General features: G+C 38.7%; 21 protein-coding genes and 1 long non-coding RNA gene across 36 annotated transcripts; 9 read left to right on the forward strand and 13 right to left on the reverse strand.

Annotated features, from left to right (window-relative positions):
• Positions 1–1282: 1282 nt before the first annotated feature.
• Positions 1283–2161, reverse strand: LOC139950039 (uncharacterized; the record flags this gene model as incomplete). The annotated part of the gene is made up of 1 exon (XM_071948669.1): positions 1283–2161. A coding segment is annotated over one exon (879 nt), but the record flags the coding sequence as incomplete, so codon positions are not given.
• A 1287-nt stretch (positions 2162–3448) lies between these two features.
• Positions 3449–6962, reverse strand: LOC139950016 (uncharacterized). Its single transcript, XR_011787606.1, has 3 exons — positions 6334–6962; positions 5509–5621; positions 3449–5060 (listed from the first exon to the last, which is right to left on the reverse strand). It is a non-coding gene; the product is annotated as an uncharacterized lncRNA (long non-coding RNA).
• Positions 6963–6968: 6 nt separating this feature from the next.
• On the reverse strand, positions 6969–11331 carry LOC139950040 (uncharacterized). Its single transcript, XM_071948670.1, has 2 exons — positions 11199–11331; positions 6969–7541 (listed from the first exon to the last, which is right to left on the reverse strand). Exons 1-2 carry the CDS (start codon positions 11217–11219, stop codon positions 6969–6971), a joined length of 594 nt encoding a protein of 197 aa, XP_071804771.1. The 5' UTR covers positions 11220–11331.
• Positions 11332–18459: 7128 nt separating this feature from the next.
• On the reverse strand, positions 18460–25744 carry LOC139950041 (uncharacterized). The gene is made up of 5 exons (XM_071948671.1): positions 25494–25744; positions 23590–24969; positions 19734–20978; positions 19232–19316; positions 18460–18698 (listed from the first exon to the last, which is right to left on the reverse strand). Exons 1-5 carry the CDS (start codon positions 25512–25514, stop codon positions 18460–18462), a joined length of 2970 nt encoding a protein of 989 aa, XP_071804772.1. The 5' UTR covers positions 25515–25744.
• A 3692-nt stretch (positions 25745–29436) lies between these two features.
• Positions 29437–36999, reverse strand: LOC139949667 (exostosin-1-like). The gene is made up of 9 exons (XM_071948128.1): positions 36804–36999; positions 34747–36013; positions 34098–34299; positions 33616–33735; positions 32933–33178; positions 32202–32297; positions 31615–31704; positions 30687–30847; positions 29437–30127 (listed from the first exon to the last, which is right to left on the reverse strand). The coding sequence occupies exons 2-9, from the start codon at positions 35655–35657 to the stop codon at positions 29764–29766; spliced, it is 2190 nt and encodes a 729-aa protein (XP_071804229.1). The 5' UTR covers positions 35658–36013; positions 36804–36999; the 3' UTR covers positions 29437–29763.
• A 2731-nt stretch (positions 37000–39730) lies between these two features.
• On the reverse strand, positions 39731–65052 carry LOC139949672 (uncharacterized). The gene is made up of 4 exons (XM_071948141.1): positions 64726–65052; positions 44417–44476; positions 43820–43944; positions 39731–42698 (listed from the first exon to the last, which is right to left on the reverse strand). The coding sequence occupies exons 1-4, from the start codon at positions 64816–64818 to the stop codon at positions 42242–42244; spliced, it is 735 nt and encodes a 244-aa protein (XP_071804242.1). The 5' UTR covers positions 64819–65052; the 3' UTR covers positions 39731–42241.
• Positions 65053–67883: 2831 nt separating this feature from the next.
• Positions 67884–73989, reverse strand: LOC139949675 (uncharacterized). The gene is made up of 5 exons (XM_071948143.1): positions 73811–73989; positions 70818–70880; positions 70025–70158; positions 69455–69522; positions 67884–68382 (listed from the first exon to the last, which is right to left on the reverse strand). The coding sequence occupies exons 1-5, from the start codon at positions 73904–73906 to the stop codon at positions 68183–68185; spliced, it is 561 nt and encodes a 186-aa protein (XP_071804244.1). The 5' UTR covers positions 73907–73989; the 3' UTR covers positions 67884–68182.
• Positions 73990–77371: 3382 nt separating this feature from the next.
• LOC139949665 (diacylglycerol kinase theta-like) lies at positions 77372–176115 on the forward strand. 3 transcript variants are annotated; one of them, XM_071948123.1, is made up of 25 exons: positions 77372–77505; positions 77736–78096; positions 91677–91756; positions 110284–110386; positions 110935–111023; positions 118545–118676; positions 119339–119477; positions 138424–138546; positions 141139–141201; positions 150592–150692; positions 151743–151815; positions 152629–152729; positions 153111–153251; positions 154400–154513; positions 155048–155201; positions 156070–156117; positions 157574–157689; positions 158712–158863; positions 160080–160228; positions 160659–160767; positions 160936–161136; positions 162514–162669; positions 164238–164406; positions 164736–164834; positions 165823–176115. In XM_071948123.1, the coding sequence occupies exons 2-25, from the start codon at positions 77742–77744 to the stop codon at positions 165964–165966; spliced, it is 3111 nt and encodes a 1036-aa protein (XP_071804224.1). In that variant the 5' UTR covers positions 77372–77505; positions 77736–77741; the 3' UTR covers positions 165967–176115. The 3 variants fall into 3 exon arrangements, with proteins under 3 accessions (XP_071804224.1, XP_071804225.1, XP_071804226.1); XM_071948124.1 differs by having other exon boundaries at positions 77372–77496; XM_071948125.1 differs by lacking the exon at positions 138424–138546.
• Positions 176116–177088: 973 nt separating this feature from the next.
• On the forward strand, positions 177089–193977 carry LOC139949670 (MFS-type transporter SLC18B1-like). 3 transcript variants are annotated; one of them, XR_011787562.1, is made up of 15 exons: positions 177089–177206; positions 178186–178327; positions 179133–179228; positions 180102–180175; positions 181079–181295; positions 181786–181873; positions 182372–182508; positions 183530–183631; positions 184510–184619; positions 185818–185913; positions 186786–186860; positions 187371–187514; positions 188834–189549; positions 192050–192251; positions 193027–193977. XR_011787562.1 is itself a non-coding variant. In XM_071948139.1 (13 exons), exons 2-13 carry the CDS (start codon positions 178193–178195, stop codon positions 188934–188936), a joined length of 1377 nt encoding a protein of 458 aa, XP_071804240.1. In that variant the 5' UTR covers positions 177089–177206; positions 178186–178192; the 3' UTR covers positions 188937–190020. The 3 variants fall into 3 exon arrangements, 1 of the variants encoding a protein (XP_071804240.1); XR_011787563.1 differs by having other exon boundaries at positions 180108–180175; XM_071948139.1 differs by lacking the exons at positions 192050–192251; positions 193027–193977 and having other exon boundaries at positions 188834–190020.
• Positions 193978–197229: 3252 nt separating this feature from the next.
• On the forward strand, positions 197230–211676 carry LOC139949666 (uncharacterized). Its single transcript, XM_071948127.1, has 8 exons — positions 197230–197263; positions 200444–200630; positions 202049–202164; positions 202733–202898; positions 203870–204083; positions 204799–206348; positions 208378–208937; positions 210335–211676. Exons 2-8 carry the CDS (start codon positions 200599–200601, stop codon positions 210412–210414), a joined length of 2718 nt encoding a protein of 905 aa, XP_071804228.1. The 5' UTR covers positions 197230–197263; positions 200444–200598; the 3' UTR covers positions 210415–211676.
• Positions 211677–212351: 675 nt separating this feature from the next.
• On the forward strand, positions 212352–242967 carry LOC139949663 (scavenger receptor cysteine-rich domain-containing protein DMBT1-like). Of its 3 annotated transcripts, none has more exons than XM_071948120.1 (18): positions 212352–212502; positions 216497–216525; positions 221204–221533; positions 222403–222726; positions 223955–224296; positions 225745–226071; positions 226775–227110; positions 227591–227953; positions 228869–229207; positions 232271–232624; positions 233015–233131; positions 233843–233955; positions 235990–236123; positions 237154–237259; positions 237550–237712; positions 238467–238533; positions 238823–239093; positions 239723–242967. In XM_071948120.1, the coding sequence occupies exons 3-18, from the start codon at positions 221344–221346 to the stop codon at positions 239882–239884; spliced, it is 3708 nt and encodes a 1235-aa protein (XP_071804221.1). In that variant the 5' UTR covers positions 212352–212502; positions 216497–216525; positions 221204–221343; the 3' UTR covers positions 239885–242967. The 3 variants fall into 3 exon arrangements, with proteins under 3 accessions (XP_071804221.1, XP_071804223.1, XP_071804222.1); XM_071948122.1 differs by having other exon boundaries at positions 228869–228916; XM_071948121.1 differs by lacking the exon at positions 212352–212502 and adding an exon at positions 212798–212867.
• A 1723-nt stretch (positions 242968–244690) lies between these two features.
• On the forward strand, positions 244691–264253 carry LOC139950094 (scavenger receptor cysteine-rich domain-containing protein DMBT1-like). The gene is made up of 15 exons (XM_071948723.1): positions 244691–244808; positions 246698–247015; positions 247395–247718; positions 248081–248422; positions 250840–251172; positions 252295–252633; positions 252885–253244; positions 254552–254881; positions 256063–256416; positions 257749–258108; positions 260042–260158; positions 260848–260954; positions 261727–261860; positions 263359–263427; positions 264097–264253. Exons 1-15 carry the CDS (start codon positions 244700–244702, stop codon positions 264101–264103), a joined length of 3603 nt encoding a protein of 1200 aa, XP_071804824.1. The 5' UTR covers positions 244691–244699; the 3' UTR covers positions 264104–264253.
• A 5552-nt stretch (positions 264254–269805) lies between these two features.
• LOC139949661 (intermembrane lipid transfer protein VPS13B-like) lies at positions 269806–326343 on the forward strand. Of its 2 annotated transcripts, XM_071948118.1 has the most exons (51): positions 269806–269867; positions 270387–270449; positions 272099–273078; positions 273980–274167; positions 274426–274662; positions 275693–275924; positions 276358–276558; positions 277709–277875; positions 278587–278766; positions 279884–280011; positions 280308–280492; positions 281552–281686; positions 282081–282257; positions 283023–283193; positions 284013–284221; positions 284743–284968; positions 285613–285827; positions 286429–286886; positions 287450–288253; positions 289541–289738; positions 291601–291721; positions 292295–293021; positions 293667–293810; positions 294745–294918; positions 295309–295524; positions 296231–296517; positions 296897–297056; positions 297639–297832; positions 298522–298700; positions 299547–299731; positions 300576–300712; positions 301241–301444; positions 302453–302617; positions 303509–303664; positions 304585–304848; positions 305444–305524; positions 306265–306440; positions 307076–307255; positions 308172–308457; positions 308809–308991; positions 309519–309653; positions 310938–311207; positions 311724–311931; positions 312316–312539; positions 313040–314120; positions 314909–315085; positions 320783–320953; positions 322073–322246; positions 322465–322567; positions 322902–323151; positions 323856–326343. In XM_071948118.1, exons 3-51 carry the CDS (start codon positions 272145–272147, stop codon positions 324189–324191), a joined length of 12393 nt encoding a protein of 4130 aa, XP_071804219.1. In that variant the 5' UTR covers positions 269806–269867; positions 270387–270449; positions 272099–272144; the 3' UTR covers positions 324192–326343. The 2 variants fall into 2 exon arrangements, with proteins under 2 accessions (XP_071804219.1, XP_071804218.1); XM_071948117.1 differs by lacking the exons at positions 269806–269867; positions 270387–270449 and adding an exon at positions 270875–270981.
• Positions 317109–317831, reverse strand: LOC139949673 (perlucin-like protein). The gene has a single exon (XM_071948142.1). The coding sequence runs from the start codon at positions 317829–317831 to the stop codon at positions 317109–317111; it is 723 nt and encodes a 240-aa protein (XP_071804243.1).
• An 876-nt stretch (positions 326344–327219) lies between the features above and the next one.
• On the reverse strand, positions 327220–339972 carry LOC139949669 (V-type proton ATPase subunit H-like). Of its 2 annotated transcripts, XM_071948138.1 has the most exons (12): positions 339822–339972; positions 338040–338212; positions 336844–337033; positions 336125–336238; positions 335274–335476; positions 334494–334601; positions 334015–334099; positions 333401–333579; positions 332848–332973; positions 332295–332396; positions 331817–331930; positions 327220–330019 (listed from the first exon to the last, which is right to left on the reverse strand). In XM_071948138.1, the coding sequence occupies exons 1-12, from the start codon at positions 339873–339875 to the stop codon at positions 329983–329985; spliced, it is 1485 nt and encodes a 494-aa protein (XP_071804239.1). In that variant the 5' UTR covers positions 339876–339972; the 3' UTR covers positions 327220–329982. The 2 variants fall into 2 exon arrangements, with proteins under 2 accessions (XP_071804239.1, XP_071804238.1); XM_071948137.1 differs by lacking the exon at positions 327220–330019 and having other exon boundaries at positions 330048–331930.
• On the forward strand, positions 335415–350410 carry LOC139949671 (epidermal retinol dehydrogenase 2-like). Its single transcript, XM_071948140.1, has 6 exons — positions 335415–335536; positions 342176–342353; positions 344149–344293; positions 344839–345080; positions 346309–346425; positions 347524–350410. The coding sequence occupies exons 1-6, from the start codon at positions 335527–335529 to the stop codon at positions 347621–347623; spliced, it is 792 nt and encodes a 263-aa protein (XP_071804241.1). The 5' UTR covers positions 335415–335526; the 3' UTR covers positions 347624–350410.
• A 241-nt stretch (positions 350411–350651) lies between these two features.
• LOC139950095 (nucleoporin NUP42-like) lies at positions 350652–359458 on the reverse strand. Its single transcript, XM_071948724.1, has 6 exons — positions 359377–359458; positions 358279–358675; positions 356889–357060; positions 355737–355823; positions 354962–355047; positions 350652–354841 (listed from the first exon to the last, which is right to left on the reverse strand). The coding sequence occupies exons 1-6, from the start codon at positions 359456–359458 to the stop codon at positions 354181–354183; spliced, it is 1485 nt and encodes a 494-aa protein (XP_071804825.1). The 3' UTR covers positions 350652–354180.
• A 385-nt stretch (positions 359459–359843) lies between these two features.
• LOC139949662 (germinal-center associated nuclear protein-like) lies at positions 359844–454249 on the forward strand. The gene is made up of 30 exons (XM_071948119.1): positions 359844–359976; positions 362832–362934; positions 363209–364414; positions 364725–364924; positions 365719–365839; positions 366956–367123; positions 367565–367663; positions 368612–368754; positions 370233–370283; positions 371673–371884; positions 372653–372859; positions 428637–428750; positions 431543–431708; positions 431944–432093; positions 433157–433420; positions 438850–439091; positions 440062–440247; positions 440623–440826; positions 441468–441656; positions 442165–442483; positions 442909–443091; positions 443579–443809; positions 444564–444725; positions 445924–446050; positions 446803–446904; positions 447282–447369; positions 448495–448661; positions 449935–450064; positions 450949–451152; positions 451783–454249. The coding sequence occupies exons 1-30, from the start codon at positions 359941–359943 to the stop codon at positions 452051–452053; spliced, it is 6045 nt and encodes a 2014-aa protein (XP_071804220.1). The 5' UTR covers positions 359844–359940; the 3' UTR covers positions 452054–454249.
• On the reverse strand, positions 380278–398847 carry LOC139949668 (uncharacterized). 7 transcript variants are annotated; one of them, XM_071948134.1, is made up of 3 exons: positions 398785–398847; positions 388854–388971; positions 380278–388129 (listed from the first exon to the last, which is right to left on the reverse strand). In XM_071948134.1, exon 3 carries the CDS (start codon positions 388108–388110, stop codon positions 386308–386310), a length of 1803 nt encoding a protein of 600 aa, XP_071804235.1. In that variant the 5' UTR covers positions 388111–388129; positions 388854–388971; positions 398785–398847; the 3' UTR covers positions 380278–386307. The 7 variants fall into 7 exon arrangements, with proteins under 7 accessions (XP_071804235.1, XP_071804230.1, XP_071804237.1 ...); XM_071948129.1 differs by having other exon boundaries at positions 380278–388132; XM_071948136.1 differs by lacking the exon at positions 398785–398847 and adding an exon at positions 396484–397549.
• On the reverse strand, positions 405653–426514 carry LOC139950042 (uncharacterized). Its single transcript, XM_071948673.1, has 4 exons — positions 426372–426514; positions 423338–424591; positions 412775–412855; positions 405653–408321 (listed from the first exon to the last, which is right to left on the reverse strand). Exons 1-4 carry the CDS (start codon positions 426399–426401, stop codon positions 406405–406407), a joined length of 3282 nt encoding a protein of 1093 aa, XP_071804774.1. The 5' UTR covers positions 426402–426514; the 3' UTR covers positions 405653–406404.
• A 2375-nt stretch (positions 454250–456624) lies between the features above and the next one.
• LOC139950102 (uncharacterized) lies at positions 456625–464527 on the forward strand. Its single transcript, XM_071948731.1, has 9 exons — positions 456625–456815; positions 457530–457638; positions 457898–458071; positions 459005–459113; positions 459512–459688; positions 460495–460578; positions 461327–461434; positions 462409–462605; positions 463363–464527. The coding sequence occupies exons 2-9, from the start codon at positions 457546–457548 to the stop codon at positions 463516–463518; spliced, it is 1098 nt and encodes a 365-aa protein (XP_071804832.1). The 5' UTR covers positions 456625–456815; positions 457530–457545; the 3' UTR covers positions 463519–464527.
• A 1728-nt stretch (positions 464528–466255) lies between these two features.
• LOC139950096 (microfibril-associated glycoprotein 4-like) lies at positions 466256–467248 on the reverse strand. The gene has a single exon (XM_071948725.1). The coding sequence runs from the start codon at positions 467246–467248 to the stop codon at positions 466256–466258; it is 993 nt and encodes a 330-aa protein (XP_071804826.1).
• Positions 467249–473966: the final 6718 nt, after the last annotated feature.

The following is a 473966-nucleotide window of genomic DNA, read 5'->3' on the forward strand; positions in this document are numbered from 1 at the left end:
TTTACAAAGTTAAGAATAGAAAACTAAAAAACATGGAGAGACAACTGTCTTTGCTACAAACCACTACCAGGTCCAATACCGATGGCATTCATTGATTATGAGTAATGGGGAGAGGTTAATAGTACATGTATAAAACATTGTGAGAAACTGCTCCCTCTGAAGTGACATAGTTTTCGAGAAAGAATTATTTTCCATCAAACTTGATTTTGAGACCTCAGATATAGAATTTGGGGTCTCGAATCAAGCATCTGAAAGCGCACAACTCCGTGTGGCGAGGGTGTTTATTTTTTCTTTCATTATTATCTCCCAACTTTGATGACCGATTGAGCTTAAATTTTCACAGATTTGTTATTTTGTGCATATGTTGACATACACCAAGTGAGAAGACAGGTCTTTGACAATTACCAATATTGTCCAATGTCTTTAACACGGTGAAGCTGTAACCACTTTTCAGAACCAAATACTATAAAGACGTTATTCTAATGGTTGTAACCACAAACCCTTATTAGTAGAAGTAATATACACAACATTACATTTTATTACAGCAAAAAACGCACACCAACTGACTCTTCCACCCTAAAACTTGAATTAAATGGGCTGACCTTCTCAGCCATTACAATTCAAAATGAGTTGTACAGTGTAATCTAAATTATTCTTTGCATCTTGTCAGTCAGTGTGTAAGGAAAGATAAAAGCCTGGTGCTTTTGAGTTTCTCACTTTTGTTGTGTGATACCCACAAACACCAAACTTCAACTTGTTGTCTTAATATTTACACCCTTGAGTGACAAAGTGTTTGCCTTTGATTGAGGTTATGTCCCTGAAATTTGAATTTGAACAGTTAAGATCCTAAGTAGTCTTTGCTGCATCTTGTCAGTGTGTAGGGAATGATGAAAGCTCAGTTTCTCGCTACTAATAATTATGTGAGACTCATACACCAAACTTCAACTTATTTTTTGTCATCATATTTTACAGCTCTTTGTTACAGCAAAAATCTTTGCCTTTGATTGGATTACAAATTTCAGAGATATTGACGTCTCTGAAATTTGAATTAAAAAAGTCCCCATCCCCCTGCCTCCCTCTCTCCCTGCCTCCTTCCCTCCCCAACTTAAAAAAACAACAGCTTATTAAAACCAAAAAAATTCATTAAGTTAAAAATATATAATTTCATTGTAAACTTCATCATTAGAAGTATCATTATCTATTTTGTTTATAATCCAACTAAATAGTGTACTTATAAAATTGTATTTGTAATGTATTGTTGGTGCTGTTGCCCTGCATGGTTTTACTCGATAATTTGATGCATGTTTTCACGTCTATTATCAATACCTGTTTCACTTAACTTTTTCATAGCGACTAACCTTACCATGTTGGTGTTATTTTCAGGTCTGTTTCTGTTACAACAAAATCTCACTCCCAATACCGTGATAACACATACGGCAATTGTGGAGAATGTCAATAATGCAATAGCCAACAGCATTACGATTTTGTCAAAAACATCAACATTCTCGTCCTGCAGATAAGTTGTGGTAAGAGGAAGGGATGTGGTGCTTGTTACTGGGCAAATTTTGGAGGTGTTTTCATTCCACAGAAAGATGGTGGCATTTTTGGAATCATAGCATGTTGCATTAGAACGTTGGTGGTTTCCCAGAGAGCCTTTGTGATCAATAAGCCATTTTTGTAATGGTTTGAGGCGGCAACTGCAAATGAGGGGATTTTTAGCAAGATACACCACCTCTAATAAGTTATGTTTTGAATTGTTTGTTTGTTTGCTCACAAAGTTCAGGTCAGTAATGTGTGTTAGGGCATTATCAAATAAGTCTAAATGGTTGAGGTTGGGAAGTTCAGGAAGAGAGATGGAGATGATACGGTTTGAAAAAAGTTCGAGAATGGAGAGATTTTTCAGGTTTTCAAACATCTTAGAGTTGATATTTGTGAGTCTGTTTTGACCCAAGCTGAGATGTTTCAGTTTTGTTAACCCTTTAAAGGTGTCGTTTAGGATGACAGAAAGTGAGTTGTTTTCTATGGATAGATAGACAAGCTTGGTTAATTTATGGAAAGAATCTGAACAGAGTTTGGAGATGTGATTACTGCTCAAAAAGAGCACTTCGAGATTTGGGTTGCCGTCAAATGCCCCTCTCTCCACCTCAGAGATGTTGTTGTTGTTAAAGGTGGACTATAACAGATTATTGATATAGCCAATATTACTATTTTTGTACAAGAAATGTAAAATAAGGACTGATATTTTAGTAGTATTCAATAAAACCTTTACCTTCATGCAAAAAAAACACGAATTTGCGCGGCGTACTCCGACCCAGAAAACTCAGTTTCGGCAAAAGCCGGTGACCCACGAACCATTCATACACAGTGTGTGACGTCACACCACGTACCGAAGCTCTGTACACAGTGTGTCAGGTCGATCGTGTGCGTGCATTTTACATGTACATTGAATGTGGAATAACATCGGACACTATAGGCTGCATTTTTTTTTGACACAAAAAAACAGTGAAACTGTCCGATGGCAGCGGGTCTCGGGAAAACCACAGTATAGATGAGGAAAAGGCATTTTAGGGAGGCACTTCAGAGGAAAGTGAGGGCTCTAGCGATAAGGGGAGCTCACCGGACGAGAGAGAAGCCGAAGACGTGTTATGAGTACATGTAGTTAACCAGCCCGGGGACGATGATCGTCAGGCCGAAGACGATGAGCCAAACCCTGATGATCGACGGCTAAAGACAGACTGGTAAGGCCACAAAACGTTTCATGAATTATACTGAATGATGCTTCGTTTGATCAGTTTATTTCTGCTCCCAAAAATAGTTGAAGGCTATCCTTGACTAAATTAAAACATGAACGAACATGATGGACAAGGTTTATTGTTTACCTCCATTCACGTTATAATACATGTATGTGAACAACACATGCACTGACTTGGGCAGTATAGAAATGTGAGGGGAGGGGTAATTTTTGTCTTGCGTTTTATACTTTGTTGGCAAAATTCATACATTATCAATTTAAACTGATATTGTAGATAACCTATGTTGTTGTTTTTCTCCACCAAGTAACTGCATGGTGGTTGACACATGTGCATCTACACAAATATCTCATGTACATGTATGTAACTGCTACTTTGGATTATGATTGCCTTCTGGCATGGGTATAGTTTTAAAGCAATTCAGGTACACACATGCAATATTAACACTTCACCATGCAAACCACAAATCTGTTGTTAATAATTTTGTATGAATTCTTTTGTTAATAATTTTGTATGAATTCTTTTGTTTTGTTTTACAGAAAACACTGCAATGATGATTATCAGCAAGTGGTGAGCTTAGGACTATCTTGTCCGTTCAACCGCTGCCACTGACATCATGTTTGATGGCAGCAACACGAAGGACGTTTCCAAACCCTCGTGTACAGTACAGTGGAAGGATTTTCGTATCCACCAACGGATTAGGCAGCTTTGCTTTGGTTTATTTGTCTTCAGTCGTAACAATTTTCCAAGTTATAATGATCCGGAGGGAGTGAGAAATAATTTGATAAGCCATAATAATTTACGTATAAATGTACATGTATATTATTTCATTTTGTTTCTTTCAGATGGGTGGGTGGTTCAAATTGATTAATTTAATTTGAACCACCCACCCCTCTGAAAGACACAAAATGTAAATTACTATGGCTTATAAAATTAGGTGTGTGGTTCAAATTGATTAATTTAGCACTTATGTGCAATAAACTTGTCCCCTGTTGTCAACAATACACTATGATTAACATGGTAACAACATTCAACTTGGTTAGCAGAAATATAAAAACAAAACAAAAAATAGAAGCCATGTACACCTCCATAATAACGACAACACTAAAACTGTATGTATTTGCAAACGACAATAGTTTATTTTTGAGTTTAAAATATCAAAATTGAAAAAAGGTTGCCTAGTGATAGCGAAATCATCTGAACATTCCGTCATCAAAAAAAGTTAACTATACAACCCTGTCAACGCCCCTACCCCCAAAAAAAGAAAACCTAAGCCATGTTATGTACCTAGTTAGCTGTGGTTCTCTTTGTAAATTGTAAATTAAGTTGTACATTAAAAGAATATAATAAAATCATTGTGTACAGACCATGTCATTCTGTTTTTAAACAAAGTTGATTGTACTACCCTGGTTACCCCCCCCCCAAAAAAAAATATATATATAAAAAATAAAATAAAAACCCACATCAATGTGTACAAGCTAGGGCCCAATTTCATGGATCTGCTTACTGTAAACAAAGAATCGACACTTGCGGAAGCAGGAAATTCTGTGCTTACGTCAAGCGTGTTTCACAGGTTACCAGCAAATTTTGGCTTTTGCGGGTCATGGGTGCATACTTGGTTTATACCAAGCATTCTACGCTTACAAAGTATTAAGCGCAGAAATTTAGCCTTTGGACGTAAGCAGAGAACCGTGACCATAGCGCACATTTTGGTGGTGAACAGATCCATGAAATTGGGCATAGGTCATTCTTTCTTTAAACAAAGTTGATTTTACTACCATGGACCCCCCCCCCTACCAAAAAAAAAGCACCAAAAAATCAATGTGTACAGGCTAGCTAGGGCCCAGTTTCATGGATCTGCATACTGTAAACAAAGAATCGGCACTTGCGAAAGCAGGGAATTCTGTACTTACATCAAGCGCGTTTCACAGGTTACCAGCGAATTTTGGCTTTTGCCGGTCATGGGTGCATAGTTGGTTTATACCAGGCATTCTACGCTTACAAAGTAAGCTCAGAAATTTAGCGTTTGGACATAAGCAGAGAACGGTGATCATAAGCGCAGAATTTGGTGATGAACAGATCCATGAAACTGGACACAGGTCATTCTTTCTTCAAACAAAGTTGAACCCACTACCTTTGAACCCCCACCCCCCCCCCCAAAAAAAAAAAAGCTGTTGCATCCTTTTCCGGCTGGTGAAGGTTGATGTCAATGACACGGGGGTTACACATCAGCTGCGGATGGAGTTGTTTTTGTGTCTTGTCACCCTGCTGACAATGAACAAGTGCATTGTGCATGCATTCTATGCGTATCTGTTTAATGAAAAATAAAAAACAAAACCAAATAATCGTTATGTGGGATTTCTTGAAAATTTACAAGGCAGAAATACAATCACAGAAGGTTTGACATAACACCATGTACTGACAATCTCTCTTTGAGTTTGCGTAGTTTTGAAAAGAACCTTACAGGAGTTAACGCAAAACCAGTACAAAAGGAGTCCACATGCAACAAAACCAAGGGGGCAGGTTTTCTTTATGTCTGATAGAAAACATGACCTCCAACCACCCCCCTCCCCCAGATCTACACCTAGTACAAAACTGTTCAGGTACAGATCGGGGTGGGGGGGGGTTTGCGATTCAACACCCCATCCCCTCCCCCCCCCCTCCACCGTGAACAGTTTTCAAAGGGGCAGCTGAAAAACTAAAAATGAAGAAATCATCTGATCCTCTGAAAATTTGCATGCATAGGCCTACTACTTACCTAAAGTGCTATTGAGAATCTTAGGTCTCCATTTCTAGTTCTGGCTAGCATGTCTTCGTACTGCATTGTCTTTGTCCTGCATTCTCATTGTAGTGTAGAGCTGCGAGTTATTTCTGTACAAAAAAATATAAAAACAAAAAATAAATAAACAAAAAAACTAGTGCTGAAAAAGAACTGGCCTTATTTTACAAATGCAAATATAGTAAACACTCCATAATTAACCGTGCCAAGCCAATAAACACAGCTATAGGAAAACTTTAGACTAAACTTCTCTGGAATTGGTAATTCCTGAATTAGGAGAGAAAAATTCTGAATGACCATGGACGGGCAATTATATGGATGGGAGTTTGAACATATTTTTGAGCTGTGCCTTAAAAAAAAAAGCAAACAATTCTTAGGCAGCTTTGGCAAAAACAATGTCCAGCAATCCAGTATAGACCAATATAAATACATGTCAGCGAGGCCAATAAACTGTTAACTGTAACAATCAACTTTTTTAATGGATTAATATAGTGTTCACACATGGTTGAACATGCCAGAAAGTGTAAACCAGGGCATAAACATGCCTAAAGCACTTGGGTGGCTACATGGATTCATCACTCAACAGAGTCAATACACTATGTAGCTATTTTATGGTAGTCGGGTCAGATTCAGAGCATGCACATCGTGTCATTTGACAACAAGATGATTGTTCCTTGCATGAAAAGGGTAGAGATTGTTTACTATTTTTCTGATTACAATTACATGTACATGTATTGGGCCTGAATTAATAATGGAGATAGTTTCTCAGTAGTAGATTTTTAAAAATTATTAACAAGTATTTACCAGGCTTTTCTCTCTCTCTTTTCTGTAATGCCACTTGATTCTTTTGCTGTTCCACGGCCACTTGCGACCAGGGCCACGGCAGAGGGACCCCGCCGACGTCGTAACATGCACAAGCAGCACTGGCTGGGGCCTGGTGGTAGAAGATCCCCCTGAATTCTCTCGATGCTTAGAGGTTTAAATTTCGGAATCGATCCAGGCTTCTTACACAAACTTTGAAACTTCTAGTGCATCCACAAACAACCAAATAGTCGGCAGTATTTATAGCTGATACATTAGAAACAAAAAGCTTCGTAGCACACACGCACGCCTATAGTGTGGATGAAAACGCATACACAACACACGGAGTAACATGGCGTAATCTTTGTTTACTCTCGTTGCTTCATGGGTATGACATCACCATTTTTTGACCGCGTTCATGACGTCCGCTGGTTTACAAATCCGCTTTGATTTCAGTGTTGGTTTAATAGCCGGGAACCAGTCCAGGGCGGGAAATTTCAAAATCGAAGAATCGAGGTCAAATTTTTTCGGTCAAATTGTAGCAAAATTATTTGGAGAAAAACATGACCACAACAATGAATTGATAGCTGAACACAACATAAACAAGTTCTGATAGTGATTTTAATGTAGGAGTACCGTTATAGTCCATCTTTAAGGAAGAGTTGACGGAGGTTTAGGGCGCCGGCGAAATTGTTAGTATGGATGATGGTGAGAAGGTTACTGCTCAAAAAGAGCACTTCGAGATTTGGGTTGCCGTCAAATGCCCCTCTCTCCACCTCAGAGATGTTGTTGTTGTTAAGGAAGAGTTGACGGAGGTTTAGGGCGCCGGCGAAATTGTTAGTATGGATGATGGTGAGAAGGTTGAACTGGGCGTAGAGGGTGTCAAGTCTGGAATTGTCGTTAAAGGCAAACGGACTGATATCGGTCATTGAATTCATCTCGATGACTAGATCAGTAATGTCACTGTATTCAGCAAAGTCTCCATCGTTGAGGACAGTGATCTGGTTGTGGCGTAGGTCTACCGTCTGGCACATACAGCACTCTCTCGGTACGGCGGTCAAGGACAGCCTGCGACAGTCGGCATCGTAAGCCCAGTCGGTGTAATCACACGTTGATCCGCATGTCTTGTTTCCTTCAATAGTACAGCTCCAGCTACTGTTGAAGAGTGCACACAGTAGAAGAATTGAAAACTGATACTTCATGCTTGGTGCCTGCAGTGGATTTAGATCATTCAAAATTCATTTTGACAAAATGAAGTAATCAGTGCTTAGGAGGTGAGATTGTGGCGAATAATTCAATGGAAGCTTGTCAAGGAAAAATCTTATAGCAAGGTCAGCCAGCAAAAAATCTACATGCAGCCAACAGTTTTGTTTGCCCCCCCGAGTACAATTACAGCACAAGCAAAAGGCACAAGTTTTCTCTAGCAGCTCATACACATTCAAATTGAAACCAAAATTATAAGGTGCAGTGATTATGTCAGTCAAGCTTATAGATACATTTATCTTCAAGTACGCGCTAATCCTCCAATCAGATTCGCAGAATGGAGTGATGATAAAAACCTATATTGCACGGCTAATATCACTACCTGTGTCTTGTGTGTTCTATGTCACGCACCAAGTTTGCTTGAAGATAAATATGTTATCACACGTGCGCTCGTGGAAATCTGGAAAATTTAGCGCCTCTGCGTCCCATATCCAAATCGGCCTTCGGGCTCGATGGATATGGGACGCAGAAGCAATTTTTGTTCACGTATTCCACTCGCGCTTGTTTGATAACTTTTTCATTCATTCAAACTGATATTTATTTCCATACTTCATGAAAACAGAGTACAAACAATGTTTTTAAGGAATAACCAATAAACAAAGCTATTTAATGAGGGTGAGAAAAAATAAATACATAGAGTATGGAGGCATCATCTGGAAGCCGAGGCTTATGTAGGGATGCCTGGGGACAGACAAACGGGGACAAGAACGATCGGACTGACAAAACGAACAAAGACAGACATGATGAAGATAACAATGATGAGAACACTAATTGCACAATAATAATAATAATAATAATAATAATAATAATAATAATGATAATGATAATGATAATGATAATGATAATGATAATGATAATGATAATGATAATGATAATGATAATGATAATGATAATGATAATGATAATGATAATGATAATGATAATGATAATGATAATGATAATGATAATGATAATGATAATGATAATGATAATGATAATGATAATGATAATGATAATGATAATGATAATGATAATGATAATGATAATGATAATGATAATGATAATGATAATGATAATGATAATGATAATGATAATGATAATGATAATGATAATGATAATGATAATGATAATGATAATGATAATGATAATGATAATGATAATGATAATGATAATGATAATGATAATGATAATGATAATGATAATGATAATGATAATGATAATGATAATGATAATGATAATGATAATGATAATGATAATGATAATGATAATGATAATGATAATGATAATGATAATGATAATGATAATGATAATGATAATGATAATGATAATGATAATGATAATGATAATGATAATGATAATGATAATGATAATGATAATGATAATGATAATGATAATGATAATGATAATGATAATGATAATGATAATGATAATGATAATGATAATGATAATGATAATGATAATGATAATGATAATGATAATGATAATGATAATGATAATGATAATGATAATGATAATGATAATGATAATGATAATGATAATGATAATGATAATGATAATGATAATGATAATGATAATGATAATGATAATGATAATGATAATGATAATGATAATGATAATGATAATGATAATGATAATGATAATGATAATGATAATGATAATGATAATGATAATGATAATGATAATGATAATGATAATGATAATGATAATGATAATGATAATGATAATGATAATGATAATAATAATAATAATAATAACTAGAAATTGAGAGTTTGTGTACAAACTCAGGGTGTTCGGGTGAATGGTCAAATGAGGTCACGTTGTGTACAACATTTGTAGAACATTACAAGAGGTTTCATGTAGTGAAAGAATCTTGTACGTAGCGTTTGTGGTTCTCAAGATATGAATTTTTCAATTATTTACCGTTTATTTAACGTAATGACGTCATCAATGACGTCATCATTCCAAAAAAGTTGCGGGTTCATCTACTCATGAAGGTTCATGTTTATGATAAGTTTCAAGTTCATAGTAGTTTAACATTTTGTTCAAAATCGCACGAAGAAAGATGAGGCGAATCCCAGCGTAGTGGAATTTGAATTACGCGCGCCTTCAACGGAGTCTGCATGTGTATACACAACCCGTAATGCCCACAGCCACGCAGTGCTGTATTGTCGTAGAGCATGGATACAATGTAGGCCTACATGAACTACACGCACACACACCCACACACCCACAATACAATAGTAGCGTTCACATACATGAATGGCGATACTATCTGGTTTCTACGCGTAATGAATGGAGGTCAACACAAACGCGCGCTTTTACGACCAGAAGGCAAAATTCAACTGGCATTATGTTTGTGCAAAAGTTTGAGCAGGATAACTGATCTTCAAACTGATATTCAAATTTTGCGAATATGATATATAGTTCTTGAGATATGAACTTTTGAAATTTTGTACTTCCGGTTTCAACCGGAAGTAAAAGTCACATGAGGTCACGTTGTGCACGACTTTTGTAGCTAATTACAAGACCTTTTATATGCACCAAATATCTTGTGTGTGGCATTTGTAGTTCTCAAGATATGAACTCTCCAATTTTTAGCGTTTTTTTTAACGTAATGACGTCATCAATGACGTCATCATTCCAAAAATGTTGCTGTTTCGTCTACTCATTAAGATCAATATATATGGTAAGTTTCAGGTTCATACAAGCTTTAGTTTTTGCGAAAATCGCGCGAGAACGTTCGAGGAGAAGAACACGCAGAAAAAAAAAAAAAAAAAACAGAACAATAACAATAGTTGTTCGGCTTGTGGCCGAACACCTAATAAAGCATAAAAAGTAAAGCATTTCATTGAATAATATTTCAAGAGAAGTCTTTCACCACTATCTTCTGTAAAGTTATTTGTAAATCTGTGAACTTTTATTTTATTTTTTCGGTATCGAAAGGGTCCAATGGCTTTAAAGACACTGGACACTATTGGTAATTATCTAAGACCAGTCTTCACTTAGAGTATCTCAACATATGCATAAAATAACAAACCTGTGAAAGTTTGAGCTTAATCGGCCGTCAAATTTGCGAGATAATAATGAAAGAAAAAACACCATTGTCACACGAAGTTGTGTGCTTTCAGGTGCTTGATTTCGAGATCTCAAATTCTAAATCTGAGGTCTCGAAATCAATTTCGTGGAAAATTACTTCTTTCTCGTAAACTACGATACTTGAGAGGGAGCCATTTCTCACAATGTTTTGTACTATAATCTATCAACAGCTCCCCATTACTAATTGTTACCAAGTAAGGTTTTATGCTAATAATTATTCTGTGAAGTTACCAATAGTGTCCACTGCCTTTAAGGGAAGCAATGTGCCTATTTGCCACTACACCGCATGCAATATGTGCCTTATGCAGTCTGCGAATGCCACTACATGGAAATGCCTTTGTCACTTCTAAAAGTCAACAAAAAATGCCGTTGAATGTGAATCTGTTATTGGAAAATAATGGGTGAATAGCTAGAATCATTAACCACATAAATATTGTTAAAATAAATTTTCCTAAATTTATTTTATGATTTTAGTAAATATCAGATCTTGATTCATGTCGCCAATGTTCAAACCATATCACAATTCTTACCATGTTTGCAGTCATGTACATGTAGGTTTTAATTCATGCAGTCCTTCCTTGAATTTTTGTGTGGAGTTTGAACGTACTTGTAGGCCTAAAACTTTGTACCATTCAATTCTGTAGTTCCTTTGCTTGGTTGCACTTCAATTGAGTCAGTAAATGCATCCCCAGCTGATCAGGTATACAAACCTATTGGTTGCGACTTTGTATGTTATGGGCTTTAAGTCGAGCATTCCAGCGTGGTTCGACTGTTACATGCGGGGGCCGGACCATGTTAAAGTTATGCAATGCATGATACAATGCGCAGCCAAACACTAGACTTGAGTCAGTCTGCGTATACTGCTACAGCCACATGCTCTCCTAGCATGATATTGCACAATCAACGGGTCATTTAGGCTCCTCCCCCTGGATACCATGTCTGAGGTTGTTATGCATGCAGTCCTTTTGCTTGAAATGTTGTTTCGAGCTTAAACGTATAACTTGTTCTGTACTTTGTGTGCTTGGTGGCACTTCCTATATAGGCCTCTCTTTTATGCATGGCGTCACCATCGTCTAACCCAAGATGAGGCATCAGCGCACGTCACCCACCACCAGTACTGGTATTCATTAGATCGCACAGACATAAAAATAGGTCTTTGCTGTCCTAGTTGCAGTGGCTGTGTTGACCTTATTTTGGAATATACAATGGTGATGTCATACATCAAGAGAGGCGTATAATGGAAACCGTCACAGGCTCTCCGACATGAATAAACATGATACGCACAATGAGTGGAATAGGCTCCTCCCCTGAAAGGTTGAGATACATCCATCTAGGGTCCCAGATGATTGAGGGAGCTTAGAGCAACAAACCTGTGCAAACATGTTTCTTTTACAATCTGATTTAGTATAATATTTTAAATATTGCAAAATAATGACAATTAATGTGTAATTTATTTAGTTTCTTTATAATGATTTTTAAGGCTATTTCCTGAGTTGTTGGATATTGTTTTTTAGTCTCTTTAAAAATGCATAATTTGCAGTCTGATGATGAACGATGTAGTCCCATTTGGTTGGCGGGGCTGCATACACCACTGGTTGAGATGTTTCAATGAAAAAGGGCAAAGATGCCAAGTCCAGAGGCCAGTACGCGTGAGATTTTTCAAAGCTCGACCCCCCCCCCCCTAAAAATATTTTGGAAGGCCGTTTTTTTAAAACTCGGATAACGGAATCGACTGGGGTAGTATAGGGTTTCTCCGGGTGGAATAGGGGACATGCTGTGTGCTGGTGCCTCCTCAAGTTTCCGGCCTTTATAGAGAGTTCTTTCTCACAGCTAGTAACAGTAGGCCTTAGACCATGCAAGCTTTTCAAGACAGCAAAAGTATTAACTCTGCTGTTGTAAAAGCACCTATAATTTTAAAACCGTTACTCATATTTTAAAAAGGAAAATACCAGTACACGGAAAACTTAATTACGCTGATTTTGACATCTTGTTTGTTACAATCGGTTGAGTATTGTTGTTGTGGTATGTGCTTACATGTGAAAAGTGCCCATTACAATTGTTGCAGTAACTCCTATTGACAAGATTAGCTTTTCAAAATTCCCCATACTAGCCTCACGCTGAATCAGAGGAGAGATCTTTATATCAACCTCTGTCTACTACCCCTACAGGTACCCATTTATACCCTCCCTTTATTGAACAGCAGCAATTGTAGTAAAGTATCTTGCTCAAGGACACAAGCGTCATGACCGGGATTCGAACCCACTCTCTGATGACTTAACCACTAGAACTTGAGATTGATGCTCTCCACCACTTGCCCATGACACCAAGGCATTATAATCTCATACGCTTCATCGAGGTCATACAGAATCAGGACAACAAATTTAAAACTCCAACTCACCGTTTATTTATTTCAGATTTACTTTGCAAAATTTATTAGACTATAGTTAGATGCGTTAATCTGAAGTTAAAAGTACTATATTGTTTTTATAGCCCAGCAAAAGAGCGTGGGACTCTTGCAAGCTAGTGTACGTATTGATGAGTTCTGTGAAGAAAAAAAAACAGGCATTTAACTTGGAAGGGATTCTAACCCACCACCTTTGCCATAGAGCAGATGTCCAACTAGGGGCAATGTGAGTCCTACATTTTAACAGTGGGCGGGTACCGCAACGTTTTATCCGATGTGTGTGTAGAAAGCACTGTACTTTCCCGAGTTCTGTGAAAAAGTCACTGGCATTATTACTAGACTTGTACGATCTACTTCTAGTCCTTTTCTAAATTTAAATAAAAACTAAATCCTTTGACAGGTGGGTGAGCAGTCCGAAACTGCAGGTAATTTTGTGGGAAACTGATACTTCATGCTTGGTGCCTGCAGTGGATTAAGATCATTAAAAATTCATTTTGACAAAATGAAGTAATCAGTGCTTAGGAGGTGAGATTGTGGCGAATAATTCAATGGAAGCTTGTCAAGAAAAATCTTATAGCAAGGCCAGCCAGCAAAAAATCTACATGCAGCCAACAGTTTTGTTTGCCCCCCCGAGTACAATTACAGCACAAGCAAAAGGCACAAGTTTTCTCTAGCAGCTCATACACATTCAAATTGAAACCAAAATTACAAGGTGCAGTGATTATGTCAGTCAAGCTTAAAGATACATTTATGTTCAAGTACGCGCTAATCCTCCAATCAGATTTGCAGAATGGAGTGGTGATAAAAACCTATATTGCACGGCTAATATCACTATACCTGCGTCTTGTGTGTTCTATGTCACGCACCAAGTTTGCTTGAAGATAAATACGTTATCACACGTGCGCTCGTGGAAATCTGGAAAATATAGCGCGTCTGCGTCCCATATCCAAATCGGCCTTCGGGCTCGATGGATATGGGACGCAGAAGCGCTATATTTTTCAGTATTCCACTCGCGCTTGTGTGATAACTTATAATATTATTATCACTCCGGCTCAGAGGTAAAGGCCAAAACCAAATCATTACTTAAAGCAATTGGACCCTTTCGGTAAACAGTATTGTCCAAGGCCCACACTTCGTGTATCACAACTTCTCTATTAAATAAACCTGTGAAAATTTAGGCTCAATCGGTCATCGGAGTCAGGAGAAAATAACGGGAAAACCCACCCTTGTATACGCACGTTTCGCTGTGTACATGACATGTGTTTAAAATAAATCCGTAATTCTCGGTATCGAGAATTGATATTGTTTTACTGTTTTATCAAAAAGTAAAGCATTTCATTGAATAATATTTCAAGAGAAGTCTTTAACCACTACCTTCTGTAAACCCTGTAAGTTATTTGTAAATCTGTGAACTTTTATTTTATTTTTTCTGTAACGAAAGGGTCCAATGGCTTTAAAGACACTGGATACTATTGGTAATTGTCTAAGACCAGTCTTCACTTAGAGTATCTCAACATATGCATAAAACAACAAACCTGTGAAAGTTTGAGCTTAATCAGCCGTCAAAGTTGCGCGATAATAATGAAAAAAAAAAACCATTGTCACAAGAAGTTGTGTGCTTTCAGGTGCTTGATTTCGAGATCTCAAATTCTAAATCTGAGGTCTCGAAATCAATTTCGTGGAAAATTGTTTCTTTCTTGAAAACTATACGTTACTTGAGAGGGAGCCATTTCTCACAATGTTTTGTACTATCGATCAACAGCTCCCCATTACCAAGTAAGGTTTTATGCTAATAGTTATTTTGTGAAGTTACCAATAGTGTCCACTGCCTTTAAGGGAAGCAATGTGCCTTTGCCACTACACCGCATGCAATATGTGCCTTTTTTGTTATATGCTATCTGCGAATGCCGCTGCATGTAAGTATGGGATAGTTTGCACCCATGCCTTTGTCACTTCACAGAATTTCTAAAAATCAACAAAAAATGCTGTTGAATGTGAATTTGTTACTGGAAAATAACAGGTGAATAGCTAGAATCATTAACCACAGAAATATTGTTAAAATAAATTTTGCTAAATTTATTTTATGATTTTAGTAAATATCAGATTTTGATTCATGTCGCCAATGTTCAAACAAGATTTACTAGATGTACTGCGGACTTGTCCAACAATAACATATCATAATTCTTACCATGTTTGCAGTCATGTACATGTAGGTTGTAATTAATGCAGTCCTTCCTTGAAATTTTGTGTGCATGGAGTTTGAACGTACTTGTAGGCCTAAAATTTGTACCATTCAATTCTGTCAGTTAGTTCCTTTTGCTTGGTTGCACTTCAATTGAGTCAATAAATGCATCCCCAGCTGATATTAAATAGGTATACAAACAATCCTATTGGTTGCGACTGTAAGAAGATACAACTTTGTATGTTATGGGCTATATAAGTCGAGTTTCCCAGCGTGGAAGTTAAGATCGACTGTCACGTGCGGGTGACCATGTTATGGTGCATTATGGGAACTAAACACTAGACTTGAGTCAGTCTGCGTATACTGCTACAGCGACATGCTCTCCTAACATGATATGCACAATAAATGGGTCATTTAGGCTCCTCCCCCTGGATACCATGTCTGAGGTTGTTATGCATATGCAGTCCTTTTGCTTGAAATGTTTGTTTCGAGCTTAAACGTAAAACTTGTTTTGTACTTTGTGTGCTTGGTGGCACTTCCTATATAGGCCTCTCTGTTTCATGCATGACGTCACCATCGTCTAACCCAAGATGAGGCATCGGCACACGTCACCCACCACCAGTACTGGTATTCATTCGCATAGACATAAAAATAGGTCTTTGCTGTCCTAGTTGCAGTGGCTGTGTTGACCTTATTTTGGAATATACAATGGTGATGTCATACATCAAGAGAGGCGTATAATGGAAACCGTCACAGGCTCTCCGACATGAATAAACATGATACGCACAATGAGTGGAATAGGCTCCTCCCCTGAAAGGTTGAGATACATCCATCTAGGGTCCCAGATGATTGAGGGAGCTTAGAGCAACAAACCTGTGCAAACATGTTTCTTTTACAATCTGATATAGTATAATATTTTTAATATTTCAAAATAATGGCAATTAATGTGTAATTTACATAGTTTCTTTGTTATGATTTTTAAGGCTATTTCCTGAATAGTTGGATATTGTTTTTTAATCTCTTAAAAAATGCATAATTTGCAGTCTGATGATGAAAGATGTGGTCATCCATTTAGTTGGCGGGGCTGCATACACCAAGGGTTGAGATGTTTCAATGTAAGGGCAAAGATGCCAAGTCCAGAGGCCAGTATGCGTGAGATTTTTCAAAGCCCCCCCCCCCCCTAAAAAATATTTTGGAAGGCCTTTTTTTTAAAACTCGAATAACGGAATCGTCGCCTGAAAAAATTGCAGAAATTTAATTGTGGACAAAAAAGTGTTCAAAAAGTATCAAAAACCTCTTCAGTATACTTCAAACTCACATGAGGTACACATGAGATGTTGCTGGTTAATGTAGAGGTACGATTGTGTCAGATTATTTCCCCCCAAAAAGAAAATTTTGCGGCTAAAAATGATGTCCAAAATCCTCCGCTCATGACTAAGAGTCTACGCTCGTGTAGCGCATTGAATGAATTTACTAAACTAATGCGTGAGACTTGGTAGGTCTGAAAGGGTAGTGTGTGCTGCGCGCATCAATACTTGGCTTTAAATAATATGGCTCTCTTCCATAAAGCTATAACCGAAGAAAGTTTGTCCGAGCAACTCCAAAAGGACTTGACTTATCAACTCCAAACTTGGTTTGTGGAATGGTCTTCCCTCAAAAGCCTATTGTTTTGGGACCCCTCATTTATGTTAAGGTCATTATGGTTAAAATAAAAGAAATGTTGCCTGATCAATTACTCCAAAAGGACTTGGCTATCAACTTCTTGTGAATTGGTCATGAGATCCCCCAGTAAACAAGGAGTCGTGCTGGCGCCCCCTACCGGTCGATCGGCACCACCCCTACATTAGCCCCCTCCTATTCTTGTCCCAGAAGCAGGCAGCCAATGCCAGTGTCGTAGTCCGGTCAATGAAACGCCCCTTTACAACAATGACAATAAGATAACAATGAACAAAATCAGGGGGGGGGGGGGGGTTGGGTTTGGCGCTTTACAGTCGGGCATCTTGGTGCTGGTCTTTTGTTTGATTGGGGGTCCCAGGCTGTCTGAGCTCCCTGCTCCATCTCTGAAGGCTTGGGCTAACCACTGCTTCAAAGGTGGCATCAGGGGCCGGTCCGAGTGGAGGTGTTCGCCCTGCCCCAAGCGATCATCACCCCTCCCTTTATTGAACAGAAGCAATTGTAGTAAAGGATCTTGCTCAAGGACACAGACGTCATGACCGGGATTCGAACCCACTTTCCGATGACATAACCACCAGAACTTGAGATTGATGCTCTCCACCACTTGGGCATGGCACTAAGGCATTAATCTCATACACCTCATCGAGGTCTTACAGAATCAGGACACAAATTAAAAACTCCAGCTCATACGCTATTTATTTCAGATTTACTTTGCAAAATTTATGGACGAGTTACTAGTTAGATGCGTTAATCTGAAGTTTAAAGTACTATTTTGTTTTAATAGCCAAGCAAAAGAGCATGGGACTCTTGCAAGCTAGTGTACGTATTTATGAGTTCTGTGAAGAAAAAAAACCAGGCATTTAACTTGGAAGGGATTCTAACCCACCACCTTCGCCATTCTAGAGCAGATGTCCAACTAGGGGCAATTTGAATCCTACATTTTAACAACGGGCGGGTACCGCAACGTTTTAACCGATGTGTGTGTAGAAAGCACTGTACTTTCCCGAGTTCTGTGAAAAAGTCACTGGCATTATTACAAGACTTGTACGATCTACTTCTAGTCCTTTTCTAAATTTAAATAACAACTAAATCCTCTGACAGGTGGGTGAGCAGTCCCAAACTGCAAATGCTGTTTAACAAAATGAACATATAAAACATTATCAAATATTAACAAAATTGTAAAAAGGATAACAAAAATACACATGATGGAGTACGTGGCTGTAAATGATTTTGTTTTGCAGGTAATTTTGTGGGATGGTTTGATTCACTTAGTAATCTTTCTTGTTAAACGAACCATACAAAATAAATAAATAATAATGGTGATACAGAGGTGTGCATATTTTCAGTTATAAAAGTAAAGGTTTTATTTTTTGGTACAGAAAGAAATGCTGGACATTTTTGCTTTAAAGCAGTGTGTGCATAATATGGGTAAGATGGAAGATATAAATATTTACAGATTTGCACAAAAACATACATGGTACAAAAATTGCCATGGTGGAAAAATCCCCATGAATTCTATGTGCATGAGAGGCTAGTTTTTGTTTGAGAAAAGAACAAAGAAAATGAGTTCGGCTCTCGTGAGTTCGGCTCTCATGAGTTCGGCTCTCATGAGTTCGGCTCTCATGAGTTTGGCTCTCATGAGTTTGGCTCTCATGAGTTTGGCTCTCATGAGTTCGGCTCTCATGAGTTCGGCTCTCATGAGTTTGGCTCTCATGAGTTTGGCTCTCATGAGTTTGGCTCTCATGAGTTCGGCGCTCATGAGTTCAATATCTGATGCTCAATAACAGCAAAAATACAGGCCTCGAAATAACTCGCAGCTCCCACAACAATTGTGTAAAGGTGCTTTCGCTGTGGTGCCCTCGGCAAGGTTCCAATACTTTTACATTTTCCTAATAAAACTGCCCCTTACCACAAGCAGATTTCTGTGCACTTCAATAGGTCAGTAAATTTACCATGCCAATACCTAGCCTACAGGAAAAATATTTCTAAACTTACATTTTCCCAGTGGTAGTGCACCTTGCCAGAGGTAACATGCTGTGCGAATTGCAAGGCCTGAATTGTGTTTTTACAATTTGTTCAGATTGAGTGGATGAGACAATGGGTTCATCCGATAAGCTTCCCTGTGTCGACCCCGTGATGCTCACTCGGGTGAGCTAGCCCCTGACAAGAGCTAATCGAATAATCACTCGCCCTCTCGTGGTGACATTGTTCCCTTCGGGCCGCCCCAAGTGACCCACTCCACAAGCAGGGCACTTGGGGGTGAGCCCTACTAGGAATGACGACACAAAGCTATTTGAACGTACCAGGGGCAGACCGGGGTCGATCCAGGGAAGCTAATGGAACGCACCCTTCCGTTGCATCAATGGTAATAAAATATTTGTCTTGTCCCTGTAGTATTCAGCAAGTACAGAATGATCTTGTACCAAAAAGGAGTCGGAATATTCCCTAAAGCCCTGTTCATACTTCCTGCGGAGATTTGGCGTGAATTTGGCGTCACAAATCTGTTTGCGCTGCGATTCGCAAGAAAGAGCACAACTCAACCCCTGCAAACATTTTTTTTAATTATGTGACGTCAACACTCGTATCGCATTCGCAGGAAGTCAGCAAGTATGAACCGTGCTTTATTAAGAGCTCCCAAGGCACTTTTGCATAGCCTCAACCATCTACTAATCACTATCCTCCTCTTCTATTTCATTTCACTAACCTTGGTCTGTTGTGTTTTTAGACTTTTCTTCTGTTTATACAAAATCGTATTACTCCAAATCCAATGATAAAACAAAAGACAGTGATAATACAACACAATACAATAGCCAATGGCGATAAGTTCTGCAGATTAGTTGGTGGTTTGTCATCATACAGAGTTGTGGTTTGAGTTGGGGGTATGTCATCATACTCAGTATACAGATAAGTTGTGGTAAGAGGGAGAGGTGTGGTGCTTGTTTTGGGGCAAATTTGGTAGGAGTTTTCATGCTGCGACAAGATTAGGGTTTGGTTATTAGTTGAATCATAGCATGTTGCCTCGGCTTGCTGTCCCAGAGAGCCTTTGTGATCGATAAGCCATTGTTGTAACGGTTCAAGGTGGCAGCCGCAGATGAGGGGATTTTTAGCAAGATACACCACCTCTAAATTATGCTTTGAATTGTTTGCTTCTTTGCTCACAAAATACCAATTCAGGTCATTAATGTGGGTTAGGGCATTATTATATAGGTTTAAATGGTTGAGGTTGGGGAGTTCAGGAAGAGAAATGGAGATGATATGGTTTGAAAAAAGTTTGAGAGTGCGGAGATTTTTCAGGTCTTCGAACATCTTAGAGTTGATGTTTGTAAGTTGGTTTTGACCCAAGCTGAGATATGTCAGATTTGTTAGTCCCTTAAAAGTGTCATTTAGGATGGCGGAAAGTGAGTTGTTTTCGATGGATAGATGGACAAGCTCGGTTAATTCTTGGAAAGAATTGGAATGTATTTTGGAGATGCGGTTATTGCTTAAATATAAGCCTTCGAGATTTGAGTTGCCATCAAATGCTCCAATCTCCAACTTGGAGATGTTGTTGTTGTTGTTAAGGAAGAGTTTGCGGAGGTTTGGGGCACCGGCAAATTTGTTTGTATGGATGATGGTGAGAAGGTTGAACTGGGCATACAGGGTGTCAAGTTTGGAATTGTCACTGAAGGCAAATGGACTGATATTAGTCATTGAGTTCAGCTCGATGTCGAGAACAGTAATGTCACTGTATCCAGCAAAGTCTCCATCGTTGAGGACAGTGATCTGGTTGAAGCGTAGGTCCATCGTCTGGCTCATATAGCACTCTCTCGGTACGCCTGTCAAGGACAGTCTGCGACAGTTGGCATCCTTAGCCCAGTCGGTGTAGTCACACTTTGAGCTGCACGTCCTGTTTCCTTCATCATCTATAGTACAGCTCTGGATACTTTTGAAGAGTGCACACAGTAGAAGAATTGAACACTGATACTGAACACTGTGCACAAAGAGCATTAAAGGCTGTATATCTACTTGGCTCAGTGGATATGGCACCATTGGACGGCAGGGTTTACTGCACTCATGCAAGTCATAAAAAAATAGATTTTTCGATCTTACCCCTTTTGTTTTTTGTTTTATACTTGGAATTGGCATATGATGCATCATTCAATGAAATGCTAGGGTGGAGAACTAGGCGTGTACTGTCATGAAAACAAGCAACTGTGGGGGACCTTTACTACACATACATGTAGTAAAATCAACATTGTATGGAATTTGACTGTGTATATATTGCACCCTCTAATTTGTATCACATTGTGTAATGAAGAAAGGGGTCATAATGAACATCTTGTTTGAAATTGTTTGACAAAATCACACCCTGTAGTCTATAATTAGACAGAGGGCAGTCCCTGAAGTGCAACCGCTGTCAAGTTAGAGTTATCACTGGATGACGCTAGCGACTATACAACTTTTCAACTAAGACAACACTTGGCATCGTTTAAAGTGCACTCAGAGTTACTGTTTAACTTTGAAAACATTTTTTAAAAAATGTAGAAATATTGTTGTCTGTCAAAGGGACCGCTTTCATTTGAAAAATAAATATAAGAAAAGGATCTATCAATCAAAGTGACTACTTTTAAGTGAATCACTGACACTAAAAACATCCAAACAGCCAAACAGGAAAAAACCCAAAATGTTTAGTCATGGTATAAAATTTGGTTGTTGTTTGGCAACGTTCAAAGTTTGCTCAGAGTTACTGTTCAACTCTGAAAACATTTCAATAACAATGAGTAGAAAGTTTTCTGTCTGTCAAAGAGACCACTTTCATTTTAATAACAATACGAAAAGGATCAATCAATCTAGGGGACTACTCTCAGTGAGTCACTGAAACTATTAACATCCAAACAGCCAATCAGAATTAGAAAACAACTTGTCATTACACTGTTGAAGTGTTGACTTGAAAATACACCGTTCAATGACCCCCCCCCCCTCAAAAAAAAAATGTGGTTGCATGTTTTTTTCAGGGGAAAGCAAAATAAAATAAACAAAGTGTGGTTGCTGCTTGTTTTATTGCCGATTAAAAAAAAATCTTCACACACAAACACAATGTTTTCATAAAAGAAGCACAAATTTTTAAGTTTTAGTAGCACCCTTTTTTACATGACCCTTGTTTAGCAAGGCTAAGGCTGTGTCCAAAACGGCGACTTCGGCTACAGCTACGACTAGATCACTCCTGTCTGCCTGTTCATCAACACTAGCAGACGTGCTGATCGAGCCAAAGACGCAAATTTGGACATAGTTTTAAGTCCTCAGCTGTATGGTGTGCAGTGTCCCACCTTACATATAAAATGTCAAACTAGTCAAAAAGTTATGTTTACCAAGTTCTAAAAAGATCATATACAAGGTTTGGAAATGAACTTGGAACACCTGGGCTTTGCTTATTTAGTGAACAGTTTAGTATTTGATTAAAGCATTCAATGTACATAAAAACAAACAACAAAAATATGCAAATGTAAATTAATGCGATAGAAAATAATATAATTTAAGCTTTTTGGTTACTGGTATTTAGCACAATAATACAAATTACAGCACAATGATGAATTTTTTTTGGGTTAAATAAAACATAACAAGCAAACTCTTTCAAACAAAAAAATACATCTTTAAATTTATAACATTATACTTTGTTGTAAAGTTGACCAATTGACTCCTGGCACCCCATGAGATAGTATTTAGTATTTGACTACAAATTCAATGTACCAATAAAAACAACAAAACATGCAAATGTAAATTTATATGATAGAAAATAATATAAGCTTTTGGTTACTGGTATTAAGCACAATACATGTAATACAAATTACAGCACAATGATGAACTCATTTGGTTAAATAAAACATAACATGCAAACTCTTTTAGACTAAAAGATACACTTTTAAATTTATAGCATTGCATCCCATGAGAAAGTTTAACTTCTCAACGTAAAAAGCCTCATTTTGTCTATTATACACGCAAGTCAGATGAATGCAAGTCAGGTTAATTTGATGAGACAATGGATGCGTTCGATTAGCTTCCCTTTGGTGACCCTGCGATACTCACTCCGATGAGCCCCTGACAAGAGCTAATCGAACGATCTCTCACCCTCTCATGGTGACGTTGTGCGCCTGGGGCCAGCCCCAAGTGACCCACTCCACAAGCAGGGCACTTGGGGCTGACCTGGGTGAGCCCCTGGAATGACGTCACAAAGCTATTTGAACGTACCAGGGGCAGACCGGGGTCGATCCAGGGAAGCTAATGGAACGCACCCTTCCGTTGCATCAATGGTAATAAAATATTTGTCTTGTTCCCTGTAGTATTCAGCAAGTACAGAATGATCTTGTACTAAAAAGGAGTCAGAATATTCCCTAAAGCTGTTCATACTTCCTGCGGATGCGATGAGGATTTGGCGTGAATTTGGCGTCACAAATCTGTTTGCGCTGCGATTCGCAAGAAAGAGCACAACTCAACCCCTGCAAAAATTTTTTTTTAAATTATGTTGCGTCAACACTTGTATCGCATTCGCAGGAAGTCAGCAAGTATGAACCGTGCTTTATTAAGAGCTCCCAAGGCACTTTTGCATATAGCCTCAACCATCTACTTATCACTATCCTCCTCTTCTATTTCATTTCACTAACCTTGGTCTGTTGTGTTTTTAGACTTTTCTTCTGTTTTTACAAAATCGTTTCACTCCCAATCCAATGATAACATAAAAGACAGTGATAAGGATACAATACAATACAATAGCCAATGGCCAGAAGTTCTGCAGATTAGTTGGTGGTATGTCATCATACAGAGTTGTGGTTTGAGTTGGGGGTATGTCATCATACTTGGTATACAGAGTTGTGGTTTGAGTTGGGGATATGTCATCATACTTGGTATACAGAGTTGTGGTTTGAGTTGGGGATATGTCATCATACTCGGTATACAGAGTTGTGGTTTGAGTTGGGGGTATGTCATCATACTCAGTATACAGATAAGTTGTGGTAAGAGGGAGAGGTGTGGTGCTTGTTTTGTGGCAAATTTGGTAGGGGTTCTCATGCTGCGACAAGATTAGGGTTTGGTTATTAGTTGAATCATAGCATGTTGCCTTGGCTTGCTGTCCCAGAGAGCCTTTGTGATCGATAAGCCATTGTTGTAACGGTTCGAGGTGGCAGCCGCAGATGAGGGGATTTTTAGCGAGATACACCACCTCTAAGTTATGCTTTGAATTGTTTGCTTCTTTGCTCACAAAATACCAATTCAGGTCATTAACGTGGGTTAGGGCATTATTATATAGGTTTAAATGGTTGAGGTTGGGGAGTTCAGGAAGAGAAATGGAGATGATACGGTTTGAAAAAAGTTTGAGAGTGCGGAGATTTTTCAGGTCTTCGAACATCTTAGAGTTGATGTTTGTAAGTTGGTTTTGACCCAAGCTGAGATATGTCAGATTTATTAGCCCCTTAAAAGCGTCATTTAGGATGGCGGAAAGTGAGTTGTTTTCGATGGATAGATAGACAAGCTTGGTACATTCTAGGAAAGAATTGGAATGTATTTTGGAGATGCGGTTGTTGCTTAAATATAGGCCTTCGAGATTTGAGTTGCCATCAAATGCTCCAATCTCCAACTTGGAGATGTTGTTGTTGTTAAGGAAGAGTTGACGGAGGTTTGGGGCGCCGGCGAAATTGTTTGTATGGATGATGTTGAGATGGTTGAACTGGGCGTAGAGGGTGTCAAGTTTGGAATTGTCACTGAAGGCAAATGGACTGATATCAGTCATTGAATTCATCTCGATGACGAGAACAGTAATGTCACTGTATCCAGCGAAGTCTCCATCATTGAGGACAGTGATCTGGTTGTGACGTAGGTCCATCGTCCGGCTCATACAGCACTCTCTCGGGACGACTGTCAAGGACAGTTTGTAACAGTTGGCATCCTTAGCCCAGTCGGTGTAGTCACACTTTGAGCTGCATGTCCTGTTTCCTTCAATAGTACAGCTCCAGCTACTTTTGAAGAGTGCACACAGTAGAAGAATTGAACACTGATACTTTATGATTGGTGCCTGCAGTGGATTAAGATCATTAAAAATTCATTTTGACAAAATGAAGTAATCAGTGCTTTTTAGGAGGTGAGATTGTGGCGAATAATTCAATCGAAGCTTGTCAAGAAAAATCGTATAGCAAGGCCAGCCAGCAAAAAATCTACATGCAGCCAACAGTTTTGTTTGGCCCCCCGAGTTCAGTTACAGCACAAGCAAAAGGCACAAGTTTTCTCTAGCAGCTCATACACATTCAAATTGAAACCAAAATTACAAGGTGCAGTGATTATGTCAGTCAAGCTTATATAGGTACATAAATATGAACAATAATCCGGCTCAGAGGCCAAGGCCAAAACCAAATCATTACTTAAGGGAAGCAATATTGTGCCTTTGTCACTACATGGCGCTACACCTGTGCCTTTGTCACTACACTACAGAATACATGTATATTTCCCAAAATCAACAAAATGTTAAAAAGTGCTATTGAATGTGACTCTGTTATATTAGAAAATAATGGGTGAATAGTCCAACACAATTCATATTCTTACCATGTCTGCAGTAATGTACATGTAGGTTGTAGATCGCAGTCCTTCCTTGAACTGAAATGTTGTTTTGAGTTTGAACGTAACTTGTACTGTACCGTTCAAATCGGTCGGTTAGTTCCTTTTGCTTGGTTCCACTTCAATTGAGTCATAAACGCATCCACAGGGAGATTATATAGGTATACATCCTATTGGTTGCGACTGTAAGAAGATACAATTTCGTATGATATGGGTTATAAGTCGAGCATTCCAGCGTGGAGGTAGATCGACATGCAGGCAGCCATGTTTAAGTGATACAATGCATTATGGGAATTAAACACTACACTTGAGTCAGTCTGCGTATAGGGGTCTACTGCTAGCCACATGCTCTTCTAACAAGATGCACAAATTAGTCATTTTTTAGGCTCCTCCCCTGGAATATTAATTATCATGTCTGCAGTAGGTTGTTACATGCAGTCCTTTTGCTTGAAATGTTGTTGTAAAACTTGTAGGCCTACTGTTCTTTTTGTGCTTGGTTGCACTTCCTATACGCCTCTCTTAGTATAATAAATGACATTCATGGTGTGATCACCATCATCTAACCCAAAATGAGGCATCTGCGCACGTCACGCCACCACCAGTAGTCTATAGATCCTAGTTGCAGTGGCTGTGCCGACCTTGTTTTGGAATACAATGGTCACACACCACAGGCTCTCCAACATGAATAAACATGATACGCACAAATGAGTGGAATAGGCTCCGCCCCTGGAAGGTTGAGATAAATGTACATGTATGTCACATCTAGGCTTCCAGATGATTGAGGGAGATATAGAGCAACAAACCTGTGCAAACATTTACGCTTGTTTTACAATCTGATATATATGTATAGTTAATATAATATTTTTTAAAAAATCTATCTCAAAATAATGACAATCAATGTGTAATTCATTTAGTTTTTTTGTAATGATTTTTGAGGCTATTTCGTGGTAGTTGGATATTGTTTTTTTTAAATCTCTATATAAAGATGCATTACAGTCTGATGATGATAAGATGTGCTCATCCGTTTGGTTGCTGGTGCTTCATACACCAAAGGATTGAGATGTTTCAGTAATCAAGGGTAGTGTGTGGCGCATCTCGATTAAAAAGGTCTTTAAATAATATGGCTCTCTTCCATAAAGGCTAAAAACAGAAGAAATGTTGTCCGAGCAATAACTCCAAAAGGACTTGAAATATATACCCCAAACTTAGTTTGTGGAATGGTACTTGGATCCCCCAATGGCCTATTGTTTTTGGACCCCCTCATTTATGTTAAGGTCATATGGTTAAAACAAAAGAAATCTTGTCTGATCAATAACTCCAAAAAGACTTGGCGTATCAACTTCAAAAACTGTGTTGTGAATTGGTCTAGGGATCCCCCAGAAGTGTATTATTTTTGGACCGCCTCAGTTAAATACTAAGGTCATTATGCCCATTTCCATTGTTGCAGTAACTCCTATTGACAAGAACAGCTTTTCAAAATTCCCCCTATTAGCTTCACGCTGAATCAGAGGATAGATCAATACGAGTTACTGCAACAATGGAACGGGGCACTTTTAACCAGCCTGTAAGCACATACCGCAACAACAATACTCGACCAATTGAAACAAACAAGGTGTCAAAATCACCGTAATTAAATTGTCCGTCTCCTGGTATTTCATTTGTAGAATACGAGTAACAATTTTAACATTATAGGTGCTTTTACAACAGCCGAGTAACTACTTTTTTTGCTCACTTTATATCAACCTGTCTACCCCTGCAGATACCCATGTATACCCTCCCTTTAATGAAGAGAAGCAATTGTAGTAAAGCACATTGCTCAACCACACAAGTGTCATGACCGGGGTTCGAACCCACTCTCTGATGACATAACCACCAGAACTTGAGATTGATGCTCTCCATCACTTGGGCATGGCACTAAGGCATTAATCTCATACACCTCATCGACGTCTTACAGAATCAGGACAGAAATTAAAAACTCCAGCTAATACGCTATTTATTTCAGATTTACTTTGCAAAATTTATTGGACGAGTTACTAGTTAGATGCGTTAAACTGAAGTTAAAAGTACTACTATGTTAATAGCCCAGCAGAAGAGGCGTGGGACTCTTGCAAGCTACTGTACATATTTATGAGTTCTGTGAAAAAAAACCAGGCATTTAACTTGGGAGGGATTCTAACCCACCACCTTCGCCATTCTAGAGCAGATGTCCAACTAGGGGCAATTTGAATCCTACATTTTAATAGCGGGCGGGTACCGCAACGTTTTAACCGATGTGTGTTTAGAAAGCGCTGTACTTTCCCGAGTTCTGTGAAAAAGTCACTGGCATTATACTAGACTTGTACGATCTACTTCTAGTCCTTTTCTAAATTTAAATAACAACTAAATCCTTTGACAGGTGGGTGAGCAGTCCCAAACTGCAAATGCTGTTTAACAAAATGAACATATAAAACATTATCAAATATTAACAAAATTGTAAAAAGGATAACAAAAATACACATGATGGAGTACGTGGCTGTAAATGATTTTGTTTTGCAGGTAATTTTGTGGGATGGTTTGATTCACTTAGTAATCTTTCTGGTTAAACGAACCATACAAAATAAATAAATAATAATGGTGATACAGAGGTGTGCATATTTTCAGTTATAAAAGTAAAGGTTTTATCTTTTGGTACAGAAAGAAATGCTGGACATTCTTGCTTTAAAGCAATGTGTGCATAATATGGGTAAGATGGAAGATATAAATATTTACAGATTTGCACAAAACTTACATGGTACAAAAATTGCCATGGTGGAAAAATCCCCATGAATTCTATGTGCATGAGAGGCTAGTTTTTGTTTGAGAAAAGAACAAAGAAAATGAGTTTGGCTCTCGTGAGTTCTCTCGTGGCCTCTAAATAACTGTGGTGCCCTCGGCAAGGTTCCAATACTTTTACATTTTCCTAATAGAAGTGCCTCTTACCACAAGCAGATTTCTGTGCACTTCAATAGGTCAGTAAATTTACCATGCCAATACCAAGCCTACAGGAAAAATATTTCTAAACTTACATTTTCCCAATGGTAGTGCACCTTGCCAGAGGTAACATGTTGTGCGAATTGCAAGGCCTGAATAGTGTTTTTACAATTTGTTCACAATCTGATGACCGATTGAGCTCAAACTATCACAGGTTACACTACTCGGTATAAAGTAAAATTTCCCTTGTAGAGGTCCCCTTAAAGCCATTATACACTTTCGGTAAACAGTATTGTCAAAGTCCCACACTTCGTGTATCACGACTTATACATAAAGTAACAAACCTGCGAAACGGATAAATAACAAACCTGTGAAAATTTAGGCTCAATCGGTCATCGGAGTAGGGAGAAAATAACGTAACACCCACTCTTGTTTCCGCACGTTTCGCCGTGTCATGACCTGTGTTTACTATAAATCCGTAATTCTCGTTGTTGAGAATTGATAATTGTTTTAACGTTTTCTCAAAAAGTAAAGCATTTCATGGAGTAAGATTTCAAGAGAATTCTTTCACCATTACCTTCTGTAAACCCTGTAAATTATTTGTAAATCTGTGAACTTTTTTGTTTTTGTCAGTACTGAAAGTGTATAATGGCTTTAACAGAGGAAAAAGTACAATGCCATTACATGTTAGTATAAGGCTACCTGGTAAATCTGCTGTTCTCAGAGCTACACAGAAATTAGCAATGGAAAATTGGGCCAAACTAGCTTCATTATTGTACGTTTGTTTAATACACATAAAAAAGCTTTTCACAAAATACAAAATTATGTATACAAAAATGTTATGACTATTAAAAAGAAACACTACATGGGCTTTCTAAATGTGCTAAACAACCTTTTAAAATGTAACAACTGTACAATATTTAGTTTACAATAATACTGCAAGTACTGCACTTAAAATCTAAAGTTATACCAGGTGTTTAAAAAACAGCCGTTGAAAGTCTGTCCACAAACAAAATTATGGATAAACACGTCATCTAACGTCAAGTGATTAACATCATTAGAGTATTATTTTATGGCGCTGCTTAGCACAAAATTATGCGCCTTGTATAATGTACTATCGGGATAGTAGGCATAAGATAAGAATTTGTATTTGCAGTGGCATCAATTTGGGCCCAGTTTGTTTTAGATCCAATAGCTTATGCTGTTCATGCAAACCTCACTTGACCGTACACATAACTCTTTAACCAAAACTTTCAAATCCTACTTAAATAATACAAAAATATATTTTTAAGATGGAAAAACTCTACCATCACCATGTTTTAGATTCAACCGTCTCTATTTGTCGATAACGTTTGCGTAGATTAGACACAGGATCCTTGTAGAGTACGGGATCAAGACGTAACTGCGATCGAATCAAGGGCATATATCCAAACGTCTTCACAAAAACATTCATGCAGTTCTCCTGTTGGGTGAATTGCTGGATCAGATCCTGATTCTTGGCGCCGTTTACCATCACATCCTTGTAGCGTTTCTTCTGGGTGACCTTGATCGGTGGGAGATGAGTCACGTGGGCGACCAGAAAGTTCATGAGCAAGTGTTCACAGTTACTGACCGAGTCCACATGGTCCAGCAAGGATGTGGATATGAAATTGGTGTAAAGGTAGTTGTAGTACCTGTGAAGGATAGGAAAATAGCAAGAAAGTAATACGAGTATTGGTATTTTATTGAAGGTATTGTTCAGGATTGGTAGAGCTGACAGAATAGTCGTAAACTATGTTCATGTTTTGTGTAACTAATTGTATGCATGAAATAGAAAACCTGTGATAGTTTAGGGTAGCTTGCAAACAGAGGCATCAATTCAAAGAGTAATTTATCTTGTCTCATTCTTCTTTGAACTTGTGACAGGTCTCCGTGCAGTTTAGGGTGACCATGTAAATACATTTTTAATTTGAAGGACAGGATAAAATAATTGCACTTGTAATGCACCCAAGGTCATACCAGCACTTGAATAGGCAATCACTGGTTTCAGGTTTCAGGTTTCAGGTTTATTTCCATACCATTAGGCGGTACAATACATAGGAAAACTATATTTAATAATAGTATGCGGAGGTCGCAGACAAGGAGCCTATACAAGGTCTGGCCTCTTCAAAAAGAATACGTGTAAATAAATAGTTACAATCATGAATTGGTGCAAAACTAAGTTGAGCCCGGTTGAAATAAAACAATACATACCTATGGTAGAACGCTGCACCAGTAAGCACTATTGAATACTCATTAACCCATCTGGATGTGTAGCCCCATGCTGATTGAGTCTCATCCCAGTAGTGAGATCTCGCTGGGTAACCCACGATGCGCTCCGGGAACTCACGCCAAACGCAGAAAGCAAAATCAACCTTCATAAGAACGAACAATAACAAGTAGGATTTAAAACTTCAAATAGTACTCCCCCAAAAATTTCAAAGGCGTGGGTTCGAATCCCACCCGAGTAATATGCCTGTGAGATTTTTTCACAAGACTCAGGAAAGTACCGAGTATACAGTGCTAACACACATAGGTGTATGGGTAAAAACCAAAATTAATATTCTTTATCCCCGATGCAAACTTAACATCTATTAAATTAAAAAGGCTTTTGAGAAAGCCTCAGTTGGATCGAAACATCGGGCTACTAACAATTTACTGCTTCTGTTACATCAGCTTTTAACGTGTGTTGTGTTGTCCTGCTCAGGTTGAAGCGTCTGGCCTTAACTGATGTTTTTGCATTTATACCATAGGTAAATAGTTTCTGTATTGAGTTCTGGTGCTTTCGGGAAAGGACTGGTGGTAGTGCATCATAGCCCAGTTCACTAGCTGTCAATATGCTGCCAATCAAACCAGGAACACTTTGGCGAAACCCTTCTCTTTCGGATAAGTTTACTGGGCTCATTACGCGCATTACACAACACATGAGACCATTGTGTTCGTGCTTAAAGGATACAAGACTCAAAGCTGGGAGTTGAACCCACAGAAATATCAGATCATGAGTCCGGTGCACTTCACCTATCGGCCACAACACACAAGGGAAAATGTACACTGCAACAAGAGTCACATTGTAATGTGAGTAACAACAGAATTGACCTAAGCATATGGATATGAAAGAAAGCACATGTCTAGATAAACTTACCTCATCTGTGGAAAGTATAGTGTCACTATCCAGACTAAGAATTGCATCCGTCTCTATGGCAGCAAGAGGAGCGAATCTGCTACTGGTTGTCTGTAATGGGAAAAAAAAAAACCCAGCTCAAGTTAAAATATTAGTTTTGCGATTCACTCAAGCATTCAGGCCTCGGGCTTTTGCTGTGGTGCCCTTTGCAAAGTTCCAATACAAGTTTAGATTTTCCTTAAAGAAGTGCCCCTTACCAGAGGGAATTTGCTGTGCCCCTTCAAGACAACGTTCAAGACCTGAGTGTTTCTATCCGGTTTTCTTGGCATTAACTGGTACCCATTTGTACTCCTGAGTGGAGAGAAGCAATTATAATGTAGTGCCTTGCTCAAGGACACAAGCCTCATGAATGACCATGATAGGATTCAAACCCGTATTCAAAATTACAGGCTTGAGTTTACCGCCCTAGAGCGCTCGGCCATGGCACCCCAAGAAAGCTAAAGAGGTTGGCAATTATTACAAAGGTTGGCACCTGTTACAATTGTTTCACTGAAACATTTATCTTTACTTTGTAAATGTTAAATGTACCACAAAAAAAGAACACATACCTTTGCGTCACCCTCTATAACTGTAAGAGGTATACTGACTGTTGGCCACTTAGATTTAGGTGGTAGAGGGCGGTCGACGTTCCACAATATTATTACCTAAAAAGGAGAAGTCAACACGTGTTTATGAAGTTATTGTAATTACATGTATATGGTCTCAAATTTTAACACCCCCAACCCCACAATAATAATTTTTGGTGAGTTGATTAATTATCGAAACATTTCCATTGTAGGGGCCACGTGTGGTGGGACAAATGTGCACGGAGCTAACTGTACTGTGTAGATGTATTCACCACATGATTATATATTGAAGGCCAGCATAATTTACCTACTATTCACAACAGCGGTTGAATATATTGAATGGTCAAACAGTAGGAGGGTTGACTATGTATGGTGTAGAGGTATTCACAACATGATTTCATATTAAAGGCTGGCATAGTTCAATCATTCCTAACCACAGTGGAAGATATTGAATGGTCACACAGTAGGGGGGTTGACTACTGTGTGGAAGCAATCACCACATGATATCATATTGAAGGTTAGAATAATTCATCTATCAATCAAAACCATAGTGAATGGTATTCAATGGTCAGACAGTGGGAGGGTTAACTGTGTATGTTGTTGAATCATTCGCCATATTTATCAATAAATGAAAAAACCAACAGTGGACAACATTGATTGGTCATACAGTAGGAGGGTTAAGTTACAAGAAAGGTAACGGTGCATAAACAAACCTGTGATGCATACGACGACTTGGCTACATTCTTGATAAGCTTCATGATGGGTGCTGACTGGGATAGAATAGGAGATGACATATGAATGACTGCTGTGAACTGCTGGCAGACCTCCTCTCCGAATGCATTTGTGAAGAACGGAAACGCTGCATGAGACGCTGCGTATTGAGGGAAGATCGTCAGGGCACCAGGAGGATGGTTCCACATCAACTTCGATCGAGGCTTCTGGACTCGATCTTGTATAATCTGTAATAGATGTTAGATTTAATAAATGTTAAATTTGCATTAGGGAGAAGGAATATTAGTTTTGGTTTTACCCTTACACATCTGTTTGTTAGCACCGTTTACTCGGTACTTTCCCGAGTTATGTGAGAAAACCACAGGCATAGACCTACATCTATTACTCGGTTTTAGACAAGAATAGGATTTTACAACTAATTCAGAATCTGAATCTAATTCAGTATAGTAGAAATTATTCACAGGAATGGAATTTCTTTTTTCTCCTTTAAAAAGCAAATTCCAAGGAGCTCTTTTCTGTGACCAGTTTCAGGATAGCTTCCTACTTAACAGACTCTCTAATTATTGTCGAGGTGCAGGGAGATCAAGGAATAACACGAGATTTTTATAGTGACACAGTTGTTCAGTTTCTAGCCAAGCAAAGTTTAAAATCCCACAATATTTACCTGAAGAGTTGTGGTAACAATTTTGTCAACTGATGAGAAATAAGCCTCCCACAGGAACTGCGTCTGCTGACGTAGAAGCAAAATCCGCTCGTCGTTGATGGATCTTAATATGGATGGTATCTGGAAGTAAAAACAAACAGAAAAATTTACTTATCCAGGGTGATACTGTGTAAGGGGTAATCTGAAGTTTTTAATGGACCGATCCGGCCTGTCAATCAAACTCTGCGCGTTCACCCATTTTGACCAATCACAGCAATGATTGTGGTCGGACAAACTCGGTCATGCGTGTGCGTATATTTGGCACGCACGGCAGAATCCTTCAGAATGTCATTGGGAGTGCTTGTACACGTGTCTTGCTCACGTGCGCGGTGGGCGGAGCTTAGTGGAAAGCCGGAACGATCCATTCAAGCTCTAGATAAGAGTAGGACTTTTGTAAATTGGGCTCAGGTTGTGGTTGGTTAGGGATTAGCTCAAAAACTTACCTGCAATAACAGCCTCTCGTCCCCTTCAATTGACGCCTTTTTCCAGTCAATTACTTCAGAGAACGGCAGTTCCCAACCATTACTCAGTATGACAGGAATACAAGCAGCTTGTAACGATTCTAAGAACCGAAAGGATCCTAGACGGCGCCCTCTAGGGACCAGGCAGAACGTAGAGTTGTGCAGCAGGATCTGATAGTCATGTCTGTGGTACAATTACAAATAATACGAAATAAATGAAATTGTAATATTCTACTGGAGCCTTTCAAGGTCACCTAGGCAATGATGAGGGGCATGGAGTCAGTTGTCTCTGTTGCCTCTGTGAAGCATCAGGGCCTAATTTCATGGCTCTGCTTACCGCCAAATTCTGCGATTACGATCACGATTCCCCGCTTACATGCACGCGCCAAATTCATGCGCTAGCCTTGTAAGCCTAGAATGCCTAGTAACGGGGAGAACGCACGCGCTGAAGCCCAAATTCGCCGCTAACCCGTGAAATACGCTTGCCGTAAGCACGGAATTCCCTGCTTCCGTAAGCGCCGATTCTGTGCTTACGGAAAGCAAAGCCATGAAATTGGGCCCAGGTGTGGTACTTGTGTAAAGGAGGGTTGCACAGGTGCAAATAAACAAACTGCGAGACACACAAACTTACTTTTCATATTCAGCATTGTCGTGGTCGCATCTAACATCCTTAAGTTTGTACCAATCTTTGCCGTGTCTGCAGGTAGTCAACAGTATAATATCATAGCCATTGTTAATGTGGTACAGAGCGTTCCTCGTATCGGAACCAATCCCGCTCAAGTACCTCTTCCCTTTGAAGGCTAGGAGGTACTTCCGTATCACTGGGAAGTTGTTGGCTTGAAGGTCACCTCTTGCACCTCCTTTTTGAGGGTGGGACTTCCCAAAGAGCGGAAGAGAAATATCGAAACCTGGACGGAAAAGCTGCTTAGTAAAGCTGGCTTTGGCTAAGATTGCTTGCTCGATGTCAAAGCCGAGTTCTTCAGAATAGTCTGGCCAAGTACCGGAGTATAGATTGAATATGATGTGGTTCCGACCTCCATTCCAGTAGGGTAGCTTCCGGAATTTACTTTGCGCATCAATGACAAATTCATGACTTAGAACATCTCTGTCCAACATGTCGATCGAAGGGACTAACAAACACGCTTCTGCAGCGTTGGGAGTGTAAAACCGCGAGTTTCGGATTGATGATAGGATGCGTGAGTAGCTCTCACTTATTTTCCCATGAATCGGATAAACGTAAACTTTGAAGTCTTTCCTACAATTAGTTTCGTCGAAGCATGTGTCCATGCGACATTTTCTATTCTTGTAGAGGTTTTTCCGCGATTCCCGCCTCTGTTTTGGTGAGGTGTGTAAATCAAACCCGAATTCATCGTTGGACTCACTTCCGGTCCACGTGGCGTAATTACGCAACTGATCGTACTGCGATTTCCGGTTCTCGCTGACGTTTTGACCGGACTGTTTACTGTGAAATAATGCTTTGTATAACAAAAACATCACAATGACACTCAGGAAAGAGAAGGTGTATCTCGTTTTGGCTTGCATGGTGTACTTGTCACTTTCCTGATTCCACTACTGGTTGAATAGCGAGGTACTAGCCAAGATTTTGAACAACACAAAGAGCAGGACACAAGTTGTGAAAATATCCTGTGACTAAGAAATAGCTGACTTAAAACGCTTGCTTTAGTGTCTGTCCTCAAATGGCATTTAAAACAGGGTATCCATATTCACAAGTCAATACTGTATGTTGGTCGAATGCACTCAGAAACCTCTTTTTAACGTAACAGTGAGATGGTTGAAACTTGTTCAATCCTTGAGTTCAGGATTCAGCTTGCGAGTCCCGGAAACTGCAAAGTTTCATTTGTTGACTTCTGTACTGATGAACATGAACTTCCTAAGACCTGCAGTACAAAATAAATAAGAAAACTTGTGAATAAATAATGAAAGGTCAACAGACCACCCTACATACAACCTGTCAAGTGTCAGTGTAAAAATGTTGTACCACACATATGAAAATGCTGTGTGGAAAAACATTGTATCACATCGCATACTTGAGATTTGTGTGTAAAAATCTGGGAAATGTTTTTTAATTAAGGGAGATATAGCATTTTTACAATTTTATTCAATTTACAATACATGTTTGAACTCATTTAAAAAGTTTAACAAGGAACCCGTCAAAGTATTGTTATTGAATTAGTGTTGGGATGAGGTTAATTTAAGAACATCTGAAGCAGGTTGAAAATTAGTTGCATAAATACGCTCTGGCGATCGACCCTCGCCAGCATTACAAATTTTTGTTTACCCTTTCCCTATGTTTTTGTTAAATAGGTAGTTTGTAGGCCCTAGTTGAAAATGAAAGCGACAGCAGGCACAAAGCTAGAAAGTAGAATAGAGGCAAAGACGAAGTTTTTGCAATATTTTGGGGGGCTAAGTATAACCAGTACTTGTCAGTAGTAGACTAGTAGGAGACAGGAGTAGAACTCATATTAAAAGTATTAATAACAAGTCAGTTTGTCCTGAAAAGAAACTAGTACTGTTAGCAAGTTAGCGTTGATGTATCCGGCAGGATGTTTTGATAGTTTTCCAAAGGAGATAGAAATGGTAGAAATAGCTATGCTGTAAAAGTCAGGGCACTCCAAAGTCAGAAAGTCAGAACGAAAAATATTTATTTTTATAATTAATTATATTTACCTGTTTGTGCCAAGATGACGGTATTTTCTTCACAACTCATCGTTGATAAAGGTACTTGATAGACATCAACAATAATTTACCTTTTTAATACAATTACAAGTAAAATTCTGACAGAAACAGATCAAATTGCCCATCAAAACAGACGAATTTTGTATGAAGTAGCACTGCACTCTGCAGTCATTCATTGCTGTGTACGCTTTATACATTACATAGGAAATGTACATGTATGATCTAGGGAACACCTGGTGTTACACTTGAGGTGGTGGGTACCAGTCTGAGCAATGGCTAGGCGCAACATCACCAACAGAGGGCTCACTCTCACTTTGTCGTCTTCGAACTTACTTGTAATTATTATTGTGTGTTTTTTAAATGAACTGTCCAAATCCTAACACAAGAAAGTGAACACTTTACACAGAAAGAATGAATGCGTTGATACATAATGCAGAGGAAAATATGTACAAGCTCGGAAGTGGAGGGGTTCGAGTATGGCCCCAGATGTTGTAGTTTTAAGTAGTGCATATGATTGGTAAATAACAACACAAATTTATGCTGTTTTGCCTCATCACACACATTTATAATTATATGCAAGTGTTATTTATTAGATTCACGTTTTTGCCAAAGAAATTGGAATGACAAAATTAAAAACCGGTAGAGACTACTGAATAGCACCTACTACTACTTAATACGAGCGGACTTGAGGAGAGAAGCGCCATCATTTTCCCTAGGAAACAATTTTTTCAGAAATGAAAAATTGAGTTACTAGTGTAACTTGGAACCTGTATTTTGCGTGTGTAACTGCACCTGTAAATACTTTCAAAAATTACCTTTATAACTCACAAATCGCCAAAACCCGATGAGAAACCATAATAAACCAATCGGGAAAAAAACACACAATGAAACCCATCCTTGCATGGGAAATTATTTATTTCCCATGGGACATTTCTGTTGACTTATGATTACGGGCTTATTTCCCATACGATTACATTGTACACAACCAATGGAGCTCGGTGAACCAAGATTATGGTCATATTCCTGAACCCATTGCTTTTGCGCCCAGCGTGCGTGTGTGGTGGCCCTGTAATGGCAAAATCAACCCATGGGAAATTTCATTTTGACCCAGGAATATGGGCTTATTTCCCATGCGGTTACACTGTCCACAACCAATGTAGCTGGGTGAACCGGGAATATTGTCATATTCCTGAACCCATTGTTGTTGTGCCCAGTGAGTGTGTGGGCCCCGTTTATGGCAAAATCAATGGAAAAAACCAATGGGGAAACCAATATTGGAAACTGCCGTTTGACCCAGGATTATGGGCTTATTTCCCAACTCGGTTACATTCTACACAATCAATGCAGCTGGGTGAACCTAGATTATAGTCATATTCCTGAATCCATTGCTTTTGTGCCCAGCGTGTGTGTGTGGTGGCCCTGTAATGGCAAAATCACCCGATGGGAAATTTCTGTTTGACCCAGGATATGGGCTTATTTCCCATACGGTTACTTGTACACAACCAATGGAGCTGGGTGAACCGGGAATATTGTAATATTCCTGAACCCGTTGCTTTTGTGTACTGTGTGTGTGTGTGTGGCCCTGTAATGGCAAAATCAATGGTAAATCAATGGTAAAGTGCTGTTTGGCCCAGGAATATGGACTTATTTACCATACGGTTACATTGTGCACAACCAATGGAGCTGGATGAACCCGGAATATTGTCATAGTCCTAAGAAACCCCAAAACCAGTGAGGGAAAAAACAATGGGAAATTTCCGTTTGAAACGGGATTATGGGTTTTTTCCCATTCGGTTACATTGTACACAACCAATGGAGCGAACCCGGAATATGGTCATAATATTCCTAAGAAACCCATCGTCAGAAAACCCATGAGAAAAAAAACAATGAGGAAAAAACCAATGGGAACTCACATGGGAAACTTTCCGTTTGGCCCGGGATTATGGTCTTATTTCCTATACGATTTTCATTGTACACATCCAATGGAGCTGAGTGATTCCGGAATATAGTCAAATTCCTGTACCCTACGCTTTAATTGGGGGCGCCCACCGTGAATTACGGACGTTTGGACCCGGAGTATGGCTATATTATTCTGGAACCCATTGCGTTGTGCCCAGTGCGTACGTAGGCCGAACGGTGTCGGTGTAGTTCCGAATTATAGCTATGTTCCCCTGCCGTAGCAGGACTCGTGGGTGTACATGTACAAAATAACTCCAGCCACTCCACTGCAGGAGGAAAGCCTCTTCACCAATTCTCCACTTCACTCTCTCCTGAGCTGTTTGTTGCCAAGCAACGCCTCTTTATGAACTAAAAGTTCATCTCTCCATCTTCAGTTTTGTATCCCTATTTTTCTTGTCCAGTTCTTGGAGTCCAGTTGGTTGTTTTGCGCCACCTGTTGTCGTACCTCATTGATAAGTGATCTATCTGCCCATCTCCACTTCTTCGATTTGATTGTCTTAATATCCTGCTCTCTTGATTTCTTTCTTAGGTCCTCATCGTCACCCTGTCCTTCTTTGTTACTCATATCATTATCCCTTCTATAAGCACTCCCTGTCACCCTTTTTTTCAAAACGGCAACACTCATTGAGGGGGTTGGTGGCCGCTGGCGAGTGGCGGGATTGGAAATTATGATTCAAATGATGTTTTGTAGGGGAATTTTAAAGCTGAATTTTAGGGATTTTTAACGTTCATTGAATTAACTTTGATATTTTTTTCACTACTGTTTTTTCTTTTCTGTTTTTCTTTAACACTATGTAGGCTAGTTGATGTTAAGACTGTGCCGGAATGAACTTATCTTGGCAATGTGGCAGTCAGCAGTGGCAACATTGAGGATTCTGCAATTTACTTAAAGACATGGGACGGCCATCCGGCGTGGCAGATGATTCTGCCCCCCCCCCCCCCCCCCCCCATAATGGCAAACTGTGTACACTCTTCTTCTGATAGCGCCCTCTTGTGAACCCTCCTCCTCCAGCCAATGTTAATTTCCCATAATTATGTGGGAAATAATCACCCGCGGACATCTCTGGGACTGCTGGAGCACTTCAGATGAAAATTTGATTATTAGCCTGAACCATATTATACAGTAACTGTGGCCCTTTTCGAAACCACGGCTTCGGCTCCAGATTCGGCTCAGGAATAGCTTGGCCCTGTGGTTGTTTTGACAATTTTGTGTGTGCTTTGCGTACGTGCCCAGGGCTTCAGACGAGAGGACAGATCCTGAAGGCGAATACAAAGCCGAAGTCGTGGATTCGAAAACGGCCTGTGTAGCATGCTGTAGACTTTTGGCTAGAAATTGCGATTTAGGTGCCAATTTAGATAAGTATGAGATAATTATATAGCAACACAAAGTAACATGGTTTATTTAGGATGTCAGTGAACATACTTTTAAGAATTACTGTCGATACTAGCCGCCCCCCCCCCCCCCCTGTTGGTATTGGAAGTTGGTGGACAAAACGAAGTTTATTATAAACTTTCAATACTTCAGGGAGTTAATTTCGACTGACCACCCGAAATAAACCATATTATTTATATCTTCAGAATACCAAATAATTGAAATTAGTACAAAATATCTGTTTGTGTTTACTGTTTTATTATACATTATGTGGGTAACCTATTGTTTCTTTACCAAGTGCTATAGATCATCATTTAGATCTACACAGAATAATATTATGTACAAAACGTAAATTAATAGTTTTATTGCTGTTATACAAATTCATATGGAAGGCATAGTTTTCCGTCAATTAATGCTAAAACTAAAAAGTAGTTTATTAGGAACTAATCTACGCTGCTTGAAAACCAAATTAATAAGTAACATTTTGCCCTACCTTTTTTAAGAGAAGATTTCAATTTAGCGCGAAATAGGTGCTTAATCTGGCCAATAATTTGTCGAAAATGGCCGGGTAAAGCCTGGGTTTCCGAGCAAAATTACAGAAACCTTTTCATAAACTTTCTTGCATGCAATGACGGGCATCAGGGTCTAGTCTAATTTCATGGCTCTACTTACCGTAAGCAGTGAATTTTTGCTTAGAACTAGCGCAGAACCTCGGCGCTTTCACATTAAGCGGATAAGCGCAGAACTCGGCGGTAAGCAGAGCCTTGAACTTCGGCACAGATTGTTTGAACACATGACTCATATTAATGTACAGGCTACTCAGTTTACGGTAATTAAGCGAAATTTTGTTCTAAAAAACATACTTAGAAAAGTCAAACAATAAAACATGCAAACTGTAAGTTTTTTGTCGTTAACTTATCCTTCTTTCTATTTCTAAACAATCATTTTTACGAATTCAAATATAGCCGAGGTGAGCATTGCCGGGGAAAAAAAATCGGCAATGTAATTGGCATAAAATTATGACGTCACACACTCAGACAGCGTCTCAATGAGGCAAAAGGAGGCAGATGATTGGACAGCTGCCCTCACGGTGCGTATCGTGCACGTGATCTCGGCGTATCAGCAGCGTTGCTCATTATCCAAGGGGGTCTAACAAAAATTGCGGTGACGTCATAAGCCTTAACAGTCGTGTTCCCCACCCCTACCGAGCTCAATGAAAGCAATGGCCGAGAATCAAACGGTATTGCTCGACATCAAAGATGGCTGCAAGGCAAGGGGTTGACGGTGGTCAATGAACCCATTTAGCCCCAGATTCCACAAACATTTAAAAGGGTTTTCTGCGACAAAAAAAAACCTTCAAAACAGAGCTCTACATGGGCCCTACAGGAATAACAGCTCAATATACAGGACTGGTAGAGCTGACAAGTTTTAGTTGTATAAACAGTATTTGTTTTGTGTGCAAAACTGTGTGCTTCGGGAGAAAATAGTGAAAAACCGTGCACATTTTTCAGCATGTAAACACATTATTCTTAATTTTGGTTGTAACAACCGAAACCAGCCGTTTCACTTTTGTGTAGGTCTTTACGTATAAAATAGAATTAATATATACATTTTCTTTTACCCTTACCAATCATGTAGAATACCTTTAAATTATGTTGAAAGAGTGAGTAAACCAACAACGGTGAGTTCCAGGGTCATCTTCACCTGTAAACTAAACCATTTACCCTTTTCGAAATTATGGTTCATTTATTAGCTGAAGCCCGGCGGCATGACTCGTATGTGAACACGTTCTATGCAAAAATTAGCAGGATACCAGCGAACAAGTTTACTTATTCTGGTAAGTAAACATTTTGTGCTTAAAGCAGCTTTATGAGATTGGGCCTAGGTAGCTAGCTGTAGCCGAAGCCTTGGTTTCGAAAACGGCCCATGTACAAAGCAAGGCTTAGCACTAAAAAAAAGTCCGGTTCCAATTGAAGGCTTTAAGTGTAACGATATGGATTCGTTTAAGTTGGTCGCTACTTTACGTTATTAAAAACAAACCAACACCGTACCAAAGTTCATCAGCATAAAAGTCAAGCTAGGGTCGTAGAGCAAAAGCTCATATGACTCGGTTGTCGTGGCCACTTGAGAAATCATGGTCACGTACTCGGTAAAACTTAATCTTCCTGTCTGGATACTCGATCGTGTAAATGCAGTAGGCAACAAGTAGAAACAGGATAACTGCCACTGGAATGGCCAGAAACTGCAGCTTGTACAAAAGGTCAGAGGGGTCATAAGGCGATGGTTTCCCTTCCGGGTCATATTCGTCGTCATCGTACTCGTCATCGTACGCGTCCTCCGCATTTCCAGTTATATTCGCTGTGCCGTTGAGGGCGTCGGTGTCGTTGCCACTGAGGGTTTTTCGTTCGACACCGCCGGGGGCTTGTAGTAGCTCGAACGGGTTGATATTATGGACGTGTATCCTGAAGTACAGATCGGTTTTCGGTGGTATGACGGGCGGGTGACCAGACTCACCGTACCCGAGGGTGTACGGGATCACCAACCGTAACTCGTCACTGCAGTGTAAAATTTGGGAAAGAGGATGAATTAGTTTGAGCAGACCGCCATAATCACTGAAGTTTGAAGGTTTGTGTTTCAGGCATAAGCAAAACCAAAGTTTCTCATTTTCTGAGTGTGGACGGACGTCGCTAAATATATGTATAACCGTGGACATAGTTAGTGTTTTATGGAGGACCTCAGAATAACTTACTAAAACCGGACCCCAACTAAAACTGTGTAAAAGAATTGACAAACAAGCCAGGCTGTCAGGTATATGGAATGCAAGCACGAAGTGAGACAAACGAAGTATCTACATGTATTTGGCGAGTTGGACAATGGAAGTCGCTCACTTTTGTCAGTTTCTTGTTCGCATACAAAAGAACTGGAACGTAAAGAAATGCAGTAAGGAATGCTGGGAGCACGTATACTCTCAAAACGGTGGAGTGGTGCCGAATCGTTCAACTCCATGTGCATGTACGTAAGTGACAATTCTTATATTCTTTTTCCCGTCAACAAATTGACAGTATTTATTCTGCATCTGCTTGTGCTATACTGTACCCATCGTCCTGCTGGACTATCTCGATACACAGTGATGTGCCAAACATTCTAAGTATATTAACTTTGCGATAATGATGTTTCAATGGCAGTTTGTAGTCGTCGTGCACTACATTTTTGTTTGCCATTGCCAATATTTAAATAACAAAATGTATAAACTACCGACATATTTCCCAATTTTCAATAGAGCTGGTATATGCTCAGCCAAAATGAGCAGGATACCAGACAAAAAAATGTACATGTGACATGGTATTTTGGCTGGTCCCCTTGTTCTGGTAAGCGGAATTTTGTTGTGCTAAGCTGCTTCTTGTGCTTAAAACAGCTCTATGACAGAGCCTAGTTTGTATGGCAAACTTTTTGTTAATAATTGTTATTTTATCAATATAAACCACACGGGAAACTGACTGGGCAAATTTTGAAATGATTTTTGGTGTTTAACAAAGAATTGACTAGAGTGGGATTCGAACCAACGACCTCCGGGTTAATCCGGAGGTCGTTGGTTCGAATCCCACTCTAGTCAATTCTTTGTTCAACCCCAAAAATAATTGTTATTTTGTCAGACCTACAGTCAGTTATTACTTACCCTACGCACGCTCCTTGTAGCCCCATATTCCAACCTTTGACGAGGTAAGGATTACCGAGTGTAAAGTTGAGTGTTGCGTTGGTAGGAAAAGTTGAATCAAAAATAGTTCCATTCTTAAATGTGCCCTGTGAACAAAATTGGTCGATTCTTGTAACATTTATTTGTATACACAATGTATACAGGCCGTAGCTTATTTGATTTAGTGTCTGATTTGAAAACTACAAAAATTTTAACAAAAATGTTGCCCAAAAAATAAAAAATTTAAAAAACACACAATCTAACAATGAGCATCCCGCTAGGTGGCAACAGACTTACCAGGTAAATTTCCATTGTTTACGTAGTTCTGAGCATGCGCACGTTACCGAGAACAATGGATTTTATCTGGTAAGTCTGCTGCCACCAAGCGTCCTGCAAGTCTACCATAGGTTGGTCAGCGAAAGTCCAATGTCTGACAATGTCCAGGAAGTAGATATTCGCAAACAAACAAATGAAATAAATAATACAAACTCAAATTAATGAGTTGGGATAAAAAGTCAATAATATTTCATGGGGGAAAAATAAATAAATGATATTTTTGTTTGTAAATATTATTCATACCTCATAATCAACTATCATATTGTCCCCATCCTTGGCCTGTATAGAACAGTTTCCAGTTACCTGAATAAAGAAACAGAGGTTAAATCTCTCAGCATTTAAAACCCAAAATTAAGAAACAAAAAGGATTTCAATTTCTTGAGTAGGCCTTTTACTTCGAATTTTTGGAATTGTTCAAACACACGTAAACATGTCAATAAAACACCATTGTGTTTGAGTAAAGAACAATCCTATAGTTTTCAAAGAGCATTGAAGGCACTGGACACTATTTTTAATTATTTAAAAATAATTATTAGCACAAAACCTTACTTAGTATCGAGTAATGGGGAGAGGTTGATAATTATAAAACATTGTGAGAAACGGCTCCCTCTGAAGTAACGTAGTTTTTGAGACAGAAGGTGTTTCCTCGAATTTGATTTTTTTTTTCTTTAGGGGGGGGGGTGTAATTTGTGTTGTCTTCAAAAACACGAAAACTATAGTTATGAGAATAAAAAAAATCAAGTTGGATATACATTTTCAAACCCAACTTTATCCGGCCATTTTGACATAGTTCTCAAGTTATACATTCTAGATTGAAGATTCTTAATCTTTAGTTAAATAAAATGTCAATTCAGTTTTAACAACTAACTGTATTACGCGGGTTTTTCATTTGAATTTCTAAATAACGTGGTTGATAGGCGTTACACGTACAGTCGCATACCACCGTAATCAGAGTTCAACAGTTTGGGTGTAGTCTTCGTTCGGTTTGGGATTTTTGTTAGAGTGAAGAAGGATCCATAAGTAAATAAGTGTTTATTTATTCCATGACAATTAATTGTTCAACCTTGTTGGGTTTTTTTTTTAGTCAGGAAAGAAATCACTATTACAACTGCTATCCCATTATGTCCTGTGAACAAAAAGTTTTAAAAATAAAATGAAAAAATACAGAGCAAGAAGAACATCGATGATGCGAGTAAAAAAACGATTCAAAATTTTTGCAGTTAGAGAAGAAAAAAGTGATGACTTATATAATGGGAAAACATTCTTAGTGGCTTCTCCCAATTTCTACGCCACACTTCCCCTATTAATTAGTCACGTGTTACGTAACTAACTAATGGGGAAACATTGTGTTTTTGTATCTGTATAACTATAGTCTCTAAAATGTTTACATCATCATATAAAACTGGAACCGACAACATCAATATCTTAAAACCGCCCGTAGAGGCTATGGCGTCTCATCAAAAACTTGATTTACTGCATGCCGAACAACAATGTATTATGAATAGTGCCAATTGCACCTGTGTTGAATTGAACTGTAATAGCACTTGATCATTCCTTGTTTAATCATATCGTACCACTCTGCCATGATGGATGTGTGTGTGTATAGGAAAATGTACTGAATTCTTTAGCCGAGAGGACTGTTACAAATCCAGGAACAGGAAGATCTATTGTACGTGGATATTAAAATTTGGTCTGCAATCCATCAATATCAGCGTGAATTATACATGATGACGGACGTCATTTCATCGGGGTTAGATATGCCCCTGTGTAATTGGAAAGTCTATGGGAATATGTGTTGTTGGGCAAAGACCAGAGGCCAGTGGACACCAAAGTCCGTAGTGTCTTTCCGTGAAGCTTACTAGTAACACCATCAATATGTTAACTTTGCATCGGGAATAAAGAATATTCATTTTAATAGATGTTAAATTTGCATCGGGGATAAAGAATATTAATTTTGGTTTTTACCCATACACCGATGTGTGTTAGCACTGTATACTCAGTACTTTCCCGAGTCCTGTGAAAGGTTTATACACCGATGTGTGTTAACACTGTATATACTCAGTACTTTCACATACATAATTACTCGGGTTGGAATCGAATTCTAGACCAGTGTCATACCATAATATTTGATTAGATTCAAAATAACAATTGCTTGTCGTTTAGAGAGGAAAACGGCGGGAACCAGTCAAAACATTGTGACATTTAGGCTGGTAACCTGCTTTTAACAGAGACTGTTTCTGAACCAACTCTTTTGTAAACGTACTTGGCCTTTTCGAAAACATGTCCTCCCGGTCCAGGCTTTACCTATGAACCAATGAGGTTTCAGCATGGGCTTTGTATGTAAATTAGAACTGCACCCAACCCAGCTTTCGTAAACGCCCTAACAGGTCAATGTACTTTCCAAATTGAAGTTGAAGCCACACAAGGTCGCTTAATGGGATGGAGACGGGCAAGGAGTGTCGGAGAGTATTGCAGTGATTTTGTAAAGTAAATTATTCATGGAATTCACTGAGTGATGTATAGAGAAAATGTGTCAAGTTGTCGAGACCGTTTCATTCTCTGGTGACCTGCGGGTACAGTAATTCATAGGTTTAGAAACTACTTCAGATTTCTGTCCTGCCTTTGTCATGCACGATCTTCTTTCCACTACCTGATTTTCTGTGCCCTTGGACAAATCAGACATTGTGATAAAAATAGCTTGACATTTTCTATTGATGCCTCATGTTTTCTGGCCACATTCGGCGAATTGTGTACGAACTTCTTCTGATAGCGCCCTCTTTTGAATCAATCTCCTTCGGCCCATGCTGAGGCCGTGTCCGAATAAGCGGCTACAGCAACGGCTACGGCTAGAATTCCACGTCATCATGCGTTGAAGTTTAGGACGCCCTTAGCAACACCCTTAGCAACAGCCGTAGCCGTAGCTGTAGCCGGCAATTCGGACACGGCCTAAATTCCGATATAGGTGATGACATCATCTCCAGGGAAAGATTTCAATATTATTATGACCACCGGCAATAGTTTCAAAAAATAAGCGTTAAATACTTCATGTCTGTTGTAAAGCAGGGCAACGCGACTTCTGTGTATAAACAGATGCAAATTGAGTTAACACTCTTTTCAGTCAGCAATTAAATGAGGAAACGTGTGTAGACTACGTGTGTTTTGTAATTACAGCGTTGACACCCTTACGGCTTATTGTCACAAATCCACACATTGCCAATATTATTATATAATGAAAATGAAACCTAATTATTCTGAAAACTATTAGTTGTTAGATTTGACAACAGGGTAGCCTATATCTTAGTTGTGAAACATAAAAAGGACGCAATTTAGTGGGGGAAAACTGCTTCCTTTTAAAACAAACGCAACTGAAATTGCTGTTGACAAGCTTTGTTTGAAGGTAACTAACTTCCGGAAACCTTGCCATTTATCTAGATATTGTATTGATATTGTATTGTGGACAGACCTATATGTTAAGTTTTCTCCATAAAACATGGTTCGGACGTAGGGACAAACACTTTAAGACGTTCTCCTTCAACAAGAAGACGTTTCACCCGAGAGGGTTTTTAGTAGACAACAAGTACTAATGGTAATAGCATGTACACTGAACCCGAGTCCAATCCAAACGCAACCACAAGAACACTATAAATACTCCTACCTCCCCTGACCCGAGATACCGACCATGTGGTGTGAATATTAAACCAAGCTAAAGAAACGATTGCCTATCGATTATACGCGTCTTCATTCCAAAATACATCAGGTGCGAACTGCGCCATGGGTGTTGATTCTATTTGAAGAAGGGGGGGGGGGGGTTATAATAAATATGCTCTTGGTGTTGCTGTGGGTTGGCATTTACATCTTCAAGTTAAACCCACGTCTCTTCTCCAATGCATTCAGTTCGAAATGGCATGGCCCATGGCCCCATCTACTAAACAGTCTTTGTTAAAATGTATAAATGCCCGTATCAAATGTATAAATGCCCGTATCTACTTTCAGAGAGCAGTCTTGAAAGTGCACTCTGACGGGTATAGGGTTGAAGAATTTGTATGAAAATAGAATGACAAGCGGATCAGGACATTTTTTGTAGTTTTAAAGGCACTGGGTACTTCGTTTTCGTCGTCTAAAACATTATCATTTAACAACGTTTTGAAATTAAATGTAAACCAGGGATCGCAAACGTTTATGGCACTTGGCTTGGCTCAGGTGTTTCTCTTCCTTGCATTTAAAGGCACTGGAGACTATTGGTAATTCGTCTAAATAATTGTTGGCATATAAAACTTACTTGGTAACGAGCAATAGAGAGCTGTTGATAGTATAAAACATTGTGAGAAACGACTCTCTCTGAAGTAACGTAGTTTTTGAGAACGAGGTAATTTCTCACTCGAATAATAAAAGGCTTCAGCTGAAGCATTTTACACATCTAAAAGCACCCAAAGTAATGCAACAAGAGTGTTTTCTGTCGATGACCAACTGAGCCCAAATTTTCACAGGTTTACTATTGTATGCATGTTGGGATACACCATTTGAGAATACTGGCCTTTCGCATTTGGAAACATTAAACATGATCATGGTTAAGGGTGATTTCCCTTTAAAAACTCTTGTGGGGAGTGCTACAGTTTGGGGGAAATTTTAGTAAAATGATATCGCAAGGCCAAAACCTGATGGTTGAAAACAGTACAAACACATACCTTTGGGGTTTGCGCTATATTTTTTCTCCTGATCCCGATGACAGATTGAGCTTAAGGGGCACGGTGCATTGCCTTCAGTCTTTCAACATGTTACTGTTTGAAATTACTTCACATCCTTCTTTAATAATAATTCATGTACAAAACACCTAAAGTGTATATTATAGCTATATATGGGGAGTACCCTAGTGATTTAAACAAAACATGAACTTGCCTCTGGAAAAACAGCCAGCTGTAACTTGGCAGTGTAAACAACATGAAATTTGGACTCTGGTAACCCGTGAATATAAACTGGTTTGTAGTAACACCATGTGTATATCTACTTGTCAGGTATTGAGTTGTTCTTTGTGAGAATTGTCTTGCATATTCTACTACCGTGCAGTAGATTTTTCGGATTTTTTTTTCGGGAGACTTCTCAGTTCTGAAAAGAACTGTCTTGCTTAACTATTATCCTGAGCGGAAGGTAGAAAATCGGCTGGGACTACTTTAGCTTATAATGATTGTCATTAACTGCACTACCATGGATTGAGTTCTTAGCCCGTTTATTTTTAGCAATTAGTATGTGCTTAGCAGCTTGATGGAAAAGGGCCTATGTAGAATACAGTGATCAATATGCAATCAAGCTCAAATCGTTTTGCCTGAACCCAGAAAGCGCATTCGGCTATATCACCGATTAGATTTCTTTGCCGTTAAATTAATTTTAGACGAACTGTCGCAATTTGCCGGTTAGCGAGAGAGAAGGAAAGAAGAAAAAAAATGTATCCGTAACCTTGAGTTGGGAAACAATTATCTAGATTTGCCAGAATTTCGTCTGGGTAAAGGTCTGTATCTTGCGCCTTAATTGGATGTGTTTCGATTGGAATCAATGGTGATATACTGTGTGGTTAATTGGCAAGGTGAAGAAAATATACCTTGCGACGTTTAGAGTTTTGAAACACCATGTGGACTTACACATGTCCACATAGTGTTTATGTTTAGTTATCCCGAGCCTTAAATGGATGTGTTTGGATTGGAATCAATGGCGATATACTGTGTGGTTAATTGGAGTGATGAATGACCTACTACACCTTGCGACGTTTAGAGACTTCAAACATCTGTGGACTTACACATGTCCACATAGTGTTTATGTTTAGTTATCTCGAGCCATTGGATGTGTTTGAATAGGTATCAGTGGTGATATATCTGTGGTGGTTAATTGGCATGGTTAAGGATCTATACCTTGCGACGTTTAGAGATTTGAAACACTATGTGGACTTACACATGTCCACATAGTGTTTTTCAAAGTTATTTTGCGCCTCAATTTGATGTGTTTGGATTGGAACCAATGGTGATATACTGTGTGGTTAATTGGCAAGGTGAAGGAAATATACCTTGCGTACATCTAGGGACTTGAAACACTGTATGGACTTCGTCCACATAATGTTTTTTATAGTAATCTCGAGCCTGAAAACAAAATATGATAATGACCAGGGCCCAATTTCATAAAGCTGTTTACTGGCTAGCAAATTGTTGTGCTTACTGTATGAAAATCTGTGTAAGCATAAACGTATTTCACCATTATTTCCCAAGTAAGCAGAACATTTCTAGGCGCGCATGCTCGTTCACCATGAATTCGCTGTGGTGTTACGTCACTCGTGTGCAAAACACAGTGGGTTAGCCAGCATTTACCCTTGCTTACGTTAAACAGCTTTATGAAATAGAAATTCTGCCCTAAAAGATGCTGATCAGTAGAGTGTGGGTTTGAATCCCCAGCCGTGACAATTGTGTCCTTAAGCAAGACACCTAACCATTGCTTCTTCCTTCAGATGGGACGTAAAGCCGTTGGATCCATGTAATGTGTAACGCATGTAAAATAACCCAGTGCGCTTTTCGAAAAGAGAAGGGGTTCGCCCCGGTGTTCCTGGCTGTGGCTGCTGTATGCGCCGTAGCAACTTGTAAACCATTATAAGGTGCTAAATAATTGGGTCTCAAAAATTCATCACTGCAATTCCCTATCTTTCTGAAAGTTTGTATATATACTCAGCGCCTTGAGTACCTTGTTTGGTAGATACGTGCGCTATATAAGACTTCGATATTATTATTATAAGCACCAAACGGCTGTTTACATGTTTTAATGAAATTGGGCCTTGATGTTTCGACCCTGCAGAGTCCTTCTCCGGGGCTAAATTATGATTAGTCAGGAATTGATGAGCCTATAACCAAGGATGGATATACCAATTGCAATAATTACCTATCTACACACGATCATCATGTATTGACTTTCCATACCTTGAGTCTATTTCTCTTCACCAATCAGACGGTGAAATGGTAATTGTACACCAACACATCTGTCAAAATGGTACAAAATATGCACAAAATACCAATTATTGTCCCTATACATTGTGAGTTGCTGAGTTCGCCAGACCGTGAAAAACCGTAGACAATGCAAAAAACGTAAAGGTGCGTAAAAACACCACCAGAAAGTCGTTTGACATGACGTGTCTGAAAGGTACAAAATATTATGCAAAATACTAATTATCCATATTTACTATAGGCCTACATCATAATAATGAGTTATTATAACTCACTCGACTGTTAACTAACCACAGACACTGGAAAAACATACAGGTGCTTAAAAACACCACCAGAATTTTGTTTGACATGTGTTTGTTAAAGGTACAAACTAATGCAAAAAACTAATTATCCATAGAAGCCTACATCATAATAATGAGTTACTGGAACTCAACAGACCGTTAACTAACCATAGACACTGAAAATCATGAAAGGTGCGTAAAAACGTCACTATAAAGTTGTTTGGCATGTGTCTGTGTAAAAGGTACATTGTTGTTACTTTGTCGTTAGGGACACTGCATCGCCGGGGGACACACAGTGGACAAAAGGGCGGGAACCTAGTTGGGGGAAAAGGTGTTCAAATTACTGTTTGATGTAGAGATCTGCGGGTGGGTCATTTCGATTCAGCGGTAAAAGTTCACGGCTGCGTTATTGTATGCAACACGAAATCAATTGAGTGGAATTCGATACAGAAGTGAAACTTGTATTATTTTTCAATCTCCGGTATATAGACACACCTTATACCATACATTCGTCTGGTAGCAAACCATTTAACCTTAGTCAAGGACTACGGGTAAACTCCACAAAGCTTGTAAACCAGAGCAGACGTTTTCTGCTTTACAGACCCCTTGCATTGGCCGCCATTTTGGAGAATTGAAACGAGCACCCGTGTATACACGCCTATCAAAACTATCATTGGCTGAGAGTCGTCTGCAGCGCGTACCGTGTGTACTTCGTTGTTTGTCATCAAAGATGGCGGACAGTGACGTCATGGGAAGACAGTAGCGAGGTCAAGTGCACGGGGCTTACTGAATGATATTTCAACTGAAAACATGGTGGTATATGCACCACTTTTGGTTTTCTTGCCCAATTTGTATAATGAAGCTCTGAAATTGAAATGAAACAGGTTCACATTTTGGGGTGGCAAGATTAATTATATTAAAGGCCCTATCCGGGGTAGCGAATTCTGGCAGAAAACCAAAACCAACATGGCCCCTGCAATTCTAAAAGGTTTTGGAGGATTAGTCGATTGTAGAGTGGAAGTGAATTGCTCTTGAGCGCAGCTGTGCCTATAGCACTCGATATATGCAATTCAAAAGCACTGCCCGGTCACATTGGACATTTTTTTTAGCAACGGTCGAGAAAAAAACATGGATATCATTTTGTTTACCAACGGCTGATTCATTTGGAGTTATTTATGCATATCTGTGTTGTATGCTACTTGACAATTAGCGGCCCCCTCCTTCAATTTGACGTCTACAAACCAAAGATGACAAATACGGAAGCCGGTCGCGGCTGTTGCATGTTTTACTCCTTTCAGACATGCAATATTGTTTTTAAAATTGTACAGTCAACTATTAATGCACTCTGCTTATTTATAGTCGCACTGTTCAAATAGCGATTTATATTACCGCTGTGAACCCTGAAAGATGACGCTCCACTCGAATTTCCGATTTCGAGCAAAAAATAATTTCAAGGCATGAAAATATTTCAAAATCACCTTCTAAAGAGCATGAAAGTGTTCCTGTTTCCGTTAAAAATAATCTCTTGAAATTTCAAATACTATAAAAACGGAAATGGTTAAACATCAGGGTATGATCCATATTTTATGCTATTTTCATAAATAAAGTGTACTCTCCTTAGTGTAATGTCACATTTTTAAAGTTACCTGACTAAATTTGACCGGTAACGGCAGTTTGATCCAATGGACGGAACACTGCCACCTAATCTGGCTCCCTGGCGTTTTAATAAATTGAGTATGACAAACTGTTTCAAACATTACTCTCGTTTTTATCTGATGAATATTAAGGGCATAAGTATAGCTCTGAGAATTTTTATGTTAAAATTCAAAGAAAGCTAATGAACTAGATGCATTACCCCTTGTTATATATGTAGATTCAACTTTGACCTAAATGGATGTCACATGCAGCTCTGTGCAGTGATTCAAGCTCATACGCGTGCGCAAGCTTTGCCAACTCGACCAATAAGAACCCATTGACTCCGCAACCGTTAACCGCATAGTGGTCATTCCGTGATCTGGCTCTCACTTATTGATTTAAAGCCTGTAATTAAAATTGTATGTTGATCAATTTAATTACATGTGATCGATATGCCGTGGCCATGACCTGATCATGGTTGGTTTCTGGTCCTTAAGGTTGGGCTTATCGAAAATATGGTGGGCAGGTATAGTTTTTCTCATGAACTCAATTTTGTGTATCTTGCTAATGAAAGATTTCCTCGTACAGTCGTACTCAACAAAAAATAGTCCGGCATTTTTAAGTTGTCAATTCGAACTCGCAATAAAGTACCATTTCATTGGATATCCATTTCATTGGATAAACGTGTAGTGACGTAAGCGTTACTGACACTAACGCTTCTCAGATTCAAAATGTCGGGCATAACAACTTATAACCTCTATACATTATACATCTCCATACATAACCACATCTGGCTTCAATTTAGCAATGCATGGTGTAATCAAAGTACACATGTATAGAGTACAATTACAAAACTAACTTTAGCTGAAAAACCCACATGCCCCAAAGATTTCCACGCATGAAATGAGCCTAACCAATAGAACTATTATATACAGAGTAACAAACACAATTTATCAAAATAATCTTTACAAATGTCTCCTATATGGAGGTTACAGAACCTCGTTCCCTTTGACTGCATTTTCATAAAAATGCATAATGCGACGGACTGCGCACAATTTGGTTGACACAAACACGCAGGGAGCGAAGAAGAATGGAACAAAATTGGCAAAAAAACGAAGCCCTAACCTCAGGATATCTGTGTTTGTATTGACACTGAATAGATAAAAAGAGCCAATGGAAACCAAGGGAGTATACAGCAGGAACTACGTGCCGTTTTCTAGCTGAAATGCCCACAGGCGGTTTTGACAATCATTTCTATAGGTCACAGCGCTCTATGGTTATTTCTTTATTTTGTAGTTTCTATATTATATTATTGGATTGTTTGCTTCTCCTGGTGTTTTTTGTGGACAGGGAGGAGGGAATTGATGATTGATTATGGCTGCCTTTCCCAACGGTTTTCCGACCTTACTCCCCCAACTCCCTTTTGCATAAATAAATGCATTTTGCTTAAAGGCAGTGTAACACCTTGGGATAAACTCCAGGTTTTTCATGAAGAGCGTTTTAAATAATATAATCGATGATAGGCCTTTATAATCCAAAGAATGTTCTGCACACATGCATTGTCGGTCTAATTTACCGCAGGATAATGTGTCGCATACTGAAATATTTTCAGGGAAGCTTTCTATTATCTTTATCTTCAAACTGTGTAAGTTTAATGTAAATCTGTGGACATTGTGGTTTTTGTTCTACGAAAAGTACATAGACCCTGTAACTGTGAAATTCTCAATCTGGTTTACCACAAACAAAACATTGCTAAGCAGAAACAGTAAATTAATTCACAAATTTGCTCCAGACTCACACAACGGAATAAGCGCAAAATGTTCTCAGGATTGTTATTTCATGGTTGATCACAGAAAACATGAACACTGCCTGCAACTATTTTGTTAGTTCTACCAACCCTGTTTATCACCTTTAAAGGACTATACATTTTATAGTATTTACATATAAAGAGCTTTGTCTTTTTCGTCTCGCATGACTACAGAGCATTTTTTTTATGAGAAATAAATTTAAGCGAAGTGACTCTGAAATTCAGAACAAGAAGTGTTCAGAATCGGTCATAAAAAACACCGGGTGATTCACTGAATGTGGAGTTAGGGTTTGTGCTAATCACCTCGAACAAAACAAAAATTCACCTGGGAACTGATCATTGATAGACCTATATACCAACTCATTTTGTTCAAATATTTCAACTATACATATTGGTCATTATTTAAAAACAAATGGTTTTCATTTTTAAATATGAAAGCCAGCTTTTTATTCAGTGTCACTGTTTTATTTTTGGGGCATGAAGTGGATTGGTCCCTGACTGCGGTCCTTTGGATTCCCCTCCCATTGAGAGTGAACTGTTTTCTAAATAATCTCCTTTTTTGAGTGTAATAGTTTTTACGCCATTTTAATTTTGATTGTAACGTTTTACTCATATGTTTAATTAATTAATTTTAAGTAACTGTTCTCCTCCCTATGACGTGTACAGTACCTCTCCCTCTCAGTTTTTCTGTGTAAGATTTAGGCCATTTTAAATAGTAATGTAATGTTTTACTCCAAATTTTTAACTATGTAACTGTTCATGTAATTCTGCTGCTGGCAGCGAATTGAATAGAATTTTAATAAACCATTGAAAAATAATAATAATTATGAGATTGAAACAAGTATCCACTTCCCGTAAAAGTGTGTTCATCTATAACACTCCAATTAACCGTTGCATTTCATTTCATTTCGAAATAATAGTCTACTGAAAAGAAATTGAGGTGTTAAAATGTACACCATGTTGCCACATTATAGGCACCGAAGAGAGATCCAAATTTAACACCAAGGGTACTAAAATAACACTAATCTCTGCAATATGTGTTATTTTTAAAACCCTAAAATGTTATCCCTAACACCAACGTTTTTGCCGTAAATGTTTTTTATAGAGATAAAGTATATTTCAAAGTTAAACACAAACCGTGAATGACATACTATCAAAGAGAGCAGCTCACACTGCTGATCAACTGTTCTACTCTAATAATCTAAAACAAACAGACAAACAAACACACAGTGTTACAGTCACTCACAACAACACTGTAAAAAACACTGTGTGGACGTGTATCCACAAAGTCCATATTAAAGCCATTGGACCCTTTCGGTAAACACTATTGTTCAAGGCCCACACTTCGTGTATCACAACTTCTATATCAAATAACAAACCTGTGAAAATTTAGGCTCAATCGGTCATCCGAGTCTGGAGAAAATAACGGGAAAACCCACCCGTGTATCCGCGCGTTTCGCTGTGTCATGACATTGTGTTTAAAATAAATCCGTAATTCTCGCTAACGAGAATTGATATTGTTTTACTGTTTTCTCAAAAAGTAAAGCATTTCATGGAATAATACTTCAAGGGAAGTCTTTCACCACTACCTTCTGTAAACCCTGTAAGTTATTTGTAAATCTGTGAACTTTTTTTTTCTGTACCGAAAGGGTCCAATGGCTTTAAAAGACAGTGGACACTATTGGTATTTACTCAAAATAATTATTGGCATAAAACCTTTCTTGATGACGAGTAATGGGGAGAGGTTGACAGTAAACGGCTCCCTCTGAAGTGACAGCTTTCGAGAAAGCAGTAATTTTGACGAATTCGATTTCGAGACCTCAGATTTAGAATTTGAGGTCTTGATATATCAAGCATCTGAAAGCACACAACTTCATGTGACAAGGGTGCCTTTTCTTTCATTTCCTTCGCAACTCCGACGACCAATTGAGCTCAAATTTTCATAGGTTTGTTATTTTATGCATATGTTGAGATACACCAAGTGAGAAGACTGGTCTTTGACAATTACCAATAGTGCCCAGTGTCTTTAACTCCCTACTCTTTTCTTCTCACTTCCATACTTCATGTAACATTCAAACAAAATAAATCTGCAGATTCAATCGTCAGCCATCAAATCTACACAAAAGGTTATAATTTATACCATTATTCTTGACGTACTCGCAACATCCCAGATGGTTCGGTCAATTCAAAAACATATTTTTTTTGCGGACAATAACTGCCGAGGCCTCGATACCGAAATCGTATTTGTGTTTTTTAAACTGAATTATAGATAAGCACAACATATGGAACGGCGAGGTTTTTTTATTTGTATTTCTGCGAGCCAGCGAGACAAAATTCAGTTATGCACTCGCCGTGTATTTCCATGTAATTATTATTTTAAAAACCCACAGCATCTAAAAAAAATTCACTTTATTAAATACATTAATTTTTAATACGTTCAATACAGTGAAGTAATTAAATATCATGTTGTGTATTGGTCTTATCTGCAACCGACATGCTTTTAAGGCGTATAGTACACATGTACAACATCGTGTTTTTCCAATGTGCACAACCACAATCATGGAGTACACTTCTAGTTATCCAAAGACACCACCAAATTAACAATATTATATAAGTAATGAGTAAACTTCGACAGTCCACATAATTGAAATATAGTACACTCAAAGTCAAAATTTAAGTACAATTTCTTCAAGTTAAAGATATTAGGTCTAACATCCCCAGCCGTGACATTTGTGTCCTTAAGCAAGACAGTTAACCATTGCTTCGTCCTTCGGATGGGACGTAAAGCCGTTGGTCCCATGTGTTGTGTAACGCGTGTAAAGGAACCCAGTGCACTTATCGAAAAGAAAAGGGGTCCACCCCGTTGTTCCTGGCTGTGGGTGCTGTATGCGCCGTAGCACCTTGTAAACCTTCATAATGTGCTAAATAGTTGGGTCTCAGAATCCATCACTGCAATAACCTATACTTTCTAAAAAGTTTGTATATACTCAGTGCCTTGAGTACCTCGTTTGGTATATACGCGCGCTATATAAGACTTCGATATTATTAAATGATGAGTAGGGTAGATGGCCTTAGCTTAGACTTCTATATTATTATTATTATTATTATTTATACACGCAGTGAATTCTAAAATACATTATGACTGCGGACTTGCCTGGTCGTCGGGTTTCTGGCCCAACACATGGCCTCGGGGCTGTGGTGTGTTAATCTCGACTCTCTACCCCAGAATATGGTGATTTCCTGACGTTATGGTGCGGGTATGAACTTTACAATCAGAGAGCTCTCGGATTGAAAATATATTTATTTACATTTGTATTTAAATTTCATTTACGATTCCACACCCTGTCTTTTTTAAAACAAAACCAATGTGCAGGTTTTGCATGCTTTGTAGAACATTGTTATATTGTTTCTGTATAAAATGCAGAAACAAACATGCATTCAATTGTTTATAACTCTGTAAGTAAGACTGTATGTTTAATATAATATCCTGAAAATCATGCATTTTCTGTACAGTGAAAACTGTTTGCTTGTAATTGCCGACCATCACGGGCTTAAGTCATTGTAGTACAAGGAGTGCATGGTATCCCCAAAATGTTTGAACCACGCCTGGTTTTAATCTAGAACCGTTTAAAGGATTTGGGTACTTTTTCAAAATGTCCATAGATTTACATTAAACTTACAGGGTTTGAAGATAATGATAATGGAAAGCTTCCCTTCAAATCTTACTTACTGAGGTGCTGTAGTTTTTGAGAAATGAGTAAAACAATGTCATGAAAATACGTTTGTAAATGATTAAAATAATTTTCATGACATTGTTTTACTCATTTCCCAAAAACTACAGCGCCTCAGCACGTAGTATTTTCAGGGAAGCTTTCTACTATCATTATCTTCAAACTGTGTAAGTTTAGTGTAAATCTGTGGACATTGTGTTTTTTGTCCTACATAAGTTACATAGACCCTTTAAGAGGAATAACAATTCATACCTTCAGCTTCCCTGTGTTATTTTCACCTCAAGATATCTTTTTTTTGTAGCCCATACCAAGAATGGCTTCTAGCCTTGTTTGGAGTGAACTTGCATTACAAACATGGGGGGGGGGGGGGTTGCAAGTAAGAGAGTATAGTTACTTGACGAAGAGAATGAACTGATTCAGGTAATTGCATAATGTTAACTTCATATATTTGTATGTATTTGTTATGTACATAAAATTAAATTACCATGATCATGTAAATATGTAAAAGCTACTGGTATATGTCATATCGGAAGTGTGACGTAATCTTCAAAATGGCCTCCTATACCTTTCTTTTATGTGTTTAACATTACAGAATTGGTAAGAAAAAAAAACTCGTTTATTAGATGACAGATTTACATCAAACTTACACGGTCTAATGATAATGATAGTAGAGAACATCCCTTGAAATATATTGTCTGAAATGTCATATTTTTTTGAAGAGAAATAAATAAAAATGATTTCCTGTTGGGAGTTTTTTTTTTTTGCTCAGTGGGCGTTTTATTTAAAAAAAAAATAATAATAATATTTTTTTCGAATCGATATCTAGCAAAATGTGTAATCGGTTTTTCACTATTTTCTCGTGACCCAGATGGCCGTTCGATCTCAAACTTCCACAGGTTTGTCAGTTTATGTATATGGTGGATTATATTAAGTGCCTACACTACCAACAACTGTTTTGTTAGCAAAAACCAATCATGTAATGTTCCTTTAAATAGCTTTTAAGTCTTTCTCCCGCGCTCATGAGAGATTCATTGTTTTATGCAATCGCACGTTCAGGTTGGAATATGATCCCACTATTCACGGACAGTCAATAAGAATCAATGATACCGAAAATGGTAACTTTGCTGTAACTTGACACTTAGTAAAAATGGAGTAAAAAACGTGTGGATCGAGAACTACGGTTACCAAAAAAAATTCTCAGAAAATTAGATCTGCAAACACAGAAAACACATTAAAGGGGCTGTGTCGTCATGATCAAAACAGGTCCCAATTTCACAGAGCTGCTTGCTTAAGCAGAAAATGTTGCTGTAACAATTCCCTACTTAGAAATGAGCAGGATACCAATCAATGGTACATTCTTATTCTGGTGAGCATAATTGTGTTGTGCGTATCACCCTTTTGTCCTTTAAAGGCAGTGGACACTATTGGTAATTACTCAAAATAATTATTTGCATAAAACCTTTCTGGGTGACGAGTAATGGGGAGAGGTTGATGGTATAAAACATTGTGAGAAACAGCTCCCTCTGAAGTGCCATATAGTTTTGGAGAAAGAAACAATTTTTTCACGAATTTGATTTCGAGACCTCAAGTTTAGAACTTGAGGTCTCGAAATCAACCATCTAAACGCACACAACTTCGTGTGACAAGGGTGTTTTCTTCTTTTATTATTATCTCGCAACTTTGATGACCGATTAAGCTCAAATTTTCACAGGTTTGTTATTTTATGCATATGTTGAGATACACCAACTGTGAAAACTAGTCTTTGACAATTACCAACAGTGTCCACTGCTTTTAAGGAGCTCTATGAAATTGGGCCCAGGTCTGTGGCAATAATGTGCCTCCCCCCCCCCCCATCGATACTGCACGCGCCTCGGCCCAATTTCATGGCTCTGCTTACCGCCGAACTCTGTGCTTACGATCACGATTCCCCGCTTACGTGCAAGCGCCGAATTTCTGTGCTAGCCTTGTAAGCGTAGAATGCCTATTAACGTGGAGTACGCACGCGCAGAAGCCAAAATTCGCCGCTAACCCATGAAAAACCGCTTGCCGTAAGCACAGAATTCCCTGCTTCCGTAAGCGCCGATTCTCTGCTTACGGTAAGCAGAGCCATGAAATTGGGCCCTGCTCTCCCTCTTTAGTTTATCTTTAAAAAATATGTGCGTTCGATTAGCTTCCCGGGTCGACCCATGTCTGACCCAAGCGTTCGATGTTTTATAATAACCTTGTGTACATTGAAGCGATTTTGGCGCTTGGGCCGCATGTAGAATTTTGCCTAAAAGTAAATAATAAGCGAGAAATATAGATAGCTTTTTATATAGTAAAGTTATCAATGGATCTTCATGTTAAAGTGTCATGCACTTTACCCGCTATATGTCTGAAGATACCTGTGTGTGGCAGGTGTATAAGACATCTCAGTTTTAAGTGTGTAAGGAAACCCCAACTAGGGAAATCCATCAGGTATGGGGACTGAAAACCCTATCCATCCCATGCTTTAGGGCTATAGGCTCAGTTCTATAGGTGAGATTCGAACCGGGCTTCCACACAAACGTTTAAGGTATGGACATTATTGGTAATTACTCGAAATTTTTGTTAGCATAAAAACTTTCTTGGTAACGAGCAATGGAGAGTTGTTGATAAAACATTGTGAGAAACGGCTCTCTCTGAAGTAACGCTCCATTCAGTTTTAGCTCTTTCATAAACTATTGTCACTTCAATATTAAAACTGCATGGAGGCCTAAGGCCTTTTTACATAATTATTTGAAAGTGCACCACGGAATTGTGCAACAATGGTTCTTCTTTCATTTTTTTTTGCAACTTCGCTGACCAATTGAGTCCAAATTTTCACAGGTCTGGTTGTTTTGTGCTGGACAGCACCGAGTGAGGACAATTACCAAACGTGTCCAATGCCTTTAAACGCAGGGGAGAAACACCTGAGCTAAGCCGAGTGCCATAAACGTAGGAGAACCCTGCTGTCCATTTAATTTAAAAATGTTGTTAATAATGATGATAATGTTTTTTAGACGACGAAAATTAATATGCTTTTCCAAAAACTGAATCGGCACCGTGTATACAAGTTTTGCAACTCAGATTTGTTCACTGAAAACGAGTATGCTAATATACAATCCTCTTCAAAGTATTCATAACTCAACATTCTTTTCACTGACAATGCCCTCCAGAAGTGTTTTAAACAGCGAAAATGAATGCTTTTCCAAAAATAAATTCGGCACCGTGTACAGAAGTTTTGCAACTCAACGAGTGTTTACTGAAAACGAGTATGCTTACAATCCTCTTCAAAGTATTCATAACTCAACATTCTTTTCACTGACAATGCCCTCCAGAAGTGTTTTAAACAACGAAAATGAATGCTTTTCCAAAAATGAATTCGGCACCGTGTACAGAAGTTTTGCAACTCAACGAGTGTTTACTGAAAACAAGTATGCTTACAATCCTCTTCAAAGTATTCATTACTCAACATTCTTTTGACTGATTAAATGCCCTCCTGAATGAAAATGTCCTATCAGATCAAGAGATCACTCAAAATAAATGATTTTTAAAACCTCTCAGCATAACGAGTTGTTCTATACGTTGGTTGACGCACCAACCCCCCCCCCCCCCCACCTCCCTCGCAGCAGACAAAACTAAAAAAGGTAGCCTATTTTAAGAATCACAGCGCTGTATATAGAAACAGACGTTTCTGCCATTATGAATTGACGTCATCATGATGCGTATTTTTGTTGTCAGCGTAGACATCAGACATCCCAAACCTTGCTTTGTGTGATAAATATAAAGCTTTGCGAGCATTCTGCCCTCGTTAATAATTTAGCCTAGATGCGATGACATTTTTTTATATTATTCTGGCTGCCGCATTTTGTGATGATAATTTTGTTTACCTACTGTCGCCATGCTGTCACATTCCCTGTATACATAAATTTTACTGAATACTTATGTTCAAGATAATGATTAGGGCCAGACTACTTGCTTTCCATGCCACAGTTTTGATATATACGCGAAAGAGCAAGCAACATGTTAATAGCTGAACATTTCAAAAGCAGAGTATACCTTCAGTTTTGGGACCGTTTGGTTGTTTTAAAGGCAGTGGACACTTTCGGTAATTGTCAAAGACTAGCCTTCACAGTTGGTATATCTCAACATATGCGTAAAATAACAAACCTGTGAAAAATTGAGCTCAATCGGTCATCAAAGTTGCGAGATAATAATGAAAAATAAACACCCTTGTCACACGAAGTTGTGTGCGTTTAGATGGTCGATTTCGAGACCTCAATTTCTAAATCTAAGGTCTTGAAATAAAATTCGTCGAAAATTACTTACTTCTCGAAAACTATGGCACTTCAGAGGGAGTCGTTTCTCACAATGTTTTATACCATCAACCTCTCCCTGTTACTCGTCACCAAGAACATTTTTATGCTATCAATTATTTTGAGTAATTACCAATAGTGTCCACTGCCTTTAATAGTTGTATTTGTTTTTGAAATATCGCTGAAACTCCGGAGCGTATATTAAATTCACACGGGAAGAATAGTCCCTATAGGAATACACATTCTGAGAAGCGTTACTGCGGTAACGCTTCTTATAATATTCAATTTTGTTTTTGATAAAGAGTGATGTCATTTTCCATAACCGTAGTACTTCCAGGTGAAAAGCTTCTCAAAATGCATTATACTCTCCAAAGCTCCTCTACCAGAATCATTACACAGACCCTTTAAAAACGTTTTTTTTTTTTTATAGTCGACACTCTGTACGAAGGCGCGTAGGTCACGCGTCAGCAATCGACAGTTAACAAGGTCATTGTCAAAATTAACTGTTAATTTTATAGGTCCCATAGATGTACAACATATTATTGCAGGTATGTGAAGGTGATGGGTTAGTGCATTTTATGAAAAAAATTATGGAATTTGGAACAGAGTCAGACTGAAAAAAAATAATGTGGCTATGGGCCATCGCATTTTGAATGAAACATAAAAGAATAACGAGCTATGGCAGCCAATTTTAAACTTTGCCTGTTATTCTACATTTAATGTTTTCAAATTCAAATCTGCGATGGCCCTATAGCCAAACATCTTTTTCATAGAGTGTTTTAACAAAAAGCAAATTGTGTTGACATAATATTAGTGTTGTTTAACATCGTAAGTGTCTGTCATTCAACCAGAAAAAAAAGCCAAACACACCGCCGAATTAAGGCAACTCCTCCCTCCTGAGACCACAACTTCTAGATTGACCAGTAATACTTCCTTAAACCCTGAGATCCATTGTAAATACTACCAGCAAAACAGTGCAATTCCATTTCTTAGGCCTATTAGGAAGTAGGGTGTTTTAAGTTCACAGCAGTTTGCACACACGTTTTCGAAGACGTTTTTTTTCTTCAAATTTTGCACAAAGATCAAGTACATTTGAAGAGATTTTGGTGTGATATTTCACATGTCTCGATAACCTTGTCAGCGAGGAACACCTGACAAAATGGACTACTACATGTACATCAATTGACTATTTGTAAGAGGTTATCACAACCTCAGTTATGGACCAAAGGGCCAAAGGTAAATTTGTATGTCTGTACAAGTTTGCAAACACCTGTTAGTGAATGAAGAAATGTGTAAAAATGTATGTGCTGAAGTTGAAGTTATTGCTGTAACTTCAACTTCTATTTAACACGTACACTTTTTTTATACACACATGTCTCCATTGCAATAACAGGTGTATATCGTCCTTTATGGGATTTGAGGCATTGCATGTTAAGGTAGGAGAAAAGTCTCCCGAATTCCGAAAAGTCCATTCCGCCTTTAGTAGAATATTACAAGCCATTTTGAGGTATGGTGGAAACAACATTACTATGACACTATGGTTCGGGTAAATTTGTTTGTAGACACCCAAACCAAACTGTGCACTCCTGTAACACCATACCTCAAAAAGGAAGTTCTAGAAATAAAATAATCTACACACTACTATAGTAAACCAAATATATATTTCTATGTACATATAAATTGAGGCTAGCAATTATCTCAAACGATCCCCCAACTAATACTATAAAGTCGACCTCCCTGAGCAACCTTGGCCTGCTCGCTTATCAAAATCCCACAACAGTAATCAGGTCATGCTGGTATAGACTCACCTCTCTAGTAACTTCGACCTGCGGAACGGCAGCCAAAACACCACCCACCAACCCAGACAGGCAGAACACTAACATCGCACAACATTTCCCCATGTTTGTTGTAAAAGGTGGATTTGTCTTCAGCAGTCTTTCACACCATACCCTTTTCCCCTCGACCGGCTCCTGTTTTTATCAAACAGACACAATTTCACTCTACAACTGTTCGCTCGCCCACGGGTTTTTGAAAAAGACGGTCCTTTTCACAGCACATAAACTGCCGATGATTGGGCCTATGTACTAGTAGTAACAATTAAGTAGCATGAACTGAGTGCGTTTCGTGAACCGTGGAAAACGTGGGAATGAGAAAAAAAACAAGAGTCAAAACTCAAAATCAAGCGGCCGTGCGAGACGCGCCAAACACTACCGCGTAGTTATGAATATGCAAATGAACCGTTTGGATTGCTCCATTATGTTTAGGGGAGATGTTTAAACTTACTGGATCGTGATTGCGTGAGCGCCCTCTGTTGATAAAATACGGAATATTATTGGTTTGAAGAGTAAAGGCTTATTATTTTTTGCATCCCGCCTATAATTTTCACCCCCAAAAAATATTTTTGTGTATTCAATTTTTAAAAAAAGGAAAAAACAATGTCAGTCTGTTTGTTTTGTTTCTTTGTCTATCTGACTGTTTTTTCACAAGCTTCTGCTTGTCAAAACAGCCCATACTCCATTTATTTCATTCATCCTACCTACTGTTATGTTTATTTGTTTTGATCAGTAGTACATGTAATTGTCAAAATATTTTTCATGGAAGTATGGAAATAAAATGTATATTTGAATTGAATTGGATTTGTTCTCGAAGTCCCACAAAAGAATACACACAAAGAATGTAGTTGGTGAGACCAAGAACTGAAACAACTCCACAATATTTGAAAGGTGATGAATTCACTTTTAATAGATATTTGAACTTATTTCTCATAAAAATCAAGATGAATTGAGTTGAAAGAATATTAGGAAAAATTCAACATAAAACTTTATTTTATTCATTATAAATAACTGAACCGCTAAACTAAAGAAATAACTAAGACCAAAAATATTTCAGTTTTTTTGCTAGTGTAAATTAAAGAAGTGAAAGGAAAAAAAATTGAAAGAAATAAAAGAACTAGTGTAAATGTATGGAAAGTTACTGTTTTTTTTGAAGAGTTCATCCATGTTATTGTTCAGTAAACTTTTATTTTTATTGCCCTTTTTTTCAGAAACAAAAAATGGAATTTCGCATTCATTTGCCCTGAAAGATATCAGCAACCTTCAGTTTGATACACAATTTCAACCGAAATTCAGGCTCCAGTTTTGAAAGATTAAAAGTTAGTTTGAATATGTTTCTTGGAAACCAGAGGGCATGAATGAATTACTCTTCCAAAAATGAAATATTACGTACCATCCTTTTATGACATGTTTCATTACAACTGGAGAATGTACTCTTCCAAAAGCCAATGATGTACCATCTGTTTAAAATAATACGTTCTTTTAAAACTAGAGGATTGTAATGGTGGTCTCCTCCAAAAATTATGTTGTAGGTACAATCCCTTTGCGTTACACGTATGTATCTTGAAAACCAGAGGATGGTAATGAATGTATACTCTTCCAAAAACCAATGATGTACCATCCCTTTATAGTTGAAAACTACTACCCAATAACACAAGACATTGACTTTCAAAAAACACAAACAACATCATCATGATAAGAGAAGGTTTGCGGTAACACCATGTAATGACTATCTCTAATGAGTTGGGGTGGTTCTGAAAAGAATCGTTGGTTTCAACTGGCCGTTTCGATCAGTATGCTCTGATCGTCTTCTGGAGAAAAGTAAAAAAGTTTCAACGTCGAGTTGAAACTAACAGTTCTTTTCAGAACCACCCCAACTCATTAGAGATAGTCATTACATGGTGTTACCGCAAACCTTCCCATACCGTATTTCCACCATGCAAAGTTTCAAATCCTACTTAACATCATCATGGGTAAAATGATGTCAGTTGAACTGCGTCACTACCTTAGGTTATACACATTGTAGTTCTAATCATAACATACTATCAAGTTTGACCAAAATAATTAACCAAAAGAAACAAAATGGATGACTTTTAAAATGAAAGAATCCAATACACCAGATAGCACCCTGAATACTGGAAGAACAAGGACAAATACCCGCATGGCAATGGCGCCCTTGAAAAAAATCAGCGAAAATAGTTATCCCTGACTATTTGTGTAGCATTTTACAGAAAATAATCTATAAGACATCTAATTTTGTAATAGTTTTTAAAATGTTTATTATGAAAAATAATGTGTTTTGCCCATGGTCTGGCTGGCTACCTGGTCCTTCTCTATGAGTATTGCTCAAGTTTGTTTATTGCACTTGTGGGGGCCTCACTGATGTAATATGGGGCCAGTTTTCTACATTTTTAGATGAGATTTAATACACAAATATCACAGATGTTGCGCCAATGCTTCCCAAATCAAAGGCATGACAGGCGCTCCAGAGTAGTGCCGAAACGGAATGAGAATTAGGAGCGACTCTAGGTCGACGCAAATAAATTTTGGTTTCAGACAGGCTCATGACGTTCCAAACGAATGCGACAGTCAATCTTTCGACTAGAGTATCCAGTTGCTCCTAACTGTTTCAGACATCAAACTTTTCATGTAACTAATTCAGAATTTGGTTAAGCAAGACTCTGGAGCGCTCGTCTGAAACGGTTGTAAAAGAAATAATCTGCTAGGATCGAAGCGTCATTTTGTGCATTTTATAGCATAGGTCCTTTTGGTTGGTAAGAAGTTTGCAACAGCTACAAAGTCACCACTAGAGGGCAGTATTGTCCACAGCATGGAAAACAAAAACAACTATCTAGAGTTGGATATACAGTACAATAATTGGCAGCATGATTAAACAAATAGGCTGTTCACTTTTGCGCTTACATTGATAAAAAAGTGTACAAGTTGTTAGGGTTGTGAAGGTTTTTGTTTTAAGATTGTAAGGACATTTCGTCTGAAAGCTCTAAAATAAAGTGAGGTGGCACCTGGAATGTTGCACTTGATAGTTTTACAAATATGTTGTTTCATCACATGTCACTTTGAGTTGACAAAAACCCAAATAGACACAAAATTTACAATGTTTTTTTTTTTTCAGATGATAAAATTTTGATGCCCTATGGCGTCACTGTGAAATCTTGCCAATAATAGTGACGCCAAGGCTCATATCGCACTTGAACTATGTGGCATCTGACGCCACTTCAACAGACGTCAGTAGAAGGCGGCTTGCATTTAAACAAAGGGCGCATGGTCTAAAGCCTTTATGTCTTTATGAAACTGGGCTAGACGTGAGGGGGAGGGTGGTAAAGGAATGTAACTCTCGAAAAAGCGAATAATTTGGTACACTTTTAAAAGAATGAGAGCGTAGTAAATAAACAACCCCTACTAAAACACAGAGTTATTTTTTCCTCTTCTTCTGTAATTTTTTAGATTTGGCCTGCTGACAGGAGTCGGAGTTGGCCTTATTCCAAAGGTACATGCCTAAGATGATTACAATACCAGGTCCAACTAGGAACGGGAGTGACCTTGACATTGAGGAGAATGCAGAGGGCTTCCTAATATCCATCAGTTCCACGTCAAATATTAGAGTTGAGTCGGCTGTAAAGGATGGAAGAAAAATTACAGAGTAAGTTGTTGTTCAAGTGTTCAATTTAGCCAAAGGGTTGTCTGGGTGTCTTTTGGATACCCTTTTTAAAATTTCGTCACCCTGTTCTATCTGGCATTTGCATGGATATTGTAAGTGAAGAATTTGGACACCCAGTTTTTTAATTTCCAGCAAATTTTGCTACCCATTAACAAAATCATGGCTAAAACCTAGTGACTAACCCAATGCACAGTACATAGATGACACAACTGTCTGACCATTAAATAGCAGCCACTGTGGTTTTGAATGATAAGTAAACTATACCAGCCGACAACATGATATCACATTGCGAATGCACTACACCGTACACATTCAACCCTCCTACTGTCTGACCAATCAATGTCTTCCATGGCAGTTTCGAGGGTGCCATAATGCACAACCCCCACTGATGAATGGTCTCAGCAATCAGGGATGAGTTTTTTTACAGTCTTTTATCTGAATTCAGACTTTTTATGTCGCCTAGTGAAGAAAATCAGGCGGTATTTTTTCCACATAATAGAGAAATCCTGATTGCTTGGTCTTCTTCTCTATATAGTGCTGCAGACACTGTTCCCAAAAGCTCCTCTGAATCTATGGGTGCGTTTGTTTTGCTTCCCTGGGTCGATCCCGCAGTGCTCACTCCATGACAAGAGCTAATCGAACGATCACACTCGCCCTCTCGTGGTGACGACATGTACCTCAGGTCACCCCCAAGTGACCCACTCCACAAACAGGGCACTGGGGGCTGACCCGGGTGAGCCCCATCAAAGCTATTCGAGCATACTGGGGCAGAATGGGCCAACCCAGGGAAGCTAAACAACTGGCTCAGTAGCTCCTTTTATTAGTTTACAAAAAGGTGGAAATTCCATCATTTCAAACAGACCTAAGCATTTATATCCCAGTGTCACACTTTTTTGTTAGCAATGACTCTCAACCCTGGTCAAATGGTTGGTCAACTCACTGAAAAATGGCAGGATGATACAACATAAAATAGTTTTTTTTCCCGCCCAGAAGAGGACATTATTTTGGGTTTACTACTGGACTTACGTGGGATGTTTGCATGACCCTCCTTGCCGTATCCAAGATGCGATGGGATGATCAGCTTACGCTGCTCTCTATTGACAAATAAAACACTCAATTATCAATGAGTTGCACTGTAAATGCTCCGAGTGTCTTCAGGATCTAGATATATATTCTCAATGCTCTAATTAGAGCCAAAGAAAGCCCAATCGTCATAGTGCCCTCGATGGGATTCGAACCGAGGTCCCAGAGGTGGAAGGCAAGGCAAGACACCACTACATCAGCCTGTTTGCCAGGGGTAAGTTGGAATGAGGAGGTCGGGTTGGTATATTTCCTTGCCTTTCACATCTTCACCTCTTCAATCCCGCCAGGGGCACTATGTGGATTTGGTTTTCAATCCATACCTGATTGCCAGGGTTTTCCTTTGAATAATTCTTTGGGTTTCTTTACATTATGTGACACTTCCTTCTTTGTCTTTTCTCCATTGGGTTCATGGCTATTATAGTGATTGAGTTTGCTGACTCGAGAGTTTGTAGCTCCTCAACCAGAATCAATATATTAAATGGAATAAAAAGTTGACTGGTTTTATGAACCTACCCTAGACACATTCCTTTAATGCCTTCATCCCATCCTTTGATGACTTTATTTTTTCCGAGCTGGAATCTGAGAGGCTCCTTGGAGTTGTCCGGGAGTCGGGATAGGTCAAAGACCATTCCTGACTCTAACTTGCCCTGCGGAGAGAAGAACGTGGATACGAGTGAACCCACATTAGAGAATGTAAGAGATTTTTATTATCAATGCGCCCATTCTTGCCTTGGTGTCATTAATCTCTCATTACTGGTAGGGATGCACCTAGCATTGCTATCATGGGAAAGTGCCGTAGCGATACCTCTCGTCAATATAACCTCTGATGGGCAAGCGCTGTTTGAAAAGCTGAAACCAAAATGGCTCTTTTGAGAGGCAAGCATCCCTCCCATAATTAGCAATATCATAGTTACTTCTTGGGTGCACATTTGGTGGCATGGTATAATCTAGGGACATGTACAGTCCATGAATGTATTCACCGCATGATATTATATCGCAGGCTGGCATCTCAAAACCCAAATGATTGTTATAATATGGTCAGACAGTAGGAGGGTTGACATTGTACCAGGTATGCAACCACCACATGATATTGTATTGGTTTATAATATTATTACTTGGTTCCTATAAAGCGCTTTATAGCACCCCTAGTGGCACTGGCGTATCAAAGCAAGGTATTTTGAGCTATGATTTGAAGTATGAGACCTATTTCTTTAAAGCACAGTGTAATGGCTAAGGCTGTGGCGCAATATGCAGCCAATCAAGCCAGGAACACCGAGGTAAAATGGGTTTTTGGTTATAAACCTACTATATAATGGACTGCAACTTCATCACCAACTTCAGCTCTTTCTGGGCATGGTTCAGGTATATGCTGTAAAACAAGAGGAGAAAATATCAAGAAAGTGTTGGTACATGTCATTTATGTCCACTTTGCTGCAATAATTTCGATCTGACATCATTCAAAAATTACCTAAAAAAAAAGCTTTAATTACAACTTGTGTCCTCAATAAATTATAAAGTGAATATTAATGTATCCAGATAGTGTGGGATTGATGTAGTGTGCTGGACGTATTTGATAAAAATACGTTAATTTTTTTTACAAAAATATGTAAAATACAGTTAACAGCCGGTATTAAGACCCTAACTGTAACAGGTTCAAATTGTCAGGCCATTAAGTATGTTTTAGTTTATATCATGCCTTTTGGTTGGTTAGCAGTTTGCAATAGTTATCGGTAGTTTTTAACTATTTTCTCAAAAACTATGTTAAAATCACAAAAATTCGAATTGAATAATATTAGTTCGCAAATTAAACAATATGGGCATGTTGGAAGAATACAGTTCTAATGAATAGGTCATTAATAATTCATTTGTATTCAACAATTCTCTATCAGTATTTACTCAGCCTTTCTGTGATAATTAGGCCATGACAAAATAAGGTCTTGTTTACTATATGTAGCATTCTTCTTTTTTATTTTCTGCACATCAGAAGGGAGTTTTTCAATAAGTAGGCACTGTTTCCAACTGAAACTTTCAGATGCGACTTTTATAGTGGGACAATTTTGCCAATATTAAAATCAGCGTTATCTTGACAAAAACAACAAGATGACCCTACCTTTCAAGTTAAAAATAAATATATAAATTTATTCCAAAAGGTTGGTGGGATGCTAAGCAGCTTTTATGCATGTGGCCCAATAGCAGCCACATGCTCAACAACACAATGGGAGCACTCTATTATTGATAAACTAATCTAACACACTATCACAATGGAGTCGTCAATGATACCATTGAGATAATACATTGAGTAGAGAGCAGCTGTATACTTCACACAGTAGACTAAACAATAGACTCACATTATTAAAGGCAGTGGACACTTTTGGTAATTACTCAAAATAATTATTACCATAAAATCTTTCTTTGTGACGAGTGTTTGGGAGAGGTTGATGGTATAAACCCATGTGAGAAACGGCTCCCTCTGAAGTGACATAGTTTTCGAGAAAGAAGTAATTTTCAACGAATTTGATTTTGAGACCTCGCATTTAGAATTTGAGGTCTCGAAATCAACTATCTATTATCTAAGTGCACACAACTTCGTGTGACAAGGGTGTTTTTTTCTTTCATTATTATCTCGCAACTTTTACGACCAATTGAGCTCAAATTTTCACAGGTTTGTTATTTTATGCATAATTATGTTGAGATACACCAAGTGAGAAGACTGGTCTTTGACATTTACCAATAGTGTCCATTGTCTTTAAAGAGTATGTTATTTTCAAAGAGTGCTATGTTTGCAAGTTTCTTACAAAATCCCCACAAAATTATTTCAAACGGCATTCTAATACACTTTTAAATTCTACAGAATATAATAATTTTGTATCACTTTGTGATTTAATGTAGTGACGATCGATGAATGCTCTAACAGTCTAAATTAAATCCCACTTTCTTTCTTATGAACTCTATAACTGAATGGTAATTTAATACACTTTTCTTCATTAAAACCTGCCATTGCACTGCTGTGTGTAAATTGAATAATTCATGTGTCTTTTTTGTCAATCCCGATGTATAGGCCTCCACTGCCATTAGTTGAATAAAATTATTCAGGGCTAGAATTTTACACAGATAATTGTTTTGTTTAAAAGTGCATTAATTGCAAGTCTCTTTCAAAAAAATCACCAAGATATTTAAAAGATTTTGATAAAATGACTCTTAAAAATAACACCAGAGCTCAGTAATGTACTCTCCTGCCGACGGCACCGTCGGCAGGAGGGTTACGTTATCGCATTTAAGTTGAAGCCCGGTTCATACTTCCTGCGAATGCAAATACGATACGGATTGGGACTTTAGATTCACATTGAATAATCCGCATAGTTGAAATTGGCTCCTTTAGAACATTTGCTGCGTTCAGAGGGCTGTGACATCAAAATTCTCATTCTCAAACACCAGTCTCCTGACGATGACTAGAGCAAGCTAGTCAAAACGTTGAGTCCAATTCAGAACTGACTCCGCGGCAGTACAGTTAATTACGATCCTATAAGCTAAAGTAGTAGTCCAGTCTAATTTCTATACCATCTGCCCTGGTAATAGGTAAAAAGCAGCACAGTTCTTTTCAGAACTGAGAAGTCTCCCGAACCTCCGATTATCTACTCCGCAGCAGTAGAATAAAGTAAGACAGTTCCCTAAGAACAACACTACCTGGGAAGTAGATACACACATGGTGTTACCACAAACCAAATATATATCAAAATTCTCATTCGCAGGGCTTAAGTCAGCATGGTAAAGGTAGTGAGGAAACGTTGAATTCACCCTCTGGTTTGCTTTGCCCAGATATTGGGAAACAATTCAATATGGTAGCATCTGATCAAGGGCTAATTACCTAAATGTTCTTCCACACACGTACACACACCCATGCCTCATTACATGTAGTCAGCACTCAGTGATACACTATTTAATTTTGAAATCCAGCCTGCCAACCTGTTCATCTTGCAACCAGATATTTAGAGTTGAACCCGGTTTCCACACCCACCGAGGCTTTCAAATTGTTTTCATCGGAACTTGGACTGCTGCTTAGTTTATTTTCAAAATTTCAGTGAACTTTCTGTAGGATCCGGAAGATTTGATATAACACTAACACCCTCTTTGAGAGTGTTTATCCAACGTCACAATGTAGTTCTTCAATCGTTTTTACCCAAAGTGTAGCCCCACTTGTGCGGCCAAGGCTAGCTGCACACAAGTGGGGCTAATCCAAAGTGTTGATTGAAAGTCCAAACTAAGTTTTATTTTATAATAACAAAAATTAATTGAACTTACTGTGGTTACAATCTCCAGCATTCCTTTCTTCTTTGCGGCGACAATAACTGTCAGAAATACGACTGCAAATGCAATCACCTCCAGTAATCTACCCATTGTTTTAATTTGTTTAGTGTACTTTCTCCAACGAGCAAACCCAGCCGAATGTCCGAGGGGCCCGTTTTTTAATGTTTATGTTATTGCCTTCACTTCCGGTTCGCGGGGATTTAAATAACCTTTGACCGTCCTACATCATTACCATATTGAATTTCGATTCGTCGCAAAATCGAAACTTGAAACATAGAAGTAAACTGTCTGAGGTGCTATGAAATGTTACATTTATCCATGTGAAATAAAAAATAGCAGACCTCGGCTCTTTTCGTTTGCACTGTATTTGCGTTTATGCAATATAATGTATGAATTTCACTCAACATACATGAGCCGAAATAGCTCAGTTGGGAGAGCGTCAGACTGAAGATCTGAAGGTCCCTGGTTCAAAACCCCCGGAGGACTCGCACGAGTTCTGAATTGTCCCGGGTTTCGGCAGATATTTTTTTTCCTCCTCATTCCCAAAGTTTTCCAGACTTCTTACCAACATATTCCGTAAGGTTACTGGAAAATATGGATTTAAGTTTACTTCTTTCCCGGACTTATCAATTTTTGTGAACACATCCAAAATAGCCAGACAATCATTCGTTAATTGACGATGAGGCCTAGCCTGTGACATCACATGTTTACAAAAGAGCCGCAAAGCCTGGACTTTCTGCAGGCACGATTTGTTGACAGGTCAGAGGAAGAAAACGTAAAATCTTATATTTTATGGAGATTGCATTTTATGGAGTCTTATTCTTATAAACTTTTGATATGATGAAAGGGGGCACATCTCAAAACTTGACCAGCTTTAAACAAGGTTCACATGGTCTATAGTTTGTTCTTTAAAACAAGTTTCCCATGGCGATCAAGGGTCGAACTACAGGAAAATGTACAGCGAATACACAATTTAAAAAGAAGAAAAATTACACTACAAAATTCAGACATAATATTTTTTTAATAACATCGATTGAAAAATAATGAATAAACGTTTTATGAGTAACTGAATCTGTGTCAAAATTACCCGAAACTGTGTCAAACTATTGCGTCATCTTGGAATAGATTTGCTGCTGTATGATGGATGGGATGAGACACGATCACCCAAAAAACTGACAACAAGATGAGGAGAGGAAGATGTCATTGACGAAGGATGCATCTAAATTTGACATTGTCGTCCGCGACAGACGTCTGCCAACTACAACTACTACTATTATATGAATGTCACATAATAAACAACGCAACAAAAACACAAATCTTCGAAAATATAACATAGCCGACATGCAGGGGAAAAAGGAAGCATGGTGCTTTTATGCTCTTCCCTACAGTAATACCTACAAATTGACACAACATCAATTGGCTAAAGCCCATAAGACATTATTAGTCAGAATTGAAACTTGTACCAAGTCATAAGTTATACGTCAACTCTTCCAAAATCTCCTTGGCATCTTATATATTTTCAAAGAGTATCTTATCTTCTAAAATGTAGCATAGTTTTATCCCTTCGGTGTATTCCCAAGAGTTGACTCCGTCCCCGCAGTTTCTCACGGTTGATTTAGCCATAACTTATCTCAACATATTTCTTGTCAGATTACTTCTAGAAACTATAAGGCTCCCCTGCTCACAGGGGAGCCTTATAGTTTCTAGAACGATTGTCAGATCATGTTTATCTTTGTCTTGTAATAATCTATATAAAATATTATTGCATTAACTTCTTCTTCCTTTTCCGCTAAAAGTCACTCCCCTTAACAATTAGCATAGGTTTATTATTAGGATCCCGCCTCCAAAATTGTATTCTACATTCTCTACACGTACTGTTCAGGATGGAAACAAATTAATATTATACTATATTGAATTGAATTGAATTGAATTGAATTCCCGATAGCACTTTAACGACTCCGTACTTGGCCTGGTTATGACTGTCGCCATAAAGGATTACACACAATTATCATCTGACATAATATTGACCTTGATTTAACAAAACGAAAAATATTCAGTTTGCATAAGCCCCCAGACACAATACAGAGCATGTAAAAATAATTTACAGTAACATAAATCGTCTGCATGAATTCTGGCCGGTGTCATATGCAATAATTATGTCCGCCATGCAATACTGTCCGCTCCGGTCACTTTTGCATACATGTAATCGTGTCCGGGGCTAATGCAAAAACCGTCCGGCAGACATGTGCGCGCGCGTAAGAGAGCGTGCATGACGGACGTTGATGTAGCATAGACCTTTTCGCAAATACTGGGGCGCGCGCGTAAAGCTTGGAATTAGGTGCATTGTGGTCTAGCTGGTAGCGAAATTTGATTCATATCTATCCCACAATGCACCTCATTCAACCATCTGCGCTTGCGCATTGGTATTTGCGATAAGGTCTATGAATATTTACGCATTTTATGATTGCAGCGAGTACCCAACGGCCGAACATTTCACATGTCATTCACGACATGCACTTAGCTTAAAAAATGGCGAACGTGTTCCGTCGACCAAGGGCGTTTAATTTAATGCAAGAACGATTTTGCACGGGGCGGACGCAACTGCATATGCAAATGTGTCCGGGCGGACACAATTGCATTATGCAGCAGCGCCCGGATGGACATGATTGCATATGCAAAACCGTCCGGCGGACATTATTGCATATGCAATAATGTCTTCCGGATAGTATTGCATAGAGGACATAATTGCATACGACAATAATTAATTATTCATAACTAATTACGAGTTTCTGTTGTCAGATGTTTATGTACGCAATACCTTGGTTCAACGATTATAACTTATTTGAATCTGTACCATGTACTACTAAAAATTTCAGTCAAACTTTTTGGGAAAATTATCTCAAAACTTAACATAAAAAGTGATCTTTGAAGGATTTTGGGATCTTTGTGCGAATAGCGTCAAGAAAGTTTTTCCCCGAGATTTTGTGGTGTTTAATTTTTAAAATAAAAGTAGGCATACTCTGTAATTTGCATTCACTATTGCTGTTTGCCGCATTAAGGTTTAGTTTTTTTTTTATGACGTGTTGAATGAGACAAAGATTTTTAATCCTATTTTGATTATTTCTAATGGTATTTTTACCTACCGCAGTTTTGACATATCGCCCTCTGTGGTCCTTTACATGTTCACCATCGTTGCTGTCATTACGTCTGGTGCCTCATTCATACGGTACATTATTTCGTGGTAATAATGTCATCGATACCAGACTAATAATGATAAGCAGTATCAGGGGTGGAACCTTTCTGTAATTTATAACGGTATAATACAACAATAATTATTTTGTCAAATTAAATTCATTCAAAACTTTAAAGAGTCATAAACCACACTGTTATTTTCAGATAAGTCAAATGAAACAAAAACCTTTTAAAACTTAGATGTATCATTTTACTTTGGAATTATAATGCATGTTATTATTGGAGTGTGACCCCCCTGTCAATTCATTACTATGCGCCCGTGTTGTCTGCTAGCCCAAACTCTAAACGCGTACGATGCGAAAACAAAACTGCTTGCGCCGACGATGCCTTCGACGCTGTGAAGTCCTCAATTTCGGAGAAAAGGGGCTCCCAGCTATGTTCCAGGAACTGTCATTTACTGCGAGGAGTGCATTCTTTCCTCTCTGCTGGTAAATTAGGTAAATATACCTGTTTGGTAACGATTATCTCATCCGAAGTGTCTCTTTTATCCCTCTGAATTTGTAGCAAACAGTGGTTTTTGTCTCCATGAATTTAACGTGGATTGACTGTACGTGGTTTTTACACATGAAGGCGTGACCGCCGCGTTGAACCCGGCCTTGGCATTTTCAATGTTTGTGTCAACAGAAATTACGGGCAGATAATGAAGTATTTTTGGTAATTTATGCAGGTATCCATGAATGAACAGTCGTGTACCGCATTGGCCTCACATTATTGCGAAACTCAGGAGGAAGATACCGAGTTTGGGTGGACCGAAAGTGAGCATCAACTGAGCCAGCCCGCAGCGGGTTCTTCGGTCACCATTGCTGGGAAGCAAAGCCACCGACAGCCGGTAGCGGCTGCCGACATGGCGACCACGGCGGCCGGACTGTTTGGCCACCAGGTAGATCTCAACCCGGGAAAGAATAGCCGAACCAAGGCCAAGCACTGTGGTCACTCGCTGTACAAGAAAAATTTCCACAGACCAACATTTTGCCATCACTGTACGGATATGTTGTGGGGATTGTTTGGTCAAGGTTATATATGCGAAGGTAAGATTTCTTCATTTCATTTTCTTGAATACCGTGGTGAAATATTGTAGTAAACTTGTGTTGTTGTTGCCTACCTTATTAGTTATTTCTCCTTGTACCAGTACAGTCTAGTACCAATGCGCACTGCGATCCGCGAAGCCCTTTGACCTTATCTGCCACACTTTTCACCTGTCAGTTGATTAATAAACACATGAGTAATATAAAACTTTATCTTCCAGTACGCGCTAATCCACCAATCAGATGATCGAACTACTAAGTACTAGGGGGATAAAAAACATATATGCTACGACCTCTGTTTTATATCATACTTCCTCTGTTTTTATTAATATTACACAGTGCGTATTGTGAAAATGTCATTTTGTCACGCTCCGTATACGGACAGTGCAAAAATTACATTCTAAACTTTGTGTGCGTGAAATAATGGTCTGAAGTATTAAATTTTGCACGTTGCAAGTGAGACTGGAAGATAAATTCGTTATCACATGCGCGCTCGTGAAATACAAAAAAATATAGCGCGTCTGCGTCCCATGACGCAGAAGCGCTATATTTTTCCGTATTCCACTCGCGCATGTGTGATAACTTATAGTATCTTTTTAGTTCAGAGAAGTGTCATTTCGGCCTAGTTTTTGGCCACCGAAGTATTCGTGGTATTATTAAGGATTGTGGAAGAACCTGGACAGTCCGGTCGGAGGTGATCTGGGGGAGTAAATCCTTGAAGATACTACATCGGCCTTGTAGATAGGATTGAAAATGCTATAATTTTATCTTAGCAACAAATTTTTAAGTTTGAGTCAAAGATAATTTTTATATTTGAGTCAAATATGAAAATTTGACAAAAAAATATTGTCGTGGGCTTTATTTTCCTTTTAGAAATATTCCTCTTAAGTGTTTACTTAGAAATTGGTAGTTAAATAAATGCTACATATTCAATATTGACATTTGAAAATTAAAATTCTATCAGACATTTTATTGCATGGCCAGAACTCTATTGCATTCGTGTGTGCAGACAACAAAAGTAAAAATGGGGTTTAGCAAGTAGTGTTATTATGACGATCAATTGTGTAGATCCGAAAATAGCTTATTTGTAGTCTAAGTGCATTTTCGCAGTATTATTCTGGTAAACTTTCTTAACACTAACACTAACACTAACAGTCAGGTAATGTCAAAGGATTGTTGGTCTAAAATTAATTAAGGGAGAAAGTGCAAGATAAAGAGCTTAGAAGACGTTTAGTATTTTTTACAATTGTTGAAATGTACACAGACGGTTGTAGACCACATTGTACGTGTAGGTTACACATTTTGTTTTTTTCTTGCATTTGACAAGAAACCTATTTATATAACTTTCTTCCTTTTGCTTAGCATGATGAATTTTGGGGAAATTTTGATTTGAAACCTATAAATTAAACAAAACATGTTTTATTGAGAGGAGAAACACCGCAAAGCTGAATGGACTCAAGTTTTAAATGTCACAACCCTGTGGACTTACAATGTAGGCCATGGTCCAGTGTTTATTTCAAAAATCAGCGCTTACGGAAGCAGGGAATTTTCTGCATACGGCAAGCGTATATTTTACAGGTTAGCGGCGGATTTAGGCTTCTAGGCGTGCGTATTCCATGTTACTCGACTAAGCAATCAATAGTCACGACTACCGTATATGTACAACACTAGTCGCACTAGTCGCCCAGGCTTATTGCTTTGTTAAAAGCAATGTACAGAATTAATCTTAGTTTTAAGCAGGGCCCGGAATTTACTAGTGACTGACCGGTCGTCACTACTGACTGCAGGCCTGAGGCCAGTGGTTTTAGTGTCAGTCCAGTAACCTCATGACCAGACAAATCGGTTGGTCTTGTTTTTTCCCACATAATTTAAATTCCCCATCTGTGCCAAATCTAATTTAAAAAAATATATTTAGTTGTTGACTTTGATTCTGATTAATATTCTATCTCTCGTTTGGTACATTAGTACTAGTGAAAAATGCATGAACAACAATTTTTCGTTCATGGCTGTTTTATCAATTTGATGGATAAACTGGCTGATAAAATTGACGTTGATCAAATGAAATCTATCTTCTCTTTTTGCTTGTTCAAATAAGAGTTGATACATTCAACTGTGTCCTTTCGATTTGTTCTTGTACAAATAAATTCAGTTTCAGTCAATATTTTGAGCTAAAACTAAAGCCGTACAGTACAGTCTTGTGGATTTCTCCCCTAAAATCAAGTTATAGCCCTGTTAAAAATGGTACAACATTTCCTTCATGACTTTTCTATCAATTTGGTGATTCAGGAGCTCTTGAACAATTAAAGATACTTGGCGCTATTGGTAATTGTCAAAGACTAGTCTTCACGGTTGGTGTATACATCTCAATACATGCATTAAATAACAAACCTGTGAAAATTGGAGCTCAATCGGTCGCCGAAGTTGCGAGATATTAATGTAAGAATAAAACACCCTTGTCGCACCATGGTCACACAAAGTTGTGTGCTTTTCAGATGCTTGATTTCGAGACCTCAAATTCTAAATCTGAGGTCTCGAAATCAAATTCGTGGAAAACTACATTTCTCACAATGTTTTATACTATCAACCTCTCCCCATTACTCGTAATCAAGAAAGGTTTTATGATACATGTAATTATTTTGAGTAATTACCAATAGTGTCCACTGCCTTTCATGTTAAAATTTACGTTTTTACTGAAAATACTGTGATAATTTTTGCCGTTTTTCAACATGTAGACACTAACTGTATTCAGTTGAAACTTGCACTGGTAACTTTTATTGTATCATATTCAAAAAAATTGTCTATAAATCAGTATTGTACAAGATACAGCAAATTAAGACACAACATAGGCTCTACATTGTATTTTCAGGTCTAATATTTAACAAAAATTATCCACTTATGTCACAGCAGGACAATATGACATGACATGGCAAACACATTATTGCATAAAAATTGTCAGATTAATCAATTGAAGCATAAAGTAATCGGTTCACTGTAAAAGAATCAATGCTTGCAATGTTTTTAATTTTCGTATAGCACACTTAAATGACACCCAGCCAAGCCAAACTCCACATTAAAATCAATTGTCTGACAGCTGATCCTACAAGTTTTTTTTTTTCTCTCCTAAAATTTCCCGTTTTTTTAAAGGCACTGGACAATATGGACATTACAATTAATTAGTAATTACTCAAAACAGGGGTTGACATCAAACTTACTTGGTAATGAGCAATAGAGAGCTGTATAAAACATTGTGAGAAACGGCTTCCTCTCAAGTAAAGTAGTTTTTGAGAAAGAGGTTATCGGCTTATTCCTCACTCAAATAACAAAAGACCAAGGTATTTTATTATGCATCTGAAAGCACACAAAATCGTAATTCTCTAGCAACTTTGATGATTAATTGAGCCCACGGGCTTGTTATTTTATGCATTTATGTTGGTATCTGTATTATGCTGTCTTTGACAATTACCAAACATGTCCAGTGCCTTTAAAAGCAGTGTACACTATTGGTAATTACTCAAAATAATTACTAGCATAAAACCTTACTTGGTAACGAGTAATGGGAAGAGGCTGGTAGTATAAAACATTGTGAGAAACGGCTCCCTCTGAAGTGGAGTAGTTTTTGAGAAAGAAGTAATTTTCCCCGAAATTGATTTTGAGGCCTCAGATTTAGAATTTGAGGTCTCCAAATCGAGCATCTGAAAGCACACAACTTCCTGTGTCATGAGTGTTTTTTCTTTCATTGTTATCTCGCAACTTCGATTACCGATTGAGCTCAAATTTTCACAGGTTTGTTATTGTATGCATATGTCTTTGACAATTACCAATAGTGTTCAGTGTCTTTAAAGGTATTAAACATTGTTATTATTTTGTGTCATGGCTAATATTGCAATCGAGCTGGGAATTGTGTTCATGGTGTTTGTAGAACATTGCTGTTGAAGTTGCACTATTTTTGAAATCGCCGTTTCCGAGTCTTTTTTCAATTTTTTCATTTTAAAGTTTTTGAAATGGGCTGTGTCATCATGATCCAAGCAGGCCTGTGGCTGTACATTATGAGCTCTCACCAGTTACTGCACATGGTCCCCCCCCCCCTCCCCATATCGTTTCTATGGAGAGGGTGCTTGGCAAGTGCCAGTAAAGTGCTGGGTGAGAGCATAGATATAGTACCTAGATCGGCCGTGCGTACATACGCGCCATAAGCCGTATACAAACATTTCTGGTTCTTCATGGACGCGCTAAAAAGTCACATGCTGGTGGTAATACACAGAAAATTAACACGGGAGATAAACCACTATGGAGGCGCTAAAAGGGAGATAAACCACTGTGGACATGCTAAAAGGGAGATAAACCTGTGTGGACATGCTAAAAGGGAGATAAACCACTATGGACTTGCTATAAAAGTCACGTGCTGGTAGAAGATGAATGTTGGAGATAGGCTAATGGCTGCCCTCCATATCTAAGCGCGGCCGATCTAGGTATTAAATTCTATATCTATGGGTGAGAGTTCATATTGGTTAGAAATAAATAATTTGAATCTGAGAAACAATTTTTGCATTATAATAACTTCTGAGAGACGGTGTCTGTTTGCAAATGCTGTGGTTAGACAATGCGGTTGGTACCCATTGTCACTCGTTATTTGTTACACGTGGATAGATTCTTCGTTCTTGTGACCTGCCTATCTTGAATGTTTTCTGTTATTTACTCAACATATATACACTGACTATTCAGCTGTATATTTCATTGTATACATATGTATTTCTTGATAATTTTGCCACTAAATCAGCAAAACATTGACAACAACCACAGTAGGACCCTACGGTTACTCTCTTATAGTAAAAGAGTGAAAATTTCACTCTCTCGTCCAAGTGGTGGCATTTTCACCCTTTTGAGAGTGAAAGTCAATCTGTATTCACTCTTTCTGAGTGAAATATTGGCAAGAACTTCACTCTAAATCAAGTTGAAAGTACATGTACCTGTGTTTCACTCTCAAAAGAGTTGTCCGCCATACATGGCTCTTTGCAGGGTGGTATGGCAGACAAATAACACTCTTTTACATAAGAGAGTACCTTTAAATTAACATGAAGACCTTTCTTAATTAACAAGATGCCAGTGTCTGTTTCCAATCGGTCAGCAGAATGGCTGTTTTTGTTATTGGAGTATTTACCCCGATGATAGAAATAAGCAAATTCTTCCTGAACGAGGAAGACAAATCCTCCCCCTCAAAAACAACAATTCCTGGAACACGGGTATTTAAGACGAGTTAGCTCGGTTGGATCGTGAAGACTGTGTAATGAGTACAGCTTCTTCTCTTGTTGCTTGGCCCATCGGGGTATTCGGAAATTCAGATGCGCAGATTTTCAATACATTTATTATGTAGGACTTTTCTGGTGTCCCTTAGCAGTGGTAGGCTTGCTGAATGCGAGGTTAAAAAAGGTCGAACCTAAGTCAGTATTCTCAGTCATTCTAAGTAGTCAAATGGAGTGTGTTAAAGGCAGTGGACACTATTGGTAATCACTCAAAATAATTATTAGCACAAAACCTTACTTGGTAATGGGTAATGGGGAGAGGTTGATGGTATAGTAGATGTTAAATGGTTGATGGTGTAAAACATTGTGAGAAACGGCTCCCTCTGAAGTGCCATAGTTTTCGAGAAAGAAGTGACACAAAAATGTAAACGTTTTTACATGCTGAAACTGAGAAAAATTTATTTGTTTGACAGTAATTTTTACTAATTTCTTAAAAACTACAGCTACAGCAAGTTCAATTTTAAGGGAAGCTTTCTACTATCATTGTCCAAACTGTGTAAGTTGTTAATGTAAATCTATGGACATGTGTTTTGTGTTACAAAGGACCCAAACAAACCGAAGCAATACATGTAAGTGATGCTGGAACTCATTTTAAATGTTTTCACTAAATAAGGAAATTGAGTTCAAATGAGATTAAACATAATATTTCAATTGTGTAAAAAACAATTTGTTTGTATCATAGGCCTACCCTGCTTATAGGTGCTTCTCATAATTAGATTGATAAAAAGTCATAGTTTTGATCTTGCTCAAGTTATGTCATGTGGGAGCTCTGTTTTGAACATCGGCTTTGTTGCAGCATGATAAAAAAGCAAATGTTGTCAAAGTATTTTGTTTAGCTCAAGGGGTCGTATGAATTAGGTTGTAGTAAATACTGACAAGTACTAGCAAAAATGTTTTTTAAGCATAATCCTCCAAGTAGAAGCATTTAGTAAAAGGTTTTACTTTGTTTATTCATATGGATGGTAGTAAACACTTGAAATGTTCAAGTAAGAGAAAATACTAGTTTTTATTAAAACGACCCACTTTTTTGAAAAACTATTACTAGTTTATCAAAACCTTGATAATATGAGTTTTTTTTAAATTTCAATTTAATAATAAACAAACACAAACAAGTTTAACCTCACTCCATAATAATGTTTGCGATCAATTAGCTGAGTAATAATATCACCATTGTAGGTGCAGAGCCATTTTCTCATGAAATGCAACATCAATTATCCATGGTTTTTATTTGATTTGATGAAAAGATATTTAAATCATCAATTTGTGGTCAAAGGAAGAAAACGATTTCCAGCTTGATTTGAACATACGCAAACCACCATCTAGTTGGTATGGAATTGGCTCTAGAATTGCAAAGGTTGTGGGTTCGAATCCCGCCTCAGTAATATGACTGTGGTTTTGCTTCACCACAGAACTACGGAAAGTACTGAGTATAAAGTGCTAACACACCACGGTGTATGTGGGTAAAACAAAAATGAATACTTGTTGTCCCGATGCGAATTGAAAAACTATTAAACCACAGTATTAATGTGCACAAAAATTGAATTAAATTTACCCTGTCAGTTTCCCTTGTGGTTTATTACATGACATTCAGATCAATACGTAAGCTGTTATGGCACGTGCACCATTGAGATTACGAGGCAAAATTTAAAAGAAAAATCTCTTGTAAACCAAATTAGTATCTTGCCTGCCAGGAAAGGCCGTGGAATTCTAAAGATCACTGTTTTTGTAAACAAGGTAGGGTAGTCATTAGGTAAAAGTATTAAACTCGATTGCGATTTTTCTACAAAATTTTAACGCACTGGACACCTTTAGTAATCAAAGACTAGTCCCTTGGTCTATCCCAACATACAAAATAACAAACCTGGGAAAATTTTTGCTTGGTTGGTCATCGAATTTGCAAGAGAACAATGAAAGAAATAACACCATTGTTGCATGACTTTGGGTGCTTTCAGATGCATAATGTTTAGTGAATTTTGCACTGTATGCTGTGCAAGTTTATTTAGTGTGGTGCGCCCATCGAGAGAATTGGTGGTGGGGGGGGGGGGAGAGAAGAGTAAGTCTGTGGCTGGGTAACTGGGTATCTGAGTACCCCAAAACAGATGTTCCGTTCCATTCCATTATAGACCTTTATCACTGTGTGTACGTGCGCGCGCTTAGATTACGCGCTGTTACTATAGCTATGAATTGCGTTCCGCGTGATAATCTTGCGCGCCTGACATGCGGAAGCCAGCTTGTTATAAACAGCTCCAGTTGGTCATTATCAAAGGTTAAAACACCCCCACGTGACGCCCTCACCACCAATAGGAGTAGGAAAACTGTCTGGGGTATTTATGAATAGATTTTAATCATTGAATTTCTTCCCTTGAAAAAATACAAATATCCAGGGTCGGCCGTATTTTTAGGGTAGGTCGGGTTAGGCCAACATAACATTTTTTTTAATGCCTTATTTTGCATAAATTTACAATGTACTTCTCTCACATGAAATGACAAACATAAGTAGGTCACTTTAGATAATATTCCTGAATCCTGAATGTTATGATAATATTAAAGGAACACGTTGCCTTGGATCGGTCGCGTTGGTCTTTGAAAAGCGTTTGGAACTGTTTGTTATAAAATGCATATATTGATTAGAAAGATATTTTAAAAGTAGAATATAAGGATTTACACAAACATGGCTCAAAATTGCACGGTTTTTCTTTTACGTCGTCGACTAACATGGTGGGCCATTTATGGGAGTCAAATTTTTGACTCCCACAAATGGCCGATCGTGTTAGTTCGCAAAGTAAAAGGAAAACCACGCAATTTCAATGCAAATTTTTGTGGATCATTGTACTCTACTTTTAAATCATCTTTCTAACCATATATGCATTTTATAACAAACGGTTACAAATGCTTTTCAAAGACCAACTCGACCGATCCAAGGCAACGTGTTCCTTTAATATGTGAGCAGAATGAGCAGAATGGTTCTTCTCCCGATAGAACTTGCTAAAAGAAGGGGAAAATAACAGAAACTACTAACATGGAAAATAACCAAGTAAGTTGAGGGGATAAATATTCCCCTAAGAAAATTGACAGATTATTATTTTATCCGACGAAAGGATGCGCAGACTGCAAGTGTTGACTTCTTGTGTGGCTTAAGTGTGATTTATTTTGGCAGTGCGTGTTTTGATCTCCATTAAGTTGGCTTTTCCCATTGAATTGATCATGGGCACAGAGACCATACAAGAAGGGGAGGTTACTAGCCGGGAATGAACCAACCTGGTCATCTGTTTTTGACGGGAAGCTGTGGCTCAAAGTTAAGAATAAATTACCGTAATTTTAATTTTGGTAAACAAGCTACAAGCTACACCTAAGCCTTTTTCTGCAAGGACTTAGACCTAGCCGCAAAGCAACTAGAGTGAGAGACCTTTTCCCATCATGTTTTTAAGTTTCTCTTTTATGAATTATTCAATAAAGATTCAAACATAATTTATTCATAATTTGTATGTAAACAAGTAAAGTGCTGAATAATAAAGGTAAACCAAAGTTAATGTATTCTAACCCCATCGCTTGTGATTGGTTTGGAATTTCGCTACCCTGGGAGGGTAGCAATAAACAAGAAATACAGACAAATTTTAGAAGTTCCTGACATGTTGGAAAAGGCCCTTGTTGTCTCGCAACAATAGGTAAATGTTCGTGTGGACTTGTTGACAAGTCGTTGAATGTCTGTCGCGGTAATAGCGTTCCGACCCTCCCCGCGGTATTCTCGCGAGACTGCTGGCCCCGTGAGACTACTGCTCTCATGACTACAGACCCATGGGGAGTAGAAGTTGGCAACCAGCAGTTTGCGCGAGACCAGTGATCTTGCGAGAGCACCGCCACAACTCCACTATCTTACTGCGCGACAGACCATTAAACGACTACAAGTCCACAAGTCTAATAGTACGCGCGGTCTCTGGTTTCAGTCGCATCGCTACACAGCTGTCTACGCCCCTAAGGCTTTAACAAAACGCGAGGAACACCATTGAATGAGACATTTGAATACAATAATTTTAGTTCCTTTATTCTCTAGAAAAGTTTGGAGAGTACATTTATTGTAACATTGCAATCATTTACTGTAACATTGCAGTATTCTCATATTACTTAAAGAAACCAGGGGTTGATTTCACAAAGCGTTAGGTTAGGAGTAGTTCTAGGAGAAACTTGAGGCTACATGTAGCCCAAAGTTCTCGGGATAAGACTTAGGTTCACGTTTGGTAATTACTCACAAAAAAATATTATCTTAAAAACTGACTTGGTAACGAGTATTGAAGAGCTGTTGATAGTATAAAAACATTGTGAGAAACTGCTCCCTCTGAAGTAATGTAGTTTTTGAGAAAGAGGTAATGAGAGCTGTTGATAGTATAAAAACATTGTGAGAAACTGCTCCCTCTGAAGTAACATAGTTTTTGAGAAAGAGGTAATTTCTCACTGAAATATTAAAAGACTAGAAGTCTTTTATTCCTATCGGAAAGCACACTATTATGTTGGGATACACCTAGTGAGAACACTGGTCTTTGACAATTACCAAACATGTACATTGTGGTTATACTTCTTGTGAGATTCACCCCAGGGCCCATCATCACAGAGCTGCTCTAGCAGAAAATATTGCTGAACAATTTTATGCTAAGCATAACTTAGTATGATCCATTCACAGATTGTATACGAGATGTGGTATTTTAGTTGGTGACCATATTCTGCTAAGCATTTAATTTTGTTGTGCTGAGCTATGTTTTGCACTTAGAAGCAGCTCCATGAAACGAGCCCTGCAACGAGGGCCCAATTTCATAGAGCTACTGCTTTTCCAAGCAGAAATAGGGCAACAACATTTTGCTTTACCAGAATGAATTTACCAGCCAAACTACCACGTCTCATGAATAATTTGGGACTGGTTACTTATTTCTGCTAAGTAGAAAATTCTTAAGCAATGTTTTCTGATTTAAGCAGCTCCATGAAACTATTTTTGTGTTACTTTTTTCAGTCCCTCACACTGGAAAAACGTGCGTGCATTTTCAACGACCAAGTGTACATTTTAGTTTTTTTAGTTTTTTATTTATTTTAATATAAAGTTTAGTGAAGAACTGATCTTTTTCTGCTATTTGCAGTACTGTCTTTTATTAATTTGAGGTCTTCTCAAATTTTCATTAAATAATTACCAGTTTTGGATCACTCTCCAAAACAATATAAATCCGAACAAATTGTGTGCTAACAGCTCTTTGAAACTGGGCCCAGGTAAAAAATGCATAAACAATCAATAATGGAGGCGTTGCCCAAGCATGGATTGTCAAGGCCGCTGTAAAATGGTTTTGTCACCTGCAACCTGGATCATGGCGTTGTGTGTATGGTAGTAGCATGATGGAAGGAACTGCTGCCTGATGTTTCCTATTGCTCTTCATTATTATCATACCATGATGTATGCAGATTATCGTGCAGAGGAGTATTTTTGTCGTCGTTGTTGTTACTGCGTTGTCGTCATTGTTTTTGCACTAGCCGTGCCTCATTATGTGTGGGCTTTGCACAATTTTGTTTTTAAAAAACCCTTGTTGTAACAGAAAATACTCTGCTGAGTTTATTGTTATTATTGTCATTGTTTAATTAATGTTAAATTTGCATCGGGGATAAAGAATACCATTTTTGGTTTTTACCCATATACCCCCATGTGTGTTAGCACTGTATACTCGGCACTTGCCCGAGCTCTGTGAAAAAATAAATCGCAGGCATATTACTTGGGTGGGATTTGAGCCCACGAGTGTTGCAATTCTAGAGCAGTGTCATCCCAACTAGACCACCGAGATCACCTGGTAGCGAGAGGTAGTTCAAATCCTATGGAAGGGTATAAAATGCAATGGCAATTAACAATGTTTTACCGAAAGGTTAGAGACTTAAATCCCCCCCCCCGACTCACACGAGGACTGTATCTATTCAGTCATGCAGTCATCACTTGGATCAGCTGATTTCCTTTTTTGAATCTCAGTTTTACCATTCAAAATTGAAAAAAAAAACCTATACAAAATCATTGAAACTTTGTAAGTTACTCATTTTTAGTGAAGTTAAAGTTGCATGCCTGATCTATTGGAAAATGAGTACGTCACAAAATTGATTTTGATGTTTTCTTTTCTCTTGAAAATCTCCTCGCTTTATAAAACTTAAATTTGTCAACTACAGGCGTATACATTTTGAATGCAAAAGAATTACTCAACCGAAAGACTTATTTGTTGTCATGAATGTTGTTCACCAAAAGAAAAATGTGTCACCATAATTTGAACTTTTACTACATTGTTATTTAACTGTCTTCTCAAAAACGAATGAAAAAGAACTCCCCACCGAATTGAATTAAAAACCAACAAACAACATTCACTTATCCAGCCCCTTTTAAATGTAATCAAATAATATTAGTGTTGTATAGAAGACGATCTATGCAGCGCAAATGTCATATTTATGCACTGAACGTTTCTGTCGTAGACCACAAAGACCTTGCCCGCTGAATTGCTGTCATTTGAGAATGTCAGTAGGTCATGTGGAGAGAATCATTTTTCCAATGGACCGTGTATCGTCCGACTTGCCGGCGAGGGGAAGTGTTTCTCAGAGAGGCAATTTGGAGACCTGTTTTTACTGGAATTCTTTCTCTTCTTCTTCAATTTATTTTATGGAGAAGATTGTTACGGACAATCAAACTTGTGGAAGGGGATTTATGGGATAAATAAAGCTGGTAAAACAACACATTAATAGATGTACAATGTAGGCTTATGAACACAGTATGAGTGAAGTATTCATGGATTTAAATAAGACAGTGGACACTATTGGTAATTACTGAAAATAATTATTAGCATAAAACCTTACTTGGTAACGAGTAATGGGGAGAGGTTGATAGTATAAAACCTTGTGAGAAACGGCTCCCTCTGAAGTAACGTAGTTTTCGAGAAAGAAGTAATTTTCCACGAATTTGATTTTGAGACCTCAGGTTTAGAATTTGAGGTCTTGAAATCAAGCATCTGAAAGCCCAAAATTTCGGGTGACAAGGGTGTTTTTTCTTTCATTATTATCTTGCAACTTCGACGACCGATTGAGCTCAAATTGTCACAAGTTTGTTGTTTTATGCATATGTTGAGATACACCGAGTGAAAAGAATGGTATTTGACAATTACCAATAGTGTCCAGTGTCTTTAAATAATAATTTTTGGGTCTTTTCAAAGAAAACTCCACAGAACCGCAGGGCTTGTAGCTCAAATCTTTTTCTTTACCACAAAAATGTTTGTTCAAGACCAGAGTCAGCACGTGAATAAAAAACTTAATTTAAAATTTAAATGCACTATAAAAAGAGTAGGCGAAGACTTATCTCTCCTGTCTTTGTTGGTATTAATTAAGTATTCAGACTTTAAGGGACATGTTGCCTTGGATCAGGCGAATTGGTTCTATGAAAAGCGTTTGAAACTGTTTGTTATGAAATGCATTGGTTAGAAAGATTTTTTAAAAGTAGTATAATACAAATATGCCTTGAAATTGCGAACTAACATGGTCGGCCATTTTGTGGAGTTACCATTATGTGTTACCATTCAAGATATACACAGTGCATGTACAAATGTATTGTTATTCAATTGAAAAACACAATACTATCCTTTCTGGTCATAAGTTTAATGACCCGACACTAAAACCCCCATCGGCCTCGGGTCCGTTGTCCAGTGTGAATTTTGAGACCTGCATTTAAGACAAGTGAGATCAATCTTCTCTTCGTGCAAGTTTAAATAAAAACAGTTTATTAGTTTAATGGACCCTTCCCATAAAATATGCTAATCACATTCACGCATGCATACAGACCCTGTTGGTTGGCAAACGCCATAGAGTTGTGCACTAAGCAGACGTGCAATCGCGTCTGCGTCACGCATCCATTAGCCGTGTACAAAACAGCGCGATGTTCCCTCATTTTGCCAACCAAAACGTTAGTGCGCACGCGCTATTTGCAATTTACATATTTCATGAGAAGGGTCTATTGTGTATCTAGTCTTTTCTCAGTTTAACTCTGGTCTTGTAGACATAATTCCGGTCTTTTCAAAACAATTTCGGTTTAGTAAAAATGTTTAGCCTCAAGGATTTGTCATCACAATTCGAACCCTGTCCCCGATTTGAATTTCATGTGCACAATTAAAAACAATCATCGAACATTGAATTCAAAGCTTTTGTTTTGTACTCACAGTTGTGACCCTTGACATTTGGTATGATTTATGTATTTATTCATAAATTTGTGTTCTCCTTTCTGATTGGTTGCAGTGTGTAACTATGTGACCCATGAGCGCTGTCTGGATAACATAATAACACCATGCAGTACAGTGGCAGCTGATCGAGTACAGGTGAGTAAAGTGGCTTGTAATGGCTGGTGGCTGGTACAAGAGTGGCTTGTGGCCAGTGGTCTGTTAGCCTATATCTTACACTAGATGTTTGTACGTTAGTTTTTTACTAGAACAACTTGTGCACAACTGCCTAAACTTTTTTTGGAACCACCAATGCGGCCCACATTGTATGATACACCTCTCTTAATATTCATGCATGACGTCACCATTCTAACCAAAATGAGGCCATCTGCGCAAGTTGCGCCACCACCAGTACCAGCCACTCGATCTTAGTTGCAGTGGCTGCGCCGATGGCCTTGCTAAGTGTTAGAATGGTGGTGCCATGCATAATTAATCAAGTCAGAGAGTGCTGTGTTCAGATTCAAAGCTCGCAACATTCAGATTTTAGAAATCATACTTTTCCGTCAATTTTGTAGTCATTGTGCACAGGGACCTCTTTCCCAATGGTGTACGATTTCACCGCATCATTTTTAATTTCAATTCGAGCCCTGCCTCTCACATTTAACCATGTTCAGTTACCCTGGCCTGGAATTTCATCTTGAAAGGGCACTGCCATTTTCATTTTGCAAAGGGCACTTCCATTAGAAAATCTTAAAGTCAATGGGAAACTTTTGAAGGGGCACCAAGGCCAAAACCAGGGGCAACAGAAGCCATGGCCTTATTGGCCTGCGTGTAATTCCAGGCCTGGTTAACCCACTTGTTGTAAATTACAGTTTGCAACAACCGATGATCCACTGGCTGTTTTCTGTAATGTTTATGCAGGCCTGATGCTTCCTTTTCGAATGGGCAAGTGCACAAAGGCGTTTTCTGCTTGGTAAAGGGCACCTGCAGCCGGTTTCTTGAAAACGCTAGGATTAATCCTATCTCGAGTTAGGACGAGTAACTCGTCCTAACTGAGCTAGGACGAGTAACTCGTCCTAACTTAGGATGGGTTCAATATGTCCTAACGTCTATATGGAACTTACCTCGTCCTAAGTCCTAAGATTATTCCTAAGTTAGGAAGAGTTTGGTGAATTCGACGTCTGACCTCTCTATGAGGAATAATAGTAAAAGTTCTGTGGAAATATTTCAAGAGGCACCAGGGCAACAGCCAGGAGCAACGGATGAATCCGCTGCCTCCATGAAGTATCAGGGCTGCTTAGGCTACATCTTGTTTTGCTTTTCTAGTTCCTCAGATATATACAACTGACATTTGAATAAAAAGCAATCATTCTGATCTTTGATTGAGTGTAAAGCCCTCAATGTCTTAAGGCCCAATGTAATACCTTGCCTTTTAAATTGCATCATAAGAAATGTAAGAATGAGACTTACTTAGCCGACATGGCTGTACGGTATCCAGTAGGCGCTGAAGACACCCATTTAGCATTAAGGTTTAACCCCCTAACCTTTCAAGTAGACCCGTTGCAAGGTGACAGAGTGGGCGTATGTAAATCCACCTTCATCAACGTTAAAGCCCAGTCGCCCAGAGCGTACTTCCTTCCCTCACGAATGTGCTAGCCATGTCACGCAGGACTCTCCGACAACATCAGTCTAAACATTGTCGAATCATTCTCTTCAAATTCTGTCGCCCACTTGAAAGTACACAGGTGGGCTAAAGGATAAGGTGTACACCCAGTAAGCCCATGGCAATTGGGGAACAATCCCTCTGAGCCGCCAATAAATTACATTACATTTCATTTCATTTCAAGACATTTTTTTTCCATTCCAATAAATAATTAAAATAACAATAACAAAGATCTCAAAGGATCTCCAGATCAATGTACCGGTGCTTTACTGTCAACTGAGCTCTCTAGTTGGCCCTGTTGGCATACTTGTTCATGAAATGTCAACATTACTGAATTGGTATTCTTTTTTTATCCTTCTTATTAATTTTATTTTTTAATTCCGTTGATATTTGTGTTGCTGTTTCCTGCTTGCGTAGTGTGTCATGCCTTTGATAAGTTTTTACTATCCAGATGATCAAAAACAAAACGTTCACATTTCTGCACTTGACTTTTTCCCCTGAGTCATCTCCGAGAGGGCATACTTGTACATGTAGGACGATAATCAAAACATGCAAAAGCTATTATAGGTTTTCTAAAATGCCCACCTGCACCCCCCCTGAGAGTAACACTTAAATGGGTATAATCAATCTTACCCACCCGTAAAAATGAGTACACATGAGATGTATGGAATACAAGCCAGAACAAAATCAACCTTGATTTGTCATTCTCTGGAGAAGAGCCTAGTGATGGGGATAGAGTGGGCGTACGATCCATCACATCATTCCCAAATCTTCGTGTAAGAGTGTACTTTTGTCAGGGTTGGGACTGTTGGCGGTTAGGCACTTTTGGGTACATCCATCTCACTGTGGGTGTCAAAGTGGTCTCATCTTTGATTCCCCAGCCTCTCAGGAACCCAGTGACTGAGTAGGCATACTGTATTCACCCACCTGCGCCTTATCTTTATACCCGTTTCCAGGTTGCTTTCTGGAGGCCAGCCCAACGTCGCCCACCTTCCCCCCATTATAGCCCGGTACCTTTTTTCTCTCACGAATGCTCTACCCATTCAGCCTTGCCGTCCATCCATTAATTCATTGCCATTGATTATCCCACGAGTTAATTCTCTTTTCCCTGCCACCATCTCGTTGTGTGCCCTTCTCCCGCTCTACGTCTGTGCAATCTTCCAGCTGTGTCGTGCCACCCACGCAGGATTAGCGTAATTTATAATTGATTTAAGCCCATCTGAAGGCAACATGTTGAGAAGGTTTTTGTTTTGTTTTAGAGGCCTCTCAAGAATTGGGGGTTGAAGACGACATGGAGACATGGTGAAATGAATAAGCCAGACAATATATTGCATGGTTAATATATCAATAGGTACCTCTACATGTACGTGAGGGTTCGTCAATGCCTAAAATTACAGAGGGAAATATTCCAGAGTGAAAAAAGGGTTCCGTGGTTACCTTGAATAAGCGCACGTAGGATTTTATTTGTTTTGTGGGCTTCTAAACAAACAAGATTGAAAAAGCTGGCAAATGTCAGTAAATGAGTTTACTGGTTGAGCTGGAAGTCATCAGTAACTGTTGTATGGAAACGTCATAAACAGTACATGGTTTTGCGATTTTCTTACATGACAAGTCAATGGGACCAGTCATTGCCACAGTCAGCCTGACCATTTTTTTTAGTTGCCTGTGTTTTAAAGGTTTATGTTTGATATTGTCATTTGCAGGACTTATAATTTTTCAGTATGTGAATAGACAGTGGTTTACAATGTGCTTGGCTCGAATTTTACATTGGAGATTGTTTTAAGGTTACCTTTCAGTATTGTCTGTCTTTTAAGTTGTCTGTCTTTTAAGGTTATCTTTCGATGTTGTCATTTGCACTGGACTTATACTTTTCAGTATGTGAATTGAGTCAGTGGTTTACAACGTGCTTGGCTCGAATTTGACACTGAAGACTACATTTTATGTACTTTTGTTAACATCAGAAAATGTCAAGTCGTGACCTTTACTTAGACCTTTTTGGATGCATTGAAGTAGGTCAGATCTTGTAGTTATTTGCGGCCACTATGGACATTTTGGTACAAGCGTTTTTGAGCTGCTATAGTCTCTGATTAGCCTGGGCAACTAGTGCGACTAGTGTCGTAGCCGCGAATACTGATTGCTTAATCGATGTGTGTAAAGCACTGTATACTCACAGGCATATTACTTTGGTGGGATTCGAACCCCATCCCTTGCAGTTTTCGAGCAGTGTCTTACCAACTAGACCACCGAGCGGGTACCGCAACGATATAATAGATGTTAAATTTGCATAGGAAAAAATAAAATATATTAATTTTGGTTTTACCCTTTATACACCGATGTACGTAAAAGCATAGAACAGTCAGCTGAAAACGCTTTATTAATTTTGGTTAATGCCCTTACACTGATGTGTGTATAAGCACTGTTTGCTCAGTACTTTCCTGAGTCCTGAAAAAGCTTTGACAAATATACATTGTACGCAACACCATGGTGTTAGCCGGAGGGGTCTCTGGTTGACACCCTGTTGTGAATTATGATCCCACTTTTTATCTTTCAATTACATCTAAAAGTATTATTGGTGGGCAATTTGAATGTCGCATTTTTCAATCTACCCCAACTTATGCACCCAATTTTTCAATTTGCAGCAAATTTGGACCTCTACAACTCTGTACTTTTTTAGGGTCTGACCTTGTGGTTTAGTTTGCATACTGGCACAGTGTTTGGAAGGTGGAACCTTGGTGTACTGTAATAGGCTATTTTCGGTGCATCCCAGGCTCGATACTTCAAAGAAAATAATTATTAGCATAAAACCTTACTTCGTAACAAGTAATGGGAGAGGTTGATAGTATAAAACATTGTGAGAAACGGCTCCCTCTGAAGTAACGTAGTTTTCGAGAAAGAAGTAATTTTTCAAAAAATTTGATTTTGAGACCTTCAGGTTTAGAATTTGAGGTCTTGAAATCAAGCATCAGAGGCAATGAAGGTGATTGCCTCGATGCCCTCCAGTCATTGCCTTGGTGCCCTTAAAATTAATTCTTTGCTTTTCTACAATGTATGTTTCTGTTATTGCTGAGTCAGTATGAAATAAATGTTTCCTGTAATAGTGAAAATGCTCAAGTAGAAATTTACAATTTCACCGTAGGGTGCCTTTTACCATGTTTACTGAGGAAAAAATGCCTTGGTGCCCTTTCCCTTTCAAAAACGAACCATACCGGCTTCGCATCCTGTGTATAAAATTCATAAACTGTACGAGTAGGAACCTATAGAACACTTTTCTTGGAATTGAGTCAAGGTTTACACATAGGCTTCCATAGCTAATTTGTCAAGTAATTAATTTCCTTGCTAGGCATCTTGTAGTCATTACCAGAAATATTTAATAGTAATGGAAGCATAAGAACAATGCGATGCCCTCAAATTATTTTCTGTACCAGGAAAAAAAAAACGGTAAAGACGTCAACTGTTGAAAATTGATATTTTTTTTTCTTTCTTTTTTTCGCAGAAAATTCTACCGCAATGTAACCTTGTATGTTTGTAGAGTATAACCATACTTCACGTTGCTCATCACAAATAATAGATACACACTTACGGTACACGTTTAATCTATATCCAGATGTGAGAAGTTCCCCGATAATTTGCTTTCCACGAAAAAGGGATTCTACAATGCTTAGCTGATTTACCGAGGCAGGTTTTGATCTTTATAGATTATACTCTAAACAATGCAAGCCCCCCTCTCGATTTCCATCCATCGGGCGTCATTTTATCTTAACAGCACGTCCATGCTGATTCGATTAGTGGTGTGTCAAGTTCTTAAAGGAACATGAGAACTGGTAAGAAAAAAACATTGTCTAAGATCACAGATTTATTTAAAACCTACACGGTCTAATGATGATGAAAGTAGAAAAAACATCCCTTGAAATATTTCTGTCTGAAACGTCATATTTGATGAGAAATGAGCGTTTTATTCTTCTTTTCTTAATCGATGTCATGCAAAATGTGTAATCGGTGTTTCATTATTTTCTTGTGACCCAGATGGCCGGTCGATCTCAAACTTCTACAGGTTTGTCAGTTTATGTAACGGTGGATAAAGTGCTTGTTACACTGCCATCAACTGTTAGCAAAAAACAACAGTAAACTGTTCCTTTAAGGAGTGTGGAGATCAATTTAAAGTCGTCCTAGACATAGCGGGTAATCACAGTAATTGTACGCCAACCCCAAAACAAAAAATTCGGAGAAACCGTAATTAACTCAAATGATTCTGGGACCCGTACAATGGATTTGAAATTTGAATATCAATTATCAGATGTAAATGCATCATTGCTTATATAAATATGTATCTGACAAGTGACAGATGGACAAGGTGCACGTACACCACAGCTGAAGTTTTGTCTACTGTGTAAATGGTGGAGTTCATCGACTTAATTTGACCCAGTCGATGGCATTTCCAGGCATCGTGCTGTGGATTACCATGACCAAGCGGTCTTCTGCATCAGACTCAAGACCTGATGTTTGAACCATTAGAGAGAGGGTTCGATTCCTGGTGATGACACTTGTCTCCATGAGCCAGGCACTTAACTATAACAGGCCTGGGGTGGAGTTCACAAAGAGTTAAGACTAGTCTTATCTCAGGACCAGCCTTAAGTTTTGAACATCTTCTAGGACTAGTCCTAAGTTAGGAGTAGTCATCTTTGTGAAATCCACCCCTGGAATTTCATCTTTGAAAGGGCAAGGCCATTTTCATTTTGCAAAGGGCACTTCCTTTTGAAAATCTTAAAGTCCATGGGGAACTGTCAAAAAGGCACCAATGCCAAGACCAGGGGCAACCTAAATCGGCCCCACGTGCTGAGATTTCGACTCCTCATTAATGAGGAGTCGAAATCGGGGAGCCATCAGTTCGCGCGAGAGCAGTGATCTCGCGAGAGCACTATCTATGCGTGGGGCCGATTTAACGACTTGTCCACAAGTCTAGGGGCAACCGGGAGGTTATAGCGTCCATGACCTGCATGTATAATTCAAGGCCTACCATAATTGCTTCTCTTACCCCAGGTGTATAAATTTGAACCTCAGAGAGCTGAGACAGTATTTTGTTGGATTAATCCCTTAGCGCTATACAGTAGTATAAGCAGCTTGGGGTTTGATGCTGCCCTGGGAATTGAGAAAGTTGGAGGAATGGTCTAAAAGTATGTCAGATTAACAGGCATAATGTTAAAATAAAATAATAATAATAATAATAATAATGTTGTGAAGTGCCTCAATCTAGCTATGTACATGTATATGTGTGCCCTGCATGATCCTCCTATTCAATTGAACAGGGTTGAACAACAGGGTTGAACAACAGGGTTGAACATGCCTCGTGTGAATGCAAGGGACTTTTTATCGAAGTCGTTTTGTCAAGCGAGGGAATTGAGAAAGTTGGAGGAATGGTCTAAAAGTATGGCAGATTAACAGACATAATAATATTGTAAAGTGCCTTAATTATCTATGTACTTTGTACGTGTCCCCTGCATGATCCTCCTATTCAATTGTACAGGCTTGAAGAACAGGGTTGAACATGCGTCGTGTGAATGCAAGGTACTTTTTAGCTAAGTCGTTTTGTCAAGCGAACCCCCGCTGTGAATATTTAGCAGAGAAGTTAGCAGTGAAGTTAGCTACTGTCGTGAACATGCACAAACACACTGTACATTGTAATGTAGTGTAACCTGTTTCTGTGCCCCATTACAATTATACACAGAGTGTGCATTTGGGATTCAGAACTCCCTCTCTGTGGGATATGTATAATACAGTATGAGAAATCACTGATGAATGGGCGGCCGCACAGACCTTATGAAATGTCCAATTTCATATTTTAGGCTTGGCTTCATTTTACGGCTAAATGACCAAGGTCGCATCGGCTGCGACATGTAAATTGTAGCAAGCAAGCCTTGGTACTTAGCATTAATGTAAAGATACTTTGCAAACTGTTTGCTTGTCTGCTATTTATTTGTTTATTTTGAAAATGCCAGTGCAAGATGGCCCTCCATAAAAAGAAGAAAACAATAAAATGTCAAAATTAAATGTGATTACATGTGAGTAAATTGTGGCAAGCACCCCTTGTTATTTTACGTCAGTAAGGCAATATGTTTGTTTGACGGTAGTCCCGACTCGACAAAGCAGACACTAGTCGCACTAGTCGCCCAGGCTTAGAAACAGTTATTTGCCACAAGCGTTGTATTTGACCCAGTCAGATTCAGCCTATTGTTGTCCCGATAAGAAGGCATTGTTGTGTAAAGTTTCATAGTGATATTGTTCCGAAAATCCCTTCAATTGAAGTTTCACAAAATCAGTTCCCCAAGTGTTGGAAATTTGGTCTCCAATTCACTTGCTTAATTTGTAAAATCGCTGTTATTTCTAAAGAACCTTTACTGAGTATCGCACCAACTGCAAAACACCCCTGCTTGACTTTCCCCATTCCCAATCTGCTAAATTGCAATGTTCTTTCATAAAACTCATCTTCAAGAAATTCTCTTTGTTCTATTTTTTCATCCAAATGTTAAAGAAAAAACATCACTGAGTGTACGCTTACACATCTAGCGCAGATATTTAGCACTTGCTCGTAAGCGGAGAATGGTGATCGTAAGCGCAGAATTCGGCGGTAAGCAGAGGCCATGATTACTAAGAGAAACTTTAACATTGTTTTTCAGGAGCAAAATTACTACTATCTTCTAGTTGTTTATCAGCACACCAGGCAAACAATTTCAGTAAAATTTTGCGGCCATTTTTGTAAGTTTTATATTCATTCACATGAAATAAGCCAGAGTAATTTGTGAGTCTTTAAATGCTTTCCCCTAACTATAACACTTTTCAGGTTGATATATTAGGAGGACTAGAAATGATAAAAATTTAGCTTTCAAAATAAATAAAACAAAAGGATGATCTAGCCCATTGTGTTAATTTGTATTGTGGTGTATAATGTTATACAGTTTTAAACAGAGAAGTGAACCATTCATTTTAATATGATGCAAGATGCAAAATCCTCAACAAAAAATTGAGTTTAAAGGGTTCAGAAAAAAACTCTTAAGTTATTGTAGGTCTCCTTCTAGGATCTAGCCTTTAGCACCACCATCCCAAGATCCATCAACAAATCCTCCTTAAATATCCGTTTGGAGACCACCCCACCAACAAGATGCTTTTTCAAGCTGGCCAAATTGCTGCGCGTTCCCCACTTGATGTTGATGTAGAACCTAACCCTCATTGATTTGTGTGTGGGTGGGTGTCTATAGAGCCTGACCACACACTGATATTATACATTACATTATCATTAACGTGCTCAAACGAATAAAGCTGTACAGAAAACCCCGACTGCATTGTACACTGTCTCCTCCGTCAGGGGATGCAATTCTGGGGTAATGTAGCAAAGCATTATGCCGCGCCGTTCAGCCATGAATTTATCAACACATTTTGAATTTGGGTTGATTTGGGGAATTATTGTGAGGACTGTGAAAATGAGGGGTCCTTTGTAATGTAAAGAAATTGTCCAGTTGGCATCAGATACCCTGCTACATGTAGAAATTTGGCCCTAATTTTGTTGATGGCATTTATAGGCAGTGGCACTATTGGTAATTACTCAAAATAATTATTAGCATAAAACCTTACTTGGTAACGAGTAATGGGGAGCTGTTGATAGTATAAAACATTGTGAGAATTGGCTCCCTCTGAAGTATCGTAGTTTTTGAGAAAGAAGTAATTTTCCATGAATTTGATTTCCAGACCACTGATTTGGAAGTCTCGAAATCAAGCATCTGAAAGCACACAACTTCGTGTGATAAAGGTGTTTTTTTTTTCATTATTATCCCGCAACATCGACGGCCAATTAAGTTCAAATTTTCACAGGTTTGATATGTTATGCATGTGTTTAGATACACCAAGTGAGAAGACTGGTCTTTGACAATTACCAATAGTGTCCAGTGTCTATAACACAAAATATGTCTTTTGTCTTTTGTGTTTCATGTTGTTTAATTTTGATTGTGCTATGCTGGGACCCATGGGGACCAGTGACCAGTGGTTGCCACTGAATGAGCCATCCATTAGAGTAACTAACAAACTAAATTAAAAAGTAAATTACAAATATGTCAAAATACGGCTATATCGCATCCTAACTGTCAACAATTGTGATTTGCAGATGTCGGCAAAAATACTGACAAGCTCATATTTCTCCAATCATGCACACTTAATATCGCTGGCTCGCGATGTATGAGGTCCTGATTTGCAGTTTCATATTAGTTTTAATCACTAGGGCTTAAATCTGAGATGGCAAGAATTGAAAAAAAAAAAAATAACACCTTTAGATAAATATTTTCCTGACTCTAATTGAATACGTTTGTTTTTGCCTCTTTGTCGGAGATGAAATCAACAACTCAGTTTTACCAGTTGCTTCAAAATAGGCTTCCCCTTTTTTGAAAATGAAAATGAGAAATAGTTATTAGAAAAGTTTTTGTTGTGACAGCACGATACAAACTGATGCCCACTATGCTTATTTTCATCACACTCCCATTTTTCAATCTTATCAACTTGTTGTCCAAAACATGTTTTATGTACATGGATGGTCATGAAATAAACCTTGTCACAAGAGTTGTCTTTTCTGGCAGCTTGGAACTCAAGCAAATGAATCACATTCAAAAGACACAAGAGAAATTTGTCTAAAGCTGTGTCAGAATGAGCAGCTACGGCTGTGGCTTGATTGTCATGTGAACATGCATTGAAGCATAGGAGACCCATAGCATCACCCTTAGCAACAGCCGTAGCCCTAGCCGCTATTAGATAGACACGTCCTGGTAGCTTGGAAGTTGACCAAATGAACTGCATTCAAAAAACCCAAAAGAGAATTGTTTCTAAAGCTGTGTCAGAATGAGCAGCTGAGCGGCTGTGGCTTGATTGTCATGTGAACGTGCATTGAAGCATAGGAGACCCATAGCATCACTCTTAGCAACAGCCGTATCCCTAGCTGCTATTAGATAGACAAGTCCTGGTAGCTTGGAAGTCAACCAAATGAACTGCATTCAAAAGACACAAAAGATACATTTGTCTAAAGCTGTTTCAGATTGACCAGCTAAGCGGCTGTGGCTTGATTGTCTTGTGAACATACATTAAGCATAGGAGACCCATAACATCACTCTCAGTAACAGCCAGAGCCCTAGCCGCTAAGATGGACATGTCCTGGAACCCGTAAATTGACATGGCCCCTAGGGTAATTCCTCAAGACGAACTGAATTATTACTTTTGACTTGAATGTACCATCTCCAAGGTGATGCGCTAGTTCAGGCACGGTGAACGTGTTCTGAAAATGGTACGAGAGATTCGTTATCATTAGAGGGCTGTGTACGGAGGATGGTCAAACAGTAATATAGGTCACCTTGCCTGAACTGTGCATGGTAGCATCGCCCTGATAATAATAATAATAGCAGTAATTTTTCCTTCTTCATGTTAACGTGTTTGCGTGTGTATAACATGCACTGCATAAGTAACCATATTGCTGTACTTTATGAACTTTTACATTAAAAGACACTAATCAAGCTGCCACTGTCTTGGTCATGTTCCTTGTATTCCAATATTATGCTAATGTTGGTTGTAAAAAAAGGAAACAGACTAGTTCTCCTTCCAGCCTCGATTTGGTTACTCAAGGAAATGCTGCAGGAAAACTAAAAACATTTAATAGATGTTAAATTTGCATCGGGGATAAAGAATAATCATTTTGGTTATACCCGCACCAATGTGTTTTAGCACTGTAGACTCGGTGGTTTATATTATTTGACAAGTAAAACTTAATGATGGAAAAATTGTCCATGGTACTATAAACATCCGAGAGAGACAATTGGTCAGGCGGAGAGGCGCCCGGGTCTGGACATGAAACCTCACCTCAGTGTACCCCCCTCCTGCCAAGTCATGGATCAAGAACTCCATGCGGGACCCATGTCTGCAGAGACAGACTCTTGCACTGGGTTCACCTCCGAGAGGAATTCATCTTCATTAACTGAACGGTAGGAATGCCGACCCCGGCGCGGTTGAATGGCATTTCGTTCAGTCGAATCAAGCTACGAATTAAACAAGAAATTCATGTGGCCTGAATTTACTGAGAGCAGTGGCGGTGTTAGGATGGAATAGTCCCTGGTCAATTGACCTCATCTTTTAAGGTCATGTGTGTCGTTGACCTTGTCTCTGAGGTCATGCTGGTTTTCCTGGGACATCGTTACTAGAAGGAAGATACATGTTTAGGCTAATCCGACAAAACAACAGTGGTAGTGCCCTCTATTGGCAATATTTAACAACTGTGGAGTCTTCGTGCATAACCTAGGCACTGAAGACACCGCAGCAATGACAATGGCTCAACACTTGCGCACCAGGATTGGTGTTTACAGCCATCAAAAGTAAATCTGGTTTGAATTCCTACAGATTGATAGAAATTGTAAACAACTGCTTTGATTTTTTGCAGAAAATACAATACAAATATAATTAATTAATTAAATAATCTCATCACATACATGTACTGTACTTTCAAACCCATCTACAGTTTTTGAAACCTCTTCCGTAATCTTTCTTTTTCCTTCCTTAAACCACTCCCATACATGTACCTCTTCAATACCCATCTGCCGAAGTTCTTGACAAATCTTTCCACATCCACATGGATTCTAAGCATTAGAACCGGTTCCAAAAAAAATGTATCATTAGGAAGAAACTATTAATAAATAGTCAACTTGCGGATACAAACATCTTTTGTGGGAGTGTTGGCTCTGAAAAGAGCCAGTGTGGTCTCGACATTTCGAACAGATACTCTGCTTGCTTCCTATTTATCTAAAAAGGGTATCTTTGAAGTGCAACATCAGCGATCAAAATTAACCATGGCTGACACTATTGGTAGTAACTCAAAATAATTGTTAGCATAAAAACTTACTCGACAACAAGCATTTGAGAGCTGTTGATAGTTGAACACATTGTGAGAAACGGCACCTTCTGAAGTAACATTTATAGTTTTATAAAAAGAGGTAATTTCTAACTCAAATAGTAAAAGACTTTGATCTCGAGACCTCAGATTTAGAATTTGTCTTTTTTTGAGGTCTCGAAATCAAGCATCTGAAAGCGCACAACTTTGTGTGACAACGGTGTTTTTTCTTTCATTATTATTTGCAACTTCGATGACCGATTTAGCTCAAATTTTCACAGGTTTGTTATTTTATGCAGTTGGGATACACCAAGTGAGATTCTTGGTCTTTGACATTTACCCAAGTGTCCAGTGCCTTTGTATTAATTCTGTAAGCAGAATCAGTCCAAGAAAAAAAGGTATCATGGAAGTACAGCATCAACAATCAAAATCAACCGTGGCCGATACGAAAGAGAAAGCTTTTAAGCACAAAATTGTATTGACAGAACGCACAAAAGAGACTAACCCTGTGCTTCTGCGGCATCCCTTCCCCCAGGCATCTGTTGCCATGGTTACAAAGAACCCAGGTAGACGAAAAGTCCTTTTTATCTTCGCTGCAATTAGTTTCCAGATCACAAAAGACTTTGTGTTTTTCATTGCTTGCTATGCTGTTCAAAATAGAGCAGACATAGATGAAAGGAGGTGATTGGGGAGGGGGGGGTTGTGTTTATTTATTTATTTGTTTATTCCCTGACCAACAATAATATGGATATGAATCGGTGAAAATAAAACAATATTTATATGAATATCTGTTGTGTTTTCCAAAGGTAGCATTCATCAATGAATACTGTATGTTTCTTTGAATCGCAAACAAATCATTATTATTATTATTTTTAACTTTTTTTGTTTTACAAAAATGATCAAAAGAAAACCGTCTGTGTGTAGAATGAGTCCAGATTGCACAGTCGGACTTTTAAAACCAAGACAAACAACCAGTAGAAAACCATTCTGAAGACCTTGTTTCAATTCAGTGTTCTTCAGAAATATTGTTTATGTCTGAACATAAAAAATATTGGGATCCAGAATGCCCACAGCTTAAATGAAAATCCTTGGTAGAACCCTGAATGTTGTATCTAGATGCTACAATACATAAAGACTAGATGAACATGCCACAGCCTTAGCCTTAATGGCTTGAAGACATGGTTAAAGACACTGGACACTATTGGTAGTTGTCAAAGACCAGTCCTCTCACTTGGTGTATCTCAACATATGCAGAAAACAACATACCTGTGAAAATTTGAGCTCAGTTGGTCATCGAGGTTGCGAGATAATAATGAGAAAAAACACCCTTTCAGATGCTTGATTTCGAGACCTCAAAATCTAATTCTGAGGTCACAAAATCAAATTCGTTAAAGATTACTTTTTTTCTATGTTATTTCAGAGGGAGCCGTTTGTCACAATGTTTTATACTATCAACCTCTTCCCATTACTCGTTACCAAGTAAGGTTTTATGCTAATAATTATTTTGAGTAATTACCAATAGTGTCCTTCAAGTCTAAGAAATGAGATCCATGAGACGCAAAAAATCTGGTTATGTAATGCACAGTACCCGCTTTTTTATTTCTGTGTGGCCATTATTAATAATATTCTGTAGTGTCTGTATAAATCGTCTTCATGGAATGAGGCCAAGGATGTTTGCAAGGAGACAGTTCAAATTGAAAAGGCCGAGACAGAAATAGCGTTTCTCCCCATCGCCTGAGTGCAAATTTGGCTAATTTGCTAGAAATTTTATGCTTGGAATTTGATGATGCATTGTACATCATGTCCGAAAATGTGTACAACCATGTGTTTGTCTGAGTTGTTTTTTCCCCTTCTCACTTGTTAATGTGTAGAACATGTTTACAGACATGTTAGAGGGTGTATAGTTTGCTTAGTGCAGGAAAATTGTGTTTAGCTTAAAATTGTCAATGTGTAACACATGTTTTTAGGAGGGGGGACATTTTTTTATTGCAGAAAAATTCGTTAGCATAAACGGCATACCGCCTAAATATCCATGTGATGTATACAATGGACCCTTCCCATGAAATATGCTAATTACATTCACGCATGCGTACATACCCTGCTGGTTGGCAAGCGCCATAGAGTTGTGCACTAAGCAGACGCGCAATCGTGTCTGCGTCACGCAGCCATTAGCCAAGTACAAAACAGTGCGATGTTCCCTCATTTTGCCAGCCGAAATGTTAGTACGCACGCACTATGTGCAATTTACATATATTTCATTGTGACTGGTCTTATCATGTGCATAATGGCGTTTGCTTAGCACATTCATTTAAAAGCAAAATTATTGTTTAACAGTGGTGTACAGTCAGTGTAGGATTTGATTCAGGGCAGAGTTTTACATGCAATCTAGGAATTAAATTGTTTGATGCACTGAGTAGTCCATACTTCCTGCAGATGCGTGGATGCAATTCAAATTTTGACGTCATTAATTTACAACAAACAATTTTGAAGAGTTGAGCTGTATTTCTCTGTAGAATTGGCGTCGGTATGATATTTTTATAACCATTGAGGCTAAATAATGGAAGTGGTTTTTTTATGATAACAATAATTAATATAGGTTTTCTCGGTCAATTTCAGCAAACGAGCAGCCAATTTAACCACCAGAAATCGAATGCTACTGAAAAGGGTCATTCGATTTCGCTTTATGATTAGTCAAATGTAATGTCGCGTCATTCGATTTAACAAAATAATCATTCAATTTAAAAATTCATCAAAGCAGCATTCATACTCGCAGATGCTTCTTGAGGCGTGTTGTGTCACGAAAAGAAAAGAATGACCATATGCTAAATTGAACAGAGTGCTAAACAAATTTGACTCAACTGAAAACGAAATTGAATGGCCGAATTCTGAATTTGAAATGCAGTAATAACTAGAGAGGCAACACAGCTTTAATTTGAACGCATGAAAATGAAATTGGCTGCTCGTTTGCCGAATTTAACCTATAATAATACCAGACATTTATGTAGGAGCTTCTTGGCACAAAACATAAAATAAAACAATGAAATAAAATGTATGAAGCACCAACTACAAAAATAAAGGTTCAAATAAGCAGCTCTCTGAAATTGGCCTAGCTGTCATATTCACAGCATATCCAAGAACCATGTTCACCTCCTTAAAGGCATGGACACCTTAGGTAATTGTCACAGACCAGTATTCTCACCTGGTATATCTCAATGTTATATGCATAAAGTAACAAACCTGTGAAAACTTAAACTCAATTGGTCGTCGAAGTTGCAAGAGGATAATGAAAGAAAAAACACCCTTGTCACACGAGGTTGTGTGTTCTCAGATGCCTAATTAAAGGCTTCAGCTGAAGTCTACATTATTATTTGAGTGAGAAATGACTTCTTTCTATGACCTCTTTCTCAAAAACTAGGTTACTTCAGAGGGAGCTGTTTCTCACAATGTTTTATACATCAACAGCTCTCCATTGGTTGTTACCGAGTATGTTTTTATGCTAAACATTATTTTGATTTATTATCAAAAGTGTCCAGTGCCTTTAAGAAGATGACGTGCATCCACGTTCAAGTGCTTCCTCTACCCACTCCTTAGTGTGTCCTTGAGCCTCAACACCCACTAACATTGAAGGATAAAACCTGCATTCTCGAGTGTTGCATCACAACATTAAACCCACTTGGTTCCTGATTCCTTCATGGGTAAATTGTTTCTTGTAGCAGCGCCAAGGCATGCCGGCCCATCTTAAGGAGGATGGCGGAGAGGCACTTGGGCTGTGCAGGGATGCCTTGTTGTTTTTAGAATGAGGAGTTAATAGCTGGGGAGAGTTTGTAGGGTATGATGTGGGATAAGGTTAATGTTTGTAGGGTATGGTGTGGAATAAGGTTAAGGTTTGTAGGGTATGGTGTGGGTTAGGGTTAGGGTTTGTAGGGTATGGTGTGGGTTGGTGTGGGTTAGGGTTAGGGTTTGTAGGGTATGGTGTGGGTTAAGGTTAGGTTTTGTAGGGTATGGTGTGGGTTAGGGTTAGGGTTTGTAGAGTATGGTGTGGGTTGGTGTGGGTTAGGGTTAGGGTTTGTAGAGTATGGTGTGGGTTGGTGTGGGTTAGGGTTAGGGTTTGTAGGGTATGGTGTGGGTTGGTGTGGGTTAGGGTTAGGGTTTGTAGAGTATGGTGTGGGTTGGTGTGGGTTAGGGTTAGGGTTTGTAGGGTATGGTGTGGGTTGGTGTGGGTTAGGGTTAGGGTTTGTAGGGTATGGTGTGGGTTAAGGTTAGGTTTTGTAGGGTATGGTGTGGGTTGGTGTGGGTTAGGGTTAGGGTTTGTAGAGTATGGTGTGGGTTGGTGTGGGTTAGGGTTAGGGTTTGTAGGGTATGGTGTGGGTTAAGGTTAGGTTTTGTAGGGTATGGTGTAAGTTAGGGGTTAGTGTTTGTAGGGTGGGTTAGGATTAGGGTTTGTTGGGTACATATGGTGTGAGTTAAGTTTATGGTTTGTAGGGTATGGTGTGGGTTAAGGTTTGGTTTTGTAGGGTACGGTGTGGGTTAGGGTCTCTAGGGTGGGTTAGGATTAGGGTTTATTGGGTATGGTGTGTGTTAAGGTTAGGTTTTGTAGGGTATGGTGTGGGTTGGGGTTTGTAGGGTATGGTGTAGGTTAGGGTTAGTAGTGTAGTTGGCTTAGGTAGAGTATGGTGTGGGTTGGGGTTAGGGTTGGTAGGGTATGGTGTGGGTTAGGGTTAGGGTTTGTAGAATTTTGGTTAGGGTTAGTAGGGTATGGTGTGGGTATACAGCGGGAGTTACATGGAATACCAAATATTTTTGCATATATTTGTGTGCAGTCCACTATGGAGGATGCAAAAACACAAACTTCCCTGAGTCTATAGGAGACTTTTGAAGGGGCACCAAGGCCAAGACTAGGGCAACGGAAGCCAAGTCCTCTTTATTATCCAAAAGCTGAATTGCCAAGACATTCTCTTTGTAAACATTGTTGTTACAATCTTGTGTCTTAGCATTGTTTTAAATTTTGATTTTGTTATATATAGCCCATGATTGAACCATAAAATAAACTTAACTATCATTCTCAGTGTACAATGTACAGTATGTTGTCACCATGCACTATTATAGCTGTGTGGCATAGAAAAAAATACAGATTATATAGAAAGGAAAAAAAAGGCTGGAAATGGTAGCATTGTGCGTACATCTATATGATGATTAAGTGTCTGCATGTTCGGACATGAATTTGGCTGGCTAGAGTGCACATTTTCCATCCAAACGTCTTCACTGTGAAATCTAGTATAACCCCTTAGCATGCACATCGGAACTGTTCCAAAATGAAATGGGATATCCCAGGCATACTCTTTGTGCAGCGGCAGCCGGCTACTCTGCATCTTTTCAGACGAAACTTAGAAAAAAATAGGACACATTTTCTTTTGAGTGGTTGGTTGAATGTGAGGTTGAACACCTTTAGAGTACTTTCATTTCTGTATTATTAAAAAAAAAAAAACGCCCAGACATTGCTAATTTCGTTCATTTCTTTAATCACGTTTTGTTAGTAAAATTGTCAACAGAAGTAACATGAAAGACAGTGTTTAGAAATTGAGATACTTTAATAATAATACATGTAATGGCTTCTTATATAGAGCGCATATCCGTCACTCAGTAATCTCAAGCGCTTTAACATACAGTATTTTCTGCAAGGTATGTGGGACTACAACATGTATGTTTGAATTATGACATCTACGTGTACGTCTACGTGTTTTCACAAAGTTTACAAGGTGCTATGGCGCAATATGCTGCCAATCCAACCAGGGCGAATCCCTTCTCCTTTCGATAAGTGCACTGGGTCCTTTTACGTGCGTTACACAACACTCGGGACCAACAGCTTTATGTCACATCCGAAGGATGAAGCAATGGTTATGTGTCTATGTTAACATAGTACATTGGACATTTTTTATATGGACATGACCTTTACTTTGACCTCTTTAGGTGAATAGAAGTAGGTCAAACATTGCCAGTGTCTGGATTACTTGGATTAATATCGGATTGCTAATACTTGCAACACTTTATTTATTCAATCTAAAGTGTAATCTTAAAATGGGTAACGAATTTCGTTCTTCTTTCTATTCTTTCCTCTCCCAGAGCCCAGTGGCACATGCATGGTGCGAGCCCGGTCATTATCGCAAGAAATTCTGCAATGTATGTCGCCGAAGGCTGGACGACTCGTTAGCCTTTCGCTGTGAATGTGAGTAACCTTCAGGTTGTTTTACAACTTTTGTTTTTCCGTTGGAAAAATCAGAACTGTTAATAATAAGGCCTGTCAGCCCTTGAACCCCATGAAATTTTCCAATAACCAAGTATTTGTGCAACATGTGTGTTTTATTTATTTTCTTGTAACTGATTTGACGACCAATTGAGCCCAAATATTTTACTGGTTTGTTATTTTATGCATATGTTGGGGTACACCAAGTGAGAAAACTGGTCTTTAACAACAACCTTGAGCGTGTCCAGAGCCTTAAAATGCTTAAATAGCAAACATGCCAAAACAAGGAGTTGAACCCCCTTTTTTTTAAACATTAGAACTGGAGCCATGCTCAACCAGAGGCAAAGGAACATTTAATCTTGATGTCAAATCATAGTTGAAAATAACACTCTCATTTTTCAAGACAAAAGAGCTACAAGCAAGACTTGAACCCACTCACAATCAATATTGAAGTCAAGTGCACTAGATAACTTGGACACGACACTCAACTATAACTTCCATACTGTTCTGTTTCTTGTTTCTCTCCACAGTATGTGAATATTATGCCCATGCAAGCTGCCTAGATTTCGTCGTTAGTAACTGTGTCAAGTGTGCGGATTACGATGCTAACAGAAGTTTAGTAAGTGTACATTTAAAGTGTTTTATTTTGTTGTTTATGCCTCCATGCATTTTCTATTTTCATATTTTGGCTTTGTGCCTCATCTACTGGCTCTTGGTGCCCTCTAACAAATGGCCAGTCCTTGCCCTAAAACAGAATCGTCATTTCAGGCTGGCACTTCAGCTTTTAATTCCAAACAACCTCCAGTAAACATCCAGCAAATATAGAAATAGGATAAAAGGAAGTTTTTGTCCATCTTAAAAAAATGAAAGATTTCTGGTGCAAAGTGAAGTTTTGACCAACACGATATTTGGCTATTCAGTTTTGGTTTTACCCATTTTATCCACATGAAAACTAATTTGTGTTAGCACTGTATACTCAGTACCTTCCCCGAATTCTGTGAAAAAAATCAGAGGCAAAAATTAATATTCTTTATCCCCGATGCAAATTTAACATCTATCAAATCGTTGCATTCCCCATTGCTACAGCATAAAATTCAAACTACCTCTAGCTACAGGGCAATCTCGGTGGTCTAGTTGGTGTGACACTGCTCTAGATTGGCAAAGGTCGTGGGTTCGAATTCCACCCGAGTAATATGCCTGTGATTTTTTTTTTGCAGAACTTGGGAAAGTACGGAGTATACAGTGCTAACACACATCGGTATATATGGGTTAAACCAAAAATTAGTATTCTTTATAGATCTAGCAAATTTGACATCTATTAAAGATATTTAGCCTAGAAACTCCAACCCAGGTGTACTAGGTATACATGTATAGGGCTAACACACATCGGTGTCAAATGGGTAAAACCAAAAATGAATACTCATTATCCCTGATGCAAATTTAACATCTATTAAAGGGAAGGTACACGTTTGGTAATTGTTTCAAAACAAATATTAACTTAAAAACTGACTTTGTGATGAGCATTGGAGAGCTGTTGAAAGTATAAAACATTTTGGGAAACGACTCCCTCTTAAGTAACATAGTTTTTGAGAAAGAGGGAATTCCTCACTAAAATAATAAAAGACTTCCAGCTAGAAGTCTTTTATTCCTAACTGAAAGCACACAAATTCGTCCAACAAGGGTGTTTTTTCTTTCATCATTTTCTTGCAACATCGATGAACAATTGATCCCAAATTTTCACAGGCTTGTTATTTTATGCTTATGATGGGATACACCAAGTGAGACCACTGGTCTTTGACAATTACCAAACGTGTACAGTGCCTTTAAAGATATTTAGCCTAGAAACTCCAACCCAGGTGTATGCATTCATAGAAGCAGCCTTATCTGTGTCAATGTAACTTCCGTTACCTGAAGGGACAAAATTTCTATACAAGTACAACAACATTTTGTCGACAGTCCAAGGAAACAGGAAGTGATACTAAGGTTGAATCAGACGTCAGCAGATACAACCAACAAACTTTGCTTAGCTAATATTCTACGGTAGTATACTTAGCTAAGTGAATTGTTCAATTGATCCAGGGTGTGGCAAAAACTTTTGTTGATGACATTTTACTAGTGTGCACAGCCACAATCGTGGGTACATACTTAATTTTTGTCCCCATTTTAAGAACAACATTTAGAAAACCACTGATGTAGCAGTTATAAGAGAAATTGTTGTGACTTCTAGAAAACTAGTCAAGTGTGATACTTCACGGAGGCAACGAAGGCAGATAGATGCCTCCATGCCTCCTGGTCATTGCCTTGGTGCGCTTAAAATGCTTCTGTAGAAATTTACGAATTCCTCATAAGGTGCCCTTTACCAAGGAGAAAATGCCTTGGGGTCCTTTACCTTTCAAAAACAAAGCCCACAGGCCTGATATGTGCACAACCACAATCAATGACACATAATTATTTTTTGTTTCCATTTAAAGACAGTGGACACTATTGGTAATTGTCAAAGACCAGTCTTCTCACTTGGTGTATCTCAACATATACATATCATAACAAACCTGTGAAAATTTGAGCTCAATTGGTCGTCGAAGTTGCGTGATAATAATGAAAGAAAAAAACACCCTTGTCACACTAAGTTGTGTGCTTTTAGATGGTTGATTTCGAGACCTCAAATTCTAAACTTGAGGTCTCGAAATCAAATGCGTGGAAAAATACTTCCTTCTCGAAAACTATGTCACTTCAGAGGGAGCCGTTTCTCACAATGTTTTGTACCATCAACCTCTCCCCATTACTCATTACCAAGTAAAGTTTTATGCTAATAATTATTTTGAGTAATTACCAATAGTGTCCACTGCCTTTAAGAACAACAGTTTGAAAACCACTGATGTAGCAGTTATGAGATGAATTCTGCAAAAAGAAACTGTTGTAACTTGTAGAAAACTAGTGCTTGGAAAGAAGTCAAAAATACATCCGTTTTACAATGTGCCTCACATCTGTCACTTCTAATGCAAGTGATCATTCCAGTATACGTGCATACTATAAACTCAAGTATCGCCAAGACGCTGTGCCATCAACATTAGTTTGTCTCGGGTTTGCCTCCAAGATGCCCTCAGGGTTACAGGGGGGGGGGGGGGGAGGGATTGCCTTTACAACATGAACTTGAGAGACATAACAGTTCTTCTCGGATGCCTAAGTAGGTTATACGCGTCTCTCCAAAGGGGTAGTGTCCGTAAAAGCGGAATGATGGAGTGAAGGATACACACATGGGAGAGGTCTTGGTGAGGACTGTTCTGAAAATGTCACTTTAGCCGCTGTGGAGTTTTCCAGCGCTGGAAACTCCCCCATCCTTTTTGTCTTCTTTCTTTTGGCTTGTCAGTGTTTTTACGTCCTGTGGAACAAAACAATGCGGAGTTGAAGGAGATGCAAATTAGTCGGTGGTATTTACACGGACATGGAATGCATTTCTTTTGGGACTCACTGGGACTGAGAGGTTTTTTTTTTCGGAACTTCTCTCTGTGTTGATGGAACATTTACAGTACAGTTATCTTACCGAAGGTAAAATTCTTTAAAACTGCAAGCAAACATGTTGCTACTCTTTTCTTTATTGTAAGTTAACAGGGCCTTGTCGCACATGGCAATCTCTCAGAAGACAAAATGTTCAAGTTTACATGTAAACTGAAAAAAAGAAAAAGATTGCTATCCAATGTGTGGACCTCAATTCGAGAACAAAAGATGTCCACACATTGTAGCATTACATTAATTTGTTATACCTTACTCTGAGAACAAAAGTTGCCACATAACATAAAATGCCAACACATTAACATAAGGTGTCCACACATTGTATTTCTACCCAATGTGTGGACCCTTCTCTGAAAACAAAAGATGTCCACACATTGTAGCATGACATTCATTTTTTTTATACCTTACTCTGAGAACAAAAGTTGCCACATAACATAAAATGCCAACACATTAACATAAGGTGTCCACACATTGTATTTCTACCCAATGTGTGGACCCTTCTCTGAAAACAAAAGATGTCCACACATTGTAGCATGACATTCATTTTTTTTATACCTTACTCTGAGAACAAAAGTTGCCACATAACATAAAATGCCAACACATTAACATAAGGTGTCCACACATGTATTTCTACCCAATGTGTGGACCCTTCTCTGAAAACAAAAGATGTCCACACATTGTAGCAATATGTTAATTTTGTATACCTTAAAGCCAGTGGACACTTTCGGTAAACAGTATTGTCCAAGGCCCACACTTCGTGTATCACAACTTCTATATCAAATAACAAACCTGTGAAAATTTATGCTCAATCGGTCATTGGAGTCGGGAGAAAATAACGGGAAAACCCACCCTTGTTTTCCACATGTTTCGCCGTGTCATATGACATATGTTTAAAATAAATCTGTAATTCTCGCTATCGAGAATTGATAATTGTTTTACTGTTTTCTAAAAAAGTAAAGCATTTCATGGAATAATATTTCAAGAGAAGTTTTTCACCATTATCTTCTGTAAACCCTGTAAGTTATTTGTAATTTTGTGAACTTTTTTTTTTTTCTGTTCCAAAAGTGTATAATGGCTTTAATCTGAGAACAAAAGATGTCCACATATTAACATACATGTAAGATGCCAACACATTAACACAAGTTGACCACATATTGTAGTCTTGAAACACACACACACACATTCACAACGATAATTTTACGCAGACAAAAATAGGGGAAACTAATAAGTTATTATAAACTATTTATAGTTTTGAATGGCCTCTTTATGTACATATGCACCTTGTACAGAACCCTTGTGTCTTGTCTAATATTAGCGAACCAACCTTGAGTTGAGAGCTCTGTAAACAAGCTAATTAATGAGCAATGGTTACTACATGTATGTAAGGACCTTAAAACGCTTTTTTGGTTCATAGCGATGGTGACAACACGACAGTACAGAGCCTCTTTTGCATTGAGTGTTGTGGAGAGTGGGGGAGTTATTACTGCACAGTAATGATGACATGCATAATGAGTGTATATATGCTCAGTGAGTTGTGTACCTGGTTTCGTTCTTCTTGTTTATTAGTGACTGGCGGCAGGACCAGTTAGCTTGTCTCATCACTAGTCCACTCGCCTTTTCAGGGTTTCTGAGGATCCTTGTCTTCAATTGAAGTGTTTGGAATTTCAATTGGTATTTTTTTTTTTATACACCAAAATGATTTGGGGTTGAACAAAGACAAGTTTACTATAGAGCGGGATATGAACCAAAGACCTCTGGATTAACGTGCTGGCATTCCATCAACTGAGATCTAGACTTTAAATGATTTGAGTCAAAGGCATTTGGATACTATTGGTAATTACTCAAAATAATTATTAGCATAAAACCTTTCTTGTTACCGAGTAATGTAGAGAGGATTTAGAATTTGAGGTCTTGAAACCAAGCATCTGAAAGCACACAACTTTGTGTGACAAGGGTGTTTTTTCTTTCATTATTATCTCACAACTTCGACGACCTATTGAGCTCAAATTTTTACAGGTTTTTTATTTTATGCTTATGTTGAGATACACCAAGTGAGAGGATTGGTATTTAACAATTACCAATAGTGTCCAGTGTCTTTAAACAAAGAAAACATTAATAGAGTGGGATTTGAACCATCAGCCCCCAAATTAATGTTCTGGTGCACCACAACTGAGCTATATGTATCTAGAAAATAATTTGAGGATGAATAAAGAACAACTTGAAGAAAAAAATAATTTCACATATTTTAACATACACTGTACAGTTGACATTTTTCTTTGATTGAGCACTAACTGACTACGAGAAAATTGTTCCTGTTATTTGTCTGTGAGCACATTTAGTAAGTAGGGAAAACACCTTGATATTCAACAGAATTATAAGAGTTAAAGGCAGTGGACACTATTGGTAGTTACTCAAAATATTCATTAGCATAAAACCTTACTTGGTAACGAGTAATGAAGAGAGGTGGATATAGTGTAAAACATTGTGAGAAACTGCACCCTCTGAAGTAACGTAGTTTTCGAGAAAGAAGTAATTTTCAACGAATTTGATTTCGAGACCTCAGAATTAGATGAGGTCTCAAAATCAACTTGCATCTGAAAGCACACAACTTCATGTGACAAAGTTGTTTTTTCTTTCATTATTATCTCGCAACTTCAACGACCAATTGAGCTCAAATTTTCACAGGTTTTTAATTTTATGCATATGTTGAGATAAACCAAGTGAGGAGACTAGGATTTGACAATTACCAATAGTGTCCAGTGTCTTTAATAGATACTTTTGCAACTGAAAAACACAAGACTTTTTGGGTCATGAGTCGACTGGCCCAATGCGCTAAACACTGGCCTGCCTTCCATTACAAATTTCAAACCAAAACACCAACTTCCACACTAAAAATTACTTACTGCTCCAAAAAAGTAAAAGATGGAGCATGCCACGGGAGGTTTTAACAATCGGCATGATCTACTTCGCAAACTCCTTGGTGTAATGTCCAACAATAATAGTGGCTTCTTGTAAAGAGCACATATCCTTCACTCAGTGACGCTCGGTGTGTAAAGGCAAGAACGTTTGAAATTCACCAACCATTCCAGCCTGGTTCTTTGAGACATTCCCTCTGGGTCACATGACCAACATTAATCACTGTAACCAAATCAGCCTCCATGATGAGAACGCATTACATTAAAGATCTGTTTAAGAATCAGGGACATTATAGCTAAACATCAAATGGCGCACTCTTCGCTAGTCTGTGACTCGTCTCCAGTCACTCACTGGCCGTCGTTGTAAAACTCTCCCGCTGCTAGAAGTTGCCATAAATCTGTTTATTTTCAGAAGCTCTGTTTGTTTATGTCGGACACCCTCAGTGATGTTCGTAATATGTCCGCACTTGAGAGGTTGATGGTGGAAGGGGGGGGGGAGGGAGGAATATTGAGAGTGAGTGACAGTTATTATTGGATCCTGCTTCAGAGATACGTCTAGGCTGCGGGATTTTTGACAGTTGATTGCTTAGTTTTTGAAAGGCGTGTCTTGGGGATTATTGTTTTTTCGTGATATGCGTTTATTTAATGTTAGTCATCTCTGTCTGTACGCAATTTTTAGAGTTGGATACGAATGATGTCTGATGCAATGACTTACTTAATAAAACACAAGATTCTGTTTCTATAATTTGTTTGTTCTTAGTTAGATAAAGGCCTCTGACTTGATCAGGATTTTTCCTGATTTAATCGTTTTTGGTTACACCCCTTTTTAGCCGTCTTATAGACCTTATGCATTGACGTCATCCAGCCGCAATCTTAGAGGTATAATGATGATGAAACAATCAAAACGCACAGATTTGTGCGCGCGGCGCACAAGTTTGGCCAATGAACGGTCGCTTTTTTAACCTCTAGGTGAGGGCGTCCTACTGATATGACATCATGTGCATAAGGTGTTTTGTCTTAAAAGGTTTAAACTTGCAATGAGAGACTTTTGACCACTTGGTGGCAGCAGATTGCTACATGTGCAGTACATGTACATGTCTCATTATTTTTTTTATTTTTTTGGGGGGGGGGGGGGAAGCATTTGGTTAGTTACATGTGCGTATTAGAGATGGCGAAAACCCATGACACAATTCTGAATTAATATGTGTATGCAGAGATGCCAAGCTCAGAGACCATGAGTGAGATTTTTCAGAGCACAGCGGATAGCCAGACACATCCATTCAGAATTTGTGTGTGTTCACCATCTCTTACGTAATACACAATGCTTTCCCGAATCATGTGCCATAGAAAAACTCTGATGCGATGTGGGTATCCGTTTTTTATCGGAGTATAATAATATCCAGATCCAGATCCAGACATAGCAACTGTCTCAATAGTCTGAGGAATTGCGGTACCTTGTGACAAACACTTCTCTGGTCCAGACAATTCGAACACACATGTTGCTTATTGCCCACTATGTCAAAAGCTACGAACCAAAACATGACTGTTGGAAACTACACGACCGTGTGAACCATATGTTTTATTGATAACGCAAACAACTGAAAGTGCCCTGCTTAAAATTTGCCCTAAAAATTTCACTGATCAATTAAGTTTACTGCTCTCCCCACATTTCTTTTCATTGTATTTTGTTCTCTCTTTTTTTCTCCCGTCTGCAGGAAAAAATGAAATTTACCCATCACTGGCGAGAGGGTAACTTACCAAGTAATAGTCGCTGTGCTTTCTGCAAGAAATCCTGTGCAACTTCGGAATGCTTGGCTAGCATGAAGTGCGAGTGGTGCTGGACAACTGTAAGAACTTATAATTTATAAAGATTTGTTTTGTTTAACCTGTTTGTTTACAAAAAACAACCTGTTATGTTTTCCCTGTTTTTAAACAAAAGGGTTTTGGTCTCACTACATCAGAACAAGTTGTTTTACTTATTTCACAAAAAACATAGCATTTCAAGCAAAAACATTTTTGCCTTGACTATCTATACAGCATGTAAGTTGTGTGCGAATTTGTAAACAATTAATTTTTGATCTTAACAATGCTGTGCATGCTCTTTACATTCTTGCAGATACCTTTTTTTTTTTTAATTATAACAATTTCTCCTGAAGACAATCAGAGCATTCTGGTTGAAACGTTGAGTTTTCAACCACTCACAAAAGATTTACACTAATGCTACCGCAAATTTCACCTACAATAGACCCTATGCACAATGAGCAGTGCACATACACGATCGTCTACGGTCCGCCATTTTGGTGTCAAAACAAGCACTTCACGTGTTTAAAAACACTTGTACTATCCTTTTGTGTGCATTTTTGACACATAAAATGATGGACATTAGAGGCGCATACAAGTGCGCCGCGCATTTTGCAATGGGTCTATTATATTTCAAACTAACAAAGTTTTAAATCCTACTTTAATTTGTAAAAAAAATTATATTTATTAATTGTGTGTTTTATCATAGGCTCACACAGGGTGTTATAAAAGTCTGTCGACAGAATGCAATCTGGGACCGATTCGTGACCTGACATTACCCCCATGGGCAATATCCATGCCTGTCTCCAACGCAGAGGTCAAAGGGGACGTCACGGCCAAAGGTCAAGGTAAGTCTGGCCGTCTGATTGGTCGCTTTCAAATCATACTTCACTTTGAGTGGTCAAATTTGAATTTCTTCTTAGATTCATTCCAAAGTCTGCTTGCTGCAGAGGTGAGTTCCAGGAACCTGATTGGAGGATCTCTGATAGCTGATAGCTGATTGGTCCAATCTTAGTCTTTGGTGTTGTGCTATTGGTTCATTTAATTTTGAGCAGATTGTTGTAATTGGTGATTGGATTTGTTTTTAAATTGATATGCAAAACTGTGGTGTGATTGGTGCATATGAACTTGCATGAAATCCCAAATCCAAATCTTTGTGTGAACAAGTTTACAGTTGTGGCAACTTACAGTCAACATGTTGACCTCCAACATTTGAAACCTCATTATGTGAAGACCTTTATTGTGCTCAAGCCATCCATATTTTCATTGAAGCTGCTTTTAAAAGCAGACAATACTACTTAAGAATTTCCTGCTTAGCAGAAATGAGCAGGATACCAGTCAAATATATTACATGTAAATTGGTATTTTAGCTGGTAACCTTTATCCGGAAAGCATAATTGTTCTGTGCTTAGAAACTTTTTATGCTTAAGCAGCTCTATGAAGTTGGGCCCTGGTCATTGTAACAAATAAGGCACCAGACAAAGTTTGATGGTGGCAAAATAAAGGTCAGCATAATATCATCATGCAGTATTTAATTTTTTTTAGGAAATGTTTTTAATAATTTTAGACTTGGATGCTTTTATTTAAATTGAGTCATATTGTACATGTACGCGGTTCCCTCAGTTTTTTTTTAAAACCATGCAAGGCCTACATGTAATTTTATGGAGCAGAATACATGCTTAGCCAATTTCGACACTAAGCAGGGAATCAGCCAAGGGGCACCATATACATTGATACATGTATGTTGGTCGGTCACCTAATTCTGCTAAAGCAATATGTTTCGTTAAAGTTTGGTTATATATATTTGGTTTTTATAGAATTGTCTTGCTATATATTCTTCTACTACCGCAGAGTAGATTTTTCAGATTTTTTTTTTGAAAGACTTCTCAGTTCTGAAAACAACTGTGCTCCTTATGAACTACTACCTGGGCTGAGGGTATAGCAAATCGGCTGGGACAACTACTTTAGCTTAAAGGATCGTTATTAAGTGCACTACCTCGGAGTGAGTTCTTAATGGGAGACTTTTGGGACGCTTGGTGGCAGCAGACTTACCAGGTAAAATCCAATGTTTTCGGTCATGTGCGCACGCTCAGAACTACGTAAACAATAGACCTTTTCGCAAATACTGGGGCGCGCGCGTAAAGCTTGGGTTTAGGTGCATTGTGGTCTAGCTGATTACAAATTTGATTCATATATATCCCACAATGCACCTCATTCAACAGTCTGCGCTTGCGCATTGGTATTTGCGATAAGGTCTATGGAAATTTACCTGGTAAGTCTGCTGCCACCTAGCGTTTCAAAGTCTCCCATTGGTCTCTGTTAGTTGCTGTAGGTTTTCCCATTCCTTTGAATTCTCTGACCATCTCAAACCCTTATCTTAGGTTCTTTATTTCTGAATTCTTTTTGAGGCATGATACATGTTTTTTTGGTTTTACTCATACAGCGATGTGTGTAAAGCACTGTATACCGAGTAAGCCCAGGCATATTACTCGGGTGGGATTTGAACCCACGACCTTTGCCATATATGTATGTCTCACCACTAGACCACGGTAGCAGTTTGAAACCTATATTTAATTAGATGTTAAATGACACTTTCAGCTTCTTAAGTTTCCGAAATATGCAAGTAAATCAAAGTACTGTGACTGATTTTACGGATCTGCTTACCATTTAAGCAAATAATTTGCACTTATGCTGGCAGAGAAATGCACACTTAAATGTAATGTCAGCGTATGTCACAGCATGTATGGATCCATGAATTTTACCCTGGGATTGGAGGGTTAAAAAAAAAAATTAAAAAAATAACACCTGCAGAAGTTAGAGCACAGGCAAAAAATATGCTGACCAGAATATGGACACCTGCCAAAATACAATCCCTTGTGTACCAACTGTAACTGGTATCCTGTCCATTCTTGCTTATAATTAGCAGATTATTGTCAAGCAATATTATCTGTCGGTATGAAATTGGCTTCTTGTCTTTGTATGGATAAAATGTACCTAATAAGGTTTCAACCACAAGTAAAAATAGAATACGAAAAAAAGATTGATGAAAAACGTAGCCACTCGCCATTTTCCTGTGGCGTCCCCCCCCCCCCTAAAAAAAACCCCTGACACTTGGCACAATATTCGTGGATCAAGCCTACGAATCCGTCAATTATCCCTGCTAATATATTCCCTCTGTCAGCTCTGCCCGGTTCTCTGCCCTGCTACAGTATAAATAGCCTGATCCCCACGGGAACCGGTCTCGCTAATAAAATTAAAATACATTACCCCATATTCATGGGCAAGCTTTGAAGGGGGCAGAGTGCAAAGGTGAAATGGGAAGAAGAAGGGACGGGTCCATAAATATGAAACAGGTGGGTCTTTAGGTGTTTTGAATTAAAATATGGCTTCATCGTCTTTTGTTTTTAAGAGCACATTCATTCATTCATCAAAAAATGCCTTCGCTATAATAGTTTTGGAATTTGACGTTAAAGAGGGCAAGGCCATTTACTGTGCTACGGGGCAGGTCCACTGGCAAATCTTGAAGGGGCACCAAGGCCTCTGTGTTCTATATGGTCTCCTTGTAAAACCTAAGTACTTTCTTCAAGGATAGTGTGATCCAGTGTAAAATTCAAGCTCTGATCCAGACATGGTACACTGTTATCTCTGTTTAATAACGACTGTCTAAAAAGCATCACTGGACCATCCTTTTAACACAGTAGACAGAAAGGACAGAAAATTGCTTCTAACGTCAGCGGAGAAATGATGGACTGTACTGGATATAGATGATGGTGTAAGATCAAACTGACAAGAAAGTAGAGTGAGCGACAATGGCTATAATAAAGAAAGACGGAGGACGTTTTAGTCGCGGAGTGATGCGAGAGCATGTATGAACTAGTTACTGGTCGGACAAAGGCTGAGTGATGGAGTAGAATAGATACACATAGAGATAAAGGATAAGACAAGAAAAATCAAGCGTAGTGGATGACAGTAACTGAAGAAGACTAGGATATGCATGGTTTTAGGGACATCACCTAATTGGTCAACAACAAAAAATGTTTAAGATCACAGATTTACATAAAACTTACACCGTCATTGCTTAAGGCGCTGTTACGAGCTGCTGCCTCAGGACAGATATGCTCCCACATTTTCTCCGAATTAGCTTGTTGTATCTTTGATTTTATATCAACGTTTTGTTGCTTCCTCAAGACATTTAATTCTGTGCCCAAGCCATCCTAGTTTGTATGTTTTTATGTTTGTCCTAGTCTCATGTAAAGCGCTCTGTCCTCTGTAGATCGCTATATATAAATACTTTGTGTTATTATTATTCTAAGAAATTTTCTGAGACAGAAATAGTTAAAGGGATGTTTCTACTGTCATCATCTTTAGACCGTGTAATTTTTTTTGAAGTCTGCGATCTTAGGCGATTCTTTTCTCTCACCAATTCTGTAATTACAGCTTACCAACAGCGGCCTAACCATCAATTACAGGAAAGGGAAAAACAACAAAATATTTAAATTTAGAAGAAAAAACCCATTAATTTTCGGAGGTGAAATGACACAGAAAAGATAAACGAATAATCAAGCAAACAAATAAATAAATAAATACATGTGTACATGTATATACAAAATGCATACCAACATAAGTATAAATGAATGCATCTTGAAGATCTATTGATTCCGAAAACCCCTTTACTATGAAATAATTAGATACATGATTTATTCAATTAATCCATATTCATTTATTCTGCTCCCACATTTCAAGTGTCCGGTTTTAAAAAGAAGAAAAAAAAACCTGAGTGTGTTTTCTTCCATCGACACTCAATATTCACAAATGAAATATGAATATATTAAAATCCCAAAACCTGAATGTGTTTCCACCAACAACACTCAATATTCACAAATGAAATATGAATATATTAAAATCAAAACCATCCAATTGTCTCTTCCAAGACACTCAATATTCACAAATGAAATATGAATATATTAAAATCCCAAAACCTGAATGTGTTTCTTCCAACGACACTCAATATTCACAAATGAAATATGAATATATTAAAATCCCAAAACCTGAATGTGTTTCCTCCAACAACACTCAATATTCACAAATGAAATATGAATATATTAAAATCCCAAAACCTGAATGTGTTTCCTCCAACAACACTCAATATTCACAAATGAAATATGAATATATTAAAATCAAAACCATCCAATTGTCTATTCCAAGACACTCAATATTCACAAATGAAATATGAATATATTAAATTCCAATCCATCCAATTGTCTCCTCCATTGCCTCGACCACCTTGCTCCCCCCCCCCTCTCTTCACTCTGACCTTATTGTTCCTCAGTCTCATCATCAGAGATTTGTCTCTCTGTGTCGGCGGCGGGCGGGCGTGTGCAGCCAAAGCGCAGGCGGGGTTCTATTTATAGCCAGCCTTCACAATGGCATATTCCATTTCAGCTAGACCCTAACCTCATCCAAGCCAAGCCATCGACCCGTCCCCACTAGGGTACGGGGAGCGCTATTTATAGCCTCATGTCATCTTCCTCATCATTGCTAGCCCAATCCTGCAGGTTCAGCCAATGTAGACGACGCCGTGTATGCATTTTTTATACTTAGTATCCAGGGCACACTGTCATATAATTTGGCTGTGCTGAGTGATGGACTGATTACGTATATTCGGTCTATGTGTTTTTTTGTACACGGCGTTATCGATATCGCTTATTATTATTTATTGATATTTATATTTATTGATAGTTGGCTTTCTCTCTGTATTTTGTATTCATAGTTCTGGTAATTTTCATTCAATTCCATGAAACATTTTACGCGATTCAAGACAAATTATAGAATTATGTAACTGAATAGTTCTAGTTATTTTCGTGCAATTCCATGAAACATTTACATGTCAGCGTTATATACATTCAAGACAAATTATGGAATAAACTGAGTTTTAAATACAAATGTTCCCATAATGGAGTTTTTTATAAAAACAGTTTTACATGACATTATTGCCAGGGAATTGTTTTCAATGTATATTTTAAAGGAACACGTTGCCTTTAATCGGACGAGTTGGTCTATAAAAAGCGTTTATAACCGTTTTTTGTAGAATGCATATGGTTGGAAAGATGTTTTCAAAGTAGAATACAATGATCCACACTAGTTTGCTTCGAAATTGCGTGGTTTTCCTTTTACTGTGCGAACTAACATGGTCGGTCATTTATGGGAGTTAAAAATTTGACTTCCATAAATGGCCGACCGTGTTAGTCGACGAGGTAAAAGGAAAACTGTGCAATTTCGAGGCATGATTGTGTGGATCATTGTATTCTACTTTTACAACATCTTTCCAACCATATGCATTCTATAAAAAACGGTTATAAACGCTTTTTATAGACCAACTCGTCCGATTAAAGGCAACGTGTTCCTTTAAAATATACATTGAAAAACAATTGAAGAACAACCAAAGGTATTCCCTGCCTAAAAAAATTAAAGCACATCAATATTAATAGATGTTAAGTTTCAGAATATGATTTGTCTTTAAGCCGTGCACCGATTTATGAAAAGGATTTTATACCTGGTACTTTCCCAAGACCTGTAAACAAAAAAAAACACATGCATATTACTCCGGTGGGATTGAAACCCATGACCTTCGCCATTCTAGAGCAGATGTCTCATCACTAGACCACTGAGATTGCCCGGCAGCTAAAAATAGAATGATTTTTCAAACAAATTAGAGTGAGACTTTTAATGTTGAAAAAGTCTATGAACAAAAAGTTTAATTAGATATATAATGACAAAATATATGAATTTTCATTTATGAAATAGAATAAGATATATAATGTTTATGTGAAAACTATACATTATGTCAGTGTACATGTATGCCCTCCAAAAAGAGAATGAAAAATTGTTTTATAAAAAAACAGCGAGATGTTTTTATATAACAATGGGAACAAAAAAAATACTTACATATACTTAAAATAGAATAAACTATTTTTAGAGAGATTATTTATAGCCATACCACCTGTGAACCCAAAACACAATACAATAGACCTACATGTTACAAATTAGGGACAGCATTGTACATTGGAATGTTATTTGTTCCTGTTGGAACACAAATTATGAAAATTAAAAGAACATTCAGGATACTGGCATTATGTATAAAAATAGAGTCGGCTTTCGGCTTTCAACCTTCATTTTTTAATGGGAAATACCCAATTTTTGCATTTTCATTTAAAACGCTTGAAAGGAAATTGCAAATGTGTAAAAAATAAAATTTTGAAAATGCATGACGGTCGGAAACAGGAAATTCTTCCAGTGGTGGTTGGGAAGCCGGGCGGATTTTCCCTGGCACCGACCACTGTGGGCAGAACCCTGACACCTACAAGAAACTGGTGCTGAGCAAATTAGCTGAGAACATACAGTTATATATAAGAACTAGAGGGTGCACTGGTGATTGCTGCTTGCATAAATGCGATGGGACTGCGAGGAGACGCGCGCTATTCTGCACGCGCGTTGAATATGAAGTACTTATTGGAGTTTGTGTTTATTGAATGCTTCGCGATGCTGTTTTGTCAACTTACAAAATGGCCATGCAAACACACGCTGTGCGATGCTGTTTTGTCAACTTAGAAAATGGCAAATGTTATATACATGTAACTCTATGGGTGAGTACCAGTCACAAACTATGCATTGCATGGTATTTTGGCTTGTAACCTAGTTCTACTCGGCAAGATTTCTCTGTGCTAAATATTTTTGTTGTGATTGACAGATTTAGGAAACTGAGTCAAGGTGGTCACATTTACAAATATTAATTGGCAGGTTTTTCCAGGCAACACCATTAATAAAAGCTGATAAAATCATAAATCTTTAGAAATTTGTATTTAAATTAAAATATACTTGGCATCTTTAGAAAGAAACATTTCCATGTTATTCATTCATTGTTTATTCTGAAAAGGTCAACTCTAATTAAAGCAAGAAGCAATTAATTCCATCTAACCATTAACAATTATTTCTGTCCCATCGCCAATCAAGGTAAATTGCCTGTGAATACAAGTTTTCTCACTCCACATGCTTAATTGTTTTAGTAGCTTCGTTAAGATAGTACTTAATGATCGGGGTGTTTGTTCAACAGCCATTAGTTCACTGGGTGGCCCCTTATGAGCCATTTGTCTTAAGTTTGCGCCACCGGACGATTTTTCAATCTGCTAACGATGGGAGTACAGAATGATGTAATTCATAAACGGAATTAAAAATCAAGTCTGAGGTTGGGTTTTTGTTATCATGAAATTTTGTTGGTGAAAAGCTGTTAAGGGAATTTGGTAATACTTTCCTTGGATAAATTGATAAACTAAGAAGAAGCTTAGATTAATTAACTTGAGCTTGTTGATGATGTTATCAGTCATAGCCATTCATTGCCTTGGTGCCCTTTGAAATGTCCCAGTTGAAATTTGAATAGAAAATGATTCTGTGATCCTTGGTGAGGGTAGAACCTATCACTGAAATTCAGGAAAAATTATGAAGTTTGCACACTTTATACTTCACAGAGACAGCGGAGGCAGTTGCCTCTATGCCCCTTGTCATTGCCTGGGTGCTCTTTGAAATGTTCCGATTGAAATTTGAATAGAAAATGATTCTGAGATGATTTGATCTAATTAGTTAACAGGCCTGTATGCTTTGTTTTTGAAAGGGCAGAGGCACCCAGGCGTTTTCTCCTTGGTAAAAGGGCACCTTTTGAGGAATTTGTATATTTCTACAGGGAGCATTTCAAGGGCACCAAGGCAATGACCAAAGGGCATGGTAGCCATTGCCTTCGTTGTGTCCGTGAAGTATCAGGCCCGAGTTAATCCCTGTTTAGTGTGGAACCCCTCTTTGAAAGTAAAGGCAATAATAAGTAAAGGCATATGGGCAACAGAAACAACTGTGTATGGTCATTGTCATCGTCATAGTGCTCACTGAAATAACCCAGTAGAACTTTCCCTGATCGATGTGCCCTTTCTCAAGGAAAAATTTCTTTTCCTTTACAAGAACAGAGTATCAGCGCTGGGTCATTGCCTTGGTGCCCCTTGAAAAGCTCCAGTTGAAATTTTACATTTCGCTAGAGGTGCCTTTTGTTTATAAAAAAAACTACTTCACCTTTACACAGCAGCCAATATAATACTGGCACATCGTTTTCAATTTATAAACTGATTCAAATATTACTGTTGTATAATAAATAAAGTTTCATAACAACATAGCTACATGTACACAGGTTTTTATCAATCAGTATTTTTTAACAATCAAACAATCGCTTTTTATGGCAAAAAAAATGTCCAGGAAAAAAACAAAACCTTTCAACATCTGGCAACTATTGCAACACCTCTGTAACCTCATATTGAAAACTGTCTCCGGAGAATTTTACGCACAAGGTAGTTTACCCCCTTCTTTTCTTGTCCAAAGCGAGCGATATTTTGGTCAAATTTACCCTGGTCTCATTACAGTAATCGAACACCCAATAGGTCTACGATTACAGCCACTTCTTTCATGCTAGCGGTTATTTACACCTTCTTTTGGGACCGCTGTTTTTTTTCTCGTCCATGCTGGTTTTCTTTTTTTTTCGGTTGGGTCTTTCTAACGACTCTGGAGTCCTCTGGAGTCGAGAGTGTCGTATCTGTTTCCATGATATATAATGGCCACTTAGCCCCGGCTGTGTGAAGAACAACAGAAATTCCCCCGTTGGATTTGAGTTGTGGATTTTTGTTGTCTGAATATATCTGATATGTTCAGTCTTTAAATCAGGCATACATATTGGGGTGTAAAATTGAAACATATTTTTCCGAATGACGGGGAAAAAATACTGTTGACCGTGTTTTGTGTCGTCGTTGTGCAGGACTACAACTATAAATCAGACTCACAATGTAAGAATTTTTTTATTTGTTATACCCATTGCTGACTGCTAGAGCTATACTAACCTGTTCACCCTGTGGTATGTAGTCTAGAGTTCTGGACTCTTTGTGAAAGTGTTGTGGCCGAGGGGTTAAGAGCACCGAATTCATACTCTGGTGTTTCTGATCAGCAGAGTGTGGGTTCGAGTCCCAGTCGTGACACTTGTGTCCTTAAGCAAGACACTTAACCATTGCTCCGTCCTTCAGATGGGACGTAAAGCTTTTAGTCGATAGTGTTGTGTAGCGCACATAAAAGAACCCAGTGCAGTTATCGAAAAGAGAAGGGGTTTACCCCAATGTTCCGAAAACCAATGATGTATCATCCCATTATGATTTTCTTGAAAACTAGAGGATTGAAATGAATGTACTCTTCCAATAACCAATGATGTATCATCTCTTTATGGTATGTTTCTTGAAACCAAGAGGATTGGAATGAATGGACTCTTCCGAAAACCAATAAAGTACCATCCCTAAATGATGCGTTTCTTGTAACCAAGAGGACTGAAATTAATTTACCCTTCCAAAAACCAATGAGATGTCATCGTTTTATGATTTTCTTGGAAACTAGAGGATTGGAATGAATTTACTCTTTCAAAAACCAATGATGTGCCATCCCTTTTTTGATATGTTTTTTTTAAAACAAGAGGACTGGACTGAATTTCTCATCCAAAATCCAATGATGTACGTGTACTACCCCCTTAACGACATGTTCATTAAAACCCAGGATTGGAATTAATTTATTAGAACATTTATCTGTATAATTTCCACAGATAGATTGGGAAAAAAATGGAAAAAATAAGAGAATTGGAATTATTTATTAGAACATTTATCTGTAAAATTTCCACAGAAAGATTTAAAAAAAGAAAGACGAAAAGTAGAAGAAATAATAAGCCCCCATTGAGTTATATCAGTGTACACAGAGTTATAGTTAAATTTGAGCAAATTCAAGACGATAAATCGATACATAGCTGACAGCGCTTAACACAGGCAGCGTATCGGGTTACCAGCTTGAGGAGACTACCAACTAGTTGTGTCAATTAGATGCTGTGCGTTTGTGTGTGTGTGTTTGCGCTGTGTATGCTGGGGCCGGCAGGGCCAGCCGGCCAATTTACATCATTTGTATGTAGGGCTGAGCTCAATTTGTATACAGAAATGAGACTGTGGATTCGTCTGCATGTACGTGTGCATAAATTTGCTCGGGTTGCACAGTGCAATATACAGTACACGCACTCGACATGTATTTTTATTTTTTATTTGTACAGTTGCAACAAACATGAACATGTGTTTCTTCATTCTACTTGAAGCCATTGGGCACTTTCTGAACAGAACAAAAATTACAATTTCACAGATTTACAAATCACTTACAGGGTTTACAGAAAGTAATGGTGAAAGACTTCCCTTGAAATATTATTCCATGAAATGCTTTACTTTTTGAGAAAACATTGAAACAATTATCAATTCTCGATATCGAGAATAACAGATTTATATTAAACCCATGTCATGACACAGTGAAACGTGCGGAAACAAAGGTGGGTTTTCCCATAATTTTTCTCCCAACTCCGATGACTGATTGAGCCTAATTAATTTTCACAGGTTTGTTATTTTATATATAAGTTGTGATACACGAAGTGTGGGCCTTTGGACAATACAGTTTACCCATGTGTTGCGATTGCTCTAAGGCAAAACTAAATCTTTGATTTTTTGATCTGATCAATTGTTTTAATCCTGTACATAAACTATAATGTAATGCCACTAATGTCTTCTATTCTTCATGAATACCATTTAAATCTGTTTGTTTTTTAATGAACCTGTATACAGACAGTTGTTTTTCATTCTAATGCTTGGACCAAATTCCTTATAGCAGTTTCACCGGAAATCACTAAAGAAATCCCCATTTTGTATAAAATACACATGTAGGGCAGTGATGCTAAGGAAAGTGTCCAATGGGGAACATTTTCGTGGAAAACGAAGACCGGAAATTCTTAATGGCAGACGATAAGTTTCTGAAAATGAAAAATTGACAAATCAGGATGAATGCTGGTTGACAATTGCCCTGAGGAATGTTAAAAGGGGGGGGGGGGCACTGGAAGAAATACAGAAATTGAGTTTTGGTATTGAAAGAAATCTCAGGACGAGTGAACTCAATTTAGACGTGTCTGGGGAGATGTGACTACATGTAGCTAAGGCAAACAGTCATTTTGCTGGCTGTTAGAAGTGGGATGTGGCTGTTGTGTCGTACACGAAGGTACCGAATTGAGGAATACCCCTCCCCCATTCACACAGCTCTACAACCTTACGAAGACCATGCCGATTACCTCGATCTCAAAGGCTCAATGATATCTTTAGTGAGGTATTACCCACTGCCAACAATAATGATTGTGGTTTTAATTAGTTCCAGTTGATATGATGAAAGTAAACAGTCAAGACCAATTTGTATGTCACTCAAAGGCCCTGCACCTTCATTGCCTGGACGCTTGCAGCACAAAATATTACAGTATTACAGCTGGGTTTAAAAAAAATTATGCCGGAGAATTATCAATTTTACACATTGTCCCTGACAAGACAGCATGGCATAATAATCCAATTGTTTGTGGTATTTATTGAATTGAAAATGTTAGCATCCTTAAACAGCATATCCTTTATCCACCATAAGTATCACTTAATTATAATAAACATCAAATAAATGTAATAGAAGAAATGCTATTCATGAAATGATGGAAATAAAAGAGGGGGGGGGGCTGTCATCGGAGATGCACCAGAAAAAAAGCCTGCAGTTATTTTTGATATGCGGTATCCTATTTTGTGAATAACAAGAAGCAAGATCTTGCTCTGAAGTAATCCTTTAATTCCGCGGGACAGTTATACTCGATACATAAAGGGCTTCCAGTCATAGTGCTTGCCTTTCACATATGTGCAACGGAACATGTCAAATTATGGGCAGTCACAGGTTTAGAATTTTCCCTCTACCGTCTTTTTGATTGTTTTTAGATTTTATTCAGGTTTTGATATGTAGCAATCTGTAAGTGGATTCATGTTTGTGTGAATGCAGTTTGTAAAGATATAGTACATGTATGGGTGTTAGGGTTCGGCCCGATACGCTTCAGGTATGTAGCTTGTGACTTGGTTTTATTTATTTTTTGTCATGGAAGTTATTTCCAATATTCACGTTTTTACAATGAAGTCACCAACCAGTTAAATATTTCAGCAAATTTTGCAAGAATACAAAAAAGGAATTATCTTTATCTCATAGTGTAAATTATAACAGCCCTTACAAATATTCTGCCTTTTGATTGGTTTAGAGCGCGTCACATGATTAGTTTTACAGGACGGCTCCGGGGATCACCTCGGGAGTCGTAGTTTTAACCATAGCACTTGTAGCAGTCAATATTTGTATAGTCATATACGCCCAAAATTATAGTCACAACTATACCCCTTGGTTGGGAAAGTCAATAAGCATAATGCTCTGGTGGGATTCGAGCCAACAACCTTCCTTTGTCATCGTGTAGTGTCATCACTAGATTGACTCATCCAAAACAAAATGATTTACTGCCCTTCATGGTATTTTTCTTGAAGCGAAGATCGGGAGTGAATGTACTCTTCCAAAACGACTGCTGTATCAAAGTCTTACCTTAAATAAGTGCGTTCTCTAAACCACTCCTTGGAATCATCCACCCAAAAAAAACCACAAGACAAAAATAGAAAAAAAAGGAATTGTATTGATCATGTGAAAGTTATAATCCCTAGGGTCCACATGCACAGAGAGTGTGAATAATTGCCCCCAGTGGCTAATCAGACTGCCAATAACTCTTATAGTGTAAACTCTTACACGCCTAAAATAGTCACAACGACGCTACCCCCTTAGCGGCACACAGGAAATCTGCACGTTCACTTATTCAACTAAAAGTCAATTTCAAAAGCAATCTATTGAAGAATTTGCCCGATCCACAGAGTAAATCATCACACGAGTGGGTGTCGATGCAGCACACACCGTCTAACTCTTCGCTCCGGCGTGTCCCCCCCCCCCCCCCCTTCAGACTGCCCGCCCGCCCTTCAGGTCTCGGTAGCTTTTAAATGTCAGAAGATTGGGCAATAACTGTGCTATTTTTACGCTTGGAAATGTTGGAGTTAATTACCTTATGCTTGGGATTAGAGGTTTTTATAGATGGCCATATGGTGAAGAGTGTAATGACTGGACTCTCTGCTCAGGCGATAGCTTCGGGGATGTCTGAGTTTATTTTTGTCTCTCTCTCACTCACCCCCCCCCCCCCCCCAATGTCATTATTACTATTAGTGGAACCAGGTGATCGTCCAATGTGATGAGCACTTCAGTCCCTAGGCTTTCTGAAGAGGGTGTAATTTAAAGAAGACAATATTCAGCGAGGGGAGAATCCCACATGTTAGAAGCCCAACTTTATGTAGCAACACTTTTTGCTTAGCTGTTTTCGGTTGAGCAGATATTAGCAGGAGACCAGTCAAAGATGGTGGATATGACATCATACATGTATTTTGGCTGGTAACCCTATTAATATAGTTTAGCTATACATGTAGCTAAGCTACTTGTTGTTATGCTGAAGCAACTCTGACATGATATTACGGATGGTAACCTTAGTCTGGTACATGTAAGCATAGTTTTGTTGTGCTTAGCTACTCGATGTGCTGAATCGGCTCTATGAGATTGATGAAATTGGGACGAGGTACCAGACTGAAACCCAAGGCTCTATCCAATGCTCTGTCCAAGGTGGGATGTGAACCAGGGTTCACACCACTCTGCATCATTTCGTCAAAGATTTCCCTTGTGTAGCAGAGCAAAATGCTACACAGATGTCTTGATTGCTACTCAAACATCATCATTTGCTACTCAATATTAGCATTAAGTCTGCACAAATAATGTTTAGTATAAATTTTACTAGACATTCCCTGGATCCCCCTTACCTTTTAAAGGCAGTGGACACTATTTGTAATTTTCAAAGAGTAGCCTTCACAGTTGTTGTATCTCAACAGTATGCATAAAATAACAAACCTGTGAAAATTTGAGCTCAATCGGTCATCGAACTTGCGAGATAATAATGAAAGAGAAAAAACACCCTTGTCACGCGAAGTTGTGTGCGTTAAGATGGTTGATTTCGAGACCTCAAGTTCTAAATCTGAGGTCTCGAAATCAAATTCAAGGAAAATTACTTCTTTCTCGAAAACTATGACACTTCAGAGGGAGCTGTTTCTCACAATATTTTATACCATCAACCTCTCCCCATTACTCGTCACCAAGAAAGGTTTTATGCTAATAATTATTTTGAGTAATTACCAATAGTGTCCACTGCCTTTAAACCTTACATATCATAATCCATTTTGGCGTTTTTTTTTTTCTTCTTTTGCATTCGTAGACATTTTGTTCCAGATGTCTGTAAAAATTTATTACACCAACATTTTTGGGGGTGAAAACGACGAAATAGACGAAATCCAACAACCCTTTTAAACATCTGCTAGTATTATTATATGCATTCTTGTTTTTCTGGCGGACGTAAAAATAAATGCAAAAAACTGGGTCAACCCACTCTCCCGCAAATGTTTGCCATCATGATCGGTCTGGTGGGATTAGTACAGGCATAGTTTGGTCCCAGTTTAGAAGCAGGCCTTACATTATAATCAGCGTCACATTTTAAGAATGTCCAAAATGGATGCTAGACTTGTAGTTCTTTCTTGGGAAGATGCTGTCTGGTTTTTTGGGGGTTCATATTAGAAATGTCTTCCTCAGGCCAGGATAGGAATTACGGTATTGCGTGGCGTAATAGTAATACATAATTTTTATCACAGTATCTTTGTCTACAGGCGTGTTCAGGGCACTTCTCACTTGGCGTATCCTTTATGCTTAAAATAACAAATCTGGGAAAATTTGAACTAAATAGGTTGTTGAAGTTGCGAGAGATTAATGGATTAAAAAACGCCCTTGTCGCATGTTGTGAGCTTTCAGATGTTAAATTTGAGACATCAGCTGAGGTCTCCAATTCAATTTTATTTATTTATTCAAATGTTTTAGTGAGAGATTACTTCTTTCTCAAAAACTATGTTACTTCAGACAGACCCGTTTCTCACAATGTTTTATACTATCAACAGCTCTCCATTGCTCGTTACCAAGTAAGTTTTTATGCTTACAATTATTTAGAGTAATTACCAATAGTTTTCAGTACCTTTAAAGTGCTCCAATTATTTGTTCACCAGACTGAGCTTTTGAACGATGTTTGGCAAGAGAGGAATTTTAAAAATGATAATCATAACAATAAGTTCTCAAAAGAACGTAAGTTGGGAATTAAGATAAAACTGTAATTGATTTGTGGAAATTTGCTTTAAAAGCGCACCCTTGCAAACTGTTTAGAACGCTTCACATATTTTGAAGGACTTTAACCTTTTTTTTTTACTGAAAAAATTAAATAAAAAATGAATTATTAATGCAATATGTATTCAAGAGTATCTGATCATTTTGGTCAGTGACTGCCAGAACTAGGCATGTCATTAATACACTGGGCATAATAATCTGATAACCTCGTTTAGCACTCTCTGACAAACAAGGTTTTTATTCCACCGGCCGCTGTTACTATGGTGATGTGATGCATCATAGTTTTGACTTTGTATGGCCATATTCTTATTAATTTTAAAAGGTTCATCTCCTTTTTTATTCGCCTCAAGGAAAATTATTTATCCGTAGGAAGACTAGGTGGATTGCTACAGTGATTTCCTACCCGGGAATTATGCATGTCAGTCCAATATGAATGTGTAGCAAGATTTGGCCTCACTTTTGTCAACGTTGGAAGGGAACGTATTGTCTGAGTCTTGATCAAAATACAAAATATTTTTGTTTCTGTCAAATTGTCAATTTGGAATTTATTTAATAGTTGACCTGTTTTGCTTTCTCTGAACGTGTGGAAAATTTATATGTTTACATGCATAATGAAGTAAGGACAATGCGATTGTGTAACAGACGATTGTGTTTTTTCCATACTCTGATGATGTGAGTGAGGGTCGAATTTGGGGGGGAAAACCCACAAGATTGCAGAACTTGTATTGTAGCTCAGAATCTTTACTGCACCAGGATTTTGTTTACAAGATAAAAATACAAGCTAAGGACAGGTGCACCGAAACGAGCCTCTTTTAGTTGTTGATTGTTTAAATGTAAATTATTCTTTATCCCCGATGCTAATTTAACATCTATCAATTTGTTGCATTACCCGCTGATGAAAGTGAAATATAGGATTTGAACTGCCTCTAGCTACCGGGCAATCTCTGTGGTCTAGTTGGTAAGACACTGCACTAGAATTACAAAGGACGTAGGTTCGAATCCCACCAGAGGAATATTTTTCACAGAACTCGGGAAAGTACATGTAGCGAGTCTACAGTGCCTACACACATCAGTTTATGTATATGGCATGTATTGGTAAAACCAAAATGAATATTCTTCATCCCGATGCAAATTCAGCATAAATCTATCCCATGTATATGTAAATCACTTCAACCTCGTCAAGTCAACCTTGAATTAAATTAGCATTATTGTTATGTTGTTATAGAAAGGTAAATGGGTGTGTAATGATTCCATACATTTCAGTAAAGCTCATTAAAAATTGTTTCATGTTATTGTAGAAAAATCCAAAACACAAAAAAATGTTACCAGCAGTGTTACGTTTGGCAAATAGTATACAGAGTTTCACGCAAAGCCCCCAAGTGTTAGGATTCAGCAAAACAGCACTTTGATGTCACACAAGACAATGGAAATTGCATTGTGACGAATGTCAACAACCTTCACCCAGTCCATGGTGCGAGGTAATGGTTTACGCTGGTTTACTGAGGTTCTCTTACTTCACTGTTGATTTCATGATGTATTTTTGGGAACCATGCTAGGAACCGATTTGTCGGGTTGTCTTTGCTTTATTTATTTGTATAATAGTTTCAAAGCAGGACAGTTCTTTTCAGAACTGAGAAGTCTCCCGAACCCCCGAACATCTACTCCGCGGTAGTAGAATAAAGCAAGACAGTTCTCTAAGAACAAACTGTACCTGGCAAGTAGATACACACATGGTGTTACCACAAACCAAATATACATTTATTTTTATAGTTTTAAGGACTGTTTGGAGATTGTTGGTGTGGGAACCATGTACATGTACCTTTTATTTTGACTGATGACAACCACAACAATTGCATTTAAATGTGTTTGTGTTATTGTTACTCGTATTATATTTCACTTCGTTTTGCCACTCTTTCTGCTGTGTATTCACAAACACTTTTGAATGGTGTGTATTTTTATTTGCATGATGTATGTTAAATCGGTGATAATAATTTGTCTTTTTGGATTGGGCATATTCTCACTCAAAGGATTGTACAATATTTACAAACAGTATGGTGGGCGTATCAGTTGTATACTTGAAAGAAAACAAAAATACTATTTATGGATGACCCTTGCAATTTCTTTAGAGACAAATTTATTTTCTAAAAAAAGAAAGAAACCCTAAATGAGCATGCCAGATCTGGATTTGCTTATTGAGGACATTGCCTTTTCTTGGCCTTGGTGCTCCTTCAAACATTTCCCATTGACATTCCAATTAGCCTTTTTTAAGGCATGGTGGCCGCTATAGGAGTGCACTGTTCGGTAAGGGTGTATACAGACATAATACTCAAATCTGATTGTGTCGTAGCATTGTGTCCGCCATATCTCAAAATGGGCTTATAGAAGTGCCTTCTGCAAATTGGAAAAAATCTTTCGCTCTCAAAGATGATATTCCCAGAATACTGGGTTGATGTGTCTCATAAGCAGGTGGTCACAGTGGTCCAGTGGTTAGACTGCCGGACTTGCAATCACAAGGTTATGGGTTTGAATCGTTCCAAACACTGATTTCACAATTACTAGAATAAATCTAGTTACTGAATCACATCTTTTTATTTGTGCAAATCATAATCATAGACGCTAAACCAATGTTTGTATGAGAGAGATTGGCTGTTGCCAGCTTGGTGTTCATATCCCTTTTTGGGAATTTGCCGAGTTCCCTTGATGGGAAGATCATCTGAACAAACAAGGAAACGTGTGTGAAGCAACAGTTTGTGACAATCACAAACATTTTCTATTGTTGTGGCGGTTTGTTGGCTCGTTCAAAACTCAGCAAAATTCTGCAAGTTCCTCATACACTCTGAGATGAAGTTGGGGGGGGGGGGGAGTGGTTATGGCTTGAGTTGATAGACAACATCTTTTGACAGCCTCTATGAAACTTGGTCATTGAGTGTTCACCCGCAGCACAAAAACTCCATTAGCAGCCGGCCAAAAGAAAAGAGAAAGACAAAAAAGTCAGAAGAAAACAAAATTGTGATTTGTGCAGAAATGAAAGCCGCAGTTGGTTTTTGATTTTCCTTGAAGCACATGTGGAGCAAAAATGTAAAATTATGTGCGAATTGAATTGAGGAAATCCCACATTCTTGTTGGAATTGTCTCGTGGCATATTTCTATAATAAATAATCCAAATTTCAAGTTCAACTGTTACAATGTTTGGTACCATGACTTCTTTGGTCATGAGTGCAGTGTACCTGGTAAAGGTTGACATCCTCTGCAGGCCTGGGCCAAATTTCAAATTTCTTTGCAAATTACTTGGCTAAGCAAGAAATGACCGGGGTATCAGTCGCGGCAGTGGTAACTGATGATGTTTTGGCTGGTAACCTTTTTCGGTAAGCAAAAGTGTTTTTTGACAAGAGGGCAAGACTATTTTCAAATTGCAAAGGTGGTTTCAATAAGTCAATGGGACCAATCCAGTGATATTTTAACGAGCATTCAGCACCATGAGAATATGCCCCCATTCTATCTGCATGCTTTTCCCGTGTGTGTGTTCTTTCTTTATGGTTTTTGCTTCTTTTCCCACAAGCTTAGGTGGCATGCCTGTTAAACTCCCACCCCGGGATAGTCCGGTCTCTCGCAAGCCCCCTGCACAAACCCAAGAAGAACCAACTCCACGAAACACAGCACACATGATGCGGACAAGATTCAGGCGATGTACTTAATCTATTTCCTCATTTTAGTTTTTAGTCTCGGTTTGTCGTCCAGCAGGGATTGACACACCTACTGGCCTACTGGCCAGGGGCCAGTAACTTTAGCTCTTGGCCACTAACCCCAGAGCCAAACAAAACCTGCAGTTACTGTTTTAGTTTTACCCTTACTTACTGAATTGCCTCCGCTCCTCTGGTCACTGCCTTGGTGCCCCTTGGAAAGTTACTTACAGTAGAAATATTAATCTAAGAAACACATCCCTTGCCCTATGTTCACAGATTTACATTAAACTTACACGGTTTGAAGATGATGGATTGGTGGCAGAAAGCTTCCCCTTAAAATTTTACTTGCTGAGGTGCTGTAGTTTTTGAGAAGTGAGTAAAACATTTCAAAAAATAATTTTTGTCTCAAAACATTGAGACAAAAATTGTTTTCGCATGTAAAACTTATTAACCTGTTTTGTATACCAAAACTGGTAAATAAGTTTTACTGAGATGAAAATTATATTTGTGACATTGTTTTACTAACTCCTCAAAAAACAACAGCACCTCAACAAGTAATATTTTATTGGAAGCTTTCTACTATCATTATCTTTAAACCGTGTAAGTTTAATACAAATCTGTGGACATTGTGTTTTGAGTCCTACGAAAAAACTACCCAAACCCTTTAATATTAAGTGGATCTTTGTTGGAACATAAATCCTGTATTAAAATGGAACTGTTCAGTATACACAGTGAGTGCAATGTGTACGCAGCTGTCTCATTTAATATTTTGATATTTGGTGTTGCTACAGTAAGCTAAACTATGCACTTGCATGAAAAAAGGGTACAGTGTTATTTGGATTGTGCATGACATGTGATGTGAACGTGGTCAATATGTAGCACAATATTTTCTTTATGGTTTTGAGGGTAATTTGTCAGAAATTTGCTGTGTGGCGAATTTTCTTGTTATTATCTTCCGCCATTAATATATTTGTTGAATCAGTCAAGAACTGTATTTTTTTAATAGATTCTACTTTGATAATAAATAATAAAAGGACTTCCAATGATATGCAGACAATTGTTTTAAAGATAAGATGCAGCATTTGGTTGTTTGAATATACATTTATTGGCATATTGTAAAAAAAAAAGAAAAAAAAAAAAGAAAGTATGTTGCTCATCCCCACTCCCACCCCCACTATTACTTGATAATAACATGTCCACATAGCATACGGACCCTTTAAAAACCCACAGCTTTGGGCTGCAGTTTGGGCTCTGGCTTGGGCTCTGGCTTGGGCTCAAGCCTAGGTTTCAGCTTGGGCTCTGCATTTGGGCTCCAGCTTGGGCTCCAACTTGGGGTCTGGCTTGGGCTCAAGCGTTGGCTCCAGCTTAGGCTGTGGCTTGGGCTCCAGCTTGGGCTCCAACTTGGGCTCCAACTTGGGCTCCAACTTGGGCTCCAACTTGTTGTCTGGCTTGGGCTCAAGCATTGGCTCCAGACTAGGCTCTGGCTTGGGCTCCAGCTTGGGCTCCAACTTGGGCTCCAGCTTGGGCTCCAACTTGGGCTACAACGTGGGCTCCAGCTTGGGCTCCAACTTGGGCTACAACTTGGGCTCAAGCGTTGGCTCCAGCTTAGGCTCTGGCTTGGGCTCCAGCTTGGTCTCCAACTTGGGCTCCAACTTGGGCTCCAACTTGGGGTCTGGCTTGGGCTCAAGCGTTGGCTCCAGCTTAGGCTCAGGCTTGCGCTCGAGCTTGGGCTCCAACTTGGGCTCCAACTTGGGATCTGGCTTGGGCTCCAACTTGGGATCTGGCTTGGGCTCCAACTTGGGATCTGGCTTGGGCTCCAACTTGGGATCTGGCTTGGGCGAAAGCGTTGGCTCCAGACTAGGCTCTGTCTGCCTGTTTGGCCAAAAGTGCATTTTTTTTAAAATTAATTGACAGAGCTTCAAGCCCTAAGCAATGGTTTAGAAAAGGGTCCATATAGACCATAGATTTACAACCAGGTCCCAATCGCATCAAGCTGCTTGAGCACAGGAAATAGCTAAGCCCAAACAAGAATATGCTTCGGAGAGTTTGCGGTAACACCATGTAATAATCTCTAAATGAGTTGGGGTGGTTCTGAAAAGAACCGTTGGTTTAACTCAACGTTTCGATCAGTATGCTCTGATCGTTATTCTCCAGAAGACGATCAGAGCATACTGATCGAAACGTCGAGTTAAACCAACGGTTCTTTTCAGAACCACCCCAACTCATTTAGAGATTATTACATGGTGTTACCGCAAACTCTTCTATATCTTATCTCCAGCATGCAATGTTTCAAATCCTACTTAACAATACGCTTACCAGAGTAAGGCTACCATCCAAAATACCATAACTTCACATGTACCATCAGTGAATGGTTTCCTGTTATTGTTGCATATTAATGACCTTATGCATAGTCCTGAGCAATCAACTTGGAATACAGCAGAGGATATACCAAAATGATGATTGTCTATAATAATTAGTCTCTCCCATCTCAGCCCTAAAATGTATGAACCCAATTTGCATGTATGCTAATTAAGGAGAGGAAGGTCTGACTATAGCAATAGGAATTAATTACTGTCTGGTTGATTCTTGATTTCAGATCAGAGCATTACATCAATTGACAGCCCCACAGAAAACAAAGGAAAAGAAGATGGATATGAAGGTTTGTACACTACTTATTATTCACAATGATGTTTGCATATTGCATTAATTTGTTTAGGCATAGTCAAGCCACTAAGCTGAAAATGAATATTGTAATGAAAATGTGCTTGTTGTTTTGAAACATTAATACATTGAACAGAATTTTTCTGATGAATATTCAAATTTATATTTCCATTACTTTATAGGCAGTGGACACTATTGGTAATTTCTCAAAATAATTGTTAGCATAAAAACCTACTTGGTAACAACAAGTAATGGAGAGCTGGTGATAGTATAAAACATTGTGAGAAACGGCTCCCTCTGAAGTAACATAGTTTTTGAGAAAGAAGTAATTTTCCACGAACTTGATTTCGAGGCCTCAGATTTAGATTTTGAGGTCTCGATATCAAGCATCTGAAAGCACACAACTTCATGTGACACGGGTGTTTTTTCTTTCATTATTGTATTGCAACTTCGACGACCAATTGAGCTCAAATTTTCACAGGTGTGTTGTTGTGTGCATATGTTGAGATACACCAAGTGAGGAGGCTGGTCTTTGACAATTACCAATAGTGTCCACTGCCTTTAAAGGGAAGGTATCAGTTGGTAATCACTCTTAAAATTAATGGCAGTAAAAACCTTTGGTTAGAAGCCTAGAGCAGCTTTCGATAGTATAAAGCATTTTGAGAAAACATTTCACTAAAAAGTTATGTGGTTTTTTAAAAAGATATCAGTTTTTATGCCCGGGAATTTGAATATGAGAATAGTTACTGCAGTAACACTTCTCAGATTGTGTATTCCTATTAAAGGCAGTGGACACTATCGGTAATTACGCAAAATAATAATTATCATAAAACCTTTCTTGATTACGAGTAATGGAGAGAGGTTGATAGCATTAAACATTGTGAGAAACAGCTCCCTCTGGAGTGACCTAGTTTTCGAGAAAGAAGTAATTTTCCACAAATTTGATTTTTGAGACCTCAGATTTAGAATTTGAGGTCTCAAAATCAAGCATCTGAAAGCACACAACTTCGTGTGACCATGGTGCGACAAGGGTGTTTTTTTTTCTGTCATTAATATCTCGCAACTTAGATGACCGATTGAGCTAAAATGTTCATATTATGTTTGTTATTTTATGCATATGTTGAGATCTGTGAAGACTAGTCTTTGACAATTACCAATAGTGTCCAGTGTCTTTAAGGATTATTCTTCCTGCGTGGACATATTCGCTCTGGACTTGCGGTTCGGCGCTATCTAAAAAACCTGACCACCTTTTGAAATGAAATTCTCAGGTTAGTTTTGTTGTACACATTTACATTTACATAGGGTTAAACCAATCAAACGATTTCAAAAACCGAATGTATACTCTGCATTTAAATGCACTGAACACCTTTGGTAATTGTTTAAGACCAGTATTCACACTTGGTGTATCCCAAAAAATGCATGAAATAGTACATATGTGATTTTTGTTTACTCAATTGGTCATTGAAGGTGCAAAAGAATAAAGAAAGAAAAAAGTATGCGTAATAAACATGATAAAAGGCTTCATGCCTGAAGTTTTTTTTTAAATATTTGAGTGAGATATTACCTATTTCTCAAAAACTGCGTTACTTCAGAGGGAGCCATTTGTCAAAATGTTTTATACTACATGTGTATCAACAGCTCCCCATTGCTTGTTACGAAGTCAGTTTTTATGCTAACACTTACTTTGAGTAATTGCCAATATAGTCCAGTGCCTTTAAACATTTTATGTATATTTGAATACTTTAAAAAGAAAGAAGTGTGCTCCTTTAAAAAGACAGGTGCATACATCTATGTGCAGTTTTTTTAACAATTAGTTACAGCTAACCTTGCAAGTAATAATTGGAAATTGTTTTTTGAGTCTGAACTAATCCATTTGGATTGAAGCCTGGGCACTGTCAAAATTTATGACCGTGTAATTTTTTGGCTAAAAATATGCATGATTTGCGCACACATGTTTAACAGCTGGAACGAGCCAAGTATCTCATTACAATAAAAACTGATGGACGCTCATTTTTGATAATGAGTCAGACCATGTACGTGGTTGGGAGAATTCTGAACATAAATGGTTAACATTTGGAGAAATTACTTGTAATAAACCGATGAAAAAAAATTACTTAAAGATAGCACTGAAAGACGATTTAAAATTAGAAAAAAAACTGCATGAGCTTTCATAGCAACAACTTCTTCAACTCCTGACAGGCAAACATTTTTTGTTTGTTTGTGGGGGGAAACATTATGGATATTCTGGTGTGTGGACGAGGAGGGTGGCAATAATGCGATTCTCCTTTCAGCCACCATGCCTCGCAGTAATGCCTGCAATATGGTGGTCGCGCCGCGCTCGCCCCAGCATAAAAGCACAAACAAGCAATTTCACTGAAGCGGGAGTGACATCTATACAAGGTCACGGGAGCAGGTCGTCCGTAGGGACGCATGTTTTAATAGGATCTCATCATTATTCCTTGCGTTGTCATAAACATGGAGCCTCCAGTTTTGCAGACTGCATACATGTTTTAACAGTCAGAGGTTGTTGTTGTTTTTGTTTGTTTTGACTGTTATATTGATCAGACAATAATGAAGGATCGGGAAGTATGGGGTAGATCTTTCAGAGTGAAACAATTATTTTTTTATACATTTTTTTTTAAATATAAATTAACAAACTGATCGGTGTAATTTTCCCTGTATATTTAGAACTTACATAAATACATTGGCCATTTTTATAGCGCCCCCCACAAAGATTGCACTACATTATTTTTTAAGTAAAAAGCAAAATGATCAAGGAATAAAATTGCAACATGTATTCATTAAATTCTGAAGAACCTGGAACCTGTTTTGACAAGATTTGTCCCCGCTAGATTTTTTTCTAGCGGCAACTTGAAAATTGAAACGAAGCTATCTGTCCTTTGTCAGCCCTTCAATATAACGCTACTTGCCCCAGTTTTTTCTTGCAGAAAAACCAGAAAAGAAACCGGAGTCTAACAGATGTGTAACAAATATTCAAAGATGAAATGTAATTCAATCATGAACGGGGGAAAAAAAGGAAGAGAGTATCTTACTTTTTTCTCCCCTTCTTCTTTTCTTGAGTCTGTATTACTCTTGGTTAGATTTGCCAGTCATTAACGTCATCCAAGCATCAACTGAGAATTAGATACAGTAGGGATCAATTCTTTTGAAAATTTGGTTTTTATTAATACCAAATCAGGGGAATTTCTTTTTTATGTATATTTTTTCTTCTGATTGTTCAATTTTTCCCTTCCTCTGGATGTTCAGAGGAAGCTTTTATTTTTTTTCTGGGTGTATTTTAAGCTCCCTTTTCCAAGTAATACCGAGAATTTACTAACAAATCAGCAAAAACTTGTTTTTAAATATTTTTTTCTCCGGATCGTTTCAATTTTTCCCTTCCTCTGGATGTTCAGAGGAAGCTTTTATTTCATTATATTCTTTTCTTGGTGTATTTTTAACTCCCAATTCCAAGTAATATTTATTAGTGAGAATTTGTCCTCGCTGGTTTTGATGTTTGGGAAATCAACATGTTTTGCGTATGTGCTGTTGACTTGTCAAACATGATAGCCATCTTATTTTGAGATTTCCGATTTTTATTTGGCTCTAGTAGTTGATAAATGTTGATAGTGCAAGGTTTCGAGCTCGCATGCTTACGTACTTTGCGCTCAGAGTTAAGGTTTTTCTCTCAACAGCCTATCACATCCCTGATTCATAGCAGAATTTCTCTCCCCAAAACATTGAATTGTACTTGAATGTAATTAATATTATTGACTCATGAGCCTTACTTTAAAAAAATAATATCCTTTCTTAATCCGGCCGGAAAGTCACCCTCCGAATTTAACTCATGGACACAAGGAAGTCCCATCGAAGAAGGACAAGATATTTATACACACGCTGAAAAGGCCATGTTATTAAAAGTGTCTCGGTACGAGCTTTCATTCAAAATAGAACAACGACGCGTGAGTTGAAAATCAAATCACATGACCTTCTTGATGTGAGCGTATTGCAGGATGGGACTGGAATTGAGCTAGTTACTCTTTGGTGAGTTTCAATGATTTGTGGTTGCCATGGTTACGTCGCCTTTTGATGTAACGTAGCGGCAGGGAGAATGCTGATTAGCCGACTTCCGTCCTTAAAAACATTGCTTACATTAGCACTTATGAAACCTATCGCACCCCCCCCCCCCCCCCCAAGAAAAAAACAACAAGAAGAAAAGAGAAAAGAAAAAAAAACAAGAAGAAAAGAGAAAAAAAAATTAAAAATCTTTTTAATACCATTATTATTAACAAACGCTTCCGGTTCTAAAGACTCAATTTGCGAGGGTTTATAGAAATCCTGTACAGGCTTTCAGCTGAGGCTGGAAATAAATTATATTTGTAATCTTGGAATTAATAATTATTCAATATTTGTTGGATGTACCATCTCTCTATGATATATTTCTTGAATAATAGAGGTTTGGAATGAATGTACTTTTCCAATAACCAATGATGTACCATCCCTTTATGGTATGTTTTTTTAACACTAGAGGATCAGGAATGAATGTACTCTTCTAATAACCAACGATGTACCATCCCTTTATGATATGTTTTTTGAAAAGTAGAGGACTGGAATGAATATACTCTTCCAAAAACCAATGATGTACCATCCCTTAATAATATGTTTCTTGAAAAATAGAAGATTTGAATGAATGTACTCTTCCAAAAACCAATGATGTTTATGGATTGGAATGAATGCATTTATAAATGTATGTTAAATTTGCATCAGGGATAAGAACAATTTTCCCATACACCGAAGTGTGAAAGCACTGCAAACTCAGTACTTTCCTGAGTTCTGAGAAGAAAAAAATCGCAGGCATATTTCTTGGGTGGGATTCAAAACCACACCTTTGCCAACAAAGAGCAGACATCTTACCAACTAGAACACTTAGAGTGTACTCTTCCAAAATCCAATGATGTACCATTCCTTTATGCCACATTTCTTGAAAACTAAAGGATTGGAATGACTGTATTTATCCAAACACCAATCAAGTATCATCCCTTTAAAGGCAGTGGACACTATTGGTAATTACTCAAAATAATTATTAGCTTAAAACCTTACTTGGTAATGAGTAATGGGTAGAGGTTGATAGTATAAAACATTGTGAGATACAGCTCCCTCTGAAGTGATGTAGTTTTCAAGAAAAAAGTGATTTTCCACGAATTTGATTTCGAGACCTCAGATTAAGAACTTGAGGTCTTCAAATCAACCATCTAAACGCACACAACTTCTTGTGACAAGAGTGTTTTTTTCTTTCATTATTATCTCCCAAGTTCGATAACCGATTGAGCTCAAATTTTCACAGGTTTGTTATTTATGCATATGATGAGATACACCAACTGTGAAGGCTAGTCTTTGACAATTACCAATAGTGTCCACTGCCTTTAACTTGAAGCTGCATATGAGCAATGGAGACGGCACAGTTTAGGCGCTTTTCCATGTGATTGATAAGCCATAAGATTACTACAGTGGATTTGTTGACTTTTGTAGACCAAATTAATGCGGTTGGTTTGTGTGTCTGCCCAATGATTATTATATACTTCCACTTATTTTACATGTAATACAAGGTCAAGTGCATTGCATTCTGCTGCCATTGATGTGAACTGTTTGCTGAAAATGAATGAGTGAGACATCAGGGTCAAAGAGCTGCTTAAGGATAAAGACTAGCTTATGAAAATAATAAAAAATGCGTACTGGAAAGTGGTTACCAGCTAAAATACCATATTACATGTAGCATCTGTGACTGGTACCCTGCTTATGGTTGCTTAGCAGAAACTTTTTCAGCGATATTTTCTGCGCAGAGTTTGACCTTAGCGGTCACCTTCTCCCCGAATGCAAACGAAACAGTGGTGGGCAAGAAGAAAACAACCATGCAGAGAATCCCAGTCCCCAAATTGCTAGTTAAAGTCCTAAGCAATCACCTTGCACGCTGTGTCTTTAGGGCCATTTAAAATCCAATCTCAGGAACATCAGAACCGATGCCACTTTTCTCCCATTTATCAAGTCGTTTCATACCTGATTGAGTTGTTGTTTGAAGTTGAAGTGCGCGCAAACCAAAATGCCCTTACATATCAGTAATTTATCGGCAGTTTCCATAGCAACGACACTAAATACTCTTGGATGAATTTCCACCCTCCCAAAATCAGGATGTTGGGTTTTCTTTTGCCATGGTGTCACCAAGATGCCCTTGTGGACAATTGTTTGTCACTCGTTGCCTTAGCAACAGCTGGAAGAATTATGAAGCTTAATAAAACGATGACAGCTTTCAAATTACGAGAAATCTTGTTTTCTAAATCTGCCGCTGGACTTCCTGGTCAAACCAAACAAAACAAACCTGGCTATCTTCTTTCCATCATACACGCAGTTTAAAGGAACATTACAGAATTGGTTTTGTTAACAAAACAGTTGCTGGCAGTCTACATACTTTTATGTAACCCACCATTTTGCATGAAATGACAAACCTGTAGAAGTTTGAGATCCATCAGTCATCTGGGTGATGAGAAAATTCGGACAAACCGATCACATCAATTAAAAAAAATTGAATAAAACGCTCGCTCCAAACGGGAAACAGTCATTGTTCATATAGGAACCAGACTATTTTGTTCTTCCAGCCTCGGTTTTGTAACACTGATATTATTGGGAGAAATTCAAGATGGCTGCACCATGATGAAGGTTTATTATCCAAAAGGAGTATTTAATAAACCTAACACTGAATTAAATGTAATTTAATTTAACTTAATTGAATAGTTCTGATGGATGGTGGTTCCAGGGTTTTAGTAGCTGGTATCCTTGATGGCCCTTTTTTTTATTTTTTTAATGTGAAGATTATTTGACAATTTATATAAAAGAGATCACATTTAAAAACATGAATTGAATGTCGTTGCAACGGTGTTGGGTATGACATCTGCCGAAGAGCACTTTTATACTGAGTGTTCCCCTTTAAAGGTTAGAATGAGAAGTAGATGCAGTGACAACGTTGCGGTAATAACCAGTCCTTCCCTGTGGCTGGCCACTGCATACTCATTGACGTCACAACCTTATGTCTTTTCAATGCCGTTCAGACGAGTAGAATACTAGTACAATTTATGATCGCTTTCCAGATACAGAGACATTTAAAGGTTCTTCTTTCGAGATGAAACATTTATATATCGCCAAATGTGATTGTTAAGTTTTGGTTTGAATTGATTTATACTATAGACATTTGCTTGTCAAATAAAAATTGTCATAAACCACGATTGCTTTCAATTTGGAGGGGGGGGGGGGACAATCAGGAAGACCTCAAACGAGGTATAAATATACCCACATCTAGATAGTTTGGTCCCAAAAAAATTATAAAGATGTCACAACAGCCATACATTTTTTCAGGATAGGCACAGGAGTTTGAGGTTGCTATTGTGACCTGTTTATGGGGTGTCGCCATTTTTATTAAAAAAAGAGAGTAAAAACTAATATGTCCATAAATCAATCTATGAGGTAATTATAAATGGTGCATGAAAAAGTTTAGCTTATTCAATCAAGGTAGTAGAAATACACCCCAAGTTAGATTTGAATAAAATCTGGTACAATGAAGTGCTTGGTCACAAGTTTGACATTTCATTTCCTCAGACTGTACAGACGGTTGCTATGTCAAATGGTTTGGGGCACGCTTTTGTAATAGCAACCTGCAAATGAGCAAACTAAGGTACCATTGTGGGTAAGGTACACATTCATTCAGAATTGTGTATGGGTGCATTCGTTTAGCTTCTCTGGGTCAACCCCGGTGTGTGGCGTGGGTTTTTTTTCCAGGACAAACATGTGCGGATAATTACCCACGTTCATCCTGGAAAAAAAAAAAGCCACACACCTGGTTCGACCCAGAGGGAAGCGAAACAAACGCACCCACTGTCTCTTACCCCGAATCATTGTTTTGTCCGAAGAATTAAAATAAATAAACAAATAAGTGTGACATAGCGACTGTCTCTATAGTCTGAGGAAATCAAATTTAAACTTGTGACCAAGCTTGTCATTGTACCAAATAATACTTAAATCTAACACGCAAATGGCTTTAATAGTGATGTATATTTGGTTGCGGTAACACCATGTGTGTATCTACTTGCCAGGTAGAGTTGTTCTTAGGGAACTGTCTTGCTTTATTCTACTACCGGGGAGTAGATAATCGGAGGTTCGGGAGACTTCTCAGTTCTGAAAACAACTGTCCTGCTTTTTAACTATAACCAGAGCGAATGGTATAGAAATAGACTGGACTAAAGTAGCTTATAGGATCGTAATTAACTGTACTGCTTCAGAATTGGTCTCAATGTTTCGACTAGCTTGCTCTAGTCATCGTCAGGCTTTAATATTGACATGTATATTGTGGTTGAGATGCTGGATGAGCCATACTTTCCCATATTGTACGATTTAAAGTATATCCCGATAGGGGGTATATTTTTATTTTTACATAGCCACATTACTCGAAGTGAAATGTTTCTCAAGCTGTCAAAAAGCTACTGTCGGCCTCTAACCAATAGTTGTTGTTGCCATTAGTTGTTAAAGGAACACGTTGCCTTGGATCGGACGAGTTGGTCTATAAAAAGCATTTGTAACCGTTTTTTAAATAAAATGCATATGGTTGGAAAGATGTTTTCAAAGTAGAATACAATGATCCACACAAGTTTGCCTCGAAATTGCGTGGTTTTCCTTCTACTGTGCGAACTAACACGGTCGGCCATTTATGGGAGTCAAAATTTTGACCCCCATAAATGGCCGACGTGTTAGTCGACGAGGTAAAAAGAAAACCGTACAATTTCGAGGCATGTTTGTGTGGATCATTGTATTCTGCTTTTACAACATCTTTCTAATCATATCCATTTTATAAAAACCGGTTACACACGCTTTTCAAAGACCAACTCGACCGATCCAAGGCAACGTGTTCCTTTAAGTGTGATAACCAACAGTATACATTCCCTTTAATCTCCGGTTGTGTTTTTTATTATTCTGGCTGGAGGTGAATTTGTCTGAAGGTTGTCGTCACCTCTTTAAATAATGAAATATTCCTAATTGTACTGTGAAAGTGCATTTACCTCGGGTTCACCAATTTATAAACGAGGGGTTGATTAATTGCGGTTCGCATTACCTCCCGGCTAGCCACTGTGGTAGAATGTAATGATGAATTTGCTTGTTATATTTGTGAATAGCTTTATTAAAATTTGACCACATTAAAGGTATGATGCAGGAATGTTTTGTTAAATTTTTTTTTAATGCAAGTTCGCTTGACATTTTATTTTGCACAACATTGATTCATGACGATGCATTTTTTTGTTTTTCCCACATTCACTGGACTCAATCCTGTCCTTGCTCTCTCTCTCTATTACAGATGGCCAACTGCTGAGAATCTATGATGGCAAGTCCTCAATGAGACGGAAATCATCACACAGCATTTCAGTTGCAAAGGACGCCACGGCTGCACAAGTTGTGGTAGGTCATCAAGCAGCCTTGCTGTTTTTTTTTGCCAGAAATTGTTCCGCGTAGTCAATTTTTACATGGGATTTGAGGCATTGCACGGTGAGGTATCAATATTTGGTTTGCGGTAACACCATGTGTGTACCTACTTTCCAGGTAGAGTTTGTTCTTTAGAGAAGTGTCTTGCTATATTCTACTACCGGGGAGTAGATTTGAGAGACTTCTCAGTTCTGAAAAGAACTGTCTTGCTTTTTCAGTACTACCTTGGCGGAAGGTAAAAAAATCGGCTGGGACTAAAACTTTGAGCTTATAGGATCGTTATAAACTGCACTACCACAGAGTGAGTTCTTAATTGGTCCAGATTTTAGTGTGTAACTCTTCTTAAATTATAATTACTAGCACTTTGTAGTGCATGTTTTGGTGAGAAGGAATCATGTTACACTAAAGGGAATGGGAATCAAATTGCAGTGAAGAGGTTTCCCTAGTTGTTTTACCACGGTGGGGCCTGGTTGGTAACTATTTCTCGTCAACCTTGGCCCAGGCCTTACCGTGTTTAAACATGTGGGTTTTTTTTATTGCAAGTTGCCAGACACACAAGGCCGGAAGGCAACTTCAAGGTGTGGGCTGCAATTATTTTATTCCAGAGGCTGTTGCCACCTACTCCTAGAGCTGAAACAGGATTACCCCTTTTACAGTCCATACGGATGTAGGCTTGGGTGTCATCAGTTTGAAGCCTGGCTGGTAGAGCAGAAAGCACTACCTCCCCAATTTTATGTAGCAAGTGTCACAACCAGGATTCGAACCTACACACTAATGATCAAACAGCCAGAGCTTGAATCCGGTGCTCTTAACCAAAAACCAATTTGAAACCCATTTAACGCACTTTGATTCCCATAAATGCATTTTCATTAAAGATTTACTGCATCAGGATTTCAAATTGGGAGTCTTTGGTGGCCTCCAGATTAATGTGCCGGTGCTCTACCAACTGATCTATCCAGCCCAAATGCAGTCTCCCTATTTTGGCTATGTTGCTTGACATGTTTTTATCTTGTTTCATCACCCCAGGAAGCTGCAATGAGGGCCCTGCATATTTCAGACAACCCTAACCTATACTACCTGGCTGAAACATCCGAAAATGGTAAGAACTGAAGTGCCCCTCCTCTCGCCTCCCCCCCCCCCTCCTCTGTCCAGGACTTCAAACTTGAGAATTTATTTCATCAAAGCATTTGCCTTTCTCAATATTCAAGCGTGACATCACCATTCCAGACCTGTATGCTTCGTATTTGAAAGGGCAAGGGCACCAAGGCATTTTCTCTTTGGCAAAGGGCACCGTATGTGGAAATTGAAAATTTCTTCTGGAGCATTTCAAGGGCACCAAGGCAATGGCATGGGGCAACGGAGGCAATCGCCTTCATTGCCTCCGTGAAGCACCAGGCCTGCCATTCTAACCCAAAACGAGGCCATGGGCGCAGCCCTGCAACTAGGATTGAGTGGCTGGTACTGGTGGTAGCGTGAGGTGTCCCCGTGGCCTCGTTTTGGGTTAGAATGGTGGGTTAGAATGGTGACGTCATGCATGAACATTAACAGAGGTGTATGGTGATTCCTGTGCGCTGTGTCACAGAGGCAAAACAAATGTATGATAACCAATGAAGCACTGCTACTATCAGTTGGCTGGCTCCAAATCGTTACGTGTATAGAAGGCTTGTGCATCAGACCATACATGTATGTGACTAGACAAGATTCAGGTCAAGTTAGTTCAACAATTGTACTTCTACTCATTTTGGGTTTTACCCATATACATCTAGGTGGTCTAGTTTTTAAGACACTGCTCTATAATTGCATGGGTCGTGGGTTCGAATCCCACCCAAGAAGCCACTGTTATTATTGTTTTTATTGTTGTTATTATTATAATTATTATTATTATTTTTATTATTTTTATTGTTATTTGTAGATTCTGATAATCAGGAGCGAAGGTTGGGTGACACGGAGCAGGCGGGTCAACTCAGCAAGCAACTGGGCATCAAGATCCCCTCCCTCATCCTACGATACCAGGTATGTATATCATGACTCCTCCCACAGTGGGGGACTAAAGCCCATTTCATACTTCCTGCAAATTACAATGTGAAGCAGATTTTGGCGCCACAAATCCGTAAGCTTTTCAGTTCTTGCGAGCCATTCGCTGCAAAAATAGCGCTTTGGCCTCAAAATTTGCTTTGCATTCACATTTGCAGGAAGTTTGAACTAGGCTTTATCTTGAAAAGACCGATCCATTCGACCAAAATTTTACAAACACTAAAAAGGTCTAGTGTTAAAATTGAGCCCTGACAGTGCCTTGATTTAGCACGAGAACCAAAGATAATTACTACTATCGAGTATTAGTACTATCTAGTGTACATATGAAAGCACTATTTCTGAATTTTTGTTTGATTGCAGGACACAAAAGCCAAGAAAGGTCTTATTAAAGTTTACCCAGGGACCATGAAGGTACCAGTGGAGTATGTAACCGTTTCCATCACCAGCTACATCTCCGTCAAGGAAATCATTGAGATGGCACTGCACAAGTTTGGTTTAGTGGTAAGTCATGAAAGACAGTCTATGAGGGAGACGCAATATCCTAGGATATAGTGTCTCTCAGTCAAGGCCTGCCTCTGATGAACAGACTTCTATAGACCCCTTGCATTCGACGTCATACGTACACACACAAAATGTCATCCCTGAGTATTTTGTAACATGGTATTTTGGCTGGTAAAGTTATTCTGGTAAGCATAAATTTGTTGTGCTTAGCTGTTTTTTGTTCTTCTTAGGCACAAAACAAGTCATCCATGAGTTTTGTTTTATTGCTTTATTAAGCAGCTTTAAGAAATTGGGCCCAGGTAAAGATCCATTGAAATCACCCGCCATTCAACGTCTAATTAATTCTCATTTGAATCTCAGAATGGTCGGATACAATCTTGTATTCAAATCAACAAGGTGTACGACAACACCATGTGAGATGTGCAGGATGGTGTAACTGCAAACTGAGATCTAATTAATTGTACGCTTTGTACTCATGGACAACTCCCATGCAGTGACCACCATCTGTACTGACCAACCGACTTGGCGCTCACTCATGCAGAGCCAATATGGCCAGCATGACTCGTTGAGAGTCAGCGGATCGGAACGGGGGGTTCTCAATCGGAAAGGTCACCAAAGTACAAACAATATTTTCTAGACGGGATTAGATTTCCGATTGATAGCGCGAGAAACGTTAAGGGGAGCATACTTCTTTGGAACTTTTTGGGGTGAAAATAATTTGTACAATTTGACAGTCTAATATCTGGTACCCTGTGTACACCCCATTGTCTGCTGGTTTCTCTTATTCATTGTGATAGTGGAATACTATTTGTTAAAAAGGGACCTGACTATTTTATCCTTGCAGCCTCAGTATGAGTACATGCAGTTGATTGGTCCAGCAGGGGATCAGGTTGGCTCAGTGGTTTCTTTCCCTGCCTTTCATCTCTGTGGATTAGGTCTCCAATTCAATAATAGTCCCACATACCTTCAGGAAATACTGTATGTTTCAGCGCCAGGAGTGTCACTGAGTGACAGATATGTGCGCTATATTAGAAGCCCACTATTAAGTCACTCTTATCAGAATCTAAAAAGCTGCCTGTAAATTATTTTCCTGAGACTTTAACCTGCTGACCTATTGACCTTTGTTGACCTTTGTTGACCTATGACAGGATGAAGACCCAGAGGGGTTTGCATTACTTGAGATGATCATAGAGCATGACATCAGGGAGCGTGAGATGGACCAGGATGAGTGTCCATGGCCGCAACTTCTCAAAGCTAGACGGGTAAGTAAAAGACTCCATGGATGAGATTTCTCATTTTTTATTTGGAATTCCATTTTATTGCCCTAAAAAAAATTAAAAATCTGTTTTTTGTTTGCCCCCCCCCCCCAATGTTATATTTTTTTTTAAGATCAAATTAATACAAAAATGAAGATTAAACCATACAATAACGCCCCAGATTGCAGAGTAGGGATTTTAAAACCAAGGATAAGAGTTAATATTGGGCTTCATGCTCCCAAGTTTTTGTGCGACATTGTGGATGCAATTTCATTGTGAGACCACTTTTATCGATACACGTACGCCATATTTTTTTTGCCATAAAGTAGACGTCACGAATATTGACCAATGAAATCCTGAAGAAGTGGTCTACATGTACATGGTCTATGTGCATGTCATGTGATGATCATTTTGCCATACACGCATGTCACGTGGTGCAGTAAGCCCCGTCCACAGGGGACACACGGGGGGGTCAAGCTCAGTGTTCTCCGGCTTCTATTGCTATGACCCTACCTCCTTCTGTTTGAACCTCCTCCCCAGAACTCCTTGCTTCAGATGAGACTGACTAGGTATCATCTAAAGAGACGTGATGAGAGGAAGCCAGTCAACGCTGCTCAGATGTTCGTCGGCAACCTCCCTATCAATCTCTCGGAGCATAAGTACAAATACATCATTAGACATTTCCTAGAAGAAGGTGAGTTGGGAGTTTGGCTTTTTGGTGGCTGAGGGGTCTAGTTCACCGGTCCCAAGGTCTGGTGTTGTAAGCAGCAGAGTGGGGGTTTGAATCCATTTCATGATAGTTGTGCCCTTGATCAAATTGTTTGTAAAAAGTTGGGAAGGTAGTGCATTCTGCATTCTGCACTACCAGCCAGGTTCCTAGTGGATGATACCCATGCCTACATCCTTACTGACTGTGAAGGGGTTAACCCTGTTTCAGCCTTAGGAGTAGGTGGTATTGTGACCCTGGTAGCAGTTGATTTGGGTCGTCGGCCCAAATCAGTTCAGTGTGGCCCTCACCTTAGAATGGCTGTCCGAGGCCTTGTGATGTTAGGCAATATCTCATAGGAAAAAAAAATTACAAAATAAAAATTGCAAAAGTGTTCCAAGTAGAACATTCAGAATGCGAAGCCTGTGCCCAATGTGCATGCCCTCTCTATCAATAATATTATCTTCAAGCAAACTGAAGCATACAACGCTTCCTTTAGCTTTGTTTGATATGGGAGGCAGAAGCGCCGTATTTTCCAGTTATCCGCTCACGCTTTTGTGATAACTAATAATAACAGTAGCAACAATAAAACCGTACTAATGACAGTGAGGTCACTATAGCTGTTTACATGATTTAGAAATCAACAATTATAGCAGTTGATTCTTGGTTTTGAAGTGGGTTTGGGACTACGTTTGTGTTAAAGCCCATTTGACAACATCTGGTAAATTGTTCCGTAACTGTTCCAATTTTCCCTTAGATTGTCCAGTACCGTGTGACCTGCAAAGTTGATTGATTCGACCGATGAGAAAGCTCATTATTAATCAGCATTTTGTATTTATTTATTTTTAATTCACAGCGGGATGTCCTTTGTATACCTCAGTAGGAAAAGTCTATGTACAATACGGTGAGTCTTGTCAATCTTTGTTGAAATGTTGACGATGGTACTATTCAGGATTGGTAGAGCTGACAAAATAGGTGCAAAAGAGTGTTCATGTTTTGATTAACAAGCGTCGTTACTGGGATTAACAAGTGTCGTTACTTTGATTAACAAGTGTCGTGACTGGGATTGAAACCTACACTTTGATGTCTAGTCCATCAAAACTTCAGAACCAAGATACTGTTTTTGAAGCATCAGGATTTGTTGTTTCTCTTTTGAGAAATTAGCATTTCGCCAATAGAGCAGAAAGTGGCCATGATGGGTTAAGAATTAAATCCCACTTCTGACACCATGTAAAGAAGGTATACAACTTCGTTATGCTAGAGGCTAGTCAAGCTTTATTCAAGATGATATGACAATAGAGACTGTAAGACATTAGACTTGAGTTAGTCTGCTAGTGGTACATGTATACTGCTACACCGTGGACAAAAAAGCCTTGAGGAATGGCCATCCATTGGGCCCATGGCAGGAACCATAGCTGGAATCAAGGATGGAATCTTGGTTTGCTCAAACTTGAGGCCAAAATACTACAGTGGAAGCCTCTTGGTGATGCGTGATCCTCTTCTAGCAATACACCCTATTTACAACGCATAGTGCACAAACACGCGCGTCTCCTGTCTGCCATTTTGTGTGTCAAAACGTGCACAAAAGGTAGGTACACATGTTTATGCACCCCCGAACAATGCACGTCTACCATTTCTGACTTTTCGAGGAGCCCATTCTATTTGTGCACGTTTTGGTACCCAAAATGGGGGACAGGAGACGCGCATGTATGTGCGCTGCCCGTTGTCAATAGGGTCTATACAAGCACCAAGGCCTGGAATCCAAGATCACACAACAACCCCAAACAGAAAGAGAGAATTTTACCCTTTTTCCCACTACCAACTGTCATCTTTGTGTGGTCGAAAACGAAGCGTTGCATGGGGAGTGGTGAGTGCTCTGCAATGCTCTGGAAATTCTGGCCGCCCTTTTGTTTCAGTCATCTGAATTGCCAAGTCATAAGTTTACTGGGCTGACACTAAAATCACTGGCATCAGACCTGTGATTCGGTGTAAATGTCGTGCCATGACATGACAGGGAAGCCAAACTCTCACTAGGATATCTTTATCAATTTTCTTCACCCACCCTTCAACCAATAAGGACTGTTACAAATTTTTCTTTTTTCCAAGAACACTCGTTGAATGGAACCGACTCCCAGTATGTATAAGAGAAGCTCCTTCAACAGACTCATTCAAAACTAGGCTACATGTAGAAATAATCCAAATGACCACTGTCATAAGGGGAGCTCACTACTAATTTTTGTCCACTTGCCACACCACACCTGCAACTTATATATCTTATGAGGAGTTTGTTGCAGTACTCGACAGATACAGACAGACATCTGGCGTCAGTTCGTCATAACTTTTTTTTTTTAATGATTCAGGAGCAGCAATAGTAGCATTTGAGGACCATGACGCTGCTGTGCAGGCCTATCACGTAATCAAAGATGCAACTTACGAGGAGAAACCAGTCAACTGTCTGTTCCTCCCAGAAATTCATGTAAGAAATTAATCTACACATACACCTGCCAACTGTTCAGATTTAAAGGCACTGGACACTATTGGTAATTACTCAAAATAATTATTAGCATAAAACCTTACTTGGTAACAAGTAATGAGGAGAGGTTGATAGTATAATACATTGTGAGAAACGGCTCCCGCTGAAGTAACGTAGTTTTGGAGAAAGAAGTAATTTTGCACAAATTTGATTCCGAGACCTCAGAAATAGATTTTGAGGTCCAGAAATCAAGCATCTGAAAGCACACAACTTCCTCTAACAAGGGTGGTTTTTTTTTCATTATTATCTCGTAACTTCAACGACCAATTGAGCTCAAATTTTCACAGGTTTGTTATTTTATGCATATGTTGAGATACACCAAGTGAGAAGACTGGTCTTTGACAATTACCAATAGTGTCCAGTGTCTTTAAATGGATTTGTCAAGATTTTTGATTATTTTTCATAAGGAAGAAGCAATAATTGTTTGTGTCTTGCTTGAGGACACAACTGTCACGAACAGGACTAGAAACACACACTCTGATCAGACACACCAAAGTTCGAGTCCAGTGCTTGGTCACGACAGTGGCTGAAAATGAGCTGTCACCCCAAGTATGCTGAGATTTTGTTTCAATAACTGGATAAGAAGTGATGTTGTGTTGGAGCATAAGTTCAGGGAAGGGGTATTTGTGTCAAACAGGGCCCATGTCATAAACCTGTAACAACTTGCTTTCCACAGAAAAATCTTGCTTAAGAGAAAGGGTAAGAAAATAGAATTAGCTTACTGATTACCAACCAAAGAACCTACGAATGCAAACAGTCGTTTATGGCCTCAAGCTACGTCAACAGATATAGGTCACCAGCCAACAGTTAACATTCCTGTGACTGGTACCCCACCCATCTCTTGCTTAGGAAAGAAGGTTGCTAAGCAGAATGTTCTGCTCATCAACAGCTTGATGAGGTTCAGCCCAGCTTGAAGATGTTAAATTTAAACTTGGTATTTTGTTCGGTGATTTTGTTTTCTCTAGATGGATTGCTTAAGACCAGAGGCCACACCTCTCCTGCTATTCATCAATGTCAAGAGTGGAGGTTGCCAGGGCATAGAGGTCTTTGACATCTTGTCTAAGATGGTCAACCCGTACCAGGTTATGAATCTCTGCCAAGGAGGCCCTCTACCTGGGTAAGTACATCTTCAAGCTGATGCTCATTTTCCACTAAGCACTTAATGGCAAGGCTCCCCACTAAACCTCTGAACTACTTTACAAGTTTACACTTCGTCGAGGAATCTTTTATCAAGTTCCCTGCTTCTCCTCGTTGAACCCAAGTCTAGACACTCCTGGGGCTACTGGTCCTTTTCTTTAGCTATGCCTCGCATCTGGAACTCTCTTCCACTTAATCTTAGATCTTGTCTTTGTACCACAAAATTCAAATCTGTTCTCAATTACAGGTTTTCAGAGGCATAAGTACAAGGTCTCCCAAGCTGTTAAAAAAAACAATTCCGGCACACTATCAATTTGCCGAACGGCAAACCCCTAACATATTTTGGTGGAGTATAATTGTCGACACGGAACCCTGACTAGATGAAGTAAAGACAATAAACATAGTGGTTTTTGGCACTTGGATTTACAGGTTTGTTTTGAGAAATTGCACGGAAGCCATCTTTGTGCACCATGACTTGGTTCCTACGCCATGACTGATAATCAGCCATGGAATTTTACAGATAACTTGGTCATGGTTGCCTGTAGACATCTTTTAATCATGGGGATCACATAATAATCCCTGGTAAAGGGTGATATCAAGCTTTGATTCCAGTGCCTTCTGTCCCTGTCTGTACCATGACGTCCTGTCAATGTTGTAATTTTTGTTGGAACTTACAATAATTTTATTTTCTTGGTGTTCCATGTTTTTATCGTAGGTCTTTTGTGGCCTTTGTGCCATTTTTCGTATAAATATATATATTTTTTTTTACATACTTATTGTAATGTTTTTAATTCGAATACAATTCAGCTTTTTGCTGTGACTTTTGAAATGTTTTTAATAATAAACCACTATAAAACAAAGTTTGACACACTGAGTGCATGCATGGTGCAGTCAACACATCCACAGCTGTTGAACTCATTTTGTACATAACGTTCTGGGTGTGTTTTCACATCAACAATCCTTATGCATGGTCACTATTTATATCTGTCTTCAACAAGTCCTTCATTCTGGTGTCCCTTAAAAATGTGCAAGGGAACACGCTCCCTGACGTTAAGTGGTTTAGCTGAAAAACAAATCGTTTCTGGAAGTATGCTAACAAACGATTTGTCTTGAATAAATTTTCCACTCCATGAAAAAAAAATAATAATTGTCTCCAAATGTCATCACTACTTTTTTCCCTTTTAACGTCCCACCAGGTTGCATGCATTCAGTCAGCTGCCTGAGTATAGGATCTTGATCTGCGGTGGAGATGGCACGGTAGGGTGGGTCCTACAGTGTCTGGATGATGTAGGGCAGGAATCAGTGTGCAGCAACCCCGCCATCGCTATTCTACCCCTGGGAACAGGTTAGTTGCACCCCCCGCAACCACCCACCCCCCAGAAGATGGTCAGAGTCAAATCACCCCCAGAAGATGGTCAGCTAGAGAAAACTGGTCGAAGTAGCCGTTTGCGTGTTATATTTGAATATTGTATTAGAAAATACTGCTCAGCAATTCTTTGTGCTAAGCCAAAAATTAGTGTGGTAACTATTTAATAGGTGTTAAATTTGCATGGGAAAGAATATTCATTTTGGTTTTACCCATGCCTGTTATTTTGTTCACAAAACTTGGGGAAACTGAATTATATACATCACAGTGCTAACACACATCGGTGTATGGGTAAAACCACAATGGTTATTCTTTATCCCCAATGCAAATCTTTAAAACTTCTATTCAATCTGTATGATGTTGTTGTCATTGCTTTATTGATGATCTTTGACCTTTATTTGACCTACAGGTAATGACCTTTCAAGAGTGCTGAAGTGGGGAGGTGGTTACCAGCAGGGTGATGAACTCTACTCTATCTTACAATCCGTTGTGGATTCAGAGGAGGTCAAACTAGACAGGTCAGAGTTCAGGGGTCATATCCTTTATAACTTGTTTTAGTGTTGTGAAATTGTACTTAGTTTAATAAGAATTGATTATTGACTAGCTATTTGCAGCGATAAGCTCGCTGAATATCAGTCGCCCTCTTAAAAACTTAACGTTCAAAATTGTTCTTGTACTGCTCTCAGATGGACGGTGATCTTTGAAACGGACCAATCGAAGCTGATGGAGTGCGACAACAAGTCCAACTCGTCCAATAGCAGCTCTGGAAATGAGGACATGCCGAACATGTTCGTCATGAATAATTACTTCGGTATTGGCATTGATGCAGACCTCTGTCTGGGATTCCATATGGCTAGGGAGGAGAAACCAGAAAAGTTCAACAGTAGGTGAGTGGGAACTGGTTGGATCCGGCGTAAACTGGTTTACTTTCAACTACTCATCAACTGTTTTTAATAGATGAGTGGTACAAAACCGGATGGATCCAGTTGCAGTTAGTTTTGACTGGTCCGCTTTCTTTAATCTACTTTTCAACTGTGATAGATTGAAGTTTGAACTGGATGGGTCTGGAGCAGACTGGTTTACAGAATCAGTTTAAAATAGTCATTGATATTTGTTTTTAAATAGGTGGTAACCGGATTGATCCAGTTAGAGCTAGTTTGATCAAGTTAGAGCTTGCTCTTCAATTGTCATCTCTGATGAGTCAGAGCATGATAGAAGAGTGAATTGATTTAGTTAAGTAGCAGTTGATCTGTAAAACCTTTAAATAGTCATAATTTGAATTTGATTTTTCCCTGTTGATGAGTCTGCGTGGGTCATCGGTCTTTACTGTTCAATTTGGTTGATTCCTTATTACTTTTCCCCCAGTGTTCAATTGTGATGGGCTCTGTGAAAATGAGTCACAAGGGGGAAAATTAACTTATTTGGTTTTATACATGGCTGAAAAGAGCAACACACCAGCTTAATTTTGACATCTAATACACTTGTGTGATGTTTGGTTCCAAACTTATGACCTTTTGAAAAATAGATTATGTCATAATCTGAAAAACCCATACTTGGGGGAAACAGCCCGTTTAATAAAAACATCACCTATTCATGTCTAAGGGATGATCAAAAGGAACATGTCTTATTCACCTTACTCAACCAAAAACAAAGTTTCTATTTAATGTGAAAATGTAGACCCTAAAGAATTCTTAAACCACATATAAAACAAATTACAAAAATATTTTTTGTTCACTCAACAGCCCTGTACGGGAAGTGGGTTGTGCGACAAGCAACTTTTTGTTGAGCCCTTCCCAGTTATCCTTGTGTATTGTGTTTTTTGTTTAGGTATGTTCTTCTGTATACATGTAGGTTAAATACAGCTTTAGAGACAGTCATTACATGGTGTTACCGCAAACTCTTCTATATCTTATTTCCACCATGCAAAGTTTCAAATCCTACTTATTAGAGACAGTCATTACATGGTGTTACCGCAAACTCTTCTGTATCTTATTTCCACCATGCTCATTGAGCCCATGCCTCGTGACGTGTCATTTGCTGTTCTCTTAGGGCTCCTAGTGTTCAATGAGCGAGCCTGTCGGGGCCCATGCTTAAAAGCTCTGCTTCTAAATAGGCTTCTTGCATAATCTTTGTAAATTTAATTTTGAATATCTCTTTCTATTTAAAGATTGTAGTAATATTTGCTAATGTTTACATGTATTATAGACTGATCTTGATACCGTGGACAAATAAATAAACTTGAAACTTGTCTTCTTTCTTGTAAGGTTGCATAATAAAGGAGTTTACTTTCGCCTTGGTATGAGGAAGCTCGGTAGGAGGACATCTTGCAAGGAGTTACAGAAGGAGTTGAGAGTAGAGGTAGATGGCAGACAGATTGAACTCCCAACCATTGAAGGAATACTCATTCTCAATATCTCAAGGTATAAAATAATTTATTAATTTTGTTTATGCAAGTCGAATTCAAGGTTTGGGCTTCATTTAACTACTTTTTCAGGGACCGTTGCCACCTTCTCTTGGATGTAGGCTTAGTTATCATCCATTAGAGCAGAAAGCACTACCTCCCCATCTTAAAATGCAGTGGACACTATTGGTAATTACTCGAAATAATTATAAGCATAAAACCTTACTTGGTAACGAGTAATGGGGAGAGGTTGATAGTATAAAACATTGTGAGAAACGGCTTCCTCTGAAGTAACAAAGTTTTTCGAGAAAGAAGTAATTTTCCATGAATTTGATTTCAAGACCTCAGAATTAGATTTTGAGGTCTCGAAATCAAGCATCTGAAAGCACACAACTTCGTGAGACAAGGGTGTTTTTTTCTTTCATAGTTATCCAACAGTTGAGCTCAAATTTTCACAGTTTTTTTATTTTATGCACATGTTGAGATACATCAAGTGAGGAGACTGGTCTTTGACAATTACCAATAATGTCCAGTGTCTTTAAAAAGCAATCATGGTTAAGTATCTTGCTAAAGGACACAGGGTCAAGATGGGGACTCGAACCCACACTCTGCTGATCAAACATCAGAGCTCGAATCCGGTGCTCTTAACCGCTAGGCCATGACACGCCAATAATGATTATAATATTGTTTCCTGTTCGGAATGATTTAGAACATAGTCATCTGGATGTTGTAGTCCTAGTGCTTTGCACAGGAAGTAATTTACAGGATGTAGCCGGCTTTAGGAAAATGTGATCTTTTTGGTTGAGAATTTAAGTATTATCCATAAAAAAAACTTGATAAATCTTCTCTTGGTACTTGCTGTTCCAACAGCTCATGTGAAACTGTGTGGATAGTATATATGATTTGAGGCATTGCGTGGTGAGGTATCAATATATATTTGGTTTGCGGTAACACCATGTGTGTGTTTCTTGCCAGGTAGATTTTGTTCTTTAGAGAACTGTCTTGCTATAAATTCTACTACCGCGGAGTAGATTTTCGGATTTTGGGAGACTTCATAGTTCTGAAAAGAAATGTCCTGCTTTTTAACTACTACCTAGGCAGAAGGTAGACAATCGGCTGGGACTACTACTTTAGGTTATAATATGTTTTCGTATTCAGAATGATTTAGAGCATAGTCATCTGGATGTTGTAGTCTTAGCGCCACGACACGCGAGGTAATTTACAGGCAACCAGTTCCAGGCAATCTCCAAGAAGAAAAGCTTTTCACATTTGGATGCTCACGTATTTTTCTTGGGGATCATAAGAAAATTTCATGACACTCATGAACTAGCGTGTAATATCGTGTTCAAATGCTGGCTTTATAGGTCCGCTAGAAAACATGGTACCTATCAATTCTACATTTAGTGACAAATGAGATAAATCTTCTCTAACATTCTTAGTACTTGTTTAAAAAAAAACAGTTTTTAGTAACAAGCCCTGTAGTTTTCTGTATTTTTCTCCAAAATTTGAGCCCTGCAGTTACTCACATTACATTTGACCATGAAAACTGCCCCTTGTTGAGTGCTTCTCTCTTCTTGTATCTTGTAGTTGGGGTGGCGGAGCTGACCCCTGGGGTGTGGACAGTCAGGATACAATCTTTAAGAAGTGTCGTCACGATGACGGACTGTTGGAGCTAGTGGGTGTGACTGGCGTGGTGCACCTTGGGCAGATACAGAGCGGGCTACGCACAGGGATTCGACTCGCCCAGGGGGCAAATGTAAGCCGAGATAATTTAGTCAAGTAATTCTTGCACAAACTATTTCCATGCTGGTATCTGCAAATCAGGTGGTCAGGTTGGTGTAGTGGTGTCTTGCCTCGCCTTCCACCTCTAGGACCCTGGTTCGAATTCCACTGGGGGGCACCAGGTGGATGGGTTTTCAGTCCCTACGTGACTGCGTGAGTTTTTCCTTTGAACAATTCTCTGGTGGTTTCCTCCAACATCTAAAACTGAAATTTTAGTTTGGCACTGTTAGGACATTCAATATTTTTAAACTCTTAGTCTTTATTGACTATTAATGGCCTCGTACCTCTTTCCCTGGTTCACAGATCCGTATATGGCTTAACACTGACATGCCTGTGCAGGTGGACGGGGAGCCATGGATGCAGTTAGCAGGTCAGGTGGTTGTGTGTCGATCCGCACTACAGGTAAAGGAAAACAAATATTGCCTTTGGCTAATGATTGTTATAGGAACATTACAGATTTGGTTTTTGCTAACAAACCAGTTGCTTGCAGTGTAAAACACTTTATGTAATCCACCATATACATGCCTGTAAACTGACAAACCTTTGGAAGTTTGAGATCGATCGGACATCTGGGTCACGAGAAAATAGTGAAAAACCGATAACACAATTTGAATGTAATGCTCACTGAGCAATAACGCGAAATTCATTAATTTATTTCTCATCAAATCTGACATTTCAGACAGAAATATTTAAAGGTATATTTTCAACTATCATCATCATTAGACCATGTAAGTTTGATGTAAATCTGTGATCTTCACGATTTTTGTTTCTTACCAATTCTGTAAAGTTCCTTTCAGCACTGTATACTCTGTTCTCTTTTAGTCTTGCAGAGAAAAATCCATGGGCTTCCCAGGCAGGATTTGAACCGACAACCCTATTGTGATTTCTAATACTGCTCTTTAGAAACCCTATTGTGATTTCTAATACTGCTCTTTGGAAAATCTTTTGATAAATTTTGGAAAATCTTTGTTCCTGTTTGAAACTTTTTGATTTACAAATAACCCAATCAAAAGCCCCTTTTCACACTACTCTATTCCCCACAGGCAACCCCTGGGAATAATGGCCAGCACTTTCACACTTGCTTTCACACTGGAATCGCTTTACTCCTGATCTACCCCAGCAAATGGGCATACCCCAGGGAGTAGCCCCCCCCCCCTGCTCTGGAGTAGGGGTAAGCGGTAAAACCCTGGGGTTTTCTTGAAATGTGCAACTGGAACCCCTTAAAATAGGGACTTAGGCGGGAACAGTGTGAATAAGTTGCTGGGTTGACCGAACTCCCGGGGCCTTCCCTTGGCTGTTTTCCACCGGGCTAACAGATACAACTTGAAAAGGGCTAATATCTTGGAGCCAGCTGTTAACTTTGTTTTCAAACTTGTTTTCATTTGACTAGGCGACCATGTTGAAGAAGTCCAAGTCCAAGATCAAGCGTAGGAACACGGAGCCTGCCCTCAACAGCAACGACGGCCAGACGAGCCCACGACGAGAACAAGCCCGACTCGTTGCAATGAAGAGCGACGAAGGGAGCCAGGTTTGAGAATCGTTACCCCAAATAATTACCGACAAAAAAAACCAACAAAAGTTTCTTTTTTTTCTTCTGCCAACTTTACCCCTCATGATGTTTCTCCAGACCGACGATTTTGCTTCATCTTCATTGAATCCCTAACTCATACTTTCCAATTTTAAAACAAACTGTTGAGTGTACCCTACCTCATAGAACTATGTTGTGTCTGTAAACTCAAATGACCGAAACGAAAGCAGACGGAGAAAAGGGAGTGGTACAGCAACCACCATGCTCGTGCAAAAAGATGGACAATTGTTTGTGCGCATTCCGGCGATCCTTCTGAGAGATTTTTAGTCTGCCATAAATAATGTAAGGTCTGCAGTTACATGGTGTTCTGGCATCCCTTCTTGGAGATTTTTGGACTGCTGTGAATATCGTAAGGTCCTCAGGCACGCGGTGTTCGCCCTGGCACTATTACGCCAATGGAACAGTTTTTTCGTGACATCAAATCTATGACGCGTGGAGTGCTGACGCATGGAGTGCTGAATCCTAAAGCCAAGCATGGAATCCTACTTTAGGTGTCGAAAGTCCAGATGGATTTGAAAGAGCACTAAGATTCATCTTAAGATGAGTTGTCTGCATCGTTGTAGTGATGTGTATTGTGACATCACACTTTGCTTAGCAATTAAGATCTATAAACATCTTAAGATCAGTCTTAGCTCATTGTTTCGAGTCGAGCCCCCATTTGTCTCCAATGGTGCTTCAAGCCTTCCTTGTTACACCAGGACCTCTGGGAAGCCAATTTCACTTAGCATACAATCTATGCTAAGCACAAAGACAAAGACAAAGATAAAACAGGTTGCCAACATTGTAGTGTCCATGTCTTGCTCCCTGCAAACATTTGCTTAGCAATTAAATTTGTTAAGTAACATTTTTTGCCTGGCTGCTGAGGTTGTCGTTAATGCTAACACCATTTTGCATTTTTTTTAATCCATTCTAAACTCCAAAGAAATTTGACTCATACAATGTATAAAGGTGGTATTTCTGGCCCCATGCCATGCATGGATGTTTGGCTGGATAGGTTCGGGTCTGGAAGTTAGATGTAACAAAAATTCAAGAGGTATAAGAGGAATTTGGTTCCACTTTGTCCGTTTTAAATTCCTGCATTCTTGAGACCCTATCTGTATTCTTTAGCAGGAAATGATATTTTGTGAGAAATCAGATTTTGTTCTTTTTCAAGAACACTTAGCGACAGTTGCTTAGCAGGTTGCCAAGTCATCTGGGTTGTACCAGATGACCTTTCATATGGAGAAATGGTTACCACGGTAATCCGACTGCTACGAAACAAACAAACAAAAACTGCCATTTTTGTGCAATGTGTAAATTTGGAACGGTTGTGAAGCGTTGCCATTGGAAATAAAGTTATACAATGATATTCATGTGAAAAAATTTACAATAATTCTCTGTAAACAAAATGGATAGTGTTAGTACAGGAGATAAGAGTGATTACTGTTTTATAGAATTTTAAAAGAACGATTCGATCAAGAAGATTGAGGTTTTTTTATTGTTTTTTTTTAATGACTGTATTTTTTGTACTTGGTGTTTTCACACTAGGTTTTCGCTGCCTTTACAGCTTATTGCCACATGCATGGAGAGAACTTTTGTTTTCAAAAAAAAAATCAGTGACAGGTTTAAATTATTCATACTTATTTATAAGTTAATTTACATATTCCTTCTGGGGTAAAAAATGTCTGGGAGAAATATGATTTGGTTTCAATTTTCTAAAGTGCAAAGTTTTGGCTGGATTTGGAGTTGGGTTAAATTTAGCAGCCGTTTGTGGCCGTCTTTGGATTTTGATGACGGCTGTTTGGAGTTGGGTCAAATTTAGTAGCCATTTGTGGCCGTCTGTTTGCATATGCTGTTATTTATTATACCCACTAATAAATGTAGCGGTCGAACGAACCCCTTGTCACCAGGCCAGCTGGCTGTCTAGCAGTTGAGACAATCTGCTCAGGTTCGAATCTCACTTGAGTTCTTGGTGGGGGTTTTTGTCTGCGGGACACAAAAAGCTCTTAAGGTCCAGTGTGTTTCATACATTAGTGGAGAGATGAACTTATTCGATATTTGAATGATTTTGACGTCTTACCGTCAAAAAATTGTTTAGAGGGATTTTTTTATTATTAAACATTTTTTTTTTTTTAATATTGGAAGAATGGTGGTTATCAATGGACTCAAAGAGCTCCATGCTGCACCAGATGTTTTTAAACTAGCTTGGAGACAGCCTTGTTACTTACATGCATGTAGAATTTTCCATGAAAGTACTAATATATAACAGCACCAAATATACTTGATTTAAACGTTTTAAAGTTTATCCATTTGTTGCACCTTATGCAGGCTCTAGACACTGATAGTTACTGACTTTTAATTGACACGTATTTTGTACATTTTGCTTTTTTTTTTGTGGATTGTTTTTAGGGGGACTTCAGGATTAAGAATTTTAAATTTTAACTAACCGACCGTTTAGCATTCTGTGACGATTTTGCCTTTTTTTCTTGTTTTTAAACTATTGACGCTCGGGGTTAGTTATACACGGAACAGAAACGTGGACTATAAAATGGACTTTAAGCATTTTATGCAACAACAAACAAAAACAATGGTGAATGAGACACTGATTATTCAAAACATTTGTTTTATAAGTTACTGTTACATGCACATTTAGTAATTGTACATTTACAAACAACAAAAATTAAATAATGTTATAAATTTGTCAACAAATGTTTACTCAATTTGATTTTATTTTCTTCCCTGTAGATATAAAACAAATCGTAAATTATATGGTTAATACTTTTTAATTACTTTGAGGAGCTGGTCTTACTCAAAAAAAAAGAGAAAAAAAGTAATAATTTTGTTGCTGCATGGTGGTTTATCCTAGTCTTTCCATATTTTAGTCAGTTGTTTCAGAGCAGTGTTGTGACTCACCAGCATTTAACTGAGAGAAACTGACACTAATCACACTATTTTCACAAAACCTTGTGAAAATTACGGAAATGTTTCACACTCTCTTGGTGAAAATTTAGTTTGCAATTTTTGAAGTGTTTCAGAACAGCATTTCGACTTAGCAGCATTAACTGAGAGAAAATAACTGAAATTTATCACACTGTTTTCACAAAATCTTGTGAAAATCATGGAAATGTTTCACACTCTCTTTGTGAAACATTTGTTCAAATGCTTTGAGTTTGTTTCAAAACTAGCATTGAGTCTTAACAGCATTAACTGAGAAAAAATGAACTGAAATTAATGACTGTTTTCACAAAACCTTGTGAAAATTATGGAAATATTTCACACTCTCATTGTGAAAATTTATTTCACACTAGCAGTTGCTTTTAAAACAGAGTTGGGACAGAAAATATTTCTCACTGTCCTGGAAACACTGTGAAGAAATTGAAAAACTGTTTCCTGAAATCTTGTGAAAAATTGGATACATTTCATATGGTTGCCATTGAAATCTAGTTTAGATGGTGGACAGGAATGAATAATTCAAGATAAAGTAACACTGCCCTCTCACAGAAATGTAAACTTTGTCACATGAGAGATTTAAAAACTGAAATTTACTTCTGTCTCAAGTACATCAGAAATCGTATCCGATTTGGAAACAAAAATTATCAACCAGAAAAGCAAGGGAGCTTTGTAGTTCCAAAATAACATGGTGAATAAATTAAAACAAACAAAACTATCTGGTCTGAAACATTTTAGAGATGCATCCATCATAGGTAGGCAATGCTACACTCTTAAGTGCATCATGCAGCGACGCTGTTCTTGGCAGTCAAATATTATTACCCCTTAGTCACTGGACCAATTATTTCATTCCTTAAACCTTCTTGTAGGCCTGATACTTGATAGAGGCAACAGAGGTGATTGTCCATGCCCCTGGTCATTGTCTTGGTGCCCTTGAAATGCTCCAGTAGAAACTCTCAATGTTCTCATAGGTTGCCCTTTATTAACCAAGGAGAAAATGTCTAAGTGCCCTTGCCCTTTCAAAAACGTAGCATTACAGGCCTGATCTCGGCTCCTGAGGAGTATACAGCCTGTGCTGCCAAGTATGTAGCGCACTAAGCTAAATCAATCACAAGAACCATCTCTGCCCTCTAAGGTTCCACTTTACCCCTGCAAGAAGTGAATCAATTATAGTAAAGTGTCTTGACGTGGGACACAAGTGTCATGACCAGGATTCAAACCCACACACCCTGATGACTAAGCCACTAGTCTGGTTCCTTTTTTACATTTGACAATTACAGCTGTTTTTATCATTGTGTACAAAGGGAACGTGAGAAAGATAACCATAATGAGTTGATTGGCAGTGGCATACCTAAAAGATAGGGTTTTTTTTCTTTCCAATTAATTTGAAAATCCTGGAACTCGCGTTCTTTCCTACCTATGATGGATGCACGAAAAGCTAGCTACACCTTAGATATAGAGACTTCACAATTTTGTGTTATTAAACAACTAGTTACCTGTAAAAAGAAATATTGTTTTATGTTTTATCAGCAGCATTAAAAGAAAATTCTCAATAATTCTTAGAAAACTCTTAGAAATAGCTCAGGTTCCCCTTGTTTCTCAGTTCTCTGACTTTCATCAAGGTTACTTAAAGTAATTCAGTTCTCTCTCAGTTATCCTGGTTGTTTACAAACTTGAATGTTTGCAATATTTAAGTTCAAATAAATTTTTGGTTTTGTTCATTTTTTTTTTCTCTTGGGGTTTGGGGTTTAATTGGTTGCAAAGTTTACAACAAATAGCTGAACATGTTTGTATTGTCCACGTCATGTTTTCATGTTCTTTTTAATTTCATTGTCATATTACTTATTTGTTTTACCACTGTTTGTGTCTTTCTCGTGAAAGTGCGTTTTGTTTTTTTATACTCGAAACCTTGTTGTGTGTGTTTTGGTTTTATTACGTTACTTTACGCAAACGCTTGATTTTGTGCAATAAAAATCTTAGCAAGTTTCCAGAATTAGATATGGGCCCTATTTCATATAAAAACATGTAAGCAAAATTTTCCTGGAAGAGAAAATAGTGTTATGTGAGCACAAGAGTATTTCATAAATGCTCAAGGAAATCTGCTTACAAAACCCTACGGGCATAGCGTGCCTTTCGCTTACATTAAGCAGTGATTATGTAATAAGAATTTGGTTAAGCGCTGATCCATAAGCAGAAAATGGTTGCTTACAGGCTTTATGGAATTCTCCCCATTTTGTTTTTTAAAGATTTATATTTTATTAGGAAATAACCAACGAAATACATGTACACTCTAGCTATTGATACTTTATAACTAACTGGTATCCTCCCCTTCCTTATCTTTGTACACTTATCATGGCATCTGAAACCAACCAGATTTACCATATTCTGGAAATCTATTTAAAAAAAAAACACATTTTGTTCCAATCTGTTTTTTTGTATTGTTTTTTTTCTTCTTTTAAACCAAAAACAGAGACAAGTAAATCAAAATTATTTTCTAAATGACCCAAGAAAGTACCATTATTTTTTTTGTGAAACTAAAAAAAACAAAATTGGGTGACATTTCTATTTGAATTTTTTTTTACACATTCTTAAATCTCATAAGAAATAAGTAGGATTTTGCATTTTGTTTTTTCAAATTCAATGAATGTGGAAATTAAATTAGGATATGTCCAAAACATATGATGTTATAAAGCAGCGTCCACAAATGCCTGTTGTTTGGATTCCTGAGACCTGGCAAAAGCAAACATTTTAAGGGACACCAAGGCAATGTTGAGGGGTGAAGTGATTGCTTATGTTGCCTGTCTGAAGTAACAAGCTTGCCTCTGTTTTAGAATATGGTAGGATTACGGTTTGAATCCCCCTGAGGCTCCTGTACTCTGCTCAATAACTTCTATAAAATTATAGACGATGTGACCTCGGACGTCACTCGAAAACCATAACATGATTCGCGCGCATTCCGCCGGGCAAAACCTTTGTGTTTTGGCAGCCAGCTAGAAAGTGTATGCAATCTTACCATGACTACCGTCTTTTTTCCCGGCGAAACATGACGTAAACAGTGTTTTGTCAACAGAGGGCGGCTCGCATGTAAACATAGGTCACATCGTCTATACAATTTATACAAATTCTGCAGTACCCACAACTGGTTGCAGGATTGGACCTGACCAGGGCCTAATTTCATAAAGCTGTTTATCCATAAGCAAATTTTGGTGCTTATAATATAGCAGAAAAATGTGCATATGCGTAAACGTATTTCACCATGATTTCTCAAGTAAGCAGAAAGTATCTAGGCGGTCATGCTGGTTCACCATGGATTTGCATTGTTACGTCATAGAGCTGCTAAGCACAAAAATTTGCTTAGCATGAAGTTTCTTCCTTGATAAAAAAAGGACTATATACCGGCCAAATTTACACGTGAATTTCAGGATAAGCAAACAACAGCTGAATACCAGTAACAAGCAATATGCAACAAATGGAAATGTGGTGATTAATCCTGTTTTTATCAAGGAAGAGATGTTATGATAAGTAAATTTTCATGCTTAGCAGCTCTATGAAATTGGGCCCTGGTGCGTAACACGGGTTAGCGAGCATTTACCCTTGCTTACGGTAAACAGCTTTATGAAATAGAAATTTTGCTAAGGGAGCCGTAAGCACAAAACGGTTGCTTACACATTTTATGAAATTTTGTTGGTTCAAATCCAACCTGAGTTCGAAAGTACTGAGTATATGATGTTTAAAAAAAAAGATATACATCCGTAGAAAACCCCCTAACAAAAATACAATAAACTTTTAAAACAAAGAGAATCTAATGCTTAATCCAGTCTGATTAAAACTAGATCATCAAATCTGAGAAAATATATTATCAACAGAAAATATCTACTGCTATGTTGTATTCTTGATATATTTATGTTATAAGTTGTATCTTTTTTGGCTAAATTATAACTACATCAGGTGGATAATACTATCAGATTTTAGTTGAACTATACTGCAGCTTCTATCACAATGTGTATAATAATCTATACTGAATAATAATAATTGCAATTGTAAATATTATTAGATATTGCAAAGAAAATATTACTATGACTTTATCTTCTATTCTATAAGGCGTTTTTTCTCACAAGGGAAGTCCTATATAGTTAGTGTAATTATATTATAATAACAACAAAAAAAAAAAAAAAAAAAGCGTACTTAGAGAAAAAAAAAATATTCGATACTGATTATTCGATACTAGAATTGTTTCGACTTTGACATTTGTAGAATCGAATTTGAATATTCGATTGCTAGTGCTGTTTTGACTTTACCGTTGACATTTCTGTATTTGTTATAATAACTATAATTGTTAAAGTATTCAATACTGGTAATTGACCTTTACTGGTGACTGACTCTTAAGTGGATTTTAACGGCTTTGTCGGCCACACAATCAAAATGTTGTATAATAATAATGATAATAATTATAACAAAAAAAAAGGTTGTGAATATTATTCCATATATAATTATTTGAAGGTTCTAAAAGGAGCATAGCATTTTAACGAAAAACTGGATTTGTGGTTTTTCAATTTTAAGTCCATTTGATGATCCCTTGTTTGTCTGTTGGTGTACATTGGAAGTCTGTGTCAACTTGTTAAAGGGTTTATGTACCATACTACCTTTTCCTAATATGCCTTGTAAAAATTTTAAATTAAAGGCAGTGGACACTATTGGTAATTACTCAAAATAATTATTAGCATAAAACCTTACTTGGTAACGAGTAATGGGGAGAGGTTGATAGTATAAAACATTGTGAGAAACGGCTCCCTCTGAAGTCGAGTTTTTTTATGAGAAAGAAGTAAATTTCCACAAATTTGATTTTGAGACCTCAGAATTAGATTTTTGAGGGTCTCGAAATCAAACATCTGAAAGCACACAACTTTGTGTGACAAGGGTGTTTTTACTTTCATAGTTAATCTCGCAACGACGACCAATTGAGCTCAAATTTTCACAGGTTTGTTATTTTATGCATATGTTGAGATACACCAAATTAGAAGACTGGTCTTTGACAATTACCAATAGTGTCCAGTGCCTTTAATAAATAACTCAGCAAAGAGAACTAGCTGTTGCAAACTGCTTACCAACCAAAAGGACATTGCACTTGCAAAAAATTATTAATGCTATGACATTTCGAACTAGCAGAGTCTTTCTCAAAGGCTAGACGACCACACATTATTTTTATGGTAAATGTGCCACCAGTGTGTCCGACCTAGTTCCTCCTATCAGTGAAAATGATTTGTGAAATGTTACGAATTGTTTGTGCTACCACAATAATGAAGGCCTCTATGGTAGAAATGAAAATCAAACGTTTTGGTTGTGGTTCGGTTTTTTTCACCAGTGACATAACATCATGAGCAGGTTTTTGTGGGCGTTAGGAGAGCATTATTTGAAATAAATTGTAACAAATATTTAACGGGGAAGGCAACATATATTTTTAGCTGATTTGATATTTAAGAGATGTAAAAGATTGCATGGCATATGCATAAGGTAGTCTGGTACACAAACCTCCTTGTTTGCTTTTTATTTGTCTACTGTTTATAATTACTGGTGTTTTATATAGCGTGCATATCCGTCACTCAGTGACGCTAAAGGCATACAGTATTTCCTGCAAGGTATGTAGGACTACGTTTAAATTATGAGATACTCCTTTTACATAGCACCATGTTATGGTTTCCAAGGTGCCGTGGCGCAATATCCTTTATGATTCCTGTTCTTGTTTTTGACTCCTGTTTTTGTTTTCTGGTCTGTTAGGAATGTTGGTTTTCCATTCTTTAGAAAGAATGCTTGCACCTCAATTCTTAGCGGACATGCCACACGCACAACAAGTGAAAATCTCATCAAATTCTTGAGTCACATCCTAGTGTTTTCGGGGTACTAACCATACCAAGCCATAGCATTCAGAATTGGAATGCCTTGTTCTGTTTGAACGTTCGCAAGTTTACTTGTGGTTTGTTTGTTTGTTCATCTGTTTGTGTGTTATTCAGTCTATCTGTTTGTCTGTCCGTCATTTCCAACTAATTGCGTTGATTTCATGTTTGTATTTCAGAACCCTGTTCCACATGCATCCGCGTTCTTTGTTAAATGCTACGCTCCGACCGTTAGAGTTTCCGATATTTAAACAGTAGATAATCGTTTGTATTGATTATTGATTGGCCAAGAAACGATTTAGTCGTGACGCGCACAAAATTATTGACTTGTGAAAAACTACTTGTACAGTAAAGTATTCTATCTCTATTACAAAACCTGACTGAGGAGAAATGATGTTTAAAGATCTAACGACCACTGCATGATGAGGGCTGTATAACTATTGTTAACTAGTGACAAGTGATTACTAATCTTAACTAGTGATAACTGTAAAGGATAACTAGTTTAACTAGCTGCAACCGGTGTTAACTAGTGGTTACTTGTCTTGAATCAATGATTTACTTAAACTGGTAACTGGTGATGACTAATTGTGGCTGGTAAAAACCTGTGGCAACTAACTAATGAGTGTTAGTTAACCAGTGTTAACTGAGTGACAAGTTATGACTAGTTTTAGCTGGTGGTTACTATAAAGGATAAGTAGTAATAACTAGATACAGCTGGTGAGAACCAGTGATGTTTAGTGATAAGTAACACTAACTAGTGGTTAAGTAGTGATTGCAAGAGATAACTAGCGATTGCTAGGGATAACTAGCAGTTACTACAGACGACTAGTGATAACATGGACTATGGTAAGCCTACTTGTGATAACTAAAAATAACTTGTGGTAACGAACGGGGGTTTAGCTGAAGAAATTTGCGTCTTGTCTTGAAGCGACCTCCTTCTTGATAAAGTGGTTTAGTTCTGATGTAAAGGGTACCTAGTTGTATACTCATTCATTCCTCTTAAACGCAGTGTCTAGAAATTCAAACTGTTTTGACTTGAACGGAGAATAAAAAAATAAAAAGCGATTGGACCAGAAGTTGACAGACACTGTTACGTCAGTAATTGGAGTATGTAGAACCACACAGGTACGTACTGTACAATGTTTGAATGTACCATAGACTATTGTATAATAATAACGGTATGACGTAAAATCTGTTACCTTTGACCTATGACATAATATCAGGGTTGTGGTTCAATTGAATGCACTTTCGAATAAATGAATTCTATGGTTTTAACTTTAAAGCGTGTTGTTAATAGGTGTTTTTTTTTATTAGTTGAAAAGTACGGTAAGCCTCGGAACACTGTGTCACCTAAAAGGCGCACAGTGTGCTGTTTCACCATTTAGCGCTAGAAGACGTGTATATATGCCAATATTGTCTGTGATAGAATTTAGATTTGTGTGCACTCTTGGTTGGAGATTCCAGCATACCATGGCAGATTATTGCCATGGCGTACAGAAAGATTTTTTTGCAATTCAGGGTTAAAGGATCTTATATATTTTTGAAAAGCCAACAGAAATTTTTGAGAACGTTTGTTGTTTTTACTCTGTTCAAATGGGGTTTCATTGTGGCAATGATATTCCAAACAAAAACTGATTCTGCTATTTCAGAAAAAAAAAATGTCTTCCAAGGTTGCGGATAAACTTCTATTACCCCAGCGTTCAGTGGTTAACAAAAGCAGGGACATCTCGAAATAACTGGGCTAAAATTTTGATGATCACTTTTGGTGAATTTGTCAATATATAGGTTTGTACACAGCAGCTTGAACGTGCAAGGTATAATATTAACATACACTGATAGTTTAAAAATACCCTTTTTGAATGATGTTTACCACTTTATTTTTCATTTAAAAATGTTCATACACAATTTATTTCCCTTCATTTTAATTTCGAAATATCGATTGTCCCCCATAGTCCTGTGTTTACATTTCCAGCATTAGACAATATTTAACCAGTACATAATGAAATACTATTCAGTGTAGCTCAGGTGTAGTTATTGACACAAGAAATTGGCATATTTGCATAACAAGTCACATGTTACGCTCAAGGACCAATCACGGCCTTTACTAACAAGACATCATTTGAATATTTTTCGTCGATAAGGTTATGCTGAGTTTCAGATGGAATTATGTTACTCATGGACGTACAAATGAACCTTTATAAATGCACCCTAGTTCCTCATAGTGAATCAGTGTGTGAGGGTTGAACTGCGTATAACAGCTGGTGGTTTTGAACTTGTATAAATGGAGTCCTGATAAGAGATGTTTACATCAATGAAACATCTGGTTCCTGTTTTTGTTTCTCCATCGTCCATCGCTTGCATTTGAAGGTGAGTGAAACACTCCAGATCCATTACAACTTTCATTTCTGAAAGAGATGGTACAATAGGCTGCCGGGCCAGGAGGCAGTTTCCCACACCTTTAAAGGGTTTGGGTACTATTTGTAACACAAAACACAATGTCCACAAATTTACATTATTTACACAGTTTGAAGATAATGATAGTAGAAAGCTAGTTCCTGAAAATATTGCTGTTTTTTGAGTTGCTGTATTTTTCAAGAAATGAGTAAAACAAAGTCACATAAATAATTTTCGTCTCAGTTTCAGCATGTCAAACTTATTTACCAGTTTTGGTATTAAGCTTCCCTTAAAATATTATTTGCTAAGTTGCTGTAGTTTTTGAGAAATGAGTTACACAATGTCACAGAAATAATTTTCGTCTCAATATTAGTACATGTATGTCAAATGCATTTACCAGTTTTGGTATAAAATCCAAAACTGGTTAAAGGAACACATTGCCTTGGATCGGCTGATTGTATCCGCTTGTTATAAAATGCATATGATTGGCAAGATGTTGTAAAAGTAGAATACAATTATTCACACAAATATGCCTCGAAATTGCACGGTTTTCCTTTTACCTCGTTGACTAACACAGTCAGCCATTTATGGCAGTCAAATTTTTGACTTCCATAAATGGCCGACCGTGTTAGTTCGCAAAGTAAAAGGAAAACCACACAATTTCGAGGCAAATTTGTGTGGATCATTGTATTCTACTTTTAAAACATCTTTCCAATCATATGCATTTTATAACAAGCTGTTACAAACGCTTTTTATAGACCAACTCGTCCGATCCAAGGCAACATATTTCTTTAACACGCAAAGCTTATGCCAAAGTGTATCTATTTTTGTTCCTAGGGCTGACACGTAACTCTATTATTGCAAAACCAAACCTGCTGCGCATGTGAAGTGAACAGATACAGTTATCATTTTTGGGATGTAAAACTTTTGATATTTTGATTTCATGGTTTAGAATTAAAATGAAGCCTGTCGGAATGGAGGGCCATCATGGGGTAGTGAGATGGTATAAATGGTTGGAGTTTGTCACTATCAGTGCATTGTATACATCAATCTGGTCATCAGCGTCCATTATTGCTCCCTTCTTTCCACCAGAGGTAAGTTCAAGTCCTACTTGTATTAATAATAATAAAAATATTCGGTTTTATATACCGCTTTATACTCGATGTTTCAAAGCCCTTCCAACATTATTACCCTGATCACTGGGCCATTTCATTCCTTAAACCATCTCAGCTCCCTGGGGAGTATACAGCCTGTGTCACCAAATTTGGCGCACTAAGCTAAACCCACCACAAGAACCATCTCTGCCCTCACAGGTACCCATTTACCCCATGAGTGGAGAGAAGCAATTATAGTAAAGTTTCTTGCTCAGGGACACAAGTGTCACGACCAGGATTCGAACCCACACTCTGCTGAACAGAAACACAAGAGGTTGAGTTTGGTGCTCTTAACCGCTCGGCCACGACACCCCACGATATTCTATTATTATGTGATAATAATAATAATGATAATTATAACTAGTTCTTATATAGCGCATTTCACAATACTGTCTCAATGCGCTTTACTTAGTACCTCTGTTCATTGGGTACAATAACATTCCTTTAATCTTTCTCACCTCCCTGGGGGTATACAGCCCTGAGCTGCTGTGGCGCTTCAGTGGCTTTTTAAAAAACAATATCAACCTCCAACCACGCGGGTACCCATTTATTACTCTGGGTGAAGAGAAGCAATTATAGTAAAGCATCTTTCTTGCTCAAGGACACAAGTGTCATGACTGGGATTCGAACCCGAACTCTGATGTCTTAACTACCAGAACTTGAATATGATGCTTTAACCAACTCAGTTTTGAAGCAAAAACAAATCTTTCACTATCTCCTTTCTGATTGGATATTTTTTTCCCAGGCCATAAGGAAAGGGGCCAATCAGGCTTCAGCTGGGATCGTACTTGGTGCGTTTTCTATCACTTCATTCCTGGTGGCTTCACCGTTTGGAAGTTTGGTAAGTTATATCATGGCAACTTGTTTTCAGTAATTTGTTTTGGTTAAATGGCAATAAATGGTTTAAAATGAAAAGTGTGGATGTTTTTTTTTATAAAGTGTGGCAATTTAAAGATCATCTAATTGATATCACCCACCCACCCCTCCATTTAATCATTAAATGTAGCTCATTATTGTGAATGCTGCATACTATCTCTTTATTGTATGTTTTTTTGAAAACCAGAGGATTGAAGAAAAACAATTATAATTGATTTTTATGGTTTTCGAAAAAACCATTGATTTGCCATCCCTTTGTGATAAATATTATGTGTTTGAAAACTGTAGGGTTTGATAAAATGTAATCTTCCATAAACCATTGATGTATCCCTTTATGATATGTTTTTTGGGGAAACTAGAGAATAGGAATGAATGTACTCTTCCAAAATACAGTGAGCTGCATATTTGTATCAGTTTAAAGGCAGTGGACACTATTGGTAATTACTCAAAATGATTATTAGCATAAAACCTTACTTGGTAAGGAGTAATGGGGAGAGGTTGACAGTATAAAACATTATGAGAAACGGCTCCCTCTGAAGTAAGGTAATTTTCAAATAGAAGTAATTTTGACGAATTTGATTTTGAGACCTCATAATTAGATTTTGAGGTCTCGAAATCAAACATCTGGAAGCACACAACTTCGTGTGACAAGGGTGTTTTTATTTCCTCATTATCTCTCAACTCAAATTTTCACAGGTTTGTTATTTTATGCATGTGTTGAGATACACCAAGTGAGAAGACTGGTCTTTGACAATTACCAATAGTGTCCAGTGTCTTTAAAAATGCATCGGTGAAGTTTAAAGTTGACGTCATACTTATCTTGCCTATTTTTGTAAAGGTTCAGCGAATTGGTGGCAAGAATATGTTTCTTCTTGGAGCAGGATTATGTGGCTGTACCAACATCATGTTTGGGTAAAGGTTTTTACTTTCTTCTTCTTCAAATTATTTCGTTTATGTTTATTCATTAGTATCACAGAACACAACAAAGGGGTGAAGGACAAAGCATATCTTGGCTTAGTGTCTTGCTTTTAAAGGACACAGGTGTCATGACTGGAATTCAAACCCACATTCTGCTGATTAGAAACACCAGAGCCCAATTTCATAAAGCCTTTAAGCACAACAATTTGCTTAGCATGAAATGTCTTCCTTAATAACAATAGGATTACCAATCAAATTTCCAGGTGATTTTCAGGATAAGCAAACAACAGCTGAATACCAGTATCAAGCAATATGCAACAAATTAAAATTTGGTCTGTAATCTTGTTTTTATCTGGGAAGAAATTTCATGCTAAGCAAATTTGTGTGCTTACAGGCTTTATGAAGTTGGGCCCAGAGCTTTAGTCCAGTGCTCTTTAATAACTGCTAGGCCATGACACAACATGTGATAAAGAGCTTTTTTAATTTATTTTTTAGACACATTTATTTCATGTCAACATCAATCAATACAAAGTGTGATATTTGTGTTCAGTTATGTACACATAATAACTTGTACAATTGAAAAATTGATCCAGTTATTTAAATGAAAAATAAATAACAATGTGACATTAACAGACAGGAAAAAGAATTGTGTACTCTCATTAATATAACTTTGATTGTAATTAGAAAATAAAATTAGCTGTTGCAAACAACTTACCAACCAAATGGCCCGATGTTATAAATGAAAAAAATAGTTAATGGCCTGACATTTCGACCCTAGCAGAGTCTTTTTCGAAGGCTAAAAAGGTTAATGGTCTCTCTTCTAGCCTTCGAGAAAGACTCTGCTAGGGTCGAAGCATCAAGCCGTTACCTCTTGATTGTAATTATTCTATTTTCTAGACTACTTGGGCGCATTGATAGCAGTACAGCTTTCATAGCCTCAGCATTGATCCTGCGCATCATAGAGGCAGTAGGCTCCTCAGCAGCATTAGTGGCTGCAATGTCAATCATCGGTGGTCACCACACTCACTACGCACCTCAGATGCTGGGGCTGTTGGATATGTTCTCTGGATTGGCGTTCATGATTGGACCAATGGTTGGAACATTATTGTATCAGGTGAGTAGTGAGGGGACTCAAAGCCAGTCTAGTGAAATTGTGTAAAATGGAAAAAGGACAGGGTATAGTTTCGTAGAGACAAAATGTCATTCTTATATTTGCTAATATTTTGGCTAGTAAACTATTTAAATCGATCATTTACAATGGGTGCGTTCGTTTAGCTTTGCAGTGCTCACTCGGGTGAGCCCCTGAAAAGAGCTAATCGAACGATCACACTCACCCTCTCATGGTGACGGCATGCACCTCAGGTCACCCCAAGTGACCCACTCCACAGTCAGGACACTCGGGGCTGACCAGGGTGAGCCCCGTCAAAGCTATTCGAACGTACCGGGGCAGACTGGGGTCGACCCCGGGAAGCTAAACGAACGCACCCTATATTTCCAATGGAGAGTTTTGTGGTATCGGTCGCTGCCCGTTCTTTTCGCATTACATAGAGTTTTTGACTTCAGCTTTGTTTAGAATACAGTTGTTTTTCTGTTGTTCCCTACAGGCAGGAGGTTTTGAGCTTCCTTTCTTCACTCTTGGTGGACTTTGTATTCTTCTAACTGCCCTGAATGGTGTTGTCTTACAAGGAAAAGGTATTTCTTATTGGCACACAAAGAAAAAAACCTGTAAACCTTCAAAGTACAAAGTTTTTCATATTTCACAGTTATATGTTCTTTAATTATTTCAATGCAACTTTGATGACCAATTGAACTCAAATTGCTACAGATTTGCGATTGTATGTACATTTTATATGTTGGGATAATAATAATGTTAATAATAATAATAATAGTAAACATTTCTATGACGCTCTACAATGAACACAGCGCCTCACAAGAAAAAAAAGAAGAAGAAAAAAGTAGAAAACATTGCAAAAGAAAACTACTAGTTGCTCTCAGTGGGAAACAAAAACGTTTTTAGAGGCTGCTTGAAGACCAAAGTAGACACTGCTTCTCCGACGTCACAGGGCAGTTGGTTCCAATGCTAAGGAGCTGCATTGAAAAATAGATTATCTCCACAATGAGAATACTGCATTTGTCAATTACCAAGCATGTTCAGAGCCTTTAAACTAACAATTTTTATTTTCTGTACAGAAACTAAAATCGTCAAAGATGACTCTCCAACCAGTTTGCTTCGTATACCAGCGATATGGCCAGTGGCTTTTGCTTTGTTTATAAGTACAGCCAGTCTAGCGGTGTTCAACGTGGGTATTGCTTATCACACAGAGAAGGTATGTTATCATTGAAGAAGTGGGGCTGGCTGACTAGAGTCAACTAGACTTAAACATAGCTGTCACTCGAACGCTGCATGGAGCAAGTTCGAGTGTGCACCATGGTTAACTAAAGGTTGACTATTTTGACTCAAACCCAGGCTGGTCGACCATTGGTTGACTACTGTGGGCGACAATTTGGAACCAGCCTCCTGGTTTCTTTCGTGGTCCCAATGGGAGACTTTTTGAAAGCTCTGCCACTCTAGGGCAGCAGACCTACCAGGTAAGGGTGCACAACTCCTATAGCAAACATTGGTAAATGCTAAAAATTCAAAAATACTCAAAAAATATTTAGAAGTCTCTCAGCCTCTTGAAAATTAAATCAGATACATTGTCATACAACTAAACTTCAGATTTCTTTTCAATTTTTGGTAGGTCAGCATTTTGGAATTTTTGCTAATTAGAAGAAATACTCCCAAAAACTCATGCACACCGCATTTTATCCTTGGGGAACTCGTGTCCAGTACGTCCTGTTCCAGAACAGTTTGGTTTATGCTGGCAATGTGTTATGAAAAACAAAAAACAGTTTGGCTAAATCTAAAATACAAAATCACAAACGCAAAACACAAGGTATTTGCTGTCAGGATGACCGTCACTCATGCTTCTCCTATTCCTAAATTGTTGACATTACCTGGTGAAGAGCGCCCTCTCTTGGTGATTGGCAGATAGTCTAAAGTTTCCCATAGCCTGTTCCATGGCTAAGAGGGTAACCAGTGACATTATAGCAAAAAGGCGAGAGGCAATGGATTGTTGAACACCGTAGTACCGATGGTTGATGACTAGACTTGTGCTTCAATGTGCATGTATGCTATATATATATATGCATGTATGCATGTATGCTGCTTTTCAGTAGTCGCCTAATTGTGCGCACTCGAACTTGCACCCGAACCTACACTGTTACAACACCAGAACTTGAGTCCGATGTACTAATGTAGATAACATTGCACTACGGTAATAAACATCAATCAGTATTTGCACCTAGATTGGTCTACTGCCAGCAGGTCATGCTGGTGTGCCATTCTTCATCCAGGGAAGTACATACGCCATCTCCACCGCTGTATTTGGGATGCTTGTTAATAAACTGGTAAGAAAGACAGAGCATGAATAATCTTGGTTTTACCCTTACACCACTAAGTGATATGCACTGGGCTTTCAAAATCCTTTCGAGAAAAGTCCACAGGTTACTCAAGTGGGATTCAAACCCATGACCCCTGCATTCTAGAGCAGATATTTCCTCCCCTCCCACCTCTTTGACCCTGGTTCTTATCTTGCGATTATTTGGAATGGGAAACTTTTGAACGATAGGTGGCAGCAGACTTACCGGGTATATTTCCATTGTTTATGTACTTCTAAACATGCGCATAATTCTGGGATAAATGGATTTACCCGGTGAGTCTGCTGCCACCTATCGTCCCAGAAAGTCTCCTACTATTTGATTTGGGTTTTCAGTCTGGTGAGGTGTTGGTTTTCCAAGGAATAATTATCTACAGCTTTCCTCCTATATCTAAGAACAGAAACTTCCTTCGAATCACACTCAAGTAGTATGCTTATGAATTTTTTTTTCTCCACAGAACTTAGAGCACTGAGTACTGGCATGTATCACACATTGGTGTAAAGGCATTTAGCTAAAAACAATAAAATCCAGGCAAGCTGGATCAATGGTCTAGGGGTCTGACATCTGCTCTAGAAGGCGCTTCAAGGTCATGGGTTCGAATCCCACTCGAGAAGTAGTCTGTGAACTTTTGTTCTCTACATGACTCACAATGCACTGATTATTGATGAATATCACACATTTAATAGTAATAATAATAATAATAATAATGGAAACTTTTATAGCGCCGGTATTTGCCGCAAGAGGCGCTTGGCGCTGCTCTACAAAAAGAACAATTTGTGTTTGTACAAAAAATGTAAGCAGTCAAATTCCTTTTACCTGTTATTTCTAACTTTTACTCCTGCCTCCAGGTGAAGCAGTACAAGTCAACGACACGAGTGATGCTAGTCTTGGGGTATGTGTTGTCTTCTGTTCCGTTCATGATGATCGGTCCATCACCGTGGCTGCCATTTATTCCAAGGTAAGTAATATTATAGTCATTTTGGTTTTACCTACATGCACCGATGTGTGTTAGACCTGTATATTCAGTACTTTCCCGAATTCTGTGAAAAAAATCACCTGCATATTACTCGGTGCTAACACACATCGGTGTATATGGGTCAAACACAAATGAATATTCTTTATCCCGATGCAAATTTCACATCTAGTAAAGTAATCTTGTTTTCATGTCAGTGCAACACTAGACTTTATCATGGAGCATGCTTTCCAGCTATTTTTTACTGCTCTTGTGATATTGCTTGGTATCATTCTGATACTGACTCTAAAACTGATTTTAAACCTGAGCCTGATCCTAATATCTACATTCTCACTGAACCTTGTGCTATTATTAAAACCCTCATCACACCTGGTTCAGGAGTTGTAATTGTTTAACTTGAACCTCCTGTCTATTTTAAAGTCTATGGGAAGATTTGTTAAGGGGCACCAGGCCAAGACTAGGGGCAACAGACGCCATGGCCTGTGCGGCCTTCGTATAATTCCACTGGATTCCAGGCCTGTGTTAGTCTTAGTGCGAGACGTTGTTATTCACTATCACTCGACTATCGCGATCCCCTGCTCCACTTCTCTGCACCAAGCACATTACTATTGAACGATAGCGGGCGCTGTTGAATAACTTCTAGTACACCACCACCACATCACACTCAAAACTTGCGGGAGCGCGGCTTACAGAAACGCCCTCTATTGGTGGAGTAGTCGCAATGTGTGGTAGCGTTGCTTGTATGTGCATTTACATAGGGCCTATGGTTTTACCGCAATAATAATGATAATAATAACAAATCCTTATATAGCGCATTTCACACAAAAAGTATCAATGCACTTTACTTAGTGCCCTTTGGGCCAATAATTCCTTTAATCTTTCTCAGCTCCCTGGGGAGTATACAGCCCAAGCTGTTGTGGCGCTCCAAAGGCTTTTTCTTTCACAATATCAACCTCTACCCTCGCAGGTACCCATTTATATCCCTGCGTGAAGAGAAGCAATTATAGTAAAGTATCTTGCTCAAGGGAACATGTGTCACGACCGGGATTCAAACCCACACTCTGGTGACTTAACCACCAGAACTTGAATGTTATGCTCTTAACCACTCGGCCATGACACTCAACTAGAAAGTCTTGCACCAAGAGTAGGCCTGTGTGATAAAGAGCTTCATATTTTCTTTCAGTAATATCCTGGTGCTGAGTATCTCATGTGTGTTAATCGGACTATCAATGGGTGTAGTCTGCGTGCCGAGCATCACAGATATTGTCATATCAGCAGAGTAAGTGTTATCTTCTGTCTCTTTATCTGTGCCTCGATTGCAGACCTGAAATTTCATCACTGAGGGGGCAAGGCCATTTTTCATTTTGTAAAGGGCGTGCTGAAAGACACTGGACACCTTTGGTAATATCAAATCAAATATATAAGTGGAAAATTACTTCTTTCTCGAGAACTCAGTTAATTCAGAGGGAGCCGTTATTCACAATATGTTATACTATCAACAGCTCCTCATTGCTTGTTACCAAGTAAGTTTTTATGCTAACAATTATTTTGAGTAGTTACCAATAGTGTCCAGTGCCTTTAATGCTTTTATAATGCTTCAGAAAAACAAATTTCAAGCAATAAACCACCAGGGAAACTGACTGGGAAAATTTTAAATGATTTGTGGTTAAACAAAGACACATTTACTGGAGTGGAACTTGAAGCAACAACCTCCCGATCAATTTATTGACGCACTACCATAGGCAGCTGGTCTCCAAATGTGACAGAGAACTGGGGGTGTGTTCTTTGACCTTGTTCATTGACCTTTTAGCAGATGTCGCAACTGCTAAACCACTGAGGCAGGGCCTAATTCCATAATGCTGGTTAAGCATAAAAAGTTGCTAAAAACAACCAAAATATGCTTACCAAATGCCAGAATATGGTTACCAGCTTAAATACCATGTACAAAATAGAACTGATATCCTCCTTAGTTTTGCTAAGCAGAAAATTATTAAACACTTTGGTTTGCTTCAGCAGTGAGCCTTATGACATTTGGCCCTGATTTTTTCGTAGTACTTGTTTTGTATTTTATCTTCCATGTTTCATTGTAAATTTTCGTCTTGATTTCAAATGTTCATTGTAAGTGATTTTTTCTTTTCTTTTTTCCCCTAGGAGAAAAGGCCTGCCTAGTGGATCTGCTGCATATGGCATGGCATCTGGCGTCTTCCTTAGTTGTTTTCATCTTGGGTAAGTGACAACAAGAACATTATCACAGTTGAACCGACGAATTAGAATTAAAATTATTTATTCAGCCAATGTTAACAAGTTAAAAACCAAAACATCGGAAATTGTAGTGCACTTTGAGCTCTCTAAGCCATAATAGCAGCCATATTTCAAATGAACAAGCATGTGTATGGGGTAAAAACAAATAGTATTTGGTATCCCTGATGCAAATTTTCTATCCATTAAATCGTTGCGGTACCCGCTGCTAAAATATAGGCTTCAGACTGCCTCTAGCTACCGGGCAATCTCGATGGTCTAGTAGGTAAGACATCTGCTCTAGAATTGCAAGGGTTGTGGGTTCAAATCCCACCCGAGTAATTTGCCTGTTACTTTTTCACAGAACTCGGGAAAGTACCTAGTATACACAGTTCTTAGACACATCGGTGTAACGGTAACCCTCCAAAAATCACAATACTAATTTTGACTTTGGACACCCTCTTTAATTATAGTAAAATATTCCGTTCAAATCGACAGGTCCTTTGTAGGATCGACCTGTGGTGGCACCCTTATTGATAGATACGATTTTGAATTGACCACAAGTTTATTTGCAATGGGGAATCTGACAGCTGCAGTTGTCATCGCTTCCTTCAGCATTTGGGAGTTTCAGTGTGGAAAAAGGTAAACCAGAATCAGGTTTCAGGTTTCAGGTTTATTTCCATACCAATTAGGTAGTACAATACAGGGTGTCTAAACAAAAACTATACACTTTTGAAACAGCTGCCGAATAAAATAAAATTATGATTCTTGGAGAAAAAGTTTAGGTGTATGGATAGCTTATGGACTCAACTTTCATATGACACCAACAAGTCTGAAAATACTTCATGATTGGGAGTGCTCACTTTTGTAAAGGTTATGAAAATTGGGCTGCGCAGGAATTAGTCTTCCAATTTGTGAGAGGTACGTCCTTTGGAGCTTACAAAATTCACTCCAAGATGTCGGCTACTTATTTTTTAGTGAGCAGTGCTCGCCCAAGCATGAATTATTTTCAGACTTTTTGGTATCTTATGAAAGTTGAATCCATAAGCTATCCATACATATAAACCTTTTCCCCAAGAATCATATACTTTTTATTCTGCAGCCATTGAAAAAGTGTATAGGTTTTTTTAAGACAAAACTCTTTATCTGAACTTAATGATAGTATGGGGAGGTAGCAGACTATAAGAAGCCTAAGCTTGTACAAGGTCTGGCCTCCTCAAAAAGAATACATGTAAATAAATAGTTACAATCACAAGTCTTTGCCAAGGAAAGTTAATCGCTGTTTTTCTTTTTTTGGAAGATCAAGATCTCATTCTCGTTTTCAATAAACAAACCATTCAATTAGGCTTTGAAAACAAGTTCAGCATTTTTCCCTTCTTATTAACAGAGTTGTTTTTTACATTGTAAGGGATTGTGTACATGATCATAGTTTTCTTTTGCATGTAGCACAGTCAAATTGACTGCCAATGGTGATGGGCTGGGGGGGGGCTTTCTTTCTGTCTGTCTGTCTGTCTGTCTGTCTGTCTGTCTGTCTCTCTCTCTCTCTCTTTTCTTTCCACTTGACCTCTTCGGACACCAGTAAACTTGTTTGGGTATGTTTTTTGACATTTCACAATGCCAGGCCTTTGGAGACCACTCTTAAAATGAATGCAAAACTTTTGGTTAGACACCTACAGCAGCTTTCGACAATGTAAGACATTATTTAAGAAACAAATTGTGGTAATGTAAAAATATATATTTTTTGTATACCCCAAAACTGTGTTACTGTTAAGGGATTATTCTATCTGCGTGGAAACACTCAAAATCGGTTCCAAAAACCAAAGGTATACGTTCCCTGAAAATTCAGAATCCTGCGCTCTTTTATAATGAACAAATTATTGTTGGATATACATGACATCTGGCATGAGGTAGTTGAAACTGCACTCTGTACTTTGTAGTGGCAACTCATGGTTTTTTTCCAGGAATGCAGCAGAAAGATCGAGTGACTGGCGTGGGGGAGAATGGACAGAACAACCCATGACACCACTACTGACTGAAGAGGATACTGCGGGAAGTTCATTGTAGCGTGAAGTAATCAGGGATGTGATTTCTCCGTTTTTAACTGAATTTTTTTGTTTATTTTTGTATAACTAAGATCAATTAATTCATAAGAAAATGAATATAAAACCATATGGAACACACAGATTGCAGAGTAGGGCTTTCAAAACCAGCTTTAGACTAGCTAGGGCCAGGAGTATAATGCTAATCATACATGTACATTGTGAACAAGTCAAATCATATTGAAAAGAAAATCTAGACAAACAGAAAATACTGGGTTGACTAGAGAAGTAAAACAGTTTTAACAACTATTTTTCTCTTTTGTCAATAACCAGTTATTCATTGTGAGTAGTATTATTTTTATAACCTTGGGGAAGTCACTTTATACAAAAGAGGGATTATCGAGTCAAGAAAACAAGTTCAGGTTCAGGTGGACTACAGTCATTGGATCGGATATGGGTCAGTGGGCGCGGTGAACACAACGCTACCTTTGGTTTTGTGACAGTGCTTTTGTTGTGTAGGACTCTGTTATTTCTGGAGTTTCTGGTTGGTGAGAGCAGTGTAGGCGTAATGCTCTGTGGATATTAAGGTCTTCGTGTTCTGTTTCATACACACCCAGCACACATATCTCAATACTAGGGTATGTAAAATTTCTTTATATATTTAATTGTATTGTAAAGTTCATTGTTATACATTTGATAGCCATATTTTACCTACTTAATTACTTTTATTTCAAGTTGTTACAATTATTTTTGGATTATATGAAAGTGACCAACAGTGACCACTTTCACAAAATAATAATAAACACATATCATTGTAGACTTGAAAACCCCACCCTCTATATTTGTGTGTAATTTATTGTTTTGAAAAGGTTGTGTCATCTAAAGAAAGTAATTTCAAAGACAGCATATACCAGATTTTTAAAGGGAATGTACACGTTTGGTAATTACTCAAAACAAATATTAACTTAAAAACTGAGTTGGTAACGAGCATTGGAGAGCTGTTGATAGTATACAAAACTTGTGGGAAACGACTCCCTCTGAAGTAACGTAGTTTTTGAAAAAGAGGTAATTTCTCACTAAAATATTAAAAGATTTCTAGCTATAAGAAGTCTTTTATTCCCATCTGAAAGCACACAATTTCTTCCAACAAGAGTGTTTTTTCTTTCATTATTTTCTCGCAACTTCGATGACCGATTGAGCCCAGATTTTCACAGGTTTGTTATTTTATGCTTATGTTGGGATACACCAAGTGAGAAGACTGATCTTTGACAATTACCAAATGTGTACTTTCCCTTTAAATCAAAATTAGTTGATTAGAAAGGTGCTCCAAGCTTTGCGATGTTTTAGAGTCCTTATGAAGTTGGGAAGCAACAGTCTCTAACCTCTATTATTAAAAAAGTGCAAAATTAAACTGTTTTAACAAACTGCAAAATCAAACTGTTTTTAATCCTTTCAGTGTGAATTTTCTCAAAATTCAAAAACGTTCATCGCTGTTTTCTCAGCAAGTAGACACTGTGTTCAGCTGAAACATGTAACTGTTATTGTTGTTTTTTATTATAAGTTTGACCATGAATCAGCATAGCGTTATAGACAAAACCAATCTATGATTCTACCTTTAAAGTTTCACTGGTTTGTTGTTCCCTGTATACGTTGAGTCACAACAAGTTTGAACACTGGTCTTTGACAATATTACCAATACTGGCCACATACTTTAAAGGGTTTGGGTATTATTTATAGGGTCACAAAACGCAATGTCCACATATTTACATTAAACTTGACAGTTTGAAGATAATGGTGGTAGAAAGCTTACCTTAAAATATTACTTGCTGAAGTGCTGTAGTTTTTGAGAAATGAGTAAAACAATGTCACAAAAATAATTTTCTTTAAAGGCACAGGGTCGGATTTTACAAAGAGTTAAGACTAAGTCTTAACTTGACTCATGACGAGTTACTCGTCCTAACTTAGGACTACCCATACGTTTTTACTAACTCCTAGGACTAGTCTTAAGTAAGAACTAGTCCCAATTCTTTGTGAAATCCACCCCTGGACACCTTTGGTAATTGTCAAAGAATAGTCTACTCACTTGGTGCATGGAGGTGTATCTCAACATATGCATAAAATAACAAACCTGTGAAAACTTGAACTCAATTTGTTGTTGAAGTTGCGAGAGAATAATGGAAGAAAAAAAACACCCTTATAGCACAAGTTGAGGTCTCGAATTCAATTCAAATATTTTAGTGAGAAACTTTGTTTCTTCAGAGGAAGATGTTTCTCACAATGTTTTATACTAACAACAGCTCCCCATTACTCGGTACCAAGTAAGTTTTATGCTAACAATTATTTTGAGTAATTACCAATAGCAGAATAGTGTCCACTGCCTTTAACATGTACAAACGTATTTACCATTACTGGTATTAAAGCCAATGTAAACCTGTGGACAATATGTTTTATACATAAATACCCAAACCCTTTAAACTACAAAATGTAAGCTTTGTGTATTCAAGGATATTATTATTAAGAGACATGGAGGCTCCGTTTCGGCAACATTACTCGATTCAATTCAATTATGTTCATGACCATTGTGTATTTTGTAAAGCATTGAATAATGGCTTAAGTACAACACAGCAGCAAACTGAGAATTTCATGCTGTGTAGGTTCCCAACAAGAAAAATAGTGGCGACAATTTATGGGTTAGGGCTGGGCTTTCGGATGTTTAAAATAACATACAGAAGTACAGAACTAGTTCGAGTGACACTGTTTTTCACACATTATAACAGTGTAAGGAGCCAGTCTTCGCTGTGTGGTATTTAAAGCAGGTTAGTGGCTGGCTGCTGTTAATGGCTGTGGCTTTTGAAGCGCCGTAGCACCTTATAAACCCTTGTAAGGTGCTACATAACTGGGTCTCAGAATTCATAACTTCAATAACATACCTCTCTGTAAAAATGGATATAGCCTACTAATTTGCACCTTGAGTACCGTAGCACTAGCAGAAACGTTTTAAGCTGTATTTTCTGCTTTAGAAACTATGAAATTGGGCACATGCATATTTTGAGCATTTTCAAATGCAACCAACTGTTTAGAAAAAACACTTTTGTAAGTTTTTGATAAACCACACTTTTCTTGTCGCTTCTCCCGTAGCAACCATTCTATGTTGTCATAGCAACACATCACGATGCCTGAAGGCCCGGCCTCTAATCATGACCAGGATGATAGGGCCAGAGACAACCGATTCACCAATCACATGCTGTGTGCATCTGTTATTGGATTCGTCATACTGTGCGTCATAGTTGCAGCAGTGCTGGTCTTGGCACTGTCGCCTCCGACACCAGTCTAGTATCAGGTAAAGCAATTATTTTGTAACAAGACCTACCCCTCAGTTTACTCGTTTAGTGCCCACTTTTTGTGCCCGTGTTTTAACCTAAAATGCCCAGGGGTGGATTTCACAAAGGTAGTCCTAACTTGGGACTAGTCCTAGGCAATGCAAAGAGATAGGACCAGTCCTAAGTTAGGATGAGTTACTGGTCCTAACTTAGAACCAGTCCTATCTCTTAGCATTGCCTAGGACTAGTCCTAAGTTAGGACTACCTTTGTGAAATCCACCCCAGGATGGATTTCACAAAGAGTTAAGACTAGTCTTTTCTCGAGTTAGGACGAATTACTTAGGACTAGCCACCTGTTTTGTATATCCCCTAGGACTAGTCCTAAGTTAGGACTAGTCCAAACTCTTTGTGAAATCGACCCACATGTATAACAAATAAACAGATAAGATCAGATAAGACAAGAACTAAGATCCCACTCTGGGGAAATCTTCTAAGTCTTTCTAACCAAACAAAAATGTAAATGGTTTATGTTTCCTTCGTACATCCCAAAGTCAACAGTATTTCTTGAGTGATGTTGCCCATTTGTGATAAGATTATTAACATGTGTATTAGACCCTCCTACTGTGTGACCATTCAATATTAACATCCAATTGACAACCTGACCACCCAAATTTTTAATTGTCTCTTCGGTTGAAACTGCCAACCTGTTTTATTTATAAACTTTAACTGCCATTTATTTTATCAACCAGTCTCATATTTGATTTGTCATTCTTAATTTATTTTGTCTGGTTTTAGAATGCGAAGACGGATTTGAGTGTGATGAAGGTTTGTGTCGGTCACCGTCGTCAAGATGTGATGGTATCAGTCAATTTAGTGACGGATTTGATGAGTTACATTGCAGTTTTTAGTCAACACCTGGAAATAAGAATTGTTAGTGGAGCGTTGTGGCGTGTTGTGGAGTCTCATGGAGTATCGTGGTTTGTCGTGGAGAGTTTGGACTGACTGTAGTGGACTGGACTATAATGGACTGGACTATTGCTCTGAAGTTTTCAGAGTGTTGTTTGGGTACTTTTGTCCTCATGCAAGATGCTAAACCAAAACTACTTTGTCCTTAGAATGTATTGGGACCAGTGCTGAAGGTTTTGGTTGGCAGCATATTGCGCCATAGCACCTTGTAAACCATAATGGTGCTTTAAAGGAATAGGTCTCATACTCCAAACTAGAGCCCAACATACCTTGCAGGAAACAATTCTGAGCGCTTTGATATGCCCCAAGGGATGTGATAAAGCGCTCTACAAGAATCTAGTATAAAGACCCAAGACGGGTTCCTGACTCTATTTTTGTGTGGACTTGGACTTGATCGAACTGTATGGACAACAGAGACTTGACTACAGCACTGATTGAGACTTAGTTCAAATGTTTTGGCCTGGCTGTGAAAGGCATTGCATAAGTTTTGTTTTTTAAATTGTTCAGTAGTTTTATAAATACCATTAGCTTGTGAAAATTGCATTTCAAAAGGTGGTCGCATTTTTGAGATGTCGCCAAAACTCTGGAGTGATATCCATGTAGGAAGAATAATCCTTATAGGAATTATGCTAACCATGATAGCGCTTTTTAACATTTTTGGGTAAAAGTGATATATATTTGTATATAAACTTAGTTAGTACATGTATGTACTTTGTACTTTTTGTGGGACAAAAAAACACAATGTCCACAGATTTACACTAAACTTACACAGTTTGAAGATAATGATGGTAGAAAGCTTTCCAGAAAATGTTACTTACTGAGGTGCTGTAGATTTTGAGAAGCGAGTAAAACATGTCATGAAAATAATTTTCGTCTAACTGATCACGAGACAACAATTATTTTAGCATGTGAAAAACATGTTTTCATGACATTGTTTTACTCATTTCTCAAAAACTACAGCACCTCAGCAACTAATATTTTAAGGTACGCTTTCTACTATCATTGTCTTCAAACGGTGTAAGTTTAAAGTAAATCTGTGGGCAGTGTGTTTTGTGTTAAAAGTACCCAGATTATTATCCTTAAAGTGAAATGTTTCTCAAAAAGCATTACACTGCACTACAGCTGCTGTTTATTTATTATAAAATATTTAAATATGTTTAAAGTCAGAACAAATGTTTACAGACACCTTTTCAATAACCCTGCGCAGTAGTATAGTGGAAGTACGTGATCAAGTGGTTATAAGAGCACTGTATTCAAACTCTGGTGTTCCGTTCAGCAGAGTGTGGGTTCGAATCCCAGCCGTAACACTTGTGTCTAAATCGACACTTCAGATAGGACTTAAGATTTTGGTCCCATGTGTTGTTATCCAACAGAAAAGAACCCAGTGCACTTATCAAAAAAAGAGAAGGGATTCGCCCCGAATTTATTGGCTGTAGGCCTATATTGCGTCACAGCACTGTAAACCATTACTTTGTGCTTTAAAAGAATGGGAATCATACTTCAAATCGTAGCTCCACAAATCTTATTGGAAAAAAATAATACTGTTTGCTTTGAAAGGCCCCTTAGGGATGAGTCATGTGCTATAAAACGAATACTATTTATTATTATTATTCTTAGAAACAGGCTGGGGCTCCACCCAATTTGTTTGAATTTAAAAATGAACAAACTTTGCTTGGTTTAAGGAGTCATGAATATGACACTGTATTGAAAGTTATAAATGTATAGGCCTATATTCTATTATAATTTGTATTATTCCTCACTGTATGTATTTCTATTATTTTTTTAGAGATTTTCAACTGAAAAGCTTCAAAGCCAAACCTCTCAAATAAATATTGCCTTTGAATCAAATGTTGTTAAAAATTGTATCTCCATGTACCATCCCTGTATAGATTGTTTCTTGAAACTAGAAGATTTGAATTAATATATTCTTCCAAACATAGACGACTCGATCCCCACAAAAAGCATGTACCATTCCATTATGTTTCTCTATAAAAGGATTGGAATAAATGTACGCTTTCTGAAAACAAATGTCTCAAAAACTTGAGGATTTGAATGAATTCTCTCTTCCATTGCTTTGTGAACTGTGCCCAGTGTGTTTGTGAGGCCCTGTTAAGGCAAAATCAATGGGAAACCAATGGGAAACCAATGGGAAACTGATGGAAATTTCAGTTTGACCCGTAGTATGGCTTATTTCCCATGCGGTTACATTCTACACAACCAATGCAGCTTGGTGAACCCGGAATATTGTTATATATTTTTTTATTCCTGAATCCATTGCTTTGTGTTGTGGCAAAACCAATGGGAATCAATCAAACCAAGGGTAAATTGTTGTTCGGCCCATGATAATGGGCTTATTTCCCATACGGTTATTGTACACAACCAATTGATCTGGGTAATGTGCTGGCAAAATCAATGGGAAATCAGTGGGAAATTGTTGTTTGGCCCAGGATTATTTTTGGTCAATTTTCGGCAGGTCAGTCATTTGGAATGGTTGCTATTATAGTATTAACCCCCAGTAAAACCGGCCTGAAAAATAATGTGCTTGCCCCAGATGGATGCATGCTCATGAGACATTCGGCCAACTTTAAGGCAAATTGTTTTCAAATACCTCAAAAGTTCAACTCTGGGATGAGTTTAGTTCTGAAAATATTATTTACAAAAAAAAAGAGAGCTTTGGGCATGAATCATGCCTATTGTTGTGCATTCGAGACTAAGACCCTGTTTAAAACCATGACTTCGGCTTTTGTAAATCGGCTCAGGCTAGCCTAGCGGGCTTTTTGCGTCACGCTCAGGGATACAGATGTTGGGCGCGATCGGTCAATCTGCGCGATCAACCGATCGCGCTGCGCTATCGACCGATCGCGCTGCGCTATTGAAATATCTATTGGTCGCGCAGCAATCGGTCGATCGCGCAGCAATCGGTCGATCGCGCAGCAATTGGTCGATCGCGCAACAATCGGTCGATCGCGCAACAATCGGGCGATCGCGCAACGTTCGGCAACGAACATGCGCGCGCGATCGGTCAATCTGCGCGATCAACCGATCGCGCTGCGCTATCGACCGATCGCGCTGCGCTATTGAAATATCTATTGGTCGCGCAGCAATCGGTCGATCGCGCAGCAATCGGTCGATCGCGCAACAATCGGTCGATCGCGCAACAATCGGTCGATCGCGCAACGTTCGGCAACGAACATGCGCGATCAACCGGTCGTGCGGGAATGGCTCGGCGCGATCGGCCGATTGTGCAGGAATGATTTTGCGCGATCGGCCGATAGTGCAGGAATGGTTATGAGCGATCGGCCGATTGTGCAGGAATGGAATTGCGCGATCGGCCGATTGTGCAGGAATTGTTTGGCGCGATCGGCTGATGTTCAGGGGCCGAATACACAAAGATGTAACATTGATTGTAACTGCAAATCAATCGTAGTGTGACGTCACTATATAAATCACTATGGTGATACTGAAAATTTGTCCTGCTATGCATTTTATTGCTTTGAGAAATCGCCCCAAGGAATAGTTTACTTGCACGATCGCGCAAAACTTTTCCTGCACGATCGGTTGATCGCGCAAAACTTTTCCTGCACTATCGGTCGATCGCGCAAATCCATTCCTGCACGATCGGTAGATCGCGCAAAGCCTTTCCTGCGCGATCTGCTGATAACGGGAAAAAATACTCGTAGCGCAATCGGTCAATCGCGCAAAGATGTCATTGCGCGATCGACCGATTGTTGCGCGATCGACCGATTGCTGCGCGACCAATTGATCTTAATTTGATCGTTCAATAGCGCAGCGCGATCGGTTGATCGCGCAGATTGACCGATCACGCCCAACACATGGAGAACGGAGCCTGGAGCTGATTCCAAAGCCGTGGTTTCGAAAAGGGCCATAAAGAACTTTTGCAGCGATTTGATAGTGCGCCCTCTATTGGTTGAATCGTCAGGTATGATCTGGTATCCAGACGCATCATCTAGTTATCGTCGGTGTGTGCGGCGTTAGGTTTGACAGCAACCAGTCTTAAAGTAAAACTTGTCACTTTCATTGTTGTGTACAAACTTTTTAGTTGTAGGCCTCTATGGCGTGTCAAACGTTGCATTATTCGATAATGTACAATATATGTGCGATGTTTCTCATATATATGCGATAATTGTCACATATGTGCGATATTCATTTGATGTATGCAATAAATGTAATATATATGCAATAAATGTAATATATATGCAATAAATATAATATATATGCAATAAATTGTAATATATGTGCGATAAATTGTAATATATGTGCGATAAATTGTAATATATGTGCGATAAATTGTAATATATGTGCGATAAATTGTAATATATGTGCGATAAATTGTAATATATGTGCGATAAATTGTAATATATGTGCGATAAATTGTAATATATGTGCGATAAATTGTAATATATGTGCGATAAATTGTAATATATGTGCGATAAATTGTAATATGTGTGCGATAAATTGTAATATATGTGCGATAAATTGTAATATATGTGCGATAAATTGTAATATATGTGCAATAATTTGCAATATATGTGCGATAATTTGCAATAGATATGTGATATTTTTTAATATCTGTTTGATAATTTTGTAGTATATTATATGCGATCATTTGTATGCGATGTTTTGTGACGGTATACATATGCGATAATTTAATATACATGTGCGATGTTCATTCTTATATATGTGCGAAAACGGAATTGTGGGTTATAGTATGGCTTCCTGTCCACTTGATCCCCGTATCCGTAATGTTTTAGATCGGGCCAGACTATACTCTGGACGGTATAGTATGGTTCCTATGGTTCAATGAGATTGGCGTAGGGTTTATAGTGATGGTCAGGGTACGAGACTCGAGCAGCGTATTTCCGAAACAGCCAGCCAGCCGCGTATTCGGATAATAGAACACATACAGTACAGGGAGGTGACAAAATGTTGCATTTTGCTCAAATCTGAAGGTGAAGATCTGTTTTACTCGAACGAATTCTGCAATATTAGCATAATTTAGAATTTTTAATTGATAATATGTCAATTTCATAGCTTCACATGATTAAAAAATAATTTTTAAAAAGTGAAAAACATTAACAAAACGTCAAAAAATGACCCGCAAACGAAAAGGCAAACATTTTTATTTTGTATTTTTTGCATTTTTTAATATGTCAAAAAAACATCACTGTGAAATACAAAACCATAACTTGAAAAGAATTTATACCCTTCGTTAAAACAAAACATTTAATTTGTAATCCAGAACTTTCAAGACTAATATAGTGGGCGTATCAAATTTTGGAGCTGGGTAAATTTGGTTCACTATCTAGTGGTTAATTAACCACAGTTATTCTGACGCCATTGTCAATGTACATTCCGCCCAATTACATAGACGGTGCACTTAAACACAATTTGAAAAGAATTTGAACCCTTCGTTAAGACAAAAAGTTGCTTTCTTGTTCCAGAACCTTGAAGGAAGATAGACTGGACGTATCAAATTTTGAGCTGGCTAAATTGGTCAACTATTATTGATTCTGCAATAAAAAGAAAATGTTTAAAGAAAATGTTTAAAGAAATTGTTTGTCTTATCGAAGGGTGTCACCACTTTTTGCTCGCGGCTGACATAACTATAAATGTGGTGACTAAGATTCAAAAAATTTGAAAAATGATTTTGCAAACAAGACACAGTTGAATTTTTATAGCACAAGAACTTTTAAATTTTATTGACAACAATTAAAAATAATCAATCATGAGTGTTTCAGATATAGCTCGGTAATTTACTAACTTTAACTGTTCTACGATTTAAAGTCACCTGGAAATAGAAGTGTTTTTCTTTCAAACATAAGAGTATATGCTTACGAACAATAAAACAATTTATTTAGTAATTGATAAGACAAACATTTTCTTTTTATTGCAGAATCAATAATAGTTGACCAATTTAGCCAGCTCAAAATTTGATACGTCCAGTCTATCTTCCTTCAAGATTCTGGAACAAGAAAGCAACTTTTTGTCTTAACGAAGGGTTCAAATTCTTTTCAAATTGTGTTTAAGTGCACCGTCTATGTAATTGGGCGGAATGTACATTGACAATGGCGTCAGAATAACTGTGGTTAATTAACCACTAGATAGTGAACCAAATTTACCCAGCTCCAAAATTTGATACGCCCACTATATTAGTCTTGAAAGTTCTGGATTACAAATTAAATGTTTTGTTTTAACGAAGGGTATAAATTCTTTTCAAGTTATGGTTTTGTATTTCACAGTGATGTTTTTTTGACATATTAAAAAATGCAAAAAATACAAAATAAAAATGTTTGCCTTTTCGTTTGCGGGTCATTTTTTGACGTTTTGTTAATGTTTTTCACTTTTTAAAAATTATTTTTTTAATCATGTGAAGCTATGAAATTGACATATTATCAATTAAAAATTCTAAATTATGCTAATATTGCAGAATTCGTTCGAGTAAAACAGATCTTCACCTTCAGATTTGAGCAAAATGCAACATTTTGTCACCTCCCTGTACTGTATGTGTTCTATTATCCGAATACGCGGCTGGCTGGCTATTTCGGAAATACGCTGCTCGAGTCTCGTACCCTGACCATCACTATAAACCCTACGACAATCTCATTGAACCATAGGAACCATACTATACCGTCCAGAGTATAGTCTGGCCCGATCTAAAACATTACGGATACGGGGATCAAGTGGACAGGAAGCGTACTATATCCCACAATTCCGTTTTCGCACATATAAGAACGAACATCGCACATGTATATTAAATTATCGCATATGTATACCGTCACAAAACATCGCATACAAATGATCGCATATAATATACTACAAAATTATCAAACATATATTAAAACTTATCGCATCTCTATTGCAAATTATCGCACATATATTGCAAATTATTGCACATATATTACAATTTATCGCACATATATTACAATTTATCGCACATATATTACAATTTATCGCACACATATTACAATTTATCGCACATATATTACAATTTATCGCACATATATTACAATTTATCGCACATATATTACAATTTATTGCATATATATTACATTTATTGCATATGTATTACATTTGTTGCATATATATTACATTTATTGCATATATATTACATTTATTGCATACATCAAATGAATATCGCACATATGTGACAATTATCGCATATATATGAGAAACATCGCACATATATTGTACATTATCGAATAATGCAACGTTTGACACGCCATAGGCCTCTACATATGAAGACCTAGTGCAATTGTTTACGTTAATTATTCCCCATCTGTGCGGCAGTATACCAATCAATACTTGTTGGTGCTTTTTTCGTCGGTTCACCTCCACTAACCATTAACCAGTGTTTCAGCAGAGGAGAGTGTACCAGACAAAATGTCTCAGACTCAGAGTCAGAGTCAGACACGGTGAGTACACACACTACACTAACAGTCTACACTTTCTTAAAACAAAAAATCCTCTTAACATCGGTCCTACTACTTGCCGTCAACTCGCCGACTTGCCGTCAACTCGCCGTCAACTCATTTTCGTGCTGTCAACTCATTAAATTTACATGAAAAATCTTTAAAAAGGGCACGGAAGTGTTAAGTCTGGGCTAAACTACATATTTCTCATGGTTTTCGGTAAACATTCATTCACTAAAATAGTTGCGATAACGTAACCCTCCTGCCGACGGCGGAGCCGGAGGGTTACGAGCCGCTTCAATGGATTCAGGGCGAAATGGTCAAACACGTACAATTTCGACAGCTAGTCAGCAGATTTGCTCCATTTTTACCACTTTTGAAAATCATGACACAAATTCTAGAAACACAAACTTGATCCTCAATGTCTAATGAATCCTACAATAGCACACAAAACACCATTGAGGATCTAATTTGAAGAAAAGGCACAAAAACTTACCAGATTTCCGAGCGAAAGACCCAGGTTGAAAATTTGAACCTGAGGGGGGCGGAGCTTCGACCGTGTGTGCACGTCACCGGGGGGGTCAACGACTCAGCGCTGCGTGTGGTGCATTGTGTATCCCGGTAACTGTTTAGCCGTAGTCTTGATCCAAGACCATTGATGTTGCGCGGTCACACACAACCAACGTTCCGTTCTATGCACGGCGAAAACTGTACACGCTTGTTATAATCGGAACGTTAGTGGGCGCTCTGTTTCTCTGATTTCCGCATCTCACCGCGTATACAAGACTAAGGCTGCACATTTGCAGGGATACAGAATGCACCCCACACACGCAGCGAGTCCGTGTCGCGCACAAACAGCCGAAGCTCCGCCCCCCTCAGGTTCGAATTTTCAACCTGGGTCTTTCGCTCAGGAATCTGTTAAGTTTTTGTGACTTTTATTTCCTCAATGGTGTTTTGAGTGATATTGTAGGACTCATTAGACATTGAGGATCAAGTTCGTGTTTCTAGAATTTCTGTCATGATTTTTAAAAGTGGTAAAAATGGAGCGAATCTGCTGACTAGCTGTCGAAATTGTACGTGTTTGACCATTTCGCCCTGAATCGATTGAAGCGAGTCGTAACCCTCCGGCTACGCCGTCGGCAGGAGGGTTACGTTATCGCAACTATCACTAAAACAACTTTGTGTTTTTAAAAAAAGTACCAATCTAGACATCTTGGGCCAAGACTAATCTGATTAGTAATCAATGTGAAAAAGCAAGATGGCGGTTGACGGTTTTGCTGCTTCGAGATAAATAGAGCCGGGGGGTGACTTTGTCAGGGGACACTTGAGCATGGGCTTTTATTGCCATGTACCATTCAATCACCCACTTTTGAATGTGTTGATCATTGAAATAATACTTACTTGTTCATCCTTTTTTGTAGGAGACACATGAGAAAGCGAAAAGCAAGTCCCATTCCAACAGAGAAAGCAGCATCATATAAAAGAGTGAGACAGATTCAACCAAATGGTTTCATAATACAAAATACAATGTCCAGAGGTGAGTTAAAGGTTTATGCAACAGGGCTTGGAAAAAAACCAGGACCACAGGCCCGAGGGGAGTGATTTTAGCCTCCGGCCAGTAAACTCGGGGCTGGACAAGTTCAACAGTGGTCTTGCAAAAATTTCATCTTTGAGAGGGCAAGACCATTTTCATTGTGCAAAGGGCACTTCAATTGGGAGATCTTAAAGTCTATCGACCAAGACCAGAGGCAATACATGGCCCCCATGTAATTTCTGGCCTGGTCTTTTTTTTTCAATCGACTAAAAACACCTCATTAAAAGCACTGGACACTTGGTAATTACTCAAAATAATTAATATTGTACTTTGTAACAAGTAATGGAAAGCTTTTGATAGTATTAAACATTGTGAGAAACTGCTCCCTCCGAAGCGAAGTAGGTTTTGAGAAAGGAGTAATTTCTCACTAAAGAATTAAAAGACTTCGGAGGAAGTTTGTTCAAGATTGATTAATAATTGTTTTGGTCTTTATCTAAAGTGATTATAATCTAACTTATTTCACTTTGAAATACATGTATTTTTGATTTTGTGTGTGATTTTTTTTCTTCAGGTAAGGGCGTATTTGCCAACAAGGATTTTGAGGAAGGGGAATTCTTATTAACTTACCATGGGGAGTTAGTAACGGCAGAGGAAGGTAACAGGAGGGAATGTATAGAAAGAACTGGATATCGCAGATTCTTTCAATGTCACCATTCGGGAAAGACAGTTAGAATGTGGTGAGTATAAACATTTTGTGATTAGAGATTAGAGATAGTTACATGGTGTTACCGCAAACTCTTCTATATCTTATCTCCACCATGCAAAGTTTCAAATCCTACTTGTGTGTTTATTATTTAGTCATACAAAATTACCTTTGAAGAAAATAATCTGTACGCATTGAGGAGAGAGAGCCATCTAGAAAGCCACATGGACTGTATGACCCTACATGCATGTAGGTGCCAATGGGAATTGGTGTGTTTTCATGAAAAACTAGGAATGAACTGATTTTATATCTTTATTTTCGAAACGCTTTTGGAAGGCAAATCAGTTAAAAACAGCACATTGGATAAACATGAACTTTCAATGTGCCAAATAGGATACCAGATAAAAGTTGAACCTGCCCCCCCAGAAGTGAATTTTATACCAGCGTGCACAGCCACAAACATGAGCAAACTTTTTTTTACAAAGACACCAACTGTGATGCTATCAAGCTTTGAATGAGTCAGTTGTCGAACGACTGCAACACTTACCAACTGGACCACCGAGACAGCCCAGTAGCTAGCGGCAGTTGGAATCCTATATCTTAGCAGCGGGTACTGCAACGATTTAAGAGGTGTTAAATTTGCCTGGGTGACAATATTATTTTTGGTTTTACCCTTACACTGATGTGTATTAGCACTAAGTACTCAGTATTATTATCTCTGGTTTTGTGGAAAAAAAATTACAAGCATATTACTCCAGTGGGAGTCGAACCCACGACTTTTGCATTGCTAGAGCAGTGTCTTATACCATTACCAATAAGACCACCGAGATTGCCCGGTAGCTACAGGCATTTTTTCTTTTTCAGAAAAGTTCTATATCCCCGGTGCAAATTTACTATCTTAACATTGAGATACATTGTAGCTACATGTACATCAGTGAACTTTAATTTATTCGTGCTATTCCCACATGTATTCAATTTGAAATTTCTCTTTTGGCTGAAACCCAGTGTTGATGCCTCCCAGGATTGTATAAATGAAGGCCTAACACTTGGCAGACTTGTCAACCATGGAAGTCAAGGAAGGAGAAATGCTGAAATGAACATTGTGGTGATTGATGAGTCCCCAACGGCTTGCCTCTTTGCTTTGACCAAGATTCGCCAAGATGAAGAGATTCTGTATGATTATGGCACTCTTGAGGCAAGCTTGCCATGGAATATACAAGTAAGTCACACTACTGCATTGCCAGGAATATGTGTTAAAACCATAGAGTTATACATGTATATAAGAACCAGAGGGCGCACTGCCCTAGTTATGCTGCCCGATATGCGGCCATTTTGTAAGTTAAAACAAAAATAGCATTATCACACACACAAACGTGTACTTCATATTCAACGTGCAGATAACGTTCATCGTACAAATGGCGCATGTGTCTCCTTGTGGTCCCGTTGCGTTTGTGCTCGCAGCATCACCATTGCGCCCCCTAGTTCTTATATATAACTTGTATGGTTCAAACCTTATTAAATTAGTTGTTGATCAATCAAGGGCTTATCAATCAATCAATCGATCAATCAGGTCTAGGCCATACTGCATCTCCAGCCTGCCTAGTGATCTTGGTCCAGGGCCAAATTTTAGAAACCCTGCTTTTACACAAAAAGATGTTTTGCACAACAAAATTATGCTTATCAGAATAAGATAACCAGCCAAACTACAACGTACTCATAAAGCTGTTGAGTAGAAAATACTGCCTGGCAAGTTTCTTTGCTAAGCAAAAAATTAGTGAGGCAGCAATGGTGACTCTATAGTATTCTGTTTTTGTAAGCTTGTTTTGCCATAAAGTATGCTAACAGGCTTAATGTCACAAGAAATATTTTATGTTTAGGGGGACTACTTGAAAATATTGCTGTTATTTAATACATTCACCATTTTAACATTTCAGAAGAAAATGCCCTTGCGTGGTGCTGGTGATGTGGTCTTGCCTGTTGCTGGTGATGGCGACAAGCCTTATGTTGGTGATGTGGTCTTGCCTAATGATGCTGACTCGTGTGTAAATGAATCTGACGTTGATTCAAATCCGTCTTTCAATATTCCTATCAAAGTTGAGCCAGATGATCATCAAGAGATAGTTTGTGCCACTTCTGAGACTTTAACGCTATCTTCGTCAATTGATACTCATCCTGAGAATGGTGTACCCAGTCCTGATGTTGATGACGGAAATATTTTGGAAGGTTCCAATGGTGATGCTGTCCCAACGGAGGGATTCTCCTCAGACAACTCAGATAGTGAAAATTTGCCTATTTTCTGTCAGCCAGTTATAAAGCTGGGAAACAAAAGAGTTTACAACAAACGCCAAGCATGCCTTTTCTGTGGAGATCTGAAAACTAAAATAAGCAAACATCTGCTTCAGACACACATGGACAAAGATGTTGTAGCCCATATTGCTGCATTGCCAGTCAAATCAAACGAGAGATCTAAAGCGCTGGAACTCGTAAGGAACCGAGGGAATTTTTTTCACAATAGAATGGTCTTGGACACAAATGAGGGAGAGATCATTTTGGTTCGAAGACCATCTCCGGAGGAGTTTGACATTGAAATGTATGGGCCATGCCCGGATTGCTTGGGATTCTACCGACGCAATGACTTATGGAAACATGTCAGATATCAGTGTGTAGCGAGGTCAGATGAGAAGCTGGATGAGCATCATGGAAGGACTGTGAGAAGCCTGAAAATGGAAAGCGATGTCCTCCTTAAGAAATGTGAAGGTGCCACGACGTTTGTAAGATCCGTCTTGGAATCTATGAAAGATGACGACATCACTCATATCTGTAAGAAAGATCCTCTAATCATTGAATTAGGCAACAGTCGCGGTCGCAAGTGTTGCGGAATGGATACGCGGAAAGCAAGGCATTATGTAGCTCAGGAAATGCGACAAGCTGCGCGCCTGCTGCAGAATCTCAGAACTCTTGACTCAAAGGGGAAACATTCCATTGATGAGTTCCTCACACCGGACGAGTTTGACACTGTTATCAGAGGAGTGCAGATGACTGCAGGACAAAGTGAACAGAGCTGCCAGGACCTTTCGGTATGCACTGAACCGATGGATCGTCCATCACTTGCACTGAAAATTGGCCACAGCTTGAGCAAACTAGGAGCAATTAAGCGATACCAGGCGCTGATGCAGCAAAACAAACTCAAAGAGCTGGAGGCTGACAGGTTTTTAACACTCAAAGAGGCGGAGTGGCCAGAGAAAGTGTCTTCGGAAGCCCTCACGACGATGTCACAGCGGAAGATCAACAAAGTTGTGGAGCTTCCTGTAGCAGCAGATATACAGAAGTTCTGGTCCTTTCTGCGGGAGGAAATTATGAGTACAGTCAAGCAGATTAAGGAGAACGGACCATCTGCAAGTCTGTATCGGAGATGTCAGGAGCTGGTTCTCGCTCGTCTCATAACGTTCAATAAACGGCATGCTGGAGAAGTCGAACAGATAAAGTAAGAACTCAAAACAATTGCAGGTGAATTATGAAAAAGTGAAAAAGAAAAGCAAAATTTTCAACAAAATACAGAAAAAGGATTTACCTGAAAGACAATGTTTATTGATTATTTTTTAGACAGGGTAGCCTTTAATATCTGTATTCAAATACACTGTGCTGCTTTGCTGATGATGAAAGGAAATATTCCTCAAAAATTAAATGTTAATTTTTGTATAAATATCTCATCAGGTGAGGTTTGTGGTAGCACCATGTGTTAATCTCTTCTGAGTAATGTTGGCTCTAAAAAGAATCCCTGGTTTTACTCTTTCACTTTCCAAAAGCGCTTTGAGACTTCATTGTAACTTTGCATTATATAAAAACTGTTCCTTATTATTGTTTACTATTATTATTGACAACTGAGCATTTCAATCAGAATGCATTTCAGTAAGCTTTGAATGTTTTCAGTCTTGTGAAGACGATCAGAGCGTACTTATCAAAGCGCTGAGTTGTCAACCACCAGGGCCCAATTTCATAGAGCTGCTAAGCACGAAAATTTGCTTAGCATGAAATTTCTTCCTTGATAACAATAGGATTACCAACCAAATTTCCATGTGATTTTCAGGATTTATAAGCAAACAACAGCTGATTACCAGTAACAAGCAATATGCAACAAATGAAAATTTGGTTGGTAATCCTGTTTTACTGAAGGAAGAAATTTCATGTTAGCAAATTTGTTGTGCTTAGCAGCTCTATGAAATTGGGCCCTGTTCTTTTCAGAACCAACACTACTCCAAAAGAGATTTACACATGGTGCTACCACAAACCTCACTTGGGCTCAAATTCATAAAGCTAACTTAAGCACAAAGTACTGCTTGACAAATTTCTTTGCTAAGCAGAAATTGAGTGGGGCACCAGTATTAATAACAATGTGAATCTGTAATTTTGGCTGGGAACCTTTTTCTGTGCTTTGGAAGTTTTTGTGCTCAATTTCATGGCTCGAGTTTTGTATGCAAAGAATGCATAGAAACATGGAGTGTGCCCGCACACAAGCAGAAAATTCCCTGCTAAAACCTGTAAAATATGCTTGATGTAAACCAAAATTCCCTGCGCCTGTTCTTTGCAGGCGGTAAGCAGAGCCATGAAAATAGGCCCTGATGTTATACTTTCAGGTCTTGAACATCGCTCCTGAAGGGCACAGAAATTTCTTTGCAAAGGGCACCACAGCAAAAGCACAGGGCACCACAGCACTTGATGTGGGTGCCGTGTAGTGCTGGGCGAATAGTGAAATTTGGTATTTGGTTAACCGCTGGCCAACTACCCGAAATTAACTTAATTTATGCTGTTTATGCTGTCTTAATAGAAGTTTCATAAGGATTCAGACAAGACATTCCTATCAGTTGTCGCCCCGACGATCGCCGATAATAGGATTATCCCGTTACTTGGTTGTACAGTAATTACTCGACTATCCGATTTATAAATAGGTATTCGTGCCCCTTGCGGATATCTGGTTAAGAAAAAAAGGCATTCGCGGTTACGATTAGAAAAACCTATTAAAGGCAGTGGACACTTTTGGTAATTGTCAAAGTTTAGCCTTCACGGTTGGTGTATCGCAACATATGCATAAAATAACAAACCTGTGAAAATTTCGGCTCAATCGGTCTTCGAAGTTGCGAGATAATAATGAAAGAAAAAAACACCCTTGTCACACAAAGTTGTGTGCATTTAGATGGTTGATTTCGAGACCTCAAGTTCTAAATCTGAGGTCTCGAAATCAAATTCGTGGTAAATAGCTTCTTTCTTGAAAACTATGGCACTTCAGAGGGAGCCGTTTCTCACAATGTTTTATACCATCAACCTCTCCCCATTACTCAACACCAAGAAAGGTTTTATGCTAATAATTATTTTGAGTAATTACCAATAGTGTCCACTGCCTTTAACCTGATATACGAATTATTCGCCCAGGCCTAGTGCCAGGGGTTAGTTTTAGGCTTGTACTTTCACCATGCAAAGTTTTAAACCCTACTTATAAAACTATCTATTTATTCCAGGGTACAGACATACACGGAGCGTCCAGACTTGGAGGGTTCTAGCATCCAAGAGGTCAAGAAGCACCTGACCCCACTTGAACAGGAACTTCTGATGAAGCTGGATATGATTCACACTAGCGGTCAAAACGGAAACAAAGTACCTATTCTTTTACCAACAGAATGTCGGCCAGCACTTGAATTAATGTTATCACACCGTGAAGCCTTCATCAGCAGCACAAACAAGTACATGTTTGCACGACCAGGTTACGATAGTAACATTAGAGGATGCGATTGTATGAGGGACCTCACTAGCGAAGCAGGTCTGGAGAAGCCGCACCTACTCAGGTCCGCTCAAACGAGAAAGTATACCGCCACGGTCAGCCAGATTCTCAGTTTGAAGGACAATCAGCTGGAGTGGCTAGCTGATCATCTTGGCCACAGTGTCCAGGTGCCAGGGGACTTCTATCACGTGTCAGAACCAAGCCTGGAGCTCACTAAAATAGCAAAGTTGATGCTGGCTGTTGAGAGTGGAAGACAGGGATCGTTTAGCGGGAAGACACTGGATGAAATTAATTTGGAAGGTAATGTAAATGTTATATCAATTTTTTTTTTTTTTTATTTTTTATTTTTTTATGCACCTCGCAAAACACACAAGGCCTGAAGGCGACTTCAAGGTGAAGGCTACAATTATTTTTTGTTTCCAGAGGCCGTTGCCTCCTACTCTTAAGGCTGAAACAGGGTTACCCCCTTTTACATTCCATATGGATGTTGGCTTGGGTATCATCAATCCGAAGTCTGGCCGGTATAGCAGAAAGCACTACTTCCCCAAACAATGCTCATTGTGCTGTGAACATTATTACCCCAGATCACTGGACCATTTATTTCATTCCTTAAACTTTCTCAACTTCCTTGGGAATATACAGGCCCTGCTGCCAAGTACTTGCACTAAACTAAATCAGACATAAGATCCTCTACCCTCACAGGTACCCATTTACCCTAGAGTGAAGAGGAAGCATCTGTAGTTAAGTGGGTTGCTTACAGGCACTGGACACTATTGGTTATTACTCAAAATAATTATTATCAAAAGACCTTTCTTGATAACAAGTACCATGGAGAGGTTGATAGTATAAAACATTGTGAGAAATGGCTCCCTCTGAAGTGATGTAGTTTTCAGGAAAGAAGGAATTTGATTTTGAGACCTCAGATTTGCATATGTTGCTCTATATGTTGAGATACACCAACTGTGAAGATTAGTCTTTGACAATTACTAATAGTGTCCAATGTCTTTAAGGATACAGGTGTCATGACTAGGGTTCAAAACCACATAAGGATGACTAAGCGATTAAAATCGTGCTGGCACTCTGCCAACTGAGCTATACAGCCTTAAAGACACTGGACACTATTGATAATTGCAAAAGACCAGTCTTCGCACTTGCTGTATCTCAACATATACATAAAATAACAAACCTTTGAAAATTTAAGCTCAAATTCAAAATCTGAGGTCTCAAAATCAAATTCGTAGAAATTACTTTTTTCTCAAAAACTACAAAGCTTGAGAGGGAGCCGTTTCTTACAATGTTTTATACTATCAACCTCGTTACCAAGTAAAGTTTTATGCTAATAATAAATTTGAGTAATTACCAATAGTGTCCACTGCCTTTAATGTTGTTATTTTGTCATAATATTTGTCTTCCGGGGTGCCAGTCAGCAATTGGAAATTTGGTTGGTTATCCTGTTTTTAGAAAATTTTTGTGCTAAGCAGCTCTATGAAATTGGGCCCATGACTACTGTCCTGTACAGTATTTCAGTTTCAAATTTGTATAAACCTTTGTTTGACCATCAGTTTACAAAGCATCCAGCTGGCTTGGCTTATTTGTTGTCCTTTATTTAGTTTGATATTGATTTTTTCTTGTAATGGTATGTAAATAACATATTTATTTAGAGTTGCGTTAACTTTAAACTGATCCTTTGTTTTCAGACATACCAATAAGTGTTGAAGAAGATGATGATTATGATGACCTGTCCTGTTCACAACCATCCACATCAAATAGCAAGTAGTCCCAATCACATCCATCCACGCCATCACGACCATCCTCTTCAAGGAGCAAACAGTCCACATCTCGACCATCCTCGTCAAGGAGCAAATATTCCCCATCTCAACCATCCGTTTCAAGCAGCACAACCATCCTCGTCACAAACAAAGCATTCCAGTCAACAACCATCCGTTCTAAGCAGCAAACAGGCCACATCTCGACCATCCTCCTCAAGCAGCAAACAGTCCACATCTCAACAGTCTGTTTCAAGCAGCATTTATACTCATCCTCGTCGCACACAAAGCAATCCAGTCAACAACCATCCACACCAAGCAGCAAGTACTATGTAGTCTAGTTAACAACCATCCCTGTGAAGCAGCAAACAGTCAACATCTCAACCATCTGTTTCAAGCAGCACAACCATCCTTGTCATAAGCAGTTAACAACCATCTGTTCAAAGCAGCAAGCAGTCCAGATCTTAACCATCCATGCTCAATTTTCAAGAAAGAAGTAATTTTCCACGAATTTGATTTCGAGACCTCAGAATTAGTTTCTTAGTTGAGTACCGTTAGTCAACTACTCAATGTCTTTAAAGGCACTGGACACAATTTAGTTTAAATTTAGCTTTACCTAGTAATTTATTTATTTTCTTACTATTAGCTATTACCTTTAAGGGGCTTGGAAACACTCTCCCCCCCCCTCCACCACCACTGGAAGCAAAAGGGCCAATATTAATAGTACACATGTGTGTTATTAATATTGGCCCTTTGGCTACATGTATGTATAGTTCCAATATGTATTCAGAGTTTATTTACTTCCCAGCAGTTCTCTATTTATCCACGAATCCAGTATATTTTTGGGGAAACTCCCCCCCCCCTCTCTTAGATTATAATAATAATAATAATAATTGTGGCTTCTTATAGCGCACATGTCCGTCACTCAGTGACGCTCCTGGCGCTGGAACATACAGTATTTCCTGCAAGATGAGGGACTACGTTTGAATTATGAAACCTTATTCTGATAGCACCATGGAATGCAGAATAGTCCTTTCATGACCCCACTAGGTTAAACCGATACCAAATGGGGAGGCCCAACCCTTCCGTGAAACTTACTTTACATTGCTTTCAACTAAAAACAACTGATTTGGTATAATTATTACTTGAAAGTAAAAGTAAAAGTATCGGCCTTCATGGCCTCGCAGGAAATTGTCTATTTGCATTTTATCCGAGTCTTGAGTCCATTTTGGTTTTTTTAGACCCCTAGTTTGAGCGATATTGGTCATGATTTCTTTAGCAGGTAACACGCATTCAAGGCTGTTATTAAAACTGTTACCTTTGAAACCATATTCATTGAGACTTTCTGGGATTGTTTTCATTTCCCATCAACCTTGCGTACAAACATTGCAAGCAATGAACTACACAAACCTTTGTATTGTAATTTTGTTTTCATGAAAATTCAAGTAGGCCTATTTCCAAAATCAAAAATGCTAAAGATCTGCTGCTCAAATTTTGAAGACTTGTTCCGTTTTGTTTGTCAATTAGGCCTCTAAAAAATGGCCTAAGATTGCACCACACAGCGCATCTAGAATGCACAATTTTCCCTGGCTCTTCCAACTACCATGTACACATGTACAATCAATAAACTACACATGTACAATAAACTACACGTACAATAATGGCACCACAACTACACGTTCAATAATCTTCCCCAACTACTCGTTCAATAATGGCTCCTCAACTACACGTTCAATGATGGCTATCCAACTACACATTCAAAAATGGCAATGGGGATCCTTTACTGAACGTGTAGTTGGGAATTCATTAATGAACGTGTAGTTGGGGTAAGCCATTATTGAACGTTCAAAAATATTGAAGTTGGCTCCCCCAACTACACGTTCAATAATGTAGGGACGGGTCTCTACACACACACACACACACACGTGCGTGATCGTCTCCAAACGACAGCTAACTTGCTGCCACTCTCGCCTCATACATGTCAAACCGACCCGCCGACATCACTGGTGTGGAAGAGTCGCCCTAGGAAGATTGGTCCTCACTTTGGCCACGGTCTAAACACTATTCAGGAAGGAATGGATAGTGTCGTAGAACTTTCTGTGAGTATAATTTTGTATCGATAAATACCCCAGACAGTTTCTCTACTCCTATTGGTGGAGAGTGCGTCACGTGGGTGTGCATAAACCTTTTGTTAACGCGACCTTGCACCTGTTCTTATAAGATAGACAGTTTCTTCATTCCTATTGGTCGAGAGCAACGGCTGAAATAGTCGTGCCACATCACGCGATACGCGCGACGCCCACATCATTCCCTTATAAGGTGTTGTTTACGCGAGGGCAGCGGAGGGCTCTACCATTTCATAGCTGGAGGGGTGTTGTGTTGAAAGAATTATCATTTAACAATTATAATTTTTGCATTTGTTTTACTTTTTGACCAAAAAGTGATGATGGTTTTGACCGAAAAGGTATTTATGAATGGGAAACAAAGTGTGTTGAATTGGTTTTCAACTAGTGGTTTAAACCCGCCGAGGCCTGGTTCTTGATAATTTACCTCGACTTCGTCTCGGTAAGTTATCAAGAACCAGACCTCGTTGGGATTAAACCACTAGTTGAAAACCTCTTCACCACACATTGATTCCCTTATTTAAAATAATGACACTAAAGAAGAGGAGAAGAGTTTTTTTTATTTATTAAGCCTTCTTTTTATGAGAGAAATGTTGTCACTTTTACTAGCTAGGGCTAGGTACATGAGGTAGTTGTTGGACGGAAAACTTTTGTATGGCGGCCTCGTGTTGACCTTTTGCCCTTGAGGAAAACTTTCCGTATCCTGCAAATAGGGATCTCATATTAGATACTATTTTATTTCATAACACTACAGATGAACAAGTGGTGACAGGATACGGAAACTTTTCCGACTGTAAAGATGCCCTTCCTCCTTTTTTTAATAGGGTGCCCACAAGCCTTGGTGCCCCTCCTTCCGTGTTGGATGTCTGACACTTCGCACCTTTGCCACTTCGTACCCAATACAATACAATACAATGACCTTTGTTAGATCCCAAAAAGGGTAATTCAAATGCTCGCATACAGTAAAAACATTATAAAACAGACAATGGCTATATACAATTACAAGAAAAACCACTGAAAAGCGATAAGAAAAATACTGGAAACTGGGCAATAAATTTACAATTATCGTTAGTAAAAATTTAGATAAGAAAAATACTGAAGACTGGGCAATAATTAATAATTATCGTTTAAAATTGAGATTGTGGTGTGCTATTGCACGAGGGATAAAGGAGGATGGGTCAGCGGTCCCAGTGCCGACACCGACGTTAGCACTAAACAAAAAGGCATACTTGGAGTTCGTAGGTTTGAACCCGGAGACTCAAATGGTAAGTGCATTGCCAAGGAAGCTCGACCTAGCGAGCCCTCGGCTTGGCAGGAGATCGAAGCAGAAAGCACACGGCTGCTCAACGCTGAGACCTCCAAGAAACCGCGACCGGGAAGGACGAAAACTAGCAAGCGGAAAGTTGATGTACGAGAAGGAGCAAACACCGGCAAATCTAACCCCAAACGAGCAGGAAAGAAAAGTGAACACAAACGGGTTCAGAGCCTCTACAAGTTCAAAAAAAAGATTCTTGTTGCGGAAACCTTGGATAATAAAGTCCGCGAAAAGTGCAAACTCGACCCGAAGGAAGTCGAAGACTTCTACAGGGAGAAACTGGAGGAAACTCCTGAGATTGCAGGGTGGCGTTAAGATTTCCAAAGGCGTTGAAGAACCATCCGTACAAGTGAAAAAAGTGCAAGTAAAAAACGCCACCCATCTGTCCTAACAAAGGGTCAGTGGACTTGGCCTGCTCCTAAACTGCTCCACGGTTTGGGCAGTCACACAGCTGATGCTGGAAGGTTGTTCCACAGGGTGACCTCTGATTTGTGATGTTGATGGAACTAGGTGTGGTGGACAGGATGGTATTGCCACAAATAAACCATGAGTGATTTGGTAAAGCATGATGACTTCGCTTTTTGCTCGTCACTCGCACAGTGTCTGCCATTGCAGATCTTGTAGCATTGAGGTTACACTGTGAGGTGGATCGTAATATGCTTGACAAAGTGGGCTGCCTGTCTCTGTATCATGTCGATCTTGGAGATAAGGTCTTGAGTGTGTGGATCCCGGACTGTTAATAATACAAAAGAAATATTATTGTCCGGACTTTGCATATATGAATGGTAATTGCCTTAATTAGAGTCTACAGTATAACGAGTCTAATTATAGCATCATTATTTCTGTGGAAATAATGAGGATAAAGGATTAACCTGTTGCACAATGATGACTTTCAAATATTTATCTACTTTTTTATAAGTATGAGCTTTGAGACTAATTAAGTTGAGTAATTAGTGGTAGAAAATGAATTTAGCAAAATAATGATGAAGTGATTAGTGCTATATCGATGGCATTCAAAAAGAAATCGTCACACCCTTGTTTACGCGATGAAGTGAAGACAAAAAATATGTTTAGTGTCCCAATCCCCTTCCTTTTTAAAGGGCCCCCATGGATTTTTTTTGAAGTAATGAGGGAGATGTTGTGAACCATTTATAAATACCTCAGACAGTTTCGCTATTCCTATTGGTGGAGAGCGCGTCATGTGGGTGTGTATAAACCTTTGTTTATGACTAGGAAAAAGTGTTGAAACGTGGGCGTGACATGCAAGCTTGCACCTGTACTTATAAGACGGTTTCTTCATTCCTGTTGGTCGAGAGCAACGGCCGAGACAGTTTGCCACATCACGCGATACGCGCAGCGAGCACAGCATCTCCTTATGAGCGGTTGTTTACCAGTGTGCCTTACTATTTCATAGCTGGGTGTTGTGTTGAAAGAAATCATTGAACAGTTATAGTTTTTGCATTTAATTTACTTTTTTACCAAAAGTGTTGATGTTTTTTGACTGAAAAGGTATTTATAAATGGGAATCAAAGTGTGTTGAATCGGTTTTCGACTAGTGGTTTAAACCCGCCGAGGCCTGGTTCTTGATAATTTACCTCGACTTCGTCTCGGTAAAATTATCAAGTACCATGCCTCGTTGGGATTAAACCACTAGAAGAAAACTTCTGTACCACACATTGATTCCCTTATTTAAAATAATGACACTAAAGAAAAGGAAAAGATTTTTTTAAATATTAAACCATTTTAAACGAATGAACATAATGAACTTCTCTTCAAAAGATGGTACAAGCCCGACACACTTTAAAATGACTGCATTTTAAAACTAAATTCTTTATTTTTCCAGAATATTTTTTTGTCAGATACAATATCTTTCCAAAACCTACCTTCCCCATTTTTCAGAGCATTTTACCAGTAAACAATTAGTAATATTAGATATAAACTTTAAAACTCAACTTGCGGAGTCTTGTGATTGATTGAGCTTAGTAGCGCATATTTGTTGCACTGGGAGCTGAGATGTTTTAAGGAATGAATTAAACGATGGCCCAGTAATGATGTTGGAAGCGCTTTGAGAGTGACGCCCTCCTGTTGTAAAACCTGGTTATTATTATAATCAATATTATTATTATGTGACCTCCTCTCCATCAATCAGAAAGGATTAGCTGTCTTGGGTATTTATGATTGGCAAATATAATTGATTGCTTTCGTGAAAGTCTACAGTGTATTCGTGAGCCGGGCTAACAACCTCATTACTGCTGTGAACGTGACGTACACTGACAACTTTTCCAGTTTTGAACTGTTCTTAAAAACAAAGTCCGACCTTTGAGACTAATTATTTGTGTGATTATTGTTAGAAAAATATATAAACAATAATAATGAAGCGCTTGGGGTAGATCAGCCCTTTATGTTTGATGCTGGCAATTAAATTTATTGAAAAAATAATCCATTAATTGGCCTCAAGAGCATTGCTAAATTGGTATTTGTTCCTCCGAAGAGAACCCATATATGTTGTGTTTTCTTTGGGCTATGCAGGCATCATGAATAAGCCATAAACATGAGAGGTCTCGAGTCTAGAACAATGTGGAAGCTTTACTGCAGGTTGAGTGTACAATTTTCACTGCTTATTCTCTGTTTATTTTTATCTTCAACCTTTCCCAGATTCCTTGTGAGAGCCAGTGATGAAGGAGGTAAGTCTATTTAAAAAAAAAAGAGAATAAAAAGGTAGTGACAAGGCCTTAAACGGCGGTTTTAAACCTTTATCGCACGGCCAGGACCCTGCAAGGTTTTAAACGGCCGTTTAAGAATGAGTAACTACTCTTTTATTCCCATTCATAAATGCCATTTTGGTTAAAAGCCGTAAATAAAAGTAGGAAACTCTGTAAAACTTATCTATTTCCCGACGTCTAGCTCTGTACGTCTGGGAACGAGGTTGTGGGCTAACCTGTGCACAAACCAAAAGGAATAGCGAAACTGTCTGAGGTATTTATGAATGTTCCTTGAATTTAATAAGCAACTTTGATCGACCAAGATTATTCGAAAACAAGTACTGTCACACCATGGGTCGGATTTTCCCAGGGTGGACCTTACAGTGAAGTGTTTTTTGCAGGGGATGAGTTATCACATGGACAGATTTAAGCTTGGGCGATACCACGATATTATCGAATATCGCGATACGAATTTGGAAATGTTCCGATATCGGATCGATTTGGTTTTAATCGAAATAACGATATATCGCGATATCGATTAAGTATCACAATATCGTGATCCTAGCTGAGAAATCTTGCACCCCATAGGTTTGGAGGAAAACCAGAAGAATAGGTCATTAGAACACCTCTTTTATGCTATGACTGTCTCTTCTACAACTTTCACTTGGAGTTTGAAGACTGATGGTGTCAAATTTAATTAATCGCGATTATATCGAATATTGCGATATATTGTCGGCGATATAACGTGAATAAAATAAATCGATATCGCCCAAGCTTAGACAGATTACAACGAAACCCCAAATTGTGCTCTGAACTATAACATAATAATTTAATTTCCAAAATCCAATAAATCATACAACTCTACTAGTTGGTTTGACCTAATAAAGCCCTTAAAGGAACACGTTGCCTTGGATCGGTCGAGTTGGTCTTTGAAAAGCGTCCTGTAACCGTTTGTTATAACATCGATATGGTTAGAAAGATGTTGTTAAAGTATAATACAATGATCTACACAAATATGCCTCGAAATTGCCTGGTTTTCCTTTTACCTCGTCGACAAACACGGTCGGCCATTTATGGGAGTCAAAACAACTTTGACTCCCATAAATGGCCGACTGTGTTAGTTGGCGACGTAAAATGAAAACCGTGCAATTTTGAGTGATACTTGTGTGGATCATTATATTCTACTTATAAAACATCTTTCTAACCATATGCATTTCATAACAAACGGTTTCAAACGCTTTTTATAGACCAACTCGTCCGACCCAAGGTAACCCAATAAATAAACCTAAAACCACACCACAAATGTTCGCAATTCACACTTAGCGAGAAATGTTGGCATGGTTAGTTGTACTCTGCAATTTCATACGATATGTTGTCTCATCAAAAGTCTGGGTGTGACTCCAAGTTCCCACAGAACTAAACTGGTGTTCAGCCAACTTTGATGAGCCATTTGTTGGTATAACCCATATTTTTGTAACCTTTGTATACCCCAACCACAACAAAATCAGGAGACGGAGCATTTTCAATTGCAGGCCCTTGCAGGGTTCAAAATTAACTGTCGCCATATGCGAGTGAAAAAAGGCGGGGGAGTCAAAATCCTTCCTTCATTAGCTCGCCGGCCGAGTCAAATAATTTTCCTTTCTCACTTCATTCTTCCGTTATAAATTACTTTTCTTTTCTATATTTCCTTGTGTTTTCACATAATGTGTAAGTACAAATAGAAAAGAATAAACAAAATCTCCCAAAATAACAACTGCCAAAGAATTTCTTTGTGAACAATTGGATGTCGGAGCCACTTGCCTCGATGATAAAGGCACTGGGCACGTTTGGTAATTGCCAAAGACCAGTCTTCTCACTTGGTGTATATTTACAAAATATTAAACCTGTGAAAATTTGAACTCAATTGGTAACAGAAGTTGTGAGAAAATAATTGAAGAAAAAACACCCTTGCCGCACAAGCTGTGTGCTTTCAGATGCTTGATTTCGAGACCTCAGCTGAAGTCTTGAAATCAATCAAGATATTTTAGTGGGAAATTTACTTCTTTCTCAAAAACTCTGTTACTTCAGAGGGAGCCGTTTCTCACAATGTACTTTCAACAGCTTTCCATTGCTCATTACCAAGTAAGTTTTATGCTAATAATTATTTTGAGTAAATACGAATAGTGTCCAGTGTGAGCTTACAATTAGGCTGGCTTACCGTCACCCACGGACAATCCACTGGTTCAAACAACGCTTTTGGTAGTTGGAAACGGAAATGTTTCCTTTTTAAAATTTAGGCTAAAAATAAGTTTAATGTTTATGTGACCAGGCACTTTAAGGGACTGCCCCCTCTTAAGTTAACTAATGGTTGACTTAGCAGCAGCCCACCTGCTGAGGGTCTTATTTCCCAGGGTATGGTCAGTGTGGTCAGCCCCAGCTCTACCCCAGGTATAGTGTAGCTATTGTGCAACTAAGTCATTCCATTGCAAGTTATCATCGTGTGAACAAGTCATTTTCCAAGAGTCTCAGAGCTATTCCAGTTTTCAGAGTTATTCCCATCCTTGTAAATGTAAGTACCAAATCTTTCTTTGTTTCTTATTACTGCTAAACTACAATCCATATTTGTGTTTATTATTATTGCCATTTCTAAGGAGATTCACTGTATTTTAAGTGAAATGGATAAGTTTCCTTTGTCTATACAATTGTAGTTCTTTGCATTTGTTGTTACTTTTGTTTTAGTTTGGAAGCACTAATTAAGCCAGTGTTTTGCCCAAACTTGTCCTTTTTGGATTGTCTTTATTCTGTTTATATTTGAAACAGTCGAGGATAATGTTTCCTTGGATTAATTAACCTTGCTATATGGAGGAAGGAAAAGAGTTCTTTTACAAGTTTCCTTGAGAAATAGTTTGGTTTATTATAATTTACTTTACATGTCATTGAAGATGGAGTGTATAGTTATTTGTTGTTTTAGACTCTTCCATGTCCATACTTTTAGTGTTCATGTCACAGGGAAGTTTAAATTAGTTGTATGGATTTCATTTCATTATTGGTTTTTCTTGTTAATTGATTTACCTAGTTCATTGCAAAGTTCTTGCTAGGATAACTTTGATTGAGTCACTTTTGATAATTGTTATTATTCCTTATTTTGCTCATTTTGCCATTAAGGTCTTTCAGTTATGATTAAGTTATTGTTTCTTTTGTACATTAGATTTCTGTGTTTCTATTCCATGAAACTTCAGAGATTTACAGTTTCTTGTGTTAGGTTCTAGCATAGACCCCACATGAGATTCTTAGTATTGTATGCTATGGTTTGTTTATTGCAGAGATGTAGAGATTAAGTAATTAAGTACACCAGCTGTGGAATGTCTTAGGAACTTCCAAGGTTCATGGCTGTGTGTTTGGTTTGTTGACATAGGTTTAGCTACATCACATAACTCTGTGTTGATGCAGTTATCAATACTGTGCTGTGTGTGTGATGAGGGCATGGTATAGTTAATTGCTATGTGATCACTGCACAGGTGGCTTACATCCAGAACCACTATCTAGATTGGTTATGTTACAGCCATGTTGCTAGCTCATTAGTATGTATTTGTCTTTTTGGACAGTCCTGTCTATTGTGTATAGCAGTGTTAAAACTTAGTGTTCTTTACTGGACTCTAGAGTTTTCGTGAATATTTAATAAGGTGGACTGAGGAACTATTTTATCTTTGGCTAAAAGGGTATAATAATAAATGTGTTTCTCTATTGTAAAAGTTTATCTTCTTGCGCTGGAGACATTTTCTCTTTGCCATAGAATTTAATGTTTCAGGTTTACTTTGGTTATTTTGATTTAATGTTTGTATTTTCTACATTTCTATTGTATAATCTTATGTTTGCTTATAATCTTTTTCTTTTCTGTTCTTTTATAGACTTACGCATCAACCCTTTTTAAAAATCTTTTGTGCTTGTGAATAAAATACTTGTATAAAGAACCAATCTTGTCGGGTCACATTTATCTGTGGTCTGTTGTGAACATTGTGTTTTGTGAACTACAAAAAGTACCCAAACCCTTTAAAGTCCTTAAACAGGGGTCATTCCCAAGTTACAACAACCTTGGAAGCAGAGCAGAGGGGACCATTCAATTACCCCCTTATTCAATCACCCCCATTACAGACCGTAGGGGGCGCTATACGCAAAACAGGAATTAACCAAAATTAAACAGGGGGTGTTCTTTTATGTACATGGGCAGTGACATTTTTTTTTTTTTTTTTTGCTTCTTCTTTTGTACTATTTAAAACATTGATAGGAAATCCTAGTTTGAGAGGATTAGGGGAACATGCATGAATTTTAAATGCGTGTCAGAAAAATTGTTCTTATTAGCATAGATATCTGATTGGCACTGTCAAAAAACCTTTTGTGTGCAATTAATCAAGTATCATATCTTTTGGCAAATACTTACCGGAATGTCATTCAGAACAAAAATAGCAATTATGATTTGGATTTGATTTGGATTTGATATTGCTAAACTGATGAATTTGAATTCCTCCTTTTGACCGATTTTGTCCCCACAGTGAAGCACCAGGGGGGTCACAGGCTCTTTGGAGTGTGCAGTTTGTTTTGATGCTTAACGGAAACGTTATGCAGCATAAAGAGACTATTCTCATGCCAATTTGTTTTCCCCTTTTTCTTTGCAATCGTACAGTTAAGGTGCGCCTTGTCAATGGTCAGACACCATACGAAGGAAGGTTGGAGGTGAATTATCAGGGTCTTTGGGGGACAGTATGTAGCACTTTGTGGACTATTAAAAATGCCAACGTGGTCTGTCGCCAGCTTGGGTATCCTATGGCTTCCCAGGTCTGGCCGGGCAATCAGTTCGGGAAAGGCACAGGACCTATTCTCATGCATCGTGTCAGCTGTCATGGGGACGAGTCCAGCATTGATCGGTGCAATCACGATGGCTGGTTTGTACATCACTTCTGCACTCATGCTGCTGATGTTGGAGTTTCATGTGATCTCAACACATTGCCAGCAGGTAAGCAAATCTTACTTAGCTTGAGAAGATGATGAATGATAACATTGGTGTCTTATATAGCGCACGTATCTACCAAACAAGGTACTCAAGGCGCGTATATATACACAAACTTCCAAAGATGCAGTGATGAATTCTGAGACTCAATTATGTAGCACCATAAGGGTTTACAAGGTGCTACGGCGCAGATAAATGCACTGGGTTGTTCACACGTTACACTACACATGGGATCAACGGCGTTACGTCCCATCTGAAGGTACGAAGCAATGGTTAAATGTCTTGCTAAAGGACACAAGTGTCACTGCTGAGTATTTGAATGAAGATAATGTTATCATAATAATATGCAGTCTAATATAGCCCATATATCTACCCACAAGGTACTCACAAACAGGCGCTTGAACAAGGAGAGAGATTTTAGTTAGTGAAATTTTTAATTTTGATACTGATTTATGTTCCACCAGAGTAGGCGGGTCTGTGCATGGGGAACAGGTTGGCTAGTGTCTTTCATTGGCTTTCACCTCAGCAAAACCTGGTTTGAATCCCACCTCAGATAAACGCAATCGGAATCCAATGATGTAAAACTAAAGTGCAACAAATAGAAAATGTGTTGAAAAGGCATAAATGCAATGTAAACAAATGTGAGAAGCTAGCACATACATGTATGCGAACACCATAGTTTCAATGTTTGTTTTTCTAGTGTGACTCGTCAATGGGACCACTACCTACAAAGTGAAATAGCTTAATGCATACATATGATTTAAATTGCTTATCTACTATAAACATTCGCACCCGAACTTGGTTTTTGTTACCTGTCAATGAGTTAATGATTGAGCTTTGAAATGGAGCATTGTCAACTACATTTATGTTTCAAGTGCGACTCGTCAATGGGACCACTACCCATGAAGGCAGGGTGGAGGTGTACTTCAAGTGCCAGTGGGGAACCATCTGTGACTACATCTGGGGCCTCAAGGAAGCTGATACTGTCTGCCGACAGCTTGGCTACCCATCTGCTTCCCATGCCTGGTCGGGGGCTCACTTCGGCCAAGGATCCTTGCCAATCATCCTTAATCAAGTTGCCTGCAATGGGAACGAATCCAGTTTAGTTGAGTGTAATCATGATGATTGGTTCAACAATCAATACTGCAACCATGGCCAAGATGCTGGGGTGACTTGCGAAACATCGTTCCTTACAACCGGTAAGTGGAAACAAGTTTTACACAATTTTTGTTTTAAAGAAATTGACTGTGATGGTCACTGAAACAGGTTGAAGGGAGCTTTTAACAGTCTTTTCTCTCCTACCTCACTATCCTTGATGTATTTGGCATCCCTTAAAGCTATGAGAAAAGACGAAGGTCCTTTTGGCGGAGAATGCCACATGGTATTGTGGGTTGCCAGAGGACGCTGTGTGAAAAAAGTCTTAGCATTAATGGAAATATGCAAATGTAGTATTTCACTTTACAGTTAAGTATTAGCGCAGACACCCCTACCACACTGTTATGTTATGTGTCGTTATACCGCCCTCTTGTGTTGGCACAGTTGCCATGCGGGCAGCCATCTTGTATTACTGTGATTCTTGAGAGTTAGGCCGGATCCGAATTGGCGGCTACGGCCATGGCTACGGCCGGATCGCCGCGTCATCATGCATTGAAGTATAGGACACCCTTAGTAACACCCCTGGCAACGGTCGCAGCCGCATCCGTAGCCAAAAATTCGGACACGGCCTTAGAGAACATGACCCGATGATACTACAACAGAGTGTGTTGTAGGACTTGAGTTTAGGACTAGGAATTGAGTTCGACTCAAGCCTGATGGCTCACGGGCTAGGATTGTGGGCGATTGCGGTGTGTGTGTGTGATGGGGCTGCGTGGATGTACATTACAGGCGCTGTGTGGGTGTGCGTGAGAGTACGGTGTGCTATTCCGTTTAGAGTCAGTCGGGTGACTGGGTTGCATTCGGGCGGCTGAGGTGCTCTATGGTTTTAGCTTTATTAGTCTACACAGCCTTGATCAAGGCTACAATTTTGGTGATGTTAACTTGACTTGTACTCGCTTTACCAACGTTGGCTTGGGCTTACATTCTTAGGCACTGGACACAATTGGTAAAATAACCGTTAGCATAAAAACTTACTTGGTAACATGCAATGGAGAGTTGTTGATTGTGAGAAACGGCTCCTTCTGAAGAAACATAGTTTTTGAGAAAGAAGTAGTTTTCCTCTAAAATATTCAAACTTGATTTTGAGACCTCAGAATTAGATATTGAGGTCCCGAAATCAAGCATCTGAAAGCAAAGGTGTCCAGTGTCTTAAAAGTCACATCCAAAAAGACAAAGCAACTATAAGTATCTTGGTTTAAGTATACAAATACAAACACTATAACAATAACACCACTTGATCAAACACTTGAAAGTCTTTTTTGTTTTGATTAGTGTTGGTGAGGCTTGTCAATGGATCAACTCCATATGAAGGGAGAGTTGAGGTGTACCAGGAAGACATATGGGGCACCATCTGTGGGGATAACTGGGACTTGAAGGATGCTCAAGTCATCTGTCGACAGCTAGGCTATCCAACGGCCACTCAGGCTTGGCAGAATTCTCACTTTGGCCAGGGTGAAAGACTGACTCTCTGGAGTAATGTAACGTGTGATGGCAACGAGTCCAGTATAGCAGAATGTGGTTACAGTTCGTGGATGAGCCAAACATGTTCTGACGCAGGAGGTGCTGCTGTGAGGTGTGGTGAAGAACATCTGATAATAGAAGAAACTGAGAAAAGTGAGTTTCAATAAGGGAATAAAAAGGGTAGTGACGATCGTTCTTAAAGGCAGATGGACACCTCACTTTGTAACAAGTAATGGGGACAGGTTGCAAGATGGTATAAAACATTGTGAGAATCGGCTCCCTCAGAACAGGGCTGTGAAATCTCCGCTTTAAAGCAGATTTCCGCTCTTTTTAATTTTCCCACAGTCCGCATTTTTCTTGGGTTCCGCTTTTTTCCTGTTCCTTGTTTTTCTTTCTTTTTTCTTTTTTTTACATCCGAACTAGATCGTCAAGCAGCACGTACCTGGAATCGGGAAGCACTTTGATTGCGATTTGATTTTGACATGTGAGTCGGGGGCTAGACCCGGTAAAATGCTCCATGTTGGGCTTTCATTGGAGCTGTTGTTGTTAATTTTTCGTTTAGCGCGATGTCTATTTTACATGTACTTCAATGTCATTGTTCCATTGCACCAATAGAGGGCGCTTTACTAAAAAGCCAACACCTTGAGACAGAATTAGGCACACATGGTTTTCCCCCACGCGACGTCCGAGCGTTGTGTATAAGGTGTGTATTTTTGGGACAAGAAAAATATATGGCAGTCGACGACGAGGACTCATCGCGCTTGTGGATTTGTTTCTAAAGGAATGGTACAAAAATATATTGAAAGTGAGGATGCACAACACATTGTTACATGTAAGAATTGTGGCCTGCATGTATATGTTTCTGTGAATGTCTTGTTTATTATTACGTTCGTATAGTGCTGGCCCAAAATCCGGAAAACAATTTCCTGCTTTTTTTTTCATGACCCGCTCACAGGCCTGTCGGAAGTGGAGTAGTTTTCGAGAAAGGAGTAATTTTCAATAAACTTGATTTCGAGACCCCAGATTTAGAATTTGAGGTCTCGAAATTGAGCATCTGAAATGCACACAACTTCATGTGACAAGGGTGTATTTTCTTTCATATCTCGCAACTTCGACGACTGCTTAAGCTCAAATTTCACAGGTTTGTTATTTTGTACATACATACATATATGTTGAGATACAGCAAGTGAGAAGACTAATCATTGACAATTACCAATAGTGTCCAATGTCTTTAAACTGCCGTTTAAAACAGGCAGGGTCACGGCCTTGCAATAAAGGCAGCTCAAGAATGAGTCAATACTCTCTTATTTACATTCATAAATATCTTTTTGGTTAAAAGGCGTAATAAAGTAAGAAACTCGTCCTTGAGCTCTGTACGTGTGTTGCATTATTATATGACTGAAACAGTTTTTGGATATGCATTTGTGGGCGTTCCCCCATGTGACGCACTCTCCACCAATAGGAATAGCAAAACTATCTGAGGTATTTATAAACTAATTTTCAATCAACTGTAAAAGATGAACTCTAACAGACCCCTTAATCCAACTTTGTTTTGTCTAACATCTCATTGACCTTATCTCATTGACATTGCACCTTTCCAGTTCGTCTGGTCGATGGAGCAGGCCCTCATGAGGGGCGTGTGGAAATCTTATACAAATGCTTCTGGGGTACATTTTCTGGTAAAGTCTTGAACATTAGAGAAGCCAATGTAATCTGTCGACAGCTCGGCTTTCCCTCGGCTTACAGTACCTTATGGTTTGGTAACTTCGGCCGGGGAACAGGGCCAGTACTTTTGACCCACATGATATGCAATGGAGATGAAACAAGCATTGATCAGTGCGACCGTAAGGAGTGGTTTGAAAACGCACGTGGGATTACTCATTTCTATGATGTGGGAGTGATCTGCAATGTGGAACCTCAACTACCCCGTAAGTAATTGTGGTTGTCAAGTGTTCTAATAAATAGTTAGTGAATTGTTAAATAAAACATGTGACCCGCTCTGATGATGAGGAATATCGAGTAAATTTCATTTTTGCGTTGATCATCTTAATCTAAACAGGCAAATCTTAACATTTTAAATGAAACAAAAATCAAGATCGTATGACCCTCCTGTCTGAAATAATGTGGAATTTTCAACGACCTTGGCGCTTAATTTTAGGACCCGTTTTGGAAAACATAAACGCCAGAAAAATTAAACCAAAAATTACCAAACCTGTCCAGTGCCTTTAAGAAATATTCTTATAATACAAATGTTATCATATTGTATTTTATCTTCCAGTCCACCAATCAGAAGCTCGAACTACTAGGGGGATCATATATGCTACGACCTCTGTTTTATATCCTACTTCCTCTGTTTTTATTTCAAAGTGCATATTGTGAAATGTCATTTTGTCATGCTACGTATACGGACAGTGCAAAAATTACATTCTAATCTTTGTGCGCCTGAAAAAAAACGCTCTGAAATTTCATATTTTGTGCGTTGCAAGTGAGACTGGAAGATAAATTCGCGAAATACTCGCGCTTGTGTGATAACATATAGTGTTGTATGCCATCAATTGTGCATACTTTCATATGAAGCCATTGCTGGTAAATTGACAAATTGACAGTGATTTTAACTTTCCATTTATAAAGCTCCGATCCGACTGGTGAACGGGAACACCCCATATGAAGGAAGAGTAGAGATATACCACAAATGCTACTGGGGTACCATTTGTAGTCGAGGCTGGACATTGCAAGAAGCGGATGTCATCTGTAGGCAGTTGGGCTACCCTTCCGCAACGCATGCTTGGGGGAGGGCTCACTTCGGGAGAGGCACTGGACTTCTTTGGTTGAATGTTGAGGGCTGTAATGGAAGTGAATCAAATATCATACAGTGCAACCACTGGGGATGGTCGAATTACATTAGTACTCATAGCAAAGAGGTTGGAGTGACATGCAGTAGGATTGGACTGAATTCACCCTCACAAGGTGAGTAACATGTTTGATTATTGTCGAAGACCAGTCTCTCACTTGTTGTATCCCATCATGACCATCTAATAACAAGCCTGTGAAAATTTGAGCTCAATTGGTCATCCAAGTTGCGAGGAAATGATGAAAGAAAAAGCAACCTTGTTGGACAAATTTGTGTGCTTTCAGATGGGAATAAAAGACTTCTAGCTAGAAGTCTTTTATTATTTTAGTGAGAAATTACCTCTTTCTCAAAAACTACGTTACTTCATCGGGGGAGTCGTTTCCCACAATGTTTTATACTATCAACAGCTCTCCAATGCTCGTTACCAAGTCAGTTTTTAAATTAATATTTGTTTTGAGTAATTACCAAACGTGTACCTTCCTGAATGAGTCGCATGTCCAAGTCTTTTATCCTGAGTCGCAGTTCTCAGTGTTGAGTTCAATCAATTCCTTAATTGCTGCAATGATGTTCAAAAAATACTTATACACTTTTTGCAGTTCGCCTTGTCAACGGAACCAGCCCTTATGAAGGCAGACTGGAGGTGTATTACAAAGACCAATGGGGTGCAGTTTGCAATAAAGGATGGAGCATGCTTGAGTCCAGTGTCATCTGCCGCCAGCTCCACTACCCTCCTGCAACTCTAGCAAACTGGCAGGGAGCCCACCTCGTACAGGGACAGGGAGGGATACTCCTTAACAACGTGACATGCATTGGAAATGAAACTAGCATTGATCAGTGTTACTACAGTGACTGGTCTAGTGATAATTGCAGTCATAGTGAGGTGGTTGGTGTAACCTGTGGGGAAGGATCCAAGGCTCCAGAACTTCATAACGTCTCAAGTCATGTTAATTCATCACACGGTAAGATTGAAGAATAAATTATTTGAACATAGAAGTATGAAACCGTTTCATCCAATTTACTCTGGTTGTCGGCCCAAGGACTCTTATAAAAGTGCACTTTTAAGTGATTAAAATCACTGTACTAGCCAAGAACCCCATGTAGAGAAGACGAATAAGGAAGTTTCCGTTTTAGATGTGGGAGTTAAACCCTAGAAAGCAAGTCCTGGGAAAAGCCACACTTTCAGGAAGGGACTGAAAACCCAATCCACATAGTGCCCCAAGTGAGATTTGAACTGATGGGGTCCTACAGATGGAAGGCAAGGAAATAAATACCACTACGCCAACATGACCGCTCAACTGTTTAGACGATCTTTGGAATAAGTTTGTCCCTTTTGGAAAAGCTGCCCTCCAGATTTCCGCGAGGAAATAAATACCACTACGCCAACATGACCGCCCAACTGTTTAGGCGATCTTTGGAATAAGTTTGTCCCTTTTGTAAAAGCTGCCCTCCAGATTTCCGCGAGGAAATAAATACCACTACGCCAACATGACAGCCCAACTGTTTAGACGATCTTTGGAATAAGTCTGTCCCTTTTGTAAAAGCTGCCCTCCAGATTTCTGCGAGGAAATAAATACCACTACGCCAACATGACAGCCCAACTGTTAGGCACATAAGGCACTTAAGTGCCCAGTGGTTTCACGCTTGGAATCTTTTGTCTCGTCAGGTTTTATAATTATTTCCTGCAGTTGTCAAAATGTTTAAGGAAAGTATAGCACATTGCTATTTCTGTGCCTTGTTTTTGGCTGTAAAGCAGGATGTACATGTAGCCTTTATACAATTTGCAGCAAAGTATTAGACGAGGGATATACGAAGGGGTAAACTGATAAAATTTAACTTTGAAAAGGAACTTTCTTCGACTTTTGTTCATTCCCCAGCCCCAATAGGTGCAGTACGCCTTGCAGGTGGACAAACACCCAATGAAGGTAGAGTGGAAGTGTTCTATAAATGCAGTTGGGGTACAATCTGCAACATAGGTTGGAGCATTCGAGCAGCAAATGTGGTGTGTAGACAGCTCGGGTACCCTTCTGCCAGCCAGGCCTGGGGCGAGGTCATGTTTGGTAAAAACATTGAATCCATGTTCCTTGAAAATGTTCAATGCAATGGAACCGAGTCTGGTATTGAACAGTGCAACCACAGCCGATGGTTGCAAAACGCAAACCAGTGTTTCACTAGGGACGTTGGGGTGACTTGTGACACCAAAACCCCTCCACCAGGTGAGAATCTTGATAACTTAAACGAAAACTCACTTTAAATAAGGGAATAAATGGTAGCGACGAGTTCTTAAATGGCCGTTTAAACCAGGAAGGGTCGTTGCCGTGTGATAAAGGCCCGAGCCGAAGGAACTAGATTACGCGTGCGCTTAGAAATAGATTATGCGCGCGCTAAGAAACGAAATACGCACTGTAGCTAATACATTGTAGCTATGAATTGCGCGTTCCGCAAGATAATATTGGCGTACAAGCGCGCCCGACACCAAAGCCAGCCAGTTATAAACAGCTCCAGCTGGTCATTAACAATCGTTTAAACATTCCTACATGATGTGCTCTCCACTAAGCTTGGGCGATATCTCGATATAATCGAAAATTGCGATACCATTTCTTAAACGATTACGGTATTGTCTTGATTTTTGATAATCAAATTATCGGCAAATCGTGATTTTGATGAAGTTTGATGATGATGTCGTCCCTAATTATTATTATTATTATTATTATCATTATCATTATCATTATCATTATCATTATCATTATCATTATCATTATCATTATCATTATCATTATCATTATCATTATCATTATCATTATCATTATCATTATCATTATCATTATCATTATCATTATCATTATCATTATCATTATCATTATCATTATCATTATCATTATCATTATCATTATCATTATCATTATCATTATCATTATCATTATCATTATCATTATCATTATCATTATCATTATCATTATCATTATCATTATCATTATCATTATCATTATCATTATCATTATCATTATCATTATCATTATCATTATCATTATCATTATCATTATCATTATCATTATCATTATCATTATCATTATCATTATCATTATCATTATCATTATCATTATCATTATCATTATCATTATCATTATCATTATCATTATCATTATCATTATCATTATCATTATCATTATCATTATCATTATCATTATCATTATCATTATCATTATCATTATCATTATCATTATCATTATCATTATCATTATCATTATCATTATCATTATCATTATCATTATCATTATCATTATCATTATCATTATCATTATCATTATCATTATCATTATCATTATCATTATCATTATCATTATCATTATCATTATCATTATCATTATCATTATCATTATCATTATCATTATCATTATCATTATCATTATCATTATCATTATCATTATCATTATCATTATCATTATCATTATCATTATCATTATCATTATCATTATCATTATCATTATCATTATCATTATCATTATCATTATCATTATCATTATCATTATCATTATCATTATCATTATCATTATCATTATCATTATCATTATCATTATCATTATCATTATCATTATCATTATCATTATCATTATCATTATCATTATCATTATCATTATCATTATCATTATCATTATCATTATCATTATCATTATCATTATCATTATCATTATCATTATCATTATCATTATCATTATCATTATCATTATCATTATCATTATCATTATCATTATCATTATCATTATCATTATCATTATCATTATCATTATCATTATCATTATCATTATCATTATCATTATCATTATCATTATCATTATCATTATCATTATCATTATCATTATCATTATCATTATCATTATCATTATCATTATCATTATCATTATCATTATCATTATCATTATCATTATCATTATCATTATCATTATCATTATCATTATCATTATCATTATCATTATCATTATCATTATCATTATCATTATCATTATCATTATCATTATCATTATCATTATCATTATCATTATCATTATCATTATCATTATCATTATCATTATCATTATCATTATCATTATCATTATCATTATCATTATCATTATCATTATCATTATCATTATCATTATCATTATCATTATCATTATCATTATCATTATCATTATCATTATCATTATCATTATCATTATCATTATCATTATCATTATCATTATCATTATCATTATCATTATCATTATCATTATCATTATCATTATCATTATCATTATCATTATCATTATCATTATCATTATCATTATCATTATCATTATCATTATCATTATCATTATCATTATCATTATCATTATCATTATCATTATCATTATCATTATCATTATCATTATCATTATCATTATCATTATCATTATCATTTATTCGGCCAAGATTTCAACAAACAGTACAAGATACAATATTACCGTACTAAAGAAATATAACAGTATAAGAAACAACAAATGTAAACTTATGACACCTAGAACAATTGTAAACCAATGATTGAATGAGACAGAGCACTGGCAATCAAGAAAGACAATTATAAAAACAGACAGGACAAGCCCATTCTAAGATGGCAAGGATTAATAAAAGTGAGCCTAACCACTGTGACTCGAAAAGCTATCAACTCGAAAGCCTATATTCGGCGTCTGCTTTCACAAAATAGCTGTAAAGAATGCACATAGTCACTGTTCAATCCAACAGGCCAAACCAAAAGAAACCAGTGTAATGTTGTTTTGAAAGTTGCTGGGCCTACCCTCCAATCAAAATGAAAAAGATCTACTTGGATGTTATATAAACAAATAATGAATGTTTTTCATTCGTGCAACAGTGCGAATTCGTTGAAAGATGGAATGTTCCATTCAACTTGGCTCCGCCCCATTGATAATAGAACTCATGAAAATATTTGCACTATATTGCACTTATAAACATTCATTATTTGTATACTATAAAACTCGCTTCAAAATGTATTTCAAATTGTACCTCACTCGGTTATACTGGTTTGCTGACAGATAAATGTTTGTGTATTGACATTTAATCCACATACGTGTTTCTTGAATTCTTGGTAAATGTACTCCAAATAAATGTGGAAATGTCAATCTGCTGACTCTGTAAATTCACAGATCTATAAATTCACTCTGGAGAAAGCTATTATTAAGCTTAACTAGTTTTGTTCATTGCTTTGTATTTGTAAAGCCAGTTTAATGTTTCTTACTTTTTTAGCTAATCCTTTCTTCTATTTACAGTTCCAGTTCGTCTTGCCAATTCTTCCTTCCCTTACGAAGGAAGAGTGGAATTGTTCTACAGTGGCCAGTGGGGTGTGTTGGTTTCCAAGAGCTGGAGCATTGAAATGGCCAACATTGTTTGCCGACAGCTTGGGTACCCCTCAGCTTTAAATGCCTGGCCGGGGGGTCATTTTGGTTCTAGAGTAGAACCAGTTCTCTTGAGGATCCTCTCATGTCAAGGAAACGAAGAAAGTATTGACAAGTGTGACCACCAGGGATGGTTTAATACCTATGGAATATTTCGAGAAGAGTTTAATGAAGCCATTTTTGATCTTGGAGTGACTTGTACCCAACAAAGCGAAGTGGACCCTCAAGGTAAGGTTTTCTTTTGTGTTTTATTTTTTTATTTTGGGTGTGTGCTGGTGTGTTTGTTTAGTTTGCTTTGTTTTTGTTGGGTTGTTTGTTTGGTGGGGATGTTTGGGTGATCGTTTTGTTTCTTTGTTGGAGTAATGTGGTGTTTGTTGGGGTATGTTTGGTTTGTTTTTATTTTGGTTTGGGTTTTTTCTTGGGGGGGGGGGGTTTACCCAGGTTATGAATGCGGACTCATCAGACTAATTTCAAGACTCCTTACTCTTGACTTTGACTTTACCCTAACGATGTGTTACTCGGACTCGACCCAAAAGATTTGGGACTCTGACTCAACACTGAGGACTCAAACTTGAGGAGTGAAGACACATATACAACTTTCACTTTTTTTCTTCAAAGGTAACTGTGGAACAGCTACAAGTAACGACAAAGTTTTGGGAATTCTGACCTGGCCTGTTGCTGCCGCTGGGGAAACTGTCGGCTCAGTTGAGACATGTCCACTCAACTCAATAAAAGGTCAGCTACAGACTTTTGAAGAGTCAGAAAATGGGAGGGTTACAAACCCTCCCATTTTCTGACTCTTCAACATTAGTGGAGCACTTTGTGTGTTAGCGGTATTTTTGTCCATGATTAAAAAACATTTTTCCCCATTATTGCTTTTAAAGGTGTTGTATATGACACAAATGTGTTCATAATTTGTAAAGAAAACATGGGAAGTATGCAGTATATAAACAGACAGTTATATTTTGTTGCTTGCTGTAAACTTGCTTAACGTTGAGTCCAAACACTTATAACAAAGTGTGTCTATACTTTGTCTTGGGCCTGACACTGTAGACCATATTGAATAACCCTTTTTTGCTTTGAAAGTCGCAATCTTGTAGGGCAAACTGTATGCGCGTCTAAAGGCGTACATAAAAGAAGCATGCAGCATTCCCAGTTTTATTTCTATGGCACAAGCACGCACACACACACGCACACGCTCGCAAACGCCATCTTGTAGGGCAGATATTTGAACGGTGATGTCCATATTCAATACGGTCATTAGACTATTATGCAAAACAAAATCTGACATGCATCCAACGTGAATGGATACAGCTATCATAACTGGTTTAAATTTTGACAGTTTGTCCTTGTTCAACCTCAATTTATTATAAAGTTAGCGTCAGTTTCCCTCGTGAGTTATTACTTGATATTCAAAGACTTTATCTGCAATCACTCGATCCACAGCTGGCTTACCAAGAGCTGTTCGTGAATGTTTGGTAGCTGATCCACCTCGCTGGGGAAACTATACAGACGAGAGTTGTGGGGAAGTTATTACCGATGATGTACTAGTAGAAGAAGTGAGTATGTTATCCATGAATTTTTTTAACATACTATAAATGCTTGTAAAGTGTAACAATGTAATGCTTGCAATGTGTAACAATGTTGTATTTGAGATTTAAGACCTAGTTGCATTTGTAATTCTATTGATTAAGTTTGTTGTTGAATGTTTTTAAGAATGTTTACTCCCGTTGTTATGATTCAGTATTTTCTTATGTTTTAGTTTGTCTATTTGTCCATGTTCAGCGCCCTAGAGCATGTTTACACATGATTAGGGCGCTATACAAGTTTGTGTATTATTATTATTATCTAATCAAAATCTAATTTAATAATTTACTGTTTTAAGTGCACTACGTACAATTATCTCAGCAACGAGAAGAGTAAAAAGTAAACAATTACTACCATAATAAGAACAAAACAAATGTGTTTTAACCAATGACTTACAGGCAGTGGACACTATTGGTAATTGTCAAAGACCAGTGTTCTCACTTGGTGTATCTCAACATATGCATGAAATAGCAAACCTGTGAAAATTTGAGCTCAACTGGTCGTCGAAGTTGCGAGATAATAATGAAAGAAAAAAACACCCTTGTTAGACGAAGTTGTGTGCTTCAGATGCTTGATTTTGAGACCTCAAATTATAAATCTGAGGTCTCAAAATCAAAGTTGTGGAAAATTACTTCTTTCTCGAAAACTACGTTACTTCAGAGGGAGCCATTTCTCACAATGTTTTATACTATCAACAGCTCTCCATTACTTGTATAACCATGTAAGTTTTTATGCAAACAATTATTTTGAGTAATTACCATAGTGTCCACTGCCTTTTAAAGCCATTATACACTTTCGGTTCAGAAAGAAAGTAAAATGTTCACAGATTTACAAATAATTTACAGGGTTTACAGAAGGTAATGGTGAAAGACTTCTTTTGAAATATTGTTCCATGAAATGCTTTACTTTTTGAGAAAACATTAAAACAATATTAATTCTCGTTAGCGAGAATTATGGATTTATTCTAAACACATGTCATGACACGGCGAAACGCGCGGAAACAAGAGTGGGTTTTCCCGTTAATTTCTCCCGACTCAGATGACCGATTGAGCCTAAATTTTCACAGGTTTGTTATTTTATATATAAGTTGTGATACACGAAGTGTGGGACTTGGACAATACTGTTTACCGAAAGTGTAATGGCTTTAAGGATTCCCAGCTGTGGGCTTGCATGAATGTTTGATGGAAGATCAAACCACATGGAAGCAACTGAGTATGTCTATAGCCTACCAGATTTATGATATTTCTGAATAAAAAGTGAGTATCAAAGTAAAAGAGTGATTGTTTTAAATTATAAGTTTTAAAATGTACCAGTGAGAAATCACCTTTTTCTCAAACACTACAATACTTGCAATTTTTTCACATGTTTTTATGCTAGCAATTGTTTTGAGTAATTACCAATAGTGTCCAGTACATTTTAAATGACAAGTAGAATGAGTTTAAAATATTAGAGTATCAAAAGAGTCTAAGTTTTGGTGACCACCAAAGTAATTTTTAAAAGTGTGTTGATTAAAATGAGTTTTAAAATAAGTCGGCATTAAAGTGAATGTTTTGGTGTGTATCAAAGTGTATATGCTTACTTCCTTCATAGTCTAAACACTTACATAAACTGCTCAACGGTTAGAAAAAGGCCTTATACAGCCTACTATGTAGTTTTGATATCTTCAAACTGTTGCACACTTTATTTTGGTCCTATAAAGACAAGCACAGTTAGCTGGATCATATCATTTTTATCACTATTTTATTTAGAATAGCCGTCAATTTACTTAAGTATATGCTTTCAAATCATATGTCTTAAACTTGTAACAGTGTAATTTTTTTCAAGTTTTTAATCTCGTTACTTTTCTCTAATTTGACCTCTGGTCGCCATGGTGAATTTGAATGAATGAATGAATGAATGAGTACACTGTGGCCCTGTATTTTTATTTAAATTGATTGGTGCGAGGGCTTTGAAACATTTGGGCATATTTGATGAAGTATCGACCATGTTTTCTTTTTCTTCCGCAGTCGACTCAACTTATCAAGGAAGCAAGCACGATTACCACTCCAGTGAAGAAATCACTTGGTTTCATCACCCAAGTTTCTTGTGTTGTGTCAATTGCAGCATTTACGATCAGATTGGTAGTGAACCTAATTTCAAGGTAAGAAAGAAGTTTCCCTAACCCCCCTAACAGGTCAGCCCTCAACCAAATAAGCTTAGCCGTAAGGTTGCCTGTCTCCCAATTTTGTCAATTTGTTAAATGATGGATTGCACAAAGCGTCATCAATCGCCATTTTTGATGATAAACAATGCAAAAGTGCATACATCTATGTGCTGCGCACAGCTCTAAGCCAATGATAGCCTTGCATGCAAGCACATTTTCATTTAAATATGGCGGATGATGACACGTTGTAAAATCCATCTATAGACCGATACAGTACTCCACCCACGACGATCGTGTGAGCAAGAACACATGGGGCTCTCCAATGCCTTTCTGCACAATTTTGTGCGCGCACCAAGATTCGTGCAGGCATTTCGAACCTTTTTTTTGTACCTCGTTGCGTCGCAATTGGTCAATACGCAATGGGGCAGGGCTTAATGGATTGGTCTGTTCAGGGTGGCAATCGGAAGTTGAACCTTCCTAAAACTAGGAATCGCAGTTCAAATCCTGATGTCATTTTGTGTGTTATCCCCCCAAAAATTAACATAATCACATCGGTGGATAGAGGTACATGTAACATTTTTATATTAAATACATTACGTGGGTCCCAGGTCAAAATTCCAGTTAAACCTAGTTAAACTGGGTTTAACTGGAACTTGTTGAAACCAGTTGATAAACTAGTTAAACACAGTTAAACCAGTTGGTTTAATATGGAAAACGGACCGAAACCAACTTGGTTAAAACTTAAACCTAGTTGAACACAGTTAAACCTAGTCCAAACCAGTTGGTTAATATGGAAAATGGACGAGTTTGTGGTCACTATCCAGTTGAACGACCTGGGGTGCCAGAGCAAAGATATTGACAAAATAGGGAGACCGCCATCAGAGGGCTAGATAGCTCAGTTGGTAGAGCGTCAGCATGTTAATCCGGAGGTTGTTAATTGTTTTAATCCCATTGCAGTCAATTTGTCTTTGTTCAACCCCAAAAGGCAATATCTTATGACTGATAAGTTCTTGATTAATTGTTGCAGGAAACAACGGAGTACAATCGGAAAAGCTCATCACATTTCCATTCAGTTCAGCCTCTCTGTTATTGCCTTGTATGCTATATTCCTTGGAGGTGTTGTCAAGGCAACGGTAAATACAGCCGATTAGACAATTTAGACGATTTGTTTTTTAAAAAAAATTCAAGAAATGCAGTTAACTTATTGGGTATTTTCCTTGGTAATTCACTTTACATTCACTATCAAAATCTTGAAAAAAGTGCAAGGGGTCACAGTGCATGACACTGTTGAGCATTTCTTTGTTATTAATTCTAGAAAGATGTATTCAAAAATTATAATAAATCTACTTCTCATTGTACTTTCATGATTCATTTCTTCAAGTAATTTTAAAATCCTTTCTCTTTTTAACTCTACCCTGTTAAGGAGTTAGAGCCTACCTGTACAATGGTCAGTGCATCGCTTCTTTACTTTACTCTAACGACTATGATCTGGACGACTATTGAAGCAAAGGACATTTACCGCACATTGAAGGTATCATCTGAGTTAACAACCCTAGATATAGTTCTATCCTGTGTCATTGCTTGGGGTAAGTATGTGATAGTTTCATATTTTTTGTTATTCTTCGGTCTTCTTAGAGGCGGATTAACCAGAAAATAAGTCAAATTGCTTGTTATTGAAAACAAAATGAATGAAAAATGAAAAGTTTACTAGAATAGGATCTTAACCTGTTACCTCGAAACAGTTGAAGGTGCTCATGTTCTGTTTGCCAAATGATGGCGGTTTATCTATTTTGTCAAAGGTTTATGTGTGGGGGTGCCAGTCAGATGCCATTGAATCCCTATACATTATCTTCAACCCAGGTGGTAGTTAAAAATCAGGACAGTTCTTTTCAGAACTGAGAAGTCTCCCAGACAATCTAATAAATCTACTCAGCCATATAATATAAAAAGACAGTTCTCTAACAAAAAACTGTACCTGGCAACTCAGGGCTCGATTTAGACAAAGCCCGGCGTGCAAATAGTCAAGAGTGCCAAGTCACAAGGGCTAGTGAAAATTTGTGCGGGCTGAGTGAAAAGAACAGCTGACTAGACCGACGGGCTAGTTAAGGAAAAAAGTTAGTGCAAGGCCTGCAAGTTAGATACACACATGGTGTTACAGCAAACCAAATTTATATTGATACCTCACCATGCAATACATCGAATCATGATAGTTCATGTCAACATTCACCATGGATTTGTATCGCTGATTCTCTTATCTGCTCTGCAGGAAGATAGTGTCTATTATTATAGGATTAACAATTCAAGTACTTTTTCAATACAATTTTACTGCATTATTCAAAGGAGCTCCAGTTGTTGCTGTTCTGATGACACTAATGACACATGAAGACAGCTATCACAATGAAAACTAGTAAGTAGCCTGGTTTTATTAGTTAACCCTCTGTCGCTGGCAATTATTTTGTTTGAATCGTCCTCGTTGGTTGGTTGGTTGGTTGGTTGGTTTAACAGAAAGTATCAGTCCAAACTCTTCTTGAATTGGAATAGATATTTGAATTTATCGGTCTTTGAAACAGATGCAGTGATGAGTCCTGCAGACTTTTGTTTGGTAGTTTTTCATATGCAAGGAAATAGCTGAAGCCACTCTGAGCAAAGGTGTTATGAACTGACCCTGTTGCTGTTGTTGTTTTCTCAAACTGCAGTTGTTTGATCACTTTTGGTCTACCGATGTACCTGGGTCTCTTTACACCCATGGCTGTTCTCTTCATCATCAACATCATCTTGTACCTCCTGACCATACACAGCCTTCTCAAGGTCCAAGAAGTGTCTCGAGTCCGGAAGATTGCCAAGCGCCTCCAGAACACCATTGGCGTCTCCACCCTCATGAGCCTGAGCTGGTGTTTTGGATTTCTGGTTCTTGATACGAGCATGCCCACTTACGAGGTCATCTTCTGTACTATCAGCTCATTGCAGGTGATTATGATATTAGTTCTATTGATATATTGGGTGCGTTCGTTTAGCTTTCCCTGGGGTCGACCAGGGAAAGAAAAAAACCGCCACACACCGGGGTCGACCATGGGAAGCTAAACGAATGCACCCATATTTCTTTGGTAATACATACCACAATACCTGAGAGGTGAACTTCATTACTGTATATGGAAACCCTGAGAACATCTGTAAACAAGGGTGCTTTACTATGACCCAGAAATACCAGTGTTAATTGTTTGTAGTCCTTTAGCAAGCATAATTAATGCTGTAGCATTGAAGCCTGAGGAAAAAAGGGTCAGAGTGCTTGCAATGCTCCAGATATACGAAGATAAAACCTTATCTTCAAGCATACATAAAAAATACTGTAACTTGGAAGCCTCAGAAAACCTGTAAATAAGGATTCTTGTGAAAAGCTAGAAATTCCAGGATGAACCCCAACTCTTTCAGCAAATATAATTTGAAAAATGTAGCTAGCGAAGCCTATGGAATCCTAGGAACAAGCGTGCTTGCCATGAAACACAAACTCTTCCACCAACACTTTTGACAACTCTGTAAAGAAACATGAGAATGACTAATCATGTTATCCTTTGGGTTTTTTATATTTTTTTGTTAAGGTGGTGTTTGTATGCATCATGTGTTGTGTTCAACAAGAAGAGGTTTGCCGCAGTGTTGCATCTAAGTGTAGAGGTTGTGAAAGGAAGCCAAGTTCAGTGAGAGATCAGTCATCGTCCTTACACCGCTCTCCATCGAGTCATGATGTGTTTACAGCTCTTTAAACAGCATTTTGGGTCAAAGAAAGAAAACTTGATTTGTTTTGAATTTGAACCTGCGATATCATGAGTAAAGTGCTGGTGCTCAAACAATGGGAGACTTTAGGGACGCTTGGTTGCAGCAGACTTACCAGGTCAAATTCATTGTGCTCGGTAATGTGCGCATGCTCAGAACTATGTAAACAATGGACATTTACCTGGTAAGTCTGCTGCCACCTAGCGTTCCAAAGTCTCCCATTGAGCTATGTAGCCCTATTGTTGCTGGTCTCCCTAATTTATCAATACATTTGTCACTTGGTCAATAGAAATTTGTGTGTGGTAACAATCTTCACCCTCAATAAAATTAGTTTAATAAACTTATGTTATCATTTAATAAAATTCATGCCAAGTTTGCATTCACACACCAACACAACCTTGCGAATCCTGTTTGTGGGTTTAGTTATTGTTATTTCCTTTTCAAAAAAAAAAAATCCATAGTGGGATCTATGTTGAACAACGAGTTCCCTTGTGGGGTCCAACGTTTCATTGTGATATTTAGCCCTATTTTGCAGTTCTCCTTATTTTATCAATATGGGTGTCCATGGGTGCCAGTCAGAAGTCATGTAGCCAGGGGTCACCCTGCCTCTATTTAACGTGTTTTTGTTCAACCCCATTTTTATCAATTTATTTTCCATTCAAACTTCTCTGGTCAGACAGTTCATTCACATGTGGTTGTTTAAGTTACTTTCATGTGTTATATGACGGGAAAGTGAAATATGTTGATGTCAATATTAATGGCTATTATTTGGTTAGTGTGTATTAAATTGCCCTGTTTGTCATTATGCTCAGTGTTCTATTATTGCACAGTTATTTCATGTGTACTAGCATGACTAATAGGATAAGCCTACGGCTGTCACCCAAAAGAATTTCGTCATTTTACCTTTTAAAGCCATTGGACACTTTCGGTAAATGGTAAAAGGCCCACACTTCGTGTATCACAACTTATACATAAAATAACAAACCTGTGAAAATTTAGGCTCAATCGGTCATCGGAGTCGGGAGAAAATAACAGGAAACCCCACTCTTGTTTTCGCACATTTCGCTGTGTCATGACATGTGTTTACTATAAATCCGTAATTCTCAATGTCGAGAATTGATAATTGTTTCAATGTTTTCTCAAAAAGTAAAGCATTTCATGGAATTATATTTCAAGAGATGTATTTTACCATTACCTTCTGTAAATCCTGTAATTCATTTGTAAATCTGTGATTTTTTTATATATTTTTTTCTGCACCGAAAGTGTCCAATGGCTTTAATCAACTTGTGCACTGTGTACAAAAGGGGACTGAATATTTTTGTCATAAAATGCATCACTTTAAACAAGAAAATTATATTCAAATTGAAATGGGGATGTCTTTTCGACAGTGAGATATGGCTTGAACAGTCTGCCAGTAAATTGCCTAGTGTGGTATGGGCCATACATGTAGGGCTTGATGTAGCAGATTAGTACATGTATTAAATCGATGATTGATGTGGGATTATTAAAGGTATACTTTGCTATACAATATCTCTGATTAAATGTTGCAAATTAATTGTAGTTCACAAGTTTATTATTTTATGTTATCACACGGGGCGGCGCTGGTTGGACCACTGACCAAAGGTCTTCAGCTCCTTGCCTTTTCTTTTTGTGGTGTACTTGTAAAAGCCTCCATTTCATTGGCTAAAGTGATAGCCTCCTCCATTTTAGTGGCTAAAGTGATGACTTTGGTCAGAGTTGTTGCTTTCCTGAAGATGTGGTGCTACTCAAAATACACCCTACCGGCCAGTACATCAAGCATGTATTTTGGCAACCCTTGGGCATGTCACATCCACAACTTGTTTGAGATTTTGTAAGTTTACGTTTGGCTGCAGTGACTCAGTTTTTCCAACTGACTGGTCAAATATGCACTTAAGCATTTATGGGGTAGTATTGGGGTGCACTTGGTGTTTTGGCAACCCCATCCACAACTTGTTTGAGATTTGGTAAGTTTAAGTTTGGCTGCTGTGACTTAGTTTTTCAAACTGTTGAGAAAATTGTTGATGCCAGATGAGAGAGTATGACTTATGTTATTTGTTATTGCTGTGTAATGCAGAGATGTGTTCAATTATGCTTGATATGACACCTGTTTTGCTGTTTGATTAGTCACATGAGTGTAGTTAGGTGTCCAAATGTGATTAGTGGCTATGATTTTCTGAGGAAAAACAAACACAAACACTTTCAGCGATAGATCTTGTTTTTTTTTTTGGTTTTTTTCACAATAAAGTAAGACCTTTGTGGCTAATTAATTTAATTTGAGTTAATAGTGGTAAACAATTAAAGACCTGCTTGAACGAAAATGTAGAGTCGTGAACATTGCTGAATTTCACTTAAAATGGTTTCAATGAATAAGGAAATCGAGTCATATGATTATAAATAGAGTTCAATTGTGTAAAAAAAAACAATCATTTTGAATGCCCTTATCCAGCGCTTTTCTGAGAGATTTGCAAAAAAAGGCTTGCTACATAATCACTCTCAAACGTCATAATTGGGAGCTCTAATTTGTGAAAGTCGCTTTGTTGCAGGGTGGAGGTATAACAAAGCAAACTCCCAGACATGACATCAGCGGCATTGTCCTTTGATGCGCGCCGTCAACGGCAGAAGTGTTTTTAGTTTTTCAAAACCTTAAGGTTGGGGCTTGATTTTTTAATCGAAAATTATGAAAAATTCAGAAGTGTTCACATAGCAAAATTACATTAAAATGTTGAACAAGTGCATTATAAGCAAGTTAAAATACCATTTCCGTTGAAAACATTCCGCCACGGTAGCTGTTTAAATGATAATGATCGATAATGCTGAAAATGCAATTGCAAAGCAAGTTATAATAAAGCAAAGAAATTAACAAATAATTTGTAAATTTAGGTTTTTACCCATGTACATTGATAATGTGTATTAGCATGTTAGATAAAAATTAAAATTAATGTTCTTTATCCCCGATGCAAATTTAAGATTTATTAACAAGTTTGCTCTCGCACAAATATATGCAAACCAGTCACCAGCAATGATTGTGGCATTGCAGCCAGTAACTGTTTTTTTTTTTTTTGGGGGGGGCCTTTACCAAGTTCTGTGTACTCTCTTAATGTAAAAGAGTAATAAAAAGCACTCTTTCAAGAGCCATATGAAGGACAACTCTTTTTCGAGTGGTCTTCCACTCTTTTAGATTGAAGTTTGAGTGATTTTTCACTCTGTCCTGGAGTGAAACCCCTCTAAAAGAGTGAAATAACCACCACTCTTTTTGAAGAGCCACATGAAGGACAGCTCGAAATGTAAAGAGTGGGGTTTTTCACTCTTTTACATTTAGAGAGTAAGGTAACATTATATGAATCCTATGTTGGTTTCATCAGTATCGCTTACCCCGCCATTTTCCAGAGTTTATAGAAATTTTAAGTGGCATCAACAGAGTACTGAATAGATTCGTTCATAAACAAATCAAAATCGAAACCGACTTTTTAAATTGGCCACAAGTGGGATAAAGGGAAGTTATTAGCTGGTTGGTGCAATTAAAATCTTGAATGTCCTTGCTGGGAAACCTGTCCCTGTATAAAATTGGCCCCAAGAGCATTTTAACAATTGTATAAACAAGTGACTTGGGCATTATAATCCAGACTCAATAAATTGTTGTGTACTACTTTAAATGTTTTTCATAGCTATTTTGCTGTTTACTTGCAGACAATATTATTTGCTTTAACCTTCACGAATTATCCTCAATTTACCCAGGTCAAAATTCCAGTTGAACCTAGTTAACTGGGGTCAACTGGTTGAACTGGATAGTGACCAAACTCGTCCATTTTCCATACTAACCAACTGGTTTGGACTAGGTTTAACTGTGTTCAACTAGGTTGAAATTATAAACCAGTTGGTTTCTGTCCATTTTCCATATTAAACCAACTGGTTTTCAATATGTTTAACTAGTTTATCAACTGGTTTTCAACTAGTTCCAGTTAAACCCAGTTTAACTAGGTTCAACTGGAATTTTGACCTGGGTATCCAAGCACATGATCCAAGTGAGTGGCATAGAAATAGTGCTGCAAAGGGGCTTGTTTATTTTGGAAGGATTTGGGTACTTTTTCTAACCCAAAACACAATGTCCACAGATTTACATGAAACTTACACTGTTTGAAGATAATGATAGTAGAAAGCGTACCTTAAAACATTAGTTGCTGAGGTGCTGTAGTTTTTGAGAAATGAGTAAAACAATGTCATAAAAATAGGTTTTTACATGTTAAAATAATTTTTGTCTCATGATCACTGAGACGAAAATTATTTCCAAGACATTGTTTTACTCATTTCTCAAAAACTACAGCACCTCAGCAACTAATATTTTCAGGGAAGCTTTCTACCATCATTATCTTCATCGATCAAACGGTGTAAGTTTAGTGTAAATCTGTAGACATTGTGCTTTTTGTCCTACAAAAAGTACATAGACCCTTTAACTAATCAAATCAAACCCTACTTTTTAAATTGGCAACAAGTGGTAAGAAAGGGTGTTAATGTTCTTGGTAAATGTCCCCAAGGTAAATGTCCCCAAAGGCTTGTGAAATCAATCCCCTTATAATTAATTGGCCCCCTTGTGCATTTTAGCAACTATAAAGACAAGTGACCAAGTGACTTCAGCATTAGTGGTCAACTCTTTGTCGCATTCAAACAGTGCTCAAACTATAACCATATTTGTGTCAGCACTGACCAGGACACAAATTACTGCAATTTGGAATGCTTTATATGTAGTCATTAAGAAACTGTGAAGGATTGGTCTTGAAGCTGGACAAATGTGGAGGTTTCATTGCAAGTCGAAGTTGCAACTTTCTCTTCTGATTTTCTGTTTTATTTTATTTTCAACCTTTTCCAGAATCTTGGTTACAGGCAGCAATGAAGGAGGTAAGTCTTTCACCTTTCCTTGGGATAATAATGCAACTGTGGTTGACCAATAACACTCACTAAAAAGAACTTTAAGACACTGGACACTATTGGTAATTGTCAAAGACCAGTCTTCTCACTTGGGGTATCTCATAGTACATTATGCACAAAATCTCAACATATGCATGAAATATCACAAACCTGTGAACATTTTAATTTAGTTGGTTGTTGAAGTTGCAAGATAATAATGGGGAAAAAAACACCCTTGGAACACAAAGTTTTGTGCTTACTGATGCTTGTTTTTGGGACCTCAAAATCTAATTCTGAGGTCTCGAAATCAAACTATTTTCTTCTTTCTCAAAAACTGCGTTACTCAGAGGGAGTCCGTTTCTCAAAATGTGTTATAAATACTAACAGCAGCTCTCCATTGCTTGTTACCAAGTAAGTTTTTATGCTAACAATTATTTTGAGTAAATACCAATTGTGTCCAGTGCCTTTAAGCTTGAGCTAAAAGGCCATTTATTTATGGTATTATAGGTAAGCCTTAATGTTTAGAATACATTCAATTTCAATCTTCCATGAGTGGTAAAATAAGAGGTTGCTCATACGCAATCTTCTGCAATGGAGTGGGGCGATCCAAAATGGTAATAACCGGTAGTAACTGGATGACCCTTCAAAGATAGTAATTCCTCTGTAACTGTAATTGTCTTCATCTATTGACCCATTTCACCTGACGTCATCGTCAGAAAAATCTTCAAAGACTATTGCCTGCTCTGGTACTATTCCCGCAAAACACGCGCGCGATCACTAACCTATATTAGTTCATCCCACGTGACCGTGTTTCAGCCAGCCAGAATACAGAACAAGCAAGAGGTGTGTTATAATTAATACTAACATCAAGAAATGGCTGGCTATTGACCTGTCTCTTTCAGTGATTTGTCTTTGATTTTTGTAGTATATGAAAGGATATGAAAGATGAAATGATGTCTTCATGTGATGATAGTAAAGTTTGTAAGATTTGCTTCTGAAAGTCAAGTGTGCTTTTTACATGAATTGAGAAAATTACGTTTATTCTTGAATGGTCAGACTGGTCACCAGTGGTTGTTTACTTCATAACGATTTAGTAACAATAAGTTAAATTAGCTTCATTGAGTTATAGGAGATTAAGCTTAGTTCTAGTTTTCAGTGACATGCCCTACAAATAGAGGATCATATTTTAAGTGAAAACACAGATAATGTTAGGGTTGCGGTTTTTGTTCAATGGCCTATTTTGATTGCGGAAATCAAAATAAGGAAAGTAATGAGCACATTATATTAGTCAGTAAACTTTGTGTCAGAAACTTGTATCAGCACCAGATATAATACCATCACAAATTATAGATGTCCTAATTTTCACTCATGGACTAGTGGTCAAAATCAGTTTTAGAGTATTTTGGACAAACAGATTTAAAGATGCTATGTCAGATTTTTGGCCGATTTGACCCCAACATTTTGATGTAAAATTCATAGGTATTTTGATGGGTGTCAAGAAAGTTACAAGCTTTCATTTGAGCCATTGCTCTAAAACGTCCGCCAATTATTAGTAGCACTGAAATAAAGTGCTCAAAATTAGTTTTTGTTGGGATCCCGACAAAATAATCGAGTGACCAATTCTTATGTGTTTTATAAGAAACGTTTTAAATTTTTGTCATGGTTCCTGACCATTAAAAGTAAAAGTTAAACATTTTTTCGTTAGAGCGGCCGATACTCTTTGAAATACCATTCACTCAAAATAAATCTATTTTTTAATGTTTGGGGCCAAAATCTGACATAGCATCTTTAACCATCCCATTATCTTAAAAAGGTTCTGCAGCTCCAAATGACTTCCATCTTGACAACATTATTTCCTCTTTTTCTGTGGAACTGTATAGTTAAGGTGCGCCTTGTCAATGGTCAGACACCATACGAAGGAAGGTTGGAGGTGAACTATCAGGGTCTTTGGGGGACAGTATGTAGCTCTTTGTGGACTATTAAAAATGCCAACGTGGTCTGTCGCCAACTTGGGTATCCTCTGGCTACCCAGTCCTGGAAATTTGGGAAAGGCACAGGGCCCATACTCCTAAGTGGTGTGAGCTGTCATGGGGACGAATTAAGCATTGATCAGTGCGATCACAGTGGCTGGTTTGTTCACACCTGCAACCATCAACTTGATATTGGAGTGTCGTGTGGTCTTACTGTACTGCCAGCAGGTATGTTTAAATCTTTATGAGAATTCTGAAATAGAGAACAATATTGGGATCTGTGATGTAATATATAGATGTTCACACAGAAGCAATTTGGGGGGGGGGGAAGACCCTACCTCGCAAATCCTTTTACATCCTAGCTCTTTGTTTAAAATGAAGGATTTTAAAGGGCTGATGAGGGCCTTATAAGGTCAAACTCTAATCAATGATTTCTTTTCACAGAACTCGGGTAAGTACTGAGTATACAGTGCTAACTAACACACATCGTTGTACATGTATATGGGTAAAAACCAAAATAAATATTGCTTTGTGTTACCTGCCAAAATGAATGTGTTATTGAATGAGCTTTGAAATGGAGCATTGTCAACTACATTTATGTTTCTAGTGCGACTCGTCAATGGAACCACTACCCACGAAGGCAGGGTGGAGGTGTACTTCAAGTGCCAGTGGGGAACCATCTGTGACTCCATCTGGGGCCTCAAGGAAGCTGATACTGTCTGCCGACAGCTTGGCTACCCATCTGCTTCCCATGCCTGGTCGGCTGCTCACTTCGGCCAAGGATCCTTGCCAATCATCCTTAATCAAGTTGCCTGCAATGGGAACGAATCCAGTTTAGTTGAGTGTAATCATGATGGTTGGTTTAACAATCAATACTGCAAACATGACCAAGATGCTGGGGTGACTTGCGAAACATCGTTCCTCTCAAATGGTAAGTGGGAAACAGGCTACTCTACATATCTCATAGAGGGGTCAGTTGTCAGAGTTGTGTAAATTTGTTATATGGAAAAAAACTTGTCATAGTGTACAGAATTTGTATGCATTCGTCAGCACATTGCCCACACAGATCTAACCCTCTAAGTGGATTCATCTGTTAAGGCAGTTTCTTCTATGGGGCTTCACCTTTAACCCCCCCCCCCCCCCCCCCCCCCCCGCCCCAACCAATATGCCAGGAGAAAGTGGCCTTTTGACTCATCCTAGCTCTCACTTCTGTAAGTATCTTTTTATATACAAGACACTATCTCAATACTATTTTGTCACGAACACTTAAAGTATTGTACACTTTTGAAACAGTGTTGGTGAGGCTTGTCAATGGATCAACTCCATACGAAGGGAGAGTTGAGGTGTACCAGGAAGACATATGGGGCACCATCTGTGGGGATAACTGGGACTTGACTGATGCTCAAGTCATCTGTCGACAGCTAGGCTATCCCGCTGCCACTCGGGCTTGGCAGAATTCTCACTTTGGCCAGGGTGAAAGACTGACTCTCTGGAGTAATGTAACGTGTGATGGCAACGAGTCCAGTATAGCAGAATGTGGTTACAGTTCGTGGATGAGCCAAACATTTTCTGACGCAGGAGTTGCTGCTGTGAGGTGTGGCGAAAAACATCTCATGATAGAAGAAACTGAGAAAAGTGAGTTTAAATCAATTTTCAATTAACTGTAAAATATATAACTCTAACTTACGGCTAAATCCAACTTTGTTTTGTCTACATCTTATCTTCAGAGGGAGTCGTTTCTCACAATGTTTCATTAATATTCTTTATCCCCGATGCAAATTTAACATCTATTATTATATCGTTGCGGTACCCGCTGCCAAGACATAGTATTCAAACTGCCTCTAGCTGCCGGGCAACCTCGGTAGTCTAGTTGGTAAGACACTGCTCTAGAATTGCAAGGATCGTGGGTTCGAATCCCACCTGAGTAACATGTCTGTGATATTTTTTCACAGGACTCGGGAAAGTAGTGAGTATACAGTGCTATGGGTAAAAACCAAAATTAATACATCTCATTGACTTGATCTCATTGATATTGCATGGAATTGGGCATCATTATTTATTTGATTTTAATAGAGTGATCTGTAAGAACTTAGAATATCAATGACTTTTTTTTTTACCAATGCATACATTCTATAAACTTGACACCAGGACCGATAGATCCGAGAAATGTTTCCACTTTAAAGGCAGTGGACACTATTGGTAGTTACTCAAAATATTTATTAGCATAAAACCTTACTTGGTAACGAGTAATGGGGAGAGGTTGGTAGTATAAAACATTGTGGGAAACGGCTCCATCTGAAGTGCCATAGTTTCCGAGAAAGAAGTAATTTTCCCTGAATTTGATTTTGAGACCTCAGATTTAGAACTTGAGGTCTCGAAATCAACCATCTAAATGCACACAACAAGCTTCGTCTAACAAGGGTGTTTTTTTCTTTCATTATTATCTCGCAACTCCACTGACCGATTGAGCTCAAATTTTCACAGGTTTGTTATTTTATGCATATGTTGAGATACGCCAACTGTGAAGGCTAGTCTTTGACAATTACCAATAGTGTCCACTGCCTTTAAATGAATCAAGTATTTATTAGCAAAATGCAACAAACACAAAAAAGACATTCACAAAGCCTTCACAGTTTCCCAGAAGAAACTTGTATCAGTAAGAGTAAAATACTTCACAAATTTTATGAAGCGACTTTTAAAGCTGGCTTTTTCTTATTGATACCAATTGTTACTGATAAATATATTATCAGAAAAAAATCAAGTGCCACCATGTACTATATGTTTCTTTAAAAGACACTGGACACTATTGGTAACTGTCAAAGACAAGTCTTCACAGTTAGTGTATCTCAATGCACAAAATAACAAACCTGTGAAAATTTGAACTCAATTGGTCGTCGAAGTTGCGAGATAATAATGGAAGAAAGACCCTTGTCATGAAGTTGTGTGCTTTCAGATGCTTGATTTTGAGACCTCAAAATCTAATTCTGAGATCTCGAAATCAAATTTTTGGAAAATTACTTCTTTCTTGAAAACTACGTTGCTTCAGAGGGAGCCGTTTCTCACAATGTTTTATACTATCAACAGCTCTCCATTGCTTGTTCAAGTAAGTGTTTATGCTAAAAATTATTTTGAGTAATTACCAATAGTGTCTACTGCCTTTAATAGCCAAATCCAAGTCCAATTCAATGTAATTTTACAGTTAGGTTTATGTTTATTGAAGCAGACTGATGTGAATGATTTGACTGCACCACTAACAAGTGGTGATAGATTAGATCAGATCTCACTATGGTGATAGATCAGATCTCACTATGGTGATAGATCAGATCTCACTATGGTGATAGATCAGATCTCACTATGGTGATAGATCAGATCTCACTATGGTGATAGATCAGATCTCACTATGGTGATAGATCAGATCTCACTATGGTGATAGATCAGATCTCACTATGGTGATAGATCAGATCTCACTATGGTGATAGATCAGATCTCACTAAACCTGTTTGGTAATTGTCAAAGACCAGTCTTCTCATTTGGTGTGTCCCAACATCTACATAAAATAACAAACCTGGGAAATTTGGGGCTCAATTGGTCGTTGAAGTTGCACGAGAATGACTAAGGAAAAAACACCCTTGTTGTACAAAATAGTGTGCTTTCAGATAGGAATAAAAGGCTTCTGGCCAGAAGTTTTTTATTATTTCAACAACAAATAATTAACCTCCTTCTCAAAAACTATGTTACTTCAGAGGGAGTCGTTTCTCACAATGTTTCATACTAAAGTTGCAAGAGAATGTCTAAAGAAAAAACATCCTTGTTGTTCAAAATAGTGTGCTTTCAGATAGGAATAAAAGGCTTCTGGTCAGAAGTCTTTTATTATTTCAGTGAAAAATAACCTCTTTCTCAAAAACTATGTTACTTCAGAGGTAGTCGTTTCTTACAATGTTTCATACTATCAGAAGCTCTCTGTTGCTCGTTATACCAAGTAAGGTTTTATGCTAACATATATTGTGAGTAACTACCAAACGTGGACAGTGCCTTTAAATTCTATTTCACAGTTCCAGTTCGTCTGGTCAATGGAGCAGGCCCTCATGAGGGGCGTGTGGAAATCTTTCACAAATGCTTCTGGGGTACATTGTCTAGTAATGGTTTGGAGTTCAAAGAAGCCAATGTAATCTGTCGACAGCTCGGCTTTCCCTCTGCTGACATTGGCTCAAGTTTAGGTAACTTCGGCCGGGGAACAGGGCCAGTACTTTTGACCCACATGATATGCAATGGAGATGAAACGAGCATTGATCAGTGCGACCGTAGGGAGTGGTTTGAAAACGCACGTGGGCTTAAACATGATCGTGATTTAGAAGTTATCTGCAATGTTGAACCTCAACTACCACGTAAGTATTTGACTGAATATTTAGAATTGTTTTTAGAAATGTAAAAACTGCATTGTAAAGTTATTTTGAAAATTTAACTCCTAAAACCTTTCCGTAGCTAGACCATTGCACCACATTGCTGTTGGTCCCATGTACTTCAGCAGAACAGAACCCAAAACATTTCTCCCGAAAGAGTAAGGTTACCCCTGGTGTTTCTGGTCTAAATAGCAAGTACCCATTTTTGCAGTTTTCTTCTGGTTTGCAAGCTACACAGTGATTGAATTCACTTATTATACACATATTGACTGGCAATGAGGTAACTAGTGTACGTCTATTCCCCCGAGGGACTTTGAGTGACCAGAGAAGAGCGACCTATTTCCTGAGGCCAAAGGCCAAGGGAAATAGGCCCCTCTTCTGGTCATTCACAGGCCCGAGGGGAAATAGACGTTCACTAGTTACTGAATTATGCCAGTCAATATGTGTTTTATAACACAGCTCGGTCTTAAATGTGAAATAAGAATAGAAATCTGGAAAAGAAAGGAAGTTTTGTAGTTGCTGTTCGCGATTCAAGTCAAGAGAGGGCGCTGTAACCGGGCACTATTTTCAAAGACTAGTGCCCGCTCGGGAACTAGTTCCCGCAAACACGCGCGCGCGATTACTAGACTATATTAGATCATCCCACATGACAGTGTTTCAGCCAACCAGAGTACAGAATTGATTTTAAGATAAAAGAATACAAAATAGTTGTGGACTCGACCCTGGGACTCAAGTGTTGTCTGGATGGAGAGAGCAACCAGATTTCAAAGTTTAATAATTTAACAATCAAAACAATTGATTCCTACAATCCTGACATCACATCAAAGTTCATGAAAGACAAGTTTTGCGAAAGAAATGACTTCACAAACTGAAAGTTGAAGTAAAAACATTTTCACAGGTAATAATTGTTGCTCTATAGTCATTATACGAAGGAATTTGGACGTGGTTTCATTCTATGAAATGACAATTGATACTTTGCTTCATGAAATAATAACGATGATGACATCATGTGCAATAAACAGCACCCTCGAGCACCATGTGCTACAAAATGCATACTTTCCTTGGAAAGAAAACCTTTTAGTAAATGTAACTTTTCGTTTATTATAGCTTCAGTCCGACTCGTCGGTGGGAACACCCCTGATGAAGGTAGAGTTGAGATATACCACAAATGCTATTGGGGAACCATTTACAGTAATATCTGGACACTGCGAGAAGCGGATGTCATCTGTAGGCAGTTGGGCTACCCTTCTGCAACGCATGCTTGGGGGAGGGCTCACTTCGGGAGAGGCACTGGGCTGCTTTGGTTGAATGTTGAGGGCTGTAATGGAAGTGAATCAAATATCATACAGTGCAACCACCAGGGCTGGCTGAGTGAAACTTTTACGCACAGCGGAGATGTTGGAGTGACATGCAGTAGGAGGATTGGACTAAATTCACCCTCACAAAGTGAGTAAAATTGTTGTATTTCTTTTAATGATTAGCTTTCCGTCTCATAGCAGAGTCCTGTATTCTCGAGTCAAAGTCCTCAGTGTTGAATCTGATCCAGTCCACTTGTCGATTCTCAATTTCAAATGTCGGTCTTCAGTCTAAAATACAAAGGAATGGAAAAACTCGTAATGAAAGAGAGCAAATGTTGGTTCATTTGCGAGAATGTTTGTTGTCTTTACTTGGTTGAGTCATGGTTTCATGTTTTGCAGTTCGCCTTGTCAACGGAACCAGCCCTTATGAAGGCAGACTGGAGGTGTATTACAAAGACCAATGGGGTGCAGTTTGCAATAAAGGATGGAGCATGCTTGAGTCTAGTGTCATCTGCCGCCAGCTTCAGTACCCTCCTGCAACTCTAGCGTGGCAGGGAGCTCACTTCGGACAGGGACAGGGGCGGATACTTCTGGACAACGTGACATGCATTGGAAATGAAACTAGCATTGATCAGTGTTACTACAGTGACTGGTCCAGTGATAACTGCAGTCATGATGAGGTGGTTGGTGTAACCTGTGGGGAAGTATCCCAGGCTCTGGACCTTCAAAACATCTCAAGTCATGTGAATTCATCACAAGGTAAGATTGAAAAAGAACTCATGAATTGAAGATAGAAGTACGGAGACGGTCTATGAAAAACTTTCTTTCTTTTATAAAAGCTGTCTCTAGATGTGTGGTTAATTATAGAGTTCCCTCATAACTTTTTTGCTGTTAAATTTAACAAAAGGATGTTTTGCTGGTAAATCATAGGTTTCATCAACTCCAGTGATCGCATTCTCTGAAATTCTGCCTGATCAGATTTCAATGATGGCATGTAGTTTTGTGTAAATTAGTACAATTTACCTTTTATGAGTCACTATTCAGAAGCCATACATATGTCAAAAATGTTGTTGATTTTGAGGTGTTCAGGCATGGTTCGGAACACCTCTTGTGTTTGACTGAATGGGTCAGACTTTCACACCATTTCAGTTTCTAATTTTGCTAAGTGTTTGCAAACGGTATCAAAGAAAGACGAAATGACCTGATTTGACCTAATTGCTACCTGTCAAGATAGAATAAGGGGAAAAAAGGTTAGCGACGAGTTCTTACAGAGCCGTTTAAAGCCGGCAGGGTCGAATTGCTGTGTGATAAAGGCCCGAGCCGAAGGCGAGGGCCTTAAGCGCACGGCAACGAACCTGCAAGGTTTGAAACGGCCCTGTAAGAACGAGTCACTACTCTTTTATTCCCATTCATAAACGCCATTTTGTTAAAAAATAGGTAACAAAATACAGTTATAGACACTTTGACAGTTGAAAATTCGAGGTTTGAAATATTTTTTCAAAAACTTTGTGAAGAGTCTGTTGCGCGTGGGTTGTGTGTACGCGCGCACGCTTAGAAGTAGATTACGCGCTGTTACTAATAGCTATGAATTGCATTCCGCGTGAAAATCTTGTGCGCCTGACACGCGGAAGCCAGCCGGTTCTAAACACTGGTCATTATCAACCGTTTGAACAGCCCCACATGACACGCTCTCCATAAATAGGCCAATAGGAGTAGAGAAACTGTCTGGGGTATTTATGAATATGTTATTATAAAGCTCTGTGTATATTTGGTACGGTCATTTTGATAAATCTGTTTGTTTGACTAAGATTTGTACCTGCTATTTACACAAACTGAACTTTGTATCTCTACAAACAGTACATTTCTAGTGCAACTTGAGACGGTCTTTTGAAAGCCAAGTACTAATTCTCTGTTCCTTGAAGCCAAACTCTTGTTGAAGCTAAGCTCTGCCAACAGGATATAGCCTACATATCGTTTACAGCAGGAGTTACCAACCAGATAGGATCATGGGTTGACTGCTAAAAGAGCAGCTTTCTTCAATTTTTTCCCCCACAATCTCAAAACAGGTGCCGTACGCCTTGCAGGTGGACAAACACCCAATGAAGGTAGAGTGGAAATCTTCTATAAATGCAGTTGGGGTAAAATCTGCAATTTGGTTTGGAGCATTCGTGCAGCAGATGTTGTATGTAGACAGCTTGGGTACCCTTCTGCCAGCCAGGCCTGGCAGCATCTTGTATTTGGGAGAGCCGCTCTACCTGTTTTCCTTGACAATGTTCAGTGCAACGGGAGTGAGTCCAGTATTGAACAGTGCAACCACAGCGAGTGGTTGAAAAGTGCAGACTTGTGTCAATATCTTGACGCTGGGGTGACTTGTGACATCAAAACCCCTCCACCAGGTGAGAATATTGTCTTGACCAAACTCACAGTAAAACTCACTTTAAATAAGGGAATAAAAGAGTGTTAACAAGGTCTGAACTGGCCGTTTAAAGCAACTCTTACCTTCGCTCTGCAAGGTTTTCAACACCTGTTTAAGACAAGTCTTAAGGGAATAAAGGGGTAGCGACGAGTTCTTCAACGGACGTTTAAAGCCGGCAGGGTCGGTGGCCGTGTGGAGGGACTTTATCGCACCGCAACGACCTTGCAAGGTTTTAAACGGACGTTTAAGAACGAGTCACTACTCTTTTATTCCAATTCATAAATGCCCTTTTGTTAAAAAATGTAAAAAAATACAGTTATAGACACTTTAACGCTTGAAAATTTGAGGTTTGAAAGGTTTTAAACGGACGTTTAAGAACGAGTCACTACTTTTTTATTCCAATTCATAAATGCCCTTTTGTTAAAAAATGTAAAAAAATACAGTTATAGACACTTTAACGCTTGAAAATTTGAGGTTTGAAAGATTTTTTTCCAAAACTTTGTGAAGAATCTGTTTGATGTGCGTGGGTTTTATGTACGCGCGCGCGCTTAGATTATGCGTGCGCGCTTAGATTAGGCACGCGTGCTTAAATTATGCACGCGCACTTAGATTACACGCCGTTACTAAAGCTATGAATTGCGTTCCGCGTGACACGTTCCGCTTGTTATAAACAGCTCCAGCTGGTCGTTATCAAAGATTTAAACACCCCCACGTGACGCGCTCTCCACCAATAGGAGTAGAGAAACTGTCTGGGGTATTTATGAATTTCCATTAATAAATGCCCTTTACAATTCCTCTCGCGTGGCTCGAGCTTTGTTTTGTGAAGGGTCAATTTGAATGCGATTTTAGACAGTAACAGTATGTCAGGCCTGTGAAATTTCCGTTTTAAAACGGATGTCCGCTTTTTTATTGATCAGGTCAATTTTTTATTTCCACTTTTTTTTCCCACTTTTTTTAAAAATGTACAATGAAAAAAGGTGGATTTGACAATCTACTCCAGCGCAGAATTTAAAATTCTCTTTGAAGTAAGTTTTATTAAATGTAATAGTTTGTGTTTTCATTGTGGCTGTTGTCAGGTTACATTTTAAAATAAGCAATCAATCTATAGTATAACCAGTAATTTCATACTTTGTAGCTAATTCTTTCTTCTTCTTGGTACAGTTCCAGTTCGTCTTGCCAATTCTTCCTTCCCTTACGAAGGAAGAGTGGAATTGTTCTATGGTGGCCAGTGGGGTGTGTTGGTTTCCAAGAGCTGGAGCATTGAAATGGCCAACATTGTTTGTCGACAGCTTGGGTACCCCTCAGCTTTAAATGCCTGGCCGGGTGGTCATTTTGGTTCTAGAGTAGAACCAGTTCTCTTGAAGATCCTCTCATGTCAAGGAAACGAAGAAAGTATCGACAAGTGTGACCACCAGGGATGGTTTAATACCCATGGATCAGTTCGAGGAATGTTTAATGGAGCTAGATTTGATCTTGGAGTGACTTGTTCCCAAAAAAGCGAAGTGTACCCTCAAGGTAATTTTCAAAGATTTGTTTGAGGTTTGCTATTGTATTTTTGGTATTAATCAGGGAATATGTGTTGGTGTGTTTGTTTGTCAGTAAGTTTAATTTGCTTGTGTGTTTTGTTGTTGTTGGGTTTTTGGAGTGTTTTTTTTTTAGGTGTTATTGCATTTGATAGTTTGTTCGTTTGATCGATTGTTTATTTGGTCGTTTGTTCACTTGTTCGCTTTTTCATTTGTTTGTTTTTCCTTGTTCGTTTATTGTTTATTCGTTATTGTACATGTGTTTGTTAGTTCGCTTCTTTGCTTGTTTGTTTTTTCACTTGTTTGTTTGTTCGTTTTTTTTTTTTTTGCCTGCTTGCTTGCTTGCTGGCTCGCTGGCTTGCTGTCATTCTGGCCCACTGGGTCCGTGGATCACTTGCTAGCTTCCTTGCTTGCACGCTTCGTCGCTTCCTCGCTTCCTCGTTTCATCCCTTCCTCGCTTCCTTGCTTCCTCGCTTCCTTGCTTGCCCAGGGTTAAATGGGTACCTGTGAGGGCAGAGGTGGTTCTTGTGATTGGTTTAGCCGAGTAGCGCATATTAATGTTGCACAGACTGCATACTCCCCACCAGGGAGTTGAGATGGTCTAGGAGTGGTTTAAGTCCTAGTGACCAGGGGTAATAATGTGAAGCGCTTTGGGACCCCCTCCGGGTGTGAAAAGCGCTATATAACAACGGGTTATTATTATTATTATTATTATTATTGCTTGGTCTCTTGCTCGCTTCCTCGCTTGCTTGGTTGCTTGCTTGCTTCCCCACTTGCTTCATTCGCTTCCATGCTTCTTCGCTTCCTTGCTTCCTTGTGAGTAACATTGTTGTCTTTATTGTAATGAGTAGCATTCAGTCACTTAGCCGAGTCCTCTTGCTTCCTTGCTTGCTCGCTTCCTTGCTTGTTCACTTTCTCCCTTCTTTGCTTGCTTCCTTGCTTGCTCGCTTCCTCGCTTCCTCGCTTCCTTCCTTCCTTGCTTCCTTGCTTGCTTACTTGCTTGCTTGCTTGCTTGTTTGCTTGCTTGGTTGCTTGCTTGCTCGCTTCCTCCCTTCCTTGCTTCCTTGCTTCCTTGTGAGTAACATTGTTGTCTATATTGTAATGAGTAGCATTCAGTCACTTAGCCGAGTCCTATATTCTCGAGTCCAAGTCCTTAGTGTTGAATCTGATCGAGTCCACTTGACGATTCTCAATTTCAAATGTCAGTCTTCAGTCTAAAATACAAAGGATTGGCAAACTCATAATGAAAGAGAACAAATGTTTGTGCATTTATGAGAATGTTTGTTGTCTTTACTTGGTTTAGTCATGGTTTCATGTTTTGCAGTTCGACTTGTCAACGGAACCAGCCCTTATGAAGGTAGACTGGAGGTGTATTACAAAGACCAATGGGGTGCAGTTTGCAATAAAGGATGGAGCATGCTTGAGTCTAGTGTCATCTGCCGCCAGCTTCAGTACCCTCCTGCAACTCTAGCGTGGCAGGGAGCTCACTTCGGACAGGGACAGGGGCGGATTCTCCTGGACAATGTGACTTGCATTGGAAATGAAACTAGCATTGATCAGTGTTACTACAGTGACTGGTCCAGTGATAACTGCAGTCATGGTGAGGTGGTTGGTGTAACCTGTGGGGAAGTATCCCAGGCTCTGGACCTTCAAAACATCTTAAGTCATGTGAATTCATCACAAGGTAAGAGTGAAAAATAATAATAATAATAATAATAATAATAATAATGATGATGATGATGATGATGATGATGATGATGATGATGATGATGGTGATGATGATGATGATGATGATGATGATGATGATGATGAGGATGAGGATGAGGATGAGGATGAGGATGAGGATGAGGGGGAGGGGGAGGGGGAGGGGGAGGGGGAGGAGGAGCAGGAGGAGCAGGAGGAGCAGGAGGAGCAGGAGGAGCAGGAGGAGGAGGAGCAGGAGGAGCAGGAGCAGGAGCAGGAGGAGCAGGAGGAGGATGATATCAAGTTTTTATACAAACTTTCAGAAAGATAGGTTGTTGCAGTGATGAATTCTGAGACCCAATTATTTAGCACCAAGGTTTTACAAGGTGCTACGACGCAAACAGCAGCCACAGCCTGGAACACCCTGGGGCGAACCCCTTCTCTTTTTGATAATAATAATAATAATAATAATAATTTGGGGGGCTAATCGTCCTTACTCGCAGCTAGAGCTGAATTGCGAAGGACGCGGCTACAACGTGTTCGAGAAGCAGGCATGCAAGGGCTTATTCAGCTGCCAGCCACATCAACCCATTATGACCACGGAGCACAGCCAAGATCGAAAGTGTTTGATTTTTTTCCTGAGGGAGCACAGCAGAGAACCAACGCACAACTCAACTCACATAATGGCCCCGACCGGGAATCGAACCGGGGTCACCTTTGTGAGAGGCGAGGGCTTTACGCACGAGCCAACCGTGCCACCCTAAAGTGCACTTAGTTCTTATACATGCGTTATCAACACATCCCATGCCTTGAAGGTAAAAGTAGGGAGTGGTCTATGAAAAGGCTTGTTTCTTTGTAAAAGCTGTCTTTAGATGTGTGGGTTATTTGTTTATTATGTGTTGGTGTGTTTGTTTGTCAGTTAGTTTAATCTGCTTGTCTGTTTTGTTGTTGGGGTATTGGAGTGTTTTTTGTTTGTGTGTTTGGGTGTTTGTGCATTTGTAAGTTTGTTCGTTTGATCGATTGTTCATTTTTGGTCGTTTGTTCAATTTTTCGTTCATTTGTTTGTTTTTCCTTGTTTGTTTGTTCGCTTCGTTTATTTGTTTTTGTACATGTGTTTGTTTGTTCGCTTCTTGCTTGTTCTGTTGTTCCTTTGTTCGTTTGTTCGTTTTGTATTTTTGGTTCCTTGCTTCCGTGCTTGCATGATTGCTTGTTTCCTTGCTTCCTTGCTTTCTCACTTCCTCTCTTCCTTGCCTCCTTGCTTTCTTGTTTCCTTGCTTCCTTGCTTGCTCGCTTCCTCGCATCCTCACTTCCTCGCTTCCTCGTTGCTTGCTTGCTTGCTTCCTCGCTTGCTTGCTTCCTCCCTTGCTTCCTTGCTTGTTTCCTTGCTTGCCTCCTTGCTTTCTTGTTTCCTCGCTTCCTCGCATCCTCACTTCCTCGCTTCCTCATTGCTTGCTTGCTTGCTTGCTTGCTCTCTTGCTTCCTTGCTTGCTTCCTTGCTTGCTTCCTTGCTTCCTTGGTTGCTTCCTTGCTTGCTTCCTTGCTTGCTTCCTTGCTTCCTCGGTTGCTTCCTTGCTTGCTCGCTTCCTCGCATCCTCACTTCCTCGCTTCCTCATTGTTTGCTTGCTTGCTTGCTTGCTCTCTTGCTTCCTTGCTTGCTTCTTCGCTTCCTTGCTTCCATACTGTCTCGCTTCCTTGCTTCCTTGCTTGCTCACTGCCTCGCTTCCTTGCTTGCTCGTTTCCTCGCTTCCTTGCTTCCTTGCTTCCTCGCTTGACTTGTTTTTGTTGTGGTTTTGTTTTGGTTTTGGTTTGGTTTTGCTTTTGTTTCGGGTTTTTGTTTTTTAATTTTTTGGGGTGGGGATGTTATGAAAATTATGAATGTGGTCTCATCAGACTTAAACACAAGATTTCTAACTCTATATTTATTGTTAACAAAGGGGTCTGTGGAGCAGTCACAAGCAATGCTACAGGTTTTGGAATTCTGACATGGCCTACTGCAACAGCTGGGGAAATTGTCAGTTCATTTGAGAGATGTCCAGTCAGCTCACTGAAAGGTCAGCCACAAAGTTTTGTTTGGAAAAACTTCTACCATTATCAGTGAACCCTCTGAAAACTCTTCCTTTTTGGGCGGATTTCCAGAAAAGAACTTGTATTAATTGTCTTTTTTTAATTACAATTTTCTCTACCCTTATTCAGTTACCTTCTATGGAAGTTGCTAAGGTTAAACAGCCAATAAAGGATGATCTCAAATATATAGATATTACAGTTTTCTAATAGCTGGAGTCCATAGGAAACATTAAAAAAATATAACGAGTCTCTTACCTCACGTTAAAACATGGTAAAAATGTTTTTTTTTCCAGAATGCTACAAGCCAAGTTTCTGAAAAACGCAGGGGTCCAACAAACCCGCGCGACAAAGGAATTGTGACGTCAGTGGCGGCTATTTGATGTTCAAGATAGCGCCCTCAGTTTGCAAAGCTGTAGAACTGTGATCAAATTCAATAAGGGGAATATTGCACTGGCGTGTAGGGGTCATTATAATAGATAAGCCGGTTTTTTTTCGAGTTATTTATTACTAAATGCAAATTTTGAGTGTACAATGGTTAATAACCGGTATCTACAATGTTTTTTTGGCCATAAAAAGGTAATAGTTGAAATATTGAGATCATCCTTTATTGGCTCTTAAAAGTGTTGACATTTATTTGGATTAAACAATTAATTACCTTTCAACACTTGATCCACAGCTGGCTCACCAAGAGCTGTTTGTGAATGTTTAGCAACTGATCCACCTCGCTGGGGAAACTGTACGTACAAGAGTTGTGGGGAAGTTATTACCGATGATGAGGAAGAAGTGAGTATCATGTTTAGCCAACCTATAATCGGATGTTTGTGTTCTAGGTAACAGTGACTGTGGCAATTAGTTTAATGATTTCTGAGAGTGAGTTTCAAAGTGAGTGTCAATATGACAATGACAGTTGGCATGAAAGTCAATCAAAAAAGGGTATCAAAAGAATGAGTCATATAAAGTAGTTCCGTGTTTTTTAGGTGAGTTTCAAAGTTAGTATTGAAGGAGTGAGTTGTAAAGTTAGTAAAGGGGAGGTTTAAAATAGGAGTTTTTAACTAATATAATATCAAAAAAGTAATAAGGGAAGTGAGTGAGTTGTAAAATGACTTGAGATTAGTTTAAAAGTAAGAATTAGAGTGTGCATTGAAATAATTTTGTATTTAAAGTGAATATTAAAATGGGAAAAGGTGAGTTTTGAGGTCAGTATAAAAGTCAGTGGTGTATGAAGTGTAGACAAAATTCCATCAGAGACCACACTCGCACCACTTTTCAACGGTTTTTAAAAGGCCATGGTCAATGTAGTGAGCTTGTTTTGCCATTTATTTTTCATGAATCTTTTCATTTAAGACAAGCCCAATTAGCTGGAGCTTGCCTTTCCAATAGCTGTGCTTTGTCTCCGAGTGTTCTTTACAATAGTAGCCATTTTACTGCTGCAGTATCCGCTTTCAAAACTTAACTATTTAAGGCCCTTGGTTTTGAAACTTTTAGTCTAATTTAGCTTAGCACAAGGTTTGTCAAATTTCATGAAGGAATTCCATGGTTATGTTTTCTTCGGCAGTCGACTCTACTGATCAAGGAAGCAGGCACGAGTACCACTCCAGTGAAGAAATCACTTGGTTTCATCACCCAAGTTTCTTGTGTTGTGTCAGTTGCAGCATTTACAATCACATTGGTAGTGAATCTCATTGCATGGTAAGAAACAAGCTCCTCCCTTTTAGGGATGAAAACTTTTGGACTTTTATCTGCAACTTTTTTTCTGTCCATAAAGTAATGTTTGAATCACTGGTGTAGATTCGTGTAGAACAGTAGATGAGGGGAGGATGATTTTTTAAAAACACATCAGGGGTCGATTTCACAAAGAGTTAGGACTAGTCCTAACTTAGGACTAGTCCTAGGGGATATACAAATTGCATGGATAGTCCTAAGTTAGGAAGAGTAACTGGTCCTAACTTGAGGTAAGACTAGTCATAACTCTTTGTGAAATCCACCCCAAGTGATGTATTAAAGGCAGTGGACACTAATGGTAATTGCCCAAAATAATTATTAGCATAAAACCTTACCTGGTAACGAGTAATGGGGAGAGGTTGAAAGTATTAAACATTATGAGGATTGGCTCCCTCTGAAGTAACGTAGTTTTCGAGAAAGAAGTAATTTTCTGCGAACTTGATTTTGATACCTCAGATTTAGAATTTGATGTCTCAAAATCAAGCATCTGAAAGCACACAACTTCATGTGACAAGAAGCATACGTTGAGATACACCAAGTGAGGAGACTGGTCTTTAATAATTACCAATAGTGTCCATGATCTTTAAATACAAAGGAATTTATGTAGGAAAAAACTCTGATTACTTCCTGGTTTAACAGTAAATTGCAAGGGAAGGGAAGGGGCTGTCGTAGAGGCAACCCCCTTTTCCAAAAACTATTGAGGAATAAGTTTCCCACTGCCTCCGCTTATCTTATACAATTAGATACTTTCAATCATCATTATCGACCCATGATTCCAAAATTGTGACTTCCATATGATAAGAAATCACTCAAACAAAATTGTCAAGTAAGAAATCTCCAGAGGGAAAATTTGAGTGGGTTAATTTTGTTTGAATGTTTTGGTTGAACAAAGAAACTTGAAGAGGATTTGAACTCCTAGATTAACGTGTCAACACTCTACAAACTGAGCTATCTAGCCGTAATATTGGCGGCTTCCCTATTTTGTTAGGGTGCCAGTCAGAAGCCATTCACCCTTAAACTAAATATGATTTGAAACTTTGCATGTTCGAAGTATAACTAAGAGAGGTTTGCGATAACATCATGTGAATATTCTCTTCCACCGGTTCTTTTCAGAACCAGCACAACTCAAACAAAACAAGAAGAGATGTTCACATGGTGTTACCAAAGTACTCTCTTAAGCCTGAATTATACTTCCTGCGAATGCGATGGAAATTTGACGTGAGTTTTCGCTGCAATATTCACAAGAGAGTTGAGCAGAACTCAAATGCTGCGAATTATTCGTTGCAAATTTGTGACGTCAACATTCGTATCCCATTCGCATTCAAAGGAAGTATGAACCAGGCTTAAGACACCCTTTAACTAATCTAAGACCTTTTATAAGATCACAGTTCAAATCCAGATGGCCTCTACAACAAAATTCAAACAAATGTCTGTGAATAAAGTTACCATTTTCTTGTTGCTGCAGGATACTATGGAATACAAGCGGAAAAGCTCATCATATTTCTGGTAACCTCAGCCTCTCTGTTATTGCCTGGTATGGTATATTTCTTGGAGGTATTTATAAGGCAAGTTTTTGTTACAAACATGAAAGAAATATTCCAAACATGAAAGAAATACTGTGGAAGTGTCGTGACCGGGCGGTTAATAGCACCGAATTCAAACTCTGGCATATAGCTTGGGTTTTCCTTACTGATGGATTTTGGTCTCCTACATCTAAAACTGACACTGAGGTTTCGTCTTTTCACTGGTATTATCAGCCCTACAGGTCATAGTGCAAGACACCATTGAGCATTCCTTGGTTTCATTTCTAGAAAGATGTAATAACAAAAATTAATAAATCCAGGGCCCAATTTCATAGCGCTGCTTAGTGGCCGATTTTGTGCTTACTGTGCAATTTCTATTTCATAGCGGGAACCGTAAGCACACAAAAAGGCATGCTATATACCTTCCGGTGCTTACCGCACGAAAATAAAAGACGTCACAATGCAAATCCACGGTAAACACGCAGTATGGCCGCCTTATTTTTCTGCTAACCTGTGAAATACGCTATGGCTTAAGCAAATTTTTCTGCTACAGTAAGCACGCAAATTTGCGTACCGTTAAGCAGCGCTATGAAATTGGGCCCTGATCTCATTGTGCTTGCGTGATTCATTTTTTCAAGTAATTTTAAAATGCTTTCTCTTTTTAACTCTACCCTTTTAAGGAGCTAGAGCCTACCTGTACAATGGTCAGTGCATTGCTTCACTACCTTACTCTAACAACTATGATCTGGACAACTATCGAAGCGAGGGACATTTACCGCACATTGAAGGCATCATCTGTGTTAACAAACCTAGATATAATTCTGTCCTGTCTTGTTGCTTGGGGTGAGTGTTTGATAGTTTTATTTGTTTTATTTTTACACACTAGTATTCTCAGACTCGGATCAACTGGAAACTTGAGTCAAATTGCTTGTTACAGCGAAAATAGTTATCACTGTTGACATAAAAGAAATTCTTTTGAACGAAGGAAAATTGACTAGAACAGAATCTGGACCTGTTTTCCCCTGGATAGTTTATAAACAGCTGGCGTTATCTAGAACCCTATAATGAAAGTCCCCTATTTTGTCAAAAAGTTTGGGGTGCCAGTCAGATGGTATTAAATCTCATTTTGTTGTATTTTCTGTTGGCTTCCAACTAAAATTTTGCTTTTGACGGAAAGGGTTATTCTCAATCTGTTTCCTTATATTTGAAAAATGAATGATTCATGCATGATTGGTAATATTGTCAAAGAATTAAGATTACTAGTTTTTAATCATGCTCAGATCTGGAATTAAATGGAGGCACCAGAGGCTATAACCTGTGGCATTGTCCTTGGCCATGGTGCCCCTTTAAAAGAAATCAAAGATTTTCCAATAATAGTACCCTTTAGTAAATAAACACCTTCTCAAAGATGAAACTCCAGGTCTGAAAGCTTACTTTTTTTTTAAGCTTGAAGACAGAGGACTGTTCCTGTTATCGAACATGTGTACAATACCAACAAAAAATGTGTGTCAGTATCCAAGTGCATTGAAGAAAGTTTGATAACCATGGACTTGTATTGCTGCTTCACTTACCAATTTTCTTAAAACAGCAGGATGAAAGTCGTCTTTAAAGAATAACCCAATACTTAAAGGTAATTTTTATTCTTTTCTTCGAAGGATCTCCAGTGGTTTCTGTCTTACTAACCATATTGACATTTGAAGACAGCTATCATAGCGCAAACTAGTAAGTAAACTAGACCTATTGGTCAAGTAAGCAAGGAGGTAGAAACTAAGGAGACCACCACCCGTTAAGCTCATTTGCATTTGGGGGAATACTGTGCAAATCAAACTCTACCATGGACTGATCACTGGTTGAATGTCTGAAAAATTTGAAACTTTGCATGGTGGAAGAATAACTAAGAGAGGTTTGCACTAACACGAACACAATAATAACCAGTTCTTATAAAGCGCATTTCACAATAAACCGTATCAATGCGCTTCTACATTAGTGCCCTTGTCATAAGGCCAATAACATCCCTTTAATCTTTCTCAGCTCCCAATTGGGAGTATACAGCCCCGAGCTGCCGTGGCGCTCCGAAAGCTTTTTCATTCACAATATTAACCTCTACCCTCGCAGGTACCCATTTATACCCTTGGGTGAAGAGACGCAATTATAGTAAAGTATCTTGCTCAAGGACACAAGTGTCACGACCGGGATTCGAACCCACACTCCAGTGACTTAGCACCAGAACTTTAATTTGATGCTCTTAACTCACAAGTGAGCAACACTCTACTCACAAGTGTTGTTGGTTCTGAGAAGAACCAGTGAGTAACGACTTTTAACGTTTCCATCAGGATGCTCTGATCATTTTCAGGAGAATGACTTAACATTTCGACTTAACTCTGATCGTCTTCAGGAGAAACTGATCTATAAACATTGAGTCTTTAACCATCAAATCTTTTCAGATCCAACACTACTCAAAAAGAGATATCAATAGGTTACCGCAAACCTCTCTAAGTGACGTCATTTCCTTTGTGCAGACAGTCAAGATGGCTTTCCACGTTAAAACCATTCATTGCTGGAGTAAAATAGTTCTTCCTGCCACATGTGTAATATTTGGCAGTATCTTGTTTTCCAATGTTTTTGAGATTCCTAAATTCATTGTCTTTGCAAGTGCAAACAATTCAAGATGTTTTTTAACACTTCTCTCTCTTTGAATTGTAGCCTTCACCTTAAATGGTCCTTTGGCCTTTTGGGGTGGTTTGTCAATTAAAAAAATAACTGAAGCTTGTCTGAATAAAGGATTGACTTTGTTTCTGCTGTTGTTGTTTTCTTGAACTGCAGTTGTTTGATCAGTTTTGGTCTACCAATGTACCTGGGTCTCTTTACACCCATGGCTGTTCTCCTCATCATCAACATCATCTTGTACCTCCTGACCATACACAGCCTTCTCAAGACCCAAGAAGTGTCTCGAGTCCGGAAGATTGCCAAACGCCTCCAGAACACAATTGTTGTCTCCACCCTCATGAGCCTGAGCTGGTGTTTTGGATTTCTGGTTCTTGATACAGGCATGCCCACTTACGAGGTCATCTTCTGTGCTGTCAGCTCAGTTCAGGTGATTATGATATTATTGTTATTATTATCAGGTTAAACCCTACTCTTCCAGGAATTGATAATATACACTGTAGATTGGAGGCCTGTCAACACCTTTGAACAATAAGTGTGCTAGCTATGACAAAGAAACACCAGGGTTAACCCCTACTCGACCAGCATCATCGGTATGCGTTTGAGAGAAACATACTAATTACTGATCATTTGTCATCCTTTGATTTATTTTTTGGTGGTTTTGTTTTAAAGGCGATGTTTGTATGCATCATGTGCTGTGTTCAACAAAAAGAGGTTTGCAACAGTGTTATGTGCCGGTCAGAGTGTGCATGCTGTTGAAGGAATCAAAGCCCAGGCAGAGCTCCAGAACAACCATCCATACACTCCATCCAGCCAGGATGTATTTACACCTCTATAAAGGTTTATTTTAAAAAAATGTTTCAGCCTTACACCGTTGATTTTTTAGCACTCGGTGTATACTAAGTACTTAAAAAGTTCAGTGAACAGCAATCAGTGGCATTTTACCCGGATGGGACACAAACCCATGACATTTGAATTCTAGAGCAGGACATGTCTTACCAACTAGACCGCAGAGATTGCCAGGTAGCTAGAGGTAGTTCGAATCCTGTCTTTAAGCAGCAGGTACTGAACGATTTAGTAGATGTTGACTTTATTGAGGTGTTCAAGCACTGTATACCCAGTACTTTCCTGAGTTCTGTGAAAAAAAATCACAGGCATATTACTGTGGTGGGAGTAGTTTAGGAATGAACAAAGAAAAAATTACTTGAAAAGGATTTGAGCCTGCGCCCCCTCTGAATTAATATTCTGGCCCTCTTCCAACTGAGCTATCTAATCTTGGCAGTAGAGTCCTCTTTTGTCAGTATCTTTTTATGGGTGCCAGAAGCAGCAGCAGAGTGATCATCTCAAGGGGATTTCCTTATCATACAAGCATGTATTTAATTTCTAACCTTATAGTAAAAGAACGATTGAAGTTACTAAACTTTCCATAGACAACTTAAGTTGACTACATCCTACCCTCTCTTCTATATCAATGGCGACTTTCATTGATAAAGCTTACATGAAAAATAACCACTCAACTTAAACCTGAGATTAATTTAAAAGCTGTAGCTTTGTCCATAGTGCTGAAATGAAATGAGTTTGCTATTATGTGATCCTCTAAAAACTAAGGAATGGACTTGGAATCACAAGGGGTTAACTATGTCAAAACAATTTAAATTGTCTTTCTGTTGAAACAAGTGATGTAAATGATGGTTTTATTTTGTTAAGTATATTAGAAGTGTGTAATGTTTCACTGTCAGTTCATCATTGGCAATTAATTAGGCCTATTTCAAAACAATTTGGTGACAAGAGTTAAGTTAAATATTTGGGGGGTTTTGAAAAAGAAGTTGTATTTTGTTTAGGATATTAGAAGTATGTCGTAGTTTTCACTGTTTGTAACGAGTTTGATTATCAATTTGATTGAAAAAAAACAAATATTTCTGCGACCTCTAGGTTAAGGTCGTTGTTCTAACCTACTTAGCCTTCTAGCCATAATGTTGGCGGTCTCCCTATTGTATCCATATCTTTGTTCAGGGGTGGCAGTCGAAAACCGTTCAACCATTGACTGCCAGGTAGCCAGGGATCTGACTAGTGCAACTGACTGGGTAAATTTTCATTTAATTGAGACTGAACAAAGTTACTCAAGTTCGACTTGAACCTGCAACCTCCAGATTAATGTGCTGGTAAACATTAGAGCTATATATAAATCAGTCAGTAGAGCGCAAACACAAAAAGCTTGAGGTCGCAGGTTCATATACCGCTGTTGTACATTGTTTGTTCAACCTAAAATTAATTAAAATGTAGGGCCTACCTAGAGCAATCAAACTCTGGGGAAAACGTTGAAGTTGCCTATGGTGATGTTGGTGTACCCCCAACCTAATTATGCACGTAATAACAAATCTGTACAAAATTGGACTCAGTTGCTCATCGAAGTTGCAAAAGGAGAATAATGACAGAAAAAACACCCTTGTTGTTGCACAAATTTGTTTTTTGTTCAGATGCCTCTTTCTAAAAAATATAAATAAACTGCACTACCACAGAGAGTCGTTTTTAAACTATTAACAGCTCGCCATATTGCTCGTAAACCAAGCAAGTTTTGGTACAAACAATTATTTTGAGTAATTACCAATAGTGACCGGTGTCGTTAAAGGATGGACCTAGATTGTAATAGACACATCTCTCGTCTAGAAATTAGACAAAAACAAAATGTTTTATTTCTCATTTTGCAGTGTTTTTTTATATTGTACTCGGATCGTACGCACTTAGTTGTATTGAAATTAAAAAAACTTAATGAATGTAAATATTCCTTACAAATTGAATAAATGGATAAGTGTGTCAATTTGTTTTGTTTTGTTTTGTTTTGTTTTGTGTTAATATAACGTTTTAAATAATGACAAATACATGTAATTAAACAGAAAAATTATTGATCAATATTGCAGACTTAAAAACTGTGTCCAATTTCATAAAACTGCTAAGCATAACAGTCAAAACGGTACATGTGATACTTCCTTGATATTGCCTTTAATATTCTGGTAACCTCAAAAGGTTTTTGCTTATTTAAAAGGTGACAGAGCATTCAAACCATGCGTCTGGCAATTGGCATTAACTTTTAAAATGATTATGCACACAAATGTTTATATTTTTGTGTATGATCTTCGAAAGCAAGTACTATCAGACCTTGCATTTAAAACAAAAATTAATCATTGTTTATAGGTAAAATTGTATGTATTTTTAAAATAAATTTTCAATACACAGACAAGCCATATTATTTTGAGGAAAACAGCAAACTTTAAGGTTTTTGGGTGTTTTTATGTTGTTGGGATTTAGAAGAACAAAATCTGGGAGGGGTGGGGTTGGCAATTTTTACCAATCCGGCATATCGAGTTTTTAGTGATAATCTGGCATGGTCAAGTAACTCTGAATTCTGTGGGACAATTCGTAGCCTACCCCAAAACGGTAAGCTTTTAGAATGTCATATCATGGTCCTTCGCTTCGCTTCGCTTGTACACATTAAAAAACAGTTTGATATTGTAATGGACGACATTAATAAAAGCTGTCATAATCTGTTGTATTCACAAAGCATGGGATGCCAACGCCCAGTTTTGTGACACGAATTTGGTGTATAGGCCTGTTGAGTGTTTTTTCACAGAACAACTCGAATAAATAACTGCTTTCATTTCAACCAAGTTTTGTTAGTTGCGATAACTGTACCCAGTTCACTGCACGAAATCGTCTGTTCACTGGAACCAGTTCAAACCGCCTAGCACCGGTTAGGCCTACTGGGTGTCTAGCACGTGGCTATTCATACGTAAGTCTTGAAAGTTTTTTTCTCAAAGTTTTTCAAGAAAGGACGCAATGAGGCTTGGAAGGAATGTGGTTGTTTTTGTTCTGCGAAACTATCTCTGTGCCCCATTGCGTGGCTGTTCTTTCGTTGTCAATTTCCGGTTATGTGTAGTAAATGTGACCGCGTGAGCAGCGTCAAGTGGACATAAAAAATATGGCAGCCGTCGAAAGTGGTTGCGGTCATTCCGTCCAAAGTAGGCCTAGTGTTGGTGGTGGCAGCACAGGCAGGACTCCTCCGTTTGCAGTGCGACGGACCACTGGCGTCATACCAGGTCTAAATACTCACTTCTTGGTTCAAATGGTTATAACTGTCTGCTTCCGTAAGAACAGGTTAGTCAAATTAATCGATGTGTCTTGAGCCAACTCACCTTGGAAATATTAAAACTGGCGGCATGTATGAAAAAACACGCGGTTGTACTGTTATGCCAATAAATGCCTATCCATACTTTTTTTTCTTTTTTTTCTTCTTTATTTTATTTTATAGAAATTCAGGCATGCAGAAGGGCTGTCCGAGGTTGACAACATTTTCCAGCCAAGCACGTGGTAGGTGGGTTGGGCTAAAATTCCAAAAGTAGGCACGCTTTTATCGTAATTTCGTGACCACTTTTGTTGTCGGCTCTTCAAAGAATTTGTTTTCCCGAATTATGACTGTGTCGCCATGGATGTAGTTTTACAAATGAAGGAATTAAAAACAACGGCCCTCCCCCAGTTTAATTAAAATTTTATTTTGAATTGGATATAAAAGAAACATTGTAGGGCCGACATGTTTTTCTTAATTATTTCGTCATCCTCTGTGCCCTTTTCCGTCATCGCCGAGTATGCCGAAAAATTGCAAAATCTAAGGGGTGGGTCTAGTCTATAGGCTTACTCCTCCAGTGATGAGGCCTACAACGTGCAGGCAGAAGATTTCACCCCGCCCCCGGCCCTACCCCCTAATGTCGCCCTCTCTTGGTGGTCCAAGTACCAGTCTGACTTTCCCCAAGATGGCAGCCTACATACACTACGTGGAAGTTCAATATAAACAACGTTTTTGGTGGAGCAATTCGCCTGTTTGTCACCTCAATATGATTGAGGAGTAGGTGGGTTTTGTTTTATAAACAGAAGTCAATTCTTGAGACAAACTTCAAACACATTTTGTTTGGTAGTAGCACTAGCCTAGCCTTCTAAACTAGCCTGTCCATCCCATGGGTCATTAGTTATAAAAAAAAAACTTATAGTCTAGCCCACCTTGTTGAGCTGTTAATGGCTCCGCTTTTAACATCGGTCTCATCACTGTCACCGCTTTTAACATCGGTCTCATCACTGTCACCATTAATGGTGACAGTGATGAGTGATGAGACCGATGTTAAAAGCGGAGCCATTAACAGCTCAACAAGGTGGGCTAGTTATAGTCGTGCTCACATCACAGTCAGTGATTCAGTGAGGCAGTGTGTATCATGCCTCTGTTGCCGATTGCTCTGCCACCTGACCATCAGTAAGCCTGGTGCCATATTGACGTCTTGGCTAGCTGGGAATTTGTTTTATTATTATTTATTAAAATTAAATGCAAACAAAGTTGTTGAATCAACAAAGTTGTTAAAACAACTTACTTTAACTTACAAGAGACAAGAGTTGTTTTATTAATTTTGGTTGTTACCCGTTTACACCGATGTGTGTTACTGTTTAGCACTGTATTATAGTTTATACTCGGTACTTTCCCGAGTCCCGTGACAAAATATCACATTACTGGCATATTACTCCGGTGAGATTCACATTAGACCCTTGCAATTCTAGAGCAGTGTCTTACAAACTAGACTACCTAGATTGCCAGGTAGCTAGAGGCAGTTTGAATCCTTAGTTTTGTCGGCGTGTTGTCGGCACTCTGGAGGTGTTGTCGTTGTTGTCGGTGGTGTTGTCAGCTTTTAGTAGGACACGTTGGGACTGGTGTTTATAATGATTCACACTCAAAGTAAACAAATTGGTTTTACAAACTGGAAGACCATGTTTGTTTCAAAGTAAAAGTAAAATCACACAATTTTGAGGTACATATTGTGTGGATCATTACATTCTACTTACAAAAATGTCCAACCATATTAATTTTAACTGTTTTTTATAGGCCAAAGCGCTCAATCTGAGACATATCCCTGGAAACTGTTGCTGTCTATAGTATAAGTGAATACAAGTATTTATCAATCAGATTTTGTTTCTCCTTTGCAGAATTTCCATGAATCTAGGAACCTGTAAGGGATAAAGAAACGCCACCATGTTGGAGTCTTATATCTCCCCGTTTCTACTGGGATACGTCAACAAGTACATCAAGAATCTCAAACCAGAGGATCTGCAGCTCTCTCTCTGGGGTGGGGACCTTGTTCTCAACAAACTAGACCTTAGGCTGGACGTCCTAGAACAAGAGCTCAATCTTCCCTTAACGTTTATCAGCGGGCATATCCACGAGTTACGCATTCATGTTCCATGGACGAGACTGGGTTATGAGCCTGTGGTTGTTACGATCAATACGATAGAGTGCGCCCTCAAGCTACGAGACGCTGGCTATGATGAGCACGACAGCGCGTCGTCGAAATCCAGCGTGCAGAGTAAGAGTAAACCAGACTCGACGAGCCAAGCGAAGCTCAAGTATGAGAAGCAAGACCGGGATCTTCCACCGGGATACGTTCAATCCCTGATGAACCGCGTTATCAACAATGTCACGCTGGTCATTAAAAATCTCGTCTTGAAATACGTTGAGGAGGACATCGTCTTGTCCGTTAACGTCAAATCTGCCGAGTCCTTTGCAGTGAATGCCAACTGGTTAGCAGCCTTCACCGAGTTGTCGCTGCCGGAGCTTGTCCTTCGACGTGTGTGCGAGTTCTCTGATCTTACGGTCTGTCTGGACAAGAGAAACGCGAGTGGTAAGATCGAGGTGTACCAGGAGCCCGTAGCCTACCGTTGCGCTGTGACGTTACGCATGCATATGACGTATACCAGCCTCAACGCTAAGAGACCAGCTCTTATCAAGATTAATGTGAATTGTAAAGAGGTAGACATGACGTTGTCGGACACTCAGTTACCAATGTTTATACGATTGCTGCAGCTACTGATGGCGCTGTACTACGGCACATTGGATCAGGGGAATAAAGTAGTGGCGCCGGATGACCAAACAGCAATAGCTGAAACAAGCAAGACTGAACCTAAAACAGGTAAGTCAAGAATAATAATAATAAAACCTTTTGTATATTGCACATATCACCGTGAGGTTCCAAAGCGCTAACGTTGAAATGCCTACCTTGACCGTACTTTACTTTGAAAATGTCTCTTTTTGATCAAATATCCCTCCTACATGTACTGGCCGACCATTCAATATTATCCACATGATTTTGAGTGTTGCTATACCAGCGTGCAATATGATATCATGTGGGCACAAAACACACATTACAAAGTGAACCATCCTACTGCCTAGTGGTTAACGGTATTCACTCATATAACACCATCTGTACAAAACTTTCAACAATCATGTATGCCCACTTGTGCAAGATTTCTTTTTTTTATTGGTGCACATCTTTAAATGAAATATACGTTGCCAAGTTGACTTACACAACTTGTTACAGTTTTGTGAAATTGGTGGCTGGTGCTCTATGGCCTGTATCATGCTGCTGCCATCTTGGTCATGTTCCCGTATCAAATTGCAGTAATGGGTGCTAATATTCAATGTAAAATGTCTCGGTTTGGCTAGATTGCAGCCTCGCTACCATGGGCAGCGCGCTGTATCGATACCTCTCGTCACTGACCCCTGGGAGAGATGTGCTGGGAAACAACGCTGATTGGCTCATGAAATTAGTTATGCATTAGATGTCAAGTGCGTGCGCACGTATTTTTAAGATATTTGCATGTTGATCACGCCTGCGTTTTTTATGACACGAACAAGGCATAATGGGAAAAAATGGCAAGCAAGATCAATCACCCCTGGGAACGAGGTTGGCTACATTGATTTAAATGTGAGAAAATCAAGATGGCCGCTTAGGCCACACCATGATAAAGGTCTATACTGCTCGACTGTGACAATCTATTTGGTTTATCGATGACCATTATTCTACTTTACAGAGACCTCTAGACCAGAAGGCACTGCCATGGACTCAGAAGGGTGGGCCTCGTGGGCTTGGTCTTATGTACCAGACATCTTGTACTACGAAGAGGACGAGGAAGGGGGTACAACGAGAAAAAGAGAGACGAGGCCTGATCCAATATTGTCTGTAGGCCTGTACTGCGACAGAGCACGCATTACATTCAAGGTTTGTAAACATGTTTTTACCCATATACACCGATGTGTGTTAGCACTGTATACTCAGTACTTACCTGAACTTCTTTTAAAATGTATTATGTATTCATAAAACATCTGGGACAGTTTATCCATTCTGATATGGTCGTGAGGAGATCACATGGCCATGATTAAAGATGCGATATTCAACTATTCAACATGGATAGAATGGCAGTTGAATACCTAAGGAATACGGTTGATTGATATTTTGATCCTTTGTTTATGTTTCTAGTTGTCAAAGGAAATCTCCACAGACCACCCTGTCTACTCTACAACATCACCAAAGCTGAAAACCTACCCTCTGCTGAGAATGGAGCTGTCCGGGTCGGCCATTGAAGTTCTGATGCGTGGGGAACTCTTCTTCGTGCATCAGATGGGCTTTAGTCACATCACTGCATCAGTAATGGGAGATTGTGTTTGTGGATTGGCAGAGGATGGGGACGGAGCTAGTTCAAGACTGTTGGATCAGGTAATTTTATGAGTGTCTTCTTCTTCTTCCCTTTTAGTGCAGCCTTTATGATTGCCAGACACACGATGAATCCTTCTCTGTGCTTTAATTGTGTACTAGGGTTCTTTTACGTGCGTTGATAATTTTTTATAACAAATACGTGAGATCTACATCCAAAGGACGAAGCAATGGTTCAGTGTCTTGTTTAGGGACAAATTACAGATTTCTCGTCAGTTGAACGGGATTCAGGCTTTACTGAAACACCTGGAAATTTACATCTCTTAAAATCAATGTGATACCCGCTGCTAAAATATAGGATTCATTCGGCATCTAGCTAACGGGCAAGCTTGGTGGCCAGTGGTAGGGACATGTGCTTGACAAAGGCAAAGGTCATGGGTTTGAATCCCACCCAAGTAATATGCCAGTGGATTTGTTTTCACAGGATTGGGGAAAAAACTGAGTATGCATTGCTTAAGTGCACTGGGGCTGTGGGTGGAAGAAGCAACAGTTCAACAAGGTCAAATGTGTGAGATGCAACTTTCTTGCTCGTAACACAATAACCAATTATGGCGTCATTTATTGTTAATGACCTGTGTGTTTTTAAATAGTCTTCGGACAAAATTGAAACTAGTTACAGTTTGTTCAGACAAAATAAAGCACCTTTTGTATATTCTAACTCAATTTCACCGAAAATGTGACCTACGACCTTGTTGCTCTGACGCGATAAGTTAATAGTCTTATATAAATTGTTTTCTCTGTTATTGTTACAAGTTCTGCTTTGATAAATCTAAGGTCTCTATCACACGAGCCAACTGCAGTGCATGCTACAGGATCGCTTTGTTAGCAAATAAGTAGTTTTTCAAACATTGTCTTTACAATCCCTGTGAATACCCGAATGTGAATGCTTTTTCTACTTTGATTGCCTAGAACTGGTTGTTCATAAAATTCCTTGTGTGACATGGGCCTAAGGGCCATAGAGAAAACAGTCAAATCACCTGCCAATACAATACATGTAAATGAAATATAGGAAATTGTTTCTATATTATTACAGGACACACCATTCTTACAATGTGGCAGCCCAGACTACAACCACAAATACACCAACTATCTCACTAACTCGCTCTTCGATCCAAACTGCCCTGAGAACAAACAACAGAGGGCGTCTTTCATTCTGGACTGGGATCAGCACAAGGACACATACAGCGAGGCATTGGCCACTCAGCGGTTTGGAGCTGTGTGGACGGACTACCTGTTTGTGGCTGAAAGAACTGGCAACAGAAATGGTAGGTATGGGGGTGGATAGTATGTAAAGCACTCGCCTCTCAACACTGTGGCCCCTGGTTTGATTCCTGGCTAAGGCGTGCTGTGGCCGAGCGAATAAGAATACCATACTCAATCTCTGGTATCTCTGATCAGCAGAGATTTGCCTCAAGTCCTGGTCGTGACACTTGTGTCCTTAAGCAAAATTGAAAAGCTATCCCTTTACAGTCCATTAATTTCCGTCTAATCATCGCAATGCGCCCAGACATGGCTACTGTTGTTGATTTTTTACTGTATACTTTTTAGTGAAAAAGTCTTTAAAAAAATAGAAAGTCATACTTTAAGCGGCTTTGATATGTACAAAACTATTAAAGCGCCTTGTAAATGCCTTTGTTTAGTATGTTTTAGTATTGTTATTATTTTAGGTGAATAATATTATAATTTTTTTGTGAACAGCGAGTGACTCCTCAAGCCGGTCATCCCATCACAGTGCCGATGATGCCGATCCAATCTTTGATATGAAAGAAACGTCCAGCAAGCAATTCCTATTCAGCCCAGCCAAGCTTGTCGTCGGCAGTGCCATCATACACCGGCTTCAGAAGTTCCATGAGTGTGCTGTGGATCATGAATATGAACCCTACAGCACACCAAGACCAGGTAAGAAAAATATAAATGTCAAATGTAATAGACCCTTCCCATGAAGTATGTAAATTGCACATAGTGCGTGCGCACTAACGTTTTGGTTGGCAAAATGAGGGAAAATCGCGCTGTTTTGTACACGGCTAATGGGTGCATGACGCAGACGCGATTGCGCGTCTGCTTAGTGCACAACTCTATGGTGATTGCCAACCAATCATGGGAAGGGTCCATTTCAGGACTCAAGAAAGTACTTAGTAAACTCTGCTTAAAGGCACCATACACGTTTGGTAATTACTCAAAGTATATATTAGCATAAAACCTTACTTGGTAACAAGCAAAGGGGAGCTGTTGATAGTATAAAACATTATGAGAAACAATTCCCTCTGAAGTAACATAGTTTTTGAACGCACACTTTCCTATCTGAAAGCACACTATTTTGTACAACAAGGGTGTTTTTCTTTCATCATTTTCTTTCAACTTCAATAACCAATTGAGTCCAAATTTTCACAGGCTTGTTATTTTATGCATACGTTTGGATACACCAAGTGAGAATACTGGTCTTTGACAATTACCAAACGTGTACAGTGCCTTTAATACACATCTGTGTAAGAGTAAAAAACAAATTATATCCTGGAATAGTTATGAGAAGGTGCCTTTTCACCTGGTTTCACTAGCTACCGCTGCATTTAAAGGCACTGGACACTATTGGTAATTACTCAAAATAATTTTAACGAAAAACTTTCTTGGTAATAGGCAATGAAGAGCTGTTGATAGTATAAAACATTGTGAGAAACGGCTCACTCTGAAGCTCAAGGTTTTTTAAGAAAGAGTTAATTTCTCACTCGACTAATAAAAGACTTGAGCTGAGGTTTTCTTTTGTGCATCTGAAAGCACACAAATTTTTGCAACAAGGGTGTTTTTTCTTTCATAATTCTCTTGCAATTTCGTTGACCAATTGAGTCCAAATTTTCACAGGTTTGAGAGTTCGGCTAACATGACAAGGTCATGGACGGCCACTTTAAAGTGAGGGCTACACATTAACTGAGTTTAGCTATCAACCCAAGTTTACTGTCACCAGGGGAACTCGCCACCTACTCCTAGTGCTGAAACTGTAGTTGACCAAACTTTAATACTAGCTTCTGATTTTTGTTATGAATCAATTTCTCAGAGATCGTAGATGATGAACGTCCGTCGGCAACGCCAGACCAGATCAGCACCTTGGAGGAATGGGTTCCATCTCGTTCCTCTCACATCACGCTACTCAATCTGCAGGTACTATTCTCATCAGCCCAGCATCCTTATTACGGCTCGGCAAAACACAGAGAGACAAGACAGGTAAGTTTACTAAAATGGCGTTCAGAACCCTCAAGTCCCATGTAGTTAGTCGTGTTTTGTGGAGTAAAGCCTGGTTCATACTTCCTGCAAATGCGAATGGGATACAAATTTTGACCTCACAAATTCGCAGGGAATAATTTGCAACAGTTGAGCTGTGTTCAACTCCTGCAAAACATTTGCCATGAAAACGGTCATGCAAAGTCAAAATTCACTTCGCATTGGCATTAGCAGGAAGTACAAATCAGGCTTTTAGTCAGGTTTCAGAGAGTAAGTCAGGTTTCGCGGAGTAAGTCGGTTGATGGGTGAGATTTTCGTAGATTGTTTCAATCTAACAAACCTTTTATGCAGAAATACAAAATATTTTTCAGATTTTGCATTCCAATAGGAGACTTTGAAATGTTATGTGGCAGCATACTTGCCAGGTAAATGTCCATTGTTTACGTAGTTCTGAGCATGCGCACATTACCGAAAACAATGGATTTTACCTGGTAAGTCTGCTGCCACCAAGCATCCCGAAAGTCCCCTATTATAGATTATTCCTCCTGCCTATACCTAACTGCTCTATATTTTTGGTTATATCCCTTTAGTGATAAAACGTTTGCAGGTCAGTTTTATTTTTATATAGCTACATTCAAATAGGATTATATCAACAGTTCCAAAAACCAAAAGTATTCTTTGCCTTAAGGTCTATTTTGTGATTATTTTCCTCAGGACTCATCATTCCCTGACGCTAGTCTGGTGCCGACGCTGTGCCTGCAGATCGACCGTATAGACATCCAGAGTACAGAACCCATGTACGCACGGAAGCTCATCAAGCCCATTAGCAAACTCCCTCCTACAGACTGTAGCTCCAAGCTAATGCACCATTGCTACACTCACAAATACTATAAGGTAAATGGTGGTTTGGATGTATAACTGTATTGACCCATTTCACCTGACGTCATCATCAAAAAAATCTTGAATTAATACACGTAAACCTAACTTGCCCACTAACATGGCGAGTGCGGATCAGTCGCCGCGTGTGTCGCACGTGCAAGGGGTCAATAGACCCATTGCATATGACTTCACACTCTCAAAAAGGAGGCAGATCATTTGACAATAGCTGTTCTTTGTGCGTAAAAATGAGCGCGTGACCTCAGCATACATGTGGCGTTTCGCGCTATGCAAGGGGGAGCTATGGATTTCTTACACATAAAACAGAACGCGCCTCCGAACAAATGCGCGTAACTTTCGGTGTTAACTCTCTTTTGTACATGTTTGTAAACGATTTTGACACCCAGGATAGGCACATGTGAGTACGCTGAGCATATCGCAAGGGGTCTATAATGACCGTGGCCCAATTTCTTGGCTCTGCTTAATTCCGTGAGCAAAGAATCGGTGCTTATGAAGCAAGAAATTCCGCCCTTACATCAAGTGCATTTCACAGGTTAGCAGGGAATTTTTGCTTGTGTTCTTGCAAACTCCATTTTACAAGACATTCTTTGCTTACACAGCTACATTGTAGCATAGAAATTCAGCGCTTGCTCAGTAAGCAAAGAATGGTGATCATAAGCGCAGAGTTTGGTGGAAAGTGGAGCCATGAAATTGGTCCCTGGGCCCATTTTGTTTTAAAGCTTGTAAGCATAAAAAATGCTACGCTCAGACAAATCTTGCTGAACAGGAAGTGATTACCAGCCAAAATTATATCAAGTTTATATTGTTGCAGCTGGTGCCCATCTCAATCAAAGAAATTTGCTAAGCAGTATTTTCTTCTTAACAGCTTTATGAGCTGCTTCAGCACAAAAAAAATGCTAAGTATAACAAAAATATGCTTACCAGTATAAGGTTACCTGTCAAAATAACATGTCACTGGTACAATCTGTGACTATGTCACGTGTACTACATGTATCTGTAGCTGGTATCCTGCACATTTTTACTTTATAGCAGAACATTTTGAAGCAACATTTTCTGCTCTAAGCAGCACTATGGAATTGGGCCTCTTCACATGCATTTGTTTTGTTTTTGACAGATATTTGGATGCCAGTTTGGTTTGACCTACGTTGACCCTAGGAGTGACCTTTCACCTCCAGTCCTTCCCATCATGCCGTCTTGGAGTGCAGCCGTGTACCATAAGGTGCTGGTACTCCCTGTCTACTGGTGAGTTTAAAGTCTTGTTAGCCCAGTAATGTAGGCTGAACTGGAACATGTAACCAGTCAAAATGCAATATTTTTAAATATTGGATGCATGTGACAGGTGTCACGACTGGGACTCGAACCCACTTTGAATCCGGTGCTCTTAACTGGTAGGCAATAACATGCGACAAATACATGTACATGGCAAAAAAGGATGACATGTGATTGGCAGGGGACAGGGACGGATCATGTTAATACTGATTGTGACTGGTGCCCTCCGATTTTTGTACTTAAATGTGTTTTATTTTGTTCATTTTTAGGAATGAGTACAATCTGGTTCACTCTGAGGTGATGTTGGAGCTGCCTGGTTTATCCCTCAATGCCACCAAAGCCCAGTGTCTACTCATGATGCATATCTACAACACCTGGTCTAGTAAGCAGCCTCAGATGGTGGTGTCCCGACTGGCCGGAACCAGCCTCATGGATGATGTTTTCAAACCATCAGGTGGGTATCTTATCACATAAGTTATTTTAGATTACAGACGAGTTTGCAGATCCTGTGTCTTTTAAAAAGTTTCAAATCCTACTCATAGGAGATATGTACAAGGCATTACCACAAACCTTTCAAAGTTGCATTTCCGCTTTCAGAAGAACCAATCAGAGCAGTGACTGAAGCCCGATTCATACTTCTTGCGAATGCGAATGCGAAGCAAATCTTGACGTCACAAATTCGCAACGAACAATTCGCAGCAGTTGAACTCTGCTCTACTCCCTCGCGAATAATCACTGCGAAAGGAGGGTGTGACGTCAAATTCGCTTCGCATTCGCAGAAAGTATGAACCGGGCTTGACTCTACACTTAATCCTCTGAAACCCTATAACTAGACCAACATGTCTCACACTTTTCAGTCTCCTGACGATGACTAGAGAAAGCTAGTCGAAACAAAGAGACTAACTTAGAACTCACTCAGCGGCAGTGAAGTTAATAACGAGAAGTCCCCTAAAACCACTAAAGTGAATGACACGATTTTCTACCGTCCGCCCTGGCAGTAGTTAATAAGCAGGACAGTTCTTTTCAGAACTGAGAAGTCCCTCGAAATCCAAAAATTTACTCAGTGGCAGGAGAATAAATAGGTTCTCAAAATGTTGTTTATCTACTCAGCAATAAGATACAGTGTATATACATGTTATTTATACCATGCCACTTTTGCAATTGCCTATGTATCTCCTTCATTCTTATTTAATTTTTATGTTGGTGTAATGTTTTGTATATTTCCCTTTAATGTATGTAATCTTGATGTTTTTTACCTTGTAAGTTCAATTGTAATTAGCCTTTGGCTACAAATATTTGAATAAAATACCTTGAATTGAAATTGAATTGAATTGAAAAGTGTTATGGACAACATTGATACCTCACCATGCAATGTCTAAAAATTCAATTGTATTTCCACGATGCAAAGTGTCAAGTCTTACTTTTTTTCATGGTGTTACCACAAACCTCTCTAGACTGGATTTCCATCATGAAAAGTTCCAACTCTAAATTTTATTTACATTTCATTTTTCAGTGAAGGCATTTCCATCAGGCCAGCCTGTACTGCAGGCCTCCATCCATAGCCTAGAGGTCAGACTGTCCCAAACTAACGCAGTCCAGGCTATCTCAGGCACCCTGAGTCAAGCCCAGCTCATTATGCAGGCATTAGGTAAGCTTTACTTTGCTCAAATATTTTCATTTTGCTTTTCATCTCAGCCACCTCTCCCCCCTTTTATTTACGTAAAACAAAGGGCAACTTCAAGCCTATGACCAGAAACAAGTTTCTCACTGACAAATTTGTGGTAAAAACGTCCTCCCTAGAATGCTGAGGGTTACATGTTTGAATCCAACTCGGGAATACTTGTGATTTTTTTCCTTCTTTCTGGATTTGGAAAGCATACTCTATCCTTAACATTTTTCAGTGTAGAGCAGAAATCTTATTTTGTATCAGCCCGTTTCCTTGGCTTGTGCATGAGGAGAACCTCAATTTATTATCAATTAATTTTTTTATGTTGTTTCTATAGTAGGTTTTGTATTTCTCTTTTTGTGCTTTCATGTTGCAGACCAAGGCAGGGCTAGTGATACATCGCTGTTTCATGGCCCAGTAGAAACGACAAACCTGCACCAGTATAAAAGCTTAATGAAACAGCAGTCGGGTGCTTCTCAAATCGACACAGTTGACTTGTTGACGTTCACGTTGCAGATTCCCAGAATTTCTGATCTTGAAAAAACTGTCGGAGGTATGGATCGCTATTACAGAATAACCAGTGGTGTTTTTAGTTTGTAATACTAATATTAATATTATTATTGATGCAAATTGGCGGCTCTGACTGTTGTTAAGGACATCTCATTTTTTTTTTTTATTTGTATGCAAGTCACCAGACACAAGGCCTGAAGGCCACTTCAAGGTGTGGGCTACAATTGTTTTTTTTCCAGAGGCTGTTGCCACCTACTCCTAGGGCTGAAACAGGGTTACCCCTTTAACAGTCCATATGGATGTAGGCTTGGGGTATCATCAGTCCGAAGCCTGGCCGGTAGAGCAGAAAGAGCAGAAAGCACTACCTCCCTAATTTTACGTAGCAAGTGTCACGACCCGGATTCGAACCCACACTCTTCTGATCAAACACCAGAGCTTGAATCCGGTGCTCTTAACCGCCCGGCCATGACACGCCATACCTCAACGCATGATGACGCTGAAGCTGTAGTTAAAGCCACCAATTCGGGCATGGCCAGTGAATGATTCACCATACAGTGCACCAACTACTTGTGCAAATGACATCATATTTTGGCTGGTAAACCTAATTTTGTTTCTGTTCAGCAAAATTAAGATGGGTAACAGTCAAAAATTGTGCATATGACATCATATTTCGGCTGGTAACTGTCCATAGTAAAAAAAATTGTTTGCACTTGGCACTGTTTTGTGATCAAGCAGTAGTTGAGCCCAGACTTAATAATTTTTTTTCTGATTTATTTATTTATTTGAATTTTGTTTTTGTCATGGGCAGAATCTTGTGGTGTTTTCCTCCTTGACATCCAAGGAACAGCGTTATGTGTTGACCCACTCATTTACACATGGCTCCTGTATCAGCCGAGAGGTCAGGTCAGGTCAAAGGTCATAGAGGAAGCCAGCTCTCGTAGAAGTAAAAGCTCTGTCACTAAGCACAATTCATCACATGGTAAGAATACATAGAAGACGGGTTGATCGTAAGAGCCTTGTCACACGAGGCAACTTTTTCAAGCAACTTGGAAACAACCAAATGCAGTGCATGCTATAGGACCACTTTGGTAGCACAGGTGTGGATTTCACAAAGAAGACTAGTCTTATCTTGAGTTAGGACGAGTTACTCATCCTAACTTAGGACTAGCCATACATTTTTAATATCTCTTAGGACTAGTTCTAAGTAACTCTTTGTGAAATCGACCGCAGGAGTGGTTTCTCAAATGATGGCTTTCGATCCCCAGGAAAAATGTGTGAACATTGAAATGTGAATGTGTTTTTTCTGGAGATTGCCTGGAACTGGTTACCTATAATGCTTCATGTGGCATAGCTGTAAAGTTCCTCCAGTTTTTTTCTCTGCTCGATTGAGTTTGGAAGTCAGTTAGAGTTTATGAAGTGGAAATAATAATAATATCGAAGTCTTATATAGCGCACGTATCTACCAAACAAGGTACTCAAGGCGCTGAGTATACACGTATACAAACTTTCAGAAAGATAGGTTATTGCAGTGATGAATTCTGAGGGTTTACAAGGTGCTACGGCGCATTAAGCAGCCACAGCCAGGAACACCGGGGCGAACCCCTTCTCTTTTCGATAAGTGCACTGGGTTGTTTTACATGCATTACACAACACATGGGACCAATGGCTTTACGTCCCATCCGAAGGACGAAGCAATGGTCAAGTGTCTTGCTTAAGGACACAAGTGTCACGGCTGGGGATATCAAAGAGTTATTGCAAAATTTGTATCTATCCCCCTTTTCTTCTTACCCGATCTTAGGTTCAAGCAGCGCTCGAATGAAAACAAACTTACGGGACAACATGATGAAGGCATCCCAACCCCTTCAACGGCAACCCTCCTCTAACACACAACAAGACAGAGAGCCAGCTGGGTACCAGTCGCATGGCACGGAGGTTGACAAAAGGAAGAATGAGGAGAGAAGTCTAATGGAGAAGTTGTGGTTGGTTTTGAAACAGCTAACTGTCCAGGTGAGTCAAACATTTTCATTCAAAGAGATTTAAAACATGGTTTTGGTTTTAACCAGTTACTGCTGGAGATCTTCTGTTTTATTTCTATCCAGCCTGGTAGGACTATTTAAGTGGAATTGCGGAATCCATTTTTAATTGATAGTATCACTGGCATAGACTTAAAATTTAAGCCTAGATTTTTGTATGAAGCACTGGGATTTGTTGTTTCTCTTTTGAGCAGAAACTATGTTCAAGCACTCTTAAAAGCAAAATATACTTTTGGTTTTTGGAACTGTTCAAGTTTTTTAATCCTATAAAAATGTAGATGTAGGCCTATACAATAAAACTAACATATCTGGTGTTTTGATTAGTCTGCTCCGAATTGAGGTGTTTGTCAGTAACACCATCTGCAGCAATCACGACGTCTTTAATAAAAAATAATAATAACATGTCCACGAACATTGTTCATGCACGCAGCTGCAGCAGAAGATTGAAAAGTTCCTGAACAATTGTTATTCTTTTTGTTGCATTGTTTTCTTAAGGTGGAAATTCAAAGTTGTTTTGTGGCACTCCCGACTGACCATCTGAACTTTGCCCCCGATGTAACGAGTATCCCGCAATGCATCAGGCAGAGCATGCTGGATAGAAGCAATGGGGAGATGGTGGTATTGAGTCTTCCAATGCTCAAAGCGCAGAGTCTGAGCCATCAGAAGATACTAACACTGCAGGAGATACCACTGGAGAGGAAAGATCTACCACCGGACCCTGGTAAGTCGATTAAGTCTGTAAGCACAACAAATTTTTCTAAGCACAGACCAGGGCCCAATTTCATAGAGCTGCTTAAGCAGACAATATTGCTTAACAACTACATGTACCTGCTAAGCGGAAATGATCAGGATACCAGTTACAATTGTACATTTGACATTATAGTTTGGCTAGTAACCTGATTCTGGTAAGCGTTATTTTATTGTGCTCAACTACCTTTTTTGCTTTAAGCAGCTCTATGAAACTGGGCCTATTATTGTTTAACACAAACACGTTGCAAGCCAAAATTACATGACATTTATACTGGTGCTGTGCTCATTGTTTGCTAAGCAAAGACATTTGTTAAGCAGTATTTTCTTCTCAACAGCTTTTATAAATTGGGCCCAGGACCCAGTTTCATAGAGCTGCGTAAGCACAAAAAGTAGCTAAGCACAATAAAAATTTGCTTACCAGAATAAGGTTACCAGGCAAAACACCATGTCACATGTACTTGGTACCCTGCTTACTCCTTATAAGCAGAGAAATGTTAAGCAACATATTTCGCTTAAGCAGCTCCCATAGAGCTGTTAAATACACACAACGTGGCTTAGCACAGAAAATTCATGCTTAGCAAATTTTTAATAATCCACTGGTTTGACCTCTTCAAGGTGAAAAGTTACCATGGAGTGTGAAGGCATCCAACCTCAGCATGTACACGATACACACAGACCAAGGTCCCTACTACCTCCTCAAGCCGCTGGTGTTATCAGCAACAGTTGGGGTGACCTCTAGCTTTGGGCAGGGAGCCTCGCAGTCCCCGACCCTCGGACTGTGTGTCCATGCCGACATGCAAGAAGTCATGATGGCATGCTCAAAACCACAAGTGGGTATTACTTTATGTCTGTTCTCTGTTGACCCATTGCACCAATGTCATTTGCAATGAATCTGTTCGTTTAGATGATCTTCCCATCAAGGGAACTCTGCAAACTCCTACAAGAGGATAAGAACGCCAAGCTGGCAACAGTCAATCTCTCTCATACAAACACTGGTGGTATGGGTTCATAACTACTTAGACTCGAAGGAACAAGTGCCCTCTCTTGCCTTAATGTATTTTTGGGGATTAAGGAGACATACGCCTTTTGGCGATAGTTATTTTTTTTAACTTTTATGCTCTCCTGGGCACCCCACTGTTGTTTTACTTTGTTTTCTTAAATATGTTTAATGTATATACATGTGCTTGTAAATGTGATTGCCCGAATAAATATTATTATTATTATTACTACTTGACTTGTTTAGAGCTCTTTGGGTCATGTTCTGTCCAAGTAATGCTTTTAGTACATGAGTTATTAAATTATATTCAATTTGCGATGTTGTAGCAAAGAAATTTGTCAAGCAGTATTTTCTGCTTTACAGCTTTATGAATTCGGACCCTGAAACATGATATCTGTTTGATTTTCTATATATTTTATGTTTTCCTTCAAAAGGTTGCACTTGCTGTCAAACTTCTGAATCAGGCCCTCAAGAACCAGTCCAAACTGATCGAAGTGTTCAGGCACGAACAGCGCCCCCATACTACCCAAACCACGCACATTCCTGCAAACCAGCAATCCCCATCAAAGATGGCCCCGAAAGTTCTAAGCAGCGTCGCTTCGTCCGGCCAACCTGAACCCCAAGATGTTACAACCTTGTCTGCATCCTCGCCCACAGACGCCACAGGAGTAGCTCCCCCTGATAAAGATGGTGATAAGAATAGTGCATTGAAGCTATCCTTGTGGCTGCAGTGGACACTTCAGAAGTGCTGCGTCAGCCTCTATGGGGGTGCTCCACCTATGAAGATAAGCTGTGAGGTGGAAGATTTAACAACAAGTTTTGACTTGCAGGGTGTCTACTCGAAGGTGACTTGTAAAGTTGGATCCATCAATGTGAATCATTACACCAAGAAGTAAGTTTAACATTTTTTGTTAAAGACCTACTTTTACGAAAATGTCAAGTCGTGAACTTTGCTGAATTTCTTTTCAGATGTTTTCAATGAATAAGGAAATCGAGTCATATGATTATAAATAGATTTTAATTGTGTTAAAAAACAATCATTTTGAATACTCTTATCCAGCGCTTTTCTGAGACATTTGCGAAAAGTTCTGTTACTTAATCACTCTCAAAACGTCATAGTTGGGAGCTCCAATTTGTAAAGTCGCTTTGTTGCAGCGTGGAGGTATAACAAGGCAAACTCCCACAAATGACGTCAAAGCATTGTCCGTTGACGCGCGCCGTCAACGGCAGAAGTGTTTTTAGTTTTTCAAAACCTTGCGGTTGGGGCCTGATTTTTTAATTGATAATTACAAAAAATTCAGAGGTGTACACAATAATCCAACAATAATCCAACAGATTATTATCTGACTTTTTTAGGTAGGCAGAGCTTTTTTGAAATATCAACCCCACTTATTTACATAGCGCCATGTAATGCTTTGAAATGATCAGCTGTGTAAATACTTGTTTGTTTTACAGAGATGAGAGCTGGGGGCGTGGTCCATTTAGGGGTGTGGTCTTCTCCTGTAACGACACCATTACCTACAACACACGCATCCTCGGCCTGCAACCAACCAACCAGTCTGCATCCCGGCCGTTCAACCCGTTTGCCGTCACGCACGCTGCCAAACCGGGAGACTCCAAATCGCATGGATTCCTATCCGCCACCTGGACCAGAGCACAGGGGCAATCTGTAGCTCAGAAGATGTCCAGCAAGCAGGCTGAAGTGGGCAAGAATCTGGAGACGGTGGCCCCGACGCCACGTTTCATTCATGAGATTGTAGTATCAGTTCAACCGTTTGACGTCCTGGTGTGGTGTCCGCTGATCGTCTCGATGCTCGATATCTTCAAAACGGACAGCGTCATCAATGTTGGGGCTCTAGATTCTTCAGGTACTCCAGAGTTTCAAGCCAAACCTCGACTAGCAAGACTCCAATCCCAGCAGACGATGTCGACGGCCAGCGTTCTCTCTCCGTCGGATTCCTACCCGAGGTCCAGCACGGCAAGTCAGAAATCAACGTCTCCTGGTCGCCAGGAATGGCTTTCAAGTCGGAGTCTTCCCTTGGTCTATCTTGACTGCAAGGAGATCAGGGTCTTCGCTCCGACAAAAGAACCTTCAGTCTTAGACGAGGAGGAACTAAGGAGGATCGAGACGGAGGAGGATGAAAGTGATGTTACTATGGTAACGCAGGATACATTCCTCCTTCAGGTCAACTCAGTGAGTCTCGTTCCGCATGCAGACAATCCATTACAGAGACTTGTACTCAAAAAGGAGATATTCAGGTAAATGCCTATTTCAATTGTGGTTTATTATTTGATATTTGATATAAAAAGTCACATCCCCTCAAGGTGATCCCTTGGCAGCTGCTTCCCAGGTTGTATTGTGTAATTTGGGTGTAATCCCTGGGTACACAGAATTAGTGGTCTATCCAACCTTGTTCCTCCTGTCGGGGTGTTTGAGCGTAATACCAGGCTTTCTGCTTGTTCTCATCCTTATACTGTGGCTGTGCCGAGATGTAGAACAAAGAGCTACTCCAGTAGCTTTTTCCCTCGTACTGCATCTCTTTGGAACTCCTTGCCTGGTGCATGTTTCCCTTCATCCTATGATCTGCCATCTTTTAAGAGGTATATCAAATCCTACCTTCAGCTCCACTGAGTTTCTGCATTTCTATGTTCTTGAAGCCCTTTACCTAGAGTGGCTTTTAACCTTGTTTTGGGTGAACTTGCATAACAAAAAAACTATAAAAAAAACTAGTCGGTCTAGAGTGATCATAATGCATTGGTTCGGCAGTCAGCGAGCTCACCAATATAGGCTTCATTTGTGAGTGCCTGGCGGAAAAAATCTGTCGCAAATAGAACTTATAGCAGCCTTCTGCGCTGCAATTGCAGTTGTGGTCTGTTTATATATTTTTCAATTTTTGGTAAGGCGGGAATTATTTTGACAGAACGGCCAATTCATTGGCAGGGCGGTCAACCCACGTGTTGAGAGCACTGCCTGTGTATGAGTCACTCCTGTTGCAGATTGTTTCGACCGGATACATATGTTTTTGACTGCTCATTCCCATTCCTTGGTGTTTGTCCATACCCATAGAAATAGAACCCTGAGAATGCTGAGCTCGGCCATCCTCTGTGTCCTCTGTGGACGCAGCATATTGATACCGCGCAATACATGTACGGATGTATGGCAAAAAGATCATCGCGTGAGACGTGTGTATGGCAAAATGAGCATCGCGTGACACGTGTGTATGGTAAAATGATCATCACGTGACACGTGTGTGGCAAAAAGATCATCGCGTGACAGGTGTGTATGGTAAAATGAGCATCGCGTGTATGGCAAAAAGGCAAGATGTCTGCGCACATGAACCGTTTCTAGTGTGTTCATTGGTCAATGATGGCAAAATATTTTGCCATACACACGTAACAAAAATGGCATATGCGCTTCCATAAAAATGGTCTAACAATAAAACCGCATGCACAATGAGACACTCTGTGTTCTCTGGGTTCTATTTCTTTGTCCATACCACAGAGAGAATGTGTTGTTAAAATTTAATCTTTTTTACTTCCTTTAAGGCGTGCAGTCCAAGCTGGCCAGACCCAGACGCCGGGGTCAGAGGTCGAAGACCGACAGTACCAACTGGATGTCAACAACCTAAGCATGTCTGTTGCATTGTGGGAACAGATCGAAGCAAGCTGTGACCGGGGTAAAGTTGGCGTGAATGGAGTCGGGGTTCAGAACCCTGCGCTGGAGTGGAACACAGAACAGTTAAGGTATGCTGGCTGAGAAACTTGCTTCTCTTAGAGAATCAAAATAAGCCCAATCTTCTCTTACCTCTTTAGTCTCCTGACGATGACTAGAGCAAGCTAGTCGAAACGTTGAGACCAATTTAAGAACTGACTCCGCGGTAGTACAGTTAATCACGATCCTATAAGCTGAAGTAAAAAGCAGGACAGTTCTTTTCAGAAGTGAGAAGTCTCCCGAACCACCGTACATCTACTCCGCGATAGCAGAATAAAGCAAGACAGTTCTCTAAGAACAAACTCTACCTGGCAAGTAGATACACACATGGTGTTACCGCAAACCAAATATACATTGATACCTAACCATGCAATGCCTCAAATCCTATAATAAAATGTTGCTAAAGGTTTTTTTGCTTAGTAAAAGTTGGCAGGGAATTAGTCACAAGCAGTGTACATTACATTGTAATTTGCCTGGTATTTGTTTCTGCTGAGTAAGATTTGTCTGTGGTTAGCAAAATTGTGTGCTTAATACTAACAGCTTTATTAAATAAAAGGCTGTATCAAAATTAAAGGCTTGGGTACTTTTTGTAACACAAAACACAATGTCTACAGATTTAAATTAAACTTACACCGCTTGAAGATAATGATAGCAGAAAGCATACCTTAAAATATGAGTTGCTGAGGTGCTGTAGTTTTTTAGAAATGAGTAAAACAATGTCATGAAAAATCGTTTTTACATGCTAAAATAATTTTCGTCTCATGATCACTGAGACGAAAATTATTTTCATGACATTGTTTTACTCATTTCTCATAGACTACAGTACCTCAGCAAGTAATATTTTCAGGGAAGCTTTCTACCACCATTATGTGTAATTTTTATGTGAATCTGGGGACATTGTGTTTTTTGTCCTACAAAAAGTACCCAGACCCTTTAATCTAAAGTTTCACTACTAATAGATAGATCATTGTACACTAAAGTTACTACAATTTGGAAAGAAAAGTTGTTTTTTATTAAGGGAGCGTCTCAAAAGTCGGAACGGTTGGAACGTTCTTTTTGGATCGCAAGAGTATCCCCGCCGCTTTTGTCCGTTCCACAGGACCGGTCTTTTGGAACGCTCCGCGTATACTTTGTCATGATGTTGCGATCCTGCGGGCATATGCCCGCAGGAACGTTCTTTTGCGCTAGGAACGTGCCCGACTTTTGAGACGCTCCCTAAGCCTCAAGGAGGAACAGAGGCCACGGTTGCCATGGCTTTCGTTGCCCAGGTCTTGGCCGTGGTGCCCCTGCAAAGCTTTCACATAGACTTTAAGATTTTACTATGGAAGTGCCCTATGCAATATGAAAATGGCCTTGCCCTCTCAAAGATGAAATTCCCACCTGGGTGTGTCTTCTATCCACTTCATAGACCTTATATCAAATACTCGGCACATGCGCGTAAGGCGTGGGATGAGGTGCATGCTGGTCTAGCTAGAAATCAAGTTAGACCTGGGGCCAATTTCATAGAGCTGCTTAAGCAAAAATTTGGTTAAGCACGAAAATAGCTTGCTTATTTTACACATGTTACTGGCCAAAATTTCATGCCGTAAACATTGCTTGTGACTGGTATTTAGCTATTGTTTACTTAGCATAGCAAATGACTGGAGTCTTGGCCGGTATTCTGATTTTACTAAGCATGGATTATTTTGCTTAAGCAGAATTTTGTACTTAAGCAGCTCTATGACATTGGGCCCAGGATACACCTCATTCAACAGTTAGTACAGGTATGGGTATTTGTTAAAAGGTCTATAGCCGCTCCCGCTTTTGTTATATTTTACAACCAATGTATAAATAAGTTTTAGCTGAACTCCTCTACTATTTGGAGAGTAAGGAATGTATATACTTATTTCTTTAGCCCTGCCCCAAAGGAGGTGTGTCTACTACCCATTGTTGTAGGTATCGATATGCGCTTCGTGGCTGCCCCAGCTATTGTTATAGACAAATCTTTCGGAGGTTCAGACAAAACGAAAACAACGGTAAGTATACACTTTTCCATCGCATTAAATTGCACCAATACTGTGATACTGCCACAACGTCACATTTGTTTTGGTCATGATGGAAAAATTACCTTTCACCATTTTTATCTGCTTCGTCCGTCACTGAAATTGTGTAAATCGTTGAGCAAGACACCTATTTGCAATAAACGTAAAAAAAACAACGTTTGTCCATGTCTTTTTGTAAAAAATACATCCCAGCAATGGTCATGGGATCCCCTAGAAGCGTATTGTTTTAAATAAGGACTTGTCATACCAACTTCAAACTTGGTTTGGTCTTGGGATCCCCAGAAGTCTGTTATTTTTGGACCACCTAGGTTAAATGTCAAGAACCGGACTAGCTTTTGGAGCATTTGTGTTTACCAAACAGTCCTTGGGTCGATTTCACAAAGAGTTAGGACTAGTCCTAACTTAGGACTGGTCCTAAGAGATATGGAAACGTATGGCTAGTCCTAAGTTAGGACAAGTAACTCGTCCTAACTCGAGATAAGACTAGTCTCAACTCTTTGTGAAAGCCACCCCTTATCATTGGTATTTTCTTTGCTAACTTTTCAGCCTGTAATGGTCTGTGGTCACTCCATTGAAATGGACTTCACCAGTGACATGACATTCTACCTTAGCACTGGACAAGTCTGTCTCCTACAAACTCTAGCTCAAGAGAATTTTCTATCTCTCATGAAACTTGCTCCTCTACACTCTACGAAATCATCCAAGGAAAACATGGAGCATGCGTCATGGAGAACCCCTGCTCCGCAGACAGGAAACCCCATACCCCAGTCACATGACAAACACGCCAGTACCCACCATCAAACAATCACAAGGTCCTCAATGAAGAAACCAACCCAGCTTGAAGATAGTGGATTGGGCAGCGAAGAATCGACCCAACTGGGAGGTGTCAGACTTCAGAAACTTAAGGTTAAAATGCACGAAATGCCAATCCCAAAAGTTGAAGCGTCATCAGTGCAAGGGCAGCAGTCCAAAAAGGTTTCAAAAAGTAGCGGCTTCACGTCAGTTGATGCTCTCATTACAGCTGGTAAAGTGTCCGTGTTCTTATACTCGCGCCAGATTTCCGTTGCCGAAAATATAAGAGCGGAAGAGCAGGGACAGATGTCCAGTCGATTAGAGACAATCAAAGAGCAGAGTGTGGAGTTGCAGCCATTTTTGTTTGTCACCGCCATGCAACCGGCGGCTGTGTTGTCTCTTGGACACCAACAACAGAGGGCGCAAGTTACCATCTATGACTTCACTGTTGACGGGGCTTCATTGAAAGACGTTACACAAGGTAAATGAAAAAAGTCTCGTCTTGACCTTTACCCAAAAGGTTTGGTTTTTCTTTCACTTTGGTCTCTCCTGAATCTATCAGAAATATTCAACGCATCAGTTGCGTCAGTCTTGACTCATACTTGTTTTATGTGACAAACACAATATACTTGATTTGGTATGGTGCCTATTCACCATTGAGGTGAAATGACCAATATGGGATGAGAGAAAGTTCAAATGGTCCTCATTGGGAATTGAACCCAAGACCCCTGACCCTCCCGGCACAGATGCTCTACCAAGTTCTGTGCTTATAATCACCTTTCTCCGCTTACTGTTCAAGCACTGAATAAACAACTCCTTATAAACAACTCCTTATAAGGGAATGTTGTGCGCGTTTCGCGTGATGTGGCACAACTGTTTCAGCTGTTGCTCTCGACGAACAGGAATGAAGAAACTGTCTTATAAGAACAGGTGCAAGGTCACATGTCACGCCCATTAATTAACACTTTTTACTGGTCATAAGCAAAGCTTTATACACACCCACGTGACTCGCTCTCCACCAATAGGAAGAGCGAAACTGTCTGAGGTATTTATGAATATCTTTTAAAAAGCCTCTCAGGAGTAAAACTACAGAGGGCTCACTGTATTGCTATGTTGTCTCTCACAGATATACCAAGCACCCAGCTTCTTCCTAGTCCAGGTGACTACACAGTGTCTTGGTTTGAGACCTGCCCAGGGGAACCTAACCCTAAGACCGGCGTTCGACCTGCATTATTCACGTTCAGCCTCACCGACTGCCTTAGCAATCATGGTAAGGGACTTCTTAAGATATAAATAACAATAATAATAGCTTGCATTTATTTAGCGCTTACATGTAATACAGTAACTTGGGTTACAGTTACAGTGCTTAGGTTTCTAATAAGCGCTGTTACATAATAATACTAATTAATTACAAAATATAATGACACTAACAAAGTAAGTGTACAACAAAATGACATGATGTTTAGTTTGATGATATAGTTTTTTCTGTAAACTTGCTAAGATTGATATAGAAGAGTTTGCGGTAACACCATGTTATGACTATCTCTAAATGAGTTGGGGTGGTTCTGAAAAGAACCGTTAGATTAACCCACAGGGTGGACACATTTGTGTTTGTCAAATTTCTTTTTAGATTTGAAGGTTCACTTACAACTTTGCACATTGAGGAGAAAACTCACAACGAGGAGAAACCAATTGTTTGTGATGTTTGTGGAAAAGTCTTGAAATCTCGAAAGAAATTTGACAAACACAAATGTGTCCACTCTGTGAGAAACCAGTTGTTTGTGATATTTGTGGAAAAACCTTCAAATCTAAAAAGAAATTTGACAAACACAAATGTGTCCACCCTGTGAGTTAATCTAACGGTTCTTTTCAGAACCACCCCAACTCATTTAGAGATAGTCATTACATGGTTTTACCGCAAACTCTTCTATATCTTATTTCCACCATGCAAAGTTTCAAATCCTACTTGCTAAGATTGATCTAAATCAGTGGGTTTTGAGAGCAGTTTTAAAGAGTCTAGTGTAGTGGAGGCACAGATGTGGATGGGAAGGTTGTTCCACAGAATGGGTGTGGCAATTGAGAATGTGCGTTTTCTGTGGCGAGTACCAGTGTTGAATTCTAGATATGGGCATTATGATGTGCCAGACATACAGTTGTAACATTATCCCAACAATTTGTCTACACTCGCATTTTTTCTTCTTCAGCTGACGCAAAACTCAACATTGGCAGGCCGATCAAAGTGAGTTTAAGCTTGAGCAAAGTAGACCGGGTGCTAGACTTCATGAAAGCACTCATCCCACCAAAATCAACTCAGATATCCACGGTGCCAATAGCTCAGAGTGAGGCAGTTGCACCAAAGAGTGTTGTTATTACCCCAGGTATGAAAATTCTTTCATTTGTTAATATCCAGGACCCAATTTTTTGGTTCTGCTTCCCGTAAGCAAGGAATCGGCGCTTACGGAAACAAAGAATGCAAAGTGTATTTCTCAGGTCAGCAAGGATTTTTGCTTTTAGGCATGTGTTCTCCAAGTTACTAGGCATTCTTTGCATACCCAGCTAGGGCAGATGTTTGGCGCTTGCACAGTAAGCAGAGAATGGTGATCGCAAGTGCAGAATGTGGCGCACATGCTAGGGCGACATAATTGGGCAGTAAGCAGAGCCTTGAACTTGAAACCAGAAGCTTGGCGATGACACTCCACAACACTTCTTGTCTAGTAGACATTGCAAACTTTGTTTATTGATGTATTTAATTTGTTCGTCTCTCTCAGTGTTGCCTCGGCAGCCATTGACACGTAAGACCAAACCCTCCTCGAGCCAATCCGGCCACAGAGACGCTCTGGATGTGTTGACCAGAATCAAGAGCGTCTCTGTGCAGATGACAGAATTTGTTGTTGCCATGGCAACAGTCGCAGACACGGACTATCCGCATGTTGTCTGCTCATTCGGTGAATGCCAGGGTGCTCTTGACTTGCAAAACAACGATGGTGAGTTTGAAAGTTTCGGATAAACAAGACTCTTGAATAACCCTCAACCTGCTTGTGTCTTTGTCTATAATGGACCCTTCCATATCCCCCAAAATACTCAACTCTATGATAACTCAACACCAAACAGTTTCACTACTCAAAGAGGTTTACATGGAGCTACATGTGTACTGCAAGCCTTAAATATACTTCCACCATGCAAAGTTTTAAATCCTACGCAACTGTTTGGATTTGTAAAAGATTGTATTGACCCAATTCACCTGACGTCATCCTCACAATAATCTTGGTTTAACATTTTAGGAGTCATTGTCCCTTTGTGTTGGGGGTCTTGTCAAAGTGAATATAGGACAGGTAGTCAAATAACAATTCTCCTATGTTGGTGGTCTACCTATTTTGTCAGCGACTTTGTTCAGGGTACCAGTCAAAATAATATCGAAGTCTTGAATAGCGCACGTATCTACCAAACAAGGGACTCAAGGCGCTGAGTATATACACACTTTCAGAAAGATAGGTAATTGCAATGATGAATTTTGAGACTCAATTATTTAGCACCTTTTAAGGGTTTACAAGGTGCTACGGCGCATACAGCAGCCATGCAACTGTTTACTGGCCTGTAACCTCGGATCACATTGCCTTCCCAGGCTGTATCATAAACTAGCGCTTAATGGATCAAACTAATCCACCATAATTATCCGGATTTTGATTTCAGGGATCATCTCAGAGATCCAGGCCAGTCTAGCCTTTCAGCAACTCCTGGTGAAAACATCCATTGGCCGTAAGACAAGACCTCTGATTGGTCCATTCAAACTCACCCTGACAGGCAACAGCCAATGGACTGCATCCGGTGGTCATCAGACCCTAGATAGGTCATCCATAAAGCGTATGACAGCTGGGGTCAACCTGGGTCATGTGACTGTATTCTTGGGTCAGGAACATGTGAACTGTTTGTCCTTGATGCAGTGTCATGTTGGAGAGTATATGGATAAATACAAACAGGCAAGTTGGATACAATAACAATTACCTGTAAAATGTTACTGTTACTGGAAACTATTTTATGCTTTTTATTCCTCAGCTCCCAAATGTGAAAATTTGCAATGTACACGCCACTGATGCTAAGGGCTTAATACATGTAGCTTTAGAATGTGATATAAATCCCCCGAAAAATCAACACATTTTTACGTACCAAGTCAACAGAGATCAGAAGTCTAGCTTTTTTCAATTGACTCTTTTAATATAGAAAGACCGCTGAGATTTCCCTTTGATAAAACCAACTATTTGCATAATAAAGTTTGGGAAAATTACATGTAGTCAAAAAATGAGATTCCTAACACTGATGTAACGTGATTAACTGCTAAATTTGTCCCTATGATCTCAGACGGAGAGTCAGGGAGAATCCAGTAAACGCAGGTCTGCTTCTCATCAGCAGCCATTGTCTAGTCTCCTAGCTCCTTCAAGTACTGTCATATCACAACAGCCCGATAGACACTATAAAGATGACCTAAGGGCAGGAACATTCCACTATGTCACAGATACCGGTAAGCTACACTTTCAGGCTCTTGATTTCATAAGGCTGTTAACTTTTTCAGTGCCTGCTTTTTTGTTGTCATTTTGAGTTTTTAATACCCCCCCCCCCTGGGGTATGCTCATTTGATGGGTTAGATCATGGTTAAAGCAACCCAAAGGTGAAAGGGTTGGTTGTTATTCCCCAGGGTTCTTAAAAGAGCTTCTGTCTATCCTGCCAAATTCAGTTTTATGGGAGACTTTTTGAGACAGTAGGTAGCATCAGTGCAGCATCAGACTTGAAGTACATCTAGTTTTTGGGAATATGTGCATGTTTAGAACTTCGTAAACAAATGAAATTTACCTGGGCCCAATTTCAAAAGCTGATGAGCAGAAGACTCTGCTGAGTCATTTTCTTTGCTAAGCAAGAAATGAGTGGGGCCCAGTTGCAGCAATGTATACTGTATGGAATTTTGGCTGGTGACCTAATTCTGCTAATCAAGTTTTGTGCTGACGGGATTTATGAAGTTGAGCCACAGGTTGTTCGGTCTAGCTCTATTCTAAGCTCCCACTGCTTTTGGCATTCTTGGTTTTTTTTATTATCTTGTTCTATACAGATGGAATTGGACTCCAACCAAAAGCCAACGAAATTGTATTCTCCTCTCCAACCCTGGAGTATGATGTCAAAGGTCACTGGGGGTCAATGACATGGTCATACCCTGAGCCTAGGATCCTGACTCATGTATCAGTGACTCCTATACCGCTCCAACAGGCTGGTGCCGCTGAGTCCAATGTAACAGCAGAGGTAGAGGTAGGTTTTGTTTTTAAAGATATTCTTCAAAGTAATTTTCTAAATTCAATTAAATTTTTTACATTTATTTTGGTATAATAATACTTTTCTTTTGTTTAACCCAAATCATTTAAAATTTACCAAAATCAATTTACCGTAGTGGTTTATTATTTTATATTGTAAATACAAAAGTGGAATCTCCTTAATGTGATCCCCCTATCATGGAAGAACACGTGTTAACCCCATGTTTCTGGTTCGCATAGCAAGCAGCCTTTTTAGGTTTCCTCAGGATGTGCAAGCTTCAGTGATTAAGTTCACTCATGATGCATCCTTGGTTTCATTACTATGAATATAAAATTTTAAAAAGTGCATTTTTTGTAACAAGAAAGTGCAGCTTGCTATTTTAAAAAAGCATTTTACACTGTTAAGCCCGGTTCATACTTCCTGCAAATGCGAATGCGATACGAATGTTGACGTCACAAATTCGCAATGAATAATTCGCAGCAGTTCAACTCTGCTCAACTCACTTGCGAATATCGCTGGGAAAGGAGGGTTGTGGCATCAAATTCACGCCAAATTCGCTTAGCATTCGCATTCGCAGGAAGTATGAACCGGACTTTATCCTGGTAAGTACCCTGTACCTTTTGGACTGTCACAGGAAAGTGCACCATATTATTTGACAAACCATATTACACTTTCATCCTGGTCAGGTACCCTGTACCCTAGAGTATTGGGACGATCTTCGGCAGGGTTTCTGCATCTACAAGCAGCTGTACGTATCCGAGGTGCATTCCTACCATCTTACATTACCATCGGCAGATGACAAGGCTTGCAGGCAGGCTGTATCATCACTGTGGAGAGTGGTCCTCAATGCTGTAGTGCAGAGCAGGTACATTTTAGGAAGATTTCCAACTTTTGGTTTTACAGTTCCAATTTCTAAATTTAGCACCTGGCACTGTAACAATTTAATAGATATTAAATTTGCATCAAGGACGAAGAATGTTGTTTGGTTATGCCAACACACTCATACCCACCGAACATGTGTTAACCACTGTTTACTCAGTACTTTCCCTTTTTTTTCTGTAAACAAAAACCCTTTGCCTTGATACAGCAAATGTCTTTTTTGAATACACAATCTGAGAAGCATATCTGACCATAACATTTCTTACATGTAGATTCAAATTTTGGGGATATAAATTGATATCTATTTCCATAACCACATTACTTCGGAGTGAATGATTCACAAAATTCTTGATAAAACAATGAAGATAGGGGTAGCACTTAAAGACTAACTAATGACATTAAAAAACTGCAAAAGCTACATGTATATTAAGTACGTGATATATTTACAAGAGAGTAGTGGGTGAATACATGTAGATCTAATAACAATAGCTATTTATTCCTGGGCCAAATTTCATAGAGCTGCTTAAGCACAAAACTTTGCTTAAGCAAAATAATCCATGCTTAGTAAAACCAGATGACCGGCCAAGACTCCACTAGATTGTTATGCTAAGAAAACAACAGCTAAATACCAGTGACTAGCAATGTATATGGCATGACATTTTGGCCAGTAATATGTAAAAAACAAGCAAGCTATTTTCAAGCAGCGCTATGAAATTGGCCCCTGGTAGTGGGACAGAAAACCATGGTCCCTATCAAGTCTTTGATCAGTTATACTTTTGGAGTATTACCTCTGAAGCCTTTCCTCAAAGAATCTAAATATTTATTCTACTAGTAGCGATGACGAGCCGCTTTCTAGAAAGAATCATCCAGGGTTGATTGTGTCTCCCACCGCCCTGGCAGCCTCCATGAGGGTAGACTCCTGCTTCTCAGCTCAACTACTACCAGACCTCTCACTGGGATTCAAGATGGAGTGTTTGGAAGTCAGGCTAGCTCATCACACTGATGCACTAGGCAAAGGTATGTGCTGCTTATAAATGTAGGGTTTGGCGCTTCATGGTAAGAGTGTATGGCAGACAGGCCAGCGTGTCAAATTGGCTCTGAAGAAATATAGGGTTTGGGGCTTCGTTGTGACAGTGTATGGAAGTTTAGGCTAGTGAGTCAATCTGATGCACCAGGCAAAGGTATGGGCTCTCTACATGTACATATGCAGTGTTCGGATGTCATGGTAAGAGTGTATGGAAGACAGGCTAGTGAATCAAACTGATAGACTAGACAAAAGTATGTGCTCTCTATAAATTTAGGGTTTGGGGCCTTGTTTTGAGAGTGTATGGAAGTCAGGCTAGCAAATCACACTGATGCATTGGGCAAAGGTAAAGGCTCACTATACATGTATGGTTTGGACCTTCATGGTAAGAGTGTATGGAAGACAGGCTAGCAAATCAAATTGATCCACTGGTCAGTCCACAGGGCAAATGTGTGTTTATCTCTATCAATGTAGGGTTTGGGTCTTCATTGTGAGAGTGTATGGAAGTTAGGCTAGCAAATCACACTGATGCTCTAGGCAAAGGTATAGGCTCTCTATAAATGTAGGGTTGGGGGCTTTGTTGTGAGAGTGTATGGAAGACAAGCTAGCAAATCACACTGACATAAATGTCATGCCCGGAACTTGAACTCGCCCTTGACTTGGCCATCCTCATCCGTTCATAAGATTGACAGGGCTACATGTAACATACCATTCCACATAAACCATTGTTACTGGTATCGTGTTTCTTTTTGCTTAGCAAGAAATCATTAAGTATAATTTGGTGCCGAAGCAGCTCAATAAAATTGAAGTTACATGATTAATTTGTTTTATTTGCAGGTCGGCCAAAGTGGCTGGAGCCTTTTGTGTTGGATGGACTGTCCCCAGCTGACCAGGAGATGATGGTCCTACGACTGAGGTCATCAGATATGTACATCAATCACTGGAGAGCCACTCAAGCTAACACCAATGTACAGGTCAGTAAGATTGACAATCTGCTTAACCCTTTTAGCCCAAATTGCTAATTTGGTCGACTGTGCTCTAGACCCTGCTTGAGCCCCAACAATGACTTTAGTCGACCAAGATAGCATAAGGATATTTGTTAAAAAGCTTTAGTTTTGTCCATGTTCACCCCAAGCCTACCATCATTAATGATGGTAAAATAAATAGGGATCTTATGCAATCACTTCAAATTTGAATGGAAACATCCAAAATGCCTACAGACCGCCACAAGGTTGTGTACAAAAAAGTAGTGCATTGCCCAACCATTTGAAACCATTCAACTGCACAGGTAATGTATGGTGGAATAACTGCACAGAACTGTTTGTGTACTGTGTAGATGCATTCACCAGATGATATCATAGATGCTGACATTTAGTGCATCAATTTCCATTGGGGGGGGGGGGGCAAGCTAGGGCAGAGACTGTCTGTGCTGGTTCATGGCCGAAAAGAGGGTGATTTGAGAAGATTTTAAAAATAATTCTTATTCTAATCCCATGTTTCAGATGTCCACAACTCTCCAATGTGACCTTATGACCTATCGAAACCTCACCATGTCAACACTATTACATCGTATGGGTGTGACTGCCACTGTGGATTCGACCTGGGGTCAGGGTGTCGAGGGCCATGTTGACCTTGGGTCAGTTAAGGTCATCGTGGGACAGGAAACTGTGCATTCTCTTAACATGGCATTGCAAGCAATAAAACAGGTATGTAGGAATTATTTTAGGGCCAGCCCTATTAACTCTATTACTATCGGTATGCTCTCCTGCCTAACTAGCTCATGCCAAAAAATACCACAGGAGACTGTGGAGACCAAGTCAATATTACACAAGCCACTATCAGTGCACTCTCCTGCCTAATGTACATGGCCATTGCAACAAAGAACCACAGGAGACTGTGGAGACCAAGTCAATATTACACAAGCCACTATCAGTGCACTCTCCTTCCTAACTAGCCATTGCTCCAAAATACCACAGGAGACTGTGGAGACCAAGTCAATATTACACAAGCCACTATTAGTGCACTCTCCTGCCTAATGTACATGGCCATTGCAACAAAGTACCACAGGAGACTGTGGAGACCAAGTCAATATTACACAAGCCACTATCAGTGCGCTCTCCTTCCTAACTAGCCATTGCTCCAAGAGACCAAGTCCATATCACACAAACATTTATGAGTGCACTCTCCTGCCCAAGTGGCCCTTACCACAAAATACCACAGGAGTCTGTTGAGACTACGTCCACAGTACACAAGCCATGGGGTTTCCATGTATGTAATACCAGCTGTACAAACAGAAGAAACCCATGCACCAAATGCTGCCTGGGTTATAACCACTTCACATTGGTATTCTGAAGTATTTTCAGTGCCCATGAGCGGTATTATTTGTCAGAAACATTTCAAGCTTCTTCAGTTATTGTTTTCATTTCTTTTCACTCTGTTACACCAGTATACATGTTGATGTGTGTTGTAGCCCCTTTCTTTGGTTGGTAAGCACTTTGCAACAGCTGTGCACTATGCAACAAGCTATGTAGTTGTGAGTTTATTAGCCCTTTATTAAAATCACTGGTGATTTTCCAGTGATTCTCTCTCTCTCTCTCTCTCTCTCTCTCTAGTCCGACCTCGGTCGACTAGAGAGAAAATCACTGGACTTGGCTTGTAGTCCAGTCCACATGTTTTAACCCTACTTTAACTTTGAACCTATTTCATGACTACAGGCATATGCAGTGGACCAGGAGCGTTTGCTATTCTGTAGTTATGCTATCTGTAATGATACGGATGGAACCCTGAGGTTTGGCCAAGTCCACACGGATGAATCCATGGTGCTAGCCAGTAGGAAGGTTCATGAATACAGCTGGAGGACTCATAAACATCATCGTCAGGTCAGTATATGGAAGATACTTGTCAGCCCTTTTCACACTGTTTCGTTTATCCCCCTGGATACAGCCCTGGGGAGATCCCAGGAAATTTGTTACCAAACAGTTACCCTGGTGCACTTTTACACTGTGTCCCAGTTCCACAGTGTTCCGGTTGCCTGTTTCAAGAATGCCCTGGGTTTTATTCACTTACCCCTACTCCTTAGCAGGGGTGGTTATTCCCTGTGGTACATGTATGCCCAATTTCGGGAAGATCGGGGTAAAGCGATCGTAGTGTGAACAAGTCTGCAGTTATTCCCCGGGGGCAACCCCTGGGAATAGAGTAGTGTGAAAAGGGTTAAAGAGAGTGTAAAAGGAGGGTCATTCTTTGTTATGACCTGGACAAAAGTTGTTTAGTTTTCTTCCAAAAGCTTACTTGAGTATAAAGATGGTAATGGTAGTAAGCATTCTGCAAAAAATATTTCATCTGAAATGCCCTCGTTGATTAGAAAGTCAATAAAAGGATGTTGGTAAATTTGAGTCTCCAAAGATCGCCTTCAGGCAACTTTGGAGACTCAAATATCCGGGTGGTCCCTTTGTGAATACTACTGCCAGAGATGCGGTTGGTACCTGCTGTCACCTCTGAAAACTGGATGGATTCAACAAATTATTGTGAAAGTTTTTTGCTGTTTTCTCAGCAACTAGACACTGTATTCAGCTGATATTTTCACATGTGACTTTAACTGTATCTTTGTTTATGATTTTGCTTATTAACAAGCATCTGTTGACAACAACCAATATATGACCCTACTTTAAAGAAGTCAAACAGAAGGCAAACCATTTTAATTACTGATCAGAAAATGATTGAACTGCTTGTGATTGCTATCCTACTTTTCCCCGTTGTACTGTGTTAAACAGCGCCTGCATGTATGTATTGAGGGATGGAGGAACTGGCGTTGGTCTGAGCCCTTCAGCCTCGACCACGAAGGAACAATTGTGAGAACCTTACAGCACCAGGAGCAAACGGCTACGCTGTTTATCAAAATTAAAAAGATATCGCCGCTGCAAAGACAGGTGAGAGATAGTTAAATAGACACACAGGACAGAAATTCATGGAAATGTTCAAGAAATTGTATAACAAACCCCCAGAAATAATGATAGGCCCTACGTATTGATTAACGATGGGAGATGCAGCTTTGTAAATCAGAATGTGTAATTTTTTCGCCAATGGCCTGAAAAGTCTATTAAAGGCAGTGGACACTATTGGTAATTACTCAAAAAAATTATCAGCATAAAACCTCACTTGCTAAAGAGTAAGGGGGAGAGATTGACAGTATAAAACATTGTGAGGCACGGCTCTCTCTGAAGTAATGTAGTTTTTGAGAAAGAAGTAATTTTCCACGAACTTGATTTCGAGACCTCAAGTTTAGAATTTGAGGTCTCGAAATCAAGCATCTGAAAGCATACATGTACAACTATGTGTGACAGGGGTGTTTTTTTCTTTCATAGTTATTTCGCAACTCCGACGACCAATCAAGCTCAAATTTTCACAGGTTTGCTATTTTATCCATATGTTGAGATACACCAAGTGAGAAGACTGGTCTTTGACAATTACCAATAGTGTCCATTGTCTTTAAAGCATACACTTTGTGCACATATACTTGTAGGTCAGCCCTTATATTCGATAAAATGTTCCTATTTTTTTCATGGACCAATTATCATGCATATGAAACGGGTATTTAAGAAATAGGAAGACTGCCAGCATTAGGGCTCGATATCTCAGTTTGTAGATCACTGGCATATTAATCTTGAGGTTGCAGGTTCAAATCCCGTTCACCATCCTTCCTCTATGGTTCACCCAAAACTTGAATGAAAATTTACTTGATATAATTTGTATATAAATTCCAATATAGAAAAACCAAAATAATCACAAACTGCAGAAATTTTGCTTGAAGAACATTTCAATATTTTGTACTTTGAATTTGTGTTTAAAGGTGATTTTCTGTGGCCAGCACATCTTCACCAACATGTTGAGCCTAGACCTTGAAGTACAGCTGATCCGATTGGCCAGAATCGGCAGTCAGGTGATCGACTCAAAGCATTTCCAGAACCTTTCGGCCAATAGCAGCTTGCCTTCTTTAACCTGTAGCAGTAATGACATCACAGGGGTCAGACTAAGGCTGGATAAAGACGGCTGTGATTGGTCGGAACAGTTTGCGATAAGCGGGGAAATGAGTCGTGAGAAGTCAATTTTGAAGGTAATAATACTTTTCTTCATGAATTTGCAATGTTTTAACTCTCAAAGCCTTTGTATCTGTATGTATAAATGTTAACAATCTGAGTTAATACCTGACATACTCCTGCAAGAAACAGACTCAATTCTTCAGAACGTTAACCAATATGAGTTTATTAATTTTGGTTTTTACCCATACATCGATGTGTGTTAGCATTGTATACTCAGTACTTTCCTGAGTAGGTGAAAAAATATCACAGGCATGTTACTCGGGTGGGATTCAAACCCACGACCCTTGCAATTCTAGAGCAGTGTCTTACCAACTAGACTACCGAGGCTGCCCTGTAGCTAGAGGCAGTTCGAATACTATGTTTTGGCAGCGGGTACCGCAACGATATAATAGATGTTAAATTTGCATCGGGGATAAAGAATATTAATATGAGTTTATTTTATCCCTACTGCATCAATCCTCCAAATGCAACTGATATGAGTTTAATAGATGTTAGTTTTGCATCTGGTACAAAGAATATAATTTGGTTTTACCGTTACACCGATGTTTAATATTATTGATTTGTTGTCGTGGTTGCATTCAAACACTGATTTCGTTCTTTGTGTTGAAGGTGTGCAATCAAGATGGAGTGTTCCATTATATGTGGTGTCGTATCTTTACTGAGGAAATCCAGGGCCATGTACAGCGATTGGTAAGTCACAACCTGAACTAAAATTTATTTAGTCAGTTTCCCTTGTGGTATATAACTTGATATTTTAAATAAAAAGTTGCATCCCGTTAACGTTTTCCCTCTGCTGCCACTTCGCAGGTTGTATCAGAAAAATTTTGTATGATCCCTGGCTATATGGCACCCTGAACAAAAATATTGCCAAATTAGGGAGACTGCCAGTATTTGGGTTGGATAGTTCAGTGGGTAAAGCGCCAGCATGCTAAAGCCATTGGACACTCTCTGTAAACGGTATTGTCCAAAGGCCCATACTTCGTGTATCGCAACTTATATACAAAATAACAAACCTGTGAAAATTTAGGCTCAATCGGTCATCGGAGTAGGGAGAAAATAACGGGAAAAACCACTCTTGTTTTCGCGCGATTCACCGTGTCATAACATGTGTTTAAAATACATGTAAATCCGCAACTCTCGATATCAAGAATTTATAATTGTTCTAATGTTTTCTCAAAAACTAAAGCATTTTATGGAATTATATTTCAAGAGAAGTCTTTCACCATTACCTTCTGTAAACCTTGTAAGTTATTTGTTAATCTGTGAACTTTTTTTTTCTGATCTAAAAGTGTATAATGGCTTTAATGCAAAGGCTGCAAGTTTAGATCCCGTTCTAGATCCTATTTTTTTTAAATTTTTTTTTACCCCAAAATTGAAAGTAATTATTGGTTAAGATTTATTTTTGTTGTTTACATCCCTTCTCCAATCAGGTTCTGTTGAGCCCGTTGTTCATCGTTCGGAGTCACCTTCCTTGGCCCCTAACCATTAATATTGAAACCAGCAAGCAGAATGACCAGAGGGTTATTGAGGTCAGAGGTCAAGCTTCTGACCAATCACTGTACCAGTTTGCACCAGATACGTGGCATAATGTTACTTTCCAACTCGGGTAAATATCAAACAGTTTTCTGCATATCATTACATGTATTTCATTTTATTTTGATCAGTTTGTAGGTCTCTAAGGTCAAACTTAATGTTTGTGGTTCACTCATTTTCCAACAGATATGGTCCTCATAAAAGTAGATTTCCTTTTACAAATCTCTAACCTCACCTCAGAGTCAGCCCCTCTCTAAAGCCCAGTTCATACTTCCTGTGGTTGTGCCTGTAAAGCAACTCCATTTTCACAAAACCGCAAGTTTTTTGTTGTGAATTTGTGGCGTCAAATTCGCATAGCGTTCACACTCGCAGGAAGTATGGTCTTATTTTGATTGTCACACAACAATGTGTGACAATTCAAGAATATATTGCATGCTTGGTTCTTTGGAAAGCCTATTTTAAGTATCAAAGCATTAATTTTTTTCCTGTCTCACTGGTTGGGACCCCCCCCCCTCCCCGAGTAGGGGCGGTAACACCACTGCGCTGGAGGATTAGTACATTGTAGCTGGCTTTCTGATTGGAACTATTTAGTCAGGATCCTGTACTCTGTCTGTAAAAAAAACCTATCGTCCTGTTAAGAAAAAATCCTTTATTTTCCTCTTTTATAAGAAGTGTTTTTAAATTTATGTTCATTTCTTTTTCTTTCAGCCATGATGCAGAAATTTCCAGTCCCTCCATTGCAATCAACACAGACATGATTGAAGAGCTCATTCATGGATCACTGTCAGATGATGATGTATCTCCTGTTTCCATAGAGACTGTTGCTAAGCGCTGTCAACAACTTGATATGACAGTGGCATGGCCATACAACCATCTTGACTATAGCAGGTTGGATATTTATATAATATTGGATGGCTTTGAGGGGGATACAGGAATATATTCCACGTAAAATTTTGACAAAACACTTGCAAGCGTAAGCTTATCTACTCTTTCAAAATTTGTTGGAAGATTTTTTGCATTTTTTGCAGTCGGGTAAGCTCTCAGAACATGTACTGCTTGTTTTGTAGCCTTCAAGGTCTTTGTTCTTCAAAAGTTCTTCAAAATCCTCACCGGAAACCGAAGCAAATCTCGCACTGCTAGTAGAAGCAGCCATTGTTGTTGATTAACCAGCGAAACTTGTTAAAATGCCTGAACTAGTACTGACACAATATTGCTGTCATCCGGGTACTTTTTACGAAAGCATTCAATACGCTGATATATTTTTGCCTCTGGAAGCCTGATATAAATAATGATCATGTTTAACCTTTAACCCAAATAGTTACCATCCTCCAAAATCCTCTTCCGGAAGTTGTCTGACTTTGTATGATAACGTACTAGAGACCCAAATAACAACTGCTTATCATTGGAACAAGCATACCTTTCTTATTGGAGTCTAAATTTTTTGGGTGTTGAGTTACCATAGAGTGGATGTAACTTGATTTGAGACTGTACTTCTGAACCACCCACTCTAAGCATGTGGCTAGGCATGCCAGTCGGAGTCAAAACAAGTGGGTGATAGCTATTGTGGGATTCTTAGGGAGGGTGAGTCTCTCTAGCCAAAGAAACAATTAATTAGTTTGTCTGTGCAACAACTTTTTATCCAGTTGACATGACATAATGAACAAAGGGGCACTGCGCACATCCTTTAATATACTACTAAATGATAATGTAAACTGCATTCAAATAACTTTACCCAGTAGAAATGTCTGGTTTTGCAAGAACAATTTACATTTTATACTCAACTCTTATCCTCTATCCTTCGCAGTGCAAAATCATTCACCGGTAGTTTACGCAACACCGAACTACCCGCAAGTAAACAGTCTACAGAGGCTTCCCCTCAAGAGCCTCCCATCGGAAGTGTCCACCAGCCTAACACAGATCTTCAAGTATCAATCACACAGCCCTGCCGCTTCCTTGACACCATCATGGTGGACGTGTTGCCATGGTGTTTGATCATCAACGAAACGGATTTAGATATTGACATTTTGGAGCATGGGTGTCAGTCGGTGTGTGTGCAGAAACGACAGGTTACTGCCCCGCAGAGATTCAAGGTAAAATATGGACTTGTAATCCTTTCAGGTTGGGGATGGGGTTGGCTTAGTTGGTTCTTTCGCTGCCTATCACCTCTTTGGACCCTTGTCTGAATCCTTATTCAAATCTAATTTGCAAATTACTTATTTGATAGAATTGCTAAAGCAGCTAAGAGTGGTTCACTATTTTTTGCTAATAATTAGCATGATACCGGGCTCGGGTTTAAATGTGGCATCATATTCTGACAAGTAACCATATTCTGGTAAGCAACATTTTGTTTTGCTAAGCTATTGTTTTTGTAAATAAAAATCTTGCCTTTGTTTGTTTATTATTACAACCAGTAATGTTTACTTTTTCATGGAACTCCACAGAAGGCCTTTCATCTTCAACTCAGCAAAGCTAAGTACACAACCAGCACAAAGTCCAATCCCATACACCTCATGGCAGCCTCTGTTCCATCTATAGGTCACAACCCTTCAACTCTGACCCTAATATCAGAGGGGTTCATCCAGGTCTGCTTGTCTGTGCAGCGAATGGGGCTTTCACAGAATCGGGTAGGTGTTTGCTTGTCTCTGGTTTTGTTATTTTGTATTGTGTTTATCATTTGTAGTATTTTTTATTTTAGAGATGCTCCAAGGTAAAATTCAGTTTTGTTATGGACTAATTTTATAGTAGATAGAGTCCTTATAAAAATGGGGAAAAGTTCTACGTCTCCAATCGCACTTTAAAATGGTGTAAAATGTATTTTTATTTTATACTCCGAAGAGAAAACCTGTTTAGATCTAGGCAGCAGCAGACTTTTACCAGATAAATCCATTGTTCTCGGTTACAATGTGCGCATGCTCAGAACTATGTTAATAATGGACATTTACCTGGTAAGTCTGCTGCCACCTAGCGTTCCAAAGTCTCCCATTGAAAAATTTCAAACAGTAAGTCAAGTCACTGGAAAGCTCCACAATACCTTGATTGAAAACACTGAATGTTGAAGCGCCTTGACGTCAATGAGTGACTGATATGATTACTAAATAAAAAGCAGTAATCAATAGAAATTCATATACTGTGTGATGATTTTCTTTTTAAGGTTATCCGTCTGACTGTGCGATCCACTGTCAAACACAACATCAGGGTCATTACACTACTACCTCAGTTTGTGCTGAGGAATAAGTGTAAGAGGTCAGTGAGGATGAGGACACTGGATGTAGCACCATCAAATAAGGTGAGATCAATGGTCACTTCTTTTTTTTTGTAGAGAAGATTCATTTCTGCTTTCAATCCACACTCCTACGAGAAACCTCCGTTCTGCTAACAAAGACACCCTCGTTATCCCTAAAGTTGCCACCAAAGCATATGGTCAACGTAATTATCAGTTTGCTGCACCTCACTTATGGAACAATCTCCCTCTACACATCAAACAAGCCACCACGATCTCAAGTTTCAAGACTCTTCTCAAAACATATCTTTTCAAATCTTCATATACTTAATTATTCTTTTGTTTCCTCTGAGCGCTTAGAGACTTTCTTTTGGAGGTGTTAGGCGCTATAGAAATGCGGTTGTTATTATTATTTATTATTAAAAAATCTATTACTGCATGCTACTGAAAGTGCTGCAAGTTATCTCTTCGGCAGTACTAAAGCAGCATTTGTGTCATGACCATTTGTGTCATGACCCAAGCTCTGGTGTTGTAAGTAGCAGAGTGTGGGTCCGAATCCCAATCATGACGCTTGTGGCCCTGAGCAATGCAAAACCATAACTGCTTCGCAGAAAAGTTGATCTACCAGCCAGGCTCATGTCTACAGCTTTACGGAATGTGAAAGGGGTAACCCTGTTTCAGCCTCTGAAGTAGTTGACAACGTGCCCCCTGGTGACAGTTGATTTGGTTTGACATCCCAAATAAGTTAAGAGTAACATGCATGTGATATTTTTCACATGAATCATTATAATGATTCAGGGCTCGGGAGAGTACTGAGTATACAGTGCTAACACACATCGGTGTATGGGTAAAAACCAAAATTAATATTCTTTATCCCCAATGCAAATTTAACATCTATTATATCATTGCGGTACCCGTTGCCAAAACATAGGATTCGAACTGCCTCTAGCTACCGGGGCAACCTCGGTAGTCTAGTTGGTAAGACACTGCTCTAGATGTGCAAGGGTCGTGGCTTCGAATCCCACCCGAGTAACATGCCTGTGATATTTTTCACATGACTCGGGGAAAGTACTGAGTATACAGTGCTAACGCACATCGTTGTATGGGTAAAAACCAAAATTAATATTAAGTGTAGTCCTAGCATTGAAGCGCCTGTCCGGCCTTGAGATGTCATTCTCCTGAAGACGATCAGAGCATACTGATGGAAACGTCGAGTTGTCTAACCACTGGTTCTTCTCAGAACCACCACTACTTAAGGAGATTTATGCACATAGTGTCACCGTAAACCTCACTTGAGATTTAAACAAAATATCATGATAAAAATTCTTTCCATCCTCTCTTTTATACTAGCTTTCACTACAGGAGTCATCACTGCATGAGGTGATAGTCCCCTCAGCTACAACTCAAGAAACACACATCCCAATTACACAGTGGAACATCCCACCCACTAGTCAGCCAATCCCTGCTGAGCAGGAGAGTGTGAGCCAGTACTTCTCACTGTCTTCAGAACTGACCAATCAGAATGCTGGTATTAGAGAGGCAGCCAATCGGGAACAGACTCACTGGAGCCGATGGGTTCTGGTGGACTTATCGAGGCCCAGACTACCAGTTGCAGTACCGGTGAGTTTCATGGAGCCATACACTGTAGGTCCAGTGTGTTGTGTAAAGCCATAAAAGAGCAGCAGCTCTATGTTGGAGCAGCTGATTTTCTGCTTACTGTGCAATAACACTCTGCAAAAATGCTAAAAATAGTACCCGGATCTCAGACAAATGTACATAATTTCACTAACATACTCGTTTGTACATGTACGTGTCCAGGTTTACTCTATTGCTACCTTATACTTTAGTGCAGTTTGGCGCAAAAATGACGCGATGATCCGCATATTAAGTGATGGAATGTTTTTCTGACAGCCGGGCATTTTGAGCAAAGGTGACATCATAAGTGCGGAGTGCTATTTCCATTTCATAGTGCTGCTAATCATAAGCACTCAAAAAGGCATACTAACCATCCGGTGCTTACTGTACGAAAATGAATGATGTTACAATGCAAATCTATTGCGGCCGTGCAAGCTGGCCATCTAATTTTCTTGCTAACCTGTGAAACACACTTACACTTTAAACTTTCTGATTGACCAGATTCACCAAGTGTACAGCCAGGCCTCACCCAAAGCAACCAGCGCCATGGTAACCATGTCAACACAGCCGCTCGTTGTCATCTTAGCAGAGCAAGAAGGAGTGACATACCTCACCCTGGATGATGACTCAATGACCAGGGTGACCGTCTCTAATGCCTGCCCCTACCCACTTCACTTCGGACAGACCCCGTTTGATGCCACAGAGAAACGTAAGTATACATGTCTTTTTTTTGGTATTTTATTGTATCATTGCTTAGTGTGCTGGTTGACTAGTACAGGGCCTGGAAGCCGTTCGTCAAAAAGTGTTTAACTTCAGGTAGGAGTGGCTGTAAGGCGAAGTCTAAGAAATTTGTATTTGAATTTCCTTTTGGAGTCCTTAAAGGGGGATCATTGATGATTTGTTTTCAATTAACAAGTCAAACCAGGTTCATTTGACATTTGACATGCTCTTTGGCTAGGTCTTGAAAGGGAAATTGGCATTTTTGAGATTTGTCATAAATTTTTGGTGGCGGTTGTTCAAACAGACTGTTTAAAACAGTGCAATGACATCATCGGGTGTTTAAATGTCTATGATTTATAATTGCCATTCACAGTGGAAGTTTTAGAGCAGACCAGCCCTGTGCCGTCCATCCCTCTAGTCCTTCCTCACTGTCTAGTCCACTATGACCTCCAGCGTCCATCCACCAGCTCATCACCGGACTCTGAGCCTCGACCGTTTCTACCAAGCATTCACTTGTGTCTTGGGAGCTTTCTGGGCGTGGCTTTATGTCTTGAAGACTCTAGAGGAGAACAGAAGCTGCCCAAGGAAGAAAGAAGGGTAAGGAATGTTCTGGTGTCTAATCATAAAAGGACATTGAAATGGGATCATAAACAAATGTTATGAAATGCTCATAGTCAGGTAATACATGTAAGTGATAAGCCAAACTGACTTGGAAAAGAAAATTTACTAAAGCAAGATTTTAAAAACGAGACCTCCGGATTAACTTGACAGTGCTCTACCAATGATTAAGCAACACTGGATGCGACACACCGTTATATCACCATGCCCTGTGATGTGATTTGTATCGTACCTTTGAAAGTCAGATAAGTCGTATCTCATACTCGGGGGAAATAACATTAAGTGCTGAATGCATCTGCATAATACACAGTCAACCCTCCCACTGTACAACCATTCAATATGCATAGTTCCATCTGTTACATGTACATAAACCATGTAGATTTTATTGAATGAACAGACAGTAGAAGTGTGATAAAATGTAAAGTTGGTTATCTGGAGTAGCATCTTTTTATACTGTTTGATTGTTTTTTCTTGAACAGGGTAAATATTCATGGAGCGAGGCTATACAGTTGGCCACAGACCACCAGGAAAGATCAGAGATAGTTTCTGTTGCTGGGGTAGGCTATGTCCTGCTATCCAGTCACTGTGTTGGAACCCAGTTACAAGTACGCATTGATCCACTCAGTATGGATGTCTCTAAAACTAGTGGCAGAAGCGGGATACAACCGCCAACGGAGCCTTCTAGGAATGCTGTACCAAACTCGTTATTAGCAGTTGAGATGGGGGATACTGATCAAGAAATATCTGCTTCATCATTGGAGAAAACAACAGCCTCTCTAAACCCGTTGCAATATAGGTTCCGATTATCTGCTGGGAGTGTCGTCGTCATGGTGATGGATGAGGTCACAGATCTCGTTCAGACCTCGGAGATGCTTCGCGTCACCATCGATGACGTACAACTGTTAAGCTTCCCATGTGCCGAGGAAGGCACCAAAGGTCCTGTTCAACAGCAAAAGCTGCAGGTCTCGGCGCAGGGTTGTCAGGTCGACAACCAGTTGTTTAAAGTAGCTGGAAGCCATGACTTTGCTGTCATTCTCTGCAGCCAACCAGACACCTTGAAAAGTGGGGAGGACGAATTACCTCATGAAGCACCAATTGAGAACCGGGCAACGTTTTACAGTAAACACCACGCTTTTGTAGCACTGACTTTGTTGGAGAGCTGTACCACAGGATCTCTCAACCTAGCCTCAGTTGAAGTTGAAGCCAAGCCGCTTGAGTTGTATATCGAAGATATACTCATGTATGATCTCCTCGTCAAATTTCAAACCTTCCTCCCTGCAAAGTCGCGCGACGAGCGCCAACCAGTCACGCGACAGAGCTTCCCCACCAAAGTTCGAGTGGCCAGCAGTGCGCTGAAGGATCCAATCAGCATGCGGCGATTCCTCATCCAGCCAGTCAGATTGCTCGCAAGCATCCACGCATCCTTGAAACTATTCATTGCCGTGGACAGCACACCACTGTCATTCAACCAGTTTGATAGCGGTCCGGTGTTTGCGACAACACGGCAGCTGGTGCAGGCTCTGACTGTACACTATACCTCCGGAGCACTCTTCAAAGCAGGTATGTACATGTTTGTACACTCTGAGTCCAATGTCATAGAGCTGCTCCTTAAGAAAAAAAGGGTAGCTAACCACAAACAGAAAATGTGTTGAGCAATAGAGGTTAGTAATTTGTGCCTGGTATGTATTCTGCTCATTTCTGCTAAGCAGAACATTTTCAAGCAAGATTTTGTTTCTAAGCAGCTCTATGAAGTTGGGCCCTGATTTTCATTTTCATTAAATTTTATTGGTAGAAAATGGTGCTAAGCTATTTCTTTTGCTAGGAAAAACGATAAAGTTGCACCATTCATAACATGCCTTTTAGGCTGGTAACCCGTTTCTGCTTATCAATATTTGTCTTTGCTTTACATTTTTGTTTGTATTGATAAGGCTCGAAAACTCGCCCACTGTCCCAATTTTGTGGTCTGCTTACCCCCCAAAAACTTACGGGAAAAAAAAATTCCAAACATGTGCTTGTGCTCATGTGTATTTCACAGTTGTGTACTTTGTCAATTGACCCCCATTGACAAGGCACAGGCACATACATGTACACGCTGCTCCTGTCTGCCATTTTGTGTGTCAAAATGTGCACAAAAGGAATGGACTCCACCCAAACAGACAGAAATGGTAGGGGCGCAATTTTCTGAGGTGCGTAAACATGTGTACCATCCTTTTGTGCGTGTTTTGACACTCAAAATGTCAGACAGGAGCCGCGTCTGTATGTGCGATGCACATTGTGAATAGGGTCTATTGGATTGGCTAACTTAAACGAAGGTTTTGAATTTTTTTTTTTTTTTTAATCTTTAACAGGCTGGGTCCTTGGCTCCCTTGAGATTCTAGGCAACCCAGCTGGGTTACTACGGAACGTCCGTAGCGGTCTGACAGACTCCTTCATGTTGCCGTATGAGGGACTGACTCGAGGGCCTGCAGCGTTTGTAGCCGGTGTGACCAGTGGAACCTCATCTCTACTCAAACATCTCTCTGCAGGTTGGTTCACAGTTTCAGGTGTTCGGGCACACTTCTTGTTTTTTTGGTTTCTTATCAGGTGTTGGAGTATTAAGCCCGGGACACCTTTTATTTTGTTCGTTTTGTTTTCTTCTTAATATTTCTACCTCTTCGGTCAAAACAGGAATTTAAAACTTGCAATTCTGTGAAGTTGTTTTCAACGTTGTAGGCTGACAAGGGCCTTGTATAAAAATAGGACCGTTGGTATCACCCAATCAAGATTCAAAACAGTTCAAAATTTACTTTAACTAGATGTCTGTGGCAGAGTTTATGATAATTGTTTCACTATTGGTATACATAAGCCCCTTCATGCGAACAAGGTTGTAGGTTGATGACTTCGACATGTGTCACATGGTATTGCCTTAAAGGTACATTTTTTTAAGGTGTGTTTCTGCCGAACCAAAAAATAAAGTTTTGTATTTAAAAAAAATCTAATCTCTGAACCAGGTAAAACTTCAACAATTTATTCAATCACAATTGACACCACTCACAAATACATGTTTTTTGTAGTTGACAAAAACTGAATATCTAGTTTTATTGTATTACTTCTTCTCCCCAACAATGCACTTCCCAAGCTCACATGAACTTAAAACTTCACACATAAGTAGAGATTATACTAGACTTAAGTAAAGACAATTCATAAGCAAGAACTACTGTCCAACGTTAAATTCCAATATCTTAAAGAGTCAATGCTCTATTTCTTTATTTATTCCAATAAAATACCTCTATTTTTTTTTATTACTATACAATAACATGTGGTGAATCCCTTTTATAGAAATTAGGTTCCATTGCCCATGTACAAATTTATGTCAAATGAGTGGTGTTATAATACAGCAACTTCCCATTACGTCAATGCCCGAAATAACCATGACATTACCAATAAATATGCCTGTGATTTTTTCACAGAGCTCGGGAAAGTACTGAGTATGCAGTGGTTAGACACTGCTCTAGAATTGCAAAGGTTGTGGGTTCGAATTCCCATTCGATTCATATACCTGTAATGTTTTCACAGAGCTTTAGAAAAGTACTGAGTATACAGTGCTAACACACATCGGTGTACATGTATATGGGTAAAACCAAATATAATATTCTTTATCCCAGATGCAAACTTTAACCTATTAAAAGGTTCAAAATTGGTTTATTTTATAAAAATACCTCACCAAATAAAAAGTCACAGACTAATGAAATTTTGTTTACCATAAAATTACATCAACAAATATTATGTACGTATTATGTCAAGTTATGTTAGTCACCTTAATAGCATATACTTGGGGATTTAGTTAACAACCTCAGTGAATCTAACACAAATAATAGCTGAGGGAAACAAGTGATTAAAATTACATTCATAAATACCCCAGACAGTTTCTTTACTCCTATTGGTGGAGAGCGCGTCACGTGGGTGTGCATAAACCTTTTGTTAATGACCAGTAAAAAGTATTAATTCATGAGCGTGACACACGACCTTGCACCTGTTCTTATAAGACAGTTTCTTCATTCTTATTGGTCGAGAGCAACAGCTGAAACATGCCACATCACGCGATACGCGCGACGCCCACAGCATTCCCTTATAAGGAGTTGTTTACGCGAGGGCAGTGGAGGGCTCTACCATTTCATAGCTGGAGGGGTGTTGTGTTGAAAGAAATCATTTAACAATTATTATTTTTGCATTTATTTTACTTTTTGACCAAAAAGTGATGATGTTTTTGACCGAAAAGGTATTTATTTATAGGAATCAAAGTGTGGTGAATCGGTTTTCAACTAGTGGTTTAAACCCGCCGAGGCCTGGTTCTTTATAATTTACCGAGACGAAGAACCAGGCCTCGTTTGGATTAAACCACTAGTTGAAAACCTCTTCACCAAACATTGATTCCCTTAGTGAAGTACATGTAGGCAGCAAAGTAAGTGGTGTCATCTTAAGAAAAATTTCCACGATCGGCTGTTCCTTACATTTGAGCGTAATTTCTTTGCTTTTACTCTTGGTGATTTAACAGGGTGTTTATTTAAATTATCTTTCACCGTAAATACACTTGAAAGGATTCTTAGACTCCATAAACTGGGTGTGGTCGGCCTCAAAGCGGGTGCTATTGTTGAGTTGGCAAATTCGCTTCCCATTCCCAAAATGCTGCACGTTAAAGGAGCGACATCTTGGGTCGTAGTCGCACACCGTGGCGCAGTCATGGACACTGCTGGTCGGTATCTCACGTAAGGCGTGGCCTGTCAGACAAGACGCAAGCAGACGCCATTGCTTCAACTTGACTTCATTGCCTTTGCAGATAATGTGAAATGCTTTTGGGCATTCATTATCATTCCAGCCTCCGCCCCATTTCAAATCTAAGAATACAAGCTCAGCACAGTTTTCTCCAGTTCCGCCGTTTGGCTCACCCTCCACTGTGTACCAGTTCATATACCCTCCGTTGCTTGAAGTGCAGTCCCACTGCCCTTCAATCTCTTCATCATTGCAGTTTATCCACACAGAATTACCTTTGGCTTTTCTCTGTATATAGTTATTTTCTACCGATGATGAAGGCGCAACCATCTCCCCTCCCAACTCCTGACATTTCAATCTCCCTTCATGCCAAGTCATTGTTCCTTCAAGAAGCTTATAACATGAGCCTCCCCATGACTCCCAACCGGATGGACACAACATCTGAGGCTTACACGAATTGGCAGAACTCATACCAATGGTGAAGAGAATCAACAAAACAGAAGGCAAACAAAACCCTCCCATTGTTTCAAGAGAGCCAACAGTCTTTAAGAATCTCACCTGGGTTGTGGAATAAATACAAATTGTTATAACTCAAATTAACAGCAACTTTTGGCTCTCGATAAGTGGCTTTAAATCACAGCTCACAACCACTTCAATACTGTCTCTAAATCTTGTAAAGTTTAAATGCTATCTCTTGGTCTGTTTTTTCTCAGTGGTTGTTGTTTTTAACAAAGCATTGTGTGACAACATCACAGAGTAGAACTCAGGTTGGCTCTGTGCAGTCAAGGTTGTTTTGAAAACTCAGTGAGGAATATCGAGTGTGCCGTCGTTTTATTTCTCCAACTTCGCTGAAAGAGGATGGAACTCAGGTTGAACTCAGGTTGGCTCAGTTTTGGTCAGATTACTCAGTGAGGAATATTGTGTGTGTCTTGTACCACCGTTTCTTTGCATTGGCTGACACTGTTCATAATGTGACAGTATGTATCAACGTGTTTATTAAGAACCAACGGAGAGAGTTGAATTGGTCTAGCGATTGGTTAGGGGTACAGTCAGAGGTAGAAACAGAACAGCAGAGTTGGTAGATACAGAGCAGCGTCTGAGTCCATCACAATGTTTGCTGTATCTGGGAATAACCTTTACACCATCACGCCTCCACCAAAAGTCAACACTACCAACAAAAATCAATACGCATGGATGCTTGTTTTTCTCACCTAATCGTCACTGAATAAAATCTGGCGAATCAACTCTGACCAATCAGCAACTGACACTGGTTTTTGCTGTATTCGGGAACAACAACTTCATGTGTTTATGATTATAAGGCTTCAACCACAAGTCAGCACTAGGAACAAACCTCTGTACACAATGTTGCTTGTTTTTCTCACCGATTCCACTGAACAAAACCTTGTGAATCAATTCTGACCAATCAGCAACTGACACTGGTTTTTGTTGTATCCAAAAACAACCACTATAGGTATATCATCATGCCTTAACCACAAGTCAACACTAGGAACAAACCTCTGTACATGGGTTGCTTGTTTGTCTCGTTTAATCCACTGAACAAAATCTTGCGAATCAATCGACCAATCAGCAACTGACACTGGTTTTAACCAAGGGCAAAAAAATACAGCCATCGAAAGCATAAAAGGAACAGGCTGAACTAGATTAATCAGAAAAACGTTTTTTGCCGCAAGGGATCAATGAAAGAGGGAGTGACAATAGACTCTAGTGTGATGCATGCTTTTGACAACCTTGGCTGAGCAATATCGATTAATTTCCAACCAGTGAATATCTCATCAATGGAAAATATTTGATAAATAGTCACCAAGTCTTAAATTCATTACATCGGCCTACTTTTCCCCTTGCCTATGGTATCTGTACTTAATTGTTTACGCCAAACAGTTTCAACAGCGCTACCATAATTTGAAAAACCTTGGTTGGTGAGTATTTTGGATTAATATCCAACCAGTAAATATCTCTAGTGATAAAATAAAATGGATAATCACTGAAGTCTTAAATTCAATTCATTTGCCTACTTTTTTCCTTGCACATGGTATCCACATTTAATTGTTTACCTTTCCACGATGCTACCATATAAGTGTAGCAAACAGTAATCATTAAATGGCTTTTGATAATAGCCTCTGAGGGTCAACAAATTATATACAAAACAACCTTGTTCTGGGGTGGTTTGTTTGGGGGGTGTTTTTTTTTTTTGGGGGGGGGGGTGTTCGGGCTTAATTTGGTTTAACAAAGTTCTGTTCAATTCATTGGCCCTCCTTTTCCCCTCGTGTATGGTATCTGCAGTTAATTTCAAACCGTTTCCAAAGCGCTACCATGGTTTGCCCAACCTTGGTCGCTGAATGATTTGGATTAATCTACAACCAGTAAATATCTCTATTGAAAAAATAAGATAAATAATCACCAAGTCTTTAAACTCGATTCATTGGCCGACTTTTTCCTTTTCCTTTTGTGTTGGCATTTAATTGTTTACATCAAACCGTTTCCACAACGCTACCATGGAGGTGCAGCAAACAGTAACCCTTTCTGGGGGGGGGGGTCTTTGGGCTTAATTTAATTTGAATTAAGTTCTGTAAAGATCCAGTTTCAATTTTATTTTATAATTTAGGATCAGTTCTGGTTGTTGTTTTATCAAAACCCTGTGCCCCATATCCAGAATATCTTAAAGGATTCGGATACTTTTTCAAAATGTCCACAGACTTACATTAAACTTACAGGGTTTGAAGATAATGATAGTGGAAAGCTTCCCTTCAAATATTACTAACTAAGGTTGTGTAGTTTTTGAGAAATGAGTAAAACAAGTCACAAAATAGTTTGGGTCTTATGAGACTAAAACTATTTTAGCATGTAAAGTCCCCTTAACCAGTTATGATATTATATCAAAACCATAGCATAACTGGTTAATACGTTTTTACATGCTAAAACTGAGACGAAAATTATTACTTTTACTCATTTCTCAAAAACTACAGCACCTAAGAAAGTAAAATTTCAAGGGAAGCTTTCTACTATCATAATCTTCAAACTGTGTAAGTTTAATGTAAATCTGTTGACAGTGTGTTTTTTGTTAGGAAAAAGTACATATACCCTTTAAAGATGGAAAATAACCAACTAAATTTGGGTCTCTACATTTTTTTAACAGGTAATAGCATTCAATCAACACAGTCATAATGACTGCAAAACAAGTTTTCACCCAATAACGCCATTTTGCAAATTTCGCACTGAAATTATGAAAAGTCAGTTATGAATGAAAACATCCCTGTAAAATAATGTTCTATTACGACCTTGATGAAATAGCGCCTTATCAATTTGAATTGTTATGTTATATTGTGTTACAAGGCTGACTGGTTGTGGTACATTGACACGCAAATGACATTGAGAGATGGTGCATTCTGTGTTTTGCAAGGGGTCATTATGTTTTTGTTCCTGTTGTTGATAACTTGTTTAATTACTTCTCACAGGAACACTGACGTCAATCACAATGTTTGCATCCAGTGTCTCACGTAATCTAGACCGGCTCACCCTGGATGAGGATCATATTGCACGACGAGAGAAGCAGAGACGTAGGGTACCAGACCGGATGACGGACGGGCTTCTTCAAGGCCTTAGCGGGTTTGGGATCAGCTTGCTAGGTAAGAACAATTTATTTACGAACGATTGGCATTCTATTCACAAGTGGAACAGTGCTGTTCTTGGAAAGCTAACAAATTTTTTGTTTTGCTCAGCTAATTTTTGTACTGAATCAATACTTTGAAGTTGGACACTGGATAATGTTTTACATAAATGGGTGTACATGTAGTTCACATTTCTTTGGGAAACATGCACAGTTTTTCATGAGTTTTATGAGCTTGATATTTATTAGAACTTTTTTGGAATGACAGCTGTTTGTCCTGGACTGTGTGAGCATTTTGACACGTTGAAATGTTGTAAATCACCCATAAATGCTACATGCAAAAGCTTTGTATCTATCATAATGAATGACAGGTGAGGCATGTTCCACCAATTAAATGGCATAGATATGTGTGTTTGGATTTATTTTTTGATTATAAGTTCTTAAAAATTTCAGATATTTTGATGAACATGTTTTTTATGATGTCCTTAAAGTCAAACAAGTTACCCTTTTACATTAGCTCTGAATCTTCAAGAATCCTATGTAGGAAATTGTCCAACCTTTTGGTGGTATGGTACAGTAGGCCCAAATAACAAATGCTTATCACTGGACCAGGCATACCAATCTTAACATTTGGGTGTTGAGTTACCTATTGTAATGTGAAGGTCTTTAAAGGCAGTGGACACTATTGGTAATTACTCAAAATAATTATTGGCATAAAACCTTTCTTGGTGACGAGTAATGGGGAGAGGTTGGTGGTATAAAACATTGTGAGAAACAGCTCCCTCTGAAGTGCCATAGTTTTCGAGAAAGAAGTAATTTTCCACGAATTTGATTTCGAGACCTCAAGTTTAGAACTTGAGGTCTCGAAATCAACCATCTTAGCACACACAACTTCGTGTTGCAAGGGTTGTTTTTCTTTCATTATTATCTCTCAACTTCGATGACCGATTGAGTTCAAATTTTCACAGGTTTGTTATTTTATGCATTTGTTGAGATACAACAACTGTGAAGGCTAGTCTTTGACAATTACCAATAGTGTCCACTGCCTTTAAGGGGCTATGGTTAAGTTTGATTTCAGTACATAATTTTCAATTTTACCTCTTATTTTGTCATTTCTGAAACATAATTCCATCAATAGGAGCCATCGGAGGCATTGCTGACCAACCAATCAAAAGCTTCCATCAAGCTCCGGCTGTCAGCTCACCCACTCAGAAGGCGACAGGTATCATTCGAGGTGTCGGCAAGGGTCTGATGGGCGTGGTCATTAAGCCACTGGGCGGGGCTGCAGAGTTTGTCTCACAGACAGGACAAGGTAACTGGGGAAGATCCTTTACTTCCGGTCTAGACCTGAAGTCTTTTATTGTTTGAGTGAGAAATTACCTCTTTCTCAAAAACTACTTTACTTCAGAGGGAGTCGTTTCTTACAATGTTTTATACTATCAACAGCTCTCCGTTGCTTGTTACCATGTAATTTGTTATGCTAATATATAAAACAGCAAAAGACTGAATAAATAAATTGTTATCTTTCAGGTATATTACACAGCGCTGGATTGGTTGAAACACGTACCCCAAGGGGAGAGTGCGTAACGCTACTGAGTGCAATGGCAGAAAACAGCAGACTCAAGTATACATGGTCAGTACTTTAATTTGTGATTCACGACAAAGACAATCTTTTTACTAGGGTGATGTTCAATCTTGACGCTAATGTCCCTAAGCAAGACACTTGACCATTACTGCCTTGTCCTTCAGATGGAACATAAAGCCGTTGGTCCTGTGTGTTGTGTAGTTGCTTGTAAAAGAACCCAGTGCACTTACATGTACATGTATCATTCAGTTATATATTATGGGGGTCATTCGTTCAAGTCCCGCATCAGTAAATTTTTCTTAATTTCAAACCCAAACTTTTAAAAATTCTACCCAGTCAGTTTCCCTTGTGGTTTATTACTTGATTTCAATTTTTCTTGAAGGAAAATGTTGCAGCCTCTTCCGAACTCCGACATCCTGATCCACTGCAACATCACAACCATCACCTTCCACGGCTTGCAGCGCGGGGGGTGCCTACTCCTAACGCCGGAAGTCCTCTTTGTGGTCAGCTCCAGTGAGGATACCCAACAGCAAGTTTTCCCGATATTTGAACTGGAGTGCACCCCCGTGGCGGGGAGCATAGAGGGAGTTTGTGTTACGGTGAAGAGCCCGATGTCACCATCAGTCCTGAAGGTATGTTTGCTATGCAGGATGGATTGATGTTGGTTTCTGAAAACAGTTTTTTATATTACTGAAACAGAAATATTTGTTGCAGCAGAAAAAGGAAAAGTGGAAAAAGTTTGGCACATAAAAGAAGAGTGATAAGATATCAAGATTGGTAAAAATTGTCTTTTCTGCTCCTCAAATCCTCAAACCAATGAATCTCTTTATACCATGCCCGAGATGTGGCAGTGGGTATCACCCCCCCCACCCCCCCCCCCAATGTATAGAATTTTGAAGTTGGCTGACGTTAGTCGTGTGCTAGTTGTGTCAGAAAGGCACTCCTGTTTGGAGCTGGAGAGAATGTCTACTAGTCTGAGGTTCAAGGGAAGAGCATTTCAGAGAGATGGTCCAGCATGTAAAACAGAATGGTGAAAAAGAACTCAAGTCTTTCCATTTTTGACTCCCATAAATGGCCGACTGTGTTGGTCAACGAGGTAAAAGGAAAACCACAAAATTTCGAGGCATATTTGTAACCATCTTTTAAACTATCTTTCCAACCATATGCATTTTATAGCAAACGGTTACAATTCGCTTTTCAAAGACCAACTCGACCGATCCAAGGCAATGTGTTCCTTTTAATACATGTAGCTCTATGAAGTTGAACCCGCACCAGTTTCAATATAGTTTTGCTTGAGGATATAACAAATGATTGTACTTTTTTCTGATCATTTCAGAAAGAGGAGACAAGCAGCCGCGTTGCTGACTTCGTTGGGGCTATCGCCTCTAGACCATGTGACCCGCTAGACACTGACCCATTGGTCAGCTCTGACACCCAATCAGACGGCTCCTCTCTGCCAGGGGGACACACAGTGGATGACATAAGGGGTACCACTGCCTACCAATACTTCTTGCAGCAGGCCTGCTACAGGGATACTTTCCTCAGTCTGTTCCAACAGGCGAAGAATAAGCTCCTTGGGAAAGGTTTCTGCTACGATGAGACGAACAATACGGGCTTCAGTCGCTTTAAGATGTGGCATACCAGCACTAAGATGCAACTTGAAGGCTTGTAGATAGAGGGACTCATTGGGCATTGTTGGAAGATACAACTTGAACAAATCGGGGCATCTTTTGAAATCGGGGCATCTTTTAATGTTGCCCTGTCAAAGACAAAGGCTTCTATTTTTAAACATCAGTCTTTTTCAAAATCATGGCTCTGGCTTAGACTCTGTCAGTTCTTTTAAAACATAAATTCTTGGTACAGAGTTTCAAATATGTGGACGGAGCCAAAACACGAGCCCAATCCGAAGCCTTCGAAAGGGGCCGTCGAATAAAAACAAGTATATCTTAAGTGATGTTAAAGCATTACATGGTGTAGATCACAAGAAACAGTATGTTAGTAAACTTGAGGGTACAGCCATGTTTAAAACTCTTTTGGGCGGAGTGTTAATTCTGAAAAGAACTGATGGGGTTTTGACATTTTTCCCTATTAGTTATTTTTTAGTTGGGTTGTTTGGGAATCAACCCAATTTTTGTTTTGACTGAGTTTATGATTTCATTAATTTTGTTTATTTTGTTTTCGTTATGCGTTTGGAGTTTCCACAATTGTTTATTTTGTCAATGTAATGTTTGTTTTGACTGAGTTTATGATTTCATATGGTTTGGTTAATTTTGTTTTTGTTGGGCGTTATAGAGTTTATTTTGTGCATGGGATATTTTTTGTGAAGGTGGAGGATTTCTTTTAATATTTATAACAGAGTCTTATACCAGACATGCAATTTTGACTTTTTCACAAATTTTGGTGAAAGGCCAAGTATTAAAACAAAAAAAGATTGAGGAAATAAGCTGATCACCTGGGAATTTGCAGTCCCTAGCTCACATTGTTGTTACAAAGACACTTCAGAGGTGTGCAAGGAGCTAATTTGTTGATTGTTACGGTTTTACTTGATCAAGATTATTTTATGTTCATTACAATATGGAAAAATCTAGGACTGCACTAACCTTAGCATTGCACGGATGCACTATACATGTACTGTACGTCAAGCAACATCATCTGCTAAGAGTTTAGACCTAGTATTAATTTTGAACATGACTAAAGTTGAACTTATGTCACCGAAACCGACAAGAAGTTTGTTGGAATGCATGATAGTAAGAAGCATGGTTATAGTTGTTCGCTGGAACCAAAAGCAAGTAAGAACTTATGTATATTTGCTAATAAACATGGTTCTTATAGGAACTCAAGTCCCAGTTCCTGGAATTCTACAACTGGTTTTAATCATGAAGATAACTAACTAGCATGTTTGTGGAGTTAGGATTCATTTACAAGAACACACTAAGACTAATGTATATGGGATTTATTAACATCACTGCCGCGGAGTTAGCACTTGCGAGACTATTTTGCTGATATATTACAGAAATCAACATGAAATTTATTGCAAAGCATGAATTTAAATAACATCTATTTGGTTGAAAGAACTGTTTGAATGCAAGAACTATTGTTTATTTTGAAAGCCTACAAAGTGCTTAAAGTAACTTGGGAATTGTATATAAATTATAAATATGGAACAAAGTGATTCAGTTGTAGTATAAAGATGAAGAACAAGGTTGTAATGCTAAAATCGAAAAAGTTTTCTGCGGATGTAATTTTAATTTTCTGAGAAACCAGTTAGAGTAGAAATTGAAAATGTTCATTCATAGAAATGTCTTCCACTTGAGTATGATTTGAAACTTTGCATTGTTGGAACACAATCATGTAAGCATGACGATAACACCATCACAAGAATCTCTAGGTAAGTTGTGTTTCTGTAAGGAACCAGAAGTTTAAAATTCAAGTTTCGATCAGCATGCTCCGATCATGTTCAGGAAATGTAAGTCTGTTTTCCTATTGGCCCAATAAAGTTTGAGTAGTGCAATTATTTTACAGTTTCATAACTAAATGGTAACACCTTTATGTAATTGTAAATAGTAACGTTTAGAATTTTATAATTTATTACTATATATTTTTTTATTAGGTTAATTGATTCTTCCAAAGGACCATAGAAATTAGATTGGTTAGATTTGTGCGATCTTCATAATGGTGGTTAACAGTTATTTAACAATTTGATTGCATGGTTTGGGGATAAGCCAACAGAAGATTTGAATGCAATTTTGCTTCATGGCGATTATATTAAGAAGGAAGTTTACATAAATTAAAATTAGTTTCTGGAGGTTCTTTCCTGAATTTCACTCTCTGTTTTGTTTGGTTTTATATTCCTTTTGATTTTGTTTGATTTATCTTTCCTCTTCCCTGGTTGGTGCTGGCACCTAGCATCTTCAGCCTGGTTCATACTTCCTGCAAATGCGATACGAATTTTGACTCCACAAATTCAGTCGATATGTGCTCAACTCCTGCGAATAAGCCACTTCGGAATTCCAGCTGCGCATGTCTGTTACTGCTGACAACGCATTTTGTCTATCTCACGTAACCTTTTGACAATACTCGCTGGTATTGTTAAAAAGGTTGTGGGAGCTAGACAAAATGCGTTGTCAGCAGCAACAGACATGTGCAGCTGGAATTCCGAAGTGGCTTATGCAAAATCAGCCATGTGATGTCAAAATTGCTTCGCAGGAAGTATGAACCAGATTTGAGTCTTGGGGGTTAAGTGTCATGATTAACTCTAACTAATACAATCCCTTTAAAATACAACTGTTTTCTTTAAGAGACACAATTAAAGGCAGTGGACACTATTGGTAATTGTCGAAGTCTAGCCTTCACAGTTGGTGTATCTCAACATATGCATAAAACAACAAACCTGTGAAAATTTGAGCTCAGTCGTCATCAAACTTGCGAGATAATAATGAAAGAAAAAACACCCTTGTCACACGAAGTTGTGTGCGTTTAGATGGTTGATTTCGAGACCTCAAGTTCTAAATCTGAGGTCTTGAAATCAAATTCGTGGAAAATTACTTCTTTCTCGAAGACTATGGCACTTCAGAGGGAGCTGTATCTCACAATGTTTTATACCATCAACCTCTCCCCATTACTCGTCACCAAGAAAGGTTTTATGCTAATACATATTTTGAGTAATTACCAATAGTGTCTACTGCCTTTAACAAACCTCACAAACCATTTTGTTTACTTGTCACAGCCTCATAAGGCATTTATTCTCATCACTAATATCCACATATATTTTTTCATACATATTTATATATAATATTTATTCAGTTTCCAACTGTTACATGGTTAGGGAATAATACTAATTGGGTTACTTGTTACCATAAGACAGAATTTTTGAAAGAAAAACCAACAAAGGAAGAACTTTGAGAGCTAGAACTAAAACCCATCACCTAAAGACAAAGGATTGGTAATTATTTTTCAATATCACCATTTAATGTTGAAAAGTCAAACTTAACCTTTGGTTTTTGGAACCGTATAAATCTAGACAAATTCACTTAAACCAACCTGTGAAAACTTCATTTCAAAAGGGGGTAGTGTTTGTCAAGAAAATTATATTTGAAGACCTCCAAAACACAATGATTTACTTTTTCCTTTAAAATTAAAAGAACATAGACCAAAATAAATAAAACAAAGAAAGATGATACAGTCTTTCATCTTTCAAGTACACAAATAGTCACAGATGAAATACTATATTGCACAATTTTGGCTAAAGCTTTTTACCGTTATGTAGTGAAAATTGGGAAAAAACTATTCTTCCAAAATTGACAAATTAATCAACCATTTGAAACAATTCAAATGCTTTGGTTGTGTATTTAACTAACTGTTTACATGTAAATGTGTGTACTGCATATTATAGACTTTCACCACATGGATACCATCATTGCATATTATTTTTGTCTATCATCTAATTGAATGGTCAGACAGAAGGAGGGTTGACATGGGTTTATCAGAAACAATACTTTTAGAGTATTTTAGCATAAAGTTTTACATGGAATGATTTGATAAAACAGACAAGATATGAAAGGAATGAAAGTTTACACCATGCTGCCAACACTTCCCTTGCCACTATTTCAAGGTAAGTTTTCCACCAACCATCGTTATACATGTGTAGGCCTACCATGTAAGTAAAGTGTAAAACTATTAGCATTTATATCAATCTCATGTCAATATTAATTTTTGGTTTTTTACTCATATACACCGATGTGTGTAGCACTGTATACTCGGTACTTTCCCCCCCGAGTCCTGTGAAAAAAATCACAGGCATTTTACTCGGGTGGGATTCGAACCCACGCCCTTTGCAATCTCATGTTAAGTTATACAATCATTGCAGCACACATTTCTTTGCAAAGTTAACAATGGGTGCGTTTATGGCTTCCCGGGTCGACAGTCTGCCCCCGGTACGTTCAAATAGCTCTGACGACATTCCAGGGGCTCACCCGGGCCAGCCCCAGTGCCCGGCTTGTGGAACGGGTCACCTTGGAGCTGGCCTGCGGTGCATGACGTCACCCTGAGAGGGTGAGTGATCATTCGATTAGCTCTTGTCAGGGGCTCACCCGTGGGATCACCGCCGGGTTGACACTGGGAAGCTGATTGAACGCACCCTTTATTCGAGGGAAAACTTTACAAATCAAACTGGCACAAAATAGATGACTTACACAGCACATTCTTGTCAGTGGAAAACTAAAAGAAGACGATTTTTTACTGCATAAATTTGTTGGAACTTCATGTACAACATAATGTTTATTATTTAAAATGTTGCAGGATATCATACACATGTTATTGTGCAAGATACAATCTTGTTGGAGAAGAGGGTAAATAATTCTCTGGAGTAGAACAACTGGACCCCTCTCAGAAACAGACCAAGATGACTACAAAGGCTAATATAAAATCAAGAGCCAACCAGGACCAAGCTCTGGTTATATAGACCTTTATTATGGTGTGGCCATCTTGATTTCACTCCATGCCAACTCATTGTTACCAAACTAAGGCTGGACGAAATAATAGTCTGGTGCCATGTTTGCGCAGTGAATGTTAGCATTTATTACTGTTATGGAAACATGGAACATGACCAAGATGGTGACAGCATGATAAAAGTCTATAGCCTCCACCAACGAGCCCTGCCAGCGTGGTGTGAGTAAGCTTCTACTACATTCACGACAATCTTCTAGCACCAAGTCACTTGCTTGCAGAGTCTTGGGTGAGTACTTTACCCCGAGTACGGGTATTGAGTGAGAGTACAAGACAAATGTTTCTTGTGGATAACCTCAATCACAAGACATTTTGGAGCTGTGAGAACACAAGCATGAGTATTGAACCTCTGTTTGGTTGTTGGTTGTTTTCAAAGTACGACCTTACGCCCTGCAACTTTTTGGATGTTTTGTGCAAGATTTAAGGTTCTTGCAACAAGCCATTTAGTTGTGTGTGTTGTACAAGATACACAAATGCAACAACGCCTTATCTCCTAAACAGCACTTATTTTTCACACGAGCTTGAGATTGTAAAAATGTCATGTCTAGCTTAAAATTGACTGAAACAAGGATGTACTGAAGTATTGCGTTTTTTGCACAGAGTATTTTTATGCAAGATACAACATTTTAGCAAAATGGAGATATGATATTTTTGCACAGATGTGATGATATACACTTCTTGCACTGGGTCGTAAAAAACACTGGTTGTATAAATATCAAACGAGATGTGACCTTTTAACAAAACAGAGTTACCACCTGCACTGAACCAACAATTATGTAAAATTCCTCATCTATTCTGGTCGCCCTAAAACTGGCCCTTCAAGTACTGTCTCGTTTTATCAAAATAAGGTAATACTTCATTAATACTAATAATTTTACTAATTTCGCCGAAATCCCTAACGCATATATTATTCCATGTTCTAGTTTGTTTCCATTTGGCAGCACCATTGGTTGTCATGGTTACACTTCTTGCATCATTTGTCTCCCTAGATATTCCCTGCAAAGAAAAAAATAGAGAAAGAAAAAAAAAGAGAAAGAAGAAACAAATATAACAAGCAGCAAACGATACACAATGCACATGCACGGGGAGGGTGGTGGTAAGGAAGGGGGCGCTAAACTGAAACAATCTTAATTAAAGGATTGACAATGAACAAGGATGCTTCGAAGACATTAACTCTTTCACGTGCGGACCGGTAGCTAGCGACCGGTTTAAATGCTTTCAGAAAAACAATTGTAAAACGAAAAATAAAGATTGCACGGCCACACAACTTTGAGAATGTGAAAGAGGACTCTTGAGGGTGCTATTATGACCTGTTTTGGACGGTTTGCCATTTGCAAAAGAAACAAGTACACAATTAATGCGAACATATGATCAATTTATCACCTTAATAAATGGTGCATGAAAGGGTTAAATACTGTTTGGTACTACCCAAAAACGTATCATAGACAATGTTGCAATCCATTTCACTATCTCCTTGGTACTAATATTTATACTACAGACATCCATTCCAACGTTCACATGTGCACAAATCCAGCTTGCTGCTTTTTAGCAAAATGTCACCATGAAATAAGTTGTGTGTAAATTTCAAATATACAAAACTTGATATTAATCACTCAGTTTAGAGCATGATTTGTGATACAATTTTTACTTTCTATTTCGAACTAGCTTGATTTGAAATTGATGCTCATTTTACAACAAAAGCGAAGCGTAATTCAAATTTTAGCTGCAAGTTTTTTGGAAGCATTTTTTTATAAAGTAACATGACCAGGGAAGTGGATAATTTAACTAAAATATGCGGCGGCAAGGCATGGATAACAAATGCAACAAAAACAAAAGTTTCATGTTTTGGAAGATTCATTAAAATTGAAAATCTACACACATTTCGATTGCACAAACAAGAAGAACCCTCAGTATGCTTGTGTATTGTAAGGTTCCATGCACATTGACCAACCTTGCATACCTCATTATTTCAGAATATGCAGACTTCAATTTCAAGGACAAGACCATAGGCACATGGTCTCCAAGTTATTACAGTGCAGGGAACGCGTTTTCAAGCCGCGTGGTGCCACGGCAGCCTAAAAACTAAACTGTATTTCTACCACCATGCGTCATTCAATAGACATTGGCTTTGTTAGTGTATATACCCATTCAAATGTCAAGCAATATCAAAAGTAGGATTCTGATTATCAATACACATTTATCATGCTAGGGACATCTACATCACATTTCCAAGATGCTATAATTCTGAAAGTTAAATTGTGGGAAATACGCCATTCAAAGGTCAGAAAAGGATGAACTTAACTTTGTCCTTTTGTACAGGTACACAAATTTTGCCACACACTTGTATTATTTTGTTCTAATAATTTAACTTTAATCATGAGTTATTAATTTTTTTCACAAACATATAGGCACATGACTTTTCTTTCATCAATTTACTACCAATTCAAGGATGTCAGTGATAGTTATGCAAGTGTCACGATTATGCAAGTGTATTATTTATTCATTAAACACGATTGATGGTTAACCTATGGAATGTACAAATGATTAAGCTTATGAATATTCATTCACTCACAAGTTCAGACATTGGCTTATTTTGCTTATTCAAAGTGCACCCTCATGAATATGTATTTTTTTTCATCAGCACTGACATCTCATTATTATTCATGAATTACTGATTATGTATTCATTCATAAGGTTGAACACTGACACCGCATGAATATTCAAACCACAACCTCGTGAATATGTATTTATTCATCAGGTTGTACAGTGATAGGCAAACCTATTGGAGCATACCAGTTGTGGACCATGAGTTTCTGTACAGCCAGGAGTGCCTCGTAGCGGACGTTGGGATCCTCGTGGGTCATGTATGACATCACTAGGTGCTTGCAACCCAGCTGCTCAACGACGCTGAAAAACCAACAACAACAAAAAGGTATCAGTGCACAGCCACAAACATGGCACACTTTTTTGTTGCAGAGACACGAACAGAACAACAGATAAATATTGAGCAACTCTTTGCAGATCTTGTATTCAACAAAGTCAAGCACGCATAATTGTGGCTGTGCACTTTATGAGGCTGTATAAAGCACAAATAAAATATGCTAAGCGCAGACAAATCTTGCTACGCTGAAACAGATTACCAGCTAAAAGACTATGCAAAGGATATTACTTGCTTGCGACTGGTTCCTTGCTGAATTTTTGCTTAGCAGAAAGACTTAGCTTCACCCTTTCTGATCAAGAGTATAATTGAAATCGGCAAAATTTTACTCACTTTTTGCCTCTTGGGTAGTGTCTGACATATTCACCAATGTCATGAGCGCTAACACATAGTACCAGTGGGTCTTTGGAGGTCTCAAGAAGTCTGGTCAAGATCCTAAAACGTAAAAAGAACTGTTTGCGTCAAAATATTCCCCAAATACATAAAAGGACTTTGGGCGAGTCATGAAATTCTAATAATATAGATGAGCCAGGGCTCGAACTTTGGTTGAAAATCCAAAAGCTTTGTAGCAATAAATAGATTCGTAGTTTGTTTTCACCGTTACACTGTTGTGGATTAAGCACTGTATAATGAGTACCTTCAAGAGTTCTTTGGAAAAAAAAAAACACAGACAAATCACTTTGGTGGGATTCAAACCCACGAACTTTACATTAGTCTTACAGCTAGACCATCGAGCTAGCCCGGTGGCTATTGGCAGTTGGAATCCTATGTGTTAGCAGCGGGTATGTCAAAGATTTAACAGATAATATTTTTGCATCGAGGATAAAGAATATAATTAGTTTTTTACCGTACACTATTTAAAACAGATTTAAATGGGTTTACTTACTTTAATAATTCGTAGCTCTTCTCATTCAACCTCATGGCGTTTTCTCGCCAAAATTTCTCACTTTTGTGCACGGGGCTCCATTCCAGACGACCTGACTTGACCTCTGATGAATATTCATCAAAGGAGCTTTAAATAAACCATGACATCATGAATAGTTAATTACAAAATGTTCCTTTTCCTTCTTAGAAACCATCCAGCTGCGAATGTGGAATAATTATCAACAAATGGATCCCATTATTTAAAGGGCAACTAGTGGAGTTCGCCAGGCTGTCATACAGGTACATGTAGGTCCTCGGAAAGAAAGTAAAACTCTTTTAGTCTTGCTCTTTAACCATGCTCTCATAATTTAAAGAGGCAACCCATCTGAAGTCCACTTTACCATGTTCTCCCTCTGGCGATTGCTTTACTTCTTTCAAGGAAATTTTAAAGTACTTGTCAGGAGATTTTGATAAAAAAATCCTGAAAAATCCCACCCCTGACTTGCCAACTCATTCACTTCTTACCCTTAAGGGAGCAATCTACTTTAAACACAAACTTCAAAGGAGCAACCCACCTCAAGTCCACCATACTTTTCTGTAGGTTCTCAGTGAGGAACTCAATGTCTTCAGTGATGTCCGGGTCTTCAATCTTCTGACCTAGGAGGACCTCTAGTTGCTTTAAGACCTTGCACTGGATCATAGCCAGGGCGTTCTCTTGGACAACCTCCCTCTCCTCCGGCTTCTCAATCATATTCTGGAATGTATAGGTTTTTAAGGCGCTGCATTGAGAGGTATCGATGTCATCCAGTTTAAGATAACACCATAGACCTTTTCGCAAATACCCTGTGCGCAAGCACCAACTGTTGAATGAGGTGCATGCAGGTCTAGCTAGTGATCAAACTTGATCACTAGCTAGACCAGCATGCACCTCATTGCACGCCTCACGCGCGCATACCGAGTATTTGCGATAAGGTCTATGTGTATACATGTATATCTACTGTCTATCTCTGCTGTGTATAATTTGTTCTTTGAGAACTTGTCAAGGAGTTGAATTTGGGAAAAAAAATCCACAGTTTAACAACAAGCTTAAAGAAAGACATAAATTAAAAGACAAGACTGTCAGTTAAGTTCTACTGTAAAATTTGAGCCCTGTTGTGGGATGGCGATTATTTCTTTTGTTTGTTCTTACCCTGTAGACCAGCAAGATGATTCTTGTGACTTTTTCTTTGACTGACTCACTCAGGATATCGGCAAGAACAGGAATGATGCTGTATCTGATCAACAAACAAACAAACAAACAAACAACGCTCAATGTGAGTCAACTTTTTCTTAAACACACTCACTCATTTTGAGTCAACCTCACTCCATCAATCACTTTGAGTCACCCAAACTCCATCAGTCAATGTGAGTCAACCCAAGTCACAATTCCAAATTAGAATTGTGAGTCAACCAGATTTAAAAACCTGTCATGCACAAGACAGACAAGCTTTTGAGTATTATTGATTTATTTTCATAAGCAAGAATTGCATAACTCTGTTATTTTGATGAAATTGAACTGTATATAAATGCATATAAAAGAACCCAATACAGAAGGGGGTTTGCGGTTTTAACAGGACAAAACTACGGGTTGGCAGGTCATGGAAACCAAAATGCTTTTGAATGACTTACTTATTGAGTTGTGCACAGAGTTGTGGATTGTATGTCAGCATCCAGATGCAGAATGTCAGCTGGTATTGGATCTGGAAGCTAACTTTACCGGCCAATACTGTAAGGATCCTAGATGAGAAGAAAACAAGATTTATAAAAATAATGACAATTGTAATGACACGATATCGTCTTCTTGGCTTTCTGCCATTTTGAAAATTGTATGGCAACTCAAAAATTTCTGTATGTCAACTGTTGTTAAGGTTGGCTGTCTGTTGCCAGGCACCACGGCAGGATTGGGTAAAAGGGTGTCCAAATGTCGTCCACTTTGTCCACTTACATGTAGGCGACACATGACAATTTAAAACAGGGTGTCCAACAGACACCCAGAAACCACTCTGGCTAACATTATTTTGCTAGTGTTTGCCATCATTACTTGTTCCACCAGAAATTATTTGGATCACACTCAAGGGTTGATTATGACCAAACACAGCCCCCGTCTTTATCCGCAAGGATAAAGACAGGTACCTGCCATTTAGATCCAGTGATTCCATTGGGTTCAATGATATTGGATAATTAATTTTTGGATAAACGTGCACAGTGACATGAGCTTTTCATAGATGCCCAAACAGTAGACTCCGCCATAGAATTTGACTGCATATCTCTATGTGAAATGAATGTAGGTCAGAGGTGAATGTACACGCCGATTTGGAGGCAGGTATCTGGCGTTATTCACGAGCCTCGAAATGTCACGTCAGATGTTCAGGCTAAAGGTTGACCAACTTAAACCAAACTCTGTCTTACGTGCTGACTCCCTCGTTCTCCATGAAGGCGACCCGGTACACGTCCAATCTGAGCATCTGCTGTAGGCTCTCCACCACCGTCTGTGTGTAGCCGTTGAGAGTCATAGTCAGCTGATGCTTGATCCAATTGAAAAAGCATTTCAGATCGTTGGCGTTCATCTTGTCTCGGCTGAAGCAGGCGAGCTTGGTGATGATCCGGCATGCCTGTCAGGAAAGTTTGAAGCAGAAATCAGAATTGGACTATATGGAATGCTATGGAAGAACGTGAGTAGTTTTAATTTTTGTATTATTTTTTTAATTTTTGTTTTGTTTGTTTGTTTGTTTAGTTTTTTGTTTGGTTTTTATTGTCTGTTTGTTGAGATGATCTTCCCGTCAAGGGAAGTCAGCAAACTCCTACAAGGGGATATAAATACCGAGCTCAGCTGGCAACAGCCAATCTCTCTCATACAAACATTGGTTTAACGTCTATAGTTATGAATAGCACCAATCAAGTTATCCTGATTCGGTCACTAGACGACAATCGACAATACTTGGTCTAGTCGTTGTGAAAACAGTGGTTAGCTCTGTATGATTCGAACCCGCAACCATGCGAGTGCAAGTCATGCAATAGACCTTGAATAAAAACCTTGAATCGTAGGTATGTTTTAACTCTTGCTTTGTTTTACATAAATATTCAACCAGTCTGTACATAGTTTATATAGAAATAGTACTTGGAGGGTTGCAAAACAAAAAAAGATTATAGAACAAAGTGGAGCACTCTGTCCAGTGGATGATATTGAATGGTCGGACAGTAGGAGGAATGAAAACCCAAAAAATAAAATAAAGTGGAGTACTCTGCCATTTATTTAGTACCTGATTGACAGTGAAGGAATCCTCCCGATTCAGCATGTTCAGAAATGGAGTCCATGGTGCCGTCTTCGTCTTCTTGCCATGCTCCACAAAAATACTGACTCGCTCCGGTTTCTCCTACAAGACAGTCACATAAAATCATTTTCTTGTAAAGCATCGAGTTGGAAAGTCACATTACTACATTTTCTTTAACTTCAAGATAAAGCACTGAGTTTATCTCTTTGAATATGTGAATTTGGGGAACAGAAAGACACCTTTTAATTTGTTTTTACCCTTACACTGATTGGTCTAAGAACTGTGTTACAAGTACTTGCCTAAGCTCTGTGAACAAACAAAAACCACATGCAAATCACTCGAGTGGGATTCAAACCCACAACCTTTACATTGCTAGCAGATGTTTTACCCCAGAGGCAGTTCAAGTCGTATGTTTTAGCAGTGGGTATCGCAACAATTAATAGATGTTATTTTTGCATCGTGATAAAGAATATATTTTGTTTTTACTCTAACTCAGGTGTGTATTATAAAGCACTGTATACTCAGTACTTTCGTTCCAGACTTGTGAAAACTTTTTTAAAGACACATTGTTTTTGTTAGTGTTGGTCATTCTATTTCCAGCTCCTTGCTTAGACTTAGTGTGGTTCTTATTGGCAATAGAGAGAAGAACTTCAGATTGGTTTATGAATCGGAGAGGGGGCATCAAGTAACAGGTGTTTTTAGTATACCTTGAGCATACTGTCAATCATGGTTAGAATATACCGCACTGTAGATTCCTTAGCAATGCGTCCCGTCAGTCTGATGAACACCTTAGCGCACTGAGGTCCTAGGTTGTGAATCAGCTGATCCCGTCTCTCACCATTCGCATTGTCGTAGTCTCGGATAAATGAGAAATCCTCTTGTGAAATCATCTGCCCCCTGAAGATAAACAAAAGTTATTTCTACAAATGAAGCATTTTTTTTTTACTGATGGATGTTTTATATTGGCTAACTTAAATTTAGTTGAAAGCTTTCTTTTTAGGCCTATATTATTATAAGTAGGATTTGAAACTTTGCATGGTGGAGATAAGATATAGAAGAGTTTGCGGTAACACCATGTAATAACAATCTCTAAATGAGTTGGGGTGGTTCTGAAAAGAACCGTTGGGTTAACTCGACGTTTCGATCAGTATGCTCTGATCGTCTTCTGTGTCTTCTGGAGATTCTCCAGAAGACGATCAGAGCATACTGATCGAAACGTCGAGTTAACCCAACGGTTCTATTCAGAACCACCCCAACTCATTTAGAGATTGTTATTACATGGTGTTACCGCAAACTCTTCTATATATTATTATAGAAAAAAATTATTGTTTTAAATCACTGGAGTTAAAAGTCAACACTACAGTACAGCTTTATAGTATTAGTAGCCCTCATTTAAGGGCTACTCGCCAATCAGCTGAAATTCACTTGATTTATTTATTTAAAAGGATTGCAAAAATGTGTGAAAATATCGAATTACTCTTGAGAATAGTTTGAAACAAAATTAGTTACAATAATTAATCATAATCATCCATGCCCTAAGTTTTATGATCTGGCATGTTACTTTTTTGTAATTAGCTTAGAGCTAGAGATACCGTAACGTAGCCCTCCTCCGACGGCGTTGGGAGGAGGGATAGGTTTTAGCAACTAGCGTAGAGGTTGATTAATGATTGTAGTCGATCTTGGATATTGATTGCATTTGGGGCATATCAGTTAAATAACATAGCCGCTAGTTGAATTTTAAGTTTAAAAGTTGCTTTGATTCATTGAATAACATTAAATAATATGCTGATCATCATCATAACTAGCACTGTCTTGCTTGTCCACACTCCACAGACGATTTTATGGGTTGTGGGATTTTTTACGAAATAGATGCAATGCAAGAACTAATAAATAAAATACTCACTTTACATAGGATTGCCATGGCACTCGGTGATTTCTCACATCATTTGCCTCTTTCTCGAACAGGTTTAAGGGTGGTAAATTGTCCGGTCCAGTCACAGCATCTGAATTTTCGGCTTCAAATCCACTCTCCATGCTTTCCACAAAAGTGGACATTTCAACAGTTCGATCCAGGCTCTTAAAGTTTAAGAAAGAAATCAGTTATCCGCCTTCTTATTTTGGATCTACTGGATCGGATAAAAATAAATATCATGTGATGTGTGAATGAATTAATCACCAGAAAAGTGTAACAGTGCCCTCTGTTGGTGGGTTTACAAATGACAGTTTTTCCTTCCGTATTAAACTTGTGACAGTCACTCAATAAAAACCTTGGAGTAGTGTGGGTTTTTTACTACATATTGTTTAGAAATTATTCTAAATTCCGCAAATAAACAACTTCAGTTTAAATTTGAAACAACAAAGTTACCATTAAAAATAATCATTTGTTTGTAGTCTCTCAAAAAATAATAAATTTCACAGCCTAATGTCAATCGCGTGGTGGCCAGTTTATTACCAAAAAAATAGTAGAGTGGTGCTGTTGGGCGCGATCGGTCAATCTGCGCGATCAACCGATCGCGCTGCGCTATTGAACGATCAAATTATGATCAATTGGTCGCGCAGCAATCGGTCGATCGCGCAACAATCGGTCGATCGCGCAACAATCGGTCGATCGCGCAATGACATATTTGCGCGATTGACCGATTGCGCTACGAGTATTTTTTTCCCGTTATCAGCGGATCGCGCAGGAAAGGCTTTGCGCGATCTACCGATCGTGCAGGAATGGGTTTGCGCGATCGACCGATAGTGCAGGAAAAGTTTTGCGCGATCAACCGATCGTGCAGGAAAAGTTTTGCGCGATCTACCGATCGTGCAGGAATGGGTTTGCGCGTTCGACCGATCGTGCAGGTAAACTATTCCTTGGGGCAATTTCTCAAAGCAATAAAATTCATAGCAGGACAAATTTTTAGTATCACCATAGTGATTTATATAGTGACGTCATACTACGATTGATTTGCAGTTACAAACAATGTTACATCTTTGTAAATTCGGCCCCTGAACATCAGCTGATCGCGCCAAACAATTCCTGCACAATCGGCCGATCGCGCAAAACCATTCCTGCACAATCGGCCGATCACTCATAACCATTCCTGCACAATCGGCCGATCGCGCAAAATCATTCCTGCACAATCGGCCGATCGCGCCGAGCCATTCCCGCACGATCGGTTGATCGCGCATGTTCGTTGCCGAATGTTGCGCGATCGACCGATTGTTGCGCGATCGACCGATTGTTGCGCGATCGACCGATTGTTGCGCGATCGACCGATTGTTGCGCGATCGACCGATTGCTGCGCGATCGACCGATTGCTGCGCAACCAATAGATATTTCAATAGCGCAGCGCGATCGGTCGATAGCGCAGCGCGATCGGTTGATCGCGCAGATTGACCGATCGCGCCCAACAGTGCCGAAATTAGAGATCTCATGTTACGTATTAAACAGAGACTGGAGAGGATACCAAAAAAGAAAAATTTGCTAAAAATAACGTCATATCAATATTGCAGCGTTTACTTTTATTTTCGATGGCTGAGTAATATTTAATGAAACAAATTAATAAGTTCAAAGTGGAAGTAGTAACAAGGAAATGTGTAAAACGATGTCTACTGCAGGATCACAAGAGACTTTTGAGGCGACGGAACCAAGTTCCTTCTTTTCCCCGTTTTCCCTGATATCTTTTCTGATCGAGCTCACCGTTCTGTTCAAGCGGGTGCTCCTCTCCATACTCGCTGCGTGTTTCCGGTTCATCTTCCCCCGGGCACGGAAGAATATTGCTGGGTGCAATGTTCTTGTCACAGGTAAAGTATTTTTGCTGTCATTGGAAACTGGTAGAGATTAAAATGTTGAGTTATTTCCTGATATACAAGCTGGCTTTTGCAGGGCGCGAATTTTAAAGGAATGATTACTCATTAATTTAATACCATTTACTTTGTTACTATTTATTAGTAAAATATATTTATTTTTATAATTATCTTTACTTTGTGTTTTTGTATGTTGTTAGTAAAATTAGAGTTAGATAAACTTAAAGCCATTGGACCCTTTCGGTAAACAGTGTTGTCCAAGGCCCACACTTTGTGTACCACAACTTCTATATCAAATAACAAACCTGTGAAAATTTAGGCTCAATCGGTCATCGGAGTCGGGAGAAAACAACGGAAAACCCCACCCTTGTTTCCGCGCGTTTCGCCGTGTCATGACATGTGTTTAAAATAAATCCGTAATTCTCGTTAACGAGAAATTATATTGTTTTGCTGTTTTCTCAAAAAAGTAAAGCATTTCGTGGAATAATATTTCAAGAGAAGTCTTTCACCATTGCCTTCTGTAAGTTATTTGTAAATCTGTGAACTTTTATTTTTTTTTCTGAACCGAAAGGGTCCAATGGCTTTAAGGTAATAGTTTTTAACTTGACTCAAGTCAGACTCTGTTCACACCTAGCTAGGGAATTATTCTTTCAAAGTAAGATCATCACCAAGATTCAGAATCATTTTCACAATGCTTGGTGAACTTTTTGCATAAAAAAAAAAAGAATGCCAGGCACAATTGACATCATAACTTTAGTAATCATTAGTATATAACTAATTATCAAAAGACAGATTTACAAAAAAAGCAGAATGTAAACAAAGATGCAGGCCTGCACTTTAAAATTATAGTGCCATAAAATATCTGAAAATAACAAAGTTGTTAAACAAATATTTTTAGCTTACCAAAATTACCAATGATGTTTCCCTAAAGTAACGTCTAACATTTATTAAAAAAACATAAAACATAACATAGATTCTAAGAAATTTGAAAGATTGTTTTGTTTAGTAACAAAGTTTGGGTTGGATACATAGACCAGTATTTGTTGCGGTGGTTCAGTGGTTTAGTGGTAAGTTCAAGCGGTGTGCACAGTGCGGAATAATACTATAGTGGAACTATATATTTGAACCCATGTTATCTGCTATGCAAACAGTCAAAGGTGGTTCAAATGTGTTTTTCTTCCGATCTGATAAACTTGAGGATCAGAATGAATGAGTGCAGCCTCTATCTGAACTTTGTTGAAATCATGCCAGTACGGTCCAAAAGTCAAGCACAAGTACATAAGTACATGTAGCTGTCATAATCAACAACTGTAGCTGTATAAGTGCTTAATATGCTAGTACTATAAATAACACTAAACTATTTTAGTAGTACCATATGTATGGAGCTCTTGAACTGTGGGCTACTTATAATAATAACTAGGTCGTATTTAGCACAGTTTACATTAATAACATCAATAAAACTTTGCTGCATTTTTTCATTTATAAACAGGTCCAAATACAAATATTTTTCAATTCTATTGATTATTGAAGAAAAATTTGATGAATCTTCTCTGAGTGCTTGAGCCAAATAAAGCTCTCAAATGTGAAACTATGTACATAGTGTTCTTTCATTTTGATTCCGGTCTTGTAAAATTCTGGTCAAGTTAAAGTTTTAACACGCCCTGTAGTCTTGTAGATTGTTCCCCCCAAATTTGAGCCCTGATCAGTGCTGTACAATACAGTGCCCTACAACTAATGTTTACCCTTGTGTTTCTAGCTTACATAGCAAACACCCTGGGTTTACAGGTTTCCTCATGCTTGCCAGCTGCATTGATTAAGTTCACTCATGAGGCATCGCTGGTTTAGTTACCATTTGTCTAAAAACGTTACTTTTGATAAAATTAATTTATTCATCCAAAGTCATTAAATATAAAACTTAATAATTGTGTTGTTTGATTAGCTGGTCTTCTTCAGAGCCCGTGTAGAGAGCATCGAGACTGGAGACTACCGTGCCCTAATAGAGGACCTCGACCACTCAACTACATCGACGTGATCGGGAGAGATACGGAGGCTGAAATCGTGGACCTTCCAAACATGATGAGGGATAAACACCTCTGGCGTGACGTTGTGCATGGAATCTCGGTTGCGACCGCTAAATGATGATGATGATGATTTGTTTTATGGTTCATACAATTGGTGCTTTGAAAGCTTTGTTTGTTTGGGAAAACAAGATCTCTTAACCTGTACTAAACATTTTTATTTTGTTAGGTGCCGCAAATAATATTGGTCGTATGCTAGCTTGGGAGTTTGCTCTTCGTGGAGCCAATTTAATACTGGTTGATTTGGATGCAGATGGATGTGCAAACCTAGCTGATAGCATAAGAGACATTGGCCAGGCTGTGAAAATATACCAGTGTGATTTAACAAAAAGAGATGAGATTAATAGGTAAGTAAACAAGCACAAATTTGATAATGTCAAAGTGATCTCATTTTAAAGCATAAAGGAAACAAACATGGGTTTCCCTGGAATATTTCTCTTGAGGTTTTCCTCCCACTCCCAGATATTAAACTGAAACTTCCTTCCTTGTCCTTTCTCCATAGGGTTCTTGACTAGTATAGTGATTGAGTTTTGTACTTGTACATGAAGTAAAGTAATTGACTTTGCGTTTCTGGGAATCATTGGCTTCACAACCATAATTAATAAGGGAATAAAAAGGTAGTGACGAGTTCTTTAACGGCCGTTTAAAACCGGCAGGGTCGTTGCGGTGTGAGGGCCTTTATCGCACGGCAACGATCCTGCAAGGTTTTAAACGGCAGTTTAAGAACGAGTCACTACTCTTTTATTCCTGTTCATATGCCCTTTTGTTAAAAAATTAAAAAAAAATACAATTAATAGACAGTTTGACAATTGAAAATTTGAGGTTTGAAGTAGTTTTTTCAAACACTTTGTGAAGAATCGGTTTGATGTGCGTGGGTTGTGTGTACGCGCACATGCTTAGAAATAAATTACCTGCGTGTGCTAAGAAATAGATTACGCGCTGTTACTAATAGCTATGAGTTGGGCGTGATAATATTGGCATACGCGTGCGCCCAACACGCGGAAGCCAGCCGGTTATAAACAGCTCTAGGTGGTCATTATCAACCGTTTAAACACCCCACGAGCAAGCTCTCCACCAATAGGAGTATAGTGAAACTGTCTGGGGTATTTATGAATAGAAATAAATAAATAAATAAATAAATGTAACAACTCAACAATTTGAACAGCAAGTTTGCTCTCATCATTTTTTATTGTACGGCAATGTTTCAAAAACAAGTCAAACAGACTATTAGTAATTGTGGATGTTTTTATTATTTCTTTTTTAGAAAAAAGAATAAGCTTTTGCAATCAACTTACCAAACAAATGGACCTATGGTATAAACGCAAAAAATGGTTAATGGTCTGACGTTTCTCCCGTAGCAGAGTCTTTCACAATGGCTAAATATTATTTTTTGCCTATTTTTTTTTTTATGTGGCTCAAATTAAAGCTTACACTTGTAAGTAAGAGGCTTTACGGAATTGGACCCTGTAAGATTGCAAACTAAAATAAAAAAATTATTTTGTGTGTTTGTTTGTTTGAATGATCTTCCCATCAAGGGAACTTGGCAAACTCCCACAGGGGATATAAACACCAAGCTGGCAACGTCCAATCTCTCTCATACAAACATTGGTTTAAAGGCAGTGGACACTATTGGTAATTACTCAAAATAATTATTAGCATAAAACCTTTCTTGGTGACGAGTAATGGGGAAAGGTTGATAGTATAAAACATTGTGAGAAACGGCTTCCTCTGAAGTGCCTTAGTTTTTGAAAAAGAAGTAATTTTCCACGAATTTGATTTTGAGACCTCAGATTTAGAACTTGAGGTCTCAAAATCAACCATCTACATGCACACAACTTCGTGTCACAGTGGTGTTTTTTTCTTTCATTATTATCTTGCAACTTTGATGACCAATTGAGCTCAAATTTTCACAGGTTTGTTATTTTATGCATATATGTTGAGATACACCAACTGTGAAGGCTAGTCTTCGACAATTACCAATAGTGTCCGCTGCCTTTAACGTCTTACGAATTACACAAATCAAGAAATTGTGTTTCAGTAACTAGATGACAATACTTATCCGTACCAATCCTGTATAATACTTTTAACTGAACTGTTTACCTTTAAAGGATCTTTAAATAGTTGTGATTTTCATTGCCACAGGGTCATGGCTGACGTGTTGCGAGATGTCGGGAATGTTGATATTTTAGTGAACAACGCTGGGATTGTCAGTGCACGGAGACTACAAGACTGTCCAGATGTAATCATTCAACGAGTCATGGATCTTAATATCATGGCTTCAATTTGGGTAAAAATTCTTCCTTTTAAATGTCGTGTAAATAATAATAATAACAGCTCTTATGTATGTACATGTAGTGCAATTCCAAAAATTATCATTGCGCTACACAAGCAAACAAGAAACAACGTCAGTCATGTGAACACTAGAATAAATGGGTTTTGAGATTGCGCTTGAAAGCATTAACTGTTGGTGAGGATCTTATAGTGTGTGGTACTGGTTCCTTGAGAGTTGGCCAAATCTCAAACACTGATCCATCGCCTATCCGTTTTTTTTTACTCATTAGAGAAGATAAGACGAGTTGCGACCCTGTTTGGCCGTAGGCCTTCCCTCGAAGATGAATGGGTGGCAATGCAATCTGTATGGTAGTGTAGCGAAAGCTCATTCAGGGCTTTTTAGATATAGAAAACAAAAATAAAAAATTTATCTTGATTTTTCTGAAAGGCCCTTTAAACTCTAGTTATGTTACACAGTCAAGGACAGTTTTCTCTGTCATCACGGTTTTACAATGTATTGTATCACACTCACATATCTGATGTTTTCATTCTCAACCACAGATGACCAAGGCTGTCCTACCAGGAATGCAACAGCGGAACTATGGCCACATTGTCAACATCGCTTCCCTAACCGGCTTCATCGGTATCGGTGGACTCGTCGACCTGAGCACCAGCAAGTTTGCCAGTGTGGGTTTCTCGGAGGCTCTACACTGTGAGCTCTCACAGATGAAGAAGGATATTAAGGTGTCTGTTGTCTGTCCCTCACTGCTGGATCGGGGGATGTTTGAAGGAGCAAAGTCAAGGTAGGTCTATTTCAGACTGGGCCCCTGTCTTTATCCGCAAGGATATAGACAGGTCCCAGCTTCTCAGATCCAGTGATTCCACTGGATACAAATATATTAGATAAACGTGCACCCAATACGCCTAAACAGTAAGCAGTCCGCAATAGAATTTGACTGCGTATCTCTTTGTGACATGACTGAGATCAAAGGTTAAACCACACGCCAGTTTTTGATGCCGGTCTCTGGCGTTATTCACGAGCCTCGAAGAATGACGTCAGACCTTCAGGCTAGGTACATTTGGGCTTGAATTATACACTGCACCACTGGCTCAAGGCCAGTGAGTTCAGTGTCGGGCCAGCAAACTCAAGACAGGACAAGTCCAGTAGTCTTTTTTTTATTTTTTATTATTTTTTTTATTATAATCAATATCAAATGTTGAGCTTGAGTCTCACAAATATCTTTTAATTCTGCCGAGTATCACCCATAAAACTGAAGAGATAAATCTTCTCATAGTGTTGTTCAAATAAAACAGTTTAGATGATAATTCCATCTTCTCCTTTTGATTCTAGTGTCTTGTCAGTTCATTTCTGGTCTTGTAAATAAAATCCTGGCCCATGGAAGATTCTGGGGTTACAAGTCATGAGGATATTTTGCCCAAGTTCAAGCCCTGACTATTATTAAATTATGACCGGGGCTCATATTTGGGGCATCAGGTCACTTGGGGCTGGCTTAGGTGCACTGACGTCACCCCGAGAAGGTTGAGTGATTTTTTTTCCCGGGAAGAACGTAGGTAATTATCTGCACATGTTCGTCCTGGGAAAAATAAAGGCGACTTTTCCAGGACGAACTTGGGGTAATTATCTGCCCACGTTCGTCCTGGAAAAAAAGAATAAAAAGACAATGGCGATTGCACTGTTGGTCAGTCTGTTTTAGTGCTGCAGCGTCTGCTGTGGCTGTCCAGTCTGATACTGGAGTGACAGGCCTTGTTGCACCTGCTGCAGGTAAAACTATGGTTGGGTGCCAATCCTGAGCTCTATTGTTGTTGCTTTTTTGTGATATTGACTAATTTTTTTTTTATCTCCAGAAGACGATCAGAGCATACTGATCGAAACGTCGAGTTGAAATCAACGGTTCTTTTCAGAACCACCCCAACTCATTAGAGATAGTCATTACATGGTGTTACAGCAAACCTTTCTAAATCGTATTTCCACCATGCAAAGTTTCAAATCCTACCAAATTTTCTTGTCAGGTTTCCATCGCCGTTGCAACCCAAGTATGCAATAAGTGAGATCATGAAAGGCATTCTCCAAGATCAAGAGGTTATATTTATTCCATGGTACATGCAGTTCACACCAATCTTAAAAGCGTAAGTACATTAACCATTAACTCCCTTGATTTATTTCATAAGCAGGCAAGAGGTCAAGCACACTAAACTCAAGCTCTGGTGTTTCTACTCAGCAGAGTGTGGGCTTGAGGCCTTGGTCTTGACACTTGTGTCTTTTTAAGCAAAACATCAAGGAATGGTTCATAATTGGTTTTAGGAAGAGTCATTGATTGCAATCTTCTAGTTTCAACTCAAGAGACATGTCATACAGGGAGGGTACATCAAGTGTTTTTGGAAGATCACAATCATTCCAATTCTTTAATTGTCAAGAAACATACTACGTATCATAAATGGATGGTACATCATTGGTTTTTGGAAGAGTACGTTCAATTCGATCCTGTAGTTTATAATGCACATCTCTGACCGCTGTGCGGTTTGACTGGCTGATTAAATGTAGTATAAACAAACTTGCAGTTTTTGAGTGATCTGGAAGGTTTAGAGGTCATTATGTGAAGTGTGATTTTTTAGTGTGACATGTAGAGACCCCCTGCTTTGTTTTCCAGTATAATAATAAAAATAATAACCTGTTTTTATATAGCGCTTTTCACACCAGCAGGGCGTCCCAAAGCGCTTCACATTATTACCCCTTGTCACTGGGCCTTAAATCCCTCCTTAAACCATCTCAGCTCCCCGTTGGGGAGTATACAACCTGTGCAACATTAATATGCGCTACTCGGCTAAATCAATCACAAGAACCATCTCTGCCCTCACAGGTACCCATTTACCCCTGGGTGGAGAGAAGCAATTATAGTTAAGTGTCTTGCTCAGGGACACAAGTGTCACGACCAGGATTCGAACCCACACTCTGCTGAACAGAAGCACCAGAGCTTGAGTTCGGTGTTCTTATCCACTCGGCCACAACACCCTATATAGCAATTTCAGTCTCTGCTGTTTGTAAACAAAAGTAACCCCAGGTATAGTGTACTTCTACCATGGCTTTTCTGATACCCAATTTCAAACAAGGTTAATTACCAGCGCGCTTTTCCTGGACATTACTTATTCGCTGGTTGTCCTTGACTAATCTTGACAGGGTCCCCTAAACCCTGAACAGTTTTCTCTTTTTTTTCATTAACCTTTCAGAGTTTTACCTGTGGGTGCATTCAATGCAATAGTATCTTTCTCCACCGGAATGGACATCATGAAGAACATCAAAGGATCCAAGAACAGTAGTTTACTGTAGTCTCTGCTGGATGGGAACAGAACACAGGGAAAAGCTGAGCTAATTTTGTTGTTAGATTCGTCCCCTGCCGTTATCACTAAGGGTAAAGACAGGCACCAGTCTTACAAACCCAATGATTTACTTGGACAATCATAAAGACTTGTACTACACACAGCACTATGTCATGCAAAAAAGAGGTAGGTCAAAGGTCATCTGGCAGGTAACCAGCAGGTTCTGAAGGCCAGTGTTAATCGTGAACACCAAAGTGTGACGTCAGATGTTCGGCTTGGCACCATCATCTAGAAAGGCACCATGCCTAGTAGGATTGTGGTATAGGGACGAAGATTGTTGTCTTCATTGTCTGCTGGAAACGCCCTCTATGTCAGCCGTGGGCATAGAGTGCCAAGACTAGGCGACTGTAAGCAGAAAAGCCAATGGGAAAACGATGTTTGCTGTACAACTAAAATGGCAGCGCCCACGAATTGCCTCAAAGACAGCATTCTGCAGGTTTAGGTTCAATAGTTAATGGGTGCTTTACTCAAATCATGACAGCACAATTTGAGATACGAAATAAAGATTTACGTACCTAAGTTGAAGGCCTTTTTGAAGGTCGTGGAACCATCATAGATTGTGGTATTCAGGGACGGAGATTGTTCCAACTACCTCAATTTTACCTCAATTTTTAGAGCACAAACCAATGAACGACAAGTCAGATGTACGCACAGATGTTTTTTTTTTTTTTTCGCATTTGAACCAAAGAGTATTTTATTATTGGAGGGATGATCACAGTAAGACTCACAGATCTCCGTTTTGGGGATTATGATTATCCTTTTTGGGTGAGGACATACCTGATTGGGGTATTTTTTTGTATTCTGAACGAGGTAGTTTAAAAGGCACTGGACACTATTGGTAATTACTCAAAGTAATTAGCATAAAAAACTTACTTGATAACATTAATTACAAGCAATAGAGACAATAGAGAGCTGCTAATATTAAAAAACATTGTGAAAAATGGCTCCTTGAAGTAACATAGTTTTTGAGAAAGAGGTAGTTTCTCACTCTAATGTTAAGATTTCAGACCTGAAGTTTTTGATTGGCATTTGAAAACACACAAATCTGACAACAAGGTAGTTTTTTCTTTCATATTCTCTTGCAACTTTGATGACCAATTGAGCCTGAAATTTTCACAGGTTTGTCATTTTATGTATGTATACATGTATGACTGGTGTGTGTTGGGATACACCAAGTGAGAATACTGGTCTTTGACAATTACCAAACGTGTCCATGCCTTTAAAGATCAAGAAGACGAGGCTTCTAAAATAGGGTAACTTTTATAGCCTGACTGGGATAGTTTACCCCTAGTATATCCTAGTATGGATAAAGTATATTTGGGTTAAAGTATTTACCCATTGCTGGGGTAATTTAAAGGTATATGAGGTACAATGTATTTATCATTTGGGTATAAATGAAGTACATATCCCACATGGGATATGGGTATGCATTGTCATACCTTGTACAGAATGCCTGTGTGTTTTTGTCTTTGGTTTTGATTTGGTTCTGATAAAGTTGTTTTGGTTTTACTATTATTTGTCAGGGTACTCATTGTGTTGGTGTGCGCGGGTGCGTGTGTGCGTGATTAATCGTTTGTATCGAATTTATTTTATTTACAATCGAGGTGTAAATTATTGGGATATTTTATGAGAATGTGATTACCTTAGAGTTTTTATTGATGGCTTTTTATGTAGAATTGTTGTCATGCAACAAAAGGCACATGTGAGTGACAGTGAGAAAACTGTGACAGAGGGGACATTGTATTGAAGAAAAATGAAGGTTAGTGCTGAACAGTTTTACCTATGGTTGTAGATAAACCTGATGAAGTATTTATGAATTTAACTTGTAATAAAGCGATACATTTAACGTAAGCTAATATATTGGTACGTGTATGTAAAAAGTTCAGAGTAAACTATATTGGTAGAATTTACATCCGATCTTGGTAAACAAAATGGCAGATCTAAGAATATTTGAGTACTTTCTCTGTACTGGTGGGAGCTCACTCGAACTGGTACCAACAGGAAAAACAAAAGATAATATATACTTGACTTAAACCTGTACACACTCATGAAAAAGAATATTGGCTCTTACTCAAGAAAAAAGATCTGAGTTCATATTCAAGAAAAATAATTTGGGCTCATACTCGGGAAAAGAATTTGGGCTCATACTATAAAAGGAAGGAAAGGTACTAGTTTTCTTAGGAAAATACTTGTAACATAAGACGATTACGTTTACCGGTACTAGAACTTGGAATCTTAGAAAGCACTTGCACTCGAGCACACCAATAACTACTTGTATTCACATTTAAAAAAAATGTATTGTTCCAAAACTTGTACTTTTACTCAAGCAAGTACATGTAGTTGTGCTTACGAACTCATGGAACTCGGCTACAATTCTAGGCTACTCACAAATATTTTAAATTCATTGCTTGGCAATGACCGCATGTCCTCAGCACAAACAATCCTTTTGGACACAACTCTCTGTTTTGGAGGTGGGTTTGTGAGGTTTTCTGTACAGTCATGGCATTTTAAAAAGGATAAACATTCATGAACACATTATTGCAAAGTATCGATTTCACTAATCTTGTTAGTGAAATGTGCGCCTGCATCTTTGGCCTTTTATTAGTAAAGTCTCTATTTATTTTACACTTGCAATCTTTGTATTATTTTTGGAGGGGCTTTTGATGTTATATAGGGTGCGTTCGTTTAGCTTCCCTGGGTCGACCCCGATGTTGCGTATTATATATTTTCCAGGACGAACGTGGGCACACAATTACCCCAAGTTCGTCCTCGAACCAGGAAAAAACCCCAGACACGTCACCACGTGAGCCTTCCTGTGGTGACGTCAGTGCACCTCGGGCCAGCCCCAAGAGCCCCACTTGTGGATTGGGTCACTTTGGGCTGGCCCGAGGTGCACTGGCGTCACCACGGGAAGGCTCACGTGGTGACGTGTCTGGGTTTTTTTTCTGGTTTGAGGACGAACGTGGGGTAATTGTGTGCCCACGTTCGTCCTGGAAAAAAATAAAATACGCAACATTGGGGTCGACCCAGGGAAGCTAAACGAACGCACCCATAATGTACTTGATACTTATACCAGTACTTGAGTGCAAAATATATGATTCCATATGACATAGTCTTGGTTACAAGACCAGTGTGTTTTCATGTATGTACACAACCAACGTTCAACAGATGATGTACGAGGCGCTGTGACTTGTTTTATTTACCCCCACAAAAACTGGATCCCACCATGGTGGGATTGGGAGTGGGGGCACAAATAACACAGCGCCCTCTATGTGTATTTATTACATGTGCATCTTCAGTGCACATAAAGCTCAACGTCGATTGTTCAAGTACGCAAAAATAGCATGGTCTTTGAACCAAGACTAGTAAAGGTTGTGAATATGGAGGGATTTGATAAAAAGGAATGTGTTGGAAATTGAATACCAAATTGTACATAGTTATGGTACCATGTGCTAAATCAAAGAATTATTTGTAAGTGAATTTAGCCTTGTCCATGTACACTAAGCAATGCAAATGTCACTGCCAGTGCATGAATGCACATGTTTATACACTCTACTTTCATAAAATGGGCTCTTAAAGGGTTGGGGTACCTTTCCATTGTAGGACACAAAACACACTGTCCACAGGTTTACAAAAAAAAAAAAAATACACGATTTGAAGCTAATGATGGTAGAAAGCTTCCCTTAAAATATTACTTGCTAAGGTGCTGTTTTTTTTGGTGAGAATTGACTAAAACAAGTCAAAACAATTATTTTCGTCTCACAGTGAAACAATAATTGTTTTAAGCATGTAACGCATTAACCATTTTAACTAAAACTGAGACAAAAATTGTGTTTGTGACATTTTCTTTTACTAATTTCTCAAAAACTACAGCACCTTAGTAAATAATGTTTTAAGGGAAGCTTTCTAATATCATTATCTTCAAACTGTGTAAGTTTAATGTAAATCTAGGGACATTGTTGTTTTGTGTTGTACACAATTTTTTTACAAGGTGTCACTTTTTGACCTATTTGGTAACATCTTGATTTGAACAAAGAAAAGGAATGCCTGTTTTTATAAACAAAAACAAAAACAAAATCAATGACTTACAATCAACTAACAAATTTAATCATGGTTTGTATAATTGTACAGATCTTATGAACTTTCACTTAGTCATTATTGGTAATTTATTTGTTGTTTTTTTTCTTTTATGTACAGTGTCTGATTTTTATAGAGCTGCTTGACCACAACAAAATTATGCTTACAACAATAAGGTAACCAACAAAAATGCCATGCCACACTTACCATCTGTGACTGGTATCCTGGGATTTTTTTGCTTGGCAGAAATTGCTAAGCAGTATGTTCTTCTGAAGCAGTTCTTTGAAATTGGGCCAGCGGCCTGATTTTGTCAAGCTGCTTAACCACAAAAAGTAGCTAAGCATAACAAAATTATACTCACCATCACCAGAATAACCAAACCCAAACAACGTATCACATGCATCGGCTGTTACAGGTAGGCTGCGTATTTTATGCTAATTTCTGCTCTAGCAGCTCTAAATTGTGCCATGATAATTGTTTGAAAGTACTGTACATGAGAACAGTTCAGCATGCAACAATTTTGTTTAAAGGCATTGGACACTATTGGTAATTGTCAAAGACCAATCTTCTCACCTGGTGTATCTCAACATATACATAAAATAACAAACCTGTAGAAATTTGAGCTCAATCGGTCTTTGAAGTTGTGAGATAATAATGAAAGAATAAGACAACCTTGTCACATGAAGTTGTGTGCTTTCAGATGCTTGATTTCAAGACCACAAATTCTGAATCCGATGTCTCGAAATCAAATTTGTGGAAAATTACTTCTTTCTCGAAAACTACTCCACTTCAGAGGAAGCCGTTTCTCACAATGTTTTATACTATCAACCTCTCCCCATTACTTGTCACCAAGAAAGGTTTTATGCTAATCATTATATTGAGTAATTACCAATAGTGTCCACTGCCTTCAAAGAAATGCATCCAATTGGAAGGTCAATGAATTGTACAGGCAATTTAGAGGCACCTAATAGGGGACTTTTGGGACGCTCGGTGGCAACAGACTTATCAGGTAAAATCCATTGTTCTATGTAATGTGCGCATGTTCAGAACTACGTAAACAATGGAAATTCACCTGGTAAGTCTGCTGCCACCTAGTGTTCCAAAGTCTCCCATTGCAGTGTATGCTACAGGAGCTCTTTGGAAATACCTGAATAATTTTTCAAGCAAAGTTTTAAAAACAAAATATGTGAACATTCAAATATGAATGCCGATTCTTCTTAGAAATTGCACGTGCAATGTACACATATATTGCATGAAAAGAGTACATGTATGTTGGTGGAAGTGAACTTGAATAGATCAATCCATTATATTGAGCCCCACCCACCATAGCAACTGTCAATCAACATCACCAACATGCTGGGTTTTAGACAGTGTTTGTGATTGGTCAATGTATTAAGGGGGTGGAGCTTAATAGCTTGGATTACTCACATGTCACATGTTCTTCCAAACACAATGCATAAAACAATAGCACTCATACAACAGGTGTATTTAAAATCAGGTTATACCTGTACATAAACATATATATAATACCTGTCAATAACCTTAACTGAGTATTTTTTGAAATTTATCAAAGCTATGTACCAAAAAATTGTATTTATCTTGTGCCAACTTTTGTATCTGGTGACACTGGTCGTTATTTCTTCAATAAAAATAAATGTGTAATTCACCCCTATATTTGTATTCCAGAGAAAATATTAAGTTAATTGAAAAATATTTGTTGATATCTGCATTCCATATCCAACTTGCCCTTTGACCTTGTTGAATCTGGGATGCAGAAGCACTATGTTTTTTTGTACTGCACTAAAGCTTAGGTGAAAACGTAATAACATGATTTATCAAATGTATTGGTTTACGAGTCTTGCTCATAATGGTGAAGTGTGACTTGGTGTCTTTGGAAAACGATTTTAAGAAATTTTACCTATAGATACGACCGAAGGTTTGTATGGCAGGGGTGAGAGCTAATGTTGACCAAAAGAGTTTGAAACTGGGATTCAAATTTCAGGCGGTACGTTGAAATAATGGCATTTTTCATCTTTTAGTAACCCCTGGAGTCAAATATTTTGATGAGCTCCAAGGACCAGTGCTGTAAACTGGCTGTAAACCAGGCAGACATACACAAGTCTGAACTCCGGTTAGTCTACAATTTCTTATCCCTGGTATGGTGAAAGTACAATGAGTATGAGGATTTGTGTAGACACTCACACTATGTAAATCTAACCTTTTAAACAGTATGCTCTGTTTGGCTGTCTCCACCGTTGCTTCAAATACCTGGTTGTCAAACAAGCATTCCACTATTTTATTTACATGAATACGTTGACCCTTTTAAATTGAAAATGTCACCATTTGATAGTGTCTTACATTGTAGCAATAACTAATGAATGTTTTACATTTGCAGTCTAGTGTGAGAACTACACTCTTGTTGTATAGACATCATCTACACAATTCCAGGGGTGGTGGCCTTGTTGGGATCTTTCCTAGTGTGAAAGAGTTTGCCTGGAACTGTTCCTTCTCCTCTGCAGTGAGTTCCTCAAGAGGTGTGTACACACCCACTTTGTTGCCTGGCGATGCTCCGCCCGATGCACCGCCCGATGCACCGCCCGATGCACCGCCCGATGCACCACCCGATGCACCCTGCGTGTTCTTCCCAAATAAACCCGGTTGGGCGCTCACTGAAGACGCAGTGTTCCCAGCTGGAGCAGGCTTTCCAAAGAGACCTACATTGCCTGTGCTGTTAGTAACTGGCGCACTGCTGCTACCAAATGCTCCACTGTTGCTACCGAATATCCCACTGCTGCCACCGAATGTCGCTGCAGCAGCTGTCTGTCCAGTAGCGGGTTTACCAAAGAGTCCTGTTCCTGTTGGTTCACTCGGTGCTGCTGGCTTACCAAACAGTCCTGTACCTGTGCTGGTTGCATTTTGTGTCTGCTGGTTTCCGAAGCCACTACCAAAGGCCCCAGGTGTAGCACTTGCAAAGGCATTGCCACCAAAACCTGTTCCAGAGGCGGTTGATGTAGACATGGACCCAAAGCTGGAAGGTTGGGTTCCAAATCCACTGGCTCCAAAACCTTGACTTGTTGACCCAAGTGAAGTGCTGAGGAAAGGATAAAAACAAAAGTCAAATTTCGTCCTTTCAAAATGGCAGCTGTAGTCTGGTTGTACGAGAAAAAGAATCTCCTTTTAGATTTAAAAAAAAAGAGGTTTCTTAACCTACCTGTGATTGTACATAGCCATGACTGGCGACTCTGTGGTCCCAAAGATCGACTGTGGCATTTGACCACCCCCGTTGAAGATAGCTATCTAGAATTTAAAGAAAGATACAGAACTTGTTTTCATCATCATTCTTTGAAAAGCTTTGATGGCTTAATCACCAGAACGTCAGTTTGAATCTTGGCCTGGTCAGCATTTGTATCTTGGAGCAAAATACCCGACTTCCGGTATTGCTTCTCTGCGCATTGGAGTAAATGGCACCCTTTGAGGGCAGAGATGGTTGTTGTGACTGGTTCAGCTTAGTGGGCTACAAACTTCGTAGCACATGGTTCGAGGAATGTATTCACCCCAGCAGCAACATTACATGAACGTCAAATTGCACTGACCACAAAGTACTGTATTATCAATGTCCATCAAAATTTATTGCTTGGACTTGAACTGTATAAATGTTTCTTCCATCCGCAATTCAAAATTGTTGAAATGGGCCCAATTTCATGGCGCTGCTTACCACCGAAGTCTGCGCTTACAACCACCTTTCTCTGCTTACAGGGCAAGCGACGAATTTCCGCGCTAGCTATGTAGCCAAGAATGCCTTGTAATGTGGAGTCACATGGGGACCAGCACTAACTCCAGGAACACGCTTGTCGGAAGCGTTGAATTCCCTGCTTTCATACAAGCACAGATTATTTGCCTACAAGAAGCAATGCCATGAAATTAGGCCCAGAATAGGAGCAGACAAGATGGCTTGACCATAATTGTGGACTTTGGTCTAAACTTACCAGTTGGGATGTGATTTCTTGCGAAGGGCTCATTAGCTGGTCTCTCTGCCTCTTGTAAATATCAGCCATAGCAGCAAATGATGCTTTCTTGAATGTTGCAATTTCACAAAAATGAAAAGATCAATTAGGCCTTACTCAATATATATTTGGTTTGCGGTAACACCATGTGTGTATCTACTTGCCAGGTAGAGTTTGTTCTTAAAGAACTGTCTTGCTTCATTCTACTACCGCGGAGTAGAATTGTTCGGGTGTTCTGGAGACTTCTCAGTTCTGAAAAGAACTGTCCTGCTTACATGTATTAACTATTACCTGGGCGGATGGTATAGTCATCAACACTAACAAGTGGGTCCAGGTTTAGTGAAAGAACCAAAATCTGTCTCTTAGTAACATCATTCAACCATTTTAACAGCACAGGTTGTGTATGGTGGCACAACTGTGCATAAACTTAATATGCATATCTGTACTGTTTAAATACACTCACATGAGCCATCACTATGCGTAAAACCATGGAGGAATAAGCTCATGATAAAACTTAATGTGTATGTTTGTACTGTGTCAAATGCATTCACCACATATCATAATAACAGACTGGCATAGTTTGTCCATCATTCAAAACCGAAAGTGAATGATATTGAATGGTCAGACAGTAGGAGGGTTGTCGTTGACTGTATACTTATTATACACTCACCACCAACATTTATTGCAGGATTACCAATTATTCAAAAGCAGTGTGGATGGTATTAAATAGTGAGAGGGGCCCTATGTTCCGACACCCCCAGGGCATTTTCCTAACCCTATCCCCAACCCCAACAGAAACCTTAACCATAACCCTAGCGTGTCAATCGTCGGGGGTTTTCGAACATAGGGATGCCGGAATAAAGAACAGTCACCAAATATACAAGCTTTCTCAAATAAGAATCTCGCTGCCAAAACATAGGATTCGAACTGCCTCTAGCTACCGGGCAACCTTGGTAGTCTAGTTGGTAAGACACTGCTCTAGAATTGCAAGGGTCGTGGGTTCGAATCCCACCCAAGTAACATGCCTGTGATATTTTTTCACAGGACTCGGGAAAGTACCGAGTATACAGTGCTAGCGCACATCGGTGTATGGGTAAAAATCCAAATTAATAATCTTAGGAGTAGTTCTCTTACATGTTGGTCAAATTTACTCTCCTTCACTGCAGTGTACGCAATGAACCGGATCTCTTCAGGTGAGATGTCCTCAAACCCTGGTACGCAGCCTTGAGATTTGTTGGGTTTGTAGCTGGAAAACGGCCACATCTTACTGCCCTCCCACTCTTCAACGTCATGCTTGATTGTATCTCTGTAGGCAGAGACAAACAAATATATGGTTTTGGATTAGCTAAAGGGTTTTGGTACCTTTTTGTACATCAAAAATGATCTAGTTAAGGGGCCAATTTCATAGAGCTGCTTAAAGCAAAAAATTTGCTTAAGCACGAAAACATCTCGCTTATTTTACACATGTTACTGGCCAAAATTTAATGCCATATACATTGCTTGTGACTGGTATTTAGCTGTTATTTACTTAGCATAACAATTGAGTGGAGTCTTTGCCAGTAATCTGATTTTACTAAGCAAGGACTTTTTTGCTTAAAGGCACTGTACACGTTTGGTAATTGTCAAAGACCAGTGTGCTCACTTGGTGTATTGAAGTTGCGAGAAAATGATGAAAGAAAAAACACCCTTGTTGGACGAATTTGTGTGCTTTCAGATAGGAATAAAAGACTTCTAGCTGGAAGTCTTTTATTATTTTAGTGAGAAATAACCTCTTTCTCAAAAACTATGTTACTTCAGAGGGAGTCGTTTCCCACAATGTTTTATACTATCAACAGCTCTCCAATGCTCGTTACCAAGTCAGTTTTTAAGTTAATATTTGTTTTGAGTAATTACCAAAGGTGTACCTTCCCTCTAAGTAAAATTTTTGCTTAAGCAGCTCTATGAAATTGGGCCCTGGACATGTCATGAAGCCCTACTCGCCGTACAAGAAGATGTATGTAATAAAATTTTCCTGTATGGTTTCAGCTTCATTAGTCGTCACATTTTTGAGAAAACCAGTGAAAATCACAGAGCCAGTTCATAGACGATGTGACCTATGTTTACATTCAAACCGCCCTCTGTTGAAAAAAACACTGTATCACGTTTCGCCGGGCAAAAAGCCCCTAGTCATGGTAAGATTGCATACACTTTCTAGCTGGCTGCCAAAACACAAAGGTTTTGCCCAGCGGTATGCGCGCAAATCATGTTATGGTTTTCGTGTGACGTCAGAGGTCACATCGTCTATAGGAGAGTCAAATCAATTTGTTGTACATGCTAAAAAATAATTTTTGTATCACTGAGACGAAAACCCATTTCTCAAAACTTGTAACACATTCGAGTGATTTAGCTGTGGATGTTTTTCATAGAACTTGGGAAAGTACTGAGTACAGTTTACAGTATTTAACTGCCATGAGTGTCAGGATAAAAACCAATTATATGATCAAATGATATGGAAGGAGGTATTTGTGCAAAGATGATTTCTTACAGAACATCGCTGTGACTCTCAGCCGATCCCGAGGCGGCACCCAGAGCGTTAAAGCGGTTCTGGTTCTGGTTCTGGCTCGTTCCAAATGAGTCTTTAAACTGGACGCGTTTCTTCCCTCCGCCTCCCCCACCACGCCCATCATCGTCCAATCTTCCTTGCCTATTGTCATATGAACTGCTGTTTTTGTTGATATAAACATAGGGGTTATTTTGTTGGTTGTAACCACCTCCACCTCTGGAGCTTCCCTGACCATATCCGCCACCACCGCCCCCTCTTTGATCATAGCCCCCGCCCCCTTGATCATAGCCCCCGCCACCTCCTCCTCTTCCGTAGCCTCCACCATCTCTACCTCCTCCTCCTCCACCGCCTCCGTAACCCTGGTAACCACCTCCTCCTCCTACACATGATCAAAAAAGGTACAAGTTTATTTAACAGTTGCATTAAAAATAAAATTTTTAGAACATTTTTACCAAGCACTTACTTCTGTCTGATCTTGACAATGACAGCTAGACTACTAGCTAGAGAACTAAAATGCTGATATGTTTTTGATCGACCATGCATTTTTTTATTCCAGGTTCCCACCGTTAGACAATATCAAGCTTCACAGTGACCAGTCAGTAACCACCCAAAAGTCTGTACAAAGTCTAATTAAATAAAGTTAACACAGTCTTAACAACACTGTGTCTGCATGCGGAGTGCCAACTGCCATGACTGCTGGGCCCAATTTCATGGCTCTGCTTACCGCCGAATTCTGTGCTTACAATCACAATTCACCGCTCGCTCACAATCACATGCAACCTCCGAATTTCTGCACTAGCCTTATTTATATAAATAAGCGTTTAATGCCGAGTAAGTAACGCGGAGTACGCACGCGCAGAAGCCAAAATTCGCCGCTTACCCATGAAATACGCTTGCTGTAAACACAGAATTCCCTGCTTCAGTAAGCGCCGATTCTGTGCTTACCCCTTACATAATACAGTAAGCAGAGCCATGAAAACAAAGCCGCAAAAACAAAACAAAAATAGTATTTATTTCTACCTCCTTTTTTAGTTAGTTCATGATCAATCAAATTCCAATGGATTACTTATTCTTTGTTACCTTGACCGCCTTTTGTGTGTTCAAAACGACACCGATCACCAAATCTACATTCACCTCGAAGGAAAAATTTACAAACAACCATTTTCTGAATCAGAGATATCGTGCATGTCGTGTGGTGGTGGCTGAACCGTTTTTTGTTTTCCAAGTAGTCATCTAGAACAGCGCCACCAATTGTCAGTAATAGGATACGGACAGAAATGAGGAGATATATATAACAGAACAGACGTATGAAGCTAAACCACGAACTACAACCATGCACGTTTAAAAGATGTCAATAGACAGTTTACCCAAAGCAGTTACGTTACAAAATATGACGGGGTTGAACTTTAGATGGTTTAATACAGAAAATAGTATTGGCTCAAAAATAAACACAACATTACGACTGCAAGAGACTAATCACAACTTGCGCATGCGTATTTTAATCACAACCATTCGTGGTCATGTGTTGGTTATATGCCTCAAAATGAGCATGTGACTTTGACGAAAGGACGACGGACAGAAATTTCAATAACTTAGTTTCACAGTGTCAATTTCTTTGAGAAAGTTCTCAAGCAAACTATAAACATGAACCCCAACAGGGGCTCGTACAGCCAGAAAAAGGTAAGGAACAAGTGCTTAGCCAGTTTCGTTTGTGTGAAGTTTTTAAACCTCTTGTTCGTTGTGTTGACTTTTTACTTTTAGTTCGAGTTTTAATGCAAGACGGAAAATGTTGTTGTGTTCGTTGTGCGCAATCTTTGAAAGGGGACTTTTTTCAAATTCGCGCAAGCTGTTTTTTTTAACGCAAACTTTGTCTCTTACATGATTTTAAATTTGCGCAATCAAAAACTTAATGATTTTTTTTTTGCTGTGCAGTTGTGTGCCTGTGTACACCATACATGAACGTGGTACGACATTCCCGCATGATACACCCCACTAAACCCCAAACTAAATAAATAAACTCCAGTGCGGGCAGTGGCATACAATGATTTGAAAAATTTAATTTTGAACAGTCATTTTTTTAAATATTACCCTCGCAGCTTTTTACAATGTAGAGGCAATATTTTTTCATATCTTGATTGACTCTTGAACTCTTATTATCTGCTCAATTTGATGGGGAGTTCCACCATGCCCAGGACCCGTCGATTAGGCCATTTATTATTCTCCCTCCAAAGTCCAAACACTTCTTGGTGTAACTTTCTAAACATCAATCTTGAAAAATGTCTCTACACCTATCAGCAAATTGGATGGATGTCAGACAACTCGTCCCTCAAATAGGCAGTTTCATCAAGTTGATTTTACGTGTACCAAAACACACACACACACACAGCCCCGAAAAAAAAGAACGAAATATATTAAATCATAACTCACATTTTGTACAACTCACAACTATGAGACTTGACAGCAGGCAGGAGCATTCTCTCCCCGTGCTTACATTTCAAAAATATTCGAAATCGGATGAATAGTTTCGGAGATATTGTAAAAAAAAGAGAGCAACGACAAAAAACAGAAGCTTGGCCTGGCGTGCAGCGCCCATTCGTTTGTGCATGACGTCAACTTTGAACCCCGTGGACAACGGATTTCGGAAATCTTCGGAAAGCGCCGAAGAAGCCCGAAGATGGTTTTTTGCGATGCGGGAGCACATGTTTACACAAAATGAGATAACGATTACATCATCGTGTAGCCGATAAAATTCCGCACATCGTACAGCTAGTCGCATAGCTTTTACCTTAAAAACCTATTTTTGTCGGCGTTTTCCATTTTTTGAATCAAGATTTCTTCCAGAGACAATCATCAAAATTGAATGCGACTTTGTCAGTGCTAATTCCCATACTTTTAAGTTTAACTTGTGAAAATTTGGTGTAATTTGATTATGTTTTCTTCTCCCGCAGAAAGGTTTTGTTAGACCATTTCTTGCAAAGTTGTCCTAAATACGCACGATTGTACATGTACGTCGTACTCGTACATCTTCGTGTTTCCGTGATGTGCCACCACAAGAGGGCGTGTGTTACAATAAGTTTGATAGGCCGGGGCTCTAATAATAGAAAGCTGGAAAGCTGCCCGATCTTGTTTCTTTGATAATTTCTACGTTCTGAATTGATAATAACAGACTGCTCTTCTTGAGTCAAAAGAAACTAGTATTGTTATATACTTTTAAAGGCCTATACTAATTGAAACGAAAGTTGAACAAAAAAATTGATTGTATAATTATAGCCATTGGTTTTTAGAAATTGTCTTTGTAAATATAACAAAAATAATCGATGTATACAAATGCCTTCATCCTCAAGTTTTTTAAAGATTGTTCTAATGTTTTACTGTGTTAATGCTACAATTTTAAATCAAAGGATCAACTGATCTTAAATTAAAGGAAACACCAGTCATAAACTCTTTAATTTTATTTCATTCTGGTTAATTCAATAATGCTATTTGTTGACATAATTAATAAAGAATATTCACACAAACACCTGCAAAACTTAACACATATTTAATTTTTATAGTTAACAATTTTCCCCACGATGCCGCTCCTCAGTTTGATTCACAAAATATCACTTTTTGCCGTTCATAAAAAATCATACTAGCGCCTCAAAGCACAGTTTGTAAGAGATAGAGGGCGCTCGCCTAGTGTGCGCCCTCTATTGCCATAGGCTGTGCATTAAACTTGGCCGTGGCCGATATGAAGAAAAACATAAGAATTGAACTTGAACACGGGTACGTTTTTTTCACGATCCACGCTCATTAAAAACGGTATATCTCTGCAACCAAACATCCGATTTCAAAATTTTAAATTGATTTTTACTTCTAAGAATACACCTTAACAGACTACATCTTGTCAGAGAAAAAATCACCTGCATTAAATTTGACTGAAACTGCCTACCTCAAACCACAAGACCGTTCGGACAACTCGACGGTTGAGACAACTCTACTTTACCTTTTTTTAGTGAATACAAAATTATGGCTGGACTTGGACAACTCTATTAGTAGATTTACTCAAAACATATCATTAGAGTCGTACGTACAAATTATGCTTTATTTATTATACTTAAGCAACAACATTAAGCAACAACATTTCTAAAAAAACATGGTTCCTGGCCTGGCTCCATTCGCTCGGGATATTCTAGCCAACTTCCAATTTTGCGCGGTCTGTTGTGTCGTGTCTCCTGGCCTGCAAGCCCAGCACAGACAAAGTCTTTAAACTTCATGAGATTATAGCCCTCGATTAGCATCGTCTAAACATACAAAAACAAACGAGAAGAAAAAAATTGTGGTTTTGTTCACAGATGGTCAGTTGAAGGTGTTGTGGTGACAACAAGTGTTTCAAGCTGAATACAAGTTTATAGTCGCATCTTGCAACGTATTGAAGGGGCAGAAAAAACCAGGACTGGGGAGAAGGAACTTTTTCTTTGTTTATAGGGCCTACCTTCATGTAAACATAATAAGAAAACAGTTTCCTGGACACTTTTATATTTTTTGTTTTTCAGAAGAAAGAAGCAGTTCGTCGGCTTTCTCAGGGTGGACCACGGGGAGGAAGGGGGAGACGACAGGCCAATCCTGAGGACTCCAGGTCTTTTGGGCGTGTGCCAAGTAAGTCTTTTTCAAGTGCTTAAAACCTCTTGAAGACTAATTATTTCTGTACTGGGCCTTATCATCACAAAATGCCAAAACACATGTTACATTTTGGATTTAACAAATTTGGTTTAAAATTTGAAACAGCTATTTTTTTTAATGGATACAATATTAAATGTGGCCTTGCCCTCTCAAAGATAAAATTCCAGGCCTGCTGATTGAAGTTGATTTCAGACATTTTCATCACCAATGACTCTAATCCCGGAACGCTATCATGATGAATTTATTTCAGGAAGGGCAAGGCGCTCTCGCGACTCACTGGAAGAAGATGGTGGAAGCTCAAGTAGAGGGCTATTCCGTGGACGTACAGTCTTCGCTACGGATTCCCCGTCGTCTGGTACTAACCTGGTCATCCAGAGAACAGTAGAGGGCCTCTCTAAAGGAAGTGATAGTAGTCCTGATCTGGGGCAAACCTCCCAAAGAAGGATCGTAGCTTCCGCAGACAACTCCAGTCTGAGTGGTACTACTTCCCTGTTTGGGAAAGCCACTGAAGCTGGACAAGGTGCTTACTCAGGAGCTACTTTCTCCTCAAGAATGTTTAGCTCATCACAAAAGCCTTCAGATGATTCTGCTAAGCCTGAAAGCGGAAAACTGTTCCGGGGTGTCTCTCCTCCGAAGAGTTTGTTTGGAAAACCAGAACATGTCTTCGGGCGTGTCTCCCCATCATCCAACAATCCATTTGAACGTCTGACTCGAGGAGTACCTTCGACAGGTTCCATGACATCGGGGATTCCTGAAACACTTTTTAAGACCCAAGAAGCTGTTCCCGGAAGAGAATCAGTGACCAGAAACCTCTTCGGGAAGGCACTCCAGACAGCAGATACTGTTCAATTCAAGTCTGCAAAGCCGGTGACAACCCTCGCAAACCAACCTTCAACCAAAGTTGTCATCAGACGAGAAGCTCAAGCTTCGGGGAAAGCGCCGCTTGAAGCTTCTGCAGTGGTTGAGGCAGAACAAAAACAGCCATCACAGACACTTTTCGGAAAGGTAAACGAACCTTCAGCTCAGCGCGAGGCAAAGAGGCAACTCTCTCCTAATAGAGCAGAAGCCGCCCGCAAACGGACACTCACATCTTTTGATGACCCTTTCTCATCAAGCTCTCAAAGTGACATCACTGATTTGGAGACCTTTGGCGCCTCTAAGAAAGAACCCAAGCCAAAGAAGCCAGTTATCAAAAGAGCTGGGTTATTCGGGAAGGCGCTCGCCGAGGCTAGCGGAATGGATCGTGACCCTCGGTCCAGGACAAGAAGCCGCAGCCCGGATAGGAGACAAGGACCCAGTCCCGACGAAAAAAAGCGTCTCGACGAAAGAAAGCGTCTCGACGAAAGAAAGAATCTCGATGAGAGAAAGCGTCACAGCCCTGTTGAGCGGAAACGACGCAGCCCAGAAAAGCAGGCTGAAGATGTGAGGAAAAAACATCGGGATGAAAATAAACCAGGTAAGAATGCTTACTTCAGACTGAAACTCATTTATTGGGGATAAGAAACAAATAGGCGGACAGCGTCATTTTATCTTATGGGGGACTATGTGTTATTTTTAGACTGTTGTCATCTTGAGATTGCACTGTATCTACGGCTGTTGCTGCGGTTTATTCGCATGTTTATAACTCAAAATACACCACATCAAACTTTGAAGGCGGGTGGGGGCGGTATGCGCGTAATAGGCAGGGTGCCTTCGGGTCGTATGAGTGCTAAAGGGTTATACGAAGTTAAAAGTCTGGAAGTAACCTTGCTTTTTTTCTTCCACAGCTCGAAGGACTTCCACGTCCTCACGGCGATACACCAGTCCAGAAGAAGTTAAACATTTAACGTCAATTCACATCAAGGGAGTGCCTCCATCGGTCAACTCTAAAGAACTTCTTCGGGGGATTTTCACTAAGTTTGGTTCTGTCAAACGAGTTACACCAAACCCGAGTAAGAATTCTGCGACAATCACGTTCGAGAATCACGTAAGTGTATTCCCCTACAGCATTAATAATAATAATAATTAGTTATTAAGAACTGACTCCGCGGTAGTGCAGTTAATTACGATCCTACATGTATAAGTTAAAGTAGTAGTCCATGCCAATTTTCTATACCTTCCGCCCCAGTAGTAGTTAAAAATCAGGACAGTTCTTTTCAGAACTGAGAAGTCTCCCGATCATCGGATAGTAGAATAAAGAAAGACAGTTTTCTTAGAACAAACTCTACCTGGCAAGTAGATACACACATGGTGTTACCGCAAACCAAATATATATTGATACCTCACCATTCAATGCCTCAATTTTATATATCATTGTATTGTATTACTTTATTTTTGTCTATATGATTCTGTCTTTTCTCATTGTGAGTACAGAAATATATTTACATAAACATTGAATTGCAAGAATGTTTGTGCAAGTGGAACGCACCCCAGGCTTAAGAACATGATATGGATAATCTTACATTGGGACGTTATGCATCTCTTTGGAACTCCTTGGCTGGTGTATGTTTCCCTTCATCCTATGATCTGCCATATTTTAAGAGGAATATCAATTCCTACCTTCAGCTCCACTGAGTTTCTGCATTTCTATGTTTTCTTCCTTGTACATTTAGCCCTTTACCTAGAGTGGCTTTTAGCCTTGTTTTGGGCAAACTTGCGTAAAACAATTTTTTTTATTATTCACATTATAATTTGTTAAATATTGTAACATGGTTTTACTAGTTCAGAGCCCCCAGTTACCTCTATTTGTACTATAATGTAAACCTTTTTATGTTCCTATAGGATGCTGCAGCCAATGCAAAGAGGAAAGTTCGCGTAATGAAGCGTGGTACTGATCCTGTCAGCATATTCTGGAGGCAAACTGAGCAGGGCACCAGATTGGAGAACAGACAATTAGTGGATGGTAAGTCTAACGGAATTGTTCCTTAAGGGTTTGGGTACTTTTTGTACGCCACAAAAAACATGTCCACAGATTTACATTAAACATACGGCCCGGTCACACAGGCCTCGATAATGAGAACGAAAACAAGAACGTTAAAAATGCACACCCTCCATTGGTTGAATAAGCATGGGCATGTTCTGCGTGGAGAAATTCATCCAATAGAATGCGTTATCGTTTTTGTTTTCGCTGCAGTGTGACTTCGCCTTTACAGATAATGATGGTAGAGAGCTTCCCTTAAAATATCACTTGCTGAGGTGCTGTAGATTTTGAGAAATGAGTGAAGCAATGTCAAAAAAATATTTTTGCTTTGTGATTTTCAGCTTTTTATCAAAAACCCGACGACTAAAGCCCGGTTCATACTTCCTGCGAATGCGAACGCGAAGCAAATTTGACGTAAATTTGATGTCACACCCTCCTTTCGCAGCGATTATTTGCCATGTATTAGAGCAGAGTTCAACTGCTGTGAATTGTTCCTTGCGAAGTTGTGACGTCAAGATGCGCTTCGTATTCGCATTCGCAGGAAGTATGAACCGGGCTTAATGAAGCTGACACTTCTACAGGTAAATTATATTACATACATCTTCATTCACAGTGAGTAGGGATTCATCTCGTGGCAAAAAAAATACAAAAGGTATCAAAACCCTTTAAACAGATAATGTCACTTAACAATTTACTGCTTAGCAGAAATGAGCAGGACACCAGTCACAAATGCTGCATGTGACATGGTGTTTTGGTAGGTAACCCCATTCTGGTGAGCATATTTTTGATGTGCTTAGCTACTCTTTATGCTAAAGTAGCTCGATGACATTGGGCGCTGTTTCTATGGCTTTACCCATACACCGATGTGTGTTAGCACTGTATACTCTGCACTTTCCGCAGTCCTGTGAAAAATACTACCGGCATACTACTCGGGTGGGATTCGAACCCTCGACCCTTGCAATTCTAGAGGCTGAGTGTCTTACCAACTAGACTACCAAGGTTGCCCGGTAGCTAGAGGTAGTTCAAATCCTATTTTGTGGCAGCGGGTACCGCAACGATATATAATAGATATCTAATTATCAAGTTTTCTTGTTTTAGACGAACCATTGTCAAGTGTTAGAAGACCACAGACCAAGCGAGATATTCCTAGACAATCACTGGTACCCTTCAATCGCAAAAAGGATGCGAATCTTAATCCAGAAGATGGAACCAGCATCATGCGGCAGGGTGCTGGGCAAGCCAAAGTGAGCAGCCAACAGAAAACAAGTGAGTACGCTAGGAAACCTTATTCAAGTTATTAAAGCATTGACTCCCCACATATGTCTGTGGTGGAACTTTTTCTGATCACCAGTTCCTTTAGAGTGAAAAATATCTCTATTTTTGGAACTGTAGATATAGATATGCAAGAAAACTAATCTTTGAAATTTTCATTTCAAAAGGTAGATATGTTTTTTAGATATCACCGAAAATCCAGAACAATTATGTCCATGCAGGAAGAATAATCTGTATTTGGAATACACAATTTGGGTAGACATTATTGTCAGTAAAGCCTCTCAGATTTAAATTTGGGGGCATGAAAACTTTCCACATTACCGTACCAGGGCTCGGAGCAAATTCATAAGACTGCAGGGCTTGCAGCTATGGGTTTTACTGGTCCAGATTTGTTTGTATAACAGCGGAGTAAAAATGTATTTTTTCATTATAAAGCCCTGGCTGTACCTGCGCATCTACTGAGCAAGACAGTGGGACTGACGGCCCAAGAAAGATATGACATCCTGGAGAACAGAGATAAAATAGCGAGACAAGGTAAAGTAATCCCGCCATTTTATTTCAGTCGGACAGGATCATGGTTATATATTTGGTTTGCGGTAACACCATGTGTGTATCTACTTGCCAGATAGAGTTTGTTCTTTAGAGAACTGTCTTTGTAAAGAACTAACTCTATCTGGCAATTAGATACACACATGGTGTTACCGCAAACCAAATATATAGTGAAACCTCACCATGCAATGCCTCAAATCATATGATCATGGTTCTCCGCACAATTTTTCCAAATTTGGAGGGCATTCACGGCAGAAGTTTTGGAAGTTTGTCCTAAGCACGCTAAGTAGAAACGTGGTCTGCGGAATGATTCTTCTTTAGTTTTTAAAAACCCTGCTGTTCAATGAGGAATGTTTTATCTTCAGTGGAACATTCTAGCAGTCCAATGGATTGTGGGCATGTTCCTACAGAAATGTTCTCAGTGAAACGATGTTGGCATGTCTGGCAATCCAATGGTTTGTGGATGTGTGCATTATGGAATGTTCTTAGTGGAACATTTTGTCGGTCCAATGGATTGTGGACGTGTGCTCACGGGTTCTCAGTGGAACGCTCTTGCAGTCTCATGGATTGCAGACATGTTCTCAGTAGAACAATCTGGTGGTCCAATGGATTGTTGGGGTGTGCCAATGGGAATGTTCTTTTGCTCCTAGAATGTGCCCGTTTTGTTCGGTTCAATGGATTGTGGACGTGTGCTCACGGGTTCTCAGTGGAACGCTCTTGCAGTCTCATGGATGCAGACATGTTCTCAGTAAAACAATCTGGTGGTCCAATGGAATGTTGGGGTGTGCCAACGGGAATGTTCGTTTGCTCCTAGAATGTGCCTGATTTTTGAGACGCTCCCCTTAATCTTGGTTCAACGGGAATGATTGAACTCCTCGATAAACCAAAGATGTATTAACCTTTTTATGGACTTTTCTTCTTTTTTTCCTCCAGAACTTAAGAAACAATCTAACCTAGCCTCAACCAATGCCATCAAGGGAACCTGCCCAGATATGTGCCCAGAGAAGGAACGTTATATGAGGGTGGTCCAGCGCCGGCTACACCCATTTGAAACCTTATCAGGAATATCGGACAAGGTAGGAGAAACGATACATAACAAAATTAACCATATCCATTTTTGTTTTGATCGATGTGTGTTACCAATATGTATACTCCGTACTTTCCCGAGTTCTGTGAAAGCAAATCACAGACATACATGTATAACTCAGGTGGGATTCAAACCCACGACCTTTGCAATTCTAGAACAGTGTCTTACCATGTAGACAACCAATATTGCCCGGTAGCTAGCGGCAGTTCGAATCCTATGTTTTAGCAATAGGTACTGCAACGATTTAATAGATGTTAAATTTGCATCACGGATAAAATTCTCCTTCTCTTGTTGATGCTTTCTTGTGAGTTGACGGACCATTTGAAACCATTCAACTGCATGGGTTGTGTATGGTGGCACAACTGTGCATAGAACTATGATGTTTTGATGGCATCAACACATTATTTAAAGGATTCAGGTACTTTTTTGAAATGTCCACAGATTTACATTAAACTTACAGGGCTGGAAGATAATAATAGAGGAAAGCTTCCCTTCAAATATTACTAACTGAGGTTGTGTAGTTTTGGAGAAATGCGTAAAACAAGTCACAAAATAGTTTTCGTCTCAGGAGGACAAACATTGTTTTAGCATGTAAAATCCCATTAACCAGTTATGATATTATACCAAAACCATAGCATAACTGGTTAATACGTTTTTACATGCTAAAACTGAGACGAAAATTATTTGTTTTACTCATTTCTCAAAAACTCCAGCATCTCAGTAAGTAAAATGTCAAGGGAAGCTTTCTACTATCATAATCTTCAAACTGTGTAAGTTTAATGTAAATCTGTGGGTTTTGTGTTAGGAAAAAGTACATAGACCCTTTAAAGGTGCAGGGTGGCATAGACATGATATTGAATTTAACCCTTTAGAGACCATAGCGACCACAAGCAGCTTGTATCAAAACGTTGGGGCGGAGCACCAGCTTGTTCTTTATCCTTCCTGTATCTTTGAATGTTTTTACCAGGCATAAAAAAAAAGTTATGTTGGCATAGGGCCGACCCTGGATATTTCTATTTTTTCAAGGGAAGCAATTTAGTGATTAAAATCTATGAAAGACATCCAAATAAAATAATAATAATAAAAAATAAATGCCATCAAGAGTTTAAAAATATATTATTTGTTGTGTCTAACCTTGTTTTCTTTTGTTATCATGTATACTATCGGCTTAAACAATTAGAAAACATGTCAGAAAAAAAAAACCCAAAAAATCCCTACCTACCTACTCTTTTTGGGGGGGCCTGTTACGCCAACATTACATTTTTTTGTATGCCTATTATAGTTAATGTGTTGTACTTTTGTTAACTGTGCTTTTTATCTTCTCAAGAAATGAAAATAATATAAATATATATAAAGTGCTGGTGGTGTAATGGTTTTGGCGTGTAGTTAATAGTCGTTTAGGCACTGCTAGTAAGTTTTTCTTTAGTTTCCATTATCTTACTGTTTTCTGTCTTATCCTTTTGTAAGGTCAACCATGAAACAGCAGTCAAGGAATACAGCAGGTCCTCTGCAGATCAGGTAGGTTTCATTTCCAATTTTTTATTTTGCTTCTCTACACCTATTTTGTTATATACTTTTTGTATGCAAGTCACCAGACACGTGAAGGTGTGGGCTACAGTCAACTATTTCCCAGGGGCCGTTGCCACATACTCTTGGGGCTGAAACAAGGTTATCAAACACCATTGTTTGAATTCGGTGGTCTTAACCACCAGGCCATGACACAACACAATTGGTAAAGGAGCTACAGGGGTGTCATATGTCTTGACTGATTGGTCTAGCGCACCTGACTCAAGCTCTGGTGTTTCTGATCAGCAGAGTGTGGGTTCGAAGTCCCAGTCACTTGTCTCCTTAAGCAAGACAACTTACCATTATTGTCTTGTCATGCATGAAAAAGAACCCCCTTACACATTTATCGCTAAGTTAAGGGGTTTGCCCCAATAATTCTGTAGGATTAAATAAGATGTCTTTGGGGAGAAAATTATCAAGATGAGTCATCTTGTTCTATAATGTAAGGTGTCTTTGTGAGATAATCAAGAATTGGCGATATTGCTGGAGCTCTGTATTATGGTATTATGTATACTCCATTATAAAGAGTGCACTATTATTGAGCATTGGCGCCCTCTATAGTTGGTTTTAGGAGAACATTGGTGCTTTCCCACATACAATGTACAGGTATCAGTCTGAGCATCGACATGTTCCAACCTGTTGAAACTTTGTGCAACCTTTGTTCAAGTTTGTTGTTTTCCTGTCAGTTTTTTGCATCCAATTGTACAGTGTATATCCATTTGTCTTTCGCTGTGGTCTACTTGATGTTTATCTTGTTTTAAATGCCCTCATGCTGGCCTGGAATTACTAGGAGATCATGAAGGCCATGGGCTCTGTTGCCCCTGGTCTTGGCCTTGGTGCCCCTTCAAAAGTTTCCCGTTGACTTAAAGATTTTTCCAATGGAATTGCCCTTTGCTAAAAGGAAAATGGCCTTGCCCTTTCCAAGATGAAATACCAGACCTGCTAATGTGAATTTTAAAGCGTTAGAAATGGTTTTATCTGGATGATTTTTGTAAAATAAGTATTCAACAGTGCATATCAGCCGAAATGTGCGCATATTGACAAGCAATTCGCTTTTATCAGCCCGATACGCTTGCTTGTACATGGAGAGAACCGTGACTGCTACTTTCGGGACGCTTGGTGGCAGCAGACTTACCAGGTAAAATTCATTGTTCTCGGTAATGCGCGCATGCTCAGAACTACGTGAACAATGACAACTTACCTGGTATAAGTCTGCTGCCACCTAGCGTTCCAAAGTCTCCCAATCAGATACGTCTTTACTAGTCCTGTACTTTATCTGAGCCATGTTGTATTCTCCTTCTCCTGTACTTTATCTGAGCCATGTTGTATTCTCCTTCTCAGGAAGAACCCTTGCCTCACGACATGCGCCCAGCACCAGTCCTCACCATGACTATGAACTACTTGATGCGCTACATCATGAATAACGGACGGGACGGCCATTGGGAGGAATGGTTTGACTTCCTCTGGAGTCGGACGAGAGGAATCCGGAAAGACATCACCCAGCAGGATCTGTGTAACCTGACGGCCATTGATCTCATGGAGAAATGTGCAAGGTAGGTGAAGTTTGGTTTAGAAATTTGTGTTGAATTTGCATCGGGGATAAAGAACATTATTTGGTTTTAACCTTGGGAAACTCTCATCTCTATGGTCTGCCTAATAATCAAGTTAAACGTTTGTGTCGCCTTCAAAATATTGCCGCTAGAATTGTAACCCGGTTTTACACTAGAGAACACATCACACCAATCCTGAACTATCTACATTGGCTACCCATTAAGGACAGAATCATCTTCAATGTCCTTGGTGTATGTCTGTCGCTCATTAACAAATCTTTTAGAAGGACTCCAACCCTATCTTTCCAACCGTCAGTTTATGAGATCTTGTAACAAACATATTTTAAGGAAACCTATGGCCAAAATATCATGGGATGAAGCATTGCTGCCCATTCCTTATGGAACGACTTACCATATCATACTAATCTTTCTCTATTCCAATTTGGGATTGAACAAAGGCAAAATTTCCTAGAAGATGAACCAACGTCCTCTGGTTCAACATGCCGGTGTTTTACCAACTGAGCTATCTATCCCTATTTTGGCATTTCCCCTATTTAGTCAGTATCTTAATTTATTTTAACAGAAGTGCCCATTGCAATGTGAAAATGTACTTGCCCTCTCAAAGATGAAATTCTAGGCCTGGCATTCTTATGTCTGCCGACTTTGAAAATAATCTCGGAGGGGCAAGCTGTAAATGGCACACTTCAATGAGACTTGCCCAAATAAAAAAGATAAATTTAAATAAAAATTTCTTTTCCACCGATCTTTCAGATTTCATATCTTCTGTTCGCATCGTCTTTGCGAGGAGGACCGCAACACAATCGACCCCAAGATCAACAACGAGAATCTAACCAAGTGCATGCAATCCCTGAAGCAGTTCTACCACGACCTGGCAGGCGAGGGAACTGTTTGCCCGAACGAAGCCGAGTTCCGAGCGTATGACATTCTCCTGAATCTGAACGATAGAGACATTCTCAGGTAAGTGATGTTTCAATTTTTTTCTTTCTGCCAATAGACCTTATGCATATTGGCGTCATCCAGCCAATCTTAGAGGTAAAATATCATGAAACAAGTATCACAATGAATATGATCAAAATGCACTATGCGCAGCGCACAGGTTTGGCCAATGACGGGCCACTTTTTGACCTCTAGGTGAGGGCGCCCTACTGATATGACATCATGTGCATAAGGTCTATAGTTATTTGTGCTTTGCAGGTTTTTGTTCCTACAGAGATCACAAGGGCTGTATTGTTAAGTTCATCAGGATTTTTCAGTTGAGCGAACCAGCAAAGCCGGCGTAGTTCTAGTGAATCCCAACCATGATAACGGTTAGGGATAATAATGTAATATGTTGGATTAATCCCTTAGTGCTGATATACATGTAAATAGCTTGAGGTCGTATGCTCCCCAGGGAGTTGAGAAATTTTGTGGAATGGTCTTAGTATGCATGACAAAGAGGGAATGTAAAGTGTCGGGAGCTATAATGATCTAGCTACTAGGATGTGTGAAATGAAAGAACCCGAAGTATTAGTATGAGGATGCTTGTGCCTCTTCAGGAGCACACCTAACAGTAGCTGCTTCTCTTTACTAAGGCGTTTAAAGCCATTGGACACCTTCGGTACAGAAAAAAAACTAATGTTCACAGATTTAAAAATAACCTACAGGGTTTACAGAAGGTAATGGTGAAACTGAAAGACTTCTCTTGAAATATTATTCCATGAAATGCTTTACTTTTTGAGAAAACATTAAAACAATATCAGTTCTCGATATCGAGAATTACAGATTTATTAAACACATGTCGTGACACGGCGAAACGTGCGGAAACAAGGGTGTGTTTTCCCGTTATTTTCTCTTACCGAAAGTGTCCAATAGCTTTAACTGGGGACCTTATAAGGACTTTATGCTATCATAATTTATGTACCAAAGTACGAGAACCATGTTATCATTGTTATTGAGTACATAAAAAAGCTTTGCATTTAAAATGCCATAGCCATAATCCAACAATATGGTAACATGAGAACATATTTCCAATATGAAATCATTTACTTTTTGTTCATACCAGCACAACTATAGTCCAATTATTGTCCTTGCCTCTAGCTACCAGGCTAGCTTGGTGGTCTAGCGGTAAGACATCTGCTCAAGAAATGCAAACGTTGTGGGTTCCAATCCCACCTTAGTGATTTTCCTGTGGCTCATTTAAAAAAACTCAGGAAAGTATACAGTGCTTGTTCCACATCGATGCACGGGAAAAACAATTTACTGCAACCATTACTTTTCAAACCTGTTAAATAGCTTTTTTCCCTAAAACGGTTTGAAAAAATGGCTTTCATGTAGAAAGTACAACTGTTTAATTCTCATATTTTTGTTTTTATGGTACATAAATCAAGCGAAAACTCCCATGCAGTTGTTCCAATCATCAAATATACATTAGAGGCCTATAACAATAACTTCTCCTTGAAACGCCCTTGTTTTGTTGATACTATTTTCCCCCTTTGTTATTATCCAATGTAGTGTGTCAACCATTAAAGGAACACGTTGCCTTGGATCGGTCGAGTTTAAGAAACACGGTGGGCCATTTATGGGAGTCAAAAATTTGACTCCCATAAATGGCTGACCGTGTTAGTCGACAATGTAAAAGGAAAACCGTGCAATTTCGAGGCATATTTGTGTAGATCATTGTATTCTACTTTTACAACATCTTTCTAACCTTATGCGTTTCATAACAAACGGCTTCAAACGCTTTTTATAGACCAACTCGTCCGATCCAAGGCAACGTGTTCCTTTAAACCATTGCACATCGTTGGGAAATTTTTTAGCATGTAATTTAGATGCTGGTGCCCTTATTTTATTGATTATGAGACAGAACTCATGTTTGTGTTGTTATTAGGAGAACTAAATAAGACAGCACTTAAAGCACATTGTGTAGCGTGGCAACGATTGCACATCGTGGGGGAATTTTTTAAGCATGCAATTTAGGTGCTGGTGCATATACAATAGGTTGAAATTACCTGAATATAGACATTTTATGCTGGCTGTACTGCAATTTTGTTGCTTATAAAACATACATAAAACATACCTGATTCATAGGATTGCCACAGAGTTGTGTTAAAAGCACTGGACACGTTTGGTAATTGTCAAAGACCAGTATTCTCACCTGGTTGTTGTTGTATCCATAGATGAATAAAATACAAAATCTGTGAGATTTTTGCTCAATTTGTCGTTGAAGTGGCAAGAAAATAATGAAAGAAAAAAACACCCTTGTTGCACAAGTTTGTGTGTTTTTACATGCGTGAGATTTAAATATTTAAGTGAGAAATTACCCTCTCTCTCAAAAACTACAATACTTCGGAGGGAGATGTTTCTCACAATGTTTAATAATTTCAACAGCTCTCCATTGCTCGTTACCGAGTAAGTTTTTGTGCCAACATATATTTTAATATTACCAAACAGGTCCAGTGCCTTTAAGAGTTATGTTTTTGTAAAACAAAAATTATGGACTGTTTTCCTGGTGCTCAATGAAGCAATTTTTAAATTTTTGTTTGTTAAAGTTATACATCCCTGTACATTATGGCCTACCCCCACACATTCTCAAAATATTTATTGACAAGCATCACTTCCTTGAGACGCACCCTTGTTTACAAGTTTCATCAGGCTTGACAGCTACAGTTGATATCTTTACTTTTCACTTTTGAGTCATTCTTGGTTTCATTACCAGAAATATAGTAATAAATATTAATATAGGTCCTAATAAAATTATTGTGCTTTACAATGGGTCAGGTACAATGTATACTGTACCACCATAATCAGAGTGCAATAGTTTGGGTGCCGAGTTACGAACCACGGTGTTGGATTTTGGGTTCGGAGCTAGTCCTGACCCTTCACTTGTGTCCCTGAGCAAGACACTTAACTATTGCTTCTCTCCACCCAGGATTAAAACCTGTGTTGTAATTTATTTAGCTTAGTAGCGCATATTTTTAGCACAGGCTGTATCATACACCCCAGGGAGCTGAGATGGTTTAAGGAATGAATTGAACTGCCCAGTGAACAGATGTAATGATGTTGGAGTGCTTTGAGACGCCCTTTCGGTGTAAAAAGCGCGGTATAAACAAACTACTATTTTTATTATTATACATTCCCTCATCCCTAGATGTTTGACACCCCTTGTGTATTTTCCTAACCCTAGTCTAAACCCTGAGCTTGACCCCAACCCCTGTGTCTAAATCACCAGGAGGTTTTTTGGGAACAAATGGGTGTCGAAACATGGAGCTGTAAACCCCACAGGGAGTTCAATTTTGAGGCCAAACCCATTGTATTTTTACCCATTATTTTTTTAGCAAAAACCCCAAGTCTGTAACAGAATCATGGTTAAGTTTTGATCTGAAAGCTATTTGATTATAAGGTGCTACGTAAGCTATTGAAAATTGCTGCATAATTGGGTCTCAGAATTCATCACTTCAATTACTTATTTCTCTGAAAGTTTGTATTTACTCAGCGCCTCGAGTACCTCGTTTGTAGATACGTGCGCTATACAAGACTTTGATATTATTATATTATTATAAATTTTATACCAGTACCTTTTCACAAGAAATTATACTACATGTATGTCCGTCTTAAACTGGTTATAAATATCTCTTTCTGAAATACTGTACAAATTTGGTCATGGCTGTTGTTTTGATAGCACTAGAAGCAGTCAAAATAAACAATTTAAAACATTTAACAGAAACCTACCTTACTGAAATATAGTAAAAGGTATTTACATCCACATACAATGTACAATGTAATTTGATTAATTTATTGTTACAGGTTTTTTCCTTCTAATTGCACTTTTCGTAAAATCAATGTTACACCATAGTTCATGATGTTTCTTGAAAATTATTCGAATGAATGTACCCTCCAGAAAAAACAATGATGTGCTACAGTACATTAACGATTTGTCTCTTGAAAACTATAGGATTGGAATGAATTTACTCTTCCAATAATCAATGATGTTCCATCCATTTATGATTTTTTTTCTCTTGAAAACTAGAAGATTTGAATGGATGTATGTACTCTTCCAGAACCAACCAATGATGTACTACAGTGTTCATGTACCTCTTTATGACATGTTTCTTAAAAAACAATTCTCAGATTTTGTATTCCCAGTAGGGATTATTCTTTCTGCGTGGACATATTTTCTCCAGATTTTCAGCGGTTTCTCAAATACGTGTACACCTTTTGAAATTGAATTTTCAGATTTTTGTTTTATACAGGATTTAAACAATATTTTAAAAAATAATATTTTTAAGAATAAATACCGGTATTTACAGTCAAGCTACATATACACTAGGGCTGATTTTCTACGATGTACAAAAATCTTAATCATTTAATCCTTTTGGCTGAGAATCTGAGACATATAAGTATGATGAATTGGACTGGGGGTGTTTTCTGTCGGCTCCAGGGGTCGGAGTTCAGAGGTTATCCAAGATGCATCTTGGAGAAGTTGTCGGTGGCGACTTGACCTTTCACGAACCAAGGTTGTTTTTCGGAAGTCCTGATGCGTGTAGCTCGCTTCAACCGTGCCAGGAGCTCTCGGGCATTCTGAGACTACCGTTGAGGGTAGAGTATAACATTGCTGTACCCGTGGTACGGGTGAGAAGTCTTCTCTACTAGGCAGTTCTGGGAGACGTCTGTCTTGACGCAAAGGTCCAGTGAGGTGGTCAGGCTTGATGCTTGGAACTAAATATGGAGGTTCCTGCGAGCAAGCGGGACTCAAATCACCCTGAGAGCTGGAAGAGGAGTACTGTTCTACTTGGCTGTAGAAATCTTCCACTTGGTTCTCGTTTTGGTAGACGGGGAGTTGGTGTGGCTGCATCGGCAGGTTCTGCTGTTGACCACTGATTTGTGCCTGTTGGTGGTACATACGAGTGCGATGGGCAAGACACTTTAAAATAATGCCAAGCACTAGGACGATAACCGTGAAAGTTGTCGCCCCTGCAATGACATAAATGATCTCATCGCTTAGACCGGTGTCTGATGCTGGTGTATAGGATGACCAGTCTATAGAGTTGTACTGTTCGGTAACAGGTGAATCTGTTTCAGTGGAGGTGTTTGTTGGCGTAGAATCATCTGGTTCTGTGCTCGTGGAGCTTGTGATCAGCCTTGTTAACACTTCAGGGCGACATAGATCAATCCTTGAGATGTTGGCGAGGTTTCGGCCCTGTAAGTTCAACGGGCGTTGACATATCATATTTGTTTCACTCTCTGCCTGATGATAAAGGATCCACTCACGCAGTGGACTCATTGAGCAAGTGCATGTCCAGTTGTTTCCCCCAAGGTAGAGCTCATCGAGTCCATCAACGGATAAATTCCCAATTCGCTGTAACTTATTGCCGTAAAGATGCAACGTCGTCAATTTTGGCAAGTCTGGGAAGTCTGAGATAGAAGTGATGAGGTTTCCTGACAGGTTCAACTCCTCCAGGTTTTGTAGGCCGTCAAAGACCTTCCCGTCGAGGACTCTAAGTCGGTTGTTCTTCAAGTCGAGGTAGCGAAGCTCCGCCAAGCAACCGAAGATCCCTGGAGGTAGATCAGTCAGAATGTTACTGTTGAGGTGAAGAAACTGTAAGCTAGGGGTGTGCTGAAAGGTTGTATTAGATAGCAAACCGATTCTATTTGCATAGATGTTAAGATTAGTGAGCACGCTTAAGTCTCTTAGAGCATCCGGGTGTACGTCACTGATGCGGTTTTCGCTCAGGTCAAGTACCTCCAGCAATATCGCTCCTTGGAAGATTCCGTCCTCCACCGTCTCCAGCAAGTTGTTCTGCAGATACAGCTTGATCAGAGAATCACAGTCTTGGAAAGCTCCCCTGGTGATGTTGCTGATGATGTTGTTAACCAGCGACAGGATGCCAAGGTGTCCGTATCCTTGGAAGCAACCTTCACCAAGGACGCTTAAGCGTCCATCGCGAAGGTCTAAGCTTGTTGATGTTCTGCAGGCTTCCTGAGCGTCAAACAAACAGCGGTTTCGACAGTTGTCCGAAGCTTGGGTTTGGTCCTCACAGATCTCATTGCAATTAGCTGTGCTGGTCAAGACAACTTTAAGCATGACACAGAGGAGAGTTGCGCAGATGCCAACCTGGGATACCAGGTTTGAAATCTGACCTGTCGATACCATTATGGAGGCCTTTAACTTCGCTCTTGAAGAAGCACAGCAATTTTCCTCCAGCAAGGGACACAGCAATTTTCCTTTAGCAAGGGGCACTCTATGAGGGTAATGTCAATTTGTTTTGGAAATTTGCAAAGTGCTCCATAGATTTGGTTCCAAAATCTTCGCATGGATCAATTCCAACAACGGAATTAGTGAAATGTTCCCATTGAAATGTTCCAGGGCAAGTTTTGTTCCTCTGTTACAGTTGCCTTTTCAGGAAAAAAATCAGGCCTGTCCTCGAGAGAACAGAATAACCATGGGCAGCACATGTGGAGTCCCCTTGATGCCCTTTGAAATGTTCAAAAGGGCAAGTTTTTGTTCCACTGTTCGAGTTTCCCTGGAACAATATCAGGCTTGTCCTCAAGAAAATAGAAGAATTATGAGCAGCACATGTGGAGTGTAAGCAGATTGCTATGTCCTAGTTGTAGGTGTTAATCAGCCATAGCAAAACACTTGCAAAGTTTTGAAGGTGAAGTACAAACAAACTCTGAAACATTTCATTTCCGTAAAAGTAAGCGTGTCATAGTTGTGGACATATTCTCCTTTAGCTGAAAATCAATATGACGTTTAGATAGAACAGAACCTTTAAGTTCTACAAATGATCATCAAACACCCTAATAACCCCTTGAAGACTTGTACGTGATATGATATTATGTGATATGCAACCAACCAGTAGTGCTTGGAACTTTTGAAATTTGTTTCAGTAATTTGATATTTGAAAATGAAACGCCCCCTGATATCTAGAACTTGGCAACTGACACTATGATGTACCTCAAACAACAAACATCAAAACCTGTCCAGATGATTCATTTTCAGCTAATTTGGTTTTGTATAAAAAACTTCTACAAAGTTAAGTTCCCACAAAAAGATATTTGGCCGGGGAAAGTAAAAGTCTGATAATGCGTGGGAAAAAGAAGTTTTTACTTTCGGAGTGCCAAATCCCTCATGATTTATGTTAAGAGAAAAAGAGTTGAATCCCAAAGAACCTGAATAAATTTTTGTTTAAACTGAGCCACGAAAGTGACACCAAAATATCAGTTAAGAGTTTTCTGACATAGTGTGAGAATGTTTTTTTACATCGGTTTTGATTTGTCTTTAATCTTCAGAGTTGTGTAGACTTCATTGTGTTTGGAGTTTTACATCTATTCTTTAAGCCACATTCGCACTAGAAAGAAAAACACAACTGTGAAACTGATATCGGCCTCGCTTTATTTTACTTATACTTATTTATTTCAATATAAAGGCTACTTCCTTTGTTTATAACATATTTTTGCCATTTGTTTATTCACGTTCCACTTATGGCCTACAGGCCAATTCCGTCTACGTGTACATGTATGCTGCAATAGATGTTTAAATTTGCATCTGAGATCATTTATATTTATTTTTTGTTTTACATACACACATTTTATATCGATGTGTGTTAGCACTGTATTCTACGGTGTATTAGACACTGCTCTAGATTCGATTATCTCCCTGATTATGGAAACTGTTTTTCCCAATCGGAAACTTATTATAATAGTAATAATAATAGTTGTGGCTTCTTATATAGCGCACATGTCCGTCTCTCAGCGACGCTCCTGGCACTGTAACATACAGTATTTCCTGCAAGATGTGGGACTACGTTTGAATCATGAGACCTAATTCTGATAGCACCATGTAATGTTTTACAAGGTGCTGTGGCGCAATTTGCTGCTTATTGGACCAGGAACACCGGGGCGAATCCCTTCTCTTGTCAATAAGTGCACTGGGTTCTTTTACATGCATTAACACATGGGACCAACGGCTTAACGTCCCATCCGAAGGACGAAGCAATGGTGAAGTGTCTTGCTTAAGAACACAAGTGTCACGGCTACAAACTTTTTTCAAAATTATGTCATACATGTATCTTCCTGCGAAATTAAAAAATTGTCCTATATGAAAAGATAAGTCAAAGTTACACTGGTTGTTCATGTATCCAACTCAGGGATTTTTCAAACTGTGGAAATTTCTTTAGTTAGCTACTTTTAAAGGCAGTGGACACTATTGGTAATTACTCAAAATAATTATTAATATTAGCATGAAACCTTACTTGGTAACAAGTAATGGGGAGCCAGTATAAAACATTGTTGGAATTGGCTCCCTCTGAAGTAACGTAGTTTTTGAGAAAGAAGTAATATCCACGAATTTGATTTCGAGACCTCAGAATTAGATTTTGAGGTCTCTAAATCAAGTATCTGAAAGCACACAACTTTGCATGACAAGGGTGTTTTTTCTTTCATTATTATCTCGCAAATTTGACGACCAATTGAGCTCAAATTTTCACTGGTTTGTTATTTGATGCATATATTGAGATACACCAAGTGAGAAGACTGGTGTTTGACAATTACCAATAGTGTCCATTGTCTTTAACTGTTTTTCTTCTTCATGTCTACTTGATAAAACCCTTGTGTCTTTCATTCCATGGCATTTACTGGCAGGCAAGATACTACACAGGACATAGGAGAACATTTCAGTTTTCTTTTATTGCGAAAAGAACTAACCTTACAAAACCAAGAATTGTACAAAATAACAGCTTTCTTTGAGAACAATAACGGCACATGTGAATTATTAATGTATAGACTTAAAGGGACACACCGGCTCACCGTTTACGCAATTAAGGGGTGTAGAATCAAAAATAATGTTTTTATAGATGGTTGCTATAAAAAAAAATCATCAAAATGTCACGTATTTAGCGAAAAATTATTTTAAAAAACCAAAGCGGCCATATAACAAGCTTCCGTTACACGGACTCTTTGAATGTGAATCTTACGTTAGATTTTTCACCATTATTTACATTTTGTAGCGATAATTTGAATACATGATCTTTTTCGTCAATTATTCATAAATAATTTTGTAAAAAAAAGATTTAAATTTGTTTAAGTAAGTTACTTTTAGACGGCTGAAAGTAAAACTAGCCCGGAAGGTCACGTGAATTTGTACCACTTTTTGGTTAGAACAATCACGCGACCTGCGTTTTTGTCTTAAAATGCTCGAAAACGGCTAAATTTTATGATTTTTTTTTAAGGACTGTTCTTTTTCATTCCTGGAAGACCGTTGAAGTCATATCTTAGTCTATTTTGTAGCCCAAAGAGCCCAATTCGGCCGGTGTGTCCCTTTAACATCGTTTTTCAGCTCAGAGCTGATCATGGTCATCGAAGTTGTGAGAAAATTATTTAAGAGAAAACACCCTTGTTGGATGAATTTGTGTGCTTTCAGAAAAGAATAAAAGACTTCTAGCTAGAAGTCTTTTATTATTTTTGTGAAAAATTACCTCTTTCTCAAAAACTACGTTACTTCAGAGTGAGTCGTTTCCCACAATGTTTTATACTATCAACAGCTCTCCATTGCTCGTTACCAAGTAAGGTTTTATGTTAATAACTATTTTGAGTAATTACCAAACGTGTACATTCCCTTTAAGTGAGTTGCAAATGCACAAAAATTCATAGCAAGAATATTAACAACATTTACTGAGCTTAATATTACGTTTTCTAATTGCAGTGGCCCTAAAAACTACTGGGTAAACCTAGAAAAACACCAGTAATTCTTATTTATAATGTACATGTACATTTATTATAAAATGTTCCAAATTGCACAGATAAACCTTTTTAAACCAAATACATTATGTAAAAAACAAATTCAACATTTTACTGCCAAACTTGCGACATTTTGGTCCAGAGTGCTCCACATTTCAATCTGAGAAACATTTCTGTTTGAAACTTTTCTCTGACTGTGTTCCAATTATGGAATATTCTTCCTGAATGGTCAAACCACCCCAGATTTTCAGTAAAATCTCAAAAACACTAACACCTTTTAAAATGAAACATTTTAGTATTGGAGTATACCACTTTTCATGCCCCAAAATTTGAATCTGAGACTCAGATTGTGTGGAAGTCCTATTGAGGTTTATTCTTCCTGCGTGGATGTAGACCGCTCCAGAGTTTTCGGTGATATCTCAAAAACACTACCACCTTTTGAAATGAAATTTTCACAGTTTGGTTTTATTGTACATATCTACGTGTATACGATTAAACAACAAAACGGTTCCAAAAACCACAAAAAAAGGTGTACTTTGCCTTTAAAGGCACTGGACACAATTGGTAATTTTCAAAGACCAGTATTCTCACTATGTTCATAAATGAGAACCCTGGATTAGCAGGATATAGTTCTGTTATTGTTTTAAAGCCATTGTACCCTTTCGGTTCAAAAAAAAAAAATAAAAGTTCACAGATTTACAAATAACTTACAGGGTTTACAGAAGGCAATGGTGAAAGACTTCTCTTGAAATATTATTCCATGAAATGCTTTACTTTTTGAGAAAACAGCAAAACAGTATAAATTCTCGTTAACGAGAATTACGGATTTATTTTTAACACATGTCATGACACGGCGAAACGCGCGGAAACAAGGGTGGGGTTTTCCGTTGTTTTCTCCCTACTCCGATGACCGATTGAGCCTAAATTTTCACAGGTTTGTTATTTGATATAGAAGTTGTGGTACACAAAGTGTGGGCCTTGGACAATACTGTTTACCGAAAGTGTCCAATGGCTTTAAATGGTTTCTTTTTAGGATTTACCGGAAATTTGCATTCATCTTAAAACACATTGTACTCACTCTTTCATTTTCACTTTTCACTTTCCTAATTGCGCTATACAAGAATTAAAGGTATGGACACGTTTGGTAATTCTTAAAAATTTTAGCATAAAAGCGTACTGTAAGTATCAAGCAACAAAGAGATGTTGATAGTATAAAACATTATTGGAAATGGCTCCCTTTGAAGTAAAATCGTTTTCGAGAAGGAGGTAATTTATCACTAAAATGTTTGAATCTGAGAAAGACTTCAGGCCTGAAGCCTTTCTTTCAGGCATCTGAAAGCACACAAATTTGTGCAACAAGGGTGTTTTTCATTCATTATTTTTTTGCAACTTCTATGACCAATTGGGTCCAAATTTTCACAGGTTGGATATTTTATGCATATGTTGGGACACCAAGTGGGAATACTGGTGTTTGACAATTACTAAATGTGACCAGTGCCTTTTAAGAAATATTAAACTGGTTTAAAAAGCTGGCATATCTGGATATGAACTAAAGCTACTTGTAGTAAAAAGCATAGCGATATACTACTTACAAATGTATAAAATTATAAATTCAATTGATTTGATTGGTTTTCCGAACTAGAAACTCATTTCAAAAACAGGAATTCTCTGGTTGCACAAGTTGGTCAAGTTCAGAAAGTATAAAATACAAAACTTAAAGGCAATATTAAAAGTATTCAAAAGTTTCAAAAAAGTTTGACCTGAGAACACATCTATTTAAACCTTTTTTTCTTATAAAACTATATTTATCAAATAAACCACAAGGGATACAGACTAGGAAAAAACTTTAAACGATTTGGCATTGACAGAGCGGGATTTGAACTAACGACCTCCAGATTAACAATCCAAAACTATAATTTGAAGAGAGAAATTAAAATTCTTAAAATCTAAACTATATTTTTAAAGGAAATACTTATTAAAATGCACAGCATTCTTTGTAAACCTCTAAAATTGTATTGGTGGAAAGTATTACATGATGTTAAATTATTGGTAAAAACAATGTGATTAGTTTCAATCTGAGAGTTTGCTCATCACTTTCATCCCAGTACAAGTCCTCCGGAGAAATATGTCCATCTGTTGATCTTAACAAATTATTGCTATGTAGATTACTTTCATATATAGGATTTGAGGCATTGCATGGTGAGGTATCAATGTATATTTGGTTTGCAGTAACACCATGTGTGTATCTACTTGCCAGGTAGAGTTTCTTCTTAGAGAACTGTCTTGCTTTATTCTTCTGCCGCGGAGTAGATAAACGGAGGGTCGGGAGACTTCTCAGTTCTGAAAAGAACTGTCCTGCTTTTAACTATTACCAGGGCGGATGGTATAGAAAATAGACTTGGACTACTACTTTAGCTTATAGGATCGTAATTAAATGTACTGCCGCGGAGTCAGTTCTGAATTGGTCTCAACGTTTCGACTAGCTTGCTCTAGTCATCGTCAGGATTACTTTCTTATTGAGAACTTTTCTTGCTATTATTTATCGCTGAGTAGATTTTCAGATTTTAGGGAGCTTTCTCAGTTCTGAAAAGAACTGCCTGCTTATTAATTACAACAGGTATCTGGGCAGAAGGTAGTAAGTCAGCCAGGACTACTACCTTTTGCTTCGGATCAAGGAGACTATTAACTTCACTGCCATCAAGGGAGGTCTTAATTGGTATCAATGTTTCGACTGCTATTTCTGTACCAGATCTCAATTTACAAAAAAAAAAAATTCAAAGCATGAAATACATTTCTTTTTTTCATCCATTCGTAAAATATTGCTTATAAAAAATGTTTCAACTGCTATTTCTGTACCGATCTCAATTTCAACAAAAACAAAATTCAACGCATGAAATACATTTCTTTTTTTCATCCATTCGTAAAATATTGCTTATTAAAAACAATGATTGTATACTGAAAGTCATTGCGTTTTAATCTTAATTTCAGTCATAATGAATATTTTGTACAACATTTTTGTTTAAAAATCAGTTTGTTTATATTCTTTAATTTGGCAAGATACTGCACTTATGATGGACTATTGGTACAATTGTTCACAGTCAACACACATGTATATAAAAAAAAACATGACAACCTTTTTTTGTAAAGTGTTAATTATTATAATCAAAAACTTAAGTACACAGCAAAAGGTTAGTCAAAATATAACTCACAAAAGACAAGTCAGTAAAAGTTAAAAAATTATAAAAATACTCAAAGCCTTCATTACAAATTACTTGAAACAACTTTTTAAAACTCTGCCAGAGACAACAAGCTAAAAATACAGTAAAGATATGTTAACTGATGGTTGAAGGGAGAAGTTACCAGCACATACACCCTGGGCCTTCTATATTCAGGACACTCTAGCCATTACAAGATACTCTGGAAAATGACATGTACGACAGTGTGGACTTCATCCTCTAGACCATGGAGGAATCATTACCAAAGCAGTACTGAGGGATTCATTCTCTAGACCAAGGGAAGACACAGACCCACCCACAAGCAAAGAGACTTCAAACCCTCTGCAATGTTACACCAAAAAGTACAGGGGTTCTTCATTCTCTAGACCAAGGGAAGACCCAGACCCACTACCCTAGCTCTTAATTGTAGTGTAAACCCTCTTTATATGTAACAACACCCAGGAAGAACCTGTGCCTTTACACCTGTTGGCCTTGGGTTGGGATCCAGAATTGGGTGAAGTACTCATGTTTGATTGGGCTTGGACTGTGCTGTGGACTTGGGCTCAGATCTGCTTCTATCCCAAGGTCCTGATAGTCATATCCAGGGAGCGCAGGAGCTGGATACATCATATCGAGGTTGCTGCTGTACCCCTCTGGTATGGTAACAGCTTGATAACCATCTTGGGTATGCTTGTAGGATGGGGCTCTGTGAAGCTGTTCTCTTTCCAGCTTAGGTATTGGACCTGACGGTGGTAGTGGCCTGAAGCCAAACAGTGGTTTGCTGGATTCAAAACTGTTGATGTGGTCTGGATATGCATTCCAAGACCCTGGAATGGCATTATCATTATTGCTGAAGCCCTCGTGTAGTACGAAGGCGGGGTCACGGGGCGGGGGTTGAGACGGGATGAATGAATAAGGATCCTCGGTGACGTGGTTCTTCTGACGTTTCATCGTCGCCGCATCCAGCTGCTGGTGGTATCTCTCAGTGCGCCAGGCGAGGCACCTGATGATGACACACATGGCGAGGACAATAACAGAGACTGTGACACCAGCGGCAAGGACATAGACAATGGCGTCATCGAGCCCAAGAAACAGGTACCTCTCCTCATTGATACCTTGATCGTCATTATTGTGTCTGCTGTCTACATTGTGCCTTCCGCTGGTTGCTGACGTCCGGGGCATCAATGTCTGAAAGGGCCCTTTATTAGTGCGCCTTGTAGCGGCTTCAGACTTAGTTGGTGTAGATGCAGGGATATGACCCAGCGCAACATCTCCCCGACAGAGTTCTTCCCTTAAGATCGAATCCAGGAGTTTGCCTTCTAGATGTTGCGGCGAATGACATGTCAAGTCTACTTTACTGGCGTCAACCCCCTCATCTGACTTATGACGTTGGATCCATTCACGAATTGAGTTCATGGAACAAGTGCAGGATAAGTTGTTCTGCCCCAAGTAGAGTTCATCAAGTCCTTCTACCATTTCTGACAAGCTGCTGATTTCCCGCATCTCATTATTATAAAGGTCAAGTATCTTCAAATTGGGTAAAGTTGGAAAGGCATTTATTGAAATGAGGAGATTACCAGACAAGTCTAACTCTTCTAGATTCTGTAAAGGATCAAAGGTTCCACTCTCTATGATGTTAAGGTTATTGTTCATTATGTTCAGATATGTAAGATCTGACAAACCGGCAAAGATTTGTGGAGAGAGATTTGTCAGTAAGTTATCGCCCATGTGGAGATATTTCAACAAAGGGGTGTGTCGAAAAAGCCCTGCGGGTAATTGACTTATTTCATTTAGACCAATGTAAAGACCAGTGAGGGCGCCAAGTCCACGAAAAGCATCTTGATGAAGTTGACTTATGCTGTTCTGATTCAGGAAAAGTCGTTCCAGAGATGAACTGCCCTCAAATGCTCCCTCCTCTACGCTTTCTAACAAGTTGAACTGCAAGTAGATGTACAATAACGAATCGCATCCACCGAAAGCTCCACTGTTTATCTCAGAGATGGTGTTGAACTCCAGGTCAAGATAGCGCAGATCTCGAAATCCCGTAAAATTTCCCGCCGTGAGGATTTTAAGTCTGTTGTTCCGAATATCCATGGATACTGCGGTCTTGTACTCAAGTGGGATCTCCTCCAAATCGCGGTTGCGGCAGTTTGCGTCTAACGCCCATTCGGTGAACTCACAGATTTGAGTGATCGTAACATTTTGAGATGCTCCTAGATGTGCTGCAGATACAAGACTCATAAAGACTAAGGTGAGGTTTCTGATGATGCAATATGCCATCTTGCATACTAGATGCTTCCTGCTGGGGGGAAAAAACAAAAAACAAAAACAATCTTTTTAAAACTAGGTTTTCGTATTTTGCTGTCTCGAATGTTCGGCCATTACATGCTGAGTGGTGCCACATTGCTATAATCCACAGTATTCTGCAATTATGCTATAAACAGAAGAAAAATACCCGGATGTCAGACAAAAGAGTAAAATTTCACTAACTCGCGTGTAAGGCCAAATTGTATGTTTACTCGCGACTAACTACATGTACGTACACTACTGCAGTTTGGTGGGTCAATGACGCAGTGATTGCAGAGGTGGTGTGCCATGTTCGTCTGACAGCCTGGTATTTTAAGAAAAAGTGACGTCACTAGTGCAGGGTGCTATTGGAAATGCACAAAAGAGTTACCTTGTGCGATCCAGAGCATTGCCTGGCAGTCAAGATACTACATCCATATTTAATATAACGTATTGTATGGAAAGGTTTGCGGTAACACCATGTAATGACTATCTCTAATGAGTTGGGGTGGTTCCGAAAAGAACCGTTGGCTTAACTCGACGTTTCGATCAGTATGTTCTGATCGTCTTTCTCTTTCTTTCTCCGTCTATTTCCACCATGCAAAGTTTCAAGTCCTACTTATAACGTATGGACTGGTGTAAAAGCTAACAGACTAGTGAAATAACAAGCTAACTGGTCCTGCTGGCCAGACTCTAAAAACATCTCAAAATTCTGCTTAGCAGCATTCGATTCATACCTTTAAAAGGGGTAAAGTTTGATCTGTTTCTCGTGAAATTCTAGTTAAGCCGATCTTCATTCGGATAGTTGTCCAGAAGTGGATCCCAAATATATCAAGCACCGTCCTCCTTGAAGACCTAAGAGGATGAGACAAATAATTGATTAGTTTAATTCTTGGTTCTTAGTTCAGACTAATTAAGCACTCGTTCTGCTGTTGTGAAGTTAAAGGCAGTGGACACTATTGGTAATTACTCAAAATATTTATCAGCATAAAACCTCTCTTGGTAACTAGTAATGTCGAGAGGTTGATAGTATAGAACCTTGTGAGAAAAGGCTCCCTCTGAAGCGACGTAGTTTTCGAGAAAGAAGTAGTTTTTTACGAATTTGATTTCAAGGCCTCAAGTTTAGAATTTGAGGTCTTGAAATCAAGCATCTGAAAGCACACAACTTCGTGTGACAAGGGTGTTTTTTATTTTCATAGTTATCTCGCAACTCCGCCGACCAATTGAGCTCCAATTTTCACAGGTTTGTTATTTTATGCATATGTTGAGATACACCAAGTGAGAAGACTGGTCTTTGACAATTACCATTATTGCCCATTGTCTTTAATAACTAGATTCCTCCTCGATCCACTAAGCAAAAGTAGTAGTAGTCCCAGTCGATTTCCTACCTTCTGCCAATGTAGCAGTTATAAAAGCAGGACAATTCTTGTCAGAACTGAGAATTAGTCTCCTGAATTCTGAAAAACTACTCAGCGGTCCTAGAGAAGTGTCCCAATTTCCGAAAAATCTACTCTGCTGTACATGGAGTAGATAGCAAGACAAGCTCTCAAAAATAACATTATCTACCAAGCAAGTAGACAAACACAGGGTGTTACTTCAAACCAAATATACATTGATACCTCACCATGCCATGCCTCAAATCTCATTATAGTTTTAGTTCTTAGATTCTAAGTTTTATTTATTCGGATGCAAATTTAACATCTAATAATTTGATTATGAAATCTGGTTATGTAAGTTCATACCAGCACCAATTTTCCAGAGAATTACTTCCATCTGAAATATAAGTCAAGGAAAAAGCCTTTAAAGACCCCCCTTTCCCCATTTCACAAATGCTTATTTCTATTGCCGCAATCAAAATAACAATGTTAGTTGACATGCACAAAATCAACGAAAAATATATTTATACTTTCAAACACACACACACAAAAATATATCAAATTTGATGAGATCTTCACCTGCCGTCGATTTCACAAAACTCTTCCTAACTTAAGACTAATCGTAGGACTTAGGACGAGTCCCAACTCTGCACTGTAGCATGCAGACCTTAAGATTAATCCTAAGTTAGGAAGAGTTACTCGTCCTAACTCGAGATAAGTAGAGTCCTAACTTTGTGAAATCGACGGCTGGTGGTTTAAAGGTAGTTTAGTGATAATAAAGAAAAAACATTTTAGTAACTCATCCAAAACCCATAAGTAGTTTACCTTTAAAACATTCACAACTGAGAACAACTTCAGTTTTAAAGTTGAGCCAAACTTGGCAAGAAGACAACTGGGTTATTTCCCGATGAACCACTTCTGTTAATTCTACACTGGCTTAAAGTATAACCAGTACTTTTGGGGCAGTTTCATTTGGTTTGATTTCAGTTATTGTGGGTGTGAAGCCAAGGACTCTCAGAAAAGCAAACTAAATCACTGTATTAGCCAAGAACCCAATGGAGAGAAGACAAGGGAGGAAGTTTCAGTTGTAGATGTGGAAAGAAAACCCTAGAAGAGGGTTTTGAAACTCAACAATAAACAATTGATCTTCGTACTGTTTGGTTTTAAGCTACGAAACCAAGACTCGAAAGGAGGAAGTTTTTTGCATTTAATAATAATGATAAACACAATTTCTTATATATCGCATTTCACAATCGACTGTATCAATGCACTTTACATTTAGTGTCCTGCAGCCGATTTCACAAAATGCTATAATTAATTCTTGAGTAAGGACATGTAACCCGTCCTAACTTAGGATGGGTTCTATGCATCCTAACATCTTCACATACGAAACTGAACTCGTCATAAGTCTTAAGATTAATCCCAAGTTAGGAAGAAATTGGTGAAATCAACAGCAGGTCATTGGGCCAATAACATCCCTAATTTGTCCTCTTTTTTTCTATCCGAGGTTGAAATTTGTCAGTTACAATATATCTCTGAAAATGGATCGTGTGTAAAATGAAACAAAATGTTTCAATTGCTAGTCGCGCAGGTGCACAAAACATTACTTGGTGGGCAACCATTACGCTCTTTACAGAGAGAACATCGAGCTGTTTTTATGGGGCTGAGGGTGGCGTGATGCATCTTCCTGTCTATTGAATGATTTTCATTGTATAGCACAGCAAAATACTCCACGAAATGTCTCAGTTGCTTTTCAAAATTTGCTTTCATTGTGCGCAAAACTTTCCTGTCAAAATATTTTGCTATGCAAAATTGCTGGACGAAATCGTTCCCTGCTGCCTGGTGCACAACTTTGAGGTGTTTTTCACGCATAAATTTCCCTTGAGACACAGCTGTGGAAGCACACAACATACTTAATAGCGCAACCAAAGTATGCTTACAAAAAATAGAAGTGATGAGCAGGGCCAATTCTCATAAAGCCTGTAAACACAAAAAAAACTTGCTAAGCACAGACAAATATTGCTCAACAGAAACTGGTGACCAGCAAAAAGTCCATAGTAAACATTGTTGTGACTGGTGCCTTACCCACATTTTGCTTGGCATAGAAATTTGCTAAGCAGTATTTTTTGCTTAGCAGCTTTGCATAATAGGGCCCTGATCACTCAAGTAAATGGGACCAATTCCATGACTAAATTGAAATAATAGGAGAGTCTTAAGTTACAATATATGCAAGAATGAGTATAGGAAGCCAGAGAGATGTTCTCAGTCGCCGAGTTTTGAATGACTTGAATGTTTCAGAGCTGTGAGTTTTGGAAGGAAACTATGGCAGTAAGAAAATACATAAAAGATCTTTCAACAAAGAACTTACCACTTTGGAGAGTAAAATTGTACTATTTTGTGGTCAAATCCTTGCAGGTTAGTTTTCTCAAGGTAAACATGAAGTTGAAACACCATGGAAAACGTAGAGTTACAATTGAGCCGACAGAGGAAGCTAATAACTTTACCTGCAAATTTGAACAATGCACTCCATTGATGCTATGCATCCATTGGCTCATTGGAGAGGTATGCATACTAGAAATTTTGGTTTCAATTGGTCATAGCATTTAAATAGCTCAGTACTCAATAGTGGAAAGTCCCTACCCAGCAAGAACAGGAAACAGCTGATTTGTTTTTGACACAGGCCTGGAATTTTTTTGTGACAATTTTTTTTAAACTAAAGCACATCAGCAAGTTACATTTTAAGGGATATCTTCAAGCTGATAGTTTAGTGTAAAATCTATGGATACTGTGTTTTGTGTCCTACATAAAGTACCCAAACCCTTTAAGCACAACCCCTGCAGTAAAAACTGAAACCACTATCTTAGAGTAGGGCAAGAAGGTCTTTGGTTTAAGAAAGGGTAAATTCCGGTATTTTATTTATTTTATTTTTTTCTCAAAAAAGTTTTAGAATCGATAGTTTTTAATGTCATTGTCTGTTATTTTTACAGACAAAAAAAAAGAAATAGATTAATGAATGAACGAATGTGAAGGGCAGCTCCATTGTCAAGGCAACTCTGTAACTTGCAGGTGATTACAGGGACCTACGTTTATTTTCAAAGCCTGAAACCTCAACAAATAGGGAGACCTGTTAAAGCCTTTTGTTTTGCAGAAGGTTGTGTCAACCATAACAAGCAGTCCATTCATAAACTGCAGGTGGTAAATTTACTAAAATGCTAAAGGCTGTGGGAATGAATATAGTTGAATTAAAAGAAACTTCTAGAGCTTATGCGCATGATGTCATTTGTGTAAGGCGCCCTTGGCTTGGGAATTAGAGAAGGTTGCCTATTGGCTAGTCTTGTGCTTCATGCATGTGAATTTTCCATTGTTTTGTCATCGTTTGGCCTAAAATGGCGGCAGTATGACATCAATGTACATGTATACAAGGTCCATTGTTAAAGGGACACGTTGCCTTGGATCGGGCGAGTTGGTCCATGAAAAGTGTCTGAAACCGTTTGTTATGAAATCGATATGGTTAAAAAAAATAGAATAGAGTGATCCACACAAAAATGCCTCGAAATTGCATGGATTTCCTTTTACTTGCCAACTAACACTGTCTGCCATTTTATGGAGTCAAAAACTTGACTCCACAAAATGGCGTGCCGTGTTTAGCCATATGCCACATGCATTTTATAACAAACGGTTTCAAACGCTTTTCATAGACCAACTCCCCTGATCGAACGCAACTTGTACCTTTAACTGAAAATAGAAGGAACACTTAGTAGCTGGCCTTTGTACACCATGTTCTATGGTACTACAAGCATAATTGGGCCAATTTCATGAAGCTGTTCTCCAGAAAATACTGCTTGACAAATTTATTTGCTAACCAAAAAATTTAGTGGGGCGCCAGTCACAACAATTTTAAACTTCATGTAATTTTGGGTGGTCACCTGTTTCTGTTAAGAAATACTTTTCTTTGCTATAGCAAGTTTTTGTGCTTACAGGCTCAATAAAAATTGGGCACTAGACTTTGTCTGGGGAGGCTGCAGTCAGCTGGTAAACATCCCTTCTCAACATGCTACAGCTGGTACAAATGTAGAGCGAAACTGTCTGGTTGGAAAACCACAAATATTTGGGATGATCTCAACTTAAGGTTTTTTTTCCTGAATTTCTAGGAAAAGAACTTCTCTGATTAGAACCACATGTTATCATGTAAAAAAGAGGTGGAAATTTCCAATGTTGCCCTTTGCCCTCTAGGTTGAAATTAAAGAACATTTTTCCCTTGGTTTGTTTCAATCAATGTCCTGTTTGTATCGAATGCACTTCCTGTTTTACATCAGCGCAGTCTACAGTACCACCACTTTAACCACATAAACTCAAGTTCAATCAAATTAAAATTTGGGGGATAACAAATAATTTTTTTCCATGACCACATTACTTCGAAGTGAACTGATTCTCAAAATGCTTTGATACTATCAAAAGCTGTGAACTTCTAAACTTCTAACCAATTAAGTTTTTATTGCCATTAGTTTTGGGAGTGATAACCCAAATGTTTACATTCCCTTTCACTCCTGATGCTTTTAATAATGTCTTGACCACAACAATAGTGATGAATCGATCAACACAAAGGCCTTCATAATAATGCCATGCAAAATACAATGAAGGCCTTTGTAATAATGTCAATGTGGTACAAAGCAAGACAATGTACCGCAGACAGCTGAAACATTAATAATCCACCTGCAACCTTACAATCTATAATTGATGGTTTTATATATGAAACTTGACGTTGAAGTTTACAACAATATCATCAGGTTTTTGTAATCTCTTAGTTTTGTTTCCATAAAAAGAGAAGCACGTCATTTGGGGACTACCTTCTGGCTTTTTGAATGATTCATAATGATCGATGTATCATGAATGAGTCACCTTCAGTACATGTACTTTGTATGTCTACTCGCAACATTAAAGGGACACATTGCCTTGGATCGGTCGAGTTGGTCTTTGAAAAGCGTTTGTAACCGTTTTTTATAAAATGCAAATGGGTAGAAATATGTTGTAAAAGTAGAATACAATGATCCACACAAACATGCCTCGAAATTGCGTGGTTTTCCTTTTACCTCGTCGACTAACACGTCGGCCATTTATGGGGGTCAAAATTTTGACTCCCATAAATGGCTGACCGTGTTAGTTCGCACAGTAGAAGAAAAACCACGCAATTTCGAGGCAAACTTGCGTGGATCATTGTATTCTACTTTTAAAACATCTTTCCAACCATATGCATTATATAAAAAACAGTTACAAATGCTTTTGTTTTGACCAACTCGTCCGTTCCAAGGCAATGTGTTCCTTTAAGATTGTTTTGCTAGTACACTGAGTCAGAGATGCCAACACATTTTGGGTATAAGCCATTAGTATAGGATTAGTCATGATTGCACTGCTACGATAATACATCAATTAAATACAATAAACAAGCCGCCCAGTGTAAATGTAGGTTATAAAACAATGTATCATGATAAAATAAAGTTAAAAAGTATGATGGTATGATAGCAGCAAATTCATTCGCATTTCCGTGCTTTAGGTACCAATTCCAAAACTATTGCACTTGTATCTCAAAAATGCAGCCACTTTTTTGGTAATGAAATTTTCACAAGTTAGTTTTATTGTATATAGGACTAAAATTATCAAATGGTTCCAAAACCAAAGTTAAACTTTCCATTTAATACTTAATTAGTGGGTTCACACATTACTCAAATGCATTGTACACGCTCTATTAATGTAGTTTGGGAAACATTGTCCGTGATCGTTACCAACGTTACTGTTGCATGGAGACTGTTGCATCGTTCGATCGCTTGAACATTCTTTATTGCATCAAACCACATTTCCATGGAAACAAAATATAAATGAAATACAAATAGTAAAGTCATTTGTAAAGTGCCTAATGCGAAAGCTCCTAAGCAAGGTACAATACTAGTAGGCAGATTACAAATAAGCAGCTTCAAACAAATGAGTTTTTAACAGAGACTTAAAACAGTGTAAAGAACTAGCCTGGCGAATATACACAGGGAGACTATTCAAAAAAAGGAGCAGCGTAAGAAAATGAACTTTGAAGACTGTTGAGATGATCGTAAAGTCCAACAAGTTCAGATAAATAAAAAAAATGTACATGTACATAACATACATGTAGTGTTGTAGCCGAGTGTTCTATAGGCAACTGACTCAAGTTCTAATGGCTGAATCATTGGAGTATGGGTCGGAATCCCAGTCTTGACACTTGTGTCATTGAGCAAGGCAGTTTAACCATAATTGCTTCTCTTACAACAGGTGTATACAAATGGGATCCTTTGAGGACTGGTAGGGTGTTGTGTTAGATTAACTCCTTTGCACTTATTTTAGAAGCTTGGTGTTGTACAATATGCTTTGAAAGTTTGAGGAATGGGTAAGGTATGCCTCATGAACAGTGATATTAATGTTGTAAAATGCCTTGATCTAGCTACTAGGATATGTGTGCTATATAAGAACCAAGCATTATTGTTATTTGCACCGTATATAGAAGGTATCAGGCCTTGAAATAACCCATGGTACCCACAGCAATTACAGTGGTGCCCTGTGCTTTTGCTGTTGTGCCCTTTGCAAAGTTCCAGTACAAATTTAAACTTTCCTCATATAAGTGCACTTATTACCAGGGCCCAATTTCAGAGAGCTGCCTAAGCATAAAACAATGCTGAGCACAAGAAAATTATGCTGACCAGAATGAGGTTACCAGCCAAACTGCCTTTCATGTGACATATACACATTGTGACTGTTACCCTGCTAATTTCTACTAAGCAAAAGAATGTTAAGCAATATTTTGTGACTAAGCAACCTTATAAGCAACTCTATGAAATTGGGCCAAGAGGAAAACTGCTTTGCCTCATCAAGAATGAAATTCAAGGACCTGAGCAAGTATTGTTACAGTAAGTTTAATGAAACATTAGCAGACTTAATTATGTACTACATTACAAACTGTACAAAAACTTACCGGTTTCTTTTTCCAACCTTCTTGAGTGACAGAAATAATTATAATTCTGACTATTCGCACAGAACAGTACTTCTTTAAAAAGCATCCACTGTTGAAGTGGCATTTTCAGTAAACATCACATGGAAATTCACATGAGTATGACATTTCAAAAGAAACTGAGTTTGTTTCCTGAATTAGCATCTGACACCAAAGGTGAGGCAATTTGAATTGTTTGTCAGGATGATTTGCACAACTGTTTTAAAACTCATACACTTTGTATGCAGAACACTTTCTATTTCTCTACAAAATGTGTTGTTTTAGTACACAATCTGTCCAGGGTTGCCGAAAAACAATCTAGGCTTGTGATGGTGTGATAGTCATTAAGGCACGATATTCTTTCTACTTTAAAGGCACTGGACACCTTTTGTAAATGTCAAGGACAAGTATTTTCAATTGGTTTATCCCAGCATATATGCACAAATAATGCACAATGATAATTTTGGCTCAGTTGGTCATTGAAGTTGCAAGAGAATGATGAAAGAAAAAGGCTTCAGCTGAAGTCTTTTTTTATTTGAGTGAGAAATTACCTCTTTCTCAAAAAGTATGTTGCTTCAGAGGGAGCCGTTTCTCACAATGTTTTATACTATCAACAGCTTTCCATTGCTCATAGTAAAAATAAAATCAACAAAATTGCAATTAAATTTAGCCTGAAAATGCTAACCAATAAAAGACTAAGTAGGTCAGCCCCTGTACTCGTTAAAATGTTCCTACTGAGTATACAGCTCAATTGAAACACAAATAATATTATCCTTAATTTGTTAATTGAAAGTGCTATTACTCATGATTGTGTGGTTTGGTACAATGGAGCAAGAAAACAAGATACTGGTAAAATGAAACGGGTTGTGAAACAAGCATCAAAAATCCTAGGGATAGACATCGATCTTGATGAAACTTGCAAAGATAAGGTTCTATCTAAAGCAGAGGCAGTTGTATGTAACACCAACCATCCAATAAACAAATTCTTCATCAAACTTAGAAGTGGTAGGAGATGGCAGTCACTTAGGTGCAAAACAAACAGGTACCTCAACTCCTTCATACCATACTCCGTCCGTCTCCTCAACCGTGTTTAACTACTTTGTTTACTTTCTGCTTAGATGTAGTTTTCAGTATAATTGAATTGTGGTTTATTAGTAATGTAGTTTTCTGATTAATTAATATTTCCAGTAGTTTATTTATGATTGTGTGTTATTTATTTTTCTTTCTGTATTGCATGTATTCAAATAGAGTTTCCTACATGGTGGGACAAATAAAAATGAATTTAATTGAATTGAATGTTTCAAGGGGCCTTGATGCTGTGACTAATTAGGGTTTTGGAGGCAATTGCCTCTGTTGCCTCCGTGAATCATCACACAAAAATCCTGAATTATTCATAAATTACTTGTAATTTTTGTTTTTTTCATTGTACACTTAAACTAGATAAGATACAAACTTAACTTTACTAGCCCACACTGGGCATAGGTTCAAACAGTGCAGACAAAAACACTAAAGTTAAGAACAATAACTGACAGGTAGATTCAACAGATACAAGAAACAAAAAAATACAAACATCTAAGATTGGGTTAAAAAGATTCCTAATTGTTTTATACACAAAGCTCAATATTCATGGAGGAACCAAGTTCAATGTGGAAAACTGAGCAGTTATTGTTTTTAAAGGCATGCTTAGTCTTAAAGGCAGTGGACACTATTGGTAATTGTCAAAGACTAGCTCTCACAGTTGGTGTATCTCAACATATGCATAAAATAACAAACCTGTGAAAATTTGAGCTCAATCGGTTATCAAAGTTGCGATATAATAATGAAAGAAGAAAACACCCTTTTAGATGGTTTAGATGGTTGATTTCGATACCTCAAGTTCTAAACTTGAGGTCTCGAAATCAAATTCGTGGAAAATTACTTCTTTCTCCAAAACTATGGCACTTCAGAGGGAGCTGTTTCTCACAATGTTTTATACTATCAACCTCTCCCCATTACTCGTTACCAAGTAAGGTTTTATGCTAAGAATTATTTTGAGTAATTACCAATAGTGTCCACTGCCTTTAAGATTGAGGATTGACTTCCTTTGTTCGAAGCACATGAACAAATAATCGGCTAATACAACACAGGCCCATTATATAAACTACATGTAGAATAGAGGGCAGTGATGACTATCATTATCGTATATTTTGCTGTACTGAATATTACAAAAACTTCAACAACCCAAAATAAGCATAGAGTTAAAACAACTCAAACAATGTATCCAGTGAAATTCAACATGAAACTTACCCTAATGTCTGCAGAATATCCGAACCTTCTAATGTTGTTGGCAACATACATTTTGTATGGGCGGGAAGCCATGCATTATGGTCGGATCGGACCATTTTGAAATGGGGCGATTCAGTGTTAAAATGATGATTGTTTATTCTTCCCTGTAAATGTTCCATCCAAACATTATAGAGTGGCCCTTAGTTGAGCGTTTAGTTGAAATGTATTTTGATTGAAAGAAAGCAGGCTGTGTCCAGCTATTGTTTTGAAATTTGAATCTAAAATGCTCATAATAGATATTAAATTTGCATCGGGATAAAGAATATTAATTTTGTTTTTTTCACACATACACCGATGTGCGTTAGCACTGTATACTCAGTACTTTCCCGAGTCATGTGAACAAAAATATCACAGGCATGTTACTCGGGTGGGATTCGAACCCACGACCCTTGCAGTTCTAGAGCAGTGTCTTACCATCTAGACTACCGAGATTGCCCGGTAGCTAGAGGCAGTTCGAATCCTATGTTTTGGCAGCGGGTACCGCAATGATATTATAGATGTTAAATTTGCATAATAATATTAATTTTGTTTTTTTACCCATACACCTATGTGTGTTAGCACTGTATACTCAGTACTTCCCCGAGTCCTGTGAAAAAATATCACAAAATATCAAAATTATATAAAATGCTAAACAATAATTTAGGTACACTTTTTGAATACATAAAATCAATCATTTGTGTACCATTTACGTACTAAAAATAGATCATATGTGTACAACCTTGGCTCTGAAAACGTCAACAGACTATTTTTAAGAGGGGGACCCACCCCCATGGATCCGGGCCAGAAGTGAAGCTTTCTGGGGGGGGGGACAATCAGCATTATCTTCAGTTTCATATCATTGAGAGCTAAATATAAGTTTCTTATCCTCCAGAATGCATTGTTATGCTGTTTTTGTTGTTGTGTGGTTTTTTTTTCTTTCCAATTGATGTGATTAATTATTTTATCAAGCGATCATGATTAGTCCACTTCAGGGACTTCTGTTAAACAATGAATGGATATCTCGGTCAGTGATTGGAACTTGCCCTCAGTTGGCCAAGCTGGGTAAACTCATTGGGCTCAAATTTGGGAGAACAATCCACAAGATCCAGCCATCGTTTTCACCAAACTTTTCCTAGGTTAAGTTCCGTATCCATAGACGTTAGGACGCAATGAACCCATCCTAAGTTAGGGCAAGTTACATGTACTAGAGTTAATCCTAGCAGGCTGCTAGGCTGGTAGCTCGAAATGCTTACTGGACCAGGAATATTTGTACAAGACCAGAATCAGAATGAGAAAAAATCTTGACAACAGGAATTTAATTCTTTTTATTTGACCAAAAATTGCACTAAGGTTTATCTCATCTGTCATTTTTGTATAAATAATACAAAACACAAGACTTCGTCAAATCATAAGTTTATACTTACTGGCCCAGCACTAAAACTTTGAGCCTGTGCTCTAGTGTAAAATTCAAGCCCTGCCTCTTTTATAGTTTGTTCACTCTTGCATGTTATTTTTATGTCAAATATGCACTGGTTTCGCCATCAAAGGAGCAAAGTTTTATTTATAGGCGTGGCCTCACATTCACAGGCATGGCATTATTATTTTACGACACACCCACAGTCACCATGCGGTACCCTCCGTTGGCAAGCTGAGTCTGGTCACCATGACAAGGTGTGTTGAACGTGGTCATTGACCTCTTTGATAGTTTGTTCATCTTTGTACCACATCGGGGTATATTGGTAAAACCAAAACTAATATTCTTTGTCTCCGATGCAAATTTCCATCTACATGTATTTGTTCATCTTTGCTCTTTGTTTTATGCAAAAGAGTTCTGGTTGTTTATTCATAAATGTTGCCCCTTTGAGGTGCCCTTTACCAAGGAGAAATTGCCTTGGTGCCCTGGGCAAAAATGAAGCACAAGGCCTGTGATTTTCATCATCTTAAAAGGTGCCACACTAGTTTTGTTTCCACTCGACCTCACTTTGGTTGCAGTGATTTAAATGGTAAGTGAAGGAGAAAAAAAGATGGCCGAGCCTTGATGAAGGTCGATTTCTTTCAAACCTTAAACATAATAATGTAAATTTGTACAGCGCCTGTATCCGTCAACTAATAACGCTGATAGCATTGGAAACAAGTAATTGCAAAGCAAGTTAACAGTACCAGGGTTTGCCCTTGAATTTTGTTGTGACGAGCCAGCAAGATCAATTAGCTTGTCATTTCAATTTTGTCACTGGTCCATATTTCATTAAATATAGGGATGCTTTCCAACTCAACTAGCCAGCTTGACCACCTAGCAGTGAATTTGGCTGATCCTGGTTTTTTTCAATTGGCATTTGGCCAGCGAACCACTATTAAAGTAGAACGCTGAGTTCATTAATAGAGTTCAAAAGCATAAATAAAAAAGAATGTTTGTAAAGGCACTGGACACGTTCGGTAATTATCAAAGACCATCAGTATTCTCACTTGGTGTATCCCAACTTATGCATAAAATAATAAACCTGTGAAAATTGGGGCTCAATTGGTCTTCGAAGGTGCAAGAAAAAAATGTAAGAAAAAACAACTGTGTTGCACAAATTTGTGTTCTTTCAGGTGCATAATAAAAGGCTGCAGTCCTGAAGCCTTTTTTTATTTCCAGTAAGAAATTATCTCTTTCTCAAAAACTATGTTACTTCACAGGGAGCCGTTTCTCACTGTAACCAACAGCTCCTCATTGCTCGTTACCAAGTATGTTGTCATGCTAACAATTATTTTGAGTAATTACCAATAGTGTCCACTGCCTTTAAGCTCCTCCTGAAACTTGACAAGAAGCACATCACAAAGTTCATATCTCAGTGGGAGAGCTTTTCACTGGCTTTAAACCTTTAAACATGTTAAACACAAAAGGTACTCTTGCCCCTGTTTTATTAGCTTTTTAGGTAAACAACACAGTGGATGTATTGATGGGATTGTTTATGATATCAACAAACTTTTACTTCTTAGCAACAGGGAAATACACGACCTCCCACTATGCACTACTCACTCGATCATTAAAGAACATTTTGCCTGTCAAAGCATATTCCCCCCGGAATCGATGGTTTCCATGATAAAAGGCAAGAAGTTCTTTTTATTGACTACAATCCCAGCCATTCTGTATCTCTTTGAGCCCCCCCTCAACAAAAAGCCTTTGTTTTCTTCTTTAGCTTCGTTTAAAAAAAAAATGTTTAAAAAAAATTGTTTTAAGCTAATTGAAGCCCACACCCTGTACAGTAGGTCAGCCCTTGTACTCAATAAAATGTTCCTACTTTTTTCTAAGGACCAAGAAACGCCTGTTTATTTTTTTTTAGTCGATGTTAAATGAAGACAATCACAAAGCGCTCATGTTTAAAAAACATTTTATTTTGGAACTCACTGGACTTGATTCTTACAATATGACTTGTTTCTTATTTGCTTATTTTTTACTTTTTTTATTAGATAAGTAATAAAACCCATACATTGACTGTATATACAAATACAGTGGCAAGTGAGTATAGTAATTACAAATTAAATACAAATTTACTCAATTAATCTTGATAAAGGTTAAGGCAAGTGTTCCCATTTTTAAGAGAATTTCTGTACCACTCCCATCACACATTTATCAGTAAAAACTGTAGTCAAATACACATATTGTAAATGCTTGTGTACTTTATGTAGTACCTCTCACAATCAGGGAGATTAGGCTAGCTCAGTGGTTTCTTTCCCCGTCTTTCATCTCCGTGGACCCCAGAATGAATCCCACCTTAGTCCCTGAACCTTGCTTGTGGATTGGGTTTTCAGTCCCTACCTTATTACATGTACATGCATTTTCCCCAAAATCTAAATCTAAAACTTAACATTTCTTTCTGTTTCCTATCCATCCTGGTATTGGCAATACAATTGGTACTTTGCTTAGTCGTGCCAGCTGATAACACTAACATATAAGTTTACAAAATCACATACTGTACATGTAATTACAAGTTGTACTAAAGAATTTTTTAAAATGACACTCATTACAGACTAAAAATAGTATTTACAAAAAAGCACATTGTCAGAAAATGTTTGTCATAATTTTGTTTGTAAAGTAAGAAACTACATGTACTGGTAAACTTATCCACCACCTATTTCCTTGCCTTACCCACCAAAAACTTATTAGAAAATAAGAAGATAATTATTTACATGAAAATGAGAAACTCTAGCACTCGCTCCTGATGTCGTACCCCTCTCCCGTACCCCTCTCCCGTACCCCTCTCCCGTACCCCTCTCCCGTACCCCTCTCCCGTACCCCTCTCTCGTACCCCTCTCTCGTACCCCTCTCTCGTACCCCTCTCTCGTACCCCTCTCCCGTAATGAAATGAGATACATTTAAAATTTGGGTTGTTGTTTTTTCGGCAAGAAATTTGAATGCATAGGCCCTCTTAAGATTATTTCATTGACTGCACATTTCAGTAATATCCTCTCAAATCAATCGCTTACAAGTTCAAAATGTAAACCATTGAGCGTCATAATTGTTCCATAAAAAACATACACATTTAGATGTATTCAAGTATACTTAAAGGAACACGTAGCCTTGGATCGGACGAGTTGGTCTTTGAAAAGCGTTTGTAACTGTTTGCTATAAATACATATGATTAGAAAGATATTTTAAAAGTAGAATATAATGATCCACACAAGTATCACTCGAAATTGCGTGGTTTTCCTTTTACCTCGTCGACAAACACGGTCGGCCATTTATGGGAGTCAAATTTTTGACTCCCATAAATGGCCGACGGTGTTAGTTCGCAAAGTAAAATGAAAACCATGCAATTTTGAGGCAAATGTGTGTGGATCATTGTATTCTACTTTTAAAACATCTTTCTAACCATATGTATTTTATAACAAACGGTTACGAACGCTTTTCAAATACCAACTCGACCGATCCAAGGCAACGTGTTCCTTTAATACAATATTGTTAATTTGTTTGGCTTATTTTTATAAAATATAAAACATAAAAGTAATGTGTGAAAATAAAAATTATTTAAAAGTATTTTGAGCAAAAGCCCCAGGATTCTCCTCATGCACAAGATAGTATCAAGACATTACTCTTGAATGTAAAAACCTTTCTACATTGAGTCAAATCAATGGCAGTATTGAAGGACAAATCTGAATAAACCATTACACCAAAAAGATATGAGTTATAATTCTACGATTGTATTTTTCTGTCATTTTTTAATTTTATATTTTTACTTTTATTTATTTTTAAACTAGAAAAATAAAATTTTAAATTCTGTGGCAATACAAATTTGTTATGAAAGTAGGTTTAAGCATCGATTTGGCATAATTTATTTCATCTTCCAAACACATGGATCCTTCATTTGACTGATGGTTATAAACCCATTATATTGCCATTTATGTACTGCTTCGACGCTCCATAACTTCAATATTGGAGTCCAATATGAAGGATTATAATTGTTGCCCGCCTGTTTGTCCTAACAGTGGTGTCATGGTGTCACGGATGGGGATTCGAACCCACACTCTGCTGATCAGAAACACCAGAGTTTGAATTTGGTGCTCTTAACCGCTCGGCCACAACACTTCCAAAGAAAAGATCAGAATTAAATTGAGAACAAACTTCTTGAGTCCTGACAACATGCTTTTAACTGATTTCATGTGAACAATTGAGCACTTAGCATATTACACATGTACTAGAAAATAGCAGTGTCTGATAGATACAACAAGGAAGGCAGATACAACAAGGAAGGCAGTGGTAGCACTTATACATGTATGACTTAAAGACTAACTAATAACATAAACAAACTGCATGAGCTTTTGTAGCAACAACTACTTCAGCTTTTTATGCACTAAGACATGCAAGAGAAGATTTATCTTCCGTGTTAAGTAGATTCGTATATTCTGTGTAAACTGTAACTGCGTATACTGTACATGCTGTATGTGTGCACTGTGAAGAACATGATCTCATATTGAAGGCTGAAATAGTTTATCTGATATTTGGCGCATAGTTGAATAGAAATGCGTAGTTTATAAGCCATGCTGGCTTACTGCGTACTATGTAGATGCATTCAGCACATATTTTATATTGTAGGCTTTCATATTTTGTCTAATATTCGAAACCACACTGAAGATGATATTGAATGGTCAAACAGTAGGAGGGTTGACTGTGTTCTGTGTAGATGCAATTACCTAATTGTAGGTCAGTGAAGTTTCTATCATTCAAAACCATACACTGAATGACCAAACAGTAGGAGGGTTGACTGTGTTCTGTATAGATGCAATTACCTCATTGTAGGTCAGTGAAGTTTTGGAGGGTTGACAGACCTTTGAAAAATCTCCACATGGTATCATGTTGTATGGTAGCAAAGTTTATAAAATCCTTCAAAACAACACATTGAAAGATTAACAGTTGACTGTGTACTGTATAGATATAATCACCAACAGCAAAGTCTATATATCCTTCAAAACCACTCCGTGAATGATTAAAGGAACACGTTGCCTTGGATCGGACGAGTTGGTCAAAACAAAAGCGTTTGTAACCGTTTTTTATATAATGCATATGGTTGGAAAGATGTTTTAAAAGTAGAATACAATGATCCACACAAGTTTGCCTCGAAATTGCGTGGTTTTCCTTCTACTGTGCGAACTAACATGGTCGGCCATTTATGGGAGTCAAAATTTTGACCCCCATAAATGGCCGACGTGTTAGTCGACGAGGTAAAAGGAAAACCACGCAATTTCGAGGCATGTTTGTGTGGATCATTGTATTCTACTTTTACAACATCTTTCTACCCATATGCATTTTATAAAAAACGGTTACAAACGCTTTTCAAAGACCAACTCGACCGATCCAAGGCAACGTGTTCCTTTAAATAGTAGGAGGGTTGACTGTGTACTGTATAGATGCAATCTCCAAATCGTATCATATTGTAGGTCAGCTTAGTTCATCTATCCCTCAAAGCAACACAGTGTGTAAGGTTCATCAAATCATGCAGCAAACATGAGTTTCGATTTGATATTTGATATGTGTTTTGGATTGCACGTTGATTCATCTTTATAGAATGTACAGGAACTTTTAAAAGCGAAATGATAAAGTGAACATCGAGGCAGTGATGCAAGAAAACGAAGCTTGGTTGCCTCCAAGTTGCCTGCAAAAGTTCCCTCGTGTGTGACAAGGCCCTTAAAGGAACACGTTGCCTTGAATCGGACGAGTTGGTCTATAAAAAACGGTTGAAACCATTTGTTATGAAATGCATATGGTTAGAAAGATGTTTGAAAAATAGAATATAATGATCCACACAAGTATCACTCGAAATTGCACGGTTTTCCTTTTTCATGTCGCGAACTATCACGGTCGGCCATTTATGGGAGTCAAAATTTTGACTCCCATAAATGGCTGACCGTGTTAGCCAACAGGGTAAAAAGAAAACCACACAATTTCGAGGCATATTTGTGTAGATCATTGTTTTCTACTTTTACAATATCTTTCTAACCACAAACGGTTACAGAACGCTTTTCAAAGACTAACTCGACTGATCCAAGGCAACGTGTTCCTTTAAAGCTATGTACAATTTTTCAATTTTGAAGTATTTAATGTTGTTTGAGTAGCCAAAACAAACTCTAAACCGTAAAGGGTTCCGTCCTTTTCCTCTGATTTTCATCAAGAGAATTTTCTAATTCAATGTGTATGTCTTGGTTTAGTGGCATGTATTGTGTCTTATTTCTTGTGTCCTTTTTGTAAGGGTACTGTGGTTTTTTGGCCACACCCCTCTGTTGGGTTTGGCCCCAGGGGTAGATGAAGTACTCATGTTGGATTTGTTGCGGGCTGTTGTCAGAAGGTTGGTGCTGCTCTCTTTGGTTTGGAGGGTCTCGAGAATCAACTTTAATGATTTTATATTTTGGGATGTTACCATTAGACAATGAATCAAGCACATCTTCGAGGATGCTCCCCTCTGGTGCGGTAACAGCCTGAAGATGTTCTCTTGCCAGTAGGGGTATTTGACTGGTTGGTGGTGATGGGTGAATCTGCCTCTGTTCATGAGACAGAATGCCAGAGTCGCTGGAAGTAGCGCTCTCTGGATAGGCCTGTTCTGAAGGAGGAGCGACCTCATCGATGTTGCCCAAGGTGTCCCGGGACCCGAAGGCGGAGTCAAGAATTTGGGATTGAGAGGGGATATACTCATAAGGATTTTCGTCGTCGTCATTGAAGGACTCGTTATTATCGGTGATGGGAGTGACTTGTGGTCGCCTGTTTGGCGGTTTGACCACCTGAAGCTGGTGCGGTTTGACTTCCTGCAGCTGAATCTGCTGGTGGTATCTCTGGGTCCGCCAGTTGAGACACCTAATCAAGATACTCAATACGATGACAATGACAGAGACTGTGGCCCCAGCGACAAGGACATAGATTATTACATCACTCAGCCCAGCAAACAGGAAAAACTGATCTTCATTTTGTCTTGAACTTGTAGACTTAGGCGGTGTGGATGCAGCAATATGATCCAGCTTAACAGCTCTCGGACAGAGGTCTTCGTCTGAGATTGAGTCCAGGAGTTTGCCTTCCAGATGTTGTGGCGAAGGACATGTCAAGTTTACTTTGCTGGCGTCAACCCACTCATCTGACTTATGCAGTTGGATCCATTCACGAATGGGGTTCATGGAACAAGTACAGGATAAGTCGTTCTGCCCCAAGTAGAGTTCATCAAGTCCTTTCACCAGTTCTTCAGACAAGCTGCTGATTTCCTGCATTTCGTTATCATAAAGGTCAAGTATCTTCAGTTGGGGTAAGGTTGGAAAGGCATTTATTGAAATGAGGAGATTACCAGACAAGTCTAACTCTTCTAGATTCTGTAAAGGATCAAAGGTTCCACTCTCTATAATGTTAAGGTAATTGTTCATTATGTTCAGATAAGTAAGATCTGACAAATCGGCAAAGATTTGTGGGGAGAGATTTGTCAGTATGTTATCGCCCATGTGGAGATATTTCAACAAAGGGGTGTGTCGGAAAAGGCCTGTGGGTAATTGACTTATTTCATTATGACCAATGTACAGACCAGTGAGGGCGCCAAGTCCACGAAAAGCATCTTGATGAAGTTGACTTATGCTGTTCTGATTCAGGAAAAGTCGTTCCAGAGATGAACTGCCCTCAAAAGCTCCCTCCTCTACACTTTCTAACAAGTTGAACTGTAAGTAGATGTACAATAACGAATCGCATCCATCGAAAGCTCCACTGTTTATCTCGGAGATGGTGTTGAACTCCAGGTCAAGATAGCGCAGATCTCGAAATCCCGTGAAACTTCCCGCCTTGAGGTTTTTAAGTCTGTTGTTCCGAATATCCATGGATACCGCGGTCTGGTACCCACGCGGGATCTCCTCCAAATCGCGGTTGCGGCAGTTTGCATCTAACGCCCATTCGGTGAACTCGCAGGTGGCGCTGCTGTTGACATCTCGTGAAGCGTCTACTCCTGTCATAAAAAGCAGGAGTACTACGCTAGCTTGAGACGTCAAGATTACAACCATAAGTAACGCCATGATGTCTGACTCTCAAAAGGCTAAATGGCACTTATCTGATGAAGAAAATAAAAACAATCAAAGAAGATATTTAGTGGGATGTTAAGTTTTGGATGCGAAGGATGTGACACAGTCTCTTGGTGTTCATGTTTTGAAACAAAATGGAGGAGTGTTACGTCTGATCATTTCTCTATGGTCTGATCAGCAAATGTTTGCAATCAATTTAACAGTGAATGACATGTTATCAAACCAATAATTTTTGCTTGCAGAACTGAAAATACAATTTCTATTTTTATGTAGTAGAAATTATTTGTTGAAATCAATATTGCAGCAAGTTAAAGATTTGGAGGAGAATGCTTGTTTTTAGTTGTGCAGCCACTTGCAGCCATGGTAATAAGAACATCAAAAAGGCAAAGTTCTTTAATAATTAATAATAATAATAAAATAATATATATATAATATTTTTTTGTTTTTGTATATTATTAATATTTAAAATTTTAAATTTATTAAAATTGTTTGCAAATATCCAGAAACTGAGTTCAGGTCTTATTCTAAGGTTTTTAGCTGTTCCGACAGTTCCGTCAGAACAGCTACTGTGATCGTCAAGATTTTTTTATTTATTTTTTATTATTATTCTTTCTTTCCTCAAAATCGTATTGACTTAACACTTGACTTGTAAAATTGTCAAATGTCCAATTTGAATTTTCAGAAAGAGACAAATCATATACCATATGAAAGCATATGACCTAACTTAGTTTTTAGATTTAATTAGACTCACATTCTTAATTAATTATTCACGTGACAACTGTATGAATATTAAATTAGGCAATACTGTTCCCATCATATCTCAAGAACTAAACATCCAATCCCAATTTTTTTGGGGGGTTATGGAGTGGCTGTGTGATTATTTACAATCACTATCTCTAATTATTATTGATTTGTTTAATTAACCTTACTTTCAAATATTTCATGGCTAAATTTTACTTCCCTGACAATATGATAACATTTTCATAGCCACAAACTACAACATATGTTAAAATCAAGTATTTGAAGGAACAGAATCGCGCGCACGTAATACTCAGTATGGATGGGACCAACTTAGACCTGCCTTTTTGAATCCACACAAGCTTCGTTCTTCACTCTAAAGAACTCAAAGTTCAAGACTGTTATTTTTTTTTTTTATCAGGGTAACTTTATTCTTCATTTTGTTCTGGATTTTGGAAAAACTTTGCTTGTTTCTGTTGTGGCAATTGATATATGTAAGCAACAGTTGGGTCTTCAAATACTATTTCCGTGAGTGGACTGAGCACTACTATTGCTTTCCAATCTGCTGGTAGGCCTACTGCTATGAACTTGATCATCAGCCAGCATTCACATTAAAACTATATAGGTTGTTTAATGACAAATCCTGTCGTACTCAAATGCGGGTTGCTTTCTTTGCCAATTTTATTGAAATTTCCTTCTTTTTTTTTCTTTTTTTTTAGGTGATCAGGCACTTAATTCATTCACAACACCTCACGTTTTTTTGTATTTTTTTTATTACATTAATGACAAAAATCCGGAACAATTGTCAATTTGGATGCTGTACAAACCTGAGCAAAAAAAAGTCAATCAATTATATTAAATTATTAACACAAAGAACCATCAATTAATTGAACCTCAGAGCTTTGACTTCCAGGAATGAATATGTTACCTTTTCCACTATTTTCCATTATTTGTTTGCTTTCTATATATATATTTCCAATTACTGTTGTTAAAAAAAAACTTCTATCAAAATAAAGGTCAGAAGTAAAGGACAATGCAATCTAGACCGTTAAAAAAAAGCGGGACATTTCAGCTGCTATCCAAATCACTGAAGTGAGTATCACAACACATTCAACTTAGCAAACAGTTTTCCCGCCAAATTTAAACGGATACAAAACCCAAAGAGGGGATTCAGGTAATGTGTTGGAGCATGGAGGGACCTGAAATATTGCTTCATTAATGCTAAGGTACATGTAGTTTAACATTAAATGAACGTAACAAAGGCTGAAAGCAACTGTGAATGTTGCGGAAAGTATTTTTTCTTTTTTTATAGGTTTGCCTTTTGAACCCCCTTAAGTTAATGGACCAGTCCAGATTTACCCTTCTGTGAAATCTGCATCATCATGTGATGTTTTACAGCAAATCAGCATCTAGGGTACTTCAGGGTGTATTTCTCACAGAGGGGAATTCCCATTGTTGTTGTTGTGCAGATTGTCACCTCGTTAAAAATGGATTCGACATTCTTGGGAAAAAACTGTGACAGGTGTTTCTTTTCTTTCCGTTTTCTCAGAACATTAATACTACACGTACATTCAGAGCTGAAACTTTTGTTGTATCTTCTTGGGGGAAAAATGCCAAGAAATATATGACCCCCCCCCCCATCTTTAAAGGTGAAAACGACTTTACTTAAGCTGTGCCTGGAACTTGTTTAGCAAACTGAAAGTTTGGGGATTAATGTGTACACCAGTGTAATGATTGTTCCATTGACGGAAGCCAGCGCTTCCTTCATTATTTGGTTTCATTTTCAGAATAATTCTTAATCAAGGTGGACAACTGTTCTGTGAGCGCAATCTTAAAAGAGTGGGCCGTTTATCTTTTTTTCCACAGAAAAATCATGCTCGTGTATATTTATATATTTTAATTTTAGCTATTCCTATTTTTAGAAATTCATTGAAATGTTTACGTCATTGATTTTTGAGGGGAATGTTAAGTGTTGTCTGCTAGGTCCTTTGAGTTTTCAAGTACTTGGCATAAACAACCTTTTCCAGTTGCATTGTCATTATTGTTTGTTGATATACCTGGAACATGGTACCTGGATTCCAGGGCCCCTGGACCTTGAACTTGATTGATCAACTGCCAAAAATCTATTAAAGCTGCAATCTGCAAACTTAAACCCAGATATTTTATAGTGCCTGTCAGGCAGAAAATATTGCTTATTAAAAAAGTTTCTGCTAATACCCCCATCACACCGAACTCTTTCTATCTACGTTTTGAAAAAATGTAGTCTTGTTGGATAGTAATGTGTGCGGCGAGGACGGAGTGAGCGGGGGATCGCGATTCATTTCAATTCACTTTACTATCCACGATGGGAAATTCATTTCGGCCTTTTATACAACAAATTTACAAAATTTACATAAAATACATATACATTCACTCTTACATTTAACAAACAATACACAACAAAAAGATCCAAGTCAGTTCCCATTTTCAAAAAAAGGTACCAAAAGGACAAAGAAAGTATCCATGAAATAACACTCAGAGTTAGAATTGCTTGCATCTTTATTCACTCTTCTTACATTTACTGAACTATGAAAAACAAACAAACCAAATACCAAGCCGATTCCTATTTGCGCAAAAGGTACAGTAGAAAACTGCAACTTCAATTTTATCTAAGACCCCTTTGTGTTTTGCCCCAGCTATCCTGTGCCCTATGGCAATTTTAGTAGAAGTTTCTCTGGGTGGGTTAATGTTTTTGTTTGTCTTTCAGGCAGTAACGTGTTTGTAAGGGCAAGTTCAAACCGCAACTTCAAGAACCCATTTGCAATATAGTACTTTCTCTTGGGGAATATTTGTGTTTGTTTCCAGGTAGTAAGGTGTTTGTTATGGCAAGTTCAAAGAGTTAAGAATGTTGGTAGATCAAATACAAGTCAGTTCCTCTTTGCACAAAACGTACAGCAGGACAAACAAAGTGACCATGACATGTCACTCAGAAATGTAATTTACTTCATATTAAGTCACTCTTACATTTACTTAACAATGAAAAAACAAACAAAGTTCCAAGTCAGTTCCTCTGTGCACAAATGGTACAACAGAAAACCACAACCCTTTGTGTTTTGCCGCCGGCTGTCATTATTCTACTTTCTCTGGGGGGAATATTTGTTTGTTTCCAATCAGTAATGTGCTTGTAACGGCAAATTCAAAGAGTTAAGAATGTTAGCAGGTCATGCTTCAAGTCAGTTCCTCTTTGCACAAAAGGTGGATCAGGACACACAAAGTGACGGTCAAATGTCACTTAAAAATATAATTTATTACTTATAAAGTCACTCTTACTACTGAACTATGAAAAAAAAAAAAAAAAAAATACCAAGTCAGTTCCTCTTTGCACAAGACAAAATAAAACAAATTCTAAGTCTATTAATATGTGCTCATGGTCATATCCCTGTTCTTTGTAATGTGTTTGTTACAGCATGGAGGTTGAATAAGGCTGCATGGTAACAGAAAGTTCCAGGAGAAAAGAATGTCAATAGTTCAGATGTTCATCTCTCTTCTTTTGTGAGACTCATCAACAGTTGAAAACATATTCAGTTTCATAAAAACTGACCTAAACAGGACATTAGCAGAGAATCGTTGGTGTATTATAGAGGCTAGTTTGAGATGGTAGAGGCTATAGAGGCAGTCTTTTCAGGACCCTGGAATATATGCTCCTGATGAGTCAGATTCAGACAACTGTTTGGAATACTCTGGTCTGGTGATGGTAGGAACTTCTCTTCATATCCATTCCTTCTTCAACAGTCTTTTCAGGACCCTGGAATAAATGCTCCTGATGGGTCAGAGTCAGACAACTGTTTGGAATATTCAGTCTGGTGTTGGTAGGAACTTCTCTTCATATCCATTCCTTCTTCAACAGTCTTTTCAGGACCCTGGAATATATGCTCCTGATGAGTCAGACTCAGACAACTGTTTGGAATGCTCTGTCTGGTGTTGGCAGGAACTTCTCTTCATATCCATTCCTTGTTCAACAGTCTTTTCAGGACCCTGGAATATATGCTCCTGATGAGTCAGACTCAGACAACTGTTTGGAATACTCAGTCTGGTGTTGGTAGGAACTTCTCTTCATATCCATTCCTTGTTCAACAGTCTTTTCAGGACCCTGGAATATATTCTCCTGATGAGTCAGAGTCAGACAACTGTTTGGAATACTCAGTCTGGTGATGGTAGGAACTTCTCTTCATATCCATCCCTTGTTCAACAGTCTTTTCAGGACCCTGGAATATATGCTCCTGATGAGTCACAGTCAGACAACGGTTTGAAATACTCCATCTCGTGTTGGTCGGGAACTTCTCTTCATATCCATTCCTTGTTCAACAGTCTTTTCAGGACCCTGGAATATATGCTCCTGATGAGTCAGACTCAGACAACTGTTTGGAATGCTCTGTCTGGTGTTGGCAGGAACTTCTCTTCATATCCATTCCTTGTTCAACAGTCTTTTCAGGACCCTGGAATATATGCTCCTGATGAGTCAGACTCAGACAACTGTTTGGAATATTCAGTCTGGTGTTGGTAGGAACTTCTCTTCATATCCATTCCTTCTTCAACAGTCTTTTCAGGACCCTGGAATATATGCTCCTGATGAGTCAGACTCAGACAACTGTTTGGAATGCTCTGTCTGGTGTTGGCAGGAACTTCTCTTCATATCCATTCCTTGTTCAACAGTCTTTTCAGGACCCTGGAATATATGCTCCTGATGAGTCAGACTCAGACAACTGTTTGGAATACTCAGTCTGGTGTTGGTAGGAACTTCTCTTCATATCCATTCCTTGTTCAACAGTCTTTTCAGGACCCTGGAATATATTCTCCTGATGAGTCAGAGTCAGACAACTGTTTGGAATACTCAGTCTGGTGATGGTAGGAACTTCTCTTCATATCCATCCCTTGTTCAACAGTCTTTTCAGGACCCTGGAATATATGCTCCTGATGAGTCACAGTCAGACAACGGTTTGAAATACTCCATCTCGTGTTGGTCGGGAACTTCTCTTCATATCCATTCCTTGTTCAACAGTCTTTTCAGGACCCTGGAATATATGCTCCTGATGAGTTCGAGTCACACAACCGTTTGGAATACTCTGTCTGGTGTTGGTAGGAACTTCTCTTCATATCCATTCCTTGTTCAACAGTCTTTTCAGGACCCTGGAATATATGCTCCTGATGAGTCACAGTCAGACAACCGTTTGGAATACTCTGTCTGGTGTTGGTAGGAACTTCTCTTCATATCCATTCCTTGTTCAACAGTCTTTTCAGGACCCTGGAATATATGCTCCTGATGGGTCAGAGTCAGACAACTGTTTGGATTACTCTGTCTGGTGTTGGTAGGAACATAGAGGAAGGTAAGAACTTCTCTTCATATCCATTCCTTGTTCAACAGTCTTTTCAGGACCCTGGAATATATGCTCCTGATGAGTCACAGTCAGACAACCCTTTGGAATACTCTGTCTGGTATTGGTAGGAACTTCTCTTCATATCCATTCCTTCTTCAAACCTGTTTGAGTATGGAGGTTGTTCTTGCTGGGGTGCTGATGGCGGAGTTGAGAATGTATTTCAAGAAACTGGACATGTCAGTATAAGTGAAGGCAGCTTTTAATGGTAGGATGTACCTTGTTTGTGTTTCCTGCTGGTTTTTCCCTCTTATTTTGTATCCTGTTCTGAAGTTGTTTGTGTTATTTTTCCAATGGGTTCAACCTTAACATGAAGTGCAATGGTGTACTCAAGGATCATTAGAAGGAACATTTTATAGGGCTGTTATTTCCCTGTTTATAGTCTCTTCAAAGTTTTGTGTTTGAAAAAGTCATAAAAACTAAATGGTTGTGTTTCCTCTTTAGTCTTTGAAGTATTGTTGTAGTCTTTTTATGTAAACTTGGTTTTAAACTAAGTACAAAAAGATCATTTTGTTGTGTTCTTGTCAATTCTTCACACAAAAAGTTCAAGTAGTAAATATTTACAAGAAAATAAAGTGAATCACAAAAAGATCATTAGAAAGTAATATAATGGCTCTGGATTTATGATTTTGTTATATCAGTAACACACCATTGAGTTGTCTGTATGTTCGTGTTTCCACCACACGAACTATTTGATTTGGGGGGGTTTTCTCTGATATTACCAAGCTGCCAAAAACATGAGTGGGTTTCCTTTGTTTTCATAATGTTTTTTTTTTTTTTTTCTGGATGAAAGGCATCGACCATGTGTTCATATTTAATTTAATTGGTTTGTTTGTTTATGTTTAGACATTGAAGGGATTTATATTTGTCCGTGAAAATATTGATTACTTTCTAGCTGTAATTTTTAAGAGTACATTCTTTCCAGTACCAATGTTCAAGGGAGGTATTTCCATCTGGATAAGCCGAGAAAAACTAGGCCTGATACTTCATGGAGGCAACAAAGGCGATTGCCTCCGTGTTCCTTGGTCATTGCCTTGGTGCCCTTGAAATGGTCCTATACAAATTTGCAATTTCATCATAGGGTGCCCTTTACCAAGGAGAAAATGCCTTGGTGCCCTTGCCCTTTCAAAAACGAAGCATACAGCCATGTAATAAGTTAGCAGGATGAAGCATCCCCTTATAAAAGTAGAGGATTAGAATGAATGTACTCGCTCAAAAGCCAATGATGTACCCTCCCTTTGTCTTGAAAACTAAATGATTGGAAAGAATTTAACTTGGTACTTGGTAGTTATCCTCCTGAAACTTCCGCCTGGGAACTTGACAAGGAGAGCCGGAAGGCATCGTCTAATTCTTTTTTTGATGACTGTAATTGCTTTTGAAGATTTGGTTGGATTTTGAACAAAATTTGAGAAAAAATAAATTGGTGTAGATGTACAGGCCTGTATGCTTCATTTTTGATAGGGTAAAAGGGCACCCATAATGAGGAAACTGTAAATTTCTACTGGAGCATTTCAAGGGCACCAAGGCAATGCACCTGGGAGCATGGAGGCAATCGCCTCTGCTGCCTCTGTTAAGTACCAGGCCTGGATGTAGTAAGATGAGCATGACCGTCCCTTTAATGAAAGTCTCCCCAGGGAGTGTGCAGGCATCTCGGCATATCATTACCATCATGTTTCATGTGGCTACGTGGCACCCTTGACATCCATCTGCTATTTACGATTACTGGCTGTCTGACTGCCATCCTGCACTAGCTGTGTACGTGCAAACATTGTATATTCCCAGTCACATTGTAATAACATATGGTTTATATCACTGGTATTTGCAAGAGCACATTCTTTCAAATCATTTAGTTTTCAAGCATTAAGGGATGGTACATCATTGGTTTTGGAAGAATAAAAACAACATTTATCTCTATACAATTTTTACTGTTGCAAAAACATGTGAAACCTTACAAACAATTAATATTTAGAGCATTCATACATTTCCAATATTGACAATATAAAGTAATACACTTGAATGAAAAATCCATACATCTCCATAGAATTGCATACAAATAAAAATAATAAACATTTTAAATTTTCAATAGCCTTTGCATAAATACCATGAAAAAATTGACTGTGCACGTCTAGCATTGGTCCCTGTTTAAATTTGTAAGTTTGTTTCCTCTATGCCTTAAAGTCAAGTGCGCAGGACCAATTTAAAGTGGACAGAAAACAAATTTGAATTTGAGAGAGACTTGCACAGTCTTTTGAAGCTATTGGTTATATAGGGCCTTCATTGTACTTTTTCAAAAGTAACTGAAACGCTCGGACAATGCAATTACAATGTCGTTAAATAATACCAGTAAAATACTCCTCCCAAAAATGAGAAAGACTAAAAAGTTTTGAAAATTAACCCGTGGTGCCCTGTGGTTTTGCTGTGGTGCCCTTTGCAAAGACCCAATACAAATATAAATTTGTTTTCCCAATAGTAAGTGCCCTTATAATATCCTGTTTTCTTTCCAGACTGAAATTCAAGGCCTGCAATTAAACAGCTGTTCTGATTTTCAATGAGTGATGTGACTATCACATCATAAGCCTTTTTTAGATATCACCAATACTATAAGATTATCGGGTTTGGGTAAATTTGGCTGTATACACCCAAACCAAACAGTACACTACTATCATAGTGTCCACCATACCTCATGGGGTTAGTTTATAATCAATATACATATATACTAGTATACTCTTTAGCTGTGTTCATGTCTGTGAACATAAAACCTCCACGGTATGAACCATCATGTGCAAAAGACTATACCCAGGCTGAACACAGCTACTTCAGTGCTAGCCGAAGACCTGTGCTTACAGTATTTTTCAAAAAACAAGGTGCTAGCCTACCTGGCCGGTCCACTGGCTAATGCATGTTGTACATGATTGGCAACTCCAGGCTGGACCTATGGATGCATGGAGATCCCAGTGCTGGAAAAACTGGTAGTGGTGACAAAATTGGTTAAAAAATGTACCTATTTTAGTGCGCCTATCATCCAGAGTTACACCAATGACATTATGTGCATTGGCAGTTATGGGCATACCATTTTTTTTTTAGAGGGGTGTTCCTGGTAATTCCCAGGGACCTTTACTATTGTCCATGAACGCTCTAATTGGAATTGTATTCAAATTGCCTCTGTCAAAGAATAGTTAATGGAGTGACATTTTGAGTCAATCCTAGTCTTTAAAAGTTTAATGACAACACAACAGACGTAAACATCAGACAAAGTTTGTAACAAAAACAGTTTAGTGGAGAGAGGTGACAGAATTGTATCAAAGTTGTGATATGAAAAAAGTTGTCATAAATTATGGCACCTATTATGATAATGCGAATCTTGTTCAAAACTGCTTTAAAAAATTGTTCCTTGTTGTGTATAACTAGACAGACGGCAGTTCATAGCAACTGTCGTCAAGACATTTTTGTTTAAGTTTCAATCTAAAATCCAGCTGATAATAGAATACCAATCCTCTGGAGCAACATTGCCCCCTGAAAAAAAGCTGTTCAAGTAAAGGAAATTACCAATTATAACAGCCGCAATTGGAACAAGGCAAAAAAGGCAATTTACAAAATCCCTGATGCTTTTTTTTTTCTTTTTTTCAAAACTTGTTCATCATGCATGATATACTCTTTTTAAAGGGTCTGTAAATGTTTGGTTTTTAGAACCCTTTGAATGTTTCAATTAAAAGGTGGTCTCTATCGCCGAAAATCTGAGGGAATGTCCATGTAGGAAGATTAGTCCCTAATATGAATACACATTATCTTTGCAGCATTACCAACAACGCTTCCTCTATTCAAATTTGGGGATAAGAAGTGATAAATTTTTCCATAATCACCGTACTTCAAAGTGAAATGTTTCTCAAAATGCATTACACTATCCAAAGCTGGTGTCCTTCTCACCACCTAAGTTTTTATTTAAAAAAAAACCCCACTTTAAACACTTGTAGGCACTTTGCCATTGTAAATCAAGCATATTATTGTGCATTTGACCTGAAAGATTGAAATCAATACTATGACATGGGAAGAGCTGTACATAGTGTTGATTTCTCATACCCGGGAAAATGTGGAAAGTCCCCGGTGCATGCAATTCAAACTTTAAGGCAATGTGCACAATGAGTAGCTGCATCAACCGTAACGACTAATAATGATAAGAATAATACGAGAGCATTTGTAAAGCCCACTTTCCTGGGAAAATAACCTCAATACACTATTCATGCTGTGAGAGAGTACATTAGTAGAAAAAGCTGCTGCCTATTTGTATAGTTGTCATAGTCACATAGTCCTATATCAAACAAAGTTAATTTGATAATACATAATAGTATGGACAGAGACATCTCCGTAAATAGTTCATTACAGATAGAGATAACTCAATCAATAAATTATTATAATTAGAGATATTTGTTATGTACAAATAGTTTATTACAAAAAATTTCCATAAACGCAGTACTTAAAAGTGAAATGTTTCTCAAAATGCATTAAACTATCCAAAGCTGCTGTACTTTTTACCACGTAAGTTTTTATGTAGTCATTACAAAACTTATACAGACCCTTTAACAACCTGACTGACAGTTGAAGATACATGTAATGACGTGGGTAAGCTGTACATTGTGTTGTTTTCTCATAATGGGGGAAAAGGAGGGAAATCCCTAATGCATGCAACTCAAAACTTAAAGGCACTGGATGCCTTTGGTAATTGTAAAAGATATGCATAAATTAAATATGAAAACGTGAAAAGTTTTGACTAAATTGGTCATCGAAAATGCAAAAGAATATTATGAAATATGAAGTCTTTTAATATTTGAGTGAGAAATTACCTCTTTCTCAAAAAACTATGTTTACTTCAGAGGGAGCCGTTTCTACTTTATGCTCAACTTTGATTGGTTGGGCTTGGAGTCAATCTGTTTTTGTAATTTTTTGTGTGTGTTCCAAACAGCCTTGGAGACAAAGTCCCTTTGAATGAGTAACCAGTGTGCAAGTGCTTTGGTTGAATGCGTATGATACAATCGTTTCTAAATTTCAAAAGAGTAAAAAAAAAAAGCTTCCAAGGTTGCTACTTATTGTAAACATAAGTTGGTGTTTTTCCACCCATTTTGATATTGAAATGTAATACCAGACACAGTTGTTATTTTGCTTGAGTATTGTTGCCACTGTTATCATTCAAGTTTGCCAAATCACCTGTGTTCCATGGCTGTTTCTTTGTCATGTGGCTTAAATTAGGCCTCTTTCTCATCGTCTTTATTTAGCCATGAGAAATGTTCTTCATTTGTTGTTTTCTTCTCAATAATGTCCACATTTCACACAATTGTTTTTATTACATTGCTTGGGGTGGCCACTTTTTAGCAAGTGTGTGATGTGTTGTGGCCGAGAGGTCTAGTTCAACCGACCCAAGCTCTGGTGTTGTCAGCAGCAGTGTGTGGGTTTGAATCCTGGTCATTACACTTCTGCCTGGAGCAAGAGGCTTAACCATAATTGCTTCATAAAAAGTTTGGAAGGTAGTGCATTCTGAACGTGCCCCTGGTGACCGTTGATAGTTCAATCTTGAAGTGGCCATCCATCCTTCTGATATTGAGCGATATCTCATTGTATAGGCTTATATGTAAATGCTCTCCTGGAGGTTTTGAAAGCCTAAGTGCTCATTGATGTCATTTATGTCTTGGGGAAGACAAGTAGATCAAATAGTTGGTGTTTCTCCAGAAGACAATCACGACATACTGATCGAAACAGTGAGTTCAAACCAACGGTTCTTTTTAGAACCACCCCAAATCATTAAATGGTGTTACCGTAAACTTTACCACATCAGAAATTACTTCTTAGCAAATTTCTTTGCTGAGCAAACATGAGTGGGCCACCAGTCGCATTATCATAAATGTTTTTGAATTTAGATTGATGAGCAATTTCGCTTATGTAATCTCTTTCTGTGCTTTGCTGTTCAACAGAAAACATTGCCTAGCAGGTTTCTTTACTGAGCAAAATATGAGTGGGCAACCAGTTGCAACATCATAATCTTTTTGGAATTTAGACCTTTTTCTGTGCTTAGAAAGTTGTTGTCCTTATAGACTTGGATGAAATCTGGCCCAGGCTCCCAACACTGAAAGGGGTACTCATGTAGACACGTCATTAGACTGTTGTAATATACATTTATAAACATATCTTGTTTATTTATTGAACACTAAAAATGTAAAAAATATTACAAAATATTAAGGGAATCAATGTGTGGTGAAGAGGTTTTCAACTAGTGGTTTAATCCCAACGAGGCCTGGTTCTTGATAATTTTACCGAGACGAAGTTGAGGAAAATTATCGAGAACCAGGCCTCGATAGGTTTAAACCACTAGTTGAAAACCGATTCAACACACTTTGATTCCCATTTAATTCATAAATACCTTTTCGTTAAAAATCATCAACACTTTTGGTCAAAAAGTAAAATAAATGCAAAAATTATAATTGTTCAATGACTTCTTTCAACACAGCACCCCTCCAGCTATGAAATGGTAAGGCCCTCCGACGCCCTCGGGTAAACAACTCCTTATAAGGGAATGCTGTGGGCGTCGCGCGTATCACGTGATGTGGCACGACTGTTCCGGCCGTTGCTCTCGACCAATAGCAATGAAGAAACTGTCGTATAAGCACAGGTGCAAGCAGGCGTGTCATGCCCATGTTTCAACTCTTTTTACCGGTCATAAACAAAGGTTTATACATACCCACATGACGCGCTCTCCACCAATAGGAATAGCGAAACTGTCCTAGGTATTTATGAATACATATTAAAACATTACAAATGTCCAAGTGGCAGTCGATAACACACAGCAAGTTTTATAAAGTTAAAAATAGAAAATTTATAATTATATAAAAATGTGACCGCTACCTGGTCCCACATTGAGGGCTTTCATTGGATCAATGGAATGTTTGTATTTATAATAATATAATTAATTTTTATAGCACCCATCCAGGAAACATGCTCCTGGGCGCTGAACAACTAAAAATAAAACCTATTAAAATCCATAAAGTTATAAAATCTTGGAGAAAGTACAGTTGAACTGTAATTAAATGCAGTATCTGTACACAACAATCAATATTTTAAAACAGTGAGGATAAACACTAATTAAAAGCTGGCATTTCTACAGAAAATAAATTTATTTGTCTTTATTGCAAGTTAAATCAGTAATTCTCGCTATCAAGAATTGATATTGTTTTACTGTTTTCTCAAAAAGTAAAGCATTTCATGGAATAATATTTCAAGAGAAGTCTTTCACCACTACCTTCTGTAAACCCTATAAGTTATTTGTAAATCTTTTATTTTTGTTTCTGTACCGAAAGGGTCCAATGGCTTTAACCGCTAGGTCATGACACTTCCACACTCAGCCACGACACTTCCAAGAGGAAAAATGATGAGTAAATACTCAAATCGCGTTTGTCTACTTTGTTTTGGGGTTTTTGTTTTTTTTTCAAATAAAGATAAGGATTATAATTTCTGTTGGGCTCTGGAAACAATGTTATCTATACAATGATTCCATTCTGTGTAGTTATATGTAATTATTATTAATATAATAATAATAATAAAAAGATATTTATAAAGCGACAAATTGCCATAATAGCCTCAAAGCGCTATATACAAAGATACAAACCATTTACCAAAATTACAACATTAAAATACAGAGAAAGAAGAAAAAAAAAAAAATTCAAGGCAGTTTCAAAAAAAGAAGCTGGCCCAGCCAGAGAAAGTACATCCGTCATGTTCCCTGAACTCATTTATCATTAACCAAGAAGGAGTCAGACTATTTTACCAAGCCTGCTCCCTAAGCAGTGACCTCAATCTACCCCTCTCCTCTTCTCATATCACTCCATGCCAAATTATTTGGACTTGGATTACATTGGAATGTCTCAACCAGTGAGAAATAATTGTTATTTTGGGCTAATGCCCCCAGTCCTTCTGAATCATTATTTCAAAGGGTTTCAGAATGGAGGAATAAACAGTAAAACATTTAAGGCATTAAATAATAATAATAATAAGACATTTGTAAAGCGCCTAATGCAAAAGCCTCTAAGCGCATTAAAGAAACAATAAAAGACCTATGGAAATTAGATAAGCCATTTAAAAAATTTATTTGAGATATAAAAATATATACACTTTCTTTATAACCTTTACAATTTGTTTAAAAATATATTATTTCAGTCCGGGTATTGTAATTGTCATTGTGTATTCTTATTGGTGCTGTTGCCATGATTTTACTCAATTTGATGTTTGTTTTTATGGCTATTGTTTCAGTCATCTGGCCAGTGAATCTCATTATTGTTGGTGTGTTTTGTGATATAGGCCTATATTTTTTATGGTTCTCTCAAAAGGCACTGGACACTATTGGTTATTACTCTTGCAAATTCGATGATGACAAATTGAGCCCCCAATGTTCACAGTTGTGTTATTTTATGCATATGTTGGGATACACCATATGTGAGAAAAATGGGGTAGACGGAAAAGGAGACACAGTAGAGGACCCTACGTCATCACCGTGATATGAATAAAATATTTAGGTCAGGTCATTCCCTAACCCTAACCCTAACCCTAACCCTAACCCTAACCCCAACTCTAACCCCAACCCCAACTCTAACCCCAACCCCAACCCCAACCCCAACCCCAACCCCAACCCCAACCCCAACCCCAACCCCAACCCCAACCCCAACCCCTCTACTGGTTTTCCTTTTCCGTCTACCGAAAAATGGTCTTTGACAAATACCAATAATGTCCTTTAACACTGCCTTTAACAAAATTTCAACACACTCCATCCTATGATAACACAGTAGGCTAGGACGGAGAATGTCAATTATTGGATAGTGATTAATCTTTCACACTGGATCTATATCTTGTTCACTGTGTTTTTTTATGTTTCCTTTTCTGTCTTTACGAAATCTCAACACTCCCAATACAGTGATAACACAAAATGCAATTGTAGAGAATGTCAAAGATGCAATAGCCAACGGCATTACGATTTTGTCAAAAACGTCAACATTCTCGTCCTGCAGATAAGTTGTGGTAAGAGGAAGGGGTGTGGTGCTTGTTACTGGGCAAATTTTGGAGGTGTTTTCATGCCGCAGCAAGATGGTGGCATTTTTAGCAGAATCATAGCATGTTGCGTTCGAACGTTGGTGGTTTCCCAGAGAGCCTTTGTGATCAATAAGCCATTTTTGTAACGGTTTGAGGTGGCAGCTGCAGTTGAGGGGATTTTTAGCGAGATACACCACCTCTAAGTTATGGTTGTTACTTCTTCGGTTACGAACGTTCATTATGTCAAAAAAGCAAGTCAGGTTTTCAATGTTTTTGAGGGCATTATCAAATAAGTCCAAATGTTTGAGATTAGGGAGTTCATCAGGAAGAGAGATGGATATGATACGGTTTGAAAAAAGTTTGAGAGTGCGGAGATTTTTCAGGTCTTCAAACATCTGAGAGTTGATGTTTGTGAGTTTGTTTTGACCCAAGCTGAGATGTTTCAGTTTTGTTAACCCTTTAAAAGTGTCATTTAGGATGAAAGAAAGTGAGTTGTTTTCTATGAATAGATAGACGAGTTTGGTTAATTCTTGGAAAGAATCTGAATAGAGTTTGGAGATGTGATTACTGCTCAAAAAGAGCACTTCGAGATTTGGGTTGCCGTCAAATGCCCCTCTCTCCACCTCGGAGATGTTGTTGTTGTTAAGAAAGAGTTGACGGAGGTTTGGGGCTCCGGCGAAATTGTTTGTATAGATGATGGTGAGAAGGTTGAACTGGGCGTAGAGGGTGTCAAGTCTGGAATTGCTGTTAAAGGCAAACGGACTGATATTAGTCATTGAGTTCATCTCGATGTCGAGATAAGTAATGGCACTGTATCCAGCGAAGTCTCCATCGTTGAGGACAGTAATCTGGTTGTGGCGTAGGTCTACCGTCTGGCACATACAGCACTCTCTTGGTACGGTGGTCAAGGACAGTCTGCGACAGTCGGCATCATAAGCCCAGTCGGTGTAATCACACGTTGACCCGCATGTCTTGTTTCCTTCAATAGTACAGCTCCAGCCACTGTTGCAAAGTGCAAATACTATTATAAGAACTGTACACTGGTACTTGATGCTTGGTGCCTGTGAGATAAAGACAAATAAACAAAAACAACAAAGTGTCAGTGAGTATTTTAAACTACTTTCGGATGTTTTTGTTAAAAAAAAAAATAGAAGTTATCTGCCTTTATGACATCAGTTTCCATTTGCTAAATAAAACCCCGCTGAACTTTTCTATTTACACATTATTACAAAAAAAATTAATAAATAGATGTTTGACAGATAAATGACTATGAAGAAATATATTTTTCCTCAAATGATTCAGTCCGTTTCATAAAAGACTGAAATGACTTGTTAAAAATAGTATTGTTGACATGAATGTTTACACCCTAATATTATAGTCTATAATAAGAAAGGGTTGCCCCAGCGCGAGTCACCGACGCTAGTGACTACCCAGCCACATGCAAAGCAGCCAATCAGAAAGCACAATTTTTCAGTCACGAAGTAACACTTGAACTTTGGTTTTTGATTGGCATCGTTCACAGTTTGAACAACAATGAAAAAGGTTGTTGCCAAAGCAGCCAATCAGAAAACATTAGCTTTTGCATTAAGCGCTTTACAAATGTCTTTATTATTACTAGTGGGAAAACTATGACTCCCTCGGTGATCCCCGGAGCGTTCCATTTTCCGTCAGCTTTGCCTCAGGACAATAGAACGTTCCGGGGAACACCTCAGGAGTCATAGTTTTAACCATAGCACCCGAAGCAGTCAATATTTGTATAATGTTAGTATTATTTCAATTATTAACTAGCAACACATCCTCAACACAACTACATGTAGCAACACATTGTGGTCACACATTCTCAAAAATACAAACTTGTGGAGCATTCCTTTGTTCCTTCCCATGTCCCTGCTCCCAAAGATTTTGTAAAAAATACTTTGCTCCTTAAGGAGCCCTCCAGTCTTTGCAATTCCCCCATTGAGTCCTTATGTTTTCCCTTTTTGTTGTCCTTGGTCCCCATAAGCTACAGACAATGACAACAAAGTACATACATCTGTGCAAATATTGTCAGTCTTTTACTAGATAATACAGGCCTACATGTAAGTGTATATGTTGGGCGCGATCGGTCAATTTGCGCGATCAACCGATCGCGCTGCGCTATTGAACGATCAAATTAGGATCAATTGAACGCGCAGCAATCGGTCGATCGCGCAACAATCGGTCGATCGCGCAGCAATCGGTCGATCGCGCAACAATCGGTCGATCGCGCAACAATCGGTCGATCGCGCAACAATCGGTCGATCGCGCAATGACATCTTTGCGCGATTGACCGATTGCGCTAGGAGTATTTTTTCCCGTTATCAGCGGATCGCGCAGGAATGGTTTTGCGCGATCTACCGATCGTGCAGGAATGGGTTTGCGCGATCTACCGATCGTGCAGGAAAAGTTTTGCGCGATCTACCGATCGTGCAGGAAAAGTTTTGCGCGATCTACCGATCGTGCAGGAATGGGTTTGCGCGATCGACCGATCGGCCCATCGCGCAAAATCATTCCTGCACAATCGGCCGATCGCGCCGAGCCATTCCCGCACGATCTGTTGATCGCGCATGTTCGTTTGCCGAATGTTGCGCGATCGACTGATTGTTGCGCGATCGACCGATTGTTGCGCGATCGACCGATTGCTGCGCGATCGACCGATTGCTGCGCGACCAATAGATATTTCGATAGCGCAGCGCTATCGGTTGATCGCGCAGATTGACCGATCGCGCCCAACATATACAAATAGTAGTATAAATTTTACATAAAAATACTGCTGTATAGACTTGTCCAACAATAACAATTTAAAAAATTATATTTCCTTACCATGTCAGCAGTAGTTTGTACATGTATCATGCAGCCTTTTTGCTTGAAATTAAACTGAGTACTAGATCGAAATGAAAGTCTTTATACAAGTGTTTACCACTTAAATTATTGGAGGCGTGTCATCCTTCATGAATAGCGTGTTGGTATTCATGAAAAGCATGCAATTTAATGGCTTGTGATAGTATACCATAGGTTGTGACATGAACTTGAGTTGCACTGACATCAATCATGCACATATCTGGGTCAGTCTCATGTAAGCTGAAGGGGTTGAGAGAAGTCCACAGCAGTACTTTATTTCACGCTTTATCAGTGTTTACTTTTGAGTAACTAAATTGGGCCTGACATTTTAAAAACTGCAAAAGTAAATATTTAACTGATAAAGCTGGGTAAACATAAACAAAATGCTTTTCAAATTGGGCCTTTGTATCTTAAGGTGCCTATACTCAACATTTTAAAAACTGCAAAAGTAAGTATTTAACTGATAAAGCTGGGTAAACATAAACAAAATACTTGAATATGGGCCTTTGTATCTTAAGGTGCCTATACTCAACATTTTAAAAAAACTGCAAAAGTAAATATTTAACTGATAAAGCTGGGTAAACATAAACAAAATACTTGAATATGGGCCTTTGTATCTTAAGGTGCCTATACTCAACATTTTAAAAAAACTGCAAAAGTAAATATTTAACTGATAAAGCTGGGTAAACATAAACAAAATACTTGAATATGAGGTAATTACAAATTGTTCAGACGTGGGGTTAAACTAGTCCTTAATCCGAGCACCGTGGGTGTCCAAAAGATAAACATGACTTAGTCCAAAACTGGCTTGCGTTCACACAGTGAGTTTATTCTGGTCAAGCGGACTAAACTACCCCATGATGTTGATTATTGGGTCATGCATCGGCGAACCTTACCATTGCTGGTTCCGGTTTGTTACATTGTCCATGCGTTTTCCACAGGGTTTCGATCCGCTATCGTCTCTACAAACATCATGGTCATCATGTATTCCATCTTTATAGACGGCAAAATCACTTCATATCCTTGCTTGGCCCCAGCACAAACGCAATTCTATTGTGCCCGCTGAAGTTTCCGTTCCGCACTGCCCTCGATGAACGAAACATTTACACGTTGTTGTTGAAAGCTTCAAATTATTTTCGAGTGTGAACTTTTGTAAATATATCACAACTTAGTCATTTAGAAGTCGTAGCCTACACACATTCTCATGTTACGTTAAAAATTGTTTTTCAATTCAACATTAGTCTGGTACTCGTATAACTGTTACGTAAAGTTGTCAAGGACAGGAACCAGATACAACCTAGTTTTCGAACCCAAACTTTGGTCTTAAATGTCGATCCCTTGTGTGTACCTTAGCTGTGATTAGATGTCACTTTCTTCAAAGCATAAAGTAGCGTTGCGCACAGAAGAAGTGAATTTAAAAACTAAATAGTGCTACTTAAAATGAGAACTTGTTTTCGTGCGACGTCCATTTCAAACATTTTCGGCGAAGGGGAATACCGGGGCCCCAACACTTAATGGTAACATAAAGGGAAGGTAGCGGAGAGACGCAAGGAGATATTATAGTTAAGCTCCATGGATTCATGCAGACACCACCCAACACTCGCTGCCGATCCATCCATACACGTGGAATGACGTCACCTTTGTTGCCGCGGTCATTTGGGCTAAAATAGACCGGAAGTAGCAGGTCAGTTGCGTTCCAACGATGGTTTACTGGGCCTCGCAGCGGTTCCCAGCGGGGGTTGGTCATAAAACCTGGGCTAAGTTAGGCTAGTCCACCAATTTTTTTGGTTTAGTTTAGCCCAGCTCAGTGGGTCAAGTTAACCCTCGCGGACCAGAATATTGCGTTCCCACGCAGGGTTAGTTTAGCACTTTTGGATTAAGGACTAGTTTAACCCCATGTCTGAACGTACCCTTAAGGTGCCTATACTCGACATTTTAAAAAACTGCAAAAGTAAATGTTTAACTGATAAAGCTGGGTAAACATAAACAAAATACTTGAATATTAGGTCATTCGGACATTAAAGTCGTTTTTTAAAAAGCCAGTTTTAACTCATTCAGGTTTAATTCTCTGTGTATGATCGCTCTTTAAACTATAACAAAGATAAACCATGTTTTACTTGAAGCTGTCTGAGAGCTGGCTGTACATCACAGCTTTTGGCATTCTCTCATTAAGTAACATTGTTTTTCTCTATATTACTTTCATGAAAATAAATGTTTATTGAATCGAATTGTTCTTCTCCTCTGCAGGCAAGCTCAACAGTACAGAGAAGATGTCAAGAACTCCGAGTCCGTCAGGTTTGCCCTGAAAGCCTTCTCAGCTATCAGCAGCAACAACTATGTCAAGTTCTTCAAACTAGTCAGGTACTGCTTCTACATTACTTCAAATCACAGCAACAATCATAGGTTCACTTCTGGTTACCAGACACCATTAAAAACCACAGGAAAATTGTCACAAAATATTATCACGAAGCGAAATCTGGACTATTCAATTTCATGAAGCAAAGCAGAGTGAAATGGAAAAACAGACAAATTTTACTGAGTGATTATAGTCTGCGATAAGCACAAACAAAAAGCATTTATTATTTGTTTTATAAAAAAAAAATTTAATACATTTTTCATAATAAACACAAAATAAACACAGAAACTTGTCCCCAATAATACGACCTTGTATCACAAAGTGTCCCATAAGCATTGTATATTTATCAATATAGGACTCCTATATTAGATTTTTGAACGACATAAAGTAGGACACGTGTTCAATAAATCAAATGAATGTCAAGATAAGTGCATGCGATCAGGTAGGGGCAGCAAACTCAGTCAACGAGCAAAGCTGTGATCCGAAGTGAGATTCGAACCAAGGTAAAAAGTTGGGAAGAAACCACTCCACCAACTTAAATAGTTGATTGAACATGATTTATTAAACATGTGCCGTACAGTATTTTGCTTATATTTACTGACACATGAGGGTCAAAAATCTAATATAGGAGTCCTATATTGATCAATATTGGAGTCAAAATAAACTATAAATAATAGTGAACCTGTAGGTACAACTGTGTAATAATACTTTTTTGAGGGAGTGTTGGCTCTGAAATGAGCCGGTTTGGTCTTGACGTTTCGAACGATATACTCTGCTCGTCTTCAGGAGCCAACACTCCCTCAAGTTTTTGGTAAACATGGTTGCATCCGCAAGTTTGCTATTATTTACAGTTGATTCTTATCCTTCACACCATGCAAAGCTTCAAACATCTCTTAATATAGGAGTCCTATATTAATAAACATACACTATAACCTCTTGAATATGTTTGTTTTATTTTTATGTTTAAGTGTCGTGGCCGAGCGAATAAGAGCACCGAATTCAAACTCTGGTGTTTCTGATCAGCAGAGTGTGGGTTTGAATCCCCAGCCGTGACACTTGTGTCCTTAAGCAAGACACTTAACCATTGCTTCGTCCTTCGGATGGGACATAAAGCTGTTGGTCCCATGTGTTGTGTAACGCATGTAAAAGAACCCAGTACACTTATCGAAAAGAGAAGGGGTTCGCCCCGGTGTTCCTGGCTGTGGCTGCTGTGTGCGCCGAAGCACCTTGTAATTCCTTAGAAGGTGCTAAATAATTGGGTGTCAAAATTTATCACTGCATTAACCTATCTTTCTGAAAGTTTGTATATACTCAGCGCCTTGAGTAATTTTTTTGGTAGATACGTGCGCTATATAAGACTTCGATATTATTATTATTATTATTATTATTATTATTATCATCATCATCATTATCATTATCATTATCATTATCATTATCATTATCATTATCATTATCATTATCATTATCATTATCATTATCATTATCATTATCATTATCATTATCATTATCATTATCATTATCATTATCATTATCATTATCATTATCATTATCATTATCATTATCATTATCATTATCATTATCATTATCATTATCATTATCATTATCATTATCATTATCATTATCATTATCATTATCATTATCATTATCATTATCATTATCATTATCATTATCATTATCATTATCATTATCATTATCATTATCATTATCATTATCATTATCATTATCATTATCATTATCATTATCATTATCATTATCATTATCATTATCATTATCATTATCATTATCATTATCATTATCATTATCATTATCATTATCATTATCATTATCATTATCATTATCATTATCATTATCATTATCATTATCATTATCATTATCATTATCATTATCATTATCATTATCATTATCATTATCATTATCATTATCATTATCATTATCATTATCATTATCATTATCATTATCATTATCATTATCATTATCATTATCATTATCATTATCATTATCATTATCATTATCATTATCATTATCATTATCATTATCATTATCATTATCATTATCATTATCATTATCATTATCATTATCATTATCATTATCATTATCATTATCATTATCATTATCATTATCATTATCATTATCATTATCATTATCATTATCATTATCATTATCATTATCATTATCATTATCATTATCATTATCATTATCATTATCATTATCATTATCATTATCATTATCATTATCATTATCATTATCATTATCATTATCATTATCATTATCATTATCATTATCATTATCATTATCATTATCATTATCATTATCATTATCATTATCATTATCATTATCATTATCATTATCATTATCATTATCATTATCATTATCATTATCATTATCATTATCATTATCATTATCATTATCATTATCATTATCATTATCATTATCATTATCATTATCATTATCATTATCATTATCATTATCATTATCATTATCATTATCATTATCATTATCATTATCATTATCATTATCATTATCATTATCATTATCATTATCATTATCATTATCATTATCATTATCATTATCATTATCATTATCATTATCATTATCATTATCATTATCATTATCATTATCATTATCATTATCATTATCATTATCATTATCATTATCATTATCATTATCATTATCATTATCATTATCATTATCATTATCATTATCATTATCATTATCATTATCATTATCATTATCATTATCATTATCATCATCATCATCATTATTATTATTATTATTATTATTATTATTATGTTTGCAGATCAGCGACGTATCTGAATGCCTGTATAATGCATCGCTATTTCATGCAAGTTCGTAACTTGGCTCTGGATGTGATGATTAAGGCTTATACCTTCAGCAGTACCAGAGGCTCAAACTTCCCAATGGTGAACATCTCAACATCCCTGGCGTTTGACGACATCACGCAGGTATTAAACTCAGCTTTTTTGCGTAATGACATAGACCACAGCATGCCCTCTCTTACCTGCTAATTTCCACCATTGCATTATTCCCGAGGCCAAAAAGTGGGTTTGAATCCCACCCGAGTAATGTATCTGTGGTTTTTTTCTTCTAAGAACTCGGAAAAGTACAAGGGTCAAACCAAATGATATTTTGTATTCCGATGCAAATTTTGACATCTATAAAACTTTTCTTGTTGTGTAGGCCTCGGAGTTCTGTCAGTCGCACAACTTGACCGTTGAAGATGGCATCGTGACTTTCAGCCGTTCAGCCTTTGAGCATCCTGACATCACCCCTGTGGTGGAGAGGTCCCATTCCATCATTGAGGTCAAGAATTCAATGTCCATTGGGGAGGTAAGTAAAAATCTCTCACTGGTTCCAAATTTCAGGAAGCAAGGATAAGTTTGCTGAGCGAAGAAAATGGGTTCGGGTCCCTGTTGTGACACTTGTGTCCTTGAGCAAGATACTTAACTATAATTGCTTCTCTTCACCCAGGGGTATAAATGGGTACCTGCGAGGATAGAGGTTGATTTGTAAAAAAAAACCTTTGCAGCGCTACAGTTTACCTGGTTGTATACTCCCCAGGGAGCTGAGAAAGATTAGAGGGTTGTTGGCCCAATGACCAGAGCACTAATGTAAAGCGCATTGATACGGTTATTCTAAAATGCGCTTATAAGAACTTATTATCATTAGCTGTTCCGACCTACCGTCGAAACAGGTATTGTTTCTGTCAAGATTTTTATTTTTTTTCTTATTCTTTGTTTCTGCCTAAAACCCATAGCAATTGCACACGTTTTTTTCTTTAAACCTAATCTCCTAGACCATAACTTCAAAAGAGTGAAATCATATACCAAATTGAAGCTTAGAACATAAGCTTTACTCTAAATGTAAACAAAATTAAAAATCTTCATTAATTAGCCACGTAATCTTCATTTGAATATAATTGGATGCAGTCGCTTCCATGTTATTGTCAAATATTCTCTTTGGTAAATGCCATACAGTATGTACCTATCATGAGTTGTGACTTCTTGAGATGAGTCTACGCGTTTGAACATAACTGGATGCAGTCACTTCCATGTTATTGTTAAAAATTCTCTATGGTAAATGCAATTCAGTATGTGACTTCTTGAGAGGAGTCTACTCAAGTCTCTTTTTCTTGTTTTTCTATATACATTCTGGACCACAGCGCAGTGTCTGTTTCTTCGTTTCCTAACCGAGTTCTGGACCAATATGCTTTGTACACGAAAGCTTAGGGTTTTCGTTTAACAAACGTGCGTAATTGAATAGGGGTTTTTGACGACGACAAATAATAATTATTTAGAGTAATTACCAATTACTCTTATTAAAACTAGTTCTAATGAGGATTTTGAAATATCCGTCTGAGCTTCAACTAGAGATTCTTTTTTCTACCTCCTAGGTGGTCAACGGTGGCCCCCTCCCCCCAGAGGTCATTCATCATCCAATGTCAAGTTTCGACGAGAATGGCAACTATAAGGGATATACTGTCATTGCCAAGGCAACGCCAGCACCCACCAATGAGCAAGAGGCGCTGATTCCTGAGAAGGATCAGAGAATGGCAGGAAGCCCCGTCAAGGCCGCTGAGACCTCGATGCCAACAGTGCCCTCTACAGTCCCTGCGGAGGTAAAGGCGTCGATGGTCAAGACGCCGTACTCTAAAGTGGTAAGGAACTTTTAACAAATTTTATTGAAGGACTTGTCACTTGCAAACCTGGAATTTCCCAAAAGTTTTATTTTTTTTTAGTCATTGCAATGTTTCACTTTACAATGTATTCAGCTCAAAGATATTTTTTCCTTTTTTAATTGGGTCAACTCAATAACATGGGCTTCACCCAATGCTTCACCTGAGAAAATGATGCATGGGTTACTTTGAACCCTTTGTTATCAACAGCCTTGAATTTTCAATGAAAAGTCACGTGCAATTTTTACATGACAATCGGGGTTGAAGCTAGACCAATTTTAGTGGTGGGCCACCAAGAGCGAGTGGATCAACAAAACGATTAATGTTCAACTTTGGAGCCATTATTGCTGAAATGGGTCAAGGTTTTCCAATTTTGTCGAGTCATACAATAGGTTGACTCTGTGACGTTTAATATCTCTTATCATTAACTGTGTCTCAGATCAATACACAAGTGAACAAATATTTTGAAATCTGTGCTGGGCGGCACAATGGATTTTGTTCATAGTGCTTGGCAAAATACCAAACTCCTCATTGAACCCAAGTCTCAACACTCATGGGGTGACAGGTCTTTTTCTTCAGCCGCCCCACGCATCTGGAACTCTCTACCACTTAATCTTCGATCTTGTCTTTGTACTACAAAATTCAAGTCTCTTCTCAAAACTTATCTTATGTCACAGGTTTTCAATGACGAATTTTGTTGTGTCTGTTTTTCTTTGTGTTGTGTTTTTTTTTTATTATTATTATTATTATTATTAATATTACAAACTTTACAAGAGCAATGGTAAAGAGCAATGGAGAGCCGTTGGTAGTTAAAAACATTGTGAGAAACGGCTCCCTCTGAAGTAACGTAGTTTTTGAGAAAGAAGTAATTTCTCACTTAAATATTAGAAGACTTCACTCAAATCTAAAGCCTTTTTAGGCAACTGAGAACACACTAACTTTTTGCCACAAGGGTGTTTTTTATTATTATCATTATTTTTTTAAAATTTCGATGAACAATTGAGTAAAAATTTACACCGATATTTTATGCATTTGTTGGGATACACCAAGTGAGAATACTGGTTTTTGACAATTACCAAAGGTGTCCAGTGCCTTTAAAAAAACACGTTTCAAAGTCTTGCTGTGCCTTTCACTTTCCCTCTTATTTCCACAAAATTCTGTTATGAAAGAGCTTTCAACTTCATTGCACACATGGAATAACTTGCCTCTTCATACTTGCCAAGCTGACTCTCTCAACAAGAGTTTCAAGAGACTTTTAAAGACTTGTTTTAATCTATAATGTAACAAATTGCACAGTACTTGGGTGTTCAGCCAACAGTCGAAAATCAGTTTCTACTTTATCTCCCTGAACAAAGCCAGGGGTGGATTTAACAAAGAGTTAAGACTATAGTCTTATCTCGAGTTAGGACGAGTTAACTTAGGATTAGCCTGAAGTTTTTTAATATCTCCTAGGACTAATCCTAGGTAAGGACTAGTCCCAACTCTTTGTGAAATCGACCCCTGGTCCAGTAGTTTTTTTAACTGCCAGCCCTGCTGCCTTGTGGTCTTTCCTCCCAAGTTCGAGCCATGCTGGCCCACGACAATATTTTCAAGTAAAACAATTGTTGTCAGGATTTTTGATTTTATACATAAAAGTCATTACAACTCATTCAATGCACCTGCAAGTACTAAAATTTGAGGTTCAAGAGACCGGATAGACTTGAATGGCCGTGCCATGTATTTTTCCAATAAATCAGACCACAAATAATCGCCCCAGACTTGCTGTTAATCCCGCTTGGGTTCATGGTATTGATGTTTTGAAACCTTTAAGTTGAATACACTTGTTTGTATGAAACCGAACAGTTCACACGTCACAAACCTATCAATTAGACTTAAACTTTCTATGGATGATAGGAATTTACCTGAAAGTTATAGAAAATGGTAAATTCATATATGTGAATTCATAAAGCATAAAGGTGTAATTTTTTATGTCTGACGTATTACTTTTGGTATTTCTTTAGTAAAACCGGGAATGATTGTAACTCTGCTAAGGCTACACAATGTAGCTTGGGGCAGATAGGGGAAATATTTGGGGAATTGTGCCTTTGATCACATCATATTAAAGGCAGTGGACACTATTGGTAATTACTCAAAATAATAATTAGCATAAAACTTTACTTGGTAACGAGTAATGGGGAGAGGTTGATGGTATAAAACATTGTGAGAAACGGCTCCCTCTGAAGTGGAGTTGTTTTTGAGAAAGAAGTAATTTTCCACGAATTTGATTTCAAGACCTCAGATTTAGAATTTGAGGTCTCGAAATCAAGCATCTGAAAGCACACAACTTTGTGTGACAGGGTTGTTTTTTCTTTGACGACCAATTGAGCTCAAATTTTATAGTTTACCTTTATCTGAATGCAGACTTTTTATATCTGCCTGGTTCTTTTGATTTTTTTTCCCCCACATATAAAGCATCCTGTTCTGTATGCTTTGTGATATCTACACCACAGGATTTACACACTGTACCAAGAAATCCTGCTCTTTGCTTTCCTTCTCTTGTGCTGAGGACAGTGTCCTATAGCTCAGTGAAATCTAAGCCCGAAGGTTGCCAGTAGTCAGAGCTGTATTGCAACATACCTCCTAAAATCTGGGTCCTTGTTTCACAATTTGCTGCCAGCAATGACTCTCACCTCTGTATTGTACATATAGACGCATGTGGGATTATTCATAATAAGAATAACAGAGACTTGTAATGCGCACATATCCAAATGGAAGAAAACAGACTCAACAAAAGTAGTCCTTGAAAACCTGTGACATAAGATAAGTTTGAAGAAGAGTTTTGTATTTTGTGGTACAAAGATGTGGTCTAAGATCTAGTGGTAGAGAATAACCAGTTGCTTGGCGCAGCTGGAAAAAAAAACCTGTCGACCCAGGAGTGTCGAAACTTGGGTTCCATGGCATTTTATGTGTGAAATTCATTGTTGTGGCTGTTCTCGGTCTATTGAATGTTGCCTAAGGCCCATAAAATTGTGATTGAGACTCATTATTGCATTGCTGGTAATAATTGGGTCAACTCAATAACATGAGCTACCCAATGCATACATGGGTTATTTTTTAATCAACCCTTTGGAATTAACAGCCTTGAACTGTCACTGATAATTCCCGGTAAAATTTTGATATAACAATCAAGGTTGTAGCTAGACCAATTTTAGTGGTGGGCAATAAATCAAAACTTCAATATTATTTGATACTCCTTATCATTAACTGTGTCTCCGATCACTGCACAGTGAACAAAATTTTAAAAACTCTGCTGGGCGGCACAATGGACTACATGTACAAGTCCAGCTGCCTTAAGGCTTTCCTTCCAAGTTCGAGCCATGCTGGCCCACGACAATATTTTCAAGTAAAACAATTGTTGTCAGGATTTTTGATTTTATACATAAAAGTCATTACAACTCATTCAATGCACCTGCAAGTACTAAACTTTGAGGTTCAAGAGACCGGATAGACTTGAATGGTCGTGCCATGTATTTTTCCCCCGTAAATCAGACCACAAATAATCGCCCCAGACTTGCTGTTAATCCCGCTTGGGTTCATAGTGTGGATGTTTTGAAACCTTTAAGTTGAGTACACTTGTTTGTATGAAACCGAACAGTTCACACGTCACAAACCTATCAATTAGACTTAAACTTTCTATGGATGATAGGAATTTACCTGAAAGTTATAGAAAATGGTAAATTCATATATGTGAATTCATAAAGCATAAAGGTGTAATTTTTTATGTCTGACGTATTACTTTTGGTATTTGTTTAGTAAAACCGGGAATGATTGTAACTCTGCTAAGGCTACACAATGTAGCTTGGGGCAGATAGGGGAAATATTTGGGGAATTGTGCCTTTGATCACATCATATTAAAGGCAGTGGACACTATTGGTAATTACTCAAAATAATAATTAGCATAAAACTTTACTTGGTAACGAGTAATGGGGAGAGGTTGATGGTATAAAACATTGTGAGAAACGGCTCCCTCTGAAGTGGAGTTGTTTTTGAGAAAGAAGTAATTTTCCACGAATTTGATTTCAAGACCTCAGATTTAGAATTTGAGGTCTCGAAATCAAGCATCTGAAAGCACACAACTTTGTGTGACAGGGTTGTTTTTTCTTTGACGACCAATTGAGCTCAAATTTTCACAGGTTTGTTATTTTATGCATATGTTGAGATACAGCAAGTGAGAAGACTGGTCTTTGACAATTACTAATAGTGTCCAGTGTCTTTAAGTCATGAGAAAACAATTTTCAAAATTGAGAAAATGGCTGCTATTGCCTGTTATTTTACCTAACTTTTTTCAAAGGGCAAATCTGTTGTGCCCTAAATCCAATTATATTTTACCCAATTGCTGCCAATTTCCATGCTTGTAAAAGTTGTAAAAGTCACCTTCCTACCATACCATTACATGCACTGGACACTATTGGTAATTACTAAAAACAATTGTTAGCATAAAAACTTGGTAACAAGCAATGGAGAGCTGTTGATAGTATGCTGCTGCGCGGTTACTGACTGGCACGAAAATGTCTGAACATATCACTCCCATCCTCTACAAACTCCACCAGTCAATTTCAGAATTCATTTTAAATTGCTCCTCACTTTCAAGACACTCCACAGTTCTGCCCCAGTCTACCTCCAAACCATGCTGCAACCCCGGTCTGTAAGACCAGGTCTGAGGTCATCAGGCAACGGGCTCTTTGTTCCTCGTACCTGCTTGGCCAGCTATGGGGACAGGGCCTTTTCCTGTATTGCCCTGCGGCTCTGGAACAGCTTACCCCATCACATCAGAGAAACACACAATACCTCACTCTCTCAGCAGCATCTTAAAACATATCTTTTCCAGCAGGCCTTTTTATGAACTTGGGTTTTTTGTTCCTTTCAGACCGGGGCCTTTGAATGTTTTCAAAGATAAAGCACGCCTTATAAGTGCTGTGTTATTATTAGTATAAAGTATTATGAGCAACGGCTCCCTCGAAAGTAGCGTAGTTTTTGAGAGAAAAAAATTAATTTCTCAGTAAAATATTCGAATTTATTTTGAGCCCTCACACATGCGGTCTCGAAATCGAGCATCTGAAAGCTCACAAATTTGTGAGCAAGGGAGTATTATTATCTTGCATCTTCGACGACCAATTTAAGCTCTTGTAGTTGTGAGCAATGACTGTGGAGACAGTCAGAAAGTCCGAGTAGGGAATAATGGTGAACAAGTTCAGATAAGTAACCAGGAGTTTGACAGGTTTGAGCTTAGATGGTTCAGCCACCTGATTTCGAGTTCAGTAAACTAGACTATGGCTCACCACTTATCCTTCACAATATGTCTCTAAGATGCTGCCAGTTTGAAAAGCAAAAAACAAGTTTTTTTAAAATTTGTTTAAATGATTGTTCTGAAGGAAATCAAAGAAGCCGCCCGAGGGATGTTCCTTGAGGTCATCGATGAGATGGCTCTGGAGTTGAGTAACAGCCTACTGTACTGGGTCCATTACATCCGGAGTGGCTCCTCAGACATCTTGGACGAGGCGTATGAAGGAGCGTCCGTTCCTATGGTTCCAGAGATTGCCAAGGAGGTCGTGCAGGAGCAGAGAATGCAGGAGAAGAGGATTCAGGAGCTGAGAGTTCAAGAGGAGAAACAGAGGTGGGTCAGATGTGGAGGGCGAGGGGAGGTAACACAGAGAAACCCTGTATTTTTGTTTTTTAATGCATATTCACTAGCTGACATGAATAGTGATGAGCTGATATGAATATTGATGACCTGTAAACCGGAGTATGAATAATGCATATAGTTAAACCGACGGGCAACCTTGTTTTCAATCAATCAATCAATTGTAACATTTATATGGTGCCATTTTCTACAACGGATCTTTGTTTTGAAAGGGTACGGGCACCAAGGCATTTTCTCCTTGGTATAGGGCACCCTATGAGGAAAGCGTACACTTGTACTGGAGCATTTCAATGGCACCAAGGCAATGACCAGGGGGCATGGAGGCAATCGCCTTCGTTGCCTCTGCTAAGTATCAGGCCTGCCGTTATAGAGTAAGCTATTGTAAACAAGTGACATTTGAGAGACCTCTTAAAAATATGTATTGTAGGTGATTGTCTGATGTTGTTAGGAAGACTGTTCCATATCCTGGGGGCCGCAGCAGAAAAGGTGTGTTCGCCCCAACTGTGTTTGCTTCTAGGAATGAATAATGCAGACCAATTGAGCCCAAATTGTCACAGGTTTGTTATTTTATGAATATGTTGGAATACACCAAGTGAGAATACTGGTTTTTGACAACTCCCAGGTCGAAATTCCAGTTGAACCTAGTTAAACTGGGTTTAACTGGAACTAGTTGAAACCAGTTGATAAACTAGTTAAACACAATTAAAACCAGTTGGTTTAATATGGAAAATGGACAGAGACCAACTGGTTTATAATTTCAACCTAGTTGAACACAGTTAAACCTAGTCCAAACCAGTTGGTTAATATGGAAAATGGACGAGTTTGGTCACTATCCAGTTGAACCAGTTGACCCCAGTTAACTAGGTTCAACTGGAATTTTGACCTGGGCTATCAAGCGTGTCCAGTGCCTTTAAGCAAGAAATCTTGTAATCTTGTTTGTCAGACTTCATGAAGCACAACTTGCGGAGATGACACGACGTAGAATAGAGCAAGAGCAGCAACAAAAACAACAACAACAACAACAAGCTTTGATGGAGAGGAAAGAGCAACAAAAGAGGATAGCGCTGGGTATCCACGAAGATACTCTAGCAACGGTCGTCAAGGGAGAGGCTGTTACCATAGCAACGAGGTTGGTTGAAGTTGATAGTGCAAAAAGAGTGAAATTGAATTGATGTTGTATTTGCATCGTGTTAAAGAATATTAGTTTAGTTTTATCATTAAATCAGTGTATGCAATACTTGAAACAAATTATTAAAAGGCACTGTACGTAATGTTGGGAATGTTGGTCTTCAAAAAATGTTTAAAGGTGTTCAGTGCTTTTGAGCATACTGTCCTAGTTTGTTGAAATCTGTAGTTCCTTTCTTTTTCTTTTATTTTTTAAATATGGGTCTTTCATTTTAAGTGAAAGTTTGGATTTGTATCTTAAAAGAAAAAAAGAGCAGGGAGTAATTTTCACAAAGAAATCTTCAAAATCTCACTTGGTGAAAATTTGTTTGAATGACAGTGAAATTGAACGCCAGCTGAGGATTGAGTGCATAAGGCGATCCATCGCTCACATCAGTCAAGAACTCATCATGGAGGTCATTGCCGAGGAAGGTCAACGAGTGTCAACTGAGCTCATTCAGATGGAGACCGCTCAACGTGACCAGCGACTCGCTGAGATTGAGAAAGACGTGCTACTCGGACAACAAGCTAAATACTTACAGAGGTGAGAGTAGGTTTAAAGCCATTGGTACAGAGAAAAATAAAAAGTTCACAGATTTACAAATAACTTACAGGGTTTACAGAAGGTAGTGGTGAAAGACTTCTCTTGAAATATTATTCCATGAAATGCTTCACTTTTTGAGAAAACATTGGAACATTTCTCTATATCCAGAACTACACATTTATTTTAAACACATTTCCTGACACGGCGAACTGTACGAAAACAAGGGTGGGTTTTCCCGTTATTTTCTCCCGACTCCGATGACTGATTGAGCCTAAATTTTCACCGGTTTGTTATTTTATATATAAGTTGTGATACACAAAGTGTGGGCCTTTGGACAATACTGTGTACCGAATGTGTCCAATGGCTTTAAAAAGTTGAGAAAAGTAGTCCATTCTGCTCTACCAGGCAGGCTCCTAGCGAATGCATGGCTAGACTGTAACTCTGTTTCAGCCACAGGAGTAGGTTGCATTATGCCCCTTGGATCTGGGATCGTGGATGTGGGTCTATAGCACAAATGAAAGTGTGATGTGAGGCGATCTCTCATAACAAAACAAAATTAAATAAATAAAAATCTTCTGAATTGCAAGATGCAAATGCAAGCAGCTCTGATATAACTGTCTGTTTTCTTTACTACTCTTTAGATGGTACAGGGTCTACACAAAGCGCATCCGACTGAGGAGGATGCTGCTGACCTTCCCAGCGGCCCCGCCCAACCAGAGCGCTCAGGAGCAGCTTAGGTTGTTGTGGGCGGGGCGTAGAGAGACCAAGGAGGTCACAGATGAAGGCGTGGCAAGGGAGAGGTCGGGCGTTACTCTGGAGTCTCCATATGGGTAAGATTCATGTTTTTAAGTTTTAAGTTTTTGTTACAATTCTGATTTTATAATTTGTTTTTAACCTTACATGAATGTTTTTACCCTTACACTGATGTGTATTAAGCACTGTATACTCGATACTTTCCCATGGTCTGTGAACAATAATCCACTCAGATGGGATTCGAATCAACGACCTTTGCATTGGTAGAGCAGATTCTTTTCAACTTTGTATTTTGTAAACTTCAGGGACTTATTGCAAGAGCTTTTTGAGACCACATCACTGGCAAGGGTTTTGTACAAATGTGTCACAAGCCATTTCAATGGCTTTTGACTGGCATCCAACAAAGATATTAACAAAATAGGAAGACAGGGCTAGAAAGCTCAGTTTGTGCCTCCCATGGAGTTTGAATAAGCTTTGACATTTGTGCAATTCCAAACCCGCGTTTTGGGTAAGCATGGTTTTTTGGGTAAGCATGTTTTGGTTTTTTTTTAAGGATAAGCATTTTTTTAATGTTTATTCTTGCAGTATTGACACTGGCCGGGAGAAAATTGCCCACTCCATCCTCCGGATTCACTACTTGCAAAACCTTCGCCGCCAGAAAGCGTGGTCATCCCTTGACCTCCCCGATGTACTCGGTAACTCCTTCCGTTCCCATCATGCATCCTTGACGGGAGGCAGTCACCATGGCAACAGGCAGCAGCACCACTACTGGAAGCTGGTAGCTTCGCTGCCTGCGTCGGGATCACATGACCAGGAGAGGTTGTGTGATTGGCTGAAGGCGAAGCTGAGGAGAGGGAAACTCTCTGAGGGCGCCAGGAGGGGTCAGCTTGGGGACGATGAGCAGGTAATTGTTTCACCTTGAATGTTTGTTTAATTTTTATTAGAGTATCAAGTAACAAACTACAACGAACATTGACTTGGTAAAGTTTCTTCAACAAAAAAATATTTGCATCCCCTTAAAGATGATCCCTTGGCTGCCGCTTCCCAGGTTGTGTTGTAGCATTCGGTGTGATCCCTGGCTAAATAGCAGTTAAAGGTTGAATGGCGTCTGACTGGTACCCCTGAACAAAGGGATTGACAAAGTAGGGAGACCACCAACTTAGGATTGGATAGCTCATGGGCTAGACAGCTCAGTTTGTAAAAGCCCACTATCTAGTCATTCCTGCCCTTATCATTTTGTCTTTGTTCAACCCCATTTGTTGTTTAATTTTTTATTAATGGCTCTACTTTCACTGCTCATCATTACATCATCTTCTTTATATTTAACAGGTTGAAACACTTAGTTTGTACTCTGCAAGAGTGCCCCACGTATCATCCAACAAGCTCTGCACACTCAGTATCTGCACAAAGGTCACAATGGGGTCAATGACCTCTAATCATCATTCTAAGCGCAATCAGCTGCTAGGAACCAGCGGGATCCTGTTTGCACTGGATCCACCCAGTAGTAACCAGGTCAGTTAAGTATTAATGAGGTGTGGTCAGATAAATAACTTGGGTGGTGATATTTGGGAGGAGGGGTTTCTCCAATTTGATATAGTTGTATATATAAATAAATGGCCGACCGTGTTAGTTCGTAAAGTAAAAGGAAAACCACGCAATTTCGAGGCAAATTTGTGTGGATCATTGTATTCTACTTTTAAATCATCTTTCTAACCATAATGCATTTTATAACAAACGGTTACAAACGCTTTTCAAAGACCAACTCGACCGATCCAGGGCAACGTGTTCCTTTAATGGGCTTATGACTGACATCCTTGATATTGATTACTAGGGAGGCCGTACTAGGGAGCTCAGTTTGTAGAGCCCCCTTTCATTATTCCAGAGGTTATTGGTAGAAGTTTCTCTCCAAGCAATTTTCTTTGTTCAAACCAAAATCTTTGAGTTGTATATGATCACCAAAATGTAATTAACATACAGTTCGTATCATTAAAATTCGTAGAATTTTTGGCGCCAAGCAAAGTCTCGACTGGACTCCATCCTACAAGCCAAACCGGTGACTCCGCCTCTCCCCTTAGTCATCGCCCTCCTTGATTGGTCAGCTACTGAGCATGCTCAGAGCATGTGTATAGAGATGCTAGCTCTCGATCGACTGGCTGGGAAGGGTTTTGTGTCGGGTTATCATTTCTTGGAGGTCACTGAGGACATTGAGTTGCCGCAAAACAGCCAAGAGGTAAGGGCAAATCTACTTTTTGAAGATCGAAAGATAACCATTTTCTGCTTGATTCTTGTGACCAAATTCTGCAAGAAAACTCCATCGGTGATTAGGGCCCAATTTCTTAAAGCTGTTAAGCAGAAAATACTGCTTAGCAAATCTTTGCTAAGCAGCAACAATGAGTGGGGCACCAGATGTAATAATGTAATCCTTATGGAGATTTGGCTGGTAACCAATTTCTTTTAAGCAAGGTTGTTCTGTGCTTATAGCAGGTATTTATACTTACAGGCATTATGAAATTGGGCCCGGAACCCAATTCCGTTGAGGTATTTGAGCACAACATTTAGTTTAGTACAATGACTATTATGCTTACCATAACAAGGTTACCAACTAAATACCATGTTACTGGGACCATCTGTGACTGATATGCAGCTCAATTTTGTTAAGCAGCAAATTGTTAAGCTAAATTTTGTGCTTAACCAGCTCTGTAAAATGGGGTCCGAGCCCAATTTCCATTTCACTTGGCTACTTTTTTGCTGAAGCAGTGCTAAGAGGCCTGCTGCCGATTTCACGAAATGCTAGGACTAATCGAGTTAGGACGAGTATTCCGGGAGCTATGGGATGAGTTCAATGCGTCCTAACGTCTTCGGATATGGAACTTAACTCGTCCTAAGTCCTAAGATTAGTCCTAAGTTAGGAAGAGTGTGGTGAAATCGACGGCTGGGTCTGTGCTATCAGTAACGTTTGTGTGTTTGTTTTGTTCACCTGACAGTTGAGCGAGTCTTTGGATTGGCTGGCGACCCGTAGCCCCCCTCCCCCATCCCTCTCTGAAGATAGCCTTAAGGGTTACCTGGACACTGGGATGATGGCCTTCTTCAGTCTGTCTCTCTATGAGGATGCCAAGACGCGGAGAGATGCATGTCTACCAGAGCAGGTAATTCATTCATTACTTACAGATACTTACAAGACCTTTGGCTCTGAGGTAAGACTTGATCTATTTGTGGGGTGTCGTGACCGAGCGGATAAGAGCACCGAACTCCAGCTCTTGTGTTTCTGTTCAGCAGAGTGTGGGTTTGAATCCTGGTCGTGACACCTGTGTCCCTGAGCAAGACACTTAACTAGTATTGCTTCTCTCCACTCAGGGGTAAATGGGTACCTGTGAGGGCAGAGACGGTTGTTGTGAATGATTTAGCTTAGTGCGCTACCTATTTGGCAGCCGAGGCTGTATACTCCCCAGGGAGCTAAGATGGTTTTAAGGAACGAAGAGGCCCAGTGATCAGGGGTAATAATGTTGGAAGTGCTTTGAGACACGGTTTATAAAGCGCTATATAAAAAACCAAATGTGACCCGCTATGTGAAAATGAGTCAGATGTTGACAATTTCAAGAATTGAGTTGTATGCATGGCTGGAAAGAACACACCAGCAGCAGTAATTTGGTATATGTCTAAGCTTTTGGTGTGTGGCGTTGCTGAGTTATCCCCATTTGAAAATAGCCAATACATCATTTTTTCTGAAAAACGAATTACAAGTAAAGTGATGTTTTAAACTACCATTTCGCGCAAAAGGATATAAATTAGACATATAAGTATGATCACAAAATTGTTGTATTCATAGCTTTAATGCCTAAAGGTAAGTGTTCTCAAGGTTAACCATGCAAATAAAGATCTTAACAATTCCACATTAAACTGTCCATAACTTAATAATGCATTGGGCGACATCTGACTCATTTTCACGTAGCGGGTCACAAATACTATTATTTATGCCCCCCTTGAAGTATCAAACCAGTTCACAGATTTGATTGGATTGTTGGCCCAATGTATGTTGAGCAAAGTCTTGAAATTATTGAGTGATTTAGCATTTTTAGTGTGTATGAGGGCAGGCTGTTTCAGTCATTTACAACACGCTGGAAGAAAACTTATTTCTTACGCTTAAGACGTGACCTGCTCTTGGAACATCTTGAAGTTGTGACCCCTGGTGGTTGAAATGCAAAGGATTGTGTGTTTTCAGTGCTTAGTTATAGTGTCTAGAGTTAAACTTTGATGTTAAGAAAATTTAGTTTTGAAGATTTTATGTTTTGATTTTACAATTATGGATTATAGGGTCATTGTTTTTATTGTTTTTCCTTATAAAAGGATTGCTGTCGTGTGATTGAACTCTACAATGCAACAGTCAGGCACCTTGCTGATGTGGCCAGCAGTGGTTCCCTGACTTCCCTCTCGTGGCCTCCTGCAGAGTTCACAAAGTCAGACAACCAATCAGGTATTGTACATATTGCAGTTGCCGTAAAAAATCTCTGGGCTTGTTTAGTATAAAGCCTGCATTCTACATAGACCGAAATGCACCGAAAACCACAAAAACAAATCTTACCATGGACTTGGACAAGTTGGGGTGCACATTTAAAAAACTGTTTGCTTTAAGTTTGTGTGTCTATAATAAAAAGTTATTTTTTAGCGCATTTTACAATAGCCATATCAATGCACTTTACGTTAATGCCCTGGTCTTTGGGGAAATATCATTCTTTTTTTAATCTTTCTCAGCTCCCTTCGGAGTATACAGCCATGGGCTGCCATGGCACTTTGAAGGCTTTTTTATACACAATATCAACCTCTACAACTATGCAGGCACCCATTTATACCCCTGGGTGAAGAGAAGCAATTATAGTAAAGCATTTTGCTAAATGATACAAGTGCCATGACGCAGATTCAAACGGTTTGAAACCCACCAGAACTTAGAGTCAATTTGCTCTAAACCACTCGCTTATAGTTGTTAGTAGTGGCATTTTGAATCCTATACTTATACCAAAGGGTGCAGCTACATTTAAATAGTTGTCAGGGATAAGGAATACTATTTTGCTTTAACCCACAGATAAATATAAAGTAAACTCAATACTTTCCTGCCTCCTGTAAAAACAAACATTCCAGTTCTTATGCCAGTTTTAAAAACTGAAGGCGGGGGACAAATGAGATAAACCAGTTGAAATTTTGATATAATTGATTTTTTGTTGTTGACAGAACTCCCAAGCCCTGATTGGAACTCTAAGAAGCAGATGGAACTTCTGAGGCAAAAGATACTCTTTTTACTCCTACCAAGTCTACCTCTTATAAGCGAAGATGGTAAGCAAATTCTAATCTAATCTAATCGTCCGAGTACCCTATTTTGTTTTAACCCTAGAAAGGAAGATACAATTTTGGTAATCACTATTCAAATTAATAACTTGGTTAGAAGTACAGCAGCTTTTTCAATAGTATAGAGAATCTTTTCACTCCAAAGTAATGTGGTTATGGAAAAAGATGTAAGTTTTTATCCCCCCAAATTCGAAAAAGAACAAGACAAATCTTGGCAAGCAGAAATAGGTTACCAGCCAAAATACCACTTAACTCCAAAAGACAATTTCTGCGTAGCTGAAGCATTTTCTGCTGAATAGTTTTGTTACAAGATACTCCAGTTCAATTTACGTTAATAAAGTTGCTGTGGTTTATTTTACTTACAGATGACTGGCATTCTGTGGTGGATTTCTGTCACAAGTATCTCAACTCCCTTCCAGGGAGCCAGAAGAGCAAAGTTCCGCTATTTGCAAGGTATTTGTCTAGTTGCTCAACTGTATTCTATAAACTGTATTCTGCACTGTATTCTGTAAACCTTACTAGATAAACTCTAGAGGGCGCACTGTATTCTGCAAACATAGACCTTTTCGCAAATACTGGGGCGCGCGCGTAAAGCTTGGATTTCGGTGCATTTTGGTCTAGCTGGTGACCAAATTTGATCCATATCTATCCCAAAATGCACCTCATTCAACAGTCTGCGCTTGTGCAATGGTATTTGCGAAAAGGTCTATTATTAGATAAACTGCAGAAGGCGCACTGTTTTATGAATATCTCATATTAAGTAGGATTTGAAACTTTGCATGGTGGAGATAAGGTATAGAAGAGTTTGCGGTAACACCATGTAATAACAATCTCTAAATGAGTTGGGGTGGTTCTGAAAAGAACCGTTGGGTTAACTCTCGTTGGGTTAATATCTCATATTGATTTACTTTCATTTAATTAGTGGGGAAGTTTCTATATATTTCATTGGTGTTGCAGGCCTCGAAATAGCCCCTGGCACCCACAGCAATTGCCATGGTGCCCTGTGCTTTTGCTGTGGTGCCCTGTGCTTTTGCCGTGGTGCGCTGTGCTTTTGCCGTGGTGCGCTGTGCTTTTGCCGTGGTGCGCTGTGCTTTTGCCGTGGTGCGCTGTGCTTTTGCCGTGGTGCGCTGTGCTTTTGCCGTGGTGCGCTGTGCTTTTGCCGTGGTGCGCTGTGCTTTTGCCGTGGTGCGCTGTGCTTTTGCCGTGGTGCGCTGTGCTTTTGCTGTGGTGCCCTGTGCTTTTGCTGTGGTGCCCTGTGCTTTTGCTGTGGTGCCCTGTGCTTTTGCTGTGGTGCCCTGTGCTTTTGCTGTGGTGCCCTGTGCTTTTGCTGTGGTGCCCTGTGCTTTTGCTGTGGTGCCCTGTGCTTTTGTCGTGGTGCCCTGTGCTTTTTGTCGTGGTGCCCTGTGCTTTTGCCGTGGTGCCCTGTGCTTTTGCCGTACTTTGTGCTTTTGCCGTACAAATTTACATTTTCCTCATGGAAGTGCCCCTTACCAGAGGGAAATTGCTGTGCCCCTTCAAGACAAAGTTCAAGGCGTGGTGTTGATTTGTCAGACATTAAATATTTATTTTCATTAACAGGGTGCAGAGAACTCTAGAGAAGTTCCGTCGATCATTTGAAGACACCTGTTACCTGACGTACGATGCACCGGGCTGTGAGCCGCTGGCTGGGCATGTACCATGGAGTAGAATTATTGAGGAGTGTGTCAGCTATATGATGTCAATTGTACAAACTCAACAGGATAGTGGTAAGTGTCTGGGCTGCCAAACTAGATAGTTGCAATGGCTTTCAGGGCCCAATTTCATGGAGCTGCTAAGCACAAAATTTACTTAGCATGAATCGTTTGCCTTGATAAAAACAGGATTGCCAACAAAATTTCCACGTGATTTTCAGGAAAAGCGAACAACAGCTGAATACCAGTAACAGGCAATATCCATCAAATGGAAATTTTGTTGGTAATCCTGTTTTTATCAAGGAAGAAATTTCATGCTAAGCAGATTTTTGTGCTTAGCAGCTCCATGATATTGGGCCCCGGTTGGATTTCCTGACACTGGAATATCTGCTCTGTAGCGTGAACTGCCGCAACAATCATAGTCGGCTAAGCATCCTAATGACAACATCACACCAACATTTTGTGGAGAATACAACAAGGCGTTTTCAATTTCAGACATGGGAGGAAAACCCCTCTAGGGCAAACCCACGCAGTTAGATAGGAACTGAAAAACCCAATCCACATGCAAGGATCTGGTTCAGTTATCTAACCGGGGTCCAGAGGTCAAAGACAGAAACAACTGAGCCAACCTAATTGCCCAGAAAGAAGCTACCTCTGCTTCGGAGTAAAGTTAAAGAGTCTATGTACTTTTTGTAGGACAAAAAAACACAATGTCCACAGATTTACACTAAACTTACACAGTTTGAAGATAATGATAGTAGAAAGCTTCCCTGAAAATATTACGTGCTGAGGTGCTGTAGTTTTTGGGTAATGAGTAAAACAATGTCATGAAAATAATTTTGGTCTCATGAGACCAAAATTATTTTAAGCATTTACAAACGTATTTTCATTACATTGTTTTACTCATTTCTCAAAAACTACAGCACCTCAGTAAGTAATATTTAAAGGGAAGCTTTCCACTGTCATTATCTTCAAACCCTGTCAGTGGACATTTTGGAAAAGTACCCAAATCCTTTAAGTAAACCATCCCCTGCATTACCTCTTTCAGAGCCAAGGTTGGCAGGTCTGTTTTTATATAGTGCGAAAGTTAACTTTGGGGTTAACATACTGAGTGTTCATTTTCACCTGAAACAAAGGTTATGGGTTGGTCAAACTTTCCAGAATTGGCTCAGTAGTATTAGCAGGAAATTTCTGAGCTTGGCATCTACTTAAAGTTGTGTTTAATTAATTATGGTAATGGAAGCAAGTTGATAAAAAAGTAAGCATTGAAATTATTATTAGCATAATAGATTTGTGCCACTGAGCCTGATTTGCCTCACACGAAATTTATTCCCATTGTTTTTTACAGATGACAGTGAAGAAGGGAATGACCTGACAGTTTTCTACATTCAGAGTGAGTTTGATGCTTTTGAAATACCACATACCTGGAGAGATGCTGTCAATACAACCAGGGCGGAAACCTTCGTTCAGCCACCAAGGTAATAATAATAAGAATCATTTGTTCTTGAAAAATCATGACTACATGGACCTTGTGAAACAGTTTCCTGTGTACGCGCAATCCACTATTCTCACCACACATGGCCTAGCTGTTCACATGACCAGCGCCAACCAACCCAGAAACTAAAATGCCAGTTTATGAGCCTACCGCTGCGTGTTGCATGAGAGTTTTGTGTATCATTGTCTCCTCCATAGTAAACTGGTTATAAAAAAACATGACATTACACAACCCTAAATGCTGATACGGTTCCAATAAATCAATCCTCCAATGACTAATAGACCGATCCGTTAGGCTCCGCCCATGGCGCATGTGTGAGCAAGAACACGTGAGCCTCCCCAATGCCATTCTGCACAACTCTGCCGGGCGTACCAAGATTACACGCACATATATCAGACTTTATTTTGTCAGACTTTTGGTAGCGCTATGGGTTGTGATTGGTCAGTACACAATGGGGCAGAGCTTAATGGATTGGTCTATTAAGCCATTGCTCCAAAGTGTAATGACCTTGGGAGTCATAATCATTGATATCCTAGACTGGATCATTCTAAATATTTGAAAGGGGTCATAGATGGGTTTTTTTATTAAGGGGCAGAAAACTATTACCGCTTTGGTAAAAGGCAAATATATTCCATGTCAAATACATACCTAACAAAGATCAAACCCTGAGATGAGTGGAGCCATCTGTTAAAGTTATAAGGGCTCAAGAAATCCTAGGCAAAAGCTCGGCATGATATATTTTGGATGGTATGGATATAAATATTGGAATAGCTAAGGTACTTGACTTTTATCCCACATCATATATCTCCATTTAAATTCAGTCTCGCCCAAAACATTATTTTCTACTCTTTTTTTGTTTGTTTGAAGGTTTGTCTCACATATTGCCAGCGTTGTCCGGCAGAAGCAAGCCAACTTTATTGAAAAAGTTTATGAAGCAACTTTAATCGAAAGACAGAACGAAGAAACGCAAATCACCGTTCTGGAGAGGGAACCCTTGCGTGATGTTGCCGCGAAGCACGCAGCCACAGCGGTGAAGACAGTGCTGTATTCCGCTAAGGAGGAATCCAAAAAGTAAGATAAATGTCCTTTGCAGGGCTCAAAATTAACAATGGTCTGCTTGCCCAAAGCCATTGTTTTTAACATCAAGCCTGGTTCATACTTTCTGCGAATGCGAAGCGAATGTTGACATCACAAATTCGCAACGAATAGTTTGCAGCAGTTCAACTCTGCTCAACTCACTTGCGAATATCGCTGCGAAAGGAGAGTTGTGACGTCAACTTCGCTTCGCATGAAGTATGAACCAGGCTTTAGGCTAGTAAATTTATGACTGGAGGTGTCCTGCGTTTTTATGGTCTTATGTTCCTATGTGACGGAATTATAACAGTTGGTAGAGTGCCAGCAAGTTAGTCCGGAGGTCATTGCTACAAATTCCACTAAATTTGTCTATGTTCAACCCTAAATCATTCTTAATTTACCAGTCAGTTTCTCTTGTGTTGTATTATTTACTGAAACAAAACAGTTGCACCCCCCTTAAGGTGATCCCCTGGCCTGGCTGTCACTTTCCAGGTTGTATCAAAAATTTGGGTGTGAACCATGCTTGCTATTAATTTTATTCTTTACTGTACTGCTAAGATGAAATTAAAAAAAAGTTGAAGTAATTTTGAAATAAATCTGTTGTGTTTTCTTTGCTATTATGTAAAGGTTTGACGCTCTACTTCAACAATGGCTTCATGGCACAGTAGAGGGCGCTACATTACAAGATGGCGCTACATTACAACATGGTGCTACATTCCAAGATGGTGCTACGCGGTCTCCACGGCAACAAGATGCAGTCAAGAGGACTCCATCTTCCTTTGGCTCCTCGCCTCACCATGTGGAGCAGAGCTTGGATAACCTCAGGATTAGTATCGAGTCTGAGAAACGAGCCGACAGACTCGCTGAACTCAGACTGGCGAATCTACTCACCCTATGATGCATCTGTGGCACGTTCCCCTTCCTCAATAGATCCTTCCCATGAAATATGTAAATTGCACATAGCGCGTGCGCACAAACGTTTTGGTTGGCAAAATGAGGGAACATCGCGCTGTTTTGTACACGGCTAATGGGTGCGTGACGCAGACGCGATTGCGCGTCTGCTTAGTGCACAACTCTATGGCCTTTGCCAACCAACAGGGTCTGTACGCGTGCGTGAATGTAATTAGCATATTTCATGGAAGGGTCCATTGCAATAGGGTGCGTTTGATTAACATCCCAAAGTCAACCCAGGTCGACCCCTCGGTGCGTTGAAATAGCTTTGACATCATTTGCGGGGCTCACCCAGGTCGGCCCCAAGTGCCCTACTTGTGGTTTTGACATTGAAAATCATTTTTATGATCTTTCGGAAGTCAGTTTCTGACACAAAGAAAGTAGTTCCGATCTGCTTTCCCATTAGCTCATATGAGGGGCTCACTTGGATGAGCACACTGGGGTTGACCCAGAGAAGCTAATCGAACACACCATATAAGGACTGCTGATTAAAGGCACTGGACATGTTTGGTGATCACTCAATATATAGTATACAACATTGTGAGAAACGGCTCACTCTGAAGTAACGTAGTTTTTGAGAAGAATGACGTCAGGCGTGAAGCCTTTCTCAGGCATCTGAAAGCACACAATTTTGTGCAACAAAGTGTTTTTTCCTTCATTATTTTCTTGCAACTTAAAAAACATGTTGAGTCAAATTTTCACAGATTTTAATTTTTGCATACTGTGGGTTACACCAAGTGAGGATACTGGTCTTTGTCAATTACCAAACGTCTCCAGTGCCTAAAACTAAAACAGTGTCAGACTATCTTAGTTCCTGTCTTCAATTGCAGTAAAGAATGCTGATTATCTTTATACCAAACAAGAACCAGACTATCTTAGTCCCTGTCTTCAATTGCAGTACAGAATACTGATTATCAATATACCAAACAAGGGCCAGACTATTTGTTGTCCTTGGTTTACATTGCTATACATGAGTGAGCAATAAGTTAGCTAGTTTGTTGTGTTGACCTTGGCCCCATTTTATAAAGCCTGTAAGCACAGAAAAGCATTGTTAACTGAAACGGATTACCAGTCAAAATGTTTGCTAATTTTTTGCTTAGCAAAGGTATTTGTCAAGGGATATTTCTAATGTTAAAACATCTTTATGAAATTGGGCCCTTGTTACCTTGTTTACAAAAAGAGCTACTTTAAAGGCAGTGGACACTATTGGTAGTTACTCAAAATAATTATTAGCATAAAACCTTTCTTGGTGACAAGTAATGGGGAGAGATTGATGGTATAAAACATTGTGAGAAACGGCTCCCTCTGAAGTGCCATAGTGTTCGAGAAAGAAGTAATTTTCCACAAATTTGATTTCAAGACCTCAGATTAAGAACTTGAGGTCTCGAAATCAACCATCTAAATGCACACAACTTAGTGTGACATGGGTGTTTTTTTTTCTTTCATATTTATCTCGCAAATTCGACACGACCGATTGAGCTCAAATTTTCACAGGTTTGTTGTTTGATGCATATGTTGAGATACACCAACTGTGAAGGCTAGTCTTTGACAACTACCAATAGTGTCCAGTGTCTTTAAAACATTCCATGGTTGATATCATGAGTGAGGCCGTTTCAGCTATGGCTGGATCATAATTCATTGAAGTAAAGGACTTTGAAACACACTTAGCAACTCGTAGCTGTAGATTCAGCTGCCTATTTAGATGTTAGATGGGCTTATGCACATTCCCTTTGTGGGGTCAGCTATATAAAGCCTGGTTCATACTTGCTGCGAATGCTTCGTGCGATGCGAATTTCATTGTGTCACAAAGGGAAAATGAACGCGTACCGATTGTTGCATCACCAACATTCCCTTCGCATTCGCATTCGCAGGAAGTATGAACCGGGCTTAATGATGCATCTCTTCCTAATCTACTTTAACGATGCTGTTCTGTTCTTGATTTGGAACAACTTATATCTGTGGATAATTTCTTTCTCATTATTCAGTTAAGGTTTAAACATTGCTGCTTTCATACACCGTACCTGTACATAAATTTAAAACCTATAGAGACATGATGTTATTTGTGTTTTTGTAAAATTAAATCATGTCTTTTGATACAACTGAAAAAAATTGTTGCATTGTATGGAGGAGTTTTGATATTAAAAAGAAGTGTTTGGAACTTATAAAAAGTGACTCTGTGTAGTGTTTTATTAAATAGTGAATAAAAATAGTAGACCATTTTTTTCGCAAAGGACTTCTGTTGACCGCTCTCATAACCCCTCTTCTTTAATTTGGGCGACCTTTGTGGCCCAAGCTTGCACACAAAATAAACACTCTAGCCTCAGCACAAAGATCATTAATTTTGTTATTACACTGTAATCTTGTTACTTTTCACCCTCCATGCCCAAGTTTCAAAATGGTTGGAAAGTGAAAGACTGGATCTTTCCAATGAGTGTAAAACTAAAATAAGGTAGCAATCCCTTCAAAATGGAGTGGAAAGATCTAAATAATGTCAAACACCTGATGTCACACTTTGGAAACAAGGACCATTTATTTGCCGATATCCAGGTCAGGAATTTCATTTTTGACCATGTTGAAAGGGCAAGGCCATTTTCATTTTGCAAAGGGCACTTCAATTGTAAAATCGTAATGTCAATGGGAAACTTTTGAAGGGCACCAAGGCCAACACCAGGGGCAATGGAGGCCATGGATTGCGTTTATTTCCAGGCCTGGATATCAATAATGTAGGGATTATATCCCATGTCAAAATTCAAGTTGAACCTAATTAACTGGGGTCAACTGTTTCAACTGGATAGTGACCAAACTCGTCCATTTTCCATATGAACCAACTGGTTTGGACTAGGTTTAACTGTGTTCAACTAGGTTGAAATTATAAACCAGTTAGTTTCTGTCCATTTTCCATATTAAACCAACTGGTTTTAACTGTGTCTAACTAGTTTATCAACTGGTTTTCAACTAGTTCCAGTTAAACCCAGTTTAACTAGGTTCAACTGGAATTTTGACCTGGGATGAAAGGGAACTTGATAAGAAAGGGGCATATTCAAGGTGATCATAGAGTTTGTGAAACTTGACCTTTCAATGAACCTTTCTGTTCTGTAGGTATGTGTGCTTCACCAGGGGTCTTTTTTATGTCACAATATTTTGATAATGATAGAGTTGAAGTTTCTTGCCTGATTCTTTTGTATCAAAGAGCAATAATTACTTTGAAAGTGGTAGACTTGAGTCGACTAGACTTCACCATAGTCAATCTAGATATCACTTGAACCTTGCGATGTTTGACTTACATGGAACTGGAAGAACCTAACCCCGGAGCACTGTTTCCATAATCAAATGGGTTACCTGACTGTTTCAGATGAAAACTAGAAAGTTTTGAAATTTATGCAATTGGTTAAAGGAGGACCATTGCCTCTGGATTCAACATTGGGGTTTTTGTGCTTAGGGCTATAAAAACCATTTGTTATGAAATTAATAATGGCTGAAAAGATTTATGTATTATAAAGTAGAATAGAATCATATGATTCACATAATATCTCTTGAAACTGTGTGGACCATGACAGAATACAGATAGCTACTTTGTAGAACCACATTTTTTACTCCACAAATTGGTGGACGGTGTGTTCAGCTGGGTTTTGTTTTGTTTTTTTGTCACAGGCAAGTTTATGTTGTTGAATCACTTCTCACAAATTGCAACACACTGTAGGTTGAATTAGTGCATGAACAATAAGGAGCAACTCCAAATGGCACAATTTTGAGAGATTTAAAGTAAATTCCCCTTTAATGTTAAAAAATTAGTAGTTTAGGGTGTGGGGGGGGGTGTATGTCTTGGGTAACACCCCGTACTACCCGAACTAGCTCATAGGCCTAAACCGACCCATTTTCATAGATCTGTTTTATACAGAAAATGTTGGCCAACAAGTTTCTGCTAAGCGACAACAAGCAGGACACCAGTGTGCTAATTATAAAGTAATCAATTGTAACTTTTTTTTCTGGTCAGCATATTTTTGTTATGCTAAGCTAGTTTTTGTACTTGAGCAATTAACTTTATGAAATTGGACCCTGGGCTGAAAAAGCTGTTTAGCTGGAAGTCCGAGTGCTAGAGAGTAACATTTTGACAGGTAACAAATCTTCTTCCGCTAAGCAAGGATTTGTCTGTGCTTGGAAATTGTAACGTTTTGCTGTGTGGAATTTGCCCAAAATCCTGTAAAAAATAAATAAAAAAGGACAATTAATTTCAAGTTCCACTATTACTTTTAGTACTTTTTGTAATTAATTCTTGGAACGAATAATGCGTAAGTTTAATACCTATAATAAGGTTTGAAAACATTTGAAAAGAAATTTTAAAAAAAGAGGCCGTATAGCTAGCTCAAGTCATTGGCCCTAAATAAATCCCAGGGTAAAAATTAACATAAAGCGCCCTCTGTTGCTGGAGATAAAACGACGGGGACCAGTGAAATTTTGGGTTCATTTAACACAGGGAAGGAACCCGCGAAAATTTCCCGCGAAAACACACGTGCTCAGCTGTTAGCGTCCCTTTAATTTGTCAACAACAAGAGAGATGTCGTCTGCTGGCAACGAACACGTACAGTTTTTTTCTCTCTGCATTTGACTCAAGTTTCTTACTTTTTAGCGTAAATTTAGCCGGAAAACGGTACTGTACTTGACCAGGAGTTATTTCTGAGATATTTGTGTTGCTGTCACTAACGTGAAAGGTAAGAATGATTAAAAAACACGGAGTTGGGCACCTATTTTTTTTACAGCATCCTTCAACAGTCGTATTCGTTCGTATCGTACAGATTTTAGTGTAGCTAGTACACCGTGTAATACTAGCTGTTAAAGGAAGTGGACACTATTGGTAATTACTCAAAATAACTATTAGCATAAAACCTTCCTTAGTAACGAGTAATGGGGAGAGGTTGGTAGTATAAAAACATTGTGAGAATCCACGACTCCCTCTGAAGTGGAATAGTTTTCGAGAAAGAAGTAATTTTCCACGAATTTGATTTCGAGACCTCAAGTTTAGAATTTGAGGTCCCGAAATCAAGCATCTGAAAGCACACATCTTCATGTGACAAGTGTGTTTTTTCTTTCATATTTATCTCTCAACTCCGACGACCAATCAAGCTCAAATTTTAACAGGTTTGTTATTTTAGGCATATGTTGAGATACACCAAGTGAGAAGACTGGTCTTTGACAATTACCAATAGTGTCCACTGGCTTTAAGTGGAATGTGTTGTGGTTTTAACGTAGGAGCGTATAATCATAATGTTGATTAATTTTAAAAAAATCAATTACATTCAACATGACCAACCAAGAGTTTTGATTATCGCAACTAAAAGCAGAGCAACACCTTACTTCTAATTAAAGTTGGTATGTGTTTTAATTAACACGATTATCAACAATCTTCTTAATAATATTATATCCAGAGTCCAAGACGAAATCATGCCTGCCGTTTTATCAGCATATGAGATTCAGCGCCTGAAGAACATCGAGGAGAACAAGCAAGTCTTGAAAGACTTGGGCCTTTTCAAACCGGTAAATTTAATTTAAATGTTGTTGTATTTCAATAAGGGGAATAATTTTGCGATCAAAACCGTTGATCTTGATAGCCAGAGATCTGGCACTATGGCCACAAAGCTGTTAGTGTTAAGCAGTTAATTTTGCTTTTGAGCAATGTTAGTTAACTGTATGGTATTTTGGCTGGTTACCTGTTTCTGCTTAACAATATATTATTGTGCTAAGGAAGTTTTTATGCTTTACAGCCTGTACTCACAACTTTGATTGTCCTTTGCAGTTTCAGCTCGTACCCAAGAACATCAAGAAACGGCCAAGACAACACAAACGCAAGCAATCATCAGACAGTTCAGCCTTCAAGAAAGTCAGGGTACAGGAGAGACCTGGTTTGGGAGACGACGGGGGCAGCTCGTTTGCAACAGGGGTGCGCAAATCTCGACGTCTCACAGGCCTCGTAAGTTTTTTTGCATAATCGTCTTGTCCTTGTCCATACAATTCAGTCTGCTGACTGAGCTATGTTGGCAGACTCCCTATTTTGGCAATATCATTTGGCGTGTCATGGCCGAGCGGTTAAGAGCACTGGATTCAAGCTCTGTTGTTTGATCAGCAGAGTGTGGGTTCGAATCCCGGGTTGTGACACTTGCTACATAAAATTAGGGAGTTAGTGCTTTCTGCTCTACCGGCCAGGCTACGGATTGATGATACCAAAGCACACATCCGTATGGACTGTAAAAGGGGTAACCCTGTTTCATCCCTAGGAGTAGGTGGCGACGGCCTCTGGAAAAAAATAATTATAGCCCACACAGGCCTTGTGTGTCTGACGACTTGCATTAAAAAAAAAAAATTAAAAAAAAAATCTGTTTTAAGGTGCCAGTCAAAAGCCATACAACCTTAAATTGCTGTATAGCCAGGGATCGCACACAAGTTACAACTTGAATGACTTTTGACTGGCACCCTCAAACAAAGAAATTGACAGAATAAGGAGACTGCCAACACAGGGCTAGATAGCTCATTCAGCATGTTAATTTTGAGGTCGCAGGTTCAAGTCTCGCTCGAGTCACTTGTTAACACATATAACCAGTCAGTTTTCTTTGTGTTTTTTTGTTAATTGATGACTGAAATTAAAAGTTGCATCCCTTGGCTGCTGCTTCCCAGGTTGTATCGTAAACTTGGGTGTGATCCCTGGCTACACGACAGTTAATGGTTGTATGGTTTTTGACTGGCACCCAGGATCAAATGTATCGACAAAATAGGGAGATTGCTTACATAAGGCTCGATAGCTCAGTTGGTAGAGCGACGACATGTTAATCCAGAGGTAGTTGAGTTCAAATCTTGCTCAAGTAAATTTGTCTTTAATCAAACCCAAATTGTACTTTTCTCTCTCTAGAAACCACCAAGCGCTGAGGATGTGGATATTGAGCTGTCTAAAGTGGATCCTGACGCAGACTACAAACCTAAACCAGTAAGGAGGGAAAATACCTTCGGTGCAATTCCAGGTAAAATTCTAAGATTTTAAGCAAGTTTAATCATAACTTCCATAGGTTTTGGGAATAATTCGTGTAAAAGGAAAAATCCAACTATTAGATTTAAGTTGTGGGGGCTTAATTGGTTTTTGTGGTTTAGTCATCGGGTGTAGATTCGAATCCTGGTCACTACACTTGGGTTCTTATCCCAGTCATGACACTGTTCTTGAGCAAGACACTTTATCGTAACTCGCCAGGCCTTGGAACTCCCTGTATTAAATTAAGCAGAGGAAAACAGTTCGGGAGGCGATGGATAATTTTCCCTTTACTGTGAAAAGCAAGCTGTGAGACTTCTTTGTATTTTTTAATGTTTAGCATTTTGCACTGTATGCTATGTTTGCACCCTTAACCTTTGACTATTCTACCACCAGGGGTGGAAGTCGGTCGAGAATGGATGATGAGGCTTGACTGCTCTCGTGACGGCATCCACCGACCAACGGTTGCTGGCATCCATGGAAATGAAGAGGAGGGGTGCTACTCTTTGGCATTGTCGGGCGGCTATGAGGATGACTTGGACCTGGGAGAGTGCTTTACATACACCGGGGAAGGTGAGTTGCAACTTAACCAGTGTTTATTAGGAGAGGTACACCCTACTTTAATAGAAAGCCAAATTTGTACATTCTTTCAGTGTTCTGCACAAAATAGGACTCTACTCGGAAACAGTTGGTGATATCGGCCAATTAATTTTAGAATAATTTCATTTGTCCTTCATCAGTGTTTCTGCATTTGCAGTCACGTAAGCATAGTACACAAGATTTTATGCTATTGTTGTTCAGTATAATGATAATGATAGAGTTTTATCTCGAAGCGCTCCTTATTCTTTCTACACGGTACGCTGAACTAGGTTTGAAGTTAAAGACCCACGTACTTATATACCACCATCTAATTAGTCATTTACAAGGTATTGTCGTGATTGTTGCACAATCTGCAGCCAACAATACCAGAAAACACTGATAGGTGTACTGGGTTCTTTTACACAAGTGGTTGGAATAATCACCTAATCGTAGCACAGCTACGATGGCGTGTAACCAGTAAAAAAATTCTAGTCAGGGTTGCCAAGTGCAACAGAAGATTGCAAAGAATGGAACAAATCAAAGCTAAATGAATTGTGCAGGCACTCATGGGTTTATTGTCTTTGTTTTTTTTTTCTTCAAGAAAACATGAGCTTAATATGAATTTTTTTTTTTTTGTATCATGATGTATCCCCCTTTTTATTTGTTTTGTTTTCCATTCCTGATGTACATATTTATATAATTAATGTTTTACCCTTTTCGTATAAATATTTTGTAATTTTGTATTTTTATGTGAACTGCCAAATAAATAAATAATAATAATTGTGTATCTGATCACACAGGAGGACGTGACTTGAAGGGCACCAGAGCCAATCCCAAGAACTTACGCACTGCACCCCAGTCAAGGGACCAGAGACTAACTAGAGGTGAGATGTGATCAATGTCATACATTGTACTAAACTTTTTCTCTCTTTTCTCAAAGTCAAGTGTAGTGAGGAGCTCCAATGTCAAATTGAGTTGTTTTTATCCATTGTCTTTCCTCTGTCAAGTCTTGGTTTCAATGTAACATTGGTATTTTCAAAGGAAATCATTTACTCCAGAAGCTCAAAACATTCTGAGAAATAATACTGAGGGTAGGCACAAAACAAATTTTTGGAATACCAACTTGACGTGAATTATAAAAAACAGCCAATTAGACATGTTATTCTGACCATATCCATAAATTTGCATAGAAATAAAAAGTCACTTAAAGGAACACGTTGCCTTGGATCGGACGAGTTGGTCTATAAAAAGCGTTTGAAACCGTTTGTTATGAAATGCATATGGTTAGAAAGATGTTTACAAAGTAGAATATAATTATCCACACAAGTATCACTCAAAATTGCACGGTTTTCATTATACGTCGCGAACTAACACGGTCAGCCATTTATGGGAGTCAAAAATTTGACTCCCATAAATGGCCGATCGTGTTACTGGACGAGGTAAACAGAAAACCAAGCAATTTCGAGGGATATTTCTGTAGATCATTGTATTCTACTTTTACAACATCTTTCTAACCATACCGATTTTATAAAAAACTGTAACAGGACGCTTTTCAAGGACCAACTCGACCGATCCAAGGCAATGTGTTCCTTTAATAATGTGTTTCTTTTTAATTGAATACTTGTTGAACAGGAAACCTTGCACTAACGAGGAACGTTGAGTTCAAGCGTCCTGTGAGAGTGATCCGAGGCTACAAGCTGGACAGCCCATATGCACCAGAGGATGGCTACAGATATGATGGTAAGGGGACCTCTTGTAATGTGTGAAACCATGCATAGTTATAAGCCGACTTCTTACACCTCATGCGTATTTATAAGCTGACTTATTGCGCCTCATGTTTACGTATAAGTTGACTTTTTCACCTCATGCATATTTATATGCTGACTTTTAAGCAGACATTGTTTTGCATCTTTAAGGGAAAGTATACCTTTGGTTTTTTTAACCGTTTCATCGTTTTAATACTATATAATTGTGTACAATAAAACTAACCTGTGAGAATTTCATTTCGAAAGGTGGTAGCATTTTTAAGATATCGCCGAAAATCCGGAGCGATTATGTCCCTGTAGGAAGAATAATCCACAATTGTACCAAACAATCTGAAAATCCCTTATAGGATCTTAAACGGAATTTTCTAGCTGGTTAAAAAATTATTCAAGGTGAAAAGCTTCTCTAGCCATCGTAGGTTATGCTCAACAGTAAAGTTTAGTCACTTGATTTGGATCGTCATGAGTTGTGAATTGAATCAGTGTGAGTTTCAAACCTTTTGTAGAAGCATTAATAACTACTCAATGATCCCGACGATATATCAAGTTTGTGTACCATGATAAAATAGGCCTAAAATATTAAACATTGTTGTACATTATACAAGAACAACTTACCGGCGAAGCCTTTCAATGTGTTTTTGTCACTGGAGAGGAGACTCAAAGTTTGGCAAGTAGACCCCAATGACATAAAAAACCACCCCCCCCCCCACCCCCACCCCCACCCCCACCCCCACCACACACACACAAAAATAGGACCCATTGTATTCGGGACCGTTGACAATGTTTATGTAGTTGGGTTGTTTTCACTTTAAAAAGTTAAGCTTATCTAAGGACAATTACAAAATATTAAGTGCATTTATGAACCAGATGATAAGTTCCAAAACTCTGAATTTGTTTAACCAATACTAAAATTTGTATTTTGCGCGTGTATGTTTTTGTTTTTTTCTTCAGGTCTGTACATGGTTGAGAAATACTGGTTCACCACGGGCCTTTCCAGCCACGGTGTGTACAAGTTTGCCCTCCGACGTTGCACTGATCAAGCACCACCCTCCTGGGACGTGGAAGAGCCCAACAGCCCCGGGAAGAAGTCTGACAGTGCATACAGTAGCCAATCAGAGAGGGACATCAGCGATTTTGGGAGCGAACAGGTGAGATCAAGGTTGAAAGTTGAAAGGTTAAAGGGAAGGTTTAACGTTAGTCACTCGTAAAATTAATGGCAATCCAAACTTTTGGTTAAAAGACTACAACAGCTTTCAATATTAACTTTGGCTTTTTTACCCATACACCGATGTGTGTTATAGCACTGTATACTCAGTACTTTCCCCGAGTCCTGTGAACAAATATCACAGGCAAATTACTCGGGTGGGATTCGATTTGATTCTTTCAATAGTTTAAAGCTTTTTGTGAAACATTTCACTTTGAAGTAATGTGGTTATGGAATCTAGAATCTCGGAAGCATTACTGTCAGTATTGTTTCTCAGATTGTGTATTCCTATCGGGGATTATTCTTCCTGCGTGAACATAATCAGCTCTGGATTTTCAGCCACAAAAAAGCGTCCACCTTTTGAAATGAAACTGTTGTTACTTTAATTGTAAACATCTACATTTATATAGGATTAAAATAATCAAACAAAATGCTTTATAGTTTCAAAAACTGCTGTATATTACTTCTAACCAAAAGTTTTTATTGCCATTAATTACCAGGCAATCTCGGTGGTCTAGTTTGTAAGACATTGCTCTAGAATCGCAAGGGTCGTGGGTTCAAATCCCACCCGAGTTATAAGTCTGTGATTTTGTTCACAGGATTTGGGAAAGTACTGAGTATACAGTGCTAACACACATCGGTGTATATGGGTAAAACAAAAATTAATATTCATATTTTGTCTGATTTTTTTTCCCACTAAGGATAAGGATATGGATGGTAGCGACACGTCGGAGCTTTCCCCTGCCAGCAGCCCCGCCCCAATCAATGAACCCTCCTCCCCCACCCCCCAAGATGACCAAGACGTAGAACAGATCACTCACGAAAATGTTACCATGGAAACGACCAATAACAAGTGAGTCTATTGTTTCTATGACGTCACCACAATTGTACATACTTTTATTTTTTACGTTCTTATAAATTCTACTCAGTGATAACATTTCGAATTTTGTTCAGACAATTTTAAATATTTGCCAAATTTGTTATTGAATTGAAACTCAAAAATGCAAAGTTTTTAACAACTATTTAGGAACCAAGAAATCTGCTCTATTGATTCAAACACTAGAATATGAGAATATTTTGGGTAGTTAACTAATTACATTTTTTACTGGTACCCTTGAGATATTTTAGTAATATTTTATTGAATTTCTGTTATTGAATTTCTGTTATTGAATTTATTGAAAGTTTTTCACTTCACAGTTTATGAATGTTTGCCCAGATCGTTTTTAGTTGTTTAGGAGCTGTTGTATTTTGCCTGCCTTTCAATTCTGTGGTCCCCGCTTCGAATCCCCTATGGCATAAGAGAATGACTGATCATGAACTTACTAACTAACTACCAGCCTGCAACTCACAGTCTGATCTTTCAATATCAATTCAACTGTAGTTTTTTAATGATAAGTATTGCCAGTCTGCATTATGTTATCATGTGTTAAATGCTTCTAAACAGCACACAGTCAGCCCTCCTACTGTCTGACCATTCAATATTGTCCTCTGTGGTTTTGAATGATGTCCGACTGCAATGTGATATCGAGTGATAAATGCATCGACACAATACTTGCAAAGTTGTGTCACAGTGCACCAACTGATGTAGTTGAATTGATTGAAATGGCTTTAGAAAAACTCACTAGAAAATTTCATCAAGAGAAGGCGGTTTTATTATAATATTTAAATAATTTTGGTGTTCTACTTTGCTTCGTTATATTAACATATTATTAGAAACTAACCACCTCTGTACCTACTACTAGCTTTATAGACATTTTAAACAGTAAATTTTATAAATTCTCATCAGTTGATGTAGTTCTAAATTTGTCTTTAAAGAAATGTTTTGAACATAAATTTTACACAAATGATTTTTTTTTTTTTAACTGTAATTTGTTATTTGTATTTTTGATACCTGAAATAAACTAAACAAAACTTTATGATTTTGTTATTTTCTTTTTCTTTCTATTTTGTTTCTAAAACAATAGAAGTTTTTAAAATTATTTATTTGTCATAGTAAACATAAACAAGTATGATTAGAGAAATTGTAAACCATCATCACAACCATCTAAACAAAAAATTCTACCCATAAATACACAAATGTTTTTAAATTCTTTTACGAAAAAAGGAAAAACTAATTTTCAATTTACACACTTTTAAAACAATAACAGCATTTACTCATAATCAGGGGTACTTTTTGATTGTCAAAGACCACTATTCTTACTTAGTGTATCTCAACATATGAATGAAATAACAAACCTGTGAAAATTTGAGCTCAATTATTGGTCATCGCAGTTCCAAGAAAGAAGTGGCAGGAAAAAACACTTGTTTCATAGAATTGTGTGCATGAGAAACGCTTCATGCCTGATGTATTTCTCAGATTCAAATTGTGGGTGAAAATTACTTCTTTCTGTCAGCTATATAACTTAAAGGGTGTTGTTCCTGACAATGTTTTGTATTATCAACATCTTTCCAGTGCTCTTGATCAGATCTATTTTTATGCTCATTAATTTGTGGAGTACACTTTGTCAAAGGCTCTTTGCGCAAGCAGCCTGTTTTGAATTCATCGGGTAGCATTTGTTTTTTGCTGTTTCTCAGCAAGTGGAGAATCTATTCAGCTGAAACATTCACAGTTGACTTTTATTGCATCTTTCATTTTCATTGGGCCTATAGATAATTATGCTTTGCATTTACGAAAAATACAAAAAAGGCAGTGGACACTATTGGTAATTACTCAAAATAATTTTTAGAGTAATGGTAACGAATAATGGGGAGCTGTTGATAGTATAAAACATTGTGAGAAATGGCTCCCTCTGAAGTAGTAATGTAGTTTTCGAGAAAGAAGTAATTTTCCACAATTTTTTTTTGAGTTAGAACTTGAGGTCTCGAAATCAAGCATCAGAAAGCACACAACTTCGTGTGACAATGGTGTTTTTCCTTTCATTATTATCTCGCAACTTCGACAACTATTGAACTCGAATTTTTACAGGTTTGTTATTTTATGCATGAGCTACACCAAGTGAGAAGACTGGTCTTTGACAATTACCAATAGTGTCCACTGTCTTGAATCTAAACATGCATTTTGATTTTTACACAACACTGTTTTGGGGCAATGAGTGCATGACGCCATTTTTCGCAAATACCCATTGTGCAAGCGCTAACTGTTGAATGAGGTGCATGCTGGTCTAGCTAGCGAACAAGGTAGACCAGCATGCACCTCATTCCAAGCCTAATGCGCACTACCAAGTATTTGCGATAACGTCTATGGTTAAAAGAGACCTGACCACCCCACCTCCTTCACCTGGATTTAAGAATTGCGTTTTACTTACCATTAACAGCTTTCCACTCAAATCAAACTTCAGTTGAGTCCGGTCATATGCTTTGTCAGACGGTCAGTTCCAAATGACTTTTCATTTCAAACTGTGAGTTGTCAATAGAGGGCGCCCCTTTGCTCTGGATGACTGGGTGTAGTTTGTAGGAAGTCCGACCTGGGTCAAGGCTAGCTTCTTTTAGAGTTTGTATGTTCATGTTATCAGGGTTTTTTGTAAATGGGAACGGCACTGGACACCTTTGGTAATTGTCAAACGCCCTTGTTGCACCATTTGTGTACTCTCAGCTCTAGATTTCGCGTTGTATTTTCATGCTGCATTTCTTCATAGTGAGTTTGAATCCTTTCCAGGTGGACCAGTGCACTCCCCTCTCTGCCTCCACTGTGTCTGTGTGGTGATAAATACCATTCAGGTACCCTTCGAAGCAGCCTGTGAACCACCAACCACCACCAAATAAATGCCCACAGTTGATGGTAATATGCTGGTCGTTGTCCTTATCATAGGTTGAGAATGGTACTCCTTTATGTTTAGCCAGCGCATCACCTGCCAGACCACCGGAGTAATGATCAAAATAGAGGGTGTACAGAGCACCTTGGATGACAAGACCATCATACGTAGCCCAACTGGAGCCTTCCTGCCCATGTTCGATGTCAACCCGCAGTTTCCATGTGCCTGTACTAGTAAGGTCACGCAGGGCATCATTTCCAAGCCAGAACTCGGTATGTAGATCACCGAACCCAGATTGGTATTCAGCCCAGGTGCGGTTAAAGCCAACGGAGCCGTCTTGTCTGCTCTGGAACACAATCCAACCACCTCCAACCGTCTCCAAATCACAGTAAACCTGCAACCCCTTCACTATAGTTATTGGATAGATTGTGAACACGCCATTGTAGCGGTAACCAGCTTGATACAGCTCGCTACAGTCGCTGTACTTTACAAAATCCTTCAGTGGGACTGAGAGCAAACCTGTATCCGAACTGTAATCAAAGTATAAACTCTCCCTCAACTTCAACAAGTCACTAGAGTTGTATGCTCTGCTGGCATCATTCAGCTCACACATACGTTTACTTGTGTGGTAGTTAAATGATTCGCATTTCGAATCCAAAAGGCAGTCTCGCCCACAGACCACATGAGAAGATACAGTCTTCCAGTGAAACGTATGATTCACTAAGGCACGGTTTTCGGCTGCGAACTGCGTTCCCGATGAGGCGAATCGAATTGGATTTTGACTGCTACAATAAAGTGCCAAGCAAGACAACAGGAATGCTGTGATCAAACCCATTATGAAAACGACTGTTCTGTTACAGTCTCCTGACGATGACTGGAGCAAGCTTGTCAGAACGTTGAGTCCAGTACAGAACGCACTCCGCGTTAGTGAAGTTATTAACGAGAAGTCGATCCGCTAAGCGAAAGAAAGTAGTCCTTGCCGGTTTTCCACCAACCCCATCGGCAGTAGTTAACCAACTAGCCACTGGACCGCCCAGCCACCTCAAGCGATACACTGAATTATGCGGTACGAGGAAACCTCGCTATAGCTTTTGTTTGTAGAAAATAAGGAACATCAAAATAAAACTAGGTAGTCAATATGCCTACGCATTGGTGAGTCCATCTAGTTATTTATAGACCATTATTGGTTCAATCCTTCACAGTTGACTTGTCGAAGCTAATGATGGTGAAATAATTTTAGCTCTCACCCAACAAAACGCTCATTAGTAATGATATTGTCGAAAACTAACGCCTTCGCAAATAATCAGCACTGAGCCAGATAAAAGCCTTGAAAAGCTATTGTGTCCATTTTATCATTTTCAAAAAATAATCGCCATAAACACTACCGTAGGGGTTTAAAGAGGGGGTTTATCGCGTGTCCCCCCCCCCCCACACCAATAAGGACTTGTACAAATATCACCGAAAGGGTCACAAATTGTGCATTTATTTATAAATAATCAGCTTTGATAAATGTTGAACTATGATTCCAGTAATTTTCTGCAAGAATCTTGAAAAATCATTTCGGCAAACTCGGGCGGTGCAGGGACTAGAGGATTAATAAGCAACACAGTTCTTTTTTGAACTTAGAGAAGTCTCCCGAATTCCGAATACTACTAAAACAATAACCTACCCAGTCATCAAGTAGATAATATTATGGTGTTGTCTCGAACCAAATTACACATGCAATGCCTCAAATTCCAGGTGACGGCCGGCCTTTTTGACACTGTGAATATTTGAGCGAAGTTGCCGGTCTTGTTTATTATATTTGCACACATTTAAACGAAGATCGGTTGCTCTTAAATGAATAACTTGTCACATTGATGTCGTTGTTGCTGCAGTTTCAAATTGCTGACTGTGGCAATTTTGTTAAACTGATCACCCTTTGCCATTAGGGTGTGAGCGCTCAAGCTTGGTGGTACTTAATACATGTATACTAACTTCAACCGTAACTTGCTATTACGTTGTGGGTTTTGCGGCCACTGTGTGGAATTTAATTGGTCACCAGTGGTTTGCCTCGTTCAATATTTATCAGTCGGAAAACACTGTGTGGAATTTGATTGGTCAACAGTGGTTCGCATTGTTCAATATTCATCAGTCTGAAAACGATGTGTGCAAATTTAATTGGTCAGAGTGGTTCGCCTTGTTCAATATTCATAAGTCGGGCAACGAATCAACAAGCGGTGACGCAAAAATAAAAATGATCTGAAACGAAGTCAATGAACCAAAAGTTAATTTTAAAAACTTAATATAGAATGCCTTGCTACGTTTATTCCGTGATTTTTTTATAATTGCCATTTAATTTGAGATGAGGCGAATCGAATTGGATTTTGACTGCTACAATAAAGTGCCAAGCAAGACAACAGGAATGCTGTGATCAAACCCATTATGAAAACGACTGTTCTGTTACAGTCTCCTGACGATTACTGGAGCAAGCGTGTCAGAACGTTGAGTCCAGTACAGAACTCACTCCGCGTTAGTGAAGTTATTAACGAGAAGTCGATCCGCTAGGCGAAAGAAAGTAGTCTTTGCCGGTTTTCCACCAACCCCCATCGGCAGTAGTTAACCAACTAGCCACTGGACTGCCCAGCCACCTCGAGCGATACACTGTATTATGCGGTAGGAGGAAACCTCGCTATAGCTTTTGTTTGTAGAAAATAAGAAACATCAAAATAAAACTAGGTAGTCAATAGTATGCCTACGCATTGGTGAGTCCATCTAGTTATTTATAGACCATTATTGGTTCAATCCTTCACAGTAGACTTTTTGAAGCTAATGATGGTGAAATAATTTTAGCTCTCACCCAACAAAACGCTCATTAGTAATGATATTGTCGAAAACTAACGCCTTCGCAAATAATCAGCACTGAGCCAGATAAAAGCCTTGAAAAGCTATTGTGTCCATTTCATCATTTTCAAAAACAAATAATCGCCATAAACAGTACCGTGGGGGTTTAAAGAGGAGGTTTACCGTGTGTCTCCCCCCCCCCCCCCCCACCCATAAGGACTTGTACAAATATCATCGAAAGGGTCACAAATTGTGCATTTATTTATAAATAATCAGCTTTGATAAATGTTGAACTATGATTCCAGTAATTTTCTGCAAGAATCTTGAAAAATCATTTCGGCAAACTCGGGCGGTGCAGGGACTAGAGGATTAACATAAACGACATGTTGTTTAGGCCTACGTTGCCTCAGAAATAATATAGCTATTACCCGCGGCAAAATGTTCCCGTCCGTCGTGTGCACCCAAACCAAGTACAAACAGAAACCATTTACTCACAAAATCTTCTAAAAAATCTTCAAATAATATGAGGAGGAAGTACAGAGGGATTTTGCAATAACTTTCGGGAATAAAGATGTAATACGTTCAGCCAAAAGAAAATCAGAGGGTAAACGATACAATGTTCCACATTTACGTCGATTTTGTAGCAATTTTAGGGAGGGGCCGGGGACGTTTCGAAGTGAAACTTCCCTGTGGACCCATTGAGGCGTGTACAACTGACTACGTCACTTCGTAACAGACCAATCAGAACGCACAGGTCATTTATTATGTAAGTCTCTTTCTATGTTAACACGTGGCCCAGTGGAAATTTCCGCTACGCCATTCTGGCACTTTTGTAAAGAACTACAGGCAGCATGGTTTAGTGTGTGCTTTTGACTCAACGTTACGTATGGTGCAGTGGTTGTGGAAGGACCATTTTGACAGTAAAATGGCTGAAGTTAGCCTTAACATCGTGGCTGGATTCACAGTCGATATTACTTTATCAGAGGAGTATTTTGCCTTATTTCCTGTACCACTGGATTGGGTAAGAACGTTTTTTGCCGTCATTTCACCATGTTTCCGAACAAGCATGGCATTATATAGCCCTTGTCTTGATTCTGAAAACAGGCTTTGACCCCATGATTTGACCAAGTAGTCGAATAGATGCATGGAGAGGAGTAAAGCATGCTTCCAATCACACACCTGCCTGGATGTACGTGGCTCTCTTGACTGCTATGTTGATGTGATGATGGCTTTATTTCAATGGATGGTCGAACCAGTTTTTGGCCTTGAATTTACTAGTGATCCTTCAGTGGCCTCGTGTATTAGATTATTCATCTAATGCTGTTTAAAAAAAACCGCTAGTTTGGAAATGTTATCGTATGGCGCCACCACTTTTTCATTCGATATGAAATAATATATAGTATCTAATTTAGGAAAAGTTTCCGTATGGCGCCACCACTTTTTCATTCGATATGAAATAATATAGTATCTAATGTACCTCAATGAGATATCCCTTTTTGTAAAAAGTATTTTACTGAAAAAAAAACTCGCGGGGGATTTTATTTTTATTTTTGCTAACCTATGAAGGATCCTAATACCAATAATATCCGGCCGTACGCGTTCAATGGAAATGTTAAAGATTTTGGTTTAAGTTGAAGTCTTTGACTTATTTTGTTTGTGGTATGTACAAGCCCAAGTGAGATGTTATATACTTGCCAGTAATTTGGGACAATATTCAGAAATGTTTTCCAAGATGTTTTTTGTTGGAATAAAAACAAAAATCAGGCTCAAACATTGACATCTAGATTTTAATCAAATTAATAACTGTTCTATTGAAGTTGCAACTTTGAGCGAACCTGAAACTTCAGACTTAGTGCTAGTCTTGGTTCCAAGACCATTGGTGTTGCGCGGTCACACACAACCAACATTCCGATTATGCACGGCAAAAACTGTACACGCTTGTAATGAAAGAACGCTAGCGGGCGCTCTGTTTCTCTGATTTAGATCTCACAGACTACGGCCATGTCCGAAACGGCGACTTCGGCTACAGCTACGGCTAGATCGCGCGCGTCTGCCTATTCTTCAACACTGACAGACGCGCTGATCTAGACGTAGCTGTAGCCGAAGTCGTCGTTTCGGACACGGCCTACCTTTTCGCAAATACCGGGGCGCGCGCGTAAAGCTTGGAATTAGGTGCATTGTGGTCTAGCTGGTATCCAAATTTGATCCATATATATCCCACAATGCACCTCATTCAAGAGTCTGCGCTTGCGCATTGGTATTTGCGATAAGGTCTATAGCGAGATCTAAATCAGAGAAACAGAGCGCCCGCTAGCGTTCGTTCATTACAGGCGTGTACAGTTTCTGGTTGTGTGTGACCGCGCAACACCAATGGTCTTGGAACGAAGACTAACTTAGTGCAGGCATCCTGTTGACATCCAGGGAGTGCTTAATTTTTACCGTGTGTCTCAAAAAAATCTATACACTTTTGAAATGGCTGCCGAATGAAAAGTATATGATAATGGGGGGAAAAGTTTCGCTGTATGGAAAGCTAATGGTCCCAACTTTCACATGACACTATAAAGTCTGAAAATAATTCATGATTGTGTGAGCAATGCTCAGTTTTGTGAAGAGTTGAAAATAAGGCTGCGGCTGCTTTAGTTGCGATAACGTAACCCTCCTGCCGACGGCGTAGCCGGAGCGGCTGCTTCAGGTCAATGGGTAACCTGAAGAATAATTAGCCAACATCTTTGACATTCCCTCCTTCAGAAAACCGTATTATTGATTACCTTTGTACATAATCCACATCTGATTATTAAGTAAAAACCAATGAAATGTTCAACTCATCTTACAAGAACTGAGATGCTGAATGAATGTTTTTATTCAAAGTCACAGATGTTTAAAAACACCACAGTTAGCTTAACATGGAAGTTGCTACATGTACCATCACCCCCATCGTTACTCACATGAATGTACCACTGAGTCTAACAGGGAAAGTTACAATTATACAAGAACAAAAATGCAATTCCTGTTCACTCATGAATAATAATAAAAAATGGTTTAATAAACCATAACATTCACTCGGCAAACAAAAACTGATCGTATTTGAGCATTAATTTATCGCCCTCAACTTTGTAAGCTCACAAATTGGAAGGCTAATTCCTGCGCAGCCTTATTTTAAACCCTTCACAAAAGTGAGCAGTGCTCAACACACCTATATTCCGACACCCCTATGTTCCGACACCCCTATGTTCCGACAACTCAGCCTATATTCCGACACCCCTATGTTCCGACACCCCTATATTCCGACACCCCTATATTCCGACACCCCTATGTTCCGACAACTGAACCTATATTCCGACACCCCTATGTTCCGACACCCCTATGTTCCGACACCCCTATGTTCCGACACCCCTATGTTCCGACAACTCAGCCTATATTCCGACACCCCTATATTCCGACACCCCTATATTCCGACACCCCTATGTTCCGACAACTGAACCTATATTCCGACACCCCTATGTTCCGACACCCCTATGTTCCGACACCCCTATGTTCCGACACCCCTATGTTCCGACACCCCTATGTTCCGACAAGTTGTTCCCGCACATTATTACTCAATTGATCAATAACAAAAACACAACTTGTATTACGCAAGGTTTCCCAGTAATTTTCGACCGGGATTAGGTTTGAACATCCATAAGATGAATTTGTACTGTTTTAAAAAGTGATGGAATCACGCATGCATTTCATTTTTTTTTTTTTTTTATACACATGAGTATGGCTCCCCGAGGTAGCTGGCAATAAAATACTCGGTACTTTGCTATTGTTAGGTGCGTGTCCGTGTTGATAACATTTCATGAGCCTTCAATTAATAAAAATTCCAACCCCTCCTGCGTTTATTGCGCCGATGTGTAATTTCTTTCCTTTGCCCTCCCCCCCCCCCCCCACCACAATTTTTTTTAAATAATAATAATCATAATAATTTGTTAACAATTAATAACAATAAATAATTCAGTCCTACCACCCCCTCCATTACTCAGTTCTCTTCTAAAGAAACCGAATATTTGTAATAGCAGAATCTTGTTATACAAATTAAACTCCTTTATGGGACTACATAAAGATAGGTTACCGGTAAGTTCATGAACTAAATTGCGAACATGTGTAGTTTCTTCAAGTCACACCGTTTTTCTTTTAAAAAAAATGGCCAACACAAAATATTGGTACAGGTTGTCGGAACATAGGGGTGTCGGAACATAGGGGTGTTTGGGTCGTTGGAATATAAGGGTGTCGGAACATAGGGGTGTCGGAATATAGAGGTGTCGGAACATAGGGGTGTCGGAATATAGGTTGAGTTGTCGGAACATAGGGGTGTCGGAACATAGGGGTGTCGGAACATAGGGGTGTCGGAACATAGGGGTGTCGGAATATAGAGCAGTCACCGCTCACCTAGCCATGAATTATTTTCGGACTTGTTGGTGTCATATGAAAGTTGAGACCATAAGCTATTCATATATACACACAAACCTTTTTCCCCAGAATCATGTATTTTTTATTCGGCAGCCATTTTAAAAGTGTATAGGTTTTTTGAGACACCCGGTATTGCAAAACTTATAATATTGCTTTCGTATCACTTGAGCTACCTTTCTGTATTCTGATTTTTGTTGTAAAACGGGTTTCACAACTTTGAAAATGTCTCTTTTTTCCCTACATGCAGTGACCGATTGTTGACCCCTGGTATGGAGCCCTAC

This window comes from Asterias amurensis, chromosome 17 (genome assembly GCF_032118995.1).
Source record: "Asterias amurensis chromosome 17, ASM3211899v1".
Classification (NCBI taxonomy): Eukaryota; Metazoa; Echinodermata; class Asteroidea; order Forcipulatida; family Asteriidae; genus Asterias; species Asterias amurensis.

Excerpts from the sequence above, each read along its gene's own strand:
- LOC139950040 (XM_071948670.1), bottom strand. The coding sequence starts at position 11,219 with ATGTACATGACTGCAAACATG. Across the intron at positions 7,542-11,198 it reads TGTACATGACTGCAAACATG|GCACCAAGCATGAAGTATCA; the intron begins GTAAGAATTGTG and ends AATCCACTGCAG.
- LOC139950041 (XM_071948671.1), bottom strand. The coding sequence starts at position 25,514 with ATGTACATTACTGCAGACATG. Across the intron at positions 24,970-25,493 it reads TGTACATTACTGCAGACATG|GCACCAATCATAAAGTATCA; the intron begins GTAAGAATATGA and ends AATCCACTGCAG. Across the intron at positions 20,979-23,589 it reads TTTGTAAAAACAGAAGAAAA|TGCAGTAAACCCTGCCGTCC; the intron begins GTCTAAAAACAC and ends GACTTGCATGAG.
- LOC139949667 (XM_071948128.1), bottom strand. The coding sequence starts at position 35,657 with ATGCAAGCCAAAACGAGATACACCTTCTCTTTCCTGAGTGTCATTGTG. Across the intron at positions 33,736-34,097 it reads ACGAGAGGCTGTTATTGCAG|ATACCATCCATATTAAGATC; the intron begins GTAAGTTTTTGA and ends TTTTACTTCCAG. Across the intron at positions 30,848-31,614 it reads CTATACTTTCCACAGATGAG|GTTGATTTTGCTTTCTGCGT; the intron begins GTAAGTTTATCT and ends GTTCTTATGAAG.
- LOC139949672 (XM_071948141.1), bottom strand. The coding sequence starts at position 64,818 with ATGGGGAAATGTTGTGCGATGTTAGTGTTCTGCCTGTCTGGGTTGGTG. Across the intron at positions 44,477-64,725 it reads AGGTCGAAGTTACTAGAGAG|GTAACTGGAAACTGTTCTAT; the intron begins GTGAGTCTATAC and ends TTCTTTATTCAG. Across the intron at positions 42,699-43,819 it reads CTACAAGGAGCGTGCGTAGG|TGACGAGTTACGGTTGGTGA; the intron begins GTAAGTAATAAC and ends TTTACACTGCAG.
- LOC139949675 (XM_071948143.1), bottom strand. The coding sequence starts at position 73,906 with ATGGGTAGATTACTGGAGGTGATTGCATTTGCAGTCGTATTTCTGACA. Across the intron at positions 70,159-70,817 it reads AAGTTGCAGTCCATTATATA|GGCAAGTTAGAGTCAGGAAT; the intron begins GTAGGTTTATAA and ends TTCTCTCCGCAG. Across the intron at positions 68,383-69,454 it reads GGGTCATGCAAACATCCCAC|CCGACTCAACTCTAATATTT; the intron begins GTAAGTCCAGTA and ends CATCCTTTACAG.
- LOC139949665 (XM_071948123.1), top strand. The coding sequence starts at position 77,742 with ATGAATGAACAGTCGTGTACCGCATTGGCCTCACATTATTGCGAAACT. Across the intron at positions 118,677-119,338 it reads GCGAGTGGTGCTGGACAACT|GCTCACACAGGGTGTTATAA; the intron begins GTAAGAACTTAT and ends GTTTTATCATAG. Across the intron at positions 152,730-153,110 it reads CCCTCATCCTACGATACCAG|GACACAAAAGCCAAGAAAGG; the intron begins GTATGTATATCA and ends GTTTGATTGCAG.
- LOC139949670 (XM_071948139.1), top strand. The coding sequence starts at position 178,193 with ATGAAGCCTGTCGGAATGGAGGGCCATCATGGGGTAGTGAGATGGTAT. Across the intron at positions 179,229-180,101 it reads CTTCACCGTTTGGAAGTTTG|GTTCAGCGAATTGGTGGCAA; the intron begins GTAAGTTATATC and ends ATTTTTGTAAAG. Across the intron at positions 180,176-181,078 it reads TGTACCAACATCATGTTTGG|ACTACTTGGGCGCATTGATA; the intron begins GTAAAGGTTTTT and ends TCTATTTTCTAG.
- LOC139949666 (XM_071948127.1), top strand. The coding sequence starts at position 200,599 with ATGTCTCAGACTCAGAGTCAGAGTCAGACACG. Across the intron at positions 204,084-204,798 it reads GCTTGCCATGGAATATACAA|AAGAAAATGCCCTTGCGTGG; the intron begins GTAAGTCACACT and ends TTAACATTTCAG. Across the intron at positions 206,349-208,377 it reads GGAGAAGTCGAACAGATAAA|GGTACAGACATACACGGAGC; the intron begins GTAAGAACTCAA and ends TATTTATTCCAG.
- LOC139949663 (XM_071948120.1), top strand. The coding sequence starts at position 221,344 with ATGGCTTCCCAGGTCTGGCCGGGCAATCAGTTCGGGAAAGGCACAGGA. Across the intron at positions 232,625-233,014 it reads AAGCGAAGTGGACCCTCAAG|GTAACTGTGGAACAGCTACA; the intron begins GTAAGGTTTTCT and ends TTTTCTTCAAAG. Across the intron at positions 237,260-237,549 it reads GAGGTGTTGTCAAGGCAACG|GAGTTAGAGCCTACCTGTAC; the intron begins GTAAATACAGCC and ends TACCCTGTTAAG.
- LOC139950094 (XM_071948723.1), top strand. The coding sequence starts at position 244,700 with ATGTGGAGGTTTCATTGCAAGTCGAAGTTGCAACTTTCTCTTCTGATT. Across the intron at positions 247,016-247,394 it reads TCTTACTGTACTGCCAGCAG|TGCGACTCGTCAATGGAACC; the intron begins GTATGTTTAAAT and ends TTATGTTTCTAG. Across the intron at positions 260,955-261,726 it reads TTACCGATGATGAGGAAGAA|TCGACTCTACTGATCAAGGA; the intron begins GTGAGTATCATG and ends TTTCTTCGGCAG.
- LOC139949661 (XM_071948118.1), top strand. The coding sequence starts at position 272,145 with ATGTTGGAGTCTTATATCTCCCCGTTTCTACTGGGATACGTCAACAAG. Across the intron at positions 286,887-287,449 it reads GTGAATCATTACACCAAGAA|AGATGAGAGCTGGGGGCGTG; the intron begins GTAAGTTTAACA and ends TTTGTTTTACAG. Across the intron at positions 309,654-310,937 it reads ATGTAGCACCATCAAATAAG|CTTTCACTACAGGAGTCATC; the intron begins GTGAGATCAATG and ends CTTTTATACTAG.
- LOC139949673 (XM_071948142.1), bottom strand. The coding sequence starts at position 317,831 with ATGGGAGGGTTTTGTTTGCCTTCTGTTTTGTTGATTCTCTTCACCATT.
- LOC139949671 (XM_071948140.1), top strand. Across the intron at positions 342,354-344,148 it reads AAAAGAGATGAGATTAATAG|GGTCATGGCTGACGTGTTGC; the intron begins GTAAGTAAACAA and ends TCATTGCCACAG. Across the intron at positions 346,426-347,523 it reads TTCACACCAATCTTAAAAGC|AGTTTTACCTGTGGGTGCAT; the intron begins GTAAGTACATTA and ends TTAACCTTTCAG.
- LOC139949669 (XM_071948137.1), bottom strand. The coding sequence starts at position 339,875 with ATGAACCGGAAACACGCAGCGAGTATGGAGAGGAGCACCCGCTTGAAC. Across the intron at positions 337,034-338,039 it reads CCATGGCAATCCTATGTAAA|GGGGCAGATGATTTCACAAG; the intron begins GTGAGTATTTTA and ends GTTTATCTTCAG. Across the intron at positions 335,477-336,124 it reads ATTCCTTCACTGTCAATCAG|GCATGCCGGATCATCACCAA; the intron begins GTACTAAATAAA and ends CTTTCCTGACAG.
- LOC139950095 (XM_071948724.1), bottom strand. The coding sequence starts at position 359,458 with ATGGTTGTTTGTAAATTTTTCCTTCGAGGTGAATGTAGATTTGGTGAT. Across the intron at positions 358,676-359,376 it reads ACACACAAAAGGCGGTCAAG|GAGGAGGAGGTGGTTACCAG; the intron begins GTAACAAAGAAT and ends GATCATGTGTAG. Across the intron at positions 355,048-355,736 it reads AAGAAATCACATCCCAACTG|ATAGCTATCTTCAACGGGGG; the intron begins GTAAGTTTAGAC and ends TTTAAATTCTAG.
- LOC139949662 (XM_071948119.1), top strand. The coding sequence starts at position 359,941 with ATGAACCCCAACAGGGGCTCGTACAGCCAGAAAAAG. Across the intron at positions 433,421-438,849 it reads AGACGCCGTACTCTAAAGTG|GAAATCAAAGAAGCCGCCCG; the intron begins GTAAGGAACTTT and ends ATTGTTCTGAAG. Across the intron at positions 446,905-447,281 it reads ACCTCTTATAAGCGAAGATG|ATGACTGGCATTCTGTGGTG; the intron begins GTAAGCAAATTC and ends TTTTACTTACAG.
- LOC139949668 (XM_071948134.1), bottom strand. The coding sequence starts at position 388,110 with ATGGCATATTGCATCATCAGAAACCTCACCTTAGTCTTTATGAGTCTT.
- LOC139950042 (XM_071948673.1), bottom strand. The coding sequence starts at position 426,401 with ATGATACATGTACAAACTACTGCTGACATG. Across the intron at positions 412,856-423,337 it reads GTGAACAAGATATAGATCCA|GAGCATTTATTCCAGGGTCC; the intron begins GTGTGAAAGATT and ends CTGACCCATCAG. Across the intron at positions 408,322-412,774 it reads CCTACCATCACCAGACCAGA|TCAGACATCATGGCGTTACT; the intron begins GTATTCCAAACA and ends GCCTTTTGAGAG.
- LOC139950102 (XM_071948731.1), top strand. The coding sequence starts at position 457,546 with ATGCCTGCCGTTTTATCAGCATATGAGATTCAGCGCCTGAAGAACATC. Across the intron at positions 459,114-459,511 it reads TACCTTCGGTGCAATTCCAG|GGGTGGAAGTCGGTCGAGAA; the intron begins GTAAAATTCTAA and ends TTCTACCACCAG. Across the intron at positions 461,435-462,408 it reads GGATGGCTACAGATATGATG|GTCTGTACATGGTTGAGAAA; the intron begins GTAAGGGGACCT and ends TTTTTTCTTCAG.
- LOC139950096 (XM_071948725.1), bottom strand. The coding sequence starts at position 467,248 with ATGGGTTTGATCACAGCATTCCTGTTGTCTTGCTTGGCACTTTATTGT.